This window comes from Rhea pennata, chromosome Z (genome assembly GCF_028389875.1).
Source record: "Rhea pennata isolate bPtePen1 chromosome Z, bPtePen1.pri, whole genome shotgun sequence".
Lineage (NCBI taxonomy): Eukaryota > Metazoa > Chordata > Aves > Rheiformes > Rheidae > Rhea > Rhea pennata.
The window spans coordinates 14,330,632-14,907,347 of NC_084702.1; the positions used below are offsets into that span (position 1 = coordinate 14,330,632).

Consider the following 576,716-nt stretch of genomic DNA (forward strand, 5'->3'; position numbering starts at 1 on the left):
GTGCTTTGTCTTAGTTCTACATGCAACAGAAATGTCTTTCCTTATATGCATTATTTCAAGCTGCACAGGTCTGAATTTCTGGCAAATATGAACCTCATTCCTACTAAATGCAAATGGGATGCAAGGCAACAATCCCATTCACAACAACCTCCACTTCCTACCCCAGGACCCCATGTGTAGAGAGGCCAAAGCCAGGGGAAGAAATAAGGCAGCCAGATTTCTTAAGGATACTCAAAGCCTTAGCATGTTTGTGCTTCTTTGCTTTGTCTCATGCAATATCCATCCCTGTACATACTCGAGCGGAGGAGGCTGTTGACCCGCCGGCATACCTAGTAAATACGCTGCTGTTCTATGCTTATTCTGCTCACACCCCGCCTCTTTCTGCAGCCCGTTTCAATGGCAAGAAAAGAGGCATATACTGTAGGATGTGACTGAGTGGGACAACAGGCATATTGTTTAGATCCTCCACAGCTCTTACAGTGATTTTCTTCATGAAGTGCTGTTGACTTCTTTCACAGAGCAGAGGTGCCTGGTGCAGATTGCTTGACACTTGACTGTGAGGGAGGATGGGAAGAATGAGAGAAAATTAATGAAAATTTGTGCTGAAAAACAGGGAAAGGATGCAACAGGGAAGCAGAACGGGTCAGTTAGCAGTCCTCTAGGCTCTGTCTACCCTGGCTACAGTCTTCTTCATGCATCCACCAGCCAAGGATTGCCAGCCAGGACTGACCGACTTTCCTTAGCCCTTTGCAGGTAACAAGTCCACTGTCTTCTACCAGACCTCTTTGATCCCTCCATCCAGTATAAAACTGCAGGATAGTATCCAAGCATTCAGATTACAATATAGTTTCTTCCCTCTAATTCAACTGGAAAATAATTCAGTTGGATCCTCAGATAGCAAATCAATTTTATCTGAAAATGACATAAGATCTGCACTTGCTTTACACATTTATGACTGCACTCAGTGGACTTGATTGATGATATGATTGGTCCATAACAAACTGCCATATAATCATAAAATATTTGGCCAGCAAACATTCAACACATTCTACCTTTTCAGAGACTTACCTTGTACTTCTTTTGTAGCACAAAAAACAAGGCAGATCTTGTGAATTCAGGTCAGCTCTGGAATGTGTATGAGACAGAAGAAGAATGCTTGATATGCAGGTAGAACAAATTATTATCAGAACAAACAAATACAATGCAAGAACAAATAATTCAAGAAATTTCTGAAAATAGAGACAGACTATAGCATATCAGTTGTTCCTAAAATGAACAGAAATAAACAAGTATATGTGTGTATTTCCTATTTTCCAAAGTAGTTTGAAAAGAGAAAATAAAAGAGAAGTAAGAACAAAGTTCATCATAATTCAGCAAAGGGCTGGGCTGGAAAGTTTAAGATTTCCAGAGAGCACAAGTGCACCTGCATTGAATTTTTTTACTAGGAGATCCAGGAAGCTACTGGGAGGTTGAGGTCTTTATACCTTTAAAAAGATGGTCTTTATTTTCTGTCTCCTCTAAGTGCTTATATTTAAAATGTCTCACTTCTCCATCTTGCCAGAAAATTGGGAGCCATTTCTGAAATGATGAAAGGATTTCAAGCACTATAGGAAAATGTAATTGTTCAAAGAAATACCAGCCACACACTGGCTGCCCATGCCCCGGCCTGCAGTACAGCCTGCAGATGCAAGAGCAGAGTGCAAGTAAAGGCTGGGGAAGGGGAGCTGGCAGGACCAGCCTCGCCAGCCCCAAAGCAGGGTAGCACTCCTGTGGTGAGCAGCACACGCTCTCTGGAAAGAACAAAATATCAGTGTCAGAGAAGCTGAGACTTAGACCATCGCTCTGATTTCTAATGGGCTATAAAGTCTGTTTGGCTAGAATTATTCAGTTTGTTTTGAGTAGCTGGGCCAAATCTCTCTATCTCAAGTCTTCAGGCTGAGGCATCTTATTTTATGTCTTTTGCAGTGTTTAACAAAATGGAGAAACATCCTTTTTGTTGCATTCCAGGAATTCACTGAAAAAAGAACCTAAATAAGTGAAATGTAGTAAGGTAATGTTAATCACTCACCTAATGACAGTCATTATGGGGATTAAATTATCACCCTCTGTGAATTGGCTGTAGATAATAAATATTATTAATCAGTATCATTCTTAGTACAGTGGTTGATTAAGAAAGCTCTTTTAGGCTTTGTACTTTACAAGGATATATGCAGTATTGCTTTGAGAACCACTATAGTTCCATTAACATGAATATTTTTGTTTTGTTTTGTGGACCTGAAGGCTTTGTATGCAAATATATGAATGCGTGAATACCGTATCCAACCTCACAGATAACGGGTCTAATTTCTCTTCAAATTTTATTCAAACTGTTTGGGGGGGGGGTTATTGTTAGTTTATTTTTCTGTCCATTGTGGTAAAAATGTCACAGTGTTTTTCTGCTGTGTAATACTAGAATGTTGTTCTGGTAAAACAGCAACAGCTCTATTTTAACAATAATCCACGAATTAAAATTCTAAATTGGCCTCAGAATTGCAGGACTTTGAGGAAACCTTTAGAATCCATGGATGGACATTTGACAATGTTAAAGTTTCATGTTCTAATGACATACTAGCGTTAGATTAAATGGGAAGAATATCACTTCATTACACTACAGACTGTCATGCTATAGCAGTTTAGCTGGATGCCATAGACTCCAATCTAGAACATAATCTCAGAGTGATCAAACTTCTGTAAGGCAGTGCAGACTCCTCCTGAGTGTGCACTGTTTGTCTTTTCACATGGCGCAGCTGAGCATCTCTTTTAGCTCTTAACACTTCTGGACCTTGGAGAATTGCACAGAAGATGAGGTCACCTCTGCTGCAGCCTGTGCTTCTGCACCATCTGCAGGGACAGGGACTGCGCCAGCATTGCAGTTGTACAGGGAGTGGAAACAGTAAGTTTGTAGAGATGAGTAAGTCCACTGCAGGTTTTTTGGACACAATGAAGAAACGTGATCTCCTGCTTAGCAAGTCGCTGTAAGCCTTGAGGTACCAAAAGCTGCAAAGAAGCAGCAGGAGAAGTAGAACTTGCCGAGGATGGGAGCAGAGGCAGCAGCAGCTTCACATTGCCTCCAGCTTCACTAGTACCTTCAACAGCAGCATCTGGCTCTTCTAGCTCTCGTTTTGCAGAAATCCTTCATTCCTGAAGGATGAATAGGGCATATGGGAAACCTCTCCTAAAAGCAGCAGTTTTCTCTCCTCTCCATCAGCTGCACCCCTTTTTTCTCCACTGCAACTGACTGAAAAGCTCTAGCCTTTCCTCTTCCTATCTTGATGGAGAGGAGAGGAGGCACCTAAATACACAGATTTCTTAGGACACCTACTGGATTTTGTCCTTAGTTTCAGGAATCCACATCTCCACCAAGAGAGATTAAGAGTTCTCCTTTACTTTACTGATATACAATGTTAGGCATTGTTAGGCAAATGTTACACTGAAGGCTCATACAGAAGCACATAGGTAGAAGTACTCACATGTTTAAAAACAGGCGGGACCTAAATCTCTAAGAAAAGTGGAAGTTTTTCTACCAAATACTTCAGGTCTTATATAGTGGACAGATATTTGCAATGCAACTTTTAAAAGTATGCCCTTGCGAATGCAGCATCTGTGCTATTTGTGCACGCATGTACGTACACACAGTGCATGAACACTAAAATATCCTGTTCTTAGCTACTTCTGCTGCATTTTCATTTTTGCTGATCTGCAATGTGTGTGCCTAACAGACTGATGTAGGTACCCACACAAAAAGCCTGGGTCAGGACTGTTGTTACAGTTTCCAAGAAAAAGCATATTCCGCTTGCCTCTGTTTTAGTTTGGAAGCAGCGCTGAGGCATTCTTAGAGTTTGTTCCTCAGACCCTCCAGAGAGAAGGCAGAAATCACGAAAGAGATTTTTTTTTTTTTAAGGCTTGGAGCTCCACCTCAAAAAACGGGTTCTGATAAAAAGGACAGGAGAACGACTGAGTGCCAGCTCACCCTGCGGCTTGAACACACCCCCACACAGGCTGAGGAGGAAATCCCCACATCAGCAATACCGTGAGTATCGATGCTTTCTATTTGTGTGGCTGCTATCCCTTTTCCCGAGCATGTTTCCATGGTGATCAATTCACGAGGGTTGATCTAGCAGTGACAGTAACTGTCTAGCTTGTTTCAGTTTTATTTGAGATATCTCAACGATACCTGTCTCAGATACATCACCTTCTGTGCTTTTGTCTGAAGAGCAGGAGGGGTGGGGTTGGGGTGGGAAAGGAGCAGGGTTTCATGTTTGTGCTATCACTCACAGGTAGCTGTGCTCCTGCTGGGGGTTATTTTACAGACTCATCCCCATGCAGCACTGGTTTCTCCCTCTCAGCAATGTCTCGGCAGCCTGGCATCCTCACGGACTGGCTGCAGCCAGCCATTGCTTCAGGTTCGTCGCTGTATACTAGCAGGATCTGAGATCCAGCAAGCCAGCTGCAAAGCAGGAGTGGCCGTAAGTCATTCCAAGAGAATGAGAGACAGGAAAAAAGCTTGATGGGAGGAGGGCAAGGGGACTAAAATATCCAGCACATTCAGCTGTCTGCAGACAGAGCAGAGATCCACCCTAACCTGCCTCCAAGAAAATGGCAGGAGCTGTTCAGTGCAGGAGGACATAGTATCAGAAATGCAGCTAGTATTTTCTGATCATCCCTGTGGTGTAGCAGAAGAGACAGGCAGGTACATGAACAGAAAAGGAATTAATGGGTGAGCAGGAGGGTGAATTACGTATTTTCAAAGCCAGTACTGAGCCAGTTGTCCGAGTACCGCCCTTCTGACTCTCAGTGGTTACACAATGACAGAGCATCGCCCTCAGGTCCCACAGCATGTCAGCGTGTCTGGCACAAATCTGGCCCAGCAGCACATCCTTCATCTCGGCATTGAAACCACGGAGCAAGTATGGCTTCATGGTCAGAGCATTACAGGCAGCTGACTCATGTCCTTCTCTTGCTGTTAGCACCCTTGGGAAGCAAGTTGCCTGTGGTTCAGTTTCCCTTTCCAAGACAGAGATGGTAGCACATCCTGATCACCCTGGGATACTGGGAGAAGAAAATATGTCAGGTATTCTGGAAGGCTAGTCACCTTGCAGTAACAAGCGCCCATACACAACCCTTTTGATCTGGAGTTCTAGGACAACCAAAAAACTCTCTCCCTCAGCATCCGCTGTTTGTAAGCATACAGGAGAGAAGTTATTCTGGGAGCTGAGAGGCCTCCTCCTTCTGCTGTCGGCTGCTGTAATAGTTTCTGGAAAAGTAGTATGCCAGAGCAGCGCATGAAGGGAAGGGAAAGGAGTCTGCAGCTGAACATGTACAACCAGGCTATGGAAGTCACTGCCACTGGGCATCACTGTGGACATGAATTTAGTAAAACTGAAGAAGTAAGCGTTTTCTTAGATGCACAACAGAAATATCAAGGCTTCTGGAGAACTATGGTCATTTTACATTCTGTTTTGGAAGTTAAGTAAAGCCCTCTGGAGGAAGGCAACAGATAATATGGCAAATTATTCCATATCTGCCTTCTTATGCTTTCCTTGCCATGTCTGAGGGGCTGTGACCAGCAGCAAGATAATGGACCTAAGTGTTCTTGAATATGATCCAATCTGACAGTTTCAGGTATCTCTCTATTATACTGAAGCCTTTTTTAAAAACAGTACCAGGATCAAGGTGTGTAAGTGACCTCTTTTACATGCCTCTTCCTCTTCCTCATGCTTGGAAGAAGGGCAAGACTAATGTCTTTTATTCCCATAATAGTCAGGGGAGAGCTGCCTGTGTACCTGCTATTCTCCTTTTCATTTCTGAAAGACGGACTTTTGCAAGATGTCAGGATCTTAAAAGTTGCTGGAGTGTAGTCTGAGACTGATCCAAGCCTTCGTAAAACTATGCAGGAGAAAAACAATGAAACAGGGATCCAAAATGAAGAAGGGGATAAAGGCACTGAACTGGCAGTGGTGTTATGGCAAGACAGCTTTCTTTCAGTGGTGGAATTAAATATATAGCCAGACTGTTGTACTTGTGAAAAATGTCACCTTTGCAAGCACTGTGCTTGCTCTTCATTCCTTTCTTGGTGACTCAGTCTGTGGCTCCTGTACTGCCACACATACCAGACCAGTGGCAACTTGCCGTATACAGCATAATCTTCTCATTCAACTGTTCAAAGTGTCCCAGCACTTCCATGCTGTGATGAGGCCTAAATCCATACCTGGTGTAGGGCATCGTTGTCCCTACAGCTGTCTCTCAAAAGAGATGTGCACCCTCCGCAGCCATGTAGAGAGCACTAACATTGAATAGGATATTTATGTCTTCAATATTTATTCAGACCAAGATGATTGTTCTAATACTTAAGGTCATCTTCACTGGTGAGAGGTAAGCTGACCTGGACTTCTCCTGCTTTTCTTTTTTCGTTTTTCCTCCTTGTTGTATTAGTGTTCTCTATTTCAAATTAATAATTAATTTTCTAATCAATAACTTCCAATCAATAATCAATCTGAACACCAATTATACTTAGAACACTACTAGAACTTTAGCATAATATATGTGTTTCAATGGTCATCAACAGTTTCAGAACTACTTGCAAATCTGAGAGGAATATTTGCATCCTAATTTACTAATCTCAAAGCAGTCTTTCTCAAAGAAAGGGAGGTCTTCCCCAAATAATCAAGAGAAGATTTTCAGTTCTAAAGCCCCACACATTATGCAGACTTTCTGCATTTTTAAGAGACAAACCAATGGGAAAGCTGGTACTGAACACTGAGCTGAGACAGCATTCAGTGTGTTAAATTGGGGAAGGCAGAAATCTTTGATTCACACTTTGTTGTCCCATTTAGATCAGTGGCTTTTTTCTCTCTTTTTGCTCCTTCTGCTTAATTTTATTTCCTTCCTATTCCATTGCTTCACTCTTGGCTGGCAGGTTTAAGATGCTTTCCATCATCCTGATCCAAAGCCCACTGAACTCCCAGAAACCCTCATACTTATTTGGATGGGTTTTGGACTGAAGTTTGTTGGCTCTCTGTACCACGAACAGACGGGCAGACAGCAGCAAGTGGGGCCTGCTGGTGTTGCTGTCTTGTCCCTTCCCAGAACACATGAACTCTGCAGTCAAAGCAGCTGCCTTGTATCTGTGTTGCCTTCCCACCACCCAGCAGCTGGAGGTGTGGCAAAGGTTTGGGAAAGAAATGCAGTGGTTTAAAAGTGGTTAGGAAAAAAGAAAAAAAGGCCAAAAAAAGCCAAGTGAAAGGCAACAACTATTTCATTAAAATAACGTTACTTGTTTCCACTGTCAGTACCTAAGTAATGGTGAGACTGCACGCAAAGTTGTAAATCTCTCCTTGACCATAAACATATGGAAAGTATTCTGGGATAAATTGGCTCCATAAATTATGGCTTCACTCAGTCTTTCCTTCATCTACTGATAAATATTCCGCCTCTACCTTATTTCATGTCCTTCCTGCTTTCAACACATGAGAGACACGACAAGAATAAACCCCAAGGGACTCAAATTCTTCTGTGAAATGACTTTTAGGTTTCCCAGGTACCATCAAGAACAGAAAGAAAACAAACAGCTGTGCTCAGACAGAAACAGGTGGTCAAGCTGTAAAGGATGTGCTAGCATATTCAGAGCTAGGACCCATGCTTTGATGTTTTCTGTTATGTCCGGGTGGGTGAGGCATGGACTTTGCATGGTGTTCCCAGCTGAGAGCTTGGCACTTTAGGAGGAACCCATTGGAAAGGGATAGTAACCGCACATTTTTTGTTTGAGCTGAGGTACAGCTCAAAAGCACATTGTCTTAAATCTGCCCACAAGGTCTCCAGTTCCCATTTTACTGCTGTTTTGTTTACCATTCAGCTCCCTAATCTACCTGTTCCCGTTGTCAGGCTATTTGTCATGTCTGTTGTTGCAGCAGCCTAGGCTGATTTTGAAGGGCACTTTCCTCATCTGCTTTGACAAGGAGCCTTTATTATGATTTGTGTTGCACTAGAGCTCAGAGTTGTTCAAGATCTCCTGTTCAAAGCTGGTCGGAAAACAGATTTCATGTCCCACAAGAAAATGACAAGATTTCAATGCTTTTATTACAGAGTAATAAAAAGTAGGAAGAAAAGGGCAAATTCATTCTTTGTACTTAAATAGTGTCCCAAGGAGATTGGCTCTGTTTTGATTTTCCTCTTTTCTCTTTTTCAGTCTTCTATTAAATAAATATTACTTTGTATAATGCAGTAAAATTCTCAGCAAGAAATAACTTCAAAATTGAATATAAGGAGTTGAAATTTTATTTGATGTATTTCTGATATTAAAGTATATGCAAGTGGTGAAGAATATATTCCTGTGTTGATTAAACGGTGCTCCCTCACCCCCTCTGCAGAAGTGTTTCTAACTCAAACACTTTCTAGCTTACACATTGACAATCCAGGTGAGCCTCGGGTTGTGTAGGATCTGGCTTGCTTTTGAGCTGTGGCAAGACGTTAGAAGAATGGTAACTAAACCTTGGTTTAAAGAAATCAGTTTATTTTCCTGACCAAGCTGAAGTTCAGTCCTTCTCCTATCAGAGAGAGGAGACAAAAAAGGATGGAGGGGATTGAGCATGGGTTTTTCCCACTGTGATTCCAGGAGCAGTAGGCTGGTTATTTCTGTAGATGTGTTAAGTTACAGACAAAATCTGTCTGAAGAAAGAAATAGATTTTTGAGGTTTCCCCACTTGAGAGTTTCATATTTTCCATGCAAAGAGATGGGGTTGGAATATTTCTCCTTGGAGATCTGTAGTTCTTTGAAGTGGCCTCTTAAGTTTAAAATAGACATGAGACAGAGTAAAAAGGAGGGGACTTGCACTATTTTCTTTAATATGTCAAATAGTACAGATTCCTTTTCATAACTAATTACACCATCAATGCAGTTCTAGTCTAGTCTTGCCACAAAAGATTTTCTCTGTTATCTTTCAGAGCCATGTTATTCTTGTGTACATTTTTCAAAATAATGACTGGATTCTGGTCTTCTAAATGTGCGTCTTGCTTGGCACATGGATAGTAATGGTGGAGTCACAGCTTCAACAGTATGGCTTTTTCTGAATGCTATAGATGATTTAGTAGGATTTTACTAAGCTGCTCTGTTGCTGTATCAGGAGACATTATTTTTGCAGCAATCAATGAATTATCTGCTGTAGCAAAGATAAGAGTCAATTATTTTTTTTCTTTCTATTACTCCTGAAGTTCATTCAGTTTATTGATCAAGCTTTAGAGCCTCAAACAGCCACCTTTACAAGGGAAAAATGTGTCATGCAGAGCTAATACTTTTGTCCTTAATTTTTAAACTCCTGAGATCTAAAAACATGTGATTTGTAGGCTAAATATACTTTTCTCTCCACTTTTAATGAAAGATCTGAATGTTCTATTTAAAACAAGTAAAATATTTCTAATGTATGAAGTAAACTTTGTCACTTCAGCTGCCATGCTACCATTTCATCATAAAATTTAATACAAGAAAGGCTTTTCCTATAACTCAAGATGCTCATTTTACTATACTTTTCTTATTGCAATGAGCTTTAGACACGTGTTGCTTATCTACTCTAGTGTTCACCTGAGGCAAGTCTCTTAAAGTGTCTTTCACCCATGATGCCTGGCATTGGGATAGGCCTTGTGAGTCAGGAGGTGAACTATTTTTAGGTCTAAAGCAGCAATTTTGTTTTATACAGTTTTTGACTGTTGGTGTTCTTCTCTTTGGTGAGTTCTCTAAATTTCTAGGTTTTCTAGTTTTCTATATGGGTGGAGTATGTTGCCGAGGAAGCAAAGATTGCTAAAGATAAAAGAATATCTATGATATTAGGACCACTGGGACACAGCTTTCTACTAGTTCTAGATTTTAGAGAAGGTGTAACAGGTTTATATTCTTTCTGATAATGTTTTATAATTTAGACAAAAGAAGACTTTTCACAGCCTAATTTTCCAATTTATTTATGTATTTATTGGAAATAATTGGGGAAAGAGGTTGTTTATTTATTTATGTATTTTCCTTCAGCGGTGACCTGTTGAAAACACAAAAGCGGAAAGTAATCAGTACAGAAGAAAGGGTTTTAATTATATTTTACCTGCTTATTTTGTATCTTTATGTTGCTCTTTATTTACTTCCAATGCACAAAGAACATTTGGGTGAAAGGAAGTCTTTGCTGTATGTTTAAACTGCCATGTTATTCAAGTAAGCTGCAAAAACCCGTAACAAACAGGCCTGTGATTTCTAAGGATCTTTCAGAAAAATCTCAAATGTTCCTGTTTAACAAGTTTTGAGGAAAAATAAAAATAAGCAAAAAAAATTTTTAAAAAGTATTTTCTCAGGCTTATAGGGAGAAAAAATGGACAAATCTTAAGAGGAAAAAAATCATGGTGCAATGTTTTGGCATCCTCAGTTAACATAAGGGCCTTCAATCTGTTGAAATAAGAATTTTTCACTTGGTTTACGTAAATAACCAGCTTTTTATTCCTCTTATGGTGCATTCACATTCTTGTTGGTAAAGGAATGTTTTCTTGTCTTCTCTAAGAGAGAATAAAAGGTACAAACACACTGTTATGTCACTTTATTCAGATGACAAATGGACCTTTAAATGTATGACAGTCATAAGAACTTGGCAGACTTTTTGAAGACAAAAGGGAGGACAAGGTCATGGGTTAATTTAAACACAGAATTTTAGCTTTTAACCACATCTGATCTTATCTTCAGTGGAATTATTTAATGGATTATTGTATAGAAGGGACCTTTGAAGTCATCTGACACAGAATTGAATTTTCTGCATATTTTTGAGGATCTGCCTTGAAAAAAGTTAAGTAACTAGGATTTTATCCCCTGAACTTAATAGAGTGAAGAAACATTTGTACAGAGTTTTATTACTGTTGAAGGGAATTACCTTAGCAAAAAATTTGCTATGTACAAAATCTCTTGCACACGATATAATGAGAGAGCTAGCTATATTATGTAAATATAGCAAAACAGACTTTGAATTTGCAGGAGGACATCAATGAGAAGGTCAAGGCTGCTTTTCTTGCAATTTGATCATGTCAGAATTCCTAATGAATGTGTATCTTATACTTTCTTTCCTCCCTTTTGGCTGTCTGTGACATTAATTTTCATTTTTGTATGGCTTTTCCTCACTCAGTTATTCAGCTGTTGTTCAGAACCTGGCTGTATGTTGAAGGCTAATACATGACTGTCTTAAAAAAAAAAAAAAAAAAAAAAAAAAAAAAAAAAAAAAGGAAAGAAATGAAAGAAAGAAAAGAAAAAAGCCAGACTCTGCTGAAGACTGGGGTGTGTTTACAACCTGATGTCGATAGTCTTTACTGCCACTCCTCATATGCCAAGAGTGGCTGCACAGAGGATGATGGGGGGAATTGTGCTCTTTACTAGTTCAGTAAGCAATGGTCAGTATCAAAATCAGATAAAAGTATGAGGTTTCCTCTCTCTGTGTCTGTGTTCAATTAGTAAAGAGTTATCTCTCACTTGTCTGTCATTCCTCTGAAGTAAAATATCCCAGAAGTCTGTGCTCTGACTAATATTTTTAATATTTTAGGAGGAATGAGATCATGATGTATATTTATGGAAGTGCATACATATGCCCTCTTTTCATCATTTCTAATGTAGAGAAGCAAATAGGCAGATAGCTGCGGAACAGGTTTTATAGGGGCTGTGCACCTCTGCCTAGACTGACAGCCTGTCTGCATGATGCAGGTCACAGAGGTTTTGCCTGTAGGCAGCGAGAAGCACAGCAGAGCGTCAAGAAGTAGCTCGCCAGTGACTGAGTCTAGCAGAAAGTCTCCTCTTGTCCCATCTTCGGGTGGCTTCAGTAGAGGTAAGAATGCCTTCAAGCCTTTAGGGTAAGCTGCTACATCAGACTTCCCTTTTGAAACAGAAAAGCTGATTCTGAAAAAACAAGCTACCAAGGAAAGCAGGCTGGAAGGAGGTTATGGGGAGAAATGTGACAAAGATCTTTCTAAGTTCTTTGATGTTTATGAACCAAAAATAACAAGATTAGTGTATCCCCAGGTTCTGTGAATGGTGCTCAGCCCCCCCACACCCCATGCATAAGAGTTGAGGCTGATTCACCTTTTGGCCCTGCACCTCCTTCCTGTCTGTAGACGCTGCCAAGTGTCAAGAAGTGGTATGAACACAAAGTATTTAGGAGCAACTTTGCAGTCTGACAGGCTGGCACATCCCAGGAGGCCAAGCCCTGCACTGTGTCTCTCACAATACTCATGCATTATTCTACATTCGCAGTGTTTTGAATAAAATACCTGCATGATTCTGGGAGAAGTAGGTCTCCAGCCCCCTTGCTGATGTTTTAATCTATCCTGCAGAGACATGCATATTCTTTTCATTTTGAATGGGCCGACAGTAGAGAAGAGAGAACCTTTCCCAGTTTTCACCAGTTTAACCTCTTTACTCAGGCCAGTTCTGCATGCAGGCAACGAACCAGAGTATCCGTGTCTCAAAAAGTCACTGGAGACTTTGTCAAAGGTTCTAGTCATCTTATTCATTTTCACACAGAAATAAAAACTTACATGCAGACTGTCTAATTCTGCTGAAAATCAAGATTAGGTCTTGTAATAATTTATGATCATTAAAACTTTAATACTACTGTGTGTGTAATTAGGCATGCACTTGGTGAGGACAATATTGTTACCTAGACCTCTGACTGAAAACCTAGGGTCAAACTATGTAAGTTTTTATTTTGCTGCTTTTAATTCTTCTGAGTGTGACATTTCCACTCCATACAGTCCTAACTATCTTACGATCTTCTTTATAAACCTCTATGCCTGTCATATGTTGAAATGGATCTGATGATTTCCTAACCGGCTAGGTTCTTTGATACCTTTTTCTGTCTAAATAACTAGACTAACAGGGAACTCCCGTTCACTGAGTTCACCTCATTAACATGCAAATGCTATAAAACACGTCAGGTAGCTGTCAAGCCAAGAAAGGTCTCAGCTTTGTGTTGTGTGTTTGCCTCTGATTTGTGTCATAGAGCAACCCTGAGCTCACCCCCAAAGCAGCCTTCATTAAGTATGATGGCAAAATGATAAACTTCAAACATTACTACATATATTCTAACAAGTTCTCTGGATCTCAAAAGTAACCTTTGCTACTATAATCTTCTCTTGCTCAATGGCTTTTCCTACCCAAAGTATGAGTCAATGTGAAATCAGTCTTTAATAGCTGTATCAGTAAATGATGTTTTGTGTGTTGACTAGGCCAGAGGAAGGCAGAAATTTAGATGTTCTTAAGAGGTGGTTTCTTTTGAATGGAGTGTGGGAGAAATACAAACTCAAGGAAGTGAAATTTAAGAAACTGTAAGAGGAGTAGAGTCTTTTGTCTGAACTGCTTAATTGCTTTTGTTGATAGACTGATAGCTATTCACTGACTATTCAAAAGTGACAAACAACATTTATTACATTTTTTCACTCCTTTGTCTCTTCTGTTGCAAATGTTATTGCTTATAATAAATATGACTATCTTTTCATCTGCCTTAGGGTAAAATAAGACAGAAGTCATGTTTATTGATATTTTGAAATCAGCAAATGGCCAGGGGGAATGAAAGTGATGGTCTAAGAACTTTTTGAATATCACAAGTAGTGTTTGAAGTCCTTAGAGATCCTCTTACATTTACGTGATTAGTGATACAAATTGTGTGAGTCAACAAAAGATAAGAGTTTTGTTTCAGCTTTTGCCTGCATTATCACTTTTAAAGTTTTCAGCTTTTTTCCTGGTTGTAATTTGTTGTGAGTACTGGCCTGATTTTCTTGAAGCCTCCTTATCAACATGGCTAGTGCTGTGCATCTTCTCTATGATACGTCGTGCTTCAGCTCGCTCTGACATGGGTGGCAGACAAGGCCAAGAAGCATATCTTGCTTCTTGGTTTGTGCTAGTGATGCAGTCATTAAACCTTTTGTCAATATATGATATATATTTCATGACATTTTAATTTTAATGTTTTAACTAACATTAAATTTATATTAAACATTACCATTAATTTATTTATTGTTTATTAATATATCATTTAATTTATTTAACTTAACCTTAGAATAAGTGTATGGGAGTGTGGATTTTGAGTGTTGAATGGAAATTCCTCTATTATGTCTTCATTTTATATTTGTTTCCGTGAATATAAGCTAGTCACAACTGCAGGGTGTCGAGCGCTTGGGGTATAAAATATACCGTTAATGGAGAACTACTTCTGCTGAGAGGTTACACCTTTTTGAAGCACATTTCAATTAAGGTGATTAGACAGAAAATATGGAACTGTTCTAAACACAAAGTTTGTATGACCTATATAAGTGAGAGGACATGAAAATCAGAAATGTTTTGGGAATAGATTTTTTAAAAGCCCTTTAAAATAAATATTATTTAAATTAATGTTATGTACGTGATTTTATTTAATAAACTTAGTGAATGTATTATTTAATAACTATTTTAAGTATTTGTTATTTTATGAATAATTTTTTGATTAATAAATGCTATTTAACTAAAAATAAATAAATAAATAAAAATCCTGTGTTTGAAAATGTCCAGCTAGCTCTTCCACAAGTAACTTTGCAGAATCTAAGCTCTAAAGGAGTTTAAAAATGCATTTGAGGAAGGATTCCCTAGTGGTGACCAGTCTGAGGGCTGATCCCACACTTCTGTTGAGTAAATGATCAGTCATGGTGACCCTCAGCTGGACATCTATGTTGTGGGATTAATAATACTTTAACTACCATTTCCCACATAAGTAAAAATAGAACTTAGGCTATGCTTAACAAAATATAACATGAATATTCCCACTGATAAAGGTAGAGATCGTTCAGTGGAGTTAATCACATAACTGCTGCTGGCCTGCTGTATTAGTGTTATTCTGTTACAATTCTTGATCTTCCCACAGACAGAAAAGAGCCTTTTCATCTAACCCTTGTATATATCAATCCAATCAGGAGTTTTATGCCTGTCTAGCATAATATTAGCCAATGAATCTGTCACTTTATACTGAGTAAGAACATGGAATAAAATGAACCTTGTATTTTTTTTCGCAAAGAAATTTTACAAAGCTCCTTTATTAAAAAAAAAGGATTAATGATGTTGAGTAATCCAATACTATTCTAGCACACTGTTAATTTCCTTTACCCACTTGTGTCAATTAAATGCAAGCCATTAGTGAAACTGCTCTGTTTGTTCTAATGAGGTGTGTATTGATTTATAATAAAGATTTTTTTTTTTTCCTCAAGATTTAGTGTATTTTGGGGAAAATATTTAGGAAACCTAACAGGATACAAATTTCTATTCGACTTAAGTGACACAAAACATCCTTACAGATGCTTAGGAAGTTAGTTTAGGAAGTCCAGGCTAGATGAGTGGACAGTGAGGTGGATTCAGAACTGGCTGAAAGGCAGAGCTCAGAGCACTGTTGTCAGCAGCACAGAGTCTAGTTGGGGACCTGTAGCTTGTGGTGCCCTCGAGGAGTCAGCGCTGGATATCGTCTTGTTTAACTTCTTCATCAATGACCTGGACGAGGGGATGGCGTGCCTCCTCAGTATGTTTGCTGATGATACCAAGCTGGAAGTAGTGGCTGATACAGCTGAGGGCTGTGCTGCCATTCAGAGAGACCCGGACAGGCTGGAGAGCTGAGCGGAGAGGAACCTCACAAAGTTCAACAAGGGCAAGTGCCGGGTCCTGCACTTAGGGAGAAATAGCTCCATGCAAAAGAATGGGGTCAGACTTTTTTCAGTGGTGCAAAGTGATAAGATAAGAGACAATGGCACGAATTTGTACACAGGAAGTTGCACCTGAACATGAGGAAGAACTTCTTTCCTGTGAGAGTGACAGATCACTGGAAGAGGTTGCCCAGAAAAGTTGTGGAGTCTCTTTCTCTGGAGATATTCAAAGTCTACCTGGACTCGATCCTGTGCAACATGCTCTAGGTAACCCCACTTGCGCAAGGAGGTTGGACTAGGTGATCTCCAGAGGTCCCTTCCAACCTCATCCATCCTGTGATTCTGTGATTTACTTTCTCCCCTCCACGACTGCTGCAAATATATGTATTGTTGGTGTACAACAATATGGCTAATTCCAGGGATGATTCAACATTTGGATCCACATGGGATCTTTGCAGAGAGACTCACAGGCCAGGTTGTAGATTAGGTATAAGTGATTTAAATTTTGAAAATAGCCCCAGTAGTTAATTGTTCTGAATTTAGTTGCTATGTTTTTGAAATCATTTAGTAAAAGAACCTCCTTTGCAACAAAAAAGCCTAGATCACTTGCAGAGAAATCTTCTATTTTGACTTTATGATGTGTTTCTGCTCCATGTGTATAGAATCATAGAATCATAGAATCAATAAGGTTGGAAGACACCTCCACAGATCATCTAGTCCAACCTCCCAGCTCAGAAGGGTCACTTAGAGCATGGTAGACAGGGTTGCATCCAGGCGGGCCTTGGAAGATCTCCAGAGAAGGAGACTCCACCACTTCTCTGGGCAACCTGGTCCAGTGCTCCTTCACTCTCACAGGCAAGAAATTCCCCCTGACGGTCAGGCGGAACTTCCTCTGCTTCAATTTCTGCCCATTGCCTCTTGTCCTGTCACATGGGGCAACGGAAAAGAGTTTGTCCCCATCCCCTTGACACCCTCCCTTCAGATACTTGTACACATTGATAAGATCCCCCCCCTCAGTCTTCTCTTCCCCAGGCTGAAGAACCCCAGCTCTCGCAGCCGTTCCTCATAGGGCAGATGCTCCAGCCCTCTGATCATCTTCATAGACCTAATATAGATCATGATGCTGCATTACATTATACATCATAAATATTGTAAGTATTTTTTTGGTGGCACAAGCACTTACCTCAAAACCTTGGGATGGAGAGAAGCAGAGGGGTCTCAGAGTGCCTACAGACACAAACACTAGAGTCCTGTCTTGTTTCTCAGTGATCAAATTTTCAGGACAAGGCCAAGAGCTGTAATTTCCATTAAGCAGGCCACAGTTACTTTCCAGGGTAATTTTCAGAACTATATAGTGGGCTCAAAGGTTTTATTTGAGCACATGTGGTACATATGGAATGTAATTCAGAAATACTTTCTGACATAGAATGTGAATACTGAATGCCATTAAAAACATTTACAGCTTTTACCAAAACGTAAGCTTGTGAGAGTTTGAAGCAAAATTCACTTCTCAGTTAACTTATATATAAAGTTATAAAATATATAACTTAGGTTATATATTTCGTAACTGTCTAAGAACAAGGAATGTGGTCTCCTAGGAACTAAAAAGTAAGAAAAATCACAATCTTAAAAGAGATGGAATTAAAATCATCATACTCTTGGCATATTCCTAGAACTTTGCACATAAAGAGAGCCAGGACATAAAACCCACTACTAGACCACAGTTACTAAAGCTTTGTGTGATGGATGAGGCCTTAATTCAATAAAATATCTATCTGCTGAGCAGCATAGGCACAGGCAAATGGCTAGGTACCTTTCCATCAGTGACACAGTGTGCAGGAAAAGTCAGAAATTCAGATTCCCACTAGAGTTTTGTTTGAGTTGTTGAGCAAGTTGTTAGGAGGCTGCAGAAGACTTTTTTTCCTATCAAGCTGAACGTGCCTGGGCTTTGGTGAGGAAACACAGGCTTAGCTAATCAGCCAAAATACTCTATCATTCTGCAATAATGTGCTTTAAAGGGGATTGCTTGCGCTGGAGCACTGGTGAAACTGCTCTTCTCCAATCAACAAGGTAATAAATTTTAACTCTACAATCCTGTTTCTACAAGTACATAATATTTGACTGTATTTCATAAGTGAAGTTGAGGTGAATAAGCCTCCAGCAAACAGCTGGGGAAGTTCTGCCATTTTGTATGGAAAAAAAAAAAAAAAAAAAAAAAAAAAAAAGAAGAAGAAGAAGAAAAAAAAAAGGTGAAGAGGAGCCCTAGTCTTAAACTTTGGCACAATATGTCTTTGTTTCTGTCTCTTTGTACAAGGAAGTCTGTTACAAATGACCCTTGAATGTTAGTTTAAATCTTCCTCAAAGATTTAGCTACGGAACAAAGATTTCTTAAACTCCTTTGAAATTAGCTCAAGGAATGAGGAGCATCATGACCATTGAAATTGCAGAGAATAAAAAGGGGGAAAGTATGATGAGGGTTAGAAGGAAAGGCACACTTGCATGCCAGTGAATTTCTGTCTCTGTGAAAGTTTCTGGGAGCAAGAGGTCTGCATTTCTTCTGCCAGTGAAGGACTAATTTGTCTGGGCTCTATCTTAAGCCTCTAACAAATCAGCTGCAAACTCTAGAGTGCTCCATACTTAAGGCTTTAGAAATGGGTTTGTATCTCCTGTTCCAGGAGTTCAAGCTGTTCCAAGTTCAGGTGGATTTCAAGCACAGGTACTAAAAGTGGTCAGAGAGCACTACTAAAACAAATATTTGGAGCCAGGACTTTAATCTGGAAGCAGTTCCATATCAAAATTGATATCAATTGAAAAACAAAACAAAACAAAAATTTGCATCTATTGAAAAATGAGCCAGAGGAGATCCAAGTGACATAAATCATCCAGAAAGCTGTCTTAAAAATAAACTTGAAAAAAATTTAAATGTTTTTCTTCAGTTGTAAAACCATGAAAATCTGTACTTCTTTTCTTATGTTAAATATAAGAAAAAATGCTGTTTTTCTTTCAAAAATGACTGTATTTATTAGTTTTCCTCAGGTGCAAAGGTAAAACATTTACAGCTTTCCCATAAATCTTTGCTCAGCTATTACTTGGCTCTTATTTTACTCACTGAGATTATGTTTCTTTTTTTTTCTTTTTCCTATGATAAAGCATAAATAAGATTAACTTACATTTGCATTTGTGCCTCAGCAGAACCTGACAAATGGTTCTGGAATTTAATGATGGTTCAGTTATCTTGGTATTTGAACAAATCAGGACTTGTTCTTTCCCAAAAAAAAGCAAAACAAGCAAAGCTACTTAAATTCTCTTCCCCTCCAGAGCTGTGTAATTCCATGATACTTGAGACATTGTAACCACAGTAAACTGCTGGGTTTTTTTTCCCAACAGAAGCATATTTTAATGTTTTGTATAAAAATATATTGTGTATACACTCACAGATTTTTGAGCTGTGATTTTCAGCTAATAATAAAAGGTTTACTACACTACACTTCACAGTATGGAGGTTTTATTACCTAATATTAAAAATTTATAGAATATACAGTTTGGCATTTTGCTTATACAAAGCTCAACTAGGCCAAAAATGTTATTTAAAACTGCTTCAGCTGAATAATTGAGTCAATATTCAGTTAGTGCCAGATTTTTTATGAGTCTTTCTGAATATGCCATCCACTCCCACGCTGCCAAACAGGTATCTAACAAGCCAAATTTCATTCCTAAGAAATCAGTAGAAATATGTAGCTATTTATAAATTTTTAAAGCCAGAAAGAGATAATGCTATCATTTAGATGAAATTTCTGTATAGAATAAGATGTTAAACTTAAGCAATTTCTGTCACAAGTGTTTAGTTTGATCTATCTCAAATCCTTTAGAAAGACATCTTCTTGTAATGACTTCATCAAAGAGGAATGGCAACAAAAAAGAACTGAGGTTCCTTTGTTGATGTTGATTTTATAGTTAGCTACTGCCATGTTTAAGAGTCAGATTCTCAGTAGTTAATAAAATGATTCTTTTCAAATTTTCTATACTCTATATTCCTGGATAATGTAAAAGCTTTTCAGAACTACTTAATCAAAAAAAAAAAAAAAAAAAAAAAAAAAGGAAAAAAAAAAAAAAGAAAAGAAAAAAAAGACATTATTAGCCCTGCCCTTCCCTTCCCTTTCCTTCCCTTCCCTTCGCTTTCCGTCTTTTTCCATCCCTTTCTGTCCCTTTCTCTTTTCCTCTCCTCTCCTCTCCTCTTCTTTGCTCTGCTCTGCTCTGCTTTGCTTTGCTTTGCTCTTCTTCGCTCTTCTTAAAAGAAGAGGAACTACAACCTTTAAAAATCAAGATGAATTTCAGACTGGTATGCAGTCAGAAATATGTGATAACATGTGGAAAATATTTGAAGTCATAAAATCAGCTCAGCTTCATAAGCATTTAAATGTAGACATTTTACATAGCCTTATATTTAAAATAAGGCCTGTTTCAAAATATGCAGATACGTAAGCTGTTCGTATTTCAAGTGTATGATATGTTAAAGCTAATGCAGTGAAAGTCATTAAACTGACAGTAGTGGAGACCAATAGCCTCACTTTACTTGGAGGTCTGGCTAAGACAATGATAAGAACAATGTCAAAGAAACCAACCTGAAAAGATCTAGGTTACAATTGCCAGAAACACAAGAACCTAAAACAGTGTCCAAACTAAATAATTTGAGACTTACTTTCTTCTTCCTTCCTCCAGTTTCACCCATTTCTCTTTCTGGAGGCACCTGATTAATGGTAGCAATTTCTTTGAGGAAGATTGCATCAACATCCTTCTGTAGGACCTCAGCTGCCTTTTTAGATAGCAGAGACTTTTTCAGGGCATACCTAGCCTCTCCCTCCTCTTTTTTTTCCTAGCAGAAGCAATAGAATAATGTGCTATATTACACATATTTCCCCCCCTCTCCCTTAGCTATGAAACATGGAAGTTTCCCAGGTTATAAATCCCAACTCTCTACTTCAACATGTGTCAGCCATGATGGCAACCTTCCAAAAGGTCTGGCCTTGCTTTCTTCTCCATAAAGATGTTTATTCAATTTAAGAATACTTCCTTCTGTCATTTATCTGCAGAGAATTCACCATTTCATCATCAACACTGATGAGTTCTATCCTCTGAGAAGGAGCCAGTTCTTCCACCTGTATTTGGATTTAGGTGTCTATTCTAAAGATCAAGATGCTATAGTTTGTTTTTTTCTTGTTTTGGGTTTTTTTTTCATCCCTGCTTTCACAGAGTATTCATTTCTTCCTATTTTGCCCTGGCGGAAAGCATCTAGAGTAGAAATGATAGGGCATTAGAAATGATCTAGCAATCTTCAAGAATTTCCCTTTGCTGCTTCATTTAACTGTGACATTGTGATAATGCTTCCTCCCCACCTTGGAGAGAGTATACATTAAGCCTAAGGGTTGGCCCTAGAGCTAGTGAATGGAAGTTTTCCAAAGAGATTGGCTCAGAGGAGATAGATCATGTCCTGACACTCTTTTGTGCAAACCAGAACATCTACATATGAAATAGGTTTTCTCTCAACACTAGAAGCTGAAAGATGCCAACTAGTGCCTTCCGAAAGTTGGTGTGATTTTAAGGGAAGATTGAAACCTCTTTATGGTCAGTGGAAGAGGAAGGGTTACCACATGCATATAAACTGAATCTGACTCATAAACTTTCTCAGCTAAAGAAGTGACAACCAATCCAAACTGGACATCTACATTTTAAAAACAATAAGAAACGTACTGTTCACATTTTCTGTGCTTCACTGCTTCAGTTTTTAATCCTAATCCATCTTCAGTACCCAGGTTGCTGCTTTTTTGGCCAAAATACATAAAATCAACTGCTTCTTCCTGTTTCCAGATATAATATACATTTCTAGATATGTGCATATATGTAGCTACAATAGAAACCTGCTAGTCCTGTGGAGCACCTGGGTCTCTACCCAGCAGGCTGGCAAGTACACAGCGAACTCCTTTCCATGAAACTATGAAGCAGCTCAAGAACTTTCCATCTGAGGTAACTCATTCATTAGGCAAGGAAAAAATAGCAGTGATCATGTTAATAATAAGCATTTCAATAGAGCAGGAGGGGAAAAATATTTTAATATGATAAAATACACTTGAGCATTAAGAGGGATAAACACCAAGATCTAGAGACACGTTGCTGTCGTAGGAGGCCATATACAATGATAGAATATAGAATACAGTTGAAACACAGCTCCCTATATTCTCTTTCGCTTCCTTCCCAATTCTTTTGGGTATGTGGATGATTACTTTTGTTGTCTAAACAGATCAAGTGCATGATCACATCCTCTGGGCAACTTGATCCAATCTGTCCTGTATCTCACCTAGTGGCTCAAATGCAACTTTCCTAACTTCAGCCAAACCCCTGAGTTTTTATATAAACAAAAGAGAGACAGATTAATGCTCCAAGGTCTGTTCAACATTTTGTACTTCTACTGAGTCTGTGAAAAATGGATCCACACAAAGAGGGACAGAGATCACTAACCCTAACTGTTGATCAAACCCACTATTACACAAATGTCTGAATGTGTCTGTCTTTGTGGTAATACTGTCTTTGTTCCCAAGAAGCTTGCTTATGTCTGACCAGTGAAAGTAATACCCATGAGAGGGATAGGTTCTCCTCTTTTCACTCTAGAAAAGATAGCTCATTTCAAAACAAGTGTGTCAAAAGTGTGCATCAGTTCTTTGGACTGTCTCTACTGTGAAGGTGACCTGTTTGGCTGTTTTTGTGCTATCTGTCATGAAAATAAGGCATGTATAACTAAGAAATACTAAGCAGACCTTTACACTGCAGGTTGAAATATACACCCTTGAAAACCCATACAACTCATGCACAAAAATAATTGTAACCTTTTATATGCTAAATCCTAAACTTCATTGCTTACCTCTCACACCAGTTATGTGTCTGTGGAGTAGTGTTCAGAGTTTTGCTCAGAGTTGCCCAGAAAAGATTTGAAGCTAAAAGTTTTAATCTATCATTAGAAATATCTTTAATATTCAGTCATTTTGTTTATATTTTTCACAATTTATTGCATGGTATCTTTTAATTTGATATTCAGGACTGGTCTTGCTGTGATGTTTGGCAACATGGTCCCATGTTACAGTAGTGTGTTGGTAGCTCTCCCAGATGGAAGACAGTGGACATGATAAAATTGTTTTCTTGTAATTGATTTTTTCTGCTAATAATCAAAATATCCCTGAGAGAGCCTTTTCTGCCCAGCTGGGAATGGGTCTACTGTAGTCCAGCACAACCAGGAACAGCTCTTGCAGTCTCTGCTGCAACTTTAAAATAGTGTTATGTGTTCTGGTACAGCCTTTTAGCCAAGTCACCACAGGAGAGCTTGTGAAAGGATTACTTTCATTTAGGGGCATTTGGGGCTGCCTCAGGTGGTGTCTCCAGAGGGTTTACCACCCTGGCAGTCTAAAACTGTTTTACAGCTTCTGTATGTCCCTTCAGAAGTGAATAAGAGCTCAAAAGAGTCCTGCTTCAGATTCCCTTGCTTTCTATTCAGTCCAACAGGAAAGTAAATAACAATACAGTGAAGGAAATCACTCTATTCATATGCTATTTAGTGGGCAGCTTTCCCCTACCACTCCCGGTTTCTGTCTCTTTGTCTAAGGGCTATTATCTCTGTGTATGCCATCACTAATTACTATACTTTGAGGACATTTTTTTTGTAATTGGATAACAGCCAAAAAAACAAGGATATCTAAACATCCCAACTGTATACCTACTGCCAATTTTAATGCTGTTTAACTTCAAGGAATTCAGCGTTGCTTTGAAACAGTTCATTGTTTTGGGTCAAACTTTCTTTTTAATTCCTTTTCATCATTTAAGTGAAAGTTCTGCCAACTCCATCAAGCCGGTGAAGGGCATAATTTTAATAGATGAATGTATCCAATGTCCTCGTTACATGTACATTTTGAGTCATTATATCTCAAATTTCATGCTCCACAAAGTTGAGTTTGGCTAAACCTTTAACATGCTGTATGGAAACTTAGCTCAGAATTAAAAACAGTTAAGTGAATAGGAGATTGCAAGAGAAAGACTATGAAGCTGTAGCCAGTAAAATCAGTGGCAGTCTTTCTTCTCGACTTTAACAGATGTTAGATAAGCCAATGAGGTGGAAGCAGGAATACTTGCTTGAAAAGCCTGTGGCTGTCATTAGACTTAACACAAGGTGCATGCTCACACAGATGAGAAAAATCTTATTCACTCTTTCTCACCCCAGGGACACCTTTCATTTTGTGAAGAAGCTTTTAATGTAAATGGACAAAAGATAAGAGGGAAGAGATTAACACTTCCATGAAAACTCATGAACTGTTTATCTAACACAGAAATCAAAGCAAACACCACACACAATTTATTTCAAGGTTATCGTAATTCAAGACACGATGTACTGATACAACATGGTATTGAAGCACTTTCCCTGACAAATGCTATCAATGATCTCTCAGTATTTCCTCCTACCATCAATGGGAGAAGAGAAAGTCCAGAGCACTGATCATCAGATCAGTTTCTACTTCTTTATATACCTCCAACTGTGAGATGAAACTTTTACTTCATTATATCTGATGAAAGATTTCCTTGGGCAAAGTGTCAATAAAACTAGAACGATCAAAGTTTGGGTGAAGTTCCCAGAGGAATAACACTTGAACCTGAAAGTTTTCTGACCCCAGAAAGAGCATGGCCATGATATCAAAAAATCCCTCTGCTAATTATTACAGCAGTCCTGTGCTCCTCTTCCACCTCAAGACCTTGGCTTCAGTAGAAAAAGTCACACTCAGGTAAGTGTATCTGCTTCCAGATCTGCAACCATAGGTGCAGGCTCCTGAGGGAGGGATCTGTCCAAGCATGTCTACAACATAGCTTGGCATGATAAGTAATGACACAGGTTTATCCCATTCATCTGGAAAAAAACATTTGACATTGTCTAAGGCTGTAGTAACCATATCCATAATATCTAACTGGCTTCTCAGATTAGTATCTTTTTCAGTTCAGAACTCCCGGAACAGCATGCTGTGTTTTCTCATACTTGCTCTCTTTCATTGTGTGAACACACATTAAGTGGAATGGGCACAGAAACATAGAATATTATCACTGGGTAGAACATTATCTTTAAAAAAATGGGAAGGGTAGCCTACATTTTGGTGACCAAGTGGAGAATCTGTCCTTAAAAAATGGTAGTGTTTGCTACTGCTTATATTTGTCTGAAATACATGACAGCTGTAATCTTATATTGATTATAGTTTTAATTTATTACTGACACAAAGTAAATAGAAAAGGACTCCTTGAATGTTTTAGCAATGATTCCTGTTATTCTCTGAATTAATAGCAATGCAAGCTGATTGATCATATTTATTATGCAATTAACTATGCAAATCTTTAAATCCTGCTTCTTGTATTTGTTGCTTTTATTTAAAAAGCACATGCGAACTTGTAATACTGTGCAATTTTTTATGTTAAAAATTCTTTACAAAGACAAGTGTTTATTATTTCGTGGTTATTTTAAAAGTGCATAGAAGAGAGAAATTCAAAATAACATTTTTCTCCTGTTCATCTTCATATATTTTATAAAAGTGCTTGTTATTGTTGTCTTGATTCAAAAACAAGTAAACTGAGAGAAGGAAATGAATTAGCCATAATCATGTAGTATTAGGATCAGAGCATGGCCATACAATGCACAATGTCCCCATGACGGTCCCAGAACATTGCTCCTTCAGAGTAATGATGCAAGAACAAAATATGCAAAGGCAGTAAGGAGCTGGGAGAAAAGAATCTGTGCCTCACCTCTGGAGCTGCCCAAAAGAAAGTCTCAGTAGCAGATAATGCGGCGAAGATCATCACCAGTGTGAAACTGGCTTACGGCAGGAAACATGCTCAGCCGTTGGTTTATCATCACCACTCCAGTTTACAATAACAAGGGGGAGGGGGAAAAAGCAAAAGAATATCCTGCTGCCATGCCCTGTGTTCCTGTTGAGAAGGTGGGGTTGATAGTATCGCTAAGCAGGTGTAACCATAGCAAAACAACCTCACAGCATAGGCAAGGTTTGTACATAACTTGTATGAAACGGTGTCATGGAGAGTGATGTGTAGCGATAGACTGGAGGGAGGAGCAGAGGGGAGATGAAAAGAAAAAGCTTTATAATCTTTTTTCTTTTTTTTTTTTTTAAGTAAACTGGCTTCAGTTCTAATTTAATTAGCTGATTCTGGGGTAAATTCAAGTTTTAATTAGCGAAGCATTCCTACTAATTATAAGTCACATTACCATGCAAGGCTGTTAACTGGTGTAATTGGCAGTGTTATTAATGTCCATTACTGTTATGGAGAATGCTCTCTGTGGCTAATATGAGTACCCTCTGTGTTAAACTACTAATCCATTATATTCTGACTCTTCTTCCTACCATGTTGGCTTCATTGTCCAAGTTTGCTTGTCTGCTTCACTGCTTCATATCTGGGCTGTGAAATGAGACCAAGTTGCCCATGCATCACTGATGGGAGAACCAAGACAGAGTGCACATTGCTCTCTTTCCCTGTAACTGGATACAGCAGGGGCATGGAGATGTGATTAGCAAGCATTAGTTTTGCTAATGCGGTTGAAGTGTAGAACTAGTTCACAGCCTAGTTTCACAGCCTTGTGAAATATCATAATACTTTTTTTCCACTAATGCTGAGCCATTTTACAAACTCCTTGAGGTTTTTTTGCAGTAGCAGTTGAGAGCTGACTCGTAAATTGTTTTCAAAATCATCTATGTAAGACTGAGTTTACTTCAGCCAGTGCAGGACTCCCAAGAGCTTGCAATAATTTAGATACTTCCTATCTGCTGAGACCCTACTATCTGAAACATGCCTCACCCTTGCCCTGTGTGGTATAGTCTTTTCATAAAAGCAAAAGAATGCAGCAACATAAATAGCATTATCTCTTAGGGAGTACTAGCAGATACAAAATGTATTCCTCAAACCAATCATGTAATTGATGATCTATGCAAAAATCAACTAATATATTCCAAGGGTTAATTTTCCTGAGTCTTTTGCAAACATAAATGCAAACATATGGAATGATTATTTTCTAAATACTGGTTTCAAATTTTAATAGAATTGCAGCCCTTGCAGTTTTTTTCATGCTGGGAATCAATAGTATAAAAGAACTGAGTATGTACATTCATCAATCTTTACGTTTTTTTGCCCTTTCTTCTTTTTAATATAGTCCTACTTACTTGGATCAACCATTTGAAAAGACAGAGAAAGCAGAATTTGGAATATTTTTTTTCCTTTTCTTTGCTCTTTGTTTATGAGCATTCTCATTCAGTTCTCGCTACTTGCAAACATTTGCATGCTAAATTCCTTGTAAATCTAAAAGAATTACTCATAGTACTACAGTTCTCCATTCTTCTACCTGACTAATGTGCAACTTTTGAGTTAAAGGCAAAATAATGGAAATCATAAAATCAGAAAGCATTTCAGTCTTCTGGTTGGTACAATAAATTTTACTCTAGAAATCCTGAAAGTTGAACAGAGTTAAAGTCTGCAATTTATCTGTAAATCCCACAGAAGGAAGAAGGAATTCAATACCATGCATGCTAGTCACAGAAAATAAGCCTTAAGATGACTATTCTGCCAACGGAAATTTGAGCAAAAAGCCCCAAACTGGCAGTTACTCTTAGTTTTAATGATAGTTAGGTCAAACAGGCAATGTCCAAACAAAAATCAGAAATTGCTTTGCTTTCTCTTGGGAATATCCATTATGATCTGGAATGTAGTTTCCCAAGGAGTTTCTTGAGAGAATATGTCTTGTTCTTATTATGGTTTTGCTTTTCGTTGTTCTATTGCATTTGCAGTGTGCATGCAAGTATGTCAGCCTTTCCACTGTAAAAGCTTTCTTCTCCAGAATACTTCGCTAGTCCACAAGTGTGTGCGTCAGCCTAAAACTTGCGCAGCAGATTTGTAGACTATGAGTGGGAATTTGTGTAGAAAGCAGAGTGTATTTTAAGAAAATATTTGTGACTGCTTTTTCTCTGTAATAAAAATTACTGAAAAATTTACAGGGCAGATCCTCTGCTAGCATAAATCATCAGAACTCTTCCAGTCATAACAACGAGTAGGTCTGACCAGGCTTGTTTAAGATTTGTTGACTTATGTGAAGAGTCTTTTCAAAATTCCTGGTGTACAGGTAACTTTGATAAATAGCTTGAAAGTAAGCTTCATCATTTTTATTGGGTGTACCACTGAGATAACCATGCAGTGAAAATAAACACAGTCTTCTTCTTTGTACATGCTCCAGTGAGCATCTGGGATTCATCTGGAGGCTGCAGTTTGCATCAGGATGTAACCGTAGTCCCTCCACATGACTCTAGTTTAGTCAGCATTTTGTTTCATTTAAGTTGTATGTGTCAACATCTGTCATTTCTTTAATCATTGGAAGAAGAATTCAGATACTATTTTATAAATGAACACTGATAAATACTTATTTGTTAGGCCCAGGGAGAAAAGAGGGAGAGCAAAGGCTGATTTGTCTGCCTGCAAGGAGAGCAATATAGTATAGCCTTGAAGGGTCTGTATAAACCACGTAGAAGGAGCTTATGAGCTGTGCTCTGGAGTCAGGGATGGTAATAGCCTCACCACATGGTGGTAGTGGCTAACAGGAGAGATTAGAGCCTCAGGAAAGCTTTCCACACATGCTATGCAACTGTTCTGGGCTGTGATTGCTACTCCTGCTTCTGGGCAAGGAGGTAGGCTACAGACTAAACACAAAGCCCACTGAATCATCACACGTGTGCCACAGAGGCGACAAATGTGTTCACAAGTCTCACTATTCACACACTGGGAATCCAGCCTTCCTCGTGTCCATGTGAAAAATAAAAAAACATATCCATATGCAGTAGATAATTCTCCCATTAGAATGTCTCCATTTTTCAGTATCTTTAACAATAATTCTGTATTTGGGAAGCTGCTTTGTTTGTTGGCTACCTTACTCACTGAGAGGCCTTTTCTAATGATACAGTTGCTTTCCAAAGAACAGAGACTAAATAGGATCTCATTTCTAATTTACCCACTGAAACCACAAAGAAAATATGAATGACTTGAAATGGGCTAAGGGTCTCTTGCTGCAAGCTTATAGAGGTTTTTTGGAGCTAAATATTATACCAGGGACCCTTACAAAAATCTAGATTCATTTTTTTCTCTCTGTACTATTGGTGCTTGACTCTCTATGCAGATTCATTAGAAACCATGTGTAGCCAGGTAGGTCCTTAGGATCCTGCTCTGAAGAGGTCAGTATCAAGGGGTATTGCATTTTCTTTATCAGCATGGGAGCTGCAACCGTTGGAGCAGACCCTAACTGTAAAACAAGTGCACAAAAGCCTCATGCTTGAGCTGCCATGTTGTTGGATAGAAATAACATGCAGCACTGCTCATTTTTAAGACAAGTTCATTTTATAGCTCTTTTCCGGGCTTTAACCTGACTAACAGAATAAGTCACCTGGCTAGCAACTGTTTTTTAAAAAAGTGAATTGTTATTTTTTATAGTTTCCATGTTACTCTTCCGATTTTGTGTACAACCTTATTTATTTCAAAGCAGTTCAAAGATCTCACTGTACGACAAAGTATGCAAGTTCTATCTGTATATCAGCAGGAACAATTATAATGTGCCATGTACCAGTATTTCAGAAATAGTATCAAAGGAAAATGCTGAAAATGTGTGATGAGGCAATCAAGACAATGAAAACTGTCATGAATCACTGCCATTCAAGGCCATTATGATGCATTAGTAAATTTCCTTTGTGGCACAAGCACTGTTATTCTAAACCATTTTACCTAGGTTTTAGACAACTATTCTGCCAATCCATTGGCAGGAATTCCTGTAGGCAGACATCAAAGTGTTTCTCAGTTGGCCGAGACATACAATAGTTTGGGAGACAGGTGGGGTTGGGAAAGGAAACGTTCATAGCAAAACAGCTTAGAGCATGAGGTTGCTACATTGGAGGTGGTATATGCTCTGCAGATTTGGTGAGCAGCCCCTTGAATTCCCCAACTAATTCTTTTTTATTGGTATTTTCTTTTTTCTTTCTTTCTTTCTCTCTTTTTTTTTTTTTTCTGAATGATCAAGCACTGGGGAGTAGAACAAATGAGGCTGGCAACTGGAGCTGAAATTGAGTCTCTACACTGCTTGGAGTATCACAATCCGATAGTTAGTAGTGGCTGCAGGTATCTGACTTTGCTAGGAAACAGCAAGGCTGATGACTAGCTCTTGGCAGCACAGGTGTCTGACTCCTATCCACAATTTTTTCTGGTTTGGCTGTTAAGTGAGTTGAGAAAAGGTACTGAGCACCGTGACTGAGAAGGGAACATCAGTGTGTTTCTCAGGAGCTCACCACATTTTCCTTGTCCAGAGTTTCCTCCTTTCCACTGCTGTGCAATGCTGGGACCTGAGGCCAAGGTTACACCTGTGCTGCTCCTCCAGGACTGTCCAGACCCAGCATCAGCATGTGAGCCTGATGAGTGCTCCTGTCTGATCTGAATCTGAAAGAACCCAAGGGTGCTGGGGGAGCTGGGGAGTAGGATTCTTGTTTCTCGTCTCCTCTCAGCAGTCCATGCTGAGAAGGATTAAAAAGGGGGGGGGGGGGGTGGAAGTAAGAAGATAGGACAGGACAAAATGGACCAGACGTCAATAAAATAAAATAATATTTAAAAAGCAAAATAAAATAAAATAAATAGAGTTATTGTTTTTCTTTATCTTCAGAGGGAGAGGACACTCAGAGAGAGTTCACAGTGGCCTTTCAACAGCGATGCCACATGTTACTTTTGAGTGGTGCTGTATAATGGTGCAATTTGTCATACCATTCACAGTACTTCATTAGTTTAGACATTATTCCATTAACAAATGCAGGCATTTTTGTCATTTGTGAAGAACAAATCCAAAAACGCTGGTAAAATTTCAATTGTCCCTGATGACTCAGAAGTTTCCATGGAGAGTTTAAATTCTTTTACTTCTCCTCTGAATCCACTGCATGTTCAACTCTTACTATAATATGTGACAGTATAATGGAAGTTTTCACCACGATCAATACTAAATGCCCACTCCGCTAAAATGATTTCAAATAGAAATTGAGATACCCTATTTCTTTAGTATTTTGACATTCGCCACCAGCTTCAAAAAACTACATACATAAAGAGCTTAGTTATAAATCATCTTTCTGATTAGTGAATATTTTTGATATTTCAAATATATTCTTATGCGTTCCTGGAATAAAATGCAGAAACAAACTTCTCAGATACTAGACACATCTCCTACTTCAATTCGCTCTTCACCATCTGCTCCCTTCCCAAAGCTGCCTGTAATTCATCAGGTAGGTCCCTAAAGTACAGCTCCCAAGCATGAGCTTATGTTTCCCTCAAACTATGAGGGTTTTGTGGGTAAAGGAGGAAGAGGAGGGAGTATTTGTCCCTTAGTGTCATGAGAAGAGTTCTTCCAGTCTCAGATTCCCAGTAGATTGACTGAGGCCTTTGGAGATGTCACTGTCAGTGATGCCTAGCCAGGAAACCATGGTGATGTCCTGGTGCAATGCAGGGACAGAGAGGGTAGTGACATACTAGAATAAAAAAAAGAAACTTTTCAAAAAAAATAGGATATAAAAAAGGCATTTTTGGGTGCAGTCTTTCTGACAGTTTAGTATTATCTCCTCTAGCAAAGGATACAACATTTTGCTTTTATACTGTTTGCAGCTGACTGTGTTTCTTAAAATACAGTGCAGTTCTTAAAGAGCTAAAGATCTTCACATCTGCAGTCATTCTTAAGAGGCTCATAGTATAATGAAGGGGGAGGGAAGAGTAATTAACTGACTGTAAGGTGACTTTCATGTCTGGTACCTATAAGCTTGAAAGAAGAAATAGTTTAAAATTTGAACTTTTAGGCATGTCTTCTGAAATTCTCTTTTCTGATAATTCTGATATTGGAGGGTGCAGTGTTTTGCCACCACTGCTAGAGTTTCCTTTGCAACAAGGTGATGTGTTTTTGTATGGAACAGCCCATATAGTTTCCAAGGAAGTGAGTAAATTCAAACTATTTCATTGCAGGATCTCATTAGGGAGAGCAGCAGGCAAGGAACGAACAAGCTGCGAAACACAGATTTCCTCAGATAACAAGCACACCTATTCAGTCTTCTGAGAGGCGAGCAAAAGTAAACAAATTAACTCTGAAATCTAAGGACCAAGTCTTAGCACATGTAAAACATTACAGAGCCATGAAAGACAAAATTATGACTGTGCCAGCCAGCTTTGCCAGCTGGCTAGCGACCTGCCTGGCATAATGTCGTTATGTTTAAGTTTTTGCCCTGTGAAATTCCTCTCTGCCAATTCCTCAAGTCTAGGGTAGTACCAATGCCTGTGCAGGACATATTTGGAGCCCACTCCAAAATTTGCTGCAACCCAGAGCTAATTTGACCTTTCCTCTTAAAGCACAGCAGATGCAAAGGAGAGCAAAATATGCCAGACACCTGCATTTACACTGGAGTCCCCTGTACTAACGGTGTTTAGCTTATCCAGGCCGTTCTTCTGGGAGCACTTTTGCTAAAAGAATCATAAAATTGAATTAAAACTACTATCCAAATCTAATACTACATATCCAAAACAATGCTGGCATGTTTTAGAAAGTATATGACAAATCCTGAAGTTCCTGCTCATTTCGATATCAGCCCTTTTCTGGCAAAAATTAAAGCAACTTTCACAGATTGCGCTCTTGCAAAGTCAGTGCAAGGAGTGTGTGTTAGTGCAACCATATTAAAATCAAGTGCTTGGCCTCACAACATGTCTTTCCACAGCTAAACCAATTGTCTGAATACGAATTGGAAGAGTTTTTCCATGTAAAACAGTGTTGAAAAAGCAGAAGATTAGCTACTAAAATTGTGTTAAACACATTTTGTTACAGGTTTTCTTTTCAAGAGAAACAGGGGTAAAACTTTTGAGAACTAGCCCACCCAATATTCACACACCAGACTGTACAAAGTGTATAGTGCATTTACTAGAAATACTCAAGATTTCCAGAATTTTAAATTTTATGTGGTTTATGCTGAAAATTTCAAATTTTGACAGACAAAAAAAAAATCCCAGTCTTGTTGAACCAAAATTGTAGAAGATAAGATGCTTAAGAAGCACCAAAACATTGTAAGCTTAAACAAAATTGAATTTTCAAAAATGTGCATTCAAAAAGAAAACTTTTTAAAGTATTTTTATATTTTTGCTTTTCTTCAAGTTTCCTCCTTTCTCAGAAGAGACTGCAGGCAAATTAACCTTGCCAGGATTACAATCAAGGCTGTCCTTGGCCGATTTGCCTTCACTCAAGATCAACATATTTCATTATAAGATCGGGTTGGTGTTTAGAGTTATTAACCTTCAGAAGCATCGCTTGTATCTGCTGTACATGTTGCTCGGTTCAGAGGAGGCTGATGTAATGCGGTGCAGAAACAACAAGCTACTTCGCCTGGACTGATTTTACCCTGTTGTTGTGAGAGTGCCACTTTCTACAAAACAATTTATCCTTACCGCCACCACACCAGCTCTGTCCCTCTTATTTTATTACCACTGGTGTTCGACCTGAAAGGTTAACTCAGCGCTTGCATTTCAGGATGGGGACCAGAGTAGTTTGCTCTCAGCTAATCGGGAAATGGAGCCCCGTTCAACATCTGGCTTTTATTTGTGGGTAGCTTTGCATCTGAACGGTGAGCCCAGGGAGCAGAGACAGCAACAGCACTTTGATCTGCAACTGCTTAATTTTACTTGGATTACTGAGGTCGTCATTAATGTCAGAGGGACTCCAACAACAGTACGTACTAATGACTTCCTGTTTTAAATTCCTTTGCTTTTACCAAGACGTGTGGGTCACCAGACCATAATAATTATTCACTTGTGTGGCTGCCATCAAGGTATCTGAAGTGGATGTTGTGAGAGCTGGGTGTTCAGTTAAGTGGCAAAAATTAGGACTGGGAGCAACAGCATCTCCTTCCGTGAGGCTTCTGCATGCACTGAGGAGCAGAGGATGCTGCAGTGTTTGTCCTTGGAATCTATGCACTGCTCATATTGCCGCTAGAAGCATTACACGATGTTTCCTTCATTTCACTCCACGTGTTGACTAGATGAAATGATAGTAAAGCAACACTGTTTGTACCTCACGCTAAAATCCCCCATCCCGGGATATCCATAATGGATAACTAGATACATGCAGATCTGTAGATTATTTTGGTGACAGTCAGCAGAGGTGGCTCTTTGTCGGTTCACTCCACTCTGCAGGAAATCTCTGTCTAGATGGCTATGCGATTTCACTAGGAATCTGTATCAGTCCTGCAAGTAAATTTTGCGAAGGCTTCACTTCTTCTCCTGGCAGGGAAGCTGACTTGACACCTATGGCTCCATTCTCTCCTCGGTTCAGGATTTTTTCTTCTCTCATAATGGGTGCCAGTGAAATCTTTCCTTTAAAAACTTCCCAGAAAGTAGCAATAACCTGATTCTTATCATTATACCAATTTAGATAGTTTTATTTACTGAAATTGCTCTTAAATATGCATGAGTGGAAAACTTGAAAGTTATCTACTAGTCACAAAAGGAATGTTTGACTGCAACATCAACATGTATTTTTTTCTTTAACCATTGACCTGAATGCTTTTGATTAAAAAATTGATATATTATGTGTTACTGAGCTATTTTATAGGTGAAAAACATATATCTAAGGAGCTATGTAACACAAGACAATAATCTAGGATAAGCAGAGCTGCTGGGACACTTCTTAATACCACAACACCATCTCAAGACATAAAGGAACATTTCTCAGACTGTGAGGAGGATGAAACAAGGAAGAGAGAGGCCACTGGAAGGGTTTTCTTATTTGATCCACTGATAGTTTTAGCATGAGATTTTTTGCTACAGACCATTGGAGAATGGGTTTCTAGATTCATTTTTAAGGCCATACTTCAGGGAACAGGAACCCAAGAGGCAGTGGAGGTTCAGTGTTGCCTTCTGTGGGGATGTGATGGGTACTGTGACCACTAGTTTGGAAAGTGGAGGATTTGGAAACTGCTGGTTGTACTGAAAAGAGTCTGGTTTAGCTTTGCCCTGCCACTTTCTTCCCACTTCTGCAATGTCTAAGGCTGTAAATTGAAAGTCTGTATAACTTCTAAGGAACCTCTTTGAATGAAAAAAAGGGAAAAAAAAAGCTCTACAGAATTCACATTAATATCACTAAGCAATGCCAACATTTATCTAAACTAGGTACGATACTGAAAAGCTAGGAAATTAATAGTTAAGGACTTTATAAATCTTAATGGAGCCTTTGTAATAAATACAGATATGTTGCGTTTATTGAGTGGTAAGAAGTAAATGTTTCATCACAGTACACACAGGGCAAAGGAGAGCAAGAAAGAATGGGTCATCAGATTAAAGGAGTGAAAGGCTTTGCCCCAAATAACATACTCTTACTTAGTTTATTATTTAGATGTATATAGGAGTTTAAAAAAGCCATGTAATCCAGTGCTTTGGGCACTTTTGCTCCATGTTAAAGAGAAAAAGAAATAAATACAGCTGTCCTCCCTGAAACTGAAGGAAATCCTTTATCAGTGCTCTGATGCTGCAACAACTTAAAGTTAAGCACAAATTTAAGTGCTTTGCTGAGTCTACAGCAAAACTGGTAAACTGATTTTCTAATTTGAGTGAAGTTTATCTATATTCAAACTATTATTTGAAAAAGATTTCTCAAGTCATAAGCTTTAAGTATCTTTAAAAGAAATGAGTATTTATCCATCACCAGATTAGGCCTCAGAGAGAGATTTCTTTATATTTATTACCTTTGGGGTTATTTTCACCTCATGTCATTGATTTTTTTAGAGTTCTTTCCCAATGAGGGGATGATAAGCATCCAGTAACTTGTCTTAACAAGCAACAAGCATGTGTTTGTGAGTATATGGCATCCACGAAAATCTTATTCAATCACTCGCACCTAATCAAAAAACAGAACTAAATTTAACAAAGCAAAAATGGAGTGGAGGGCAAAGACAGACGGAGGCTTTTTTCAGCAGGCAAACCAAAGAGCTCTTTGGAAGAGTTTCAAAAGGCTCCCATTAAGAAGACAAAATAAAAAATAAGAAAGAGCGTTCATCAACAAATTTTAAAAGCATCATTGTAAAATGGATTCTCATGTTAAATAATGAGGAAGTGAAAAATCTGTGGAAGAGCAGTTTTGAGCAAAAATCTAATTCCAAATGGTGCTGCGTAGAAGCAGAAGGGAGACATTCAAGAATATGTCACTGTTGCAAACTTCCAGCTAACGTGATTTTGCAGCAGTGTAACTGTCTCACAGTGGCTGGGAGCTGCCGCCAGACATTCAGTACTGTATATTTTTCTTCATGTTACTGAGAGTGAAAGGTTAGACAGAGGCAGGGTTTATAAAAAGCAGACTTTGCTCCAAATATTTTGTTTAACCTTAATAAAATATCCCCAGTTTCAGTGAAGGATTCTAGAACTTGAGGAAGGAGAATATATGAGAGATATTTGCCTTTCAGTTAGTACATGTATTCTGCCTTAATTAGAATTCCTATTTTGCCAAATGACAAAAAAGTTTTTAATTTGGATGTAGCAACAAAACCATAACCTCTGATTTATCAAGGCAGGCAATCAATGTGGTGTAACAAAATGTTCCAGCATCTTCAGAGCTGACGTAATGTTATTATATGTTACAGCAGTGTAGCTTGACATACCCAGAAAAAATATATATATTTGATTCTTTTATTACCTCACAGTCTGTGGAATTTGGCCACAAAGAGTGCTGTCATCAGCTTTTGCACTTACTTAGGCAAGTAAAGTCTCCACTAGTGTTTGTCAAAAACTGGGGAAAACACTTTCATTCCACAGCATTTCAAAAAAGGAACCTTTGAATTGCTTATTCAAAATAAAGGGGGAAAGAGGTCTTGTTTCCCCTCCCCTGCCCCATCTCAGTGCTTTCGCAGACAGAAAAGTAATACAGGTCTATCAGAGGCACTAGTTTGTCTTACAGCTTCAGCCAATATATGAAAACTTGAAGGAAAACATAAAAATTTCAAATGTTTGTGCTTGTGTGACTTTCACTCTTGAACTGCCAGAAGCAGTGCCATGGCCATTGCTCTTCAAGAGAGAGATGAGCTCTCATCAGATTTCTTTCTTTATTGCACAAGTTTGGGTAGTTATTGCAGCTTCCTTGCAAATCCCTCTGTGCTTTCTCTCTCTTGCCTCACCCATTCCTGGTGCAGAGGGTTGCTCTTCTCCATGTGGCTGCTGTATTTCTCCTCTTATCCAAAACCAGACTGTCCCGGCTCTCTTTTCTTGCTACCACACGGATACTCAGGACAGTAGGCACTTCTCTAACCAGCCTTTCTGACCTCCTGGTGATCCACAGTTGCAGAGCAAGGAGCCACGAAGATTTCAAAGCTGGCTGTGATGCTGATAGAGTAATGGGACTTGTTTCCCGAAGCAGTGTGTGTGAATACAGAAGTCATTGGAGCTCTTCATCACTGGCTGATGGTTTCAATATGTCACAGCTAACTCAGTTACTTGCTTGAAGTGAATGGTGTTGGCTATGCCAGGTAAATTGCTTAATGATTATTAGACTGAGCTACTGCTGTGTTCTTGTAAAACAAAAAACAAGGCTCACAGAGAGAGTTATCTGGTCTCAATTATCTACTGATGTGTGTTACTTGAACAGTATCCCACATTTTGTGAATCCGTTGGCTACTGGAGGCAGTCTTAAAACTTATCCAGGATGGTCCCATTACACTGTATAGAATTAGAGGATTTTTTTTCTTTCTTTCTTTCTTGATGGGTATTTATGACTTGACAGTGAAAATTTTCTGTCACAAAATAGTCAAATTCATAACAGCACTTCTGTTTCTTTGTTTCTTATTGTTTCTTATTGAGATTCCTGTCTTTCCAGAAATAGTGAATTTATAATGCCCAATGAAAGGAAGATTACTATTGCATTATTTATTCATGAAAATTATGTTATGATAATATCCAGAGACTGAAGTAAATATTAAATTAAGGTCTCTAATTTTCTCTGCACTGTATAAATCCATAGTTAGTGAGGAGGTAGGAGGATTGCATAACAGATGAAGGGAGAGAGGAGAAAAGCAGAAATTACCAGAGAAAAAATATTTCACTGGTTCTAAACATTTGCATATAGGAGACCAGGTAGACCAATATAAGTTTTAGGTGAAAGCATTATTCTGCTCTGTTCCTGCTCTTTGGGAATAAATATTGCGTTGGTCAGTCATTGCAGTTCTCAGATACAGACTTGCAGAACTTGAACCCACGTAGGCTTGTTTGGTACATAAGCAATGGGCCCAGGCTGCACTTGAGAGAAGAAAAGAGTTGTCCCTCAGGCTACTGTCAGCAGCTATCTAACACCTCAGCCATTTGCATACCAAAGGACTAAGAGTAGAGAGTCTTGAAAAATGGGAAAAGCAGCATGCCCTCTCTATAAACCATTCGGTATTTACTGATGAGAATGTAAAAAGCAAAATGACATCTTCTTACTTGTATTAATAAGAACTAATCTCCATCTTCAAGGGCTTACCATCTATTCATAGTGCAACAGAAACAATTTCAAGAGAGTAAGATTTCCAAGAATAAACTCTGATTTCAAGCCCTATATGCAGTCTCAGGCAGCCACTCTCTGCTTTGCTTGGTCTAAGTTTGTACTATATTCCCTTGATGAGGAGAGGTCAAACCAGCTCTCTGGGAGGGAGCAGTAGATGCCGTTTCCATGGGTCTCAGAGGAGAGGTGATTCAGGCCAGGGTAGGATGATGCAGTCCCAGGAACTGCAGCTGGGACACGGGAGTTTTCTGCCCAAATTGAGACTGAGAAACCAGTGGTGAGAGGATACAAAGTCCCTCTGAGGGACTTCAGAAGGAGTAGAAGGGGCTTCCTGTGGACTAATGGAGGTGCCAGGCAGAATCCACTGCCACTCTGTATGTTGCAGACTTAGAGAAGAAATGACCTACCCAGCTTAGCCCCCCTCATAGGAGGAATGTGATGCATAATCCTTGTTAATTCTGTTCTGTGCTGCTGCAAAACTTTGAGTTTTCTCTATTCAAAAAATTAGTTATTCTAGTTCTCATTCTACTGAAACTTAGCTTTTTCCTTTTTATGCAATAGCCTTCTCTGGGGATTCTGTTGCTAAAGGACCATGGGAAGAGCTACCTCAAGGGACTTTCTGAATTGGGGAACCATTTTCAGAGCTTCCAGTAGTTATGGCAGGAAAGCTGTTCCCCAGAGCACATGCCTCCAAGCACTTCCCAAAGCCTTATAAAGTGTAAGGTCTGCAGAAATGACCAGAAAGTACAGCTTCAGTGTGCTGTAGGCAGATAAGGGATATTTTGCCGATGTCTCTGCAGCAGTAGATGTTTTCTCAGTAAAAGGTCCATATGGGCTGTGTTCTGTGCCTCAGAAAAGAGCAGAAAATCCAATATCCTAATATCCTTAAGGATGTTAGGACCTTATGCTCCTCCTCTGCCTGTGACTGTTCCCAGTGCTTCAGAGAAAGGGAAAAGTTTCTTATACAGAAGCCAGACACATCTGGGAAGATACAAGGAGGCAGAGCGGTAAAGGGGGGGAAGGAGAGAAAAGGAAAGAAGGGAGGGCTTTCTGGCTTGTAATATCAGAAATCACAAGGAGTTGTACTCTTTCTTGTGAATCTTCTCCTTTCAACCCCTTCTTCCCCCTGCCCCTCCACCTCTGCGATCAAGTGGAATCTGTGCCCTGTTCATTCCTGCCTGTCTGATTTATAAGGAGATTGCATATAGAGCAGGAAATCTTGTTCAAGCTAGAGAGAAGGGTTTTAAGGGCTTGTGTATACTGGAGCTGTGAGGTATTAACAGAGGGCCTGTTCCCCTCTGGCTAAGGTGAAGGTAGAAGCTGTGAAAGGTACTAGCAACTGCTATGAGTCCACCACTATAACCATACACGAAGTAACTTAAACTAAAAAGGTTAGTGTGAAAAAAGCAGATGGAAGTGACAGAAAGAGTCTGATGTGATTTAACTCAGAAACATTCTCCATTTTGAGAAGAAAGATTTTTCTAGACTTGCTGTAGTCTTTAAAGATACGGTATCTCAGAAGTTTTTTCCTCTGTGAATCTTCGTAGCAGTAATCATATGCATAGGCAGGGGAGAAGGAAGGGATAGTGATAAAAGAAAAATTGCAGTCAATTTAGCCTTAGAAAGATATTCGATTATAGAGTAACGAAATGAATGTTACCCTTGAGTGATTTCTAAGAAAATTTTATAGACAAGCATTATTCTCTGTGAAATTGTTGATATTTCCTAAGCCTAGAGTAGATGGAGACTATGGGAGATAAACTAATGTGTGCTACTTTTACTACTTCAGAAACCTAGCAGTCCTTGAATTTTTGAGGCACAGCCTGATTTTTATATTATTTTTTTCATCTTGCTTGTGGTCTGCAGTATTACTTGGGAGATGAATTCTCAGAAGCATTTCTCAACACAGTAAATGAAAAATGAAAAAAAAAAAAGAAAAAAATAAGATGAGCTCTTCTGTTCTCAGGAGTCTAGGGTTTTATGCCTTACACTCATTTCAATGGCTTTATTCAAATTTAAGCATTCACATCAGTGTTCAGTCTACTTTCTCTTCCACCCACAAGACCTACAAGACTGAACTTTCCATTTCTCTTTTTAACTTTTTGCCTTGTTGTCTATGCCACTGTTTTCTTCCTCCTTATGATCATTATTACTGATAATATTGTTATTTGAATTAACCTGGTAGCAATTAAAATCAAGTTCTATTGTGGGAGGATCCATGTAGTGAGAAATGACCCACTTGAAACAGCTTGCTACTTAGTGAGACAAGCAGAGAGTCTATGAGGGGAAAAGTCTTGCTAGTGTGATCAACTCAGGAAGCAGGATTGCTGAGCAAATAGCTCAGCTTCACCTGGAAAATTATAGCAGAGCCAGGAACGGAATTCACATGCCCTTACTCTTCACTGGAAAACCATGCTTCCTTCTTCATGTTAACAATTTTCCATGAACTGTCCCATAAAACAAATAAAATGTGTAATCAAAAACACTGCAGGAACTACATTTGGGGAAAGTCTGTGTAAGAATGCATTTTTTTTTTTTTTTTTTTAGGATAGAACATAGAAATATTAAGCTATGCAGTATTCACTACACTTACTTTCTACAGACTTCTCCTACAAAGTTAAAACCACTTCTGTGTCCACTAATGATAGAAAGACATGATTATGTGATTTTTACACTTACGTCAGAGAACAAAAATTTGTGATTTATTTCCACAGTACTTGAAGATCTCTCAAAATAGAATGAGAAAGTAATATGCCTTCTTTTTAGCCACCTAGTGTTTTCTCCTCTTCAGAGAAAGAAAAAGAAAAATTATTGATTTGAAAGTGAGCTGTGAGACCACGCATTTCTAAAGGCTGAGAAGCAATTAGGCAGCAATTTTGCCAATGAATTTAAGATTTGCCCTTTCGTGTCATGCAGAGGATTTGAGTCTGCAGCCTATGTTCAGTTAATGGAAAAGAGAAGACCTACCTTGCAACATCTTTTAAGAAATGGTTATAGAGTAAATACCCAAGATTTACACTAGACAGTCTATTTCTGCTTGATATCATACAGTTACTTGATTTTATAAGCCTGGCTGCTTTCTTGGCATGCAGAACTGACATTTACAGCAGCCAGTTCTGCAGAGAAGCTTGTATTCCCAGCTTTATTATTCTCACATGCCCATATGATCCCATAAACTTTGCCTTTGTTCAAAGGCCAGAGGTCTTTCCCTGATCTTGAGATATCCTGGTCAAAGATAGAACTGGTCAAAGATATCCTGGAAAGAAAGAGCTAACCTTACCCCTCCTGCCTCACTACGCTAAGATTGATGTTTAGGGAACTGGTCAAATTTAGTGTCGAATTAGTTAGATCAGTTTGAGTTCTGGCAGGAGAGTTAATGCAGATGTGTTTTTAATTAATCCCCAGTCTAAATCAAGGTAAAGTATATTGCATTTTTGAGCAGAATTGCTCCACACAGGGCTGATTACATGCATTTAAGAATTCTTACTCATATAACTGAGAAACACCACTGGAAACCTTCCAAACTGCACGTAGTTTTTGCCTAAATATCTGGACTTCCCTCTACCTGGCTGTGGCACTTGAGCTGACTGCCTCAGGAGTCCTGGTATCAGCAGCCTATATGGTGAGGAATTGTGCATGTATGGGATATGTTCCTCCTGGATATTGGTCTCAGTGCAGTCAAGCAATTAAGATTAAACCTTACCAGTAATCCCATCCACTCCTGTCAAGGACATCAAGCATATGCTTAATACTCATGTAAGTCCTTGATAGAAAAGTCCTTGATATGTTTAAGTATTTCATTGCAATGGTCACAAAGTAAGTTCATTGTCAGTCAGTATTGCTAGAAAGTATATTACATAAGTATTTCCTACATTTTTGCCATTTATCTTTCCAGACAATAGATTAGTCCTTGTCCTTGTCCTGGTCCTTTTCCTTTTTTTTTTTTCTTTTTCATGGTTATTTTTACTTTTTAATCTTTCCCTTTGTCTTTCATGACTGTTTTTAATTTTTCTCTTTCTGTTTCATTTCCCTTTTCCTTTTCTTTTTTCTTCTTTGTCTTTCCTCTTCCTTGTCTTCTTCCTCTTACTCATTTTCTTCTGAAGGATTTGGTGAGATTTTGTTTTCTCAACTTCCTGATCTGTTTGGGAATCAAATGGCTCCTTCTACACATGTAGCTTTTCAGGCTTTTTTTTTTTAAAAAAAAAAAAAAAAAAAAAAAAAAAAAAAAAAACTTTCCAGAAATAGCTTTCTTCTTAAAGGCTGAAGAAAGTGAGATATTTATTTCTCACTTAAGACAGTGGGAAATACTAAAGGCTGACTTGCAGTGTCTTAAAATACATAAAATTATACCTACAAAGAGGTACACTCATAAATAGCGGGCATCCTACCAGGGATCTTTTCCTGAACTCCCTCATTGTTTCAGAACAACAAGTTCGAAGGAAGGATTGAAGGAGAGGCAACCTTACCAGTCTATGTATGAGGAAAGTCTTTGAGAAAATGTGCTCCAAGGGACAGAAGACCTGTTTGAAATCCATTTCTGCAAGGCAAAGAACTGTGATCTAATCTGAATTTTTAATATTATCAAGTCTCCCTAGTATTGCTTTATCCTTTTACCTTTAAAAGCCACCAGAAAATAATACAGAGAACACTCCCCTCTTGACAATCATTGCAAGCAGTGTTCACTAAAGTGAGTAAGATGCAAAGCAGCAAGTGACTGGCCATCCTATCCCCTTGGCATTGTCCTCTTTTTCTTTGCCAGGTTAGCCTTCTGCCAGACTAGCTCCTTGAACTGCTTTACTGCCTGGTCATAGGAAACTGTGAAAGAGACAGGGAGGGGACACATTGCCAGACATGGAAAGAAGGTAGTATGTGAGAGCAGCAGTCATGACTTAGACTGATTTTACAGTGCTGTGAAACTATTTGCCATGTATGGGTGCTGGTGTTTCAGGGCACTGTTATATAGAGGAAAGCTTGTGTTGGAATATTTCTTGACTTCATAGTCTTCTAGACTTTTTCCTAAAGTCTATGTTTTGTGAGAAGAAGACACAGTGATTCATATAGATTTTAACAAGAATTTGACCACAACTCTGTGTCTCATTTAACTTTTTTCCAACAGAAGGAGAAATATTCCTTGAAGAGGTGAAGCTCTGTTATACAGTGTAAATGTACAGATTAATAATTCAGATGCTGGTGTGGTTAAGTTAGAGGTGATGTACACCATGTACATCAGTGTATTTTCCTACTTCATGCTTCATTTTTTCAGAAAGCTTCAGGTGAAGTGTTAGCAAGAAGTGGTGAGAGGAATTACAGCATTTGAGAAGACAAAATGTAGGAAGAAAATCTGGTGTTTTTGCATTACCAAGATGAATACAAGTAGCTATGTCAGGTGAGAAGATTTCTCCCTCTCCACCCTTTAGCTCTACTTCAGAAGACACAATCAGACAGAAAAGTAGCTCCTTACTCTCTGCCACAGCCTGCACTTATCAAAGGCAGCAGCTCAGTGGAGAGTCACATACTTAAGATCATCCAAACTGAGTCATACAAAAATCTAGCAACTCCAACATTGTGTTTCCAGCAGTTGCTTTAAGCAGATATCTGGGAAACAATATGCACAGGCCAAGCATTTATGACACTGCTCTTTAACACTCTATCAGTCCCCAAATAATCTCCATTTTCATGAGCCTGCAGGTATTTCTTTGCATGTATTTAGTAAAATCCAGTGGCTCTTTCTTCCATATTCTTGTCTGATGTTCCCTTGATCTCATGTAAGCTTGTAGTAACATGGTAACAAGAATGGTAACATCTTCTGACAATGAGTTTCACAGATCTACTACCTGTTGCCTGAATAATCACCTCCTGTAGTTTTTTAGCCTGGTTCTCCCTGTCTTAATTTGTGGTATTTGATTACAGAACCTATATAGAACCTATATAGAACCTCTACAGCATTCACAATTTTGTCCTTGAATTGAAAGAAAGTGAACTCTATCACTGTCTCTTTGGCATTCGTGACTTTATATATATATGTCTATAATATCCCCTAAAATAGCCTTTTTGTAGATCAAGGTGTCCCAGCCTACTCAAGAACCAACAAGTTCAGGAAAAGTTTAATATCTTTGAACATCTGTATTTTACCATGTTGCAGCTCCATTACATCCTTCTAGGAATTACAGCACCGAACTGTACATGGCATTAAAAGGGTGAGAAAAATATGAATTTATTTAGTGTCATTACAATATCACAGAATCATACAGAAAAACAGACTGGCTTTGAAGTTGGAAGGGACCTCTGGAGATCATCTAGTCCAAACCCCCTGCTCAAGCAGGGTTACCTAGATCATGAAAGACAGGGTTGCATCCAGGCAGACGTTGAAGATCTATCTCCAGAGAAGGAGACTCCACAACCTCTCTGGGCAACATGTTCCAGTGCTCTGTCACTCCCACAGGAAAGAAATTCCTCCTAATATTCAGGTGGAACTTCCTGTGTTTCAGTTTGTGCCTGTTGCCTCTTGTCCTATCACTTTGCACCAATGAAAAGGGTCTGACCCCATCCTTATGACACTCTCACTTGAGGTATTTGTAGACATTGATAAGAGAATCATAGAATGGTAAGGTTGGAAGGGACCTCTGGAGATCATCTAGTCCTACCCTCAGCATAGCCCCATATGGGGATTGAACCCATGACCTTGTCATTAGCAGCACCACACTCTAACCAACTGAGCTAAACTCTCACTTGTGATAAGCAGGCCCAGCTCTTGCAGCCGTTCCTCCTAGGGCAGATGCTCCAGTCCCCTGATCATCCTCATAGCCCTACACTGGACTCTCTCTAGTAGCTCCATGTCTCTCTTGTCCTGGGGAGCCCAGAACTGGATGCAGTACTTGAGGCCTCACCAGGGCTGAGGAGAGCGACAGGATCACTCCCCTCAACCTGGTGGCATCGTCTTCCTAATGCGCCCCAGAATACCATCGACCTTCTGGCCACAAGGGCACATTGCTGGCGTATGGTCAGCTAGCTGTTCACCAGCACTCCCAGGTCCTTCTCTGCAGAGCTGCTTGCCAGCTCAACCCCCAGCTTGTACAGGTGCCTAGGGTTATTCCTCCCTAGGTGCAGGACTCTGCACTTGCCCTTGTTGAACCTCAGGAGGTTCCTCTCTGCCCAGCTCTCTAGCCTGGCCAGGTCTCTCTGAATGGCAGCACAGCCCTCTGGGGTATCAGCCACTCATCCCAGCTTGGGATCATCAGCAAACTTGCTGAGGAGGCACTCTGTCCCTTCATCTAGGTCATTGATGAAGCACGTTGAGCAAGACTGGCCCCAGCACTGAGCCCTGAGGAATTCCACTAGCTACAGACCTCCAACTAGACTCTGCACCACTGATGACAACCCTTTGAGCTCTGCCTTTCAGCCAGTTCTCAGTCTACCTCACAGGCCACTCGTCTAACACACACTTCCTGAGTTTACCTGGGAGGCTGTTATGGGAGACGGTGTGAAAAGCCTTGCAGAAGTCAAGGTACACAATGTCCACTGCTCTGCCCTCATCTACCCAGCCAGTCATTCCATCAGAGAAGGCTATCAGGTTGGTTAAGCAGGATTTCCCCTTGCTGAATCCATGCTGACTACTCCTGACCACCTTCTTTTCCTCCATATGCTTGGAGATGACATCCAGAATGAGCTGTGCCATCCCCTTTCCAGGCATGGAGGTGAGGCTGACTGGCCTGTAGTTGCCTGGGTCCTCCTTCTTGCCCTTTCTGAAGACTGGAGGGACATTGGCTTTCTTCCAGTCCTCAGGCACCTCTCCAGTTCTCCAAGACCTTTCAAAGACGATGGAGAGCGGCCTGGCAACAGCATCTACCAGCTCCCTCTGTACCTGTGGGTGCATCCCATCAGGGCCCATGGATTGGTGAACATCAAGCTTGCCCAGAAGATCTCTCATCCTATCCTCCTCAACCAAATGAAAGTCTTCCTTTCTCTAGACTTTCTCTCTCATCTCCAGACTCTGGAATTCCTGAGAGATGCCTTTAGCAGTGAAGACTGAAGCAAAGGAGGCATTCAGTAACTCTGCCTTCTCTGCATCCCTTGTCTCCAGGGTCCTCACCCAATTCAGTAGTGGGCCCACATTTTCCCAAGTCTTCCTCTTGCTACTGATGTATTTGAAGAAGTCCTTCTTGTTGTCCTTAACATCCCTTGCCAGACTTAATTCCAAATGGGCCTTAGTCTTCCTCATCACATCCCTGCATACTCTAACAGCATTCCTGTAATTCTCCCAAGTACCCTGTCCCCTCTTCCACATTCTGTGTACTTTCTTCTTCTGTCTGATTTTTTCCAGGAGGCAAGACATGTTCTTGTTCATCCATGCAGGTCTCTTGCCCCCTTTGTTGGACTTCTTTCTCCTAGGGATGTACCGCTCTTGAGCTTGGAGAAAGTGATGTTTGAATACTAGCCAGCTCTCCTGGACCTCCTTTCTTTCTAAGGCACTAACCCATGGGGTTCCTTCAAGTAGGTCCCTAGGCCAAAGTTTGCTCTCCTGAAGTCCAGGGTTGCGATCCTACTTATTGGCTGGCTTCTTCCACGCAGGAACTGTACCATCTCACGGTCACTGCAGCCAAGGCTGCCCCCAACCTTCATGTCTCCAACCAGTCCTTCTTTGTTGGTTGGTGCAAGGTCCAGCAGCACACTCCTCCTCATTGGCTCCTCCATCACCTGTGTCAAAAAGTTTCCACTGATACTCTGCAGCAGTATCCTAGACTGTTTGTACCTGTGTTTTCCTTCCAGCAGATATCAAAGTGGTTTAAGTCTCCCATGACAACCAGGGTCTGTGAATGTGAGGCTACTTCCAGCTGTCTGTAGAAGGCCTTTGACTTCTTCTTCTTGATCAGATGGCCTGTAGTAAACATTCACAACAGTGCCACCCATGTTAGCCTTCCCTTTAATCCTTATCCATAAGCTCTCAACTCGCTCTTTATCCACCCCTAGGCAGAGCTAGAGGTATTGAACATGCCAGTTGCTTTCTCACATAAAGAGCAGCTCCACCACCTCACCTTCCTGGTTTTCCTTTCCTAAAAAGCATGCTGTACTTGACAGCATTCCAGTCTTGAGAGCTATCTTCCCATGTCTCAGTAATTGCAATGAGATCATGGCCTTGTGACTGCACACAGATCTCCAGTTCCTCCTGTTTATTCCCCATGCTGTGTGCATTGTTGTCCGGGCATTTCAGAGAGGTAGTTGTTCATACAGGATTCCCAGGAGGGGTGCAAGAGGATCCCCCATAGCCACATCTCGTATGCACATCCCAGGCTGCATGCTGGAGGCATCCTGACTTGAGCTGTGTTTTGTTGACTACCCTGTCTTTATAACTCTCCTTTCCCCCTTTTTCCTAGTTTAAAGCCTTCTTTACCAGGCTAGCCAATCTGTTGGCAAAGACACACGTGCCCCACTTAGTGAGGTGGGTCCCATCTCTCCTCATCAGTTGCTGATCTTCAAACAGGCTCCCCTGATCGTAGAAAACAAAGTCCTTTTGCCAACACCTGCAGCACAGCCAGTCGTTAATTTGGAAAATCCATCTACTCCTTCTCTTATGTTTCTCCCTTATTGGCAGGATAGAGGAGATGATCACCTGGACTCCCAGGCCCTTGACCACCATCCCCAGAGCTCTGAAATCCTGTCTGATTGTTTCCAATTTTCCCTTGGTATCATTCACACCCATATGAAAAAGCAGAAAATGGGAATAGTTTGACATGTGAACAAGACTTGGCAGTCTTTCGATGACATCTCATATTCGAGCCTCTGGCAGGCAGCAAACCTCTCTAGACAAGAGGTCAGGTAGGCAGACAGATGCCTTCATCCCCCACAGCATGGAGTCACCCACAGCAATCACTCACCGCTTCTTCTGAGTGTTTCTGCAGGGCACAGAGTCTGTTGGCCCAGTTGTTTCCTTTGAAGCCATGTCCAGCTCCTCCTCATCCAGGAGGGCATTAAACTGTTTCTTCAACTGCAACTGCAAGTCTTCAGGAGGAGTAAGGACCTTTCTCCTCCCATGAGAAGTGACTAGCTTCCAGTCTTTTACAGTGTTTTGATGTGCTGTTTTACTCAGCACAGAGCCCTCCAACAACTCCTCTGCAGCAGAGGATCAGGATTGCTGGAGCACTATGGTCTCCAAGAGTGTCCTGTCTATTTCCTGCTCATTTTCATGGATGTTCTGCAGCCTGCTGATTTCCTCCTGTAACTCCTTTACCTGATGACACAATCCATCAACAAGAGCACACCTTCTGCAGAAGAGCTGACTAGGCCTTTGGAGAAGCCCCAAGCACTTCCTGCAGCCTGAGACCTATAGAGCTATATCTGCCAACAGAAGGACTGTCTGGGTCAAAGCTTCGGACACAGCTGATACAGCAATTCTGCATCTGCATCTGATGCAGCTATTGAGCTACAGGTGAATGTGCTTTGTGGCATGTCATGACCATGTTTGTGGAAGTGGCACTACTAAGACTGGTAACAAAAATGCCTTCTTGCACCTTCCTGTGCACCTTCTGCATTGACACTCCATTGACTGCTGTGCAAACTGCTGCATCTGTTCACTTCCTCTGTTAACTGCACTTTGTTTTGTTCTCTATTCCTTTCTAGCTTTGGAGTTGCCTTTTTCTGACCAATATTTTACACTTAGCTGACTTTTCTTAGTGCTCTCTGTCATAATTTTAAGACTAAGAGGTAGACCCTCTGAAGGGTAATGACCAGCTCAGAGTCCATTGTTTTCATGGAAATTCCAATTTCCCTTGTGAGTCACTTGACATATAATTTTCCTATACTGAACTTCATCTGCCAATTTCTTGACCAACTACTCAGTTTCATAATGTATTTCCACAGCTCTTCATATTTGACTCTTCTCCTTACTACGCTGCAATACTTCACCCTACTTCTCACTCTTCTTTTTAGGTTGTTTTTGAATGCACTGACCAGACCCCTGCAGACCTTCCAATACTTTGAACCCCCCTATTATTTATCCTTGCCAGAAGCTTTCTATGCCAGGACTGTTTAGTTTCCTTGAACCTTTGATTAGGAATGCAAAATAATTAAATTATATGTGTGTGTATAAAGTATAAATATAGCTTCAAGAACATGGATTAGAATGAAAATGTTGTTTTCTGATTATTAATAAATGCATTATGCCAGCATTTAACATGGTTAAAGCACAAATCCTTGCATCAGACTTCCAGTTCACATTGTTCTTGAGCTTACGCAGGTGCAATGGCCTTTCTGTAGTTCAAATATTTATTTTCATCCTTCTTGCAATGTCATAATAATGAAAAGAGAAATGAATATGCTGCCCATTTGAAAAAACAAAGACCTTTACCATCAGGTAGAATTTTGCAAGGTCCCTTGCAACAGTGCACATCTAAACATGCTGACTGGGTAAATTTCCTAGCATTATATCAGGGAGGGGAAAAGTTCAGTAAGTCTTCCTGCTACAGACTGAGGAGACTCTTTTGCTTCTATTTATTTTTCTATGTCTCTTGCAGAGTTAGATCCTGTAACAGCACATATTTAGGAAAAGGTGATTAATACTGATATTTGAGAAAAAGAGTCTACTGAGTACCTACCACCTGAATATTGACTGGGATGTTTTTTACATTGGATGACATTTATGTTTTTGCACAGAAGCCCATACAGAGCACTATGTGGCAGGGTATCATGAAGGTACCAGCTTGTACCAGTTTAGATTTCCTTTGTGCCAAACACCAGTCATGCAGACTGTTATCCAGCACTTCTTTGGTGGAGGCACCTGGAACTGAGATGTGGAGTGAAAGGACCTGATCTTACATCACTGACACCCAGTGACAGCTTGTCCATTGATTTCTAAAGGATTTTATGCTACTGTGTATGTTGCTGTGCTGCTCACACAGTAGAGAAAAGATGGTCGGTCCTCCCTACCAAACACATGAGGGATGAAGATCTTTGTGGGTTCATGACCCTTCTATGCACTGATTCGGTGTGTGCTGGCATTTTTTTAGTCCTATTTCTATTTCCTTGTTTTTCTATAAATATATGCACATTTGTATCATGAACTGTGGTGTTTGCAATGAGTAACAGTGCTCAGCTAAGAAACCCAGACTCAGTGGACATAAATTTTGTATCATTTATGTTAAACAGATGCTGTAAAAATTGCATAACCTGAGCAGAAACTATAGTAGGAGTCCTTCACAAATTACACCATCACCTTTCAGTAAATTTGTACTAGAAACAAAATAAAGACAAAATATTTCCTAGGGCACAGCAAGGCCAATAAAAGGAGATTAAATAGAGTCAGTAAACCAAAACAGCATCTGGACTCAGTAGTTAATGGAACATTTCAGTATGGAGTTATAATGTAGTATAATACAGCAATGCTAGCTGATTTTTCACAGACCGATAGTCAAACATCATTAAAGCTTTTCATCCCTTGATCCACAGCTCTGAATGCTACTCCTCCTTGCAGTTGAGGGTCAGTCATGAATAAAATTGCTTTTAATGTCTTGACTAAAGGAGTGTATTTTCAGAGGATAGAGAGAAGACACAGAATTTAAACTCTAAGAGTTCTGTCATAGGTCTTCTGTAGGCCATGTCTGAGGCCAGAAGAGAGCTATTCCCTCCTCTACAAAGAGCTCTTCTTTAAAATGTTGACATCTCCACTGGTGGCAAGCAACTGCCAAGATGAATTTTAAGTTTAGGTGGTCACTCGTCTTGTTATCAGTCATGTTTATAGTAGAACCCCAGGGTCTGACTGGACTACCGTTACTTGAAAGGAAATCAGATACTTCCTACTTCATTTTATCTTCATTTCCTGGCACCGTAGTACCACGATGAGCCTTACTGGTAGACTGCTGTGGTGCTAAGATGCTGTAGAGAAATTGTTCTCTCTTCTGTATAGATTCTGTTACTGAATGTCGCCAGACTGAACTTAAAGCATAATTATTCTTATAGGGAAGAACATAAAAGTAGTTCTGGCCCTCACTTATATATTTACTACCTGTTTAAGTGGGATCTAAAGCACATATAGCAGTGAATTACTTTACTAATGACACTGCTCTCACTTATACAATACTTTTTTGCCCCACCCACTTCACTTATTCTTTTTCCACTGGTGCTTAGGCAGCAGGTCAATGCTAGAAATGCGCTGCAGCATGTCATGTGCAGTTAGTAAACAAATGATCTAGGAATTCCACATAAAATTCTTACGGGAACTGAGGGACACAATGTGGTTGTCCAGGATGGACTGCAACAGGTTATCATATGAATATTGTCATCTATATAACCACATTTCACAAATGTTAGAAAAAGATGTAACACATGCACAAAGGTAGAAACAGGTCATCTATTGCTGCAAGTCAGCAATACAGTCAATAACACTTGATTTTGCTATTCATAAAACAATACAAAGTCAAAAAGGTGGTGGTGCAGGAGTGTGTCTCTGGGTAAATGCCCCTCTAAGAGAACGCTAGTCCTTTACAGTCAGACAGAAATAATTGGGAATTTTTTCCCCATACAGCCTTGAAGCTGCTTTTCATCTAAACAGAGTCATGTGTTAGCAGGCCTCATGGTAGTAACTGTTTTCCTTCAAGATCTTTAACAGACTAATGAAATGGATTTTCAATCTCATAATGAGGAACACTGTACTATCATGGGACTATCAGTGTGAGTACAGCAGGATAATTTCACTGCTGCTGTAAATCTGTGGAGTATAGGAAAGCAGCATAAATGAGGAGGCTTTACTATACCAAGCAGCATTCCTCTGGATAGCAGTGTAGCTCCAAAGATTTGTGCCGCACAGACAGACTGCATAACGAATTCTGCCTTCCACCATATTGATCTTCACAGGCTTGACATATCCCTATCAGTAATGGGATTATTTACCCGCTGTTAGGTTTGTAAAAAGTCAAAGGAAAGATTTGTTGCTTCAGAGCCTGAATTCATTTGCTTACATATCCTAGACACAGCGTAATATGAAAATTTAGTTCTCTGAAGTAGCTGCTGAAATGGAAATTTAAACATCCTGTAACACTTTTTAAAAAGATACATGTAGGTAACCTGTGATTAAGAATTAGAAGAATATTACAGGAGATTAAGGGAAGACCACAAGGGTGGACTGCTCATCCTTTCATATAAGAAATGACTATGCAGGCAAGGATTCATTAGCCTGGAAAGAGATGAACTGGGGGAATTATGATAGAAACTTATGAAGCATGACTGTCTTGGAGAGGATGAAAAGGAACTGTTTGTCCATTTGCTTTTCCAGTATGTGAACTGAATGACATCAAATAAAGCTTGTGGTAGTCAGGCAGGAAGCAACAATCTGAGACATCTATTCCCGTGGGATTTTGTAGCTACTTTCAATCCAGGTACAAAGGGTAAATGTACAAGCTCCGTGTGGCTGGCTTATGACATCCTTGCACCTTAGATGACTGGAATCCAGAATACTTGGAGGAAGATCTAAATATATTTGCTTTTTTAATATACACAATCTTCCTTAAGTGCCACTGCTGGAGACAGCATGCAGTACTGGTTAGCTCTTTGATCTGACCCAATAGAGTCTTATGTGACTTCCTTTGGAATGTAAATTTGTCCAGATGATCTCACCATCCTATCCACCACCAGCAAAATGGTTTCTTATGTCTAGACTGCTGTGAAGAATCAAAGATAAGAATGGAAAGTAACAGTTATAACAGTTTTAATACTACAGCTATTGGATGTGAAGTATTCAATTCTTTATTAGGCACAGTACTTTGAGAATGCTGTTATATGTAAAGCTACCTCAAAAATAAGTCTTATTTTGTTAAAAATAGGACAAAGAAACAAAATATAACCTTTTAAATAATTGAATTCTATCAGAGGATTATCTTTGCCATTACCATGAGTATGAAGTACAAAGAAAAAGGACATTCTTGCAAACTGAATAATTTGCAGTTAAAATATACTATTTTCATTTGACAATGCAAATATTTATTTCATGAAAGAAGATAAAAATATTTCTTGGAAATGAAAACTGAATAGGCTGAACTAAATGGTCTAAAGTGATGACAAAGGATTGTGTGTGACCAGCCTGAAACCACATTAGAGATCTGGTTTCCAAAATACTCTGGGCCTACCTCAAGTTACCTGCTCCAATTTTATATGCTCAAGTTTTGCTGTTGTTGTTGTGTTTTTTGTTTCTTTTTGTTTTGTTTTGTTTTGTTTTGTTTTGTTTTTTATGTAGGCTAATAGGCCTCTTTAGGAAGAAAAAAACATAACTTTATTTCCTTTGGGAAAGATGGATGCCAGACTCACTCCTAGGAACTGTGCCAAGAGAATATTCTTCCTTAACCGATGGAAAAGCATGTGTTGCACTCACAGTTATTTCAATGAGACTGATAGGCTAGAGCAATTATGCACATAAACATTAGCAGTCTGACCAAAACCCCTCCGTTATGCATTCACTTTAAAAATTCCATTATCAATATACTAGTGATGCTGTAAACAAAGATAAAAATCACTAATTCTCAAAAATTATTAAATATTTGAATTGAGGAAAAACTAATCAATAAGCATCTCTAGTAATTCACATCTTTTTATCTTTTATATAAATTTAACTTTTTATATATCATGGCATCTAAATTATCCTAAAATCTTCTCAGTAGTTACTAATCTGCTAAATCATGAGGTAGTTATGCAATACATCAAACAGCATTGTTTTTAGGTTAAGTGCAGATCAGAAAGTAGGAAAGTAGCGTAAGGACTTGGTTATACAGATCATTGCTTGCTAGCATTTTCTGAGATATTTAAAGGCATGTCCTTAAGGCTTGACTTACTCTCACAAGCCCCTCACTATCCCTCACCCTTATTTACTCCTAACTGAAGAACTGTTGTGTTCAGCATCATATTATGTAACTGGAATTTCTTTTGATGTTTTAACAAAGATGACCTCATGGAAAAGGATTGTGGATGAGAATGTAAGAGGTCCTTTGTAGAGAAGCACATTGCTACATCTTGCTTGGAAGCTGACCAGAGATATGCCCAGATGTTGTAGCAGCCTGAACAGATCACTCTTAGACTTTACCGTGGAGAGAAACTAAAGAGTAGGCTCAGACTTAGAAACTGCAACAGAGATTTTAGGCACCAGCGGACCAGAATGCACTGTCAAACATCATTGTCCTCAGTTTGTGTGTTACTGTAAATGAAGAGGAGAGATATTTTTCACAGTTCTGAATGAAAACTCCATGTAGCAACACCTCTCATGGGATAAATAAGAGCAAATTAAATAGCTGTAGCCTAGTGTAACATCAATAAGCAACTGTGCTCGTGATCCAATCTTTGAACTTCATGCTTCATCAAGGATGGTGAATCAGTAAAAACAAACAGATCAAATCAAAACACCTCAAAGTAACCTTAAAATGTCAGTAAATCTTTCCTGGGATACTTGCAAAGTCATGTGTTTATATCTGAGAAAAAGCTTTACAGAGAAAGGCCACAATCATACTGATTTGAGGATGAGACACCTGGTGTAGATGCAGTGACTTTACAATTTTTTCAAGGAATGCTAATGTTCTGTCATTAAATACATAAACCTTTGCTTTATTAGATCGATCTAGCAGGGAGGGAGAAGCATAGTTACATATTACATGGCATGACCTGAAACATGAAATTAGGAAAGAACCATAGAACAAGGAAGTGACTTGCTCAAGCTCATTTCTTACTAGTGTTTCAGTCATTATAATAGACACTTAAATAGTATTATCTCTGCTTTTAGGTATTAAATAGTTTTTTTCGTTGCTTTTTACCATAGGCTTTAAAATTCCTGATTCTTATCTGCCCAGTCATCTTTTATCATCTTGATTGTCAAATGTTTGCTAACAGTTTTTCTTAGAAAACTAGAAATATTTTACACTTCCACTTATTGTCTCACACACTTCTGAAACTGTTAGAGGTTAGTAGCTAGTATTTAACACAAGAGGATTTTTCCTAATATTAACAAGCCCTCTTAGTGCCTGTTCAACAGATGCAAAAGGTGGTTTTCCCTCTCTTTCAATGTCTGTAAGAAAGAATTTGATTCTCTGGGCAAGCTCAAAGGCAATAACTTAGACAACCATCTCGTGTATTTAAACTTTGTGGCTCTGAGACTGCCTTTTCCTGTGAGAATTGCCTTGTTATGAAAGATAACTTGTGACAAGATGATGATTTCAAGCAGCAAGGTGCCTGTCATGTCTGGAAATTAGTTATTTTCATGTATCTCAATTTAGACACAAAAAATGAAAGGGGAGGACCTAGTCTTTCATCTTACAAATGAATGCACTGATATCCAAAGCAATGTATCTTTAAAAAAATAGCTTTCATTTTAGATTTTATATATAATTCATGTAAGTTCCATGACCTTTTAGGTCTGCATCCATAGTATAATTTACACTGATCTACTCGTAAACTAATTGCTAACTTCATCAGTTAGCAATTTGAAATAATTTAAAAAATGAGGTTTTTTTAATTTTCACTCTTTGAAGACTGAGGTAAAACTATCCCATAATTCAACTGCCCGTTCTTCCTACCTTCTTTACTCCTCCCCTATTAGATAATGTTTGTAGAATGATAATGCTAGATAGACACTATTTAGTTTGTGCAAATATTGAAGCTATCATGAACATCCAATAAAATACATACTTTAAAGGAATTACAGCTGGGTGGTCTTTCATTAGAAACATTGCCAGCACAATTGGTAACAGATAAGGCTGCACTGTAAAATAGCTGTTCCAACAAAAGTCTTTGTGTATTTCAGCTGGTCTAATTTCATGTAAAGAAACTGGTATAAATTCTTCTAACTGAAGCACTGCTTTGCCATGATAAGGCCATTAACTCTAGAGCATTTACTGGTACAGATTTGTTGATACAAGCATATTAACAAAGCATTATTGATGTAGATAAGGATTCTTCATTTTTGTTTCAGCATAGACTTGAGAAAGCTTCAGGGCTTTGATCTGTAGCTGACAACATGCTGTGCTCATTAAAACCCACATCAAACTTGCTAATAGTTTGTTTGAATCCTACCCTTGGTAGACTTCTGAATCCACACTGCTAATTTTCATTCCCATTCCCACTTTAGTGTTTTCTGAACTTCATTTGGAAGTTGTGACTATAGCATAAGGAACAGGCCCAAAGTAGATTTACATTAGCTGCCTTGGGCAACAACACAGTATCTTTGCAAATCATACCTTGGATACTAAATTGTATGGCTAACCAGCACTGGAGTTAGACTGATTTGAGCTAGTTCAAGTGTGATTTTAGCTGCTGGAGCAGAGGTATATATCTTCCTCTTCTCCTTTCTTTTCCTCTTCCCCTTCTCTTTTCCCTTCTCCTTCTGTTTCCCCTTCTTCTTCCTTTCCTTTCCTTTTTCTCTTTCCCTTCCCTTCCTTGCCCTGCCTCACCTTTTTTTTCTTCCTCTTTGCACCTTCCCGAAATAAGCAGATTAGAGCAGAGGCAAGGGACATATTTCACTCTTCAATCTTACTTACTTACTTACCACAGTGCTGGAAATGGCCTGAGTCCTGGGAGGAGAGCATCGTTCAGGGCATTGGATGCCTATTTCCTATTGATCTCACAGCATCACAGACTGGATCACACAGATTAAGCAAATCTGACCTGATGAGGCACTGCCTGCTTCACTACAGAAAAGCCTGTCTGTGGGTGATGAGAGGACACTTCAGAATCTAATTATATGCAGGTTGATTTAAAAGGTATCAAGCCACAGAAAAAGCACAGAACTGCCGGAGCTTTGAGTGTGTCTGTGTTTCCTGCTTCTGTACAAAAGACATTGTAGCAAATTGTTTCGATTGACATAATCAAGTGAATGAATCATAAAGCACACAAATAGCAATTCATCCCTCTGTGCAGCTTCTTCCTCTAACATCATTGCAGTTAATCAGTTCAGTAATGGTATTTTTAATAAAATTTCATTTGCAGTAAGGTCTCTTTACTCCTAATCTAACACTAAACTAAGAGGACAGTGCAGATTTGTTCCATAAAATAACATTATTCTCCATCTCTACAGAACTCAATCCCAGATACAAAGCTCAGAGCTTTCCTTCACCAGAGACCTGTCTTCAAGAGACCTCTGACCCTGGAGATGAACATTCATCTCATTCTAATACACTGGACCAGTTTAAATCCTGTAGAATATGGCACAGACTTTAGGCTGTTCATCAACTGGGTGTGTTTTACCCACCAAAGGACTCTCAATTTTTTCTAAGACCTGATGGGGTATAATATAAAAGTTTATGCTCAGAGATCACATTCTTCCTTTGTCTCTTTTTGAAACCAGAGTTTTCAAGAGGTAGAGGTTTCGTTATGTACATGGGCATATTCTAAAAACAGTTTTCCTCATTTTGGGGTCTCATTTCTTGATTGTGTAGATAAAAAATACCAAATCCTGCAAACCTACCATCCTTGCATTCATAAGGTATTTGCAAAGAAACACCAGCTTTGGGGAACATGTCTTGTGTTCAGAGCTATGCAGCAAAAAATAAAAGTAGTAACAGTCTAGACACTATCTCTGAAGTGCACAAAAGCTTATATGATGGTATTTGAGCTTCTAAATGAGCTCTGAATATATGGTTTGGATACCAGTCAAAGGTGGCATTATCAAAGACCTGTTCTGAGTCAAATATGCATGTTAAGTGAAAATATATTCAGCACTGAACTGTCTAGCTTACCTCCTTGGCATTCTTTATTTGTAAGTACTAAGGGATTAAATAAAGTCCAACCACAGTAGTCATATATTATTTTACAAAAAAGCTGCTTTGGCATTCAGCCATCTCTTCCTACAAGTTCTGGAAATCATTAGAGTTCTTCTTCTTTTCTCATTACTGCTGTAGATAATGAGGTTGAAGATTAAAAAAATATGGGGTTTGTGGATAAAACACAGAGGAGGAAATAGAGAAGTTTCCAGTGTCAGCAGTTTATTTCAGGCTGAGGTTTATTTTTCACCATAGAAGGGCTGCCTCAGGAGACTAACAAAAGTTTGTATGCCCTTAGCTAGATGCAAGCAGTCATGTATGTTACACACTAAATTGAGTCATACTTCAAGTCACCGGCCTGAACCAATCTTAATATCAAGTTTTGACCCCTGTGTTATATCTACCTTAGCTAGTGGACATTTTGGTCCATTACTATTCTTTGATTCCTCCGACCTTTAGTTCAGCACTGATTTGATATCCCCAAGTGCTTGGTTCTGGTTTGCTTTTCTTTTTTCTTTTCTTTTTTTTAAAAGGTATTTGCTTACATTGCTTTTCTCTATAGTTTTTTTTCTACTTTCTTGCCTTTACCAGCAGTTTTTTTAAAATAATTATACCAGTCCGGCTTTTTTTTTTTGGTCAGCAGTTCCTGTTATTCAATAGTTGAGAGCAAGCATTTCCTAGAGATTGTATGTCTTTAATGAGAATACTCTTCAGCTGATGAATTTCAAATATGATTTTCTGCAATATTCATTTAAGACTCAGTCTCTAGGGTGTATCTGCCAATTCAATTATTTAAACATTTTCAGAAAGCCAAGCACAAAAGGGTGGATAAATGGTCAAAACTAATATTTTGAAAAGTTTGAATATTTACAGACAGTGTTTACTTTTTGTTATAGTTACAGGACAGATAGTACCTTTGGTTGCTCTTAGTAGTCTTCTCTAGACAAGCAAGTAAGCTATCAGCTTCTCACTCAAGCCCTGTATTCTGGTTAACCTAGCTGGCTACTGATTTCAATAGTACTGTTTGGGGATTGGTACACAGATATGCCAATGTCCTGTTACCCAGTCTCCTACCAAAAATTGTACAGAATAAGTCTTCCTTTTGCCAAAGATGGCACAATATAACATCTTGCTTAATGTAAGAATGAAATTGAAAGTGAATTGCTTTTTTACATATATCCTTGTAGCTGAGTAGGTTTTGACATTTGAATTTATCTTAGCCAAAAGGGATGGCCTACAGACCTGCCCATGCTACTTCCAGTCTTATCTTTTGCATCCATGAATGAGGTATTGAATGCAAAAAAAAAGTTGTGATTGTTGGAAGTAAAACACTTCCCACATGGACATGATGGGAAGAATGAGTGAATACATACAAATTACCTAACCAAGTTCTTCTCAGGTGAAACAAAAACACCTCAGTGAGGCTTCTGGGTATGAAGACGGAAAAAAAAATCTCAGTTCCATGTTCTTACTTTTCAACAGGATCAATGCATAGGAACAGAGGATGTGGCACTGATTTAAAAACACTTTCTAATTTCTGTGTTTTCTATAAGGTAACTCTAGAAATCTTTTACAGTTGAAAATGAGGAAACTGAAGCACTGGATCTGATACACAAGCTCAAAGACCATTAAATAGGTTCCAAGTTATGATCAATTTTTTGTACCATCCTCTATCCCCATGATCAAGATCTATGAGTTCTGGAACAGCACTGCTAAAATGTCTACCTGGATTTTTGCAGTAATGCTTGAAAATCCAATTTTATGACTCCAAAGTTGTCTAAGACCAAAGGGATCTTTTTTGCTGTTGAGTCATTCCACATTAGCATCCAATCCTTTCTGTTATTCTTAGAATTGATTAAGAAACATTGGACAATGGCTTTGGCTTCAGACAGATGAACAAACATCCTTTTCCCCCTGGATACGCACATATCTTTTAGACCAGCACCTGTATAGTAGGTCAGACAGCTGGAGAGAAACAGAAAAAGGAATTGGAAAGAATTTCTTTCAAAACACTAGAAAATATGGGGTAATGGCTGAAGCAGTAAATGGGTTTTAGAAAGAGAAAACAACAGGTAAAACTGACTAAGAAAAAAAGTTTTTATATGGGTATCCAGAGGCACAGCTGTGAGACTGGCCTATGGGCCAGAAGAAATGACCCATGTCTTTCTGGTGTGGTCACTGCTTTGTAACTGAGTGAGCACTTCAAAGTACATTGAGGGGCTTCAGCAAAGGCAGTTTTAGAGGAGGCCTAAAAGCTGCTGGAAGTTGCAGATGGAAGTAACCAACAAGCATAAGAAGAGGTAGCAAAAGAGAGTTTCTTCAGGCTTTGTTTTTTAAAGCCTTTTAACTCCAGTGTAGAAGAATGGTACTCAGCCTTCTCAGCAGTGTATATGAAGCCTTCTTCTCCACCTCCAGTGCACAAAGGATGCAACAGACATACCTGCTTTCGAGCCAGAGCAAAATGGCTCTGCTCTGAGTTCTCCACTACAGTGTACATACTGTTTTTTTGTTCATATACTGTTTGAAGCATTATTCATGTATTCATGCTCATGTACTATTTGTTTGTGCTCTGAGTCTTTAATGAGGGGAGACTATCCAGAGTAGGGGCAGAACTTGGACTATTTTCTTCCTATGTTCCATCTAAACATGCAGTATTTTCCCTGCTGGTCCACAAAGAAGATATAGGACAGCTCTGTCACGTCTCCTCAAATCTCAAAGGGAGAAAGTAAAAGTCATCATGACTGATGAAAGAGCTGGAGGGTGGCCAAATTTGGGTCGGTTTACCTCGGAGATTACTCCAAGTCTGCTAACTTTGCTGTTGCCGCTGAGCGCCAGAGTGGCTTAAAGAACTGTGTGTTGTCCATGTGCTAATTCATGGAGGCCACCAAATAAGTTTTTTTGTTTTGGAAAGTGTCTTTCCAGAGACGACTTACTGCACAACTCTATGAAATCTTAAGCCTAGATTTAACGAATGAAGCTTAGCTTGTCCCACTGCAGTAAAATTAATCCAAGAAGGCAACATGATCTTAATTTTCGCACTGAGAGTAGTCTGCAGAGCCTGAAATTCAAAGATGCAATATCTGCTTTGTTACTCTATGAAGCTGCTATAAAATACATGTAATCTCTGCCAGGGGTATGTTTCACATTCCCTGGAGATTTTCCACCACTGAGGAGCACTTCAGTCTGCTTCACAGTTTGTTCAGGCTTTGCCTTATAAGGCCTTATAACTCCAGCACCAGGGAGTGACAGCTCCTCCATGTGTCAGCCTGTTGGGAACAGACCACAGCCACAGTTTCCGCTGTTCTGGGACCACATTTGTCCTCAACAGCCTTGACCTGTTGCCCTCTTAGCCCCAGTCATGACAATTTGTATAAAAGCGTGGCCTTAGGGTAAAAGGTAGGGAGCAAAAGCGTAACTCTGCTTATGTGCACGTCCTTGTTACAAAGGTTGAATAACTTTCTTTGAACCGACAGAGGTATTTTCATGTTTTACATTGTCTTCTGCTACAGTTTTGCTCTCCTGGGAAGATTGGTGGTCTACCAGATATACATTCTTCAGCACTATGGCATTGGATCTTACGCTTTTTAGAAGAGATCTGATCTGTCAGCTAAACTGAGGGAACAGAGAGTTAGAAGTTGGTCTTGGTTCTTTTCCATTCTGTGAGAAAGCCTGAGGATATGTAGCTGGAATAGTAGTAGCAATTCTATATCAGGGCAGCAGAAACATTTTCATTCTTTTTATTTTCTTAGTGTGTATGTGTCTTATTTTAGAAGCTCTGATACATCAGCAGATTAGAGTAAGGATTTGAAACAGGGAATACAAAACACTGACAGGAGAAAATGCTTTGCCTTAAAATATCCTCTCTGAAAGTTGGCTGAGTTATAACCCATGGGAAACAGCCATCTGTGGAAATCCAGGAGGACTCTCAGCCTCTCCTGCAGCTCCCAGCATCGTTCCCGTCACAGAAACTGTGCTGAGCTTTTTATGTGAAGGGTCTGTGTGGAGATGAAGCCTTACATGGGGCACAGGGAGGGAAACAGACAGGAATAGGTCTCAAATCCCCTGAGATCCAGTCCAGTGTCAAAAGGCTGTCTTTTCTCCTGCAGGCACGTCCCTCTTCTATTAACCCTATCTGTGCCTAAGACAACCTTCCAGACTCAGAAATCTGCAAAGAGTAGCCCCTCACAGGGCACAGACCTCCCTTAATATAGAACAAGGGAGGGATGTAGGAGGAGAAAGTATGAGATCATCGGGAAAATGTAGACTGTATGGCAGTATACGTGCAAAAGAGGCCTCAGAGTAAGGCTGTGCAAGCAGAGAGGGTTGTATGATTTTGGTAGGATTGTCACTTGTCACGGACCTTGTTCTACTTTCTGGCTCTCTACATGTTGAAATTGCAGCTTGCTCTAAGCAGAAGAAAGCAAAAATTATGTTTATTGTGGAATTTTTTTGCACAAAATTCAGCCTTACTCCAGAAGATTGTAATCTATATTTTGTTTTCGCAATAGCATGTTTTTTATAGTGCTTGGGAAAACTGCACTCATATTGATTACATGAATGATTCCCATTACAAAATTTCACAGCTGGTACACTTTCATCATGGGGTGAGATAGGCATCCTAGACTAGTAAACAGAAAATCTTATAACTGTGCTGAATAACAGGTGCAGTGAGTGTAGCAGACAAAAAAAAGGTGGGCTATTAAAAAGAAGTATTTGTGCAGCTAATTTATGGATCTACTTGCTACAATATACCATTGATAGTCAGAACTGACTATAAATCAGTAGAGGGCTGGAAACATAGTTTGATAACAAGTCTATCAAAATTCAATTATAGGATACTTTGGAAGGGGTAGAAAATCCAGAGTTATTTTCCAGACTCTGACTCTGAGCTCACAGTCAAAATTGTATTATTTTGCAGGGACTAATGAGCAGGATGCCAAGCCTTCTTTTTAAACCAAAAAAGTAAAAATATATTGCATCATTCACAGATTTATATTCCCACACTTATTCTGTATGAAAGTACATAAGATTAGAAAATGCTTTTCTAAGAATATATATTGTCTTACCTTTAGAAAAAAGAATCAGGCTTTTTAGAAATTCATCAAGTAAGAAGGGAGTGCTTTATAATCTTTCTATCTCATTAAAATCAACCTAGTCTTATGTGCAAGCTAGATTTGAAAATAGTCACTGAGATGCAATTAATGACAGTTCGTTCTAACTGCTAAATTTTCAGTTAATTTTCATAGGCACAGCCATTGCTGTGCCAGAGGTAATTTAACTAATCCTCTTCCTTCCTCAGCAGCCAGACAGCAAATAGTCCCAATACTGAGTAGTTCCCATAAATAAAAAAAAAATAAAAAATAAAAAATAAAAAAAAAAAAAAAAAAGGCAAGGAAAGAAACACTTTCATGAAAGGAGAAATGACTTGAAAAGTTGTGGGGGCTGGATTAGTAACCACATCTACAGAATATTTGCTTAGTTTGCTTAGTGATCTACTCTATGAAATAAAATTTTCTGATGTGATTTAGCTTAGGATTTGTTTTGTAAATAAAGCCACTTATTTCACCATTACTGACTTGGAGACTTACAGACATGTTGTTCAAAGTAAATATTAAGAGCTTGAAATTGTCACTTAAATGCCTCAGAAGAAATAAATTGCACATGTTGTCAAACACCTACATTTTTCTTTGTGTGTAATCAGTAAAAAAAAAAAATACTGGAAATTGTTAGAAAAATCTGATGAAAATTGAAAATACAACTGTAAAAGTCCCTTCTTTCAAATGACTCCAGCTTTCTAAACAAGTGTTATCATCCTTAATGGGACTCTTACAACAACATTTAGATATGTGCATTCAGTGCAACTGAATTGTGGCTTAGTTTAACAGCAGTTTAGAAACTAGAAGATCAAATGAGGAACTTGTTTAAAACAGTCATCTCCAGGGCTCAGGTGACCACACCGTAATTACATACTACATACTGTATTAACTTCTGTTGTAGCTATACATAAGTAAGTTTATGCAGGCCAGAAGAACCCTGAAACAGCTGTAAAACATTACTGTATGCGTGCCTGCGCACTAGCATCAGTGAACACTTTGTTTTCTGCTAAATCTCATCTCAAAGTATTTAATCAGTCTTTAAAAAGCAATTGTTTTTCCATGGTAGGAACAGTCTAACATGTGGAGAAAATTAAGTTGCCTAAATAGATCTAGTGGAGACAGATAGTTCATGCCTCCAGTGAGTGTCCATAAAATCAAAAGAGCAAATGCTGTATTGCCCATAAAATCATTAAAAGTAAAATAAAGAATTTCAAGAAAGAACAAAAAAAGAAGGAGAAAATTATTCTTCTGCATGAAAAAAAATCCTTGGAGTAAAAGATCACATTGGGTAACAACATTAAGAATAATGTTCAATGCTCCTCCACCTTCCTTACTAAAAAGCCTCAAAATATCACAAAGGCCACCCTAAAGAGTGGCTAGTGGCATAAGCATGCCAAAATTGATGGATTGATGGATTTTCTCCACCTTCAGTAAGTTAATTCAAACCTCCTAGGAAAAAAACAGTAAGGCATTTCCTCAAACCTCTCTGAGGAGGTCTGAAATTACTGGGAGGTTGAGAATACCTGCAGGCTTGCTCCACTCCTTGTTATTCCTCAGTACAGTGGACATTAACTAGAGGAATTTGGAGGAGGGTGAAAAGGCAGCTTAAGTACTAATTTAATACATAACTAGAAGAATGAGCTCTACTAAACTTTATAGGGTTAGAATGTTAGGCTTTTTCCTAGATATCATAATATAAAAGGTCAGGTGTCAGCTTAGTGTTGAAAAGATTATGCATTATACTCTTCCAGATTCCAAAACTGGAATACATGCAGCACCTTAAAATTCAAGACATGTTGACAGGGATCTTCATAGCAGTCTAGACTCTAAATGATCAAGATTCATTCTTTGCTGAAATTAGTAGAAGAGAATGTCAGTCATTTAGATTGCTTTGTAAATCGCGGTTAAATGTCTTCCTAGGAACTGCTGACTTGTAGGTTCTTCTGAACAGGTACTTAATCAGACAAGACATTTGTACATTAGAGGTGCAAGACACAAAGATGATTTCCTAATCAGTTGTGCTCCAGAGACGTCAGTTTAATGACAAATTCATAAGCAAGGCTTATATATGCAGTGCAATATAATGTATAAAAGTTTTGCAATTTGTACTTAATAACATTAAAGTATAAAATAACATGATTAGACTAACACTGATAGAAAGTCAGTGGAACTCTGATTTTCCTCAGAAAACCTGACCGTGATTTTTCTCACCATCTACTTCAGCTTTCCCTAGTCTTGAAAAAACATTAAAGGAAATTCTACATACTTGTCTCCTCATTGTTCTGATTAAGAGACCACTGGGGATACCTTTCCCATAAAAACAGCATTAGATTGTGCTTATGTACAACAGTTTAACACTGAACATGGAACTATGAAGAAGAAACAAGTCTTAATAATCCATGGAAGAAATCACTTGCATGTAAGCAATGCAGTGTCTTTGCATAATACATGCTGCTCCATGTTACAGTGGTTCACAACAGACTCTTGGCATCTTGTGGCTGCCTCAGGCTGTGAAAAACTTAATGAATTCCCTAGTTAACAGCTAAAGTTGGCTGAACAAATCTGGGTTTAATATAGACGGATCCAAAATTCAGATTAAATTTTAAGCAGAGATCCAGAAAGTAGCAAGATATTTCCTTGTGTCTGCAGTCTTTCTCCAACATAGCTTTCTGCCATGATTAGAAGAAATCAAAAGGCCAAGAGAGAATATTTTTGTGAAAATTTTCCATTTTAGGGGAGTGGAGGACCAAAGATGGGACAGCATCTAAAATCTGTCATTTAGGAGTCTGGGTCAGAGGTTATTATACAGCTTTCTGGAGAATTTCCAGAACAATAGCAGTAATAAGTAGGTCTTATTCTGATCTGACTTAACACTTCTTTCATAAGTACTGGCAGTCCACTGATATGTGTTTGTGGAATTACTCTTCTTCACCAAAGATATAAAACCAAAACTCTCGCTCTTTCAGCACTAAAGCATTTTGGATTTAAAGGGGCACTGACCTGAAATGATAGAATCATGGAATCAAAGAATCAGTAATATTGGAAGGGACCTCTGGAGATCATCTAGTCCAACCTTCCTGTTCAAGCAGAGTCACCTAGAGCATGTCAGACAGCGTTGCATCCAGGCAGGCTTTGAATATCTCCAGAGAAGGAGACTTCACTACCACACTGGCAACCTGTTCCAGTGCTCTGTCAGTCTCACAGGGAAGAAATTCCCCCTCACGGTCAGGTGGAACTTTCTGTGCTTCAATTTCTGCCCATTACCTCTTGTCCTGTCACATGGCACCACTGAAAAGAGTTTGTCCCCATCCCCTTGACACCCTCCCTTCAGGTACTTGTACACATTGATAAGATCCCCCCTCAGTCTTCGCTTCCCCAGGCTGAAGAGGCCCAGCTCTCGCAGCCGTCCCTCCTAGGGCAGATACTCCAGTCCTCTGATCATTTTAGTAGCCCTATGTTGGACTCTCTCCAGTAGCTCCATGTCTCTCTTGTCCTGGGGAGCCCAGAACTGGATGCAGTACTCAAGATGAGGCCTCACCAGGGCTGCGTAGAGTGGCAGGATCACCTCCCTTGACTTGCTGGTAGCACTCTTCCTAATGCACCCCAGGATGCCATTGGCCTTCCCGGCCACAAGGGCACATTGCTGGCTCGTAGTCAGCTTGCTGTCCACCAGCACTCCCAGGTCCTTCTCCACAGAGCTGCTCTCCAGCATGTCAACCCCCAGCCTGTACGGCTGCATGCAGTTATTCCTCCCTAGGTGCAGGACTCAGCATTTGCCCTAGTTGAACCTCATGAGGTTCCTCTGCGCCCAACTCTCCAGCCTATGCAGGTCTCTCTGAATGGCAGCACAGCCCTCTGGGGTATCAGCCACTCCTCCCAGCTTGGGATCATCAACAAACTTGCTGAGGAGGCACTCTGTCCCTTCATCCAGGTCATTGACAAAGCACGTTGAACAAGAGGGGACCCAGTACGGAGCCCTGGAGAACTTCACTAGCTACTGACCTCCAACTAGACTCTGCGCCACTGACGACAACCCTCTGAGCTCTGCCTTTCAGTCAGATAACATAATAGCCTTTCTACCTCACAGGCCACTCATCTAACACACACTTCCTGAGTTTACCTAGGAACATCCAAGGGGGGAGGGGCAGTATGAAAAGCCTTGCAGAAGTCAAGGTACACAATGTCCACTGCTCTGCCCTCATCTACCCAGCCAGTCATTCCATCAGAGAAGGCTATCAGGTTGGTTAAGCAGGATTTCCCCTTGCTGAATCCATGCTGACTGCTCCTGATCACCTTCTTTTCCTCCATACACTTGGAGATGACATCCAGAAAGGTTCCATCCCCTTTCCAGGCATGGAGGTGAGGCTGACTGGCCTGTAGTTGCCTGGGTCCTCCTTCTTGGCCTTCTTGAAGACTGGAGGGACACTGGCTTTCTTCCAGTCCTCAGGCACCTCTCCAGTTCTCCAAGACCTTTCAAAGACGATGGAGAGCGGCCTGGCAACAGCATCTACCAGCTCCCTCTGTACCTGTGGGTGCATCCCATCAGGGCCCATGGATTGGTGAACATCAAGTTTGCCCAGAAGATCTCTCATCCTATCCTCCTCAACCAAAAGAAAGTCTTCCTTTCTCTAGACTTTCTCTCTCATCTCCAGACTCTGGGATTCCTGAGAGATGCCCTTAGCAGTAAAGACTGAAGCAAAGGAGGCATTCAGTAACTCTGCCTTCTCTGCATCCCTTGTCTCCAGGGTCCTCACCCAATTCAGTAGTGGGCCCACATTTTCCCAAGTCCTCCTCTTGCTACTGATGGATTCGAAGAAGTCCTTCTTGTTGTCCTTAACATCCCTTGCCAAACTTAATTCCAAATGGGCCTTAGTCTTCCTCATCACATCTCTACGTACTCTGACAGCATTCCTATGATTCTCCCAAGAAGCCTGTCCCCTCTTCCACATTCTGTGTACTTTCTTCTTCCGCCCGAGTTTTGCCAGGATCTCCTTGTTCATCCATGCAGGTCTCCTGCCCCCTTTGCTGGACTTCTTTCTCCTAGGGATGTACCACTCTTGAGCTTGGAGGAAGTGATGTTTGAACACTAGCCAGCTCTCCTGGACCCCCTTTCCTTCCAGGGCCTTAACCCATGAGATTCCACCAATTAGGTCTCTGAAGAGCCCAAAGTCTGCTCTCCTGGAGTCCATGGTTGCAATCCTGCTTGTTGCCTTACTTCTTTCCTGCTGGATCCTGAACTCCACCATCTCATGGTCGTTGCAGCCAAGGCTGCCCTCAACCTTCACATCTCTAACCAGTCCCTCTCTGTTGGTAAGGACAAGGTCCAGCAGGATACCCTTCCTCGTAGGCTCCTCCACTACCTGTGCAAGAAGTTATCATTGATTCACTGTTGCCCATCTTTAAACTATAACCTTTATGCAGACTTGCTGAAGACCTCTTTGAAGTTCTTTTTCAGAGGAAGAAGACATGCCACTGTAAGCTGCATATTTATTTAACCTTAGCTGTAAATTTGTCATTATGGAAAGCTGCTCTGGTAGACTGGAATCAGTGCTAGTACTGTTGGCTTCAGAAAACATTGTATTGCAAATAAAATGCCAGTCCTGCAGTCTGCTTGTAAAGAGCCTGTTATTTTTAGGAGACCAGACTGAGAAATGACTAAAGGGTCTGGAGCAAAGAGTTTCTTTAAAAAAGCAGGCATTAGCTATTAAGTTATCTTTTTTCATATATGGGGAAACAGAAGCAAAGGACATTGATAAGAGCAGCATCACCCAAATCTTCTGATTCCTGGGAGAATACCCTTTCCATAAGTCCCCAGTTACCTCTTGGTGCAGTAGTTTATTTTATCTCTTAATTAGTTTTTGTCAGCTGGGCTGCAGGTAACTTCTTTAGCTACTATTTGACTTCTGAAACAAAATCTAGTCTATTAACACAAAATTCAGTAGTAAATGTTTGGCAGATTTTAAGGGAAAAACATTTCAGCTTATTCTGTTGGAAGATACTGTTTTTTAGAATTTTGTGAATTTGAATGTATCTGTATATGTGAGACAGAATGAGAAATATATGATGAAGAGGAAGAGTAGGCACAAGAACAGAAATAAATGCTGCTAACAGGGGTTTTCCTGCTACAGTCTGTGCCGGTTTTAATATAAAGCAGAGGGAAATGCCAGAATCTACAGGAATAAAGCTCCAGTTTTATACAAAAATATGTAGATATTTTTTAGTCTTTGTCTTGGCAGATTTGACTATCTAAGCTTTAAGGAGCAAAAACTGTCACTAGCGTATTTCTGAAAGAGCATGATTCTCTTTCCTATCAGTACTAAAGTTGTCAGGACCTATGAAATTCAATTGTACAAACTGCTTTTAATGGAAGGGATAATGCAAGTCATGGTGTTCATGTGAATCTCAGCTCATTAACAACTACAGAAGGATGTGCAGATCAGTTAAGGATAGTAAATTATTTCTGTGGCATCATTATGCTGATATAATAAAAATTCAACTATTTCCTCTTTTCAGTGAAGAGTGGTCCTATACACAGCTACGTTTCCACACTGCACTATATTCTGGGTTTATTTCTTGCTTTCTCCATCTCTTTCTTTCCTGACTAAATGCAAAGTGGTGAGCAAGGCACTGCAGATTGAAAGCGGAAGGTGATGACTAAGCAGGATTTTCTGCTTAATTTCAGAGAGAGTAAAGGAAAACAGGGAAAGGTTGCCTAACGTTTCTCTCTCCAATCCTTTTTCCCTGCCCAAGGAGACAGGCTATGGTCCTGCAGCAAGCTGTTAGCTGGATACATGAGTTGTAGTGTCATCAGCAGGCAGCCAAGAGCAGGGTGTCCCAGAGCATGTAAATCTAGAGGAGGAGGAAGGTTGGCACTAAGGTTGATACTACAAAAGAGCAGGACAAGCTTGTGCAAAGGCTGCACCACCACCTCTGTACTTCACTTATGAAGCTTCAAACAATCCCAGTACCAGGAAAGGAAGAAAGGGAGAAAGCTGAAATAGGGAAATCATTTCTTGCTGTTTTTCCCTACTTTAAGGATAGCCACTGCGAACAGGCGATCCTCTGGTTTATCAACCTACTAGCCTCAACAGGGGATGCTCTGTGGCTTGCTCTGTTAATTCCTGCAAAGGACCAAGGGTGTTGAATAAATCTACAGGGCTATTTAAGCATGGCAGGACACAACAGCTCAAGGGAGCAATTGCTTCTTGTGCCCATCCCTACTATCTGTAGAATTACTTACAAGCAATTCTTAATAGATAACAGACACCATTTTGCCAAGAGACCTCTGCTTTGTGGAGGCTCTTGCAGGCCCCCTTGCACTCACAGAGCAATACCTGGATAGTCCAGTATATGAGCTTTCCTGCTGGCTGCTGGTGTAGCTGCATGAAAATGCATCTGTTCAGTAAGTTTCCTCATGCAAACTCTCCATCGCTGCAGAACAAAACCAAGCAAACATTGAAGAACCTAATAGGTTACACTTATTAATAAATGATGTTTTACCTATTCATATGCTCGGTGTCTTGGGAAGGTTTAAAACAAAGCCCTGTGCTCTAGCTTTTTATTTTACAAACAATGCCATCTCTTGCTGTATATGCTTCAGTTCCACCTCTTGATAGCAAGTGGCATGACCAAGAGAAAGGATAAGAGGGAAACTTCAGCTAACCAAAGTCTGATACAAAGATTTTTAAAAATTAAGAAAGAGTTAGCTTGTGCAGTTACAGGACAGACACTGAAAGACAGAGGTTTTAACTGTGCCATTGCCCTCCTCCTCAACTTCAGGCATGTCGCCTATTGCTTTTCTGCCTGCATTTTTCAGCTGTGAAATGTTGAGGGAGGTGGAGAGAAGACTTCTCAGCTTTCAGTCATTCTTTTGAGTCTTTTGAGCTATTTTTCTCATAAGCACACACTGCTTTGGGTTTGAGTCCATGTGACCCCTTGCAAAGGGCAGCAAGGGGATAAGGAAGAAATCCTGGTTCTAGTGTGCTGTTGCACTCAGGAGATGAAGAATGAAGGCATATATCTGGATGACCAGTCACTTCTCCCACAGCTCTTCCCCTGAGAGCTTCTCCAAATACAAGTCCTGAGCAGAGATAGATGCCTTTCTCCCAAAGTAGGAGTGGAAGAACTCACACACACAATCTCTGTAGTGCTGTGGCAGCTTATCAGGTTCACGTGCCCAGGCAATTGCAAGCAACTGCCCAGGGCAAGGGCTTAGTTAACACACAGTAATTTGTTAAGGTAGTTTGACACTGACTCTAGGCCTGCAGCCCTTGGAAAGGAAGGGGTTTAACCAGCTCCTTCCTTGTGAGTATTTTCTTCCAGCTTTCTTCATCACCTGCTTGCACTAAGGGTGTGTGAATGTCATCTCTAGGTGCCTTCTTCCTTCTGTGTGCATTAGGATGGGGGTCTGCTCACAGATGTGAACTTTGCTATGCTTCAGGGTGCTTAAATAACTACACCTGGTTCCTTCTTTGTTCACCTTGGTAAGTAGCCCAAAAGGAGAGAAAGAATGACAGCATGAAGCTGGTTTTTTTTTTTGAAGAGGTTGAGAGCCCATATCAAAACTGCAGATGGAGTGGCCTCTTCTGGAAATGCTGGATGATGCCACTGCCAAGAAATTTGACGGCTTTGTTGTGTGAGAGGCCTTGTTTGAGTAAGTCTGAAAAGTGAGTGTGGATGATGGGCTTAGAAATCTAACGGCTTAGATGAATTTTTCATTCCTAGCCTTTTTTAATACAACAACTGAGTCCAGAGTCTGGTAAGGAAGATAAATAACAGATTAATCAAACCTCAGAATTTTAACTTAGATGAAAATAATATGGTTCAAATACACCCTAGGGAGGAATTCTTGACAATAGTGAGGATGCCAGAACAGTATTAGTATAGCACACTGCAAGATGCTGGCATGTGGTAATTGTTAGAGCCAGAAGTATCTCCTTTTAAACAATCTGAAATGCAAATATGAAGCCTATTTTCCCTCCTTACTCTCTCCTCTCGACAGCCACTGCCAGAATCCAACCACTAAGTTGTCACCACAAAAATATGTCAATACATTTGCACTGGCTGAGCCATTAGTCCTGACTGTCATGTATATGTGTATGCTTTCTTTAAGCAATCTTCAGGCCAAAATCTAGTTTTGTAGACTCATGCAGTCCTACTGACCACCAGCAGTCAGAGATTTCACCCAGAGGATATGCCTCATAGCATGCAGAGGATTGTAGTCGTGGGGAAGGCATATCATTTTCGGCCTGATCTTAGCCTTTCAAGAAACAAAATGGGTTATGTAAAGTAGAACTGTTTCTAATCTAGCTCATCTCCATACAAAAGACAGCAACCTGATTTCCCAAATTTACTTGATCTATCTGATTAAAAGTTAAAGCTTCACAAAGCTCAGAGTGCTTTCAGGATCTTCTACAGCAATGAGATGGGACTACACTCCTCTCCACTCTTCTCCAAAGAAATGAAAATAAAAATCTGTTTTTCATAGAAATGGGATGTAATTCTCACATTATTAATTTGCAGCAGTATTTGCTCCTTTAAATATTGCAGCAAAAAGAGCAGCCTTTTTATTGATATAAGAAAAATAATAAGGATATTTTTCATCTTGTCTGCCTTTTTAGCTACTGAATGAAATATATTGAAATACTTCTTTTTCCTTACTTGCCTACTTTTCTAGCATGCATTTGCTCCTCCCTACACCACCCATCCTCTCTGTTTTTTCGTAGTGTCTTCAAAATTTGGAAATATCACTCTGCCCTGCTCCCCTAAAAAGAAAGAAAATTGTGAGACTCAGCACAAGTTCTTAATTTTTTTAAGTCCCACATAAATACTGAAAGACATTTTGGAAATAAAAGTCTTAATGAGTATGGGGGGAGGGGAAGCATTAAAAAGCAAAAAAGGACCAGGGAATTGTTTTGTTTAGTTTTATTTAAATCGGTCTTCTTTAACCAGAAGTCCATTGGAGGTGTCCCTTGCAGACTCTGTCATGATATACATGATATACATGATATACACATCACAGATGTCTTTTCACCTTTGTGTGCTCTGTGAGATGGACCGATGGGTTCACTTCTCTGCATAACCTGCTTTAAGGAGCACTGGACCAGGTTGCCCAGAGAGGCAGTGGAGTCTCCTTCTCTGGAGATCTTCAAGGCCTGCCTGGATGCAACCCTGTCTAACATGCTCTAGGTGACCCTGCTGAGCGGGGAGGTTGGACTAGATGATCTCCAGAGGTCCCTTCCAACCTTTCTGATTCTGTGATTCTGTGATTCTATGAATACGAAATACAGAAAGATGCTGTATGAACACGAGTAGTTATTACTGTTGGGTTATTTCCAGCCTTCCCTCTGTATTGCAAAAGTCATCAACTAGAAACTGCTGCATTGTTAATGCAGTGAACTCCTGTGTAGTCTTTAAAGGGCAGGCAGTATAGGCTACTGCAGTGGAGGTGAATCCAAGTCTGATGTTCTGCTTACATTGCCCACCCGTTTTTAGCGCTAGTCTCCCCCAGTCCAGAGCCCCTGCTCTGATAAGGAAGCTGAAGGTGAAAAGCTTCTATTTTGGATTCTCAAATTCAAGACCTGTAAGTGCAATTTTGATTAGCTCTTTTTGATGTCAGTACTGCTGTACACCTATTCTAATAAATCTTTTTTATTTCCACACCTCTCCTGTCATATAAGTAATGATCTTAAATACTCAAACAGTGTTGTCTTGCTGTTTAATTAAATAAACTCTGCTTGGGAAACTTAACTAATGTCTAGAATGTGTGGATGCACTCACTAGGGTTCATCTTCCCTTCCTGTGTCCTGCAACAAGCTTTTCAGTTAAACAGCCAGAGGATAAGCGTGGTGCAAATACAACGTTTTGCTAAGTCGCAATTGCTGCGCTTTGTTGGCCTGTTTTGATGTTTAGTATGAGGTGCAAGGATCATACACACGTGTAAACCAGTAGCTTGAATGCATTTAAACATATGTTAAAATGCTTTGCTGAATGAGTGCCATCTGGAAGATAAAGGGGACAGTCTCGCATGGAGCACTTTGCATTCAGGCTTGACCAAATCTATGTATGACTGAAGGTCGTGGAGTGAATATGTTCACAGTCCTAGTCCAAGCCATAGCTAACACCAGTGACATATGCTTGAATTTGCTGGCTATAGCTTATAGCAGAATTCCTCCCCAGAGCAAAGCTTACTAGCAAAACATGAGAATGGATTGAATTGCATAACTTGCAAGTGCTCGTAGGAGTTGCTGCTATATGTTCTCTGTGCATATGTAGGCGTATAGATATCTGGATCCTGTGTGACAGGATATTTCAAAACCAGCTGTAGTAATATAAGCAACAATATGTGGTCACTGAAAACAAAAAAAAATGAAGAGGCTGAAAGTGAGTGAATAAACTATAGGACAGATGTCATTCAACAGATTATTTAAACAAAGCTGGGAGATTGAAAGATAGATGATTTAAGATGGAATCGTTGCATTTCCCTAGCTGTGAGCCCACTCCTGATGCCAACTTATAATACTACTTCACTTGGGATATTGCAGTAAAACTGTGTCTTTCAACCACTGGGGCTACCTGAATTACGTAATGTTCTGCGAATTTTCTGTCCAGCAAAAGATCTCTTTCCTGGAGGACACAGAGCCAAGCAAGAAGTAACTCTTACATGCTGTCATGAGACAGAGAGGCTGGTATCCACAAAGGAAATGGGACCAGGAGGTAGAAATACTTGAGGAAGCAGAACATTTTGCGTTAGCAGTGTAGAACTTACCACTACCTCTAAGAGGTGTCTGCAGCAAGAGGAGAGAGGAAGTGCAAGCAGAGAGGTAGAATGCCAGACCAGATGGCACAAAAAGGAGCAGGCACATGGGAGATGGCTGGGCAGAAGGTGACCTCCAGAACACTCTCCTCCAAAATGATGGAATTTCTCCATTCTTCTGTTGTCAGCATGTGGTTATAAAACCAAAATTATAGCCTGCAGAATGCACTTCAGCTCCTCACAGAGGGACAGCAGCAGGATACCGCTGTCAGCCCTCCAGTCATGTGGTGGCTATCAAGGCTGCAAGTTTTCCAGCCAGTTGGGTCGCCTGTGGGCACACCACTGTAAAGGCACATGATAGAACGGGTATTGGGATGGAGGACAGCTTCCTCAGTGTTTAGTACAAAACAAAACAGATAGGAGATCATACAAAAAGATATGTGAAGAGGTTGCCAGTGAAGCATGCAAAACCAGAGCTGTACTTGAAATAAAAGTTGTCTTCAGGATAACAACTCCGGCTTCCTTTCCATTCCTCGCTTGCTTCCTTGCCAAAGTCTTCATTTACACTGTTTTTACATGTTGCTTTGTCACCTTTGAGTATTTAATGTTGTTCTTTTTCCAGTGTTTTAATGCGTAATGCATGTAAGAAGTGTATGTGTACTTTATCCCTTCCCTTTCACAGATGCTCTTAAAGACCCACCTCTGTAGCAGCCTCTTAAAGCATGTCTTCTTAAAATCACATTCACAAACCACTCTGCTGTTACTCTGTGTATTGTTTCTCCATGGCTCACACCCTCCCTTCTCCTGCCAGCCATGCCCTTTCCTTTGGTCCAGCCAGCTCAGACTTGAGGCAGCCAGCAGCTCCGTCTTGCATGGCTCCAGCTTGCTGTGCCATGTGCCTTGCCTCCTTGCTGCACAGCTCGCTGAAGGGCATGCTGTGGGACGGCTGTCTGCTGCCTCTGCTGCATTCATGCAGGTTTTGATTACTATGCATGCTACTGGTGTCGAGCTCCTGTCGTGACCCAGCGCTCCATAGGAGGAGCAAACGAGCTGAGACGTCAATGCAAAAAATTATAGCCATGCAAGCTATCTCTGTGCTCAGCTGCTTGGAGAGCGCATACATGGCTTGTGTGACAGCAACAGCGCACAGAAGCAGCAATGAAATGCAGTTAGAGATACAGCTGGGAGACAGGCAGCAAGACAGGCACTGGTCCAGTGACTAAAATGATCCTCCCGTGAGCCAGCCTGCAGTGCCTCTAAAAGTGGCTGACTACTACGCAGGAGCTCGGCTTTCTCTGCAATTACTCTGTGGTGTAACTGAGTTCCCCTTGGTGACTGCAGTGTGTGTTCTGTTTTCTTTTCTTTTTCTGTCTCCTTCTCTCTGTTCCTGTGCCCTTTTCTCCAGGATGGCGGAAGCAGAATTGCACAAGGAAAGGCTCCAAGCCATAGCAGTAAGTCAGTTTCATTTTACTTGCTCTTTTGTCTGTGGCTGGGGGAGCTGTAAGTTACTGAAGCAAGGGGAGATTCCAGCACAGTGGCTGGAAAGCATTTAGAAAGCATGGCTTTTGAGAAGTTCTGCATGGAGTTTTCCTTTTGGGAAATGACTGGTTAAAGTCTGTTTTGTAGGATTTGGCTGAGAATAAGAGTTCTGATGAAGTGCATTGAGCTGACATGTGCAGAAAAAAAAAACTGTGAATGCACAGTGGCGTGCTTAAAAGACTGATGATAGAGAAGAAAAAGAGAAATAAATGGGGAGGAGGGGAGATTGCAGGAGAAAATCAGTACTCCTCTAAGAAAGATGTTTTCACACTGTGGGAGTTTTAGCTAAGCTGATTAAGAAGTTAAACCAAAATGATCTGCTGCAGAGTGGCTTTTACTGCAGAAAATAATTCTGACATTATTACTTGCTAACACAACCAAATAAAAAACGTGTGTTATTGAAACTGTCTGATTATTTGATCTGCTAATATTGAACTGTCACCTGAGCTCCATAGCTGAGCACATGCTTTGAGACAAATCCTCTGCTGAACTGCATCCTGCCAAGGGGTAAAGTTTAGGCAGAATTTTGTCCCATTTTAGCTAAAACTTTTGTTTTCACATCTGGTGCTAAAATCTAATTCGGAGTGAGCTATAGGCTGAGCTGGTGCAGACCTCAGTGGAGTGTGGGCAGTGATACCTAGTGAGGATACCTCAGTGTTTAAAAACCATAATCATCATGACATATAGAAATTGCCAGCTCATCTAGTAAGGCAAACACATCATGTCAAAAGCCCCTTGTTTCTGTGACCAGTGTTCATCTGCTGACCCCACATAGCCTGCCCTTGTTCCAAGTGACATCCAGCTCTTTTTCTTTTCCATGGTTGATATGTTAATGCAGCTGTGTCAGAGCACAGTACGTGCTGATGACCATACATTTCAAATCTGAAGTGAAAAGACAGAAAATGACAGAATCTGCTAGGATTTTAATATTTTCTTCCCCAGTTTCACCAATGATCAACAGATGCTATGTTTTACTATAAATGACACAGATTATAGATTTCCTTTGTAGTTAGAGGAATGGCTGTTGCTGTATCAACTTGTTTTTCTTAAATCTATTATTCTGCTGACAGGTCCATGGAGATTTAAAATAACCAGCTATAAACTATTTTTTTTTTCATCCTTAACATGTTTCCTATATAAGATCAAATGATATAATTGATTATGGGAGGAAAATATTGTAACTGTCTTATTTTCAAACAATGGAGAATAGCTGTTTTTTTTTAAAGCTGATGAAAGTTTTCTACCAGCATAGGCATTACTAATTCCCAGCATTAAAGCATTAGTAACGTTACTACAGCTAATTCTCACAACTGTCTCTGATTTTGGAGTTCTGTGTCAACAAATATGGAAGAATTACACTGCAGAAGTGCTAAATGTATTACAATTATATAAGTGTCTGAAAAAAATTGTCTTCAAATTAAAAAAATGGTTTATATGTTTTATATTACTTCTTCCTTTGTCTGCTATATAACTAACAGAAAACCAAGTGGCATCCATTTCCACTCCACATGATGTGCATCAGCTGCATACCAAAGTGACTCAGATTCTATGTTTCATGCTTTGCATTTCACATCAATGAGGCCATAATGGATATAAAATTATTATCTGCTATATGGTAGCTTTTTACACTACATTTATGCTGATTTTGGGGAATCTAGACCTTCAATATATATTTCTTTATGGGTTCTACTTCTGTAAAGCCTGCTAAGCTGACTGTAGATAAAATATACCTTAGTAATAGATACAGTGAATTCAATTTTGAATGATTTAACTACAGTGTCAGAAATAGCCTTGCTTTAAGATTGAATCTGAGTCCACAAAGTGATTTGTTTGCTTATATGTTCTGCAGAGCAACAAGTTGTCCATACAAATTTCTGCGGTAACTTTTCTTGCTTGGAGTGCTGCAAAAGTTATTCAGATGCAGAGAAGTGTATTTCTAATGCAAGCTTTGCTCCATTCAGGATGAACCACATGACATGAGTTAGACGATGTTTCTGCTCTACCCCAGCTAGGTAAGGAAGGTCAGTCCTCAAAAGTTACGCAGTTTTGTAGACAGGAGAATGGTGATATTTCAGTTGAGCTTGGTGTTACATGTAGAAACTCAGTGGAGAAAAGCTTTAACTAAGCTGTATCATAGTCAGAGAAGCAGAAGTTAGCTACAACACTCTATTATCAAGCTGGCTGAATGCTAAGCATGTAGAAAAAAGGCCTATCCATGGTCATTGACACTTCTACATAAAGTTGCTTGCCTTTGTAATCACTATGGCAAATGATTTGGTCAGGAAGAGAAGCAGGGTAAATTTTAAGTGTGCATCACAGAATACCTAAGGAAATAAAATCCAGACCTGGAAATATGAATATTTTCTCCAGAAGACTGACACCTTTCTGAGAGTTCAATTTTATACTTTTTTATTCTGGATAATCACAATTTTAAATGTACGCTTGTCTGTCAGAGAGGGAAGTATAATGAGAAGAGAAAAAAAGGGTTCTAACTGTTAGGATATTCACCTAAAATGTGGTGAATGTGAGTTAGTCACTTGTTTTGCCAGCAGCAAGTATTCATCCTCTCTGTGCATTCATCTTCCATCTGTAAGCTGTGAATAATGGACTTTGCCCTTGTCTTGGAGAGCTGTTAGTGATGCATAAAAGACTGTGGAGTACTTGGATGCTATTGTTTTACCAGGGTAAGACACAGCCAAATAAGCTATTAAAAATAGAACGTGCAATTCAAATAAAATGTAGGCCTTAAACATATGTTTTTAATACCGTGATAAGTCCTTAAGCTGTGATTTTTAGATCTTTCTGTTTCAGAAGTTTCCAAAATTCCCTACAGCAAGTTTAGGATGCTGCAGCAGTCTGTTTTGAGAAACAGTGATGTGAGGAATTCTCTCTGTTTAGGAGGAAAAATACAAAGTTTGTGGCATGGAGATCTTATATGGCAGCCTAGAATGGCTGAGTTTTCTTGAGGTCACATGGGATCTCCCAACTTGTGTACCATGTGTGTCACAAACAGATACTGATAAATCCTTCTGTCATCCTGCAGTGTTCCTAAGACCTATGTTTGAGCCTTACCTAAGATAACCACAACACAAGAAGATGGCTCTTGTGCCGTCGGTGGAGTGGTGCCCGCTGTGAATGCAAGGCAGACGTGCTTTGCAGGAGGCCCACAGGAGGTTAAAACAAGAAGTAGAAAAGGTGGGCTGTAGCTGGTAGCAGTCTCCTCTTCTAAACTCGTTACTATAGCAGACTTTGGAGTGTGCATTTGCCCTTTTCTTGAAGTAATGGGTAAAATTGTAGGTAAAAAAAAAGGGAAACATTTCTGTGGCTTTAAAAAATGTGCCTGCTCCAAGTCGCTCAGAAGTTTGGAATGCTAATAGTCCCAGAGGAAGCAGATTTAGTGGCCAGAGAACAGGTGAGCTGAGCAATTTATCACACTTTGGATAAATAAACTGCATGGCTCTGCAATTTATTAAATGGCTCCATTCTCTTTGACTGAGGTATCACCACCAGATAGCAGCATATAGACAAGCATTTATGAAATGTAATTTTTTTCTACAACCTAACTAGCAAGCAGCTATAAATCTGAAAAGTGGGGACACTGAATATGTATCAATGTATCTGAACTATAAGTATGCATATGATATGGGGAATATGTATCATATGTATATAAAATGAATTAAAAGTGATCACTGGCACAGTTCACTTAGAAGAAATCTTCCAATAGGGTAACAACTAGAACAGGAACTGGATGAGATGTTCAGGTTAAGGAGATGAGAGTCCACAGATGCAAATGGGAAACTGCTAAAATATATATGTTCTTAACAATTAAAAACGAAAATAATGTTGGTTAGCATTTGTCTATGCCCATCTATGAGATCCATTAGTGCACTAAAGTATTAGAGAAAACTGGTTATTGGCATTCAAGTAGCCCTGTGCAAGATAGGTCTTGTCAAACAAAAACATTCTTGCTTTCTCTAGGGGGTTATAAATTTATTTGTTAAGCTCAACTATATGGATCTAACATTACTTGAAAGTCATCAGGTGCTTGACTGAGTACTGCAGAACATTCTAGTTTAAAAATAGCACTCTCCACTATCAGTGTGGTATACCTTAGATGGATTAAGGACTGGCTGACTGACAGATCTCAGAAAGTTGTTGTTAGGAAGATTGCTGAGCAGAGCCTTGTTCCTCTGGAGCAAAGGCAGTGGAGCACTCACAGGAGCCAGTTTGGCAAGGTTTGATGGTGTTCAATATCTTTATTCATACTCTGATATAAATGCAAAGTCAAATCTGATAAAGTATGCAGATAAGACTAGTGAGCCATAAACAATGATAACAAAAAGAAGTCATATACAGCAAATTGGAGTACTTGATAAATGTAGTCAACTTACTAGGCATTAAAATAGGCAAATGCAGAATCGTGCACCCAAGTAATGTGGCCAGCACCAAGGAACTGCATTTTGGGGAGTACGGCCTTTAGCAGGGAACTAGAGATCAGTTTGGGAGTTAATACAACATGAACAAGCAGGAAATGTTTGTTCTGCAAAGGAGATTAGTATCACAGTAGTTAAATAAGTGCTAGGAAATGGTTTGGAGTTTTCCCAGAAGCATATTAAAAGATAGAAAAGAGCATATAGAAAAGTATGTAGAAGAGAGCTGTACATATAAAAATGCACCAATTCTGAAACATCTCTTTGCAAATAGCAGTATTGATCATCTTTTAGAAAGATCTTATCAAAACAGTTTTAGTATTGCTATCATTGGTAATGTAGACAAAGTTAAAATTTTCTTCTTTCTCTCTGTGCTCCAACATGCTGCATTTTTGCGCTGCACACTCAGAAATTGCCATGAGCATCACATGGTGTCTGTAAATTTCTGTTCACTGAAGAGTGAAAGTTTCCTTTTCTCCCCATTCACCTATTTTCTTTCATTCCACCAAGCTACAACTTGTGACTAGTAGATCTTGTTCCTGATATTATTTTACTGTCATGCTTCTCAAACAGTTTTTTATGAATCATTCTACAGAATATTATTCATGAATGTTAGAATCTCTGGTGCTGAGGATCACATGGAAAAATGGCAAATCCATTTAATCATTGATCATTAATAAACTAGTTTCCTGTGCCTTCATTTAGGCTTTTGTTTTTGTCCTTAAAGTTAAGCATGATGTTATTTTCAGACATGAAGCTGGCTGAAGAAGGGCAACAAGGTATGGAAAAACTAAGCAAACTAGGACTCTAATGCTTGGAAAAAAGCTTCATGAGAGATGTATGCTGAAATCTATAAGCTTGTAGGTATTCTGGAGAGGTGGCTTCCAGCCTCACCAAGTCATCCCCAAGCATCTGGTTTTGGTACTGTAAGAGACTGGACAGATGGATCCGTGGTTTGATCCAGCTCACTCTTCCTACATATATAAACACATTCCTGGAGTAGACCACATCTTTAAGTACTTTCCTGAGTTAGGGCATTAAAGAACATTCCTTCCCACAAAGCATCATGAAGCTCATACTGTGGCTATAAGGTTTAAAACACTTTTTCCAGTCCCATTTTTCTCTCATTGTCATATTTGCAATTGTAGTTACTGCTTTGATTAATAATAACCATTATTCTGCAATCTTGTTCTTCGGCATTCCTAGCATCCAAGTTTCAGAAATAGAAAAATGCCTTATCGGTGTCTGTAGCTGTCCTCTGTTGAAGAATGTATATGAATTTTAAATTCTGAGCTGAAAACACTTAAGTGAGACCTTAACAGGTCTCCAGCCTATTCTACAGTGAGGAACACCTGGTGGGGTAAGAACAATGTCGGGAGTATCCTGCTGCAAATATTCCCAGGAAAGTGTTTAGAAGGTGTAAACAAGACATTATCACAAACTAAATCTTAAGATCTATTTTGTGAGCACAATATGAACCTATGAGGGTCCTATGAACCTCAGTGAAAATCAGTTGTGGGAGAGGAAGTGTTATGTTGGCATTTGCTTTAGGATGAAGAGAGGTGGTGTTAAGCAGAAATCTCCAGCCCTGTCCTGGAAAGTAACAAAAAGCATAGGTCAGTTTCACAGGAGGGCTTCCATAGAGAAATCCACAGGAGCACACTTATATCCCTTCTTGACTCCTGGATCATATAAAAAATTGGTAATTCCAGCATAGTATAGAAAAGGTTACAGCCTTTGCCCATTCTCAGGCAAAGCCAAATGAAAATTTCTGTGATGCTTTTAAAATTAACATTTTGAGATTTTGCATTGTTGCTTTAGAAATGTTTATCCATCAGCAATAGAAACGGAAATATGAAGAAAAATATTGCTATCAAGGTATCAGTGAAAACAAGGAACAAACAGATACCAGAAAGTAACTTACTCTTGAGACATTTCTAGACAGTCTCCAGACTTACCCAAACTCAACTGTTTAAATTTAGAATTATTTCCACAGCACATTCCTAGCTCTTAACACATCACCAACATCTCTTGAGCACAAACAAGGAGCTGAGATACTGGCTTTCATTTCATGCTTTTTAAAAACTCTTTTGCAAAAGAGGTTGACAATAGGCGAGAATATTTGGGGGCTTTTTTGGTAAATCTTTGGTAGAGTAAATTTGTTGTGAAAGATTGATTTTTTTTTTTTTTTTTTTTTTTTTTTTTTTTTTTTGAAATTACTGGGCAGCTGTAGCCTGGAGTGTGAGTCTGTAGTAACAGGTGCTGCAAGCCAGTATAGTGGAGTAGATGTTCATGTGAAGTCATAGGTGAGATTTCAGCATTTATATGCTGTCCCAAAAGTGACGGCTGGCTGTATAGCTGTGATGGTGGTGGAATGATGGAACAGCGATGTTCAGTATCTCCTGAAGTGCTCTTGCTCTTCCAAAACTGGCTGCTTGTATCAAGCTTTTCACAAGCTTTGCAAAAACAATTTTATTCTCATACAGAATGAGCTATCTTTCATGAATTAAATCCTTGCAAAGTAAAGGCATTAGCAAACTGGCTGGTCTGGAGCATTAACTCAGGAAAGCCCCAAGCTGTCCACTTGTAGTAAAATATTAGGACTCACAGTAGTAATATGTAGTTTTGAGTCCCTCTTTGTGAGTAGGTGCCATGGCATTCTGCACAGAATCTAGTGAATTTATTTACAAATGGTGAAGTAAAGTACAGGGAAGGGATTTGTTTGCCTGTTCATTAGCAAAGCTGACAGAACCATGAATTCAGTCTCACACTTCCTTATTGAGGTAGGATGACATTGTACATGGTCTTAAGTTTTACCAGCTTTCTAGTGGCATGTGTACCTGCTCAGAATCAATGTATGCTGAAGAGTTGTTCAGATGAAGGATACCTTCTGGGAACAGGACATGAGGATACTGGTATGCTACGCCTGTCATTGTCCTAATTTTTCTTGGGTAGAACAGCCTTTTCTGTGGAGAACTCTGAGTTGGGAAAGTCACTGTGTTTCGAAGAGTTAACATCACCTGAACAAGCTGAGTGGCAGTGAAATGGGTATAGTTTTTGGCAACTGCACACCAGACTTATGTAGTTCTTGATGCACAGATGCTTTTTGTTAGTAGGTTGACTTATAGCGAGGCTGGGCGCTGGAGGCGAGTAAAGAGTTCTTCCTCTTCGCCAGCAAAAACAAACCACCTCTGTGCAAAAAAAAAGCAAACAACCAGTGTAGTTCAGGGAGCTCTTTTTGGAGGGAGATGTAACTACTCTCATCTTAGTTGCTGCCCTTTTCAGTCAGTGCAAAGCTTAGATTGTTTAATTTAGCTGGTGGTCTAATTAATTTAATTCACATTGTACTACGAAGTACCAGCTTCATTTATCACGGTCCACAGACGACATCTAGCAAGGTGGGGCTCAGCCAGTCTTGAATGACTAAGAATAGCAGCAGCTGGTGACTGGCTGAAGGTTTGGGACAGCAGAGGTGGGTTAGGAGCCAGGAATGCACAGATTAAAAAAAAAAAAAAAAAAAAAAAAAAAAGAGGGAGAGAGAGAGAGAAGAGAAGAGAAGAGAAGAGAAGAGAAGAGAAGAGAAGAGAAAAGAGAAAAAAAAGGAGAGAGTGTGAGAGAGGGATAAAAGAAAGAAGCCCTCAGTTTACCAACAGAGGGCTAAATGTAAGATGCTTTCCAGCCTCTTGAAGACACTGTCAATCATCACCTGTGCTTCAGCCATGTTCTTTTTCCACAGAGTGTTAAAAACAGCACTGCGTGTGAAAGGAGGTAGCCTGGATAGGCGATGGCTTAGGAGTTCCCACTAAGAGGTCTAAAATTGCAGAAAGAGATTAAAATCCAGATTGCTATGTAATTTATTGCTAGAGGAGGAAGAGTTTAGCAGCGTGCAGCAGAGAGTCACGCAGCTGCAGTCTCTTTATGGCAGCAGCAGGCGCGAGTACGGAGCGGAGAATACTTGGGAGGAGATAGTGGTGCTAAATAGAAGCATCTCGCTGTTAACTAGCTGAGTGCCACAAGCTGCAGCACCAGCCTTCTGTGACTGACTTGTCTTTTCCAGTACACTTCCCAGAGGGAAATGGATTGTAGTACACACACAAACGCACACACGCACACACGCGTGCGTGCACACACACACACACACACGCACACACACTTGTTAGCCGCTCTTGGAACAGGCCTGTATTGTGCCATGTGCTGTTCTCCAAGTGTCAAACTCCCACTGGCATCCAAGGGTTTCCAAAGGATCCCTGATAATCCAGTTGTTTCGCATTTGAGGCATAAAGCAAGCATTTGGCATCAAAGGTATCATTAAATTTATAACTGCAGTACAGGGGGCCAGACTCTCTTAATGCACTGACTTTGGTACAAAATTACTATGTTGTATGTGCTGGTAAATTCTGGCAGCTTTGTGCAGACAGTATAGCATTTGGGAGATAATCCCTTATCTAGTTTTAATTCCTACATACTTTGGCATAAACAGTAAGGCTAGGCTTAATCGTGGTTAATCATGTATTTGTGCTTAATAAATATAAGCATATGCAAGGACTTGCTGCACTTTAGAGGAGCAGGCTCCAGCAGACGGCTGATTCATTTTCTGGCATATTAAGCTGCATCTTTAAGACCTCTTCCTGTGGAAGGGAGAAATGCTGAATTAGGAACGTACATTAACTCATCCCAACGTCACGGCAAAGTTAGTAATTTGTTCTATTTAAGCAAGAGGTTCAAGGTAGCTTCTAGCCAGCCAGATAAAAGGAAAAAAGCTTTTGTAGATTTATAAAACATAACCAAAAGCAGTCTAAACAAAATCTCTACAAAGTGTACCTCAATGTTAGTGATAAACTGAGAAATATCATTCCTTTGCATTAAATTTGGACTTTGGGAGATTCGAGAAATGCAAGATTTATACTGAAATTTATGTAGGATAGCTGAAGCTTATCTGTGAAATAGAGAAGTATCACACTTTCCATTTTCATTTTCCTGGGTGTCTAGAAGAGAAATAATAGGACTTAATGGGTTACAACTATTTTATCTTTATCATGTGGGACATCACACATGATTCTGAGTAAAGCTTTTTGTTTTTTGATAAGATGGATGTGACAATGGATAGTACAGACTTCTGTCTCTATGAATTGCTCTGCAGTTCACAGGACTGAGTATCCCACAGAGGAATTGTTCCAGAATAAGCAGGTTTCCAGTCGAGAAAACTCTTTACATTAATAATGATTTTTCTGTGTAGTAATTCATAATAAAGGAGGTTAGGTTTCTTTTAAAGATTATTCCACTGCAGAAAAGAAGGACATGGGCAGCACTCCTGAACTGGAGAAAGATTTCAGGAATTTCCTGTTAAAATTATGCCACAAATCTCTAGGGAGTTTTGGATGAATTCCCAGCTGCATTTAGCCACTTTCTCTCTGGAGCATGCTAAGCCATCCTGCCTTGCCTGAGAACATATAGCCCATGAAAGAATTTCTGAAAAGCAAATGTAAGCAAACAAAACTGACGTTCGAAGTCAAAGTGCCTACAGCTCCCATTTCTACTTGCTATTGGTATTGGTCTGTGACATTCGGTAGGAAATGTCCGGCCTTACTTAGACATGTGAGGGAATGAAGATGGTCTCTGATTTCACTCTGTTACTTTGGAAGCATATGCTTCTTCAAAATTTCATGAAATAATTTCATTTTACAGTGATGTGGATAACGTTGACCATATGACTGTGGCTGGTTGTAAAGTTAAAGGCTCTGAAAGATCAGATGGCCCTGGGCACTTATTTTCATTATCTGTATTGAATGTATCTGTATTATCTGTATATGACAGTAGGGCACATGCTTTCTGGAGAGTGTTCTCCCTCAGTGCTGAAGACAGAAGTGGCATCAGGCTGTCTACATCCCCAGGCTGCTGTGGCACAGATGACCTCACTGAGAGTGAAGTCACACCTGCATGGCTGGCTGCATGGTTTATCCTTTTGGCTATGAGTGGCACTCTGAGATGCCCTGAGAAGCTTAACTAAGAACAGGGTCAAACTACTTTCTCATCAGGTTTTTTTTTTTTGTACTGATCACACCCCTGTTTTCTGATTGTCATTTTAATAAATTTAAAATTATTTGAAATAAATATGACATCAAGAAATGATCAAGATAAACCTGGCATTAGACATACAAGATTTCATAGTAGGGCTTGGACTTTGAGCTAGGGTCTGGGCTGGCCTGGAAAAGGAAATACTGGGAAATAGTTCAGTGGATCTTGAGCTCTGGAGCAATGTGATGGAGCTTTCCAGATTCACATGAGCTAGATTTTGTTCATCATTAATCAACATGATTTTTATGAAGACAAAGGTAATTTGGTGAGATGTGATTGTGGACTTTAAGGAGTGCTCTGCATGCTTCTAGTAGACATACTAAATGCCTAGTTATGATACATTTGCTATTTAAATCATCTTTACATGCTTCACTTGCATCTTCCAGTCAGCACTGCCACTGGAGTTTATGATTAGTACTCAATAGCATCATGACTGTGTTACCTGGATGGAAAGCTCCTGTGTCCATCCCCACCCAGCAGTCTCTGTCAGGACTTTGAGCAAGCAGATGGGGGTGTTGTAAGCCTGGATTCACATGAGCAGGGTCACTTTTATCCAGAGCAAAGAGAGTTTCATCAAGTCGAACTCTTCAGTCAGCAGAACCTGAAAAACAGTTCAGAACAGAAACAGTTTACAATTGGTTTCAAGCATTTTGGACTGTTTGGCAACGTGCTAGAGAGCAAACGAGGAGACATGGTGCTCATGTTTTAGACTGCAGGGATGGGGAGTCCCAGACCTATCAGTGTATCTTCAGATCTCCAAGAGGTTTGGAAATATACTCAAACCATCTGAAAGTAAGCAATTGAAAGAAAACAAGGAGGTGAGATACTAACTTAGAAGATGCCTCCCTATGGAAGCATGGCCCAGATGAAAGTAAAGGGATATGTACAAAAGCATAGAAGACTAAATCAAGAGTATATATATACCAGCAATTCACTGTGAAAATGAGAACCTGCACAAAACAGTGTCCTCCCTAGTCTGGCCTTGTTTTGGTTCTAGACAGTGTTCCATGAACTACCTAAATCCTAAATAGAGCACAGTCTAATGATAACCTGTGAATGGCTGGAAGAGATTGTGAATAAACATAAAAAGTAGAGTACAAAACAATACTGACAGATTACTAACCTTTTCAGATTATATCTTTAAAATAAGTGAGAGATTCTTAATACTAATCAATTACTGGATATCAGCTCTGAAGAAAAAGATGGGAGGAATATAGTTGAAAAACAGTTGAACATGACTCAGTGATCTCTTGCGTCACGAAAAAGGCAGAGAGGCTGGCATGTGTAGAAAGGAATGCTGCTTGTAAGTTGGCTTTCTGCTCTGCTCAGACCAGTCATAAATGTTACTCTTCAAAAAAGACATTGATCAAATAGAGTAGAGTCCTGGAGAAACAGGAAGGTCCAGGAGAAATAATCATAAGTCTAGCAAAATGATCTCTGAGGAACAGCAGAATGAGTTGGAGTTGTCTAGCCTACTGAAGAAAATACCAAAGTTTAGCTGATCTTGTTTCAGGGTGAGAGAAACTCAATAGTCCTTCTAGTCTTTGAATTGGCTGATAGTATTTTTACTTGTTCTCAGACATTGTTTAGTTACCCATTTATAACAGCTTATACATAAAGGGATTCTTCTGCAACCAGTCTGAGACATGAAGCACAGTGCTTCTCTGCGACTCAGCAGTTGACACATGCACACCTGTAAACCCAAGAGAATAATTTAATTCAAATGTAGTGGAAGAACTGGGAAGCTTGAATGGTTTGCTTTGAATTTTCCACCACCTATTTGTGTGGATAGTTAGTCACTGGAGTTCAGATAAGCCTAGTAACATGATCATGTCTGAGTTTGTAATATTCTTGCTTTCACTGAACTTAGATCACCAGTCTCTACACTGTTCAGTTTCAGTAGGGGCCCTGTCCTACTTCCAAACAAGTTAATAGCAATTTTGCATCTGATTTCAATAGAGAGCAGGAACAATTATCCTCATATGTATTTGTATTATTCCTGACTACTGTGTGCTATTATCAGTGTATAAAAGGTCTGATGTGAGCTAGACCACAAATCCAAGCCAGATTTTCCAGAACAACAAGTGACACAGCTTTGGGTAAATAGAAGTAAGTGGAACTCACTAGTCCTCTAGATCTGAGTGATGCATACTTTGCTGTTGTCACATGCTCTTATCACTAACACAGAGGCGTAGTTAAAAAGTGACTAAAGTCGCCTATTAAAAGTCCAGCTTTTCAAATAAAAAGGGTGTCTAGCTTCCAGACTCCACCAACTCTCATTTGTTAAAAGGGTGCCAAATTCTTATGAGAACTTGGGTCTCTTGATTACTCTTTCCTGCTTCTCTTGATTACTCTTTCCTGCTTCTCTTGATGTTACCAAGACTCTGAATATTTAATAACCTTTGCTAGAATAAGCTTCCCGTGCATTTTCTGGAGTTTGTAAAGAGATACTTTTGCCTCTGAAGCATTCTTCTGACAGGTGATTTTTCTGTTGCTAGCTAAAAACATTGCAAAGAGAACAGAAGATAATAACAATCTTGATTTGCTCAGCGTGGGGAGAAAGAAGAGGGAGGAAAAAATCAAAAGAGCATTGATTTCCAGGGAAATTGCTTTTATGGTTTCTCTGTTGATCCTGGGAGGTGCAAAACTTTGAAGATTTAACAAGCTAGAACTTCCCTAGTGCTTTAGCTAAAAATCAAATGGGGAAGAGACCCTCAAACTAGCATAAAATAATGCTGAGTGAAAAGAATCAGGACAATACTGTTACTGAATTTCATTGTTTCTCTCTTTTTCTGGCCTAGCTTTTTTCCGAGTAGCCTATGAGGCTCATCAAAGGCTGCACTGCAGGAAATTTTGGAGTAGATTCTACAGCAATATTTTAGAGTTGAAAAAAGAATTTATCAGAGGACTTTTAGGGGAAATGAATTGTCAAGGGCCCCTAGAAACTGTGGCTTCATAAACACTTTTTCTTTGTGGCTACATATTGACCTGTATATGTGGGAAATCTTTCAGCATGCATTAAGATAGGGCAGCAGGTGCTCAGAATATAGCACAGCTTTACAAGTTTATCTTTCTTTCCACATTTTAATGCTGTGCACATCATATTGAAGAAAGTGAGCAAAGATGGCTTTTTCTGTTGACTTTCTGTATTACACGGCATTTCAAGTAGCTTCTCTTTTTTCGACAGTATTTTTTTAACTTAGTAAAACTCCACTTAAAGCATGAACAATGAATGATTGACTTGTTTATGGATATACTGTTCATATATTACATGTTTCTATGTATGATGCAGAATTGCAGATATTGGGTACTTCCTGAAATGCAAGGATCGCAAAACTGGTGACCACCTCCTATTCTGTTGTGGCAACAATTATGTCCTGAGGTTTAAACTATACCATACATCACTTTGGCCTATGATTTGACAGCTTAACTGTTTGTTTTAAACATGTTTTTTGCCCTTTAAAAGAAAGCTCTTTTGGTTAATTAAGAAATGCAGGGCTTTTCTGGTTGGTCCACGAGTTGGGGCCTTTTACGATAAAGTGCATCACTGTCTGAAAAATGACTGTGTTAATGTCTTTCAGAAACTCAATCTGCATTGTTTTTTAAGGCTTACTAGAAATGTGTTCCATCTAAAAAATGTTGGCAATGTTTACCATTGCTAAAAGGCCCAGAAAGGATAATTGCCATTTTTGGGGTTATGTCTGCACTGCATAGGAAAGTACACCTGGACACGGATGAACATCTAGTTTTTGGGTCTGCCTGATACCCAAAAACAAAAGCTATGTGACAAATCAGATGTTTCCTGAAATGGGTATACAGCAGATCGCAAAGGCAGTGGAAGCAGGTTGGTTATCGCAGCACCAAGTTCAGCACAGAGTAATTAGAAGAAGCACAGCTGTCTCTTCACTGTCCTGTGGTGTGTGGTATCTTTTAGTTCCTAGCCTGATTCTCAAAGTTACATGCCAAACAGCCTTAGTTCCCTTGGTAAACTCAACACAAAGTCACAGCTGTTTCAGAAAGTGAATTATGAAGTTACTTACGATTTCTTCCAAAGGCTGTGTTTTGCCTGCAGAATTATCTTTTTTTCACGGGTTACATGCAATATGGTATTCAAAAAAAAGTCACAACCTCTTTTTTTTTTCCGCTGCTGTAAGAAGGAGTAGCTATGTCCGCAGTTTTTTTCCTGACACATAATGAGTAAAACCAAAATTGTCAAAAGTATCCACTAACTCTGAATGGTTGGCATGGGACATTTTCAAAGGCTGTATTTTTCAGCAAAAAGATTTTTGATAATAGTTTATATTTCCAAAGTGCCTCACATGTTGATGTAAAACTCAAGAAATTTTAATGCATTTGTTTTTTACATCTATCAGACATCCAAAATAAACCCATATTATGACAGGTCAGATGTTTATTGAAATGCGTTATCCTGTGGAGAGTTAGAATACTTCATAGGTAAGAAGTTAAGCATTTTCCTGAGGTATCTAACCAGTTTCACAAGTTTCATATATTTTGATGGGGGAAAAACTGTACCTACTTTTCCTTTCGAACATCTATTTCATTGTTGGCCTTTGTGCTATTAAAAATTAAGTTAATCAGTGTTACTGTGTTTGTTTTGCTCTTATGCAAAAGTGATGGAAGAAGGAACGAAGCAAATCAATTCAATCAGAAGGAACAGAGGACATGCCACTGGAGAACAGACCATTGGCCGTGTGAAAAAAACACATGGGAGAAAAAAACTCTTTAGATTCAGTTTATGCTTTGTCACTGAATTGTTCCATGACATTATTCATGCCACTTAAACTTGTGTCTGCCTCCCTGAATGGTGCTTTGAAGATGGGGCCTCAGACACAAGTGATTTCCTGATCTTTATTTTTCTGTCTCCAGCAGTCCATGGAACTAAAAGGAAGGCAAAGGAAACCCCATTATGTACCTTCTGAGTACTTATGTACTTTCAGGGTATTTTTCTTTCTGATCCAGCAATGGGCAGAAGAAATCTCTATTGTTCATTATTGGCATTAGAGCAGTGCCAGCTGAGATTTAAGCCCCATTGTGCTAGCACAATAGTGAACACATGCAGAACATCAGCCTCCAGCTGAATAGGGGTCAAGGAGAGATGTGAAATGAGCACAGAAAGGTGAAATGATTTACCCAGGGACATGCAGCAAGCTGAACCCTGTAGATAGCTCTTTCAACTATCACATTAGCAAGATACCCCACAGATATGTCCTCATTAACTGTAGCTGTCTTCCTGCTCCATTCAGAGGTTCCCACCCTCCTCTGAGACCCAGAGTCAACTGAAATGCTTCTGTTACCAATGCAAAGTGACTCCATGAGAGTGCAGGAGTCTTCTTAACTGTTTTATTGCCTGCAGGATGCTCTAACCCTTTAAAGCCTTCTGCAGAGCTTCTTCTGTGAGCTTTCAGACAATTTAATTAGCCGAAATCATAGAAAACAATATTCTTCATCTTTCAACATGTGCTAGAGTGCTCTTCTTCAACACTGGTTACAGAATGGGCCATCAGTTCATGTACCAGTTTCCTTTTTTATCATTTTCCTGCACACAAGCAGCCTTATCAATGCACTTTCAGAGATACTTAAGAGAGGTTTCAAGACCAGGATCTGTTTTGAATGTCTGCCTGCTGACTCTGACACAAGAGGCATTTGAAGCTAGGGTAGGAAAGTAGATCCAGTCCTATTCACCTTGTGATTTTCCCTTTAAGTCAGATAACCCCCAGCACTGTTACTGATGTGCTCATTTAACTTGCAGGATATAGGTTATAAGTACAGGTTTTGGTAATACATTTTGCAAAGACAGCGTTAAGAAGCTGATACACAAGTGCACAGAATACATCATGTAGCCTACCCTTATGAATACCTCATGCTTTTTCCTTATTTCTAAGACAGGAAACAAGACAGGTGTATCTCCTCAAAATCTAGTATGATTCAGCTAGGAAATAAATAACCAACTTTTCCTTCTGTGCAGTTACTAAACCTATCGATGTATCCAGTTACCCCTCTTGTTCCAGTTTAGTTCACAGACTCATCCAGAGATTATCTCACCAGACAAGTAACAGCCCTTAGAAAGCAAAATCATTTATACTCTGAACTGATAGAGTGGCTTTAGGAAAGAGAAGCATAAATGGAAATACTTCTAGCTATACAGAACAGTTCTGTCCAAGACATTACAAATCACGTAACTTTTTCTGTGGCTTGTATTTTCAGAACTGTGACAGTGGAATGGATGATTTTTGTCTCAGCCTTTCAAGCTGTGATTTTGGACACATAGTGGGAAACTCTGAGGTTTTTTAAAGCAGTCAAGTTTCACAGAGGAAAGCCGAAAGGGTGAACAGGTCGGTGCTAGTTTCCTCGTGTGCATTTTGGGGGGAAGAGAGCCTTCTCCAGTACTGCCAGTTATCAGGACTATCAGCCAGCTACTTACGCAACAAAGATGCATTTGCACATTAAGCAGTATGAGGCACCATGGTAAAAATGTCATGTTTTATTAGTATTTATATTCTCTCTGAATGCCAGTTGTTTACCACAAGGCTGCAAGAAAGATCATTATTGTAGAATTTTTTGGTAAAAACTCTGTAAGATATATCAGAAAAGAAGAATTATGTCTCAGAGGTATTAAGAGCATTGTTGTAAACAGAAGGTAAATGTATTATTGTCATTCTCTCTGAATGCTACATATGCACCAGAACATGCCTTTCCATTAGCAGTTTGTTTGTATTACTAAACTTTTTCCCTTTGTAATGAGTTCATGCAGATCCAAATTTTGGGCCATACTCTGCATGTCATTATCAAGCATAAGATGATAAAGTATTTGTGGTTGTGATAGAACTTGTGTTTGCCTTTCTTGTGCCTTGTTTCATTATCAGACTGATCTGCTTAGATTTTTTTTTTTCAATTCTCTCTTCATATGTATTTTTGAAAATATTTTGAAATAACCAATGTAGGAGTCCCATGCTGGGCTCCAGCAGAACAGCTGGCCACTGTGGAGACAAGGAAAGTAATCTCTTGCATATATTGCCTAATGTATCAGAGGCTAATATGTTTGGATTCCACTTGGGGCCTGGCTTGATATGCTATAGAAAACACTGACTATCAGTGTACACTGGCCAAAAAATCATTGCTATAGAAAAATCTAATATTGAGCACCATGCTTTCTTTCTCCTTCTCTTTGAGAAGGAAAATAAGTAGCTTGTACAGCTACTATCTCCATACATACTTTTGGGCAGATTTTTCAGAACTCAGCATACAGCATACAGCAAGGAAAGATATCAGTGAAAGATATATCCTTGAAAAGACAGTCTCTGTTGTGGCTCCCTCATTGTTGTTTGGGGAGAAGGAAGGGTTATATGTTCATGATATGCCTCTCAGTGTGTCTTTACAATAAACTCCTTGTTGGTAGGTCCAATATGTTGCATGTTGCAACAGGTTTTCCTCAGCAAGGGAAATAAAGCCTAGAAACAAAGGTAGGGAAACAAATTTGTACTTGCATATATTTCTCTTGCTTTTCCTTTGCTTCTAAACATGTTTTCCTATAGTGAGGCAAACCTGTTGCAACATGCAACAGATTGGATTCACCTGTACCTTTCAGGTCTCTTTTTTTTATACTGTTTATCTGTGCATGCAAATTCCAAGACTGCAGTTTATCTATTTTCCGAAATCTTACTGCACTCAAAGCTGACATTTGTGCTCTCAGATCAGCATTTGAAACTGATTCTTTCAGTTTTCCTTTTAAAGACAATAAGTAAGATTTAGTCTTCTTGTATTTACATGCCAATAACTTTCTTTTCACTGTAATAGAGTCTCTTTGGACCACTCTGTTTTTGCAGAGTCAGCTACAAGATGTATTTTAGATGAGAACCATCCATAGCAATTACCACCTAAATATTTTTTTGCATCACATTTAAGAGTAAATTATTCCAGAGGGAAATTCTTGGCAAACTCACTGCTGTGATCATAAACACTACTTTAAGTCATTCATGGTTATAGGAAATGAAAAGGGAGGGGAAACTTTCCAGAAGCTACTGTCTTCACCTTTGATTGTAAACTGAGACAAAAGATTTGTAGAAAGGCTATGGACAGCTGAAAAACAAAACCACATAGATTTGAGTGGAGTTAAATTTTAATGTACCTTCAGTTACTTACTTGGAAACTCTAGTGTTTTAAACTTATCAGCCTGTTTTTTGGTGACAATGTATTACTGACTCATCTCAGGTTCATAGCAAATTATTCATTTAGAAAATAAGCTAGTATCTGATGAAAATGATCAGACTTTACTATCTGATGGACACCAAAGTGGAACTGGAACTATGGAATCATAATGTTACCACCACTTGGGAAAGCAAAATATTTGACAGAAACTATGGCACAATGCAGGAGGAGTGTTTGTTCCTACTGGTTAGCAAGAGACTCCCACGTATTCACATAACTCTATAGGTGAGATTTTAAGAAAAATAGACATTGTGAAACATGCTATAAAATCACAATAATTGGTGAAACAGAGCTGGTCACCACTCTATTTGCTGTTTCTTCTGTGCATAGTCCACAGTGACATTCAGGTAGAAGCCTTTAGTAGTAGCAGGTTTACAGAGCATGAGATCTGCATCTAGGAAGGCAGATTTTACATAAATACTAAAAATCTGCACTTTGAGACCCACACTGAGAACAGGTGCAAAGTTCAGACAGATGATCTGCAGCTACACTCTGCATAAGCTTTTTTTCATGATGTCATCCTTTAACATAGCCTTTGTAGGACAAAATACCATAATTGAATTGTAGCAGTGATGGAGGGTATACATATTTGCAAACATTACTTTATGTCTTCAGACAGAAATCTGCTAGTAAATATAAACAAATCTTATGCTCTATTTTGTAGAATGTATAGGGTATTTTGTACAATATTTCTCGATACTACTGTAGTACAAAGGCAGTGTCTAGTACAGATATCCTTCATTATTGCCTTAAAATAATTCTAAAGTTTCTCATAAAACCCACTTATGTTGCCCATCAAATAAATGGTGGCAATAATTGTGATTTTTTAAATAAAAAATGTGCTGTTAAGTGACACATGTGCACTCTGCTCCTTACTCTAATCTATCATTTTGTAATAGGTTGAAGGCATTCTTCCTTTCCTTCTCAAAATACTGATTTAGCATAGCGAAATATAACCTGGCTTCAAGTATGACTTAGAAAACAACTGGTTTGCCCTAGATTCCTTAACAGATTTTTTGATAGGCTATGCAAGGACATAGGAGCAATATAGAATCACAGGAGAAATAATAGTTTCCTGCAACAAATTAGATCGCTTTGTGCATGCACAGAGGTAACCCAAGTTAATAAATACCTTTCTCGTGCTGTTCACGGAGAGTTTTCTCTTTCCTAATGGAGCATGGATTCTCCTTCTCCATGAGAAGCCACCTCATCCTCAGCTTTTCTGTAATCAAAGAGTATTTTGAACAGTAGGCTAAATGTCACAGGAAGCCATGACAACACTGCATGAAACCTGTGTGTTCAGAAAGGGAGATGGAGGTGGTGGGACTGAGTGTAATGTTTTCTTATATTCTGTAGAAAAAGACATCACTTGTATCTAAAACCAGAATAAAATATCAGTGTAAATTTTCTTGGAGTTTGTAGGGCCTGTTTCATCTTAGCGCATTTAACAGGGTTCTGGGAAAAAGCAGCATGCACTGTACAAGAAATTGTAGTGGAAGCTATAGATTCAGGATAACTGCTATTATCTGAAGTGCCTTGCCAACAGTAACAAGAAATTACAGGCACTGCTGTAATACAGAATAATGAACTATGAAGACTGAATTCACAGCAACATGTGACATGATATGTTCGTGACATATTAAGAGAGACATGGAGCTACTGGAGAGAGTCCAGCGTAGGGCTACGAAGATGATCAGAGGGCTGGAGCATCTGCCCTATGAGGAACGGCTGCGAGAGCTGGGCCTCTTCAGCCTGGGGAAGAGAAGCCTGGGGGGGGATCTTATCAATGTGTACAAGTACCTGAAGGGAGGGTGTCAAGGGGATGAGGCTGTATTCTTTTCAGAGGTGCCAAGCAACAAGACAAGAGGCAATGGGCAGAAATTGAACCTCAGGAAGTTCTGCCTGCACATGAGGAAGAATTTCTTCCCTGTGAGAGTGACAGAGCACTGGGACAGGTTGCCCAGAGAGGAGTCTCCTTCTCTGGAAATCTTCAAGGCCCACCTAGGTGCAACCCTGTCTAACATGCTGTAGGTGACCTTGCTGGGGCAGGGAGGTTGGACTAGATGATCTCCAGAGGTCCCTTCCAACCTCACCTATTATATGATTCTGAGTTGACTTTCGAACGTGCTGTGTCTCAGAGCAGTCTGATCAAGCATGGTGCTATCCACTTTCTGTAGGACTAGTGCTGCAATCTATGCTACATGGCCAGTGCAGAGAAATAGACATAAATTATGGTGTTTTGGTTTATCCAAGACAAACAGAAGTGAGATGGTATGACAGAAGAGCACAGATCAGAATTTACTTGAATAGTCAACAGTTACACAGAAGAAGACACCTTTGCTTTGGCAACATATTACTCCAGCAAGTGAAGGGGGGACACTATTTGACACTTTTAATTAGCATTGCCATTCTCAAATGTTCTCCTTCCTCAATAGAGGTGGATATAACTGGGTGTTGCACGGCAAGTTTCCCAGCATTTAGACATCTTTGGGCGATAAGGAAAACTCACGCTCTTGCATATGCATTTCTATCCAGATCTACAGTTCTCTGTTCCTATTGAAACAGTAGGCACCAGGCTTCATTCTCCTTTAGGAGTGGAGACCCTGTGTGCTTAAATGCTAGATAGCTGCTATTAATTACCTGCCACAGGGAAGCAAGGCGACTCTCCGCTCATCTATCTTAGGATGCTCAAGGGCAGCCTAAAAAAGTCTTTAGCAACACTTCACCTATTCTTCAAGCTGGTTTCTGGCCAAGAGTCAGAGTGGGCTCCCTCCACTCACATTTAGGGGGAATAAAAACACTCACAGTGCTGGTTTGAGAGCTTGCCTAATGCAAACTGACCTTTGTCTAAAAACTCATGCCATCGGCAACCATTTCTAGCCACCCACTGGCAAACGTTAGTATTTACTCTCTTTCTTAGCATAGCATTTCTGCAATATCAAATATCTCTTCCGGATTACGAGTGCTGGACACAGAGGTGTCATGAAGCAGAGCCTTATGAGCTGCTTTTGTTGGCACATGGTTACAGCACTCTGTCCCAATGCCATGTCCTGGAAACCAATGCCCAAAAGGTTTTTCAGTCATGCCTGCAGTTCTGCTAGGTGTTAGAGGCTGAGCCACAGTAGAGCAAGAAGAGAAATAGTATTTAACATACAGCTGAGTAAATTTGACTGTTTTGGGTTGCTTCTTTTTATGTTGATCCAGTTAAGTCACTGCCATTCATAGCTGGCTGACTTTATTTTAGAAACCATGACAAGAAAATCTTTAATAGGAATACTCAAACAGCCAAAGGATCTATCAGGAAATGGAGAAGGAGGATGTTTCTGTGTGGAAAAATATATAGTAGACAAGGTTGCTAACTAGGTGGAAAAAAAGAAGTGCTATTTGTCCTTTCTAGGAACTTATGGAAAAGTGAGTAAATTATTCTTTGCAGCTCTTTCCATTATTTTGCACAGCTTTGAGAAAGGGCTATATAATTTATGTGTGCTCCTGAACTAAAATGTGTGGTCTGTTGATTTGATACAATAAGAGTGCAGGAGCGCTCTGCCTCTCACTTCACTGGTTTTCAAAGATGTCCTTTCAGAAAACAAAGGAAAATAAAGACATTATCTGAAAAGTAAAACCTTATCTTTCATTTAAGTCAGCATAAATATTTTGTTTTTATAAAAAATATTTCTTAATTCTAACTGCTATTTGATTAAACATTCTGAGAATGTAAAATACAAAGATGACTTGCAGAATAGCTTTAATGAAAAAAAAATTAAACAATTTCTACAGTGACTCCTACTTGAGGCATAAAGTGTTATGATTAATAGCTCTGCATTGTCTGTCCCTGACACAAGATGGCCATGTAGCTAATTTCCATGCAGTGCAAGTACACGTGATGAAACAGAGTATTAGCTTTCTGGGCTGCATGTCACCCACAGGCCTGTTTGTTTTGCAGGTCAGCTTTTGCCAATCTGTGTCTCTCCAAGACAAATACAGAAACTAAAACATGCTGTAAAAGTAGAATAGTATATGCTGACTGAGATCCATGAGAAAGTGGCTAGCCGAGAATGATTGTTCAATAGGACATAGAAAGGCAGAAATATGCAATATTTTGGATGTTGATGGTGGTGTGGGTTGGAATTTTTGTCCCTTTTTGGATGCAGTTTTTATTTCTTGTTAGATAGGGACTACCTGCTAGTAAAAATGCATATTATGCAGTCTAGAAAATCAAGTCTTTTATTGAAATTCAATGGATAATGAAAGTAAAATTTGGTAGACTAGACTAGAAATAAGATATAAGAAAGGTTGATTGCTTTAAATCTACAGTATTCATGAAAAATAACAAACATGACATTTATGTTACCTGCAGGAATGAAATATGCAAATACACCCAGAAGATCTCATATTTATTTTGGCTAGGCAGTTTTTGTGCTGAGTGTGCTTGAAGTACCTCTTCTGCTAAGGCTATTGAAGCATTAGAGAGTATGTTTTCTTATAAATATCGTTTCAAATTATAGTCACTGGCTTATTTCAAAAGGATGCCAGCTTCTGCTAGGAACATTAAGTAAAATCTATTAGGTCATCTGCTGTTATTGCCTGTCATAGCATGGGTTAACTGAATACACTGTCCGATCTAGTGATAGTGATAGTGAAGAAGGAAAAATTGCAGGCCTTGTAATCCTCCTATGTCATATAGACTCACAGGAAATGCATGAACTACAGTACATACATATACTGCATAGGAGACTATGATATGTGTTAAATATTGATTACAGATGTATGTATGATTACTATATGCTCAAGCTGTATTATAAAAGAGGTAGATTTTTTAAAAAAAAATAATTAGAAAAACATAATACAAGCTTTTAAGATCTTTTTTAGCTAGACCAAAATGGAGAAAATGCTTATATAAAAGTGGTAGGGCCAATGATATGCTTGACTGAGGTAAATAAACATTGAATAAAGACCTGCAGAGGATCACTATTTTCAAGAACATTTAGTGTACTAAAAACAGAAGTCATGTTCCGCAAATGTAGCTTAAGTGTTTAGTAGTGTTTTCAGAAATCTGCTCCAGGCTCAGCTACAGGAGCTGGTGGCCCACCCTTGGTTAGAGGTCACTGCCTCCACAACACAACCGGTGGAGCAAAAACCCATTGTTACCTCTGTTTAAACTCACGTGGCTGACTTTAATCAGAAGCATTGATGCAGAGCATTGATATGATGTGTTATGCTGGCTCTGCTGTAAGAGAAGTCACTTCTGGCAAAAAAAGTAGTAGCAAGGAGATGGAGAATGGTAGTGTCCTAGAGAAGAGTAGTCCTTTGGAAAGCGAATATGTGCCCATTGGTTCATCTCCACTGAGAGATAGGTCCTACATGTCTATTGCTTTGGGAGGTGAGACTTGAGGACCCCTGGCATTAAAGTCTCATGAAAAATATATCTAGCATGTTCTGCATTGGTTGAATTAATAGTTTTGAAAATCTCTATCAAATCTTATTTTGAAGACTTTTTTTATGGATAACATTTGTTCACATATAAAAATTTAGAGTGATAAAACAGACATGACGTGCTTGATAACTATAAAAGGAAATAATATTTTCTTTCATTGCTCTGGGAATGCTATCCATTTCTCTGTGTAGAAAAAGGAATTGGAAGCATTGCTGGAAAGAGATGTGTGCATCAATCATTCCTGAGTACCCTCAGCCAGAAAATTGCAGACTGCCCCAACAAGAAAACTTACCAACAGAAGCTGAGATAGACAGATTAAAGAGTTATGTATATTATGAGCTCCTGGAAAACAGGGATGATAGTGTTGCACAGACTTGCTAAATTACTGGAATTTATTTGCAAAGCTGGACCAGTAGAGGAAGCTTGATATAGCTGATAAAAAGGTATCCTTTCTCTGCATTTGCTTCATTGTTTTGTTACTGTTTTTTAAGAATGGGACTCAAGCTGGATAGCAAAAAGAGGTTTGGGGCTATCACTATTCATAACGAAATGTGTTTCAGGTAGAGAGCATATGTTTATAATCACCTCTGTATCCACAGATATCTCCTGCACATAACATTCTCACAAAAACTGTTGGCTGTTTCTGTCAGGTTACAGGGCAGTTCAAGCCCTTCTGTTTCCACATGTCTGGCACTAGCCCTGATACCTATATTGTCCATACCTTTCCCTCATGTAGAACCTTCCAGCCCCATATGGATTAAATTCCTTGCTACAAAGAAATTAAGTTAATGAGATCTCACTATATATTTTCCTTTCTGAAACAACTTAAAGTAAGTGGTTTTGGTGATTCCACAATCAGCTAGCTTAATTTAAATATTCTTAGTGGATGCAAGACTCCAAGCTTGTCTCCGGTAGAAACCACAGGTTCTACCTGCGTAATTTTGCTATCATATGATGTACTGCACACACAGTAATAGCAGTCTGAAAGACACAGAGGAAAAAGCCTTTGAGTTCATCTTCTAAATACATAAGTTACTAGCATAAGGGTAATTTTTTTTTCCTATTGGAAGAAAATCCAGACATTTTTCCAACAAGTTTAGTGGGGCTTAGAGATAAGTATCACGGGTTTGGAAATTACCAGAGGGCAATCATCCATCTTTAGTGACATGAACTCCTCTTGGCACTAAAAAGCTCTGAGTTAGGTTTTGGGTTTGGGGCTGCCTCTACAATACTTGCCCATGTGAGATGTTAGAGTCACGTCTCCTTCCTAGCCCTCCTAGCAGAGATGGCAATCATTCAACTGTATTAAGGAAAACCCTGGTTGACCTTAATGTGGGAAATGGATGTTCCTCAGAATAAATAGTTTGCAAATGAGACTCCTAATAGCAAAATCTCAAAAGCTCTTGCATAACTTCAGAAGGAGGAAGTTGGTGCTTTTGACTTTTCCCAGCTTTGAGTCTTCTGGGAGGAATGCAACAAAGGAGCTGTTGACATCTGCATGTAGAGTGGCTTGTGATATACTCCTGGTGGGAAAAAAAAATTACATTCTTATGTTTCATAACTTCACTTTTTGATTTTTTTTAACTGTTAGACTTTGTCCTATTTGAACCTAATTAGAGAGCCAACTATATCACCTCAGAAATAGTTCTAAAGAGTTCCTTAAAGGAGTGACTTAAGGAAATTCTCCTGACACAGAAGTTTAAAATTCTCTGCTACTTCTGTTATAGTAGCAACAATATTTGAGTCCTAAATATAGTTACTCTTCAATAAATATTATTATTTTTCAGTTGTTGCCTCAGACAGCAACACACAGGCACTAAGAGCTTGTTTTTAGATTTAATGTCACCGCAATTTGTAGAATATAGCCCGGTTTAGAACAGCATGTAAACAGCTATCTCAGTGAAGCCAGAATGACTTATACAAATGCACAAGAACATCTTTAAGTGGGGTAGACAAACAGCAGGGTACTTATTACTAAAGCTTTATAACAGATAATCACCACATCTTTTCCCAATGAATTCTGATTATAATTATAGGAAGGAGGAAGCAACAAATACAGACACTGACATCAATGTGTGGGCCAGGAAAAGAAAGAGAAGGGTGAAGATGAAATTGCTGTGCACTGTGAGGGAGATTCATGCAATTATTCATCAGGTGGGAAGGCAAGAAGGAGGAGATGAAAAAAGTAGAGAGCCAGGCTTTGGCACAGTGAATTTAAGAGAACTGCGGGAAGACTTGGTTCAAGCCCCACCAGAGTCAGAGGGAAGCTTTCCTTTTGCCCAGTTAGTTTTGTATCACACCTTAATAGCCTTGTCTCTACTTTAAAATCCTCATCTGAAATGTTTCTGGACAGTTCTTGAAGTCTGTATCTTGGCTGTTCTTGCCTCTCAGGGACCTATGGATAACTTGGAAATAAAGTGGCCATCTATCTACCAACTCCTACATGACAATGTGTCTCAGAACTACCAAGTTTGTGGGCAGCTGATAGGCTTTTTGTTATCATTTTTAGGGACACTATTGGGGTGTACCATCCCAATAGTAACACAAGTGTGACTGCAATCTCATTTTCCCTTATGCTTTACCTTCTGAGGGAACACAGCTGTAAACCAACTGTGTTTCATTTACACTCAGAGCTCTTTTGTCTGCTTCAACTGTTATTTACCTCTCTTTTCTTTCACCCTTTCTTCCTTCTCCTTTATCTCCTACAGTTGGCTCTTTATGGGAAAAGAAGTTGCTGAAAGATGGGTTCACACTTTGAAATGTGCCATTGACTTAGACTTAACATGTGCACTGAGAACATTAAATGTAAGGCAGTTTGTCACGTGAAGTGAAGAATTCCTGGTGATGGGGTACAAAGAATAGTGTGATTACTACCCAGCTTACAATTTCATTGGAAAGAACAGATTTCTCCTAGCATTTTAAGCAGCTGGTGGAGACCCTGATCTCTTGACATACTCAAGCAAGTTGTCAGGTCTGCCACAACACCTCCACAGACTTAACATTTAGAATAACTTCCACCAACCATCTAGAGATGCTGTGTTGATCATTCAAGAGACATGTCCCAAACCTAACATCTCCAGGCTGTCCCAGTGTTGATACAAAACAATTAAAAAATTTGTTTTTCCTTTTTATCCCCAAGTAAAGGACAAATCTGATTCAGACAACAAGCCCCCTTTTAAAGTCTAAATACTGCAATAAAAATAAAGGATCTGATTCTTCAAGTATTGCTGAGCGTGTTTGCTATGAACAACTCCATCAACTCCATTGGATGCACTGGTAGTAGCAGGCTGCTTCACTAACTTCAGTCCAGCATAATTTCAGCTAGATTTGAATGTGATCTATGCCCACAAAAACTACAGGGTTTGTTGCAAGTATTAGCATAGCAGGAGCAGTCAGACTATTTCTAATGCATGACTTGAAAGTCAAGATATTTTCATTTTGCTTTCATTTATTCCCCCTCCCATAATTCATTGCATAGAGAGCTGCATCTAACAGATAGCAGAATTCATTCATTTTTTTAAATGCTTTTTTTCAAATTCGACATCATAAAAAAAAAAAAAAAAAAAAAAAAAAAGATCATGGCTGCAAATCCTGAAAGACATTCAGTGTAGCTGAAGTTCTTCGACTGCACCTATGATAAAGTGACATATTATGCAATGTTTCAGGTCACTTTTCTTTTAAGCTGTACAGTTTTGGTAGAGATGGAAGAGGAGTTGCAGGCTGCCAAGGGACTGTTGAGCGTTCTTCCAAAGGCCTTGGTTGTTTTTTTGTGGCTTAAGAAATGCTAGGCTGGCGGCGATATTTTGGATGCTGGCGCCATCCTGTGGCCCCTTCAGCATGAGCTAGTTTACGTCACTGCCCCAAGGGAACACAAATGTTTTGTATTTTCAGAGTAGAGCCATGGTCTAAATATATACTAAAAAAATTGAAAGCCTTTAATTTTAGAGAATTCCCACTTTTTATTTTACTTTAAACGTTGTAACTATTATTAACCATTATAAATCCATTTGCAAAATGTGATTCAGGATCTGGCTGTACTTAGTTCCAGTTCAGTGCTCTGAAGTCAGCGTAATTGGCTTATGTTGTGAACTATTAGTCATTTTACTCAGCATTTAAAACAGATAAAACTAGGAAGCAATTCTACCTATATAAAAAGGAGATGATACAATTTTTGTGCTTTGGAAAAAAGTTGGTAGTGCTTTAGTGTGTTAAAGTATCTGTGTTAGAGTTAACTGTGTTAGAGGTGGAGAGCAATGATGTAATTTAACAAAAGATCTTTTCTGATAGCTTCTACACTAGGACCACATACATTTGTTTCCAGCAGTGTTTACATGCTGGAAACAAGTGAGGCAACATTTCTTTGGACATTTGATAAGGCCAGAGGGAAAAAAAAACAGAGAAGAATTGATTAAGATAAAGTAGAAGGAAGGAGTAAACTTCAAGCTATGAATGAACTGTTGCTCTGAGTTATGTAACACAATTATACAGATACCAAAAAGAAATTTCAGTGTAACTAAAGGAGTTATGGTGTGGGCCACTGAGAAGACTGTGTTGTTTGCCATGTATTGGTCACTTGTTCATTCTGTCTTCTTACATGCTCATCTTCCAAGGAAATGTGCATTTTTCCATGGGAGTTTTACTTCTGTTGATAAGTTTGATGAGCATAGAGTGTTGTTTGAAGACTAGAAGGAGGGAGAGGTTCCAGCAAAAGATTTTTTGGGGGTTTGATCCGTAGAATAGATGTTTGTAATCAAGTTATGTTTGTCAGTCTTTTTCTGTCTGTACAGAAGATTTTACTCTAAGAAGTGATTTTGTATCCTCCATCTTTCAGTTTCCATAATCTGAAGGACTTGGAATACAAAAGACATAAAATAGGAATCTATTTTGCTGATGGGAGTAGGATTTTTTTTCATGATGGAAATTTGTAATCAGTCTTTGAGGTTGCTGCTGATAATTCCAGCTCACAAAATGCCTTCCAGAAGGCAATTGCGCTATATGATCTGTAGATTATCCAGCTCTCACTGTAGCTAGTTACAGGAAATTGAACAATGATCTTCCAGTAACGTGCAGACCTCACGCATATACCCTATCAATGTACTTAAACTGTGGATACGCACAATCTAAGTTTACCCTAATCTTTTGATTGCCTCACACAAATAGAATGAATTGTTGCTAACAAACGGAAAACATGCACTGCAGAAACCTTTGCCCTCCAGTGGCTCAGATGTGGTGATTCTTGTGACTTTAATATGAATACATTGATTCTCTGTTTATGGCCCTGCTTAAAAGACAGCATATTTATCAAAACATATTTTCAGTTTTCAAGATAGTGTTAAAAACAGCAGAGGTGTTAAACCAACTGCAGGAAGCAGACTCTATGGATGATTATTTTATATTCCACCATGGTTAACTACATTAGCTCCTAAAGAAGAATAATCTGGGGAGGGACTCAGAAGAAATTATACTTGTTGCTTTTATGCATCCATTATATTTATTAAGGATAAAATGGAATCTTATCTGCAAGAAAGGAACAGTGAGGTGTTGTGCAGTCCAAAAAGCAGACCAGAGAAGAAATCATGAGTCCAAGAATCAGAATTTCCTTCCTGATTCCCCATTTGGGAGCTCAAATGTCTCTTTTGCCTCCACTTGGGAGCTCAAATTCTCTGCACCTTTGTTATCACTGAGTTCTTCCCTCCAGCCACCCTGCTGTGCAATGTTCATAGTGCAAGCCCCCCATACACCAGTGGCTGTTTTCATCCTGTGCAACTTTCCGAGACGTTAACATGTTGTACAAAAAAAGTAAGAGACCCCCTTAAGCCCTTCTCCTTACCTGCATTGCCATGGCATCCTGGCAGACCATGATCTGGAGTAAAATGACAAGTTATGCTATGGGGTGTACTTCTGTTCCAGTGAAGTGACAAAGGGTTCAATTGTTAGTAGTGATTGCAGCAGAATAATCTGCTTTAATTCAAGTCTGGAAGTCTGAAACACAGGAGCCCCTGATGTGATGCATTACTCTATTCTGGATTCCTCCCTGATTCTCTGTCAGTTCCTGAAGAAAATGGGTAGAATATTATGGAGAGGAAAAGTCCTGTCTTTCTGTGGGTGACAACCGAGATTCTGTTCTGTTCCAGCTGTCTGCAGCTCTCGTTCATAGTTGATATAGCCAGATGATTGACTATGTGCTCTGGAGAGTTGGGCTAAATGATTATTTTGCAAGCAAGGACTGTAAGATCCGTATTTAATATGTTCTGAAGGAAAAGATCGTATAATGATTGTGTAACAGAGTCTGGACACAATGAAATTTTTTAGACGAAGTCTTTCTCTTTTTGTTAGCATTGCTTTGCTGTGGCTAGCAGCTCGAAGAGTGCTGTGTGACTGGACTAATGGCTATCACAGGACAGAACAAAACTGATTTCAAACCTGAAGGCATCCTTTGGAAGAGTATGGTTTTCCTAATCTTCAATTAAAAATCATCCTTGTACAATGTATAACTCATATTCTGTTACTTGTTTTTGAGGGGGGCAGGGAGGATCTTTCAACAAAAGTGCTCTCTTCCAGAGTAGTAAAGACTGCTTTAAGTGCTTTTGCTCACAAAGGTGAGCAGGAAGAGGTTTATTTAAGTTACTGGTTTTTCTTCCAGAGAAGAAGCACAAGCCAGGTTTTGTGTAGAAATATGTTGACTTTCTTTCTTGAAAAGAAGATCCTAGATATTGTGATGCTTACAGCCCTGAGAGCACCTAGTAAAAGTAAATTAAAAAATCTTACCATCCACAGGCCCTCTTTTTGGATAATGTGAGTAAATAGTCTAAATTACAAAATGCATTTTGCCCTAAGTAGTGCTGCAATATTACTTATTGCTACTTGCATTCCTCATTGTCCATCCATGCTCATGGGAGTCCATGTGATTGCTGTAAGCTGGTTGCCAGCAAAAGGGAGATGCAGAGCTCCTTTTGTGTATTCCTTCCTTCAGCAGGGAGTTTTTGTAGATTTGATTTTCAGGGCTGTGGAGAGTGCAGATCTGATCAATGCACTGATCAATGGCACCTCACCTTCTGTCTCTGTTGCTCACCCAGCAGAACAAGATACTCTGCAGTAAGTCTTCAGTTGTCTTCTTGCTAGAACATTTCTGTGAACTGGGCTACGATTAGTCCCTGCCTGGATGCAGGAATGGCTAGGAAACTCCCCATATTTTAGGATGTGAAGCTTGCAATTCAGTAGCATCATGACATTACTCATGCTGTGATCAGATTCCAGTGGACGCTGCATGCTCTGTCAAGCAAAACTCAGAACTAACTCAGCTTTCTGTAACAACTCGGTGCTGTGCCCTCTTTTCTTTTCCTTTTTTTTTTCTTTTTTTCTTTTCTTTTCTTTTTTTTTTTTTTTTTTTTTTTTTCTTAGGTAGGTAGTCTTACAGCTTGTCATTTTTAAGCAGTTGCTGTGACAGTAGTTTACAAATGAGGAAAATCTATTACTCCTGTGAGCTTGGGGTTGTTTTGTTTTTTCTTCACCCTTTTTATTTCCCCCCTTGATTTTCCAGTCAAGCTGACCCTTGTCACAAGTGGATCCCAGATGGCTTCAGTGGGACAGTAGGCAGATGCTTGCCAGATCGGTGATGTAGTCTGTAAAGTTTATTCTCATTTACTGGAAGAGCATGTGTTGCAGATGTGCAAACAGTGACCTCATTCTGTTCACATTCAAGACAATGGGAGAGGAGCAAAGCCGTTAGAAAATGCCAGTGATGAGATACTTAAAGTACTACTTTTTTTTTTTTTTTCTTTAAGTTATGTTATCTTTTAGGGATTAGTAGGGTGGAAAACCTGTGTCCTTCAACAGGAAAAGATCAACATATACATAAGCCAGAAATCCTGAGCAGGTCTTTGTGGAAAATTAGTTCCCCGGGCTTTTCTGAGCAACCACCTCAGGAATCTTTCCCCTGACAGTTAGAAAACATCTTGATTTCATCAGTAACACTGATCTGAGCTTCTATAGAAGAGCCAGATATGGTTAGGGTTTAATGACAAAACACTATGTGATCTTCCTTGAGCTTTTGCAAAGCTTACATACTGAAATGACAGCAGGAAAGAAGAAGGCACATTCTCATTTCTTCTTGAAGGAACACAGTGGTTCAGCTCTGCAAGATACTAGTACAAGTATCTGATCACAGACCTGCTTGGCCAGAATTTAAGGAAATGGTGGTTTTCAAAAAATGCTAAGTTTTTATCCATTTGGATTCCTGGTTTTGGAAGCTATTTGGTTTGTAAATACTTTTGTATTTGTTTGTAAAAACTCTTTCACATAACAATTAGGACTGCCATGATACTGTTGCTATAACACATAACAGACTCCATAACAGACCTAGTACCTCCTTATGTTAAATTTTGTGCAAACGCAGAACAGGATGACTATCTATGTATCAAGGATCTGACAGACTAATTGAAGTCTTCAGCAGGGAAGCAATTGGAAGTCAAATCAAGATAATGTGAGTAGTGTTATGTCTGCAGTTCGAGATCCAGACAGTCCATCAGAAAAAAACAGGAGTGACTATCAGGAGTGAATAAGGATGGAGTTAGTTTTGTCCTTTTAAATCATTTCACACAAAGCAAATATTGAAGCACTCTTACACTATATGTCTAGAACACAAGTCTGTCAAGCTCCATATGAGCAAAAATAAAGTAACTTTCTAATCTGACCTTAGTGGTGCTTCTCACCACTAAGTGGTGAGACCGTGTGGTCCTCATCCTGTGGGGAGTTGCAGCTAGGCGTTATTCTGCCTGAGCTGTAGGAGTTGCTTGTCTTATGCAGTGCAGCAATTCCTGTCTGTGGAAGCTAATGCAGGGCTAATGCTCCACGGAGACCTGAGTGAAAAGACCTCCACTGGGTTCCTTGTTTCTAAGGGATAGCTGAATTACATATCATACAAGTACTAAAGTGCAGGGAATGGGAATCCAGAAGAAGAACTCTAGTCTTTTCTTTTTATCTCCTCTGCTATATCTGGAAGTAAAATCCCAACAGGCTTCCCAGAATATGCTGTCATCCCTACAAAATTTTGGGATATATCTTTTGTTTGGGGACAAAGGCTTTTAGTTCCATGTCCCCTCCTGCAAGGACCCTCTTCTCTACGAAGGAGTGTGAGTTTGTTCCATGCAGAACTGTTCCTCAGCCTGTAACTGTTTACTGTTCAGGCTCTGCAATGATCCATATTTTCAGGTAATGACACAGCTATCAACCTTTAATTAACTTCATATAGAAGATGTAAATAGTTCAGTGTAGAGCCAACATTTTCTTGAAAATGTGGAGAGATGAAAAACATTAGGTAGATTTCAGCAAAGCTGGCTTTAGCTTAGATTGAAACAAATAAAAGTGCAAGTTAGGATTCTCACCTCATTCATCCTTGTCAGGTAGGTGTAGAATTGTCATAGTCTCTTTCCCCCTCTTTTCCTTGCTCTGTCACTGAAAAAAAAGAGGGTAGAGAGCATGAGCACTGTATCAACATAACACAGTGTCTCTGAGGAGGTTTGCCAGTAGCAGTATCTAGAAATCACATGCTTCTACTCTGTAGGCTGTAGGAGTCAGCTCTGCTAAGACTGCATTGCCGCAGAAGCTGTGGAGTAACCTGGCCACCAAAGGCTTAAAGAGCCCACTGTACTCAAGTGAGTTAAATAAGCAACAAAATGATGTCATGTACCTTCATGCTCATTGGCACGTTAAATCTCTATTCCCAATCCTAGGCTGTCTCGTTTCTCTGATCACTTATTGTCACTTCAAAATGTCTTTGAACAGGTAGAGAAACTGTCGGTGACTGATTTGATTCCTTGCACAGGCCAGGGGATGAGGATCTGAGAGTTGGTAGTTGTACTCAAACGACGTAATAGTCAATGCCATTTAATGTAGTCAGTCAGTGTTTGTCACATAATATTATATTTCTTATCCCATTAAAACGTAATTTATAATGTATCTCTCTGTTCTCCAAATTCTTTAACACAAAGGATGTCTCTCAAACAAGTGCTTTTAATGCAAGAGTCAGTTCTACAGAGGCTGTATTTTGACTGAGCTTTGGGGAAGAAACATACTGTCATGATGTTGCTAAACGCAGAGAGCATGCAAACTAACAGATTTGTACTGTCAAAGTGGAAATTATGGTGGCTTATTTAATCTAGCACAAGCATGGAGCAAATATTGGGTGGAATACAGGTTTACTAGGTGACCTTATATTAGAGTGCCAGAAGTAGATGAGTATATTTATGTGATGCCTTCCATCACTCCTGGCCAACACTATTTAATATTTTTGACCTTTTGAAAATGTTTCTTATGATCTTTTTGTTTGAAATATCAGACATCTTTGTTTTGTACATCTTTCTGACCACAGAAAGGCTGCAAGGATAGGAGATGAAGTAGGCTCCTTAGGATTGTGTTATCACTTATATTTTGCACGCAGTTTAAGAGATTAGACCATCTGCTTTTACCTTCCCCTTCAGAATATCAGAGTGTGTGATCTACATCTAAAACTGTAATGGTCTGTCCACAGGCTCTATTTTGGACCTTTATCCAAGGGATGAATTTGAGCAGCAGTGTAAAATCTCTTTCTATAAAAAGGAAAATGAGAGGAGAGGAGAGGAGAGGAGAGGAGAGGAGAGGAGAGGAGAGGAGAGGAGAGGAGAGGAGAGGAGAGGAGAGGAGAGGAGAGGAGAGGAGAGGAGAGGAGAGGAGAGGAGAGGAGAGGAGAGGAGAGGAGAGGAGAGGAGAGGAGAGAAGAGGAGAGGGGAGGGGAGGAGAGGAGAGGGGAGGGGAGGGGAGGGGAAGGGAAGGGAGGGGGACACATTTCAGGCAGAGCTGCACAAAAAAACAGATCCCTGAGTAGGGACTTCTAGAGGGACATGCAGAGCAGAAGGCTGAAGACAGCCATAGAAGATCATTACTAACTGATTTTATTAATGTTGCTTAAATCCCTGAAAATGACTAAGCTACCTAGCTTAAAGTGATCAAGCCTCAAGGAAAGGTGATAAACCTCCCTGAGGAGCTGCAGAGATAAAGCTGCCCGGGAGTGAGGAAGCTCAACTATGCAGAATAGTGTGCCCTCTAAGTCAGGATGGAGTAAAGGGAAGAAAGACTCTGACTTCTGGGAGGGGACCCATCTATACTTGCATCCTCTCCCTGCAACAGCTCCTCTGGAAAAAGAATTGCTGCAGAGATGCTTTTTCAGGTGAACAGAAGAACAGTACTGATAGAAATGCTCCACGGAAAGGGGAGAGAAGCTGTTTTGAGAGCTGAAGTTATAAAATAATGCAACAGAGGGAGAAGGGAGAAGCTTCGTATTGCAGAGAACCACAGGAGACATAAGTGGAGGCAGCTGAACTGCACATCAGTAGTTCAATTGTACTTGTGTGGCAGTCTTGGAGTTTAAAAGTACAGTTCACATTGCTCTGACTGGAGGAGACAGGCAAGAAGAGGCAGAAATCAGCCCACGTCCTTAACGCTACAATGACAAGAGCCTCTTCTGGTGGCTGCATCACATGTGCTTTCACCACATTGTTTGCCATTTAATAAGCTTTTCAAATGATTGTTCAAATGTTTTTAAACAAGGCAGGTATGTCAGCCAAGTATGAGATCTGACCAACTCCAAATTTTTTCTTGCTTCACCCCCTCCCTCTCAGAAGACCTGCACAAAGCAAACAACAGTCAAATTAGTCCCTGAGATAGGCTGAAACTGTGAATTGTCAAATACACCTCACACCAAGGATGCAAATCAGAGAAATCCTGACAGTTTTCTGAACAAGGCAACCTTCAACAGTATGGAAGAAATTTTCCCATTTGTAAATTGATCCAGGCATTTTCTAGCCACCTTGCTGTAATGAAGTATTAGTATAGGCAATGTATGGCAAAGTAACTGCAGAGTTGCTCCCGTAGTGTGTCCCCACTTGCTAATAGGTCCATTTCTTCACACAGTTCAAAGTGTTAAAAGTGAAATGCTGTTTGAGATTAACACCAAGTAATAAGCTATGTAAACAAAATTATGGTTTCATAATGAAGTGCTTCCCTGAACAGGTATTTAATTTAAATAAACAGCAAGTCTGGAGACAAGCATGAAAGCAGGTAGATCTAAATTGTGTTTCTTTATTGTACTTCCTTCAGTCTTTCCCATCAGTGCAGTGAACAGATGCTGTGCATTCATCTGCTTCCTGGTATTTCTGTGACCTGAAGCCCCTATGATCTACAGCCCCTGCTGATCTCAGCACTGGTGGCCTGCTTTGAGAACATGCGGCTATCTAGTGACTGAAGAGATCTGCAGACACATGCTGCAGACTTCACTTGCTTTCCCAAGCCACCTTATTTACGTTGCAAACTAGTGGGAAGCTGCTGTGGGGTCTGTTCAAGTTGCTGGGACCAGTGTGGTCTCTGTTTTTGATGATGCAGGAGAATGGTTGGCAGATTAATTCCTTTTGCAGTGCTCAGCCAAATCTCCCAACAACTACTTTCCTATTCACAAACAAAATGTTGGGATGCCTGATCTGAAGGAATGATGTGGTGGTAATGACTTCCATGTAGTACTAAGGTTCAGTGTCAGAGCATGTGATCCTACACCTGTCAGATTTAATAAGCTTTCCAGATGTTAGCTGGAGATCAAGCCAGTTCTTTTATGTCTACACAAGCAAGAAGCCAGGGCCGAGTCTGGGCAGGATTCTTAGTGCACCTAGATTGCACGCTGAGCATGCCTGTTGGTCAAGCAGATAGACACGCAGTCATGATTGTGTTGATCACTACGGCTCTCTAGAGCACAGTTCACTCGAGTAACACAGTTCCCCTCACGAATTGGAGAGGAGACAGAAACCTCGTGGTGCTGCAGGAATGGCATGTCCAGCAGCTGCATAGAGTTACTTGGCTCAGCAGAGAGCTTGCCAGCCTACTGAAAAGTAGCACTGATGCCCCCTAAGACCTGTGTCAGTCTTCACAAGGTAGAAATGTATTAGATCTTCAAGGATGGTTAAAAAACAAGACACCTTAGAGCCTTTTCAGAGAGAAAAGAAAACTTAGCCAGAATGATGCTTTGCTGGTAAATTGGAATATGATCTCATTAGCATCACCAGTTTGAAAGGATAATGACAGCTAAAAGCCAGTAGGTCTCAGGCTCCCATACTGACTCCTTCTGTGCTTGTTGGGAACTTTATCTTGTTCTTTCCCTTGGGCATAAAGCAAGGCAATTTTTATCTTGAATACAGAAGTGTAGTCTCAAATGTGTCAGCAATTGTACTTGTGTCAGCAGATACCCAAGTAACAGAGGATGTGAATATCCTTAGCTCACAACTATTGTCAGACAAAAGCTGGAAGAAAGAATTTTATGCTAATAACTTTATCTCATAAAGAACAAGAAGCATTTTTCAGCAACAGAAAAGCCCCGCGGAGAAAAGCCGCTAAGCGTAGCACTGTTGCACTAGGAAATTCAGTGTGCTGCACAGGTCAACCCTGAAAGCCTCTCATTCGGTAGGCAAGCTGCCACGTTCCCAAGCTAAGAGAGGAAGCCTCCAGTGAAAACATATTGTTGTGAACTCCTGAGACTCCAAAATAATTGGCTAATCCAAATGGACTGTAAGGATTAAAACACAAAGCCCAGCTCTATGTATTAATTCCTTCATTGGGGTCTTTTCTACCATTACTTTGAAAATAACAAGCAGAAAATTGGATAGGATTCAACTATCACAATTTGAGCTGGTGTCTTCCCTACAGACTCTGGCCATTATTCCATGTTGACTGGTAAGACCACTTTGTTCTCTTTACACAGCAAAAGGTTTAAATTCTTTTTTCCACTTACTTTCCATCTCTCAGGGAAGTTTTAGTTGCTTGGGGGGGAATGTCTATCATAGGTACAATAAAAGCAGTTAAATGGGAAAAATAAATTGTGCTAAAATCAGACTTGGTGATATTGATCTAAGTTTTCATCAAGACAAAAATATTTTTGCTCACCAGGAGCTTGTTTAGGGAAAACTAGCACAAGGAATCAGTGTTTCACCTTGGATGTGTGAAACCGGATTAAAGTCTTTGTGATTTATTTACTTACTTCTTAATGGAAGAGTTACAAATTTCTCAATGCTTGTCAAAATGTTACAATCAGCACCTGCTTTGTAGAACACGATCAGCACTGTTTAGTTGTTTCCCACTCCTCTGCTCTCTGCATCTCCGTTACACCTCTCATGATCACAGGTGTGCTCTGAGCTTTACAATGTCCTGTGGCTGCATGACATATTTAAGGAGTGTAGAGGGCAGAAGAAAAAAAGAGAGGCATGTTTTTTCTGTGGAGCTATGGAAATGTGACTATATTAAGCCAATACCAGTCAAATCCTATCTTTTTTCTTTTCAGTAGCACACGATGGAATGTTATATATTGAACATCATGGATTTAAAATGGGGCAAATTAGTGGCAACATGGCTGTATAGAGAGTTAATGAACTATTTTTCTACAAATAGCCTATTCAACCTAATGAAAAGTCCTTTTGCTATATTTTTATAAAGTAAAACTCTGATTAATGTCTGATTAGGATTTTCAACCAAATCGTATTTTTAAAAAATATATAGAAAAAATAATTGATTAAAAGCAACTTCCTTCAAAATTTTTCTGGTTTTCTAAGGAAAGGAGAATGTGTTTGATCTATTTACCTGGAAAATCTCCACCTTTTTTAGACAGAAAAATAATTTGCTAAATGAAGATTTTGCATTTTCCATCCAGCTCAAGTTATAGTAAAGGAAGGTTAATGCTCTCTAGCAATACAAATGACTCTGGAGATTAGTTGTAGTAGAGAAGTAATGAAGTTCAGCTGTCTATCAGCTTACGAGTTGTAGTAAGGATTATCTGGAATAATACAGATTTATCCAGAATAATTGATAAATATGACTATTTCATGATCTGTATTACACTGAGCACTATCTGCTGAGTATTTTCCAGATAAAACTGACATGCAAAGAAAGTCACTGGAAAACTCAGATGGTCCTGAGCTCCTTTTTATGGCTAGTGTTAAGACTTCAAAGTTTTGGGAGGAATGCTGATGTGGAGTTAATAAGGGGTGAGAAATAAGCAGGTTTTCATATATACTATCTCTATTCTTCACTGTAGCATTTTCCAGGAAAAAAAAAATATGTAAACCTTTAGAAAGGATATTCAAACCGCAGTGCACCTAATCATCTCCCTGAGCCTGACACCTTTGGTCAAATAGTTAAGGATGAGATTTGACACTACTCTAGCCAGTGGTCAAAAGTAAAGCAGCTTCTGTGGATCTCAGCCCATGCTCAGTTTCAGTTCAGATTTGTGAGGAAAGAAAGCAAGTCATCTAAACCATTATGCCAGTGTTCCACTCAAAAGTGCATGAGGGTTGTGCTAAACCTGAACTACTGCTTCTGATGATCCTGTAGCGTTCAATGAGCATATGCTGGCTAAAATCTTGGTTCCATCAAAATCAATGGGAATATCACCATGGGATATTTGTGGGGTCATGATTCTACCTAAAAATTTTGCCTTACTGTCTGAATGGGGCATTTTTAGTTGTGTACCCTCTCAAAAACACTAATGAGGGAGTTTTTCAAAAGGAAATTCCTTCCTGCACTCATTACTTTTCAGTAAGAGCTATTGTTCTGGGAGCTGTGCCATCCTTTTATTTGTTGTTTGAGATGCATGGTGATTTTAATTAAGCAATCATTGTCTATGTGCATCATGGTGGTTGGATTCTGTGGCCAGGGAGCTATAACTGTAAGTGCTCAGGGCAGCTGAAGTTTTTGTTTCAACTCTTTATTCGGTTGTTGTCTTCACCAGGGAGGATCTTTTCTCCTCATGGACAACTTTGCCCTTTACAGTTGCAGACTTGACCCTTAAATGTTGGGACATTGGCTGCTGCAGATTGGCAGTGATGAAGTGTTATTATTCAAAAACATTGAGAAGATGTGAATCCTACAGGGCTCTGTATGGACAAAATCCTTCTTTGGCATCCCATACATGTAGGATGTCTAGTATGGTTCTCTTATTTGAAGCATGAGTTGTGAGGTAGTGCATGATGGTGGCCACTATGGCTGATGGTGCTCAGTCAAGAAAAGCCTACCACAGTGCTGTTCTAGGAAGAGAAGGGTGCGCTGATAATGTGCGCAGGAGCAGAGAGCTAAAGTCTTTGCTTTATCAAGTCAGCACAGGAGAAGCCTGCACTTCAGCATTACACAAGAGTAGCTCAACTGTTAGATGTCTGAAATGCTGGAGTCCAGCTTTCAGAGAATGATACTGTCAGAGGATTTCCTCATCCAAACAAGAACTGCGTACATAGTGGCAAAGTCAGCAAGAAGGGAGTCTGCAGACCAGAGACCTTTGCTGCCCTACCAGGAGCACAAAAGTTGCTTACAGGGTTATTGAATATATTTGCATATGTCTTTCAAATCTTCCAGTTCTTGTGCATGAACAGCTTTACAGGCACTCACTGCTACAGAGAAGGGATACAAGGTTCCGGTGGAAACAAGTGTTTTTCTGGCCTGAAGTCATTGTTATTTTTTCACCCTGAGAGTGCTGCTCTCCAAGTGATTCTCCCCTCCTCTTAGAAGGAGCCTGTTCAGTATACAAAAAACAAAATTTTCCAAAACTTCCAGGCTCTTTGGCTAACTCCCTCACTGTAATCTGCCTGTATGAAGTAAATCTCTTCTCTGTCCACACGTCAAGATATTTCTTGCATGCTGTAGCATGCTATCTAACTAAAGGGAATCAATCCTTATGAGAGTAACCTCCGACTTAAACCGGTTTGTCAGTTCCATAAGACAGGAGATGAAGGATACACCTGAGCAGTAACTTGTCAGCTTCTTGTCTCTATTCCCTGCTTTACTTCCTGATGTGCATATGACTGTGGAAAGAGAAAGTATGAGGAAAATGGCAAAGCAGAGCCTTTATTTTTTGGGTGGGATTTTCCTACCCACTTCAGGTAGTTGATGCATCTGTGCAGTTGGGAACACCTGCTTCCTAAATAACCCATCTGCTTTTTGCCTGGAGTGATAGAAATGCCCACCACTTGCCATTAAGATGTGCAGGTGTATAGAATATGTATGGAAGACATGTACCGTGTACCTTCTTCTGTCCCTTCTTCCCATGGAGACCCCACACAAGGTACAGTGTGCTTAATTCAGATAGGGGAAGGGTCCAACAAGGTGAGCCAACAGTGCCCCAGGAACTCAAGACATTTGAAATCCTGAATCTATGCTTTGGGTAACAAAGTCTCTGCCTAGGAAGACTGTAAGAGTGAAACATGGTGGCCAGCTTCTTGACTGCTGCTTAGGAGCACAAGGTACTCAATTTCCTTAACTTCAGAAGCTGTAATCCAATACAGCAAAATTGTTCCTGGCTCATGTTTAAGTGATAAATCTTATACAGGCAAACTTGGGTCTCAGGGCACTGTGGAAGAGAGAGTCTTGCAGGAAAATTCCTCAAAGAGCAAAGCTGACAGCTTACATTTATGTTTGTTGATGGTGTAATTGCAAACAAAGTGAGTAGAAATGAGCGAGTGTAGACTCTGATTCTCCTGGGAGCAGAGTAGGAGAGGTGGTATGAGAGAAGTTGTTTCCCATAATCCGAAACACTTCGTAACACCTGCTACTGGAAACAGGAGAGCAGACAAGCCTGCAGCCTGCAGTTACAGAGGTAACGTGGCTACCCACAGCAATGAAATTTTCACTACACTCAATCATGCCAGTGCGTATGGTGATCTGGTTTGACAGACTTGGTGGTACAGTGAGTCCCACCTTCTTGTACTGGCTGCAAGTAATAAAAGTGGATATCGATTATCCGAAAGTAGAAGGCATCCTGCCACCAAACTTGAGGTATGTTTTTCCTACTGTAACAGTGGCTCTGCTTCAGTTCTGTTTCTATATCCTTCCACTTCTAATGCTGAGATTTCCACTGTATACCATTTACAACAGCAGAAGATGTTTGGAACTGTATTTTACAAGGCGCTCCCAGTGCAAAACTACATTATTGCAAATTTTAGTGATACTTGCTGTAATGATAGTTTCCCACATGTTAAACACAGCAGAAAAATAAAGGAATTGACTAAATGAGATTAAAAAGGGTGGAAACAAGCAAATAACAAAAGGAGAAAAAATAATCTCTTTATGTTTTTTTTCTTTTAAGTCTTATCACTGAGCTGAAAAGGAGGGAAAAAAACCTACAGATGTGATTTCAGTGTTGAGAGATGATGAAGACCACACAGCAAAGGCTGTCATTTAAACTACTACCTCAAGGAGAATTTCACCTTGTAACAGGCACAGGTTTCCATTAAGAGTCATTTCTTGGGATTGTGCTGTCTGCAGGTTGAAATCATCAGCACAGTCCAGATGCTTCCTTTATCCCAAAGTTCAGAATGTCCCTGAAATGACAACAGAAGAATGAGATGTCAGAATCTCTTTTATTCCCTTACTTGCTGTCCTAAAAATCTGTCAGCTTTGAATATGCAAGAAATAATATCTAGCAGCTGTGCAGAGTGGAGAAAATAATGCCTCTGTGAAGAAATTCACATGGTTCTTTGAAGATATTTCACTGTAACTATATTTTTTACTTTGAAGTTGTATTTCTCTACTAGTGCCATTTTTTGTGAATTGTTTTCTATTAGTGAAACAGGCAGAAACTTGCCCTCTTCTGCCTGTTCCTCTCACCTGTTTGGTTGCTTGCTTAGTGTGCAAAATGAAACCCATGAGAAACATGTTCACTGATGTGACCAGTAACTCCTTTAGTGCCTTGTTTCCACTTTCTGCTTGTGTCACTGCTGCAAGCACAAAATCCAGGTTCCTCAGTGGGTTTTTGGTTTATTTGGTTTTCTTTTTGTTTCTTCCACCATGTTCTTCTCAAAACCTTCACTATAAACCTTGCTCTGCTATTAGCTCTGGGCTTGTATTTTCCCAGCGAGGTCAATGAAGACTTCAAAATCAAACAACTGAATTGCACTTAATTTCTGTGTTGTTGCATGAGCATGTTGCATGCTGCCTGATCATATGTGAGCTAGCTTTAAACTGGTGAATTCAGGTGCTTCTGACAAGGCAGATGCAGCAGAGGTCTTGGCTAAGCCTTTATTGCCCTGAGAATTTGCTCAGCTTTTGCAGTCCGTGTTTGCCCATGGGTGGTTATGAGTCTGTAAGTTAACTAATGTCTGTATCCCTTCACACAGTGTGCAAGCAAATTTTTAAATAGTAAAAACGATTTTGTGATGTAAAATTAAAGCATTTTGTGACAGCAGTGTCAAGGAAAGGCATTGGAGTATAATTGTTTTTTTTCAAGGTCTCATGTTTGCTTTGACTTTTTTTAACTGAAACAGTGGGACAAGTATGACACTTAACTGTAAATTATTTTGATCAATGTAACACAAAAGCTGCTGTCCTGAATCGAACTAAACCTCCAATACCCTCTCTCCGACAGAAATTAAAAATTGGGTGGTGCGAGGAAAAGCATTAGAACAGGACGTGCATACAAAGCTTACCACAGTACCTTTTCATCCTCAAACTGTTTCTGATTCAGAGACTCCCTGAATCAGATGTAATTTTGGTTTATTTAGTAACCTGCACGGGAGTCCTTTTCTCTGGCTATATCCAGTCTTCCTGAGCATCCCGATAATCTCCTAGCACCCATGGCATCCTGAGGCAAGGAGTTCCCCAATGTACCTACCTTCGAACGGTCCCCTCCTAGTTTCATTTGAGGCTGTTTTGCTCTCATGCTGGAAAACAATGAGCTACAGACTCCTTATTGCCTCCGTGCCAGTGATGATTTTATAGATCTCTGTCCTCCCCTCACCTGTCTCTTTTCCAAAAGGAAGGGGTCTTTGTTTGCCAGCTATCAAATATGCTTGTTTTTCAGCAAAGAAAAGGTGGTCTCAGCCAGGTTTAGTGCTAAGTGGCAGTTACTTCCTTTCAGAAACCACAGCTTTCAGAAAACAAATTTGTTGTTTACATGTTCCACTTCTGGCACTCAAATATGAATGCTGGCATATAAATGTCATTTTTCATTAAGCATCTCTCAAGATACAAGTGTGTAAACTTGCCCTTTGACCTGTGGATTTCAGAGTTTATTATTCCCATCATTTGGGTCTGTGAGTTAAAAAATTTAAGAATGTAACTTTCCCATTTTCCTTAGTATTTTTGGTGGAAAGAGCGATGTAAATTTTTAATCTGATTTTCTCATGAACATCTTAAATATTCAGAGTATACTTGGTGTATGCTTCTCTTCCACTTTGGGAAGATAGCTATCTCATGATGCGTATTCATATTCTTATTTTAACCAACTATATTCACAGTAAGACTGGCCTCAGTGCCTGTTTTCTCCAGCTCCTTTCAACCCAGTTTTTTGTCATCTCTTCACCTTCTGGGAAAACAAAAGAAGAAGAAGTGGTGTCCAGAAAATAGCTTCAGGGAACTGGATGTGCTTGACTGCTAACATCTCAAACCACAGTTTTCAATACCCCCTTCAAAAGGTGCAGGAACTGTGCAAAATCCAGCTCATTTTGTTCACTAGAGATTTATGTGGATGTTTCCCTGAGCTCCAGTTCATACATAGCTGTTTCTCCCTTGCCTTGCAAGTTTCACTTTGTTTCTCAAGTGAAGTTTTTGGCAAAAGTCACCAGAAGCTGCTTCTGTAAGACCTTATAAAACTGAAAATTGCACGCTTGTGTAATTTTAATGGAAAGCCTTTTCATGAGCCCCATTTACCTTGGCAGGGTGAAGTGTGGCTTTGGTGGTGATGAGGCGTAGATAACTGCTGATCAGCTCCCGTTGCAGCTTGACTTTCACAGAAAGGCACAGCCGTGGCTTGGCTTCAAATCGTGCCTCTGCCTGGGGAGCTGCAGTTGGGTGGTTAAATGTGGTTCCCTGCAATCACTGCTTGCCAGAGGTACTACACATATCTGAGCATCTTCATAGCTCCCACCTTCCCTCTAGCAATTTTCCTTGTGGTTTAATCTCTGTGCATCCTTGTTTAGAGGGAGAGAAAGTGGGAGGATATTTTAGGAGGTTGCTTATTGGAGGTGAGTAGAGTTAACTGTTGGCTGAAGCAATAGTAAAGTCTTTCCTGCTTTGTGAAAATAGGATATTAATTTAAATAAAACCTGTTTGCTTAAAACGAGCCCTTTATTTTCTTGGTACTAGAAACCTTAGTAAATTAGTAACTTAAGCATACTTAAGAAAGAAGATACAAGCAGATGAACAGAATAATGAGGAACATTTACATGGTTTAATGTGGAAAAGTACTTTAACAAATACTTAGCTTTAAGCATGTGTTTTACATTCTGGGGTTTTCAGTAAATCCTGATTCAGGAATATACTTATGTGAGGAGTTAATTTCCTCTACTGACTGTGTAAAATACTTGATCTGTTGTTTTCAGTGAGATTTTTGTCAATGACTCGTCTTTTAAAAGACATATTTTCAGAACACCCATATAAACCATGAACATGTGTAATAACAGCTTTTGATGACTGTCAGAAAGCTAAATTGAATTTAATCTAGTGACCAGAAGGTTAAAAATTCTGATAGCTAATTACAAATCCTGTGATTCATTCAATCTTCAAAAGAAAAAATTACTTTTACCATCATATTCCTCATCCATAACTGGTCTAAAATGAAAGAAGGTAAAGGAGTGCAGTCAAGCGGACTGAAAGCCGATGAAATGGAAACCTGAGCAATATTCCAAATTTAACTCCACAGAAGACCACTAGTTAGTAAGTAGTTCACGTATGTTAGTGGCTGTTGTATTGTTGCCCACAGGGAAAATACTCTTAAGTGCTTTCCCTTTCTTATAAAGAAAGGAAGTCTCCATCTATGTTTTATAAGGCTGTCTTGTCACATCCATTATAAGAAGGCCTCATACAACCAGCCAGAGAATGTGCTTTGGCAATTTCTATCATGTGTTTTTGTAAGTGGGTTTTTGTAAGGGGTTGAAAACAAATCTATCTAGCTATATATATATATATATATATGTGTGTGTGTGTATGTATGTATATATGTACACATATACACATATATATGTAGGTCAGGTAACTGTCAAAGTGTAGGTGCCTTGTACTGCCCTATGGGGCATCAGACACAGGGTGTTAGTGCTCATATAAATCAAATCCAAACAATCTGTCCATCTGGACAGCTTGAAATAAACAAAAGAGAATTATCTTTAAACTAAAAATATTAGACCATTAACAGGAACAGCACTTCTAAGCTACTTTATTCTCATTCAAAGCCAACCAGTTATTTGGTGAAATAGCAGAGAACAGGATCTAAGCTCTTTGCTCTCTAAGGATACGCTGGTAATATTGCAGAGTCAAAAAATGGCAGGAGAGAGCCTTGAAGAATGCTGTTGGTTTTTTTTTGTTTTTTTTTTTTTTTTTCCCTAACTTCTGAACCATCCAATATCGTGTTCCATTCAAAAATGCAAAGAGAGAGAGGAAACTGGAGGAGTGGTGGGAGGAAAGGAAGGGGGACTTTCCCATGGGCTATCAATTTTATGTAAGGAGTGACTCTTGAAGATGCAAGCATAAATTTTGTGTGCCTGTCTGTACAAACACAGAAATTATCTTCTACATGCACAAAGCAGTGAGATGTCAAGTTTTCAGTTGAATGCAGGCCCCATTTGTGACATTTTAGTTATCCAAAAAGCCAATTTTCCTATCTATAAGCTACTTGCAGCTTATTTTTGATCAGAAGTAATATGCTTACAAATGTCAGACAACTGTGTGTGTAAATCAGATATACATATACAATCTGCATGTAAGTGTACGCAGTGTATTACAGAACTGTTTGGCATATGCATCATTTCACTTTTTTGCCTTTTCTTTATTCAATATCCTCTTCTGGCTCATTGTAGTGTCTCACCCTTCACTGGTCCAGACAGTTATCCGACTTATTATTTTGTTTTGTTTTGAGCAGCCCTGTCATTAAAAAAAAAAAAAAAAAAAAAAAAGTAAATGCAGCATTTTCTCTCAAAATTCCCTGGTTTGAGGTCTAATACAAATAAAATTAATAAGCAGCATGTTAACTTATGCCCCTTGAGCACTAGACATGAAGGTTTGAAGTCACTGTAAATGGGAGAATTCCCAGAATCTCAATATGACACTGGAAATATGAAACTAGTACAGAAAAATGACTTTGGGACTTAAGGAATCCCCAAATGTCCTCAAGTCAAACCTCACAGGTACTGAAATATTTAAATAACAAAAACATGCCTTCTCACTTAGAGGATAAAACAAGGTTGTTCCAGTAAAAACTGGGGATGCTGTGATTATTTGCCTTGCTGTGTTCACCCCTCAGTATTTTTCTCTGGGCTGGAAAATCTAAACCAAGAAAATATTTCCTTTAGAAGCAGCCTGATCTAGCTCTTGGATTTGTCCAGACTGGTGATGGTTGAGGAGGAATGCCCCCACAAAGTGGAGAAGACTTAAGGAAGGCAAACAGTTTGTCTTTTGGAGTAGGAAGGAACTGAGAAGGACAAAAACAAGTAATCCTCCTCATCAGATACCTCAGAGAGTCTGCTGCCTGGATAAATGAGCTATCTGGACCCCAAAAAATACCTCGGTGAATGTGACCTCGAAAAGAATTAGATGTGGAAATAACCATGCTGCCCTTCAAACCGCTCCCTAAGCAGCCGAATGCTTGTTCAGCTTTGTTTTGGGGAGCCAAAACATGTTAGCTGCTAGTACATACTGCTGGTCTGAGTTCTGCACAAAGCCAGGTAGCAGATTGTCCATCCTATTTACACTGGATGAAACCCAGTGCAATCTGACTGAAAAATGTTCTCCCTTATCTCAGCTGATACTGAGAAAAGCTTTATCTTCAACTTAGATGGGGAAGAAATGCTGTCTATGGTCAGGCTCTGCCCCTCTGTTACATAACGCACTGGTTTTTAATCATGTCATGATCGTACAATTGCACCAAGCAATCAATGCTTTTGGCCTGGTGTTTAAAATACAAAAGCATATCTTTGTCCCTTTAACTTCACTCCTCGCTATTATGCCTGCTTTTCCCCTCCTCTGGGACTGTGTACTCTGTTGCTGCTCCTACTGCCGTGAGTGAGTGGGGAGCGTTTCTCCTGCTCACTGAGCAACCAGCTAGTCCTTATCTGACATGTTCCAAGGACGCTGCTGTTTGCATACCAGCAGACAGAGGAGCAGGTGAAATGGGACTGGTGACATCTGTACAGATGTGTTTGACTGCTTATATTCTCTTAAGAATCTGCTACCCTTAAAGCATCCATTTCTCTGATGAGATCTTTCTCTCTCTCTCTTTAAAATTATTTTTCCAAGGAGAAAAGGAAAAGGCAGACAGAAATAGAAGGCAAGAGACAACAGCTTGAGGACCAGATACTTCAGCTGCAGCATTTCAAGGTAAGGGACTGATGCCAGGAATGATGGATTGACTAAATCTGTTCATTATTAGACATGCAGATCACACGACTGAAAGCTGGGAAGAGCCCACTCCGACATGAAGCAGTTTTCACTGCCGGAGCCTATCTCTCCCAGCTAATTGTGTCCTGCCTGCTTTTCACTCTGTGCGTTTCCCCTGCACAGGACCATGTCGCAGAAATGGCTTAGTAGCACCGAGTCGACAGGGCGTGAGCACAGGCAGCTCAGCAGCACTGTTACTGTTAAGCCCTGTTATTTATTATACATAACGATAAGACACCAATCGCTGCAGATGGGGTGTGCACTGCATGGCTTCAGTGAGCACTTGCTGCCTGTAGAGCTGCTTTAGATTTTGCTGATGCACGTCATTAGGTTTTGTGTCTCTGTGTGTTGCAGAGAGGGATTTTTGTGTCTGTGTGTGTGTGTGTGTGTGTGTGTGTGTGTGTAAGGCTTTAATTGTAGGATGAAGTTATTAACCATAGATAGTATAATAAAATGGGTGTATATACACATGCAGGGAGGGTGCTGATCCATATGCTTGTGTCTATATATAGAGGTACCTTGATTTTTAACAGAGTGAGGAGCAGCCCCAGTCGCTGTTGGACTCCATTACGGCTGCAGAAACTCAGCACTCGTTGGAAACCATCCTTGTTATTTCTTTCTTTTTATCCTTTCTGTTAGTAGTGGAGTTTGCGTTTACATTGTTGGTAGTAAAGGGGTGAACAAAAATATTCATGTGATCTTTTTGTAACTAGGGTGCCTTTGTGGGTCATAATCTCGTCATAGTTTAAGGGGGGAGACTAAAGAAATTCAGTGATTTGAGTCTTTGAGTAGGATGGTCAGGACAGGACAGTTTGTCCTTGCAGCAGGTGAGCCAGGTTATGTTTTTAAAAATACTGTATTTAGGTTGCTTGTGCAATAGTATGTGTGTGTACAATGTACCTGCATGGGGAGGTGGTACACAGAATATCTCTGCCCACACACACTCAAAGACCAGACTTCAAGTTACGCTGCAGGCAGGACCCTCTTCCTGCCTCCTTAAATATCTGCCATAATGTTCTGTGAACTATACCTCATTTTCCGGTAAACATAACGCAGTTAAACCCTAATAGTTGATTGCAGCCTACACAGATGCTCCATCAGCTTCACTGCAGATCTGTAGATATCACATTTGGCTTTCAGTGTTTTCAGTCAATAATATGATTGCATTTCTGTGGGGCAACAGGAGTTGCCATTTCATTAAGGCTGCCATTAGCTACAGGCAAAGGAGAATTACTTCTGACTACCACAAGTTGATGCAGCAGGGCAGCAAGACAGTTTTGCAGTGCCTTCATGATGCTTTTTCCCCCCCCCCCCTGCAAAGCAGGATATTTCCTTTATCATGTTAACTGTTTCAAAGCTAACTGTATTATGCTTTTTCATTAAGTTCTTTAAGCAGAACCTTTGAAGAAGCCAATTCTAACAATTAAATAAATTAATTTAATTTCTTTTCAAAGAAATCTAGATTACCAAATAAAGAAAAGAATAAAGAATAAAGAAATATAAAGAAATATAATTTACTAAATTGAATTTTGTCATCATCTTCAGGGAAAAGTGAAGCCCCTCAAGGCAGTATTCTTGGGTCAGCCCTCGACTGGTGTAAAGTAGCATTGACTTCAGCAATGCTGCACTGATTGCCATTAGCTGAGATTCTGCCTCACCGCACAGATTCTTTGAATGACACACATGAAAATGAAATATTTCCCTTTATTATCTAGCTCACAGAGGGAGCAAGAGCTATCAGCATACAGGAAGTCAAGGGACGATCAGGGCACAGAAATTAAAAGGGCTGCTTTCTGCCTACAAGTGCAGCCAGATCGCAGGTCTGTAACCCTGGGTGTGACAAAATGTTTTGGGGTGTAGTAAGAGCCCCTCTACTAACAAGTCCCATTCAATGACATCACTTTTGCTTTTGCTGGAGCAGTCGTGGCTGTGACACTGGTGACAGATGCACTGGGAGATGCCTGTGCAGGAGTCTGATGTTCAACCAAACGGCGGGCGATGCACGGCCTCATCTCTCTCTCCTGGGACGCCTGGGATGCAGCAGGTGTACATCAGAGATTGCACCTTAGGAAGGGCTGCCAGGCTCTTCCAAAACAGAGGGAGATAAGCTACTCGCCACATTAAAAAAAAAAAGAGAGAGAGAGAGAGAGAGAGAGAGAGAGAAAGTCATTGGCCAAAAATATGTCTCCTTCTCTCCAGAGACAAACAAAGCAAGCTGCATTTTGGGATCATGCTTTGTTCCAATTGCTAGTTGCTTATTTGAAACTGTGGGATGCCGACCAAAACGCTATGTGGTCTGCCAAGCTGCTCTGCTCATTTAAAAAGCTGGTATCCACCTCCCTCCCCAAGATTCTCCTTCCCCGCACCCGGATGGCTCCGATGCTGTGAAAGCCAGTGGCTCTAAATGTACTATGAATATGGCCTCCAGACCTACCTCAAAAAGCCCAGAATGACTAAGGCCATCTTCTGCTGGAAAGCCTAACTAGAACATGATTCATTTCCTGAATTGTGTAGATTTCAAACAGTTCTATATAACATCGGGGGAAAAAAAAAAAAAGGAGAAAGGGTTAAAAAAATCAAGTGCGTTCAGAAAGCCTGTGTGTTTACTTAAAGTGCTGTGCAATTGTTAATGTCAGTGTAGCAAATAAGGATTTTCCATTAGAGTTCATTGAAATTAACTATGGAGAAATCTTTGAATATAATATATTCATTAATCTTATAATTGCAGTATCTGGGTTCATTTTACAAGTGTAATTCAGCCAAAGGTGTTTAATCCACAGTTTCAGGGATTACTTCATATTTGTGAGATGCCAGAGTAATTTTCTTTTAAAAATACACTACGTAAAATAGAATTTTTAATTACCCAGCAAAAGTTCTGAAAATTACAGAGGTTTTGTTAATTTCTCAGAATTATATTCACATAGGAAAATGCAAATATTTATGCTGGATGACCTGTAGTTCTCAAACTGTTGACATCAAGTAGTCCCTGGCAAATTTTCCTGCTCTGCAAATAGTTATTTCATTTATCCCTTGTAAAATGCCTGGCTAAAAAAAAAAAAAAAAAAAAAGAGGATGAGGACCCTGGTACCCTGTCATTTTATTCAGAGTATTTTATCTATACTACACCTAGCAAGCACTGGAATTAGTGAGTGTCAGCTTTGCACATGGATGAAAGCTTTTGCAACCCATTTTGCAAAGACTCCTGAGAATTAGGCTAAGGGCTTGTGGCTGAGGACACCAGCACTGAAATGTAGCTGAACTATTAATTTTTTGTGTGAGCTTCTGAACTGACAGGCTTTAAATGTAAAAGGTCTAGGGTAGTACAGAGTGACTCTAAATGCTAACACCAAAAGCTTTATAGATCTTTTCCTGAAAGTAGAAATTTTCATAGACCCATTGTATACACGTGTGATTTGAGGGCAGGATGTATATTAATCAATGTACAAGGATATGCATCATTGAAACAGCCCTTGGTGATGGCAAAGGTATAGGTCATTTGAATCCCCCTTTTTGAGGCTGAAAGGCTGTTTCGCTTTGAAAAGATGTAATTTACAAAACCTTCCCCTTTTTTCTCACTTTCTTAGTCTTTAATACCAAAATAATCATTATTGTCTTATATAATTCAGGATGTATTTTTGTTTTGTTTTGCTTTTCTTTGCCTTGTTTTGATAGACACACTTTTAACTTTATGCTTCAACAGTTTGTTAGACATACAGGTGTACAAGCAGGGCTGGCTAGATCCTTAGGAACTGGAGGTGTTTCCCAGCCTCTTGCACTATAGCGTGGAATCAGAAAAGTGGGTAAAATTTACCTTATGCTAATACACCAGCTAAAGTATCTATCAACATGATGTAATTTCTTGAGGAAGAGGGTAATTGCTTTGGTAGGTTAGTATAACCTGCAAGTAACTACTACTTTAAGAAGTTGTTCCACTAGAAAAAAATTAAGTGAAAAAAATCTAGGGCAAAAGTATTCCAGATCTAGCTTCCAGATCTTCCCAGATCTAGCTGCGTCTGTAGTTAATTGAACAGAATATCTGTTATTGTTTACTATAACTCTTGTTTGGTGGTGCTGGTAATAAACAGCATAAAACCTGAAGTTCAATGAAAGATGACTTCTCTGCAGTTAAGCTGTTACAATAAATCCATTTACTGTAGGCATTTTATTTCGGTAGTGATATAAATGTTAGGGACCTACTTCTGTTAATGGCTATTTCTTAAAGACTACTGTACGTGAACACTTATTCTATAATATTGTGCCATTACTTTGAAAGAAAGAAAAGCATTTTTATGTTATGAGGATTCTGTAAGGACATGGTTTTAGTTGAAACATTTTTGTATAAAAATGAATTTTAATTTGATTATTCCACAATTATATTGCTATCCTCAATTTATTATAGTCTCAAAATAATTGCTGTCAGAAAATATAAATGAGTATAAATGCACAACAGCATGGAAATATTGATATAACTTCTGGAAATGAAAGAATCTTGTTATATCTTTATGATGAATTCCTTTATGATTTTCAAGTAAATTAACCTATGAACTAAATCTTAGCTCAGTTAAGCTCACAAAAATATCGCCAATATTTGGTGACACAATAAACAGTTTCCATACTCTATGGGGTCAGTGCAATGGCTTCCAAATCCCAATCTTTATTAATAGTCAAGCACTCTTTCTGGTACATGATATTCATTATGATAGTCATTGGCTGTCTCACCATTTTTTATGTGCTGAGCCCATTACATCTCTTCAAGACTGAAAATTCCTGTCATCTTCATTTTCCATTTATTATTACTTGCTATACTGACATAAACAATTGCACAGCACTTTAAGTAAACACACAGGCTTTCTAAACAGGATTGGTTTTTAATCCTTCTTTTTTTCCAACTGTAGTTCTGCAGTACAGAAAGATGAACAGCCAATTTGGAGAAGACTTTAAGCACCATAAATGTCTAGTGTCACAGAGTGCAATCCAGAACCAGGGTCAGACTCCCATGCACAAGCGGTAGAAAAGGCTGGTGCACAGAAACCGGCAAGGCATGGAAACACTGAAGGTGGGGAGCACCTTCAATCCTTGGCATTTCTTGAAACTCGGCAAAATTGATGCTCGTATTTCCATCATTAACAGCTTCCTTAAAGCAGGTCACTGTCTGCTACTGCAGCAGTTTCCATTTTAGCCAGATTGTGTCGAGCTGTAGCTCGAGGATGTTTACAGATCTCCGAAACCTATTCAATACAAACTCCTCCTAATGGCCTGATACTTGCCTTAGGATGAATCCACATGACCCAAATTTAGCTTTATAAAATGATGAATGTGAGTACTCATAGGACTAAGAAAACAAAAAAAAGGGGGGGAGAATAAAAGAAAGGTGATAAAGGAAAGCTTGAAACTGTAGAGGAGACTAATCTTTCAGCAGCAATGGTCGCAGAACAGAAATGGTGATAATTCATAAAGTTACTCGGTTGGGAGAGCTGTTTATCTGTTTTTCAAATCTCATATTGTGAACTATTCCAAAACTAGTTATGTTATTTTTTATTCTTAAAGCCACGCCTCATTTTCTTTGGAGACATAGAATGAGTACTTCAACGAAGAACAAAAGTATGTCTAAATTTCTATCTTCAGGAGGTAAAAGTGTGATCAAACTCCTTTCGTGTTTATATATGTAAAAGGGACTGCTCTTCAATTTTCAGTGCAACCACACCAATCAAGCATCCAGACACTTCCACTAATTTGAAGCTATTTCCCCATCCAACTCCAAAATTCCCTGGAAAACAGATATTCTCACAGAATTATAAAATAATTTATGTCTGACAGGACCCTGGAGGCCACCTCATGTCCCACCTGCACAGAGCAGGGTCAGCACAAGCTACCACGGCCTCTCCAGACCACCTGCTCTGGAGCTAGGCCACCATCCTGGGGACTCGGTGTGCGCCCTTAGCCAGGTTGCAGCATCCCCTTTCGCACCCTGCATCCCATGTCCTGCTGGTGCACGCCCACAGAGACGCCCGGCCCCATCACCCCTCTTCTTCCCTGACAGCCATGGCCGGCAGTTCGTTGTTAATTCTCCATACTGTGCTTAATCTCTCAACAAACAAAACACCAAATAGTTGGATAGAGCCATCATTATCATCCTGCCACGAAGAAGTCTGAGGCCATAAACAGACTTCCCAAAAAAGGTATACTGAAAAAATAACCCCCAGCTCTCCAACCTAGATTTTAGTGTAGTTCTTTTCACCAGCTATTTTAAGCAGAGCTTGCTGATAGCCTAGACACATACGTAGAGGAAACATCCTACACTTGATATATTTTTCATCTTATGGTCATTTTTGTCCCCACTTTTACATAAATATTAAAACCCTTCCTTTGTATCAGGGCCATACCTACGATCCTTGTGGGTGTAACTAACCTACATAGGCCAAAAGTCTGTGGCTGACTGATGGTCTGAGCAAGGGAGACACAAACTTCACTTCTTCTATCACAGAGTCTTGACAATGTCTTTTGCTGTGGTGGCTTTACCTTTCAGTAGTTTCAGCTGAAAAAGCTTAGGTTTTATATCTTCTTCGTTGTCTTTATGTGGAAACAACTGTCCAGCTGGTTTACAGAGTTAAATAAAATATGTGACCTGAACAATTTAAAAGCAATGCACATAAATATTTACACTGGTGGTCATGCTAATGGATGGGAAGCTTACACACAGAACATAAAACAACTGACTATTTTTAACTTTTTTTTTCCAAAAGTGTTCCTAATTAGGCTACTGTCTGTACAGCTGCAATTTCTGTTCCTCAGAGTTTTTAAACAGACAAAAATAGGAGATCTTCATGATGGAACTACAGTTCTGTATACACTCCTCAGGTAGCATACCACAAATGTGTCTTCCACTTGTATCTGCAAATCAAGCTACAAATAAATGACTAGTCGCTTACATTACAGCTAGCACTGTCTCTGATTCACTTGAGCAAAAAAGTATCACACTGAAATATAGTCCATTTTAAGTAAACACAAATCTAGCCCTTTTTTCATCCATTTTCGGAGTCACATTTATCTGTTTAAAATAATTCTTTATCCTCTACTGCTGTGCGGAACACTTGCTTTGAAAAAGAGAAATGACTAAACAAGTAGAGGAGCTGAAGGGCTGTTGAATGAAGCGGCTCTGACAAACAGACAAAGGGAAAAGATAATCTCTGTAATCTCTTTCAGTTGTAGGAATTCTAGGTGGTATTTATAACAACGGTGATCATTTAATTCTTTTTTTTACTTACTCATCCCCCAGCCCACTCCTGCTGCTCCTTGCACATCTTTCCTCCCGATCGCTGCGCCTCCTGCCGAGGCAGTCGCTAAGAATAAGGCCACACGCATCACACCAAAGTGACATACTGCATAGCCGCTGTCGTGCTGTGCATTAACTGCAGATATATGCAGCTTTCCTTGCTTGTCCCTCTCCCGCAATCCTCATTCCTGAGGCTTTTTGTATTTTCTTTGTTACTCCAGAGGCTCGGAGGAAGGAGGCAGGTGTGGTCCTTTACAGGGGAGAGGCAGGACGCTGCTGCTTTTAGTCTTCGAGAAGTGCAGAAACAGCTAAGGTGGTGAGTCCTGCCTTGAAAGCAACAGGAAATTTTTGAGCAGCTCTAAAACAAAGTCTGAGAACTGGTTATCTTCTGCAGGGTAAATGAGCTTGAGGGTCAGCTGCAACAAGGGCTTTATGAAGAGAAAAAAAGAAACTGATACAGTGGCCTTGACCTGTGTGGCTGAGAAGGAAGTTTTGAGGCGCATAAATCATCACTACCTGATGCCTCGTTAGGAAAGAATATTGATTACAATGGATAGATCTTAACATGCTTGAAAACCTTTAGTTAATGTGTTTCAAATGCTCTATTTAATGAATAGTAACTGACTTCTTGAAACGATTTATGACTCCTGCTCTAAATTAAAAAATACATGCTTCTCAAAAATATTTTTGAAGAAGGCACTTCTTTAAAATATATCAGATAATGGTTTTGCATGTTAAAATCTTGAAATTCTATGGTAGAATACATAATCTGGTTTAACACATGCTAATTGGTCTTGGGCTGGCTAAGTTCCACCAGTATTTTTTTTTTTTTGAATTATACCTATATCTAGCTATGACATTGTGATCAAAGTCAAGACTGCAATCCACCCGAAAGGTTTTTCAGCCTGACTTAATTCTCTAATCTGAGCAGTGCCTGAGTTATATCTGCGTATCAGGCAAACATGTTCTTCGGGCCAAAACAAGTATGTTAGATTGAAAAACCAATAGAAAGTTTTGATGCAAAACAAGTTACAGTGTTCCAGATCATACCAGGGAATTTCTCCTGTTTTTGTACCTCTTCTTCTTCATTGCAAGCCAGTTCTCTAGCACTGAAACCCCACAGGTGACCACTGAGCATCAGTATGGGTAAACAGTCATATTGTTTAGTTAACCTTCCAGGAAACAAAAAACTAAAATACCCCCTAAGACTGTATTCTGAAAAGCTGCTTATGTGTGGATGGACCTTCCTCTAATATTATGTTATGCCTACAGCCTCTCTCAGCATTTGTAGATTTTTTCAGGAATAGTCGAGAGCATCTCTCTCTAAAATACTGGTTCACACTACAGCCATGCAAACAGTCATTTTTCTGCTTTCTGGAAAGAAAGGCAAGGCCTGCTGGCAGAGGAACAAATGTTCTTGTAATCTTAGTACAAGCCTCAGGAACCTCTCTGCTAATACTGGCACTGTGCACCAATATGCCAGACCCAGACCTGCTGGGTAAACTGCACAAGCTGGGCCAGGGCCAGCGGCACCACAGTGGAAACTGTGTAAAAATACAGCATGCAAGAATCACGGTATGGAGAGGAGCCACTGGAGCTGGGCAGAAATGAAAAGGGAAGAATCCCAGAAGAGTTTTAGCTGTGTTCATTCTTGCGTTTGCGTTACTTGCCAGCTCAGCTTTATCAATCCAGGCAGATGCCTGGGAGTGCATATAGGTGGAACAGACTCCACTGCTCCAGAGCAGGTTTCCCTGCTTCAGCTGATTAGCTGGCTGACAAAGCTGCAATCCCTGTCCATGTTAGAGAGTCCAGGTAGCTGCTGAACAGCAAAACCATGTTCATTGCTGCCTCCAGAGCTCCAGAGCTGGCTGGAAAGTTTGTACTTTTTGTGCTGAGGGAACTTCCTGAAATGCAAAGAGCAAATCTGAAATCCACGCAGTTATACCAGCGTCCCAATTAAAGGGGTTCAGGTGTGTCGTTCTCACAGTCCTGTGAGAGCTTTACTGCACCATCTTTTTAGTAGGTTGTGGACTGGTTACACAAAGATTTGAATATACAAGGAACCACCCCCCACATTCATATTTTGTCTGGCAGGAAACATCAAATGCCCATAGGGAGAAAATCGCTCTAGTTTCAGTGCTGAACTATTAGATGCTCAGTTATCTTCATGTCTCAGAAAGTGTTCTCTGTAGGCAAGGACTGAAGTAAAATCACCTTTGATGTAACACCGCTGATTTCAGTAGAGTTGCACCAGGGACAATTTTAGCCTATTTTGCACAGCACAGAAGACCATCAAAGCCCTGTATAGTTCCACACCCAATAGTGTTTTTCAAGAGCAAGCACATTTTACTGGAAGAGGTTGTCTTTGGTCAGCTTTTGACCTTTGTTTCTCCTCCAAATTGTCAGCATCCTTGAAAATGTACTTGGCAGACAGAGTCAGACTCAGCTTTAGCAAGCGCTACTCTCAAGGATTTCACTGATGGTTCTGATTGCTCCTGTAACCATTTGTAAATACAAAAAACAACCCCCCTGGAAGAAACTACCTTAAAAGGTAGCAGCTCAGCATTGGTTTTTATGTTATCATAAAGAGTCAGATGGTGAAATATGAGCCTCAAGTTAAGACATTGCCCTCCTATGGGACTAGAAATTTGTTATTCTTTATGAACAATGTTTATGGAATGAGGTCCTAAATCAGCAAGACTGATGGAGAGAATTAATCACTTTTTTGTAAGCATGGAATCCAGTGGTGATTTAGGCTCCCCTTTGAGAGCATAGCATGAAAATGCTGCTAAAAAATCTGCTAATCATAATAAAATGTCCCTCAGCATTTAAACATGTGATAAAACATTAGAACCAAATGCAGTGCTGAAAGACAATTTTTTAAATATATATAGGTTTAATTCTACTGTATGCATTTGAGAGGCTATGCATTATTACCTTGCTAGCACAAAATGCGAATGACTTAAAACCCTCAGGCTTTATTATTCTGAAGTATGTAACTGGAATAAATTGCACATAAGGGAGCTATGCACCACATTTATGGCAGTCACTGCGCCTACCTCGTTCAGACATTTGGTATGACTTCTTTCTGCTCTCTCCAACATCTGTTCACTCACTTCTGTCCTCACTATGATCTGTTCAGGGAATCATGACCTGTTTTTTCCTCTTTGCATTGTGAAGAAAAGTTAGCCTATTTTCCTAAGCTGGAACTCAAAGATACCTGAAATCTAGCATGGGTAGAGAGAAATCATCTCACCTGAGAACAGCGGTCACCCAGAGTGTTGCAAGCCCACTTAAGTCACAGACAGCCTTTTTAATCACATGATCTAATTTCTTCTGAAGGACTTAGTGCTGAAAAAGTAGTGATCTCATACTAAATGAAGAAATAGTTATACCAAACTGTATGGAGTGTGGCTGTAGTTATAACAGTAGAAAGGTGCCTTCTAAAAGTAGAGAAAAATCTGTTTCCGCTATTGGAATGAAGTACATAAATACTTGTATTTAAACACTAGTATATTTGGCCGCTTTATTCGTACATAATCATCAGTCTAGTCCTACAGAACAATATGCATAAAGAAGCTTAAAGATGCAATAAATAGAGAGTTAAGACCCACAGAAGATAATACAGAAGGAACAGTGGTGAAATGCTAGCTTGTGACCATTTAATTACAGACTGATAAATAAAGCACAGCAGGGTAGGCTAAGTAGGGGTAATTCACACAACGATTTCTGGGCCCCATCCTAGTGTAAGTATACTCTATTTAGCAGATTTGAGAAATGCCTCTTATTTTTCTGGGTCGAGATTTTGCCTAACCCAAATTTCAACACTTTGGAGCAAAGATGGAAGTGAACCATCTTTTATCTCGAAATCTCTTCTGGCTCTGGTGTGCACCTGACTGGACAGCCTTGATGCTGGCTGCTTCACTGGGCTGCCCCGTGTCCCAGAGCTGTGCTCAGTGCGGCTTTAGCACCATCTTCCTGTTGGAACCCTACGTCACTTTGGCCTCAAAGGTTGTGCTAGAGCCACCGCTCCAGCTTTCTGATGAAAAAGCCCTGGGAAAGGTTTGCTGAAGGCAGGTGTGAGATTCTTCCACCCCATATATACTGCTGCAACGCTACGCCAGGAATCTAGCAGGGATAAAATGTTCCCCTGCGGTGAGAACTATAAGACATGGTCACCTGAATTGTGTCTGTTTGCCTATTGTATTTACAGTGGGTGTATAAATATAAGTATTCTCAACAGTTGGCACACAGATTATTTGAATTTTTTAAAAAAATGTTTCTTGTAAATGTTTCCATTTCTCAGAGTCTTCTTGTCTGGATTCTTCAATGTAGTATTTAATGAATGCCTTCATTTTTTCTTTAAAAGGAGAGCCAAAAACATCAAAGCTACCACTTTTCCTGTTTTAGATAAAATATGCTGACATTTCACCCAAGAGGGAGGATTTTTAATAGATCATAGCATTCCTGTCCCTAAATATGTCCCAACAAAATCCAATTGATGCTTTCCAGTTTCACATTCATCCTATTTATAGGTCAAAAAAATAGGCTTCTAGAGAAAATCATGTGATTTTGTGGCTTAAATTTTTCACGAAAACAAAGACAAAGCCAAAAGTTGCACAAAATATTTTATTTGTTGTACAATGACCTTTCCCTGTTTGAACATTAGCATGTAAATTCTGTAAAAGGACTTACTTTGAAAAAAAATATATGTTTTATTTTCCCCTTATATTAGATAAGGAGTGTTTATTAACTAAATGTTACGGACGGTCCAAGTAGCACTTTGCTGAGAGCTTTATTAGAAGATCTGGATCTTTACCAGAGAGCTTTGAGCAAAAGCTGCCTTCACCTTTATAGTTGATCTTTATAAATCTATTTTTCTTCCAACATAGTGACACTTAGAATTTCTGATTTGAGGCTGTGTGAGTATGATAGACGCAGCAACACACTTACACAAACAATCTAACCCAGCACAGCCTAGCTGGTGTCCACTGAGCTATGCTACTGAGACTTCTCAAATGTCAAAGTTAAGCATACAATTTTATTTGCTTAGCACCCAAGGGACATGAAACTGTGACCTGCAAATTGCTCTTTGACTGATCTTGCTTTTTTTTCTTGGTAGGGATATCATTCTGGACACCCCTATTGAGGGGACATTTCGGTAGCACCATTGACTCTGGGCCCCAACGAGGTGACCAAGTTAACTAAAATCTTCATGGGGGTAGTAATTGAGTTGCACGAAAAAGCAAAGGATCCACCAAGAAATTTGTCTCCCAGCCAAGGAATACAGCAAGGAGCGTTAGCACGCAGTGGTGACAACAAAGGGAATAACTGACAGTGGAAGCTGTGATTGAAGATAGCCATTGTTAATGTTTTGTGGCCATGCTGGCTACAAGCAAAATCGAGTTCAGATGTTATTCGCTAGATAAAGCGCAGTACAGCTCTAATTACGGGGTGGGGGGCAGAATTTTGCAAGTGACTATGTGATACAAGAGCACAGGACTTTTCCTGTCATACAGAGCTCCTAACTTATATAAGAGTCATTTAAACCCACCTAAAATAAATCTGGTATACAGCACAGTTAAGTCAATGAAAGCTGGAGTCATTTATAAAGTATAATTTGTTTGCATGATTTATATTGCTCTGAGTCTGCTGTCATATTAAAATCGAATTGCCTTATATCAAGTAGGCCATGAAGTGACAATGGTTTGTGCATAGATACCATGTCTATATATACAATCAAAAACTATCAAGTAAGACCTGTCTCTCATGTCAAAAAGCCTTTTATTTTGGGTAGGTTTGGAGACTTTTTTGTTAGTGAATGTTTTTCTTTATACTTAGGTTGCACAAATTAAATTCTATTCGAGCTATGAGCATCTCTATTAAAGAGACTGATAGTGCATGTTTGGGCAGCCTATGAAATTCATTTTCTTTGGATTGATGATTTTCTTATTAGCTCCTTTTCAGTATAGGGGATATATATTCTGACAACAGGTTCCCTGAATTAATACTTAAAATTGCTTTGGAAATTTAAAATTAAGGCCCTTCTTTCCAGTCAGTGAAGAGGCTAGCTTTATTGGTTCTCTAGTTCGCTGAGTTTTCCAACTCATTTCATTTCCTTTTTGCCAAGGGTGGGAGACCAGAAGAGTTTTCTGCTAATCTTCCTTCCAAAAGGTTTGTTCCATGAAGCTGTGTCCTCTCTGCCAACTTAGCTGTCTGGGAGGATTCAGGCCAACATGCAAGGCTAATGTGCTGCTTAAAATATTGTTTGCAACCAGTGTATCTCAGCTGGTGAATGTCTCTAGGTGAGCTCTAGCTGGATTGGAAAATGTTAAGGTGAAGTCATAGCCATGTTTTTTGGTATGGAAAGCACAGAAAAATGCCCAGGAATTCCTATGTATTGGGGGTAGGCTATAGCCGTTACTGTAACATTTCTGTTGTGCCTTGGGATACCCATGGCTTCTGGAAGACTTCTGTTTGATTGTTTGTTTTAATATTGGTCTGACTAAGGGGTAATGTATGTGTTTATATGAAAGTGTGTGTGTGTGCATGTGTCTGTGCATCTGTAAATGAATATATAATAACACGTCCATTTTATAAATCAGAAATAACACATTTGATTAATTTATCACCAGAATGCTTTTATCCTTCATGAAAAACATTACATTTCAAGGATGCTGCTCTTTTATTTTTTTAAAGTTTCAAGGAATTAATGAGTTTAGTCTTTCCAGCACATGCCTTATCATGCACAAGAGATCCTGACTTCTGTTCAAAAATTTGGTATTTTATGGGACTGGCTAATTTGAGTGGTTTAAACTGCTGTTCTTATTAGGAACTAAAAATAGTTTCAGATTAGGGCATCAATCGTAAATACAGTACATATTGTAAAACTATCAGCCCTAAATCTGGCAGACATGACATCTGGACAAACATCTAATGGATCGGCTGAAATTTAATGACTAAAGTGGTAATCAGTAATTCAGCTCCTTCTCAAACTTAAAAAGGTTTTTATTCTTTCTTCTTCTAAGGATTTTTGTTTTCCTCCTTATAGTCCAAAGCTCTTCGGGAAAAATGGCTGCTACAGGGAATTCCTGCTGCCTCTGCAGAAGAGGAAGAAGCCAGAAGAAGGCAGTCAGAAGAGGATGAGCTGAAGGTTAAAAAGCTAGAAGAAAACATACACAGGTAGGGACAGTTTCCCTTTGCTTTGCATAAGAATAGACACTCCAGCTAAGGCCAGAGTCCTGTCTAGCCCCAAACTCCAGCTAGTAGTAAATGACCTGCAAACATATGATGATATGTAAACAGATTTTTTCTCCCAGACATCAGCTACTTGCAAGGTAGATCCACAGTGGTATATTTGTGTTTCCTGGACTTTAATGGATTTTCTCATGCGAGGACTAAGAAGGGGGCCAAGGTCCTCCGTTGGATTCACATGTGCAACACTCAGGAGATTCTCCATTGCTTTACACCTTCTATAGCCAAAAGGAGTTTGAAAAGTGGTAGCTCTCTTTTTCACTCACTTTTCACTGGTGTAAATGACTGCAAAATGTAATAGCAGATGCCTCCAATGGACTAAACAGCTACTGCTTTCAGAAGCAAGGTTTGGACTTTGTAATTTTTTTCTTTTCTAAGTTTCCTATTATATTTTTAATTGACAGATTTGTCCTCCTTTTCTGTTTTTTTTTCTTTTCTTGCTCCAAGTAATGGTTCCTAAAGCTCATAAGGAGAGTACTTTTATATCTCACAGAACAAACTCCAGAACTGGTTCTTCTGCTAGTTACACTATGTGAATTTAGAGGTTTTTTAATCTGGCAGAAAATTGGGAGAAGTTTGGTCATATTTGGCCTCACAGCTTTTACGTATGAACCAGCTCAGGAGAAAAAGTGAGGAGGACCAACAGTCCAAGAATTGAAGTTTTAGCCAAAGACTTGATGACCTTGGCTCGCCTTATGCAAAGCTTTTTTGTGAAATTTCTTGAAGACATCATTGAGGACTTTTCTTCAGGGAATATACAGGCAGACAAACTTTGAGCTTGCAAGACATTAACCAGTCTCTATGTGAATGTGAGAACTGTCTCACACTACTAGTCTATGTCTTTTTAACTCTATTAATTAAAACTAATCTGAGAATATATTTTTTATGACTGTGGTGAAGTAACAGGAGATACTTTTTGAAAAGAGTTTCATATCCTACCTGATGTCTTTGTGCCATAAATTAATGCACTACACAAATAAAACACATGGATTCAACTTCAGAAGTATGTAATGTAATACACATGTCATCTGGTGCCAAACGCTGCAAGGTGCTAAGCACTCTGACCCTATCCAACCAAAGGCTTGAGCACATGCTTAATTTCAAATCTGTGAGCACCACCACCAAAAGCATTGACCCCTATGTGCTTATAAGCTCTACTTAATCAGTTCTGAGTGCTCCGTGCATTCTAGGATGAAAATCTGTGCAAAATATTTGTATCTTTGTCCCTGTGGTTTGATCTTTTTTTCCCTTAACTGCAACCATGAAGAAAGATCATTAAATATTCAGAAGTAAAGGAGCTCTCTTCTGCCGTGGCCACCTGTCTATCAAATGGCAGCTCAGGTGCTTGTTAATGAATTGAAAAGGCATTTGTTTGACAACTTTATCATCCTTTCCTGGAATTTTTCCAAGGAAACGCCCAAGAATGTAATTTAGTATTTTAATTTAGATGAGACAATACTGCATCTGGATGCTAGAAGTGAGATGTCAGAAGGTGATTAGGCTATTTTAATTCCAGTTTACATCCTTCACAAGTTGACACATCCAAACAGATCTCCTCAGTATAGGCTGAGACAGTAATGGGTAGGAGGAGGAGTAATAAGATGTCAGGTATGTTATCTGAGGGAGTACTGTAGAATGAACTCATCTTACAGGGATTCATTTGCTGCCTGCACACCCCAGCTCTGCCCACTATTCCCAGGAGAGAGGTAGAGGAGAGAATTACAGGAGGGCTGTTCATATATTCACTTATGCAGAGCCCCAAAATGTCTCCTACTAGTGCACTGTTAAAGAAGGAACGGGTCCACTGTGCAGTCGTTCCCTCCTCTCCCTCTTGCCACAGAACATGCCAACATGGTTTTAGAGAACAGCTTTTTCTGCTCCAGTGGAAGTACTCAGGAAGATCATTTTCTTGTACCTCTGAGGGTTTGTCACCTAAACATGCTTGGCACAAGAGAGAAATCAGTCTTTGTTGGCAGGCCAGACATAACCAGTAAGTTTGACAAGCTAAGTGAATGATGATACGTGGAGAAGAAAAGCAAAGGATATGCTGCTTCAGACCAGGTGAACATTCCTAAATTAGAACAGAGGCTCATGCAGGCCTGTGTTGTCTGGAGGCAGCAAATATATTGGAGCAGTATTAGAGCTAGCTATCAATTTGTATCTGGGCTTGAAGGCCTTGAACACAGTAGATGCTTCAGTTCAGTGTTCATTTTTCTAATTCATTTACTAACTGACCTTCCCACTAAAATGAGGCCTGTGCAAAATGCATACATACTTGTGATGTTTAATCTTGAGCTAGTGTAACCAGTTCTTCCCCGTATGGGTGCTGTTTAATTTCATCTTAGACAGAAAAAAATCATGAATGCACAGACTGCTGTTTATTTATTAGGCTTCCAAGTTACTATGATACTAGACATCACAGACTGTAGCTTGTACCCTGCAAGTACATATGCATATGGGTAAACTTACACATGAGTAACTATAACGATTTAATAAGCTCACCCATCTGCAAAAGCGTTTAGAAGAGGAATGCGTACGTTACACAGCATTTCTGTACACCTCATCCCAAGTGACTGAAAAGATATCTGTATCATAAAAACAAAAAAAGAAAGCAGAACAGTCCAAAAAAAGGAGGTCAGCACAAATCATTAAATAAAATCATATAATAATGCTGGTGACATTTAGAATTAGCTTAGAAATATTGAGGCATAAGAACAGTGGAAGCAAGATTTGCATTCAAAAAAATAAATGGGAATGGACAAATAAGTAGAGCTGAAGAAGGTTTAGTCTTGAACCTCCTAGATTTATGTATATCTAACCTCAGATTTCAGAATAAGACTTACACTGTTCCATGCAAAAAATACTGGTGTTCTATCTTGCAGTACTTTACTTGCATTGCTGCATTATTAGCTTCCTGGATGCAAGACTGGTTGTACCATTTTAAATCCAGCACAGCACAGACAGAAGTGGATTTACAAGGTCTCTTAGCAGAAACCATCCTGAGTTGTAGAGAAGCTTTAAATTTAATGTGTTTCTCCTTGTTCTCGTAAAAATCTCAAGTCATTTCTGCAGTTCTTTTCTGTTGCTACACTGTGAGAATGTGATCACCCGTTTTCTGAAATTGCCTTAGATTTTGAGTAAACAATACCAAAAATATGACAAATTAACATGAAGCATTTCCCTGCCTTACCTTCTCTCTGAATCACAAATCTGAAATGTATTGTAGCACTGATACAGATAACATTGATGCAGATGCCTACTGATATTCCACAGATGTATTTTTGATTATGTGCTGTAGGTGAAACAAGCATTGGAATGTATTGTATGCCTCCCATGGTTATTTTTACCACATGACAGTCTGTTATTTTGCAGCAGTGAATGGAAAGTTGGCATTCGACATCTGGGTATTAACTGACAGCATTCATAGATCCATGCAGCCCACCCACAGCCTGCTGTTCCTTCTCAGCATTTGAAAGGCTTCCAAAATTATTTTGTTTTACTAGATTACATTATAGTATTTGCTGGCGGCCTGTGTTTACTACAAAAGGTGAAGAGTTTTCGTTTCTCTGATACTTTCACACAGCATGCTAACATGAAATAGCTCTGTGAAATATTTCCTTACTTGATGACCAACAGCAGCGTGAAATATCGGGTCTATACTGGGCTTTCTTTGGCCTGTCACAAACACACAGTTTTTTCATAAACTACAAGAGATGGGGATGCTGTTTATATGAATTTCATGATCACTGTTGCTAGTTTTATTAAAGTTGTGCTCTTGGAGGAAAGAAATTCTCTGAGCTAAATCCTCAGTAGACTGGCATCCCTTCAGAAATCAATGGAGCTACACCTGCTTATGCTGGCTGAGAAGGTGCCCATCAGCTCAAAAGAGAGACAAATTATGGCTGCTCCCACATAGCTCTAGCAGAGCTGGCTTGTGGCACATGGGAACGAAGCAGACAACTTGCAGCAGAGTGTTTTAAGAGGATCTCCAAACATTTTGAAGAAACAGGAGAGAGCCTTTAGCAGATGCATCCACACCTTTCACAGTATTTGGCACTTTGACAGCTCTTGGAGGTGAAACACTAAAGCAGTGGCCAAGATATGTGTGTTCCCTGGCCTTTACTTAGAACTGCTCAAGTGTCAGGCACATGTAGCAGTTAACATTTGCAAAAGCCCTTTGGGGTTATGGAGTGTTTCATCCAGGGATACGCTTATGGTGAGCAATGCTTGTGTTCCCTCCAGGAGACTGTTTCCTCAGCACCCTCCTAAGAAGGGAAAGCCCTGATGCTAATGATAGCAAGGGTGGGCCTGTGCTTCAGAACATAGTTCATAAGCTCTTTCCTGAGACAAACACGTGTTTTTACTGGTTGCTGGTATCTGTCTTGATGTGGTGGCTGGTAGATACCTGCAGAAACTCCCTGCTTCCCAGCAGCTAACATCTCAAACTGATATGGTGCTATGGACTTGTAGATATTTTAGATGTTTTGAAAGTATCTTCAAATCTATTGAACTGAAAAATATTTACGTGCTGTAGAACAAGAGGAACTTTCAGTCAAGAAAAGTGCTTATCCTATGGACCAAAAACAGAGATGCATTGTTAGCTTATGTGGGAGACATGACCAGTCTAAGAGGAAGAGATACGACAGCTACATATCTTGAGCAAAAGGTGTCTTGGTTGGGCAAGGCTCTCTGTTGTTTTATTATGCTCGATTCCCGTCCGTTTACCAAGTACAAGACAGGAGTCCCAGTCTTGAGAGAGCAGATCCAAACTAAAGCAAAACTTTGCTGAAGCTGGCAGAATTGTATTTGCTTATATGACTGAATATTTCCACTTAAATACTCATTTGGATATTATCAGAGAGACCGGAATACAGTTAGAAAAGAAATCCCTCACAAAGTTGTTCTCAGATGCAGAAAAATATCTTATCGTTGCACTGGCTTATTAAAAATGAGTGCTTCACAGATCTATGGTGCTAGCTAGAGTCTCATGAAATTCTGTTCTCATTGTAGAGTCCAGCAAATACATGCATGTTGTTCAGCTGTGGTTATGATAACCACTGCACCTTGATGATTTTCCTTTCTCCTGTTGTCTATTCTTTTATTTCTTTCTGATGCTACCATTTGTTTCCTACTTCTTCTTTTAAAACCTTAGTATGTCTCATACTGGGAACACTGACTGTAACGCAGTCTCTCTTGGAATTGTATTAATAATTTTTGCATGACAGAAAGAGAAAGAGAGAGAGCACGTAAGACAGATTTGAATGCAGTACTTTAAAGAGAGGGATCATCTGATGTCGGAACCACCTGCTCAGGCCTCCCCAAAAGCAGCCAGTGCAAATCCAGGACCAGAGGTGCCATAATGCTCTCCTTAACAAGGTGTTCATCAGCTTCACTTTAGCCTGAGCTTCCAAAGAGATCTAAATTATTACTGAGTGCATGCTAGTGAAAAGAACAGAATGTCATCCAACTGTATGGTGCACAGGCGAATGTTTTTTTTGTTTGTTTGTTTGTTTGGGTTTTTTTTGTAAGCTCGAGATTCGTAACAGCTGGAAAAAATGGTCAGGTATAAAGAGAATCTTGTTTATCCAATACTTTTGGATTGTCTAGGATGCCAGACATATCCATAGATAGGCCCTTGGCATAGCCTTCAACACAGAAAGCTCAAACAGTATTGAACATGACATGCTGCTACATAGCCAGCCTCCACATGCTGCCCATATAAACAGTCACACTGGATGAGCTCTCAAAGAGTTAAATATCAAAAATGTCTTGTCTCCTCATAGCTAGGCACACTCTCTGAATTTTACTTGCCTTTTGAGGAAAGATCAGGCTTTCTGCATGGGAGCAGCTGTTCATCGCCAAGCCCTCTGCCTGCTTCTCAGCTAAGACTGGTCAATATCAGAGCTCATCTGCTGAAGCTGCACAAATTCTAATTTTGGCAGCCCCTAAGGACTGTGGTTTCCAAAGCAGCACATCCCTCATCTCCCATAAAGTTACTGCTTGCCTTGGTGCAAGTTTCACATGTGATTCATTTCTTAGGAAAACAGAACAAAGCAAAACAAGGCAAAAGGCCTCAACAGGAAATCTCAGATTTCCAAAGGATCCTATTATGCAGTGTCAGTGGACAATTACTTAGGACTTGTAGAATGATCCCAGAAAAGCAATGAGCTAAGAACTGCTAGGTGACAACAAGTTTGGGGTTTTTACATTTGGTATAACATATTTAGATGCAGCACTTCAAAAAAAAAAAAAAAAGAAGAAGAAGAAGAAACACAAAAATAATAACACAGCTGATTGCCTAGATTCTGAAACTCAGCCTACACTTAAAATATCAGAATAACATGCCAGTATTTTAACAGTTATTCAAGTGCTTGTATTATGGGTTTAGGAGTAGCAATCTCAGGTTTTTCCACAACTCCTAAGCAGTGCTAGCTTATAATTATTTAACAATACCTAAACAACTTATGAGGAGGGCAAAAGGACTATCTGTTCAATCTGAGCACAGATTACTTCCACTCTCAGTATTACTGCTCTAATAAAGTATCTGTACCAAATATTTACCTTGATAAATCCATCAGACTAATTTTGAAGCAAAATATAAAAGAAATTCCAAAGTCTCTATATATCCAAGAATTCAGATCTCAAGTGCTTCTGACACCTCATCCATGTCAGTATGTCATACAGTAACAGACACAGTCCTGAGAAAAAGAAGAGACACTTAGGCTTAAATTTCACTCTATACAAGCAGGTTTTCAGGGACAGCTTTTGTAGGTAATTATGTTGCAAATTGGCATCAGTTTTTAATTGAATTAAAACCTTCAGTGCAGTAAAGCACATGCTGAAGCCCCTTATGAAAGAGGCAGTTGTCGTCTCAGTTATCATCTATCGTCTGGCTAGGTTAAGGAAGAAAAGAACAGTCTCAGTCACAGCAGACATTAGAAGCTGCGAGCTGCAAAAGTACAGTGAGTTGTCTTGCCATACTAGGTGAGGCCCAGTCAAGTGCAAGACTTCAGAGCGTTGCTTGCACTAACATTTCAAAGCTAAAGCCATTGTTTACTGACTATTTGTGTGATGTAGCTTGAAAGACAGGGAAATCTCTTCATATTGCATACATTGTATCACCGATCTCCACACTCCCTCTATAGGCAAAGCCCTCCGAGATTTTCACACATCTTTTAAGCCTAGTAGAACTGACAGGGTTTTCCTCAAGCAGTAAATTGTGGTACAGCATAAAGAATAGAAATCTTTGGCTTCATTACATCTGAATTAAATCTTTACCATAGGTCAAGTGAGATTATTTCTCGAGTAAAACAAAAACGACTTGTCTCTTTCGACATTACAGTTACACTTATCTTTGTTGGAGTTGGCTAGTAGGTTTACATTCCTTGCGTGTTGGTCCTACCACAGGCCAGTCTTGACTAAACAGACTAAACTCTTCACTGTTAGTCGAAAGCCTTTATAGTCTTTGGTGACTGGAAGAAATGAAATCAAGGAAATTTTGTCTCAGAAAGACATGTTTGTGTACAGGAGACATGCACATGCACAGTTTTGAAAAAGGATGATAGAGCTGTAGCATATTTACAAAGAAATGGCATGCAGTCAGGCAGAGGCCTGAGCTGATTTTATTGTGTTGATGCTTAGCAGTATTTATTTACTTCTTCACCTTAAATCAGAGACAGGACTTCTCTCTGCATTGCCAAACATCTCTTTATGTACTGCGTCCATGTTTAGCAGTGTGGACACACAACATCACACAGCATACACAGGCACACACATGCAGAGCCAGAGAAGACACCACCATCGTTTTGGGCTCTAGTAACTCCCCCTCCCAAAGACTCAAATTCATCCTACCTAACTGTGGATGTTTAAGTTAGCCATTGCATACAGAGTGTTGATTTCTTAAGCTCCCCACAGAGTCCATGACAAAAGAGCATCGCCTCTGTATCCTTCCCTTGAACACAGGCACCTCAGTTAAGTGTCTGAAGCGAAAAACAATGAATCTAAGCCTAATGCTCCTGCACAAGGCCCTGACACTGGGGCCTCTGGTTGTTACAGTAATGCAAACAGTCATTCATAACCATTAATATTGTAGCTTGTCCATCATACCTTTGTATATCCAAAGTTCCTGCCATATCTTTCCCACTAATAGTCAGCACTTACATGCATTTCCACAGACCTAAGCTAGCTCCTAGCTCTCAGTAAGCAAAAATGTAGTTAGAGGAGGAGCAAGCATCTAGAGCCACCCAGTAGACATTGCAAAGCCTTGTTTTTAAAATCAGCAGTTTGAAAAGTATGTCAGATTCTCTGTGGGGTTTTTAAACCGCTGCAATATGTGAATTCTAAGGAAAAAAAGAATGTAAATCACAGCTGGTGATATACAGAAGACAAGAAAAGACTGGATATGCGATCAGAAATCTTGACTGATAAGAAAGGAACAGCTGTTACAGATTTTACTAAGAAGCTGAAGGAAAAAAGAAAAACCTGGTGAAGACATGCTTGAGAGTAGAGAATAGACTGTTGGCACACATGTCATGGTCTCTGTAAAACAGCAAAATGAATAGTAACAGGGAATCTCAGTGTGTTGGAAAAATGCTTGTGGACATCCAAAAATATAATGCATGAATGATATGGTCAAATTAACAATGAAGGACGTTCACAGCACTCAGATCAGCATGTTACCAATGTAAGACATGCTCACAGCCACGTACAAATATGGGATTTGTAGGATGAAGTGATATATGACTCTGTAGTGTAAGACACTGAGGAATCAGGTCTCAGAGCCAGATTGTTACAAGAACCCAAACTAAAAATTTGACTTGGTATGGCAGATGTGCAGAGAGGCAATGAAAGAGATGAGGAACCAAGGAAGGGAAAGAAAGAGAGAGTAATAAGTGGAGACAATGTGAGGCATTAAACAACTAGGGGGCACAGATGAAAAACCTTTCAAAGTCAGACTTGCATGGTGTCTTCTGTGACCTGTTATAATTGCCACAGATGAGAAAGGACTTGACAAGGGTGTCAAGAGTACTGCTAAGCATAGAAAAAAGTAAGAAAAATCTAATGTATTTTTCAAAGCTGCCAACATAGATTGTGCAGTCAAGGCTGGATAAAGCAGAGCTTTAACATGGATTCATATGCCATGTAATTACCATACAGAAGTACAGTTAGGACCCCTGAACAAACAGTGTGTTTTAAAGCTTGGTCAGTAAGCAACTGGAGTGGCTCATGACTTTAAAATGTTACTAGTAGTCCACAAAGATGATAGCAAGTGGAAGGGAAGTCCCCATTTATAAGGCACTGAAGTCAAACTTGGACTGTATCCACACTTTTCCTTAGAAATCCTTTAGCTAACGAAGGCCACCATACAAGGATCACAGCTATGAGACATCGAAAGAAATATATATACTGCCATAAGTCTAGCTAGATACTACCTTTATAAAATAAGCTATGGACAAGAGTTTGAAATACCCCATGTATCAGTGATGTGAGCCTGCTGGGGCTGGAACAGGAATCTGTATTCCCTTTTCTGTAGCTGCGCTTCTGTCTGCTGTATCAGGAGAGAATCTGCTGAATATAGTACCTGAACCCTTAAAGAATTGCACAGGCCAAAAATAAATCACCTGCTGAGGAAAAGATGTATTGGAGAAAAATGAACTAACTGGACTAACTGGATTTGACTAACTAGATCAAGCAAGGTAGACATTTAAAAGTGTTATAAAAGCATATTGTAGATTGTAGCTGAATGAAAAGACCAGACGGAAAAATAACATGCTAATGATATCCTTTGCTGAGCAAAAATCATTCAGTCCTTCATGTCAAAGACTCTTAAATTATGCCTACTCTGTACTTTTTTACTAATATAACTACACCAGCAAAACTTCTCTTTGTAGATTTAGTTTTTGTCAGCAAAAAGTACAGATACTTAACTGAAGTGAGGTCTATAGGCAGAAGTTATTTTAGCCCAGAGTAACCACCTCTTTACTGGAAAACATATTAAAAAAAAGATTTTATAAACCTACCGTTTAAGCAACTACCGTATGCCAGCAGGAGAATCTAAACTTAAGTGGTGTGAGACAGAGGTGCCAGCTGTTTGCATCCTGGATACCTGGCATATGGTGCAGAATGTCCCTTGGAATTGCCGATATCAAGAAATCAGCAATAGCAGGTTGAAGCCCCCAGATTGTCCCTTGGTTACACTCTTCACTCTGGCATAGAGTTTTGCACGACTTTGGTGCATCAGATACAAGTTGCATCAATAATTTTCCTGTGCTTCTCATTCAAGTGTTCCGTTAGTATAATGTATCTTTCTCACATTTTAAATACACTTTAGGCTAAGCTTTTGTGGATAAGAACTGCCTCCTACTGTACTTTAGAGAACGTCACCAGTGCCACTTAAATATCCTGAATGAATACTCATTTTTCAGAATGCTTCAAATTCTGACAGTGGCAAGCCAGTGCAAATAAAAAATAAATAAATAAATAAATAGATGCCTGTTAACCCCAATGGGCTATGCTGCTAAAGAAAAGAAAGAACAGTCCTTATCTGAATAAAATGATTCTCTGAAATTAAACTGTGATTGTACGTATGTTTACTCCTAAGACTGTAAATCTGGCTCTTGATGGTCTTAAAATTGATGGAGGAGCTCTCAAAAAATATAGAGGAAAAATCAAATATTAATAAGTCAAAGCAAAAGCCTAAGGGAAGTGAACTGTGTTGTCCTTAGTGTTTTTCTGGCTTATCTGAGGTGTCTGCACTTTATGAGTTGGCACACCTGGAATGGGCTCAGAAATGCAGTCCTAAATTTAGAAACACATTTCAGGCAGCAGCTGTTGCAGAGCAATAGCACGTTGCCAGCAGAGCTGGGTGTGTAAGCTTCATCTAGCTGGCACCATGCAGGTCAGAAAATCTGAGAACCCCATTCACCCTTTTAAATGCCATTTTGGATAGGTTGCCTGGGGCCAGCCATTGATCTGGTCCTATACTGTCAGTCAAGCCTGCTATTCACAAGCTACTCCTAGGACTTTGGGCAGCAGATTCAGCTAATGCCATTCCCAACTTAGAGAGAGATATCTGTTACGCTGGTATTCCAGTTTCATTGCTGTAGGATTTTCAACTAAGAGCTGTTGACAGGGAAAAAAAAAAAAAAAAAAAAAAAAAAAAAAAAAATCCTAGCCTAAGACCACCAAAATAGCATTCCAATTTTGGAAAAGGTTGTAGCAGGAGAATACACAATGTGCACGTTTTCAACAAGCAAAGAAGCTGTCACAGGCCTTGTACATGTGCCGTGTTTATACCCCAAAACATGCAAGGGGAACACTCATGCTTTTGAGTTTTTATCCAGTTGGGATTATTTGGAGGAGGGGAGGAAGAGGAGACTATATGGGGAACATCACTGGGACTCAGCATGAGAAAACTACAGAGTACTGCTGTGCCGAGAAGATTGTGGCCAACGCTCCCCTGTATCATCTTGTAGACAAGTAATTCTGTGAGCAAACATCCTACAGACAAGAAAATCCTGTAATTCTCTGCCCTTTGCCAGTCACAGTAGCTTGACAAATGTGCAAAATCAATCATTCTGAAAGCTGTGCTATGTGGCCTCAAAAATCACTGTTTTCCAATTGAAGCTATCAGTAAATGTCTTTCTTGATTGCTCAGCAACAAGTTTCAAGTAAAGATCCTAGCTTGGTCTCCCTTTGGGGAAGGGTGTAGTGGAAATAGATTCCAGTAATAGGAAATTTGCTTCACATCAGGATATGAAAATTTGTTTGTTCTTAATGTGCTTTTTTAGGAAAAAAAATGTAGTGCATTGTTTCTACTTAGAGGACTTGATTTGTGATGTGTGGTATAGTCTAAATGGCTCTACCTAAGGCAATGCAAAATCTCAGGTGTAACTGAAAGACATGCTGTGACACCACTGGTTTGTTAAATTCATTCCTTTAAAAGTCACAGAGCATGAACAGAAAACAGTACCAAACCCCTACAGAATGGACTAATATCCAACACCTAAGAATTACCCAAAATTACACACACACACACACACACACGCATATATGGAGGAGATTTGCTTTCCAATCACAGTGTTGTTTTCTCTGTATCCTCTGTAGAAAAGGCAGACTTGAAAAATCACCTGAAAGCCAAAAAATCATTCTTGCAGCAGATAAAGAGAGAAATGTACTTCAGAATTAAACTTGAAGAAATGTCCTGCCCTTTATACCTCAACTTTTCCCTCTCTCAGGGAAATTTGCAGTAGCTGGCAAATGCTTGAATCTCTGCAAGCAAAGAGCAACATACATGATGCTCTTGGTGAACCAGGCTTGTGGTGCCTGCATCCACCAGGAACGTTTCCCTGCTAAAACAAACTTCTTGCCTGCAGGGTAGCTTGTTACACCCTGGTTGTGAGGTTACTGCTGCATGGCATTTTGTGTGTGCCTGTTTCATTCTGTAAAAGTTTCAAAGGAAAAAAGGAAAAAAAAATCCATGTTTTTGATTTGCAAATGCAAACAGAGGACAGGAATGTGTGATTTGTTTCTTGATACTGGAACTACCTACTTAAATAAATTGTGCAAAAAATGAACATACTCAGCCAAAGGGGATGGCTCTCACAGGTGACTCCCCATTGCAGACATTGTGCTTAGGCAGACCCCAGCAAGGCACAGGGACCTCATCTGAGCATAGGGATTACTCTGAGTAGGACAGGAACTCTGGATACTCTTGACTAAATTCTGAACTCACTTCAGTGAAGCCTGTTTGGATTTGCCTTGTTGCAAGTGAGAGAATGTGGCTTTTTTGGAAAATTGCCAGATCAGCAATACCCTTCTACAGGAAAAAAAAAAAAAGCCTGAAGCAAACTGTTGTATCTGATATATTTCCTTATTTCTGGCAGAATATACAGATATTCTGTGGTATCTGTACTAAGTGCAAAATTACCTCTCCTGAAAATGTCATATCTCATCAAGAGCAGTAGTATTCAATCACTTCTCATATTAGTTAAATGACTTGTCTTACAGCTGTTGTATCACTAGAGACTGCAGAGATTATACTAACATCTTCAATATGACGAGGAGTGCATTGGTATTTTTCCACCTTAGCAGCCACTGCTGAGCCACATCAGCTTCCAAACAAGGAGATATATGAAAAATCTAATACAATGACAGCATTTCTGAAAGGTGATTCTTTCGTCATTAGTCTTTTAATGCTGCAAAACTAAAACATTTTCAGCACCATAATAGTTATAGTTTAGCCTGAAGAAGACTGAGGGGAGATCTTATCAATGTGTACAAGTGCCTGAAGGGAGGGTGTCAAGGGGACGGGGACAAACTCTTTTCAGTTGTCTCATGTGACAGGACAAGAGGCAATGGGCAGAAACTGAAGCACAGGAAGTTCCGCCTGACCATGAGGGGGAATTTCTTCACTGTGAGAGTGACGGAGCACTGGACCAGGTTGTCCAGAGAGGTGAATATCTCCTTCTCTGGAGATATTCAAAACCCATCTGGATACAACCCTGTCTGACATGCTCTAAGTGACCCTGCTTGAACCGGAGGGTTTGGACTAGATGATCTCCAGAGGTCTCTTCCAACCTCAGCCATTCTATGATTCTGTGATGAGCCATGGCCAGCCGGGACACAAGAAATAGTGAAAGCTGACATTACATTAGGAAAGATGTGGACAGTGATTAGTAATCCCTGTCTGAAGTGCCTGTTCATATATTTAGTGTACACATAACCTAAATGACTGTGCATGAGCAAGGCTGAAAATGGATTTGTAGGTAAGCTTTTAATGATTTTTCTAAATACAAATGTCCTTGTTTAAGAGGATAATCGTTAAGGAATCTGTACTTATCTGAGCATTTAAGTATGCCTTGAAATATGTGAAAGCATTTACACATTGGCACAGAAATATTGTAAAGAGATTCTCGGGGCTGTAGTAGTCTTATCCAGTCAGCTCCTAGATATTTAAATTAAATTTTACACAAACCTGTGTTGATGAATCTGATCTTACATGTATTTTTAGCAAGAAAAGATTTTCCTGATAGTAGATAGTGGAACCTCTTGGTTTTACCTATATTTCCTATATTAAGATTTACTGATGAAAAGTTCATGCTGGTCTACATACTGAGAACATTTTCTAGAGCTGCACATTTCGAAAGAAATTACTGTTTTGGTCTGAATGCATTTGTTTTGGACATTGTCCAGTTCTGTGTAATTCTTTGAAGGATTTTCTTTCCTTCATAGGAAAGTGACTTTGAAATAAGTAATAGTATTTTGTATCTACTGTGAGAGAATATCTAGCTGAGAAATTGCCCATAGTGTATAGAAGTGTATTAATGTCTCTGCTTGCCCTGGGGTTGCTGAATCATGGTTTTTATGTGGCTACGACAAAAGGTTTTGCATAACGAGGAGTCTGAAAATACCATTTTTCTCCTGCTTCTCCTGGAGAGCAGAATGTAAATCCACAATTAGTAAAGAACTGAGAAATCTTTGCAGGTGGGGAAGGGATCTTCCAAAGGAGAATCAAGGTGAAGTGATCAATCACATCAGCAGCACTGCTCCACAGTCTCTCCTGCTGCTGCTTTTCTTTCTGCTAAGCCGCTATTCTGCAATAGTTGGCTACATATCTGCTTTTCAGGACCAGTTTGATTTCATGCAGTGGATGCTACTTGTGAGATGGTTGCGGTGCAGCCAAAGAAGCACGTATCAGTTGTTTATTAGGAAATAAAATATTTACTCTGCCTCTCCTCTTTCTGTCAACCAAGATATTGGAGAGGGAGGGGAAGGAACAGAAAGGCTTTCCCTTTCACTGCAGCAGGATGGATTCAGCTTGTTCGTAAGGGTAATCATGAGGACTAATAGCTCTCAGAGCTATTGAAATTGTCTGTTTTTTAGAAGCTCCCAAAGATTTCTCTTTCTCTATTGCTGTTCTTCCTCTTTTCCTCTGCTGTCAAGCCCTTAGTTTCTGTTTTATTTCATTTAACATTCTTCTATTTTTAGTTTGTTTAAATAGTTTTTTGAACTTTGTAATCCAAAGGGCTCATGGGAAAGGGCTGGTTTCTGCAGATTTCTCCTCTCATCCTGGTAAGGTGATTGCCTTAGAGGCAACACATCACTGACGGTAGGCAATGGGATTAGCAGGCAATATTTGGGTCCTAGGCCTTCCATCTTGCCACAGACCCCACTCCATTGCTGAACAGGAATGGGGCATAGCTCTGTTGCAAAACTCTCCTTTCTTCTGCTTCTCCTCACCTCCCACCACCATTACTCATCTACTGCCATGGGCAACAGCCCTTTACCTCCCTCATCTCTGCACCTCCTTCCCATCCCTGCCATCACCACCACCCTTCCAGTCCTGGCCTGGTGCCCTGACCCTCTCTGTTACAGGCATCTACTGGTGGGATACTCTCTGCCTCGCTAGGAAACCCAGAGCCGTGGGAGCTTGCAGCACTAATGCATTTTTCCCCCAGCCACCCCCAGACCAGTTGTTCTCCAACAAGCTGCAAATGAGAGCATTCACGTCCCCACAAGCTGTTGTGTGGAGCCCACTCTGACCTGCAGCCAGCCTGCGCTCTCTCCAATTCAGCTCTTTCCCCGCCAGCAGAAGAGACACCAAGAGTCTGGCGCTCCTGTGAGTTGCGGCTGCCCTCTGCTGCTTTTTGCACTACAGTGCAAGCTGAGGATTTGAAATGACAAAACCTTTCCCTGGCTTATTGGGCAGAGAGGAACTTCATGAACTTCAACAAGGGCAAGTGCAGGGTCCTGCACCTAGAGAGGAATAACTGCATGCACCACTGCAGGCTGGGGACTGACCTGCTGGAGAGCAGCTCTGCAGGGAAGGACCTGGGAGTGCTGGTGGACAGCAAGCTGACCATGAGCCAGCAATGTGCCCTTGTGGCCAGGAAGGCCAATGGCATCCTGGGGTGCACTGGGAAGAGCATTGCCAGTAGGCCGAGGGAGGTGATCCTGCCCCTCTACTCAGCCGTGGGGAGGCCACATCTTGAGTCCTGTGTCCAGTTCTGGGCTCCCCAGGAGACAAGACGTGGAGCTGCTTGAGAGAGTCCAGCGTAGGGCTACGAGGATCATCAGAGGCCTGCAGCATCTGCCCTATGAGGAACAGCTGCGAGAGACACTTGGGCCTCTTCAGCCTGGGGAAGAGAAGATTGAGGGGGGATCTTATCAATGTGTCTAAGTACCTGAAGGGAGGGTGTCAAGGGGACAGGGACAAACTCTTTTCTGTTGTCCCATGTGACAGGACAAGAGGCAATGGGCAGAAATTGAACCACAGGAAGTTCCACCTGACCGTGAGGGGGAATTTCTTCACTGTGAGAGTGATGGAGCACTGGACCAGGTTGCCCAGAGAGGCAGTGGAGTCTCCTTCTCTGGAGATCTTCAAGGCCTGCCTGGATACAACCCTGTCTAACATGCTCTAAGTGACCCTGCTTGAGCCAGAGGGTTTGGACTAGATGATCTCCAGAGGTCCCTTCCAACCTTACTGATTCTGTGATTCTGTGATGAGCCATGGCCAGCTGGGACACTGGACTGGCAACATAATTGGATTGGCAGGCTATAAATTAAATGGCAGCAGTTTGTCCTGGCAGCTTGTGCTTGTGTAGACAGCCCGGGTTAAGGTTTGGTTTGGCCTCTCTCCCTGAGACATATCCACCTGGCACAAAAAAAATCAACCCTTGCTTGTTTGTGCTGAGGTTTTCACATCCCTGCCACACAGAACTGACAGGCCAGGAGCACTCCACGGAGAGAGGTTAGTCCTCACTAGGACGAGCACCATAGCCCACAGCTGGTATCTGGGATTCTCTGGGCAAAGAACAAGCAGTCATCTGCACAACACCGCTATATGTTCACAAAGGATAGTGTGCACATGCTACTCTATTTTCCAAAGTGCTTTCTTCCACTCTGTCATGAAAATAACTAAGATTTAGAAAGTTTTTCAGACTTCACTCCTTTACCTTTGACTCCTATCTCCTCACTACATCTCAGAGGTCCCAAAGCGGAGGGATTTGAGAACCCCCCTCCAGGTATCCTAGTTGATTGCATTGCATCTGCTTGCATCTTCCAGCTCCAGAACAGCAGGGTTATAGAAGCTGTGCTTTCCAAGCAGCAGCCGTGCCAGGCTTCAAACATAGCCCAGTTTGCATGAGCAGAATTGGTTAAGGCTGGATGAAATAGGCTGATCCTATTAACCCAGAAAACTGAATTCCAGGACATGTGAGGATGATTCTTAAATTCGAAAAGGAACCAGGAAATGACAAAATTACATCTTCTTTTCTGGAACAGGTTTCTTCTATGGTTCTTACTGCTTCTGCTATCCATCTCCCTTTTTTTTCTCCTTATCCTCCAACAGAGAATATTTTTTAATTAAATGAGAGGGTAGATTTTCAGAAAGAAAAAGAGAAAGTCTTTGTTCTTTATATTCCAAAGTGATTAGCATTCTTTTAGTTTCTCTATTTGCTTATCTAAAAAGAAGCTTTGATTCCACAGAGAAAATAATAGATTTTGCATTTTAATTTTCTCTGAACCAAAAAACTTGCAAGATACCCTAATTACATTCAAAATTATTCTGGGACTCATTCACCATTGTAGAGTTCATCTAACTAGTAACACTACCTGGCATGCAGTAGAAGAAATACTTTATAGGAAGAACACATCATCAAAAATCCTTCCCTATTAAAAAATAAAAAGGAAAAAAGAAAGAAAATAAAAAAAGGACAGAATTATTTTAATGTCACCTTGCATGGGAAAGAAAATCTTTTGGATTATGAAATTTTGGCTAACTACACAGAAAAGGAAAGGTAAAGAACTGTGCATCAGAATGATTAGTCTGTGGCAGAACACCTAAGGTAAAAAGATTAGACAGCCTCTTGGAATACCATGAAATTATGAAGTCTATGACTTAAAAACAGAAAAGTAAAATGAAAAGAATGGAATTGAGGTCTACAGATGTCAGAAAGCTTGAGAGAATTCATAAGTGAAAACTCTGATGAACAAAGGAGTTTTAGGTATTATGTAGAGTATATAAGCATACAAGCACAAATTGTCCCAATACAGAGGAAATATAAGGTGCAGAAAGAGACAAACTTCACTAAATCACTCACTTTTAATTGACCTCAAGCAAAGAAGAAAAGTCATAGAAAGTAGAAAATCCCACCTGAAGTGAGTTGCACAGGTACATGAGGACAAAATCAAAAAGGCTGAGGCAAAATCAAAAAGACCCTTTGCTAGGGTTGCAAGGGATCAGGAGTATAATAGGAAGTAATTTTGTGACTACATTAGTAATAGAAAGAACGCAAAATAAATTGTTGGCCTTCTGTTTCACAGAAAAGACAAAAGATATATATAAATAATGTCACAGGTGTCTTTTTTTCAGTTGTTACTGAAAGGATTTGTTGCAATCAAATGGCAAATACTGTTACACAATGTACACAGACAGATTACAATTAGGAAAAAACAAGATAAAGAATATTAGATAAATTATCTATTTCTGGATTATCTAGGTATGATGAAATCCATCCTAAAACTAGAGAACTGACTGAAGCAGTCTCAAATCCCTGGGCTTTTTGATCTTGAAAAGGTCTCTTTTAGAAAAGTGCAAATGCCATGCTTAATTTTAAAAAGGGGTCAAAGGAAAGAGAAGTTATGAACTACCAAGAAAACCAACAAAGCTTCAAATCTTGGAGGACTATTTCTAATTATCTAGAAGAATACAGAGGACTATAAACAAACTGAATTTATCAAAATAACTCCTATCAAGTTAGACTTGCTTCCTTGACTGGCAGCTAGCAGACTTTGTGGCAGAGGTGGAGAAGATGCCAATTATCTTGATGGTAAGAAGACTTTTGATACTCATGTAATCAAGCAATAGTAATGCAGCCTGGATGAAACTTCTATAGAGCAGATACAATACTGGCCAGAAACGATTCAGTTAAAATTGAAGGACGAGGTTTGATAGGGCTGTGTGCTAGGTCTGAAACCATTTAATATTTTCATTAACAGCTGGGATGATCAGAAGATTTACCAGTATAAGTTTTACTCATTACACTTGAAGACGACATCAAACCTGGGGCCCACAGTGAAGAACAATATTACAACTAGAAGTCAGAGAGACAGTCTTAAAAATACAATAAAGGGAAAGCACAAAATTTTACCCTTTGGCAGATATAACCAACTGTGCAAAGACAGAACAGCCTGTGGCTATCTGCACGGTTCTCTGGAAAGGACGTGGGGACTAGAGCAAGTCAGAAACTGGATGCAAGTCAAGAATGTTGTGCTGTAAAGTAAAGGCCTACTGGCATATAGATGTTGAGACACAAAACAAATATCCTCTGTTTTTCATTGATAAGACTTCTACTGGAGTAAAGCACAATTTGGAATACTGCAGTGTAAGCATAGTAAAGACTGGCAGAGAAACATGAGGAGAGAACAGAAATGTTTGAAGTATATGGTCTACAGGGAAAGATTGCTGAGTATAAAGTAGAGAAGAAAGTGAGGAGACATGACAAAGGCCTTTAACTATTTTGTAGACTATTACAAATAGGAAAAATAGCATGTTCTTTTTGCTCACTGTAGAAAGGACAAGAGCTACTGAGATAAAGCTGTGGCAAGGAAATCTCATTAGTGAAACCTTGCTAACAATAAGGACTCTGAAGCTCTGGAAGAGGCTCCCTGGGGAGTCTCCGTTGATTCAGATCCCTGAGAAGAGCGAGACACCAAGCGGCCAGGAGCAGCACTGGTTCACCCAACACTGAGGCCCTTCCCAGAGCTGCTCTTCTCGGACCCTATGTCTGAGCACTTGTGTCCTGCCCCTTCCTGGGCTTTGTTCTGTATTTCTGATCACAAAGGTCCACAACACGCAAGAGAAAATTAAGATTATTTAGGGAAAAGAGAACTGAATGGAGACATGGCAGTGTCTTCAAATAGTTTTAAAATAACTGTAAAAAATAAATAAATTTCAAAGACAAAGAGAACTGGATTAAAAGGCCTGAACGCTAGACTTTGAAAAATAACTCTCCCCGGACCACTGTGCCCAAGAGTGAACACAGTGAAGCAAGGTTGCCAAGGACCACAGAGGACTCTCACCTGTAGGACAGTTTTAATAACAGGCTTGACAACAGTTTGATGAGATACTTGAGGTAAGGCACTATTGCACTATTTTCTATTAGATAGTTACTTCTGTAACTATCTGAGAGAGAGGAAATGCTAAAAGTACATGGAAAAGAAACAGAGAAGTGAGAGCAGGAAATGCTTTTTGTCTTCTTTTGACATATAGGATCAAAAGACAGACTGTGAAACTGAAATCAGGAAATAAAAGTGTGCGGGCAGGAGAACTCTTATTTTCTTCATTATAAGCAATCAGCTTGTTGCACTTGCTGCTTCATCGCAGTGGTATTTTGCAAAATTTAAAGCAGAGACCTCATGGGTTTACAAAGTAAACTAGTATTTAGGAAAGAGTGTTAGCTCTTACAGCTTGGAAAAAAGCCAGCTTCTTACACTGCAGGTAAGGAAGAATCTTTTCTGTAAGCAAGTTAACACTTAAATTTTGGTATATTTCCACAATATATGTGTAAATGGTCACTACCAGACACAGAACTGATGAGCTACCAGTGTGAACCAGCCTAGCAGCTCCTGACATAACTGCTTGAAATCATAATGGATTTTTTTTTCCATTTCCTCTGTGCTTAGTAACTGACAAAATATTTCTTTGTTTGAGTCAGTCATTTCAACATTCTCATTTGAGGATATAAATAAATCTGCTGGTCCCCATTCAAAACCCCAGTGTCATTCTCCAAATAATTTTATATTGTTTCATTAGCTAGAAACAGATTGTGAATTTTCATCCTTTGTTATTAGAGTTGGAATAGACATCTGTGAAGAGGAACAGAACGCATAAATTTTGACTTTGAAGACCCTAGGGAGCAGGATGATGAAAAGCTGAAGCTCTAAATGAAATTGTAACATAAAATGATGATTTGAATGGACCGAAAGTTAAAATTTCCATCTCACAAAAAATTCCAAGTTTTTGGAATTTCATCTTGTCCTAAATAGAGAATAAAGGTAAATGTTTCCAAAATGTTCATGAAATAGAGGATTTAATATTTGTGTTGACCTCACGGAAACATTTTGATAAGACTGAAATATTATCAACATTGCAACTTTAACACTTGTATCTATTCATAGTTCAAGTGATAATATAAAAAGCAGATGTTTCAGCTTCACTGAAGCAAAATATTGAGATAATCTACTTTCAGATTATGAAAAAATAGATAAATTCTCATAAACATTTTGCATTTAATTAAATGTTTCCCAAAGGAGTAATACTTCTTAGGGAAATTGTCAACCATGTGACATTATTTTCTGGGGTCCTTTAACTAACTCCATAAATGTCAAAGTAGTATGTACTTCTAAACAAGGAGAAAAAAATAATCTATGGTCAGCCATAGTGAGTGAAGCCATCTTCAGATTGAAACGAAACAATTGCTTAATACTGCATATAATCCCTGCATAATTGTTTAAGAGCTATCTATCACATTGAAGATGAAAGGGGAATTCAACAGATATATTTTCTGTCCTAGCAGTTGCTCCATATAAATATGTTTTAGGAGTATTGTACTTCCTTTATGTGGTTTATTATCATTATTATTTCATATCTTTAGACTTATGGTATTTACGAGTGCAGTCAAGAGCATTTTCCAGTCTTTACTATTGATACAGCATATTAAATTGCCAGAGCTACAGGGAATCTATTAAGTTAGTTTTCTAACCTGCTTTTTTTATTGCTAAAAGCTAATCTTATCACAGCCAAATATCCAATTCCCCTTCTTCCTCCTGCTTTCTGGCTGTCATTATTCATAGCGATCACCTCACAGAAACCCACCAAGATCAAGACTGAAGTGCTAGGTTTCTACATGCTTCATGCAAATCAGTCCAGCCCCATGAATTTGTCACCTAGACACCCAGAAATAATGTGGCTCTGACTGATCTTGCCTTGCAGTGTGGAGGATGTTAAAATGCCCTCTCTACTTCTCTTCCTCCCACATCTTAGTCATTCCATCGCTAAGATGCATCCTAGGTACTAAAACACACTTTTGACATTCCTGAGTTTTCACTCTGGTAACAGTGTGGTCTCCAAAACTGCCAGGATGGAATATCTCAGTAACTGACTGTGCATCACAAAGCTTCCTGCCTCAAGAGCAGAAATTCCAATCTGGATTGGATTCAGTAGCAGTTTCTGCCCTGTACCCTGTCCTATCCCAAAAGCAAATTTTGTTCACAGCTGCACGTAAAATAACTCTTCTGCCCTGCAAAGCAGTAAGAAAAAGTGTGGCATCCTTAGTGTGGACAGAAGAGAGGCAACTAGTCAAGGTTACCAGATGGATGTATCCCACTGTCTGTAAACTGAGATGCAAACTATGGATGAGGTTTCCAAAATGGGCCCTGAGTGGTGCTCAGAACCATGGTGGGACATGGCCTGCTTTCTCCAGAGGCTTCTGTGACTGAGATGCTACCAGTCACCTTTTATAAAAGTAAGGCTTCCTTCCTCCTCTTCCTTGCCTATATTATCTTTAGTATAATTTTCTTGTGCCCAAACTCTTCACTCCCCATCATTTGTTCATTCTGAGTTGAGACAAGCTAAATCCAGAAGCATTTCTTGTATAGAAGGCTCTTCTCACCGCAGCCTCCTCTGAGGGCATATGGAAAGGGCTAGCAGCAGCCTAAACCTGCATCCGCTTATAAATAGAAGTGTTACTGTAATGTTTCAAAGTACTAGCTCTTTGCATGAGTTTATGTTATCTCTACCATTAGAAGCTAGATCCTGATTGGAGTGTCCAAAATACATATTTAATTAAAATGCTGGGGCTTAGTAACCCCATTTTCATGAAATAATGTCAGGATCTCAGACTCAGAGAGTGGGCAGCTGTCTGCAGCAGTTAAGAAGCAGCCCTGGGAAGGCTGTGGTATACCATGGAAAAGTATTTTATGTCCCTAACATCCTTAGTTAAATCTGGAATAAGGCTGTACATTTCATCTGTTCCCAGTTATGGGACACACAGGTCACTTACCGGTCAGTGTGGCATGGGAACAGGCTGAGCAGCACAGCACAGTGCATCAAGGCTCACCATTGAAAACCACTGCTCCAGCCCTTAGGAAAAGTGACTTGTCCTGCCACCAGCCCACGCTGCCTGTCAACAAACAAAAATTACATCAGGATGGGCTTGCTGCATCTGGCCTCTGTTCAGGAGAGCGTTTAAATATACGATTGTGTTAGAAAGACTTTGAGGCAGGCTTAAAGATGAACACATCTTAAATATGTTCCTTAATCAAAAGTATTTTAATGAATCAAGACCAGAAAGATGAATCAATCAAATCAGGAGCTCTCCAAAAGCTAACCGGAATCACACTGGACCTTTTGCTTTTCTATAAATACATTCAAGATAAAACAAATGAGCAAAAAAATGGTGGAAATTAAGGACCTGAATGTTGACAGATGCTGAGGTTTACTGAATGTGTCCTGTTGTGTGTACTGAACACACACACAGCATTCAGTAAACATCAGTGCTTATTTTGGCACATCTTCAGAAATTCATTGTATTTTACACATTCCATTAGAATTTGCAATAATGAATCTTTCTTTCTATCCTTTGGGGAAACCCCTTGACTCCACTACTCAGGAGCCCTATGGTAGACTAAAGTAGGCTAGACTTTTACTTCACTGCTGTAGCTTCCTTAGGGGATTTAGGCTGAACTTTCTGTCGATTGTGCATCGTTTTCTATGGTCTGTTCTTGACTTAGCCCATGGGTTGATTCCTAGGTGACTGTTACCACCAAAGGGTTAAACATAGATTGCCAACTGATAGGAATTTGTTTGAAGGCCATTTCCACATCTGGAACAACTTGTTCTCTATTATAACATTTCCATCAGGGAAGTTCAATGTCATATTTTGGATTGTGTGACTAGTTTTGGTTACAGCTACTAATAGCATACCTCCCTGCTGTAGGATACCAAAGAATAATCTGTCTAGCTGGTTTAAAACCAAGGAGTTGTAAGAGAGAATTAGAAAAATAGCCTATGCAAAAAGATTGTCATTTCCACTACATTTTTCAAAGTCAAACACAGCGTGTGAGAAGTCATGCCAGGTATGGCTGTCCTGACGCACAGGGGGCTCCCACCTCAGCTGGTGCTGATGCCCAGAACACCATACTGGCTTCACAGCAGCTGAAGAGTTGCACTTAGATTACACGAGGGGTTGAAATATTACTTATTTTGAGCAGGAAGGATTTCTAACTTGCAGGAATCACGAGCCATATTCTTAAAGAAGGCTCTACTGACCAGGTCAGTTTGTCTGAACAGCAGGTTGAAGGCCATAGCCTTGTGACCTTTTTCCATTTTTTGGCAACAGACACTCAGTGGCAGCTGGCATCTCATTAAGATCAGAGAAGATGTCATCTGTTAATTGAGCCATTCCTCTGTAATGGATTTTGATATCACTAGAGTACTCTCAAAAGGGTGTTGCAAACAATTCAGTGAATGCAACAAACTGAAAATGCAACAGTAGACTTTCTATTTTTGCCATATTTTGAAGGAGAAGATTTGGTTCTGTGCCAAGAAAATACTGATGTATGCATGGACTGCTAGAGAAAGCTTTTAGTGGACTGATGTCAAAAGTCATTTTTCCAATATTGCAAACATATGGTCTCAAAGATACTGTGTACATCTTTTTTTTTTGCTTCTGACATGATAATAAGGTTGTTTGCATTTAATTATCTTAAAATGAATAGTGGCTAGAAGAGTATTAAGACTGCATATCTCCTTAGAATAAAAATAAATTTGTCTGCCTAAAATGACAGCAACAACACCAGAAAGATCTACCTTCCTAGGAACTGCTACAAAATTTTACTGTCCAAGTGTGTCACTGAAAGATGCAACCTACAATCTCCCACATATTATTTTCAAGAATGTGAAAAGAGCTGTGCTAACAAGAGCACAGCACTTTTTTCTGCTTAAAAGACTGACAGATCACCTTAAGGATTTTAAGCAATAAAACCTTCTGAGAAAAAAAACATATAGGGAGCAAGAAGCAAAGAACTTTGAGAACAAATTTGGATTTAATTCCATGCAGAGAATATTAATGTTATATCACAGTTCCCAGACTTTCATCTAAAAAGAAAAGACAAAAATAGGAATAATCCAAAGACTGGGTTTTTCATGGCCCTATTACAGAAGACATATTCTATTAATTAACATGTAGTAACAGAAAGTTGCTCTTATGTAAGAAGTACTGCAATGATTATAGTGGTATGACAATATCCATTTCATGAGGAAAGGGTGCTTTAAGATAGTATTATGAGATATTTTTGATCTCAAACCTTCACAGTTGCTTCAGATTTTTGAAATGTTGGCCTGATATCCTTTCAGAAAATGACATGGTTTCTTTGTATGAGTTGGCATATTTGAAACTCTGACATCTGTATAGAATCCTTCCAAGGCTGAGAACACTGTAAAGAACAGGAAATGAAAATTTTGATTCATGCCAAGCAATTGTTTTCCAGTAAATACAAAGAAAAGTGTTGTATGAGGTAGACCAAAGTCATCTGGTAAATTCAACAGACAAAAAAATATGAAACTATTTTTTCTGGTGCTGAAATGTTATATTTCAGTATTTTACTTTGCTACATCAAAATGGCATTGTCTGTTGAAAAATCAACACTGATTTCAGAAGCAAAAATGCAGGGCAGCATTACTTACATATTACACAATCTGAAAAAGGACAAAAAAGTATTTTAAATGAGCTGTTTTCTGTTTTCGCTCTCTACTGATAAGCTTTCTATTTTTATTCAATACACACCAATTTCCTTCTCCTCTCCCCACTGCCACTGCCCTCCATCTGTTTTCTCATGTTCTAGTTTAGCAGTCTAGATGCAGCCTAGATCCAAAAGCAGCATTTCAGTGTGGTATGGACTTTCTCATAGAGGCTGTGAAGTAAGGTTTGCTGTCACACTGAATAACATTAACCTTACCAATGTCATTATATTGTTATTGTTAGCATCTGAGTTGGGATTGCTTAAAGGAAAGTTGAGTTTGAGGCCTAGGAAAGGATTTCTCCACTTAAGTCAGTTGGGAAGAGATTAACACTCAGAAAAGGGACTTCCTAAAGATTCTTCCCAAGGCCGGTGTATATGCTTATATATAGGTTAGCCAGCCTAGTATAGAGTGCTTTAAACTAGGTAGGAGGAGGCTCTCATACAGACAGGGCAGACAACAAAACACAAGTTGGGTTGGGGGGCCTCCAGCAGGTGAATGCAGCTGGGGTTGTGTGTTTGGAGCATGGCTATGGGTGACCCCCGTACACCCCTCCTGGGAAACCTGCAGGCATGACCACCTCTTTGAAATGCCTGTACACCAATGCATGCAGCATGGGGAACAAACAGGAGGAGCTGGAGAGCTGTGTGTGATCGCAGGGCCATGATCTCATTGCAATCACAGAGACATGGTGGGATAGCTCACATGACTGTCATGGATGAGTACGTGCTTTTTAGGAAAGACAGGCCAGGAAGGCGAGGTGGTGGAGTTGCTCTTTATGTGAGAGAGCAACTGGACTGCATCGAGCACTGCCTAGGTGGGGAGGAGGAGGAGGCAGTCGAGAGCTTATGGGTAAAGATCAAAGGGCAGGCTAACATGGGGGACACTGTTGTGGGTGTCTACTACAGGCCACCTGACCAGGAAGAGAAAGTCAATGAGGCCTTCTATAGAGAGCTGGAGGTAGCCTCATGATCACAGGCCGTGGTTCTCATGGGGGGTTTCAACAACCCAGACATCTGCTGGAGGGACAACACAGCAAGGCACAAGCAGTCCAGGAGGCTCCTGCAATGCATTGATGATAACTGGTTGACACAGCTGGTGGAGGAGCCTGTGAGGAAGGGTGTCCTGCTGGATCTTGTCCTTACCAACAGAGAGGGACTGGTTAGAGATGTGAAGGTTGGGGGCAACCTTGGCTGCAGTAACCATGAGATGGTCGAGTTCAGGATCCTGCAGGAAAGAAGTAAGGGAGCAAGTAGGATTGCAACCCTGGACTTCAGGAGAACGGACTTTGGGCTCTTCAGAAACCTAATTGGTGGAGTCTCATGAGTTAAGGGCCTAGAAGGAAGGGGGGGGTCCAGGAGAGCTGGCTAGTATTCAAACATCACTTCCTCCAAGCTCAAGAGTGGTGCATCCTTATGAGTAAGATGTCCAGCAAAGGGGGCAGGAGACCTGCATGGGTGAGCAAGGAGCTCTTGGCCAAATTCAAACAGAAGAAGAAAATACACAGAATGTGGAAGAAGGGACAGAGAATTATAGGAATGCTATCAGAGTATGTAGAAATGTGGTGAGGAAAGCTAAGGCCCAGTTGGTATTGAGTCTGGCAAGGGATGTTAAGGACAACAAGAAGGACTTCTTCAAATACATCAGCAGCAAGAGGAGAACTAGGGAAAATGTGGGCCTGCTACTGAATGGGGCGGGGGCCCTGGTGACAAGTGATACAGAGAAGGCAGAATTACTGAATGCCTTCTTTCCTTCAGTCTTCACTGCTAAAGGCATATCTCAGGAATCCCAGAGTCTGGAGATGAGAGAGAAAGTCTAGAGAAAGGAAGATTTTCATTTGATCGAGGAGCATAGGGCTAGAGACTGTCACTCCAGTCTTCAAGAAGGGCAAGAAGGAGGACCCAGGCAACTATAGGCCGGTCAGCCTCACCTCCATCTCTGGAAAGGTGACGGAACAGCTCATTCTGGATGTCATCTCCAGGCATATGGAGGAAAAGAAGGTGATCAGGAGTAGTCAACATGGATTCATCAAGGGGAAATCCTGCTTAGCCAGTCTGATAGCCTTCTCTGATGGAGTGACTGGCTGGGGAGATGAGGGGAGAGCAGTGGATATTGTGTACCTTGACTTCCGCAAGGCTTTTGACCTGACTTCCATAACATCCTCCTAGATAAGCTCAGGAAGTGTGGGTTAGACGAGTGGACAGTGAGGTGGACTGAGAACTGGCTGAAAGGCAGAGCTCAGAGGGTTGTCGTCGGTGGCACGGTGTCCAGTTGGAGGCCTGTGGCTAGTGGAGTCCTGCAGGGCTCAGTACTGGGTCCCATCCTGTTCACTTCTTCATCAGTGACCTGGATGAGGGGACAGAGTGCCTCCTCAGCAAGTTTGCTGATGATCCCAAGCTGGGAGGAGTGGCTGACACACCAGAGGGCTGTGCTGCCATGAAGAGAGACCTGGCCAGGCTGGAGAGCTGGGCAGACACGAACCTCCTGAGGTTCAACAAGGGCAAGTGCAGGGTCCTGCACCCAGGGAGAAATAACCCCATGCACCAGTACAAGCTGGGGGTTGACCTGGCAAGCAGCTCTGCAGGGAAGGACCTGGGAGTGCTGGTGAATGACAAGCTGACTATGAGCCAGCAATGTGCCCTTTTGGCCAGGAAGGCCAATGGTTTCCTTGGGTGCATTAGGAAGAGTGTTGCCAGCAGATCAAGGGAGGTGATCCTGGCCCTCTGCTCAGCCCTGGTGAGGCCACATCTCGAGTCCTGTGTCCAGTTCTGGGCTCCCCAGGACAAGAGAGACATGGAGCTACTGGAAAGAGTCCAGCGTAGGGCTACGAAGATGATCAGAGGGCTGGAGCACCTGCCCTATGAGGAACGGCTGCGAGAGCTGGGCCTCTTCAGCTTGGGGAAGAGAAGAGTGAGGGGGGGATCTTATCAATGTGTCTAAGTACCTGAAGGGAGGGTGTCAAGGGGACGGGGACAAACTCTTTTCAGTTGTCCCGTGTGACAGGACATGAGGCAATGGGCACAAACTGAACCACAGGAAGTTCCACCTGACCGTGAGGGGGAATTTCTTCACTGTGAGAGTGACGGAGCACTGGACCAGGTTGCCCAGAGAGGCAGTGGAGTCTCCTTCTCTGGAGATCTTTAAGGCCTGCCTGGATGCAACCCTGTCTAACATGCTCTAGGTGACCCTGCTGAGCAGGAAGGCTGGACTAGATGATCTCCAGAGGTCCCTTCCAACCTTACTGATTCTGTGATTCTATGATTCTATGTATGCTTACCTGTGACGCTGCAATGTGTGACCACAATCTGAATGTTTCTGAGTTTCAGAAAAAAATCAGGGTTTTATTTTTCCTTCATTGTAGTTTTTATAGATTAGACCAAAATTGAGAGAGACCTTTATTTCTCTATTATCTTCAAGATTTGGAAATAGGTCACAGCTCCACATCTACAATTTGAGGCTGCTACACTCAAAATGTTGTTGTGGCCAAAAGGAAGCAGACCATTTATACCAAGTTGAGAGTTTATTGTTAATGTGATCAAAATCTTAACAATCTAACAACAAAATGATTTTTAGTCTTAGTCTAACTATTACAGAAAAGGAAAAAAGAAGAAGAAAACAAATCTTTTGTTACATAAGAAGTCGCCAGAATAATACAGTTATAATTGATACATCTACCCTCTCTAATATCTGCCCCTTTTCTGCTCACTCTTTCACTGACTCTTTCAGTCAGTCCTGGAAAGAAGTGAAAGCAAGTTGTCAGAGTGTCAAACTCTTCTGTAGGAGGAAAATGATGTTGATGGTTTCCTCCTCTTCACTTTGGATCTAACTGGTGCCATTTGCATAAGTTTTTAAACACACTTTACACCTTAGTCTTTCTTCCCTGGTCTGCAGTTCCTTGTTATCTCCAAATTTGGAGATTAAACATATACAGTGTATTATGCATGTTAGATATTTGTTCTTTGTTCTCTTTGTTGCTCCTAAGTCTGATTTTGGCCAGCTCCAGGTCTACATTTCTTTAATTGACCATCGCTGAATTACTCATAGCTATGGAGTTTCCCATGTCAGCCTGTACCCAACCTCTTACCATCCCATCCCATCCTCCTCTTTGCAGCGTCCCATGTCCCTCTTTCAAGGCTTTAGCTGTAGCACCAAGCCTGTGTTCCTCTGCACTGTGTGTTTTTAGTAGTACATAACATGTACAGAAATGCTTTATTGTACAGAAAAATACTACTTAGTACTACTGTATAAAAAGTACAGCTGTACCACGTGACTATAAAAATACGTGCAAAAGGGAAACAAATGGGGTGAGTACAGACAGACCCTGACAAGTCCTGAGGCCTGACAAAGCTGTTACAAAGCCTTCAATCTGTTACTAGCGATGCCAATACTGAATTCACTGAGCTACAGGGCTACAAAGCTAATGGTATTTTGTTCCTCCTGCCTATAATCTGTCTAAACACATGCACAACACGAGGCATACTGGAGTAGGGAATGACAGTGCACACCCAGTTTCCCTGAGACTAATAATGACATGCTAAAAGCTAATTTGATACCCTAATATTTGCAGGGTCAGGGCTTTGGTGAATATTCCCGACAACATAAAACAGTTTGGCATTGCTATAATTATCAAGCTCCAGGTTTACAAACATTCCAGGGATAGGCTGGTAGACCTGAAAGACCTGGTAGACCTGCAGGTCCAAGCACGTCTAATAAATGTCCAAGAGATGAGGAGGTGAATATATTCCTTCTGCTGAAGGTAGACTAGTGGATTAACTAGTCAACCAGGTGTTCAGCAAGCTCCCAGAAATCAGTGAATTAAACTGATACTCGCTAGATAAGGATCTTCCAATCCTTCCTCTCCAAGGTACCTGCTAAACAGCCAGACAAGCTTTCCTTAAAATATTTGTCCCTATGCTAAAGGCAAGAGCTTTCACTGGAAAATAATGTTGTGTGTGTTGATGCCTCACATACCCAATATCCTCCCATGGTCATACTCTCTCAGAGTCACTGAACAAGCTTAATTTGTACCAGCACAGCATGACTCAGGCTGTAGCATTCAGGCTTGGCCGTGTGCTCAGATAAATTCCAGGTCAGTAGTAAAGGCTCTTCTAGCAGCCACAGAAGGGCATCAAAATCCCCAGATTATTATTAATGCTGTCATAAGCTGCTGTCTCACAAGAGAAGCTGGAGAGTGAGTGGGTAGAAAAGCTGGTCACTTACTTGTTCAACCCCAGGCAGACTGTCTCGTCAGGTCAGAAGCAGATTGCGTTGGCAGGATCTTTCTTCTCCAGTGCTGTCATTCCCACTTCGTACAAAATACACATTGCAGATATCCGATTTCTTTAAGTTATGCAGACATCTACTTCCTAGCTCCTTACCCTTTGCCAGATGCTTGTCAGACAAGCCACTATATAACACAAGGGAATCAATGTCTCATTGCTCCACAAGATGGATAAAATCACAAGATTTTATTCCCACATTGATTGCTGCTGCAGCCTCTGGCCAAGCCATTCCCGTTGTTATCATCAGCTCTACAGCTGATGACACAATTCACTGAAAACTCACACACCACCTTTTCACCACAGAAATTACCAACATGGATCATATTTCTTATTTCCCACATAAACCCAGTTTGTCAAGCTTCCTGGCATCAGTGATGCCCACTCTGCTGTCATCCTCTGTCCTCCAACAACATTTTTCCTCCGTGTCTTGTAGTGGCAGCTGTTGGAAAAGTGTGTATGTGTTTTGTTCCTGGCAGCTAGTGTGTGAAGTCTTGTCTTGAGGATAGGCTGGAGAATGTGTGTGATGGAGAAGAGCGGAGAACCCCTTCCTCTTTCCAGGAGCTGTTATAATCCCTTTGCACACTAGAGGGCCCCATACACTGCAGAGAAACTCTTCCCCCAGAAATACCGGTTTTTTAAAATATACATAAGCTTGTATATATAGGCAGCTATAGGGATTTTTTATTTTTATTATCTTCTTATTTTTAAATGACTAAATCTTGACACACCTCTTTCATTTTTCATTGCTATTCTGAACCAGTTTCTATTCTCCAGGCAGCTGCTGTCTGTGTGCAACGCAATCCTTTCGTATTATTAAAACAGATCACATAATGCTCAGCAGGAATGGGAAACAGAAAGGGAAGCTAGTATGTGACCTTCATGATAATACCGCTTTGTAAAAACTGCTAAAGAAGCATGGCTGAAGGTTAGCATCTGAGGTCATTCCATAATACTTCCTAGGTCCAGTGGGGTATATTTAGAATGTACCGCTAAATGTCTATTGTATTGTTTTTGTTAGGGGACAAAACTTTGTTAAACAAATATTTCCTATATGGTGATATGTGATACTGCAACAATGTATTATAGGAAGAGCCAAGGCTCAGCAAATGAGAAATGCAGGAGGGACAATTGAAGGGAAATAAGAGAACAGAAAATTGTTCTGTTGTGCAGGAGGAACTGGATCTGTAGCACTCCGTATGAAGAGCATCTATCTTGGTACTTACTTCACCCCCACCCACAACATTTGAGAGCACTCCTGGCAAGTGTGTATTTACTATTCACTTATTTCATGGGCAGCAATTTGAAGCTGAAAGACACAAAGGCCTCAGACTCATGATCAAATTACTACAGTGCATCACTTCATGATGTGCCAGATAAGGTTCAGAAATGAGCCTCAGCCCACCACAAGTGGGAGGTAAAAGTGCTTAAACTACTTTCACATAGGATTAAACTAACATAAACAGGGAGAAAATACCAAGTCATCTGCTGCCTCCTAGGTGACATGTCAGCTTTATAAGCCACAGCAGCTAGATTTGTATTTCTTAGTGAAAATAATTCTTCTGCAACTACCTACAAAATTTGCAGAGATATGATGAACTGAACATGGTTCTCCTCATTTCTTTCTTGGTGTAAACCACTCTCCTCCACTGGCCTACCTTTTTTCTTGCTGAACCTCTCAGCATTTGAAATTGTACTGACCTGTTGAAAAACAGACAGCCATCCTCTGCTTTTTGTCCCACCAGAGCCATCAGCCCAGAGAAAAACAATGATGAGATAGATGGTTCATCTTCAGGTTTGCTGATTATTCGGCACAGTAGCTGCCCCTCTCTTTACTCTCTATTCTGCCTCTTCTACCGATAGAAGAGGCACCAGCAACCCCTTCGGTGTCCAGAGGAAAAAGGGCTTAGAAAGGAAGGACAAAACGGCATACATGCAAGTTAGCCAGGCAGGGTAACCTGCCAAAGACAGCATGAGGGATTCACACACATCAGAGTAGCCACAGGCACAGAGAGACAAGATCTGTCTGGCTCAGTACCCTGCTTCTCACAATAGCCAGGGGAGGGTACAAAAACAAATGTTGTTGACACTTTTCCAGAAAGGCCTCTCACCATGTGCTTATTCTCATCATCACCTGTGCTGGACCTTTCTTCCATGAATTTTGCTTAATTGCTTTTTGAAAGCATTTGTACTTTCTCTTTCAATGGGACCCACCTGCAGTGTGATTGTGTATTGTGAGAAAAATACCTCCTTTTTTTCATTTTAAATCTGTGCTTCAACATTTTATTTAGTTCCCTCTGGCTTTTGATAGCTTAATCATGTGCTTTACTAGCTCTCTGATGAATCATAAGAAAATAGCCAAGCATAATTAGAAATAATGCTATAAGAATGTGATGGTCACAGCTGTGCCAAGAAGCCAGATAGAAACCCTCCTCTGTAACACAAATGCTAACTAAAAGTCTTAGGGAACTTTCAGTGTGACAGTAACCATCTCATAAGTGAAGCTTTCACATCAGTGGTTGTTGGATGACTAGTCTTTCTAAGAGAACACCTAAGACCTTTCTGTCATGTTTAGGTTCAGACTTCAGACCACATAAAATTAATCTGATCCTTCTCACTGCTTTTCCCATCCATACTATGGTTTGTATCCTTCTACAAACCAATACATGTGAATTTTCTGAGTTCCACATGAAGGCATTCTCATGTTCACAGGAGTGGAGCTTTTCCAAGAAATAGATTTGAGGGCTACTTCACTGTCTCAAGACTTTGGTAGTTCCCAAAGGAAACACATCTAGGAAGAAGACAGGAACCTGGAAGTGTGGGATTGCTGTAAGAGGTCTTTCTGAACTTGAACAAGTCCCAGGCATACAGCAGGAAGCATGCAGCATGGCAGGGCCAGCCAGAAGGCCACAAGAGCACTCAGTTTGGGGCTCCCCTGTCTGGAAGGGGGGTTTGGGCACAAAGGTTTATCTACTTACCAGTACCACCACCGTGTAAGATGGCAAATATCAACAATTCCGCACTAGCATCACAAAATGCCTTTTTCTGAAAGATCACACAGCTGATATGAATCTGACAAGACCAGACTCCCCCCTCCTCCCAAAAGCATAAAAGAGCGAGGGAAGATACGGTGCCATGGATGTTTCACACTGCTAACAAGGCAAATTTTGTTAGCATAGGGCATGACTGGAAAACCCCTGACTACCGTAGGGAATGTCATGCCGATGGAGCCTGTGTACTGGCTGCAGGGTGTGTACCAAAGGCATATGCCAGCAGCAGAGATGAGAACCGCAGGCAGAGCCAAGCAACTCAGCTGCAAATGAGACCAATTTCAAATGAGGGAGAAAGCATTTATACAGTTGGTTGTGTCCATCTGGTATTTAACTACCAACCTGCCAGCTCTTTAGCGAGTCATCTTGACAGTCCGCACTTCCAGCTGCCCTCATGTAATAGTGGTGGTAGTATAGCCTTGTGACGATCTAGCTCCCTGAATACTGTTGCTACTATTAGTTTCTAAGCCTTATCTTAAATATTTTATTTTTAGTCTACCCATTCCAAAGGACTGGGACAGCATTATCACTTTTGTGCTGTATTCTGCAGACCAACGTGGTTATGCTTTTAAGCCTTAAGTAAGACACAGTTCAAGACATGTTGAAATTTAAGTGCATCAGTTCTTTTTTTTTGAAACCATTGGAATTACGTATGCACCTACAATTTCATGCCTATTATCTCTCTTCCTGAAACTCAAGGTTCTCCATACTACCCTATCTTCTAAAGTCCTATCAGTCATCATTTCTATGTAAACATCCACAAATAAAGCCTCTTGTTTTAAACAGTATAACTGGAAGATCATTTATAACTATATGCCAACTGGCATGGAGGTCACAAGAGATGGTATTTCAGAAGTACCTACATCTCATTTTCAAAACCACCTTAATCACATAAGCTTTACTGAAACTCCATAGCCTCTTTTAGAACTTAAAATCTGGCTGGGAAGTTTTTCACTTCCTGCATTTTTAGCGTGCATACACTTATCAATACGAAGCAAAATGGAAAATGGGAGATAACTTCCTAAATAATGCAAAGATCGCTGAAATTTTTGCCCTCGGTTTCATACTGTGGTGAATTTTTAGGCCAAGCAGATGAAAATGTTCTGTTAGTTTCGTAAACCTGAACAGATTTTCTCATTTCATTTTGCAGTAGTCTCACACTTACTACTGCCTGTTCTTACAAGAACTTATTTCAATTAAACACCTTGTTCCAGCTCCAAAACTCAAAGTAAGAACATACGGGATGCAGGAAGGAAAGGAGGGGCAATGATGTGGATAAAAACAGGGATACTGTCAGGTTTGCTGAGACTCAGCTGAGGTATTCTGCAGGCCATGAGCCTTGAGTATTATGATTACTATAAGACTCAAATACAGATGAAGTACAGTTCAGGCTTTAGGAGAGTTCTGAAAAAATCTAGTCTCTTTCCTGTCGCCCTTTCCTGCCCCATCCCTCAGCACCACCATTCTAGGCATAGCAGTTGTTTCCATGGGTGAGGAGACCACTGAGAAGATAAGCCCAGGAATTTTATATAGTCATGAGGCCTGCTGAAACAGCAGAAAGAGAACCAGCTCCATTTAGTCGGTGAGTCCTCCTGGGATTATAGCCAGAAACCTGTAGGACAGAAGCAGTAGATTCACATTGGCAGGGTAAGGTTGACTTTCCCGAACCTGCTGCAAAAAGGCTAAGGGACTGAGTGCAAAGTAATTGATTAAAAATCACAAGTTACCACACTGCTAGATGGTCTTGAGATTCTCCTTTATGAAAAATGTTCGTATTTTCTCTCAGGAATGTAGTCCTGTGCCACCTCCCTGCTCTGCCCATAGCCAGCAGTGTGCCAGATATCAAAATGTAGATCCTGACATGCTTTTAAAAATTCTTTTAGAAAAGAAGATAATCCCTTTTCTAACTCTTCCTAGGCTGCAGGTGCTATACAGGCTGGTTTTTATTCCTGAATTGAATCAGTCCAGACGTCTGCTTTATCCTAACTTGGAACTTCTACAGTACTTGGGAAATCCACAGATCAAGAATTTCATCTGACGAAGATCAGTGCAAGCAGGAAGCTGTTAGCTGACTCTTACTACAAACATTCAGTACAAAATCAAGACAAACTTTTCAGCTTCCCACAATTAAATCGTGTCTTTTTCCAACTTTCCATGAGGCATTAGGGGGACTTGTTATCAATTGCCAAAAATAAAAAAGAGGACATTGCGATGTTACTAAGCTCAGTTTCCAGTTTTATTTGCATTCAAACATCATGAGTGATCAGACAGCCAGTGTGTAGCTAATGTTAGTTAATATGGGCCAAAAAGCTGGAAATGTATTCTGAGTGATTTCAGAGCTCTTTTCCCCATTTACTCCTTCATTCATACAGCTGTGTAACTAGTTCTATTCTCCAGAACAGCTCAGAAATGAGATAACACTTACAGGGATGTAATATCTCTCTGTAGATTTAAAGATGCTTTCCAAGGACAAATTCATTTACTTAATTTCTCCATAGTATGGGAAATGGTCTTCTATTACAGCTAAAGGCCAAAGGCACAAATACTTTCAAATGTGCTCATGATCTCCTGGCTTGTCAATGGAGGCCCAGGAGTTAAAGCCAGTTTGCTGTGACCTCCAGATGAGGCTAGACCACTGTGAGTGCAGCACTCAGCTCCTCTCATTACTCTACAAGGACTCTTAAAACTCTTAAGATGCATTTGAGGAAAATAAGATGTAATTTTGAATCTCAGTGTCTAAAGTGCAATACAGGCTTCCTTTTTAAAAAGCCTGGATAGTTACATCTCCTCCAGTCCATTAGTGGTTTGATGGAGCTGAGCCATTGTAGACCTCCTATACTCCTAACAAAAGAAAATCAGGCTCTAAATGAAAGAGGTGAAACTGGTGAAGTCACCCACTACTTTCTTGGCTTTGTATAGCCCTCAGTGAATCCCAGAGTGTTGTTGACCTGCTATTTCCACCCAGCTACTCTGTGCTTCTTCTAGGGTGATACACAATTTCTTGAGCTAGCATTCATTCATCATCTGATGGCATGATTTCATTCTTACCCAGCTGAGCATGACTGACGGGAAAAGGCACTTTGCTTTGCTCACCAAGATCCAGTTATCACAATAGCCCCACCTTCCCTGCACTTGTACGCCAGAAATTTGTGTTCTGAGTATGTGAGGGGAAAGGCACAGAGCATCGTGTGTGCCTGAGAGGACCAGGCGGCTTCCCAAAAACCTTAGTGACAGTAGCAACACCACCCAACAGTCACATGCATGCTCAGAGAAAATGACAAGAACAATAGCAGGAAATTTCTGAGGGTGGAAACAACAAACCAAACACAGCCCACATTTCTAGGTGTTTCCTGATTGGCTTGATTTGCCTAGGCAAGAACACTTCAAATAGCCTCGGAGTTATCCCACTACAGTGAAATCTCTGTCCTTTAAAGCTGAATTTGTCTAATGTTTTCTTGGAATACAGGAATGCTCATAACCAAACTTAAATAAATAAGTAAGCAAAACACAAAAGCTTTAAGGAAGATCAGACTGATGAGGTGGAATCAGGGTGCTGCTGTCACTCAGCTCAGGGCAGCAGCAGCTTAGTAGGTCTTTAGCTGCTCACAGTACGGAATGCTTGTGCAGGACAGTCTGCCCATTCCCTCAGGACATGTTCCGTGCCTCACATCAGCCTTCAGTCTAGATAAATGGACTATGAATTCTTGTAAATGAATAATAGTGGAGGACAGATTTGCAAAACTCAAATCCAAGAATCTGTTTGTATCAAGAAATAAACAAAGCAAATAACAGCTCCTACTGGGTGTTCCTCTTCCTGCCCTGCTGTTCTTTTTCTGTCCCTGGCTCCTAAGTCGCTCTTGGCAAGCAGTGCATGGGGAATGAATTTGAGTATTTGTGAAGGGAACATAATATGAGGAATTTTTAAAGGGACCTAACAAAGTTCAGTGCTTAAGGCACCCTGTCTGTTAGCTGTGTGTAGGCACTTAACTTCCTTTGCTAGGGGCTTCTTAAGAACACTTAAAATTTCAGGCAGTCTTTAAACTAAAGGCCAACAAGTAACACAAGGAAAGATTTGTTAAAAAAAAAAAAAAAAAAAAAAAAAAAAAGTTGGATAAGATCACTGTAAGTTATAGTTTTCCATGGTAGTAAGGTCATTGCATTACAACAGTCGCATGATAGCCAAGATTAGGGAAGGTGTCATCACACCAATCATAATGCTTCTGGTTGGATTTTCACATTTTCAGTGTCATAGTCTAACTTCTTAGGGGCTCATTTTCATCTTTCTCAGACACCTATCCTTTGACTATATTCAGCCAATCAGATGGCACATCTTAGGTTGGAGTACTGCATCCCAGGCAGCACTTAATTCCTACATCAACAAATAAGTTGATAAGCACCCTGTTCCTTGAAATAGCATGTTTTAAGCAACCATTGCAAAATATTCTCAGAGAAAGTGAATAGATAATTTACTTGCACCAGAGATCCACTACTTAGTATTGCCATTTGAACGAGTCATTTGCATTTGCTTCTAAATTGTTAAAAGTCAGACATGGTGGAAGCAAGGAAGAAATTCAAAATATCCCAAATGGGAACACAAGGAGTGAAATGTTGGTTTATGAGTAAGCTACCACTGACTTTGAATGGAGCCAGTCACCTCAAAAGAGAAAATGCTGGAATCTGGTATGGAAATAACCTGTGCAGGAATTCAAGGAATGGCAAGAAATGTCTATTAGGAATTAAAAAAATAGAGCAGAACTTTAAAATGTCCTGTCTTTCACTCAGTGTGCATATATCTGCATGTATATTAGCGTATATATCTACATGAATATTAGGGCAAATCCAGAGATCAGGGCTGTAATAAATCCAACATACGTATTAACAACCAGTGTATACTTCTGTTGAACTTCCTTTAATCTATTGACTTGAGTAGGTATTAGGTTAGTAAGTGATTTCTGGTGCTGAAATTTAGTTAAACACCATGTGCAAACAGTAAGACCGGAGTTGTTAGAATGGAGTGCAATGCATGATTTCAAATAGATTTTTCAAAAGAATCACATGTCACACTATGAAAATTTAGTGCACATCTTCATGTCAATATGGAACTTCTCATCAAGGCACCTAGAAAATTAGAATGACCTGTGATGTCTTTATTCATCTTTTTGTTTGTTATTTCATATATGTACTCTTATTCTCTTTATTGACAGAATAGAGATCCTGAGTTTGCTAGGAGCTGTGAGAGCACTAGCACTGCAGAGAAACAAGCAAACGTATACTGATGTAACCACTACTACAACTTACTACTGTCCATTCCAGGAAATTTAAGTAATTGGTATTTTGGAGGAAAAATAATATTTACTTCAGAAATATTTATATCCTTGAGAGTGAAAAAAACAATCTCTGGCCTAAAAGGAGTGGAAAGAACTTTCATTATAAACTGAGCAAGAAAGAGAGGAAATATGTTAATGAGCAGTTCAAAAAAATGTGCTTCACAGTGGGGAAATATATTAGCACACACTTTCGTCTGCTGTATGTACTTTGGATACAGAGAAAGGCTTTGATTAGCTGCTAGGTCTGTAAAATTAAATTTATTTCAGAAAGTTTGGCCATCTGTTTGGCCCTGTTGATGTTTATATGGTACTAACAAAATGGCTTTGCTGAGTGTCTTTGTGGACCCTGCTGAGTAACGCAGACTTCCATATCACTGCTTTGTGTTGGGTCACAGATCTGCACTGCTCAGATTCAGTCGTCTTTGCTTCATCTTCTGCAGCGTCTGTAGTGGTCCTTCTGCATTCATTCCTCTCTGATCAAAAAGAGCTTCAAACATAATCAGGAAAGGACATACAGGAAAAAACATTGCCAAGTGTCTCCAAAGCACATTAACTCTTTTGACTCCTGTGGTCTCCTGGTGAAGGGTCTCCAGACACTTTTAGATCAAAGTCCTCATTTGATGCAGAGACTGCAATCTGTCAATTGCCAGTAGTGTATTAAAGCATCTCTCGGCACCTGCGGCCCTGCTGGTGCAGCCTATATCATCATATCCCTGTAGTTATGTCAAGCAAAAATGCAACAAAAGATCAGTGGTAATTTTTAGGGAATTACATATGTATATGCTTAAAACTTCGTGCCATATGAGCGTTCATAGACTCCCTCAGTTCAAGTATTGCTGAATTACATGAGCTGTAGATGATGCTTAGATAGTTCCATGGCATTAAGTTATTAGACTGTGCAAGTGGTTCATCCCAGAAGCTAGGAATGGGTCTTGGTCCCCTGTGAAAGATGATCCCCTGTGTTCTGAATACCTCTTTACTGAGAAGCATAACTTTTAGTGAAGGCAACAGGAGAGTCAGTCAGCAGATGTTGATTGACCTAGTCAAAAGCAAGTGTACTTCACTTCTGTGATAGAAGAGAAAGGAAGCAGAAAAAGCAATATGCATGGAAATAATGATTTAATATGAGAGAAGGTGACATATTTGGAGAAAAAATTAATTGTGACTGTGAGAGAAGAGACAGACAGGCATGGGGTACTGGGAAAGGAAGTGGTGGTGAAAGAAAGGAATCCTCAGAAAAGAAGAGAAAGGTAGAAGAGGAAGGAGAGCAAGTGAAAGAAAAGGAATGGAAAAGGAGACTTACAAAGCTTGGTTTGAATATATTTCCTTGTCTTCTGTTTTTCTGTACTGTATTAGCAGGAAGCAGTGTCTACATGTTCAGGCTGAGGAGTTAACTTGATCCAGGAAATCTGTACACCTCTGACTACCTGAAATAGAGTTAGTCACATCAACACTTCTTTCTTATCTAAACATGCAGCTACAGTTGACTGACAGGCTGCAGGGCTGACATACTCTGTAGAAGCATTAAAACTGAGCAGAGTAGTCAGATCAAAGAAATTCCAAAGATCAGAGTTAGATTTAGGGCAAGCTGGGTAAACCTATCATGTTTCACTGTCTACTCTTAACTCCTGTGTTGCACAGAAATAAATGACCATCACCTCCTTTGCTGCCAGAATGTGTCCTACAATCACTTCAGATCCAACTGTGCTCCACTGTTGAAGAGCACTGCCAAAATCCCCAATGATTAGCTATGAGGACACCATCAAAGCCAACATCCAGATGTATGAAACCATGTCAGGCTTTCATCTTTCACTGTTCTCTCTGTTCTCCCTGTTCCCTCCACCAGCAGCTATGGCCTGGTTGATGATGGAAAATGGCAAGATCACTGCTCTCTGCAAGGCTGTCAGTGCAAGATCCTCAGCAGTTCAAAGTTTCCTGCTCCCACTGGGAAGGGATCACCTCTCTTGGACTTTCAGTTCAAGGAAAGCGCAGGAGGCAGTAGCAGACTGGTGGAAATATATCTTTCCCTTGTGCTATTTGCAGGGCATGCCACATGCTGCTCTTCCCTTCAAGACCCAGCCAAATCTTTGCTTTGGAGCTGACAGAAAGCAAGTCCTCTCTCTCCTTGCATCATGTCTCAGTCAGGCTTTGCACTGAGTATGAAAGAGCATGGCTCCTCATGGTCAGGGCTCCACGGTGAGCTTGTTACTCAGTAAGTGGGACCCAAACTCCAAGGCGGGTGGTGAGACATGAATCTGAGCCCTGAGTAACCCTCTCCCTATCATGACCTGGGCAGAGGATGATACGCCTGCTCCAGAACCTGCTCCAGCTTTAGCTAACTATGAGGCCTTTAAACTCAGCTGCAGAGGTCCATGTTTGTCAGAAGTCTCAGATGAAGGCAAGCTACCAGAGAGATGACGTTATTCCTGCTCCATGCTGTCTGGATGAGAGGTGTTTTGTTTCAGCCCACCCTGAGACAACTGTAATTTTCAAACAGAATAGAAAATAAATAGCCGGGGTCTATCTAAATCCTCTATAGTGGACAAGCATTTCCTGATGATAGACCAACCACGCAGTAGCTGGCTATTAGAACATCCTATCTCTGTGGCCATTCTGGTATGACCTGAGAAAAGCAAACTTGGGGGTGACCTCTGTCCCAGACTCCCCATGACCCATGGCAGGCCACCTCTCTCCACATCAGCTAGCAAAAGCTCGTCAGTGCAAAAACTTTTAGTAATTTTTTTAGGTCTTTTCTTTAAAAAGGAGTTGAGGATAAAACTACACTCTTTTTCTGAGCTTTCTTGCCTTCCTGCAGTAACTGAATATGTTCTCTTGCACACCCGTATGTACAGGGTTGTATAAAAACATTCTTATTTTGTGGCAGCTAATGGGATGGATATTATATAGAAGTAACAGATACTTTTTGACTGTGTATCCACACTAACACTGGATAACAATGTAGTAGCTAGTACTGCTGCACTATGACAGAATGATCAGTCGAAAGTCGTCCCTATATTGCGCTCCCTTTATTTTTGAACTTCTCCCAAACTATAAATAACACAGCCTACTGTACAGCTGAACTGCTGGCATTTGTTACTAAACCTAAATGAGTTTTCATCTGCGTGGCTGCTCTGTGTCTCTAAGCTGTTTCTTGCAGGGCTGGCTGCACCTGTGTTCTTTTCCTGGCCTCTCTGAGTGCACGCCACCACACATGTGGGCTTTATGCTGAGAGGAGTTGCACGTTCACCCTCCTTCAGGCCAGGCCTCTCTTGTAGCACACGCTCCCCAGCCCTGGGCTTCCAGCAACAGTTGTTCCCTTTCTGGAGCCTATTCCAAGTGTTCAAAGAGCCCAAACTGTCTGCTGAAATGCCTCTCACCAGGAGGAGCAAAGTATAGAATAGGGGAAGAGGCTTTTGCATCAGCAGGCTGTGTAGGCATGTTTGTCCTTCCCTTGTCAGCTAGACCTTATGTCCTCAGACATCCCAGGGACAACTCTCCTTGACAGCACTTTTTTTCTGAAGCATTTGTTGGTCAGCTGTCTCTGTGTTCAGAGCCAGAGGAAAATTCCCCTCGCTCACCCAGACTATTTTTCTCTCTTGGTCCACAAAGTGCAATCCTATTTGTCTGAACAAATTCACCTGAAGCTATGAGAGAGTGAGCAAGCATCTTCAGGATTTATTGTCTTTTCTAAGGCTTTCAGCATATCTTCGAAATACAGTTACCAAAATACAGCACAATACCTTCTCTAAAATGACTACCTTATTTTTCCTGCCCTCTTCCTACCACTCCAGATGGTACAAGCCAATAAAACCAAAATGAAGCATTCCGGTACTAGTAATGTAACACTTTCACATTATTCAGTGTACCTCCCTGTTTGTCCAGATGTGAAGAACTATGTGTGTGGCTTCGTGCAGTGCAAAATGTTTTATATCATGGCTCTCACTTCATTTATGCTATTTCGATGTTTTGCACACTGGATTAAGAGTCTCCAAAGGAACAAGGCTCCTTATGGGTCTGGGTTGGGAAAGAAGAAACAATAATAAAAGTGAAGAGACAAAACAAAACTTCAGCTTGCTGAAGAAGAACTGTGTTCCTTCAAGTTTAAATACTCATTCACAGGACTGGATCAAGAAAACAGGACAGGTTTTGCTACTTTTTTTTTTTTTTTAATACAGGTGCTCCAAGAGGTGGATAATTCAAAAGCCATACTCCACCAGAGTGCACTGAACTATCAGAGTCTTTACTCAACTGGTCAGGGAAATGAAGTAATTAATTAAGGTTTGCCAAGTCCTACATAGAGTCTGAACAGGAGTTTTCAAATCAGAATGGTCAGGTAAAGCAGATGGGTAGAAAGTAGGTGGACTATTGGCTCTTTCAACATAATGACCAGGGAACCAGGTTCACATAGGATACAAGGTCATTTCTCAAAAGAGGATCAAACAGTATGCTCCTCCTCAGAATAAGCACAAATATAAGAGGTGCAGTAATTCACTGATTTCCAGTAAATGGTTTGTTTTCTCCTGAAGCAGCACACCATAGCTCCAGGCAGGTTGTAATCTCTCCCAGGCTGGAGACATCTGATTTATAAAATCCACTAACAAGTGTGGACTATAGGTGCCTTGGGGAAAAGCTTTTTTGTGTTTAAGGTGATATGAGGAAATGATGCTAGAATGAGATAGCACACTTCTAAAATAGAGAAAAAAATCAGGCTACTAAAAAGCAATTATAGCTGGTGGAAGAGTCACCCTAGAGAATGCTGGATGTCTCTGTGATGAGGACATTTAAAGCTACACTGGACAAACCACTAGTATAAGTTAGGAAACAAACACATTTTTGCTTTGGCAAGAAAAATGGCATGACTGTATAAATATATGTATAAATATACATAATGAAATCATTATTCCATGTCTAACTTCTGAAATTCCAGATCAAAGCATTTGCGTTAGCTCACCACAAAACCTTATACACATGGAGCAGGCAACATTTTACCAACTAAATCAAGATAAAGATTGTTCAGTTTTATACCTTATGTTTAGCTCAAAAAATCCTGTAGCCAGAGCTTGACATGTTCATCTTGATTTGGCTAACTTAACGCAGATTGCCCTTGTCCTAAATCAGCCAGATGCAAAGTATTAGTTATCTTTCTACATGCATGTATCTACACATCAGCTTTAAAGAGGAACCAGATTTAAGCAGAGTTTCTTCTTTCTCCTTCAAGTTCTTTGGCACTGGGATTCAGCTTCGTCTTGTTGAAGGGAAATAGTTTCTCTTCCTATGTATTTAGGAAGATTCATACAGATTACCAGAGAAACTCATTCAGCATCCTGCCTGAATCTCATTTACAAGCATTGATTGGTGATAATATATTCTCGGTCTTTAAAGTCATGAAGTTTTTCCCTTTTCAAAGATGCTAAATAAGTTTGCTGCTTCTGATTAGCAGCTGCACTCTGTAAACAGCAGCGTTTTGGAAATCATAAGATGTGCACGGCTAGCTTTCCTCTTTGAAGGTGAGCAACTCAGAAAGGATGAGCTCTGCAGAAAGGCTAAAGTAAGAGACATTGAATTACTCAGCTCTGGAATCCCATTTCAAATCCTGAAACAGACCCAAAATCAAGCGGCTTTTGCCATCGGTATTGGGTGTGTGTAGATACACAGTGACATCCACAAATGATTCAGCTAGTTTTGGCACAATTACCCAGAAATGCTGAAACTAGATCAAGTGTTAATAAATGACTTCCCCTCCTTTATGTCAGATATGAAGGTCACTGTTGATGAATATGGCATCTAGATATATAGTCCAGTTTCTTTGGTGTTGCCAGCTTGCAGATGCTTGGCATTTGGCATAAGATACTGGACTGGAATTCAGGGTAAAGTTCCACATATCTCTCGTCAATGCTGATTTGAGGAGCCAAAATGATTTACACGTCTTGCCAGGGGAACCCTTTCCCCGCTGTTCTAGGTCACTCATTCCTTCCCTTGAAAGTTTATTTTGCAACATCGTTCTTAGGCCAGTGAGATAACAGATGCAACTTACTCTGTAGCCCCCCAAGCCAGTAGAAGTGGGAATGCCAAGCCTGTGGGGTAGAGTTTAGTAGCCAGTGCTCTTCTGAGAAAATGGCACATGGCCCTCTACTTGCAGAAAGGTGGGTCTTGCACATTGCACCTTGGTTGCCCAGAAGATAACCTTCCACATTTTCTGATTTTGTCCTGTGATCAAAAGCTTCATCAGGGCCACATCCATAAAACAAGCACTGTGTTTGTAGTGCAGAGATTCGAATTCATGCAAGCCCAGTTCCCCCTAAACTTGGTCTTTAACTTCCTGTTTATTCAGCATCAAGAGGAGTTGTTGCACTTCTCTCCCTGGGAGTTGCCATTTTAATACCCGTTGTAACACCTCAGGAGTTTTAGTTCTCCAAGACCTTGAACTAATTCTTGATATACAGGTCCATTCTTTTCTTTGTGGCTTTCACAGGTTGAATTAGGCTGTCAGTAAAGCAATGGCAAAATAATCAGTTTACAGCTGAGCCACCATGACCCTTCATATGAATCCATCACCTTTTTCCTTCAAGTGTTTACTCTGATAAAGTCTTTCCTGTTTTCCTCTTAAGTTCTGAATTCTTACGTATTTTTGTTACTGGTGTTGATGAATGTTCCTTTTTTCCACTGACATGAGTGTGTGCGCAGCAGAATTTTTTTTATTATGTTTCTATCTTCACTGCAGAAGTGATATGAATATTTCTTATGTTGCTGGGTGCAATCCAGCATGCAGAACTAATATAGGCTAAAGAAATTGATCCATAAATCTGCTGCTGTTCTCCCTATTTGTAGCACTGTTACCACCACATCTTAAAAACAAAACACTGTGAGATTTGTCTCAAGTGTAGGTATCTCCAGAAATCTAGTACGTGTCAGGGTTAATTAGGTGGACAGAGGAAGCTGTGTTTTCTTGAGGCATAGTTTTGCTTACTATGGATTTGTGCATCCTTATTGCAAAGTAGTATGACTCCACGCAGTCAAACGAGTACCATTAGAAGACATTGCTTACAGTCCCTGGCATCAAGCTAAAGGCACAGAGACCTCTGATTCAGAATAGCCACTGTGCTTCAGCAGAGAAGAAAGCCATGATCTGAGCCTGTGGGTTTCAGCATCTTAAAATGGGAAATACAAAAAGTGAATCCTTCACCTTTGGCCTAGAGCAGAAAAATCAGCCCTATATACAAACATAATATTTTCTAGATACTGAGTAATAAACATAAACACACATGCACACATACATATGCTCTTTCCCTACAGTCTCAAGCCTGACTTTCTCCATCTTCAGCTCTTGGTGCTTCCTGCTTAATTCTACTCCTAACCACCAAAATAAAGCAATTTTTTATGTTCCCTAGTACCTCTTTTGGTGATTCCCCCTACCTCTGTAGGACAGCTCATTCATTATTTCCTCCTTAATCATTCACTTCATTCCTTCATTCACTATTTCCTTCCTTATCTCCTATTCTCACTGCCTGCTTTGCTTACGTTGGTGTGGCAATTCTATCTGAGCTACCTGATCTGATCTCATGGTTGATCCTGCTTTGAGCTGGAGGTTGGACTAGAGACCTCATGAGGCTCCTTCCAGTCTGAGTTATCTTGTGAGCCTAGAGTCTTATTCATGCAGGCATCAATGTGCCCTCAAACAACTACTGACAGCAAAATGCTATACAAGAGGCAAGGTGCCTGAATGTTGCCATCTCTTCTTTTAATCAGTGTATCTTTTCCTTCATAGAGGGACAGCACCATTAATGTAACAAACCTTACCTCAAGACACATCACTGGTGTTACCTGACCAATCTTCTCAGTGCTAAGCCTGAGTGGTACATAGGAGACTATGTGGCTTCATAGTTGCTAACTGGGGGGCTCCAGCCTCCAGGACGCCACATCAGGATATAGGAATCTTTGAAAAGTGTTGGATTTCCTCATGGTGTTTCAGAGTCAGGTGCTTCCAGAGGTCTGAAGCCAAAAATTTGCTGCTGACTGCACTATCGGGAATAGCCCAGCACTACCGAAAGGCAGTGTCAAGATAATCCCTTTCCTGTCTCGAGTTCCTCAGGACAAGGAAGTGGAATTTTAGATGCGGCAAGAGGAACTCAGCCCATTACAGCTGAGGAAATCGCGCCACTTAAAAATATTGTTATAGCATCAGGCATTTTATGGCTGCCATCAACTAAAGGAAGCTGAAAGACAGGCAAGTCATCATCAAAGCAGACTTCAATTTCTGAATGACGAAATCTCCCCTGTTTGTTTCTGTAATGTTCAGGGAAGCAAGATTCTGTGTACATTCATTATAAATATGTGTCTGTGCCAAAGCAGCTCCTGAGTCTGTGACCAATTTTTTCTCCCTATAGAAACAACTTCACAAAATTATCAGATAACTACTTAAGCTAAGAAGTAGCAATATTAAGTCTGTTTTCACACTGTTTCTACCCTATCTTGATATCTATTTTCCTTTTTATTTATTCCCTACTGCACTCCAGATATTTTTTTTTTATTATTTTACTGGCTTTATTGTTGTTGCCATCTTTCACATTCTTGGCTAAAATCCATTAAGAAGCCAGGAACAAGAGAATTATAAGGCTTTGTTACCAGGTATCAGATGACAATTAAAGCAAATCCTTTTTTAACCAGGCTAGAAGAAAATGATATTATTGAATAATTTAAAGATTTACACAGGAAGAATATAAGAGATTTGCATATGCATGTATGTATGTATGTATGTGTATGTGTGTACTCCAGATGAATTTATTACTGTTTAGATTTTGTATATAGCATATTCCCCAAAATCAGATACTAGTGTGTTTTGTTTTTCAGAGTGAATTTACATGAGTGCAGTATATCTTGTTACTGAAAAAAGCAAGCAATTCTTCCTATTACCCAGCAATTCTGATGATATGAAGTTTGCTTAAAAAAAAAAAAAAAAAAAAAAAAAAAAGATAAAGACAACAAAACAATCTTTGGTTTGGGTTACTGTTATAACATTTGCTTTACTGGTCCCCTATGTAAGAATGCTATCAAAAGGAGAGGCAGAGAACTCTATGTTCCTCCTGAAGAACAGAAATTTACCACTGAGATCTATGGCACCTAACTGATTTCTTGATCAACATATGTAACAGGATATATAGAAACCTACACCTTTAAGCACTTCTGTTACCTCAGGTACTTCAGCAGCAGCATCCTGGCCTTCAAGTATAGAGTACACAGATGAAAGTGGTTATGACATAACGTGAAAAGATTACCTCCTGTGGATATTAATGCTTGAGAAATGATCCTTGTTCTATACAACATACCTGCTCTGGCTGAACATTACTGAATCATTAGTGTTTTTCCTGAAACAATCAGGAAGAGCAGAACCACGAGCTCACCACATCAACTAGGTACCCACCTCAATTTCTCCAGGACTAGACCCATTCTGCACAGGGACGGGGATACTCTTAGGCCATCTGTCCTGATTTCAATGGAAGAATGGTAATTTGCACTCATGGCACAAGTTACGTGGATTCTTATTCAATGTCGCATAGGAAATCTGTGATTGTACCAGTTTTACCCATTTTTCTAAATCCTGGCAGCTTTATCTCCATTCCTTTCCTCTTTAGTAATTTGTTGTTATTCCTGCTCCTGAAAGGAACTGAAGAAGGGATTCAGAAAAAATAACAAGATGTATTGTCAAAAAGACGGTGATCTAATGCTGCATCTGCCTGACCTCTTTTAATGGCAAAGGTAGTCTGGCATGAATGCAGCAGAGATGGAAGAAGTCAACCAGGAAAGGAGGATAAGAGATACAAAATGAAGTAAAATCAAGAGGGAACAGCCAAAAAGTTTAAAAGTACAAATTCAAACAATTCCTATGTGTAGATGTACAAGTGCGTATACAAATATGCATGTGTGTGTATTTGAAACAAACTTTTTAGAGAGAACAAATAATTCTTGAAAAACTTCTTACAGTTCTTAGCCGGTGCACAAAAAATGATGCATTTATAATCACCTCGAATTACAAGACATCTGGATGCTGATAGCCTTACTCATATTGGGTGAGCTGCCGTACACTGCACGTACTCACAGTGAATTCATTGTCATAAATGATTAACTGATGTCCAGTTCATTTGAAAGAGAAAGGACTTCTTTCTTCCGCTGTATTTTGTTGTTGCTGATTTCATGCACTCCTGTTTTCTAGTCTCTTCCTAGATCATGTGGCTATTAAAATGTAGCAGGCTACAGAGTATACTCTGAATGCTGCTGAGTGATTCACTTAGCAAGAAAAGAAGAGTAGCAGTAAACCCCTGCTCACCCAACTCTGCAACATAATTTCATGAGACCATATAGTAGAATAATTCAAATGTCTTTAGCAATAAGGTATAAATGTGCATGGATCTACTAATCATTCATAGGGACAAGGGAAAAAAAGAAGTCACCTTTCTGTTGATTCTAAATTCATTAAGTAGGAACATGGCAGTAATTGACCTCAGTGAAAAATGAATTTTTCACTTCACTAGCTGTTCAAAAAAGATCCTGGGAAGAAACAATATTTTTTGAAAACTTTCTCCTTGAATCTCAAAAGAAGGGAAATATTTTTCCTGCATCAAATTGTTCCATTTCAGTAGAACAAAATTTTTTTTCAATACTGCATTTTTACATTTTTTAATAATAATTTGAAGAAAATATTTAGTGGATTGGAATATCAGTCTTCCAACAGCTCATTTTAAAGATAGTGAAATTCAGCTGTTTCAACTTAGATGAATACAAATGGAGGTAGAAAGGTAGAAGCAAGAGGCTGTGGATACAGAAGGATCATTTGTTTTCATGAAAGTCCTAGTTTATATGGATCCATCTTGCTGACAGAACTATGGTGCAGCAAGCTCTGAACAGCTATAGCTCACTTCAAGACAAAGGAAGTTCTTAATTAACCTTCCCTGGCTGAAAATATTACCCTCACAGCTCATACTACCAATCATTTTTGAGAAAGTGAGAAAATAGAGTGATTTATACAAAAATTTAGAGAGAGAAGAGGGGGGAGGGGAGGGCCAGCACTCCTGTACTGAGATAAATCATGTAAACAAAAGGAGGAAAGGAGGTTTGAGTTAAAGTAATGGAGAATCTAACCCTGCACATTTTGGGTTAAATGTGTCTAAAATCTGAATGAATCACTTCTTAAGAACTGCCAATAGCTCACAATGAAATCCAGAAGAGTACTGAATGTCTGTTGCCTAAAAAGGAACAAAATTATTTTCTACACAGCCTGTATTTTTTGTTTTCTGACAGCTCGGGGGGGCCTTGTATCATCAAGTAACTACGGGAAGCTTAGATATAGGCACTGCTCTGGGCTATCCTAGACCAGGACTCCAGCCCCTACGTGCTGTTGTGGGGAATGAGCAATGTACCTGTTCAAGCACTACTGCTAATGCGAGTGGGCGACTGCCAGCTTCCAGCAGCTGTTTCAAGTTTTGTTGTTTGTAGTATGGAAGCGTTAGAAGATACCTATTCCTCTGATTATTACTGTGTATTTTTGGTCATAATCAGTACTATACTTTCTAAAATGAAAGTGCATGCACGAAAGGTGGTTCAGGAACTGAGGTGAAGGCATACTGAAGTTTATTTGTAACTAAACTGTATGTGTTTTTGCAGAAAAGGATAATAATAGAATTACTGTCTTTCTGAAGTAGATCCTTCTATTTAACAAATAATTCAGGAGCCCTTCATGTGCTAGAAAAGCAACTGTGAATAGAGATTATAAAAGCTGTTCCTGGTGACATTTGAAATGCTAATTAATATCTAGGCATCTAGGGCTCACTGAAATAATTTTTACGTGTTCTGTTTTTGTGTATATGTGCATGTCTGTGTGTCTTCCTCAGGTTGGAACAAGAAATAGAGAAATTAGAAAGTGAGGAATCCCAAATATCTGCCAAAGAACAAATCATTTTGGAGAAGCTAAAGGAGACTGAGCAATCCTTCGACAACTTGCAAAAGGTATTTGAAAAAAAAAAAATAAATACACTCTTGGACACAGGCCAAAACCAAGGCAGAGCCTTACAACTGACTGAAAGCAGCTATTTTTTTGTACTTATGAAAGACTGATGGTGGTTCAAGATAATCTGACTCAAAGTAGGATGAACAAGATCAGAAAAGATGCAGAGCTAACAGATCAATTTCAGTTAGGTTATTTGGAATTTCCCTTCCCAGCCCAGCTTTTTGGAAAGGGATTTCCATGTCTATCTCCATAGTTTACCTGCAGAGAAACGCATGAGACTTTGGCCGTACTGGAAGGTGTCAGCAGGATCCTGAAAGGCATCACAAACTTTCCTCCTCTCAGTGGCACCCGGCGATAGTGGCATTTGCCAGAAACACCGCTTCTGAATGTTACTGCCTGCTGCAATAAACAGCAAATGTTCTCTTTTCAGTGACATCACATCCCTCTCTCTTGATCTCTAGTTACACTTAAACCTGAGTAGCCATATCCCCAGTTACCCATTTTAAAGTGACAACCATAAAAGTAGACCTAGCATAAAGATATCAAGACCATGCAAATTTTACCCAAAACATGAAAGTTTTAACTAATCTTCTTTTCCTTTTTTTTTTTTCATTTTGCAGAGATTCTCACACCAGGATGGTGGTAAGCACCTTTTTATTACTGTATAGCTTTGGATTTTGTAAGAGTAGTTAATAAACTTCATCACAGAGTTTTAAAACAGGAGGATTATTTTATTTATGCCATTTCTGATTTCTTGCTAGAACTATTCTCTAGTATTGCTTGGTACCAGCATAAATGTCACTATCACTGTGAAATAGTTTTCCTTTGGAAAAGCTCCAGCTATTTTTATATACATGTAAGGGGGAAAAAAAACATGGATGACTTAAAGTCATCATCATATAAATTCTGTATTATTAACCTTTTCACCACGTGACAGCCACACACTACAGACCTCCTTCTCACCTGGTTAACAATCAATTTCCTCATGTACACATACTGTAATCATAAACAGTTAAATGCAATGAGACCTTTTCTCTTCTTCTTACAAGAACAGCTTGCTTTTGGTTGACATCAGATTACTTCATGGGTGAATTATGTTTTCTGTGTGATGATCCCTACAGAAAGAAAATCTTTTGTAGATGGATGAGGATGTAGTTATTCCTAGTTTATATTTATTCAGTGCCCTGAATATGTCTGATCACAGTAAATCCTGATCTATAAATTCAGATGAAAGACTGAGCAAAAATTCTGTACTGTTCCCAAGTAGCTGGATAGACCCTTTTAGTGCTTCATCAGGGAGGACATCACGCTGATCCAGCTGCAGATAAATCACCAGAAACTCATTATCAGCACACACCTTTGAACTGGCCATATGCAAAATATTGAGGTCAGGACTATGGCCCCTGGCTGCTGACCAAGTCATCTAATTGCCTATTTTTTGAGCAAACATGAGGAATAAAGTAGGATGATCTTACTACATTAAGCACCAAGACAAAACAAAATTACAGTGTAGTATATGAACTAACTCAAAGTTCACTGAAGTCATTGAAGGAGTAGATTAGAAAAATTATCTCTTAGTCTTACATATAGTGTTCTATAAACTTGAGCTAATGGATGTTTCTGCAACAATACTGCATACTGATCTCAAAATTAAATTCATAGTTTACTACAAATATATTTCTTATTCTTGCCTCCTCCATCATTCCCCATATTGTATTAAAGTACATGACTCCTAAGTACTCCTTACCAGTAGTCTGTAATGAATATTGCTGGGATTTTTTATGGATCTTTTCCCTGAAATATCAAAATCATTTAGCTTCTCATTCCATACTTGCAGCCTCTCACAGTGGGTACTATTAGCAATTTTTATACATATACAGTCACATCCCATCGTCCAAGTCTGTTACAGATGTGCAGAAGAGTGCTATTTAAGCTACTTTGTTGGAGCAGTGGTTTAAATCATTTTGCTTACCTTGTAGCTGCAGGAGGCAACTCTTAATCATAATCACCTACACCTTGAAAGTACTTGCCATGGAAAACACAGAAGAAAACTTTAGACATATTTAGGGGGTGCAAGGTTATGAAACCTAAAGTCAGGAGTGAATTTGTAGACAGCACAGACTTCAGCGACTTTTTTCTGGTGGTTGATTGCAGCTGGTGTGCAGCTTCAGTTGTTCTCTGATTTTTGGCTAGAGAAGAGTAATAAATGTTCCTTTGAAAATGTTGATCAACTCAGCTGTTGTTACCCTTTTGTTACAGTATTATTAGTTCATTGTAAAATGAAATAATAGGCGCTTCAAAACAGATTCCAAAAGAAATAAATCAAAGGTAGTGAACATCAGGAGTTAGTATTAACTAGTTAGAAAGGTTTCCTTTTTAAGACAAATAACCAGTTCAGAAATCTCCCTTCCTGTTAGAATTTTAAGTTTCAGTTGAGGCAAATATTGTGTACTTGTGGTGAGTGTCCACCACAGGTGGACAGGTGGTCATAAGCTTACAGAAGAGGAATGGGTCCCTCCTGGATGAACATCCTCAAGTGTACAGGAGCCTCTGTGATTCCTACAAGACAACACCTCTTTAGGTGCCTAATGGTAAAATAGGAACTAAAGAAAGCCCCAGTAAGAAATACAAAACAATAGTTTTCACATTTTTTTTCTCATAACATACCTATTTACAATACTCCATCGGGTTCAGAAAGAACTCCTCTGCTCTTCAGATTTTACCTGCTTTCAGCAGACCATACCCTCACAGACTGAGACAGAAACAAAGATAACTTCTGATTTGTGAAGAGCTGACAGAAAGTTGAAAATAATGCAAGGGAAAATGTAATACTTATAGAATAAATGTATTACCTCTGCAGAGAGAGCAGGGAATACAGCTAAATTAATCAGCACTATTCTCTTCCTGAACATATCTACATGTTACATCCCTTCCTTTGAGCAATTGGTCCTTCTCAGCTGAGATTATAAGATACTCAGAGATGGGCAAGGTCATCCTCTAAGCAGTTTTGTGAAGCAGACTGTGTTCTATTGCTGTAGAGAAGATCTAAGCTGCAAACCATCATCATGACACAAGCCTGCCTCCTACTGTGGGCATGATTTGACTATGTATCTCCACATAGCAAAAAATGAGCAAATCCTTTATTTTTTGCTGTCTGACAACAGCCTGTGAATGTAGCTGATCGCATGAGGCAGAGAATACATACATAACCAATGGAAAATGATGTGATAACAGATTTTTCCTCATTTCAAAAACATGTAGGATTTGTTGTACTGTAGCAGATCAGCCATCAGTCTGGCAACTATCCATAACACCCTGTAAGAGGAAAATGGCAGTAGCCATTAAATAGATAATAAAGGAAGGATACATAAAACAGAAATTCAACTAACATCTAAGGTTTGTGACTATTTTTCAGTTACTGCCATATCTATAAATCTCATATTAATTTGCTCTGAATCCATCCCTCCATTTTTTCTAAATGTAGTGATTATATAGAAAGTGACTTATTTCACAGTTGTATCCCTGTGCATGTCTTAGTGTCATATATAACACTGTAGAGCTTCTGAGTGTGCTGAAAATGCAGCCACATGGCATCCAGAGCCCAAAGGGGTTTAGGTGAAGGCTACAAGGAAAGAGGGAGAAGCAACAGAGATCACAGCTGGGCAATTAGGTGGGCCTCCTTGACATTCCCACCAAAGTTGCATGTACCTTCCCAGAAGCTGGCTGTACTTAGAAATGAGCATTTCTGAGCTGAAGTCATCCAAGCACAATAATCACAAACCCCACATTTTTCAGGGTATGGGCATACTTTGCCATCTACAGGTCACCACACAACAGAAAGCAGAATGGAAAAAAAAGCTGGGTGTTTGGGGTCTCTCACCCACAGCCATGCTTCTACCAGCTCGTTACTGGCATGCCGTGCTTCTACCAGCAGCTTGGTGAGCTTGAGTAACTGACAAATTCTTCACTTAAAACACTGTATACTACATCTTTTGTCACTTCTCGAGATGGCAGCGGAAACCAAATGGGCTGTAGTGCTGTGCAGCATGCACAGTGTGAATCCTTCTCCCCCTTACAAATGGAAGACAAACAGCTGTTTCTGCATGCTTTGTGTTTTTATGTGCTCTATGTATACATAAAATAAAAGACACATTAAGATCTGATGTGACTTCCTTGACTGCTGAACTTACCTCAAGGGAATACTGTCCCCTATAATCTTTGGCCATCTATATACAAACTATGTGTTGCTACTTTAGCCAACATAGAGAAGCCACAGTCACAGTAACTCTACAGCTTACTAGTTATTTTACAAGTTATTTACAAGTTATTATCAAGGGATGACTGAAGGGCTGCTATTATCTTTGTCATGAAATGTGAAGGGGAAAGTAATTGCAGTGGAGCAAATTAATTCATGGTATAATAATTCCATTGGCTTCAGCAGAGTTTCATTAGGAATAAGTGTTATAGGAAGTCTGAACCAAACCTTAGGTGCACAAACCTCTGCCTGAAATTGATTTGAATTAGCATATATTTGGCAAAGATGTGGGTCTGGAACTTGACCTGGATTGTTTAGCTCACACCGCATTGGTTAGAGATGATTATGATTTCCTCTGCTCCATTCTTTATCAGCATTGCTCATCACTGCTGATAAAGACAGATGAACTCTTCCCCAAAGCAACAGAATACAGATCTTTGTTGAGTGCTTTCCTCATGTCATGTAAAAACTCAGCAGTAACTGGTTTTCGGTTGTAAATTTTCGAATAACCTTTTTATTGGCTCTATATCTATTGAAATGTCTGACTGGCACAATTACAGTACTGCTAGTTGCTCAGCTGAAGTCAGATGGAGGCTATCCAGCTCTTAGCGAAGCTTCCTGCTCAAACCCTGTAGTCATAGTCTTATGGACATGGTGGGCAGGTTGTAATCTGTATTTCTAGAGGGCTTTGCAGGTTGGACAGGCTCTACCCTTGGAGGGAGAATTTGCAGAAAGTCTTAGGCACGAATTTTAGTGGTAGCTGGATTTTCTTCAGGTTAACCAACCCACTGGATAATGAGCTGATCTAATATCTGGCCACAAGCCTCTGTGTGACAACTAATCTGAGCAGTTTTGAAGATTAGGTTCTGTGTACACAATCTTGAAGGATTGCCTGGTTCTATAAGCTTTCCTAAGCACTTATTAGTCTGATAATACAGAGGATTCTGTAATTCTGAAATGCAGTTTATTGTAAGGCATACCAAATGCCACATAACTTATTTTATGGCATTCATGGGTATCGATAACTCACCAAAGTTTGAAAAAAAAAATCTGAATAAAGTCAGTTCAAATGTGTTTATGTTCTATCTTACTTTTCATGTAAACGATGCTAATTACATCTCAACCACCCCCTGTAAAATTGCTCTCTTGTACCTTTCTAAAGGTGTTAAATGAAATAGACTTTGCTGCAAGTAAGATAATGGGAAATTATCATGTTTCTGCCTCTTCTTTCTGTTTTGGAAATGCAGGAACTGATAGAAAAGCAAAACCCCAACTCTTTCTAGCCAAATAATCCCATTTCTGACAGAGAAGACCACAAGCCACTTCAAAGGAAGTGCAAGAGAAAGTGCACCCCCCACTTCTCACTAGATAATAATTAGAGATTGTTAGGAACCATGAAGCAACATTTTTAGTATTTATTTGAAATAACATCTAAAGATGTTTGTAAAGCCAATAGTAGCAACATATAACACTAATATAAGTATTGTGTCCTAAGGCAGGTTGCAAAAAAATGGTTAAAATCCAGTGACATAACCAGTGTCAAAATGAGAATTATTCTACCAAGCTGTAGAATTAATCTCACACTGTCAACATGATCAGCTAGGTTCCCTGTAAAGGCACTAGAGAAAATAAATGCTTTCAGAGGATTTTTCCTTAGTGAAGCTGCACCTTTGCAGTGCCTGTTTCCCGTGAACTACGAAAGAAGTCTGAATGATTAATTAAGTGCGATTCATTAATTATTCTCACATGTGGACAGATAAGTCCATCACACAAGTCACTGAGCAACCGTGTACTGAAATTACTGTTGCAACTGTACATTCTGTAGGCTGAAAAATTCCTTTCTAGATTTCCGCCACTTATGGAATACAAATGTCCTTCTTAGTCCAGTCCTGAAAAACAGCCCCTTTGAAAAAAATGACCTTAGTGCTGAAAAAAAATCTTCTGAAGAAAAATGCTTCCATTTTCAGTAATGACCTGGTTGCTTGCTAATGGTATTTCCCAAAATAACAATGCAAAGCATTGTACCAATTTTTTATCAAAGGCAAGAAACCTCGTAAAAGACAGGAGCTGTTACTGGTCATCGTTCAGTCAGTTATGTTCTAAATAATTATTTCTCTTAGGGGGCATTGCTAAAAATAAAACATGAAAAACTTTTAGGAGATTCTGCATTCAAAATACAAAAGTCCATTTGCCAAGACTCGTATTAGTCCATTGAAGTATGAAATAAAATAATATTTCCCAGATTGAGTTCTTTTAAATTCATCTGTTACAAACTGAACTTTTATTTTCCAAAATGAATTTGCACTCTGCCCCTGTGCCATGCTCCACTTGTACAGAAAATAGATAGAATCATAGAATCAGTAAGGTTGGAAGGGACCTCTGGAGATCATCTGGTCCAACCTCCCTGCTCAGCAGAGTCACCTAGAGCATGTTAGACAATAGAGAATAAGGAGTGAGGGGCTGCTTATTCAAGTCATATATGTTGCTTAGAGGTGTAGTGTCTTCAATTGTGGCTGTTATCTGGCTGCCATGAGCAGTGATGCTGGCCATTGCAGGCTGTTAGGGCTGGAGAACCATATCACAATGAACAGGCCCATATATCCTGCTGAAGGGGCATATGTAGGGAATGGAGGTGGCATGTCATGTTCTTACGGAGGATTACACCAGCCGTGATGATTTTGTCTAAGATAGGTACTAGCCTCTAAGCAATATGGTGAAAGTATCTCCCTTCACCACATGCAGTCGAGCACTCGTTAACAGGACACTTGATCTTCCTTTATCTCTCTCCCTCCACATGAAAATTCACTTTTATGGTCTATGCCGATCTTCCCATCTCATGTGATTACAGTAATGAGAGATGCAGAAGAAGGCAGATTCTACCTCCTACCCTGATGTAGGTGGCATAATCAGGTGATACAGAGGGCGAGAAAGTTTTAATGCACCGAAGTATCCTTACAGGAAAAAGAATGTTCTGTTTTAGACCAGATAGGACTTGTTTGAAAAGAAATCTAAATGTTTCTGTAGAAACATTTTCTGTTTCTGTAGAAGATTCTGTAGATTCTGTAGAGGGTCTAGCCTCCTGGGAAGTTTAGTAAATATTTGTAAATCTCCCTTAAAGACTCACTTCTAAAGAACAAATGTAGCTTATGCTACACAACTATAAGTTCAAGTGTAAACCAAGTCTGTTCTTTAAGCTGACTTTCTACTAATTCAGGGTCTGTTAATGAAAGAATGCACCGCAGAACTGGCAGGCACTTCACATGTACTAACCATTGCAGTGGGCGCCATATCAAAGAGTACCTAGGGAGGATTTCATTATTAGCTAAATTTTAGCTTTAGGAGCACAAGCCAAATGCCAGTTCAATAATGTCAGAAACATACAGTGCAAAAGAACAGGCCTTTCCTTCTTTTCAATTGACATGAACATTTTTAGACTTTTATATTTCTATTTGATTTTTTTTTCTGTGTGTCTCATTAAACTTGTTCCTTCTCAAGCCCACCTCTCCCCACACACCCGCCATTTTAAAGGTCACCAACTTGATAAATCCAGAACCTTCTGACAATTAATTTGATGTGTTCAACTGACATAAGGTTGGAGTCATCTGGACCCATTCCCTCCTACCTCAGCTAGTCTATTGAACGCCAATCACATGACAGTGACTTTGCACTTTGTTTACTTTGATCCAATTATATAGTACAAAGCTCCAATGTCTATTGTTTGGGCTGATAACTTAACACTCTGCTGTCTAAGCAATGAAGCCACTGGGGCTCATAGCGCAAACCTAACTGTTTCCTGTTCTCTGACACTAGATGCAGTAAATTACATTTACTCCCAGATCCCTGAACTCCCAACCCTCTATTCACGAACAGCAGAGCCAGTTCCTGGGCGGGACGGAGCAAGCAGAGTAGCTGGTAAGTCTCAAGGAGCTTAGTGTTGTACTACCAAACAAGTAGCCGTGAACTCTGTTCTCTTATATCACCTTTACAGGACTGGTGTCCAGATATCATTTAAATGGCAGGAAATTCTACTTGCTTTGTATTTTGTAAATAAGCTGAGGCTTTTAGAGCAGCAGTGAGTATTCTCAATGTGTTTGAACTACACACAACTAGCATAGGAAGTGTGTCCAGTTTTTATTAAATGAAAACATAACGTTCTTTCCATCTCTTCTGATACCAGTATATGATATTATGGCCATGGTTTTTGTTCCTTCATTATACCCACGCAACCTCCATTAAGATAAATGAGGTACACAGGCATTCACATGACTTCATATGTGCTTCAGACTTTTGTATCATTTAACATCAATTCGTATAGCGCTCTTTCTTCTTGGGGAGAGGAAGGAAGAATTATGGTGTTTCGCGTTTGCAGTTTTACAGAGAATTTCCTAATTTGTTTTTTTCAGATTAAGTATATATCCTAAATGTAATAATGCAATTGTTAAACTGTAAGTTTTTCTTATTTGCAAGATCCTTATATTCTAAACAATGTATTCCCTGTCTCAGTACCAACCAGAACCCACCATGTTAACGGATAGCTGTTACCTCCTGTGAAGACAAAGATGCCTATAGATTAACACTGTTTCTTCTCTGACTTTTTCTTTTAAAGATTTTCTAACATTCAGGGCTGTTCTGACAATAGGATATTTAGTTCATAGGTCTTGTGTGGTAGCACCCCAGAGGTATCTCAATGGCTACCAAATACAAGCAATTGGAAGAAAACTGGATAGTCTCTTTCCAAACACAAGACCAAGGTGATGACCAATGGGACAGCATTACACTTTATCAAAAATCACTCATCCTTATCCATTAAGGATATGAGAATCGCTGGTAACACATTTCATATCAGATATGTTACAGCCTACCAACAATGCAAAAAGTAGCAGCAAAAGCTTCCACACAGGACAGTTTGTATGGCCAGCCATAGTTTACAGGATTTGCAGCCACCAAGTAAGGTAGCAGCCGTAGATGATTTCCCCTCATTCTCTTAAAGGGAGTTTCTTCCAATTTGGCCCATGAGCAATCTATGACTGCAATTCCACTCTGAGCAACGATATGTCTGGAAAAAAAAAAGAATTGAAAAAATTGTTTTATTGATAATGTAAGTTAAAAGTGAGAATTACAATTTCTTATTTGCAAGATCCTTATATTCTAAACAATGTGTTCCCTGTCTCAGTACCAAAGTGTTGGAGGCTATGTAAGAGGAGCCACAAGGAGTAAGAGTGACGGGTGGTTTACTTGAAATGCAGGTTAATAATCATGACAAAGCAGCACCAGGAGCTAAGGCACTGTACATTTCTATAGAATATGTGGTGTTATTCAGAGACCTTATTGCAGGCTATTCCAAAAGTTTCCCTTCCACCTGTGTTTACCATGATCTATCCTAAAAGCAAGCTCAAACATGCTTTTCCCAAAATATTTCATGTTATTTAGCCAACATCAAGAAAATAATTTCTTCCATTCTTTGGATAACCTAGAAGCCCTGCTCATGTATTTCTTTATAACAGCATTGTGTGTATGCAGTCATATAAAGAAAAGGCACTTAGTATGTGTGCTCAAAGGAGGACTGTCAGCATCCATCTGTTAAGATGCTTTTTTAAAGAAATAATCTTTGAGTCCCATGTACAGGTAGAAGCAGGATCCTTTCATATGCACATTGGGATCTTGTCATGAAGCACTGCATCATGTTATACCATAATTAAAGCTTGTATAGAAAATTGTACTCATGCATACAGACTGTCATCTTCAAGTACTGCTTTCAGTTTCAACTCTATTGTCAAAAATTTTTGTATTATATTAATAGAGCATATTTTGAAGTCAATAAGCTCTACTTTAATAAAAGGAATTTTAGAAAATAGCATTAATTCAACTTTCAACTTTTTTGAGAAGCTGTGATGATGGGTTTTCCTGTGGAAAACAAACATTATGCATAAAAGCAGATTATCAAGGTTCTGATGTTCATTTTTCTCATGATAACATATTTCAGTAGTAAACAGCTCTCTCAGACATTGCTTCTATTTATGTACTTACTTTCACAAGTAGCTTTAATGTCATCCCTGGGGTGGATATCTCATAAAGCTCATGTGTGTCACTATCTTAAAATGGTGTCAGGAATCATTGCACACGAAATCATAAAAGACTGTAACAGTAGCAAATGTCTAAGCAAACCAGCAAACTTCAAATACACATGGACAGAATGACAACTGTTAATTTTCTATATCAGATCATTAAGTAGTCATAGTCTTCTAAGCAGCATTGGAGTTTATTGTTGCCCAAAGCCTTCCTGATAACTAAGATGTAGTTGCTTATCAATACTGGGTATCATAGACAGAGAGATGTATCTTCTAGCCCTTCCTGAATATGGCCAAGTCTACATGGTTTAAATACCACATTTCCCCTGTCTGCTTCAGGATTCAGGCCTCTCAGATGTGTGTACCACTAAGTGCACACCACTGCAGAATGAAATTTATTCTTCAAAACAGGGAGGGCTTTGCAAGTTACATTGGAAAATATGTGCAGTAACATGGGAGAAAGCAGTATTTCACAGGAGAAACAGCAGCCTTTACCGAGGAAGTTAGCAGTCTTCCAAAATCATGTCACAGATAACTGCTTTTCAAACAAGAGGAGAAGCGCAGAAACTCAGCGAGAGCTGGGATCACAGTTTCTGGTTGAGAAGAGGTTGTGTTGCCAGTCAGCTGACTGGTGGTAATCTCTATCCGCAGAGCTCTGGTGCTCAGGACAGATCAGGAACTTCTACCTGCCACACATGATGTTCTGGAGATGATGGTGCTCCCAGCTCAACTTTGCTTCAGTTCAGCTGATTATCATTCAAAAATCTGCCGATGTGTCAGATTTAACATCTGTATTACAGGTTATGCACTCCTATTTTTGCCTTTCTAATCTCTAAATTCTTACACAGTGTCTGCCTGAGCAGCTGTGGAGAGCTCAAGTGACATTCATAGGTCACTCACTAAGCCAGAGCTCTGAGAATGGGCAACAAATTGGGGAAAAAAAAAAAAAAAAAAAAAAAAAGCTTCTCCTTTCCTCTCTCTCTGTTACTCCCACCCAAGAAATTGCACAAGAAAAGAGAAGAGCAAATTCCAGGGTATTAGTCAGGGGACTAATTTACTCCTGTAAATCAGATTATAGGGCTTCAAGGCAGATTTGCTTGCATGAGACTTGAGGAACACTTGTCTGCCAACTCCTAGGCTGAGACAGTCCCCAGCACAGCACATATGCTGGCTGCTCTCTGGTCTGCACCACAGTTCAGTCAAACTGTGAATGCAGTGCAAGCCCTCCTTCCCAGGCTCAGGGAAATACAACATTTTGGTCTAGGACACGGGAATTGATCTCTGCTCATCACTGAGCATCATTTAGGCAGCGAGCACAGTTTCTGGCTCTGCAGAGAGCTCTGTCTCTGTGCCTACAACCTGTGTAGAGGTGGGCCAGCACCAAGCTCACCACAGGATTTGAAACTTCCAAGGATGGAGGCCCCACAGCCCTTTGGGGTGAGCTGCTCCGTGGCTTAACTATTTTCCTCATGATGACGTCATTATGTCCAGCCTGAATCTCCCATTTCAATGTGTGCTCGCTGTCTCTCATTCTCCCACTGTGCACCTCAGAGAAGAGCTCTGCACAGCTTCATCTTCTCAGCAGCTTCCTTATAGTCACTGCGGAGCTGCTTTAGGTTGTCCAGGTGTGATGACTCAAAGATAGGGAGAGAGTTCATAAGATTGATATCTCTACTTCATTATAAAAATGGATGTCCTGCTCTCAGGGACATGACAGCTATGGATATAGCTAGTCCATAAGTCTCTGAATAAAATACCATCTCTCAGACATTCTCCTAGCTTGCTCCTCCATCCTCCTGTTCAGTAACGATGTTTTTGTGACACTGCATTTGATCTGATCAACCCTGCCAGGTAGTAGGTCTGAGCGCCCACCTTTTCACTCCAAACACATAGACAGCAATACCCCAGTTTGGGTAGTCTACCAACCATATTGCACACTGGAGGGCCAGATGAGACCACCTCAAGGGTGTAATACAGGCCCACACAACAATAGATGACTTTTCTATCTAGAGCAATAGATGGACTCATGATGCACAATGTGATAAGGTTCCTAATGCTGTGACAGGCTTCACTTAGGAATACAGAAGAAAGTTGCACAGTCTATGAATAATAAGAGTGAAGGAAGATATTAAAAACCATAGTAACTTTTATAGTAATGATGTTTTAAATACAAACATATATACTGCATTGATTCTGGGGGAAGGGATGTTCTGTATCCAGTTTAAAAAAAAAAAAAAAAAAAAAAAAAAAAACAGAACCAAACATATCAGTTTGTGATTTTCCCAGGTAAGACAAATCGTGATTATACCATTGAGATTCATTGATGGAAATAGTCATTGTAAGTTTCACAGACATTTGTCACTGCCTGTAGTAAATTGTAATCAGTTGTCTGTGGATGTCCTTTAAAAATGTTTTCATCTCTGTAAGGAATACTTAAAAAGATGACAACTTCTGGAAAATCTGTGACACCTTTCCACTTCTTTCCTTGGAAAGCTGGCTAATGACATGATATTGCCACTGTGGGTTAGAGCAGTGCAGATTGCTTGTCTGTTCCTGCTGCATGGTCACTACAGTTTTCTTCTCGTTGCTACATTCTTCTTACTGGCTAGAAAAGTTTCATTGCTATTCTAAAACAGCATCCCTCACACACATGTATTCATCCTTTATTTCATGACGTTTTGAAAGGCAGTTCTTCATTATTATTATTTTCTTCAACTTCCTCTTTTGGAAATGATGTTTAGGGTCTCATTCAGAGACATGAAGGAGCACTTCATTGACATTTTTTACATAATCTTCAAGCAAAGATCGAAGTGTCAATACCTTAATATGAAAGCTAAGAAACCTACTCTGCCACAAATCTGCTGGGAGAAATAACTCCATTCCTGTGTGATTTTATTGTCCCACCTGTAGAACAGGGCTAAAGAATATTTCTTCACCTTTGTAAACTTTATGGGTGCTACAATGGAAGAGTTAAGCAAGAACAAGTATCGATAATGTAACAATCTGTATGTTACTGGCAGCAAGCAAAACCTGTTAACAGCTAAGGTGCAGTTGGGTGACAGGAAAGGAAAAGAGATTAGGGAGGTCCTGGACATGAACTTTTCTTTGAATTTGAGGCAAATTCAGAAAGAAAAGATTGAGGGGAAAATGCATGCTATCACCTCCCTTTGTCAAAAGTATACCTAACCCTATATGCTCTTCACGCTTCTAATTGACCAGAGACAGTTCCATGTGGAGTGAGCTGGAAGACTGTTTCCAGTTTACATCAGGTATGCCCAGCCTCGGCCTGCAAAATGATGTGTAGTGCAGTAACTGTCTCTATTCACAGTGTGTGTCCCACCTCTAACGTTGAATGCTTGGCCCTATAGAGACAGGAGGTAGGAGAAGGGGCACCGTAGTTTTCTTTGTTTGTTTGGCAATTAACCATTCACTGGCTTTTTCTGTTGTAACATGCACTTCCTCTCTTGTTTTCATTCAAGCTTTGTACACCATGGAAATTAATGTGGAGAAAGACAAACAGACAGGAGAGACCAAGATTGTCTCTACTTCACCTTTTAGCCCAGATGGGGCCCATCAAAAAGGATTCAAAGTCTATGATGATGATACCAAGGTAGTCTATGAGGTTCACTCTGGTGGCACAGTGGTAGAAAATGGAGTACATAAATTAAGCTCAAAGGATGTAGATGAACTTATGCAAAAAGCTGGACAATCAAGTGTAAAAGGAGGGTATGAAATGATGACTGTGTCAGACAGAAATGTGATAGCAGATGGAAACTTTAGCCATATGAAGGAGCAAATGCTCTTCAAGGAGGCAAAGCTGGAAATGGTACGCAAGGCCAGCAAAGGGCATCCTGTGAACCCTCAGCCCCAAGATAAACCCTGTGGTGGTGGTGAAGCTGTAGAGGCCAGCACAGATCAGCCAGTGACAATGATATTTATGGGCTACCAGAACATTGAGGATGAAGAGGAGACGAAGAAAGTGCTGGGCTATGATGAAACGATCAAGGCAGAACTGGTCCTGATCGATGAAGATGATGAGAAGTCACTGCGGGAGAAGACAGTAACAGACATCTCCACCATGGATGGGAACGCCGCTGAGCTGGTCTCTGGCAGGCCACTGTCAGACACGACAGAGCCTTCCTCTCCAGAGGGGAAAGAAGAAAGCCTGCCCTTGGAAGCCGCCCCAGGTACACAAAAGAAAAAGCGCTGTCAATGCTGTATTGTCATGTGAACACTTCCTCCTTCCCTGTTCCAGGCAGCACCTGCTCCACCACTTACCTAGACCTCACTGTACTTCTAACTGCAATACTGTGAACTGGAAGTGAATGCCTCCATGGCCTTGCAGTTGGGTTGCTTTGATTTCTAGTTCTTCAGGAAGATGAACACATGTTTTTCCCATCAAGCATACTCCTGGGGGTTTGGGGAGGGTTGGTTTTTTTCTTGATATTACAGAGTGAGAGGTAAATGGGAAACTGAAGAAATGTTTTCATATTTATTTGATTTATATATATATTATATATATTATGAAAACACATTTTTTTTTTTTTTTTTTGATATCTGGCAGGCTTGATCAGATTCCTAGGATTTTGTGGGAGTCTGAATTTCACAGCAGCTGGATATGACAGCCCTATAAAACTAGGGTTTTTTAAATCACATTTAAATATTACTTTATAGATCCTATTTTTTTATTTTTCAGAGGAAGGCTTAGGTTATTTTATTTTTTTAATTTCCTAGAACTCAAATAAATCCTTCCCAAAAGGTTTGCAAATTTTTGTTTTATAGTAATTTTCCAGTTTAGTTTGAGATGTCAAAAAAACCCATCGGCCATTTCTGCTTATTGATAAATCCAAAAGTGGACCTTAATTTTCTGTCTAAAAAATGTATGAAAGATCATTTTGCCTTATATAAATCTTCCAGATTACAGTATTGTATGTGTACTTCATCTCCCTAAATTATAGTTGAAATTAACTTGACATGAAAGAGATGCAGCTGTTATACCAACTGAGATGGAGTCACTGATCTAATTACTTGCCTTTCAGTAACTCCGCCAATGTTTATACATGAAGTTTTCCTGCTGAACTCCAATAGATGAGAGATACTGCTTTCTATTTCCTTAGAATAGAAAATGAACTTCCTTCACTGTCTGACCCTGTTCCCACTGAAATCAGTAATGAAATTCTCAGTGCTGGCAATGGGGACAGGGACAGATTTTTGTCTTTTAACTCTTAGGAAAGTATTATTTATTGAGTGTACTTCTGGTGCACCTATGTATTTACAGATGATAGGTTTGATCCTGCAATGCTTACCCGGGTAAAGCTCCTGCAGAGGCCTGCTGGAGTTTTGTTTGAGCTGCTATTTCAGGAGAAGAGCCTAAAACCACAAGATTAGCATTTTCAAAAACTGCTAGTGATTTTGGATTCTTCATTTTCCAGACAGAGGCACTTTAAAGAGGCTTGATTATCAGCAAATTTTTTTTCATCTGCCCTCTGAAAATCAGGCCTCTTAAAAACATCTCAAATTGAAAACATAAAAAGGTGAAGACATCCAAAATCAGTAGATGTTTCTTTGTTTTTTAGTCCTTTCATTCTAACTACAATGGAAAAGCAACCAGCTTTTTCGTTGTAAAATATTATGAGCCTAATTCTTGTCTCACATTGGTGCAACCTCACTTACTTCAGTGGGCTTCATCTGGATTTACACCTGTAGAAGTGAGATTAAAAATTAGGATTTATATTTTCTGGTATTGTTAAAAAATACTAGAGATTACTTTGAAGTGTCTTTGAAACTATCAGACTTTTAAAAAAGGATAACAGCAACTGAAAAACAAAATAAATGAAAAACTAGAAAGAAAAAGAAAAAGAAAGAAAGGAAGAAAGGAAGGAAAAAAGAAAGAAAGGAAGGAATAAAAAGAAAGAAAGAAAAAAAAAATCAAAAAGCCTCTACCAGTCTGAGGTGGTTCCTATAATATTTCTGTTCTTTCTTGGATGGTGCTTTTACTGCATTAATTGTTAGTTCAGAGCATCTGATTAAACAGAGTTCTTGCTCTGTACTGCTCTGTACTCTTTTCTTTCTGTGCCAGTAAGAAAGATTGTTCATGACAGTGATAATATAAGGCACAATAAAACACACACAAAATGCAAAAAGTATTTCCTGCATTGGGTCACTTAGTCATCAGTATGGAGCTGGTTGATATAACATCTCACAACTACCCAGATGATTGTGAAAAAAAATCAAGTGGAGATTAGGAAAAGAAAGTTACATCAGTATGACACCTGTAAAAGTTATACTGTCCTCCATATCCACTGCAGTGGCCTGATTTAACCTGTAAGAGACTTCCATATGCTCCCTCAACCTCCCCTGGGGGCTTTTGGATAAGAGAAGGACCAAATTTGCCAGCAGAAGCTTCAAATCATTGTTTCACTCAGGCTTCTGTGGGTAAAAAATTTATCAAAGAAAAGAGAATGACTGCAGCAATCCCATATTTTAAAAGCATGTCTGGTGGCTGCTTGTTGAAAATTATGTTGGAAATTAGCAGCCTGTTTTTTTCTTTTTTCCAGAAATGCTAAATGATAAAAAATCTCAACATTTCTTAAAATGATGCCATGAATTTTCAACTCCACTGTGCTCTCAATAGCCTCCACAGCCTTATGTTCAGCAAGCCAGGTGTGGGTAAGAAACCTCAAGAGACTGAGTTACCCTGGCTTCCTAAATCACTCCTTGTCAGCTTAGCTGTGTTAGCCAAAATCCAAGACCATCACCAAGGCCAATTAACAACATTTCATGGTTTATTCTGCATTTCCAAGGCATTCAGTGAGGTCGCCACAACTCTGCTGATGAGTAGCAACACATACAGCGGAAACCACCTTTCCATAACCTGACCCAGCTTGTATTGTTAGGAGACATCGGCATGCAATGGTTAAAGCTAATTGGGCAGTTAATTAGGGCTTTGGAAAGGCAAGTTTGGGACTCCAAAGCACTAAAGAATTTTGTAATGTAAATTTATAGGGACAGTAAAACCATTTCTGGCTCCTTCCTACATTATGAATGCCACTCATGCATAGACTCGCCCAGCTCAGCAGTAGTGCCTGCTGCCTCCACACGCCTGCTCCAGCAAGATGTCACATGCTCAGAGCACGATAGTTCTCTTGAGGGCCTGTTGACATTACTAGTAACACTCAGAAACAAATCTTCCAGCCCTTTTCTCCTGGCTAAGCTAATCCTTTTATGTCTTACTGTCCTTTCCACTCCAGGTGCAATCCTGTCTTCATGGCCACCTTCTCTTCCCTATGTCTTCCCAGCCACATTTTTTTCCCTCCTGACTATCTCTATTTTCTAAAGAGAGATTTTTCCAAAACCCTTTTTGTGGGGACGCTTAGAGTGTCCTCTGTATTCTGAACACTCTTGGGTATCATTCCTAATCCAGTGTTTCCACACAATTCTGGAGAGTTCTTCTTCCCTGGAGATATTCCAAACCCACCTGGATGCACCCTGTCTAACATGCTCTAGGTGACCCTGCTTGAGCAAGGAGGTTGGACTAGATGATCTCCAGAGATCACTTCCAACCTTACCCATTCTGTGATTTTGATTCTGTGATTCTGAATTCTCTAGCTATATGCTCCCCTAAGGTATTCTGCCACACATTCATCATTTTGGAGATGACTCTTTTAAAAAATAGCCCTTGGAGCTGTTTGTTTGAACTGAGACCAGAGTGTGTCTGAGACCACTGCACCATTTTAGTCATAAGGTCACTGGGAGATGGTGGTGTATCAAGGAGCTTAGAAGTGGCCCTTTAGTGGTTAGAAGTAGAGCACAAGCCTTAAACCTTAAACCTGCCAAATACTTACTGCTCAGTGGTTGTAGCTAACACTGAGTGCCTCAGAAGGCCAGTGTTTTTCTGTGTGCATATGAGCTCCATGATTAATGGGCCCATAACAGATCCAAAAAAAAAAAGAAAAAAAAAATAAAGAAAGCTGAAGTTTTTAGAAGTTTATCTGCAAAGTGTTTGTCTTTCTTGATCAAAGATTCATGTCTGAGGTCAGGAAAAAAAAATCAATCTGAACTCTGAGGGCCTTAGCTATGTTGACTTAAATATGCATACTCCAATCATTCTCTTCTGCAGGTACAAGAAACTTGCCTGGACATTTTTTCCATTCTAGCCATTAGACTGCAGCCAAATTATATGGGGATTCAAATGCATTAGCATAGGCTGATGAATGTAAATAGTTTTCTAGGGCTTCTTTGAGCTTCGGAACGGGTCAATTTTCCCCTTCCCCTCAGACAGAAAGTAGCCTATGGAAATATATGCACAATCAGACACAAAGGAAAGGGTCCGCTGTACAGTCAAGCAGAGAGAGATTTCATAAGGATCATTATGGGAGTTTTTCTTTATTGTTTTAAGCAAACTCCCTGTCTGTTGAACTTTTGCTGTCACATGTATATTCTCAATTTCAGTATGGAAGGATACAAAACATAAGTAGAGTCAGAAACTGGTTCTGTGATAGCATTTTGCCACAACAAACTGCTCGCCTTAACTTTTGTAAGAAAAACAAAAAAAAATTCTTTTCAGTGTATCTTTTCCTAGACTGGGAGAAAGTAACCTACAAAACTTTTTTATATTTTGTATTTTCTAAGTTTCTATGAATCCACTTCCATGTTGTCTCTGATTTGCATTCAGAAACTGTTTCTTTTGCAAACCACTGCATTTTACTTTCATTCTTGTTTTTTAACAGAAGAAAAATACAAATCAAAAAACACAGCATTATGATTAGTGGCTAGGCAATCTCTTTCAATTACAAGAATATCAATACAGAAAGAAAAGAATTACAGGGTTATTTTCTTTTTTTAATTTCCTGTGGCTGATGTACTGTATGGTATATGTTTACAGAACTCCTCTGGTCTGCCTTTGTGATGTTATCTAAATGAATGACAAAGTAGGTATGATGTGCCATTTGACAGTTTGCCTTAGCACTCTTAGTTTTTCTTCTTCTTTTTGTATCTTTCTTTTCTTGTTTTCCAAAAAGTGCAGGCTGTATTCCAAAGCTGTATAAACACAACATTATCTTTCAATCCCCAGCAAGAGAAGTGTGCACAAGCCCTTCTCCATGAAGAGAACCTCTACTGGTGCAATAGAAGACCCCTGCAAACAAAAACACATATGCCTAACTTTACTGTTACCTACTTAAGTCAGCTCACAGAAGGAATGCATGTAGGTGTCTGCAAGATCAGGGCATGAGTGATTTACCCAGGGTGTAGTTTGGGTATTATTTGTGTACCAATTTTATGTGCTGTTGAGTTTGCCCAGAGTGGTGTAATTTAAGAGGCTAATTCTGAGCATTGTTACTTCTGCTGTGAAAAACACAAAATAAATGGTGCTTAGCATCTCTTAGGATCAGATCCTGAGTTAGCATTGCTACCACTGCAGTGGTATTCACAAACACTAAGTGAGACTTTCCTGACAGCTCTTAGGTCAGTCCGTTGTTGTTCTGAGTTCTGGTTCTCTATGCTTGAAATTACAGAGATGCAACAATTAGTGGGAGCAGAAAAACAGCATACAGAATTGCTAGAGAAATGAAAGGTATTTTACCTTTTGATTCAATCCAACATTCAAATGACATACTTGGAAAGTAAATGGGGATATCATAGAAAATGTAGTATTTTACATTTGTGTATTTTTTTAAGGAATAAATATTTTTATAATGAGATACAAATCCTAAGTAGGGATTGAGTTTCTGAATATCATCCTACCCACAACATTGAGCCTTTGAACTTTTTCATACTTTGATGACAATGCCCAACTTCTTGGGATCTTTTGTAGATCTAACACTTATTTCTCCAGGAAGCAGGATCACAACACTTTTTAAAAAGTAAAGTTATAAGGGTAGAATCCAATATAAACAAGGCTAAATCATTTTTTTTCCCAACAGGAAAAGGTGGATCTATGCTCTCTATAGCTAGACAAATTCTTCTTTATTTAGAAAGCCACCATGATAGTCAATAACTACCTACTTTCAGTAGAGAGGTATAGCTGAAAAAAGGAGAATTATAATACAGTTTTTCACTTTGTCCTACGTTATCCAATATGCGATTTCAAAATACGATAGATGGTGCCACTGGAAAGAGTAGAACAAAATAATTCACAGAATAAGTAGAGGATTTTCCCATGTGTTATAAATGTGGTGTCTTACTTTATCCTAAACTCACTCAGTTTCCACCTGTTCTGTCTTTCTATTAGAAAGTTCAGGACTTGCTTAGGTTGTTTCCTGAGACTTTCAGGCAGCAAGAGTAAAGTTTAGTTCTGAGTTTACTCAGAGCTCATATGTTCTGACAACATTCAACAAAAGTGGGCTGTAATTTTTGTATGTAAACCAGTAAGTTGTATAAAATCACTGAATTTATTAAGTTTAGAATATGAATGGATTGTCATCTAGTCCAAAGATAATATAAATCCAACCTGTAATATAAATATATAATAATAACTTAGCTTGTAAATAGTGACAAGAGTGCATGAAGTTCTTAAATGTCCCACTTGTATTTAAAGTCAACAGCATTACAAAATTCAGTCTTTTTTCTCATGAATTCAAAGAGGCTTTCCTGCTGTGGTGATTCCACTTAGGCTGTTCAACTGATTAAGAATAGGCCACTTTTCTTAAATGCCAACTTTTGAAGAATTCTTAAACCATTCCCCCAGTTTGAAAAATTTTCTCTTCTTTGGGGTTTTTTTACTGTTATTGTATTGCAAACCTTCTCTGCAATTTTTTCCCAGATTTTCCTGAAAGGAGGATTTCAGGGGTTTTTTAAGACTTAGTGTACCTAAGTGAACAAACTTAATTACTCTTTTAAAACGACCTATGTAACTCAAGTCCATCCGCTTGGGTATATTTGTATATTTTTAACTTCCATAGCTAAGTTAGTGACTTAGATCTGATCTTAAATATCCATTTACTAGGTCTTTAAGACCTAAAGACATGCCTATGAGCATAGAATTAGGCACCTAAGCAGTCCTTTTATAGTTTAATAAAATGAGCCAGATAAGTGAAATTTATGCACATGCACAAATGTTTATAGAATCTAATCTTTAAACAACATTCTACAAGCAAGGCTTATGGTGCTTTAACTGATTCTTCTGATACCTTCAGTTAGATAAATTTTTAAAGTAATGTTGTGAAACTGGTGCACTTTTCTGCAGAGAGGGGGTTTAGCACAAGGCCTCTTCGCTGGCTGTGTCTGAAAGCCGAAGAATGACCTCTGGGAACTCTCAAAATGCCCAGTGGCCTGAGAGGCTTGGGGTGAATTTCATACCCACACATAAACTTTTGGAGTTTTTCTTCCAAATTTTTCCCTTTGCACGTCTCTGTTCCAGATTATGCCTGTCTGCTGTCTCTGCATTTACTCTCATTCTGGTCAACGCTGCTCAACCAGTCCTTTATTTTCCTCTCTCTGCTTCCCTTTTCATTGTCACCTCTAAGCAAAAATGAGGGAAGGAAAGAGAGATTATAACTGAAAATCTCACCTCAGGGTTGTTCAGCTGAGGCCGGTAAAAGAGAGTTGGCAGTTTCTGGTCCTCAGTGTTTGCACACCTTCCTGTATTTTCCTAGATTCCTATGGCAAGTTTGATGCTAGGGCGACACTGCCCCTACCTATTTGTCTAGCATCCCCTGGTTTGCTCAGACAGGGGTTTCCACTATAATCTTGCCATTTAGATAAGTCTATCGGCTCTTTTCCCACTCCTGTGGGAACGCAATAAGTCGCGCAGGCCAGTATTAGCTAAGCATGCCTGTCCAGGGAATCAGCATCTGGAAGCCACTTACTGCAGCAGGAGGCAGAAGCTGGCCTAGGGTGGTACTTTGGGAGGACAAATCGCTGCCATCAGTTTAAAGGAGGTAGGAGAAAATGTGAATTTCCCCCTACACTGATCCAGGGTACAAAGGCATTCTTGAGTAAAATTATCTGCCAAGAAGCAAACCAGTGTCCCTCTAAGCTAACACTCCTGTCGGAGAGAGGCCAACACAAGAGCAAAGGAAGTGCTGTACAACCAGATGAACAGAGCTCTTAAGCTCCACTAATGCTATGTGCTTTAAGCACTTTAAGCACTTGCTTAAAGCATAGGACATACTTCAGCACTGTGCTGATTAGGGATCGCTTTGAGGAAATGTTAAGCTCAGCCTCTACCTAAGACTAAGGTGCTTTGCCAAAGAAGAGGCTCTAGTTTTGTGCTGTATTTTACAGGTATGGGTGCAGGCACTGCTTAGAGGCAGGTACAGGGGATAAATCCATTTGAAAGCTTTTGGTTTTTCCAGTGGCCACCGTTCCTGTGGGCAGCCAGAGTAGCCAAGCAAGAGCAGGTCAGGACAAAGGCAAAAGAGCACAGTTTTGAAGGCTTCCTGCCCCTCCCTACTGTGCTCGCTCCACAAAGAATGACTTTTTTTAGGGGTTCAAGAAAATGTTGTGTAAAATGCAGCTTTTATGGTGAATGTAGGTTGTGGATGAGAGTTTTTTTCAAGCTTCAGTCTCCCACTTTCTTTGTGAGCAAATGTAAATAAAAGCCAATTTTATTGGGGATAAACTGCTGTGCTAACACTGAATTAGAATTGCTGGGGATAGCTGCTGTACTTTGTAACCTTAAGTGTACTTTTTTGACTGTTATGTTTTTTCTTCAGATTAAAAAATGAGTATAAAAAAAAACAAAAATAAAAAATCAAGAACACTGCCAGCAACAGCCATGCTGTAACTGTGGCTTCTCTCTTTTTTTTTCTCTGTACAGTATTACTAGTAAATAAATCTGCCTTTTCACTGCGCCTACCTCTGTGTCTTTGTACTGTGTTTCTCCTTAACTCCCACTCTGCAAGATGCTCTGTGATTTCAAGGATGTACTGCATTGGTTCAGCCACTCTCACTAAAAGAATTAAAGTACTAACTTCACAGGTTTTGGGGTTGCTCTTTTTTTTTTTCCTCCACTGCCGTGTCCTGCTGCTCCGACTCTTATTTCTATTAGATGCTTCCACGCGTAATTAACTCATCATGCCTGTTACTCTCACTTCTCTTCCCTCCTCCATCTCACATGATGCTTTGCCAGGTGGACCCTTATTGCTCTAGGCTCCTTTTAACGTTTGCAGATGATAAACGCTTGATTTTCGTAGGCAAGGCATTATGTCAAGGGTCAGTGTACTTCCTAACTGAGGAAAGTATTCCATACAGTATACATAAGTCCCCCCAAAGCAGTTACTAAAGAATCTAAGGACTGACAAAATAAACGGTATGCAATTTTCTTCTAGGGCTTGTCACAGAAAGTGTCCTCTCTGTTTTGAGACAGGGAGGAACTTGCCTTAGTCTGATTTGAGGGTTGGGAGAGAGAATAATTCTCTTGTTATTTTCCCTGACATGTTCTATTTACCTAAACTTAGGACGGACAACTTAGCCAAGCCCTCTTCTCAGAATTTAAAAATACAGCCTAAAATCAGTCATGTGAAGAAATTCACCATAGACTGCCCATTACTGAAAAGTACTACTCCTCTTCTCCTCTCAGCCAGTATGCATCCAAATAAAAACACACACACACACACTCACTCACACACAAGCCTTGGAATACTGTACTGTCACACAATGGAAAAATGGTTGTGCGCCCTGTTTAGCCGCTTTATAATTTAGTCCTAAAAGTTTTGCAGCAGACAAAGCTTACAGCTGCTTTCATTACTATTTTTTGAACATGAGAAAGTCATAGTTGCTGGCCCATGAAGACTCTGTGAGTGACTGGAGAACTGGTAGATGTACGTCGTCAGAGGAAGAGAAATTAATTCGGCGGAGAGAGGAAATTGTAATAGCTGTGCCAAACTCATTTGATGTTGGACTTTTCTAATTCAGAAGGTGCATTAATGTGGCGAAAGGGAGGCTCATGAGCTGTGCTTAAACCTGAGCTAGCAGACATGGCCCCATAAAGAGCAGGCATGGACCATGTCTGTGCCACATATTCCTCCTGCTGCTGCTGTGCTGCCTGTGCTGCAGGAACATGTTTCTCATCCTATTTCACTTAATTGTTTATCCATGAGGTTTTCAGCTGCATGTTCCTCCACTGCACAGAACCAAGTCAGCCAAGAAAACATAGAAAACAGACTAGGCAGCTTTTGATGATTTGTTACTAAGGTTTTAGAACCAAATATTTCCATGTACATCCTCTTTTTAAGTCACTATAAAAAATTTTTTTTTTCTTTTTCCACCTTCACAGCAAGTAGAAAGAAAGAAAATGCTTGGGAGTCAGCGAGATACTGTGGCATACACCTGAAACTCTGCTAGAGCAGTCCCCTGGAAGTCAGTGACTAATGTAGTGAAGAGATATTCAGCATAAATATACCTCTGAGTAGGATAGCTTTCTGAGTTTTTTTGTACTTTTTACTTTTAATAGCTCCATATCCTTCTGGTAGCAAAAAGAAGAAATACTCCAAAAGTTTAACATTTAATGTCTTTCAGTAGTTTGTCTGGGGATAGAAGTGGAACAGGTTATTTTCAAATGGCCTCCTGCTTTGCTGCAGGACCTTTACAACCTGCCCTTTACCACCAAAACCCATACTGAACCAGCAATGTCTTCTGTTTTACACTATCCAGTATTGTTAAGGCTACAGAAAGAAACTTCTGTAGCCAATAATTGCATGAACGAATAAAAAGGGACCAGAAATTAATGCCAATTTTTCACAGGACTTTTCTGCCTGTATTTACATTCCCTATTGCCATTAAAGGTATTTCTGTTATATTGTGCACATTCATATACGAATCCTTTGTAACTGGCTGTGATGGAAACATAGACTGTTCACTGAAGAACTTGCAGATCTACAGAGCAAGGCACAGCCCTACAAAACATTACATGACCATTCACATTTACCTGTGATAGAAAGACTGCCTATCTCTTACTGTAAATTCACAACTTCTCAGGTAATGCAAATATAGACATATTTGAAAGAGACAGAAATAGGGTTTTCAGTATCAGTCTTAGAGGAGTGAAGTTCTCAGTATGTAACTCCAAAAGCATAGAAAGAATTACCAGGTGGCAGAGAGGTATATTCAGTCACTCGAAATCAAGGGTGGGGGGTGCTACACAAACACTGGTCTGCAAACTTAGAGAATAAGCTAGCTCAGAATGAAAGGAAATTAGCTCCTGCTTTTTATAAGCAGCAATTTCTCTCAGTGTAAGCAGACTTCCTGGACTTATTGAATACAAATAAAAGTGCCGGTCCAGGTTCTGGGAAACATTTTCCTATCCCTGCTCCTGCACAGGGTTCAGCAGAACCTCACAAAAAATCTCTCATCTCCTGATATACAAAGGTAGGTAGAACCAAAGTCTTCCACTCAATTATAAAAGGAAATGTAGGTACCTAAAACTTCTGTGGATCCAGATTTTACCAGCTCAGTTTCACCACTATAATCAAGGATACTTAGCTCTAGCCTGCCTCTGAGGGCTGTGGCGATAAGCCTGCCAGTGTCAGCCAAAACTCTACAAGAACATGAGACATACTCTGAGTATGCAATATCAAAAAATATCTTTATACTGTTACATATTTTGGGACTTATAACAGCACTGTAAAATTTTAAAAAAAAAAAAAAAAAAAAAAAGGAAAATGTATGTCACAGTCAAAATTGGCTACTCACAGCAGTCAGGCATTTGCCAGGAATGACAAATTTGCCATCATTTAGGAAGAAAAAAAGGATTAGGAACAGAATATTTAACGGTTTTGCTATGAGAGAACAAAGTGAGAGGGACAACTAGAGGGCGAAAAAAAAGACATGACAAACCAATTTAGCTTTCTTTTGAGGACTTCCATAGCGTCTAATATATCGCTGGCTGGAGAGTCCCTCTGGCTGCAGGTGAATTGGCCTCAGCCCAGGAAGCAATATAGCAGCATGGTTGGTGGGTTGGTGAAGATAATCATGCCTGCTGAGAAAAAGGCTGAGCATGGTGCTGTGCTAAAATGACTGTAGTGCTCAAGAGCTGGTGTGAATACCTCTAGACAGCATTACACTGTGGCATGTAAGATTACTAGGGCTTGAATAGAAGGTTACTGTTTTATACCAGCCAAAGGTCTTGATCATTACATTTTACTGGAGAATGCGATATATATATATATATATATATATATATATATATATATACCACCTCAATTTAAAGACAATTCAATACATAGCCCTGGTATTTTTTAAAATACTTTTTTGTACCACTCAGCTTTTGTTAAGTGATTTGATGTTTCTTCTTCACACTCTGCACTAAATTACAGAAACATCTTTATCACTGAAGAAATAGTGGGTCACAGCCAAATTGCTGGTGAGACAGAATAAATGTTTCCTTCTGCTGACTGATCTGAACAATTGCATATCATTAGATATGGTTAAGTTTCCAGAGAGATGGGGTAAAGTGATGTAACTGTTAAATACCAAATGCAGTAAATACATGCAAAGCTGCACGCTGAGAGTAAGGGCTCGCATCTGGAAATTCTCTGTTTCTGTTTTGGTCCAGACTTTTTGTTACAGAACTGAAGCTGCAGATCATCAGGGTGTTAGTAAATCAGATGAGTTATTTAAGACAGATATAGTTTCCTTTCATACCAGCCTGGGAAGAAAATAACCCTTAATTTAACAAGAGGGGAAGTCATAATGTTTTTACTGCTACAACTTGTGCTGCAAATCTTGCAATATTTGGATCCCTTTTGAATCTCTAGCTCAAGGAGTTGAGCAATTTGGAGAGAATATCATTTAAAAGAGAAAAGAAGAGAAGCATTAGTTTCTGGACTTCCTGGCTGAGAAGGAAATCTGGAAAATACTAACCGCAGGAAGATACTCTGTTCTCACAACAGTCTCTGTTCTGCAGAGTTGTGATTGTATAGGTCTCCTTTTGTGCTGTATTTGAAAGAACACAGTCCTGATTCTTAAACACTGTTGATTATAATTAGTAAATGATAGGACACATCTTCAGAAGCTATTGAAAACTTACCCAATAATTACTTTATTTTGTATGTCAAGATTCTGAACTCACATTGCTGGAAATATTGATACTGATTTATCTTCACAATATGCCAGACATTGACCAAACAACAAATCCAGGACCTACCATAGAGACTATAACCTGCCTACTAGTTCTATGGAGGAAGCAATCAGATTTAATTTGATATAGATGACATTCAGAGTATTTAAAATATATAATAGAACACCTACACTCTAAAAAAAAACATAAGAAAAGCAACTCTTTAATTCAACATCAAGAAGGGTCCTCCTATACTCCTTAGATAAAAGGAATTAAATGCAGTCTGATCTGAAAGATCGGAGAGTTACTTCTCTTGCTACAGCTTAGCAGTTGTAAAGACTGCAAGAACGGCTACCAAAACACTTGCGTAGACAAGAACAGTCATTCAGGATCAGGGCCTTACACCCTGTGCCAGCCCGGTGAAATCACAGTGCCTACGCAGGAAGTCCGTCAGGGGAGAATTTGCCTGTAGATGTAAAGAATAACATTACAATTAGTTTGAAAAACCCTCTCTGACACAATCACATGTTGAGGGTGGGCTTTTGGTGTCAGAGGAATGGCAGGTCATGCATAGCAGTCCCAAAAAAAGAAGAGTCAGGGAAGAGAGCACAGTTCTGACTTAAATATTAAGGAAGTGCTCCTAGTCTACCCTGAAGGAGTGAATTACGTGTTTTTGGCAGCATTTGAGAAGTAATTGCTTTTTCTTTTATCAGGAAAAGACAAAAGGGACACACAACCTCTTCAGCAAGGGTTCTGCTCTCAACAGAGCTTCAGGTGGAATATCTGCTACAGCATCACAGATCAGCAAGGTCCCACTGATGCTGCCTGGTGCCCCTAGACGGGTGGAATATTATGCACTGTAAAAGCACTTCCATCCTCCATGAGTTCTAGCCCTAATTTTTCTCCTATCTGATTAGTACTTTTTGAGAGTGTGCAAGTATGTTAACAGAAGTTTGGTCAGTAGAGTTTTTATCAAAGCTAACATAATTTTTTAATAACAAGTGGTTAGGTAAAAGCAAAATGACAAACCCCAAACTTCCCATATTAATGAATTTCAGTGTTTCATGTTGCTGAAAGCCATGTTGTAAGTTCAACTAGCTGAGAAAAAAAATGCAATAAAAGATGAAGGATGTTTCCAGGGACAGATCTGTAATAGAGAAGTTAGAGAAAAACACAACCCTCTACTAGTCTTAGAGCCTTCAGGAATGGCATTTCTCCTCACAGATTTCTAAGGACTGGATATGTGCTTAAACTTTATTATTTGAGCAGCTGCATTTACTCTAGCAGAGGTGCCTATACCTTCTCATTTCATTAAATACCTCATAGAGCCCAAATTGCAGTAGGAACGGTAGTGGAGTTCCCCCAGGTGAGCAGTTCTGTAAAGCAAACACCTTTCTGGAGAACAAGATGATTAAATGGTATCAGGCAAAGCAAGGTGATAAAAGGCTGCAAGTGCCTCAGAACTGATCTGGCTTGACTTGACTCTGGTGAAGTTCTTGCTCTGTTTGTAGCAAACAGCTCTTCTTCTAGGGCCTGTATTTTACAGAGATACTTGTCTTGGTCCTCTTCTGCCTGAGAGTTTGGAGGTCGAGTCTGTACTGATCCTGCAAAGCGTATGTGGCCAAGATGATGGTGGGTAGGGAAGCAGAGGAAAAATTATTGCAAAAGATCTTCTGTCTGAAGGAAGCTGAACACATGGTCAGCTTTGGAGAAGGATAAATAGCAGTTTTAATTCTCTGGTCAAAACGAACAACCAAAAGCAGAGCAAAGGATATTACCACACTGAACCAAAGCTGAAACTTTCTGAACTGATCATTTGCATAAAAATTGCTTTTTAAAAATCAGAAGTTTCAATTAAAACTGCCATGCTGGAGGCACTTCCAAAAAACTATTTCTTTTGAAATATATTAAAAATATTTTTTGATATTATCAGAGCATTTCTTCCAATTTTTATCGTTCAAAATTATTAGTATAATTCAGCCCAATTTCATCCTCTCAGAGCTCATTTTTTCAAAAAATGTTATTATTCAAAGTCAAGAAGAAAATTCACTAGGTTCTAGCCAGCAGAGCACTCCCTGTTGAAGGCTGAATGGCTGACACTACAAATTCAAGTTTCTGTGATAATAAAGAGCTAGCTATGGGCAACAGACCCACAGTCGCACTTTGTCAGTACTAGACTGTGCTCCTTTATTTCTTCTCTGTGTCCAGCTCTCTTACTTTCCCTTCCTTGTGCCTGACACCTCTTTGCCTGGGACATACCACGTTTGTGTGGCTTTCCCCTGAGCTCTGCTGTACCACTTGGATGTCTTTGACGTGGAGAGCACTTTGAGTAAACTTGATGCTACCAGTAGAAATGTAGGCTCTCAGATCTAACACCCATTGCCATGAATGTCAATGCTATAGACCTCTTTAACAGACACTTAAACTTCTCGTAAACTGAGGGGAAAAGACTCCTACAGCAGTGCTTATCCTCCCCTAGACACAAGTCTTCCTGCCAAAACCATCTATCGTGAAAAACCTACTGATGCCTATAGGAAAAAGATCTCCATATTGGATGTAATACCTGACCCCCAAATCCACCCTTGCTTTTTTCCACTTTCTCTGCATAATTTAAGGAAATCTGAAATCAAATAGTAGAAGTGGAGGCAAAATATATGAGACTTGTGCAAGAAAATTAAGAATTAGTGAGCAAAACATTCTACTGGTACCTTAGCCATCCAGAAAGTGCTCAGAGGAGAGCAAGGATCAGAAAGGGATTTTCTAGAGAGAAAGGCAGAGCTTTAACCCAGATACTCCTCAGATCTGGTCACTTCCCAGAGATGTTAGTCTCTGCACACCTCAGTCAATTCATCTGAACTCTCTCCTTCTGAACTCTCCTTATCTGCTCATCTAGTTTTTTTAGATGAAAATACTTTGCCTCTTATGATGATAATGTGAGCACTAATAAGGCCTATGAAATCCCACTAGCTCGATTAAGTTATAAAGCAGGTACATTCTTGCAGCTGCTGCCTATTCCAAGAATGAATAATTAACACCAAATATAACAGAGTTACCAGACAGAGCTGGTAGCTCTGTTCATTGCAATTAATTTTATCCTTAGCAAGAAATCTTCTCTTGAAAAAAATATGTTTTGTTGGAGGTAAGCCGTCTCTTGCTGCCTGTGTAAATACCTGATGTTACGTGTGTGTTAATACTACTGCAAGACTATTCAAGCCCTGTATTTTGGTTAATCAGTCATATGTAAAGATTAGATTAGGAAGGTCCCCCTAGTACTGACAGGGAACAGGATTCAATCTCCACTGAAAAAAAAAAAAGTAGCTTCAGTCACTCTCCAAAGAAGGCTGTAAAATAAGCTGTTTTTGGTGGTTTGGCACACTTATATCCACATTCTGGAGCTGGCACTGGGGTCAATGAGGTCAGACAACTGTTTCACTGGTTGTGTGCAGTACTTGATACTGGCAAAGACATCTTCAGAGCAGGTTAATGGCCTTCCTCACTCTACTGCAGGATCCTCATCTTTATAAGCAGCCCTTAGGAGTAAAGAGCAGTGTTGTCCCTTTGCCGTCTTTGGGACACAGGGCCAATGGCTCCCTACCTCCAGCCCCTCTCACCTGTGCCTGTGGCTGGCTAACCTTGTCCCTGAAAATCAAGTCTCTTTCTTTGGCCTGACAGATCACTGTAGGCCAGTCACTTTCCCCAGATACTGCTGGGACATCTTTCCAAGAGGAAGGACTGGCCCTTCTTCTCTCACGTCTTTTGGCAATTCCTCTGGGTCCTTCCTGCCCTGCAGGAGCACATCACAAGGCATGAGAGAGATTTTCCAGCCTCCTCTGAGTTCAAGGCCAGACAGGCAACAAGATGCAGGAGCTACTGGGGGAAAGGAGTCCCATAAAAAAGGGTAAAGGGATAATTCGATCAAATTAGTAGATTTTCTTCTCTCTACGAGAAAAAAGGAAGCATCAAGATATATCTGTTCCTGATTTGTTTGGGAGACTTGAGAACGACTGTTTGATATTAACGGACAAGCTCTTTTACAGCACAGCTGAGAGTATCGATTAACAACTCAGCTAAGGTGTACTCTGGGCAGCAAGGAGGACAATAAATTGTGGGTGGACAAAGAGACAACTCAATAGCACCAACAACGGCTGAATGTGGCTGAGTCCAGTGCACTTGGCAAGACTCTCTGGGAAGCCTCATCTTATTTACAAATCTTCACTTTCTGAGAACCACACTGCATCATCCAGTTCACAATAAAAGAAAATTGACAAGTGAAAGTAAGGTTAGGAAATGCACTCCAAAGGCTTTTCTTTGATCATTTTTGCTTTGTATTTCAGCCTATTGCAAGTCTTTCTTAAGTCAGAATGGTCACGGTCTGACCATGGATGTACTGTCCCTGCCAAGTAATGCATGGTAAAGATGGGCCCAGGCCACAGTAATCAGGACTCAATCCAACTCCAAACTTCAGTGCTAGTCAAAGTACGGGTTTTGCATAAGAATGAGGGACAGCCATATCATTTAGATCTAGATTTGGGTTCAACCTTCCCCAGAAAATGGGTGAGCTAGTACTGGTGGTTTGGTGTGGAGCCATCTGTGTAGTTGGTGCAGGACTGTATTGCACAGAGAATCAAATCTGCATTATACCTATAGATGTTGTAGACAAAGATGACACTCCTACACAGCATTAGGTTCAAACACAGAAGACCCAAAACTGGTCTAGACTGACTCCCAGACCTAAATGTGAAAGATCAGCTTCAGCTGGAATAAAAATGATCGCATTCAGATCTCCAGGGCTAACTGCCCTCTCATTTTCTGTTTGGGTTTAAAAATCATCTCTGCGTGGCAGGGTCAATCCAAGGCCAGTTTTGCCTTTAAGGTCTCAGTGAATCTCAAAGATTGCATTAGCTTTATGCTATTATTCAGCCAAGGGCAGTATTTTGCTGTAGACCCTCATAGTCCTGAACAGTGTATAGTTGTAGAAATTCTAATCTACATGTGTGCATGTCTGTGTGTGTGTATGTGTATGAGTATGTGTGTGTGTACAAGTATGTGCAAACACATCCCCTTCTCTCAAGACAATAAATATAGGCTTGGGTTTTGAAAAAATGTCAGATTTTGAAAAAAACATTTGTCTTTAATTCTCAATAACTAATGTTTCTTTCAGTATTTACCTTTCAGGATTTCAAAAGTTTCTCTTCTCAAGCTCACTGAGATAGGAACTTCTCCCTTTTTCTGTCAATATATCAGCAGTATCTTAGAATATGACAAGAATAGTGAAAAGGTGAAAAAGATGTGATACTCATCTCTAAAAGTTGACCTTAGACCCTACACCTGCTAAAAGCTAGTGTGGATTCAGTTACACAACACAACCCTGTTTGGAATCAGCAGTTGAAATCCTGACTCCACTGTAATCAGTGGAGGTCTTGTTATTGATTTTTTGGAACCAGGATAAACAGTGAATCTGTGTGCAAATCTTTGTGGGATTTACAAACTAAGGAATTGTCTATAGTGAAGGATGTACAACTTTACATATACACTATAAATTTCAATCAATATACTAGTATCACCAATACCTGCTTTCCAACGAGGAAGGTTAAGCTTGAAAGTCTGTTCTGCTGCCATAAAGTCCTGTCACAGTTATGTGTATCTTGTAAAGCTTTCCCATGCGATAATTTTATGAATACAGTTAGTGTATCCATTTCCCATAGCAAAGAGATCAGAGAGTTCAGTTTGGGCATCAAATATTTATGAAAAAAATATTAAAAAAAAAGAACTTCAAGCACAGTCATAAAGGAGTAGCATAATGGATAAGAGCAAAAAGCTTTACTTGGCATTTGTTTACTTCTTAAAATTTTACTTATTCAGATCTTTGCTCTGTGACTAGTCAACCCACCTCGAATATTTTGCAGTTACATATGTGCATGCCTCATTTTAACAGGTACAGACTTAAATTCTGGATCTTTTTGGATATTCATATTGTCTAAAGCAAAGTTAGGATGACATTTTGATTACCTTTTATTATCAGCAAAGTTGTCTGGCTTAGTGTAAGTTCCTCTTCTTTCAGGCTTCCTCTTTTTCATGTGTATTCAAATCAAAACCACCATTTTTACAGTACTTTGAACAAATCCGTCAGTAAGATAGAGGTCAAGATAGCCTAGAGTATAAGGAATACTAGATTAATCAATGGGGAGAGGCTGATGCGTTAGATGCAGTAAGGCTGTTGAAAGAAGTGAACTCAAAAGAGAAATGAAGTTACTAGGTAAATAAGAATTTCAGGATTGTTTCAAGAAAATATTTTATCAAAAACAACCAGTAGCATGCAGATGACAAGATTTGAAAAACAAGATATAGTTCTCGCAAATTATGATTTTTGATTTCATATAATGTAGTAAATCCCATTTGGTTATCCAAGTGAGCCTTGGGTTAGTGACTAACATACTGTAAAGTTAGATCTGTCTCAAGAATCATGACTAGGTTAATGAGAACATAATACAACTAATAGCAAAGAGATAGCATCTCACACTTATAGCATCTTTGTCTTGTGCAACTGAGCTAATACACTTAACTTCACCTAAGTTCTTAATCTAGGTATTTGTGGAACACCCCTCATTATTTCCAGGCAATAAGTACGGACTTGAAGGGAACTGATCTTTCAAAATTAAAGAAAGATGCTGTGAATTATATTTACATTGTAGATGTAAATACATCTACATATTAAGAGAAGAGCAGAAAAGGCAAAGTTGCTATTTAAGTGTATGCTTTGTGGCTTTTCACAATAAGACCTATTACCTTGTGAGAGTTCCCCAGAGTAGGAGTCAGACTACTTCAAACAGACTTCAAATAATTCTTGAATATTTGCACTAAAATAATTCATGTTATAAAGTTTGTTCTAGGATCAGAAGGAAGATGAACTGGATTAATTTTTTTCACTATCTTTCTTTGGCTTTGCAATATAGTTTGCCTGTACAAACTTTGAAGAAAGCAATAAAACAGTTTGGGTTCCCCCCTCTCCCCCAAAAGACTCAAGGAATGGCTGCACTGCATATAATGACAGTAGACACATGGCTACTGAGACAGGTATACTACGCCATCCCGACTAAGTTCTGCTGGGATTAGAGACTGAAATTCTGATGGCTCTGACTGAGATTATTTTTGCTGTATTTTTGACGATAATTAACAGACTGCAATTTTGTCATATAAAAACCATTCTTGTGATGTTGCCAGCTTAAGTTTCTGGATCCAGCTTATGAATATAAGATGGATAATTATGTTTTTACCTGGTCTCAAGCCCTATTGTATCTGAGTACTTCACAGTCTTTCATGTAATTAGATTTCACAGCATCCCAGTACAGCAGACAAGTGCAGTTATTGTTCCATTTAAAATGAGGATCTGAGGCAGAGGGAAACTGCTTGTTCATTGCAAACCCAACCAGTTCCTCAGAACTGTTTTCCTAGGTTCATGTGGCTCATCACTGTTGCCATGTGTGCAAAATGTTTCATCTGCACAGAGGGCAAGTCCTGAGCAGAAGAACCACCAGCCTCAAGATCCATCCCAGGAGAATAACCAGGGAGCTGCTAGGTATGCAGGCAAGTTCTTTTTATTTGATAAAACTGTGCTGTTTTGCAGAAGTGCTCACACAGAGCCGTGGAATAATTGCCTGCCATTGCCTTATGGCTCTCTTTGTGCTGGTGCCTTGATATACGATGAGAGGGAAATGCCACTGTGCAAGTATTACATAGCTGAAACATGGTTGTCAGCATTAGAGAGACATTTTTTACAACCTCCTCTTACAAACAGCGTCTGGACCTAATGTTTTTGGAAAGCAGAGAAGTATGGGAATTCAAATGCTACACCTTCCTTCATTTTTTTTTTTTTTTTTTTTTTGCTACCTTCTAGTAACTCATTCACAACCAATACACAGTTTTCCAGTGAGAGAACATTAGGAGAGTCACTGCTTTCCAGCAGGAGCATTCTTACAGAGGCTGCTAAAGCAATCAATATGCCTTAAGCCACAGAAGCCAGGGATGTCATTACACAGTAGCAAATGTGGAATAATATCCTATTTTGTCAGGATGAGATACAATTTTTCATTTCATAGCCATAATAAAATGACAAATTACAAAGCAAGAGCCCTTTGAAAGATGCAAGCTGGCCTTTTCCACTGGTCCTTTGAAAAGAAAAAGAAAATCAGCCACACCCCAAGTGAAAAACTAGGGAGAACATTTATTACTCCTTCAGTCTCCTCGCATTGTTTCTCAGCTTCCCAATATCTGCAGGCACCAAGAGAGAAAGGAAATGAAGCAATGAGGAAACACTAGCTTGTAGTACTCACTCCGCAGATGTTGTTTAGAGGATGAATATGCTTCCCATTGTAGCTCTAAATAGAGATGGGTTCCCAACAGCTGCTCTTGTAAGAGCACAGCAATTAGAGAGCTAGACACACATACACAGGGTTCGTAGTCCCATTCCACTTGCACTGCCTTGAACAAGCCTTTACCTCTGTGCTTTCTCCTGGTTATTTCCACTACATACGTACACAATCATAGGCCAGGCACTGTCCCTCAGTTGCAACTGTACTATGCTGGGTGCATGAAATGTCTCTATTCATAAAGTATAAAGTATATTGATTTTAAAAGTGTAGGCTTTGGGTTAGCACTGAAAATTTCATATGACCATCATTATTTTCCAAAAACAGCAACAACAACAACAACAGTTGCCTCTGAATTCAACTCTTCGCCTTCTTCTGCTAAATATAAGGAAGTAAATTCAGCCCTGCCTGACACAAACTTGTGAATATCTCTTTGACTTCAATGAGCATTTAACTTATCTATGTCCAAGCTGCACTAAGCCTTGGGTCTCAAACTGTCTTGTCTGCTCTTATCATCTGTCTTTCCTTTTTAATGTAATTCCCCATTTAAAAAGACACCTGCTGTGGATATGAGCTTATTCTGATCCTTTCTCCTCCAGCTAATGCTGCTGTTAGCTAAAATTCTTCCAAACTATAACTAGTTTGATTGCTTTTGTTTCTGGGTACCATCTGAACTTCTGTCAATGCTTAGTATTCCTGAGCATCCAGCCCTTTTGCACTCATTTCTCAGATATTCACAACTACTAAGCCCTTTAGGAAATCATGACTTGTAGCAATATGTGATTTCACTGTCTGTCCTCATGAGACATTCCCAGACTAGGAGTTTCAAACATAGTAGTTCACGTACCACATAACTGATGGTGGTGTTATTCAGAAAAAAAAAAAATGTATATATAGATAAATGCCTCTCTGTTAGGCAGATTGATGAGCAACTGATTCAGAAAACACATTAAAAGGGCAAAGCAGAGATGTATCCAGTGACATCCCTAATCTGTGATTTCAGATGCTGAAGGGAGTGCAAGGGAGGATCTGCAAATACTAGCCAGGTTTAGGTGTTTTCTTTAAACAAAATCTCTTACTGCACTGTCAAAGACAATTGCTCTGATCCAATGGGGCATTTCTTATGTTCTTAGAAATAGTCTACACCCAAGCTATGGGGAGACTCATTGCTATTCTCAGAAAAGAAATCTGGAAAATCCAAACAATCTGCTTGAATAGTTAAAGTAAATTCAGCATGACAGTTATTTTTATCTATCACTAGGTGTATGCTGTGAACAGAATATTTGAGTAGCCTGAATAAAGGAAAAAAAAGCTGTGAACTTGATTTAAACTCGAATTGAACTGTCCATGAATTGAGAGCTGCTGAGGATCAAGTGGTTTAGTTGTCATTTAAAGGAAAAAAAAAAAAACTCTCATCTTTTCATTACGTCTCCACAATTTCATGTTTCAGCAGGACTTGACATGAAAGCGTAGTGTTTCTTTCCAAAAAAGAGGCTTTCTAGCACCTGCTGAATTATGCTATATAAGAATTTTCACAAGAAACTCCTCTTGCTAGATTTCAAGCTTATTTTTGCAAGCAAGAGAGGTTTGAATGAACAGCCTGACATTTGGAGGCTTAAACTTAAACTTTTTCAAATTTCCTAGCCTTTGCTTCTTCTTCTTTTTTTTAAAGGCTGCCTCTTTAAAATGTTACGGTTTAAAATCTTCCACAAGCAAGTAATAACTTTGGCACAGAAGTAATAAGTACTTGAGCTGTAGGTAATATGAAAGTTAATTTAAACCCTGATGTAATTTTATTCTCCCTTCATGCTCTGTTCCACTGGTTTTATGGGTTTATTGTCAAGATGAGAGTTGAAGAAAAAAAAAGTTTATAGGTTTTCTGGTACCTACATCACCTTTTCTGCTAAGGATAACTAATTCCCTTATGAAAGCACTTTATTGAAGCAAAAAAGCTCCTTGCTCATGCTTATTCCTTTGGGAAGAAGTGAGGAGAACCAAATAAATAGATCAAGTGTAGAAAAATGCACACACCCTTCAGAAGCTATATTTTTACTATAACTTTAATAAAGGAGCTTAGTTTTGCCTGCCATGACTTTAACATGCCTCCAGCTAGCCTCAGGCTTCAAGTTTTGCCAAAAATCCCAAGTTATATATAATATCCATGTGTTGGCTTTCACATTGGCTGCAACTGACACAAAGTCAACTGGATCATCAGGCAGGAAAACTTATCACATCTTGTGTCTGCCCTTACAGTTCAATTCTGTCCCAGCAGGTAATGAAGGTGCTTAGGCTAAAATCATGAATCTTCAAAACTTGAATGAAAGCATTCAAGCATTCAGCCAAGGGCTAAGCATCAGCCTTAGTTGTTCTTTGAAGTACTAGGGAATGCGACTGCTTAAAGACATTTGCTGACACAGGAATGTCTTTAAATTTCAATTTTAGACAATGCTCATCATGGAACAGATAAGCAGCTGAAGGAGAACAAGCAGAAATGAGGTGATAAATTCCACAAGTCTGCAGAAGACAACCAGCATTTTCTTACGGACTTTGGATCGTGTCACAAGTGCTTTTTATACCCTTTAAAACCCATGTTTTGCATACCACAGACACAAGTGTCAGGATGTTTGCATTGTATCAGCAGGGTATGTTTTAAGGAGCGTGTGTTGTGACATTGAAGAGCTGTGAGAGGACAAATTCATGGTTCAATTTCCTTGGGAATCCATGACTCACTTGTGTTCATTTAAGAGGGCAAAGTGAGAGCTCCTTTTCAACCTGTGGTTATTTTTATTGACATAGAGGCCTGCTGGGGTTGCCAAGAAGAATCAAGGTTTTATGTTACAGGTTACCACCTTTAGATGGGTCCTAAAAGTGCAGAACAGCCTGGATGATTACAATCAGTTCACCCATCTCTGTGCAGTAGGGCTCAAAAAAATGTTCAAGAAAAAGAACTTCTTATATATATATAATGCACTAGATATTGGCTGGAAAGTGGCTGGTGAGGTATCATTTAATGTCACCTACTAACTGTGACCTTTCCTTAAATGCTACATCTTTCAGGTGCAACATGCGGCCCAATAACATGACAACAATATCATAATTTATTCACCTTCTTTCTTTTTGCTTTTGAAGCACCTTATTTCTTTATTACAGAGCCAAGCAATTCCGTACTGTAATTTTTCCAAGCATATGGCCTGGTTAAGGAACACCACTGGAGTTTTGCACCAGCAAGTTAGTCGTCTTTCGAAAACTGTGGCTGGAAAATGAAACATTTTGCTACCTATTTTAATTTTGGAAGAAGTAATATGTGCATAACCATGGAGGGTATGCCATATCTGGATATTATTTCTGGCTAGTGGTTTGCTTTTTTGGGAAAACAAATAGTACTTTGGAAGCAAACTGCAACATTATAGTTTTTCCTAATTATATGTCATTTTCTAAAACTGTTAGGCTTATTCACAGAGGCCAGAGCCTGATGCATCTTCTCTAATTGAACAGTAATTTACTCTGTAAGTACTCCCTCTGAAATGAGTGAAAGTGATCACTACGCAGCACAGCTAAGTTTAGATGTAGACAGGTGTCCTTGTCCTTAACATCTGGATCTTATTTCTGATACTCTTCTGTTAAAAGCCAAATTATGTCAGCTTTGTACTGAGCAGTAATTTTAACTTGACTATAACATTACTAATCCTGTTGGGTTCTCTGGGTCTCTTCTCACATATAGCAGATCTACCTTTAACCCTTGGAGAACCCAATATCTTGCCTGAAAGGGTCCATTCTGCTGGATTACCTAGCTTTCTAGAAGTAATATGGTTCACGCCATGCTAACGCAGGTTCTTCTGCACCTTACAGCTGTCCAAGGAAGCTGCTGATGTAGAATTTACAAGAGTTACACCAACATGTGTCTGGTATAAATACAAGGTTGAGATGTGTCCTTTCAAGCTGGCACCAGTATATAAATAAGAAAACAGTGCAAGGAAAAACAACCTTTTTTAACCTGCAGTATTTGTAACTGCCAATCTCAGTGATGAGTGCACATCTTTCTTCACCACAACAGAAGAAGATAATGACAAGGCATTAATTAATTCCATCTTCTGTCAAGCAAAACTGGCAGTTTCAGCTTTACAAACGAAGTGTTGATGCAAAGTTGTCTGACAGAAAAATTGCACATTTCTTTAAAGCAGCTGACAGTACAATCTTCATTCAAAAGTCTGCAGAATTTAGCACAAAACTGAAGAAAAAGTTAGGTCCCATACAGGTAGTTTGTGCAAGGAATTGGCTCAGGGAGGCTTCTTTGAAGACTTGTCTGTTTCATTGCAATTTGTCTCTGAATGACTACGGTCAGGCAGATGGGCCAACTCTTGGTCTAACTTGGGTGTCTTGCCATTGTGCTGTCAAGAAATGAAATATTCCTTCAAGTGCTGGTGCTGTAAACCCCCTCATTTCACTTTTTTAACTCCTGAGTTAACTGCAAAAATCTTGCTAACCTGCTTTTTCAGCAGAGTGAAAGAAGACATCTCAGAATATACTATATTTTATTTCTAAATCCATTGAAGTCTGTTGAAAAGCTCCTGTTCCTTTGAATTGTATTCAGCTAGTGTGTCTGTAGTTCAATAATTTCTCCCATGTTTTCAGTGAATCTGCCATTTTTGACAGACCTCCAAATGCAGACCAGATCCAGCATGCCACTGCTGAAAGATTTCACAAGGTGCGAGAGGAAAATTGGGAGTGATAGGTCCTTATACATGCACTCTATTATTTGCAGCTGAATGTCAGCAGGGCGCAGTTCTCCCTGCTCCTCCACAGTAACACAATCTGACACATGTAAGCATTTACCCTTTTGAGCCAAACTGGTTGCTCCCTACACACAAAAGCAGAAAGTGTCATTGGAAGGGTCATCTAAAGACTCTTTAGGGGGTTACTTTCCTCCTCTCTTCTCCCCACCAGCTGCACTGTAATTGCACAGCCTTTTATTTCAGAGGTAGTGTCCACTACTTGGAGATGTCCTACTTGTTGATAAAAGTCACCAGACAGGGAATTAGGTTTGACTGGATACATACTACTTTTGACTGATGGGGATACATCCATAGCATCTCCTGGATCTGCATGTAACCTTCCAAATGTTAGTACATATAGCTACTGGTCTAATTCTAGGTAACAGAAGGGGTTATGCTTCATCTGCTTCACTGTGGGAAGTCAGGTTAGCATGATGTGATGATGAAGATTGTTGATAACCGTCCTCTTTGGCAGTGAGGCAAATTGATGCAGATCTTGCAGTCCTCTCTGTTGGCTCAGCAGGGGAGTTAAGAAGCTCATCTTTGTCCTATGATATTCACATATATGCATTTCTCAGGGACAAGAAATACCTTAGGCAGATCCAGTAAAATGAGCACCATATACAATTTGTCTCCCTCATTGCCTTACAGATCTGCAGTTTCAGCACTATTTGTGTAACTGATGGCTTTTGCTTATCCTAGTAGAACATGGCTGTCAGTAACACATTACCTTCCCAGTTCATTTGCTCTTGCTGTTTTCATTACATCAGTTGTGCTAGAAGTTTGCTTGAATGCAATTCCTTTCTGCAGTAGAGCTTAAGATATCATGACTAAAAAGAATTGACATGAGTTGTTTGTGCTTCCACCCCTTTATACTGTTCTGTGCTATTTTCAACCTCTTGGATGAGACAATGAATTCACTGTTTTGCTGTGCTGCTGCCACATACAAGAACTAACTTTAGGCAAGCTGCAATATCCGCTCTTTTAATGGCAGGACTTCACACTTCTTACCTGGCAGTTTTCACATGAAAAGATGTATGCCTGCTGTACTCTGAGGCATGTTATTGTGAGCTACAGAAAATATATCCGTAGTTTTTCCCTTTATCGTACCTTCTCATTTGTGTCAAAGTTTTCATTTATTTCCTGCAGGTTTTTTTTTTTTTTTTTTTTTTTTTTTTTTTTTCCCCTCTCTGATAGTTTCAGTGTTTCTCTCACAATTTCATCATAAGTTGCTCACTTTCAGAGAAAGTTTTGAGACTGGAAGCAATTTTCTGAGCAACATTGCAATCTCAGTCTCTTTGAAGGGCTTCAGCCTAGGGCTGATCTGTACTTAAGGTTTCATCTCCAAAAATACATAGATTATGGCTCTGAGACCTTTGTGTTTGCTTCACAGTTGCAGTGGTAGATTCTGTAGTACAGATGGAGCTCATCTATGCCATTCCTGTGAACTATTCAGAAGGGGTTACCCATAGAATTAAACCTGTGAGAAAACACAAGCACAAGTGGAATCTGCAGCACTTCAGTCAGTTCATGCTAGCAGTGGTTTCATCGCTGTTGACCACTGCAAACAATCTTATTAGGTAGAAATTCCTGGTTAGCACAAATAAGGAACAAAGTTTGAGAAAGGAGCTGCATGATCTTGTAGGGAACAGGTTAAGATGTAGCTGCTCTCCCAAGTTGCCCTCACTTCTCTATATAACTGAGGCGTTATTAAGCCATACCAGAATATTGCTAGCCTGGGCAAGTTTAAACCATTCCTGAAAGCTTGACTGAGCTGAAGAGAGCTAATCTATCTCAGTGATGAATATCTATAATAGTTTTAACTGTTTCATCTGCAAGCATGAATATAAGTCTGCTTAGGAATTTCCCTAACGAGGCTAGACTGTATCTGCAACCAGAACATTGCTCTGAACTTTGGAGACTGAGCTTTTAACACTGACTCTTAGCAGTGCTTCTGGCATGGCCACAACCCAGTCAGCATCCCTCACAGACTGAGGCAGCTAAGGATCTTTTTTGACAGGGCATAAGTACATGCGGCTTTCCTTCCTACTGTCTACTACTAGTCCTAGTAGGGACATTCTCGTCTTATTCAGATTACAGAATCATAGAATGGTAAGGTTGGAAGGGACCTCTAGAGATCATCTAGTCCAACCCTCAGCATAGCCCGTATGGTGATTGAACCTCTGAGCTTGGCATTAATAGCACCATTCTCCAACCAACTGATCTAAACCTGCCCCCCAATGCAGGTGCAAAACACATCACTTTGAAATTTGGAAAAAAGAAAAAAAAAAAAAAAAAAAAAGAAGAAGAAAAAGAAAAAGAAAAAGAAGAAGAAGAAGAAGAAAAATAAGTGAATCAGATGAAGAGAATCAGGCTATTAGCTCTATAAATTCTGCAGTCACCTCAGTGAATAATACCCTGTCAGATGCAGGAAAACAGGTGAAATGAGCTGGTGATCTTAAGACAATTACTATTACAGGAGAAATGGCTTCTACAGCAATCTCAGTAATAGTTACGCTAAGACTGAAGACTGTGGAAATTTGTACTGAAGTATTTTCTTAACACTTAGGGGTGATCCCTTAAGGGCACTGCTAAAGGGTGAGAAAACTTCCTTCCTATTGTTACAAAATATAACAAGATGCAATTCCTAAGCATAAGGTACATTTAAGAAAAGTAGGTGCAAAAGACAGATAAATGGACAGTTTTCTTTGCCACTTGAGTTACATCTTTGTCTTCTTGTTCGCATGCAACCTCTCCCAATCTAGAAATCTGTGAACAGCCAAGCCATTTAGTAGTTCAATAAATAAACATGTCAGCATGCTTGCTGGAAGATCTCTCTGCTTTATAAACCTTGGAATAAACCTTTATAAACCTGTGTGCTGGCTCCACTGGCCACTGCCAAGAAAGCAGCATGAAGGCATAGTTTGATTTTAGTTTTTAATGACCGAAGTCATAACTAGCTGAAAGAAAGCAAACTGAGAATCCCTGTGGCTCAAAGAAAGTGAAAACTGTTGTTCAGATGAACTCCCCCTTTACCCTGCATAAGACTGAATGGGCCAGGTAAGCAAAGATCCTCAATTTATATGGTTAGAGCTGGCCTGTTTCATTCCAGTCTGAACAAGGCAGGACCCACCCCAGCAAACAATGGACCAGTTGGCAGATCAGGAGACTGAGAAAGCCAGACTGGGAGTAGTAACATGTCCTCTTGGCAAATACGTGTAATGTAACCTGGCTCTGAAGGGGACAAAAAGTGCTCTCACCCTTAACATGTCTCAGCTGAAGAGGATAATACATCTTAAACTTCTACAGCTGTTTTTCAAGTGAACATTTGACTATGCCTTAACATTTCTTAGCAGGTATAAATGACTACCATGCAAGAAATGAAGCAGGCTTGATTTAGTGTGATTCAATCACTGCAGGAGCCTTCCTGATGAATACTCACAACTGCTTTATCTAGCTTTGCCTTTGAGGAGACAATGCTTCCACCTAAAAGTGCTCCTTGATTCAACTCCTCTTATGCTGCAGCCTGTCTCTTTATGCCTTGCACCTTGCATTTGGCTTCTTCAATCAAATGCAGGCTGACAGCTTCTATATGGATTCAGCCTACTGCTGAGCTAGCTGTTGTATGGAGCAGGAGCTCCAATTTTTTTTCTAGTAGCTTAATCATTCAGCAACGGAACAGATATTCTGAAAGCATGGAGCACACTCTTCTTAAAATTTCAGCAAAATTAAGAGAACAAATCTGTGGGGTTTTTATGTTTTTTGTTTTTTTCCAACTGTGAACTCAAGTATTTTCTAGAGGAGAGGTGGCCCCTTTAGGAAGTTCATGTGCTGTAGCAGTTAAATTGCATCTTAAAGTTTCCTTTCCTTCTTCAGGCCCTGCAGAAGTAGAGCAGAAACCTAAAGGGTTTGGCAGGCAAAGAGACTAAGTAAGCACTCTAGAGATGAGCATGCTGCCTGACACCCACAGCTAGCCAACAGAGAGTTGCATCCCCACTGTCACAGGGCATGGAGAATTGTGCTTTAGGAACTAGCTGCTAAAACCTTCCTTGCTTGTTAAGAGCAAAGAGTAGGTATGTGCAATGGTTTTCTTAGATCCCTCCGTAATGCCTCTGTTTTTCATCTATATTTTGTATTTTTACTGACAGCTACACCACCAGAAACTGGGCATCTGCCTCTTTCTTTTAAACATCATCCTCCTTTTTTGATAATATATGTTGTTTTATCTTCTGGTTTACTCTGGCTAGATGACAGCCAAAATTCCTTTGAATTAGCAGCACTTTTATTTCTCTCCCAAGTTCATACGGACACTTCTCTTAAGGAAGGAGTCTTTCAGTTCAACTTCATTCTGGTTGTATTGTCCTGCCTTTCTATTGTTGAGCACCTGTCATCTATCAAACCCTATTCACAGCTGAAATCAACAGCAAATAAAAGGAAACAAAAAAGTCAGCACAGTCCTGTGCAGAAGTGGAGCTCTCAAGCGTGGAGATGGATGAAAAGCCACTGAGTCCAAATAGTGCTGATGGAGCTGCCCTGCAGCTGTTCAGGTTGAGCTACCTCATCACTGCTGTACAGATAAACGAGAGATGTAAAACTTCAGCAGTGCTAATGGTAGCATGGACTGGTATGACCAATTTATGTCCATGGATATGAACATACTTGGAATTTTTCTTTAACCACAGGGTAACTGTAAAGTTGCCCTATCCCATCACACAGATCAAGTCATAGGTCTATGTTGTAGCAGACATGGCCTGTCACCAAATAGAGGAAGCAGAAAAATAGTCAACAGGAACTCACAGTATTCATGAATCTGTGAAATATGGAGGAATCTATACTCTTCCTCACACATCTAATTTCTAAGCCTTAGACTTAGATGACTTTTTCTAGGTAAATATGTATATGTATTACCACTGTAATGTTCTCTTTATTATCTTTAATATATTGCAACTTCAATGGGGAATATCTCTCAAAGATAGACAATTTAACTCACTTTCAGTGCCTATCCAAAGCTATGCAGAATGTCAGTCTTAGTACAGGTATAAAATTACCTACATCTCCAATTAAAATCCTAGAATGCCCTTTCTTTGTGAGTATGGGCTTTGTTCACATCAGCATTCTGGCTGCTTCAGATGTGATGTGATTCGCACTGTGAGTGGGGAGTCACATACTGTGATACTGTGGAGTCACAGGCAAGAATCCTCCTGGACAAAACAAAATACATCAAATATTCTCCAAATGCTAGTGGAAACATAAATATCCAGATCAAGGATTTGTCCTGATATTATGGTAATGTATGGCCCAAGGAATGAGACAGTCTGACATAAAACCCTGAAATACTTACTGTGTAGATCCACAAATTTCATCACAAACTGCTCTAATTTTGTGTTCCACGTCTCTGCACTGTGTTGCTTGCTAATGCAAACATACCCATAGGGGCATCCACACAAGAACCAAATGTTGAAGGCTTGGGAGGGGTAAACAGAGTAGGATGCACAGGGATCTTTGATGAAGAGATCTTTACTGAAGGGATTCTTTAGTAAAACAGCAAGAAAAGCTCTAATTTAGATTTGCACTTATATGGTAGGAGAGTGTGCAGGTATCATAGAGAATTAGAGCCGCAGCAGGTTAAAATGCTCTACAGAATAATTAAAAAAGAGAAGATCCTTTGTCCTCAGATTATCTGCTTGATATGAATGAGACTAGCAAAGTGAGCAGGAAGGAAAGAAAAACCATCAGAAAAAAAAGAATTCAATGCAGAATAAACTAGGTGCATCCTTCTGCATCACTTCCAAAGCAGCAATGGTCTGATGACATCAAAACAGAGATGAGTGTTAAGAAAACACGTGATAATGTCATAGGATTGGCTTTGTGGACTTCTGCACAAGAAAGGAAGTTCCCAGTCTGGTTATTTCACACTTCCACAGGTTTAAATACAATCTTCAGCTTGGTTGTGGGCTATCTGCTGGCTCTGCAGACTATGTGGATGTTCTAGGTCTAGGTCAGCATGTGGGAAGAGAGGGGGCTTGGTGTTCCCAGAACCTCCAGAAAAAAATTTAAAAGCATCTACAAGATTCCGTCACACAAACTGCACTGACCCTCTCGGCAGTCTTTTCTCACAATAAAAGATATCTCTTTGTGGCTGTTAAAAAAAAAAACAAAAGACCCACTGGACAACAAGATTAGAAGGACACCGAACTGTAGCTACCATATCCGTATTTCCGTAAATAGACTACAACACAGACTAGTGCTGATAGAAAGTGACGCTCTGCCTGGAGCAATAAAATGGAAGGGCATCTCTAATGGACAGATTGTTTGGGGTAGCTAATGGTAGCACAGCTGAGGAATATGCATAAAAAGTAGTGACTTTTACATGTCCAAGATCACACTGAAGTAGCAAGAGAGGGCATAGTGCAGCTAGAGGTGATGCATAAATCCTTATACATTCTTATCCTGTGCAGAGAAGACTCTGTAACCCTTAAAACTTCATTTCAAAGTTTAGTAAACATTATCTGATTTAATCTGGTTTTAATCCACTCTTATTCATTGTGGTTATGGACATTGTTACAGCAAATCCAAAAGCAATCAAGCAAAAGATTTTCAGTCACGTGCCTCTAGGGCTCTGGGGGTAAGAGTCAGGCCTGACTTTGTCCAGCAGCACTGCTGCCGCCAGGACCAGCCCTGAAGCCAGGCTGCACCCACCTTCCTCTCGTCTGCAGCCTGCCAGCGTCAGCTTCCACGTCGGCTGCACCGAAATCAAATACTTTCGTCCTGCGCCTGTCTCTATCTGCTGTATCCTGTGTCAACCTATTAAACACCTGCTGGGTTTTCTTGCAGTGGTGGCTGACTCTCCGTGGCTCACAAAGCCTTTTCCAGCTGTCTTAAGACACTTATTTCTTAGTCATTGTTTTTGTACCCTTTCTGCTCTTTAAAAATGCTGATGAAATATCAAGCCGACTACAAAGCATCGTTGATAGGAATGGATCCAAATAAAGCAAATCAACCTCTCAGAAGTGCGTGTTTTCACATAGGTAATAAAATGTCTTTGCTTTTATAGGTGAGAGGGAAATGGATATTTTGCTGACAGACCTGAGAGGACAGTGGCCCTCTGAAAGTCCCCAAGCAGAGGAGAGTGCAAAGGTAAGTTTTCTTTCACCTTGTGCTTGTCAGAAATTTAAGGATTTGTATTTGTTTGGATGCTTTATGACAACCTGCACCCTGTGGGATGTGCCCACATTTTCAGCCTTGAGAAGACTGTGGTGGGAATATTTTACACAGCAGGTTCTATCAGTGTAATCTGCATCTCTTCACGACGGATGTGTCTTTCCTTTGATATTTCAAAAACTGGTGTCATGATTGGAATAGGGAGGATTTTTAATGAAAGTGTAGCTCTTGGAAGATCTCAGAGAAGTGCCTGCTCTCTTCCTGTCTTGTTTAATAGTTCAGGCAGCTGTTTGTCAGCTTGTCTACAATCAATATGTGATCCTTCCCCATCATCAGTCTCCTCCAAGTCTCCCTTCGAGCTTTCTGTACTTCTTGGGCCAACCTACACCACCTGCTGTCCCCAGCTTCTCTAGTGAATTGGAAACCAGCATGTGGACCATCCCTTCAGCCTAGGGAGGGTGCATGTCTAAGAACTGCATTAATACACAGCTTGTCCTTACCTGGTATACTAGCAGAGCAGGGCACATAATGCTGCTGCTAAGTGTGGAAACCTGCAGTTTTGCTGAAAAGGGTGTGAATGAGCTATTCATTTTTCTGTGTTACTCTCAGCATGGTCATGGATGGCTATGTGTTTAAAAACAGCAAGTGGATTTGTAAATAAGATGTTGGGTGAGGAGAAAGAATGATCCACCAAGTGAGTTCTCAAAGGGGCAAGACTTTTATCTTCGGGACTTTTGGTATTGCAGAGTGTGAAGCACTTACATATAAAGACACAAAACAATCTTTTTACAAACAAAAACCTCTCCAACTTTTTTATCTTTAATTAGATTTTTTTAATTGAAATGCAAGCTCAGATATACAGAGCCCATATTAACGCTTAAATTTATTAAAATTTTTTACATTTCTCTAACTTAAAATAATGATCAAGCATTCCATAGGTTTCCGACCTGGGGCAGATCAGTAACTGATTACTTTGAAACAGAGGTTTTAAATTTCTGCTATTAGTGCAGAGGAATTTTTCCTTTAACTTCAGTTAGTTAAATTTAGCCCCAGGACTAACTCTTTCATTCAGAGAAGCATTTAAAAATGAAAATGTAGCAAATTACTATCTTTTTCTGGTTTACGAGTAAAAACCGTGTGTAAGAAGCTCAGATCAGTTAGCGCTAAGATTTTAAAGGTCATGCTGAATAATCAGCTAAAAAAAGTAACCGTAAGTACTTTTAGGCATAATAAGTAAAATCTAAATAGGAAACATATTTTGAAAACTTTTGCTTATATTTTTCTTAGCATATTTGCTAAGAAGTTCATTCACCATTTAAATGAGAATTTAAAAGCTTTTTTTTTTTTCCCAAAATTATGTTTCTACGGTGCTAATTAAACCTAAAAGGAACAGGATGCCTATCTCGTTTAAAAAGGGGGCTAGGGGTGGATCTGCTATTAAACAACAAATATGAATCTGAATAAATGTACTTATAAATTTAGAATTGACTAAATTGCATTGAATTTCATCCTGTTGGCTAACAAAAAAAAAAACTTACTGAATTTAAGGTTAGGTCTATATACAGGGGCAAATCAACATGCTTTCAGGGATAGCAGTCACTAAGAACCAAGCTTTCTTTAGGCAAATAATTTACAATAAAAATGGGAAAAGTAAGGATAAAATTGCTACTTCAAAAAGTCATAATTAAGCTTTCATGGTATGATTAAATCAGCTATTGAAATCATTCCAATTGAAATTAGTCCACCTTGGAATATGGACTTGCGTAGGGCTTCCTAGGGACATTTTGCAGTGCTTACAATCAGTGGTCTGCTCAGTGTTACATTTTTTTCTTTTGTGGCAGCCTGTATACTACAAGCAAGACCTGTACCACTGCTAGGCAAACTCTGAGCTAGAGTTTATGTCACCTTCCCCTCACAACTTTCTATGGCTTAAGTTAAGGTGATTATTTTAAAAAGAGGGAAAAATGTTCGATGACCACAGAATGCAATTTGGTTTCGATACCAAAATACTTTCAATATCTAGAAGTGTAACAAAACACCAGAACAAAATCTGATTTAGCATTGTTTTCTCCTTGGTTTTAAAAGAAAAAAGCCTCCCTTTTTAATAATGACCCCCAGACACAGTGAAGGAGAGGCTTAATGGCAGAATTTTGTAAGAAGGAGGCTGACTCAGTGTTACCATTGATGCAGCATGAGCAGAATCAGCAAAACGTTATTACAGAGAACTCAATAAAGAACACAGGAGCATCCTTACCAGCAGGTAAGAAAATGAATTTGCTCATAGTAAATGATGAAGCGCTGAAATTTTCATTGATAACTTGCTAACATTTAGCAGAATGGGGAAGCCTGATATTTCAGGTTTATACTTCCACAAAGACTATATGAAGCTATGAAGCAGCTGGACAGACATTTCCCTCTAAGCTAGAATTTACTGAGAGAAAAAAAAAAAAAAAAAGAAAAGAAAAAAAAAAAAGAAAGAAAGAAAAGAAAAAAAGGCAAAGCAATTATCCCTTCTATTGCTGAACAGTCAAATGGATAGTATTATTTTTCATATAAAAAGAGCATCAGTTTTAGATTAACTCTGAAAAATCTGGATTCAGAGATTCAGATCTAGTTGCAATTTTTTTAGTGACATCAACAGAAGGTTAGCAGAAATCATCAGATAGAAAACAGCATGTCTGTGTTGTTTTTAGTAGTCTACTCATTATAAGTGGAGACCTGAGCCATCATTAACTTCTCTTCAACTTTACCAAATAACAAGGAGTAACAAGCTATCCTAAGTCCAGACTGCATGGTTCAAGTAAGTAAATGATAACTGCATAGGTTTTAATAAAATGTAGAAATCTCTTTAAAAATATCTGTTGGGTAATGATGGTCATCACCCCTGAGTACAGATTATGGGTATGGAAAGATAAACAGATTTAACACTCAATCCTCGTCATGAAGTAAAGCAATATTCTCCATGACATGCTCTAGGTGACCCTGCTGAGCAGGGAGGTTGGACTAGATGATCTCCAGAGGTCCCTTCCAACCTTACCCATTCTGTGATTCTATGACAAGATAGGAAAAACACGATCCTCCTAAAGAGATGCCACTCATAGTATGTTCAGGATTTCCCCAGCTGGGCCTGTAAATGATCAAGACAAAGTTTAGGAACAATCTCTAGAAGGTTTTTTTAGGTTTCTTCCTTCTTTTCTAGATAGAAAAATGCTTGTTCTTCATTGTTCTGCTTAGGACGCATCCTGTATACTTGCAGCTCTTTTTTGGAGTGCAGTTTCAGAATACTCTGTACTCTATTATTTCAGCCTTTCTTGCAGCTCTAATTCAAAGAGGAGAATGTGTGTGGGAGTAGCATAAACTGCAGCTGCTTTTCTTTATTTTTTCACTATCATTACTGTTGACTAGTTACAAGAAAGATGACATATGTATATACCATTTGGTGTCTCTGCAATGCTGCTCTACAGGAGGCTGGAAGATTATCTTGGTGAACAGCCCCTAATTTCAGCAAAACCATTAACAGCATGAGCAGTAGGTTGAAAGAGTTTGTCTTGCAGTAAAAGGGATTTTGCTATCTTACTGGAATGTTTTATCAAAAATACAGAAATCGAATTTGCTCTTTCATCACTTTTTACCACCAAAGAACTTAAGTGAATTATGTAAACTCTAGAAAGATTCATCTCACTGTGTAGCTGCTCAAAAACAAAAACCCAAACAGATCCAAAACACCCCTGTACACAAGTACACCAAATATATACTGTGACCAAAAACTTTATAGATTTATAGAAAAAAGGACAGAGGCTTTGATATTTTCAGCACTCTGGAACACTTTAAAGTGGTCTGAGAGCTATTCTTTCTACATAGTATATACATACATATAGCAGAAACATATAATTTCTACATATAGTAGAAACATATGTGAAGCTAGTGAGGATAGACAGTGAAAATCCATGCTTGTCTTTTAAAGTTTAAAAGACATTTGAAATTTATAATATTCCCTTCAAGCAGTTGGGGACATGTTGTGCCATCACACCAGGCCAGAGGAATGCAGCTGAAATTCAGAGAACTTTATGCCGCAAATAGTCAAACCAAGGTGCAAGTGATTTTCAGGGAGCAACATCATTTATCTTCTGTGGCTAAAGCCTCCCGCAGTCAGCTGCTGCCAGTTCTAATTGCTGCTTTTCACAGGTCACATTCTCCCCTCAGTCCCCCTACCGTAACTTATTTCACGCTGAAATCAGTGAATCTGGGCTAAGTAACGGAGAGGAGAATCTGTCTCAGTTATGTGGTTGTACGTAAGAGCATATAGCTAAGTGTTCATTTGCAATTATGCTCCCTGCGGATTGCTCTCAAGAGGTCTTCATATCATGACTGAGGCAGGCAACATTGGCCAGGGAAGTCAAAGTGTTGTCAGTTGTTCAAAACTATCAGAGCCATTATGTTCGACCTCTGTCACTGTAATTTCATTTATGTGCCTCAGCATGGAAGCTGTCAAAGCTAAGTAACAAGATTGTCATGCTATGGAGCCTGTGCAAAATGTGCCATCTAGCTTTATATCCAAAGATAAATAAAATTGCCTGCTCAGACAGTATTTGAGTTAGACATTAAAATGCATAGCGCTTAGGTAGTGCAGAACTGGATTTACATACAGAATGCTGCGTATTTTTTTAATTAGCAATCAGCTTTTAGCCTTATCTCATCACAGCTTCATTTTGCATGATTTCATTTCTGATAATCTGAAAATGTCATGAAGCTAAGACCTCAGCTTACTGCAAGGACAGCCAACACTTCCACCTGGCCACAAGAGTCATTGGGCTTCCTCCCTTTCTAATTCAAGAAAAAGTGACACACCTTTAGGAAACTGTGATACTGCTGTTTGAGAAAAAAACATTATTTGTCATAAGACAGAGGATTTCTTCTCTGAATATTATCCACTTGCCTCTGATTTTCTAAGGACCTTCAGGCTTGTTTTTCTCACTTGATGATTTCCACTCGTGGTCCTGCAAGCAAATGGCACATACTGTTTGGAGACATGTGACACCATCACACTAGAGCTGGAAGGAACAAGCATCCAGCCTTGAATATAGGGAAGGTGAGATAAAATGTCTGTACAAGGCAGCTTACCTGCTGAATATTTCTACTTTAATGTGTAAAATTCAGCATATTAAAAGGGGTAAACAATTTGAGAAGGGCTCAGTAAGACTACAGCAGCAAGCAGCTGGAAAAGTTATATGTATGGAAGGAGGGCTTTGTTTTTCTTTTCAGTAATGAAGAATTCAGTTCCTAGAGGCTGAAATAGTTCTCCATGTAGGAGTCAAAGCAAAAAGGGAATGATTATTTTTCTCCACAATTGTCAGAGCACACCTGAGGCAACAATCCAGGAAAAGATGGTCTGACAAAATCTACATTGTTGCATTTAATTAATGTTCAAACTGATGTAAACATTATATTAGATTTGCCTGGGTTTTAAATGTATGTGACTTAAGGATGCAGGCCTGTTTCTTTTGATGCACCTGCTTGTGATCTGGGAAAGCTGAGAACATTTTGAACTTTGAAAATAATCAGTCAAAATTAAATGGCATTATTCTTAAGAATACTTAAAACATATTATAAAGCATATTATCTTTTTTGATATAATTGGAATTTGTGGTAACTGTTATGACCCATTTGAATACTCAGTGTAATACACTGTGTTTGGGTGTTTATGCGTAGCAACTTAAACACTTCTGCACTGTATGTTTTTTAAATGGGCAATGCAAACAGTAAGTCTAGAGAACAAGCTTTCAACTATAGAGCCTAATGTATTTAAGTTGCTGCAGGACAACTTTGCTTTATTTTCTGTAGACAACTTTATTCTTTGTCTTGTCATTTTTTAGTATTCTAATGGTACTGAATAAAACTGTGCATCTGTTCCTCAGGAAGGACTTAATCCAAAACTCATTGAACGCATTTGAAGAGCCTCCTTTGGGCTATGGATCAAGCTCTTTAGTCTACAAACAAATGCTCTTTGTTAGACTATGTTCTTCAAGCACAGTGCAGAAAAGTTATAGAAGTTCCCTACTTCTCAAATAATAATTGCTCTTTAAATCTTTTTTGCTATGTCTATTCAATTGGAGGAACAATATGCAACTGTACATAATTTTTGAAATACTGTAGTCTGTGATTATCTTGCCTCAGCAGTTGATATAAATATTGAATACGTAATGCTGTGGAAAGATGTAGCTGCATATTTATATTACTCTTTCTACATATGTGGTAATTTATAAAATATATAGAGATACATTCCCTGCCCCCCCAAGGATGTTCAGGTTCTGGCAGGCAAGCTGGACAAGGGCAAGACATCTTTTGAGACTGCCTTATGTTGATATTATTGATGAAGCAGACTTGAAAGAATGATCTGTTGAATAAAGGGCGATTCTAATGAATAGGATTTTTTCTGTGCTTAGAAAAAAAGAACAGGATGAAAAGAGACACAAAGCCCACAGTAGCGAAAAGAAGCTGAGGCTATTAGAGAAGAGAGTACAAAGGGGCTAAAGTAAGTCAGGAGTAATCAAAGCAGAAACACTATCTTTAAAGTAAACCTTGCAGCTCCAGATTTACACCAACTGCATTTTCCACAAGAAGGAAGGGCCATGAGTCAGTTATGCAGTAGTATCCCGCTGAGCTGCAATAAAAAACTTTCTTCCTTACAAAATCACAGGTGCTGAGTATTTTTTTTTTGTTGTTGTTTTTGTTTTTCTTGTGAAGGCGAGCTACAATGGCAGTTCCCTGCGCTAAAGAAAGCATGTTGCCAGTGAAACTTAGCAGCTTTTACAACTGCAGAACAGAGTAACTTTTTCACGTGGGTGTAGATTATGCAGACACTACAGGGTTTAACTCCTCTGTCAGAACCACTCACAGTAAAAAGCACTACCATGTGTAAGTGCTGGCAGGACTATGCATGTAATTTGTAAGCTGATGATGACTAAAACAGTTTATAGAGCCAATACTAAAACATTACTCACTCAAGGAGTCACATTCAAGTCAATGGGATTACTCATGTAGCTAGCTGCCGACGGAGATCTTGCCAAGCTATTTTACCACATAATAGATGTGTGTAAATGAGCCTGTTAGTCAGCCAAAAATCTTTAGAGCTTACCTTTTGGGTCCATAGCATGTTAGGACTTACGCTCCCTAACCATGGCCAAGGTCTCGTTATGCTCTGTGAGGTCGTCCCTGCCCTAAAATTCACACAGCATGTACAGACAAATAAGGGAAAGTGCCGTGCCTTCAGTCCCTTCATGGGTCACCAACAGCACCAGCAATGGGACAGGAATCTCCCATCAGTTCCCCACTGGCAGCTCACTGCCTCTGTAATATTCAACATTTCTTCCCTGTGCTGAATATAAAGCATTTATGAATGTGACCTCCACATTTCCCACAGCTCTTCTGCTAGCTGACTGATGGATCTGTACATTCATTAGAGTTTTATGAAATGCACGGAAAATACACAGAAGTTCCATTTTCATCTCGTACACACATTACTGCAAAACAGTGCACTCCTTCCTTCAGCTTATCTGCATGTTATTCTGCAGCCAGAGAAATAACCAGAACCACAAGGAACGGAAGGAGAATCTAATCTCAACAATTCTGACAGCTAATTTAAGATACTTAAAAATCTGCATCTGAAGCAAATCTCACTTTTCATACTCAGTGAAATTCAATGTGGAGGCTATCAGATCAGGCATCACCCTTCAGGACTGTATCTCATTCTGTAAATTTTATAAAAATGCCTGCCATTTCCAGCATCATTATAACAGTATTTTCTCTTCTTTCTTTATTCTGCACTCCTCTCAGCTTTATTGGGAGTTCAGAGAGAACAAGAACAGCCTACTAGGCTGTAAAACAGCAGCACTGAAAGAATTTCTTCCTTATCAGAAGAGGTATCCCACCTGATTTATCCTCCATTTGAAGGCTCAATGCATAAGAATAGAAAATCTGCCTAACTGAAACTGGACTCTGGTATACTGACAAAGTCCCAAAGCAGAGGCTGAATAACCTCTCCGTCTACTGCATAAAGCAGCAGCAGCAGACATAGAAACCCCTTTTTCCCACCATTTCTGTCTCCTTTCTTCCAAACACCTGTATTTATCATTTTCTTCTCTTTAGCTCCCAGTCCTGAGTCTCCTGGTGTCTTTTCCCCTTTCCAACTCCAGGCACTCTTTGTTTCTCCTTTGCAGAGATGGCTACATTCCTCTTGTACCCATTGAAGAGGACACATCTGTGTAGAGGCAGATTGTAAACTAGGTCAGTTTCTGTGACAGAGGAAAAAAAATGTAGAAGCAGCACCTTTTTCTACAACAAGGTTTCACATCAATATGTGGCCCAGTTGTCAGAGATGGTGAGCGTCTGCAGTTCCCACTGACTTCCATGAATGGCCAGTGCACCTGGAACCAAAGCAGGTCCTCAGGGGTCACCTTCCTCTAAATGGTCTAACTCAGCTCATCTCGCTCAGAGTCCAGCCATCCCCACCGCAAGTACTAAAAGTAATGTTGCATTTGACTTCTGTGGGACCAATATGGGACTTTTCCACCCCACAGTGGGAGCAGGTGGCTCTGGCCACAGACTAGAAAACATTGTAAGTTTTGCAGTCCTCTTACAGGACTACAGTATGTAAGTCAAAGTTTAGACACTCCATAGCACTTCCTTGAGCTTTCCCAAGAGCATCATGCTCTTCCCAGAAGCCATACTAGTCATATTTTCCTACGCATTCAGCACAACCTTGGGAGTTGGCCAGTGATCTAGATGGTGACAGTTCCTCTTCAGTTCACAGAGCACAAAAAGCAAACCTGAAAGTAAATGAGAGACAAGGAACTACCATTTTGTTATTAAAAATAACTATTCTTATCGATAAATATTGAGGTAATCTAGTTGAGTTTCATATTCCTGTTTTCACCTTTGTTTTCAGGACAATATCAATGAATCTTGTCATTCATTAGTTAGGCAAACATAATTTAACTTCAAAATCAGGGAAGGCTGCACTCTGGCAATGATTCATTCCTTCTTCCCTCTACCTGAAGCTATCTGAAATGTTGTAAGCAATTCAGATGGCATTAACAAAATACATCTTTAAAACAAAACTTTAAAATATAACTTTATTCTACTTTTGTAGCTGTTAAAAATGCAAATTAGAATCAAAAGGCAAAACTCATTAAAATATACATGATGAAATAGCATTTGACTTCCTCTGTCAAATGTAAACAAATGCATCCTTCCTATAAGGCAAAAAAAATCAAAATTAAAATATTATCAATATCATTTTGGATATTGCTTTATCTAATAAAACAAAATAAGGGTTGCAGTCACACAGTTCAGCCTAATTCTATACAAAGCCAGTAAGCAGGAGGAGAGCAAGAAATAATCATTGTAAGAAAGGGGCAGAGGGTGGGAACTCAGGAAGCACTTACAAAGAGGAGCTCTGAAGTTCCCCCTTTGACAGTGTAACATCTTTGACCACTATGAATGTCGGAATTTTTTCTCTATAGTGCAGTATTGCCAGTCCCCAAACCTTAACACCTTCAAAAAGAATGAAACTGGACTGTACTTACTTTAATTATGTTCCTAAAGCCTGAAGGTGATTCTTTTTCATGCTGCTAAAGTTGTCTTCAACTAAGAGAGACTAAAATTTGCTTTCCTCCTCCTTCTCCCTCCCTTTCTCATCATAGCTTGGCTTAACAGGTTTCTGGCAGCTGCAGTTTTTGAAAACTCAATAGATGTGCTCAGACCTGTGAACCTGTGACATATCCAACAAAGATGCAATGCCAGTGCTCTTGTTTCTCACTTTCCTCAGTAGCTGCACATCGCCATTTGGACTAAATACCTTGCTGTGGGAGTAGGTACTCATACACCTGCAGGCGAGTTGCCTAGACCTTTGAGGCACAGCGGTGGGCGCGAGCAGGGATGCACATCTATTCACTCCCTGTTTCAAGCAGGTGGCAGGGGCGCAGCTTTCCTCTAGTACCTGCTCCTTCCCCACAGATAAGCTGGTGTGGATGGTGGGGTACCCCACACAGTCTGCACAGCTGCACTGTGTCCCAGGACGCAGGACAGGAGTCCTGCCTCCAAGTGGGTAACTGAGCTGCAGACATTCCTGGGAACATTCCTGGGTGCCTAGCCCCCCACCCCAGTGTGCTAGTAGTAAGTTTAAAATGCACACAAAAGAAGGCAATCCCCAACCTGGAGAATTTACAGCAAAGTATGAAAGAGAGAAGGCAGGTAGCTACAGACATACAGGATGGGAATCTGTTCCCAGGGAGAAAGACCTTGCTGGGTTTTTTTCTGTATTATACTCTATTTTAAAATACATGTATTCCGTAAGAGGTCTTGGCTACATATAGTTAATTACCAGTATGCTTTATGCTAACTTTCACAGCACTAGATTATATGTGTATGCATCTATTTCCTTATACCATTAGCTTTATTATTAGCACTTCACTGTCACTGCATCCAGGTAGCACATGTCCATGTATGTGTGCCCTTGACCAAAGGATGTGGTAGCTGCATTATCAACAGTAGTGTGTAACTTCCCATTTTAAACAGTGGCACCTGAAGACTGAAGGGTGGTAAATGTGACACCAAACTCCAGTAAAGGCTCCAGAGAACTAGAAGCTTTTAAATCACATGCCAGTACTGTGCAAATACAGACATGATAATTGGGTTAGTATTAAAGGACACCTGGATTAATACAATCGATCCGGGAAAAGTCAACATACTTTCTATCAAGGGAAGCCCTGCCTTAAACAAACCTCTTGGAGATCTCTAAAAGGGTCAACAAAAATCCTTATCCAGGGTGATCTAATTTCTATATCAGACTGGATTTCTAAAAGGCCCTTGACAATGTGCATCACCAAAGGTTTTTAAGGAGACTAAGCAGCAATAGCATAAGAGCAAAAGTCCTGGCATGAATAAGTAGTTAAAATATAAAAAGGAAAGTGTAGAAATAAATGATCAGTTCTTGCAATGCAGGGATGTCATTATGGTGTTCTGCAAAGGTCAGTGCTGGGGCCTCTGCTGCTCAGTGTATTTGCATGTGTCCTGGGAGAGGATTTAAATGGCAAAGTTTGTTGATGTTATTAATTTACTCAAGTTAGTAATATGAAGAAAGACTGTAAAGAGCTACACAAGGACATTATGAGGCTGCCTAGGTAATACATGAAATTCCATGTAGATAAGTGTGACTTGATACACATGAAGAAAGCAATCCTGAATCACATCTAAAATGATGGGCTCTGAACTGGTCATTACAGTCCAGGAGTAAAATCTCTGGGTTATGATAGTTCAACAAAAACATGAGCTCCATGCTCAAAAATCCTCCTAAAACATTAAAAAAATGATTAACAGGAAAACACTGTTTTGCTACTGTGTGAACCCATGGCAATACTGCATGCCTCTTCATGTTGAAAAGGATCTGTTTGAATAGGGCAAGAGGGCATCAAGGATGATCACAGGTACGGAACAGTATATAGAATAGTAATAGTTTTGGGGACCAAGCCCCACAGATCTTCAGCCAGGAGAAGGAATGGCGTAAAAGGACTATAATAAAGGTCTACAAAAGTATGAGCAACAGGAAGGGATGTCTGGGAGCTGCTCATTAGCTCCAGCACAAGAGGTGAGAGGATAATTAAGTTGAAGTATTCAGAGCAAACAGAAGGCAGAGATTCTTCACGCGAGCCGTGGCAGACCTGTGGGAATCCTTGCCCAAGCCTACTGTGAACACTGCGAGTTTACATGGATTCAAGGGGACACTGAACAAGCCTGCAGCTTAAATAAATAAATAAATAAAGTAAAAAGCCAAACCACACAGGCAAAATAAATAAATAAATAAAACATAACCCCGGCCCCAAGCCCAAGACATCCAGTTGAGGAAACCCCAGGACCGCGAGCGGCGAGCATCAGGGGATGCTCCCGCTGGGACGGGGAGCAGGCCCCGGCCCCGGCCGGCCCACGGCCCCTCGGCGGGGCTCGGCACCCCCCGACGGCACCTGCAGCCCGGCCCGGCCGGCCGTAACAGGAGAGGGCTCGCAGTCAGGCTGCGGTAACCCGACCGCGCCGGGGGCTGTGGGGGGGCGGCACGTCCCGCCGGGCCCCGCGGAGCCTCCGCGCAGGGCGCAGCGCACCGGCGGGACGGGACGGGGCGGACGGGGCGGGGAGGGGCGGGCGCTGTGGCTTTGCCCCCCTCTTCCTCGCGTCGGCGAAGGGGGCGGGCAGGGAGGAGAAAGGGGAGGAGGAGGAGGAGGAGGAGGAGGAGGAGGAGGAAAGGGGGACCCGACGTGCCGGGGCTGCGCGCGGAGCTGGCGGCGCACGCTGCGCGCCGGAGGAGCGGGCGCGCTTTGGAGAGGTACCTGCGTGCGCGGGGCGCGGCGTGTGTGCGCGCATGTGTGTGTGCGCGCGTGTATGTGTGCGCGCGTGTGTGTGCGCGCGTGTGTGTGCGCGCGGGCGGAGGGGAGGGGAGAGGAGGGGAAGGGAGGGAAGCGGCGGGGGCTGCGGCTCCTGGAAGTTGTCTCGCCCTCGGCGGGCTGCTGGCGGGCTGGGGAGGCAAGGTGAAAATGCGAGGAGGGGAGCGGAGGGGGGAAGGCGAGGGGGAGAAAGCAGGAGGAGGAAGGGAAAATGAAAAGACGAGCGGAGAAGGCAAGGAGGGGAGATGGAAATGCAAGGAGGGGAGCGGAAAAGGCAAGGAGGGAAGATAGAAATGCGAGTAGGAGAAGGGAAAATGCAAGGAGGGAAGATAGGAATTCAAGGAGGAGAAGGGACAATGCAAAGAGGGAAGATGGGAATTCAAGGAGGAGAAGAGGAAAGGCCGGGGGGGGAGATAGAAATGCGAGGAGGAGAAGGGAGAAGGCGAAGAGGGAAGACGGAGATGCAGAGGGGGAAGACAGAAATGCCGGGAGCAGAAAGGAGAAGGCGAGGAGGGAGGGCGGCTAGCACCCCGTGGGGAAGGACGCGTGAGGGAGGGCAGGCGGGCGAGACCTGCCCTTCCCTCGCCCCCGCGCCCCGTGGGCCCCCGTCGCGAGGCGGCGATGCCGCGGGGGGCGCCGGGCCCCGGGGCGGCCCGGAGCAGCCGTGGGGACCGCGGCGGGGCCGTGGGGACCGGGCGCGTGTCGGGGACCGGGCGCGGAGGTGCGGGCAGGGCCGCGGGCGGCCGAGGGGGGAGCTGGCAGCCAAGGGGCTCGGTTCGTCCTGAGAAACCTGTGACGCAATTATTTTTTAATCAGCATGTTTTTTTCATTGCTATCTCAATTTTTCCTGGACTTACCCCTTTAAAATGAAAATTTCCCTCGTCTTTGTTCCAAGCCTTTCTGGTTTTAGGTCCCTCTGACATTCCAGAGCATGAGTTTCAATTTTTTTTATTTTTTTTATTTTTTTCCCACTTAGGAGCACTGCAGTGTTAACTTCTCAAACATTGGTGTCTCTTTCTAAAATGTTACTGAAATTAGTACTAACGCGGCCAGCTACTGTGGATACAAATGTTTAAGCACCTGATGTCATTAATCATTAGCCATAAGAGAGCAGTCATAACATTGAACTTTGTTTTTTATCTTCAGATGAATTGCATATCGGCTCCCAGAAGACATATGTTAGGGCAGTTAAGTACCTGCCTAATGTTGAAAGAGGTAGAATAGATCCCCCAGTTGTGACCGTAGTAAAGAAATAAACACGTTTTATTTTGAGCTGTGATTAACAGTTCGGCATTGTAATGATATCCACTGATTCTAGCATTGTCTCATAGCTCTGGTATGTCAATTGGTATTCATGCTGTGTAAGTGTTTTGCAGAGGTGTTCTGTGTGATGGGGATTTATTTCACTTTCATAATTACATCTTCTGGTCTGACCAACCTTAGGAAACCGTCAAGGTACATACATCAGTATTTGTTGTAATACACGGCCTTTCTTTTTTTCTAAGGATTGCAAGCTATTTCATGTGTTGTTAGATCACAGTTTTTATGTCACTGCACAAAACAGAGAATAAAGTTAGAACTGAAATTGAAGTATGTCTGTAAAGTCAATAATGGGTGAGTTATATTCAGTTTATTTTCATTTTGTAACTGAATGCCAGGCCATTTGCTTCCCTTTGATAGCCTCTGCCAAAATTATTTCTGCACAAAACTAAAATATTACATACAGATACTGTTTTTAGATAACTGGCATGTTGTTTTTCATGTTAATTTTCAAAAGCTTGTCCAGGGTTTTATAGGTCCCAGGTGAGCTCTTAAGCAAATTAAGCCATATTTATAGGTGTCTTTTAATAGTGCTGTTAAGTAGTAGCTTTTGTGGTAGCTCGTGGTTATTTTCCTTCTCAGTGGACAAGCAACTTCAGTCCTGAGAGATCTGTGTGTAACTTCTGTTATGTTACTCAAAATTCCTGTTGACTTTAGCAAGAGTTCTGCCTAGATGAAGAATACGAGATCGTATCCTGACTGATTCAATGTATACTTTGATCATGGGATAAACTAATTTGTGCCTGATTTGACTCATCTAAACTGTAGAACTCGATTTTGCTACTGGAAACACCTGCTGATTTAGTGAGCTCTATTGATATTGTGTTTACAGCAAGACATGAAGAGCTGCATAATGAGACATCTAGAACTAGCCCCATTATTTCTATTCATCTGTGGTTTTCTCTCATCAACATACTACATTTTTTTGCTTATGTCCAATTTCTAAGCAATAACAATACCCTTTATGGACTGCCCTCCTTTTTGAAAGGGAACAAAGTTTGTTTCCCCTTAAGTGTGATAGCAGCTATCATACCAGAGCAGGGATGTGATGGGTTTTCCCAGGTTCTGTGGTCCCAGACAGGATTAAAAACCCTAGGACAAAGGTGCAGGACTCTCCAAAATTGTGTTAGTTCTTCTCCCATCTCTGAGAAAAGTGCTTCGTTTCCTTTAGCTCATGCAAAGGTATCTGTGCATTGAGTTTTTATTTGAGCAGATGCCCAGTTTTGATTTCCCCAGGTTGGGGCTTATCTCAGTCTAATTTCTTCACTGGTTTAAGGTGAGACGGGTGCATTACTGTGTTATTCAGCCTTGCTAGTGAAGGCTTGCTTGCTTGCATTGGAATGAATGCTATGGTACAAGGCACAGGCAGCGCTGACAGGGCAGCAGCTTCCTGTGGTCTGTAAGCTGGGCCATTGGCATTTGATTTTTTGTGTTTGTTTAAATGCCAGAAGTTAGCGAACGCACCTTCGCCAAGTTCTGGGCTCGGAATTCATTGTGGACCAGTCACTCTCTGCACTGCTGCCTGTTAGGATCAAGACCTGTGAAGTGGGTATAGGTAGTCTTGGTAACCACATTATGTGAGTGAAGAAGTTGGCTACTGGCTTATGATGTGCACACTTATCTGCGTATTGATTTGTCCTGTAGAGATCTGTTCTTTAATTGAGTACTGACCTAGACCATAGAGCACAGCTCTATAAAATTAAGTTTAATTATGAAATATAACAGCAGCACTGAATGAATGCCAGCAAATGCAGTTATAGTTCTAATCTACATAATTCCTGTTTAGTTGTATGCCAAAATGGTAGATACTTTTGTTCTGCATCTGCACACTGTAAGTTATGTCTACAGAAATAATTTTAAACCAAGGACGTGTATGTCACCTGACTTTGTGCTGCATCTTGTAAATTAATATTCCACGTCATGTATTCCATCCTTGCAAAGGATAAGTTGCTAATTATCTGTGGCAAAATAAATGCATTTGAGCAAATTTCAGAGTTTTATAAAGAGCTCATAGTGAGCAAATAGAAAGCAGTTTTAGAAAATATGTGCTCTCCCACCTGGGATTGTTCCCCTGTTATAGAATATACTTCAGAGTACACTGTGATAGAGGGGGACCTAAAGAATAGTTCTGCAGTTAAGTCTTTTCTGAGGCTGTAAACCTTTCATTTTTCCTCTATCCTTGGTTCGATTTTCATCTCAACCATCTAAAAATTAGATATCTAGTCTGTGTTGGTTCTGTAAACTCCTCTGTGGTCCAAGAAGAGTTGAAGGTGCTTTCAGGAAATACATCATCTACTATATCTCAGATTGGAATGATTTTTTTAAAGGCTTTAAAGGTACCCTGTCCTTATAGCCATCAAGGTTGACTGCAAAAATTCAGGGGTGACTAAGATGGTATCTCGGGGCCTTTACAACACTGTTCTCTGTAATCATGTGAGAAACATTACATTGCTTAATATGCTTAACACTGCAAAAATAAGAATTTTCCCTAGGTATTGTTTAACAGAGAGAATATTGTCTTTAGTCCCTTATTAATAAGAGAGAAAACCAATAATGCACTTAAGACAGAGCAAATTCCCTTCAAATCATGCAAATACCTCTTCAGGGGGTTAGAAAAGTTGCTTTGAAAGATCTGCCTTAGCTCTTGGGAAAACTTGTGACTTGCTATTGAATAATGAAAACGTGTGTTCTGTTCATTTGGGAATTTTCTTTTCAATTTTATCTAATTGACTAAAAAGAGAAATCTCTATGTAGTGAAGATGAATATTTTTAAAGATTGGATTTTTTTCAGAATTTGATCATTCTGATGATTTATTTTGTGTCTTCGAGCATCATAATTTCCCTCTTCCTCAATTTTCTGTGTATAAAACAGGAAATAAAGCAGAAAACTTCCTATGTGAAATTTTTTAAATTCACTTCAGTGATGTGTGCTTTACAAACGAAAGGTTATTATATTTTGCCATTTTTTTTCTGCATATGTTTTTGTATTGTTTTTTGTAACATCTGTTTATATAATGCATGAATGAAGCAGGAAAACTTTTTAAGAGTATAGCGGTGTAGTGGGTGTAGTACTGTCAGTAAAAGATGGCTTAAATCTGCGCAGTTTACTCCCTTTGCAGGAACTGAAGCTTAACAGTTCACCAAAGTAGTAAGAGGAATAATTTTCTGCTTGAACAGAGTAAATACACCTTCACACTGGCGATAGGACTGTATTTGACATAACAAAAAAAAACAACCACTGCAATTAAGTGCAACAAATATTTCAGGGAGGCCTGAGTTCATGCACAAATGTATACACAGGCATATGTAGCTTCCTTCAGGGATTGATACTGGACATCACAGCTGTTGTGTTTTATCCAGTAATTCCAAGAATTCAAGTGGTCATCTTGTGCCTCATAACTCTGTGGCAGTAGCAGCAGCATTAACTTTGAGTTGAGCTTTTTAACAGCCTTTTTTCTTTTTCTTTCTTTTTTTTTTTTTTTTTTTTCCCTGATACTTTGGGGAAAAATACAGATCCAGCTGTATACACACTTGAATTGCCCTATTTCTGTGTCTTGTTGAAACTGGAGCAAGTTTAGTAGTGTCAATTTAGGATAATTTCCACACAATATCGCTAAGATACAACCCACATCTGTCTTTTAAAAAACTTCACTTTTGTTCCCTTTTTTAATAACTCTTCCTTAACAGGCTTCAGGAAAACATTAAATTAGAAATAGGTGTCAGTTGAAATGCACGCTTACATTAGCATCTTGCACCAAAGCCCACTGTCAAACCTGATAATGAGCATGTTAATGAGTAACCTTTTAATAAAGGATGGGGGTTTCTGCTGTAAAGACAAAAAGATTTTTTTTTTTTTTTTTTTTTTTGTCAAAAAGAGGTGTGGTTCAGCCAGAAGTTTTTGTATAAAACTTTTTCCTCTTTTTTTTTCTTTTTTTTCTTTTCTTTTTTTTTTTTTTTTTGGTCTATTGGAAGTTATCATAGTGCTCCTACAGCTTTTTAAGAAAGACAATCTCAATTTTTTAAATATTATTCTATCATCATATCTTGTAAATAGGTCATTTTATTTCCAATTTTAGAGTTTTCCATTAGCTATTACCCTGCCCCAAGTGTCAGTGTAAGAAAAGGTTTTTGTCTATAATACTCTTGAGAACTCATACGTTGGTCTGGAAACTACTATCAATAAATCCATAGAGTCACTTAACCTGATTTTAGAACATTAAAAGTAATTCCAAAGTGAGGGGCCCACTGGGGTGTGTGTCACAGTTTGAAGTTCCAATTGTTTGTATGTTTTTTAAATTGAGTTTTATTGGCACAGCTTATATTCGTAGAGGAGGGAAAGAGCAGCAAGCAGAAGTCTCAAGAAAGGTCTGCAACTCACTTGCAGGAAGATCAGATGTGTGAAGAGGAAGCGTGACAACAAAAGTTCAAACACATTCTCAGCTCCGTGCATTCCAGTTTCCAAGTGGTATTGTTTCAGATGTTTATGGCCCATAGCTGAGACACAACTGGACAAATTCTCAGCAGCATTACGCTGTTTGATGGCCCTCAGCAGAGCAATGCCTCACCTGTGTGCACCAGTAAAGGAGTCCTTCCTAAATAAAGACCAATTCAGTTCTCTTTTGTTCCTTGCTCCCTACTATGTTTCCTTCATCAAAGGAATGGTTGCAAAAAATCAGGCAAAATGATGACCTAATTGCCTTTTTTTTTTTTTTTTTTTTTGAGTCTTTTTCCTATCACTGTTTATCTGATGGTAAGTTATAAATATTCAAACTATTTAAGAAGTTTCAATATTCTTTTATTGCAGAAGGAATAGATGTACTGAATATACCGAAACTGATTGAATATACGTTTTTAATCATTCATTCAGATCTAAGGAAAAGCACAAAAATGCTTTTCTCATTTCTCATTTTAGATGCTGTTGTTTCCTTTGCTAGGAACCTGGGTTTGTGCCTGCATCCATCTGATGCTCTCAGTCTCCAAGTTGCTTCTTGTAACTGTATTTTTGAACTGTCTGTACTTCGTACTTTTACTTACATTATTCAGATTTGGTTCAACTCTTAATGTTGTTTAATTTAGAAGTGACAAACAAAGATATAATAGCTTGCTTCATATATCTTTTTGCCAATGAAAGATTGTTTTTTTGGTATGATTTCTGAGTTGTTGTGAGTCTTCTCTTAATCCTTAGCAAACACTGGCTCTCAGGTAGTAGAGCAGTAGCCAAACTTTTGGGGGATATTTTTGTAATTTAGGTTGTTCCAGCTAAAATACTTTAAAGGAATTCAGCAGACAGAAGATGTATGTATTTGTGTTTTGCAAGTCAGACCTTTTTAGTGTTTTTTGGTGGGCACTCCCTCACTACTCCATTCAGCTTTGTAATCCCTGCAGCCATTTGTGGTTCCTGGGGTGGTATATCTGTAAGGCCAGATATATGCTCATCATGGTATATGAAATGCATTTATAGGTTAGTTAACCAACACGGAGGCGTCATAGTACAGCAGATCAGGACGATCACGTATTACCAAAGATTTTGAGTGAATATTTCTATCTTTAAATTAAAAACCTGTCATAATTAGTTGACAGTTTTGGCCAGGATACATGTTAAGCCCTTAAATTTCTTACAAATCTTTTTCTATTTAATTCATTTGGAGACATCAGTGGGGAGCTCAGGTAATTTTGAAATTTCTAGGAGGGCTGGGCTTTGGGAAGGAATTTCACATTTGGAGGCATCATTAGAAAGCTGGAGATAACTTGTAGTATATTTAGCAAGTCCTGGAACCAGTTCCTGAAACTGTTATCACATAAGAAGGACTTTCCAGAATTTATCTCTGAGGAACAGCTTATTCTACAGACACTTTGCTGATTTCTTTGAGATAGGTAAGGTATGAAGGTGAGGAGTGTCACGGCTGGATTCTAGCTGAGTGTTCTGAACATAAGTCTTTCAGACTTAGCTGGAAAATAATAGCCTTTAATAGGATTGCTAGTTGTTTCTTTTGTGGAGTTTCTAGCTCAACTCTTTTTGTCAGATGTCATCAGATTCCTTCTCTGAATAAACTATTTTTAAACTATTTTACCTCTCCATTCCCCAAGCCTTTCCATAATTCAGAGGTTTCATTTGTGTAAGATCAAATGATTTGAGAGGAAAATGTCTTTGTTCTTCCCTGCTTCTCGTGGGATATGTGGGAAACCCAGAAGTTCAGCTTTCAGACATTTCTTGCCTACTGTTCTTGTTGACTCTGGCAAGCCAGTATATCCTGCTGACCTGGAGAAAGGACATGACTTCTCTGTGTCTAGCTGGGTAGGGTTTATATGAAGCCATCTCCCACTGGAATTCTGTTTTCTTTCTTTAAAACAAGGATGATAGGACTGTTCTCTTGTGCACACCAAGAATCTAGATTATCACAAGCTTTGTGAAGAGAAATCAAGCCAAGTCAACACCCTATGTTCTTAACAGTGTGAGCTGTCAAGAAAGGGAGTTTTCTAGGATAGCCCGGGAGAGTATTTGAAACTCAGCACAAACTGCCTGGCATGTAAATCTGTAAGTGGGAGGGTACATTCATGCTATTTTTAAAGCATTCCTCTGCCCATGACTGTGCGACACGTTTCTGTGTTCCTGCAGAATAGAAAATAAAACTAGGATGCTGAAAGTGCAGATGTTACAGTGACTGCATCTCTATTGTCGTGTTAGGTACAGGTATAACAACCCAGAGGCAAAAAACAGAAAAAAAAATGTTAAAAAGTCTCTTGTCATGTCAACAAGCCTATTTCTATTAAAAAAAAAGGGGGGGGGTGGTGAGCATGGAAGAAGATGGCAATTACTTATATCAGGGCTCATTAAGTTGAGAGACAGATGGCATTTAAAGTCATAGTCATGTCACATCAGCAGGAGTGTTAATCTGCAGAGGGTGCAGAGATAGAGATTATCAATCATGCAGTGCATGCAACGCAACCTGCAGTCATGCAGAGAGTCTGAGGTAATTAAAAGGGTTCTCCAAAGATTTCTCTGAATGCAAGTAACGTGCACTTCCTTGCTCTGATCTTAAGCTTTGTGATGCCTTGACAACACTCACACCAAATTACATGGCCTCTGGAGAACTGTAGGCTTCGGCTCAGGCTATTTCTCCTTCTCAGTTTCTCCAAAGGGGCAGATTCTTCAGTGCTTCATCCATTACAGACACATGTCTACAGAAAAAGCAAACAACACCAAACTAGAAGTCTCTGCTCCTCACCTCTGCCTCTGAAAGGTTTTGTGTCCACCAAGCACTGGTATAGCTTTCATATAGCTGGTATAAGCACTGGAGAACTGAGCTTTACATATGCGAACACCAAAATGCTTAGTTACCTCTGCGAGTGCTCTGCCAGCTCTTTTCAGCTATGTTCCCTTATTTGAAGGTGCTGAGGATCTGTGTTTTTAGTTGGCATATAGCAGCAGTGCAACAACGGGACAGATAAAATTTATGGATTGGGACTGAGTCCTTAGTAGAACACCTGCACATACGTTCATGCTCTGCTTGTTGAAACTAACGTTCCTTCAACTTCAGTCGTCTGTCAGAGTGCTTCCGCACTGGGTAATGAATCATGCCATTTAAACGTTCACTCTAGCTTGTGGCTCTAATGAATACTTTAATTCTCTTGGGAGACATAAGGGAGGGGGGGAAGAAATATAAAAGGCAGCTCTGCAGGGGTGACAGTTCTTATTGTGGCAAATGCGTGTTTGAAATAGGATACATGAATTTTTAAAAGAAAAAAAGGCAACCCACTTTCATTGCAGGAGGATATCATTTTGTTAGGCATGGTGCTACAATTTTGTAGTGACTTGACAGTTTCATTCTCCGAGAAAGTAGTGACGGTCTACAGTAGTAGACGAAATTCACTGAGGAGGGCAAAAGACTATCAGAACTTCTCAGGCTCCTTCCCATAGTAAGGACCCCGAGCATTTTGACTACAGCTGAGCAGGGTGGAAACAGACTCCTACTGCTTCATTGCATTTTGTGTATGGGACTGGAGGTCCAGGGTTCAGAGAATAAAGAAGGTGATTTTGCTTCCATAACCTCTAAAACCTCATCTACTTGAGGTGCATTTACTTGGATTATGTGGGCTCAGTCTGGAACTTGCTATATGTGATGCAAATGTTTCCACTGAGAAAGAGTACATGCCTTTGAAAGAGTCATTTTCATTTGAGTATAAATGATAATTCTTGTCTTTGTCTTACAAGGAACCCTGAAGAATGAGTGAACTGTAAAATTTCAGCTTCAATGATAAAAAGTTTTGGCTCAGTATCTGTAATTTTTGTTTGTTTGAATCTTTAAAGTTTCAGAATATTTCCTCAGCTGATGAGTTGAAAAAAAGAATAAAAACATTCAGTTTTATACTATTTTGTAAAGGTCAGAAGAGTCTGAAAATATGACTTCTGTGGAACCTTTGTTATTTTTGTTATACCATTCTCAGAAAAGCTCATATAAAAGCCCCCTTTCTACAGAAACCCACATACCTGAAACCCAAACTCAGGCATGGTCTTTAGCAATGCCAATGGCTATGGTTTGGCCAAAGAAGATGTGAAGATTTTTCTCTCTGCTGACAAAACAGATGCACAGACAAATGCACTATTAGTTTCTCTGTCAGTATTTCCCTTGCAGTCTATGACAATATCACTAGAACATAGCGCTTGGGTATGGCTGTTACAAAGATAATAAAAAAAAAAAAAAAATGAGGAAAGAAAAGAAAACACCTTCCTAGGAGCCGTGGGTCCTACCTGCCCTGAGGTCAGCAGAGGGAAAGTGGCACGGGGAGGTGCAGAGGGAGGCCTGGGGGCTGCCTGGGTTGGTTTGGCCAGAGCAGTCCCTTGAGTTCACACCACCGCTTGCGTGGTCGGAGGCTGAGATAACCGACAGCGCTTGCTCCAGTGTGTTTGTGTTGTGCGCACGGTCTCCCCTGTCCTTCCTGAACACAAGCAGTCTTCTCTTCTCTCGGGCAGGCTGTCACCTCCCCACACATTTAACCTATTTCTTGTCCTGCAGCCACCTTTAAACTTTCCTTCTTCCATTATTTTATGACTTTCTCTTTGAAGTGTTCAGTGATACCAGGTGTGAAGGGCCTCAGCAAGAGTAAAGTGTACCGTATCCTAAACCCCTGCTAGCTCTGTTCCCTTGCTGATTCATGTGAGGCTGAAATGAAATTTGACCCATTTTGCCAAGCAAGGAAAGTGCTTGAATGTTCACATGAAAGTGGAAGTTTCTTGCTTGCATAAGCTAGCTTGTCAAAAGGAGTGACACAGCATGTGATAAGAGCAACAGCAGAACCTGCAAGAAGATTTACGGTACTTGTTTCCATCCTTAACAGCTCGAAATTATGATAAAAATCTGGAGGATGGTAACAATGGTGAAAAACAGAGGTGCCAATAACAACTGAATCTAGTTTAAAAGTGAGGTGGAGACTGGCTTCCTGTCATTGCTAATATAGAGGTTGTTTATTTTTTTAATATTGACAATATCAGCTGAATCAAATCCTGCTGCCGGCTATGCACCAGTAAAAGTCGCTAACTCCTGAGACTGTTGGAGAGTCAGTACAGATTTAATGGTGTGGCAGAGAAAAAGATTTTGCCCTGCTCCCATCCTTGTCCCCTTGGCAGTGCTTCAACCTGATTCTTCATGGATTTTTTTCCAGTTTTACCAGAATACTCCAAGTGATGTTTTTCTCCTGGGTGTTGCTTTTGTTTACAAAAGCCTTCTTGGAATGTAATCAGCAGTCAAATCTTTGCACTTTGCTGCTAATTCCCACATCTGTTTTTTCAACATCGGATACTTATAAATGACATAAAATCCATCCAGAAGATGAAGCCACAGGGAGACTTTACAGGCTTGACCTTGTTCCTTGTCTCTTCCTGCAGTGATTCTTTCACTTAGAAAGAGCAAAACAGCAATAGTACCTTGGCTTTGTGGAGGGCAGTTTCAGGATATATTACAGATTTATTTGACATAAGCTTCTGCAATGGTTAATGAAGAGGGTACTTATAAAGAACTAAAAAGCACAATCCATCCATGCCTTTCTGCTTTTCTCTGGACTGTTACTTTCTCTGGGAAACAGCTGTCTGCTACTGCTTTACCATTGAATATTGATTTCAAAGAAAGCTGAGAGCTTTCCAGGCAAGATCAATGGTTGTTTTTTTCCTTATCCATGGAAATTACCAAGAGGAGCAACATCAGAAGTGATCACTGTGTAAACCTTTCATTAGAGAAAGCCTCTTAAAGGAAATTAGTAAAAGGAATAATTTCATTTTTGTTTTTAAATGCTTGCCCTTGTGTGCTGCATTATTGTTACTGTAAGGCAAACAGGTTATTCATAGCGCCTTTCTACAAACAAAATTAAAAGGGTATTTAGCAATCCCTATTAATTTAGTCTCATAGTGGGAATTTTGCCAATGTACTGCTATTCTCTTTTATTATTGTTTTAAAAGATAATGTAATAAAATTAAATAATAATTTTATTTGTTATTATTTTTAAATTTGCCAGTTTTCAGACTGAAATAAGCTCTTGGTCATTAATTTTGTTAGTGTTATTTGGTTAAGCTACACATGCCTTTTCCTACTTCTTTGACCAAATTGTTCTGGTCTTCTGTTTATACATTTCGTTGATCTCGTGTGAGCATTGTGTGACTACTTTTATTGAGGTCAGTGGGAGTTCTGATTGCTTACTTGACTGTGGTTCTTGCTTGTGCTTTCCCTTTCATATGTATATGGCTTTTTTTTCCTTCCAAAATTAAATCAACATGATGGGATCAAACTCATTGCATAGAAGGAAAAAATGTGAGAAGTTTCCTGCAAACAATTGATGACAAATGCATTGTACTAAAGCTTGTTGAAAAGGAACTTTTTTTGGAGGGGAGGGGGGAAGGTGAGAATAAAGGAATTTCCTCCTCCACCCTTGTGTTGTTGAGCTGTAAACTGATATTGTTGGGAAGGAAAAAAAGTAGCAAGGCTTCAGTTTTCCTCAGGATGTGTGACTTCAGTGAAAACTCCTAAAAATACAACTGTCACTTTAAAAGCTTCAGCAATTCCATTCAAAGACAAAAAAAACCCAGTTTTCTGTATGTTTTTAATTTAAAGCATACTCAATTCAGTTCAATTAACACAAAAGACACATTCTCCTGAAGGTTCAAAAAGTGTGCTGGCTGATTTTATAGTTCTGTGAAAATGAAATCCTTTTTACGATGCTGTTTAAGAAGCAGTTTGACAATTATTCCAGCAGATAATTGGAGTTTACTCTGGGAAAATACTGAGGCCTCTCAGCATAGAATCTTTTTTTTTTTTTTTTTTTTTTTTTCCCCAGGAGTATAAATAAAACCTGATGCTTTGTCAATCAGTAGCCGTTATGTGTTTAGCATTTGGGTTTTTTTTTAATAATGGCCCCTCAAACAAATAAAACATCATTAGGTTCTGATAACTCATAAAAGAAATTTGTTCCTCATCTAATCTAACTCACATTGAGGGAACAGAAAAAATCTATTTAAGTGTAGAAGGGGCTGAGGCATATCTCATTTATGTATTTATTATACCAGGTACCTAAAATCAGGTTTGAAACTCTATTGATATCATTGTGCCTAAAGCACGTGCACTGCACCAGGGACCCTGGGATGTCCTGTGGATTTATTTTACTTTATCAGACTATGAGTAGGCTCATCACCCACTTTTTCCTGTTTTCTTTGGTCCCCGTGGGATTTCTCACAGACACAGGAATGAAGAGCTCAAGCTCTTGTTCTGGCATTTTTCTTGAAATTGAATTTTTCTTTTACTTCCCTGATGTTCTAACCTCCTGTTACTGTTCATGTAAATAGTTTGCTGCAGCATTTCTAGATAAAATTTAAAATTATACTTAAAAGATTATAAAAAAATTGCTATAAGACACAGTTTTTCTCCCAAAATCTGAGTTGGCGTGGTAGAGAATGAGGAAAGTGGATATGGCTCCTGGGTTAGTAAACAGCAGTGCTAACAGTGGAGTCCAGTGGGTTGTTGCATCCCAGGAAAGAGCAAGGTTTTGTTGTCTTTTTGCATGCCAGTCTCAATATAATTCACACTGAAAACGTTTTTAATGATTATGATCGACAGTCTGAGTTTTCTGAAAATCTTGGTTTGACCAGAAAAGCAAAATCAGCTTTTCTAGAAAAGACAGAGAGGAGAAGAAAGCAAAATGTGGGATATGTTCTTGATTTTGGCCTCTTAGATTAATTCTCCCTGTTTCTGGATATATTTTGAAAAGTCAAACCTGGAGTCATATCCCTGCAGGACCAGCCAGTCAAGGAAGCCAAAGGGAACCCTCCAAGATTAACAGCTTTATATGCTGTGGCCAACCTTATAACAGTAATTCACCTAGCCTTAGTTTTAGGTGGAACAAACATTAATAGCTTCAAATTTATGGTGTTTTTAGTAGTTCTGAGCTTCAATTACATACCCCTGAAATCATTGTAAGCTGGAGCCTGGGAAGCGTAGCAGGGAACAGCGAGGCAGAGGCAGCAGGAAGGGAAGCTCACACAGTCTGGGGCTGAGATGGTATCAGGAAAAATAATTGTTTTGTACTTACAATTACCAGCTTGAGTCGTGTCCCCCACGACATGGGTGGGGAGCCGGTGAGAACGCAGCGTGCCACAGCTGCACTGACTAACGAGGCTGTTGCCATCTGTGTACTTGCTGCTTCTTGGCTTATCACGAAAGGTGCAAAGATGATGCAAGAAGACAACATGGGCCAGATCCAAAGCACCTTCAAGCCGCTACTTTGCACCATGACTGAGTTGCCATATGGGATGGTAATCAAAGCAGAAAGAGAGTTCACTGTTTTATGCTGTTTCAGTGAGGCTGTAGAAGGGCAAATTTTCAAATCTGCAGTAGTTTCTTAGGGGCACATCGAACAGTAATGGCTTATGAAGACTTTGTACTTGGTTTTCCAGCTGTCATAGACTATGTCTGTTGTCTCCCAGGTGCTTTGATCTATTGAAAAGTTTAAAGAAATGTAGCACACTAAGTTCCTGGCATTGGTTCAGTATAGAAATTGTAGAACATCACCTATATCTTATTAGAAATCTGAACATATTTCAGTGAAAGATAACAGAAACTAGCCTTTGAAATAACTTATGTTCTCAGATCTGTGTACGTAGAGATTTTCACACAGAGGGATTTTGAGGCTGGGATTGGAGAAAATTTATCCAGAGAAATTTGCAAGACATTCTGGAAGAGGAGGGCACAGGTTGCTTAATTCCAAAATAATTGTCCTCTTAATATTCTGGTTAGAGATTATCTGTCCCCAAATGTGAGAAGCTTCTATTTCTTTCCCCAACATTTGGCACCCATATCAAATCATCTTCTTCATAAAGAAGATGAACTTAGAGCAAGAGAGAAAGAGAGAAGTGGTCTAGTCTAAAATCTGATTAGGGCTATTCCATTGCTTTTTGAAGAATCTGTCAGTGCTTGAGATCAGAAAATGTTATGGATCAGGCATATAGGAAGAATCTAAAACTAGGAGAAAATGCTGTGCCATACAATCCTTCCTACTTTTTAGTCAATTAAAACAACCTATTAGAAAATTTGTGAAATTTCCCTGGTGGTGCAGAACTGGGACAGTAATGAACATGCTGGAGGAAAAAAAAAGAAAAGAAAAAAAAAGATATTAAAGGTTGATGTCTATCAGCAGAAGCCAAATAGAAAATATATGGGACAGCAGTGCATAAAAATGGCTGAAAATCCCTGAGTACAACAGCAAATGACATAAGTTTCAGTCAGTAGGGGCTCATAAACATGTCGTAGCTTCAGCAGTTATCTTAACTACAGAAATAATGCAATTATGGAGAAGAGCCTATACAAATGTGTTCTTACTGGGCTTGAAGCTTCAGGTTTTTTTATCGGGAACTTCTATTCTAATCAGATTTAATCCTGTGTGGTCTGGAAATTTACAAATTTCATCACTGTCACGTGTAGTTTTTCCAACGCAGAATCTTGCTGGTCCTTGACATTTTCATTACTTATAAGTAGTTCTTCTTCACATTCTTTCCATATGGAAATTCTCCTTGAAGTCTGATCTGACTTTGTGTTCACTTGAATTTCAAATTATTCACCGTAGTTTGAGATGGTGAAGAGTATCTTCGTCAGAATCCATTTACAGTAAAATGCTGATTTGGCATGGTCACCGTCATCTGAAAATCTTTCTGATCAGTGGATTATCTTGTGCTGCTCTTTTTCACAAGCTGATTTCTTAGTATGCACACTCTTCAACTTTGAACATGTATAATAACATTTTGATGTTGGTATAATTAATTCTGTAGCTGAGGCTATAAAACTAACATACTCCTTCTCAGCCCACTAATTAGCATCATCTTGGCGTGTCACCTGATGCTGGGTCTGAATTAAGTCACCTGTACACAGTGCTTAAAATTAGAACATCATTGAAATACCTGTGTACCAATAGACTTGAACACCAGAGTAACAGAAGGAAGCACTTACTTACTCAAGTCAGTGTTTTGAAAGAGTGTAATGAGATGTTGTTAAGAGCCAGATGTTCTCAAAATATGTTTTGCAGTAGATGGTTCTTCACCTGGAGAAGGCAGAAGATAAAATCTTCACTGAGGTGGTGCTTGCTTATGCCACTGTGCACTTGTGAAATTTAGCCCTCTGATCCTACAGTGACGAAGTTTTAGTCCTTAGGATGGAAGCTCTCACTTCCTCCTCCAAGCATGCACTTTCATCTCAAGTGATACAAAGATGACTGACCTGCAATGAAAACTGACTTGCACAGAATGAGAGGAAATATTGCACACTTCAAGTGTCTGTGGAGAGCAAGGCAGCTGGGGAATGCAGTCTGACTGCACTGTCCACAGTTAGGCAGATCAGATATGCTGACGTGTGTGGTCCAACGTGAAAAAGATTAACAGATGGTCCATAATTGACAGTTTCTGCAAAAATGATCAATTGTGTCTCTAATCCTTAACTATTGGTAATATTTCTTTTGCAGTTCATAGAATTTTCTTGATTATACCTTCAGGCAAGGAGGGAAAGACCCCCTCTACTTTCCTCCCTACCTTTCCAATGCTACTTTTTTTACACAGAGGGTCAGAAAGGAAAGAAGGAAGATGGACCATAAAAGGTGATACTACTCTGAAAATAAGCAGTAATACCTTATATGGCTCTGTCCAGCTTCTGTAGGATTGCAATAAGGAATTTCTCCCTTTAAGCATTTTTTTAGAACCAGACATTATTCTGCCTTTAATGAAGATACTTCCAGTCAAATTTTGTCCTCAGTTATACTCACGTTACCTTAACCTATGTCATGCCTTCCATTCTTAAGTGGATTAAAATCCTGTCAGGGATGTATTGATGAAAGTAGATCTTAAAGTAACTGTCCTATTATATCACTAATGATGCAGCGTTAGCTACCCAAGAAGAAAACTGCTATACTCCCACCCTTTTTAATAATATTTAAATCATAAAGTAGGCAAATGTGAATCTGTTTCACCTAGAGAGGAGATCTCTTAGGGCAGAAGGCGTTCTCAGAAGTGTTGTACATGCCAATGTCATGTTTAGGTTTTTGACCATAATGTATTTAGGAATAAAGATGCAGAATCACGCATTCATTGGAATGTGGGAGAGGGCAGTCCATATTTTATGACTTTTTTCAAAGTTGGCCAGAGCTTTCTCACAATGTAGGAGGTTTCTGAGTGCCAGGACAAAAGTGGGAGAGGCTGTGTGAGAGGTCTGCAGCCTGCTGCATTCCACAGTGGGCTGATACCCAGGCTTATTGCCAGCATTTGCTTATTTTTGGTGGTATAAGTGTCAAAGAAAAGTAGTTTGCATGGGTTTTAGAAGAGAGATAGGTGAAAAGAAATCTTCCATTCAAAGGAAAGGAAAACTGGACAAACTTTCAAAGGGGGCTGGTGCAGTGACCAATCATAAGCATGCTATTCATGATACAGTATCTGAGTTGCTGTTGGGGATCCTACTGTTCTCAGCTCTACCATTCTGTTGTGCTACTATGGCAAGTGTAAGGTGGTACAAATTGTTCTGTGTGCACTTCCCTGCCCTCGAGGGCCTCTTTCATCATTATCACTATGGCTTCTGAGTGACTTTTGCTATAACATTTGGAGTCTTTTAAGATCTCTGGCTGATCTGAAAAGCACTGCCTACTTAGCCAAGACAAAAATTGCAAGCGGCACCCTTTCTCAGTGTTACCAAATCACTTGTATATTGCAGTTTTTCTTCAGGATATTCTGATATATACTGATTTTTCCAAAGATGATACCTCCATCCTTGGCTTGACAGCTGGAGAAAAGGTGGTTGGCTTGTGGCAGTCTTAGTGTTCCTACAATGGAAGAGGCCACTGTAGTTTGGAGGTGGGGCAGGTATGCGATGCTTTCACAACCTGTGCAGAGCAGTGAGAGATGAAGATGTGGTAATGGGAAACGACAGTTTTGAGAGGAACCTGGAAACATAAGTGAGGAATTATTGAGTTGGCAAATGCTGAAGCCAGCCCAGAGAGCACTGACTGAGCTCCAGATCTCTCCTGTGTCACGAAACATGTCTTTCCACCCCAAACATCTACTTCCAGTAATGCATGCAAAGAGGTTACTCCTGCTGCCCCTGCCTCTGCCATATTCTCTCTCCTCCTCCTCGAAACTCATTTGGCCATGCTCTCTTTTGTTCTCTTTCTGCAGTCTGCTCTTCAGCCATAAGTGACAGGACCTGATCACCAGAGCCACCAGGGCCATGATTTGTGTTTAATCTGACATCATTCACCTAGTCCCGTTGCACCCTCTTGCAAAGTTCAGTTGTAACAGTAGGTCAAACCCATATTTCTCAATTGTAGGAAATTAAAAGCAAACACATCCTGCTGCAGCTATTGAAAGCTTTTAAAACAAAGATGTCACAAATGTAATTTCATTTGTAAGGGGGGTAATTTCTTTGTAGTTTTTTGTTTTGTTTTTTAAGGAAGTAAATATTTAAACAGTTTCCCTACCAAAAGTAAAGTTGTTATAACCATCATTAGTATGTGTGCAGTTCTGAGTGGACTAGGCCTGAGTATAAGCAGGCCAGTGCATTTTGTTTCCTGGGGTGTTACTTGATGGGCCCGGTTTTTACTCATTTTACTCATTACCACCTAGCCACAGTGAATTTCCTCTGAGTGAATGTAACCAGAATTAGGGTGTTTATGTAACAACGCTTACAAAAGACACCGTGGGAAAAGGCAATTGTGAATAAAATGTTACCAAATCATGTGTATCAATTTATATTATTAAAATAAGCATGCTGTTGTAAGCTGCGTTGTTTCCTCTCATGAACAGTTTTGTTCCTGTCTTCTGTGGTGTTTTTTTTCCCCCCTTCTTTTTTCAAATTAATTTGATTCACTTGTGACAACGGCAAGTTTTAATGGGATTTCTTTTTAATTAAAGCGAGAGCTTGTGAATCCCAGAGGGGAGATCCTGCTTTTGTAGAAAACTGCCCTCGCACAAATAGGATGCTGTTTCATTAACAGAGCTGCCAGGAAAAGATTTGGGGATTATCAGCAAGGAGTAATGATAACGCAGTCTGGCTCTGAGGTTGAGAGGCCCTTCTCCATCTTGATGTGCCCTTTATGAGAGAAGATAAAGGCAGCTAAATATAGCGAGGATGGTGGATGTGGTGGTTCGTGAGGGAAGAAACTAAAATTAAAGCTAATAGCTGTTGTTATTAGGGAGAATTTAAGTGTTAGGATATCTTTTTAGTCCCAGACCAGGGGCAAGTCTGCCAAGTCTAGGCCTCTGTTTCTCATTCCGTGGACATAAACATGTGTTTTTATGAAAACCACTGAAAATTCTGCCTTAGGAGAACAGGGCCAAACCATATGTTAACTGCTAATGTTTACTGCCATGAGATCCCATGTAGTGGAATGGTGGAATTAGGCCCGAAGTTTGTTGTTACTCTTCTTCTTCATCTTTTCCCTGAAAATATCATTCCTTCTTTTTCAAGTGAAAGATAGGCAAGAAACAGATGTGCTCAGAGTCTGAGGAACCCCTCCCCTGTTAAGCAATCTTAAAGACCAGTAAAAGCACTGGATAAAATCTCGACTCTCATTAAGTTAGAGGTAAATATCTAATTAATTCTACTGTGACCATGTTTTCACCTGGCTATTTGTTTTTATTACGATGATGTTGTCTATTGCTTATATTGCTCATCTCTGATTCCCAGAAGAAGGCCTATTCTCAGCTTATAAAAATAATAATATTTGTTTAATTACCTAAAAGGGAAAGATATGTATCAACATACATATATGGGAAAATACAAGATAAAACCTGTAAGAGGAAATTATATTATGTTTTTGTTAGGCTCAAAACAATGTTTTGTATTGTCCAAACACAAAACAGTGTTTGCTCTCTTCCTGCACAGCTTGTCATCTTTTTTTCTTTCTCTCTCTCTCTCTTCTTTTTTTTTTTAATAAAGGTTAAGACTTAGAAAATGCTTGCCAAATACTAAAACATTATTTTATTTTACTAGTTATAGATTGAGTAAATCTAGAGATGCTTAGGTGCCTGTTTTCTGAGGGACTCAGGCAATGGTAAGGAATGCTGTGATTCACAATCTGACATCCATCTCGTACATCAGAACCCCAGTCGCTTAGTCTTTATGAGTCTCAAATTGTTTCAAAATTACCTTGCATTTGACAGTGAAATAGGTAGGATATCTGTATGAACCTTACAACCTTCAGCATTTTGAATAAGAAGGAATCAGGATTAGAGCTACTTCAGTTTTGATTTTTATAAACCAGAATTTGATCAGAAACTCAGGTTTTATATTTTCCACTTTTAATTCAGTGGCAAGAAGAACGTAGGTGTTAACTAGGTTCCTTTGATGGTTAGGAGAATAATGGAATTGTGTTTTCTTCTTACATATGACTACTGCGATAATCCCATGCACTGTTAATGATTTTGGTAATTCAATTTCTATATACCTCTCTCTTCACCAAAATGCCAAACAGTTTGTGAAAAAAGTGCATAAATGAAAATGGGGAGGAGTGGGGAGATGGGGATCAATAACTGCTGAAATATGTGTCTTTCTCTTGCAGTCCCAGCTGCTAATCTGCTCTCACAAATCAAGCGACAGAAACACTCATCTCGGTGCATTTAGATACTTACATGGCATTGATTATGTTGTGTTCAAAGTCCCATGTGAGCTATTGTTTTTATATCAGCTTTCCCCTTCTGGGGTTTACAGCTTTCTTGGTGTTCACGGAAACATGTGGGTACAGAGGAGAGACTGCAGCAGAACAGATTTTGCCCAACATTTGCCCAATTTGGCATTCTAGTGTTTCCAAAATGATCCTAGTGCTTACTAAGTATTTTCAACTACCTTTGTTTTCTTTTAATGAAATACTAGTTTCTGTCTTGTATTTGCAAGTGTCCCTCAAACACATTGAATCACAGCATGTTACTGATACAAGGATACATGAAGTAAGGGCAAATGCTCACATAGGACATTATGGAGCAGAATTTAGCAGCAAGGGATTGTCATAATTTTAGACCATTAGACAGAGCTTCTAGGTTATTCCTGCTCATTACTTTTGTTTTGCTAAACCCAGGAGGTAAACTTTGTTAAAACACAGTATTATGCACCATTTCAAGGTGTGAATTGCTGTTAAGATGCTTTCAGAACGAGTCCGATCATGAACATTTTGCTTTGTTCTTTGAGAAAGAGACCCCAAGCTATGGCTTATGGCTAAGAGCTGCAAATCTGGATAATAGCCAGAAAATGTTTTTAGTATGCATTTGAGAACAAAAGTCAAAACAAACGTTTTGCCTTTGGGCTTTTCCATGATCATTTAGTTTCATATGTGTAATATTATAAAATTGACAACTGCCTCGTTTGGTTCTTAAATAATTACAAAATAAGGGCTTAACTCACTCTGTGCAGAAAAGATCGTTAAACTGCCCTTTGCCTGCTGATTGATGAGAGATTGCCACCTGGGTGGTGGATTGCTAATAGAAGTACTGAGGTGCCAGGAACAGATTTGAAAACTATCTTTATTTCCACTTAATTTTCTCCTGCATTCACATTAGTTTTGAAAACACAGAGAACTCAAGATTTCAAGACTCAACACCAAAACAAAATTATTAAAAATAAATAAATAAAGATTTCCGTGCCATAGTAATAATTTCTGCATCAGTTTAAGCCATCCAAGGAGAATATGACCAACCTAACTGCTAATGTTAGTTCCAGTGCATTAAATAATGTTTAGAGAAGGACAAAGGAGATGTTCTATGTACTTGTGAAAAATGTGATCATGAGCCTAAACTTAGTATGAAGTTTTCAGTATTTTTTCCACAGTATTAGTCTTTGAGCCTGTGGGTCATACTCTGCTTTTACATAAAGTGTGCACAGCTCCTATTAACACCTCTGTGAGCTATATGCTCTGGTCTTCAAGGACTAAACTTGTCCATCCAGAGAACACACTGTTGATTTCAGGGTTCTTGTGAAGCAGTCCTAATGCACACACAGAGTTCTCTCTAATTTAAGGTACACTAAAAGTACATGGCTTATAGAAGGTTTTACCTCTACACCTCTATCTGAAAGTGGTTAGGAGCAAGCAGGATATTTTTTAATAGAACAGAATAATTTACCGTTAAGGTGACTTTGAAAATAAAACTGCCTGCACTTCATAGTAAAAGGTAAGTTCAAATTCTTCATGTGGAACATCCCTCCTTAGTTGCTCTCTGAGTGCCCCAGGATTTATGATTTGATTATTACACTAGATTTACACCTATGAATTATAAAATCCATTAAATTGATCAGTGTTCTGCTTTTCTTACATCACTCAAAAAACGCAGCAGTGGAAATGTCTCCTATGGCAGGGCTTAATCGCCTGTAGCATTAGGTTGCTTTATTTATTTATTTATTTATGAGGGATTTTATAAGTCTATTAGAACAAACTGTTGGATTTGCACAATAATGTTAAAGGATCTTTTGCCTTTGAGTTGTTTTCAGCAAGTATGATACCTGTTCTTCTGAGACACTTCTGACATCTTACTGCCCAGCACCTCCCCTTCAAATAGGTGAATTCTTCTGGCAATTTGTGCCCTGCTGTCCTCTTTCACAAGGGCCCTACAGATCTTTTCCCTCTCACATGACTCTTAAGCACACCAGTTATATGACAAAACACAGGTATCACTCAGTTCTGCACGCACATTTGTCCCTTCTATCTCTTGGACAGGAGATACTTGTACAGTTATTCTCTCACATACCCAGATTTGAACTCAAAATGTGAATGGAGTAAGAATGCAATAGGGAAGGCTGTGAGGGGAGGTAAGTTAACTAATATGAATGGCTTTATGTTCATCACGTGAAAGTTTTATATCCTACTGTATCACTGGAAGTCTATCCATCACGTGGCCAAAATGCAGCATCCTTTCTGGTAAGACCAGGTGTACACCCCCGTTGCACTGCAGAGGAGAACGTACATTGGTTTTCATGCATGCTGTTCAGGTTGCACAAGGGTTCAGGACTAACAGGGCCAACTGAGGCTAAAGGCTGTGTATTGCACATTTATGTGGTGCATAGGAATGTTAAGGGTTGCTTTCCAGGCAGAACTTTAAAGAGAGAACACCATACCTTGGTGCTTACCAGCACTAAGGGCTCACACAGGACAGGCAGAAATACAAATGAAATGTCTCTTTATTTCAATTGATCATTGCAGAACTGAAATTTCCAGGAGCTTTTGAAGTGAATAGCACTTTGGGTATTATACTTTTTTGGAAGATTATTCAAAGTGTGAAAGGCAGCATAAAAATAAGATAAGTGATAGCAGGGACTACAGGAGATGGAAGGAGTTGCTAAGACTAAAGGTCATATTAAGCTATTGGTTTCAGTAGTGCAAGATGTGTCAAGGTGTACATACTCAAAGACCTCAAAGTCAAGCAAATTCAGTCTTCTGTGTGAGACCGGAATGGTGGGAGCAGCACTGTGCAGGTCAGGAATGGTACACCGGCTCTGCTCTGACTACCCTTTCTGGAAATATGTGTGGAGTAGCGCTTTGTAGGAGAGGTCTGGGAAGAAGCCAAATTGCCAGCAACATCCCGGCCAAGAAGAAGGAGGAGTCTGCTGAATTTAGGTAACACTGGCATAGACATTACTTTTCCATGTGAAGCTCATCTTCCTGTCTTGTAAAAATTAAACAACCAAGAATATTGCCAAGCTGACAATGATTTAGAAACTTTTAAAATGCTTTGGATTGCTGTCAGATAGCTCAAGCAAAGGAGAAATGGAAGGTTAACTGGATGGCTTTATGTAACCTTTTAATCCACTGGAATCTGTTCTATGAGTGTCTTAGCTATCCTGTCATTGCCCATATTATTATTGTTTTTTATATAGCGTGTCTGAGTATGGAAGAAGCTAAGTGAGAGCCCAAAAGCTCTCACTTTGAGCTATTAAGCGAAATTGCCAAGCTTTTAATCCATACAGAGTAGGCCTCTCCAGGGGACTTGTGAGCAAGGCAGTTGTATTGCAGCCAGCCATTCATTTCAGCCTTTGGCTGTTCCCAGCGCAGAGCACACCTTTTTGCATCTCAAGATTGTGGCTCATTTAGAGATTTACAAAGGCACTGCTTCATTAAAGATCAGTGGAAAAAAATAGGGGGCAATTGTTTCCATTATCACTTCACCCTGGAGGAAGGATATATTCACAAAGATCAGCTAGCACAAGTAGTGGATCTTCACGCTCTTCCCTCATCTGGAGGGGGGTGTATGTGCCCCTCATTCTGCAGGATTTAAAAATGCATTAAAAGACAGTTCACCTTCTTGCAAACTTTAGGCAATCTCTCACTTTTAAAGTCCTATACCATTTATTCTGACACTAAGTCTTTCCTGCAAAAACAAAATGAAGTGTGTTGTGCAATCATTTAAGAGCATTGTTTTCTTCTAATTCCCCTCCCTCAATGCTCCACTTCCTGTATTTTACTCACAATGCTATTGTAAATTGTTTTCAGGTTCCTAGAAAAATTGGGAAATTTGAGTCCTTTAGGCTGAGCTAACTGTCATCCATTTGTTTCAGATCATAAGTTCTTTTCTAGTAGGTGGGCTTAATAAAACCCCAGAAATTTGATTTTTTTGTTTCAGTGCGTTCATATATTTTGTAGTAAAGTGCTGTGAACTCAGAAATAGCAGGCAAGGACCTAAGTTTCTGGTGCCTTCTACTCTATGCTTTGAAATATCAGACACACACCTCATTTTCCAGTGTCACAGCAACCTTGATCTTTTCACTTTACATTTCTCCCACAAAATCCCTTCTGGCCCGGAGCTGACTGATGGACTGAATCTCCTCTCTAAATTTCAAGTTGCAAAATTCATCTTTGAACCGTCACTTTAGGTGACTTCCACAACATGGGTTTCCTTCCACCATGTGAGCACTCATTCCTTTCTCTTTCTTCTCCTCATGCCTTTCTTATAAACTGAGGTCAAAATGTTGTCTGTCTCAGTCTCCCCCTGACAAGAGCATCAGATGATGTTTAACGCTTTCAGAGATTGTCTTTGAACAGAGCTACCGGCACATCTGTAAATCAGTCTGCAGTCAGCTTCAGCTGCACCTTCTGTGCTTCTCGTGCAGTTTGGCATTCTGAGGCTTTCAATAACAGCGAAGGATGACTTATTTTGATTGAGCTTAAATCTTTCCGTACTGTCTTAGTTTCACTTCAGATAAAATGCTTTGCACAAGAAATCAGTGTCTATACACTGCTTTGCACAGTGATAATGGAAAAAAGAAAACTAAGTATTTCTGAGACAATTTCAGAGTGGGCGGAAATGCTAACTAGGAAGAACCTGGCAAGAAGTAAACAGTAGTAGGTAAAGGATTTGAATATGAATATGCCAGAAAAAAATAATAAAAATTGTTTACAGAAGCTACTCATATACTAACACTGTAGCATGGAGAAGGCTCCTTGGTTACCTCTGCCTTGGGGAAAGGCCCTTCAAAGTAAGAGAGCCATTTTGAGGAATATTAGTCTGAACGCGCCTTGGTAGATGTTTCTCTGAGGCATAAAGGTTTAGGCCATGCCTTTTTCCTACCCTATTCATCTGTACGTGATGCCATGCTTAAGAAAGTCACTCACTTTAATCGCACTTAAGTCATTCACTTTTGCTTTCCTCATAATACAAAATGATATTTGCTTTAAGCACATATTTCATTATCAAAGGCATGTATATGGTCTAAAGCAAATTAAAATTGAAAAATAAGGAGTAAAATAAAGAAATAGAAAAAAGTCAGTTATTTGACATCAATGTCAAAGAACTTCAAAAAGAGCGGGTGAAAATAATTGAGCAGGCAGGAAGAATCAGTAGCACACTTTAAAGACAGGTGGATTTTTCCTATCTTTTTTTTTGGACTTAAGTTCATTTTCCTCTCCTAAGGCAGTGTTGCTAAGAAGGGGATTAGAAATGGGGCAGAGAAAATGAGATGGAGTTTTCATAGATCTAAATATTACACTAATATGACCCCAGAGAAAAGAGAGAAAAAAAAAATAAATAAAAGCACGGAAGAGTTTTCCTAGCCCAACCATAACTGCAGAGTTTTTGAGAGACAAAACAATGAATCTCATTGTTTGAGGTTCTGAATTTAACTGATTCGAGATCCTATGCGTGTCTGGGAAAAACATATAAAACTTTTTCTGCAAGATTACTTAATTTTAGTCAGTACTGTTCTGTGTCTTCAAAAGCAGTAATGGTCTCAAGAAGACCCACCCTTTTCCTAGGTTATTTTTAGCACAAAGCGTCTATGAATGAGCTTAAAATAAAGTCACAATTCAGATTTTTCTGCATGCAGTTACTCTTTTAAGTAACAACTTTCATTTATTTCATAGCACTTTCAAGAACATTCCCCTCCCTTTTTCATATCAATTAGGCCCTTTAACGTACACTAAAAAAAAAAAAAAAAAAAAAAAAAAAAAGAGAGAGTATGTCTTTCCATAGAAATACGCGGGAAAAATATGCTGTTTGACTAATATAACTGACTAATATGTGTGTTAAATTCACTCAGGGGAGTTTAAGGAATCTGGATGCTGAAGGTTAAATGTAGCATGAGAACAGTGAACACTAGAGCAGTGGCTGTAAGAATGGCCCTTGTGTGTTGAAACACACTTACTTTGTAATTAATCTATTAAAATGTCTTAATAACACTGCAAAAATGTTTCCCTGGTTTCTTTTGACCTTCGAGTCAGTCCCACTGGTCAGTCACATGCCAGTGAACTGGGGAAAGGGCTCGCAATTTTACACTGCGTGGACGTGGAGGTGAATTCAGTGCACACAACTGGGTTTTGAATGTAATGTGTGTGTGAAGGGGGACTGAAAGAAACTACAGAGCAAACCATGCATGTTGTTCGTTAGCCCAGGTGGCTGTGCTTTTGCAATATTAACAAAACGGCATTCTCCAGACCCTGACCTCCAAAGGAAGCAGGCAGGTAAAGGGAGATAGGGCTGCTTCTTGGATGCTCTCTTTGCTTTTTCTGTTAGATCTTCAAGTATGTCTTTTAGCATTGCTTTAGGTATTTATTTCATATGGAAAAAGCATGGGGTGGATTTGCCCCAGGAGTGTCACAAGCGCTCTTGAATTTATGTTGCCGTTCTGAGCTTTGCACGTTTCCCCCATGTAAAATCAGACGTGGATTTAGCAAAGGTGTTTATTAACATTTTGTCAGTATCTTTGCTTTGTTCCTATTGAAGTCATTGAAGTTCTGCTCCTGATTTCAGTGAGATAAGCAGTGATCAACGGATTAAGCAAAATTGGGTGATACTGGTGCTTTTCAAACATCTATATATGCAGGGCATTTTATCTTACCTCTGGCAACAAAGGCTCTCTCAGCCTCAGCAGTGAGAAAAGATCACTGAAACTAAGGGATTATCAACTCTGTAAGAAGAGGAAAGAATGAGAAAAATGAGGATGGGCTACCAGGTGCTAAGTTGAGCTTGGCTGACAGTCCTGTTGTCAGTCCTTGGCTGACATTTGGTGATTCTTCCTCAAACATGTTTCTGTCAGACAGCTGCACGCTGCCATCCGTGTTCAGTGCAGCTCCTTGCTGAAGTTCAGCCTTCGCTTGGAGAAAATCCCTGTGCCTGTTCACAGCTTAGCTTGCCTGCTGAGAGGAGTAACAAAAATTCCAGTTGCTGACTCTAAATGTGAAACGGTGTTCTGCACTTCCAGCTGGAGACCTATGTGCAGAGCGAATATCTTCTTTACCCTTGGAATGAAACATTTCTGTTGAAATTACCCTTCAGAATGGCTTTTCTCTTGACTCAGCCAACAGGCCTGGTTGAGCTCAAGATGAGGTGGTAATAGTCAATTGTCAGGTGTGATAACGTGCTTTCCAGAGTTCTTCATCCTGATAAGCCAGTTCTGAGGAGGTAACAAGGGTGTGGTAAGTAAAGAGTCTGGAAGAATTGGGGCTCTGACTTGCAGATGGGGATGACCTACATTGTGTGGCTGATGATAGGATACAATTTCACGAGTCTCTTGCCCCTCCTAAGCAGGTGGCTGAGCTACTTGTAAAGCATCTCATGAATCCCTGCCATTATAAATAGCGTGGTGCCATAAGGCTTTCTTCAACCACAGAACAACTGCACAAGAGGCCACCACTGTTCATGTACAGCTGATTAGCCACGGTGCAGGAGAGGAAATGAGCTAAACAGGGGCCCTTAACATCTCACCCCAGCTCTTCATGAGCACCAAATGACAAGAGAGAAAGAATGAATGTGTCTGCACCTTCTTAAAGGCTTAACGTCTTCCTGTGTCTGCTCAGTGCCCACTCTGCCCATGAAGCATAAATCCTCCTTGTTCCAGCAGCTTGGACAGTGCCACCGTCTGCCTGCAGCATGGCTGTATTTGGCTTTTGCCTTGGCTCAGTTAACCCGTTCCAGCACAAGGTAGTGTGGTGCCCTGAACCCAGTGCCTTGCTGAAAGTAGTGCCACTGTCCTCTTTAGTGAGACGAAAGGATGCCAAGAAGTCCAACTGCACAGTGAAGCTAGGTATAATCTAATTATGCAAATAAACCTATCTAGTACTTCAGGGAGGAAAATTAGGAGTTGTCTGTAGGCAAGCAAATATTTGAGGAGGAAGTGGGTGTTCTTTTCCCTAAAATCTGTGAAGGCCAGGCACAACTGGTTACTCTTTACTGTTGTTCAGAGTAAACATCTATGCTGATCTGTCCTCCATTTCTTTTCTTTCTGGCCATAAACAATTGTCTCCTCAGCCCCTGCAATTATCAAGGAAAACCACAGAGAGACTGTCAGAGAAATTTATAAAACCCACAAATAGATAAGACTCAGCCAAGAAAAATAAAGTGGAATATGTTCTCCACTTTTTATTTGGTTTTAGCTTGACTTGCACAATAGAAAATGCATCCCTCTAGCTGGTTGGAATTTTTTAATATCTTACTGAAAACTACATGCAGTGACAAAACTGAATGTTCAAAATATCATCTATTGATTAGTCTTACTCCCTTTTTTCCTTCTTGTGCAACTCCACAGTCTTAATACCTTTCCGTCTTTGTCGCTGAAGAGAAATTGCTGCCTATTTTTCATTTTCCTGTTTCTCTTACGTTTTGGCTCTTCCCATACCTGTGGTGCTCACTCCAGTCTCAGTTTCCTCCATCTACCTCCATCAGTAAAACCAAAGCTCCAGACAGAAGAAGTCAGCAGCACATTTGTGGCATCCCAGAGCCCTGAAGCTGTTATTCCATGAAGAAAGATGCAAACCTTAAAGAAAGATATCAAGGAGCCATTCTTGCAGCCTTTCTTCCTGGGTAGATTTCCGTGCTCAATCTAGTAGAAGTAAGGAAATAAGCCAGGTGCAGTGGCAGGCATGGAGAATGTGCTCCAAGAATATTGCAACCAATAACTTTCTTCCATAGGTCTCTATTTCCGCTCTTCCTCACCATCATAGTTAGAAGGCAGAAGCCTTACTTGACTGTCACAAAAGAGTTTTAATTAACTTTATGAAGAAGTCTTGCACCTTGGCTTTTTTTTTTCTTCACTTGATACAAAATGCACAGGAGTCAAAACTGTATTAAAATCAAGCCATAACTGGATAAAGACCAAATCTAGATGGAAAAGGAAATGACAGACCAACAGTTTGAGCACAGTCTCTGTCTGATGCAGCTGCAGACCTCCTGCTGTAAAATAGTGTTGGACAACCTTTCAGGGGTGGTCTTGTTTCCCAAATTAGAGGAAAAACCGTTAGAAACACAGAGTTGGGAAATGACTTCACAGAGAAAGGACGTGTAGTAAAAATGAGGTAATTTTGCTGTGTCTGAAGATGCTATGGTTCCCTGCTGCTTGCTGTTCACAGTCTTGTTCCCATGCTGGCTTTGGTAGCCTGTGCTATGTGCTATGTAGCTCCTTTCTGTGCTCCTGCTCGCACCAGAGATTTGCTAAGCAACAAAAAGTCTGCATTCTGCCTGGTCTATATACAGCACCCCCAGTAAGTGTGTTATGGAGAATATATCACTGAGAGCAGCAGAGAGGCCACATGGAGGTCACTTGTGACCTGCTGGGTGGGGAGTAGAAACAAGGTAGGCCTGAGGGACAGTGAACTTGTTGCTATGTCTTCAGGAACCACCATGAGCTGGGCATATCTCCCTGCCAGGCTGCCCATGCCTCCTTCATACACAATGCTTGGAAATTAAAAAGTAAACCTGACAGTATGTGGAGCAGTGAGGGGGAAGAAGGGGTCTTTTTATAGCCCCTCTGTAGGGAAAGGCTTTATGGCCCTAGGGTCACTTTGTCCTCTCCTGATCTTGTAAAGCCTGCTCTGGCCCTACGTGGTTGTCAGAGCCCAATGTGGGAGCTTTACAATAAATATTAAATAGCACATACCTTTATAAGACACACTAAAATGAACAGTGGCAGTGCAGTTTTCAAGCTTGGTCACTCCCAGTGGTTGGAGGCAAAGGGACAGCAGAATGGTATTTCCTAAGAGAAATGCCTAGGTGGAGTTACGTGCTGAGAAACTTGCTCAAACTGCAAAGTTTATCTTGTTTTGATGGTATTTTGCTGGTGGTACTCCTTAGAAACCAAATGACTGCTTCCTTTCTGGCTCAACAAGGCAGTCTTAAACAATACTAATCAAACAGCGTCAGAGTTTCCTTTAAAATGTTGCTCCTGACTCTCCAACAAGGTAAGCTGCTGCACTTAGCCGGCACCATGGCTTGTTATATCAGAAAGATATTCCAGTTACTCTAGGTATCTGTTTCCTTGCAATCTTCAGACTCTCTTCTACTTTTGCTTCAATTTGTAAATTACAAAAGGTAGGGAGATGAACTGTGTTTTGCTTTTCCTTGTCAATGACAGCACTAGCAGGAATTTATAAGGCCCTTTTTATGAAGCTAGAAGGTCACTAAAATGGACCTTAACTGGATAGATAGGTAGCTGAAAACAATGCAGTACTGCATTTAAGATTAAGGGAAAGAAATTAGTGAATTGACTTTTCTTTGTAACCCTTCAGCTAAAAAAACAGATCACGTATTTCGTATTTGCCTCATGCATATAAGTGCCTTACAATTATAGTATTAGCTGCCAAAGCTAAAAATGTATTTGTTGAGCTACTAGTACGCTGCTAACTGATTGGTTAGCTGCTTGAACCTTAATTTTCATGGATTTGCTCTTTATCAGTTGCTTATTTCTACATCTTTGAAAACACCTCAGAGAGAAATGTAGCTATTCCCAAGGAAAATGAATATCTCTCCATCCTACTCTCTATCCAGCAACACCCAGTTCTGGGTAGTTTGGATCTTAGCTTAATGTTAATGGTTGGAGACTGTGAAAGACAGACAAGATCAATCTTTCCATCTGAATTACTCTGATGTAGCAGATCTTTCTTCTTTTTGTATTACGCCTATCACTGTGAATGACAATTGCAAGCAATGCTACAAAAATGCCTGCAAACTTTATTTTTCAAACAACATCATCCCTGAGCCAAGAGCTGTTGCATGCCCAGAGGCACATTCTTGGACCGTATCTAGGACTTTATACTGTTCTTTCAACCAGGTACATCTCTCTTTACATGTACTCAAATGACAGTGTTTCAGCCATAACAGTCATCTTTGGAAGGAATAGCTGGTCTCAGTATCTTGAGCCAAGGAAGCCTTTGTAGCTGCGCAGTGAATAGGCACTTTATGTATCCGTACAGTACACTCAGCCTGACAGACAGAAGTATGGCTGAAATAACCATATGGCTGTCAGTTAAATACCAGTAGCAGATATTTTGTCTTAATGCATGGTGACTACTCAGTGCAAGGCAAACAAACAGGACACAAGTGATGCTGTAGATGTGGTACGACTCAGGGAATGACTCTCATTACTGGGTTTCCAGGCTGTTGCTAATGCATGAAATGCTTCCATCCTTGCAAATACTCTGTGTGTTAGTTCAGCATCTTGTGCTAATGTGGCCTTTATGAGTCCTGGCAGGGGCTGAATGAAGACATTGAGCAGACAGAAGCAACATGAAGAGTCATTATTAGAAGACATGCCATCGCAAGAAACACCCACGTGTGCACCCACAGTGCATTAATATATCTATTTGCAGACAAATGCACGCGCGCACGCACACACACACACACACAAATGTATGCACACGTGCACAGACATCTGTATGTTATTGGGCACAAACAAGAAAGGAGTATCTGCCTCCTCCTCTGCCCCTGCAAAGGTTATTCCCCTTAACTGTGCCTTACGACAGTGACATCTGGCATAAGAGAAAGCTCCATCTAGTTCAGCCTCCATCTGCTCTGGCCAGACACTTGTTAAGCACAGTTAATATCAGAAGGGGAAAAAATCAGTTTCCATAAAGAAGACACAGTGCACACTGCACTATCACTGGCTGAAGCTACTTATTAATGCTGAAATGGAGCAACTGTGCAACACCTTCTGTTGTCTGACGGGAGCAGGAGGGGTATGCACAGGAGTCCATAGTTATCATCTGAAAGATCATTTGGTAAAAGATTTCATTTGAAGAGTTTCTCAAGGGGTTCAGGAGGCAGTGCAGTAACTTTTCATAGCTTATGCATGTGATGCTTCATTATAAGTAATTATAAGTAATTAGTGAACACAAATGGGGGGATTTGTACAAATCCTATTATAAAATCTCTCTCTGTTTTATTGGGATTGAACTAAAAGGCACAAGAAAATAGACATTGTACTGGAGAGTTAGAGGAAAAGTATGTTCCCTGAGGCAGTTGAGTGCTTTGCACATGGCAGGAGGTTGCTTTTCCTGTTGAGATATAAAATAAGATGAAACTTCATATATTGGTCACGGATGAAGAAATGACAGCAGGGCTAGAGCAATGCCAGGGGTGCTTCAAAACCCTATCTAAAAACATGTCACCAAACTTGGAGCTGGAGTTGAGCACATGGAATATTTCTTAATTTAAAGGACAGGAGAAGATTTAGCTAGATAGGTCTGAATTTGTATAGATGCATGACTGGCTGATTTTTACCCATATGTTACACTTTCGTGAAAACCAAACTGCCAAAACCATTGTGTTATCATTTGGACTCTTCTTTTTGAGACATGATTTTACATGCAAGCTTTTCATGTGGTGAAATTGAGGCTTCTTTTTTCTTATCCACTAGTTCTGCACTGTTCTGCAATGGTGTTACCTGGGAATACAGCTGCCTGAATATATCCACTTTCCGTTTGGGGCCAGAGGCTGTCATCCAAAGACCTAAGCAGGAAAAAGACCATTAGTTGTGGCAGTTCACTGTAGAAAGAATAGGATCCAAGAGAGAAAAAACACAGTTTTGCAATAGCTGGAAGATCAAAACAAGTTAGGAAGATGCTATGAAGAAGTTGGTAGGGCATGAGGCTAATGCATGCCAAATTTATAAGATCTGGGAATGAGCGGAGCTGGTTCCTGCTCCCCAGACTTATCCAAATTATGTTTAAAGACCATTAACTTTGGGCTTTTTGCGTAGAGATACAAACTATCTGCTCCAAGCAAAAGCTGATCAGTCTGGCTAATGTTTCACCCTGCAAATTTTTTTCCAAGGGAGTGTGCAATCCAACCCATTGCTTGGCACAAATATGTATGGTATTACACCTGTGTGCCAGAAAAATAGAAAACATAACATAGAGCTCATAATAAAACCATACTGGCTGTTAGCTACACTATTAGGAGAGTTTTCTTTGAATTATCTAGTAGCACTGCAGTTTTGTGGGGGAGGTGCAGTACTGGTGAAGAAAAGAAATCCTTTATAATTTTTTTAACTTGCACCTATTAATTCCACATTTCTTTTGCTTTCTCTAAGGCTTATTACCTTCTTTAAATATTGCCATTCTTTGGGCTGCCCTATTGATATGAACAGGGTTTTCTGTAAAAATACTTGTAGAGAAATCCCACGTATTGCTCTGAACAGTAGTACATTGCTTTGCAAGCGGTGCAGCCTCATCCAAAGGGCGCTCATTAGTACTAGGTTCGTTGCTGCCATGTGGCTTCCTCTCACCTTTTATTAGTCAGATATATCAGCACTGGGTGGAGAAGAGCTGTGCTGGAATTTACCCATCACCGGGAGGGTAAAACAACTCGAATAACGTGAAACAGCATTAGTAACACAGCTGTCCGGCTTAGGATAGCTGTGCTTTCAAAATGTACCTCAGAGTGCCTCTTTAGTCCACTCTGTAGCTCAACTTCTTCTCCCCCATTTAAAAACAAAAGAAGTACTAACTTCAAAACCATCCCTTCCTCTGCCCTCACACAGTTGTTCTTTTCCCCTCTTCAGTGTGGCTTTCTTCCAACTGGCTTTTATTTATTTTATTTGAATTACTTTAAAGTGCTCTTCATAGTGGCCTAAATGGTCAAAATCATGTTTGTTCTGATAATATCCCTTGAAAGACTGGGAACTAGTTGCGCTTTTTACACTCGAAGGCCCTAACTCAAACAAGTTTGTACCTAAAGCATCTGAACCGGTGTTAATGCAGGTGAGCGGCATAGGCACCCTTGTAAAATGAGACTGGAATCTGCCCCACAAGGCACCGGCCTCAGAGCGGACATTGACTTCCATCATCTGCGGTGGGCAATGGTTCAGAAATTTCTTCACACAGTCACGACTGCCAGGGACTTTCCGGTTGGGACTGTATCTTTCCCTTTTCCCTCTTTCCATTCCTGGCCAGCCTGATCTCTTGTAGTGAAAAATTCTGTATAAGTAAGATTCAAATTAAGCATTCATGGGAAGTTTTACAAGGGAGGGCACCAGCCCCTTTTGGGTTCTGACCTCATACGTCAAGACTGGGAATTTTCCTCTGTATCCAGGTTTCCACTTCTAGCAGCAAGCACGCTAGTGGACGTTGTTTTGCAAGCGCTGAGGCCCTTCTGCCCATGCATGAATAAGCTCTTAAGCCTTTGCAAAGCCAATCTGTGTTTCTCTGCTTCACAGCCCTGAAAGCAACAACGGCATAGAGCCTTTGCACGCCTGCAGATGGAGTAACCCGCATTTGCCTCAGTGCCAGCAGGGACTGCGCGGTCCTGCTGGCAGAGAGGAGGTGCTGGCAAGTGGGCAAGGGCCTGGCAGAGGCAGCAGGGTGTGAGGAAGCCTGGGGCTGGCAGGGGTCAAAAAGCAGCAGCAGGAATAGGGAGGTTATGGTACTGGATCCAGGGTGAGTTGGAAAGGGTTTGTTTTCTCAAATAAAACTTGGCAGGGTAACGCGTGGGAACTGGTGGTCCGAGAGATGATTTATTCTGTGGTTGTGGTGGTACTGACTCTGCTCTGACAATTAAGAAGAACACAATGTGAAGGAAGAAGAGATTTTCTCCCTGAGTTCACCATTGCCTTGCTGAAGCTTTCTGTCTTGTAAACAAAGTAACTGCGTGAGCATCCTATGTCTCATTTTTCCCCTCTGATGCCATTTCATGCGAAGGAAATGAGCTGCAAGTGTTTTGCTTGGCACTGTAACTTTGGTAATCGTATCCAGGGCATAGAGTAGCATGGGCTAGTGCTTAATCATTCACTCATTAGCACAGTGTAGTTTGTGCTTGGAAGACAAATAGAGGGTAAGAAATTGTGTCAGCTCGTCTGAGAGGAGAGGATATAAGATGAATTGGGAAGGATGACATACTTTGGAGGCGGCTTTGTGCACTACCTCATTGCCTTTTGAACACAGCTGTTGCTGTGCTATGAGTTTTGGAGAAACTTGTATTTATCTGTATTCACTTTGTTCATCTGCTTGCAACTATCGCCATCTTTTAATTAGTATAATACTATGAGGAAAGAACACTACAACTGTGAGACAGAGACCTGCATTATGACCAGCCTCCTATGTATCACGTACTCTTTTTGTCAGTATGTATTGTACATAAATTCCTCCCTTTGAACCCGGGGAGTCCCTTGAGGACCATCTTTACTTATACAACCACTCAAAAGGGATTCCTTGTCAGTCAAGGCATTTCTAGTAGAGGCAGGTAAATGTGAGCATCATTGTGGAAACTGCTGGTAAGATCGTGGCTGGAAATCCATGTGCAATTCTTTTCACCCGTACTCCAAAAATGTGACTTCACACTGGACTGGATGCAGTGAAGGTCTGCTTAGATAGTAGGCAGACAGAAAGCCTGCCATGCAATTTGAGATTAAGGGAGCTTTACTTGTTTAGTCTAGAAAAACACAGACTAAGATACAACTGAGCTTTATGAATGCTTCAGAGAAGGAAACACCAAGGCAAACAATAGGCTACTACAGTGAACGTGCAGTCCTGGCAAAAGAACAGACAGAGATAAACTGGCTATTAGTAAATCTAGACTATAAATTAGAAGTCAATCATTAAAAATGAGACTAATGGCAACACTGAAGACCAATATACTTAGCTGCTTTAAGACAGAACTTGAACAGGTTTATGAGGAGGATTACCTGACGTGGTGTCCTGCAATAAGAGGTAATGGAACTAGATGGCAAAGGAGATCTTGTTTTCTTCTTATATCAGTAACTTGTAATATGCATTTGTTAAAGTTCCTGCAGCAGTTTTGTGGAACCTTAGATAAATGGAAAATGCATTCGTGGATTTGAACTGTCTACAAACAGTGTGTCAAACTATAAGCTTATCAAGTTTCACAAGATTAAGAGAGGGACATCTAGTCAGTGGCTTGGTAGTTGACTCCTCCTCCCCCCCCCAAGATAAACGTTATCCTTAGGAAATTACAATAAAAATTTCTTTTGGTATGATGTTTGTGTTTGTTCAGTAGGGAACTGAATCTAGCTATACACATTAAACACTATTTTTTCATTCGGTTAAGATTACCTTTTAGCCATTTCACAAGACAAACAACCCGAACCAGCTAGGCCAGGAATGAGAGGCCAGGGAGGTGAGCAGGATCACAGCAGCTCCTACTTTGAACTGGGTTGTGTGGCCACGGGACCATGTTAGGTGACTGCCAGCTCTTTTCATGTCAGTATTGAACCATAGTGCCTGCGTCAACTACAAGTGCTGTCGGTCTAATGAAAAAGCTATTTTCCTGGAGAGGTGATGCACAAGATCTTGATCATCTATGGTAGTTTAAGTGCTTGTGATATTTCCTGCATATTTTTCAGACCACAAGAGGTTGCACTGTCATGGTTATATAATCATTTCATGGTTTTATCCTCTCTTGTGTAGACAGCTCAGGTGGGACAACTTTGGCATGCTACCAAAGGAGAAGCACTCTACAAAAGTTAAGAACAAGCATAACTACGCAGTTGCTCAGTATCTTCCAGGATATCCTGCTTTCACCTATCCCTCACCACTTTCTGACATACCTATGTTCTGTGTTCTTCTTGTTCTTTTTATGTTGGGGATGTCAAGCATTGCATTAGAAAGCTATATATGTCCTGGTTACAGTGAAAAATTTAAGGGAGTTTCCTCTTTGGCTGATTGTTCCAGGATTTTTGTCATGCCTGCCACTTAAAACGTGTTTGACTTTTGGTCTTTGAGAGGTTGAAAGGTGAGCAAGCAGCAGTTGGATATGATTTGAAAAGAATATGAGTGAGAATTCAGGATTTCCTGCTTACAGAGAGCCATGTGACTGCAAGTGAATGAGCCCAATACAAAGCTCATTGCATTATAAGGTTAGATTCCCTTAGATTCTCTCACAGTTCAGTGTGTTTTGCTTTAAAAACATACAGCAGTGGATTGCTGAAATCCCAGAGCTAGACTGTGGCATTCGAAGTGTTTTCTTCCTGCATTTTCGTAGCAGGATTTCTCTGACAACAAGCTGGTGAGCCCTTACAGAGATTCATTAACACAACCCATTTTCTGTATGGTTTGGAAATAATTCATACCTCTGCATCATCACAAGTACAGGGCAGAGAACGATGTGTGGAAGGGAGGGCTTACCTCCAGTGGCTGCTAAGGTCTTTGTGATCGGTATACATTCCTTCTGAGAAATGCAGTTAAAATGAGCTACAGCGGCTGTGCTGCACAGACTTTCTTATAGACCTTCTTTCTTACTGCTTTTACCCTCAGATAGAGAGTGGAAAACTGTGCTCCTTGAGTTTCAGTTGTTTATGCAAGTTCACCTTTCCAGACAATGTTAGTCTAGTCCACAGTTATCTACTTAGCCTTTTTTACCTTTCTTTTTTTCTAGCTGGGATAAACTTCTCTAAGTACTGAGAAAATTCGTTCTGAGCAATTCCGTATATACTGTTAAATACTAATACTTAAATGCACTCAGTGCAAGAGAAAGGAGCACCAAATATTAGCCGATACTGTTATTAGCACACACTGTGTTTTCCCATGGGTAGCACTTCTCATGTTAAGACGATGGATGTTTAGTAGTAGTAGCAGTGTTGTATCCACAGAGGTTTACTCAGATGTAAGAGAGAGAGCTTGTAGAAAGATGACATATCTTTTATTAGACCAGGTGGAAGAAATAGGGAAAAAAGAACAAAGCTCTGGGCTCAGCACTCAGTCATCAGTTCATATGCATGATATCTTCACTTTATTCTGCTGTTCCACTGGATATGCTCCAGCTTGTATGATCTAGTTTTCCTACGCAGGTCATGGATAAAACTTTATTATTTTTCCAACCATTTTCATTTGCCTATTAGAAATATACTTAGTCAATATGGCATGTGATTGGAAAAGACAGGCTGCTAATATTGCTGCCTTTGTATTATTTTTGGTATAATATCTGAAGTCTTACACAGGTTGTCAGTTGGTGCAGGTAACTTAAAATCTTTCTTCTGTTTTATGTATAAAATGGGTATAATAAAATGGTGAGTGAAAGAATAGCTCAAGTGAGATGTACAAATGACAAATTTAAATTTGGAGACATAGAGATTAGCCTCCAAAATTGCAGCTCATTTCCATTAGAGGATAGGGATGGAAAACCAGGTCTGTGTTCCTGTAGGAAGATTCTTGCCACATGGAAGAAAGACCAGTATAGCAGAACCATAGTTACAATAGTAATATCAACAAAGGTTAATAAAGAGCAACAGCTACTAGAAATACCTGTCACTCTTTCCTGGAGAGCTGACTGGATTGAATTCTTGGGCTTTCTTATTCAGTGCTGCAGGCTAGCTACTGTTAATGCAATATTATACTCCTGAAGTTCAGTAATGACAGACTGAGGAGTAGATCTGGGCAGTACTAGGCTGGATTATGGTCCTAAATGCCACTTTAGACATCTCTGTCCAAATTTTAGACCATCAAAGCCCTTATTCAGCTGCTGCCAAACCTTGTAATTACTTCAAGTCTTTAACTGCATATTTCCTAGACTGAGAGAGCCTTAAACTCCTAAAAGCAGTCTGCTGGGGCAGTCAGGCTGCGTTCTGTACAACAGATATGGAAGAAGTTTCCTATCTTTCAAAGGGAAAAGCAGAGCTCAGTGGTGCATTAGTTCTCCCACCAGGCTTGTGTTTGCACGTTGCATGCAGAATGGACAAAATGAAAGGCAGTTGGGGAAATTTCAGATGTCCTTGTGTTGCAGTTAGAACAAGGGAAGTTTTAAGTGTAAGCTGAGGAAGCCAAGCTGAGGTTTTGCTCGGCTCCTGTGAGACTATGTCCCCAGTATGTAGTGTTGCATGAGACATGACATTAGAGTGGAACACTTAGAGGACAGGAAGGCTGAAGCTACTTAAGCATTTTGACATGAAGGAAAATGAAAAATACATTTAAAATCTTGACTTATTTTTTCTCTTGGACTCTTAGAATGGCAAAATCAAAGAAAATACAAAATTGGTATACTCCTTTCACACAGATCTGATGTGAAAGTTTATTTTTCCCACAGTCTTCAGAAAAGAAAATAAACCTGCAAGTATCCTCATAAGCATACTTTTTGCACCCAACTCACTCACAAAATATGTTATAAGCACCTTTCTGATGAAAGACGCAGTGAGATTAAGTGATTTTCCCAAGACATTACAGCCTGAGATTGGATTTGGTCTCATTAATTTCAGTCTGATGTATGTTTTTCGCAGTGGGAGATTTCATCCTTTTTATATTCTGTCTCCTCTTCTTTACTCATGGACAGCTGAAAGACAAACAGCTCTTATGGCTCCATCAGCTTAAACAAGTCCTTAAATTTATGCAAACGCTTTGTCTTCATTGGGAAATAAAAGGGAGCTGTAGAAAGACGACACTGGTAAATCCTGTGCTGTCAGAGACTCACAGGAAATGGAATGACCTATACTTAAGAAACACAAGCCACAAAATGTGGGTGTGATATTTATTGGTACGCGCTTTGCATTCTCCTGCGAAGACATTTTGCATTGCTTCTGTGGATTCTTACTACCTTTTCCAAGGATTTTTCAAAACAAACTCTTCTGAAAAAAAGAAGTGCTGTAAATTTTAGTATTTTGACTTCTGACTGATTCCTGGAAAGCTCTCCCCTGCTGTTAATGATTTCTGGTAAGAGCTAAAAAATGATGGGCTCTCAAACACTGTGGGCATTCATTAGTATGTACCATCAGTGTAAACAGACCACCGCTTAGATGATGCAGTAATATTTCCTTGTGGTTTCTGTTTAATATCTGTTTCTTCTTGAAGATGGGTCAACAATTGTATTAGCTTTTTGATCATGGTATGGGTGTATTTATATTAATTTCCTGACATCAGTGACTTTGTGATCTTTCATTTAGAATAGATTATGGTGGGAAGCTATTTAACAGTTCTGTTTTTTATATTAAAAGCAGAGAGGAGAAAAGCCTAAAATGCAAGAGGAAAAAGAGACCTAACTTTGGCAAAAAGATAAGCAGCTATTCTATGTTGATATATCACAGTGCTTCTGGCTAACAGTTTTTAAGCCATTCAAGGGCATTTAGTTTGTTTGCCAGCAAAATCAAAGATCAAAGACCTTCTTTTTAAGAGGTTTGTTTAATATTCTATATTGAACCAAAAACTTTTGACATCATGATTTTCCTTCAAACCTTCTTTGTCTCAGGTATTTTGGCAGACTTAGTTCACTGTTGATTCTGTAGAATTGTATCTTAAATTGGTCTATTCTGTATCTATATTCCTATTTGCCTACAGAACTAAATTCTGTAGTATCAGCATTATCATGTAGGTAGTGAACAAGATACACAACCAAAAAGAAAGCAAGATATTAAGAGGCTAAAAAATGAGGATATGTAGGGACAGACTTCTTTCCATTCCAGTGAATAGCAATTGTTTGCATATTTGGGCATAGGAATGTTCAAAGGATGTGTGGAATGGCCCTTTCTCACCAAAAGCTGCACTTCTGCCTGTGGCCATATTCCCAGTCTACAAAACAATTGATGTTACTTTAGCACAAGGCAATTCTTCTGCATCTGTAACATAAGTTCCTGATGTATTCCATGCTAGAGTCAAGTCTGGCCTCTTACTTAAGGACAGGATTTGCCATTTGCTCTTGGTGCTCTGATTGTTATAAAAACATTTTAATTGGTAGAATACTAACTTAAGTACCTGGGTGTATTCACTTTCAGCTACGGAGGAAATTCCGTGTAGTCATATGTTGTTTCCAAAATTAATTTGAGAAATGTCAACGCAAGAGGTCAAAATACAGAGAGAATTGAAAGAAAAGAGAGGTCTTATGACTGCTACTGAGCAAAACAGCTTCCATAGCAGAAGCTGGGGCTTTATGTGCTATGCCATAAAGGATGTATAACCATTATCAAAGCTATAGTAACTGATGTGTGTACTATATGCTTTTCTTGATTTGAAACAGATCCTCAGTTTTACATTTTGGAATTGGTGTCACTTTCCCAGTAATTAGGTGTATGCAAAAAATATGAGTATAACAACTAACATTTCAGTTGAGGAGGGACTCATGTATTTCTTTATTGTTTACCAAGTACCTAGTGAAACCAGCAATTAAGCATTTGTTCATTGTTTTTTGATAGTATCTATCATTGCACCATCAAGAATGATCAAAATATTTATGAAGATATGTATTTTCTCAGAGATTTTTTTAAATTGTTTTTGAAAATGTTTCTGTTGGCATTTGTGCTGCAGAATGACATCTGAATCTCATCTATAAGGTTTTTACTATTATTATTCCATTCCTGTGGGCTCCTTCAATTTCAGATATGCTGAGCTGATCAGGGAGCAGCTCGGTGTATAGAAATCTCAGGTCTCTAACACAAGTAGATATAAAGATGAGTCTTGTACATTTTTCTTTTGCATCTTTCTAATTTGTTTGGGTTGGCTTGAAGAAATACAGGCACGATATAAAATAATAAAAATAGTAGAGTCAAATGTAAGGCAGTATAAATGTTAAATTTCTTTTTCTTCCTCTATTGAAAGGAAAAAAGCCAGGATAAGTTAATTACTTGATCTAAATGGCTGGATTTGCATCAATAATGGTTTGTTAGTACAAACTACTGCCATAAAAGGAAAACAATCATTGCCATGATATGCATACAGCATTCCACTTATGTTTTCTGGTAAACAGCAAGATACAGAAGTACAATTTCAGTTCATCATTGAAATCACAGAAATGCCTAAAATAGAAGAGCTTTGCTCTTTCACCTTGTTTAATTTCTTGGAGAATCGGCCTTGGTATCTGACTGAAAAACTTGCATTCCATTAAAGAAGGAATGCTTATCACAAGTAAGACTTCACCATATCAGATTTCTGATGGTTCAAAGAGTTCCTTTTTCTATATTTGGGGAAAACATTTAAATTTAAATTTCTTCTAGTCTAGTGGCTTTAGCATGAGAATGTTCATAGCAGTTTCTGTGTCAATGTTTTCAGCAAAATTCTGCAGATTGTAAAACAGAGATCATGTTCCCTGGGACCTAACAGGAAGAAAATGGAGTTCTTTTGAGCTGGGACAAAATGTAATACCAAAAATAAAAAAGGCAAAGCTCCAGGTTCCTTGCATATGTCAGAAATAGCTGAGATTATAGTCTCTGATGGCCATTCCTAGACTTTTGGAGCAGAATCAAATACCAATTATAGAAATAAACTCAAGACTTACAGGGGAGGGAACAGTCAGTAACATACTGCCCACTGTCAACTCCTCTAAGAGGAGCGGGAGGTTCAAAGGTTATCATCCTATTTATGCTAATTGAGTTTGAACTAAGCTCTTCCAAAGGAAAAAAGCCTCTTACTGAATTAGTTATTCAGTTCCTCAGGGTGCAAGTGGAATGGCTGTAACTGTATCTTAGAATCTACTCAAGAGTCCATTGAAGAACAGCACTAAAGGATTTCTCTCAATTTAAGCATCCCTCAAATGAAAAGCAACCAGGAAATCTGAGAGACTTGTGTGCCTTTTGCTATTTAGCCTGTTTGCAGAAGAGGCCAAACATGTTCAAGTACACAGCACCTTGGCAGGTCCTCTGCTTGTCCATGGAGCAAGGGCTGAGGGTAAGAACATTTATTTTCATAATATTGCCTAACAAGCATACTCTATTCTCTTATGAATGTGTTGCAGAAGGGAAGCAATATCAGAGCTACATGCATAGTAAATGAAAGTACTTCCTGCCTCTGTAGGGATATATAGCATTTATTCCTTCATTGCATATTCCCATGTTGCTGTTAATCTGGAAAAGAAGTCAGAAGTAATTGTGTGAAAACATAAGTGTGTGTACATGTTTTTGTGTCTCTGCGTTTGTATTTATATGTATATGAGACGAGAGAGGTGCATATGTACAGACAGTGGTCTGTACATCAGTATGTAGCAAAATACTAATACTGGTTTTCATTTGCATAGCCCCTCCATCCTTAGCCTTTTGACAGTTGGATAAGAATGAATTAATTAATGAAAGCTCACACCATTCTTAAGAGATGCATGCTAAAGGACTTCTGAAGCCTAGACAAGTTAAGTATTTTATTCAAGGTCATGCAGCAAGTCAGCAACAGATAGGAGAATGAAATCCCTGTCCTCTGATTCCAAGTCCCTCCAGTTGCTTAAAACTTGCTAGTTGTCTTCTAAATTATATTCACTTCAAGACTGTTCATAAGCCTTGAGGATTCATAAAAGTAAAATAAACTGTAGCACAAAAACAAATATTGGCAAGACAGACGTCTGAAAAATCTGAAAAATATACATTTAAAATAACTTAGCCTTGGCCTACATTGGTTGTATACTGATTCTCACAGTATGTTGCAATATTCTTTTCCTTGAAAGCAGTCTATTAGGTATGATGGTCTTCTGTATGAAAGTCCTGTATTGCAATGCAGAAATACTTACTGCATGCTATCAACTATCCTAATTTTATCATAACTTTTGAAATATTTGGCATTATTTTTCTTTCCCATAAGTGCCAAGTGCCAGAAGTAGCTTTGATTTTCAAAATTAAGGTTTGTAGCCACAAAAGTTGCAAAAAAATGTTGAGAAACATGTCTTCTGAATACCATACACAGCTGTAAGAGGCAAATAAAATTATCATGATTCCCAATAAAAGACAAATAAAAATTAAAATTCCATTTGTATCATTTTGTTCTTAGAACTTTAAAGGCTTATTTCTTACTAGCTTTTAGGCCCTGTGTCAAGATTTTCAGACTGGCCTTTTTTCCTCAGTCATTCTAGAAAGTACATACTTGGAAACCGAATAATCAAGGTCTGCATATGGATTGTTATTTTGCACAAAATAGCTTGCATTTGTTGTTATCAAGTCCATTTTGACTTTTCCTTTTCTAATCCTTTTTACCTTAAGGGATTTAAACTATGCAGATTGTATTGATCAACTACTAGTCATTATGTAATCATCTTTGGAATGGACACGGGATTTTGTGCTATCAGCACCTGTTCTACAGTCTTCCAGAGGAAAAGAAATAACCCTGTTTTAATTTGGTTACATCAGATTTTAATATCTCATTCTGAATTTGACTGCATTTATATATTTCCATAAATATAAAACAAGAACATGTCCTTATCTACCTGCTGACCTTGAAAATTTCCAGTGTTTTGTCTTAATTAGTAACAGGCCAGAAAAATATCCCCCAAAAATACCGTTAGTGTATGTTTTCCTACATATCTGCAATACACAAACAAGGTTCATTTTTTGTATAATAAGCTTGGTGCATGGCATTCCCATGGGAGGGTGGTGGTGGCAGCATAGGCCCTGTGGGCGCCTCCAGCCTGTCCAGCCTTCCTGATGGTGGGGAGCATCAGGACTTCCGAAATGCTCTTCCCCTGTCTGTTTTCCATGCAAAGTCACCCCCAAAGCAGGTTCTCTGGAATGGTGGTGGAATCTCCTTCAGTAGCATGTTTAAGACCATGTTTGACAAAAGTTCTGCCAGGGATGATCTAAGATATATTTAGAACAGAGAGATAAGCATGAGACCTGCTCAAGGGCCTTTCCATCCTATCATGTCAATGAAATCTAGTATAGTTTGTCTCAATCCTCCAATCTCATTTGCAGCCCAAGCCCTTTTTAATTCCAAGGTACTCTGTAGGATACACATTTATAGAAGCTTGTGGGAGTCCACCCCTTTGGATACACCACAGTGCAGAGTAACCTTTAGAAACATTCATTGTGCCCTGCTATATTATAACTTATTCTGGAAAAATATAAGTCTGCAATATATGTGTTCCTGGTTTTCACAATTAGCAAGGCACTAAACACTAATTTTTCTGTAGAAGCAGTTCCATCCTTTTTCCTCTGGTGTCTTAATTTGGCATTAAAAAATAAATCACAAAGTTCCATGTAATGCTTTTTGTGATGGTTTTGTTTTAACATAGATGGTTCTGCAGTCATAAGTTGTAACAAGTATGAGACACTCAGTCTATTATCAGACACTGTTGATGAAAGAAAAATTTGGCCTTTTGTTCAGTAGACCCCTGAAGGCGCAATATCCTTCACTGAACTCTGTGTGGTGCGGAGCTCTTCAAGTAATAAAGCAATGACAATGAATTTAGGATGTTTGAATTGAACTGCATTAAGATGTCAGCAAGCAGAATGCCAGTGTTGGCAGCAGTTCAGTCTTCTAGGCTTCAGTTCAGGATACAGACTGAGCCAAAAATTAAATAGGATGCCTGGGGAACGCTCTCATCAAATGAAATCAAGTGCCCACTCTCTGTCAAAAGGATTAAAAGATTTAAAACCTCTACCATGCTTGCACTAAGATCTTGTGATTGTGATATTAGCTCAAACAGGAATGTGTGTTTCTGGTCCAACTGAAAACCCTTTGACTGATAACCACTTCACAGGAGTTGGTGGTGCCTTCAGCTTTCTTTCCTTTGTTGCTAACTCAGAAACAGAGGTGGCTTCTGCCTAGTTAAGAGTTGTGTCCTAAGAGCTGTTGTCCTAAATGCATGAATTTGTACTGAATGTCCATTACACCTGGGCATAGAATCATAGAATCAGTAAGGTTGGAAGAGACCTCTGGAGATCATCTAGTCCAACCCTCAAGCAGGGTCACCTAGAGCATGGTAGACAGGGTTGCATATAGGCAGGCCTTGAAGAGCTCCAGAGAAGGAGACTCCACAACCTCTCTGGGCAACCTGTGCCAGTGCTCCGTCACTCTCACAGGGAAAAAATTCCCCCTCATGGTCAGGCAGAACTTCCTGTGCTTCAGTTTTTGCCCATTGCCTCTTGTCCTGTCACACGGGCACCACTGAAAAGAGTTTGTCCCCGTCCCCTTGACATGCTCCTGTTAGGTACTTGTACACACTGATGAGATCCCCCCTCAGGCTTCTCTTCCCCAGGCTGAACAGGCCCAGCTCTCGCTGCCGTTCCTCATAGGGCAGATGCTCCAGCCCTCTGATCATCTTCGTAGCCCTGCACTGGACTCTCTCCAGTAGCTCCATGTCTTTCTTGTCCTGGGGAGCCCAGCACTGGACACAGTACTTGAGATGAGGGCTGAGTAGAGAGGCAGGATCACCTCCCTCGATCTGCTGGCAAGATTCTTCCTAATGCACCTCAGGAGACCATTGGCCTTCCTGGCCACAAGGGCACATTGCTGGCTCACGGTCATCTTGCTGTCTACCAGCACTCCCAGGTCCTTCTCTGCAGAGCTGCTTGCCAGGTCAGCCCCCAGTCTGTACTGGTGCCTAGTACAGGACTCTGCACTTGCCCTTGTTGAACCTCGGGAGGTTCCTCTCTGCCCAGCTCTCCAGCCTGGCCAGGTCTCTGAATGGCAGCACAGCCCTCTGGGGTATCAGCCACTCCTCCCAGCTTGCTATCATCAGCAAACTTGCTGAGGAGGCACTCTGTTCCCTCATCCAGGTCATTGATGAAGAAGTTAAACAGGATGGGACCCAGTACTAGGGGAACTGGGGAACTCCACTAGCCACAGGCCTCCAACTAGACTCCACACTATTGATGACGATCCTCTGAGCTCTGCCCTTCACCAAGTTCTCAATCCACCTCACTGTCCACTCGTCTAACCCACACTTCCTGAGCTTATCTAGGAGGATGATTGCTGTCCAGAATTGAATCAGAAAGTCTGTTGTACAGCCGTATTCAAAGGACCTAAATTCCACAGAATTTTCTCTGGACAGGTAATGGGGAGTGCTAGGAAAATTTGAAAGCTTATAGCTGAAAGCTGAAAGCACATAAGTTATATGTACTTTGTTGAAATTTAAGCCTTCTCAATGTGGTCCATAGCCCCTGAATTACAGTTCTGACATAGGCATGTTGAAAAATGTAAAATATATTTTCTTATAAGTATTTTATTATTTCTATAAGTTACATTCATCTCTATATTGTAATGAAGTAAGTCTAGCCAGTGTTACATTTTGCATATATTTTGCCTATTCAGGCATTTTTGAACATTAATATTCACTAAATGCTATTCAGTTGGAGAGACGATGAGTACACAGTTGACCTTTTTGGAGGAATGTTGAAATATTTCATCTCTACTGTTATGTAAGCTCATTGTCCAGCTAAATTGCCATTTAGCATTTTATGCTTGGAAGAACGGCTTACTCACTGTTGACATGCGTGAAAGCTATCATCAACATTAAGACGCAAAGCCTGCTCCCACTGAAATCAACAGCAAAGCTCTCACTAATTTTGGTTGGTGTAGGAGTGGGTGTACAGAGATAATATGACAATAGTTTGAAGGTACTATTTATAATGATACCAGAAGTGGAGAAGTTTTGCTGAAATATTTTTGCTAGGGACTTTGGAGTTAGCACGAATACAATTAATGAAAAGGCAAGACCATATCTGGTCTCTTGGTATATAGCAAAACTGTTCTAAGACTAATTAGAGACCTATTGAGGTGACGCAGTTTGACTAGTAATTTGATTTAATGAGTGATGCAGATTTTGAAAAGTAATTTGCACTCAACGCCTAGGAAGTAAGGAGGAGCTGCAGGAACATGAATTCCCCAAGGCAGACGTACAACCTTCCTAAGTGTTTGACTAGAGTCCGTCATAAGTCTTTCCAGAAACAAATAATCATTGTAAGTTGTTAGAGTCCTGCAGTTGCTCTGTCAGGTTTGGTATTCTGAATTTGACTTAACTCTTGAGTGTTACATATTTGCAATAAATTATTTTGAATTTAAGGTCAGATTAAACTGAAAAGGTAAACTCTCTGTAAAGGTAGATGTAATTCTTTTATTCCATTGAAGCACATTTTGCTTGGTGGGGCTGTCACTGAGATGCTTTTTGTTTATACGTACAGCTATTTCTTACACCATCTCTAGATTTTAGTTCCTTTTTAAGTGATATGGTAAAGGCAAGATTTGAAAAAATATTCTATTTATGATTACAGTCAACTAATCTGTTTCGAGGTGACAGTTCTTATATTCTAACTACGACATATTAACTCTGGCACTATAAACAAGTACATTTTTGTAGGTAATATCAAAGCTATTCTCAATAGGTCTTCAGTGATTCAGATGAATGAACTCATGACTTTCTCTCTTCTGCGCACAGGGCTAAAACAATTTCCTGATGTTTTTCAGGAAGGAGGCTTTTGAAATTGGTATCTAACATAACTCTACAGACATTATAAGAATCTCTGTTCCCAGATAAATAAAAATCCATTCAAAGTGAAAAATAATCATATTGTCTCAGAACTGAAGTAGTGTTTTGGATCAGGAATTTGTCTTGTCTTGGTAACAAGTAAATACAGAAAAATACTAGGAAGAACTGACATAGGCTTAAGTTAGGCAGTAGGAGATGACAACTCTTTGATTACAGAGGTCTTGATCAGGTAGTGCTTATACAGTAGCACTAACTCAGTATACAGGGCCCAAGTGAAGCACCTCAGGATCCAACAAAGTGCTACTTGAAAGAGAGGAAAGGGCAGCAAACACCTGACATGGACAAATGATATTTGCTTTCAAGAAAGTCATTGCCTTCTTTCTGTTGCCAGCTTTCTTGGCTCTGTTCTGAGTCTTATAACAGTATTTCTCTTAAACTCTCGGTTTATGCAATTAATTAAGCTTATATTAAAGAATTTAGACTTGCTTTTAGAAATAATTTAAGGGAAGTTTCTAGCCTTTTCAGGTTGGAGAGAAAAGCAATCCTGAAAATACATCTGACTGATGAAGGCTTAAAAAGTATGAGGAAAATAAAAAGGACTTTGTAATTATACTTTTTGTTATACTTTAAAAAAAAAAAAACTTCCGCTTTTAAAGAATTCCTTGGCCTTACTGGGGTCTAGTAATGATATCCGAGCAAATGGATTTAGTATTCTTGCAGTATGAACAGGGAGGTTTAGGACCACCAAATGCAAACTGTAACGGTTTGTGCAGATTAGGGTAGTAACCCTTTTGCATCCAGCTATTGGTCATCACTTTGTTACAACCATTTCTAAGTGGTTCTAAATGGTTCTTAAACCATTTCTAGCTTGTTATTTTTTAAAAAAGTGATGCCCTTATTTCCTCTGCCTTTCTAAGGTATTTCCAGTTCTGTTCAAGTTTCATTTTTCCTCTTAATCTCTAGTAAAGTCTTTCAGTGTTGACCCTATGAGATACAGATATACCCAAGGTACAGAAGCACTCGCTGACTATTATTTTTCATACAAGTTAGGTATTTAGTCACTTTTGAAGACCTGGGCTTTCATTCTCTCTTCTTCATTTCTGTTACATAGGAGCAAAACTATTCTGTATAGATGAGGGAATTTGAGAGAATTAGCAATCTGTTAACAGGTATGCAATTAGTTCTACTCACTCAGATTAATGATAGAGTATATTTGAGGATGTGTATAGTTTAGCCATAGTTTCAAACATCTCAACACTGGAATAAAAGTTTTATATTTGAAAAGAATAACAGATACTATCGGTAGTAGTCTTAGCATATGATGATTAGAAATGGCAAATTCTGTCAATATAGTATTAAGTTAGCGTCTCTAATTTTGACCAAGAGCAACTGAACCAAAAAATGTATTGGTGTTATATTAAGTCAGTCTAGTACAGCTGATCCCATTACACCTGCTTAATAAATTCACAAGTCTGCAGGATCCTTGGGAAATTTATGAATGGCTTTATAAGCCCTGTTAATTTACTGCTGTAGAGGAATGATTCACCCTATAAACAGTTTAGAAAGTTAAAAGACTCTTTCCTTGATAAGGCTACAATTGTGCAGAGAAAACAATTTATTCCATTCTGATGTATTTTGTAATTACCCATCTCTAACTCAGGTATTAAATGATGAACTAGGCACAATAACACAATTACAACAAATAGTTACATTTTTCATGAATAGGAGATAAGGCCTGTAGGAATGGGATTTTAATGGTTGTTTTTTAAAAGATTTGAGGTGATGTTTTCAGGCTGCAAGTTCAGAGGAAGAAACTCTCAGTTGAAGCAAATAACATATGTTGCTTATTAAACACTTCCCTTTTTGTAAAAGAATGAGTTCTTTAGTGAATTCTATATTGTGATATATTTCATATCTTAAATATGCACTATATTTCACAGCCTAAACTACCTCAGAATAGAAACTTTAAAAGTGAGAATTTCTGTGTGATTTCAAAGTAGAAAAACAAGCATGAATACTTCAAATGAAAGATAATTTACTAGATAGAAGAAGTGAGATCCTACACTAAGGTCTGTCTAGTGATACTTATCTGATTTCCTTTGTGGAGCACAGCAACTTTTAATTAAGAAACCTGGTTCCAAAATTCAGGGAATATTAGTATTAACAAATTCAGGAGTTCCAATATTTAATTTATAGAATTATCTTGTGGCAACTAGAAAGCCTGACTCTGCTTAGTTTTTTTTTTTTTTTTTTTTTTTTTTTACTTTCTGGATTGCAGTAATATCCCCTTTGAAATCTGAGCACCATTCTTTAAACTATGTGCTACAGATCCTAGACTTGTATTTCTCTGCTGGCCTCTCTTTCCTTTGACATTTCTATATGTTTCCAATACTTTACAACCACATTTTTTTGTGTGTGTGTAAAGTATCTGCCTTGACATTTAGCATCTCTGTTGGCCAAACGAGAAATGCTGCCCCTGCATATAGACTCAATCTACTTGAAGGTAATTTGTGAATGTAACACAAGAGCACATCCAGTCTAGACAACACAAGACAGAATTCTATAGGTATTAGAAAAAGAAGGAGACCAGAAGGCAGGGAATGGGAGCTCCAGGCATCTCTAGAGCTGGCTACAAAAGTTGAAGAATCAATTAGTATGTTCTGGAATAGCATACATCCATCTCAGTTCAGATCACCCTTGGTTTCAGGTTTTAGATCTTGACACCCTGGATGTCAGATTCCTAATCACCTGTCTATTGATGGGTAGAATAATCATGGCATAAGATCCTAGAAATGATGGAAGAATGGAAGAACTTGGAATGAAGGGAGGCAAAGATGGCAGATAAACAGACCTATCTATCTGAGAACAGTATGTGCATGAAGGTCCTGTCATGAAATGAAAGGAAAATCAGGTCCATGTGCCCTTGATGTAGAGACTGGAGGGGGCAGAAGAAAGGTAATAATAAAGTGGAGGAGAAGAAGGAATGGTGATATAAGCGTGTTTCCTGATGTACTGGTCAACAGAAGCAAATTTTATTTTAGCTGATCATCATGATTTCTGTCCTCATTCAGTGAGACAGACTTTCAAGGCCTCTTCCCAAGATGATTGCAATTATAGGTTTAAGAATATGGTTGTGTAAATTCCCTGCCATTTTCAGGCAGTAGTAAAAAACAGATTCTAGTAAGGTGTTCATTATTTCTTCTGGGCACATCTTGATAAAGCTTCTAATTAATTAAAGCTTGGCTCAAGTTCCCATTAGAAGCTTCTTGCTCACGCCAGGAAAGCAAAATAATATCTGAAATTATGGACACAAAAAAAAGAGCTTTATATGAAGTCAGGGGGTTTTAATCATAATTCCTGGAAGAAAAACTTTTCCAAGCCATAGTAATCAGCAGGGGAAAAAGTTCTTTAGCGAAGTCATAGTAATGTACATCATTAATCATAACCCACCCACACTCAGGCTCCATATCACCATACACATCCCTGGAGGAAGGAACAGTACAGTTGGTATTCATGACTCATTTTATTCATGGGTTATAAGGCCTGAAGGGCCAGCTGTGATCACATATTGTGACTATTATTATGACATAGACCACTTGATATCCACAAATCAGCTCCTGTTTGGATTAGTGCTTATCTTCTAGAAAAAAATCTAGTTTTGATTGCATATGTTCAGCAAGGGAGCATTCATCACAGCCCTGGATTAAGTTGTTCCATTGGTTAATTATACTCACTGCTAAAAACTCCCTGCTAGAAGATACATATTATTTTGGTGTTGGTCACTCTGAACACTCCCACTGACGACAGAAATGTCTTGTGCTCCTTTTTCCTATGAGGAGCTGGCTCTGTCTGAAGATTGCTGGGGGTTTCCTTTTCTTCTTGCATGACCTGTGGGCTTTGGAGGAGTTTTGTTTTAAGGCTTTGATTACAGTCTGTCTAACTATATAGAAAACCTTCTCAGTGTCTTCCTTCAATTCTTATCTTTGCTGTGATGCCAACACACTTACGCCCCTGGCTGGAAATTGTGATGCTGTGGGTGCATGCTATATAGCCTCTGCTTTTCATGCATACTAGTTTCACTTTGCGTCACCTGATATTGTGCCCTACCTTCATATATCTACCTCTTTGCTTATCTCTGATTGGAGACAGTGACGAGGCTTTTGTTGTTGTGTTATGACTACGGTAGCATCCAGTACACTGATGTCCACATCTGGGCTGTGCCCAGAGCTCTGTGCATTCATCACATTCCCAGACGCAGCGATCAAGGCATGATGTCCCGATTAGAGTTCTGTTTGCGGTTTTGGCAGACTTTGGAGCTATGTTTACTATGTGGATTGTAATACAAAGTGAAATATGTTATCATCAGAGACTCTTGTCATCACAAAAGTTGTAATATTCATAAGGCTTCCTGGAAAAACGATTTACTCACCTGGCAGTTTGTAAACCTCCTTAAGCCAAAATCGGGGGAAAACAGCCTGAAAGACCATTGATATTGCCATCTCTTGCAAAGTTACCTGAGGTTAGCCAACTTCCCCACCCTGGATGTGAGTGGCTACACTATGGAGTCACTACCTGCATCCTTGGTAGTGTTGCATATGTTACCGTGTGTGTGTACTGGGACTTGTAGGTCCATCGTGTTTGACAGTGTGTTGTGTGCTTCACCAGCATGTTGTGAGAGACTTGCCTGTTCTTCAGGCACTGTGACCAAATAAGGAGATGATGCCGGTGGACTATCCACACTCACATGCGTTCCTCAACCTGGCAACAGCACTGACCTTAACCAGTGTCACTCACACCAGGATGGTGTTTCTGCCAAACACAAGAATGAGGTTCTTAGTATGAACCACAGTGGGGACAGGATGCAACAAGCAGGTATGAGTCTGAGCTAGCTTAACTTTGAAGATGTACCCTTAATTAAGCAGCAGGTATCTGCCATGCTTCTGTAATAGCTGGCTGTCATGTCACCACATAAATGTGATAATCTTTTCTTTCTCCTTTTTGAGACCCTGTAATAGATAAGAAAAGATGTCAATGCTAAGAGCTAGATAAGTACATTAGCCAGCTTGTTTCTTAGCCAGTGGTTGAGACATGGAAAGCAGTAGTTCTCTATGTAAAGACACATATTGCCTTCAGGTGAATTTTGCTTAGGTGACTTAGCAGAGCTCTGTGGAGATCTGTTTTTGGAAGCTACGAGCTGACTTTATATGAAATACTTCTTTATGAATGTCTGTACAAAGGGTCCAAATTGTTTCCAAAGAAAGTGATGCCCATTGAAAAGAATACAAGGATGCTATGGAAACCATTTCTGGGTTGGAAAACAACACACTCTTCCCGTGCTCTGAAAAAAACAACCTAAAGGTAACAACTAGTAACTAGGTCAAATAGGTGGCTCATTCTGCAGGCTGAGGACTTCCCCTCCTACTTCACAGTAGGAATAAAGATTGTCCTTCGTTACATACATACAATCAGTAAGGTTGGAAGGGACCTCTGGAGATCATCTAATGCAATCTCCCTGCTCAAGCAGGGTCACCTAGAGCACGTTAGACAGGATTGCAACTATGTGGGCCTTGAAGATCTTCAGAGAAGGAGACTCCACAACCTCTCTGGGCAACCTGTGCCAGTGCTCCGCCACTCTCACAGGGAAGAAATTCCCCCTCACGGTCAGGCAGAACTTCCTGTGCTTCAGTTTTTGCCCATTGCCTCTTGTCCTGTCACACGGGCACCACTGAAAAGAGTTTGTCCCCGTCCCCTTGACACCCTCCCTTCAGGTACTTGTACACATTGATAAGATCCCCCCCCAGGCTTCTCTTCCCCAGGCTGAAGAGGCCCAGCTCTTGCTGCCGTTCCTCATAGGGCAGGTGCTCCAGCCCTCTGATCATCTTCGTAGCCCTACGCTGGACTCTCTCCAGTAGCTCCCTGACTCTCTCCAGTAGCTCCCTGTCTCTCTTTTCCTGGGGGAGCCCAGCACTGGACACAGTACTTGAGATGAGGCCTTTCTCAAGGCCTCCCAAGGGCACATTGCTGGCTCATGGTCAATTTGCTGTCTACCAGCACTCCCAGGTCCTTCTCTGCAGAGCTGCTTGCCAGGTCAGCCCCCAGTCTGTACTGGTGCCTAGGGTTATTTTTCCCTAGGTGCAGGACTCTGCACTTGCCCTTGTTGAACCTCGGGAGGTTCCTCTCTGCCCAGCTCTCCAGCCTGGCCAGGTCTCTCTGAATGGCAGCACAGCCCTCTGGGGTATCAGCCACTCCTCCCAGCTTGCTATCATCAGCAAACTTGCTGAGGAGGCACTCTATTCCCTCATCCAGGTCATTGATGAAGAAGTTAAACAGGATGGGACCCAGTACTAGGGGAACTGGGGAACTCCACTAGCCACAGGCCTCCAACTAGACTCCACACCGCTGATGACAACCCTCTGAGCTCTGCCTTTCAGCCAGTTCTCAATCCACCTCACTGTCCACTTGTCTAACCAAAGTTTCCTGAACTTATCTAGGAGGATGTTCTGGGAGACAGAGTCAAAGCCCTGCTGAAGTCATGGTACACAACGTCCACTGCTCTCCCCTCAACTACCCAGCCAGTCATTCCATCATAGAAGGCTATCAGATTGGTTAAGGAGGATTTCCCCTTGCTGAATCCATGCTGACTACTCCTGATCACCTTCTTTTCCTCCATACGCTTGGAGATGACATCCAGAATGAGCTGTTCCATAACCTTTCCAGGGATGGAGGTGAGGCTGACAGACCTATGGTCACCTGGGTCCTCCTTTTTGCCCTTTTTGAAGACTGGAGTGACACTGGCTTTCTTCCAGCCCTCAGGCACCTCTCCAGTTCTCTAGGACCTTTCAAAGATGATGGAGAGCGGCCTGGCAACAACATCTGCCAGCTCCGTCTGTACCCGTGGGTGCATCCCATCCAGGCCCATGGATTTGTGAATGTCAGGCTTGCCCAGAAGATCTCTAATCCTATCCTTCTGAATCAAAGGAAAGTCTTCCCTTCTCTGGACTTTCTCCCTTACCTCCAGGCTCTGGGATTCCTGAGGGCTGCCCTTAGCAGTGAAGACTGCAGCAAAGAAGGCATTCAGTAATTCTGCCTTCTCTGTATCCCTTGTCACCAGGGCCCCTGCCCCATTCAGCAGCGGGCCCACATTTTCCCCAGTCCTCCTCTTGCTGCTGATGTACTTGAAGAAGCCCTTCCTGTTGTCCTTAACATCCCTTGCCAGACTCAATTCCAAATGAGCCCTAGCCTTCCTTGTCACATCTCTGCATACTCTGACTGCATTCTTATAATCCTCCCAAGTAGCCTGTTCCCTCTTCCACATGCTGCTGCACACAGATCTCCAGTTCCTCCTGTTTATTCCCCATGCTGTGTGCATTGGTGTACAGGCATTTTATTTGATTTTCAGTACTAGACTTACTAAGAGGATTCTGTTTTTTTCATCTGTGATGTAAGAAATGTTAAACACTCTCTGGTGAAAATGCATTTGTTATTTATAGCTAAATCCAATTATTCAGTTAGTTAATGGAGTGTAAAAATAGCTACAAGAAATGATCCTTCATATATCTTCGACTTACTGCTACTTTCTCCCATAAAAAGGATCCATTCTGATAAACTGATTGGTGAGAATCCAGCTTTGTGAAAAGGAGAACCAAATTTGTTAGTACAGCTTTATCTTATATTATAGATAACAGACAAACCAATGGTCAATTAGCCACCCTGTAACTGCATTAGTCTGTAAACTTCTGGTGGCCTGGTTTCCTTTCTTCTTAAACTGAATGAGAAGAATTGGAGACGTGCTTGGGTACTTGCACTTGTAGATTAGAGATTTCCTTTTTTGGAGGTCTGTTTTACTGACTTGTTTTTTCATTAAAAATGAGACATAGTTTTGGCCTGTTATTTTTTGTTCTGCCAGAAAACTGTAATGCATTAAGCCCTGCATGTAAAAAAATGTTCATTTGTTCTAAGTTCAGTTTATTTATAGCCCACAGATCTCATCTAATGAAGTCTGCCAGATATAAGTCATCCTAAAGAACATAAATTAAGTTCTCAGATTAGCTGCTGTATTTATTGTTCTAGGTATTATAAATACTTCAGGTCCCTGCCTTATTTTGGACATGTCTCAATTCTGAAAAATGATATTCAGTTCAGAGAGTACATGCTACTTTGCTATTTATCATTTTGTGAGTTACACAACATATTCTGAGAAGAATAAAATGTACCTTTATATGCCTCATGAAAGTCCCTTTTTGAAGCAGCAAGTGTTTTGTTGACCTGTCCATCAGTCGGGGAAACCATGAAGACTAACTGTTACTTGGGAAAAATAAATGTGCTGCACTGGTTCTTTTTGTTCTGTGAAAATCAGCTTGATTTCTTTCCAGTGTCCTGACCTCCTAGCTTCCTATATCAAACCCAGATAAGCCACTTACGGGCAACAGAGTTAGATAGGTGCTTATACATTTTTCAGGAATCTAAACCAAGAGGAAGGAGTTCTGACCTGTGGACTCCAAAGGCACAAATCACTGCCTCAGCTCACAGCCTGCACTGCCCTTGCCTGTTACCTCTTCCCTGCAGTTGTTTATTTAAGAAAGTAAACAGTTAAGATTTGTCCCAACTCTCCAGAGAGAGCACCCTGCTGTGACAAGAGCTAGGCAAACACCTAACAAACAGACAGTTCCTGCTCCAAAAGGCTTTCAGCTTAAAACTGATTACAGTTCCAGTATGTTTACAGTAACTATTATTTGTGCGCAAGAACTCGCAGTGTTAACCTCTTCCTGAATCCTAAAGCCTCAATTACTAGCCAGTTAATCAATGTAGTGGGGCACTGAGAAAATGTGTAACATAAGAATGAGATTAATACTTGGTCTAAAGTTATGACTCTAGAAAGGTAGTCAGTGCTAGAAACTCCAGGAAGTCTACTAGAGTGACTACTATTGGCCTGTTACAAGGATATTTGCACAGATGTTGCGGGGAGAAGGACCAATACCAAACTCTAAAAAAGAACTGATGCCAGCATGGACACTTCAGTTTTTCTTTGGTGGAGGGAACATGCTAAAGAAACAATTTGAAATGGTCTAACTGACAGGTAGAAACACTGCAGACCTGTACATACACGGTGGACACCATTTATAAAACAGTCATTAAAATATTTATTGAGTATTGTAAATTTTTCATCTTTCTAGTATAACAATATGAGCTAGAGACTATCCCTAGGTGAAATCAATCCCCCCCCCCCAAAAAAAAAAAAAAAAAAAAAAAAAACTTCAGCAAAATATCTGTACAGCACATGACTGAAGTGCTTTATTTAAACCTCTATTGTGTTGCTCAGAAATGCTGTGCTGTGGTGAAGAATTTCACGTGAACATCACACTCCATTTACTGACAACCCATCCTTGATTCAGTATGTTGCAGGAAGGTGGGAGGCCCAGCAATGGACAAGTTATGTCTGAATTTTTTGCTGGAGCAAAAGAACAGAGACATGAATCACGTGTTTCCCCTCCTCTGTGATTGCAGGCCCCTTCGATGACTGTATTTCACTTGCTGGTACTTCACCAGCCATTGACAGGATAGTGATCCATTCCTTCCTGCCTGCCTTCGCTGCTGCTCTGCCTGCCTCCCTGTTCTGTTTTGCAACTTCATGGTGATATTTTGGTTCTCTTTATCCTATTACTGGAAAGGATTTCTCACACTGAAGGGAGATGAGACATTAACATAGAGCTGTTTGCCAGCAGCTGTCTGCTAAAATGGAGTGGAGACATCTCAGAGCCTTCCCAGTAACTTGGGTACAATCTCATAGCTAAAGCTTTAACGCCTGTGAGTTTAACACACAAGTGTGGTACCTTACCATGACTGGGACATGCCATTAGGCAAACTGTTTAAGCTGCTATTTTTTCAAGTACTCCTCAAGTTCTAGATATCCCAGTTTGGTGGCTGCCTTATTTGAGAGAATCAGGGGCTGAGCATCCACAATGCTGGTAAAAAGCACTCAGAAATGGTCTCCTAAGAAGCTATTTTTAAAAGCACTGATAGAGATTGCTCTGTAAAACGCAGACAATATCCAGGAGTATTGTGAAGCACCTTAGTGCTTACCATGTGGCTTGAGGTCCTTGTATGGAGGGACTAGAGAAATGCCAAGTGTTGCTCTGTCCATCATCCCTGTAACTGGAAAAGAAATACAGATGGGCAACATGGGTTTCTTGTGTCTGCTCTTCCCAGACTGCAACCTTTACTACTTGAAATTGCAGTGCCATCCAATATTTTTCCAGCTGCCTCTGTGCAGACTGTTACATTAATCATATAGGAATACAGGTTGGGAAAGCAACCTCAAACAGCCTTCCCAGGCCTAGAATTTGGCATGAGGAGGCATATATAGTCCCTTGTATAGACGTATGAGATGAAGCCCAGTGTAAAGACATCTTCTGAGCCCACAGTAGTTACGTCTGTGAGGGCTATTCCCTCTCCATTTCCTCTAGCTATTTCAAGATGGCAGGAGGAGGAAGAGATTAGCTTCTTCCCCCACACAGGTAGGGTCACTGTGACATCCAGATGTATCCCTGTTGGGGAAAGCTTCTCACTGCCCCTAAAGATAGCTACAGACAGGATACACATTGTTTACAATTGCTTTCCAAAACCCTGTAGCCTTGTCATTGTTAGAGCCTTAATTTGCACAGCAGCTGGGTCCGGCCTAAGAAATCATTATGGGTTGATTTTATGGTCATTGTTGCTAAGGTTGGAGTACGAAGATGGGATTAAAAGCAAATGTCTTAGTGCTAATGTTTGCCTAGAGTGTGAGACAACACATTGGCTTAGAGACCAATACCTTTCCCCAGAGTTTGTCTGAACACTTAAAGATACAAACCAGGAGGAGTGCTGAGCAATTTATGAGATGTGTTTCAGTGTTACCTTCTGAGTGGGACCAATGCACAGAATCTCAACAGAAGCCAATTTACGTAGAGATGAGAGAAATGGGCTTAAACCACAGTTTCCACTGTTGCAAGATTCAGGGTGAAAAGAACTAAACATGATGCACTAAACATGAACTCCTGCACCAAGACAAGTGTAGATGGTGGATGCAGGAAGCTAGAGAGGGGAAAGAGGAAGAGCTGACACTGAAGAGAAAGTAAAGACCAAAAAGAGGAAGAGAAAATATTCTGGAAAAACTCAGAAAAGAGAAATTGCAAAGGCATATATTTATACAAGTAGTTATTCCAAGTTCTGCAAAAATCCCAAGAGGCAGCAATGCCCATTTCTTTGTTTGTAGCAGTTGAATAACAAAGGTCTCTAACTTCCCCCATGGAACTACACTCACCACTGCCCAGGAGAAAGTTTCCTCTAAGAAACACCAACAATGGGTCTCATTTTGTGAGCTGTGATCTCACAGTCTCTCGTGGAGCTGGCAGGTCTTCTGACAATGTGATTACCTTCATTAAAAAGTACGGCTTGAGGAAACCACCACCCACTGCAGTATATCCAATACTCCTTAGATGCAGTAGAGCGTTTGAATTATGGCTTTCAGCAGCTAAGGAGCCACCATGTTTCTTCACAGCTGTCATGCCTACTAAACTGCTGGAGCTGCAGCTGCTAGGCCTTGCAAATCAAAATCATGAGAATTTTTGATGGCTTTTTTTAAAGGAGCTTCTGTATGTGTCAGCAAGGCCAGAATCTCCTGATTTTCCATTATAACTTATTAAAGAAAGAACAGGTCCAAGCTGAATTCTGTGTAACCACTTCTTCAGAACACGATGGCCCAAGCATACCACTCTGGCAATGTGAAGGGTCTTCAAAATGAATATTTTATATTCACAATGTGTGTTCATGGTGTTCACAACCACTGTAATGTGTTTTTATCCTGTCACAGTGATATAGACAAATCTTAATCATAGGAGAGTAATCCCTGCTGGAAAAAAGAAGGAAGAAAAATAAACAGTTGCCCAAATAATTCTCGAGTTAGTAATTTTTTTTAACCAAAAGCACAGAATTTGTATAGTGAAAGCTAAGGCCTACCAATATCTAACACTTCATGTATCTCTAAGACCTAATTCATGATACTAGAGTTGAATTTGTAGTGAAAAGAAACTAACAAATGTAGCAAAACAGTCCCCTAGGGCATTAGAAACAGTCACATAAGCTTTCTCCATTTCACATGTGAATATGGATTTACAGAGAATCATTCAATTTGTACATAAATGAAGAGAGATAAAGCTGCAGAAGAATAATTTCTTAAAAATTTGTATCATAGAGATATCGTATCGTAACATTCTAAAGCAATAAAAATAGGTTCTCTCGGGTATTCAAATTTATTTTCACTCACTAATAAAAGATATCTGTAGCCCTGTCTTTGAGAAGATTTTGTGATTATACATCTTATTATTGCAGTTGTTTTTTTCCTTTAAAATACACTTACTTCCTTAGTCTCAGATACATTTCAGGATTAAGCATGTGCAAACCTGTATGCACCTCTACACGTGTACTGACTTTCAGAATATCTTGCCTATTATTCTATGATTATTTGAATTTTATGCTTTCCTGACTCTGAGCCTAGGTCTTTTTTTTTTTTTCCTTCTTTTTCCCTAGGATAAATTTTGCTGCTTGGGCATTTGTTTTCTTTGTGTGGCTTTTCTGCCCCAAAATGGAAATGTTCCTTCAGCATTCCTCTTAACCTCAATCTCCAAAGTGCAAAAAGCAGTTCAGATATTTCTAACACAGCATTTTTTTAATAAGAAAATATTATTGCATCAGGAGGAGTATGCTTACAGTGGAACATGTTGCTTGTTTCAGTGTGTTGGCATGCTCATTGCTGTTTTCTCTTACCCTATCTGACAGTTAAAGTTTGTGTCTCAGAACGTGATAGAACTTCAGGGAGATTGTATAACCCCAGAATTGACGTTGCACCAGAGTTACATCTGATTACAGAAAAAAATTGCATTGACTACTTAGTTTAAGAATTAATTATATTTTAACACTGCATTTCTGTAAAATGTCATAGCGAAACAATGTTCACACCCTTTTGCACAATGTCATCAATTTAGTGGAGCTTGGTTTTATAGCAGGGAGCACTGAAAGAAATCATCAGGGAAAATGACAGTGTCTTCATACAAGCTTGTTGGTAAGGCACTTCCGAAAATTTTAAATAACTCCTGTATCATCTAGGAAATCATTGCAGCTAGGGAATAAATGTTCATATTTCTTTTATAATTAAAGAGCCTTTAACATTTCCCTGATATACCCTTCCTGATTTGGTAAGTAGCATTGCGTTTGATACTTCAGTTTTATCTGGATCTTGTAGCTGGAGAATACTGTAGTCTCCTTCAGTAGGACCCTAGTGTCTTGCTGGATGTCATCATCCTGTACTGAGGTTAGAAATATGGACAAGATTTAAGCTGTAAACAGTATGTATCTTATTTCTTGTGTTTATTTGTTCCCACACCTTTCTGGAGACATAAAAATGCAAGATTACGAATTTCTGAAACATTTTATTAAAAAATCATAAACTGGGTTTTTAGTTTGGGAATAAACGACCACATCTCCTGAGCTGCATGCTGCTGTTTTTCAAGGAAAATACAATTCTTTGAGTTCTGGCCAATGCTTAGCTTCTGAAACTGCTGCCTGACACAGGAGACATGCTGCCAGTCAGACTGCCAGTCCAACTGCCAGTCAACCCATCAGCATCATTTTGCTGCTGTGCAAAATGCCCACTGGACTCCTAACCCTGTTCAGGCTGAGTGATGGTGTAAGGCAGGGACTGAGGATTTGTGGTGGAGGAAGAAAGGCCAGGGAAAAGGAATCCAAACTCTCTTTCTCTACTATAGAAATTCATTTTTTATTGCTGTTGTTATTTAATAAAAAGCACAGCTACGCAATTAGAAAACAATCAGTTTTAATATACCAAATGTTTGTGTGTTTTGACATTTACCAGTATTAAGCATAGACGAAAGGACAGCTGAGTAATTGCAGTAAAAGAAGGAGTAAATGCCACTTGAAAATATGCACTTTTTCTAAGCTTATGGCTCTTTGACATCTTGTATTGTTGGTTCTTTGTCTGTAAAAGGTTACCCACCTCCAGTTTATATTGGTAATTTGCCTTATGCTTCCTACTGCCAGTGGTGCTTCTTAGGTAGATGGCAGACAGCAGCAAGTGCTGTTATTGCAGGCAGGTGTTCCTTTCTTCACAGAGTGCTGGGGTTTCTCCTTTCTAATTTTCTCTGCATACATTCATTAAAGTACTGTTTGTTCAAAGTTAAGGCAACCCGGCATCTGAGTCAACCCCACACATTCTCTTGTTCTGCTTAGAAAAATACGTCACAAGTCTGTTTTATTTATTCATTAGGGGGTAAGGGCAGAGCGTCCTGGTAATATCTGGCTTCAAAATGCATTTGCTGAAACCACAGCTAGGCTGAAGACCGCCTGAAGGATTTTCACTCTGGCTTCAGACATCTATCACCCCATAAATTCAGTAGGTTCTTGATAAACATGGAAAAAGGATAAACTCCATGCAAAAAGTCTGAATTCCCATAGCCCTGAACTGTCCTCTCTCTGCCCATGCGGTATGTGGAGCTCCTAAACAAAGCATTGGAGTTAAACACTCAGATTTAGATTAAATTAATAGGAATTAACAGACATTACTCCAACTTGCAAGACTGGGAGTAACCTAAACATTTTATTCTGTTTGAAAGCAAACATTTTTCTTCGAGCTCTTCCAAACTTCCCCAAGTCTTTGTCGCCAGCCACCCTATCTAAACAAATCAAAACAAACTCTGGGCACGTGTTCCTTGCTACCACAATAAACAGCTTGTTTTAACCAGTGATTCCCCCCCCCCCCCCCCCCCGCACACACACACACTTTTCTCCTGCACTTGTTTGGAAAACAGCCTCAGCACATAAGATGGCGAGTCATCCGAAGTACTAACAACATTTAAATCAGTTCACGGTAAGCTTCTTAGGACGGAGAGGCAAGGGCCCGCAGAGGACGGTCCCCTTAGGGTGCTGATCCCCGCTGCGCCGTCGCCCTTGCGCAGACCTGACGAAGCTGCTGAAGGCAGCTTGTCCCTCGGAGGAAGGGCGCGTAGCAGCCGGCGTGTGCCGTGAGATAAGACCGCGCGCTCCGGGGCGGCGGTGGGTGTGCGGCCTTCCCTCGCAGCAGGGCACGGCGGCTTCCCGCTCTTCTGCTGAGAGATTGAGCCGGACTGCTCACCTGCTCCGCAAGGCAGAGACTCAGCTGTTTGCCTGCCTCCCTAGTGAGGGACGCTGAAACAAGCTTAAGGTTTTTGAATCCCTAAAGAGCAAAGGAGGGTGTTTTACCTTGGATCGAGGTGACCCCAGCACGTGCTGCAGTACGCTGCAGGACTTTCACCAGGTTGCAATGCTTGCCGGTTGTCACCGGTTGTGCAGCGCGGTTTTCCACCACCTCAGTAGCCACGGCGAAAGAGTTTACATAAGCCAATGCTTTAGAGAGCAGCTAAAAAGATTAGCTGAAGGTGGGGGGGGGGGAGTCTCTCCCTCTATATATAGCTTATAGCTTATAACGAACATAAGCAGTTTCTCAATTTGGATTCATTTTTTGCTCAAAAGGTTAGGTAAACAGATGAACAGGCAAAGATCTACAGTAGATATATGAGAAAAATAATTTAAGTGGAACGTAGTATGGTCTTTCTAGCTTGTTTTTCTAGCATCGTCTTTTCAGGAAATCTTGTGCTGCCTGCTGATTGGTACTTGTGACTCCCTCACTAGTAATTTTGACACGGTATTTCACGTTCGCTGCGCCAGGAGTAGGAACCGTGTCGTGTGCTGCTTTCTGCCTGAGTTCACAATGCCCCTGAGCCCGTTTTCAGGGCAGTCAAGTGTGAATACATCTTTTAAGAAGTTTTACCTGTCTCACCTGGGAAGTAAGAGTGATGCACACCTTTTTTACCCTTGGGAATGAACTTGAACCCAAACAGCACTGTGAGAGGACCTCCAGGTATTCTTTGAGTCTGGCTGAACACAAACTTTCAAGTTTTTGCCAGGGTTAAAGGTTTTCTGCTGCGTGAGTCCAGACTGCTTGCACTACTAAGCTCAGCTGCCTGCACATGTATGTACTCTTGCTGGAGGGATTTTCTTTCTGATGAGCTGCAGACCCTCTCTGACACGATAAGATGCAGCCCTGACAGCAAACGATGGCAAAACCTGACACTGGTCTCCTCCCCTGTGAATATGGGTGAGCGAAAGCAGCAAGAGCTGCACCTGCCCACTTCAAGTTGCTCAGCAAGTGCTAAGCACTGGTGAAATGTAAGAGCTCAGTGCTCCCATATCAAGGTTTAATGTGACAGCTTCTTCTTAGAAATTTATTTCAGTGGCCATTCTGGGATAATTCATTCAGAGCAGTTATTGTGCAATTCCTCTGACAGACCGTACTCGTGAAATATGAGTGTCCAGTGAGGCATCTGTTCTGGCAAGGAGAATTTCGAAATGTAAGCGAGCCATCCATGCAGCCTCGCATCAGAAATTGTTTTTATTTCTCCTTATTTCTAGTTGTCTTTGTGAGAAGAACAGCAGGTCTGGTTACAGCACCAGGGGAAATTAAACTGACAGAGCCAATTTGTCCTCATAAAATAAATAGAAGTGGCCTTTAGATTTAAAGCGTGTGATTTCTGAGGCAGGAGAAGGAAGAACAATTAAGATCACTCACTAGATTAAATTCCTTACAATTGCTGGTTATAAAATAGCCACTCACACATGAGGCATCATCCAAGAAAACTATTTATTTTAGAAAAGTATTTGTTACAAAGAAGAATTCTGTCAGATTAGTTTCCCTGCCTGCTGTAAGCAGATATGTTACGCTCTCTCCTGAAAATTGAAAACTGGCTCATGAGCAGGCCTGACCTGACCAGAATCACAGACGAATTGAGACCTGCACAGAGAACTGTTTCCCACTGCCTGATCTGTGCTTGCTCCATCCCTCACACTGTGCGGGGTTTGTTTTCTGGTCATGCAGGGGAGTTAGAAATTGGAGCTAGATGCAGTAGCTAGAAATGGCATGCATGCCTTAAACTCAGGTTCCCAGGTCTGTCTTAGAGACAGAAGCCTTAGAAATGTAGAAGTCCAAAGCTCTGCTTCAGTGTTAACATTGGTCTGTCAGTCCTTGCACCAAGACTGGGAGGCAGAGGAGGACTGCAGAGTTATTCCAGTTTTATGTGGACAGAAGCCCAAAGAATGGGACAATTACCAGGAAAGTGGAAGACCACAGAACTAGTCATTGACCAGACCTGGCACTGATAATGGAGAAACCTTACTGTATTTCCAGTATCTTCATCTTTTTACTCTGGATTTCTTGGACCTGATATTCTCTGATCTAAATAATAACCAGTATTTGTTTCTCTGCTGGCTTGGTGAGGTAAATTTGTAGAGAAGGTATGAAAAATGAGAAGGAGATCTTCAAAATGTTCAGTAATCTTCAGTAGTTGTATGCTCAAGTCCCAATTTTACTTATAAGAGCCTGCTATCTGGGCTCTTTTAATTTTACAGCCCCAGTAAAATTTGGCAATGACAGATTTGTGGAAATGATACAGTTTGAAGGTAACAAGCTGCAATGTAGACTTTGGTGCTGTAAGAACTTCTTTCATGTGCAGGCAACTTTGTTGTGACACAGAAGAGAGAGGTAATACCTTCGCTAATGAGATTCATGTCCTGAAAAGGTTGTTGATACAGAAGAAAAGGAAGGGAATACTTCTGGTACTTGTTTTCATCCACTGTTGTGCATTTTAAAGTTAGTGGTCAAATAAGTGATCTCACAGAGTCATATAGAGTGTTTATTTCCTGAACAAGGAAGGAATTGCAATAGGATTTATTTAGTTTACTTTAACCTTTTATACAATTTCCATAGAGAAGAATACCTTTTTTTTTTTTTTTTTTGTTCCAAGTATATTTTAAGAGTTAACCCTTTGCAACAGGTTGTAACTGCATCAGTGTAGTTCAAATGCTGTTGTGTATCTCCTGTAGAAACGGGCTACTAAGAAAGAACATGAGAATCTCACTGATGCCAAGGACATGTGTCCCTATAACTGTAAGATTATGTGAGTGCTGCAATTTTGTTACTGCTTGATGAGGATGTGTAACGGTGCAAATCTCTGTTTCCACCAGACTTTACAAAACGTTATGGCCCTAGCCATTAACACAGACTACAACCAACAGCTAAAACAGCTAAAACCTGAGACGGTTTCTCCCAGAAATACTCTTAGGATAGTAGGTACCTCATGGAGTATGTTGGACATTCACCAAGGAAGTTTGTTTTGAACCACAGGTGCACTGCAGCTCTAGGAGGCCTTTGCCAAAAAGTGGCCCTGCATCTTCTTTGCTTACATGTTTCTTCTTGCTATACAGGTTTCATCCTGGCCTTGACAGAGGCGGTTGTGCAGCCAGTTAGAGACTTTAAAGCCTTTTTCGTTGAAAAGTTTTAGAAGAGCTCTAAAACTACACATGACCTGCCATGCTGGGAGAAACTTTTGGCTACAAACCTAAGCATCTTCAGATCTGCAGCCAAAAATAGGATCTGCCTGTCCTGCATTACATTTTAATATACATTGATCCAGCTGCAGAACTGAGTATCCCTAGCTTTAATATACATTTGTGCTACAAATTTAGAAGATCTATGGCCTGAAACTGGTAAATCACTCAGAATTGTATTTTTATTTTTATTACAGCAATATGTAGGAACTTTCTATTCTGGGCTGATATAACATATATTCCACATTTTATTACTTTAAATGTCTATGTTAATGCAGGTTGAAACATTACATAAAACAGGATCACTTATCCAGAAAGTCGTTAAGTAAGAGATTTCATTGCAATATAAACTGCTTCTGTCAAAAGGAAAGCAACAGACTCTCTCTTTTGTGATATAGGTTTAAAGATCAGTTTTTGAAAGCACATAATCATACAGTATTGGACTAAGACACTCCTTTTTTCCCGGACACTGGGGCCAGCATCACTCTGTCCTTAATAATTTTGTCCTTGATATCTCCAGAAGACAAATCTGTCAACTGCTCTGTGAATCTGTGATACTTATGTAGACTCTCCACTAGAGTTTAATCTTCGTACCCTTGCCACCTCTCAATAAGATGTGGTTAGAGGGGCCTGTGATTCTATGACTTCCTAATGCAGCTCACAGTCACGCAGTAGAGGCAGTTTAAAATACAGATGTGTTAAGAATCTTTGCACTTCTCGTAAGTAAAAAAGGATCATTTTAAAGTATTCTTAGACTACTCTGAGATAGGCTTTTGGTATTTTTGTTTGTTTCCTTATCATTCAGATTTTTCAAGTTTATGTCCAAGCTTTTTACTTCAACTAAGAGAACTAGAAACAGTTTTGAAAGAAACTTGAGGTTCTCTTGGAGGGGACTAGGGCTTTAAGGAAAAAAAAATCAAAAAGCAACCTTAAAATTAACAGTAATGGTGGATCTGGATTTCTGAGAAAAATAGCAGTTGGGTGATCTGTTTTCTTTTCTAGTTGGTTTTGAATCCAGCTATAGCAAAAGAGGATTGAGTAGTGTGTATCTGCTATCTTAGCTACTAAGCTACACCACCATATGTATATCATAGACAAGGTGTTCATTATCAATAACCAGTCCGTTCTTGCAACATACCAATATGTTAAGGAAATGTTATTATTCCTGATCTATAGAATTAAATTACATATGTAACAGCTGTTAAAAGAAAGACTATTTCCCAAAGCAGCTTTCATGGATTTTAATGAAAATCAAGTATCTGCATGTCAAGTGGCTGCTCTTCAGGAGACTATAGCAAATTAGTGACTTAAGCACTATCCCCTGCATACTTAGACAGTGCTCCAATTACAGCACTGTCCTCCAGTGACCTCCAGAGCACAAAGGGCTTTGGACAGTCTGTGGCAGGGACAGTACATAAGATACATATCTTGTGACCTTCTGCTCCTTCATTGACCAAAGGTGGAGCAGGGTTACTTGAACTCTGCATTTTTTGGGTGGTAGAAAGTGACTGATAGTCACCTGCCTAATGATAGAGTATGTAGACCAAATTAGGTAGAGTTTTAATGCCCCTTATTTACTCTCAGCTGTTTGCTCTTGTCTCCGAGGAAACATCACAAAATTTCGCAGTGAACAGATCAATATGGAGCTGCAGAAATTTCATTAAAAACCTGTAAAATTTTATAGAGAATTCAGTTTCTCTGTAAGATATTTATCTTTCATCATTCTGTAGAATTCTTCAGTGATTGAAGGAAAAAAATTTGTATGAAAAAATTGCCATTGTGTATTATGGTTTTGATTCCTTGCCCAGACAGCTGATATTTCTGCGTGAGGCGTGGTATAAAAGTACCCAGTATTTCCCGTCATTCTAAGCCCACCAAGGACAATTTGATTTTTATGTTTGCATGAGAACAGGTGGGATTTTTTTTTTTCCTGTGAGAACCTTATTTCTTTTCTGTTTTCACAGAGTTATTCAGCAGATGACAAGAAACTTCTTACTTACCGATTTTAAGATTATAAAGACAGAGGGTTGGTCAGACTTGCCTCATTTACCATGGTTTGGACAGGTGGTCAAGCATAGGATGAAGTGAGCCACCAAGGTTCTCAAGGGTTCTCAAGAAGGAAATTCCCATGGCTTCCCAATTTTTGTCATTGCTGGCAGAGGATAGATGTTCAATAAGCTTTGACTACCAAGCCTCCAGGAAACCTAATCCATGAATATTCAGATAACAGTAGCCTACAGGCAGCAATAATAAACAAATACTGTGCTATAGAAAATATTGTACTTTCTGTCACCCTCCATTTCAATTTATTAATTATCTCCATCTTCAGATACGTCATCTGTGGCTGACATTTTTTCTACAGATCTGGAGACCATTGCCCTAATCTGGGTCTTCTGAAAGCATAAGGTTACCAAAGTTGCCTTTCATTTCAATTTACATTTAAGCCTCTCCCATGGAAAGAATATAGTCAATCTTTTCTTGTCTCTGAGTAGGTAAAAATTACTGCTTGGAGCCTATGTCTTTCACAGCAGCTGTTCTTGTAATTGCGTCTTTGCTCACACAAAGGCAGCTGCATCACACACGCACACACACACACTTAAAAATGTAAACTCTTACTTCTGCTTGTTGAAAATGTGCCTTTGGGTCGAATCTGCACAATATTTTTGAGGAGAACTCTGTAGCTCTGTTACAGGTAATATGAAATCACGCACTTTCTGAGTAGCCTGAATTGGCATTTTCCTTCTAAAACATCCTGTTTGTGTGAACGGGCTGGTGGAGTGGACTGCCCCATTTCTTGAAATCAGCCCTCCCTCAGTCCATGGTGTCACAGTCACGTTAGGAGCTGCAGAAGGAGTTTGACTTGACGAGCCAAAAAAAGAGTGAAGGCTTTTGTAGGAAAAGACTCTTTTTGTCTTGCCTCAGAGCTTATAGGAACAGAGAGGGAGAAAGGGTAAACTAAGTTTTCTGACCTAAGAAGTTTTATCTTCATTAAGCCTTTGTCATTTGAAAGAGGGAGGAATATTCTAAATATCAGTCATTTTCTCCCATGACTGCTGTGGAATTCATAGCTCTTTGGCGAGCCTGTCCACTATAGACAGTAGGCAGAGCTTACTGAAATTTACAACTTCCTTTTTTATTTATGCATAATACAGCAGAATTGGTTCTAGAGATAAGAAATACTCTCATATACCCTGTATATGTGATAACCAAGAAAACCACCCACGTGTTCAGTATATGTATTCTTTAGACATTGCTAGTAACATCTTTTAGCTGAATTCTTTAATTGTTCTGGAGGGGTGTTCTCACTAGTTAAATATGTTACCATCTTTTACACCATAAATCAAACTTTGGTTGGTAAATACACTTTCAAGGGTTTCTGTTCAGCTTCATCTTTCACCTGTTTAGTACTGAGGTAAATTCAACAGAGCACTGTGAGCAGTCACATTTAACAGCAACGACATTCCTGGTTTCTGTGGGGCTTGATACACTGTGGCTTTTTGTTGATACTTCTGTGCATGGACCAGGATAGCCTATTTCTAGCTCTTGAGAAATGAGGAAGGTTATTTTAGAATAAAACATCCGAAAGCCAAGATAATACAATATTTTCTTCTAATTTTTCTTTTTCTTTCTTTTCTTTTTTTTTTTTTTTTTGGTAATGGACACTAACTCCATAGTGCCAGTCTCATTTAATCACTTCAAACATTGAAATCATGGTTACAGATGGAAGAGTGGACTAATAAAAAATGCATTTTTGAGCTTACTTGGGTAAGGAGTTTTGTCTATTCCCCTTTCCCTCTAAAGCAACTTGACTCAGAATGTGTCAAATTTCTGTTTGTACACATAAATCTGAGGTGTTGCCTACCGCTTAATGGAGAGCCTTTTTATGGCTGTGAAAATTCTTCAAGCAAACATTTCCAATCAGATACCAAGTAAGCAGTCTGAGAAATACTAATGACATGAACTCTTCATATAGCAGCTCTCAGGTCTATAATTATCTTTTCAACATTAAATGAATTAATTAATATTTATTTGATTTTTCTCTAATAAAAGAAAAAGCTTCAGCTTAGGGACTGCAGAGTTACACTCTTCAGACTGAGCTGTTTAAGCTGGAATAGAGTCAGTTCAGTTCACAGCATTTTTCTCCACCATTATCTTAATTCTCCACTTTGCTGAAAGAGCAAGTGATGAATGTCTTAATCAAATAATATCCCAATGTAGTCCAGATGTGCTGTAGGTCATTTAATCAGTGGCTTTTCAACAGGAAAAGAAGGAATAATGAGTCTCTGGTTGAAAGGGGGCAGGGGCCTGGGACAGAGGGACAGGAAGCAGTAGGTGCTGAAAGGGAATGTCTTGCTCCCCAGGGTTTCTCAAGTCATTTTTCCAAATAAGAAATCACAAAAAATTTTCCAAGTCTAACTTCCAATGAAATATTCTTCTACAGGAGATGGTAAGATAGCTTTAATGTATAGTTTGTGCTGTGAACAAAGTTTACATGAATTTGCTAACTGCTCACAGTGCCTGACTCACATGGTAGGTCATTTATATAGCCTGGGGACAGCAATGGCATGTGGAGAATTTACCAACATCCTCCTTACAAGAAACTGTAGGCTTTTGGCCTCTTACTGATAAAACTGTTCTCTAGAATCTCTATTATTTGACTTCTTTTTCTCTTAAATGTTGTTTATTTGCTAGCTTTTTTTAAAAAATGGTACATTAAATTCCACTGATTATTTTGACTACATTGGACTGATTTAACATGATAGCAGTTTTCATTTTGTGGGTTTGAATGTTTTTGAATGGGTATTTTTGTGTGTATACAATCCGGAATGTGAAAATTATGTACATGCCCTTAAAGAAAGGGCTTTATAGATACCATCAGAGTTATATTTATCAGAGTTACAAGGTTTGGGCTCTTTGGTAAAATTTGTAGCTTGTAGCCCAAATGCTGTTTTCACTGTTATGTATTTCTAGAAAAGGGCAATGCAGTGAAAGCATTTTTGTGTGGTAATGTTTTCCTGAGGAGCTCTGGAGCGCAGGGACCCATCAGAGAATGTGGTTCAAGTGAGGTATTTCCTTTGACTGCTGGGGAGAAGGTAATCCATCAGGTGCTCAAACCTGTTGGCTGGTTCAGCTTTGATACTCTAACTCTCCCAAGACTCACTGCCTGCAGCAAAATAAACACTGTCCTACTCTTCGTCTTCCAGGCAGACCAAACTGCCAACCAGTTACTTCGGCGTGCTTTACTGATAAGATTTTGCTGTGTCTGGTCTTACCTGGTGGCTGAGAGCAGCCGTAACAAGTCCTACAGATAGAGTCAAAGCATTGATAATAATTCTAAACCTTTTTCAACTTTGAAAGAGAAATACACAATTAGCCTTCTTTCCCCACATTTATGAATATAATTTATTGCTTTATCCCTCTCTACATTTTTACTCCTTACTATCAAACTCCAGCAGATCTTGAGTAGTCATACCCCTAAGAAGTGCAGGAAGTATAAATTAAACTTTATGAAACAGTCAGTAAAACACACTATCATCTTCAGCAGTTCATGTTTATGAAGTAGGAAGTGAATAAAAGTGAAAAATACATCTATCTTTATCTTCATTTATAGAAAATCGTAGAGTTGGTAAGTTTGGAAGGGACCTCTGGAGATCATCTAGTCCAGCCCTCAAGCGAGTGGCCCATACGGGTATCCAACCCATGACCTTGGCATTATTAGCCCCATGTGCTAGCCAACTGAGCTAAACTGTTATGCTTGTTCATGGGTACTCACTTCAGTTAAAACATTCAGTTCCTTCTATATTGCCTTTGAAAGTAAGCAGTGAAAGCACTTCTGCACAGATGTATGAGAGCTCATACATCATCTTTCAGATAACACAGTTTAGGCCATTTATAAAAGATTTACAGAGCTGTATCCACCAGTGGAAGAACTTTTATCATCAGAAGATTTAAATTTTATACTCATACATCTCAGAAGGCTTCCTTCCAAACTTACTGCACGTTTATCTCTGTTCCTCCGATTTATTAAAACAGTTTTCTTAGCAGTCATCAGATCTGCTAGGAAAATAAGTAAACTGTATTGTCTTCCGTGTTCATTCAGTGCCTTCCTTCCGCCTTTGTCTAATCCAAATTCCGTCCTGAAGACATCTCTGACTTTCCCATGTACCAAAATGGTTAACAAGCTAGTATTTTTCTCAAGATCTCACATTTACAGAAAGGGTTATAGCTTCATTCTTTAGATGGAATGGGAAGCCCCCAATTCAAAAGACTAAGGAATTTTGGAAATCTCATTGTCTCATTGTTTCTTGTGCAAGTGACCGAAAAGGTCACCCCTTCCTTGCACTGACATTGTCTTGGCATGTTAGAGAATATGGAAAGTAAGACTTAGTTTAGTATCCTTTCCACTCCCTGCTGAGCTTAGATCATGCTTTACCAGAGTAGTTGTTCCATCTCTGACATATGTTAGGTATATTTCAGTTGCAGAATTGCATGAATCTGATTTTCCATTCATACGTGTGCTGCTCAAGTCGATATCTATATTGGGCACACTATTAAGCTGGATATCTTTCTATCTTTATTCAGCTGGGATTTCTCATTCTTCACATCAAACCAGTGGCTGAACATAAAAGAATACTCCTAACAACAGAGGTCTGAGCTCAGATCCACTAGCGCTGACTGAGCAGAGTCTATCCAAGTGGACTCAGCAAATGTAACAGTTCACAGTGAAAAGACCTCATCTATGACCTTTAACTGTGAAGCCAAAATTCTCCCTCTGTTCATTAAAAGTTGTTTCATACCTTGTGTTCCCTGCTATATAATGTACAAACTTCTAATTGAGTAGTGCTCCCTATGTGTTAGTAAGATAGAGTGTTCTTCATTTCCTCCAGCAAATCATTATACTTTCGTTGGTAACAGTGTGCTTCAGGAGATCATATTTACCATTGCAGGTGACTTAGCAACACAGCATATGTAAATGGAAATATCATGGCTTTTGGAAACTTTCATTCATGTTTGAACAAAGACAGATTTTAGAAGCAAGGCACTGAGAAGTAAGACTTCAGAAAAACATCTAACAAAGTGCTAGAAAGTAATAACCAATCAGCACCATCTATGTCAATTAATATGCTAATATTTTTGTGCTGGTTTATTTCCCATGCCTTCAAACAGGATGTGCTGCATGGTTATTCTGTCTGGGGAGGAAGTGCGTGAAGCAATTGAAGAGATAGTATTTAGCTGTGCTCTGCTTTTGAGATAAAAATCAATTTGGAAGTGAAAGGAGCATCAGTATTGGACTTTTAACTGATGAAAGTGATAAGAGTTGAGAAAAATATTCTTCTGTATGAAAAGCTTTCGTATACTGCATTTACCACTCCAATGTTAGAGGAAATGAGCAGTGCAGAGAACAAGAAAATGGTCTTTTGAATACAAGTTCTTGTAGCTGAAGTCATGTTACCACCATTTTACTGATTTCTCGTGTGCCAGAAGCTTCTGTTGCCTCAGAGTTTGTGAAGCGCTATTCTGGAGCTCTTCAAAGCATCCAGTTATCTGGTGCTGATAGAAAATGGGGGTGGTGGAATGTGACATTATGAAATGGTGCCACAGTTTCTGAATGAAAGTTTAATCACAGCTTCCTGTAATTTCAGATTTGCGTCTTGTTTACTTTAAAACTGAACAGAGCTTTTACATTGAAGCTGACCAGCCCCACGTACTGCAGAATCCTAGTCTGCTCAACTTGAATATATACTGCGTTGCCTAGCGCCAGCTATATAACAGCCATTCTTAAATACTTGAATGAGTTATATGACCCTCGCTTTTTTTCTTCTTCTTTTTTTTTTAATCAAAGGAGATACTTCCTCTAGTTTAGCAACTGGCAGCCTTTTGGTTGCTGAATACTCATTTCCATGTAAGTCATTTTGTCCATGCTTGTGCTTCATACAAGTACAGTTCTTTGCACAAATGAAAATATTTAGTAAAAAGTAATTGTCCATTTGGACTTTTTATTCCCACACATGCACAAGCATTTAATTGCAAGAGGGAAGGTATCTATTGTTCTTTTCCCAGCAGCAATAACTGAAATCCAAACAGATAGGGCTGCAAATTCTTCACAGAGCTCAGGTCTTTATTTTTAGAGTAAGAGAAAATAACTCACTTAAAAGATACAGTCACCTCCTACCTAGAGAAGATTGCTTCCAATTTGCATACCTTGGCTTTAATGGAAAGTAATTGGGGTTATTCCAGAGATGGAAACCTGGCTGCATAGAACAAGTTTAATCCATTTGTCACTGAGGGCACAGAAAATATTTGAGCTATAGAGAAATGTTAGAATATCATTCAATACATACTCTTCATTAAAATAGCCTGCCATATGGTATATGCTCACAATTAAAGTATTCATATTTTTTTCTCTTTTGACCCACTTTTCTCCATTCTTAATTTATTACACTAGCAAAAGAAAATTGGATTTTGATTTGATAAAAGAGCCTTATTGTGTATCACATGGGGAGGCTGAAGTTTGTGATTCAGCTGGAATGAAGAGTAATATTGCAAACCCTGTCACGTGCTTTCCAAGCAAATGCAATCATAACTCCTTCACTAATACAGACAAAACCAGACATATAGAAAACCACTTAGAAAATGTCACACAGCAAATTCTCAAAGTAGCAACTTATTTATGCTGCCAACATGCTCTATTACAATCTCCGTTTCAAAAGAATGCCCCCACCATTTTGTTTTTGCAGATAGTGTGATGTTGCATTGATTTGGGGGTGTATTGTGCATTTTTCTGAGGTAACTAGAGGGAGACGAAACTGCTTTTCATGAAGAAAATTTGCCAGCAGTATTGTCTCACTAGCTCAGTCAAGTCACTCAAGATTGTAGCCAGTTGCTCACAAAGAACGTTGCTTTTGACGCTCAAAGCTAATGGGTTTTAGTCACCAAAACAGTTTGCATCAGTGTATTGAATACACTGTGTACTGCTCTGTGAGAAGAACTGACCAGGTTTTGCTCCTTTGCAAGTGGGAGGATTATGAACGTTACTAATGAAGGGAGTGCCAGCCTCTATCCAACATGTCTTAATATCAACAAAGTTTAACCACAGGATTTGAGTGATTTTTTTTTCTCTGAAATTTGAATTTTATCTAATTTCATTAAGTGGAAAAATCTCCCTCTTTTTTTTTTTTGGGGGGGGGAGGGGGGAGAACATTTCAAAGGTACTTTCAAAAGTATTGAGGAGTCAGTAAAAAGGTGTCCTAGAGAAAATGCAACATTTTCACTCTGGCGCAAGAAAACAATATTTTGTTTGCTAGTGAATTTTTACTAACGAAAAGACGGAGTTCTTGCTGGAAATGTCAGTAGCAATCTTATTCCTCTCCATCCCAAAGGAATGGAGACTGTCACTGTCAACATCTCTTTTCTTTTCCAGTCCCAGGATTGGGATTTTCCCTTGCTGCTGCCTTCTCTTAACTCCGCACAACTGCTTTCCAAAACACAAGTGTTTGGCCCATTATCTAAACTAGTGTCTGCACAGACTCCCACCTGGAGCAGTCCTGTGCCTGTGGTGATGAGGGACACCACTGCATTTCCAGACCTAGACAGGATGGCTGCATCCTGTGGGAGTGTGCAAGGAGGAGAAGTGTCCATGGGACTGGACACTGCATGGTTTAGACTGTGATTCCCATCTAGAAATGGGTGGGATGGCAGCACCTTTCTGAGCACTGGGCTGGAGAGCAGAGAGATGAGAGATTGCGTTGAGTGGACGGGTAGCTGCAGTTACCTAAACTTTTTCTCCATCTCCTTTGCATAGTAGTAAATGTTAGTTGTGAGTGCTAGGCACCTTGACTCCACCACTAGGACAGAGTTAGTACCACTTCGCTTTTACTTTTCTTCCTGGTAAAGTCCTACAGCATTTTCCTGCAGTAGTGTTCTTCTACAGAAAATTTTGCCGTTCAGAGGGCGGGTGAGACAACCCCCTGACTTGGCTAGGAAGTTTCTCACTTGACCGGGTGACTGGAAGTACAGTGGTGCTGACAAGTTTGATATCTTCACAGTGCTTGAAACTCTCTCCATCTGTGGTGCAGATGATAACTGTCATCTTCAAAAGGAGAAGTTGAATGAAAACAGCCAAGTTCTTGAAATTTTGCCAGAGTCAGCCTCCAAGGAAATAGATCATTTGGTTCCTTCACATATGCAATGGGACATTGGAAAGGTAGGCGAAGACTGTAGGTGAGGAGAAAGGAGATGACTCACATCAGCAGGGAGATATGGATTGGCAAGTGGTTGCTGTGGTTTTCCATTACACTTGTGAACTCCTAGAGACATGGTGGGCCCAAGGGGCAGATCCAAGAACCAAAGGGAAAGGCTTGAACAAAGCACTAACACAATGATCTGGCAGTGGAAAGCAATGGTGGCACATGACCTCTTCAAATGAAAGTGAAATCTGAGGAAATAAGTGCGCAATGCTAGTGAGGGCAGGAGACCAATAGTGTTAAAATCTGTGCTGCAACTTGGCTGGAGTAATTGGTAGAAACCCACAATGAAGAGACAATATTTTAGTTTTCCTAAACTACAAAATGTTTTTAATTAAGGGTTTAATGAAATGTCTTTTTATATATATTTTTTTTTGCTTCCTTTTTTTGTCATGCTGGTGCTTCAGAAGAATGTGGATGTGGCTCAGAAGGCTTGCCTCCCACTTACTGTCATAGACATTTTCTGTTGCATGAAACAAAGGAAGGCACTGGTGTATTAGCTGGATTGCTCGTAGTACGCCCACATTTTTTCGCTCCTGAAAGAATTGATTGCACAAACACTTGCACTTTTGTAAATGAAGAATTCAACCAACAAGGAAATATGCTAATCATTTTCTAAGCTGCTAATAACTGCAGCTTACCAAAGTGCAGCAGCATTATAGAAATGACACCAATTACCCTGTTGCATCTTGACTTAGAGGGAGATGATTGCATATTCGGAGACTGTTTAAATGTGATAGTGACTTCCAGAAAACCTGGATCTAGATTAGCAGTATGGCAATCACTGTTACCACTGTATTTCTCACTAATATTAAGATTGAATGCGGGCCTTTTCCCAACTTACAGGCCTTTGTAGTGATACAGGCTCTGAAAAGTCTCCTCCCTATAGGCAGCAGACACAGAGTTGCTGGTACATATTTACTGCACATGGAACAAAAGCAGGCCCCTGGCAAGCTGGCCTCCTTCCGTAAAAACAGCCAAGGCGGGGGGCCATGTGCGTCCTTCTGCCTTCCTCATCCTCCACACCTCCTCTGACCTGCAGCAGCATCATCCCAAAATGCACCATTTTCCCAGGCCCTTCCAGACTCTCCTGAACAGGCTCTGTGGCCTGGAGTGGCTGGAAAAAAAAAAAAAAAAAACTTGTTTTGACAGTTACTCCTATCCTCATGATTTTATTGGCTATTTTCTTCAGCTAACTAATCGATAGATTGAATTCTACTTTTCTTAAGAATATATGGAGCATCACCTTGTTATCATGATGTAATGAACATGTCCACAGATCCTATGAGAATATGCTGAGAGAAAAACTGGTGGGTTTTTTAATCGTATATCTCCCTCTTCCTCCATTTTCTCTGCATCTCTCCCCTACTGAGTGCCCTCCTCCCTACTCCCTGTTCCTAGTCTCTGACAAAAAAAGTCTTCTCCCTATAAGTACCAATGTTTCTTGATAGATTTTACTGTCTAAATAGATACTTGCTCTATTACATCCGCCACCTCAATTACACAGATGCATGTGCTTTCAGAATTTGTACTGTTGTAATTGCATGCCATGATTAGCTAATTACTTGTATGCCGTATTTGTGAGCTACGGATTGCAGGTATGATAAAAGGATGGACTCTTACTCATTAAGAAATCGACTGATAAAATACTTCACCTTTGGTTCTGTCTCTAAAGGTAATTTGAATAGCCAAGTGTGACATGACCTGAGTATGGTTTGTGCATTAATACAGTGATGGAAATTGACATGCTTTGGTGCCTGGAGTCTCTGGGACATTTTCTTAGATCTTGACATGCTTTGGTGCCTGGAGTCTCTGGGACATTTTCTTAGATCTATTGTACAGTGGTACTAGAAGTACAGCATCCAGTAGTCCCTCAGGTATGGTTCAGCTGCAAGTTTAGCTCTGCAGGAGATGTGATTTAGTGATTGAGTGGATTGTCTGGGGTGCGTAATTTCATTACATCATTTTCTGCAGCCTTTGGAGACATGGCTGCCGAGGATGTGTGGTTCCAAATGTCACTAGTAGTTTTGATTCATCTGATTGGAAGCAATTATGTCCCTGTTATGTTATGTCCTTTAACAGAGCCTCCACCAAGTAACAGCACCTGGCTCCACACCAGTGAGGTAGCCAGAGCAGGTTTAAACTATAGTATCAGACTTGCTGTGTTAGTGATGTTACACGAGTACTTGCTGTGTCATGTCACCAGGAGTTTTGCAGGCTAATCAAGAGCAATTCTTGCCCTTTCACATTAAAAGAATGGTTGTTTTTTCATGCCTACTGTGCCCACTTAAAAGAGTCAGACTTCTTATACTGACTCTTTATATTTGCAGAACATGTGATTTCTCCAATACATCCTTAGTGGAACTAAGGAAAATTGACTACATTTAGATGTTTAAATAGTGAAAAATACAGTAACCTTTAAGAAAAGTACTACCAGCAGCTTAAGTTAGAGAACCATTAGATTCAACAGAAAGAGAAATGAAACTAGGTAAGAGATCAACTAAAGTAAGTAGACAAAAGCAGATTGGTAGTTTTTCCTTTGTAAAGGTTTTTCCCACTCTGTAATCACAATAAAGAAGAAAATGTCTAATGAGTGAAGCCAGCATTATCTTCAAGCATGTACAACTGCACAATTTGACAGAAAGTTCATTCAAAGTGTGTTTAGAAATAGAGCTCTTCTGTCTGGCTATAATTCTCTGCCAAATGCATTTTATTGCCTGTGTAAACCTAGAGGCAGCGTGATTGCTCAGGTCACTGGTAAACACCATTTTGCTCATAGCTGATCACTTTCTGCTGTAAGGTTGGTTAATGATAAATGACAGCAAGGGAATGTGACTGGCAGACAACGGTGGCCATTGTTGGGTGTCCGCTGTGTTTTACAGTTTTGCTTAACGTTGTTTGCTCTTCCCAAGCCCGTGCCTCAGCAGTCATACTACATAAAAACACATGTGGAAAAAGGAGTCAGGGGCATGAATGTATCAAGTTGCTGTTTTAAAATGTTAGACAAAGTGAATTCCGATTTCACTTGTTTTCATACTGTATTGTGTTCTGATGAGGAGTAACCAAGTTCTCCTTTAAAAGCATTTTAGACAACGAGATTTTCATTTCTTTTGGTACTTTCTTTATCTGCCTTTCAGTAATGAAGAATTATTGAGAAATTCAGTGATTTGTTAGCAGCTTAATCAAAAATTTCTTACAGCTTTACTCCCAGGAAATTCAGTAGGCTGCTTGACAAGTAAAATCTGCCCCATACCAGAACAGAAGTAGTATCTGTCAAAAACCCCTTCTTGAAACCAGAGATGACCCATCAGAGAGGAAAACAGATCCAGTCCATCTGCAATGTAGATTGAAGCTGTAGGAGGGAGGGGACCATAACGCTGGTCCCCACTATGCACGCTGTGGCTTTGTCCATGCTGTGGGAGTTGTGAACACATCCTGTCTCCCAGGCCCCATTATGCGTGGGTTTCCATGTGGGCTACAGAAGGATACAATGCAATTCCAGCCCTGTTTGATGGCCAAGACCGGTCCACTGAGAAATTAACATCCCCTGCTGTTCCCATGTCTTTTTGTCTGACATGGGATGAACCGCCTACTCTTCCTGCTTCTGTATGTGTAAAACAGGGGCAGCAATACTTTTCATCTATGGAAGCATTATGAGATTTCCTTGGGGTATGGAAAGCATTTTTAAAATACCAGGATGCTAGGTGTGGTGTGCTGCAGGTGTAAATCTTTGAAGAAACTAAACTGTCTAGTCATAAATAACTTGGAAATATAAAGATAATTTTTTAGTGGCAAACCAGAATGCAAGCATCAGTGACAGGAGGTGGATGATAACAAGATGGGAGATATTTAAATAAAAGATTATTGTTGTTCTAGTGTGTTTTCCAGTTTAGGTAAAGCAACTTTCTATTTTTTGCAAGAAAGTATTAATGATTTGCCCTGCTTTCCCGCGCTATGAAGATCTGTTTTACTTTCAAGCTTAATAAGTGCTAGGATTTGTTTTCCAGATGGTATTTACTCTGCATAAAATGAAATGTTGTTTCTTTATCATCATTTTGTTCTCTTTCATTTTAGAAATCTTCCAGAATCCCTGAGGATGATATCAGGTTGAGAAAAAACAGAGACCAAAACTGTGCCAATTTCCTGGAGCCAGCTAGTGGGCTTGCTACAAAGGAAGAGAAAATGGAAATTGAAGTTCCAGTTTCTGAGCACAAAAGCATCACCACCGTGGCTTCACCACATCCTGTAGACAATCAAACCCACTTCTTTTCCCCTTCTGCCAGCCACAATGGACTTAAGGACAGGCATGAATCTCTGGATAGTGAAGTTGCTAAAGAGATCAGATATCTAGATGAAGTACTGGAGGCAAATTGCTGTGACTCTGCTGTAGATAATACCTTTAATGGAACATCCTCTCCTGAACCAAGTGTGGTCTCTCTTGTAGATGGTTCAGGAACGTCCATTAATGAGTCAGTACCCAGTGAAAGTGATGAAAATGTCACTGACAAGCAGACATCCTTGGTGGTTGAACAGAGTGAAGCTGGTATAAGTGATGAGAACCTGAAATCTAATGGCCATTCTTCAGGGGGATTGAAAGAAGACATTAGGGATAGTCTGAAGGTGCCAGGGAGTCCTACTTCTTCAAACAGTTCTAGAAGATCTTCTAAGGATGGAGAAACAACTTTTACAACCCTTAAGAAAGAGGCTAAGTTTGAACTACGAGCCTTCCATGAAGACAAAAAGCCATCTAAGCTCTTTGAAGAGGATGATGAGAAGGAAAAATACAGAGTCAGGAAAGTGAGACCATCAGAGGAAATGATGGAACTTGAAAAGGAAAGAAGGGAACTTATTAAAAACCAGGCTGTCAAGAAAAACCCCAGCATCGCAGCCAAATGGTGGAACCCTCCACAAGAGAAGACCCTGGAAGAGCAACTGGATGAAGAGCATCTGGAGTCCCACAAGAAGTACAAGGAGCGCAAAGAGAAGCAGCAGCAGCAAGGTACAACACCAACATCCCCCAAACAGGTCAGCTGCTTCTTTGTACCACCAGAACCAGTCAGTATCAAAAAAGAGGATATTGTCACAGAGCAAATTGATTTCTCAGCTGCCAGGAAGCAATTCCAGCTAATGGAGCATTCAGGTCCATCTCAGGGTCAAGTCCCACCAAGGCGGTCAGGGACACCCAAAATGTTCTCCATCAAACCATTCTACAAGAGCCTCAGTTCTTCACAGGTAGACAGGCCACTGTCCTCTGTGGCAAGACCTGTTTCTGTCTATGGACAAACAGGACAGTCTGAGCATAAGGATGTTGCTGTTGTCAAAGTGCAAAAGGTTTCTTGTAGCTCAGAGGATGATATGAATGCTCAGAGTAACACTGCCGATCCAGTAAGAGAGTTACCATGTAGTGACAGCCCCAGAAGTGGACAGACTTCAAAAGTGTGGCCAGAGGATGGTGAATTCATGAGTGCAAGAGCGGTCTTCACTGTGGTGAAGGATGACGGGCAGGGTGTGCTAGACCAGTTCTCAAAGTCAACCAGCGCCTCTTCTCCTCCAGAGGAATTAGATTCTGGTTTAGATGACTTGTCTGTAAGGTCTCAGGATACCACCGTCTTGGAGACCCTTTCCAATGACTTCAGCATGGACAACATCAGTGACAGTGGTGCCTCCAATGAGACCATGAGCGCCCTCCAGGAAAGCTCACTGGCCGATTTCTCCCTGCCGCAGACCCCCCAGACTGACACTCCTGCCGAGTGCAGAGGGGAAGGTGTTTCCAAGTCATTCAGTGACCCAGGCTTTGACTCACCTTCCTCTACCCTGGCAGACACCATGCTAATTGATGACCAACTGGAGTATCACGCCGGCCTGCTAGTTCAAAACGCAATCCAACAAGCCATAGCAGAACAGGCAGACAAAACAGGCTGTAAGCAAGAGAAAATCATGGCAGAGCAGGAGATCTCAGTTGAAGAGCAGTCAGCCACTGGGCCAGTGCCATGCTCTGAGGAGCAGCAGAGCCCTATGTTTGAGCCACCCCAGGTGTCTTCTCCTGTTCAAGAAAAAAGGGATACAATACCAAAGACTTCAGAAGAGGAAGACTCAGGACTCAGGGAACAGAAGACTTTGCAGCCATCACCTATATCCTCAGCCAGCCAGCCATTCCTTGTGGAGGAAAATAGGCAAGAAGTCAGCTATTTTAGCAAGTATTCGGAAGCAGCTGAGCTGAGAAGCACCGCCTCCATCCTTGCCACACAAGAGCCTGAAGTGACCATGGGCCCTTTCAAATTACGGTCAAGGAAGCAGCGGACGTTGTCAATGATAGAAGAAGAGATCAGAGCAGCCCAGGAAAGAGAAGAGGAGCTGAAGAGGCAGAGGCAAGGTCTACAGGTCACCCCGAGCCCTCTTGTGAAGAGTGCACCACCCCTGCCCACCAGAACAGTCTCTTACAAAACTGCACCTGGTAAGAGTCCAAAGCACAGGAGGGGAAATGAAACATGACTAGGGTCAGGTCAGATTCTTTGTTTGGCCTTTGCGGGTGAATCTGTCATGTTTGTTTTGCTAAGGGCAGAAGAGTTGTCGTGATTTTTTCTGCCTGGAAACTGAATTATTCAAGGGGGGAGAAAGGGGAAGGAGGAGGTATTTCCTCTGGAGAAAGGCTCATGACAATCATATGAACATTTTTGCTTTTTCACAGATGTGTTACTTGAGGACTTAACTACCATACTGATCAGTCTATAAAAAACCTGAGCTCTATTCATCTCATGCCATTTTTGTCACTGTGCTGCTCAGATCTCCCACTGAAATTTAGGATCATCAGCTGGAAAGATAGCAAGATTTTTCACAGCTAGGTGGCTATTTGAAAGGTGATCATAGAAAGATTTTTTTTTATTAAGGCTTTATATTCTCTTATAAGGAAATGTAAAGCTTGCTGAGATCTATAGATTTGGGGGCTTGAATCAGATTTCTTTCTGTGTTTTGCTTTGCTGTTATCTCATATTTCTTGTTTTTTTCTAATGAACTTTGTCTAGTAAAAAGATCTCTAGAGCTGTCAGATGCCATTCAGTACCGGAGTTAAATAGGACTACTGGAGTTAATCAGAAAGTACTTATTTAGATTCATTAGAAGTCCACTTACTTATGACTGATTACCTACTGCATTCATGTGCTTTCTTTCAAAACAGTTACAGGGTAAAAATTAGTAGAAAATTGCTCTCCCTGGCCCCTTTCAATAAATGAAACCAAGTTCTCATATTTTCTTAATATATCGTAAAATATACATCATTACAAAAAAAAAAAAAAAAAAGGGGGGGGGGAAAGACAAATATCCATCTTGTTTCTTTGTGAGAATAGATCTACATATATTCTTTAGAAGTCCTTAAAAGATTTTGCCAAAAGTGATCTTCATGAAGAAATATAAAATTAGCCAGAGTACTTAAATTCCATCCTTATTTCTGATGATACAAATCTGAGCCAGCAATGCTTGAATAAAAACTGTGGGAGATGAGCCTTTTCTTTTGAAAGTTGTGGCAAGCTTGAGTTAGGTCTGGGTCCATTGCCCAGTCTGATTTTGAACTTGGATTGTTATGCAGTGCATAAATAGCTAACACTCGGTTTTGTTTCTTCTGTAAAGGAAATGATTTTAGTCTGTGTTTCTTGTCAAGACATGTAACAGATGTGACAATTTCTTTGAAGTGCTATTACTATTATTATGCTTATAGAAAAAGATTTTTGGAAGGGAATCTCCAGAAATTGTAATAAATGGGATATTTTGAGTAATGTTGTCTTGCCAGATGAGAGAGACGTAGGACCGTGGGCCTCAGTTCTTTACAGTCTAAAAGTAAGAAGTAAGCTCATCCCTACCTTCAAAAACAGCTTCATCTGTACCTCCAAGTGCTTGAAATGAGACTTAGATTGGTTACATTTAACTTGTGAGTGATTTTAGAAGGACTGCTGTCTTCAGTGCTTACAATGGACTGGGCAGAGCAGCTTTACTAGGACTCCTAGTGGTCCCCAATTATTTAGGATTCCCATCCGATCTCACTGCTTTGAATTGTCATTCTGTGGATAAAAGAAACACAAACCACAGAAAAAGGACTGCAATGAACTGAGCTGCTATTTTGACTGAAATGTGGAAGATTAATGCATTCATGTGGGCGTATGTGTGAAATAGCTGCTAATTACTTCAGATAACAAACAAGCTGTTTTTGCCCTGACATACAACTTTCTATCGCAGGCAGTGACACTTAAGTTCATGTCTGCCAACTGCTCAGTGCAAGCCAGAGTGGCTCCCAATAATAAAACCTTTTTACTGTTGACATTTTAGTATTTACTGTAGTAAAGGTTGGAAGATACATTAAGTTCTGAGGAAAATAGCTAATACAAGACTGGAACATAAGGGGAGAAAAAGCAGTTAGACAGCAAGCATCCTTTAAAACTGTTGGAGTTGTTTAGAGGCAGTTTTTTAATCCATCTCAGGCCACCATAGCAAGACATGCTGTAATTTCATTACCATGAGGACTAGCTGTTGTGCATAGACAGGAAAAGACCTCTTCCAAGGTAATGTGAGAAAGGGGAAAGAATCTTTCCAAATTTTTCACAAGCAGTTACATTTGCCTGAGCAAATTCAAAAAATGCAAACAATTGCTTCAGGGTGCTTAGAGAAATACCATGGATCTCAAAAACTCTGTGGAACTGTATTTAAATGTAAGCAGTTCCTGGGCTATTTTGCTGCAGCACCTGTGGCACTGGCAAGGTGTTGAGCAGTCAAACAGCAATGTGATGGTTTTCTTCTACCATATGCAGGCAACCCACAGTGCCTACAGGTCAGAATGGCAGAGAGCCTTCAATAGTTCGTTTATTCAAAGATGGTGAGTGTGTGACATGAGATGCTGCAGTGTACATTTGCTGGTCCCTTTTTCCCTTTATTATGAGTACTTAGACTATGAAGCATTTGCATCTAACTTAATATAGTTAGTACGTGGCCTTGGTAATCCTGTTCATCATAGGAAGTGTATTTTTGAGCTGTGATTACACACAAGGTTTTGATTCAGTTATGATGAGTCTCTAACCTGAGAAGCAATGCCTAGTAGAAGCCTTCCTGAAGCTGCTACATCTTCTTTTGTGACATTTGTGAATAAACCTCTGCCTTACAGGGCATGTTGGGCTCCCCGCACTCATGTGCAGGAGCTCGGCACCATCTGCATGCACATCAGGGAGTACCTACAGCCAAGCAGCCATCTTCTGTCATTCTCTGTCAATTAATTAGATGGGAGAATTTCAATGGATGGCAAAAACCCAGAGGAGCTGTTGCAATTTATGGATGCAAATAATTACTGATCTTTAAATATCATATAGCCATTCCTCTCTAAGGAACGTGTGCATGCTGGCTTTCTACTCCTCAGTAACAGGTGTAGATGTAAGCCACTGTCAGAAGAGCCACTTGAATCTGAGACCATTTGTCACTTTCATTTTTCACCAGTAGACGCCTACTGGAAAGAAACTTTTAAGGTTCTACCACAGCCTGAAGATACTTTTTGTGGAGTGAGAAGAAAAGCAGAGACTTTGGGAAAATATATTTTCACTGACTGTGGGCAACACAAAATTTCTAATGCCCAGCGTAAGTATAAAGAATAAGAATCATGTATAATGCCCATGTGTGAACACCTTTTTAAAATGAGAATTTTGGAGAAGACCAGAGAGGAAATGAAGCCTCTGAGTTTATGGAAGAACCGTTTCCTTACCCTTTCATAAGCATTAGTATGAAAAAAGCAAAGTTCCTCATTCTCTTCTACAAGGATTCTTCCAGGGTGCTTATCTCTCACTCCGTGAACACCTCCAGGAGAGTATCCTGCTGGATCAACTTCCTACCTAGCCCACTTCATTTCTAATTTATTCACTTATTCCCTACCTAGTGGAAAAAATATATGAAATAGGAAAGGTCTCAGAGTGGGGCAATATAGTTGTTTTCTTCTGCTTGTTTGTTTCCATATTCATGCTTCTCACTTGCTGCTCAAGAAAACTAAAGAGGCCCACTTGTCACCTAGACTAGTAATGAGGCTCCATATTACTGGGAAGGGGGGTTTTGCACACACTTTAACCATCCTATGGCTTTAGCATTGACTAGTTTCCTGAAGCAATCCATCTTGCTGAAATACCTTCTTTTGAAATGTTTTCTCTGCTGTGCAGTTATCTTAAAAATGCAACAGTGTCTGTACAATGAGTGCAACTGCTAGCTGTGTGAAGTCCCATCCCCTGCCCTGTCCTCTGTATTGTAGTTACTGCTACAGGAAAGTACTTGGTACCTGCAGATTACTTCGTGGTGGTAAGTACCTTTGTCCCAAAGCCTCTCCTTGGCCATTTTTTCACTGCCATTGGTTTTGCAGCCAGCTGTTAGGGCATGCACAGTCTATCCCTCCCCAGATTGCAGTGAGCGTTGGGATACCTGTCAGGCTGCAAGGGGTGGGTAGATATCTTCTTCAAAATTCCTTTTGCTCCCAGAACTGTGCAGAGGTTTTGCTTAGGGCAAAACTGGTCTGGATCTAGCTCTTCCACAAGTTTTACTTTACGTAGGGACATAACAGCAGCTCTGAGTTCCCTCTTTCCTGAGCTTCTTTTTTCTTCCCCTCCCAGGGCTAAGGAAGAGCATTCTCTGTAAAAGCAGCTGTTCCCGGCCCCCAAATAGTATAAGAGGCAGGAATGGCAAAGAAATCAAATTCCAGGAACTTCCTGAAAATCCAGATTCCCTGGTTTCTTGAAGCCGGGGGGGGGGAGGAATATCACCAGAACTGAGGTCACAGAACATAGAATCCTTTAAAATAGAAAGTGAAGATTTCAGATGTTTTAACTTGTACTCAATATTTTGCAACAGCTCTAGAAGGGATTTCGAGGGATCACCTCAAGGGAAAAATACTACTGATAATTACATTTAAACTGCAACAATGACTTGCAGGCTGTAGTTTTGCTGGTATCCAAATGTGATCCTATTTCCCTTTGAGTTAGACCCCAGCTTCATGTTTGTTCATTTTAGATTTGAGCAAGTATCATCAGCAGTGTCTATGTGGATCAGGTGTGCATGTATGACCACAGAAGAAGAAAGTGCCTGTTAACATGGTGTCTTACAATGAATTTATGCCTTTTGCTAGATGCATCAGGACATCTAATGCATGAGACAGTACCTTTTCAGGATGAAAACCTGCCAGAATAATATTAACTCACCAGCATTTCCAACGCAGACTAAGCTGGCAGAGTAAGTCTCTGCTGAACCACATCTGTGCTTCAATTTCATAGTGCTTTCCTGCAGTGGTTCTGAGATCCCTGAAGCTTCAGCCACCCTATCATTTAACCACAACCTCATGAAGGGCTGTGCCAATTACTTCTACCAGTGATTTGACTGGTAGGATCTCTCTCTTCCACTTGGTTGCCTTCTTTCACAACATTTTTAGGAACTTAAGAGCGACTTACTCTTATGTCAAATGTAGTTGAAATTAGGCCATGAGTTGCCAAGTTGTTGGTGGAATACAAATACACACGCAAAGAAAATGGTTGTATAAGCTTCATTCCTTCTGGATCCAAGCCAATAAGCTACCATTTTGCTATGGGAAAATCTTTTTTGTGCCTTGGCTTCTCAGTCTCTTCTCAATCTCTGAAAAGGCAGCTGTGACACTATTTGCTGTGATGCTGTGCACGACATGCCCCAAAGAGGTGCATGGTGCTGCAAGACTGCTGTAGCAAGACAGAAATTGATCCTCCCTTTCCCAGTCCAGGGCAGATGGATCTTCTTGGAGGAATCCTCTTTCATAAATGCAGATTCCTGAAGCCTACACTTTGCACTGTTTTCCTAAGGGTGTCAGGGTGGAAGAAGTACTTTTCAGGCGGGGGGTTTGTCTTTGGTTCTGAACAGCTGTGACATAATGCTTGTGTCCTTGAGGGAAAATACAAAAGCTCAGTGGACAGCTGAGAGTATAAAAGTAAAGTAATGCAGCAAGGTATCTGGCCCCTAATCAGGCCTTTTACTTTCTATAGATTTTTTTACTCTGGATTTAAACAGCAGCATAAAAGTTGTTCCTACTTTTTTTCTTCTGGACATTTTTAGCTAACACACGTGGATGCAGCTGGATGATTCAGGACCTCTTGTTGGTTCCTATTTTGGCCGTGTACTTCTCAGATATGTGTGAGACCAAGCGGTATAATCAAGACAAAACCTGGTCCTGCAGAAATATGTGCTACAGCTCTGGAAGAGTGAGGCAGCTTTGGGGATGAAATCCCAGCCTGATTGCCGCACAGGCTAGTTTAACCTAAGGTTGTAACAAGAAGCTAGTGATGTCGGGATTTTCCATACTGGTCAGAAATGAAACGAACCCAGCAAGGGGATTTCTTGTAAAAGGCATCTGTAGTGTTCACTCAAGTTTCGCTTCTTTAAAAATAAATCCGGCTGAGCCTTACAGGAGCTTTCAAAACTGCTCTCTAGTGGTTGCCAGGATTATGACACTTTCTTGACAAGCAACTAGATTTTTCATTCGTCTCAGCAAAACAAAGTTTAATTGAAAATCCGCCACAGTCCTTCTGGTTATTTTACTTATTTGTGTTCTTTTTCATTATCTCACCCACCTTCTCCCCTATCTGTTGGATGGTCTGATTTCCAAGAACTTCCATGTCATGGAAAAGGGAACCTGATTTTGCTTCAGGATTTCCTTTCCTCCTGATAAGAATATGTTTCTGCCTGGTCTGAATAGATGAGTTACACTTCAGCCAGGAGTGTGGAAGGCCTCAGATTCTTCTGTCCCTACAGAATGGGGCACAGCGATCCCATTCCTTTCTGCACCGTGGTCCTTTCCTTCCATCATCACTTCCAGAGCACCCTCTGTGCTTACAGAAAGTAGTTCCAGGGAAGAATGATACTGAGGACTTACCCAAAGTTTTTTAGTTCTTCAAAGCAAATGAGAAACTCTAAAAGAAGAAAAAAAGCCAACACAGTTTTAACCAACTGCCTTCTCTGGAAGTTGAATGAGTGCTCCCCGGAGTACAATTCAGGCTCCTGTGCATTTTGTTGTCTGAGTCTGAAGAAAATCACCCTGTAATTTTCCAGGTCATGAGTTATGTGGGCAGGAGCAGAGAGCCCACTATTACTGTAAGCTCTCATGGTAGGTTAGATCTACATTGTATAATTTGGTAACTTTGCTAGGTTTTATAAAAATATTTTGTAATGTATTGATATGGTGGATTTCAGGAAGAAGGGGTCCCTTTTAAACATCTGTTGATTATTCTGATTTATCAGATTGCTTCATAAATTTCATTACAGACTGTTTCTTTACTCAGTCCTTGCTGAAAATATTTCTCTGGCTGTATTCCTTTGGAAGCATGGCTATTCATTTAGAAGGGTCATTCCTTTTCGTGTCATTGCAGGAAAGATAGAGAAGATCAAGCCTCCTTTATCTCCAGCCACCGAGGGCCCCATCTCACAGTCCGAGCTCCCCCCTGAGGAGCCTGCAGGAGCCCAGCGACCTAAGAACTTGATGCAGACCCTCATGGAAGATTATGAAACACACAAAACTAAAAGACGAGAAAGGATGGATGATAGCAGTGTAAGTACACTTTTCTTTTTCACTCTTTGCTGTACAATAGATAACATGATTCATGACAACCAACATTCAGAAAACAAAATATTCAGCTACCTAGAATCATCGAGGATTTTAATATACTGTATGGCCCATATGTTTGAAATGGAAGGATAAGGGGCAATGGGAAGGAAAAAAGAGTGTCAATGCAAATATTAAAAGAAAATCGTATTAATTTTCATTGTAATGAATTGATTTTATTTAAGTTAATAATAAGGGCAGTAAGTAGCTGCCCTGCAGTTGGTCAGCTGTTTTAATTCACACATCACAAAGACCCTGCAGTGAGCCATTTTAGCTGTTCTTTGAACTTAGTGGATCAGGCATGTGTTCGTGCTGTGCCTGTTGACTCCCAAAGCTCAAATTCAGTGTGTTCAGGGTTTCAACATAAGTGGATAATTTCCCCACAAGCAATATCTCTCACATAACTACAGTATTGGACTGGAAGTGTTTCAAAAATTAACTCGGATTCTTCAATGGACAGTATGCTCTTTCCTGCTGGAAATATCATCCTTCTTCCACACAAGCAGAAATGGAAAATTAGTCCAAGCTCTGCTTTCAGTTTATGAAATGAGTGCCTGCATTTTAGTGGTTACCCTAATAGTGTTTAACCCAATTATAATGTTCTTTATTGGAGGCAATAGTAAGACCAGCTATGAGTTTCATAGCTGAAACTATCAACATTTAGGCACATACTCTATGCAACCTGTTTCCCGCCAAAGCACAAGCTGTTTCTCATTCAGATTCATTAATACTGTGGACAAGGAATGCAAAATGTAAAAGTGAGACATAAAATTCCTTAAACAGTCATTGTTATACACGTGGTGAAGCAACCACAATTTTCCAGGCATCTCCCAGACATTCCAGAAAGGCTATCCCAGTTCCAAGGAGCTCACACTCCAAATAAACTGTTTTCTAATAACTTTCATTTAGAGGTGAACTCTTATAAGATCTATAGAAGTGAAGGTATATAATGTCAATACCAGCACATCTAAGTCTGGCACTTTTAATCATTTCTGATGAATATTGAGCAGTAGCATAAGTTAATTAATATCAGAAGGAATGACATGACATTGCATTTCTGCTCATTAAATTACATACAGTAGGAGAGCTGATCTGAAGTGTAAACAGATGAATTTCTGGCTTACACCAGAAATTTTCTGGTTCCTGCTTCCAGTGAAGTCATGGAAAAAATTCCCACTGGCTTTACTGGAGTAAGGTCAAATTGTCGGTCAGGTTCCCTGCCTCTGTATAGAAGAAAGCTCACACAAAGAAACTTACCTTGTTCTGCCCAACAGTGGGGCCATGTCTTGTGAATAAGTTACTCTCCAGTTTCCCCTCTCTTTCCAGAGCCCTCTGTCATATATCAGCTGACTCCTCCTCCTGTAATGGGGAGTTTTCATTAATAGCTCCCCAGTATTTCCCTGGGTGTTCCCTGTCCTGCAGTGTCACTGAATGGGGCTCAGAAGCATTTGGGAGATATGTTAGGTGCTCCTTCTCATTCCCTTTGAAGAAACTAGGAGTAACTTTAATAAAGTGAAAGGCATAAGACTTAGATAATGAAAAGCAGAACTGGTCTTCAAGAACCCTGCAATTAACTTTGATCAATCTTTTGGTTTAATATCTTGGCACAGTGGAGAGATTGCTTTGCATAAGAGGTAACATTCGGACACACACTCATCATGTTCTTTTCCCGGACCCTCGTGATGAGTGAAGGTGCCTTACCCAGCCTACTAAGCAATGGTTTGTGGTTGAAATCTTTTCACACAATTATGGTGTAGTTACATGCTGTTTGTTGTACATGTTCTAGCACATATAAGACATTATAAGATGTCGTTAGCGTGAAAGGCCAAACTCTCTCTTCTCCGTTACGAGTGCAACTCTGCTAATGTTTGCAAAGTTGCACACGTGCCTCCTAGAAAAGAAGTTGGCCAGAATTGCCTTGTTTCTTCTTGCAATTTGAAGAGTGCCTGATGTCTTGATTGAGAATGCCGGTCTAGGCAGTATCTCGAAGAAAAGGCATGCTGTGGGTATCAGCCCAGCTGTCCGCTGCTGCTAAAACTGCTCAAGCAGTTAACTGCCCAACGATATACTGCCAGAGCATTAGTACCAGTCAGACAACTTGTGGGCCAGATCCTTTTCTGGAACAAATTGTCAAGGCTGTATTTAATTTACAGAGCCCCACTGAAGTCCTGTAGAGCTGCAGTTTGTTTTTGTTCTCTCATTCTCTATGGCAGTTACATGTAGCCAAACACAGCTGACACTCTTGCTGTTGCCTATCCAAAATGCTGTTAGGGACAATATCCTGCAGAGTTAAGGTAGAGCATCCTCAAACTAGCTGCAATGTTTGCTTTCTCTTCCCTGTCTTTTTCTTCTCTCCTTTTGTAAATAACTCCCACCATGGGCAGAGGAAAGAGAATTCAAATTAAAAGTGCACTTTGCCTTGCTGCACTCATACCACCAACCAAGTATTTTACATGCCAGGCTAAGCAATAATTATTTAAACAGCAAGTAGTTTTGATTTGTCAGCAGAAGCCTTTTGAGAATGTGATCAGAAAAAGGATCTCTGGATCTAATGAAACAGAATAGAGCATCCACTGGCCTATTTTAAAAACATATGAAATGCAGTATAGGAAGGAACATAACAACCAGACAGACAGCTGCCACTTTAGACATCAAATCCTGAGAGATGGAGTGTGGCTCAAAATTGCTGTTCATTAGTGAAGGGTAGCAGAAACTTTCCCAAATACCAGAAGGAGTCAGTCCATTGTGCCACCGTGCTCTAGTGCACCTTGCAACCATGCAAAGCTGACAGAGCCAGCACCGCAGGTGCAAAAGTAAGAAGCCACAGTTACAGAGATGAGATTGTCCAGAGTTTAATGTCCATTGACAAGGAAATTCTGTAGCAAATGTTGAGCAAAACAGTAATACTGATGTTGAGAGTTTTGATTTCTTCCTGAACCAGACACATCAAATGGTAGGAGAGTAGTTTCAGCAGGACATCCACTCGACTTCTGCAGTAACCACCACCACTGCTGCCATACCTCCCAGATCCAGGAGTTGCAACATGGAAGTGCCTACTGGGGTCACAGGTTTGCCTTTCAGAGATAGAGGGCAAATCAACTGCATCTGCTTTTGGAAGAACCCTCCTGCTCAGGCCAGGGGCAGTTTCTTCCAAAGAGAATGTGTAAACATTGGTAAACAAGACTTAAACTGGCCAAGCAATGTCATTAAAAAAACACCAAACTGACTTTTTTTTTTTTTTTTTTTTTTTTTTTTTTTTTTTTTTTGACATCAAGCTGCTTGAAATCCTGTTCTCTGGGATGTGCCAGTTCTTCGGTTTAATTTGTTCTTGTTTCCTGGTTGTAACATGTTTGTTCGATGTACTAATGCTGGTCTTTTCCCTTTCTACCAGTACACCTGTAAATTACTGTCTAGCAAGGTTACTTCTGAGGTACTTTTCAACTGCTTATTTATTTTTGCTTCCTCTTGCATGGTGATTTCAAATGCATGTTGCTGCAGTTTGCATTTTCATACTGCGTGCCAGTGGTGTTTCCTATCAAAACTGTGATGCAAATGCATATGGGGGATATTCCTTCTTATCTCCCATCAACAAATATTTGTGTGTCCGGTTTTCTGACCCTTGGATTCTCATTGCCATTTCAATTTCTGGAGTGGGAGGGACTGTAATTAGAGGGATGGAAGCTGTTGTCCAAGACTGGGATATTCCTGGTATATGAAATGAGAACTCTTCTGCTCTCTAATTCCTGCTCTCATTTAGCTGGTAAAGCTAAACCTCAAGCACCCTCAACTGCTGAAGAAAAATGCTCTGTTTCCTTTATCTGCAATTATAGTGTATATAATAGTATCAAAATACACAGCATTTTGTGAAAGAATGAACACACCAACCTTTCATCTTTGGAAGCACAGTCAAATTCAAGCTTGCAGTCTCTGGTGAATTTTGTGTACTTGTCCTCATCCCTGTGCGTTACCATAAGATGACTGATAACAGTCTCACAGCTTAGCACCGATGTTGGTCACTGCTTAGAAGAGACCCAGACCTAGTAAAGAAAGTGTGTTTTCACCGACACTTGGTATTTTGCCACAATGTATGAGGCAGAAACTTGCAGTCTTTATCCCTCCAAAGCTGGATTCTGCCAAATGCTTCAACTTTAAGAGCAGGAAGTTGATACTAGCTACGTTTTTGCCATGTTTTTAGGGATTATGTGTTCAACAATGGGGGCACTTGAATTACCTGTAGTTTTCTATATAGATGGATGCATAAATCCAGACCTCTCTAAGAAACACAAACAAATCCTGATACTGACTGACATTCATCTGTCTGGAAGCAGATTTTCATTACAAACACTTGCTTTCCGCTATTTCTCCAGTTCTGTAACATACTTTGACCATATGAGCTGCCCCAAGACAAATGTCTAAACATTTTCTGACCTCAGAAGTAAAGCGCAGTAAAATCTATACTCTTTCAGATTCATGAGTGTGTGTTTGTCTCATTGATACCATCCAATGGTTTGTGTTATGTAGAACATCTACAGAGATTTAGTCAGTCCGGTAGCAGTGTACTTTCCAAGACCTGGTGTTAAACATAGTCTGGGCCTCTTCTTCTTCATAATGTCTGTGAAACAATCTGGATTACAATTTACAAACAGTCAGTAATGTCCAGAGCACTTGATGTAGTGTAGGAGGCAGAAACCTAGGTGTGGATTTTGCATGCCTAAATTACAACCCCGTTCTGCTGGGAACGGTTACATGTCTTCTTATAAAACAGGCATTGATGCAAGGAGTGATAAGCTAGAAAAGAATGGGCGTAAATGAGAAAAGTGTGAAAGATGAGAAGTGATGTTGTAAAAAGCTGTGATTTCGTATACAGATGAAAATATACCCCTGCATAATCTCCTTTACTAAGTCTCAGTCTCACGAAGCCGTTTTTCAGTCCCAGTCCTTTTGATACAGGTTCTCAGCTGCAACCAGAAAGCTCCAGAAGGACAAGGCTTACCAGCACTACGGCAGTCTGCTTCTGCTCCTGAACGAGGAGTATTCCCTGCAAAACTAGGTTAGACGGTTATTTCAGACGTAGGCACAGCGCGCAGGACACCGCCACTTCCCCTCTGATGTCGGCGGAGGGGAACGACCAGCTGAGCGCTGGTGCGTTCGCGGGACCCCCTGGTCCCCTCCAGCGCAGGCAGGTTTTAGCGAGCTGCAGTCGAGGCACGTGGTGGGCAGGGACTCTCGTATGGTTGATCTCCTACAGCTCCTCTCGTGTACGCAGCCCAGCAGCGCCTGAGGTTAGGCTGGTCACCCACAAACCACGTTAGTCTTCACTCCTATTTCATTCATCTGGCGTGGTTTACCACCTTAAAAATCTTAGAGCCAGCGTTAAGAGCACGTCCTCTATTGTTTTCAAGAGGCGACTGATAACCTGTATGTCCTCACATATACACATCGTATTTATCCCCAAAGCCTTCTACTTCTGTCTTTAAAACTACAGTTTTATTTAAATATGCCAGGTATTATCCTGAGTTTACTTTATGCCCACTATGCTGCAGGAGAGATTACGGAAAGTAGTATTTGTGGAATTTTTAAAAGTGACTGCTGAAAATCTAGGCACTATGAGATAAAAAAAACAGCAGGCTGTAGCTCATGGCTCAGGACACACAGTTTATGTTCTAATAGTGACCAGCAGCAGTAAGAATTGATTCTTTCTTGAGATAAATACATTTTTGTTTCAGATTCCCTGCTCCTCACTACATTCACTGAATTTCTGATATATTCAGGAATTAGCACTATGTAGATACAGTAAAGAAAAAGTCTTTTTACCAAAGGAGTAGGTAATTTTTGTCCCACCGTAGTTTTAGTTGTCTACTAAAGCATTTAGTGTTTTGTTACTGAGAAGGAGTGATAATATCTACAGGAACAGTCAGTCTGCTTCCTGCATTTGTGTTTCTGGTTTTTTGTGCCCTTTGTGCTTCTACAAAGGTGTCTTGTGCAATGCTTTTTTGTGCATGGAACTGGTAGAATTTAGAGACTCAGACCTTTTTTTTTTTTTTTTTTTTTTCTTTGCTTGAAGCTTCTTCCAGGTCCAAATGGGAAGAATCATTAAAATGTTAGGCTCAAGAAACATAATTTTGCTTCAGCTTCAGTGTTGCTTCTACTATTAAATAAAAATGAGCCTGTACAGCATAGTACTAAATGCTATTCAGCACCAAGTGCTTGGGATAAATACGTTCTGGACTAAAGCTTTTTAATAACTTGTTACTATGTCTGTTGGAGGGAAATGGGTTAACTCAGGGAAGACTGATTTCTGTCTCACAAATGGAGAGATGGTTTAATCTTGAAACTGGCTATGGTGGCTGTTTCAGTCTTTATTATTTTTTTTTTTTCAAATCTTCACTATCTTAAATGAAATCTGTCAAGAGCCTTCTGTAATTCCTAGTAAGAACTCAGAGCTGCAACCACAAGATCCACACATCAGTTTTTTTCAACAGAGAGAGGTGAATAACAGTTTTTACAGCTCTATGTATTTTTATATATTTGCCTTCACTTTTATTTCTGATCTCCAAATTCTTCTTCTTTTAATGCAGTTGGTGGTCAAATTGTGAGACCTATGTTATATCACATTGCTTTTTTCACTGACGTGGTATTTTGTTTATGAGATGATACCATGAGTAAATTGTCCAATTTGGGATCTTTACTGAGCTTAAAAGCCAATTTTAGTAGTCATTCTAGACAAGTGATAAAATGCAGAGAACAGCAGTGATAAATAAGGTGTCTATTCACATTTCTGGTCTCCAGTATACACCTTTGGCATGTGGTTATATGCCTGAGTGCCTTAGGTCACTCTTGGCATCCAAGCCATGTTTCTGACAGGATTGGGATATTTCTGTGGTCAGCTACCTCTACTCAACGGTATCATCAAAGAGGCTGCAGAGGTGCAGCTGACTGCCAGGCACTGGGACTCAGCAGCAGCTTATTCCACATACAGATCTGTGAGTCTAGTCTATTTGCTCCCCTTGCTAGGGTGCAGCAGTGTCACTCTCCGGATAGTGCACAAAACTATAGGTGATTCTGGGTGCAGCGTGCAGGTTTTAAATTTAGGCCAGGCCTGTACAGTTATTGCCAAATGAAAACTGCAGTAACCTCACAGGCAGCAGAGTGTGAGCTGCTTTGAGTTGTCAGAGGGTGATGGGTGACTCAAATTTGGAAATCTTCGCCCCGGGGGGGCCCTACTGGGCTGGTGTCCATCACTGGTGAGGGCTTTTATGAAGTCTTGAAGTAGCGTATTGCAACGTGGTCCAGAATGGAGTGTATTACAGACCTCTGAAACAAGCAGAAGACTTTCCTTCAGCCAGCCTTAGAGAATCACTGGATGCTGTATTCATGACTCTACAGTCAGACCTGGTGTCTGCTGGAGATTATTTACAGGGGAAATCAAAGGGTGCTATTGTAAGCGAGTAGCTTCTTAGATGGTGAATGCAATGCTATGCTGAGGACACCTGATCCTCCACTCAGTCATTGCAGTTTTGTACTGCAATTACTACAGTATTCTGTAGAAAGTGTAAAGTGAAATAGTAAAAATTGGGACTATTTTAGACCGAACACTCTTTTCAATAAATTAAAAGAAGTCTTCTGGAGTAACTAATCTAAATGGATCTTTAGCTTAGAAACCCTTGTGATAATGTTTAATAGTAAGTCAGACATGAATACTTGTTTTCCTGTAAAGTCTAAGTTTATGTTCAGTGCTCTCACACTGAGCTGTCAGCACTGTGCAAAGCCCAGGGGTGGGGCAAACAGTGCAGGCAGCAGCACAGTGTGTGGAGGCAGCCGCTCTCCCGCTGCCCATGGATGCTGCATCACGGAGCGAGCCACACTGCCCTTGCGTGGCAGTGGTACCGTCCCTGGGTTTGAAGATAGGAGCTATTTTGTCCAGACCTTCAGCATGAAAGTAACAAAATTTGGGGAAAGTAAATCCGTATAATGCGTTCACAACATTAAAGTGATCACAGCAGTGTTTTAGCCATCATGATCAGGGAGAAGGGAGAAGAAAGATTGGAGCAACTGGTAAAATTTGCGGAGTGGACAATCTTTTGGGTACATGGGCAGACAGATGAGAAATGGAAGAAAGCACGTTCTCCCCTGTCACTCTCTCTTTTGAGAGAAAGAAATGCTGACTGATCCAAAGCAGAAATCTGCACAGTTTCAGATTCTTGACTGTTTCAAACCAGTGTCAAAGACCTTTGCAATACGATAGTTTCCGCAAAGGAGGACTGTGGTCAGAAACTGCTGTAAATTGCGTAAAATCTATTTTATATTCAGCTAGCCTAAATCTACAGGCAAAGTTCAGCAGACATCATTTAAGTATGTCATTACTCTGTGACAGCAGTAATTTCAGTTTGAAATTTATGCTGAATTTGGTATTTTTTCACATATGTTTCAATGCCCAGTGGAGGAAAAAAATGGATTTTCTGCATTTTATTTAGTCATTATACCATGCTGGCCTTGCTGTTCTGCTTCCTAACAATATTTGCTCGTGCCATCTAAAAAAGTCACTGTTTTTTTCCAGCCAGTTGCTAACCCTAGAGCAGCTACTCTATTGTCTTCCTCTGCAGAAGATAATAAGAAGATACACTGATGTCCAATCAATGATGTTTCTCCATTGAGCCTTCTGTTCAAAAGTAGTCACAAATACTTAATTTAAATCATCAGTCCTTGGTCTTGCACCTGGAGTAGCCTCAATACACTGCTTGTCTCAGAGGGATTTTCAATAGTTTTGTTGGGGGTGGTGGTTTTTGACGAACAGTTAGGTTTGCAGGCACATTTACCCTGTGTTGGATGAGAAGAAAACTGCTCCAGCCTGTTCCCACTTTGCCGTGGTGGCTCCGCAAAAAGTGGAGATGTGATTTTGAGTAAACTTGAGCAAATTAATCCTCCAGGAAACCTGGATTAGTCCTGCTCATCAATGGAGCTTCAGATCAAAATTATCTCTGTTGGCTGAATTTCACCTTTAGTTCTGTGACTTTCTTGTGGTCATAGTCAAAAGAACTAGGAGGATAAAGAAAATAATGGCAAAGGAGTAAGAAAGTGCCTTAAGTTAGATTCAGAAGGATGTTCGATTCCCAAGGAAAATTATGGACTGTATTTTGAGCTGATACTGTTCAAAGCTGATTTTGATATATTACCTATATAGGAGTCTCTAGTATCTATCTACTTGTTCAGCTGTAGGTTATTACAAGCTGAAAGGGCAAATTTTGCTCACCCATCCCCCTTCAGCTGTGCATTAGAACTGGTAGCTTCAGTCTTAAGTTACTTATTTGCTTTGTTTATATTCCAGTCAAGACTGAAGTCTTCACTGTATTTATCTTTGTACACAGAGGCATGAAATCCTTTTCCAAAAAGCCAGTTACTCATCTGCAGTCAGACAAAATGGGTTGCAAAGCAGCTTGTACAAAGCATTAGGGTCCTGAAACATCAGACATTTGTTCGGTGAACAGTCTGAGATAGATGGGCTTTGTTTTCTGATTTTTTTTTAACTTATCTCTTTAAACGTCTCTAAAGTTTGCTCCTCTGGGAGGACTGGTTTAAAACCCGTTAAGGCACTGGGCTTTGGAGCAGCTTGGTAGTTTGATCAGGCTGCTGTTCTTCAATGTAGGCTGGGAAATACCACTGCCATGTGCTTCTTTGACAAAGTCCCAAGCCCCTGCGCGTGCCAGCCAGGAGGACATCTGCTGCCGTTCATTATTTGCAGAGAAGTGAAACACCTGAACTCCACATCCTCACACCTGTTGTTCTTTTCTGAATTTCTTTTTCCTGCTTCAAGCATATGTTTGAACTGTTTCCAAATTCCTTTTTAGTTGTTTTTGTGTGTGCATCATATACATATGTATAGTATATATACAGTATGTATGTTTATATAGAGGTATGTGTAAGTATATATACATATATATATACACATATTAAAACATATGTATGTATTTATACAAGTATGTGTCAAAACATATGTATATATTTATATGCCTGTGTGTGTATGAAAAACATACAAATACATGAGGGCGCATGGTGCACCTTGGACCAGCCTCTGCAGACAGTGGAGGCCCTCCTCGTGCAAACCCCCTTTTCCACGCCTGGGGGATGATTTTTCGCTCTGAGCACACTGCAGCCGCAGCGTTGAGCCCCGCTGTGGGCGCAGCTGCGAGCCGGAGACCGGGAGCGCGGGACGCCCCGAAGCGCGAACCGGGCTCTGGGGCCGCGGGTCCCCGAGGGGCGTTCCCACCACCAAGCACTTCGTCATGGCACGAGCAGCCCTGGTTTGCAGCCCCGGTTCGTGCCCCGGTTTGCACCTCGGCGGCGTGCCGAGCCCTGCGGAGGCAGGCTCGCTCCGCCGCGATGCACGGCTGCTCCCGGCACCCCGGGGCTGCTGCCGCGGCCACGGGCAGCGGGTGACGTGATGTTTTCTGCGTTTCTTGCTTTACCAGGTCCTGGAGGCGACGAGGGTGAATCGGAGAAAGAGCGCTCTGGCGCTGCGCTGGGAAGCCGGCATTTACGCCAACCGGGAGGAGAACGAATAATCGTGCTGTAGCGTGAAGAAGGCGGCTAGGGACTGGAAAAACCAAAAAAAAGGAAAAAGAAAAAAAGATAAAAAAAAAGGAATAAGAGTAAGCAGTAGCATTTTAATCCAATATTTATTAAAGATACAACAAACTCAATGCACATAGACACAGAAATGATCCGACTCCCAGCAATCCTAAACCAACAAGGAATCCCACCTGGAAAACGTATGATCCCTCCCCCCCCCCCTTCCCCCATGAAATGCGGCAACCAGGAGGCCACGCGGCGCAGGACCACTCGAGGGGTGAGCAGGCATCATCCCGGCGAGGAGGAGAGGCTGCAGGTGAGCGGCGAGGCCGGCACGGCGCGCCGGGGAGACTCCGGCCGGGGCTCGCACGTGCGCTTCCCTGGGGATTTGCAGCGCGGCTGCATCCCTGGGACACCCGCGAGGTGGTCCCGGGCAGCAGCCCGCGCGGGAGCCCACGGGCTCACCTGCTGCATCCTCGTCTCCCACCGTCGCCGCCCGAGGAATGCTGGCGTGCTCTCGCCAGCCGTAAAGCACCACGATGTTACCGCCTGTTGCTATTTCTTTTAGGGGAGTGAAGGGTGCGGTTTGGGATTGTGTTTTGTTCATTTTTGTTTTGATGGTGGGTGGGAGTTTTGCTTCCCTTTCCAGTAATTTATCTGTTTAAAAGGAGGAAAAAAAAATGGGGATGCAGTTATTGCAAATGTACAATCCAGCAGACTCAGTAAAATAGTCCCTTGTGTTGCAAACACAAGCCATCATAATTTAGGAGTGGAATAGATGGGGATGAGAGCCAAGCCAAATGGATTACCTTAGCTTTAGGATCCTGTATGCTTGCAATATCACCTGAGCTCCAGGTTCTCAGAGCATATTTACATAGTAAAGTTTCTAAATAGAAAAACTGTATTTAGTGGATGACAACTATTTTTTGATGGTGGGGAGGGAAAAGCATGGCATAAAAGCTATAAAGATGGATAATTTGAAGTAGAAGTGTAGTGGGAAATGAATGCAAATAAAGGACATTTAATTTTTAAATGAGGCAATAATTGAACTGAGCCAGACTCTGGCCTAGAAAGAGGTATGAAATAAGGAAGAAAGGTAGTCACATCTTTAACTATATTTATACAACGTAAAAGGCCTTTGGAGTTAATGTAGAGTGCTTTATGGAGGTCTTCAGGTTTCCAGGCAACAAAGAAGTTGAAAGGGTAGTGAATGAGAAAGAGTGAGTAAGGAAGAGCACACAAAGAAAATAAGCATTATTTTTGCCATTCAACCAGTGTTTTCAGCGCTACAAGCAAACCATAGAGCCTTTAGTTATTGCATAGGCTTGGGATCAGCAGTGAAGGATTCGTGTGAGTCTGGGTGTGAGCGTGGATATGTATGCACGTGTGTGAGTGCATGTGAGAGGGTGTGAGAGTGTGTGAGACTGTCATGCTAGAAAGAGTACGGAGGTGGGTGTACAGATTATTTTCTCCAAAGCTGTTTGCCAGCTGTAGGGTTGAGTGAGAATTTCTTTTTTTTCTGAAAGGGGATATTAAAAAAAAAAAAGCACTGAGTTGATGCAGTATTTGTGATATTAAAATTTGACCCAACGTGGTATTTGCATGAGTCACAATTGCAAAGTATTGACCAGTTTTGTAACCTGACAATTAGAAAAAAAAATGTGGTATTTATTCTTGCGCTTTGTATTTGTATGTAGTGTAGAGGCTGTGGGTTTACTCTTTCTTTTCATGCAAAGCAATACAATAAGAGTATTTTACAACTGGGATCCATAATTTCTGGACTAGAAATGATTGAGTTTGGGAGGGAATAAGAAAAAAAAAAGACATTGAGCTTTTTCTATATGCAATGCTCTGTCTTTTTTTTTATAAACAAATATTATTTTGACTTCTTTTTAAAAATCAGCCAAGATGCTGGTCCTCTATTAAGCCTTTCCTTGATTTCATGACCTGCTATGCTGTTTTATTCTGAAACAGTGCGCTCATTTAAAATGAGTACCAATACTGTGAACATACTTCTGGTGCTTTTCTTAAACAAAGACAGAACTTGCAACCGAATAATCCCTGGGCTCCCCACCCCTGTTTCCTCCAGCATGTGTTTTCACACATGCAGAATATCTTTCACATTCACTTTTCTCTGCCAGTTAATGCTATCATTTGAGGCCTATTTTCAGGGAACTGTGGCAGATGTGATCAGAAGAACCTATTGACGCAGTTCCATGATTTTTCTCTGTAAGTGCTGCTTAACAAAAGAAAACCCATTTGAAATGAGAGTTCACTGTGAAAAAAGCCAGCAAACTTATCTCATGAATACTCTAAACCACAGTGCAATGGAGTGCACCACCTATACGGCAGAATTATCTACCTAAAAGAGGGGGCCTGTTGTTCAGACAGAGCAATCAACAGTAAACTGTGATTCATATCTCTGCACTGGGTGGATGTTACCATAAGACTGTAGTAAAAGCAATGCCACCAGTGCAGCAGTCCAGTAGGATCATCTGACATGTAGCAGCACTCATGAGCTTCACACATCTGTGTTAGGAGGAGCCCTAGCTCCCTTCGCACTTGGGAAGGACATTGGTGAGCCTAGAGACAGGGGTTTTCTTGAGCAGTATCATCTAGCATCCTGCTATGGATGGCCCATGTATTTATAGTGAGACCGTCTTGCATCAAACCATGCCCTCCTCAGTTTGTCCTGGCCTTTGCTCCTTGAAACAGGGCTACCTTGTAGGGAGCATGTATCTTCTCTATTTTCTTTAGTATGGAGGTCTGCTGTTTTCTCTCACTTTCTCACTGGAAGTCACTAAGGTTAATCATTAATCATAGGGCATTTCCTCATGCTTTGCCACATCTTGCTCTCCCACCACAATTGCCACTCGATGTTTGAGGTGAAAATTAAATCTCTGTCCTTGAAAGCAGAAGGGGTGGTGGGAAGGGGCCACATGGAAACCCTTTGCACTAGAAGCATTATCCTTCATGCCCTGCAACAAGAAAATTTGCATAAAAGTATTTGGATTCAGGACAGCTGAACTTTCCATCCAGCAGTGTTTTTCTCTTCCAGAAATTATGGAGACTCATTGTCAGCAGCACATATTCAGTGCTGTCGTAACAGGAGTGCTATGCAGTTTACTTGCCTCTTTGTTATTTCATTTGCATGCTACCAAGCTTAGATGTTTATAAGTATATGCCAGTAATACATATCTATCTATATATACATATATCAAATGCAACAAAGGAGCACTATTGCAGAATTAAGTTCATCTCCACAAAAGAAACTTTCGTTTCTGAAATCTTTCCCGTGTCAAAGACTGGTTTTAATGAAACTGTGTATTGAAAAATAGTTAAGCATTAGCTTTTGTGATTGTAATCAGTTTGGGGATATGCTGCAGGTTTTCTGAACAATTCTAGTTTTAAAATGCACCAGTTTTGGCTTCATATTAGTCCATATTGACATAATTTGACAGAAAAATACAATAACATTGATTTATTGGCAACCAAAAGATGGCATCCTTGTCATGACTAATTTAACAATTGTCAACCAATTCAACAATACCTGGCTTTCCGTATATGTTAACCACTTCAATGTTAACCTGCTTCTGTTTTTTAGTGACTGTGAGGCCTACAATGCAAGTATATAATTATTTTCTCATTAAAACAGAAACCTGTGTTGTGTTTCTATGAAAACGACTGTTCCTTCTCACTACTGCAGTGCATTGAGGCAGCGCTGACCACCAGCCTCCAGGAGATAGTCTGGGTGCTGCGGTTGCAGGGGGGGCCCTGGGGAGAAGGAAGGTGCATCCCGGCTGCAGCAAGTGGGAGGAAAACAGTGGCTGGTGCCACCGCTGTCAGGGCGGTTGGTCTTCTTCCCAGGTTTTAACTCCTCTGCGGGACTGAGGCTGAGCAATTTCAGTGGGAGCTGGCCAGGGCCAATTGCAGCATTTCAGTCGTGCTGCCTTTGATACGAGCCCTCCGTCCTATTTCCCTGGTGTACACAGCATCAGAAATGCCTGCAGAGACAAGTCACACATGGCTTTCCTTCCTTGTTAGTAAATATAGAAAACAAGCCTTTATCCGTCCAGCCTTTATCCATTCTAGGCTGTATATATACACATAGAAAACTATTATTATCTCTTCAACACATAACCTAGGAAAGACTTTCTACCTTCATCTCCCTTTCCTTATGGTATATTAAAGAGATAGCTTCAAGGACTTAACTGATTCATGCTGGCAAAGGAAATTCCTTCTGGATGAACCCTTTGGATTTTGTGAGAAATAAAAGTGTTCTCCTTGCAAGGGAGAACACTTTTATACATTGTAAAACTAACACCGTAACATCAGGCAGTTCCAGTGGCTCAGGAATTTTCCCAATAAATTTGGTTGCTACCAGATGTTAACATATATTTCAATAACAAGAACTTAGAACATCTAACATTCTCTGTCATCCCGTTGTTTAGCCAAATGGCATTCACTAGGCTTTAGAGTATTTTGGCAAAGAAGTCAAGCAGCAAAAAAGAATTGCTTTATCCATCATTTCTGGGGTCGTCCCATAAAAGGTGAGAAAATCTCAGCCTTTGCACTGACCAACAGAGTCACAGGAACTTTAGTTAAACCTCAAGCCTTTTGCAGAGCGGGATCTTGAATACTTTATGAATATTTAGTGAAATTAACGTCTGAAATGTTGTAGGCATATTCCAAGTATGGCCAGGCAGTTAATATAATCTGATAAACTTCCACGACCACCACAACTCTCAGCTATCTGGCAGATAGGAATGTTGAATTTTTCTCATAAACTATTAACCTTGCTCAGGTGTGTCTGTGACCAGTGATGAGAAAAGCAAAAAAAACCACCACCCATCAGTTGGGCTTATTTTAACTAATTCAAACTAGAAGTTGTACTCAGACATCCCAAACTCAGCAAAATTTTGCACCTCTGTATTTCTTCAGGCACAGCGTGGAGCACCTTTGTAGATGATGCTCAGAAGCGGGGACACAGTTAGTCATTCCCAGGCATATTGTAATTTCTGGTCCATTAGAAGTGAGTGAGAAGTGCACAGCATCGGTAGCGCACGGGTCATCTTCTGGAAAGCTGCTGGAAAAACTGCTGTATGTTCAAAAGGAAAACCAACAGATAAGATCTTACAGAACTGGAAGACAGAAAAAAAAAAAAGTTTTCTTTTTATTATTTTCTTCATTAGTGACTGATGCTATAACATTGTCTCTAATTCACAACATTAGGAAAGCAAACAGAGAGACTAAGGATCTGTGAAATCACAGCTCTGATGCTGTTTCTCTTCCTTTCTTTCCAGAGACTCAATTGATTAGACCACTCTAGAAAGCAGGAGAGCTTTGATACACTGTGGAGTTGTTTGAGGAGGTCAGGACAGGGTAGCCAGAGGAAAGGCTCACTGTGTCTATGCCCTCGGCCCCATCACAGCCCCCGGGAAGGCATCAAAAGGCTTGAGACTTGGCCTAAATGCCCTGCTAGATCAGTAATAAAACAGCCCAAGATTTTCAGATCAGGAGGTGAAAAAGTGGCAAATGTTTCCTCCCTAGCTCTGCAGACAAGAGTCAGTGCTAATCCTCAGCTTGGGTGACCAAGGAATCCTGTCCCCTTGCCTTTTGCCCCAGGACAGGCCAAGGCATGACTAAGGTTACAAATATCAAGCATGGCCATTAACTCTAAAGATTACTTTCAATTACTTTCTAATTATTAAATTGACTAGGCTGGGCAGTCTAGGAAGCTCTTAGCAATAGGCATGTGTCACCAAGGGAGGGTCAAGCCTTGTACTCCTCCTCAAGTTAAAGAGCAGGCAATATCCCAGTCTTGCACACAGGAAAAACGAAAGAAAAAGAGATGGGTGCAAAGCTACTTCATCAAAGTCTCCATTACTGCAAACTGCCTGGACTGGACTACTTTGTGGGGATTAGTGCAGCAGCAGTGACACCTGGAGGGCTGATTAGACATGGAAGGAGCTTCATTTCCAAGGATGTGTCCTGTAAGTCAAATATTTGGAACAATTTAAATTCAGGATTTATTTACTGATATAGTGTTAGATATTTTGTACGATCTTGCTGATCCTCATAAACACAGTGCTGTGGAAGAGTGGATCTGTTGCACATGAAAATGAACTACCAGACCCAGTCAAAATTTAAGTTGTAGTGATGCTGTTCCTTGCTGCTTACACATAGCCCATTTGTGTGCCATTCATTAACTTATTGTTTGGGCCGAGAAAGTAGTGCATCTGTACCCCGGAAATCAATCATCCAATTATCAACCCTCCACTCTCTTTTCTCTTATACTGTAGCCACCTCAGGTAAGGGTAACACTGCCTTTCAAGTGGAAATACAAATCCTCCTGTGTAAATGGAGATAACCACTCACAGCAATGGCTACACTGAGGTACATGGGAAGACTTCAGGTGTCATCCTCCTGCAAGGTGAGAGGAAGGGGAGGCAATCATATGACTGGCTAGAGTCTCTGCTGAAATTCAGTATAAGGGCCATATCAGCTGCCAGGTCCACTCAGAGGGCACCTGTATTGCCAAAGAAGCAAGCCTTCCAGGGGCTAGGCGCATACAGACCATCCCAGCAGAATTTAACATGGAGTGTGGCACTTCTCACAAGGTAGAAACCTGGAGGGAGGTCGTGGGAAACGTGTTCCAGAAATGCTGCCATGCTTTGCATGCAGCCTGAGTCCTTCTGCTGTGCTTCCTTCTGCAAAAACTTCATGGGTGCACTCAACCCTTCAGCCAGGCCTCATCTGGAGCAATTGCAAATCTCCTCAGCAGGCAGCCTGGTGCAGGCCTGCAGCTGGGCATGTAAAATGCTGTGATAAGGTATATGTTGGGCTGTACCATGTTGAATCCTACTGAGGAGACTTCCGGCCAGGAAGGAGGCTGCAGGAGCTGGAGAAAAGTTTGGGAGGCTAGAAACTGCTCCATGAGGACCTCAGAATTTTGCTCTAAGCTGGAGAAGCCAGCCCTTGCCTGAAGGATGAGGCATTGCTCCTTGAGATGTCAGCGAAGAAAAGTGGCTGTGGCACAGAGTGAGGGAGGATGCTTATGTAAAAACAGCTTCAATAAGCAGTTCTTTCCTCTTTTTTGAAGAAAAGTTCTTCTCTGTGCCTTACATTGAGATGAGCAAAATATTCCTGCTGCAGTTGAAGATCAGGGACACAGGAAAACCCTAGCAAAACAAATGCTCCTGAAGTAGCACTTCACAGCAATCAGGCAAAGCTTTGAGAGTGTTGCAGATGAGTAATCAGTCATTAGTGAGGAGGGAATAGATCTGAAGTATCATCTCCATAGGGAAAGGTGGAGTTCCAAAATGTGCCATGGGAACAGACTTGCACAATGGCTTTGTCACACCAGCATTGTATGGAGGAGGCAGAAAGTATTCCACCCTGCTTAATTGGATTGAAAGAAAGAAGGTGTTAAAATAGGACACTTGCCCACTCCCTAGTAAGGCTTGTTTTCTTCTGGAGCAAACAATGATCCAAACAGTGTTGAGATGGTCTGAGTATCTCTAGTCCCAGGAAGGTTCACTGCTTTAGTAATACAAGTGCCATCCGAATAGACTTGGCCCCTGATATGACCATTATATTTGCTTTGGGACACAGCATCACTTCAAGACCAGATTCAGATTTCCACAGTAGCAGATTTCCTGCTCACTCGCAGCACATCTCCTTGTTGTCTGCAGTTCCCTTGTTTGTATTTGTTCGTGTTCTCTTTCAAAATGTAGCTATTTTCAAGAACCAAGGCTAGATGGCTCCCATCAGTGTGGGGGTCTCATGCCTACTTCCACTGAGCCTTGTGGGAGGGAAAAGGTCTTCAATCGAACTACATCTCTGCAAACCTCTTACTGACGGCGACTACAGGTCCTCACCAGCCTCCAGTCAGACCTCATCCCAGACTGGTTTCCTTGTTTCTTCAGAGGATGGATAATCTGAGATCCAGAGGACTAACCTTAAGCGGACCAGACCTAAATGTATTTAGTTACCTGAATACCCCTGAGGATCTTACTCTTTGAGGGCTATGTGGTACTGAACTCAGCTGGAAGCCATCAGATTGGTCTTGGGGTATTTGTCAATGCAATATAAAAACTGTCATCAATAGAAGCATTTAGAAAAAGTGAATATTCTTTTAAGCAACTAGTTTAGGCTTTGCTTGGGTCTGCCCATTCCCACTCGCAAATCTAGTTCTCACAAAACCTAACAGTGACATGAGTTTTAGATTCATCAACTCACCTTGGGAAGAAAAGAAAAAGAAAGGACACTCCACAGGGCTGCGAGTGCTCCTCCTTTCTTTCTCTAAATCCTTTCTCTCTTCCAGCAAATAAATAAATAAATAAATAAATAAATAAATAAATAAATAAATAAGAAAATAAAAAAAGAGGGGTAGGGAAGATATTTGAAGAGTATGATGTGGGTATGTAATTGGACTAATCAACTAATAAGGTGGTTTGAGGGGAGCCAGGGGAGACAAGTACCTTTTCTTGGTTACATTAATCATGCCAAAAGGAGAATCATAACAGCTTTTCTTTAATGCAGCATTTGAAGAAAACAAATGAGCCAAGCTGAAGCCCTGGAGCATGCCAGTGAAGGCAGATAGAGCTTATATAAAGTGAAGAGGGATGTTTTTTGAAGGTAAAGTTAATTGTAAGTCATAGGATGGGTACATACGAAGAAGTGAGAATTTCTAGCAGAAGCAGGAGGAGAGGAAGATTGACAAAGCAGGTTGGGCGAAGCATTATAAATAGTGGAAAGCAGAGACAAACAAAAAGACAAATAGGCGGAAATCTTGTTGACAGGAATTTACTTACGCAGGGAGCCCTTTCTGAAGCCCGTTGAAAGAAAGCTTAGCCTATGTTTGATCAGGGATTGTAGGTACATGAGAACAAGCATACTTAGCCAAACTCAGTGAAAACCAAGCAAAAACCTCTGCCAGTTAAAGCACAGGTCACACATGCTGTCAGAGGTAAGCTATGATGGTGCAGGACAAGATTCAGCCCAGGTGTCCTTCCTGGCTGTTGTCTGCTGAACTAGTCTTCAGCAAAAAGGAGTCAGGAAATAGTTGAATGATAGCATTGCTCATGGGACCTGTGATTTATTCACATGCAGACTCTTCAATCTTACAAAATAAAAGCAAAGTCAATATATGTTGCCTAAGCTTTGCAGGGTATTTCCAAGGAACTTCTTACAGAGATTTTCCAGCACTGACAGATTCAAACAGTATCTCAGTGCCCCAGAGAGCTTGATTTTCAAGTACTCTTCAACCTTTGTTCCCCTTCTTAAAGAAAAAAATGCATGAAATCTGTTCATTAGGAACTTAAATGTAGATGAGGTCATTTTCTGGCTTTACTCTGCAGACTTGCTTTGCTTTAGACTGTCTAGGTTATGTGTCCTTGCAGAGTGCCTGAAAGCTGAGGCCAGACAGCTGTGCACTGCTTTCTGGTAGTGGCTCCTGCTTGCTCCTTGAAGGTGGCATCCAGTGTGAAATCCCTGAGGGTGTTGAGTGGGGAGAGTCACTGACTTTTGTACAGGGGTGATGTGAAAGCGCGGTATATGGGATAGCAAGAGGCATAAAACCACACAGCATGTGCACCTGGAAACAGCTCAGCAAGGCCCAAGCCCTGCAGAGCACACTGCAGCTGCAGTTGAGTGCCCTCATCTCATAGCAGAGCAAAAAGAGCCAGCATCCAGGGAAGAGCAGGCACTCGACATGGCCCTCAGCCACAGCCCCCCTGATTTTCAGCTAGCAGCATGATGTGTCAGATCTCACAGCAACTGGGAAGACTATCTGATGTTATCAGTCCTTTAGGAGGAGGCTACGCCTGCCAGTGCTCCTCTCAGGGACTTCGGTGCTGGTGCTCACCGGCAGTCCCATCGCAGGCATACCGTGAGTGACCTAGGTGTGGTGCCTAAAGCCATTCTGAAATGAAAGCTGTGGAGAGTGTCCTCTGTATGCATGTGCAGTTAGAGAGAGATATGAAACCACTTGGAGGAACTTGCCAGGAAATGCAGAGTTTGCTGTCACGAGAAGTGGGTGGTCAAAGCAGTAAGGGCTGTTTGTGCCCAGTATGGGCAGCTGACCAAGGATGCAACAGCACACAGAAGTCAAATCTTAGCTAAGAAAAAGTTTGAACAAATTAAACTGCATCTAAGAGTCCATTATGCAAACTGAAAAGAAGACTCAAGCGAATAGTAAACCCAAGTTACAGCAGCTGTAACTGAAAATTCGTGTGTGTGTGTGCGGAGGGATACACACACACACACACATATATATATACACACACATACATATATATGTATGTACATATGTGTGAGTGTGTGTATACATACGGATATACATTTTCATGCTTTGTTAAATACTGAAGAACTGCAACCTGGAAAATGTTAACAACAAGAACATTGCTGGAAATTTTCCTGGCCCCTCGGCCCTTCTTATTTCTCTAATATCTTTTACCTTCTTCAACTCCGTTACTTCCCACAGACACAGTCAAACCCCCCAGCAGAAGGAGAAAAGGAACATTACAGTGCCATTAATGTCTTTTTATAGACATGTTGGAGTCCTAAGGATAAACCAAATCTATCAGGTTGCTTGTAACATATTCATTAAGTCATTAGCTGCTAGGAAGAGAATAACTAAAATTCACCAGACTAACATACAGTGAGACCTGCACAGCCATATCTACACAAGATTTCTCCTGAGGGCTCTTCTAGTGGGGTTACAACAGCCAGGAGTGCCAGTTGCCTCAGCATTGGCAGCTACACAGCCCACACTGGGCTGAGCCTTGCAGGCACTGCTGACAGCTTTGAGGTTCTTGTTTGGAGTCTGCGGAGTATCTGCCCAGCTCTGAACAGCTAATGCTCTTTAATCAAGAAAGGAGTTTCAGAGTTTGTTATTTTTTGAGCTGCAGTTCAGTAAACATACCCCACTGAAAGAACCACTGCATGGAAAAAGAGAGTAGTTAAGCTCATAAATGTCACCAGAGTGTACTTCAGCATGTACAGTTTTGGAGCTGTGTGTGCACTTTTTTAAAAAACAAATGAAGTAAATATGTTTGACAGGATGTTTTGCAGAAAAGAATCTGGAAAATTTAAACACCCAAGTGACTAAAATCACAGTTAATTTTTCTTATCAATTTCAATTTCTGTACTGAAGTACCTAGTCCAGCAGATTAAATAAACACAGACTTTGAGGAATAACTTAAGATCTTCCTGCTCTGAAATGTAGGAATGGATATTAGTTAGGTCCTAATGTGGCTGATGAGTTTTACTCACCTTGGAAATGTAAATTTGAAGAAAACCCAGGTAGTACTAGTCAGAGCTTTTTAAGATGAAAACAGCTGCATTTTCAGGTAAGGTTGCCTCCAAAAAGACTGAACTTTAAATAAGAAGTTTTTTACCTTCCCTTCAAATAAAAGGAAGAAAATTTAAAAGAGCATTCAGCATTACAAAAGCATGCAACAGAGATACTCAAGTACAAAAAGGTATCTATATCTTTACATATTTATGATGGTCTGGGTTATCTCCACCTCTCACCCTGGAAAATTGGGTAGATTCATCAGGAACTGTCCCTTTTCTTTCTGTTGTCTCCTGACTGACCTCCTCTGCTGCCACCCCCATGGAGCTATAGTCCCTTAAAAAGACCTTTGTGCCATCTAATTTTACCTACCTAGGGCTGAACTGCTGCCAAGGTCCCACAGTCCTCACTAGGGAAGAAATGACAGCTCACAGAATCAGTAAGGTTGGAAGGGACCTCTGGAGATCATCTAGTCCAACCTCCCTGGTTCCACTGGGGCTTGAATGCAGGATCTTCAGCATGTAAAGCAGATGTGATAACCACTACACTATCCCTCTACCCAAATATGCATGTATGCATGTGCAGATCTCTGTCTGCAAAGATGACTACCAGCGGTTACCATGATCAAGCCAAGGAAGTGAATATAGTGCTTCCTAATATGCAGTCAACAGGGCCTGAGCTGATGGACTGCAGCAGAATGAGGATCTGATTCTGAACAAAGTAGCATATTCTCTTCTCAACTGCATCTTGAAGAGTAAATATAAAACAAATGAAACGTAAATGCAAGACAAAAAGAACTAATCACTTTCAGTGATAAAGATATGATTTCATTTTCCCTAAAGCTGAGCTGCTGCGTTTTGCCACAGCAAACCACACTATTTAACCAAGCAAAAAAATGTCTTTACTGTTTGAAAAGCATGTGTAATTTCCATCTTTACCTCCCTGACAACTGTATTAATCTGCCATGTGCTGTGTCCAACAGCTTTCCCACTTCAATAAGAGCTCCCTGGTAAACTTTCGTGAGTATATGTCTGAAAAGCATTAACAGGACTCCAAACCGTAACAGCTGCGTATCATCCATGTTTGGTAACGTCTTACTATCTTGGAGCAAATCTATCCAAGAGGTGAGCTACATCCCATCCAGACAGGTAACCCTGGCATTGCCACACAAGGTAAAAAATCTATCCTGGAAATGGCTACAACTATACTTATTTGACCTGAAACTCAGAGATACTCCAAATTATCCTCCACTTGAGTCCCAGTTGGTCCTACAATTGTAAATGACAGGTATTAGAGAATAGTTTTCTAGTACATTCAGATGCCCCTATTTCGTACAATCCAAATGTCCTCATCCATTGTGAATCATGTTAAAAAGAGCCAGAATATGGTCTCAGGTCCATCCTCTAATTCACTAGATTAGTCTGATTCTGCCAGGCTGTTGCTTATCAGTACAGGCAATGAATGGTCAGTGTGGCTCAGACCACTTGCGTGCCCAAACCCCTATCAGGAGAACAGCTAGGCTGGAGTCAAGGGTATGGGGTGAGGCAGCTCCTTCCCCACTCAGGACAGCAGGGACACCTCTGCTGCATTGTTCCCCCGGGGACTGTGTTTTAGATGTCCATGTTCTTGGAGAAGTTGGCACAGGGAGATGACTGGGGAGAACAGCCTGAAATAGGTCGAGTCTGAAGGTGCCGAGAGAGAGATGGCATGACTGAAGCTGCAACGGTCTCAGGGAGAAGGACTGTGCTTCTCATTGCCTGCTTTCTGAGCTGGCAGAGGGACGTCTAGAAGAGATGCGAGGAGCTGAAAAGATAGTGCTCATCTTTCCATTGCTCTTCTTTTCTTCTTTTTCCTCTTTATTCGCTTTCCTACCCCCAAAAAGTTTGTTATTCCTTTTTTCCTTTTATTCTGTCAAAATAGCCTTTTTACTACTCTCTTTGTAGATCCTTCCTATGACTGACTTATACCTATATTTAACACCTAGTTCCTCTGTAATCTCATGAATTCTGAGTCAAATTTACTCACCTATTCCTTTTTTATGAGGCTTTTTCTCATCCTTAATAACTTTTCTCAAACATCTTACCCTAAGTGTGGATACTTAGGATAACACTTATCTTAAGTGTGTTTGTGGGCTTTTCAGAACCCATTTACCATGCCATAAAATTTTGTAGACTTATGTAAAATACGATTATGTAACATAGATCAAACTGTTTTTGTTTTTGGACTGAACTTTTACGGATTATTAACTATATTGAGTTCAATAATGTTTTTTTTTTTAATATTACTCTTTTTTTTGCTATGGTTATTTCATCTTTACTAACTTTCCACTTCTGCTTTATTCAACATTGAACCGCTTAAGCTATAGTTCTAGGGTAGTTTGTTTCATCCCATTCCTCAAGTCTGTCACTACCTGCATATTGTTGAACATTGCAACTTTTCCATACTAAGTTGAAATGCACTGCCAACTATTTCAAAAGGAGATGAATACTAATGAAAAGCGTGATGTGCACACAAAAACATTCAGCATGAGGAATGTCTGGGTCTTATAGAAGAATTACAGTAGGATTTGTTGTGCAGTCCAGCTGATTAAACAGAAATTGGATACAAGAAGCTTTTTCCTGCTTCCATGTAGAGGATTAATGTGAAGACATACAACTAACTGCCAGGACTATTAATCACCCAAATTCCTTGAGCTAAAGAAAAGAAAAACTCAGCAAAAACGTATGTTGAGGATGCTGTGTTCTGTTGTTCCAGTAGAGGGAGAAGCCTGCAAGAGAGTCCAATCAGATAACAAAAGAACTCTGAAAGATAAGAAAAAATAAATGAAAATAAGCCATCTCTGGGTAAAAGTAGAAAAGCACAGATTTCTGGTACTGCTTTGTCTTCAGCACCTGTCCAAAGTGAAGAATTTATGCATTTTCCAGCTTCTTTATTGGTCTTCCATATTGCTCTCAAAGCTGTAGGCAGCCCTGGTGTCCTCCAGGGGGAAGGTTGGTGAATCTCTCTGCTGTCTATGGTGCAGGAGACCCCTCAGCTCTGAGGCTGGGGCATCCCCTCACACTGCACAGCATGTCAGCACAGCACAGCAGGGTAGCACCACAGATTACATCCTTCTCTAGCTCTTTTTCTTACTGAGCATAGCTTTGTTCATGTACGCTTGTGTCTATGCAAGTGAGATTTTTCCCTAGAGAGCCAAAGTTCACCCAAACAAAACACTGACAAGCTGGGGTGAAGTATATGCTATCTCTGGCAGTCCAAGCTCTTACCCTCCTCTCCATTGCCAGCTGAGGGCATAGCAGAGAACTGAATATGACAATAGCTATAGGAAAAGGTGAAGAGGCACAAAAGTAAACCACAGATGACCACTTAGGTAGGACGTCCTTAGTTCTGCCTCACAGGCCAAGTTTTGTATGCACCAACTTGTCCATCATACACGGTAGAAGGAAGGTGATGTCTTGCCCACTGGCATGGGTGGCAGAGATCAGCAGTCTCCATGTGGACAACAGACACACAGCCAGAGCAGCTGATGCCGTTGTAGGTGAATTGCTTGGGATGATGGATGAGACCTTGTAGCATGAGGGAATGAGGTCTCATCTGGCTGCAGTACCTGTGGTCCTGTTAAAAGCAGAGGAGAACTTATGTGCCTGTAGACAATCTCAACACATCTGGTAAGGCTTCTCCTCCTGAATGTCAGATGCTGGCAAATTCTGGTGCAGATGTCTCAAACACCTCAAGGAGCACCAGTGAGAGCATGGCCTTGCATTTTATTATTGTAACAGTGGACTTAGCAGGGTTGAGCTGTAGTCCCACAGATCACAGATGGGCATCTGGCACCAGGAGTTTCCAAAGGGCAGTGGCCATTCATATTTGGATGTTGTTTTCCAATGCTGTTGTTGCAGGGGTGGCCTTTTGCATCCAGAAATTAGCATCCTACCACCAATCATTGCAGATACAAAAGCTAACAGGATGACTCCCTTTGACCAGAGTATTATGACTCCTACAATGAGGCAAGTGCCTGGCAGGAACCACTCCTCCCTCATGTATGTAGCTTAAAATGAGGCCTCCACATTCTCCTCCCATCTTTCCTATCTCTGTGGGTAGCAACAGTAACTGCATAGTTCAGGGAAACTCGAAGGGACCTGAGTGCTCTTTATAAGGAGAGTCATGCCAAAACTCCCGCTTTCAAGATGGGGCAATATTTAATTGCAGTACTGAGAGTTCATGACCAGCTCTCTTCGGGTTCCATAGAAACCAAACAGACCAGAGTCTGTATGGTAAGCAATGGGGACAATGTGGGAATTGGCACCTATTTTTGTCAGAGGTTTGTGACTGTTTCTTTTAAAGACCAGCTGGTTAAAAAAATCAGCCTTCTAAACCACAGACAGAAAGAGCATGGCTTGGCAACACAATCTGTGATCATTTATGATGAAGAAATATTTTCCTAAGGAAAACAGGCCATTACTGAAATAGCTTTACTTCTCCCCAGTGTTTTCAATCAGCTCTCCTTTTCTCAGGTACTATAATGCCACTACTGCTCTACCCAGATTCAGATCTACGTGCTATCCAATTTACAGTTGTGTTTCGCCTCCTGGCTGCCATGAAGTTGCAACCTGTGTCAAAACACTCAGCAAGTGCCAAGGGATGCTAGGTATATCAGTATGTGGAGTAAACTGGGAATGAGTGCACTTTCTCTTTTCAGACCACAGCCAAGCGACGGGAGACAAAGTGAGAGGACTCAATATCCCTGCCACACACCAGCAGTCTGTATCCAGAGTGCTGCAGGAATTTCTCCAGCTTCTGGTCTCCCAGTACTGCTGTGGAGGCTGTTGCAGCTGGGGCAGAGAATGGTGGTGCTGAGCCCCCATTTGTGTGAATTCCTGTACCACCAGCGGAACCACACTGGGGCTCCCACCACACTTCTGTGGAGGTGGAGAGAGGTGGAGGTCGCAGAACTGATTTAGAGCTTTGTCAAAGAAACATCTTGCTTGCAGGAGATTGCAACCGCCTCACACTGTAAATCATGAATCTCACGGGCAGGCTTGGGCATGGGGAACGAGGAGGGCTTACGAGCTTGTGTTGGACTGTAGCTCCTGGATATCAAAATCTGACCTTTCCAGATGGAAAGTTGTTGAAGACTGAGTTCTAAAATGCCTGCCAAGTCTCGTTGCCCTAGTATACTGAGATCCCTATGACAGCCTTGTTCAGAAATATAAGCTGATGCAACTATCATAAATGATGAGGTTACAAAAAATAGCAATGCTGCATAGGAATGCATAATGTCTCTACAAGGAGACATTAAACACCTACTATTTGACTGGCCAGACTGACTTAAATATCCCGCAGCTGATGCAATATGGAGCTGACCCAGCCTCTAGCAGATCTGCAGACAGGCTGAGTCTGTGGTGGGATGCCCTGAAAGAGTGTTTTCCTTTTCCAGTTGGTTATGCCACTGTGCTGTTGCTTTTAGGTTAGTCTCAGTAAAGCTGTAGGTGCACTAAAAGTCAAGCCACTGTTCTTAAGACTGCATTGTGTTTATGCTGCATAAAAGTATTTTAAAATGTATGCAAATGTCTCTATAAATATTAGCACTATGAGAACTAGACTCTGGGGAAAAGCTGATATCAGAGAAGAGTAATTTTGAAGTCTTGCAAATGTCATGCAGAGTGTTTTTCAGTGGAAAATATTCTGGAGCCTGTGTTAAACCTTTACTTTAGCATTTGTTTTGTAATCAGTTACATGAAGTTATTTCCTTCCCTGAGGATTATTTCTAATAAGTACATTTAACATGAATGAACACTCAGAATATCCTGAAAATCAAAGCTCTCCCAGATCAAAGCTTGAATGGGAAGAAGACATTTATCTTTTTCTCTAATTGTTGATAGCAGAGACCAGGTTCACTGGGTGAAATAAAACATGGCAATTCTTCTAGCTGTTTTTATTGCTTAAACTGTCCACTGATGCTTTGGGTTTTTTAATAATGCTTTCTGGAATTTCTATCCTGTGGCAATATTCCAGGTGTCAGGGTAATAGTTGTGTCCTACTTCTAAACAAAGACTAAACAAACTAAAAACCTTTTTCAAAAAATCTGGAAAAAAAATCCATCCAGTTGGAACTATCCAAAATAAATTCTACAGTTGGCTAATAGGCTTTTTGGCCTGACAGAAAACTAAAACTTCTGGTGTAACTGAAATTATTTAGCAACAAATCATTTTAGCAGATAATGGCATACTCCTTTCTATGTAAGTTCTTAGAATTTTTTCCCAAATTGAAATGTAAAACCAAAACAACTGCACAATTGAGCTAGGAGTGAAAAAAAATGAAACTCTTGAACTATGAATACACAAGCCTTGAGTAAATGTCACCTGAATCAATACAATGTACAACAGGTGGAGGTTTGAACATTGTCCTTCTAAATTAATTTTTAATTTGTACTTTAAAGTAATCATCATAGATCTTCCTATAGCAGATTGTGTTACTCTGCCTGTTATGATTCATTAAACCAGAGCAAAATGAGATCATTACCATTTGAGTTAGCATTTTTGAGGTTGCCAGATATCCTCCAAGTATTTCCTGCAGCTGAGAATGCATGTAATTTCCTTGGACCTGACAGCCTGTTTGCAGCAAACTTTGCTCAGAGAATTTCTTTTGCCTCTGAGATGTTAAAAGAGTAACATCTCTGCAACTGGTTCTGTCATCTGGTGGGGACCTTGATCCATTTGCAGGGGGTTGCTTGACCACTTTAGACCTCACACCTTGCAGCTACATTTGAGGTCAACTTGGACATTTGCAAGACCTATGGAAGTGGCAGATCCCAAAGCGCCAGCAACTTGTCTCTCTGGAGGATATTTCTGGCACACCAGCATAGGCAGATACAGCTATAGCAACACAGCGCCTTATGAAAGATTACTAGGGCTTTATATTGACATACCGATTTGCATCCCTTAAAGCAAGGTCTGCATCCAGCAGAGGAGGAGGGATCGATCCAATATAGTGACTCCTTGCCACTTTCCATGTCCTTAAATATATTTTGCAAATCCTAAGCATTAAAACAGGTAAGTATACAGTCACCCTAATGGGAAAAAGGGGATAGGATTAGAAGGGGTCAGGAACCTATTAATTGCAAAATGCTTCCTAAGGCTGCTGCATCCTCACTTTGAAACTGCACAGTAAAAGACCAAGAGCCACAGGAGGAAAACAGGACCTGTGATTCACAGGAACTGTGGTAAAGTTGTAAATATCCCAAATCATCACAGAAAAGGCACCACTGTCCTTTCTAAACAGGGGGTGCTGGGGAAGCAGTCAAAATGATGAGGTAAACCTGGGAGAAAGAAAATCGCCTCTTGGTCCCTGTGACTGGATTATGCCCAAACACAGGATGCGACACTCCAAACAGGTACCCTACAGTTTTAACATTTCTGCAGATGACATCCTGCATACATGCTGTCTACATATGGGGCCAGTCTTCAGCATTTCAGAGGTAGACAACACCACCAACAACACTGTGGCCCTCTATAAGCAACCAATACAGGATTAAGACCATAAACATAGTGCAGCTTAACACTGATCTAGTATTCTTTCATACTCCCATGCTATCTGAACCAAGTAAATCATATATTTAAGATTCATAACACAAACCATTTTCTGTCTCTGAGAAACTCCTACCATGGTAGGCAACCTCTCCCACAAATCGAGTACTGGATTGCGGCATACTTGGTCCCAATTTCCCTTCTATGTTGCTTAGAAGCTTTATATGCTGAATAACAGTATCTTCTCCTTTGGGCATGTTTCCAAATAACCACAGAGACTCTGCTGAACTTAGGGAGAAATGCAGCGAGGGCAGGAAAAGGTCTCCAGAGAAAGCTGCTTTCAGCCTTTTTGGACCAGCAAAGAGGCAGCAGATATCTTGAAGCAGAGGAACAGCACCATCTCATATGCTGGGAGCCTGCAACAGCATCAGCTTTTGCATTGCACAGGCAGTGCTGGCCTGGGGATCACAAGATGCTGGGGACACCGTGAAAGCGCTGTGAACATGCCTGTGGCTTCAGTGCCTGCAAACACACGCCGCTGCCTGGGCAGCATGTGGCTGTGCTCCTGCCTCCCACTATCATCCTGAGGAGAGGTGACCAAGACAGTTTCCACAAAGTGGCCACTTACTCACCCTAGCTTCCCACGCCATTCACTGCTTATTCACAGCAGAGGCCAATTCCAGTACATAAATTAAGGCTTTTCTCTTCCTCTTGGAAATTCCCACATTGTAAAGCCCAGAGACAGAAAGCACTTGGAGGGGGAGTTGTGGGAGAAAGGTTGCTAAAAATAGTCTTTTTCTCATTTGTTTTTGGTGCAATTTCCTGATTGCATTACTGAAACAGCTATGACAAAAGGGGTGAGATTTAGCAATAGCATAGAAAGGAGGTAAGATCAAAAGAGCCAGCAGCACCATGACGTGGAAGAAAGAAAAAAGGACTGGAGGCAGGGAGAATTCATGAATTAGCTGATAAATAAACCAACAGCCTTTGTCCGTTCCCACACCTGGGGAGCCCTGAAATTCCTCTCACTCAAAAGGGGTGCTAAAAGGGAAAGAGAAAAAAAAAAAAAAAAAAAAAAAAGCTAATTGCAGCAATTACACGATTAGGGCATTTTCACTTCCTAAACTGGGAGACAGAAATCCCCCTGGGTCATATGACCTCTTTTGAAACTCTACCAGGAAGATCAGCAACAGCAGTGAGCAAGTGCAGGGCGTTCTCCATCTGTACAAAAGCCTCTCTCACATGAGCCAGAGATCAGAGCAATGTGGGGATGTGCACTCAGACATAGCAAGGTTCTGTGCAAATATCCTCTTAGTCAGATTTTCTCTTGCACAGTTCTCTGATTCTGTGTTATCTGGCAGATTTCTTTCCTTTTTTTCTTTTTTTCTGATTTGCCTCCATTCCTCCACTTCAAGCATGTCTCCAGAGCAGAACTTCAGAAAGGGCATTTTCTGCAGCACATCTCCCTGAAAATAGGTCTCCTCTCTTCTGAAGAACCACCAGCCATCAGCTGCCATGGTGGGAATAGCAGTAATGAGGACATGGATTGAGCCAGTGGTTGCTGGTTCCCAGGTGGCCAGTGCCTTCTACGACACAGGGCTGCTACTGGTGGTGAAGAACTACTACAACCAGACCAACTCAACCTCTCCTGCTTACTCAATGCAAGATGCTCAGCAGAAGGCTGTTTCTAATTTCTATATCATCTACAACCTAGTCCTGGGCCTGAGCCCACTGGTGTCAGCCTATAGCTTGTCTAAGTTGGGGGACAAGGTGCATCGGAAGGTCCCCATCTGCTTCCCTCTTTTTGGCTATTTGGGCTCCAAATCTCTCCTGCTCCTCCTGATCCTGCTGGACTGGCCAATTGAGGTGATGTACGGGGCTGCTGCTTTCAATGGGCTGACAGGTGGTTTCACCACTTTTTGGGCAGGCGTCATGGCTCTGGGATCCTTGGGCTCCTCTGAGAGCAAGAGGTCTCTGCGGCTTATCATTATTGAGCTGGTGTACGGCCTAGCTGGCTTTCTGGGAAGCATGGCATCTGGGTACCTCTTTGTTGGCTTCAGTGATCACTATCGAGAGGGCACTGTGCTGGTAGGCTGCAGCATTGCTTGTTACGTTTTCTGTCTCTTCTACAGTATTTTTGTTCTGAAAGTCCCCAAGCCAGTAGCCAAGAGCACAGGAGATGGTGGCAGCGAGCTATCAGCTAGCACAGAAGCCTCAGGGAAATCCCACTCATCTGAGAGTAACAACCTTGCACCAGTAGTACCTTCAAAACTTGTGATTGTCATGCTCTTTGTTGGGGCGATCCTGTATGACCTCGCAGTGGTTGGTGCAATGAATGTGCTCCCACTTTTCTTGCTCAGGGAGCCTTTAAGCTGGAATCCTGTAGAGATCGGTCACGGCAATGCTGCTGGGTATGTGATCTTCATCACCAGCTTCCTAGGGGTACTTGTGTTCTCCAAGTATTTAAAGGATACTACAATGATCATGATTGGAATGGTATCCTTCAGCGCTGGCATCCTCATCATGGCCTTTGTGCGGTGGACCTTCTTGTTCTACATCGGTGAGATGAACTGCTGTGTGTGCAAGCGAGTGAAGTAAGAGAAAGGGGCTGGGATGTTTATGTACTAGGAGAGGGGTCTTTGCTCTGTTTTACCGAGAAATCCAGGGCAGGGAGCTTGGTAGAGAGTCACAAGAATAGCTCACAAGGTTTCATTGTCATGGTAGATTAGATCTCAGTTCAAATACTGAGGTCAAAATACTGTTCAGCATGACAAGCAGGTTTCTCTGGTTTCCCTAGTCTTTTCTCTTCCTTATGGTCATCTTCTCTACCTAGCAGCAGCACCATCCCCTCTTTCAGCAGCTGAAAGAATAACCAGACTGCCATTCTCATCCCTCCTGTAGCCTTCCACTCACTAATGATGCAGGCACCTAGTTTGAACTACCAAAATTTATAGAACTTTGGAAGCAAGGGTTTCATCATTCCCTTTCCCCATGTTTGGCTTCAGATTGCTACACTCAGCACTTTACAACATCCCAAAGAGGCATCCACTTTTGTTAATGCTTACTTTAAAGGCTAGTTAACCTGTAATTTGTTGCTTGGTCATAATCCAAACCTGAATAGGAAACAGTGCTTACGATGTGTGGGAGTAGGAATTCTTGTTGGCTACCACTACTAGTCAGGCAACACTGCTGCATTTGCTTCTATGAGGAAAGGTTTAAGGCTGCAATAGCAAAAATGTGACAAAGATTTCCTGTCAAATGAACATCTTAAGACTTGATTTGGTTTTGTTGCTGTAAGACACTTATTGCTGATAGGAAATTTAATAGTGAAACACTGGACTTGCTTCAACTACTAAAATATTATCACAATGTACAGTACAAATCCTACATTATAAAAAAATGACCGAGGTACAGGTAAAAATAGACAGGGCAGACATCCCATGAAAAGGGAAAGGGAACTTTATTTTTTTGGATGGAGCCTCCACAGGAGCCCAGAAAACAAAAAACAAGAACAATATCCTTTGTGGTAGTGAAATGGATGATTCATATTTAACAAACAGAAAGAGTACGTCACATGGATTCAAGATCTTGTTTCAGAAAGTGAAGAAAAGATCTAAGAGAAATGACCTGAAGAGATTTTCCTGTGCATCCTTAGAGGGAATGAGAAATTAAAAATCAAAATAAGTTATTTTAAAGGAAAAGATAGTAGGATATCACATTTGGTGTACTACAAGCAGACAAAAAGAGAGTGGAATTTGTAAGAGATTTTGTTTACCCATTTGGTAACCATGCTAGGGAAAAAAGACAAAATAAAAGTAATATAATACAAGTATATGTTTAAAATTAAGCCCATCATCAACACATGCTGCCACACCATTCATCAGATGCTTATTTCCCGCATTGCAGAAACATCTCAGCACACTAGATATGGACTCAGTCTTCGCTGAGGTCAATTCTGCTGACAGGAAGCCAGTTCCAGTTCCTTAGAAGTTTCCACACTGGAGAGAGCCTAAAATACTCCAGCCTAAGCACAATGTTACTAAACCAATATAATGTCCTAGTGTCCGGTGGTATAGTGCTCTCTCTGCTTGTGAGATACGAATCATCCATTTCACCTATCACACAGGCCAGTGCTGTATTCCAAGTCTGTTAGGATTTCAGGTCAGGCAAACACCAAGAAACTCTAGATCTAGGGAATGTAACTCTGCTGGTTGGAGCAATAGGTCATGTATCCACCATTCCTGATGTGAGGCAGGGAGTTACATTCCTATCACAGGTTCATACTGCTTTGTGGCACTCAAGAGACAAGAAAAGGTAAAGTAAAGGCTCTGTCCAAGCTTCAGGCACATAGTCTTCAAAAGCCATCATTATATAATGGGACAGGAAGCAGGTACTGATGATAACTAAGTATTCATTGCATTACAGCACGGGCAACGATGCTCTTTGCCCTCATCCCCTTACCAACTATCAGGTCCATGTTATCCAAGCATGTTGAAGGATCATCTTTTGGTGAGTACTTTGGTTATATTATCAGTCAAAAAAAAACTCAAACCCTTTATTCAGCCTAGAATACAAAGGTAAAAAGTTACTACTACTAACTGCATACTGTATGATAAAGAGAGAGGAGTTGGTACCACAGAAGGGAAGGGAGGAGCAGAAAAACCTGCAGAACTGGATTGTCATATAGAAACTTCTCCTCCTTCATTACTTCATTATATGAACAACCAGGACTGCTAATGCATCCAAATAGCACCTCACGCCTGAGGCTTCTCATGTCTTCTCAAGCCACATCCCCAAAGCCATCCTTGGCATCCCTTTGCTTTCTGCCATATGATCTCAAAACTCAAAACATTTTATTCTGGCCCTTCAGTAACCTGCCTTCTTATTCCCAGCTCCACATTCTTCCTCTCAAAACCAGGAGCACAATCCACCTGCGTCACAGCAGTTCAGGCCTGACAGGTCCAGAGACCTGACAGCCTCCAAGCAATGGTGATCCATGTGGAGTCTCCAAAGATAAACCACAGCATTTTTTTTTTCTCCCCAGTGACAGCCTGTTTTCTTGTTTTACAGGTAAGGTGTTTGTCCTGCTGCAGTTGTCCTTAGTCATCACAGGAGTAGTGACATCTACTGTCTACAACAAGATCTATCAAAGCACATTGGACTGGTACAGCGGGTTCTGTTTCATTCTGTCTTTCTTTTTTGGCTGCCTAAGTCTCCTCCCTATAAGGTAAGGAATGGAAAGGGTCTTGTTAAAAAAAAAAAAAAAAAAGTTATTTTTTCTTCATTCTTCCTGATTCTAGGTCTAAAATGTACAATGAAGACTGGAAAAAGAAAAGTGTTTTTGTTTAACAGTAACAATTCTGCAAAACTAGGTGCACAAATATCAAGAAGGTTTAAAGAATGAAATTTTCAAGCGGTTTAGCCAAGGTTTTAAATCTTCTTTTTGTTTAATGTAACATGAATCGCTGTAGGAGGAATATTTAGCTGAGTTTAAGAGCTACTAATCTCGAGGGACAAATTCTTCATGCAAATGCAGTGCTTGATATTACTGAAACAGTAATAGGTAGTGAGAGAAATAATCCTTCATAAAGTAAAACTTTTTTTTTTAATCCATTACAGTTATTTACTCAGTGTGATAAAAAAGAGTAATTTCAATCTCCCTGTGGTGTTTCTTTCAAAGAGAAATGATTATTACACAGTTGTGGAAATGGTTACTTTTCTGACACCCAAATGAATTGCCTCACTGAACAGCTAAAGAATGACCGAGATCTGCATTTTCAAGAGCAAGTTTTAAGCACAAAATCAGCTTAGATTAATTTCAGGAGAGAAATCTGAAAGAGTGTCTCCAGGACACGTCAAGCTACTCTCCTAGAATCCTTATGAGGGATAATCCCTCCATCTCTCTCATGTCACTGTCCCTTCCCCAGGTCCCTCCAGCTCATTGCACTCCTTGAAATGACAATATTCTCCAAGTGTGAAGTTGAAGTGAACTGTGATAATATATTTGATCCATGCAACAACAATATCCATAAACAAACATAACACAGATGCTGGATAGACTACCATCTGACTTGAAACAGAACTCTTGTCAAGTTTTGTTGTCACTAAAAAAAAATAATAGTAGAAAGTCTGAGGTCACTATGAATCTTCCATCAGCTTCAGTACTATCATTGAGATATGAAGAGAGGAAAAAAATTAAGGAAAGCTCCTACACTGTCAGTTCTATCTGTCTAGTCCAGACTTGCAAGTCCTTTCTGGTGTTTTCAGCATATACCTGGTGTCAGTAGGCATGCAAGTGCAAGAGAAGACTCCTTCATTCTCCATCTTTCTCCAAGACTCTGCTTTCCTCCTCCTATTTTCCAGACACAAGAGTAATCTGTTTCACATGCACAAAACTGCAGTTTAACAGCAGAGTCACTGCTAGATACTCCATTACGTTAGACATGGTATACAAATAGAAGTTGAGAGTTGTTACAAGCACAAACACAGGTACAGGGACTTGAAATCTGAAAGACAACAAATGGTGTCCATTTCTTTGCTTGCAAATGCAGCTACTTACAGAGAAGCCGGCAGATTCTCCTAAGGAAGTCCATGAGCACTCAGCCAGTTCGAGACACCTCAGTAAAATTTAAACTAAGCCAAAGACTTGATGAGGAAAGAGGAAACTGTAGCTTTGGAAAGTAGTTTGCTAGCCTTTCTCTTGTAATGCACATCTTTATTGTTCTTTGCAGCATTGTGGCCTTCAAACAACGTTCAAACACCGGTTCCCTTCAAATTCTGACAGAGTGACATACTGCAGCAGCTGAAACGTCTTATAAATTCTCTGGGCTGCCCAAGGGGAAAGTTTGCTAACCATTTGTCCCTACAGATTTGAAAGTGAAAAACATCTACATTTCTATTTCACAGCACTACACAGCCTCTTACATAAAACTCAGCCAGGACAGAGAAGTTTGCCTTGTTGCTTACTCTGCGAGCTTATGTACTGTAGAGACATTCCAGCTATTGCACAACAGTTATCTTTAGAGCATTTTGGTTTCACTCTAGGTGGCTTAGCAATATGGACTTAACAGTGCAGTCAAGAAGAGGGTAAAAACAAAAAGGAAGGTTTTAGCCATGCTGTTCAATTTGGAAGAGGAAAGGTGAACATCAGGTCTCTTTTTCGATCAGTTCTCTTCTTGTCTGTTCAGTTAGAAATCTCAGGGCAGTCCTGTGACTTTGGCTTACTAATAGGAGTCCACAAGTAGTATTCTGCACGTGCACAGGTGTCTGCAGGACTCGCATATTCTAATGAGTGTTAAAGACAAATATGAAGAGATGTCAGCCCAGCTAATTAGTGTTGCAAGGAGGAGTACTAAAATACAGAAATATTATTTTTTTAAAAGGCCACTATTTTGTAATCTCTGCAATAAAACACTACTGAACAGATGTTTCTGTCCCTGATTTCCGGGAGAGTGTCCTTAAAATGTTTAACAGAGCTTACAGTAGGACATCTATGATTTAAAACTAATACTGGCATTTCAACTCATGCCACCAGGACCTAATATTCTTGCAAGAAGTTAAGAACTGGTAAGTGAAGCACACTTTTATGGAGGCACAGGTACCCTAATGTCAGGTAGTAATAATCTTGCTAACTCAGCCCCGCTCCAGAAAGGAATCCTATGCAATATAGCAACTGGTATGAGACATTATCAGCAAACAAGTAAAAACAAGGTTCAAAAGACTAGCATGCCCTAGAGAAATCAGGGTCTAGACTATGTCTCTGCTTAACCACTAATTGAATTCAAAGGGATTAAGTTGTTTCCAACCCCCACACTGTGTAAAAGTAAGCAAAAAACTCTTCAGTTGCTGAATTATCCAGGAGGCAGCCCAGGAAGTCTCAGTCTGAGCCAAGGATCCAGCAGGCAGAAGTCGTTTCCTCACTATGCAGTCCCCTGCTTGGACGAGGTTATGTCATGCTCATTGCCCCCCTACAAGCCCTATTGCTTTCTTTCCTCATGTCCAGGCTCCACTTTCAAGTTGAACAAATTATTCCACTGTAGTGGACAGTTGAGACTTAGCTGAATCAGCAGAACAAGGGGCATTTAAGGGAAGAAGGTCTGCAGTAAGATCATGAACTGCCCAGCAAAGCTAGTGCACACATTATAACTTCAACAATGAAGACTGCAAGAAAAGAAACATTTATTCTATGTAAAGAAGTAATCTTTTAATACATTTATTGGTCCATTCCATTAAATTAACTGAGGTAAAGAAATGGTGCATTTTTAAAAAATGTACACACTAATAGAGAATTACAAACAATTTTACCTCAAAGTGTTTTTCTCCATCAATACTAGTTCCATAGTAAACAACACACAAAGTATATTTATACAGAGATATACGAAAGGGAATAGAAGCATGCCAGCACCAGAAATCAAGACAACATTTCATAACCTGCGAGTCTGAACAAGAGTGTAATTGGTAGATCTGGCTGAGTGCAGGAAACAAAAGCCTTATTCCCATTTTTACACCATGTACTTGCTAATTCACATAAAGACAAGTCTTTTCACAGCTTCCATTTTGGTTTTAATGGTATGAGTATGTGAAGGAAATGGGTTCAAGGAAGCAGGTCCTACACAGGTCAAAAGTAATACACAGTTTGCACAATGAGCAAGCAATGTTTCAATCTTCAGTCCTGATGTCTTGAACCTAACAAGCACTAACTCCAGTGCTTGCCAAAGCAAGCTTGCCTTCATGCACATGGTATAGCTCTCCAAACCTTAAGAAGGGGCAGATGGATGCAGGTACAGAAGAAGGAAAAGAACAAAGATTGTGCTGTGCTATTTTCATATGCTATAGAGCAAAACCTCTGGTTGTTCACTATCATGAGAAAAAACTCCATCCCTCTGGCTGGTGCAAAAGTGGCACTGGCTCAAATCCTGCACTCAAATCTGAAGGTGTGGATATATATACCAGTGGCAGAGTTAACAAAATGGTTCATCTTTGAAGCGTAGGCTACCAAGGCCTTCAAAGTAGGCTTGGACAGCTCCTAGCTTTTAGAGTGTTGGCAAGTCATTTACATAAGTGTAAAACAAGCCTTTCTGGAAAAGAGCATTACTTTTTGGACAAGTAACATGCTTTAGCCAAGCTCACTTAAAACTAGTCCAGTTCATTATAGAGTATGTATATGCATCAGGTACACTGGCAGTACTCCATAGTGCCAAGTGCAGAATTAAATACATCCATTTGATTCTTTAAAATTGGTTAAATAGCACCTCAAAAAAGTTTAAAATGCAACTTTTACATTTCCCAAAGGCAAAGAATCCCCAGTTTTACAGAATCCCCAGTTTTACTGTCAAAAGTATGCTGCAAGTACTAGCAAGTCCCTCACCTCAATAAGACACCTAATTTCTCCTATTGATTGGTTAATGTAGTAAAAGGATATATATATTAAGGGAAAGACTGTTCTACCTTTAAGATTTAAGGAGACTGAACACCTAATGAGCTAACTTAGTTCACGTCTACCTATCACATTTTGCACATAGTGGTTATAAGCACCAGTATCTTAGATTTTAAAAAGCCTGCAACGTTAATCATGCATAATTTCTTGAGAAGAATGAAATAAGTTTCAACAAAAGCATGGCTCTTATTAAAACACGAACAGTCCCTGCGTGGCTGGGATATATTTGTATGTTGACATCTGCAGACTGACACCTGAGGCAATATATACACCGCGAGTAGGCTGGACAGAGTCAGACCTTCAAGGCTCTATCACAGAAGCTCTGCAGCCCCTTCACTGCCACTTACGCTTTGCTTCTGTTTCTTTCTACCACTTGTTCCACGAGACTATCCCTAGTAGAAGTGTCATTGTGACAAAAAAAAAAAAAAAAAAAAAAAAAGTCAAAACAGACTGCATTGAAGAATCTTAGTTTATTTTTTGATGCAACTCACGTTTGAAGAGTTAATGCCCTTAAAGGCTGTATCTAACACCATTTTATATTTCAATAGATAACTGAAAAATACATAATGATGTTTTAATGTCTAAGTTTATTGCAATAGTCAGAACCTGATGATGATATGAACAACATAGTTCATAACTGAGCATGAAAACAGGATCTCAGTACTTGCTTTATTGTGCTGGTGCCACTTGAGGAAGAAACAAACAATCCTAGAAACAGCATGCAAGTAATCAGGACAGCAGCAAACTACACATTTTCTGAGATAAAACTTGGTCTGGCTCTGGATTAAAAGCAAGATTGGGCTAATTTAATTGTTTAAGGACCCCAAACTTACACAGGCTCGTAGGAAAGGTGCAACTGCTTTAGATGCCATTTTACTGCATGCAAAGCGGCTGACCTTAAGTCACAGAACGCTCAGGTTACTCCTGATGGAGATGTAACTCCTGCTGTACTCATGTCTCTGTTCCCTTTCACAAAGTCTTTTCCTTTTCACCATTAACACTTGGGCTTTTCAAATATAGACACACCAAACGTTTATAAGACCAACATTGCAGAGTTGTACTGAGTCAGACCTCAACCTTCCAATAACAGCAGTACTGTATGCTATATGTTAAGGAATTTCGTGCCTGCTTGTAGCTTGCCTGCTCTGCCCTACTGCTTCACGTCTCAAAGTCAGGATTCTCCCCATACCTCACAACCTTTCCCATAGTAACCCCGTAGTTTACAAGAGCTCTTTTTTTATAAGGAGACTCCTCAGTAGCCGTAGGGGCTAAGAGACTCACTACTACACACTCTTTACACAATTCTTGCAAAGGACTCTTCTTTTTAATGTCAAGTTTTACTTTCCATGTAGATGTTTGGGAGGTTTTGTTTTTTCCAGTCATCCAAGAAATCCTATTACAGGCCACAGCCTGAAGTAAATGTTCAAGCCTTTCCTCCAAATTAACTTGGTAGGTGTCAAAGAGCCAAGCACTTCATCAGGGAAATAAAGTCCTCTTTTGTCTCAACAGCTTTGCCAGAAAGGGATTTCTCCAAGATGAAAGCACAACTGGGTCAAGTAGTAGTTTAAGTATCAGACTGCAGAATCAGGGGCCTTAGATTAAAGAAAGTACAAAATGAGCTTTAGTAGCTCCAGCTGAAACAGCTGCTCATTGAATTAAACTTGACTTGTGACTCCTCTTTGTCCATTACGCTCCTCACGTACAGCTGCACTGTTCAGTACTAGCTTACCCAGAACTCCAACTCATTTCAGTTTTGACTCAACACTGAGGGGAAACAGGGCATAAATCTTGCAAGGAATCAGTCTACTTTTTTTTTTCCCAGTCCTTTTTGAATGGGTAGAGAGAACAATATCTAAATACTAGTTCAAATCAAGTTTCACTTGACTCTCACTGATGCAGAGTCCACTGGGAAACTCCATCTCGCAGAAAGAAACAGGTCACACAGCTTTCTAAGGGAAAAAACCCTGATGATCTCAGTTTGTGGGAAAGAGGCAAGCAGGACTAGTTTTTCCATTTACAGTATCTTACTAGCACTGGAACCAAGAAAATAAATTATCTACTGACTGTAACTCTGAAGGTGGTCAGATCATTAATAATATGCATTTACAAGAATTTATTTTGAAGGGAAGAAAGATAGAGGAAAATACTGGGTTACTGCTTCAAGATAATCCCTTTAAACACTTCTTTTGAAAAGCAAGAGTGGTTGGTTGTTCTACATTTAATGAATTCTGCTTTAGATTGCTGTTATTACACCAGTAGTGTAGGAGAAACTGACAGCTTTAACCACATTTCTGTTTAGTACCTCAAAGCTGTCAAAGAAAGTCAAGTCAAACATGAAAACCTCCTAAAATACCTTAAAGTAGGCTTTTCCCACCTAAGGAGGGGATGGCCTGACAGCCATCAAACTGAAATGCTAACTCATCTTTGCAGTTGCTATAAAGCCTTCAAACCCTAAATATACCTAAAGTTCCCCTGCTCAGCTTAAGGACAAAACCCAAACCAAAGTAGTATTCGATACATCATCACAGGATAACACAAGAGTTTTACATTTCCAATTACTGCACTCAGGTTCTTTGCCAAAAGATCAAGTAATCACTCAAAAGTGTATCAGTAAGCATTCAAAGCTACTTATTCCTCCAAGTCCTGACGTTACTTTGACATGAGTCCCAACCTCTTGCTTAGAGACAAAAGAGTTAACCTAGAATTATCTGCATGCTGTTAATTCAAAAGGATCTTAGATTCATCACGGCAGCATTACATTCTCTAGAAGGTACCTAAGGCCACTTAACAACATGGAGGCAGCTACTTTAGGTTGGACCATAAGAGAAAGAGAAAGGAGAACTTGCAGATGCAGTTACATTTAAGGCCAAAAAAAAAAAAAAAAAAAGTTAAAGGAAAATAGACCTGTACCAAAAGAAGTCTCAAAAGACTTGCCATGTGGCTCAGAGACAGGTATGAGCTCTGTGTACCTTATGGGATGATACCTTATTTTCCCTATCAAATCTCACTGACAGTTTTAAGGCAAGTTTCACACTCATGATGATGCTTAGTGTAAGCAAGCACTTGACACATTTTGGCTTTTGGGCTGCAAAATAGAGAGAGAAAGCAAAGTTCCATCTTTATTACAGCTGGCACCTTCAGCGACCAAGCCCAAAGGAGCTCTAGTTCAGAAAACAAACAAACAAACAAACAAAAACATCCACCCACAGATCTAAACATGGCTCAGGAATATTCTACCACGTAACTTCCACAGCTAGTTTTAGGGAAAAAGGAAAAAAAAAAAGAAATAGATACAATAAAGACCTCATACTTGCTTCCATCATTCCCAGAAGCTTTGAGAGGCTGCTGTTAAACTCACTCCCACATCGAGGACTATTTTGATCCCCAAATCAGTCACAACTACACTTCAGCCTATCAACATTACTTCATAATCACCAAGATAAACAAACATATTCAGTATGAATCAATAGCATGCCACACTCACAAAAACCACCGTTCATGCTTGCATTATAGACTTTCTGCAGGTGGTATCAGTATGTTTTACCTATCTAGAACCAGCCCAACTCCTACATAAAATCCAAAAATCACTTCATCTAGAAGGACCATATAAGTGGTAGTAAAACAGAAAACATTCTTTTCCAGCCTTTCCCTCTCCATCCAGAACATAGATAAGGAGTGGTTAGGAAGTACTGTATCATGGGAATAATTATCTTTTTTAATCAAACAAAACAGTAATAAAGATGTCATTTGGCACCTTGCAGCAGAGTTTATTTTCATCTTTTTAGTGTTCCACTCATCAGTTCCTTCCAGACTAAAGAGGTAAGTTTTACTGAGATCCCCATGCACTTTTACTATGAGCTCAGGATCACTCCATAGGATGGAGAAGGAACCACTCAAGGTAACTCAAAAAGATGAAACATATCCCAGTTTAAACAAAGACAATGAGGAAGAAATTCAAATAGTTTTCAGAAGGTCTGTTCCAGCCTAAACACAGCTGGCACTTCAGTTAACTTGACAGAAGAGTCCTTCATACAGTTCCAGTATGTCTAGTGGTACTAAACACAGAGGTGCTAAACTGTTCATGAAGGTACTTCTTATTTGGTCTCTGGCTTGTCTTGCAATAGTGGTATAATTGACTCCCACGCTGTAAGGCACTAAAAAAAAGAAATAAAGATTAAAGAAATGGAATGTATATAACTTCTTGCAATTTTTGATCCACCCATCCAGATCCAAAGAATGTGAATTGAGGAAGGCAAGCAGGGTCTTTTATAGATTATTGCAGGAGGTAAAAAATAAGAGCTCAAACAGCAAGAAAGCATTAGGAAAAACAAACTAAGTTCCTTACACACACACATCCCACCACCAAAAAAAGCCCTCCAAGTCACTAGCTAGTCCAAGCCATCAAGAATATTTTTCAAAATAACCAGCGTTTCCAAGTTTCAACTAGATTCTACTGAACTTAAAAAGAAAACAGCTATCAGCTAGGCAGGCAAACTAGTTTTGGTAGCAGTTCAAACTTTTGTGGCACATCTTTGGGAGATGGCTGTTTCAGTTGGTGGTTTATAACAGCAAGTATTATAAAATGACCTCCATCAAACTTACTGGAAAAAAATCTAAGGACTTAAGGTAGGTACTTCATAGATAGAGATATCCCAGTAGATAGAGATATCCCAGTAGACTTCAGAGACTTGACTCCACTGCTTTTGATTAATTGGCAATAGTAAAATAAATGTGGAATCTAGCTTGTGGGCTGCTAGAAGGTTTAGGTTTATCCAGGGTTTGGATTTGTTTCCCCAGACATGCACACTTACCTGATCTATGATCCTTGCTTTATGTCATTACTCTCTTGACAGCCCACAACTCAAAATGCACAAAACAGACCATCAAATGGTTGTAATAAACACTAGAAATAGACATACTCATTCTGAGCTCTTATAGTCACAAATTACTATTGCCAAGCATCTTTTTCCTAATCTTTTATTAATTGTACTGCAAACAGAGTACTCCTAATTGTGTACACTGAAGTGATCAGGTGCTTTCCTACTGAAAATCTTCCTTGCTACAGAGATGAGCAAAATTGAATGCAAGTTGATCAGATGCAATATTCGGTTGCAGGGATACTGCTAGCATCCAGTTAGTCTTTAATCCCTTATACAGCAGCCTCAGAAAAATGAAGAAATTAGGGTTATGGAAGTTCTGTGTGACTAGCTATGAATCAGAAACAACACATGCACTAGGAAATGCATACTAACTTTACATAGAGGTATAGTTAGTAGTTACAGGAGGCAGTTTAATAGAGTAAATCTGGAAAAAATTCAATAGGCAAAAAAATCAAATATGATACCATGCTTATGCCTAGCAGGGTTATGTACTATTCAGGGCATTGAGTAACACCCAATGGGTAGCCAATAGTACCAATTGGGTAACACTTTCTTCTAATATCAAGGAAAACTAAGTGAACATTGTATACAGTGGATCCTCAATGTCCTTTATGCTTTAAAATATTGAATCTCAGATACTTCTACTCCAGCTAAAGCTTTTTTTTTTTTTAATGCCAAGAAAATCACATAAAAGTACTTGATTAGATATTTCCAGAACTAACATGCAAGCATTTCTTGAAAGCAGACAGAAGTGCTAGAATTTTCATCCTTGTCAGAGCCTACCAGCACTCAGCTAAAGTGGCAGAACTATGTACAAGTAGACAGAGATTAAATTTGTTTATTCATACCAAGCATAGCCCGTATATGGACCCAAGGATGTGTAAGAATCAAACTGAATGGATTAACAAGAACCACAAAGAGACATTTACCTGTTTGTTAGTATCACTAGTACACACAGTTTTTGTTCTCCATCACAGAAACAGCACTACTAACCCTAGGAGACAAATTACTTCTGCCAATGAAAAAATTAACAGTTCGATCCAAGAGAAACAAGCATCCAGTACTAAGTGCTGTTATAGGGTTACCCAGCAAGGGACTGCTATTCTGAGGCAGATCTCTTGAGCATGACCAGCAGCTCAACAGGTTACAATAGTGTTGTGCAAGCCTCTTTTTGTCAGCAGCTTTAAGAATTCAGGCATCCAAGATTCTTTTCTGCTAGGCAGCACAAACACTTCCTGAAGAATCATCATCACCTCAGAAGAAAACAAACTATCCTTATTCCTGCCAGTGCTATTGCAATGCCACATACCTTCTCATAGTACTGAATGTTTTTATCTGCCATTCCCATGAGTAGTTGCCTAAAGTCTTGTCGCTTGTTGTTTTGCCATCTCTCCATATCTGCTTTCAGGTCAGCATTGAAACACTCTACTCGGTCTTGACATTTCTCAACATCTGTGGGTACCTGAAGCAAAATAAATTAAGATTCAAACAGTTGCTGAGAGTTCTAGACTCCTGATCACTGAACAAGGCTACAGATAAAAGGGCAAGTGACAGTCTGGTGGTTAACCCAAATTAACTGAGTTATAGCTGCAGGGAGAAAAGCCCCTGCAAGGAGAAGACAAGATTGCTTAACATGTTCTATGCTGTTTGAGGCAGCAGGCAGTTGTGTTTATCCATCTCCATACCAGAAATTGCAACAGATTGAGAAAGAGCTTGCTAGAGGCACACAAAGAAGAAAGCCATTCCGCTTAATGCTGGCTGCCTAGACTTAGTTTCTGGTTCTCAAACTGAGCAGCTTGACCGTAGCTATAGAGCAAACTTTCTCTTCCCCTGCACACTTACAGTTGAGCTAGATATTTCCTCATTTTCACAGTGTATATCACACAAGAAACATTTTGGTTTGTCCAATGAGCAGGCCAGTAAAAGCTGAAGTGCTGTATCTTGACTGCAGTTAATAAAGAGCTTAGTGCTTTTCATAAAACCACTGCTAAAGTAACACAAAAAAATAGCTTTGTGTAAGCTAAGTCAAATGTGGAAAAGCCACAAATGAATGCAACAGCCAATGTGGCATTTGTTTTGTTCCACAGCCACCAGCTGAAATCAAATACTCTTTACCTGCAGCTCCCAGGATGGAATATGACAATGATCCTCTACAGGGCTTCCAATGTGAAGAAGCTGAGAACCATTTTTAGCTAGAGAAGCTTCTACATGAAGAATGTGGAAGAAGTCTTAAGAATTTACCTGCGTGCTTTTGCTACAATACAGCAGAAGTGAAACCTTTTGCATCAGGAACTGTATGCACTATTTGCGTGGACAGAAATTTCTACTCTCTTCCTGGGCACTGGCATCTCCCTTAATGAGGATACTGCATTTTAGTTGTTAGGACCTCACCTCACAGTCCACAGCACCCCAAAAAATGCAGCAGTTCTCATGCACAAAACCTGCTCTGCTGTGAGCAGTGATCAGCACCGGCAGAAAAATAAAGTTTCTTCTAAACTTCTAGCTTCCTATCCCAGTTTTAACTTACAAGCTTAGAAGATGCTCCTCTCAAGGCAAGCATGCCTTGTATCATTTTTAAGTATTCTGCTGTCTTAATAGGAAAGATTAGCTTATTAGAGAAATATTCAGGAAGTTTGGAAGCAAAGCCATGTAAGATTTCTCAACTAAGTTATTTTCCAAGCACTCACCAGCTTCCTCCTCCTTCTGCCAAGATCTACAACCACAAGGTTTTATAAGAATCTGTTCTTGTTCACAGTCAGTTATCCTGCAGGTTAGACTGTGAGTGTTGTTTGAGTACCGAGCTACAGGGACAATCCAGTCCTTACCGACTGTCATGTATGCTCTAACTAAGGAACGGCAGCAACAAACTCCAGCAAAATCTTTGTAGGCTTCATGAAAGCCACCTCTACCAGTGCACTGGTCCTATTCAGAAGAGTAAATACTTCTCTTTCCACAACTGCAGCATCCCAAATTGGAAGTCACAACTCAGTAGTGGAACCAATATTTTAACTCCATTAGGAGCTTTTAAGTATTTGACATCTACTGTAAGGTTAGTGAAAAAACAGTGGTTATAGTCCTAATGCCAAATTTGGACATAAGTGGAATCAATTTTGATGCTCTTATCTACTTTTATTAGTGGATAGTATTAAATATTAGGCTAGCAGAAAATCACTGAGAAAAAGGAGACTGGAATTTTGGGGAAGTAGCTACAACTCCTAAAGATGGCTGCTCTAAGCGAACTGAATAGCTCCAAAACCCAGGAAGTAATAACTGGCTTGACCAAGACATTCCAGAAGGGCACATCACTATTTCAGTGACAAACATGTGTCAGTGTAAATTGACAAGAGAGGTCAGGCAAGACTTGACTGTAAAATTATATAACCAGGAGTTTGGCCACCTCATTATATGACATGTAGTTGTGCACCTAAACATATTTCCCTTCATGTAATTCTGTGAAGACCAGTATTTTGAGTGTCTAAGTGTGTCCCACTTACAGAATTCAGCACGGTCAAGCATTACTTAACAGTACAAACACGTCATCTCTTTCAAATCCCTTCTACAGCCATAACAAATTGTCCTGAAGCATGAAGAAGGTAGCATTTACTGGGCAATTTATATCTGTACATGACACTTCTGTCTTCCCAGGTTTTTGGAAACATACATGGTTACAAACCTGCCTTCTCATAAAATAGCGAACTTCTACTTCTAGTTCTGTACTGTCATATTACTTTTCCTCACAGAACATCACACTGCAAGGCCTCAAGATAGAGAGCCAAAGACTAAATTAGGTCATTAAAGGGGAATATTATCTTGCTAAGAAGAAATATGCTAGTGAAAGCACTGCAAAAACAGCTCCAGCGTATGTCAGATATGAGCAAGAAGCATTTCACCACTGCAGTTGCTAAAAAACCAGCATCACTGCAGAGTCTGTAGCCTTTCTTTTAAGCTAGTAAGAAAGTCGTAAGAGGACCCACACCGTACTTCCAAAGGAAACCTCAGTATTCTGAGCAGTATTTGCTGACAGACATTTGCATTAGCCCAATAAGCCTTCTGAGTTTACACTCTGCTGAGTTTTAAGCTGGTCAACTTAATTTGGAAACTACCTCATGACTCCGACCAAGTTTGTAAATACAGTCAGATTATATGTACAATGAGTTCCAGAACATCCCCCAGGGAAAGAGATTAGGGAGCAGAGATAGGCCCTCATTTAGTGATTAAGAACAACAAACAAACAATAGAATCAACAACAAAAAAACAATTCCCCTCCCAAAACCCACAAACAAGTCCCATTATACACCAACCTTAAGAATGGCCTAGTTTTGAAGGGGGGTGGAGGGTAATGTAATTTCCTGCAAATCAGCTGAGTATACTCAAAGGAACACAAACACAATTCACTGCATTAGTGCCAGCAGGTCATAGCCAACAGTGAGAACTCCTTGCCTGCAAAACGTGTTGCTAGTTACAGCTCTGGCAGACTATCAGCTATTATAGATAAGGTTAATCCACTCAAGATGGAATGAATCTGAAAACTGGGAATGAGTACCATATGAACATGCAAGCTGGAAAAAATAATACAACTTTTCAGTGTAACAAGAAGATACTTACTTTACCAAAAAGGTATGCCATGTTGCCAAAAGAAATGCTTATGATACCTGAGAGTCAAGTATTCCAAGAAATTTTTAGATAGCGATCTAAGTGCTGTGCTTTACACAATATTCCCAGTACGATGTTAAATGCAAAGCCTTCTAGTAGGTGAGAGATTAGCAGTTCTACTCAATCAAGATCTTGGTAATATCAAATGCCTAAAGAGCTTCACATGGCTTGCTGGATACACGAGACTTAGTTCCAGTTCTATCCCTCCTACAGGCAAATTAGAATATCTGTTCACATAAGACTACACTGAGAAAGTAAGAAGATATAGTTCACCAGTTAGTACTGGAGCATACATAAAACAAACCAAGAGTCCCATAATACACTTAAACCATCTTAATAATGCTATTTGTAGAGTCTGTGACAAACAAGAACAAGACTGGGAAACACTAGTTAGCCTTTGTGGTCCTCCACAGCTTCTAAATTAAAGATATAATGCAAATCTTCCAGTAAGATATCATTATACAATATTCGTAATATTGGAAAGCAATCCCTCAGTTATTAACTGACAGAGGAAAGGGAACCAAAAAAACTAAGCAGAGACAGGGACAGAACACTGTCTTTACTGCCTATTTTCATCACTGGCCAAAGTCATGATTTAAGCTACAGTTCTCACTTTATGCACAGGCAGGCAGGACCACAAGCACATTGGTTTACAGCATTGCTTCTCCATGAAGCTAGGCCAAAATCTGTCACCCACTGAGAGCTGCTGTATCTGTTCAGCATCACATGAGAAGATCCTCCAGCAGAAGCAGTAAAGTAGGTGTCAGCCAGCTGACATATGGCTACACCGTCAGGGAGTGTTATAGCACTATTGCAGTCCATGCCACTAAACACTCTCCCAAATGAATTCTGGACATTGTGCAGGTGTTACACAGGACAGGAATCATTCCCTACTGCTGTTGGGATGCAGCCACCCTACTCTAGTGGGAGGTGAGTAAAAAGGATGTAGCTCTAAAAGCAATATATATTCATGCTTAGGTCTTTCTTGACACTAGCATGCCACCAACAAATTCTTGTTCTGACAGAAATTGCTTACACTGCAAAAAGGAAACCAGACCTAGATAAAGGAACCTCTTTTCACTTTCCCTGAAAGTAGCTGAAGTGTAGGGTGTTTTTGTAGGGTAGTTTTAAGTGCTAACCTTTGGACGTTCTTCTTTTTTCAAAGCTACTGCTTCCAGTTTTGCTTCATACTCCGCTTGAACTTGGTCTCTCTTCTTCAACACATTCTAAGCACAAAAGAAAAGACAGGTGTGAGAGGGACCCTTTTGTTCCTTTCCTCCCCGCTCCACAAGAAACTGCAAACTGACACAGCTTAAGTGCGAATTCAATCACAAGTCTGCCTCTCAATATTTTGTCCTTTCTTACAGAATTTATAAAATAGCTTTTTAAAAAAAATAAAGAACAGTAATGCTGAAAGCCTTCTCCTGCAGCTGGAGGACTGAGGATTGGGGTGGAACAATCTTCAGAAAAGCTGGAGCATTGCAAGGCACAAGCTCTCACACAACCGTCAACGTAAACCTGGCTAAATCAAATCATCAGTTGACCTATTACTAGCATGCAGAGGATGTGTGTGTGTGTGTTTGGGTGTGTGTATGTATGTATGTGTATATATGTACGTGTGTGCGCGTGTGTATGTATGTATGTACGTACGTATATATAAAAGACAAAAGTTGTCAGGGATTAGCCCAGAGCTTCTGATAGCCTCATGCAGCACAGAGATAACAGCAAAGGCTGACTCAGGAAAAGAAACCACAGAAGGTCGTAACATCACCCTTTTTCATTTACAAAGCCCTTTACAATGAGCAGTTACATTCCCATGTTAAAACGCAGATTCAGCTTGTTTTTTAGACCAGTTTTGGAGGTTGAAGGGGAGGAAAAATAAACACATTATATCAAACACGTGGAGGCTTATGAAAGGCATACTTCATGTGAAAATATTGTGCTGAGTGAGTTTTATGTAGTAAACATTTTACTGACAGATGTTTCTCAGAACAGACAATAAAAGATATTACCTTTATCTTGTACTGCATCCACAGGACATTTTTCTTACAGTTTAGAAATAGCTAACAGAAATTTTAAGAATATACAAGTATAGAACAAGCAGCTCTGTGTCTACAAGAGTGAACATTAGTCCCATTACTGTGACTTGTTTCTTCAGTCTTCACAAAGGAAGTAACCAGTAATGTTTTCTAACTCTGCTGATGAAAGTTACTATTAAAAGTGCTTAGAGTGAAGTAGGCCAAAACTCACTGCTGAGGCACCAGTACAGTTCCTCTTGCCTACAAACTAGCTAGTTCATGCTGTTTCCTTCTGTACTCTGGAAGTACTTACCCCCAGTTACCTCCCTAGGACAAGAGGAGGTACCAGTCATTTTATTAATCTTTTCTGAAACTGTTAGAAGAGCACTAGTCATGTGGACTGCTACTTAGAGAAATACCAATTTGAAAGAATAATTAACCAGATCTCAGAGCTCTAGGAGCCAGTCTAACCAAGATCTCTTTCTTCATTAGTGAATATTAATGTCTTCACGTCTTTAACCATCTTCATCACTTTTCTCCCTCTTAAGCCAACAAAAGACTACTACTGCTGTTCTAAAAAACAAAAAAAATGTCATTCCACAGAACGAAGATCACTGTTACTAGATTAGTGGTAGGCTATATTGCATTCAATATTCTTACAAAGTCAGTCCTTGATCAACAAGGACAGCAATCCACCCAAAAGTTGAAAGAGTTTATGCAAGAAAATCTATTTACTATTTATGTAAGAAAATAAATCTTCAATAGTTTAAGCCTCTTTTTTGTTCCCAAAGAAATGTAAGCAAGCAAGATATTAACCATGCTTGCTTGAAAAACACAGTATTTTCATGGGTTTCAGTATCTAAGCAACTACGTGGAATGGCCCTAATGTGTTTGAGGTTACCAATATAACAAAAGTATGAGTGATATAACAGGTATTGCTACTTCGTACTACCTCTCGAAGTCAAGTTAACTGAAATTTCTTCTCAGAAAAGCAACTGCCTCCAGTAATTGCATTCAGTCTTCATCAGCATAGTAAACTAGATCTGTACCCAGATTAGCCAATGATTAACAGGTACCAGAAGAATAAATTCAAAGGGCAGGTGTCCTATTTCTCCCCAGGCACTGGACCATTAACTACATGCTTCTGAACACAGGTTTAGGTACTTATTAATGAGTGACTTTTAAGTGGTGAAAAAGATACTGCTTTTTGTTTTGTCTTATATGAAAGGAAGATTAATGTTTCAGGAGCTTTTCTTGGAAAAGCTCTGTACTACCAAGTGTTCCCAGACTTACCACAACCCATGCAACACTTCTGTTAGTTAAAGCATCATTTTATAGAGCAATGAAACTAAAAAAAAAAAAGTTTAGCTATACTTCAATTAGTTCAGAAAAGAACTAAACCACTAGTCTCAGCAGAGAAAGCAAGATGGCCCTTGCTTCTATCAGGTAGGTCTTTCTCTATTTTATATTGAGTTAAGACACTTCACCTTGGCCTACATCTTTGAAAGGGCCTCTGGACTTAGTCATCAGCCTCCTTTCTAAAGCTGCATGCTATGCTGTTTGCACTGCACATAGTTTCCTACCATGGCTAGACCTCATGAATGGATCCTTATTTACAGCAATCTTTCTTTAAAAAGAGAGCTATAGTTGCTTTAAAAATACATTAGGAGCAATGCTCAAGTATACAGCTGAAAACCGCATGATTTGATAGGTCTTGCCAGTAGTGTTAAGTGTACAGAGTTCACACAATATTTTAGTATCAGCACAAAATTATTTAGAGCAGAGTTCGTAATCAGAGTAGAACACTGATATATCACGAAAACACTGTACTGTACATTTGCTGATCAGCACTTCCTCTGCATTAGGATTTCATATGTCATCTGGATATCCCACGTATGGCCTTTTTTTAAAAAAAAAAAAAAAAAAAAAAAAAAAAAAAAAAGAGCCTCTCCCACCAAAACCACTGAGTATTTTAAGTTAAGCCCTCTCCCCAACTTCTACAGAGCTTTCAGATAAATTCATTTGTCAGAGCCAAGAGACAGAGACTCCCTGAAATGACCTAGTATCTATTTCAGTTAGAAATATGGAGCTTTTTTTCCCCCTATGTGCTGGCCCTACTAGATAGAACAATGCTCTAGCACACTAAAGGGAACATCAATCACTAAAACAGTAAAAATCACCTTGCACTCCTTGCTCCAAGGGGCATGCATCTAACTAGAGTCACTCTACAAATCCAGTTCCCTTATCTACAGATGGGGTCCAGCCTGCAACAGAAAAAACTATAAAGGCTGCATTGACCTCCAAGTATCCAAGGCACCCCAAGCTTCCACCAAGCATCCCGTGGAAAAAAAAAATCAAAAATAAACAAAGAAACCCTTTATTCTGAAGGACCAAAACATTCTTTAATTTCACAAGCAGGTCTTGCAGTAACTGATGATTGGGATTGCACTGCTAGTGAAGAGTACAGCTCTTTCAGTCGAAAGTCTCTTGTACCTGAAGAATGGCCTCATTTTCATTTACTTACTGAGTCTTATGGACTCTGGGAAGATAATGCAGTACCTGCATACCGCAAAAGTGTTAACAAATTGAAACCCTCTAGCCTAGAGATACTGAGCTCACTATGACCTGACAGATTTCAGCTCTGGTACTTGGAAGCGATGGGAAAATGCGACAGTCTGTCTTGGTTAGCAATAATTCTTTTTCTCATTTTTCAGACAGGGTAAAGCTCATGAGATACTCATGCCTGACAGTAAGCCTTCCCTGTTATTAACCACTGTTTTGCAAGTGTGATAGATCCAATCATTTCAACACCATTGATTATGTTCAGCCAGTTACCAGGGTATAGAAGAGAAGGTAAGTTCTTTAGGCCACACGAAAGTTAATTCAATAACCTAGAAATTAAGCAAGAAAGCAAGAGTTTCTTGGGCAAAAGAGATACTTTAGTTAGTTAAAGAACACTTAACATAGGAAGAACTACCCTGGAGACCTGCAGCAGAGAGACAAAGACTATCTATAAGCTTGCAGCCTGCATTCAGGGTCTTTGTCATCATCTGACTCTGTCTCACTCCAAGAAGAAGTTTTCCCCCCCACTTCTTCATCTGTGGAAAAGCACCTCCTGCTCTTCAGTCTGCTATTTCAGATGCCATCTTCACTGGGCCACAACATATGTAGCATCAAAAACAAATGTTTGGGGTAAAAGCTTTAACTGCTATCCTCACTCTCTGCTTATTATTAAACATGCACACACACACACACACCTCTTTCCTACAACATGTCAAAAAGTGAATGCTTTGAAGCAAGGCTTCTATCCACAGCTCAGAGCATGCCAGTAATGCTTGAGCGTTAGCAGTCCTGTAACAGAAATGCACTTGGTTTATACTAGGGTCAAATGCCACAATTACGAAAGCAGAGTAACTACAAAGGATTAGCGTCAAGCTTTGTACAAGAATACTTTGCTTCTCCCATGAAAGACAGAAGTCATACAACTAAACACATGAAGTTGGGAAGAGAAACCTGCAAGCGTTCTTCTCTTAGTTTGAGAAGATGAAGATTAAGAACATGGAAAAAAAGTCTACCTTGTTCAGACTTCAGGTTCACAAAAAGCTGTTCAGTACCTCTAAATGAGTCATATCATGGCCTTGTAATGGTTCTTCCAAGAGGAAATTCTTCAGGAGGAATTTACTAACGCTCTATAGAGGGACCATTGCCACATGCAATACCATGGACATACTGTGAAAAGCTGTTACAGACAGAACTACAGTTCTTTGTCTCAACTTTCATTGTTAACTCAGTTCTTCTCTTCCCACTGCTATGAGATTTGCTAACAATGCTCCTTAATTTCATGAGACTAAAAATTGTACGGAAGCAGCTTTTATAACTTTCTATAAACAATTCTTGAACAGATTAATAGTCACAGAGCAACATCTCTAAACAGTTACTTAGTATGTACAGTATGTTAATAACTCAGCATGACAGATATCCTGCTGTACAGGAGGAGGAGAACAATATTTGCCATTTGGACACATGGTTTCAGAAGGAGGTATCCAGTACTGCTGCACAGAAGTGACGGCTTATGCAGCTGCTAGTGCTGCTTTTTTGCAGAGTTAGGTGACCCAATACTCAAGATCTGAGATGCACCTCATTTTCTAACAATTCAAATTGCATTAGATAGCCATATGATATCTCCTATAGAATACCACTCCTTTAACGGAGTGACTCACCAATATTTCGTATATACACTAGCTTTACTGACCTTAGCTTACCTAATCAACAAGTAGGCAGATACTACTACCCAAGCAGTACCCAACCAAACATAAACAGTGTTGACTTGACTAGGAAAACAAGATCCTACTTTAATGTATTATTTATTGCTCTCTACCAACAAGCCTTCTTGCAGCTAGGAAAAGCAAATTCACTGACATTACTCCATGTAAACATGCAAACACCCCATGCAAATGGCAGTTTCTTCTGCTGAAGGGCTCCCTTTACCTTCATTGATTCTGAGTACAATATATACTCCCTAAGCACAGGCAGGAAGTCTTCTGACATGTCTTCACTGAGTTCTTCAATAGCTGTGCAGCAGTTTCCGATGCAGGCAGACACCCCTTCCAGCGGCTCAGCCAATTCAACCTCCAGCCCACCCCAGGTTGAATAAACAGGTCCATATTCTCGTAATTCCACCAAGTATTCTGCAAAAGCCAGTAGAAAAATAGAGAAAGAACATGGTACAGTGTTTTGCAAACACTTACAGAGAGCGGAACTTATGAGTCTGGCAAATATTAACTCTCCTAGGGCTCAAGTCTTGTATTGCATTAACATCTTAACAGTCTGAGCTCCACAGCTGCACAGGTGACTGGTCCAAGCTACTCCTGCTTCACTGACTGCTCCTACAAGCCTCCAGTACAGAGACACATTTTAAAAGATGACAAGTCATCTTTTAAACATATGCAAAAGTTGGCTTTGTCAAGACAAGTCCATGGAGGTTATCCTCCCAGTCTTGTAATTCTATCCAGACTCTTCAGCTGGATTCTAGATTGTTTTCCAAAAGTATTTTCCAATAATGACATTTCCAGTAAGAAAGTAGGTCTATACAATGACGAGGCTATTTTTTAAGATATTTAGAGAGTTGAGCTAAGATAAGACATTGTGCGAGTCTTTTGGTTCGTTTTAAAACTGCAAGAAGCATTAGATTTTACTGTAAGTGTATGTGGCTGATTACAGGCCAGGTTCACAAATACAAGTTGTCTCAGCTGTGTCATCAACCAGAATAAGATACAGAGCACTTAGTGTGAAGTATTACAACAGAATGCCATATGTTCTTACCCAGCTGCTCCTTGATAATCCTCTGGGCTATTCTGTCTATAGTACCAAGCTTTAGAGAGAATGTGTCTAGATACTCTCCAATAGCTGCAAACTCCAGCGGCCGACTTCTTAGTTTGTAGCCTCCTGTGACATATTTGACAGACTCTCCCATCTTTGACAGCAATGCCATTCCTTGCTTTTTGTAAGCATTAAGATCCTGGCAAGGTACCAAAAATATATTAGAAATATTCTACTTGCATATTGGAAGATTAACAAGTGAAGAACACTCTCCAGCCAAAACCAAATGTTGTAAAGATCATATCTCACATTTAGTCTTGGATTCATGCTCACTTTGTAAAAGCTGCACATCTAAGCACAGTTTCAAGACAAGCTCTAGACAGAGATATCCTATCCAGGAGGACAGCATAAAAGATATTAGAAACGAGCACTAAGCAGCCTCTCTTGCGCATGGCCAGGATTTCTCACATTCCTGTACTGTCACCAGAGAAACAGTGACATTAGGACAGGTTTGTTTCCATCAAGTTTGTTCATGCCATTCATTCACACTACAGCATAAAGGGCATACAAGTCATAGTCCACAATACCAGCAGCATACACATTCATATGGCTTAGATGCAGAGCTGCTCACTGCATTTAGGCTTATCCAGATCCTCAGCAACCTACTCACCTCAGCTGAGTAGCCAGATAAAAGGTGGGGAAAGACAGCATACAGGAAAAGCATATTACAGGGAGACTAGCACAGCTATCCTGCAAAGCACACTGCAGCTCAGGCTGGTCTGATGTAGCCTGCGGAGTAAGCTTAAGTTTTCTTGCTAAGGCTTTTATGTGTTTGCACGGGCAGAAACTTAAACTGTACAAAAAAGAGGTTTTGGGTTTTTTTAATAAAACTATAGAGCCTTTAAAGGATTTCATTTTGACAGCGCATCAAAAAATAAGGTTTTTAAGTTAGCTAAAAAGTCATCTATTTTCCATTTTATTCTTTCCAGCAGAGGTCACTATTCAACATCTCAAAGCAGGCTCAAGAGTTAATGAGTAGGTTTTTCTATTCAGCAGGAAGATCTTCAAACTGAATAGACATGTAGAGGTTAAGAATTGATACCTGGTATTATGGACTAGACTTGACTTTAAGTGTTCTTTAAGAAAAATTACAACTGCCATCTTCAAAACACATCCTATACTATTCTTTCCAAGTACCTATGCAAGTCAAAGGTAAGTCTAATTAAGAGAAGTAGACAACTTAGCAGCTACTATCATTTTGAAGATGTTTGTTCTGAAATTCAGTAGTTCTTTCATGTTTAGAACAGAAGGAAGACAGGTCATCTATGACAAGCATCATAAAGACCCTTTAGCTCAGCTGCTCTGACACACCGCTGAGCTAAATACACATTCTGGTATCTTACTAGTTCACATGGGGGACTCAAAGAAACTTTGTTTTCCCTATTCAACCAGAACAGTGTCTTATGGCTTCCCACAGTAAGTCGTTCTGAAATTCTAGTACAGCAGTAAAGTAAGTCCAAGCACCAGAGAGAGCCAGCAGAACATATCTGCTTCTTCTCACCACTAATCCCCTTGCCCTGTCTCTCATTAGAAACTTTGTATATTCAAGGTAAAACCCACCCAGAGCTAAGGATGAAGCCTTGACCACTTTTTTGGGAGGGAGTAGGAGGAAGAGGAGGAAGAGGGACAAGGAGAGGAGACATGTAAAAAGCTAAGAAAGACACATCATATTTTGACAAATAAAAAGCAGAACAATGTTTTCTATGCTGAACTATCCAGAGCACTAATCAACTTCTGCATTTTGGGTTTGCTTCAGCACTTAAATTCACCACTCTGGGGGAAGGGGAGGTTTGGAGATTGAGTCTCACCCTATCAGCAAGGGCAGAGCACTAGTCTGAAGTCTGCTTATCAAAGTAAGTGTTACATTTGAGTGATCTAATGTAATGCGACATTGGAGAGAATCACTTTTACAGCTCTCCTCATTTATCAGGTCAAACTCAATCCTAACTGCAGGTCCTCCAGGTGTTATTTAAAATGTAATTTGAATGATGGCCAAGGAAAGCTGCATAGTTTATGGATACTTGATACAATATATGAGCATGAGGTTAGGCAAGAACAAACAAGAATGAAGTCTTCACTCTCAGTTTTGCACAAAAGAGACACTCCCCACACCTCACTTCCCTTTCATTCTCCCACAAAAGAGGCGGGCTTTTTTGTTGTTTTTGTTTTTAAAATACAGTCTGTGGTTTACTACATTCTGGGCCTCTCCTGCACCAGAGGAACATGTTCCAGAGACAGAGATTCAAAATAAGCAGGTCTGGGGAACCGAATTCATGAACCTGTAGACCAGCCGTCTAATGGATGGGAAACCACATGGTTATGTCACATATGGGCAACACGCAGGGTCCCCCAACACCTTTTTACCAGCACATGAAGTTTTATTAATGCAGTTTCAAGTAAGACTGCAAAAGTGCCTGTTTTTCTAGTCTCTGCCAGTGACTGGATTTGGAGGTTCCTGGCTTACCTTGGCTGTGAGAAACACATTGAAATGCTCATTAAAAGAAAGCACTGGATGATCAGCAATTCTTTTCAGGAATTTGTCTAATGCTTTCCTTCTTGTTTCCACAAATTCTTCAGAAAAGCGATCAACAACACCCTTCACCACAAACTTCTCAGGAAGAGGCTGTGAGAGAAGACAGGCAAAATACACATGATTCAGTAGAGCAGACAATTGCTTCTGCTTCTTGGAAACATACTAGGGAATCAAGATTCCATCTTGATAGTAAATGCACTGCTGTGTTTGCCAACAGGAATTATCCATCACAAAGAGGAGGCAAGCCCTGTTCCAAATTACTCTTTAATAACTGAAGGCTAATCCTAGCCATTTCATTGACTGGCTTCAGCTGAGAGCCACAGAAATGAAGCCTAGCCATTACTTACACTACGCATTTCTACAGTAACTGCTTTCTCCATCCAAGTTGCAGCTCAAAAGATGTCATTAGTAGAGCCATCACTGCCAATCACTGCTCACTACAGTAATTCACATAGATCTTCAGCTGACTTACAAGTAAAACTGCTCTACTCAGAGCAACCTGAAAAACCTAATTCCCATTTCTCTCAGTTCTACCAGTAGATCTGGCTTTGTTCTCCTTGTATAGCATACACAGTAAGACCATTATCAGTTTTTAAATTATGCTTTATGTTTTATTCTTGAAGCCTTACTATCATAAGAATAAGAAGATTATCTGTATGGGCAAGTTATGATCATTAATTCCAGAGTCAAGGATCTCCTTCAAGAAGTCTTTACCAGAAGTAACAAAAACCATTCAAAGGAAACTTATGTACACATGAGCCTTTCCTGAAGATAACTAAATTGACATGAGATGTTCATGAAGACAGCATCTCCAAAACAATAAAAAAACAGCATATCTTAACTGCAACAAAGTTTGACATTCAGATCTGCTGTTCTAGTCTGACTAGGATATGACTTACACTAGTTTGACTTCTTTAGAAGAAAAACACTTGGTGTAGTAGACTTAAGGGAAGAACAAACCTGTTTCCCAGGGCTTTGTAAGCCTTAACTAGAACTCTAGAAATCAAAGCACCATATGCAGAGAAAAAGAACAAGTTGAGAGATTGGCTTAAGAGTATCTCATTCAGCCAAACACAACCCAGCTGGCATTGCTTAGTGTGCCAGCTTGGCATCAATCATTACCATCTGGGCATTTTTTAGACCTACAGAAGGGTAAACCATTATTACAGAGGGTTCTGACATTTAACACTGTTTTAACTGATTGCATTCAGATAGGCTTGCAAAAAGAGTGGTCTTTTACAAAAATTAACAGTACTGCTGGCATATCAGTATTTCAAACTGTTTCAAAACACTTACAAAACAGTCCTGCCAACATCACAATTAGAGTTTGGCAAAACTCAGATAATCATAAACAAGAGTGCATGAAAGCCTCTTAAAAGATTTCTCCTGATGCACAGATAGGAGGCATTGCTGGTTTAGATACTGTTAATAATCCCTCTTTTCTTGTGCGTTGCTTATTCTTGCCGAAATACAGATTTATAAAGCAAAGGTCACTTGTTTCACTACAGAGTTAAGTAACAAGCAGAGATGGAAGTATAGGTACATGGTACGTATAATTAGGTTCTACTTTCAGCACAAGTCCAACCTATTTCAGCAGATACATAGGCTATAGGACTACCTGCAAGTCACTTAGCTGCAGATGACAGCTGTGTTTTGGTCGGGTAAAGGGAAAAAGGTCTATGAGGAAAGAAACCAAAATAAGTGTTCTTAACAAGTTAAGAACTATAACCCTTTACTTCAAGGGGCGTTTGTGATCTATCCTAAGCAATCAATATATACAGCTAACAACTGATAGCACGCAGTAAAAGTGGGTTCTCTCTCTACCTTATGGTCTTCTAGCTTAGCAGACTACCTTTCCCTGCTGCAATATGGGAACGGTAGTGCACACTGCAGTCAGAAATAGCTTTAACTATCTGAGCATTACCACCCAAAGACAAGATCCTTGGACAAACTAGGCTTATCGTTCTAGTCCAGACAACAGACCTATTACTGACTGAATTTATACTGTTTGAAAGAACAGATTAAGAGAAGTCTCAGACAGTTAAAAATTCAGTACCCAAAGAGATTAAGAAGTACTCATGTTCAACTTAGCTTGCATAACTGTCTCAGTTGAGGCTATCACAGCTCTCTGTGCTGAAAAGAGTTTTTACAAGAAGACTTCAGGGAGTCACTGTACCAAGACAAAGAAAATAATCCCCCTTTAGGCATTTTTTTTGACAGAAGGCCTCTAGGCATTACAGTAACTGCAATTACATATACAGATGCTCTTACACAGGCTCAAAACATCCTTCCAGAATACTCTGAAGTCACACTGCATCTCAAATTGCCATTATCCACTGTTCCTTATCTACTTTTCAGTAATAAATGCATAAAGCATTCAGAAGCCTCCACTGCTATAATGTTGTATGGAGATTAACAGGCAATTCAGTAACTGCTGTCACACAGTATTTGTGCCCAGACAGATTGAGAACTAGAGCTCTATTTTGTACACTTCACTCTGCACTTTCATGGGTCAATGTGACACTATACTTCCAGATTTCTTAGGCACTTGAGAATACCTCATTTTGCAACAGGTTCCTTGTCCACTAACAGTCACTTGTGCCAAACTTAAAGTTCAGTGTGCAGGACCCTCCAGGTTATCACAAAGTAGTTTGACTCTCTGGTTGTGAATCACCATCCCTTACTACACTATTAACTGACTGCCATGCAGCCTTCCGGTAGGAGTGGCAATCTGCTGAAATCTGTAGATTAGCTGGAACAATCCAAGTTACTGAGAAAATAGTGAGGGATGAAAAGGAGGAAGAACACAGACTGACAAAGTTTATACAGTTTCACTGCATCTCAAGAAACAGATGACTCATTAAGAGGAGCAGGAGGCTTTGCAGCATTACAGCCATTGAATCATGAAGACCATGCAAAAGCCTCTACAGTATGCCAGATAACAGGTAATGAACACTTGGCAACTGCTTGGCAAGCTCCCAAGACACCAGATCACAGGCAGCTTTCCCTTTATCTGACTTTTAGAAGAAACTAACAGATGAACCTCATGTCTCAGTTACCTCCCTCATTATTCCAGAAAGTTCGCCCTTTCTTCTCTCTTCTCCTCACCTCTCATTAAACATTTTTGTTGCCAAGTAGTGATGTCACATGATTTTGTGAAATATTTCTTATCTTTGAGAGACTTAGCCACTTAGAAGCCCACTAAGATGCAAGTCCCAGAGAAGTTAAGGACTTAAGTGTCTCTCTACCCTAGAACAATCTAAATGAATACTTCTCATATGGCCTAGCCCTTGCTGAAGTGACTAGGGAGAAGAAAGACTCCCCCCCACCCCATCCCAAATAGGCAAGCTAAGGTATCTTGGCAATGTTGCTTGATTTCCTTGCAACTCATCTCCTTCAAGCCTTTTTGAATCTCCTTATTCAAAAAAGCTAAATGGCAATTTTCACAGGATATCTATCCTTCACATTTACAGAATGAAAAATAAACCAAAGATCAGTATCAATCTCTCCATATCACATAAGGTTGTCAGGCTGCCAGCTTCAGAAACAGCTGTATTTAGTCTTTATCTAGCTAAATCTCTGTCTCCTGAAAACATATGTAATAGTGATCAAGTCAAAAACTAACTTTTTTTAACAATCTGTGCTCTTAATCGTTAAGACAAATCGTTTTAAATAGAGTAGTTTAAGACCAACTCAAAAATCAACCTTGAATACTGACTGAGACTAAGTACCTGTGTAGCTTGTCATAAACCTTACAGTCAGAAGTCTAAACACAAGAATTGGGCATGTTCCATTTGTGCTAGGACAAATGCAGTCACCTGCACCATTTTCATATAAGAGATTGCCAGGGCCACCCAAGAAAAGTCTACACTTCAAAAAACCAGCCCAAAACAGGTAGCATTTCCTACTCTGCCAGCACTGAATAGACTGCTGTATTTAGAGAGTCGTATCACCAAAATAGCACCCTTTGAAGACAGACACACAACTGTCCTTAACAGCAGATTCTTGCTTACTACCTACGGGAATGAGATGTGTTGGCTGAGACTCCTCCAACTTGCTCCTCAGCCAGTCAAAGTCTTGGTACCGCCGGCGGACAGAATACTCTGGCAAATCAAATTCTGCTCGTGTAGTCTGGAAAACAAGAACAGGATATGTTTAGGGTCCACTAAGAGTAACAATACACCAAAACTTTTCACTTCAAAGTTTAACGCTGAATGGAGCACAGCTATCATCAGCAGTGTTGAGGCCAGACAACCCTGCACTGGGGTTGCAGCTGCACCTCATACTGAAGTTCACAACCAGCATTGGAGACAGATCCCTTGGTCTTTCAAGCAACTGGAAAGCCAGCAATAAGAAAAAAGACTGCTTATATTTGATGTGTTCTTAAGGTTCAAGGGTACTTCATTACTTGTTCTGCTCAAATAAACTTCCCAGGAGAGGACAGAGAAAAGAGTAGTGCATACCATGTTAAACTCTTTACAGTTACACTGTTGAAGGGAAAAAGCTGTAGGAAATTTTCATTCCAATGATGAGCTTATTTTAACAATCAAGAATTAAAAGCAGATATTTTTCATAACTTGTTTATTCATGGGGCAGACTAATTGTGGGAGAAGAAAGTTTCACCATTGTATTGTATCCTAAGAAACCACAGTTCTATTACACTTCTACAAGGCCAAAAGATTAGGACCTAGCAATGGCTTATGTTTGCCAAAGGACTATGTTTACTGATTTCTGAGAGGAAGAAACCAGCAAGTTTACGTTAAGTTTCTATACTGGTCTCTGAAATTTGGCATACATTAAATCAGACCTTGAAGGAAGCTTTCATTCTTTAGGGCAAGGAGTCAGTCAAAGTTTTACAAAGTTCATTACATCTGGCTAAAATCACTAATGAAGTACCAGCTGGGGGACTCTGTTAAAGCCTCAGGCAACGTGACACCTCTAATTAGAATGTAGACTTCCCTTATAATTATGCCTCAGTAAGAGGCAAAGCTACACTTAGTTACCTGCAGCATCACCATTTTGCAACGAAAATAATACTGCTGTGCCAGCAGATTAGATGTTTACAACCAAAGTACTGCACTCTGAGGAAAGCATCAGCTCTCCTAGCATCGGACTGACATCAAACCTAGAACGAGGTTTCTTTGTTACTCTTAGCACCTACGTTCCCTGCTAAATTCCAGAAGAGGTTTTCTGTTTACTTTCAGACTGATAGCGACTATTTGAAGAGAGCCAAGCAACAGCCTTAAAATGCATCCTGAGTTTTCAGTTATTATCTGGATGGTTCCAACTCTTTAGTTACTCCATGTTACTCTCATCCATTCCCAGTGAGGATCTGTGCATTCTCTATGCCAGCAGCTTCCTTTTAGAGGGAAACCAGCAGCCTTAATGTGCTATCTGCAGAACAGTGCCTCTACTATATTACAAACAGCATGTTAATATGATATAACCTATGCAATAGTTTGCTTTCTGGGAAAGGAAGACAGAGACAGAAGGCAAGAAGTCAAATTAACCTCCTCACTCTTCTGATCTGGTAACTATGATAACTGAATTTAATAGATTGACATAACTGCTCCATTGAGGAGTATGCATCATGTTTGCAGATGATGAACTACCAACACGAATATCCACTGTGGGTTTGTGATTTGGCCAGCTACACCACAGAATGGCACCAACTTGTTTAATATGGCAGAGTGCCACAGCACAAGTGAAATTACTGGGACTTTATATAAATCATTTTCATTTGTTTTATGTAAGTGACTTAATAGTGTTACCCTATCACAAGAACAAGACAATTCATACAGATGTAGACAACCTAAAATCAGTCAGTGGTCCTGGCTGTTCTGTTCTGTTAACATAGAAGGTATTACTTCAGCCTTGGAGAAGGAAATCAAAAGTTAAACAAAAAACAACAAAGAAAAAGAATTTGTATCAGTTCAGCAGTAGGGAAAGCTTTTGTGAAATGGCTGTCACTAGGCAAAGACATCTTAAAAAAGAAATCATATAGTAAGTATATGAGAATAATCTGGAGACACTATGATGTCTCATCACATACCACGTAGAAGCAGCTAAAATGTCCCAGCTATTAGATTTGAGAAACTAACCAGTGTAACTTACCAGTGTTAGGCCAGCCACTAAGGAAATTAATACAGATACTGTTTGGTTCAGAAGTGGGGAGGCAGGGTTCAAATAGGGTAACTCCTACTGCACAAACTTTCTTAGTTATCAGTCAGCTCTAGAAAGCTATCCATGTTACTTCTGCATCACATACAAGTTTAAGCTTTCCATATGTAAGGCTTGGTCCTTAAAGGGACCAACATGGAAGAACATCATAGTCATCACCATTTCAGTGTTTCCAGCACGAGTTCTAAACTCGAGATAGCAGAAAAGCTTTTCAAAGACTTCTTAAGCACCCTTCAGGATTACACTACATCTCACTAAGGCTGAAAGAATTCAGAACCCTGATCAAATTGTTCCTCAGCATAGTAAATTTAGTGCTAAGTTAATTAGTTGATTTTTCCAGACTGCACACAGAGAGAAGAAAGTCTTGCCACAGCCCAGGGACAGCAAGCGAATTATGCTTTTTTTTAAACAAAGTTGGACCACTCTTGCTTTCTTAATAGGATTCATAAATGTCATCTTTCCACGACATATGCTTCTCCCTAAGAAAACAAAGAATTTTGTGGCAGATCTTAACCTTTTGGGGAAAAAAAAAAAAAAAAAAAAAAAAAAAGCAATTTCTAGTGATATTAGCACATGCCTGCTAGGTCAGTATTTCAATATTCCTAGCTCATTTTTAGTTGTTAGAAAGTATCCAGGGCTAAAGACACTTTTCCCTGTATTGCTGGAGCAGTTTTGACTTGAGGCAATGCTAAGATAAACACCATCATAACCTGGTCTTGTGCAAGATTCTTCTTGTCTTTCAGCAAAAAGGTAGCAGACAAACCTGAAACTAGCCTACAGTGACTATGCGAAAGCATTTCCTCCTCCTAGTTTTGCTCTCTTGCTTATTAGACCTGCTTGTGGGTTCCCCCCAGAAACCTGTATTGCTATTTAAATGTGCAGCAAACTCTTTGACTAGCGAAAGAATTAAGTTAGGGAAGGGAGTGTAGGAGTTACATGTCCTTACCGGTAAATCACTTCTGTCTCAACTAATTTAACCTGCCTACAAACAAACCCTCCCCCCCAAAAAAAAACTAGGCTGCCTCACCACCTCTTTCTAGCAATGAAGCTGTTACATGTAACTGAGTAATTTATACAATGCATTTGTGCTTGAGTGCAGGCAGGAGGGAAGGACAGAAGAAAGCAAGACCTCTTCTTCAGCAGTAACAGGTTTGAAGGCATCTCTACTCAAACCTGCAGCACAGTTGCATGACACTGAGGAATGGCACACAAAGCTGTTCAGACTTCCATTGAAGAAGGCAAAAAAGGCCTTGCTTTCTAAAAAATACAAAGAAAGCTAAGTGAGAAGTACTTTTGTTTCCTTCAGGAGGAAGGCCTACATAACATAGAGCAAGGCTTGACTAAAAGAAGACTACATAAGATCTTTCTAAAGTGCATGTCAGTCCACCTGAAGAGCATCAAGTTGCAAAAAACACTAGGGCCACTTCATCGTAACTCACCTAAGCCTATGCAAACCCATGAGATTCCATCAACAGTCTTTAACACAGGAAGCAGACAAAAGCAGCCATCCTTGCCTCTATGAGCTACTCAAGACCCCCTGAAGTTCAGGTATTAGGCTTTTCTGCCCCTTAGCAAAGCTCAAGCCCCTCTCATGCAGATTTCAATAAGAAAGGAAGGCATAGCCTTACAGAGATGACAGCAGCAAGGTCTGCTCTAGAACCCAGTGACCTGCAACCTATAGGTGCATACATCATCATCTATCCTGATTAATATCTAGATTTAGTCTTATGCAGTTTTTGCCATATTTAATTACTGCTTTTAGCTAAAACATCTGACCAGACAGTGTCTGACTAGGCAATTAACTTGAAGGTTAATTAAGTAGCAAGAGGGCTTATTCGTATGGCATGAATGTATCAGACCATTAGTACTGTTAGCTTTCAAATAGTCTCTTTTTGAACAACAGTAGATAGTACTAGAAGGGTAGACTGCAGAGATTAGTCAGAAGTTTACAAGAGTAAGGAATACAATCTAAGAGGTTAGGTTTTCAGGGTGGTTGACAGGAATTACTTAAATATGCACAGTTTCATAGCTGTATTGAAACACTACTGTATACCAAGGATGTGCTATAATATAATGCAGAATAAAATAAACATAAAAAAAAAGATAAGGAGGTAATTAAAACAGAAAGATTTTTTTAAGGGTTATCCAATAATGTTTAAGTAAAGTAAATACCTTACTCACATTCCACAGTTCTGCTTCAAGAGGGAATGGGAACCCTTACATGAACATAGCACTCCAGAGCAATACAACTATGGCTGTAGATACCTTGCCTTGATACGATAATCAGATCTAAATCTAAGTTAGAAACATCCTCACCTACTTTGAACTTTAGCCTGTGGAAAGTTGCATGTCGTATTTTTCACTTCTTACTCTTTATGATCACATAAAAGCTTAAGGCTAAGCTGGCCTAAGCAGAAAAGTTTCCTACAATACTTTTCAGCATTTTCTAATAGTAAAGACTTCTTGCAAGACTGAGACATTTAGAGCCATGAACAATGGCAGGCTTATGTTAAAAGTGCAATGAGAGGTAGCTGCGGTTTTCAAGGAATCCCATTCTCCTTCTTTGCAGTATAAAAGTGAAATATTTAACAGACCTTATAAAAATAATTCACCTGTGGCCTAGAGAGGCTTCCTTAGTTCAAAGAAAAATATTCTCACTAGAATATAGTGCCTAAGTGTTTCAGAAAATTATTAATCTTTTGGACAAGTGGATCAAGTATATTCTTAGTAAAGCTACTGAACACTATTTGCCTTGGGTATAAAACTACAAGCTCCACAACCAGATGTCAACATCACCTAGGAACTGATGCTAATGAGAACAGCTAGTTAGTGGAAATTAAGTTCCAGTTGCGAGTACAGTGGCCTTTCCAAATAACTTCTCCCATTAATGTAATTTGACTGCACTAATGATTGAATCACAACACATGCTGAAAGAAACTCCAGCATACCTCTTTCTATAGGTAGTAGCATTCTTAAGCTACTTTTACTTAGCTTTAAACAGCAGCTATGTAGTCTTCTGTACTAAAATCTACATGAAAGGTAGTTTACAGTCAAGGATCAAGACTGATTTTGATATGAGGCTGCTACAGGAAGTGTTGTGAAAGCAACAAGCTTTAAGAGTTTCAGCAAAGGACAGCCAAAATGTGAGATGATTAACAGTGAAGCAACAGAAAGGAGATAGCCAGCAGCAAGGTACATTCCTCTTCAGGAAAGATAACTCACACTAAATGGGTGTCAGGTTAACTTAAGATTTTTCATACATAAAGTAATGAAAAGAGTTGGTTTTGCAAGATTTACAAACAATTCTTTCAGAATCAAATAGAAGATCTAGCTGACACATTAGAATACTGCATGATTTCAGATACTACAGTGGTTCCAAGCAGTTCTGCTTAGAGAAGTCACGCTTCAACATATAGACTACATAATAGATACTAAGACACTAAGGTCTGGTCCTGAAGACAAAGAAACACAGGCAAGGCATAGAAATCCAGAATATATATTATGTTTTTTCCAAAGAAAAAAAGCACTAGGAAAGGAGAACATTATTACTTTGTACCTTTGTTGTAACCCTGTATGTGATGTACGTCTCCATTGTGCACACGTGTTTTTTAGGATCATCAACAGTAACAAAGAGGTCTCTAGTTTCCCCATCCAAATCATCATCCAGCTGCAGTCTGTTGAGAAGAGATGAGGAGGAGGCCGGGCTAGAAGTGTCAACAGGTGTGCCATTGGGCAGGCTGAGGTCCTGTATTGGAAAAGAAAGAAGTTTTAACAAATGGACAGATTCACTATGAATTACAGTATTCCAAAAGATGCCAACAACAAGTTACTCTGGTATATTACAAAGGTTTTTTCTTCTAGCAGCTGCAAGGATCACCCTTTTTCTGGACACGTCCTGGGAAAACTTCTGGGGTTGGAACATTAAATTGTTCTACCTTTTCCTCAAATGAATACAAAACACTTTACCACCATTGCTTGTCGGTAGAAAGACAAAAGAGCCCCTACACACTCTCTCCCAGAGCTACAGACCCACAACAACATATACAGTTTCTCTACATGAAAAAGAAGTATTGCTGAAGCAATAGTTCCTGATGAGATTGAACTCAGAAGACAAGAACAGCTAAGGCATACTAAGAGGTCTAGTTATAAGACAGGCTTCAGGCAAAGTGACAGCAGCTCAACTGACTGGAATGCAGCCAGCCTTCCCCTCTGGAGACTTCTATAACAGAGACAGAAACTTGCATTAGAGACTTCCCAGCCCATGTACTAATCTCTGAGATGTTGACAACAGTCTGAGAACTGCCATCACTTTATTACAGGACAGGACAGGGATCATATGCCCAAACACCAGTGTTTGTGTGCTTTCCTCCCTTCTGGAGTTTCAGGACCAAATGAAACTGCTCTGCTTTCCTCACAGCAGCCTTCTCTCCTCTCCCACCTCCAACAGCAGGTAGGGAAGGCAAAGGCTAGAAGACCGAGTAAGTAGCCCTTTTAAGAGGCATAAAACTAAAGCGTTTGGGAAGTGTAATCCTTTGGAAGTGACTCAACAACAGCTAAAAATCTTGCTTCAAATTTGGTATATTTCCACACCTCCAAGTCTTGTACTTTGAAATACACCAGCTATTCCATATAGCTAATGGCTACTTCACTTTATATAAATATCTCTGCAGTTTCGCATGTGTTCTCTGCTGTAGTTATGTAGTTGAGCTAGCTGAGAGCATGTGACAAGTTGTATAACACATAGGAACATCTGACACGAGTATTAGAAAGTGCCAGAAATCCAAACTCGTCCTTTCAGAATGAAGTGGGCTTTCTGGTTGTTTGTTTTTCTAGCAGTGGCACAAGAAGAGATTATCTTCAGAATGTTTCCCTTGAAAGGGCAAAGATTCCTCAGCTTGCAGACTTAGAGAAAGTTCCCTGTAGTTAAGCAGTACATAAACAAGCATGTTTTAGTGCTCGAACTACTACTGAACCCCAGCTCTGTGTAGGTTTTTTTAAGTGGTTAAATGGAACATTTCATTTTAGCAAGGCAATGTTGTTTGGGTAAGATCCTGTTTGTCCATCTTCATGCAATTGTGGTTTACATTCCAGTTAGACAAGAGTAGTGCTCATCTTCAAAAGAAGTCCTCCTTTGTGGTTTAAGTCAAGGGTTCAGAATTACAGGCCGGGGCTTGAAGTTAAAGCTAATTACGAATGCTTTCATTTCACAATGCCTAAGAAAGAGGCTAAGTTTCTATCACACTTTGTCAAGGGTCTATCATGAGACTACTGGGAGCTTGCAGAGAGCCTGCTGCCTGTTCCACTCCAGCAGAACTGTGCTAGCTCTTCACTTTGGGGATTGCCTAATGAAGTAGGGAGAACATCTTCAACCCAGGTATTTTGGGAGAGGGATGATCTAAACAACTGTCATATAATCTCTCAAGTGCATTAAAAAAGGCAGGGTAAGAACAAAGTTGGATGACATAACTATAGAAGTCGGCACTCCAGTTTGTCCTTGCAAACCTTAGATTGCTCTGGCTTTCTTAAAAAAAAAATGTCTCTGGAAAATAGCACTAGAAAAGCCTAAAGGCTACCAGTAACTAACAGGCAAACCCAGTCCCTTCCTGAGACTTCATGATACTAGTCTCCCTGTGCAGGGTTCAAGACAGTCAGCAGGCAACTACATCTCGTTTATTCTCTACTAAGACATTAGATGTTTTCTTCCACCTAATACTCAGAAGCAGTTACCATCAAATGAGAGGCATTTCAGATTTAACTGACAAATTTGTAAGATTTAGAAGATAGGTACTCAAATACTCTAAGAGGATAAAGGAGCAAGATGAGCACAATAAGGCTTGCCATATGTATGGTAAACAAGTCAAACAACATAAGCAGCATCTGGCTTTGATTCAACATAGGAGAAGCCTGTACGAGAGGAAGATGCAACGCTACTACCACACAGGAGGTATGAAAGAGTTCTGTTAGACTTATGCAAACAGAAAAAGCAGAAGCCAGTAAAAAAATTAGGAACAGAAGATGTCTGTAGAAATTAGTCAGTTTAACTAGACAGGAGAGTTTGGCTGAACACAATTAAGAGCAAAGAAGAAACGCTTGGACACTCCAGTAGTTGTAGACAAACCTGTTCTTGTTTCCAGAAGGTACAGACAGCTCTTTAATGCCCATGTGCTATAGCCATTAGTATAAAAAGAGCTGTGCCAGAATTGCAGTGAGACAAGTTCTAAACTTCCAGTATGAAAATGAATTAACTTGTGGAAACAATTTAAGCCTGATTACTGAGAACATCTCAAAGGCCTGTAACAAAACCGTTCCAAAAGGAAGCTTAAAGAATATGAAGGAATCTGCCTGAAGTATGAAAACTCCACGCTAAACTCAAAATTGGAGGAAAGACTACAGAAGGAAGTTAGTAACTTTCCTCACCAGTTCTGTTGGGAGATAGCAATACCATATTAGCCTGTCTTGCACTTTTTAAAGCAGGACAGGTTTTTGAATGTTTGGAATCTACCACAGTCTACTTAAGTGTTCACACCCTCACATGTTCTGTGCATCTGAACATCTCAGATTAAAATAAAGGCTGTGATAAAAGCTTTGCCTGAACTTAGCCTTGAACCTAGCCTTAGCCTGTTTAGGCTAGGTTTGACGGATTACATGAGAAGCATACGTTAAAACTATTCCAGTGATATACTGCCTCATCTGTGATGGCAGAAACCTCCCTAGTCAGTAACAGTTGCCTTCACGTCCTGCAACTTGGCTAGTTTGCAGTAGTTTAAGGCCAAGTTAGAAGCCAACTATTTGTCCTTCTTAAGGGGTGAAGACTCCTAGCTAACTGCACAAGATAAGGAATAATGCTGACAGCTGCTGAACATTTCTTTAGAAGTAGGCAAGATCAGTTTGTTGAAGTCTAACACTATTGCTAGAAAGAGGTAGGCTTTGAAATGTCACAGTAGAGGACAGGGCAGCTTAAGTTGTCTCAGCCTTTGAACTTTTTAACACAGCCCCTCTTTGCCATCTTAATTATCACTGGCTTTCTTCCATCTCTTTTGGGGGACTTTTAGGATTTTTTGCAGTTGGGGAAGCAAGACAGCATCATCTGTTCTAATTTACTTTTACCGTAGGAAGAACAGCAGCTCCTGAAGAGCCTGGTAAAAGATCTGCTGCCATCTGCATTTCTACTTTTCAGTAGAGTTGTCACACTCATATTTTGGATATACTACTATTGGATATATTTTGGAATACTACTATTGACAAATACTAATTGCTTTATGTAACAAAGAGTCTGATTTCAGTTCCAAGGACTCATGCCTCAACTTCATCTTTACTTTGCCAAGTAGCTGCTCATCAACTATTGTAATTACCCAGCTGCATTACCAGAGATTACTGCAGTCTAAGTTCTAGCAGGCACCTACTGCTTACAATACCATTCACAGAAGAGTAGGGGTGAGGGGAGTCTTCTCCTCACAGCACCTCTTACTCAGTACAGGCAGCCTGCCATAAACCTGAGGAGTACCACAATGAGGAAGAGGGTGGCTGCTTCTGGTAGCCAGGTAAATGGAGCAAAAAGCAGGTTCAGTCAAGAGACACTTCACATCTTAGGGAGTATTCAAGAAGATTTCCTTGTGTCTTATAGCTTTTCAAAAGTTAAAGGCAAAGACCTTTATCCTTTGAACTCCCTCATCTCTTTAGGCCAAACAAATAACTTTGTGATCCAGCTCTTGTTAGACTTTCACTGGATCTTCTTTAGCAAGTGACAGCCAATAGCAGAAATAGTGTGACATTCATCAGACCTTCATGTTCCTGATCTACTGGCCAAGTACTCCAATCTTTTGAGCACCTGTAGGTGGCTGTACTGCTCCACACAAACTTCGCAAACATTCCTGAAGGTTGCAGGACTCCAAGACATCAAAGTTTACAGATAAATAACATCAGATGAGTCTACCGGTAAGGATTTAGTTTCCTACAGTGCAGGGTAGCTATAAGCTAACTGCCTCTATTGAAAATGTTTGAGCCCTGCCAACTATGCAGGTTGCTATCTAGTAAGGAAGCAGCTTCACATTCTTTCACTGGGTTATACAGTCCAAGCATTTTAACTGGCTAGCTTGCCCAGAAACAGACACTAAATCTATCAGAAATTCCACTTCATCTAAGTTTAAAATACAGCTGAAGTTTATAAACTTGAAGTCTGCATGTGAGATGCAAAATGAGTTGGTAAGTTTCCAGTTGATCTCATCTTCTCCTTCCTCCATGCCCTAGGAGATTTTCCAAGACTCCAGATTCACAGAGCAACTTGGATCCACCATAAAGGAAAAGCTCAATTACTTGACATTCAGTCTTCTGGAAGCCAGCCTTCCCTCTACACCTCATCCCAATGCAGTAGTATATACCAGGAGAATCATCTAGTACACAACCCTTAAAGACTGAAAACTGGTCTACAATTCTGTACACTTTGGAATATGTTCAAGTCAAGACCCTGTAGTTTCCTGCTGAGTTAAGGGCAGTTACTCTATAGTATGGCTACTAAAAATTCAATGTTAAGTTAACTTTTACCTGTCTTGCCTTAGCAAGTAGAAGGCTAAACCAGATAGCAGAGATATTCGACAGTAAGCGATGAAAGAAGTGAAGTTCCCAAGAGAAATTTGGTTCCTAAGTAGAACACTTAACTCCAATTATTCCTCTCCTCCATTATCCATCTGAAGTTCTAATCAGCTTAAGCTACTATTACTTATTGCTTTGTTTCCAGAAATGAAAGCATTGTATCTTTGTCCTTTTGTTTCAAGGCATTTTGTTCCTTTTAGTCAACCATTTTCCACAGAGAAACAGCCACAGCTACAGTCATGTCAAGGGGACAATGACTGCACACTATGATTGTATCTAGCTTCTTGGAAAGTCTTACCTTTGTATCTCTAGTAAAAGACAATAAAAAGTCACTGCAAAATTGCAGCTGGTAATTGGAAAACTAAATAGTTTTAAATGTGGCTATTCTCAAGGATCTTGTTAAAAACTTGCATTAGCTTGGCTTTCACAGGCCTCTTCGACAAGACTACTTGTCCCATCAAGTTTTGACAACAAGTAGTTTCAGTTCAGTTTTATTTTTATTACTGATCTGTACAGATCAGCTTTATGTAAGAAGAAAAAACATGTTTTCATCCTCCAGTTCACCTGGATCAGTGCATTTGTGTCACTGGCAGCACAATACCAAATTAAGAGGATCCCACGGGGTACTTATATAGTAAAATCTCGTTCTGCACAAGATTATCCAATACCCCCCGGAGACAAGTTTTAAATACTAAAATATCTCTTCAGATGGGAGGCAGGGAAGGAAAAGGAATACGCTTCCCCATTATACATGTTCAGTTTCATTCTCTTCAACGCAACAGCATCATACTTATACTTACTACACACCAGCCACACTTTTCTTTACCTCACACAACTCTTCCGTAGATACATGGTACCACACCCCATCCTCCTGCACTTGTCTTTGGACAGCTCCTTCAAGGAAACAGTGATAAAACTACCTAGCCAGATTGCACAAAACTGGAAGTGTTCCGGGCTCAGGAAGAGCAGAAAGAGAAAATAATCTTACCTGGCAGGTAGGGAAACAAACAACATTTAGCTGAAAATCAGAAAGTCCTAATCATTCTCAGGAGAAAAGTAGCATGTCATTTCTATATTGACCTATAATCAGAACTTTGCCAAATGGCAGTTTGACAACAACTGTGAGAACTAACTTCTGAGGCTGGACTTACCTTCCAAAGAAAGAAGTGATTACTAGCTCCTGACAGCTTTCTCCAGTAGATGGAAGGAGATTATAATGTGTGTGGGCATACTCACAAAAGGTGGGCTTATACCTTCAGAAGGTGTCTGCATCTCCCATTGTACTGGTCAGATAGAATTAGAGAGCAAGGCAGAGACTATTTTAAGAGCAAAAAAAGACTAAGCTAAATCAGAAGCAAGTCTTCTTGCTTTTACATGGAAGGATGTCCATGAGGAGTGAAGATGCCAAGTGTTCAGTACACAAACATGGATTTTTACTTCTTTGCCCTAGAGGCTATCATACAGTAAGTCTGTGGGCCTTGCACTGCTGGACTGAATGTTTCCCAATTCCAGTGCAACATGCAGATCATGCCTGGTCCAAGCCTAACTTATGCAGTTTCAGCAGCAACACAGGTTCTGCTCAGACAACTGGGAAGTTACTTTTGAGGTATGACTAGGTAAAGACTATCAGTTTGTTCTCAGGATATTCTGAACAGGTATCAGAGTACAAGCAAGTGATAAGCCTCATGCCAAGTCATGAGTCTCATGCTTTTGTTCTACAGTTCCTCACTAACTCCAGTATTTCTGCTCTGGTTGCCCAGAGATAGATACCTCCAGATCTCTGAAAACACAAGCATTTCAGATGTGGAGCTGATCTTAACAGTATGCAACTTGGTACCACCCAAGACCTGGAAGCATAGGGTATCATACTTTCATCAGTGTTTCCTTGCATTACAGCTCATTTGGCTCAGAGAAACATTGGAACTGGCTTCAGAGAAACACAACTCAACAGAAAAAGCACATTCCAAGCCTTAACATGCCAATCAGGGGATTCCCACCTCTTCCTTCAGGCTAACAGCCAAGATTTATAGGATGCGTTATTTTACTTTGTGATTTGTTTTCCTGTAAATCATCACAATTAAACTAGCCACAGCAAGAATGAGAACAGAGAAGCGTTTCCTGCAAACAGCAGGTTTTCAGCAAGAACAACAACCCATCTCCTAATCTTGTTGCGAAATTCTTCAGGGACTCAACTACAATATGGCTCAGTTTCAGTCATGCTCCATAGGCAGAGGTGTCAAAGAAGGGTGTCAAGTACTAATCAGACCAACTGTTCACATGATCTGGCTGTGTGTCTGTCTTCTCACCAAGTCTAGGAGTCCTGCCTCTTTTCTCAGTCCAAAAGGGGGAACTGCACAGTATCACTCAAAGCTAAATGACCTTCGAGTTATACTCTGAAAGGGGGTATAATGAATAGCCTCTAATATATGTTTTAACAGCATTTAAGATGGTATCTCAGTATCAGGAATCAGTAGTGCTACAGAGCTAATTTGTGCACAATGGCCAAAAAGACTTCCAGAGGCTGGGCACTTGGCAGACGAAGTGGGTTGAGTTATTTGGAGCAGGCATTGATTAGGAAAAATAGAAAGAGACAAAACGTACTGCCTTTGACTTGCAAACTCTACTGCTAATCTGGTATGTGTTTCTCCATATCCTTTCAACAGAAATCAAAGTCCATGGCATAACTATGGCATGTTACCTTAAAATGCAAAATGCAAAAAGATATTCCAACACATCTACAAGATTAATTGTTTTATTGCAAGAAAGAGTCCCAGCTTCAAGGTTAGCTTCCAAATATGTTTATAGAACACTAGAGTCCCTGCAAAAAGCTTATCTAGCTTCAAAAAGCAAGAAGCCATCCTGGCACTGGTCCAGTGAGATTAGCTAACAGCTGTAGAAAGAAGCAGAGAACTGCTTATGAGCTGTGGAAAGCAAGCAAGTTTTCAAGCAGACTTGGATTTGCATCCTTTAGTAGAGCAAATTTGTTCTTTCTTCTGTAATGCTCAGTAGAAGATAAAAAAAAAATCAGGATCCTACCCTATTCTTTCTTCAAAGCACAGAGATTTCTAAGATTTCTTATAATATGTGGCATCTCTCATTTGTGATAAAAAATGCAGGGCTTTTGAATCAAGCCTCTAACTACTGTCCTCTAGCTCCGCAAGTTTTAGGGTCATCTGCAAGGAGTTTGTTACAAGAATACTGTTCATTAAAAGAACTGATCTGCCATTCGAAGCATTCCACAGCTGCATGCACAGGAACAGTATAACCCGTTTGAAAATGCTAAAGAGCACCTTTTGGAAGAGAAAGTGCTTTGTTTAAAGCTTTGTTTTTAGAATCTGATTTCTGACCCTCCAAACGGCAAAGCAGCAGCCAGGATCTAGAGCATGAGCAGAAGCCTTTGTGAATACAGCATATGATTAGAAGTCATCCTCAATCCAAGAAGGCAGATTTGTATCTGACTACAGACATAACAGTTTGTTAAGCCAGTCCAACCTAAATTGCTTTCTCCTGGAGCCATACAGCTTTGTGTCAAAGCACTGCAGACGTACCCTGCATCACTTTTTCCTGCTCATGTTCTAGTAGAAGTAGATTTAACTGGGTCATAGATTTTAACCTTTATCTGGATATCCAGTGTCACCAAAGTGCTGATGTGGCTTAGATGAGAGCAAAAAGTATTTTTTTTTTTTTTTAATCTGAATAGAGAAAGGTGTTCTAGAGCAAGGGGAGGGGAAGAAAAGTGAAGACGATAGGAGGAAGACCAAGACATACTTTAGCATCTGGTGACTTTAACCAACAAGAACACACTTCTATATTACATTATGATATAGGGAAAACACACATACACACACACAGAATGAGTGGAGGTTTCAGAAGGGCAAGTCATACTGCTGAGTCCATACTGCACAAGCCGAGAAGGCAGAGATAATCAAAGAGGAGAACTAATGTTTTCATCTCAAGCCTGGGAAAAGTTGGGAGGGCTGTGCTCTTTGAAGAGTTCTCAGAGTTAGTTTACCCAGGTGTCTTTTAAGGAATACTCTTTTATCACATTTACTGATAAACTAGGCAGTTTCCAGCAAAATGGCATTTGCTCCAACAGAAGAGGAAAACTTCAAGTGTTTATCTGCCAGAAACAAAAATGCAGTATGACCACTTTACTCTCCTTTAAGGGAGGCAAGTAGGAAAAGTCCAGCATTGTTTCTTCATAGGATAGAATATAACTCATCTGGAGAGACTAATAGAGGGAAGAAACAAGGGAAGAGATCCTATAGACTAAATTTGATACAGGAAGACCCTTTATACAGCCTACACTCCTGACAACCACTGAGGCACATACAGATGTTTAGCAGCCATTGCTTCAAAAGAAGCATAATGATCCAGGAGTGAGCAGGTCAGTGACAAAGTCAGCACACAAATCCCAAAAAGCCTGTACTGGCCCCGACAATAAGTGGTATTGATTAAAGCTTTCCAGGGGGTTTTCTTGGTGACAATCTGAAATATAGCTTTGTGTTGGCAGTATCCAAGATTTTAACTTCCCCTCAGCCTCACATTAGCATCTGAAAGCCACAAAGCAGCTGCCAGTTCTGCCCATGCATTTGAATATTGCCTATGGTAATCTACCACTAACCGAACCCACCTGTGTCAATGCTTTCACCACAGAGCCAGCAAGAGAGAGCTCTATTACATGCAGTGTCAGAGTGGAGAAAGCTTTTCTGCCCTTCAGCAAGACCTGCACTGCAGCTTACTCCTTTCTTTTTGAGGAACAGGTCCTATCACTCAAACTCACTGACTGCATAGTTGGCTTCACTTCTTCCAGAATTTAAGTCAGATTTTTAGACCCTGGGAAGCCTTTGAAAAGGATTCAGGAAGTTCTATTCAAGGAGTGAAGGCACCACTTCCCCATGAGGATAGGGCACTGAACCAGTGTAGTAACAGCTTTCTTGCTAGATGTGTCAAAAATAAGCTTTGTCCCTTACTAATATTTTCTCTTTAAGAGACCACTAGATAATCTTATCAGATTTGCAGCATTAGGGTGATTTAAGCAAAGCTTGTTTTTCCAGAATTTTAAGTTCAGGCATTAGAGCACAGAACAAGAATGAAAATCAAGTTAAATATGCTTTAATCCTATAAACCATCCATTACTTAACACTATAGACCACTGCAACAATTCCCTTCCAAGATGGCACGTTGATCTTCAGGGAGATTACTATCTTCACAGTAGGACCTGTCTTCTTAATTTGAGAGGCATCATCTAGTAATATGTAAAGCGAGTTGCTATTTAGTCATTTTTCTGAAGAACAGAATGCTACACAGGTTTTTTGGCCCCTTTGCTTCCTCCACTACTTAGTACTAAGATGTAAAGCTGAGTCCCATCAAAAAAATCTGTCTTTAGAAGTTAGATAAAGACACTACCATTTTCTTTCAGAGTAAATCCTCACCTACTGCTTACTGCTTCACAGAAGAAGCTATATAGAAGCCATCAGTGTGGCAGTAAGATTTAATATCACTAAAGGAACATACGGATTGAAGACCTTTCTAACTAGAGGCTCTACTGAGCTCCTTTCTTGCTTGTTACACAAACTTTGGATTATTGCCTTATAGTCAGAACTATTTCAACAAGGTCCTCTAGCCCGTATCACCCATGTGCCTATTCAAACAGATACTTTATGGTTGTGAAGCATTTGGTTAAAATGAGACAAAATTGCTATGGTACTATAACAAAGCCTGCAGTTAAAAACAGCTTCTTTCTACCCCCTCTCAATTTAGGGAATAAAACAGGTCCCAAGAGTTAAGTTTGTCAATAAATCCTTTGGGTTGCCTTGGCATTAAGAATGCTAACTCATTAGAACAGTTGCAACTCGCTGGCTTGGCCTTCTGTCTTTAGTTTGCCATTGAAGTGTTGCTAGTAACTAGCTTGCTGTCAATTACTGTCCCTAATAACTGGAACAGAAACAGGACCCCCACAGTTTTTCAACTGTGCTAAGAGACTTATTTTCTCAGGATTGTAGTTGCTACCACTTTCAAGCCTGAGTTCACATTTTTTGCCTCTTTTCATCCTAGTGACTAGAGCAGTTTATCCCAGCCACAACAGCCTGGAAGTTTCAGCTACACTGAAACCCCAGCTCAGGCAGTCAAGTTAGCCACAGTTTAAACAGTCAGTATAGCTAAGCATTTATCTTACTGATTTTTCTCTGCAGAGAACAAGCAGGCTAAATGCACAAATCTCAGTGAAGTTATTTGAGGAATACACAAGATCAAATGCCACTTTTAATCAGTGTACTGTCTCCTGCAGACTGAAAGTACATTAAGTTGCACCTAAATTGTGTTCATGAGATTGCAAGTATATTTCTGTGTGGCAGTATTGAATCTAATCTCACTGCACCATTAAGAGTTCCTGTTTGCTTTCCTGACCTATTTTTTCACAGAAACCAGCTTCTTCCACCCAGATCAAGAAGCAAGTGGTAAGTCTGACATCTGAGCAGCTAGACAATCTATCTGAGGTTTGACAGAAGCAGTCTATAATGATAGAACACATCAGAACAATGGCTTGTAGGCTAATTTAAGAATTAAAGTCTCCTAGATCACACAGCATGTCAGTACGAAGGCTAAGGCCTTTTCATCCTCTGCCCTTCCAGTCATGGATTAGAGGGACTATATTACTTGAGGCTTATTACTAATCTTAAGGCAGCTGTAGGGAATGATGGGCTCACACATCAGTGAAGTGAAAGCTTCTGAATTAACCTGGTTATCTTTTGTACTAGACTCTCCCCATCAAGTAGCTCAGAGATCTCACAGAACATCTAGCAGTTCCAGCAGCTTTGATGAGTTCCAACATGAGTTCTGAAAGACTCCTTCCAGCCACCAAGCATGACTTTCCTCAGTGGTTGGTAAGCAAGTTATCACTAAGACTAAGCCTTCTACAATCCAGCTGAAGGCAAGAACTAAGTTCTTACATATATTTTTATGTATGTTTTCAACAATCTGTTTGACTAAATCTGAGGTAGCCTAATGAATAAGTTATAAAAGCTGTGCAACACTAAAATCTAGCTCAAAGGACAGTCCCATCTTCAACAGTTAAGTTGAAATAAGACCCGCACACCTTTTTTGCATTACAGTATTATTGCTGTGTTCAGTTTTACCCAATGGTGAAGTTAAAAAAGCAATGGCACTAAGTCAGCTATGTTCACATGTATAACTAAGTTACGTGTTGATTAGTCTTGCTTTCCTATAGAGGAGATGGGAATTGCCAGCCCCAGAGAAACCTCGCTGCACTTGGAAGTTGAGGACTACAGACAGAACACCAAGCACAGTTTTACTGCCACATGAAGCACTTTCATTACAAGATACCATCACAGCACCTTGTTTCTGTAAGGGAAGGCAAATGTAAGCAAGTACGCTGCACTTTGTTGTGCGTCCTTCTACACTGTTAACAACCCAGGCTGGCTATAAAGGAGAAAGGAATTTTGTCCTTTCAATAAGATACCACAGGATCAATCTATCCAAGTGATAACATCAGTTTAAAGGAGATGAAATGGCTACAGAAAGCAGTTTTAATTACCACTATTATGAAAGACAGGAAACAGAATTTAACTAGCAGCTTGAATGTGGGTAGAGTACTGTTGGCAAGCTACAAACTATGCCAGGTTTGAGTGAGTCCTTTTAACTATGAAGCTAGAGAAGAGCTGCCTCATGCACACAGTGCAACAAGAGTTCTTTTGAATAGTCATCTAAAACTGAAGCTCAAAGTACAAGACCAAGCTCAAGTTAGAAGAGGTGGAAGCAGGGATAGATGACCCAGGAGGATATACAGAGACATTGTCCAGCTATGCAGGCATAGGTTTAGGAAAGTGGAAGCCCCTATGGAGCTGAATCTAACAACAGGTGTTTCAGGAACAAAAGGACTCAGAAGCATACTAAATGGGGCAGGGAATCTGGTGACAAAGGACACAGACGAGCTGATGCCTTCTTTGCCTTGATCTTTACTGGTGAGACCAACTTGCAGTAACCCGAGGCCCCTGAGACCAGTGGAAAAGTCTAGAGCAAGGAAGACTTACCTTCAGTGGAAGAAGATCAGGTTAGGGAACATTTAAACTGGAAATAGACATAATCACAAGATCTCACAGGCTGAACTCATGAGTTCCATGAGGAACTGGCCAAAGTCAGTGCAAGAAAACTCTGTCTTTGAAAGGTCCCTAGTGACCTTGATGATGTGACAGAATGCACACTTAGCAAGTCTGCAGAGCGAACAGAATCAGGAGGAGTGGCTAAAGCACCAGATGGCTGTGCTGCCATTCAGAGGGACCTTGACAGGCTGGAAAGATGGGCAGAGAGAAACCTCATGAAGTCCAACAAAGGGAAATGTAGAGTCCTGCAGAAATAACCCATGCACTAGTGCATGCTGGGGGGCAGTATCTGCAAAGTACCTTTGTAGAGAAAGATCTGTGCATCCTGGTGGACTACAAGTTGAATATAGGCCAGCAATATGCCCTTATAGCAAAGGAGGAAGACAGCACTCTGGGCTTCATTAGGAGGAGCATTCACAGGTCAAGGGAGGGGATCTTTCCCCTCTATTTAGCACTCATAAGAATATATGAGAAGAGCATTGTGTCCAGTGCTGGCATCCCCAGTATAAGATGAATAAGGATATATTGGAGCAAGTCCAGCAAAGAGCTATGAAGATGATAAAGGGATTGCAGCAACTGTCATATCAGGAGAGACTGAAAGAGCTGGGATTGTTCAACCTGAAGAAGAGATGACTGAGGGTGGAGGTCTTACCAAGGTGTGCAAAATACCTGTTGGGAAGGTGTAAAGAAAACAAAGCCAGGCTCTTCTCAGTAGTATCCAGGGTCAGGACAAGAGGCAATGAGTACAAACTGAAATACAGAAAATTCCTCTTAAACAGAAAATGAGAAAGGAAAGGGGGAACCACACACTTTTTTCCTGTGAGTGATCAAGCATCAGAACAGGTTGCCCAGAAAGGCCATGGAGTCTCCATCCTTGGAGATACTCAAAAACTGGACAGCTTGTTCCAGGTGACTCTGCTTGCAGTGTAGGGGGTTAAACGAGGTGATCTCCAGAGGTCCCTTTCAAATGCAGCTATTCTGTGATTCTGTCAATTTGGGGTTTTTTTTGTTTGTTTGGACTCATCCATACTGACATTGCTTCAGAAGTTTGCCAGCTTCAGTTCCTGACTTTGTTGCACTCCATCTCTCCCAAGACTGTTCTTGAAGCAAGGCACGGGTAGATGCTCAGTATATCAAGCTGGTCTAACAGTTCTCATTTAAATAGGCAAGGGGGAGGTTTGGAGAAGCTCAGGCAGATCTATTTTAAACTTTCAGATTATACTGCAGAATGGTTTCATTTGTGGGTGGATGAAGTTAAAAGCAATAATTAAACTAGCAACCAAGGAGGCTGGAAGTAGAACTCCAGAGTCTCAGAATATTCTTTTTGAGAGCTGCCAGGCTCCCTCCCACAATATGAGTGCTAAGTTACAGCACTGCAGCAAGCACACCCAAGTATTTATAGCTGATTAGGTGATAATACAAGCCTAAGGGTTCACTCAGTACTACAGTCTGGAACCTGATGAACACAGGGTACAACATCACAGGTAAACAGTAATTCTCAGCAAGCACGCAAAAATTTGCAGCTGGAGTTTTAAAGTCTGTCTCCACCAGCTCACAAATTCAACCTATGCATCTCAAGCCTGGTATTCCACAGCTGCTCTGCTTGATATAGTATGCTTAAGAGAGCCTTGAAACTCAGTTCTGCTGTCTAGTTTGCCAAGAATGCCAAATACTTTCCAGCTGTGCTCCAATTCTGGTAAGTTATTAGCAATGTCCATTTTCTTGGTGTCAAAATCTCCTTGTCTTCCACAGAAGAGATTCACTATTATAAGTGACCAAACTAGTGAACCAGAAGCATACGCAAGCAGAACTTAAAAGAAAGCGAGAGAGAGAAAAAGCGAGCGAGAGAAAGCGAGCGAGCGAGCGCTCTCTCTCCGTTGCTCTCACCTTACTCTACTGAGAAGAGGGTAGGCCCTGAACAGCAGGTATCAGTCAGATTACATGCCTTCAAGAAGCTGTGAAAAAGAGCAAGATCTCAGTTTTACAACTCATGCTGCAGCTTCCAACCTGAGAGATTCTTCCTTCTGCATGTTCCTTTTTCTCAGCTGATGTGAGAAGAATGGGGTCAGTTCTGTTGAAGTTCAGCAGCAGCAGCCTTATTATTTGTGAGACTGAACACAGAACAGCTACAAAGAAACAAGAGTAACTAAAGCCCTGAGAAAGCTGATGGTGGTCAGCTATCAGGACAAAATAAATACAGTATGCAATTAGATCCATAGGGGTCTTTAGAGAAAGATCTGACCAACACTGAAATAATTCAGAGACAACAATCTACAGCTTGAACATTTAAAGTTTGTTGCAGAATCACTCTAAAAGCTAAGTATACAGACAGACATGTCTGCTTCTGTTAAAAGGTTAGATGCTGCTCAAAAAAAAAAAAAAATCAAAGCTTCCTGCCTCCTAAAATAGCCTTCTCTTACAGGTCAGGATGAAGAAGCCATTTCATAACTCTCTCCATCACATGCAAAATACTTGATACTTATAGCAACAACAAAAAAAAAAAAAAAAAAAAAAACACTTTTCCTCCCTTTCCCATGACCCACTGATAAGCCACTGTTGTTAAACAGCAACCAAAGGCTTTTGAGGCAAGACCCTTATCTAACTTTGTCAAATCTACCCATTTATTTCTATGTTTGAATCAGAAAATTCAGCAGGAGTTATGTAGGCAACATCACAGTCCTTCAGGTTTCTACGGCTCAGGATAAAGCAGTGTCCTTCCTCAAATGCACTGAAAGACAAGGAAAGCATGCTTTAAAGAACACAAAGCAGCAATGGCAGAGGTCCAAACACTTCAGGCTGCACATCTGTGGCATTGCAGTTTGAAACACTGCTTTAAGGGCAGACAAATTCCCTCACTTCTCCATCTCTCAGAGAATGCAGATAGCAGAGCTGGGAGGTACATTTGTCTTGTAGAAGAGTTCAGGAAACATTTGTTTAGTGTGAGCAACAGAAAAACAGAACAAGGAAGCCATCTAGATCACAGCAATGGGTCAGCTCTATCCCTCTGAGCACCAGCTTAAACACTTAGAAGCAAGAGACTGACCCCAAACTTCTCCTGCTGTACCAATCTGCCCTGGAGTTCAAAAAGGCCCTCGGAGAGGCCAAGAGAGCAGACAAGCACAGCTGCTCCTCACGAATCAATACAGAGCAGCTGCAGAGCTTTAAGCCTGAGTCAAACCTTCCTCCATTACCCAGCTATTGGAGCTATCCACACATTGTTAGCTGATTAGTGAGCCAGCCTTTCAAGACAGTAATGAGCCACCAACAGAGATTAAGTCTAACAGACAGACTAACCACCTAAAATGCTCCCTTTACCTCCAACAGACAGGCTAACCACCTAAAATGCTCCGTTTACCTCCACTTATACATTTATTCACCAATCCACTCAATAAACAATCAAGTCAAAACTTACTTTCACCTTAAAGTTAGGAACACTTCTTTGTTCTCTGAAGTTTTACTAGAGGTGGGAAAGAAGCCTTCTTTCTTTTCTTGCCAGTACTTCAGGTATTAAATGGAAGAAGGAACAACCCTGCACAGCAGAACTGCTGGAAACTTTCCAGAGAAAGGATCACACATTTGTTTTTTTTTTTTTTTTTTTTTTTCTGTTAATTCAGCTGGGGGCATGGAGGGGGAAACACACACAGCTGCTCTATTCCTACTGGAAATCCTTTTCTTCTACAAGGCTCTTTGTCCCAGTACCATTTCCAGGTCAAGCACAGAAGTGCCCCTGAATCTAAAAATCACTCAGTTCAGTCCCTTTTTCCTTTCCACTTTACAGAGGGTGTCTGTACTGCCAAGTGGCTAGAACGTGACAGCACAACAAGTGCTAGACCTGACTCACACCTATGTTACTGATGGGGAAGAAAAAAAGAAAAAACAAACAAAAAAAACCCAAAGAAAATAGATGAGACACTTCTTAGTGAGGAGGGCATTACCTGACTACAGCTAAGGCTGAAGAAGTAGTTCTGCTCCTAGATTATCAGCAGGGATGCTGATACACTTCTCACACACCTTAAAGCAGTAAACAGGATAGGACCCCACTAGTGCTCCAGAAGCCAAGAAGAGCTCTGACACTGTTCAGAAGACAAGTTATGAGGTGTGAGTTCCTCCTCAGAACACAGCTTCACACCAGCTACACAGCAGAGTGGAGAGATACTGCTAACAAAGTGGAAGTAGTACAACCACTGTACTCCTGAGCAGCAAAAAGGCCCACAAAGGCAGCTGCCAACTCCCATTACTACAGGTCGGTCAGAAAGCCGACTAGTTGCAATAGCAAACCCAGTCTATCATAACTAAAAACAACTCTGTAACTCCTACCCACGCCCCCCACAATTCACATACCACGCTTTCTCAGGGGGTCGTCAAATCTTTGACGAATTATTTAAAGCTAGGAATATGTTCCCAGAGGGAAAGGAAGCCTGGCTTCTCAGAAGCGACAGTGGGCAGATACATATATTCAAGGAGACAGCTCCTTACACAGGCTCTGAGAAGCGCTGAGTCCCTGTAGCAGAGGTACAGGGCAGCAGGAGGTGACACATGCAAGAGACAAGACCATCTTAGTCTGTTCCCAGAGCATGGGAGTGCATGAGAACAGATGCTGCTGGCATCCGCAAGGCTTCGGAGGCTCGCAGACCTGTCCCGTCCAAGAGCAGCTCCACCCTCCCCAATGCAAAACGCATGGGAAGTACTTTTTGTCACCAGAAACTCCGCGACACCTCGCAAGCACAGCAGTTGACCCAGAACTGCTCGTAATACGAAAGTTTCAGCCTGACCTCGCTCCTCGCAACCCTCGCTCCCCGGAAAACCCCTACCTTACCACACTTCATGAAGTCTGCCCACGGAGATGCCAAGCCCCCGCCGGCGCAGCGAGCATGTCCGCGGCGCCGCGCTGCTTCCACGCGCGGGAGCCACCGCAGCCAAGGCCCGCACGCGCCAGCCGGGCGCCGCACGGAGCCGGCCGGCTTCAGGCGGGCGATGCCACCGCCGGGGCGGAGGCCGAGCAGCACCGCGGGGCCCCCGCGGCAGCCCGCGGCCGCCGGGCCGTACCTTGTCGGCGAGGCTGCGGGGCAGGAGCAGATCGGGGCTGGGGCTGAGCGCCGGCCCCATCTCCTCGCTGCTGGACGTGGCCAGGGGATGCGGCATCTCCCGCAGCGACTTCGGCCCGGAGGACGGGAGCGGCTTGGCGCTGCCCGCCGCGCCGCCCGACATCGCGCCGGGGCGGCGGCCGAGCGCGGCGCCGGGAGAGCGGAGCGGAGCGGGGCGGAGCGAAACGGGGCGGGCGCGGGCCGCCGCCGCCTCCCCTCGCCCGGCCTCGGCGGGGAGCTGCGCCCGGAGCCTGCCGCCGCCGCGCTACGACGAGGAGGCGGAGGAGGAGGCGGAGGCGGCGGCGGAGGAGGAGCGAGAGCAGCGCCGGCCGCCGCCGCCGGCCCCCGGCCGAGCGCCATCGGCGCCACCTGCCTCCCCCCGCGCCGCCCGCCCTGCCCGCGGCCGCCGCCGCCGCGCCCGCGCCCGGCCTGGCACCGGCGGGGCGCGCTGGGGCCGCGCCCGGCGCCGCCGCGGGCCGCTGCTGAGGGGCCGAAACTCGTGACAGCGGCGCTGCCCGCCCGCTACACGATAACGCCCGGGCGGGGCGGGGAAATCACTAAAAAAAGATAAAGAAAAAAAAGTTTTTGTTTTTTTTTAGCTCCAGTTCACACAACTGTTTTGAAATCATTCACGCGTTCAGAGGCGAGCTCTCTGCAAACGCTCCCACCCCCCGCGCAGCGCGCAGCGCGCAGCGCGCAGCGCGCAGGCCTTCCCGCGGCGGGGCGCGCTCCCTGCGCCGGCCCGGCCGCGCCCGAGCGGCCTGGCGCTGCCGTGGCTGCGGGGCGCGGCGCCCGGTGAGGCTCTGACTCGCCGCGGATGGTGTTCACCAGCTCCGACGTGTACGTATAAACACACAAAGGCTTGTGGAAGCGTGTTTGACGGACCAGGCTCGGATGCGCTGAACGTTTTTGTTTCACTTTTCTCAGTGGACTACAGCCTGCAGCCGCAACCGAAACCAAAAGGGCGGCACTGCTGCATTAAGCAAAATCAGCGAGCCTTTCGGAGGTGTCAACTCTGCTGGCGGTGCAGCAGGACAAAGCTGGAGCTCAACACCGTGAGCTTTCACTACACAAAGAAATGCTATTTATCACAGGGAGAGCTATGAACAAAAAAAATCATTCCTTGCTATAAATAACTTTAATATTATTTAACGTTCCCATTGTAGGAACACTGAAAAGCCCCAAACAATTCCTGGTCCCAGTGAGACAAAGGGCTCGGAAATATGCCTTGTTATGCTAAAGAAATGAGCAGGTATTTATCAGGGGAAGGAACCAATATATGCTAGCCAGCATAAATGCAGCCCAGCTTGCTTCTAGAATATCCAAAACTTAGGTGGAAGCTACTGCAAGAAACCAGCAGGCAGGCTTAATTATCTATCACATTGCTTTGGAAACAATTTCCTTCAGTTTTGTAAAAGCCTGTCTCTCAAAGGCACAGTAGTTAGTAAGAGCTTTTCCTATCTCTTCCTTAAAGCATCATCATCTAGCTGTTACCTACTGAAAACTCATCTCCAAATGAAGCCTATCATAGCTTATATCAGCGTTGTCAAAACCTGGAAATCTGGGCACATGCAAGCTCCGTGCATGTAGAAAAAAATTTGTATTCATTAAACCTGTCAGCCTGGTGGGCAGCAAGATGAGCACAAGCCAGCAGTACACCCTTGCAGCAAAGACCACAGTGTCTTAGACAGCATGAACAGAAGCAAAGCCAAGAGAGCAAGGGAAGACTCTCAGCAATCTTTAGGCTACACCAGGAGTACTGCATCCAGTGTTGTGCCCCCAGCACAAGAAAGACATTAACAGACCGGAGCAGATTCAGGGAGGCCCCTGAGACATTAGGGCTGGAGCCCCTGTCCTGTGAGGAGAGGCTACAGGGCTGGGCCGGGTCACCGGGAGCAGGGATGGCTTCAGGACACCTCGCAGCTGCTGCAACGGATGTGGAGGGGTGCAAGGAGACAAGACTGGCTCCTCACAGCAGTACCTGGTGGGAGGGTGAGAGGCAAATGAAGTTGAAGTAGGGTTCCTGAAAGATGTAAGAAGAACCTTTTTCGTTATGATGTTAGGCAGTGGAGCAGGGTCTGAGGGAGGCTGTGCATTCTCCATCTTTGAAGGTCTTCAAAACCCAACTGGATACAGCTTTGAGCAACTTGATCTGACCTTATAGATGACCCTGCTTTTAATTTAGGCTAGAGACCTCCTGAGGTCCTTTCCAACCTGAATGATTCTATAATTTATACCATGCCTGTTGTTTTGGAGCCATATGTCTGATTTCTAAAGTGATATGAGGTCATCTCTCAATTTTCCCCTAAACAAGGATAAAACTCGAAGCGCCCTTCCAATGATTTATTCACTGGTCTAGCTCCCTGTGAATACTATATGTAAAGGCAGTATGTTTTCTGTCTCTTTGTTTACGATCACATTTTTCTGTGTTGCTTGGATGGTTTCTGCTTGGAGCTGCAACATGTCATCCTTTATCTTTTTATCTAACACTAGCTACTTGGAAACATTTTTAAATAACAAACTGGATGTATATGCAAAATACAAAAAGATTTATGCACCTGTGGATTCAAACAAGCTGAACTCTGGTTGGAAAATGTACAGAAGACATTAATAGAAGGAATCTCATCCAGAAAAATAAGCAAACCTGGTCATGATGAAAAAAGGTACCCTAATTTGGTGTATAATTGGATGCTGTGTCTACTTTTACCAACTGTGCTGCTCCCTTTTTCTGTTCTGCACCTGGCATTTAGCATGGAACAACTTTCTACATTAGGGAACAGCCTGATCTGTACAATACTGTATTCTGCTGAATATATATACAGTTAAACTGGGAAGTATGTTAGCTTTTGAAGATACGATAATGTGCAAAATTAAAATCTGCTCTTTCCCTCATTTGTCATAGATTTTCAAAGCTTAATTCTACAATTCCTACCCAGGAAACTTCTGCTTGAAAGCAAAAGGTATCTTGACATGTTGGACTAATCTTGTATTATCTTGGTGATTATAATGGTTATATTCCTAAATTCTCACTATGATAGTTATGTTTAAATTTCACAATTCCTGCAGCATAAAGTCAAGAGAGTTAACTGTTAAGTGTGTCTTTTTCTTCATTGATCCCTGGGTCATTTCAATAGGAATATTCTCTCCAAAACATTTCTGATAATAACATGTATTCTGTGAAACTAAATATACAGGTTTGAGTATCTGTAAGTCTCTTAAGGACCAAAGACCAAACTGAAAGGCAGATGTCTACTTTTCACTGATTTCAATGGGTAGTAAGTCCTTAAATACTCCTGTAGGCAGGGATCTAGGTTTAACAATTAAATAAAATTTCAGTAGCAGATGTCATCTCTTGTACTGAGATGTAAGAGTTCAAAAATCATAAATCAGATCTCAAAATATACGGAACTTACTTTAAAATTTTAATTTAAAAACTGTACAACTGGCTGATCGTTCTTTGTGTTCTGTCTTCTTGGCAAGTTCTTATTATGCACTGAGGCTCATTTTTAGCTTTCTCTTCATCCATGCAAGAAATCTCATTTCCTTTTACATGGAAGATGACAATCTATATGTAAAAAGCTTGAATTAAAGAGCTGGAGTTTTAAAAACAGAGAAGATAAAACATTCTAAGATTTTCCTTTGAATAATTATAGTGGGCCACAAATCAGGATTAAAACTATTCATGTCTTGAACATTATCAGCAGAGGCCCTAATCACCTCCAAATCTCTTGTGTGAAAAATAGAGAAAAACTATGCCTTGTAGCTGACTGCTCATGGGAAATGTCTTCCACCTACAAACAGAATGTCACTAAATGCATGAGCATGTGAGTCATCTGGATCCAGCTACACCACAAAAAAAAAAAAAAAAAAAAAAGAGAGAGAGAGAGAGAGAGAGAGAGAGAAAGAAAGGTACCTACTTTTCCAAGAACAGAAGCACTGAAATAAATAAATGCATAATTCTGCTAAGAGATTATGAATGATTAAAAAGATGGTAATGTTCCACTCTCCATTTCCTACTCCTTACTACCACCTGTGGTGGTATAATTTTATGACTGTTGTATTTTCCTTGATATTTTTATTGGTAATTTTCATTAAGCATTGACCAAGCTAAAACAAATCAATACGAAGCATGTAACCAACAGAATAAAATACAAAATGAGAATCAAAATCAGTGACTGACTAAAGAGAGACTGAAATTCAGTGCTTATCTCTTAACTCAAGTTAATCTGGAAAAGCTGACACACTCACCTAGCAAAATTGTAACCATTTCTAATGTTTACACATCTCAGCTGAGAAGCAAGATAAAACAAAATAGGCAAGCTTATAACACTAACTGTACATAAAGGCAAATAGCCACTTTGGGCATCAAGAATCTCAGTAATGCAAGGCAACACCCATCAATTTCACTTATTTTTTGAAGGAGAAAATTATGCTTCTGTATCACTGAAACCAAATTTCTACATGCCACTCTTTGGATTTTTAATCACTCAAATAGATAGGGAAAGGATCGACAGGTAGCCTTCTCATCCTGCCAGACTAAATCAGGGCTTTTCAAGAGCACTGTTGCAGTTCCATTAGGGCTGTGTTAGTACAGGAAGCATTCCTGTCGCTCCTAGTCTTTAACTGTATCTCTTGCTGTCCGGGGCTGAGATATATTATTATTAAATGTCTCTGGCACCCACTGGAGACAATTCTGTGTGTTTTACATCTCCTGTTATTGTTATTAAAGGTCAGACTTGGGCCAACGTAAGCAAGAGCTGGAATTCTGAACGGATTCTACACAGTGCTATTGAGTCAAATTATGTACTAGATACCTGCAATTGTTTGTATAGAAGCTGTGTGTGCAGTTTGCTGGTGGGTCAAAAGCTCAATTTTTATTTAACAAAAGCCATGATTTCAACATAAGTTGACAGATAGATGTAGGGGACAGCAACAGTTATACTACATGGCAGCAATACAACACCAGGTAGCAAATTGCTTTCCTTCATAGCAGACTGCAGCATTATTACTCCTTAGTAATAATGGAAAATCACCTTTAGGATAAACCTTTTACAAACCCAGAGATAGGCAGCACCAATGGAATACGGCTGTTTTGACCTGGACTGCTAAGTACTAAGACAATAGCACTTAGGATGTTTTTATAATAGCAGGTGGCTGCATAATTACTTAGTGTAAGCCTGAAAAGAACTCCTTCCATTATCTTGTACATTTTTTTTGTTGTTGTTTGGTAATGCTTCTTCCTCTTTTTAATCAGAAAATGAGACATAAAACATCAAAAGGGCTTATAATGATTGCCACAAGGATAGCTTCAGGTTGAACTTACTTATTAGACCAGACATATAAAACCCACCTGCTTTTCATCAAATACTCTGTTTTAAGCCTAGGACTTTTTTCTGCAGTGCACACTTCAGGCAATAAAGACAACAAACGAGAAAATACATTGGTGGCCATGCTAGCCAGATCTTCAAGCTCAGCTGGTTTGTCTGGTCAGTGACAGTAAATGCTTTCTTTCCAGTGTCAATATTCTTTTTTGGACCACTATCTTTTCATTACATGCTCTGCTAGGAGAGAATAATGTATGCATCTGTTTTTCACGTTGGCATATATGGAATTAGTACGAAATATGTGCATTCTAGATGATACTAAGAACTTAAGATCCCGCAGTCTTTTGAGAAAAGGTTCCTTCCTTCCATACACTTTCATAGTTCATATATTGTAATGCAGAGATTGAAGAAAGTAGGCTTTGGCCCTGACTCAGTAAATCTTACACATATGCTTAACTCTCTACAGACACAAGACGGCTTTCAAGTCAACAGCACTATTCATGCACATACATATATTTAAGTTAATGGGTATGTTTTTTGCTGTATCAAAGGCATTCAATGCTGTCAAATTTTGTGTGGCTATATATATGCAATAAACAACTGTGGGAAGACAGGGCACTTGAGATAAATAATGGAAGTGTACTAAATTGCTATCAAATTAGAAATCAATTTAGCGTTAGTCTTTTAAGCAGCTGGACTTCAACTACTATGGCAACTGTAGCTTAAGGCAATGCAATACAAAAAGTAATCGCACTAAAATGTTTAAAACTGCTTTAAAACAAATTTGTGTGTTTTTCTGTGACATGCACAGTAAATACAGGAAACAAAAGAGAGTGTTTGGAATTGACCAGTGTGACTGCAGAAGATCTGTCTCCATTTTCACTTAGGCCAAAGAATGAGTAAATTGCTGTTTCACCAAAGCTTTGTCAACTGTAAACAGAATATAGTGAATAGAACTGTCCAGAGCTACTCTGAAACACTGCAGTTAGTGATCATTCAGCATTACATGCCATTTATCTTGGTTTTGCTTGTGTATATAGTGATATACAGAGCTACCTCTACACTAAGATGGCAGGAACAGGCAGCCTGGGAAATAGCATTTGACTGGCTCAAGAAACAGCATGGCCGAATTTGCCAGACAATGCTAAAGAACAGCATTTTCCTCAACTGAAGATGTTGCAAGCACTTTCAAATCCAATTATATAAATGCTTCATTTTCTAATCTTTTATTTCAGTGAACAAGAAAGAGTAATTTCAGGAAAAATGGAAAGATTTTAATTTACCAGAGACTAGACTCCTTTCATATTTTAAGGGGGTAATTTTCTTCCTGTTTGTATCACCTGAGGAGGAAATTCATTTACTGATATGAAACTCTTCCCAAAGAATCATTTGACTTGAGGCAGTATCATGTTTTCAGACAGATGCTCAAAGCTACCAGTGTTACTAATTTTTTTATACTTGCACAGAACTTCTGATTGAATTTGAACCTTTTTGCAGTTGAATTTCCTTATTGATGACTCCTCCTCCTTGTCCCTGCTACCTTTTCCTTTTCTCCCCATCTTCCTATCTCTCCAACCCAAAGACCACTGTCCATTGCTTATTTCTTGATGCTAACACTAGCTATGTCAATGAAGAGCCCAGCAGCTAAAAGCCTATCTGTCTCAAACTGGTGTTACCCAGAATCACTTACATCCTCAGTTCTGGCATCAATGCAGAGAAATGCAAAAGGTGGGCTTATTAGCTTGGGCTCAGTGCTGCCCTTCACCAGTAATGCACCTCAGCAGTTACAGTTGACATGTGAGATTTCTAGGTGAAGTGGACTGCTGAGCACCTAAGACCAGATAATTACATGGAAGAAGAAAAAAAAAAAAAAAAAAAAAAAAAACATATTACAGTTCCTGAGACACAGTCAGAAATTATTAAAACAAGAGCTTGGAAGAAGGAAAGGAGCTCAGTCACTTGTTTAGGCAAACAGAAGTGTTGAAAAGATCCATTTGTGGGAAAGACATCAATGTTTGCTTTCAACACAACTGTAGTGGTCCTTAAAGCAAACCAAAAACTTCCTCAAAACCCTCAAAACTTCCCCAGATTGTCAGATGTTTGCTGCCTCCTTACCCCCCACACCTGTGTTTTACTAGGGGAAAAAAAATCAGGGCAACCAACTTATAAATGTGGAAGTTGGAAATCTTTAGGCATATGTTTGTTCAGTTTTACAGTTCAGTTTCACTTAGTAAAGCTTTGAAAAGTAGGCATAAATGCATGGAGTGACAGCATCCATGGTTAGCAGAACATTCTCGATCTTGTAATTGCATGCATAATACGACACTTTATGTGCCGAAGACAAAATGCACTACTTAAGTCAAAAAAATTATGTTATAGTGATGGGATTTTTATAAACTTTACACACTCAAAAATGTAATTTATTTCCACATCATTGGCTATAATTGGATACAGTACATTTCCGCTTCTGTTCTAAATAACGTCCTTTAGCAAACTTGTTTATTAAAGAAAAAAACTGCATATGAACATTACACAGGCCACGTGACAGCTTACCTGAATTGCCAGGAGTCAGTTTAACCCCATTACAAACGATTTGATGCCTGCTGTATTTTCTGTTTTTTGCAGTTTTTAAGGATTTATTTTACTTGTATACCATCAGAGGTACCAATACTAAGGGGCACAGTACAAATACCTTACCAGCTTGGTTTGAGTCACATTAATGTTTCTAGTCACAAATAAATGAACTATTTTAACTCCAAACATGTAAAGTCAAAGTCATAGATTACTGCTTAAGTGTAAGGCTCAGCCTCCAACATATTCTTAATCATTAGAAAAAGGCTGACTTACGAAAGTGCCACTTGACATTTCTAAAACAAATCACGTTTTAACAACATGAATGCACAACCCTCCTGGAATTCATGGACAGTAGTCTTCCCTCCTGTATTCAAATTTAGTCTTCACGGCTGAGATTAAAAATTAAGCATGCCCTTTCTTTAAGCACTTTAATGCTCTGACTCCTGACGTGCCCTTATACTCTTAGAATTTGTGGCCCTCACACTCGGCTCTAAACTCACCCTGTACTCATTTAAAAAAAAAAGAGAGAGAGAGAAAAGAAAAAAAGAAAGAAAGAAAGAAAGAAAAGGTATTTATATGCCAGCACCGAACGCTTGCCGCGCGCTAACCAACCGCCGCCGCCATGTGGCCCCCCCGCCGCGGCCTGGTCCCGTTGCCTAGAGACCAGGGGCGGCCCCAAAGCGAGGTGGGGCGGGGCGCGCGCACCCCGCCCGAAGCGGATTGGCCCTTCCGACCTGCCTGTCAACCCGACAGGCTTCCGCCGCCATGGCGGGCTGCTCCCCGCCCCGCTGCTTCCTCGGTTACGCGCCGTGACGCGTTTCTGCCTCGCCCGGGGGAAAAACAAGCCGGGCGGAGGCCGCCGTCGCGCGCGGCGCGCGTCATGCGCGAGGGGGCGCGTGTGCCGTGAGTTCCGTCCCGTCGCCCAGCCGAGCGCGGCGGCGGCGTTGGGCGGGGAGAGACCGAGGTGCGGGGGGAGGAGACGGTCGTCGTTTGGCCGGGCTGTGGGGGGAAAGGGGGGCGAGCCCACCCCGCAGGTGTGTGTGTGGGGGGAGCCCGGGGGGCGAGCCCATTCCCCCGGTGGGGGGGCAGGGGGCGAGCCCACCCCGCAGGTGTGGGGGGGGGGCGGGGGGCGAGCCCATTCCCCAGCTCGGGGGGGGGGGGGAGGGGCCCGTTCCGCCAGCTGGGCGGTCGTGTCCGGCGGGCGGTGCGCTCGGCCTTCGCCCTGCGCCCCGCCGCGCTCTCGCCCCGCCGCTGGGATTCCCTGCCTCCCACCCGCAGGTGCAGAGCCAGGCGGAGTGCTGTCCCGCGGGCTCGTTACGCAGCTCCCCGGGGGCCTGGCGCGGTGGAAGCCGCTGGCCTTCGGGGCGCTTCCCGCCGCGCCTTCCCGGAGCGCGACTGTGTGGAGGCGGTTGCCGGATCCTTCCGCGGGGCCCCCACCCGGCGGGTGAGTTTGCGGGGGACCCTGGCTCTCGTCCGTTAGAGCCTGCGGTCCTGGCTGTCTTTGGTAGACGTGTGCCAGTGGCGCCGGACGTGGTGCCTGGTCTTTAAAAATGCTGCTTGCCTGGGAGTGGTGTCACTGCTGTGGTGTCTTTTTCTCATCTCACATTGAAATCTGAGCGAGAGTTCTGGTTCACGTCTCCTTGCCGTTCTCGTGCCTTTGCCTCCCCATGGCTGAAGTGGAGCCCTTTACACATTACAGCCCAGAACATTAGTATAAGCAGGAGTGGTAGTCTGAAGTGACCTACTAGGCTTTGAAGCACAGTAGCTGAGGAGCAGGTGCATTTCTTTTTCTCTGCTCATGCCTGTGAGGACAATAAACTTAAGCAGAGCAGTATTGGTAGTTGAGATTTAAATTGCCTGTACCTGAATAACCGATGTTCCTGAGACAGAACTCATTTTGAGTTCTTTCAGGGCTTTAGTAGCTAAGGGGTTTAGTGGTTTAATATAACCTGACACACTTAGAAACACCACGAATTCTGATAGGAAAAGGTAGATATGATTCTGGCATAGTCTTGAAAGTTGCGTGTAAGTTATTAGGAGAACATGAAAAGGAATGGATCACAATTCTTGGTATCATAAGCTAACAGATTTCAGTCAGAACAATATAAATAGTAAAATTGTATATGACTTGCGTATTGCATTTGATTTATGTCTCGTAACAGTTGGCACAATTAAAAACTCTAGTATAGAAAAATCCAAACTTTTCTTAAAAAGGAATGTCTTATCTTGTGTCTGTTTTACAGATACTTGTAGGGGTTAAAAATCTGTACTGCAACTAAATAAAACAAGGACGGAAATCTGAAGGATGGCAGCAAATCCTTCAGGACAAGGTAAGTTTTGATTTAACTATTCAAGAGGAAAGACTATCTCAGTGCAGTTACTGAGACCACCTATTTAGTTTGTAGGAAGAGGAAAAAGGGGAAATCAGCAGAAAAGGAAGCTGCAAGAAATTACTGCAGAAAGTAGCAAAATGTAAGTAAGCTGCAATAAGATATACCACATTAAATGACTGCAAAAGACCGGTTATGACACTAGGGCCTCTGCGCAGCTATATGGTCCTTCATGCTCAAGTTATTTGGCTATTTTCTAGAGTGTATTCCAGACACTTAAAATAGTCAACATTGAGTCTAACATGCTACTCTTGCACAGAGCATCAGGGAACAGTTAAAAGTAATACATTCCATGCTGCAATGAGAGCAACAGGAACCAGGCAATATTAGCTGTCAAGGACAGATATCGAGTAGCCAAGCTAAGGAGGAAAAGGTAAATGAAATCGTAATGCTAGCTTCTTTGAAATGTTTGTTTGTGTGATGACACATCTGAATTACTTCCTTAAAATCATTGAAGATGTGGAAAGATTCTTACCTCTCCGAAACTGGATCGGAGCTGAGGGACTGAGGTCATACAGAAAGTTAAAAGAGATTTAAATCGCCCTCTGGAGGTGCTTTGTGAGAATCTTATGCAAACTGAAGCTTGTTTCTTTTTTCTATGGAAAAGCTGGAGGTAAGGAAGCTTTCTAGGTATGGTTCCTCATTTATTGGTTATGAGAAATTAACCCAGAGTTTAGTTTCCCAGCAACTCATAACTTCATATACTTTGGTATGCGAAAATCTTTATCAAGAAAGCAGTCACACAAAGGTGAGTGTAATTAATTCTAAAGTACAGTCACTTTGAAGAAGTACCAAATCACTGTGTATTTATTTCCTGCTTTCAAAACAAGCACGGAAGAAATGTGAAAGATGCAGCAGACTGACTGCACTTGTTTGTTGGCCAAAATAACATAGTTACAAAAAGCTCAGGTCATTTACAAAAATGCTGAGGGCAAATGCTCCAGATTGCAGGTGGTTGTCTCTCTCCAAATTTTTATCTAGGTTTCTATTATACAGTGGTAAATCTTTCTTTAGTCTGTGAGTAGTAGATAAGCAACACTGCAGGGTCCAGAATGTTGGCCTAGGGGGTTAAAAGCTGCTTTTTCCTAAATAATTAATATTTGTTTACTGACAAATGTGGGAGGGTGGTTAGTGATGAAATGCCTTGGGCTCTCTTCTGCTAAAATTCCAGAGGCTTGTAATTTAATAGAGCATTGGAATCCACTTCTGTGCTTTGAAAAGGTCCTTAAAGACTCACCAAAGTGTTCAAACAATTACAATATGAAAATTACTTTCACAGGGCAAATAAGAAAGCCTGTGAACTTTAATTGCCCACGCAAGCCTATAAATAATACACCTGAGAAAAACATAAAGAGACAGGTAATTATGAGGAATAATTCAAGTATTCTGTCTTTCTTCCTGGCCTAAGTCTAAAAGCCTAGATGAAGTCTAATAGTGAAGGTGGAGACAAATATTGCATATTCAGTTTGCTGCATAACACACATTGGTGTAATTTAAGCAACGTATTCTCTCATTTCCTTCTTTCTGGACGAAAGGAATAGGGATTTACTGAAACAGTGATTTGAAGGGCTATGAAAGGCAGAGCTTGTTCTGACTTATCTATAACAGTGAGCTGAAAATTAGCTTTCTGCACAGATTAACTACATTCAGATGCTTTTGCTTTGTGTTGTTTCTTTGCCTTTAATTACCACTTGATATTTTCTTTTTAGGGCTTAATTCAGTCTCCTGGTAATTGCAAACTTGTACTGTACAGGTTAAGATTTTGCTGACTGGATTTCCTTTAGTTCTGTTTCATTGGATGTTGTTATGAAAGCACTCTTTTGTTAGGCCTTCAATGATGAGAAGCTGTGTAGGAGTGCAGTGAAACCAAATAGAATTGTATGAAAGCCTTGCTTGAGTGCTTTAATACCACATGAAACCAACTGCACTCAACAGTATTAAAAAAAAAAAAAAAAAAGGAAAAAGATGTTAGCATGATGCATATTTGCCCACCAGATGACTTCATAGACCATAGTGGTGCACTTTGGTGGAAAAACAAAAAATCAGTTTCTGAACTAAAGCAATTACTTTAAAGTATTGAGTATTGCATTTCTTCTGCAATGATACTTCACAGAGCTTCTACAACATGCCTTAACAATGCTGCTATTGTAATACTTTTATTTGTCCATAGCAAGAGCAAAGCACACCTTAAATGTTAAAAATCAAAGATTTCATTCTACATGCAAGCTTCCCTAGAGGAAGCCCTCCTGAAGTGAGAGTAGCATGATTGTGCTCAAGAAGGTCATTTTCCTTTAGGTCCCCACTGGTGGAAGAAATACATACCTTGCTTCAGAAAGGATCAGAGTTTCCCAAAAGAAAAGTTCTGGTACATTGGCAAAGACAAACTCTTGAAATAAGTGCCATGTTACAAGCTTGAAGTTGTAGCACTTTAGTAAGGTGTCTTTTTTATGCTCTGGTGGTTGTTTATCCTTTTGGCCTAAAGATGTATGAGCATATTCATGTAACACAGTCTGAGCAGGTGGATATAGTGTTCTGTGCAGGGAGTTTGTGTTAAAAATGTTGTTTGGCATTAAAAAATGTAATCATCTACAAACTATGCCACTGTCTGCATTTTATTCTGATCTGTGTGCAAGCTTAGGGCTTGAGGGTTGTAATGAATCTCTTCACGTTCCCTGAAGAACTTTGCATCCATAGAGCACCAATGGCTTACATTCACCTATGCATGTAGTTATTGTCAGGAGGGACAGATTAAAATATTAATACATCCTTTAACAATTCAAGTTAATTTATTGAGTTACTAGTATGCCTTTTGCTTCACTGTCACACAACACATGAGAGCATATCAGAATGTGAATTGTTACTGAAAAGTACTGATATGGGGTAGGCTGCTAGATGATACTTTGATGCCAGTAGTCATAAGCAGAATAGAAAACAAGAATGCAGTTACTCCAGCTTTTTTTCCCTGAGCAGTGTGTAATGAATAGCCTCTTTAGATTCTGCTTTTTCAGAGGTTGCTGTTTCACTTAATGAAGACTACCGTTTCTGAGAGCATGTACTTCAGTAACGAAATTGCTGTGCAATGCTTTCTGAATTGAGCAGGCAACGTGTGTGGTGACAGTGCCTTTTAATGCATGGAGGCAGAGCTTAGAGTGGATGTCCAGTTTTGTAACCATTTTTCGAAGTAGAAGTATATCTTGAATGCAGTTTGATACCTTTGTTGTTATGCATATATATTGGCAAATGAGAAATAACACATTTTTAAAAATAAAAAGTATATACACATGAGATGAGTTTGAAGCGACCAGTGGATCAGGTAAAAGATAAGAGATGAAAAGCAAGAACCTCAAAGTAGATAAAGGAAATGCTGTTTTTTGCTATGCTGTAGTAGAATTGACTGTCATAAAGAGGTGGAGCAGTTGGGTTAGTTGTGTGTATTAAGAATGAAGTCTGCTGTGAGCTCTTAAAGATATGAGTGTCAGTGGGTGCTTTGACAGAGCACCCAATTTTGTGCTTAGTATCAGAAATGCAGGTATTGAAAAGGACATACTTAAACACTAAATGTCTTGATACTTGTACCTTAGGAGAATAATCCTAGGATCCAAGTTGTGAATCTGATACCTGATGCTGCCATTGTTTTCTTTAGCTCCCTTGAACAGGTCATTTTGCTTTAGGACTCTTTTGTCTGCAAAGCAAAGTACTCTAAATCAGTAATGCTGCTCTATCCAGTTACAAGAATCTAAACTCAAAGCTCTTGATTAAGAAGTTGCTTTGTTGAAATTTTATATGCTGCTTCTAACAGACATTAAAAGATGTTAATGAGGATGGCTTCCTTTTTTCTTTTGGTTTGTTCTTGTTGTTTTTAAACGTGTCCCTATTATGGAAGATTGGGAGTTTTATATTGGTCTGAAAATGTGTAAAAGCATCTATAATCACTTTAAAAATAGAGCTTTTTTTGTTGTTCGTACAAATATCTCAAAGCTTACTGAATCATACCATCTGCTTCATGATATATGTAGAACGTACCTAGTCTTTATTTGTGCCTTGTCAATAACATAAATTAAAAAAGTCTCATTTTTCTATCTTCAGCCCCCATATTGTCTGACTTAAAACATGAATTTTGATTTATGCATTTTCAAGATAAACAAGCACCAACAGAAGGCTGTTGAGTAATGTGTCAAGTTATAAGCTTTTTGGCTGAATACTGCGTAGAGGACTTTAGCAAAGGCCCCCTTAAAGGTACTTCAGTCTTCTTATTACAGCATCAGTCTCCAGAATTCACCAGAAAATAAGGTCTAGGCCAACTACATTCAGATGCATTGAATTTTAATTTGTTAGCAGTATGTCTCTGCCTTTGTATCTCTTAAAGTATACCTTCACTGAAGAGCTTCTAAACAAGATGTTGTTATTTATTATATTCCTGTACTGTTGCAGGCACATTCTGGAGCTTGTAGTCAGATAAATAGATGAAGTACACTTTTGTGTATCCATTTTTATGTCTGTTTGTGCATTAGACTGAACAAATATGAGTATCTTAAGATTATACAGTAGTAAAGGACACTAATGGAGATCAGCTGTGTTTTAACATGCCTATGAATACATAATATTTAATACAAGAAGCAAAAAAAACCTACCTAGAAAGCAGAGAAATAATGAAGAACTGTGAAGGAGTACATTTTCAAAATATTTCTTTTCTAAATTGAACTAATGCATTTTGAAGAAACTAACAAACAGGAAAATACCAATTGATGAAACTATTTATATTATTTTATAATTTTATATTTCATTATTTTATAATGAAACTCATCTCTTTATAATAAAGTAGTGGCTTGCTTGTATTTAGAAACTAGCCACAAATCAAAGAGAAAAAGTTTCTGTGTTTTTGATGTGAGGAGTGGTCTTAGTAGTATAAAAGCTTGTAAGAATGAGCTTTGTAGCTGTGTTCCACAATTGAGCTGTTTGTGGTACACTGGGCAACAGGAGGGACTTGTATATCTGGTTATTTGGTAGTCACAGAATAGTTAACATAGAGATACAGTGAAATCCTTGTCCATATGATTTCCTGTTTATGCACAACAGTTCTGCCACATTCTCATTTGTACAGAGTACAATTGTCTTTGGGAAAACAACTTTGAAAAAATATAAATGGCATCCATTTTAGGTTTTTTCCAGACTCGCAGGCATGCTGGTTCCTAACCTTTTATTTAGTATCTCTGTGATTCTAGAGAGCAATTTACACAACAACGTTGTGTAAATGACAACGTTCAAATGACAACGTTGTGACAACGTTCTTATTTTGTGCCTAGACATTGTAATTTCTTCTCTATTCCAGCCCTGCAGGCCCACTCCAAACTCAGTACACATATGCAAGAGCATATATGCAAGGGTATATTAAAACTAAAACTTCTCTGCATGGATCTAAGTAAAAGGTTATAATTGTATTTATGGATGAGTACATGTGCAAGCTTGTTGGTGGTCTTAATCTTGTTGCATATGCTAAACTTGAGTGTACTGGCATAATGAATTGTGCCCTGAATATATTCATCTGTTGTTAACAGATTCTAGATTCTAGATATAAAATGCAATCATTAAAACTACAGCTGAATGATAAGTTTTAATTTTTTCACCGAAAGGCAAATATTTGATCATATACCTTGGCTATAGCACCAAAACTGGCTTGGGAAGTGAGGGGACCTAACTTCAAATAATAGATTATATTTTAAAATGCATTAGTGTGTATGCTAGCTTTAGAAAGTCACTTCATGTTGTAAAATGAGAAACTGAAAAATAAAACCAATATATGAATAGCCTTTCAGATTGGTGTGAAGTTTTGAAGATTAATATAGTCATCATAATGTCATAGCTGTGTAGAGACTAATATCACAAGGTTAGAGTTGGCTCACAGAAATAAAACAAATCTCTCTAATATTTTTCTATTGTTCTCATCAGGTTTCCAGAATAAAAATAGAGTTGCAATTCTGGCAGAACTAGACAAGGAGAAGAGAAAGTTACTTATGCAAAACCAATCTTCCACAAATCACCCTGGAGCCAGGTACTTTGTTCTTATACTGTATGGATACTACTGGTTTAAACAAAATATAAGTTAATTTTTATTTTAATATGTAAGCTGTAAATGTGTGTAAGCACCTACCAGATGTATGCGCTGACTATCCTCAATAACAAGTCAGAGAGACTTTACAAAGTCAGAATATATTTGTATTTAGAATTGTTTACTACCTCTGAATTTTCATTTGCATAATTTTCATTTGAGAAAGGGAAAAATAAGTAAGCTTACTTAACTGTGTGAAAGTCTATTTTAAGAATCAGAGAGCAGGCACCCAGAAAGCATTTAATTATTAAGATACAATGCTCTAAAGAATATAGATAACAGAATGTTGGTTTCAGGGGTATTATGTTTTAGTGAAAAATAGTTACAGCAGGAAGTAAATTACTGCATTCTCCCTGCATTCTTGCCTGTATGCAAAACCAAGCCGGTTTATATTACTGTGTATGTTTTTATAAAAGACATTATGTTATAAGGATAATTCTACACGTAAGACGTAATGATCTAATTTAAGTTTTGGAGCTGTCATTGGGATATGTCTCATTTAAGACAAAAAAGGGTTGCATTTTTGTCACGTTAGGATAACTAGAATCACACTCTAACTTGCATGGGGAAGTGCAGACTGCTCTGAGCCTTTGGACTAGCATGAATTGAGGGCAGTGCCGTGTTCTAGATAAAATGTGTTACATACAGAATTGTAGAAGAGTCATTTTCTCTGAACAAAGAGTCTGCTCTTACCTCTTTTTTCAAAGAGATTGTAGGCCACCTTTATCATCTTCTTACTGACAGAAGAGTTAGGCGTATTTGAAATCAGTGAACTTCTATTCCTAAGTGACTCTATATGCAGGTACTATTCAAGCACAATTATTGATTATAGAAGAAGATAAATACCAATACTACAATAACTTGCACAGCCCGTGATTCCTGGCAGCAATACTTTCATGCTTCATTGCTAGACCAGCAGAGTTTCTATGAGTACTCCTTTGGTTTCTTTCCTATAAGGAAACAAACTCCACATTCCATTGTGCACATTTGCAACTTAGTAATTTTGAAGGGAAAGGAAGAAGCTCACAAACAAGCAGCCAAATAGTTCTGGGCATAGAGAGCTGACACATGATTTTAAGCAAATGACATTTGGATGGCAAGGATTTTGGACCCTAGACTAATTAGGTTGTAGATTTGGCTAAAGGTCTTGTCTTGCAGGAATGACTGCTTTTGAAAATCTGAGTTACTAACTCAGCAGTTGACATTGGAGCTGCTAGGAAGCTCAAGTGATGAGTGTCCTTGGATCCCTTATTGGAGAATTTTTTTCATATCATTGTCTGTATGACTGAGAAGAGTTGGACTTTCACTGCCTGTCTTCAGAGTCTTGTTTCAGACACAGTTATCAGTTGCATTGCAATAGAACTCTGATGGTGGTCTTCGCTAATTTTTACCGGAGGGATGACAGATCATCTTACCTATTCAGAGAACTAACGTCAGCTACTTTTTACTACTTCTTTTTTGGTTAACATGGAGGATGATTCTTAAGCAATGAAAGCTTTTTAAAAAAGCTATTTAGAGTTTCTAAATTGAAATATAGCATATGCTGAACTGAGATACATGGACAAGATCAATTTTAGGTACTCTGCCATCAGAGGATATTTATTTATGTATCATTAAGAAATTCTTTAACTAAAAGCTGTGCAGCCCACCTGCCAAAGCTGAACTTCTTGTGACGAAGACTGTGGAGCTGTAGTTAGTGCTACAGTTTATCACAGTTACTTAGGAGAGTCACTGGGCAGTAAGGGTGAACGTACAAAGCCGTTGTTCTAAAAATTGCTAATGTCTGATGTCATACTCATGGTGCCATTCTTTTTTGCAGCATTGCACTTGCAAGATCACCGCTGAACAAGGATTTCCGTGATCATGCTGAGCAACAGCACATTGCAGCACAGCAGAAGGCTGCTCTGCAGGTGAGCTGACAGTGCTGTTCAGTTTAGCTTGGCTCTGTTCTAGATGTGGATCCTGCAAGAGAATAGTCCTGTACCTAGAGAGAATGAAAAAACTCTTTTAGGAGTTAGGCTTCTTACATTTTTGTATTTGTCACAAACAAAGTTTCTTCTTCTGTTATGATGCAAGCTAAGTCTATGAGCTCGTTCCTTTATGATACAGTTGTGGGAATGTTTTTTACAGTATCATTACAGCTGCACTGTATGGTTTTGTCAAGAGCCAGTTTCATGAGACTTCTGAGTGTCTCATGAGGTGTAGGGGGAGCTATCCACTCTGCTTACCTTGCTTGGATCTGAGTAGATGCCAAATAAATACTCTTTAGTTCTGTGTGATAGAAGCAGAAGATTTGGAAGGCTTACCTGTGCCTTTGCAGGCTCCTGTTTGTTACCATCTTGCTTATGTCATGTGAGAGTGATTTCAGTGCTGGAATTAGAAATTGAGCAGGAAAGCTAGTACGTGGCCAGCTGTCTTCCTGGCATCCTAGGCACAGTGATTTCATCAGAGGGCAGAGACATGGGAAAAAAGTTCAAATCGCTGCCCTGCTCTCTCTGTTCATGTTTCCCTGGGCCTTTTTTTGTCTGTGGTTGCTAGTAAAGACCCCAGATTGCTTCTACTAAATGAATGGGAGCAGGAGTGAAGCCTGGCTGATGACGTCCCTGTTGATCACACAGTGTTTTAGGTTGGAAGGACTGTGGAGGTCTCTAGTCCAGTGCCCTTCTTAAAGCGTGACTAACTGCAGAACTAGATCATGTTGTTCAGGGCATGGTCCAGCTGAATTTTGAAGCTCTTCAAGGAGAAACTTTTCACAGCCTTTCTGGGCATTGAGTTTAGTTCTTAAACACTCTCACAGTGAAAATCTTATATCTAACTGGGATTTCCTGTGTTGCAACTTGTGACTCTGACCTCTTGTTCTTTTCCTGTGCTCTTCTGAGAACAGTCTGGCTGTGTTTTCTCTTTACCTTCTCAGTAGGTAGTTGAAGACAGTGTAAGATCTCTTCTGAGCCTTTTTTTCAGACTAAACAAACTTGGTTTTCTCACCATCTCCTTAGACATTAAGGGCTTCAACCCCTAAACATCTCTGGGTCCTCCATTGTACTCCCTGCATTTTATCTCCCTGTGGAGAGCCCCAAACTGGACACAGTGTCCTGAATGCAGTCTTATGAGTGCTGATCAGAAAGGAATAATCGCTTCCCTTGAGCAGCCAGCTGTGCTGCTGTTGATGCAGCCCACTGTGCTGGTAGCCTTTGTCACTGCAAGGGCGTGCTGCTGGCTAAACCTATTTGTCATCCACCAGGATTCCCAGGCCTCTTTCCTAGTAGTGGGAGGAAAGAATATAGGAGTCCAGTCTTTGAGATGGGAAAGACTACCTGGGCTTTTACAGAGCACTGGAACAGGTTGCCCAGAAAGGTTGTGGAGTCTCCTTCTCTGGAGATACCTGCCTGGATGCAATCCTGTTTAACATGTTCTAAGAGACCCTGCTTGAGCAGGGAGTTTGGGATAGAAGATCTCCAGAGGTCCCTTCCAGCCTTACCCATTCTGTGATTCTTTAAGAGGTTCTCTAGATCCATTTATGCTGCAGCCATCAGGTGAACAAACTTAGATACATCACAGGAGCGGAAGGCTGGTGTCCCATTCCATTACTGAATTCTAGTCACGTGGTATTTGTGCATGCATCCCCAAGCTTGTGACGCTGCTGATGCACAATTCTGACATATAGTCATATGTGCAGCTCTCACCTACTAGGGAATGCCTGCAGTTTGGTTGTTGAAGGAGGTGGAAGCAAAGGGGTGTTGGAGAGGGAGAATGGTCAAAAGTTCATTATTATTCTCTCCACCTGACCTGCCAAAAAAGTAGCAGCAGGAAATGACCAAGTTAATTCTTTTGATAGGTCCTATTCAGATGTGTTTGATCTAAAACATTGGTTTTGAGTTTGGCTATCAAGAGCTGGAGGGCAAACTTGGAGAATAAAGTATTAAAGCTGGAGAACGTATAAAGCCTTGACTTCTATTGATGCTGCAGGGGGTTATGCATTAACAAATGTTTCTCTCTTTCCAGCACGCACACGCACATTCCTCAGGATACTTCATAACTCAAGACTCTGCATTTGGAAATCTTATTCTTCCTGTCTTACCACGACTTGAGGCAGAATGAGAAATGTTATTTCTCAGAACTGCAAGTTCTGATTTTTGTCTATAGCAGGAACTGTCATCTTTCAAAGCTGTTCTAAGTGGTTTGTCAAAGCAGCTGAGGACACAATTTTAAGAAAATGGTCTGGTTTTGTAATTTCTTTACCTTTGTATATTAAATTCTATTTTGTTCTGGATTCATGTTATTACTATTTGGTGAAATCAGATGTACCAATGAAAAAGTAGTGTTACTGAGTACAGAATTTATTGTGTCCTGAATTTCTTTTCCTCTCTCAGCTCAAAGTCAGACACAGCACTGGAGGCATGGTGCATAAAGTGCATGGTGCTTGTTCTTCTCATCCCTCTTGCTGTGCTTCTTTTAAGTAAATGTCCAAACCGGCATCATCAAGAGATGTACTTTTCCTCAGTATTTGTGTGCCTGTCCAGTTAGTATATTTGGCTTTAAAGATGACAAAGTCACATTTGTCTGTAGAAGACGTGGATTTATTCAAATCAGCAGTTAGTCATTTTGTTTTGCTACATGCAGGACCATTACTGGTGCATGCTACTATTGAAGCAATATCCTGTATTCTGAGTCCTTAGATACAGTGTGTCTACCTCTAATTTTGTTTTATGAACTGTGAATGAATTAAAGTCATCAAGGTAAGGGAAAAGTATAATTTGCTTCATACCATCCTTTCAGGGACAAAACACTTCTCTGGTCTTTTCATATGGAAAGTGTTGTCTACAAGGACAGTTCAGTTCAAAAGGTCATCCTTCTAGTCATGTCCTTTTCAAAACTTTTGAGTGTTTTTCATGTTTCCTCTTTTCTGTGCTATTTTCAACTATAGTAAGCAATTCCAATTCCATATTGAAAGGAAATCTGTTGGTCTTAAGGTAAATTATTTTAGCATGTGTATAAAGTAGCTTAAAAAAACCCAATCCCTATGTAGACATACCTAGTATCTTCAGAATTTTAGGGGTACACTTATACTACTATGATTACATTGGTTGATTTTCCCATAGTGACAAGATTTAAGAAACAAGAACAGGAGAACTTTGAAAATCAGAAGTCAAGAAGCAGCTGTTAAATTGGTGCCTGCCTGGATTTACTGTCTTCTGTGGAACTCTGTTACATGTAGTTTTCAGGGTTGCAAAAATAATTTCAGAAGTGTGAATGCTAGTGTAGGAGGCAGTTGTTTTCTGCTTCCTTCTGCAGACATTTGCTTCAATTCAGTGAGTGTTGTTTAACTGTTAGCACTGCCAACAGTTCCATTCCTCGTGTGTAAGAAAATGGAGCAAGGGCCAAGAGATCAGTGCTGGTCTTTTTGAGAGAAAGGTGGTAGGAGGCAAATGCCACCACTTCCATATACCGTAGTTGAGTAAGGACTAACGCAGAAGCTGTGGCATGCTGAAGCCTTTTCAAGAAGATGAATTTGATGAAGTAGGCCTGATGAACCTTAAAGATCTGTGGTTGTATTAGGAACTGCTCATATCAGGTGCTTTTTGCATATGGTCTGATTTTGTGAGTTACAGCAATAATGGTGGTTCTTGTGGGAAGTGTAAAGAGTACTGTTGCTTCTGTTACCGATTTGTGGTGTATAGCACTCTATTTTATTTATTTATTTTTAATTAGCAACTTTACTTTCAAGCCATGCTGGCTAGTCATTATTCTGCAATGTAAGATGAGCATCTTAGAAGTGTTGGAATAAACAGGCCTGAGCTCTGTGTGCATGAGAGGCAACTGTGAATCAGTTCATATGTGGAAGCAAAGAGGGACGAAGAAGGTAAAGCAGATAGAACAGGAAGTACAGATTTTAGTTTTATAGCTGAGTTTAAAGTGGAGGTTAGACATTTTACCTTAAAAGAGATGCTTTTGGTTGAGAAAAGAGTGTATTTGGTTGAGAAAAGTGTCACCTTTCTCTGGAAACAGCCCTGTGTAAAAAAAAAATTGAAAGATAGTATCTCTGGGTTAATGCACAAAGTGCATATAATTCAAGTAGTGATGCAGTCAAGACCTGTCTCCTTTATAAGTCCATAGTTGCTCCATTAAAGTAGCTTAAACTTGCCAGGTGTGTAGTTTTCCTTCCTAATGGATCTGCTCTTGGAAATGCAGGACTTAAACACAAAGATGGAGTAGTCAGAAGGAGGAAAAAGTTGATTTAACTGCCACAATATGTTTTAAGTTAAAATGCTTTAAAATGTTCTGTGGAACTGTGAGGGACTTGGTGATATACCTAGTTATAATTAACTGTCAAAGATGCGAATACTGTATATGGAAGCTTCTGTCTTGTAAACCGCAAACTCTGAGGAATGTGACACTAATTGCTAATTTGTCTTACCACATTCACCTTTTCTTTTCAGCTATTAATCAGAATTAGAACGGTTAATATATTTCTATATAGCAGCAAAAGCTTTTCTCCTACTGAAATTGCATTTCAAAATCAAATGATTAGCAATTGCAGTGTACCCTGACCAGAAAGTGGCTGGGGTGTTACGCTTCTGGCAGTACCTACTGCCATAATCACATAAAACCAGAAGACTTGTAATCTAGTGATGACCTGTATATGTCAATGTATCTTTCCAAGAATCATTTAAATTCATTTGCTGTGATAATAGTTAGCCTTACCACTCAGGTCACATTCTTAGTGTAGAGTGGAGTAAAAGCAGTATTTTCTGGAAGCTGATGGTGTAATTTCACCAGATTAGGTCAATAGCCATAGGAAAAGTGGGTCAAAGAAAATCCCTTCACATTCTTTCAAATTAATGGAGATGTACCTCTCACTGGGGCATCTGGGAGAATCTACCTTATTAGCAATATAGGAATATTTAGTTACCTGCTGGATAACTGGATAACGAAGAGCAAGCAGAACTTACCTTGCAAGATGCACTAATGTAGTGGTGGATTTGGCTCTTGTATCTGCACTAATATCATTCATTACTACTTAAAAGCAGGACTAGTGTCACTAGATGGGTATTAGAGTGTCAGGGTCTGGCCCTAGTACTATAGTGCTGGATCCGTGTAGTAAGAAAGCAGCTTCTACCTTAACTGAAAATGTTCCTGGGTGGATTAGGTTACTTCCCTGATAGGGGCTCTGAGTTACAGTTCAGTTTTTATCACTTGTTTGTCTGACTGCAGCCGCTTGAGGGACTTGAAGGCAAACACAACTATTTACACGTTTCAAAGTTGGAGAGCGGTTACTGCTATTTCTGAGTGTGTACAATGCCCTCTTCTCCTGCCATCTACTCTTGATTGAGGATAGTGTGTCTGTAACCCTAGATTACCACCAGCTGTTTGTCAGTTGTAGGGTTATTTTGGAGAGGGGAATCAAAAAAGATAAGTTTCATACATCACTATTTCTACAGTCTTGGCCATCTGGCTATTAGAAAGATTTTGCCCTCTTTCGGTTCTATTATGTGTTCTATCTGGCTAGCATTAAATTTCACCATAAAAGTTCTAGTCTTCGAGTATATTCCTTTTCCTGCTCGGATCCCGAACATGAAGGCATTTTTTAAGAGATTTTGCTTCTAAATAGCCCAGCATGGCCTGCCTAGTAAGCAGAAAATAACATCCACAAAGCTCTTACCACTACATCTAGCACATACAAGGACTCTGATGTAATATGGACATGCTACATGCTGCCACTGTGTTGTTGCTACTACAGCATCTCCTGCAAGGAGTGTGATGAAATGAAACGGTAACTCTAGTACCAGCCATGTTGTGTTAGGCTTCAGGTGGTATGGCCCACATGGTAAAGCCTCAGCAAGGCTACTTAACGAACTCTGGTTGTGGTTTCAGCTTGATAAAAGCCATTTAAATTGTAAATATAAAATAAATATTGACCTCACCAGAAAAATAACTGACAACTGCTTTTTCCTTACAGTTTACTACCTTATGGAAATAGGCCTTGTTTGACCTCATCAGGCTAGGCTTGCAAGAGCAGGATTTTTGTGAAGAGACATGAAATCAAGTTTGTGGAACTTACCTACCCCCAGGACTGGGGAACCTGTACACTAAGATGTGTCTTTTGATGGACTAAAACACAGGGAGCTTAGACAGATGCTGAATGACTAACACAATTACAGTCTGTCAAGAAACTGAAGCATTAAAAACACCGCTTAAGCTTTTTTCTTCTTAGCCCTATGCTCTTTCACTAAACAAGTTTTCCCTCCACATATTTATTTTCCATGCTCAGATAACAAAGTCACTCATCTTCCTAACACCACTAGGGAAAATGTTCAGCTTTAACACAAGTAGCCTGACCTCTTGAAAAGTATCCTTGTGGTTTATGCAGGCTTTTAGTCTCCAGCTTTTAGAACTTTTATTCCTCTGATCTGTTAGGGTTGCTGGTATGAAACTAATCAATAGTACCTGACATCATTTGTGCCTTACATCAGAACATGAAATACCCCATGAAACTCTCATTAGTGGGAAGAAATTATACCTGAGTTGACATCACTTGCTGGAAACTTGCTGCTTGCTTTAATGCGTATTCCATCAGTTAAAATAGCTATATCTTATTTCTGTGTGCATGTGCAGCCAGCACAAGACAAGCCAGCTCTAGTTTGTGATCCTTGTGAACATTTTTGAGTACAGTTTTATTCATGCTGAGAAGTCGTCTCTGAGCCAGATGTATTAGGTAAGTCTTTCAGCCTGGCTGTCCCTTAGGGGCTGTAGGTGGCTTATGCTGTTGCTGCAGAGCAGAGAGAGAGGTCAGAGCATACTGGTCTGATCTTAACTTTGCCAAAAGTCCATGAAGAGGCCAGACATCTTCCTAGCCTCTTTAAAGGAAGAGGAAGGCGTTAATCATCAACTAAGTACCAGAACAGGGAAGTTTGAAATGGTGGGAGAAAATGTGGACGGTTAGGTCTTAGAGTACGCACTTATTCTAAGTGTTGGTTTATCATAGCATTTGCAGTATTTCAGACACTGATCACAAGGACTGTAAGCAGGTAACATGCCTAGAAAGTGGAACATGTGGTCACAGACCCTTTAGGAGGCAGTAACTGCCTCAACGTGTCCCCTTAGGGATTGTGGTAGTAAAAAATAGTAAAATTTGGTTGTGTTTGACAGAAAGAAGCATTGCTTAGAATAGCTGTCTTAGGAGATGTTCTTTTCCCCTTCAAGATTTGGAGAATGCCTGAGAATGCAACTGGAAATTCCAGCGGGCCAAGACTATGGCTCTGACCATTCCTTCTGTCAGACAAACTTCAAATCGCAATTTTTTCCAGAGGACAGGGTCAGTGTACTGTGCTATTTCTCTGAAGCTGAAGCAACTTCTCACATTCATGCGAGTTGACAGTAACTGGAGCTAGGAGAGGAATAGGGCTGGGCTAGAAGGTTTATGTGTCCAGACAGGACACAAGGAAGATGTGGAGACAGAGGAAGGATTGCCAGCATTTGTCTGAAAGACTTTCTGCACAGGGCTTTACATGCTTGGTACTTGATTCACTTAAATAAGGGGAAAATCCTGTGACATCTACTAGTAACACCCTTGTGTCTGGAAAGTCTGATAATTATGTTCTGAAATGCTTCTGTAGGCTGTAGGAAATCCTTCTTGAGCTAAAATACACATTACTGAGCTTTCTGTAACTATTAATAAAGGCACTCTGAAGACTACTAGGTTAAACAGATTTCGCATGCTGTCAGTTAAAACCCCGCTCCAGTGAGTTTTTCCATTTGCTGGAATTAAAAACCTTATCTCAGACTTTTTACATCAAATAACAGCATTTGGTCCTTGTTAGGTGGTTCTTACTGTTGCTAGAATCAAGTGGCATTCTCTCATACCTCCACAGGGAAATGATTTTTCACCGTTTTCTTCAATATAGGATATTCAGAAAGGAGTATAGCAAGTTAGTCACTGAGTGTTGAAAAAGTGATTAATATAGTGAGAATCTTTAAAAAATGACGCTTAACAACCAGTGAGGAAATGACTCGTCCCCTGTTCTCATCACTTACTCTACTCTGCCAGGTTCATTCAGGCACTGAATTATTAAAGGTGGTTATACGGCACTCAGTCTATTCTCATTGAGGTCTGTGATCTGGATGCTTTAGTGTCAGCAGATACTGCTTTTGGGGTGCAGGTTTTGTACATTCTGGCTAAACACCTACAGATCAGTTATTCAGAATTTACCTTATTTTTGTCTCAGGAGTTCTACTGGTTTATGTAGAAGCAGAAATCACAAGCTTGCAAGCCTTTTTCACTATCTACTTATGCAGTAGTGTCCATTTATATATTTGGATTAGTGTCCGATGGAAGGTTTCATTCAGTATGCAGAGTGTTTCAGTGTCACAAGTATGTGTAGATTAATGGACATCTTTACATCTTCAGAGGCTTTTTGTTGCATTACCTGAATCCTTACATGAGGTAGACCAAGTTACTATTACCTTCAGTTTTACAGATGGGAAAAAAGCAGAGGGTTTGCACTGCCTACAGGCACCTGCAAAGACTGTGGAGGGATCAGGATTAGTGGGCAGTGATTTGTGAGACACTACCTGGAGACTACTGCTCTGCATCCTACACCTGCAGTTGGCTCGTCTCCCCCTCACCCGCAAAGACGCAGAGCTCTCTGAGTTCTGATTTATCTTTGCTCTCATGGGCTGCTCTGTGTTACAGTTGGTTTGTTTTTCAGACGGTGAAGACAACTGAGTAGGGCAGAGTTTAGGAGATCCTGAGTGGGAAGGATGGTGATAAACCATCAGCAGTATTACACCAAGCACTTGGAAGCAAGGGCAAGTGTTCTGTCTTGTTCCCACTGCTACAACTAGATGAACTTGCCCATTACACTGAGGTTTAGCCATCATATCATGCCTAAGTAGAAGTGCTTTAGAGCCTCCCCCATCTATATGCAGAGAGCTACTCGTGGAACCGGGTATGGTGTGGCATGGGCTGAAGCGAAGGCAGTCAGAGCTGCTGTCTCTGTTTTTGTGGCAGCAAAAGCTGTATGCCGCTGTCTGGCAGCTGGGGCAGGAGTCAGGGAACTGTGTGTTTGCAACCATGCGTCATTACAGCTTGTCAGGAAGAAGTGCTCTAGGAGTAGTATGTTTTCAAACTCTGCCATAGCAGATGACTGGTTAGTCCAAGGAAAGCAAAATGATATGCATTGCCTGATACAGTACGATTACCTGATACGCTCGCTGCTGTACCAGCCACCTTCGAAGCCCCTGCAGGCACCAGATAGTTTCTGTCCTATCCAAATGAGAATGCAGTGTGCTGGCTTGGTTTGTAGCTGCTCCATTCTAGGTATTAGCGTACTTTTCTTGACCCTTGAGGTTTTCAAAGGCTAAGTTACCGTCTGAGTTAAGCCTGCAGATACATCCGTGTGTCTCATACGCACACCCGTGCACACGTGCGTGCATACACACACACACACACACACACACACAGAGAGAGAGAGAGAGAGAGTTACAGGTCTAATCACTTGCCCATTTAACATCCTGAACAGCTTAGTCTTCTCTGCCTATAGACAAGCCTGAGTATCGTGTTCTTTGTCTGCATTACCTTTCAGCTTTGTATTTGCACAGCACCTGGCACAGTGGAATCCTGAAATAAGATGGGTTGCCAAGCAAAGGAAGTGACTGTTAGTGATAAATACTGCTTGTCTGACCTGTGTTAGTGTTCTTCATTTCAGTTGAGCTCTCCTAAGGCTATTGCATAAAATTTAATCGTATTTATAATCATGATTCTCATGCCACTTCTCTTTCCATGGTAGTCCATCTCAGACCATCTGAGAAGGCAACAACAAGGCCTCAAGGGAAAGATTTTCCCACCACAAGCTGCCTGTGTTCCTCCATGCTACTCCATTCAGGCCTGGAGTCCGAAGTTGATTTCTGTGCCATGGGAGAGTGCCTGTAGTCACGCTCATGAGGGCAGTGTGCCCTCAGCCTCCCCGATGGAGCTCCTCCCTTTTGACTGACTGGTGAAGTGATCACTGAACAAGACCTTGAGCCTCAGGCTTCCGCAGCCGAGGGAGGAACAGGACCCATAAGGCCACGACACCAGGCCTGCTCCAAGCCAGTGGCTATCCATTATCTGTCCGAATGGGTCAGTTCCTGTGATGGAGTTTGAGTAAAAATGGTTGTCCTGTGCCAGTAGATGTTTCTATGCATGGTCAGAACAGAGGTATTGCCAAGCTGAAATGAGATGAGGGAGTTACAGCTCTCAGTTACTCACACCTGAATAGAATTAATACAGGGCTTTTCCCTCGTTCACAGGACACAAATATCCATCAGATGAGAGTTCACTGTCTGCCAGTTCTGTTCTGTTCAGTATGCCTTGTGCATACATGCGGACACTTCATTATAAGTCTCTTTCTCTCTCACTTCTTATATTTCTAGCAAGGAAAGCCAATCTCTAGCCTCCTCTTCTGTTTCAACCTGTTTTTTCTTTCCTGTAAGCTATTTCTTGCAGTACTGATTTCAAGTAGCAGAAGGGCATATACCTGTGGGATTTACTAATGCATGCAGTATAGTGTAAATTGTACTAGCTTCTATCTGACAGCCACATTGATTTCAGAAATATCACTGTAAATAATAATCACGTTGAATTACAAAATGCATCCTGAAGTTCTCAATAAATACATCAGCTTTTCAAAATTGCGAGTATTTTCACAAGGTACAAAGCTACCACTGTGATTCACCACTATGTCTTACCTGCCTGGCATATAATGCATTATATACCATCTAGCCTTCCTCTACCTCATAATGTTGATATTTCACATGAGGGATGGGAACTGTTTCTAATTCTTTTATGTTCAGAATTTGTAGAACATTTGGAAGTGAAAAGAATTCAAAACTCAGATGAGGAATGGATCATCCTGTAGTGACTTAGAGATTCTAGGTGCAGGTAGATAAACTGAAATATTTTATTCTCCTTAGCAGTCAGATGGTGATGAAAAAATGTGACACTGTGCTTCACTTTGTTCTCTTCTGGCAAGGCAAGGGTGAGAATTTCTAATCTCACAGTGGAGCATTTCTTGCAACAATATTGTTTCTTCCAAATGCCGAGCTCGTCTTCGCTCTTTTGGCTTCAGTCTGTGTCCAGGTTTTGAGGAGAAATTTGACTTAGCTATCAAAATTAGCATTAGCTGTCATTTTCCTCACTTAACTGAAGTGTGAAAAGACTCACAGAAAGGTGAATTGCCTTGGTGAGATCCTGTAGCTATGTGCTGGCAGAGTTCAGCCAAGAACCCAAACCTCCATATACCAGTGGCCCAGTCAGTATGTGCTGAGGGTGTCATGCTGGATTGTAGCCCTTCTCTGTGCCTAGCAGATCTCAGAGATAAGGTACCTCAAAAAGAAATACGCTTTTTCTCCAATATATCTTTGTTACTCTGTGTGCCTCCCCTCTCACAGTATAGAAACCTGAGCACGTAATTTACATTTGATAAAATTTCTAATGTCTGTGTTGGGGGAGCTTTGTCATGTCTTGTAGATTAACTGTAAAGCAGAACACATTCAATGCTCTACAAATACGCATTTGCAACACTGCAGTAGTGATATTAACATTTAACGCACACAGCTCTGCTGTCTATCATACAGCTTTAAAGCTACTCTTGCCATTGCTCTTTGGTTACAAACTGCCCTGGAGCATATATGAAGAGCATTCAGACAGCTTACATTATTCTTTTTTTAAAAAAAAAAAATCTGTTCTTCTCAAATGTCTTAATATCCTATCCTAAAGCACCAATGTCTTCTTTTAAAAACATGCCAGATACAGAGGTAGAAAGAGGAATTTCACTGCAAGAGAGCTGAGAGAGTTTAGAAGGACACACAACTCCATCTGGAAGAGTAAGAGCAAAAATACCTCTTTTTTTTTCCAAGATAAAAAGGCTACTGTGAAGTGGTTTTGGCCCTGAGAGTTGTAGTGATGTTTCTGGACACCATGTACCTGGTTTGAGGTATTTGTTTCCAAAGAAGCTCAGCAATACCTTCACTAATCCAAGACTGGTCTGAAATGATTCCTCAAGACAGAGTCAAACTGCTCAAGGCCAACATGCTAAGGCGAGCGGCACTTTACTTGCTTACAGCATTTATCCCTGCTGTCCTTCTGGTCTTTAACATGCTACTGAAAAGACCCACTGAGCCAAACATCTACAGCAACAGCAAACAGCACAGCAAACATCCAGCAGCAACAGTAGTGTGTGCTGGATCTCTTGCAGACACTGCAGCTTCATGAAGTGTTGGGACATGAAATGCCCAGTGTGAGTTGTAGAACAAGTTCCATCCAGAGCTCAGGGACGTGTTCCAGGGGAAAATGAGTGATATAATGGAGTACAGCCATTTCTTCAGACCTACTTGCAGAGCTCTGTATCACACCAAAAGGAGACCAGGAGCCCTATTCTGTTTTCTGGTACCCACGAAGCATTAAGATGGATACAAGTGCACTTACTGCAGTAGAAATGCCAAATGACTTAAAGCAAGTATCTTCCATAGTGTAGCTCTTTTCATTGCTCCTCAGCCTGTACCAATAAGATTCAAAAGGGCTTCTCCTTAAACTTTTACAGACTTAAGCCTATGCAGATTTGATTTCTCTTCTTTGTGTACAGAGTGACCAGGATTTGCCATGGAAGAGCAGGACAAATATGGGGTGTACTTAACCTGTCAGCATTTGTTCCACTGTAGAGCAGGGGAGAGGAGGGGGAGGAGGACTGAGAAATGTTCTTCACTGTGAGAGTGACGGAGCACTGGACCAGGTTGCCCAGAGAGGCTGTGGAGTCTCTTTCTCTGGAAATATTTAAGGCCCGCCTGGATGCAACCCTGTCTTAACATGCTGTAGGTGACCCTGCCGAGCAGGGAGGTTGGACAAGGTGATCTCCAGAGGTCCCTTCCAACCTTACTGATTCTGTGATTCTATGATCAGTAAAAATACATGCTTGTCCTATCATTTGGCTTTCCTCAGAACAGCTATATCACCAGATGTAATAACTAAACAAATGACAATGAGTAACCAGGCAAGTTTTCATCTGTTGTGGAACAGGCAACATAGTCATGCGTCAGACTGGCCTCCATTTAGTTTTGCAGCAGTCTGCAGTGATGTGTTGCTTTAGAGACATCTCCATTAGATACCATTAACCTCTGTAGCAGACTGGTGGCAAACAGTCATAAAATAATCAAGCACCTGACGAAAGGGGCTCCAAAGACATGGATTTCACTATTAGATTGCAGAATAGCAGCAGTGTAGTGTGATTTGTCAACCAATTATGTTTCCTCTGAGAATAAGAGTGCCTGCACTGGTTGGGAGAGATGCAGGGTCAGTGGGACTTTTGCAAATGTGAGGAGACAAGTATGGCAGGAAGCAATAAATATCAGGCTATGGGAATGACGACGCCATCTCCTTGAGGCACAGTAGCAGCTACAGGGCTGTGGAAGATGAATCAAATGCTCATCAACCCAACTGTGAAAAAGCAGGCAGCATTTTTCCCATGTGTCAGAGGTGGGTTGAACTTCTTGCCCAGAGGTGTCTTGACAAATAAACGCCGCAGCAGGAGAAGACCTTATTGGAGCCCAGCCCACAGTACATTAAGTGCGAGGGAGCAGGCAGTACCAGAGGGGCCCTGTGGCATCTAGCCAGGTCCATAGAAGTCCCAGGAGCTCTTCAGGGCCGGCTTGTCGCTCAACAGCAGAAACGAATATCCCCAAGCCCATGACAAGTGGGAAACACCAAGGCAGCAAAGGCTCTAGCTCAGAGACTTCATGCTTCAGACAGCCATGTGTTCTTTGCACAGCTCCCTCCAATGACAGAAGGACGAATTTCAGTCTAGGGAGTGAACACTTGAATTGTATCTTGTACTGTTTCTTTCCAGGAGAATCTTGCAGAAAAAACAAGCAGAGGGAGATGCCAGCCTGAACTACACAGGCTTGTCATCTGAGCAAGATGCTGGACGCTTTAGGTGAGTTTTTTATAGTAAAACAAGGAGCTGCGTAAGGCTAGGTTAAGTTTTCAGTCAGAGCAGAAACATTCCCCATGGGCTCGCGTCTACCTCGCAGGGCATCACTCTGAGCTGCTTCCAGTGTACAATGACAGCTTGGGAATAGGTTTTTAGAAGCAACAGATTTATTCAAAAGCCACAAATATACCTGTAGCACATTGTGTGAAACTGTTTCCAACTAGCCTCCCTTTCCACAGACACAGGAGCAGAAGGCAAGAAAGAAGCCAAAAACACAGAAAGCACTGCAGATTTTTCTGCAGGACTTTTTCAAATAAAATCTTGCACAACAGCCTGTCCTCCACCTACCATCACACCTAGGTAATGAGCTAGCAATCTGGGATAGGTTCTTCCAAGCTTTGCTTTGTGAGCATCTTTTAATTCAGCTCCTCAAAGATCAATATCTGATGTGGTTCCCCCTAGAATTTGTAAATAGTGAAGCCTCTTGACAGGACATTAGGAGCTCAGTAGTTTATCAGCTGTTGTCTTGGAGATAACTAAAGGTCCTCAGCTATCAGGCAGGGACCTCTTCAGAAGCAGTAGCATCTTTCTCCATCCCTTGTTCAGATTGTATCTCTGGAGGGGGCTGCTCTGACCACCCCTATTCACTTGTGGGACATCTGTCTGGTGCAGTGGAAATGGTGTGTGATTTTCTGCTCCATTTCTGCATCCAAATCCCTTCCTTTGTTTTCTCTCTCCATTTCTTGCTTTATTATCTTTCATCTCCCCCTTCTTTCATAGCTGCCCAGCTCCTTCTCTTGCCCTAGCATTAACATCAGAAAGGAGAACTCTTTTTTTCCTATCAGAGAACAAAATAATCAGGGGGATGTACAGTTCAAGATAAAGGTTTTCCTATAGAGCAGAAAAATGTGCAATAATTAGCATAATGTATTTCACTGTGGCTCTGCAGGCCCTCCCACATTTGGGATTGCTGGCTGAAACTGGGAGGTATTTCCATGTCCCCTGGCCTGGTTGCTCATCTAAGTAGAGTTCTAGGTGACATTTTCCTGTGCTTTAGGCTCCCTCATGGAGATGTAAGTGTAAGGATTTTCAGCTGTCTCCTTTTGCCTCCCTAATTTTCCCTTAGTGATCTGCAGAGATTTTTGTCTTTTCCTTACCTGATAGTGCTCAGTCTAGGTCATGGGATGGGCTACCATCTGCTATGGACATCTGTCTTCAACAACAGTGACTCCTTCTCAATCCATGTGTACTGATTACCCTATCTGCAATGAAAATTGCTATTGCTCCTAGTCTACAGTGGCAGTCAGAGAGCTCCAATCCAGCCAAATTGATGACAACAGTCATGTTACCAGAAGTATTTACCTCCTGTAATTCAGGGCCCCCTCCAGTTATCAGATTTGTGAAGAAACAACAAATGGAGGAAAAAAGCACATGGGATTTTTTCCTAAGTGATATACCTTAAATTGTTTTCATTCTCCCTTCTAATTCATCTTTATGATTCTGTAGGAAACATGAAATAAGAATACAAACTTTTTTCCACAAATGAGAACTCTGCCTGTGTGCAGGTGTATTTCAGCAAGCTCTGGCTCTGGACTGCCTGTATGTGGAGTCTCTTTTTAGGGAAATTAATCACTTACTAAATAGTATTGAGCAGATAAGGTCTGAAATCAATGCTCTGAGTCATTGAAAGTCTGCCAAAGAACGGAAAGCTTTACTTAATTGAATTAAATGTATTCCTTAGATTAGCTTGAGAAACCATCTTCTTGGAGCAGAATTAAAACATCATTTCAGCTTAAATTCAGTGGGTTAAATACATCATGCCAGATACTGTGCTGACTCCATGCTCTTGTACACTCGGCTGTAAGGAAGACATGCTTCAGAGTGAAAAGTATGTGAAGATACGAACACATATACTGGCTCTGAATAGTGCTCTTTACCTTTTAACAAAATGTTCACCTCCCACCTCATCATTCAAGCTGATGAGATTTGTAGGAGTACGTTGTATTAATCATCCATCCTGATGACAAAGAATGTTAAAACATCGTGTCTGTCTGCTACAATGTGCTGAAGTGCCTAATGCCACCCTAATAAGGAGAGATTTACGCACATCCCCTTTCATCTGTGCTAAAGGCAGTCATTCTTCATTGTGCGAAGGCTTTTGCAAAATATCTAGCAATTATGAGTACTTAATCTGATACATTTCAGAAAAGCCTGAAAGATCTCAAAATTAGGTCCAGAATATCCTGTCAGCCTGGTCACCTAAGAAACACTCAGACAACATTTTGGAAATACTGAACATATTACTGTAGCCTGCCACGGTGAAAATACGCCTTGCATCATCGATACCTTGGATGTAGCAGCAGTGAGTGGAGAAGGAATGCAGAATAAATGCCTGTAATTAACAAATAACTTTAAATGAACCCCATCTGTTTTAGGAATAATAAGGAATAATGCTGTAGCCAACCTAAGCCCTCCCACCACACCAAAAACTAATAAAATCAGGATTTGCTAACTGCTCCAATTTTGCAATCTAAGAAGCATTTTGAAGGAAACTGTTTTAGATGGAAGAACTAGAAATACCCATCTGAATAATATATGCTTGGCTGGAAGTCTGTAGGAGCTAACTTTTCATCTGGGGCAAACCACAGCCTAGTATATAGGTGAGAAACGTGCCTGGAAACGTGGAGCTCTCCAATGCACTACAGAAGCACAGTGCTGCTAAAAATCCCATCTGACTGGAATCTGCGGGGTCCTGGCACAGAGCAGACTGCCTGCTTTGGCTGGAAATGGGATGGTGCCATGGGTGCAGAAAGAGCACTTCTTTGACCCAGTTGTCTTTACTGAGAGGGACATCTGGGCTCTTGGTATGCCATTCAAGCAGATCTCAAACCACTGTGATTGATGCCAAGGCCAAATTTCAATACTCTCTGGCCTGGGAAAGATACTATAAAGTCTCCTTTGTGCTAAGCCTTGAGGCTCGGAGCCAAGCGCGCAGGATAATGGGATAGCCAGACAGCATCATTGTGCATCGTTTGCTCAGCAGCTCCCCCTCAAGCCAAGTCCCATTGACCTCAGCTGTGGATTCTTAAGAAAAATGCTGGCAAATTTGCTCCCCAACAAAATCTGCTCATGGTGGAAAGAGTAAGTGCCTATCTGGTAACATCCTAGTATTGGCTGGCTAGATGATTTTTGAGTATGGGCTCTCACAGGTCTCCCAGTTCCTTTTTAAGTAGTAAATGTAGACAAGAGGGCTGCCACTCAGGTGTACTGGGATGAGATAATGGCCTTACTCTGCCACTGACTTGCCTTAGGGCATGGGGCAAGTTATGTCACACCTCTTTTTGTCTCATGTTTTTTTCCTTTCAGTAGGAACTGCTTCAGGAGGGGAATTGTCTCTTTCAGATAAAACACCTGCTAATATGAAACTGGTGTCATTAAAGGACATTAACCACAACTGAAAAACAGCTGAGCCAAAAAGAGTCTAATGAGTTAAATGAAATATTGTTAGATAAAATATAGATTTCAGGATCACAGTTTCAAGGAGCTTATAGAAAAAAGGGACATCACTACTGAAGATAAAGTTTAGTTAATAAGCAAAGATTCCTTTCGACAAAAACTGACAGCTGAATATCAAATGTTCTTCCCCATAGCCATGTCATCTTTATAACAGTTCAGTTTATAACAGCTCATGGTTTGCAAAGGAGATACTGCCTTTATTTCAGAACAAACACAGCTTTGCAAGTGAGAAAAGAGACATCAAATTGTCAAACTCAAGGACAATGGAAGATGACATACTGTGAGACAAAATCAAGACAAACTTTTTTCCAAAAGCACTTGGTAATATTTTTTTTTATCTCATTTCACTTACTTTATGTCCCTATAAAAACCTTATAGTATCCAGATGCACTGTGAGCTTTTGCTCTAAGGTATTGATTGCTGCTGCAAGAGAACAAGAAAGGACAATGAACAGGATAACTCAAAGCCTGTTTGAGGATTTATGACACCTTCCATCCCTGCAAATTTACTCATTTTTCACATATAGAATATTCAGTTATTTGCAAAACTTGTAAAAGGGATTGTCTTCCCTTTGAGGATATTGGATGTCAGCTAAATACTTTCCTAGGATATGTACTGACTGTTAAAGAGAGAGTATGCAAGAGCGGAGGGGTGCCATTTACTTGCAGACATGGTCCTTAGTGCCATAGCATCATTTGGGCTTGAGGAGATCTGGCAATCGCACTGAATGAAACCATATTAGCCCCCATCACCATGCAACAACTTGTAGTGCTTTTTATGTTCTTCCAAGTAATACCTGGAGTAGCTTGTTCCTTTTACAGAGGCATGCACCCAGCCACGTGACAGACTTCTGACCCCGGGGAGATTTGTACCCAGGCAGCCCTATCTCCTGAATGGGCAAACATAAGGGAGCGCTGTATCCACCTCGCAGGACAGGTGCCTGTGATCCTCGACCCTGTTTACCCCTCTGCAAGCCCGTGTTTCTCCTGGGCAAGCTGAGGTCCCCTCCAGTAAATCCTCTGACTTGTGCTGTCACAGAGCCTGTACTCTGGAGCTGACCACAGAGCATGCCTGACCCACCAAGCAAAAGCAGCCACAGGAGACTAATGCCAGGAGACTAACACTGAAGCTGAGCAAAGAGACAAAAAAAAGGACAAAAATTTTGATAGTAGAAAGAGCATAGGACTCCAGAGGGAACATTTTCAGAGATTAGAGAAAAGCCATTGGGCATTTGGTACCTGCTACAAATGCCTTAGGAAACCTCATTGGGACTGCTTTACTGCCAATAGCCATCAAAAGTTCCAAACTGGGAACTGTTCAGTGATAGTGGCTGCAAGAGTTCCTCCAGGAGGCCAGCACCTCTAAAGAATAGGTTGCTTGATTAGCTATCTACTCTAATCTGATCTGATCTAATCTGAGGCTGATTTTTTCGAGGTACTCTGGTTTGAAAATGCTTGGTGTTCAAACAGTTTCATCAGACTCTTTCAAAGACATATTAACCCAGTCTCAGCCCAGCTTCTGCTTTTCATCAGTCTTAAGTGGTGATTTGCTCTGCAGGACTCAGTATGATATTTTTCATCAGGAAATGCACCATCATCAGTGAAACACAGGAAAATAATGAGGAACAGCATTGTTCTTCTAGAAGCAATGCCCACAGTATGTTGTACTCTGCCCCATATGCTTCTCTAACATAAATCATATTCCAACAGAAGCTCCTGACTCCATCACTATCACATGAGCTTGCCTGGACAAGCTGAATATCCTGCACCTCCTCCAGTAGAGCCTACTAAGATTTCACAGGATCAAACTGTTAATAAATAAAAATGATAATGGTGGGAAATAATGTTCACAGCCTGTGAGGGGTGGAGGTAGCAGCTTTTATTGATAAAAGCTTTCCTCTGCTAAAGTTGATGCTATTCTTTATTTCAAGATCCAGTGAATTAATTTCTCAAAGCTAAAATAATGCTGTACTCAAACATTTAAGATAGGAGTAAAACTATGTTTTAGAACTCACAGATAACAAATAAATCTTAGAAACCAAACAAATACATATTAAAAAAACATGTCCAGTACTAGGGGGAGGGAAGAAGTTATCTTCCAAAAGAGCACATCTAAATATAATTACTGTATTTTTGTAATCATGTAAGTATGTAATCATGTAGCTGTCAGACAAGAATGATGACTTTAAGGCATTATACAGTCCTGACAAAGCAGTGACTCTATGGTGGGCTCCATATATCTTCATGTTCCTCACAGCCCTGCTGCTCAACTGGGAAGAAACAGTTGCACTTTTTGCATTTGAATAGCAGTAGACTGCACATCGTCAGACTGCATATGTCCCCAGCTGTTCTAGCTCTTCCGTATGTTCTTTTCTTGTGCCTTAAATGACTGGCATAGCTTCTACTAAAATCAAAAGTTTTCCCCTCAACTTCAAAAGAAACTAGACTAAGTGTAGTTGTAGAAGTTGAAGGCAGTTACTTTTACAACTGACTAGTGATTTTTGTATCATTGGATTTCAGACCTGAGATACCTTAAAGTGCCTTGGTTTTCCAAAAATGCTGATCATTCAGTGCCTGATATAAGCCCTCTTTAAAATATCTCAAATCCCAGACACCAAAAAAATCACTAATTTGGGGCTTAGGTGCTCACTGCCCTGTCTGTACATGACTGACTGAAAATGCTGTTCTTTGGTGATGCTATAATAGGATTTATTTGTTTGTTATTTGGTAAAGCCAGTGATAGTTTCTAGCAGTACCTACAGATCCATGTAAATGATACTGATATTGGAAAAGTATATATATTTACAATATACAAAACAATGGAGAAAATATCAAAAATGGTTCACAAGAACATAACCTTGGTACAGTAGCTAAAAAAGAAAATATAGGCACTTCTTCAAGAGTTCTCAGACCTTGACATTGAGTTTCCTTTCTTCTAGCTATGCTTGCTAAGAAGAAAAATCCATGATAAACATTACTTCCTCCTTACAGAAAAAAAGTTTTCAGCCACTTCTTTGCACAATAATCTGACCCGAAATTTGGAAAAGCTGAAGAAGAAAGCAGCGAGACATCAGCACCCCACAGCCATCTATGGAAAACTGCCACAGTCTTGCTCTTTCATCAGGACCAGCCCCCAGCTTTTTGCAGTGGGGCTGTTTTAATCCACTAAATGAGAAAGCAACAAGTGCAGTCCTCCTCAAGAAGTATTTACTGCCACTTCTTTCCACTTTTGCTGCTGCTGTTTAAAAGCAGCTCACCTTCTTCACAGCACACTAAAGCTATGGTGAAGTCACTTTCCTGACCAGTCCTCAAGAAAAAAATATGTGAAAAGGCACTGTATATTTCTGCTTTCCTTATTCCTGTAGCATTCTTGTGTATGCTGCAAAATACCATCTCAGTAGCATGCATATTAACACACATCTCAAAATATCTTAGCATGGTTTGTTTCATCAGTAACAGCTTCTGCAATAATGATCCAAGCAAATTCTTAGCAGGCTTTTGCTTTTCTCTTTTGTCTCTATAGTTCAGGCTACTGAAATCTCCTCCAGCTCAGTGACATTCCTGTACAGCAGGCTAGACATATTTGCTGTTAGTGGATGGAGGACAGAGTTACTGGAAGGAGTTAGGAGGGCCAAACTTCCTGGAAGCCTGAGTGAAGGAGACAAAAGTAAAATTTTCAAAGTGCCATCATTTCATTTTCTTTGCCAGCTTGGGAACAACACCATGAATGGAGCGGAGCCCCATCCTCTGCTCCTCATACCACCCATTCCCCATGCCACCGATCTCCTTCTGGGTGCTCAGCTAGAACAGAGAAATTGGCTGCCATCTGGGTTGGGGGCTGGTGTACATGCACGTACTTGGAGAGGAGGCACGTACTTGGAGAGCACTTGGAGTCCTTTCAAGTGCTCATGATACAGCTGACCATAACACACTTTATTTGCGCTCACCCTGTTTTCTCTCTTCACACTATACATTCTAGCAAAAAAATGGCGTATTTTGGGAGTCTTTGAGCAACTCAACATCACATCACATCCACATGCTCCTGTAACATTCACATGTTGAGATACTGGCTGTTTTATTTTACTACAGTGGGCAGCAGGGCTATGGGGCTGCTGTCTCCCAGGATCCTCTTCTTTCTCCACATCTCTTCCTCAACAGAAAGGGAAAAGTAGACAATGTTGTGAGAGTGGGCATTAGACAGCCCAGCCTTGCTCAGGACCCAAAGCTTTTCCTTGAGCTTTTTGGTGGAAGAGCTGAAGGTGCTGCTGCAGATGGAAAAACTCCACCTTCTTCAGGATCTGGTCCAGGCCTTGGCAGATAACGTGGAGGGATGTGGCTAGAAAGTCTGATCCATCTATTTTTTTCACCATGATATAAAACTCTTGCAGAAGTTCATTCAGCTTCACAGCTGGGATCTGGAATAAGAGGAAAGTGAAAGATGTATCAGCATGCCTGTGTGTAAGGAGACATGCTGCAGGTGTGGAAGATGCACTTTAAAGGCTTCCCCATGCTCCGTCTGGAGAAACCTGCTGTGGGCTTCCCAGCTTCCCCAGAAACTTGGTTTGGGGCAGCCTTAGAGTCTTGAGCAGAGGCTGCATGTTTAGCTAAGCAAAAAAGATGAGATGAGATGAGATGAGATGAGATGAGATGAGATGAGATGAGATGAGATGAGATGAGATGAGATGAGATGAGATGAGATGAAAGCCCATGTTGCAAGGATACCCTGGCTGAACAGACCCATTTCACTAGCTGGCACCTCTTTCCTGCCAGCAGTGACTCAGAAAAAAAGCAGCTGAATTTTTGACCTTCTTACACTGAATTATTTCAACACTGAGGTGTCTCTGTATGCAAATGCCTGACCTATGTCATAAGCCTCAAGCTCTGTACTTTTCCAGTAGTGGAAACTTTCCAGTCCTACTTTGCACTGACATGTACTAACAGTCTTCATAATCTCTTAATTAAAGTGGAGAATTAAGTTGATCATAATGAGATGCTTGGAGTTACAGGAGGATGGGAGAGAGAAACAATGTTGCCTTTGAGTCCTTGAATATGAGAATTAAGAAACATGGAGAAAAAAGAAAAGAAAAGAAAAAAGGGAAGGGAAGGGAAGGGAAGGGAAGGGAAAAAAGAAAGAGAAGAGAGAAGAGAAAGGAAAGGAAGGGGAAAGGGAAAGGGAAAGAGAAAGGAAAAGGAAAAAGGAAAGGGAAAGGGAAGGGAAAAGAAGAGAAAAAAGAAGAAAAGAAAAAAGAAAGAGAGAGAAACCCTAGCATTTTCTCAGAGGGATCACAGTGCTTCTTTGAGCCATGAGATGTCACTGTTGCATTCAGACTGGGTTGACCTGCAGGCACAAGGTTCATACAAAGCCCTGTACGAAAGCATTGTGGAGAACACAGAACACTGCACGTTTATATCCTGCAGCCTTCCCACAGCAGAGGAGACTTAGGCACTTGTAGGGAGGGCCTCTGCCCCCAGTGCCAAGGGCTCAGAAAGAATTTGGCAGCCAGTGTGCCGCCTCACTGAGGCTCAACCTCTGCTCCTAGCAGATTGAAGGAGCAGTATTTAGTCTCTGCAACACCAAGATGAGTACAAGGCACAGCTGTGTGGTCTGCCACTACTCTAGTATGGCCAAAGCACATCTGCAACACCCTTCGAAGAGGTGTTGCATCTCCTTACCTTTGTATGTTGCATACTAGTATCTGGGTGCCACTCTTTCTTCTGAAAGCTCTCCTTTGTCATATGGGAGTTTTATTTTGGTCATACTTCCCTCATTCACATGTTATTCTCGTCGCACAAAAAAAAATCTTAGATCAACCTAACAAAGAAACTTAGTTTTTTAAAGAAAGTGAGGTTTTCTATACTTATGTGGATGGGGGCTTTAGACACAGTTCTTACCTTGAAGTCTACATTGATTTTGCTGGGAGTTCATTTTGGAAGTAAAGTATTTAAATACTTTGAATTGTATTGGCTAGATCTTGGAGCAGAAATCATGTCTCAAGAGACAAATGCTAAGTTGTTTGGGTAACAACAGAAAATTCAGTTGACATGAGGACAAAGTTGGATAAAAGCTTTACATACCCGGATATCTTTTGTATCACCTTGGGTTTCCAACCTACTGGGTCAACTGTAAAAGCAATAAGGTGTAAATTAGAAAATATTATAGTCTATAAGAGAATCTTGGAATTTTCCTGAGACCAAGAGCACCTAAAGAAGGCTGAAATCCCATCTCTTTCCAACGCTGCTTCTCCAGACTTTATGCAAACTTCATTTGACAAGGTGGTCTGGCTTCAAACCATGAACAAGCTGTATTTTGCCAAGTTTTCTGACCTAGTGATGTCGATGTAATCCCTGAGTCCTTTGGTCATGCACCGGTATCCCCACACGTTGAGAGCATAGAGGGTAGCCTTGGTGATACTGGGGCTAACAACACTAATACACAGGTACTTGAGGTTGTCGTCAAAATTAAAGTCCGGAAACTTGTTGAGCTTAGTTGAGTATGCTAGAAAACAAATAAAGAAAGAGGATAAAAATAGCTTGGCCTGATGACACATTAAATCCAGCTAGGAGCAACTGGGAGTTGTTCACAAAGTGTGAGGATTGTAAGATGAAATAGAGGATCCCTATGAAGACACACAACAAGTTTGTCCTTTGAGACCTCAGGTGTGGCAGAAGGGTCTGATGTGGAGTCACCCTGAGGTTGCCTCAGAGCTAAAAATTTACAGCCACACACAACTAGTGGTAGCGAAGGAGTAACAGAGGATACTTTACTTTGTTGAGGAAGAAAACAGCAGCTCAATGGCAATGGCAAAAGTTTTCCCCATATGAGTTGACTCAGGAGGAGATGAAAAAAATCTCATCCTACTCCCATATAGCTTGATCCAGTGCCGCGTGTGCCTCACACCATCACAAGCGTTTGTGCAAACTGGACATGCAGTGCTAAGTAAGGAGGATTTTTCCATTTACACCACTTTCTAATCTCTATAAGACACAGCAGAATCAGGCTCTATTGCTTCAGTAAACCAAAGAGAGGTGGATCTTGATGAATGTTACGAGCTAGATGAAGTGTACCTATCTTAAAAGGAGAACATCAACCTCCCAGGCAGGCACTGAAAGGAGAGGATTGATGAAGAACCTTCTCACAGATATTCAGACATTTAATGTCACTTACGAAAGAGTGATATATTTTTATGATACCACTATAATTTTATTAGATCCACTATAAATGTACTTTTTACTGGCCTAAAGCCAGTGGATTCAGCAGCCCAAGGCATGTCAGTTCTGACAGGGTGCTCTGAACATTTGTGCACCAAGCTGGTAAACCAAGGGCTGCCAGTTCAGCTCAGCAGGCAAAGGGGGGTACTGAGGAGGAGGGTGCAGCCAGATTTCTCCCACAAACCTTCTTCAACTCTGCAGCCACAGGTGAGAGTTTCTGCAGCCCTAGAGGTATGGCAAACACTCTGCAAATTGGGAAGCAGTAATTATTTTAAGTGGTTTCTATGGTTGCTGCTTTTGCTGTTTAAACAGCAAACAGAAAGCAAATAAATCTATCTGAAGAACCCACTGCAAACAAAACAAGCAAGGAAGCTGAATGGATGCTTTATGCAATGGCTAATGGCATAAACTTGCTGTCTGACCCTTAGGGATCTGGCTAGTTCTAGAACAAAGATCCTCAGTATGTGGTCTGTAGACCCTTGACACCCCATAGCCTCTTTCTTAAGAGTCCAAGAAAGACTGCTCAGAAAAGCCATACTATACAGAGGGCACATGGCCAAGCAAGCTCATCCAAGGCATTCAGTTTTTTGTGAGAAAGGAAAAACTGCCCTTCTAGTATGGAAAGCACTGAAAGCAAGCAGAGGTATCACAAACTATGTAATGGACTCTTTGTTCCTTCCAAACACAACAGGTACCTAGTGGACAGAAAAAAAGGCTTCTTTGGAACTAAAAGGTAGGCTGCAAGGATTTTTTCTGAACTAGGTTATGTTTAAAATCTTACATGGCAAATTGCTGTCGTTGGTCTATGCCTTTCCCTTGATAGCTGCTGTTTGTAGTGTCCAGCAGCTGCTTTGCTCTCTTCTTAGCTCAGAGGATCTTGGTGCAGAACATGCATCTATCTAACAAAGTAACAGAGCATAAACTAGGATGGAAGTTCCTGTGGTCAGTGGTTTCACAGGCTTAGCCTGATGAATTTCTAGGTGGACAAATCTGCTGAAGAAAGGCCAGGATACTCAGGAAAATTACGAGTTGTTCAGTCACTAGCATTCTTCTCATCAAGAGTCTGCTTGTGCTTTTGGAAGAGGTCATTGCCACCACTCATCAGAAAGACAGCAGCCAGCCTTGTGCACCCCCTGTATTTCACAGAGGGAGGTCTTCCCACTCCTACAGGAGTGAGTGGCAGAGGCCGTTGCAACTGGATTGTCTCTAAGCTCCCTTGACTTCCAGCAGTGCTTGGGGTGCACTGGGGTCTGCTCCCTCACTGTCCAGTGCAGGTCTGCAGGATGGCAATTAATGCTCTTATTGCAGGTAGACAACATCTGTGTTAAGGCGTAGAACCAGCTGGCAGTCCACACCATTATCACAGCAGCTTCAGATACGTTCATGCTTTCAGACCTTGCCACAGCGCTCTTGCAGAGGTCATTCAGGTACTGCTCAGGCACCTGCTTGCGAATAAGGAAATCTCAGGTCAATTCTCCATAAGGTCTCTCTTCCTATGTCTGATGACCTTGAACTACTTGGATATTTGCCAAGTCCAGTTACTGTCAGTGTTCACTCCCCTACCATACTTCCCCAAAAGCTGCTTTTGGTGGCAAAGCCACCGCAGGTTCATGCCAACCCATGAACTATTTCTGAGAGCACGAAGAGCTCTCTGGAAAACCAAGCCTAGTGTGATTAAGATCCTAGTCATATAAAATAAATTGCCGTGGAAAATATAAGAGCACCAGTCTCACTGAAGTTCACCTGTGGAAATTAGTCTCATAGGTACATAATTTCCAATAGACTTAGGTTTGAAAACTGTGGCCTGTGTTGCCTGAATCACAGTAGCACTAGGACAATTTATGGAACAGAAGACAGAATTAGCTGGTTTCTGCCTTTCTGAGGCATACTTTATCATATACTGTTAAGTCCTAGTCATTGATTTCTCCAAATTCTCCAAATTCTAGATTTTCATAGTGTGGGCTTCTGGTTTGGGCTCACCCCTGATACTTGATCACAATAACAGTAACGTTTGTTGTTAGTGTTGCTGCAGCCCTGAACTGAGACAGCGAACAAAGCACTGCACCAGAACAGAATAAGCAGATGGTCATTAAGGGACACTTTGAATCTTGTGCATAGTGATGCCCATTAAAGTCCACATCACACTTTATTTTTCTTCTCGCTAGACACCTTGCCCTTACTTAAGAAACTATTAAAATCACTTTAAGTTGTTATTATGGCTTGAAAGTGTAGCCAGTTCAGAAAGTGATGGCTTCTCTGACCAGTGTGTAGCTCTGATATTTGTAATAAAAGAGACTTGGCATAATAAAATAAAAATGAAGTAAACCAATGACATTGAAATGGCAGGTGTGTATCAGCTACCATCTTAAGGGTGTTTTTTATCATCAGAATGCTGGAACAAGACTATATGATATTCCACTCCTGCAGGGAGATGGATCTTCCTTGTTTCTTTTTTTTTTTTTTTTTTTAATCAACATAATAAGTATTTACCTTCTTTTGTTCTATTTTCCAGGAAAAATGTTTATCCCATTCAATCTGGGAGAAAGTGAAGGAGTCCTGGTAAAGACTTGATTCAGAAGTACACCAATGCACACGTCCTGCTTAAGGGTACTCCCAACCTGTGTTCATCACTGACTTTGGTGGCTGTGGACCAAACCACAGAGCTTATTGCCTGACATTGCCCGTCAGCAACCACATGATGTTTGAAACAAGTTGTAAATGATGCCTGAACCCTTCCTGGAGTACTTTGCAGAGATTTGGGGCCACTGGCAGGAGACACTAACAAAATCTACACCCTCACTGAGAGGGGCTCTCTCTGGGACCTTTAGAGCAGAATTTGGTAAAATATCAGACAGCCAGGGATATATTTCTCACTTTCAGATGGGCCTTACAAACACTATAGCTGAAGGGACATATACTCTGATTTATAATCACACTTGTGCTTTCAGGTTCGGGATTGAAGCCACACGAGACTGCATTTTCATTTGTAACTCACAGGCTGTCTGTGAAAGCAAGGAAATTCTGGCTTGGTAGCACTGTAGACAGAACATGAGTGACTGACTGACAAACATAGTCTTTCTGAGTCTTTCTGTTATTTTACCCCTCATACGTCTTTGGCCTCCATCTTGGAGCTTATCTGAGGACTTATTTTCAAAGAACAACAGTTTTCAGAGAATGTAGGCTATGCATGCAAAAATACAACACTACAATGCTTCGGTAACCACGGTTCCTATGAAGAAGTCATGTTGGTGATTGATTTACCTGAGAACAGTCCAACAACATTAATAATCCTTACAGAAACTTGCAGAATTGCATGAAATAGCCACCTGTACAGGCACAGAACCTTCTTTCCAATTTTCTGTCACTGAGATGATTTATCATATGGGGAAAACCACATTTGTTAATGTGTTAATGCTTGCCAAAACATGCACACACCCTGCATCTATCCAGAAAACTACGCTATTATCTGATGGTTTGTGGGGAGCCCCATGCCAGAGCTTTTATGTTTAAAGGCGCTTTCTCAGTGTCTAGACACCAAGTGCTCTGTCCCATGCAAGGGTCAGCAGCTGTAGTGTGTGTGTGTGTGTGTTTGGCAAGAGAATAAAAAAGGATTGCCAGACAGGTTATTGAGATACCCATCAGAACTGGTGAGTTTTCGAATCTGATTTCTCTTTAGATCTCTGCATTCTTCCTAAGCCCTAAAAGCAAGGACAATTCCTCACACAACTCCTGCTGCTGTTCACCCTGCAAATCAGCAATCACCCTCTCAGTGATTAGAAAAGACAGGGAACTGTATTCATCCCCTCTCTAAGAAAGCAAACATACTAATCTACCAACCACGTAACTATAAATTCACAAGATAATGATCTCCGTCATATCTGAATGCTCCTAAGTCCCCCAAATTTATACTTCCTGTGGCCTTTACTTGTTTTTGTTGTCAGCTCATGTGAAGGTACTGACACATAGCACACACTCCAGGCAGGTAACACTTTTGTTCAAAGGCAGCAAGGATGCTGCAAGCAGCCTGGTTCCCAGGGGGTGAGCTGCGAGAGACCGCCGCGCTCCTTGTGCACAGTCGTCCATGTCTGGTAAGGCGCTGACCCCGCCTGACCCACCTCTGACCTGGAGTAGAAGCTCTGCTGAGCAGTTTGAGGATCTCAGAGACGCTCATTTTATAGCCATGTAATAAATCCCTTTTCCAGAAGGGCTCCACACCCAGCATACTGAAAGACCTCCGGCAGCATGGAAGGGGTGACAGGCTGCAGCTGGAGCAGATGGTGCTACAGAGGACAGAGCTTCGCTTTCTGCGTTGTAGCATGGGTGACGCTTGTCCTGCGAGCGGCTTCCTCAGAGAGCCCCATGCACCAGAGCAGCATCTGGCCACCCCTGAGCCTCCCAAGATATTTCTGAGTGCCCCTCACCGAGGAGCAGATGCAGAAATCTCCTAAATGCAGGTGAACCTTGTATTATGGAGTTAACTGCCTCAAGGCTAGTCGTAGCCTTTCTTCTCAGCACCAGTTGCTTCTGTCTGCCCATCCCAGGGGGGTATATTTGAAGCAATATTGCTGTCACATAGTTTTCGTCTTGTTCTATTCTATTGCCTGCCATCATGGGTACTGTTTGCCATTTTGCTCAAGGACAAGAATAATTTAAAAACTTGTAAGTATAGAAGGAGTTCTGCAATGAATAATTATGTTACATATGGGATTTTGCCTTCAAGCTTTTCCCAGGTATATATAGCTTTTGGTGGGTAGGCAGCAGCAGGCATGTGTCCTGCACTGCCAGTCTTGAGTGTATATTCTCTTTCAGCTGCTTATAAGAATTTGATTCTTAGAGCAAACTGTCTATATACAAATGGCTAGATGTAGCCATCCTTTTTTCTCATAAATATTCTCACTGGGCACTGATCAATACTGTCAGTGGTGAAGACTATAACATAGTAAACCACTGGGTAACTCTAAAATGAAATCTTGTGTATCCTTCCAGGAATAGCTGCCAAGTTCCATTTGTCTTTGGCATACATTATAATACAAACAACTAGCTCATTTCAGACCCCACCCTGATAATGTGTGAACTGACATCTCCAAAGCGTGTCTGAAGAGGCATTATGCCATAACAACCCTGAACAACTTCTGCATTGGTTGCAGTGATGTTATTCCTTGGTAAACAACGTCCAGAGCACAACCCTCAGGTGTGTTCAGCTGCCGTCAGGAGACATCATAATCTCTGTGAGATCGTTCTGGGGAATGACTCCAGCCTGCTTAAGCCATGTTTCTGAGCACAGTTTATGGAGCTACCTTGAAGACCCCAAAAGCCCCATGGCTGCTCACAGAGTCTGTGAGCTTCCCTGGGATGGTTTCCCTTAAGCATGAAAGGAGGAGGAGAGGATACGCAGCCATCCCAAGGGCTGTGGAAGCACAGTGGTTCTTAATGTGGGAATCTGGATTGAATCAGAATACAAACAGAAACCAAAAGCTGCTGAGTTCATGATTCTAAGAGTTATCAGAACTTTACTACATTGTTTAGCTGAGTCTACATTAACCAATTATGCTCACACTTAGACCGAAGAAAAGCACTTTGTCCGTGTGCAGCAGACAAAAATACATCTAGCCACTCCTGTCACCTCTCCACACCCCCACTTTTCTGTCTCTTCATCCAGAGACCTCTGTTTTTCCTTTCTCTTTGTCACTAAAGCCACTACAGGACCCTTGAAACTATGCCTCTGCTTTTCCCACAGCCACCACTGACTCAGAGGAGCTCCCTCAGCCTTGTATAAAGGAACTGTGCATTTGTCCCACTGCTGCCACTGTGCATCTAGAAGGGGATTTGTTTAGTAGAATTTCCCAAGTGATGTAAATCCAGTTCCAGAATAAATTATGATTTGTTTTTCTCTATCCCTCATCCACCTGAGGAAATTCCTGTTGTCCCTCATCCAGTTCCTATTGTCCTGCATTGACTTCCTAACACCAGCCTAAACATGCCTCTATTCTCTAGCTGGTAGTTATCTGAATGATTTCACTTTTTTTCTTTTTCTCATGTTCCTTTGACAGAATCAAAGATATTCTGACTCTGATTCTCAAACACAGTTGCCATCAAATGAACAGGCAAATGCTCAATGAAATTTCCTTGCAACTCTCAAGAGATTTTTCCATTTAGGAAATTTCTCTTTCAGAATAAAGGGTTTATTGGCTTTATTAGCTTTAGTTTTCTAGTCTTTAACTTTTTTAAAGCCTGCTCTTGGAGAAAATATTAAGCCTTGACAAACAACTGTCTTATATCCTTGGATGCACATTTAGTTTAATTCTTGATTGACTTTAAAACAGAACTGTGTAGAGAGTAGACTTTACTATCGAAATTCTAAGCACAAAATAGAACATCTGAAGCCAAATTATGCCTTGGAATTTATGTTACTGAATCACAGTTCCGGATTCAGGAAAACATCTTTATACCAGAAAAGCTCTTAGGATGTAAGTTTTCAGTCTTTTTGAAGTAAGATTAAATAAGCACGTGGTTAAATCAGGCTTGCTTTTAAGTACATTCCTGAGTAAGGAAGGACTTACAAAATTGCTTAAATGTTTTCCTGAAATACAACCACAGAAGTTAAACAGGGTATGACAGCAACTATTTCTTGGTTTCCCTATTTGCATTTTGCTAATAAAAATGTTTTGCAAGCCCATGGGAATTTCCTATCTATGCTGATATTCATACTTGAAAAGCATGAGAGAGCTATGCCTTCTTCTACAATATGTTTCAAAATGTAAATTGTTTACATTGATTAAAGAAAGCAGTCACCTTTCCAGAAAACAGTTTATTAAATAAATGAGAATTGGTCACTACACCTAATTACAGACAGAATACTGTGAATAAAGCATGCACTTATCACAGATATCAATGACTTTACCTTGTTTATGTTTTAAATGGTCTTTAATTCTATAAGTTCAAGGCTGTACCAATACAAATGTTGAAAATTAAAAATAAAAAGTCACAAAAGCTACAATAGTAGCAAACATTGTACAGACAGTGAAATCAGTCTCTGATGCAGCAGAACCAGACTTCTTAAAGATTATCAGAAGGGTAATAAAAATGGAGCTGAAGTGTGATAAAGATCAGAAACTCTCTGGAATTTGCAGATCAGTGAAAGTAAATGTCATACTCCAATTAGCACATAACCAAATCCATTATTCTCGAAAGCCTAATTATCTGACAGCTGAACAAGAGAAGAAGGTCAGACACCATAAAAAGAAAAGACTTCTTGGTTTCATTTTCTTTTTATCATTGAGTGCCCTTTTGTTCTCAAACCACAAAACTGCATTTTTTAAGGAGAAATCTATGTGAACTGTGGTGAAGCAAGCAGTAGTGCAACATATGTTTGCTTCATCCTAATTAAAGAGGAGAAAAGTGTCTTTCAGAGAAAAAACAAAAAGCCCGTATCTCAACTGGCACAAATGACAGACAACTTTGTTGACTTTACATGTCTTCACCTGTCAAGCACCTTACCCTGTATGAAGTTTCCTTCCTAAAAACACACTGCAGAGAAACCACATCCAGTTTACAGGTAAAAATTGCGAGCTCTGGAAACCTAGTCTGGCATCTGAGGCCCAAAGTAGTCTATATAATCTTTCCTCACTTACACTGATGAAATCTGTTTGTTTATTTTCCCCAGGCTCCTGTGGAACCTGATTTCCTCCAGAAAAAGCATAATTTGAGAACAATGGGGCCAACCAGGTGGCTTGGAAAATGGACCATAGTTCACAATTTTGCTGAGGTGTTCAGAAAAGTATCCAGTAATTGCTCCCTTCCCTTCAGCTATTCTGTATTGTAGAGTTTAGCATCAAAATCTTACTTCTCTTCAGCAACAATGGTTATTATGATCTCCCAAACATGGGGACTAGAGATCTGTTTAGAAAGGTGCCATGTGTACAGAACGCTGCATTTTTAATGCTAGAAATGTATCACTTTTCATACTAAGATTTCTATCTTATATAGCTGAGCTTTACAAGCTTTGAGGGCTTGCAAAGGGTTCAGAGAACCAAATCCCCAAATTCCACTGAGGTTTGGATGAATAACTTGGCTTCTTTCAGAAGCTGAACCAAAAATGCTACATTTTTCTTTAAAAAAAAAAAAAAAAAAAAAAAAGTTCTAAAAAGTTCTGCAAAATAGTGCATTTCAGACAACATGCAATTACCAGACCATAAGACTGACAATCAAACATATACACAGAAAGCATCACAGTGACTGGAAAGTGATAACTAATCCACCACAGTCCACCAGCACTCAAAACCAGTGAATTATGATAAAAAAAGAACAATTGCGATAAAGCCTCTTACGTGCCACTAGCAGCAATCTGATGCTATGTCTACACTTGTAGAACTACAATTGTATTTCCAGCTTGAAAAGTACTGAATAAATGCTGTAGATCACTTTGGTGATTCAAATTTAGCTGAAGGAAACACAGATAAGTCTACCTTCACAACAGAGGAGAAAAAGATGGGGGAAAAATGAGCTGTTGTGTTGCAGGAACCCAGTACGTTGTTTGGCAAGTTGGGCCAACATGAAGAAGCTGCAAAGACCAGTTGATAAGCCAATTCATGCAACTGGTGGGACAGTGGAGACCAAGAGCTAGCTATAACTAGAAGAACTACAGGAGGAAAGACTGTCTGTCACTGCCTTGCATATTTAATGTTAGGGCCACATAGGCAGGAGCTCCACTGAGTCAAAACTCTTTACTCACACTGATGGAGGCATTTGTTCATGGGTAAATGGCTCCTAGAGAAGCAAAACAATAGAGAAACACATTTGCAGTTGTTCTCAGCTGACTTTTCATTAAGCAGAAGGAGCCCAAAGAAGCCACCAGTTTTTAAAGGTTAATAAAATTATGCAAGTTTTTGGAGAAAGACTATTCTTTCCAAGAGACGGGAGAAAAAACTCTGGAAAAGGCCTCTATCACCCCAATTATGTTTGGAAAATCTTCAGCTGAGCTTTTTGGATTCCTTGATTTCTGGGAGACTGGCTTGAGATCTATTAAAAGGAACAATTTTCATAGAGTTCTGGGATGCACCCTTTATATTTTTTTTTCCTAAATGCCCCAAGTATCACAGAAAGGAACAGTCACATTGAAAATTTTGACTTAAATTTATTATTTGGAAGAATTTTGCATCACAAAGGCTGTAAACAGTCTTGTTGGGGCATAGAGTTGGCTTTAAAGCAGTAAGGATGAGTTTAATTCACTGTTATTTTCCCAGTCACATAGTTTTCCTGACAACTTGGTATTCTAACTTGAAGAGTATATTCAAGATATTTAAAAGATCTCTCTCCTTTGTACTTCTCAGTAAAGATGCAAAATCTACGGTTAACATCTTTTTCTTTATAAGAAAATAAAATAGTGTTTTAAAGAACAGTCTGGGTATAGGTGTCCATGCCCTGGAGCAGAGCAGGGTGTTAGATGAATATCTAGCATGCCCCTCCAGGTGGTTTCTGTTATATGATTACAGTATGGTATAATTTTAGCCTGGCTAAGTCTTATCAAAATCAGAATGAATTCATCAGCCCAGTGTATGTGTGCATGGGTGTATTTGTTACACTGCCAGACACTAAGGAGAGGGTGGAAAAGGAACTGAAAATGAAATGTCAGAATTACGATAAACAGGGCTTGTCTGGCAGGAAATCACTTGGAAGGAATCAGGCCAACAATCTGGGGCTTGAATGTGACTGAAGGCTTCTTGTGCAGCAACACAGCTCCAGTGGCTTCAGTGGAGACAGAGAACTGAGCGGAATCCACCACTTGGCCCAGCTGGCACTTGTTTACAAGAGCAGACTCAAAACTGTTATGAGTGCTAACAGTTTCTTACATTAATCAGAGGACTGCTTTCATTAAAAGGTATTTTTTAGAATGTTCCACAATTACTCCAGTGGCTGGCTAATCACTGTTACCCATGGGAACATTTGGGATTACACATTCCTCCTTACCCAGCACACTCACAGTTGTCATACTGCTGCAGTATGTGTAGCTGGGGAAGATTCTTTTTGAGCTCTGTAACGGTTTGGGATTTTTTTTAATTAAAATTAATGAGAAGGCACTTCCAGGAAAGATGGAAGGTTGCTTTTTTCTTTCTTTCTTTTTTCTTTCTTTCTTTTTTTTTTTTTTTTTTTTTTTTTTACTCTTTTTTAAGCATCATCCCGATAAGTGATCATCTGTGCAGAACAAGATATTGAAAGTCTGGTACCTCCTGGATACCACAACATATTGATTCCTTCAACAGAAGGCATTAAAAACTGGCTTAAAACAGGAAATGAACAGCAGAATGTACGTTTTTATCATGACATACATAAAACCTGCTAGCTGGCACAGCCTCTTAGTAGATTTTTCAGTTAACGATAATGGTGGTGATTATAGCAGCAACAGTTAGTATTTCTAGAAGTATCACATAAACATACAGATGTCAGATCTACAAAACATGCAACATCTCAACAGCAACATCACTGAATCACATAATGCATAGAAATATTATTATTATTTGGCAAGACAGTGAATTTTTTTAACAAATATTTTTTATAAAACAAAACAAGTAACAAAATCTACGTTCTCAAAAACAGTTCTTAAAAAAGTTGAGTTGTGATTATAATTCAGGCAGACTTAGAAAAGGCAGTGAGTGAAACTTAGAAAGAGGTTTAATACTGAGGATGAATTGGTCACTTAGGAAAATTCACATTGTTAGGTGGAAATTTGGTACTGCTGAAGCAAAATACAGTTATGAACTGCTGTTTAGGGAGAGACAGTGCTAGTCTTGCCAACTGATAAAACGGGAGGAAACACATTCACATTATCAGATTAGAAAGATTAAACATAGTATGCAGGGAAAGATAAAAGCCTTGCTTTAGCTGTTTCTTCTCTAGCACAGCTCACCATGAGACCAAGGGTTGTCATAGAAAAAATGCTTTTCAAAGGCAGAATTAAAGTCACAAGATAATTAAAACAAATGTAAAAGATTTTATAATTCCAGTGTAAAATAAAGTAGGATATTAAAGAACAGTGTAGGAGATGAGGATTATGCTTGCCTTCTTCAGAGAGAAGACAAAAAGTACTGTTGTGTTTGCCAGGCTTTCCCAGTGCCTTTCAGCGGTCTTTATTGCACTTACATCCTCTGCCATTGCTTTCTCTTCCATCTCGAATAATCTGGTCTACTCTGACAGGTCTGAAGATCACCCTGAGATATAGGGATCACCCAGGCAAAACCAAATACTGACAATGCACCAAGTGAAGTATTCCGCTGTGTACTTTAGGTATATGTGTTTCACTAGGGCTGGTCATGTGCTTACAGCTAAGTATGTGGTTAACAGCTTGAGCCGGGTGAAAACAAAAGGCACAGGCATGTGTTTCTCACAGTGCTCTGCAGAACGGGCACCAAATCCTGTTCACAGGACGCTCAACAGCATCACCAGGGCTGCAGGCACTGCCATAAACCAGGGCAAAATCCCGTTCTCACCACTTCCCAACATGCCAGCTTTCAGAGTTTCTGAAGCCATTTCATTTCACATTTTGTCCGTTTTCTTTGAATGCCCAGACATTGACACACCGCATTTGATACACAAGGACCTAGACTCATGTGGAGGAGCCCAGTCTTGCATGGAGCTTGCAGAAAAAGCTCCTACAGAAAGCAAAGATTGCAAGATCTGAAAGATAAACAACATGCACCAAATGAGGGGCTCCACAATGTGATTTATGCTGCAAACATAACTCTGTGGATGTTGTCTCAGCGTCACTAGGAGAAGACCTTTCTTCCTACACACAAGTTATCACAATCATTTCAAAGTCAGTTAATTCGCTTTTACTGTCCTATCTATTTGCATTCACTGTTCAAGACACAAAGGCTGATGTGTGACTCCTGCATTGTTTTTTTTTGTTGTTGTTGTTGTTGTTGTTTGTTTTTTGTTTTTTGTTTTTTTTTTTTTTTCCCAGGATGGAAGTTTGAACATGCAATAAGGACATTAAATAGAGTAGAATGGAAGGAGGAATTCTGGCAGAAGTAATTTAAAGCAGACCAGGGGCTACTTCAGGCTACATACGATTTAGACCAGCTAAGAATATGCTATAATGATTGGAGGACAATCTCAGCAAGACCTGCCTTCATAAAGTAGATTAAATTAATAGGAATAAGAAATGTTAGAGAGTTTTCTTCTTTCAAAAAGAACAGCTGAAATGGCAAAGATCACATCTGCAAGATTAATTGTAAGAGTTTATTTTTATAGTGCAAAATAACGCTCACAACATCTTTCTCCAAAACAACATTTTGTGTTTTCCTGAATTTTTTTCCTCCACAGTTGGCTATTTGGTTATTTACTGGATATTTATGGATGGTATAAAACAGTACTAACCAAAAGCTCAAATCTCATAAAGGCAATATACAAAGGCTGAGATTCCCAAAGTAATGTGAAAAAGCTAAACACCTCCTTTAATTCCCACTGAAATTGTATCCTACTGAATATCAATGTTAGCAACTACTTCACCAATCTCTTAGAAATCCCAGATGCTGTGAACAAATTTTTAATGAATTACAAAAGATCAAATCAAAATCTGAAAGGCTATTGATTTTTTGGATACTCTTGTTTAATGACTGCTGAATGCCAGTATAAAAGATCAGGCAAAAATCTCCTAATCTGTTTGAAAGAGAAAGTCCATTTCCAATGCACAAAAAGTTCATTTAATGGCATTTGTATTACTCTCTAACATTTACCAATTCGATGAGAAAACAGGAAATGAATTCCTCACTTGAGACAGAAACTCTGGAGACTATGTTAAAATCCATCAGTTCACATAACAAGCAAATTTTGTGACAAACTTTTTCTCATCAGAGTAGAAGTTAAAGCTTTAGATATCACTCTTACTTTGAACATTCTCTGATGAATGGCTAAAGTCAAGCTTTCCTACAAGGTCACAAATGCTTCTGAGCTGTGGGTCTTTCTAACTTTTCAGCATCGCACTGAGAGGAGAGGTGCTGGAGCAAAACTTCAACACACCTTCACAGGGCTCCAGCCATAGCGTGGCAGGGAAAAATGGGCTGGTATCTGATCTGCATGAGTGGAGCTGGTAGCAGTGCAACCACCTATTTTGAGGGGACTCTGAGAAACTTGGCAATCCTCCTTTTCTGCAGAAGAGTCACTCCATTGCTCACTAGAGTTACTGCTCTGGAAGAGGTGAAGCAGGTGGGAGAACCAGTCCCCCAGCATGCCTGGTATGCTTAGCTTTGTATAACCCATAGGAGACACAACAGAGCCTCATGTGTCCACCTGTCCATCAAGAACCGTAGGGAATGCACTGCCATTTAATTGTGCTTAAGGCTTCCTCCCATCTCCTTGGTGAGCAGATGCCTACCTGAAGTGCGTGTCCCTGCCAGCTCCCCCAGTTCTCAGTTCTCGGAGAGTGGTGCAACAACACCTGCCCTGGCTCTGCACAGAGCCAACGCAGATGCCCCAGGAGAGGCACGGTACTGCTCCCCGCCAGCAGGGCACACTCAGCTCAAGGGGACCCTCACCTGAAAGTGTAACTGAGTTTCTTTCTTTAAGAATACAGCCATGCTGTATGCTGGACTGCTTTTTCTCCACACTCCTCCTCAGCAGTAAGAGAACAGATTCAGCACATACATGAAAGCACCGAAGGAAAGGAAGATGCATCCTACCTCTTAAAACAAGGCATACATACATAAGGCAAAACAAAGCCACCTCTTCACACAGAAATTTAGCTAAAAGCTTGCTTTAAAAATGCAGACACTTCCAGCCACATTCAATAGTATATGGTTGAATCTGTCTCTATTTTAACACAGAGGCATGAACTAGCTAATTTCAGGACATTATAGGATATTTCTGCATCTTACAAGCATTCCTCCTTCCCATACATTCACACTGCATTTGGGAGCTCAGAGTGTCAGGAAGATCCTACTTCTCTGTGGCCTGCACCACACAAGATTTCTATTATAAAGAGTAAGCCCAAAATTTGTGTGCTATTCAGGATCAGTCATTTCAGTCTTATTTTGAGGATGTCAGCAGAAGGGTAGACAGTGCACAGATGCAGGTCTGGGCATACAGGAGTGACTGTCACCTCATTTCATCATACGAAAGCTCTCCCACAAAAAGCAGAAGAGAGAAGGACAGTGTTTCAAACATCCATCAAAAGTTTGAGAGGATAGAGTGAAATATCCTAAGTGCATCAATCTGGCTGCATGGCCACACACTTAAACTGATGTATTTTGAGAGATGCAAGCCTCAGCAGTGCTAGTGCATAGTATCTCACTGACCCAGGTGCATCTGAAGTGAGGCAGCCCACCCTGACTGCATTATTCCCAAAACACAAGGTCACTTGACAGGCTAGGAGGGAATTATCAAACAGCAGTTCCCTTTCTCCACATTGTAAATGCTAGGAGAGGGGAATATGATAGAACTGGGGTGCTGAAAGGAGCAGGAATGTCAGGGATGGGGAAGATCAACCAGTCAATCACAGTCACTTGTCACTTATTGTCCAGAGGGAGGAGGATTGATCAGTCCATGCATCACATGTGCTAGTGATAACAGTAAATACAGGATGTATGCAAAGATAGTGACAAGAAATGGTAAATATGAGCTGAACAGAAAGGAAACCCAGTGCAACAGGAATTTCAGTTTCAACTGCAAGGGCAGCCCAAAATCTAGACTGACACAACACCTGCTCTTCCTGATTGACATATTTACATCCCACATCACTTGTGCAAACAGAACAAGATCCAGCCACAAACATCTGAGAAAAGCAGACACAGCAGTACATCCTGTAGCTTGCATCTCACTTTCTACACAGCTTTCTAAGAGAAAGAAGAGGGCAACTACACTATAAATGTACATAATAATAGCAGTGCACATCAGCTTCTAAAATACAAAGTAACTCCAGATTTTTGATATTCCTGAAGAAATGAATGTGCAACAGGGCAGCTGTTTCCATTGTTAGATTGTCTTATATTTCAATAGCCTGGGTGCTGATATCACAGAATTAATGTATTATGTAGATCAAGGTGTGTAATGTTGTTTTTAATGCATCTTACAATTTAATCTACAATTTAGTTCACAGTAAGATTTCATACTCCTGTATTTAAAAATACGTTTTTTATGTGTAAAAATGTGTTTGAAAGTAAAATAAGCAGTTTGCAACACTCAGCTATCAAAGATTTCAACTTTAACTACTTGAATGAATAGACCCACAATGTTATAAATACACATGAGTGATTAATGAAACAGTGCCTAAGCTGGCTGCCCAGCTAATTGTGTAATCACATGAACAGATCCAAGCACATGTATTGTGTTCAGCTGCATTCAGGTCAGTTCAGTGACATCTATGTATAATCCACCATGCCACAATCTGACTCTTGGGTTGCTGTTGTGGTTCCCTTGAGAAAGCTGCCTGGGAAGGCCTGTGCTAACCTCAGTGCAGATCCGTTCACCCAGCATGCTGGTCTCCACATCTGGTCTCTTTCCAAAGGGGCATGAATGTCCATGGCTCAAGGCCAAATTTTGTTCCTAGTAACACTGAAGAAATCTCTTGGAAGCTGGTAGATGATTCTAAAGGCAACTAACATGTCTGCAAACTATGTGTACAGCTGTCAATTTGTGTTAGTCTTTTGATGGGTTTCCAAAGTTGCAGTAGATGAGCCAGTGTGATCATTTTCCAAAATTGACAGGGGAACATCTTGCAACGCTTCCTCCCTCTCCTCACATAACCAGCACTGCCCCTCAATATTTGAACCTCCTTTAGGAAAATTCAGTTCAGTGATCTGGCAGAAAACTATCTTTCTTCCATCTTTTTTTTTTTTTCCTTCACTAATTTTCTGCTGGGCTGGTGAGTTTAACTGAGTCATTGAAAGGGTCCAGATCAAAAGAAAGGTCAGAGGCAGGAAAAAGGAAGGGAAAGAGGTGAGAGAGAACTGAGTCTCTTTTGGAGATAGCTATGCCCTTCTTATGAAAATCAGTGCCTGTGTTGTAGGGCAAAAGCACTGTTTTTACATCAGAGCAGAATTTATTCAGGAGTACAGTCAAGCTACTGCAGTGCATCTCTACAAGTGACCCCCCGCCCCCAGCCACCAGCTTACAGGCTGTGTGTGTTGGGCAGGAGCAGTATGGTGTTTTGCAAGCTACACTTTTGATTTCACAGGAAAACGTACTGGTCATTAGAGGCATGGTGGGAAAGGCCAGCCATTTGCTTACGCAGAGGAAAGCCTGCAGAAGTCTGCAGCACTGCCTCCTGATCACACTCCCATGGCTTATTAGCAGGGAAGCTGCACACTACCATGGTGAACTCGCAGCTTACTGGTGGAGCCAGTTTTGATTCCCTCAGTCAGGGTGTGGGGAGACAATTACAAGTAGTTGAGTCAAAAGTCACTGAGTCATTACGGTCAGCTGAGCCAAAGTAACTGAGACATCTCTGTTTTAGCCTCCTGGCAACATGACAGTGGTTCAAACCAGAAGTCTTCTTCCCAGTTGGCTAACAGCACTCCCAAGGACTTGATACAAATGGTAATTTGTTAAGCGTGGTCACTCAATTCCTTACAACTGCCCACAGATGAAGAGTGGATAATATGCAGTGCTAAATGCCCTTCAAAGCTAATATATTTATTTCTGGAGGATGATACTACTTGGGTATCATGTTCTAGCCATATGCATTTAACTACTTCAAAAAGCAATCTATTTGTGGCTGCCCTGCCAGAATTTGCCAGGCAATCTGCCATTAGCACCAACTGGAAGCTGCAGTTAATACAGATGCCACAAAGCAAAACAGAAATACCTTTATACTACCAAGGCTCTTGCAACAAGCACACATATTCCATAATTCATCTCCCAAACAGACAAGCAAAAGTTGCTGACCTGCCTTGCTAAATTAAGGCATTACCTCAACCAGAGCACAGGCTGGACATTAACACAAACCATCTTCAGACTGTAGGAAACAAAAAGCAAGACTGTATGTGGTGTTGAAAACCTTGAAAATATGGTGAATTCTACTTTTTCCCTTCCAGCTCAAAACCTAGGTGTACCCCTTTTCTTTCTCCCAGGTCATCCTGAGAATTTTTAGCTCCCATTCATGAAGTCAGTGTCTGTGGTGAGACTGAATTACAGCACTGATGCAAATCAGCACTTCATAGCCTGTGGCATGTGCCATGTGGCACAACACATTTGCTGCCAGTGATCTGCCTTTTGGAGACAAGAAAATCTGTGGGATTACCAGGTTAAATAAGACATGCAAAATAGCCCTCTCTGAAGCAATAAATCTAGGTCCTACCCACAGAAGTTGGGTACCATTTCCAAACTCCAAATCTGGTAATGGTGGGAGAAACAATTTTGTTGTAAGGTTTGCTCTGTGGGGCTTAAGTAGAGAAATGAGACAGCTATACCGTGGGGTGATTGATTTCTTTTCCCTTACAAGACAAGCTCAGAGCAACTCTTTCCAGCAAAGAGGACCAGCAGGAGAAGAGGTCAGCAAGGACCCAGACAAGTCTTCCAGCACAGAAAGAGGAAATAGGTCTGATCCTGCAATATCTGCTGCAGAGAAGTGCCAAAATGAGTGCTGACGGAGGAGAAACATAGAATGAAACTTTCCCTAGCAGCTGGATCCCTGACTGAGCTGTGCCCCAGCATCACTAACAAGCTTCTTAGCAAGGTAGTCCTGGCACACCAGTGTATACTCAGAGCAACTCTGCAAGTTCTCACCAGCAGAAACCAGAAACAACATCTCACAGGGGACAAAACCATCACTACAAAACTATTTTTAACTGCAACATATTAAAAGGAGTTCCATGAAAAGATGAAGCTGCACTAACAGCTGCCAGCTGGCTGGCATCATGTGGAAGCTGCGCAGCTGTTTTGCTGACAGCACCCCAAAGTCCACACCTGTATTTTTGTCTTCCCCTCTCCTTCACTTAAGAGTCAGATTTGCCTTGGCCTGGAAACCACAGATCCTGTTTGCACTGATTTCAGTAGCACAGCTCTTGTGAAGCTGGGAAGACTTTGCAACAGGAATGCCCACCACATCACTGCCTACCTGAAAATCCTAAAAGACTGGAGTAGAGGATTGCAAATTTGGTGGTTTTACCATCATGCTCTGCAAATTACTGGGACAGGTGGCATACAGGAAACCAAAACTTTACTCCAGCTTTGCTATGTGTGGAGCACACGGAGAGCATGGTGAGAGTGTACCACCTGCAAGAAGCTTTACATGATGTCAGGTGTTCATTACGTTGGAAATCTCTGCTCTTAGACCTGTCAGTGTAACATCTATTACCTCTCTATCCCTCCAAAACACCTTCAATAAGGCTTCAATGAGACACAGGCATTCTGCTACCTTCTCCACATGTAGGAACATTTCATCCTAGCAACACACAAAGCTAATTTTAAATGGCACCTGTTAGGTTACTTTACTTCTTTTTGTTACCTTTATTTCATCTTTTCTTTGGAATTAGTGATATCACAGCTGCAGAGCTAAAGAATGTGAAAGAATAAGAGCAAGTAAAGAAAAACAAATTAAAACAAAAACTCTAAAGGAAAAAATCCCCAATAACAATTTTATCCAACATATATGGGAAGACAGCTCAGTTTGATCCTCTCACTGACTTCAGTGGACATTAGATCACCTCAGTAGACTTGTCTAAATTCTCAACTTCACAGCACTAGGATATCCTACTAGAACATTTCCATCTGTATTGCTGAATGAACTCAGTTGAATTACTGCAGAAATTACAATACTTCATTTTAAAGGTCAAGAATTAAATGGTTGATTGAAATACTTATTCTGTCAGTGTCTTCTCTGTACTTAGTTCTCTAATTATGTTGCAAAGTCAAAAGGTTCGAAAGCTAACATTATTTCATGATTTTAAGGACAAAATTCTGCTTTCAGATTCACATACAAATTTTTCATTGTCTGTAACAGAAATTGATTGTGTAGCTGACTTCATTTCAATGTGTTTTACAACTATTTGGCTTTTTTCTTTTTCCGTACTTACATACATGAAATTGTGATTATACTTTCTATTTTATTTTTTGTGGAATTCAAACGATGGCTTAAGATGTATTTGCTGCATTTTTTTCTGTATGGTTTAAGAAAGATTATGGATTTTTCTGCACTCTTGTATTCCTCAGAATACTGAAAGAGTGGCTCTAAGTCAGCAGATTTTACAGTAAGTATGCACAATGACAAAATACTAATGACCAGTATTTACTTTAAACGGTTAAAATTACCTGTATAACAGTGCTTTTGTTTTTGCCATTAAACTTGTGCATATTTTTTAAAACAATACTTTTTAGACTAAAGGCCGGTGACATTTTGATGAATGAAAATCATCTACAAAATAAAGTTGAAAATACTTTTTAGTTGACTACAGGAATTTGTTTTTTTTCCAACTGGCATAAATGACTTTAGGAAACAAAACAAAACACAACACAGACAGAATTTTTTCTAAATGATTTCACAAACTTATACTAATTTATTTCTTATTTCTTGGTCTTGCTGATCAAGAACAAGTCAGCAGATAAGAAGCAGCAGCCAGTGGTAAGTTTGCCTCCTCCATGAAAGGAGGTTAAAACAAGAAGTTGGAAAAAATACTTTAAAATAGAATTCCTGTGTAAGCCTCCCAGGGGATTTACACTCACTGACATGCGCATGTTAAAAACGGTATTTCCAGCCTATCTTGCATTGCCTGAGAACCACTTTTGCCCTTTAAAAATCTGCAATTATATTATAACCCATAAGTAGCTTTCATTTTTGTATTAACACTATAAATACTATGTTAGTATTACTAAACTATTTCTATTGACTTATTTGTAAGAAGAAAAATATATTATATATTTATATATTTTTATAAAGCGAATTAACACTGAAGGGGGTAGGGGAAATAGTGTACAATCACAGTTGATGTGTATTATTGGGCACAAATTCAGTGCTTGAAATGAAAAGAATAAATTGTTCAACTTATATCCCTCTTTCAAGCTGTGTCAGAGGAAGAGTCATAGGAAGCTGACACTATGAAATTGCCAGTATTGGAGTGGCTTGCCATGGACTGGGCAGCTTGCTGGCTCAAGTTGTTACAGATCAGCACCAGCTGGTTGCTCTGTGCTTCTGACAGGGTGCTACAGCTCTGGTAGACACTGAAGTTGGTCTTCCTGCCGGGGATGTTGCCTTTCTCACACATTGTCTTTACCATCTTGGCAAGCTTGTTTTTCCCCAGGGCTTGGCAATTGTACCAGTGAAGCGCGGCCAAGTTGACCACGGGTTTGATGGACAGGTAGAAAGGAGCATCCTCGTAGCGCATGGCCGGGGGCCGCCGCTGGGCGTACTCCTTGTAGTCTTGCACAGGGCAGGTCTGCGGGGAGTGCTGGGTGGCATACACCCGGGAGTCCGTCCCGCCTCGCTTGCTCTTGGTGTTGACATCTCCGTTGTCCGGCCCCATCCACTCCAGGTACTCCAAGCCCGTCTCTGTCACCCGGAGGCGAATGTCTCCCCACTTGAGGGTAGATCCATGGAAACCTGTGCAGTGTCCAAATGCCTTTGTGTTGTTTAGCCAGACAAGGTTCAGCAACCCTTCAGGATTGTACCGGCTCAATAAACCTCTTTTACGCAGAATAAGCTCATCAGCAAAGGTGAGCTTCATGGATTTGTGTGGCTTGTTTCCTTTTCCTTTACACCTCAGCTCTATCTGCTTCTGTTTCAGAGCTTCCTGGGACCTCTTGAACTCCTTATCCCTGGTAATACTGTATCCATACCTGTGCTCTTTGAGATACCGCTCCAGCCCGCACTGATAGTTGGCCAGGCTGTTTGGCTCATACTCAGACCCATCCTTTTGTCTGGCATCCACAAAGAAGGAAGCAAGGTAGGCATCGAGCTCTTTGCAGGGGATGACGTAGATCTCCCGTGTCTCAGAAGGGTACTTGGAGATGAGGAACTCCCGGAAGTTGCGGAGAGCTGTCTGCGTGCTGCGAATAGTCTTCTCGTTCTGCTCCCTGCTGAGCTCTGCCGCTCTCTCATCCTGGTCTGAAAGAGGGAGAAGGAAAAGAAAGCAGAACAAAACAAAAGAAGCAATGAGTTTCTGCAATGCGTCTTTTACTTAAATAAATTTCCTTAAAAAGGAAAAAGAAAAGAAATAAAAATCAATTTCACAAAGAGCGCTGGAAAACATCATTACATACCTGTCACATGATTGAAAAGCCAACTTCAGTTTCACAAATGATGTTACTAGAATATGGCAAAAAAACAATCAAAATGAGTTCATCATGACACTGTGGCACACTTTTGTGCATGAAGATTTGTGGAAAACTCTGGGATTAGAGGCAACCTGCTTATTAGAACAAATGTAAGATAGGGAGCTTTTCTGTGGATTTCAGTGCTGTGTGCAGGGCACAATCCAAGGAATAACCTATTCTGAATTGTTTCATTTGTGAAACCAGAGGTGGTACTGGTTCCAAATTTTTTTTGTTTGTTTTTAAAAAAAAATAAATAAAGCATCATATTTATTACATTAAGAGTTATCTTTAATAGGACACATTTTTAAAGTGCTAAGTAAGTATAGACAGAAATATACAGTACAAAATAATACAGCACAACCTAACAAAGAAGGCTGGCAGCCTTCTACAATGTACTACAAGTACTACAATGCAATGTTTAGTTTACACATATACAAGAATAAAAAATATAGATAATCTATTTCAATATTAGAGGATATTAAAGAAAAAACATCACTACTTAACATGGTTATACAGTTTCTCTACATAATCAGGTAGTGCCTTCACAGTGGAAGTGCAAATGTGACCATTTCTTCTCATTTTGAAGAAAAAACAAAACCTGGAAACAACTTTATATTGCTCTGTAAGACCAAATTAAAAGGTCATTATTATCAATGACATATTAAACCACAGCTCTTAATTAATGTTCAGATACTACCATTAAGACAGTTATTGACAACAGATTTTCAGGCTGATCTTGAGATGAGGAGCATAGAAATAAAAGGTCTTTACTTATAAGTGATGTGGGTACATTAAGACTATTTTCTTACCATGCACAAACTACCCATCTGTACAAGGATGCAATTTACAAGAACAAAGGTGGAATTGTCCTTATGAATGTGACAAATGTTAGTGGTTTTAGAAAATAATGAACAGCAAAAACAAAGAATAAAAATTTGATGATTTGTAATTGCTAACAGAACTTTCTTCTCTTTTCCACTTCATAAGCAGAAGACAGAAAAAAGCAAGTTCTTTTTTGCTATGTGTCCTTACAACACTGATGCATGTGTGTCTCTTTTAAGCCTCTCATTTAAGCCTCTCATTTACCATCAGAGGAATCCCAGAAGAATCTCAAAGAAGAATGTATAGGCACAATAAAACTCACCATGCATTTGCCATCTGACATACACATCACAGTGTACGCTCATATACACCAGTTATAGGAGACCAGCTGAACTTCCCACTCCTTCTGTTAGTCAGGCCAAGTTCATGTGAGGCAATGTAGCACACCTACACTTTGCCCAGACATTGCCCCCCCTCCCAGCCCACTCTTTCCATCCATATTCTCAGGTGTTTTGTGAGATAAGTAAAATTCTTAGAAAGGCTGGACGCTACAAAATGTCTGCATGGTAAATGCTGGCAATAGGAAGAGAAATGGCAATGGCTGCTTTCCCATTCAATGAGCCTGGGAGAGATGCTTCCCTCCTGGTAAACTCTCCCCAGACCTCCAGTCAAAGTGCACCAAGTTACTCTGTCTCTGATGGCTCATCTAACACACCAGTGTAGCATCAGAGTATCTCACCAATGGGAAAGAATTCAGCCTTGTAAAGGCTTGACAGAAAGCCCAAACTAGTCTACTGACAGGGGAGAAAGCACAGAAAGAAAGGTGTCTTTATCTCTTTCCATGGTCTGTTTTTAATATTTCATATGGTGCACAAATTTCTAGGCACACCTGAAATGGGTGGTGTGAGCCACACACCACACATTGCAACAGCAGCTTCCCCTTCCACTTTTCTACACAGTGGCTGCATCCAGGCCTGCAGAGAGTTGCTCTCATCACCTCCATTCAACAGCTGCAGAGACAGGGGCACCGACAGTGACTTGCCCCAGGTCATGCCAGCAGGCCTGAAACAGGGCTGAGCTTGGGTCCACAGTAGCAGTTCCTGTGTCTTCACTGTGAGGTGCCTGCTGCATCCAGAGCACTCAGTGAAGCCTGCTGAGGGAGGTCTTCACCCCCTCTGCAAAGCACAGAGAATGGAAGGTCAGCAGCCAAAGCCTTTAGAGGCTTCTGCTGCCATGAAATATGCTGCCACAGGGCACAGAAGGTCAATCTGCAGGTATTCAAGGGGTAAAAGGAAATGCAACTTGTCTGTTTCAAAAACTAGTCTTAATACTGATGTGCATCAAAGAGCTCCTAGCAGCCTTCATTGAAGTCTCCTGCTTTAAGCAAAGAGTAGGATAGATCCTTTCATTATGGCTAGATTAAGGCTGGAAATAATAAGTCAAAGTTATTTGAAGCTTAGATCATTTACTCCAGTACCTTTTTCAGTGCACTCACCACCACGTATTGTAGCACTGTGTAAGTAATCAGCACTTTGACTGACAGCTCACATTTTAAATACTATTTCTGCATAAACAGCACATATAATAGCTTAGTTTTAAACATGTCATCAATCACTATTTCCTAGAAGATGGCTTGTCACAACACAGCAGTGACACCCCGTCAGTCATTTATGTTATGGCAATTTTTTTTAATCTGCAAAGGGAATTGCCATCTACAGCTAACAGTTATAAAATCCATGGTGAATTAAAGACCCCTCAAAGTTACTGAACAAACTAGTACCCTAGCAACACTATATTCCTGCAGTGCTCACTACTCCACAATATAGGTGAGAAATGTTAGACGGCAGGTTAGATCTTTTAGCAGCCACGTTAGCAGTTACATCAATCGGAACTGAGAATCCAGCCTGAACTTCCAGCAAATTACTCTTTCTATGAAAGTGCTCCAATAACAGGGGTATCAGATAGCATGGGAGTAATGCAGTAATACAGTGAGACTCAATGGACAGAGTCAAGAGACCATCAGTTACTAAGCTACCACGGATTGGCTGGGCCACTACCATTTCCAGCACATGCTGTTTGTCTGCAGCAAAAGTAGATCATGCAGTTCAGCCCTTCTTAACTAACCTAGGATTGCTTAGGAAGGAGACATAACTTTTCATGTCAGTAAAATCTTACTTCTTCATTTAACCAAGGAGAAGTCAAAGTGGTGAAAGCACTTACCCATCTCCAAATACCAAAGGAAAATAAACTGTACCCAAACAATCTTTTAGTATCTCCAAACTTTGTGTCTTCAGTTAATTTCATAATCTTCTTCTTTAGTCTACCACTTGGATCATTAACGAAACTGCCGCCTAAGACTGGCTCAACGCTGCATCCCTTCCATGCAGCCTTTGACAGGATAAGGCGAACTCAAAAATTATTCCTTGGATGCAGTCTGTAAATGGGCCTTGTAAAATTCTTATAATAGACCTATCTAGTCTATACCTCTCTACTTTATCTGCAGGAAATAATGTGGAGTAGGATTGAAGACCTCACATTTGCCTGGACATTTGGTATTGATTGTCTCTGCTCTACTCACATGGCCTTGCTATCTCATCATCGAAGAACATTAGATTAGTGTAATGTCACTTTGTTCCTGACAAATTTATCTGGACTGAGGGATAAAGAAAGACTAAATTAAAGGTAATTCAGTCATTAAGAACTCACAACCAAAAAGGACTTCAGATGTCAGATCTGAGAAACTGGGAAAACTGCTGAGGTACAGGACTTCATCCTTAGGTCTGGGTAATGAAAGTGAATGTTCTTGTTCTGACACAAGAATGTTTCCAATATAACAGTTTCCAGATGTCTGCATGGTCTCACCTTGCTGCATCTTGTTGAGCAGAGACCAAAAGCTCCTCTAACCAGAGCTTGCCCATTCACTTCTTCTTCTATAGTCTTGCTGGCAACTACAGAAAACACAGCTGGGTACATATATCAGTTCCCTAACTGCTGCAAACATAGATCTGTTTGCTCCGCGAGCTCATAGTAGCGTCAATTCTTCAGTGTGTAGGGGGATTCAAAGACTGACAAAGTACAGAAGAAAAATCACTAGGGGCACCTAAACTCAAGAAGACATCTCTGAATCATGAAGGCCCTGAGCTGCAGTATGCTAAAGGATGAGACAGAGGGGTAGTGTCATATATGTTTGCACTTTTCTTATAGTCTTCTCTGGGAGTTTGTTGCTAGCCACTGCGACAGATAGATATTCTCATGTTATGGTCTAGTTTGTCTTGATTAGTAAAAGAGTGAGAAACTACCAACTACAATCATGCCAGGTTGTCATTAATGTCTTTTTCTTGTAATAACACAACCTTTGGAGTAGGTAGTGCTGTTACCTCTGTTTTACAGACCAGGAGCAGAAACAGAAAAACTAAACTGATTTGTTTTGCAGTCCCACATGGTTCTGCTCTTCACCTCATGAAAACAAGGACCTGGTTAGAGAAGTTGTAATCCCTATCTTGTCCCACTTAGGGTTTTATTTCCAAGAAAACTAGGATGTGTCAGAGGAAGCTCCTGCCTTATTATAGTATCGGGGCAAACTCCTGATCGGGTGCTCAAGTTCCGTAGTTTAAAGATAGCCAAAGTGAAAAGTAACATGACAGGGATTACACAGACAACACAGTGGGACTAGAATGTCCCAGGGTAGACCACAACCATCCAATGATCCTTCTTATAGCGCAACAGCTGTGTTCTGATCTTTTCATAGTCTAATTTTAATACAGCCAAGACTCATCATTATCACTTGTGTTATAAAACTCTAAGTTGTTTTTATTTCAATTTGCACACATACACACACTCAAAATAATCAGTTCTTACTGAAGCTGACATACACTCCTCTGTGATTGTGTATGGCAGAAGGAAAGGTACTTCCTTATGGTTTTCATTTCAGAGACGCAGATCATTAATGTTCAGAGAGGATTTGTAGCATTAGTGGGAGTCATGAACCTGAGTTATTGCTATAAGCAGTCTCAAACTCTTCTAAAGGTAGGCAGTGAGATCTCAGAATAAATACAATTTTAGATGTACAATGGATTTTGTAGATGATAATCATATCACCAAAGTCTTCTCTGCCTTATTTTTAACCTGATCAGAAGAATGTTTCTGTGGCAGACTTGCTGCCCCCAACAATGCTTGCACTCAAGTGAGAAAAACCACATAAACCACACACAAGATGTCACATACTTCATGGAGCTGGTGTCCAAGCACCAGCATTTTGCAAGTTAGCTCCAAACTCTGCAATTACTGAAAAGTAGTGGTATCCAACCTGTGGGCCATGGCCGTAAGCACCAACATGATTAATGTAACCCACAGCTTGCTTCTGCATCCTCTTCCTTCTGTTCCTTCCGAATGCAAGATGGCAGCTGTTGACAAATGAAGTTCTCAAGTCAGCACCACACCATGGTGGGTAGCAGCTACCCTGCTGTGCATGAGCTCTTCTTACAGCTGGGGAAAGGCTGGAGGACGATCTAAATGCACACACCCAGGAGTGGCATACAGCTCACTTGCCAGGCATGGCTGCAAACTGCTGTTGTACTACAATGTGCATGCATTTGCTCACTGCCATCACACAAGCAAAGCCAGTCCCAGAATATCAATGGTCTTTCTTCATGCAAAAATTCAAAAAATTTTAGCAGAAAAAAAGAGGGCAGATAACAAGTAAGTGAGTATGGAAATATTTATACCCTGAAATGAGAAGTAAGGGTCACTAAAATAAATCTTAGTCATCTGTATATTTTTGCAAGGTACAGAGCATCCTGATAAATGGATGCTCATTCAGACCCTAGTACTGGTTTTCAGTTTGTTCTGATATTTTCTGCTTTCTTGACACAACAGCAATTGGACTGTAGGCAGAGTCAATAGGAAGATTCCCATGAATTTTAATTGGGCCACTACATCATTCTCAAATGCTAGAAAATTTGGAGGCAGGATCTACAAGGGATTAAGAACTTAAATTCTCCAGTTGGCTGGATCAATCTTTTACACAGGAGATACTAGCAATGAGTGGCTGACACACCTGAGGGCTGTGCTGCCATTCAGAAAGACCTGGACAGGCTGGAGAGTAGGGCAGAGAGGAACCTCCTGAGGTTCAACAAGGGCAAGTGCCGAGTCCTGCCCCTGGGGAAAAATAACCCTAGGCACCAGTACAAGCTGGGGATTGACCTGCTGGAGAGCAGCTCTGCAGGGAAGGACCTGGGAGTGCTGGTGGATGACAAGTTGACCATGAGCCAGCAATGTGCCCTTATGGCCAGGAAGGCCAATGGTCTCCTGGGGTGCATTAGGAAGAGTGTTGCCAGCAGGTCGAGGGAGGTGATCCTGCCCCTCTACTCAGCCCTGGGGAGGCCTCATCTCGAGTACTGTGTCCAGTTCTGAGCTCCCCAGGACAAGAGAGACATGGAGCTACTGGAGAGAGTCCAGCGCAGGGCTACAAAGATGATCAGAGGGCTGGAGCATCTGCCCTAGGAGGGACGGCTGCGAGAGCTGGGCCTCTTCAGCCTGGGGAAGAGAAGCCTGAGGGGGGATCTTATCAATGTATACAAGTACCTGAAGGGAGGGTGCCAAGGGGATGGGGACAAACTCTTTTCAGTTGTCCCGTGTGACAGGACAAGAGGCAATGGGCAGAAATTGAACCACAGGCAGTTCCGCCTGAATGTGAGAGGGAATTTCTTCCCTGTGAGTGACAGAGCACTGGCACAGGTTGCCCAGAGAGGTCGTGGAGTCTCCTTCTCCAGAGATCTTCAAGGCCCGCCTGGATGCAGCCCTGTCTAACATGCTGTAAGGTGACCCTGCTTGAGCAGGGAGGTTGTACTAGATGATCTCCAGAGGTCCCTTCTAACCTTACTGATTCTATGATTCTATGAAAGATTAATGAAGAGCATAAATCAGTAGTGCTCCAGGGACTTCAGTTAGCTCCCTGCCTTTCCCACCTGGCTGTAATGTAATACTTTTTAACAATTTCAAATCAAAGGTTCTGGAAACGAACTTTCAAAATCTAAAATGTTTTAATTTGTTCTAAATGTGATCTTCAAAATATCTAGATGTTGGTTATAGGTTTTGGCAGGGCTAGTGGAAAAGAGAAAGTCCATGCTTATTTTACCTCATATTTCACTTCAGCCACAGAAGACTTAAGTGATATTTCTGGGATATGAGATGATATCTGGCTTCCTACTTTCTTTTGACTCTGAAGCTGCTCTGCAATGCACTGGTATGACTTGCTGACTACATAAAATGGGATGCATTTCCTCTGTATCCCAGCAGTGGGGCTATGCAGTTCATGTTTACCAAGATCCACTTAATTTCCCATCCTCCATTTAGCAAGAACACATATTTAACTTCAGCTTTGCCAGGACTGCCCAACATCATGCACTACTTCCATGGCAGGAAACTACAGCTGCTCCCCAAGGCACAGCAGAGAGAGCAGGAGAAGTAGATCTTTTGCAAGAGCACCAGAGAGAAAACAATCTGGTACTAAGTTGATGTCCAGGCAACACTTACTCACAGTTTAGAGCTGGACTAGTGCCTGCCTGCCATTGTAGCTGCCCAGGTCCAAGTTAATCACCTGGACTGGATGCAGCTCCAAGTTTAGGTCTCCTATCTGAGTTGTCTGATATTTACATTTTAGTTATTACCTGCTTTAAAAAAAAATCCCTCGGACTTTTAAATAATTGACTGAGATCCAAGAAACCAAATCTTCATAGATGCATAGGATATATAAACCATGCTGGAGTTTTCTAGGCCACAAATCTAAAAACATTAGGAACTTTTTCAAAAAATGTGAACTCCCTTTCCTTTCAAAATAACTGACCACACTTTCTTCAAACACCTTCATTTCTAACATATAATTCCTCCTCTTTAAGAGCATAAGTTAAAAACTTAAGGCAGACTGGTGAAATCTGAGTGCTGCTGGAAGTGGTAGGTGGCAAAATGCTACCAACAATGTAAAGCAAACATAAATATATACCAGCTGAATAATATGCAGCATGCTTTATTTTGAGCATGTACGTTTATATTCAGTAGTACAATCTTTTAATAATTTCCAAATAAAACTGCGGTTTGTGGCTACCTTCCTAGAGAAAATTCAAAGTAGTAATTTCAAGTTAAAGCTAAAGGTAAACCATTTTTGGTCACAAATTTTTCTTCATGTTAAATATTTAACGGTGGAAAATACATTTCCTTTTTAACCAGGATTTTTAATAACAACAGTGAAATGTTCCCTGTATCAAAGCACGATCTGTGACAGAAGAAATTAAAAGAGTATGCCTACTTTACCCCAAGACCTGGAAGCTGGATGATACACTGTAGAAGTGAAGCATTCATTTTCCAAGAGGAATGGGTTTCCTTGGTACTAGTTTAGAAAAAGTGTTGTACACAGATTCTCAGCGGAATGCCTGTTTTAATCTCAAATGAGTTCAACAAAGCATATAGAAAGTGCTTCTGGAACTGTGGTCCCTGCACATGTTTACAAAATGTAGAAATCAACTGGATTTAAGTCATCACATTTATATGGCAGAAGAGGGGCATGACTGACTAAAAAGCATGTATGTAAGAGGACTAGACTCAAAATTTGCTATGAGAAAAAAACAAAAAGCAGGACTTCAAAATCAAAAGAGAAAAACCTGATCTTCACAGAAACTCTTCCTTTGTTGAATTGAATTCATTATTTAAAAATTAATCAGGAGCTATGGAAAAATACAATCTTATGGAAAACCCCTTATTTCTTATAAGGGACAATATTTTCCATAAGGTTTTCACCTTTAAATGTTCATACTTGGAAAGTCAGATTTATATGTATAAATAGATCTTGCAAATGCAAATCACTCAGCTAGCAATGTAATGGCCAGGTTTACTAGCACAAAACCACAGGCACCAATTTATATGTCATTTTAGAAAATTTGGCCCATGGAATTTTGTGCTACAGCAACCTTTAAGATGAGGTATTTCTACTCATTATAGAACCTGTACAAAAGCATTACACTGCTGCTTATGTTGGTGCAAATAGTTTCTTTCCAAGATCAGTTTTTGTACCAGAAGCAACATAAAAAAAGAACTCTGTCTCCAGGCCTATTTGTGCAATCTTTATAACAACATGCTTAAACCAAGTAGGGTAGTAATTACTGAAGACACTTCCCCTGGGCTCCTGTATTACTATGGGCCAAATCAGCCAAATAATATGTCATTTCATTCCCTAGCACCTGTCTGAAGTTACAAACCCCATGGAAGGTGACTGGGAAACAGGACCAAATACATATCCCCTTACAGGTTAGTCTTCTCTTTATTCATCACATCGTGCCACCAGAGTTTATCATGTTCTTGAATATGGCCTTCTACTAGCTTTAAACTCATTGCATTTGGGAGCTTAGATAATGTTAAACAGCACAGTAGAGAAAGAAATGCAAAAGGTCAGAAAGGAATGAGTGAGGCTACAGGGTTTGCCTGCTTGTGATTCACTCCAGACAGCAACTCAGAAGTAGCGTTGGGAAACGAGTGGGGAATAAAGAGAAAGAGGAAAGATCGAACAAAGAAAGAGATGTAAAAATAAAATCAACACTGAAGAGAAAGATAAAAAAACAGATGAGGCTGTTCATCATCTGAAATCTAACTGTGTATCACTATTTTGGAATGAAGCAGTCTAACTGGGGCACCAAGCAGAGAAAAGAAAAAGGGAGTATGTAATAAATATTTTATTACATTAGTCACAATAGGCTGCACTTCAGTCTTGGCCAAAGTGTATTCTTAAATCAAATTTAGAATGTGACTGCAGTTTCAGGAACATGAGGCCCTCACGACTGTAATTAACATAATAAATCTTGCCGTGGAGCTTTGTAGAAAGGCTGACAGTATTTGGTTGATAAACTGCTTATTAGAGACTGCAGACATTCCTCCCTCTATTTTCTTATATTGCCATTGGTAATGAATCAAAAGGTACCCTTTTCTGTACCATCTAAATTATCTACTGCAGGATGCTTGAACTGTATAAGCTCCAGTATGAGTGAAGCAAGGCATGCAGGACTCTATAAAGAGCTCACCATTTATAACACTGTCTAACTAGTTTCAACACACATATTTAATGCCTGTATTTCCTTCATCTTCACTTGGTCAGAGAGCAAAATTTAAGCACCAGCTTTTTACAAGATTTTTAGAAAGAGTCAACTGTTACACTTAAAAGCAAAACAGTTTCTAAGGTGCATTTTTCAGCCTGCTTTTCTGTATTGAGCCTGTGCTGACATTCTGTGCCTCTCTGCACTCTCCAAAAAAACCCAGTGCATTTGAACTTCACTTAAACCTTTGCAAATACAACTCTCATCATATCTGGAAGCAGTAGAAGTTCAAAGACATAAAGTTCCTACTAGCTTGATAGAGAATAAACAGCTGAGCAGAGAATAGGGATGTGAATACATCCCAGCTGAAGGAAAAACCTCAGGCATTAGTTCCTCTGCTTGGCAGCCGCACAAACACCATCACTGGCCAAAGCACACACACTTTGCCGCAGACTAGCCACAGCACATCCAGGCATTTGCCAGTCCAAGGAGTCCCAGAAGGCATGGGAACAACTGGAAGTTCTGCACTGAGAGGAGATTAAGAGATAAGGAGCATGTATTTGTCATAAATCAGACGTCATTTGTCTGCTGCTCATGGAACAACTTGTGGTTTTTGTCCTTGAATACATGCCTAAACTTACTTTATTATAATCTAATAAAATAGATATTTAGCTGCATCTTGCAGTTCTATTTGAGTAAAATTTATTGAAATAGACTGAAGACTTCTAAACTTTTTCTAGCTGTCCACAAACACACAGGGTACACAGCTGTCTACTGCTCAAAATATTGTTATTATCTCTCTCCTACTGTTACATTGCAAACTTTTTCCTATCTAGTTTGTATTGTTATTTTCATAAAAATAATTTGTTCTTCTGAATGGTATGTGAGCAACCAGTTCCCCTGCTACTGAATGAATGCATACTAAAAATGGCATACTATAATACTTGCAAAAGGTGACACAGGTAAAAGTTTTATGGATGTAACTATGGATGTATATATTTATGACTATTTTGATAGGTACTAACACAATATATAATCAGACATATTTAACAACTTTGCAAGTGAACGTTAAGTGAGACAGGTTGTTTATCAAACTGTAAGGTTTCTGAGGACTATCTGAAACCAGGAGAGAGGAAGGAAAGACAAAAAGTTGTCTCTTTTTATAAAGCAAAAAAAAAAAAAAAAGAAATGGGAAACAATGAGCAAAATGCAAAGCATACAGAAAGAATGCAGAACTATTTTTCCTGTCTCTTAATTTGTCTTCTTGGCATTATAGTCAGTACAGAGGGCAAGCCCAAAACAATTAGCAGGATGAGTACCATATGGTTTTTTAACATTTCTTGTGAACAAATGACAGAAAAAAATCCCCTAACCTGGCACAACCACATATCTAAAGGATGGAGCCCTTCACATTCACAGGAAGAGTGCTCCAAGTTGTAGGCTGAATGAAATTAATGCGCACGAAAAAATATCCACACTTCTTCTGAACTTCTCTGGTTCATTCATACAGCTGTCCTTACCAGCCACAGCACTAAGGCAGCAATTAGGCAAATACAGGTAGCAGAGGGGTGCAAGTAAACACTCAAAAGAAGTAACGTATTCAGAGATCACAGAGATACAAGTCCTTCCATAGCTGTTACAGGCTGGATCTTTGGGTACAGCTGCATCCTCTTTGAAATGCTCAGCAATACAGCGCATTCAGATTTGCATTGGAGTGATGTGACCTGGTTCAGAGCAGCTCAGAACTGAATTTTTCCTTCTCTGAACAAAACAGAAGGCCACCTTTTTTTTTTTTTTCTTTTTTTTCTCCATGTGCAAATTAGCAACTCAGCGATTAAGTGTTACTCCATGGTTCTATGGTTTCAAGTGATGTTTTCATCATGCAGACCTAGTTAATGAAAAGCAACAACAGAACACGTCACTGCCCGCCTAAACATACTCTGAGTTAATCCACAGTTTCACATACAATATTTCTCTCAGTGTGTGTGCACTTACTGTAATTAATGTTAATGGGAGTCATAAGTATATGTCAGATGAAAAATGTAGCCATTGCACTTAATGGCCTATGTGTAACTAAGCACATACATAAAGCCTTTAGTGTACAGACCAGCGCATTCACTGCCAAAGACAGTACCAAAGACAGAGCCAAATTTAGCGACAAGCAAACAAGAGTAACTGCCCACTACCCCCAAAATCACTATTGGGTAACCAGTACAGAGGTAGAAGCCAGAAAGGGCCATAATCTGCAGTCACTGCCTCAAGTTACCTCAAATTAAACTTACATAGGTTGCACGAGGGTTTCTGCAAGAAGAGCTGGGTTCTCAGCTGGCAGACTGGAACCTCAGCCTTCACTCTTTAACATCTTGCAAAGACTGCTTGAAGGAAAATGCCCTTCTGGAAATCCTGCTTTTCTGCTCTCAGAAGACAGATTCACTTTCCTTGGGGGGATGTGTCCCTCAAGGGTTTAAGCTCAATTCTCAGCAATCATTATGTCTGTGTTTTATCATTCACTACACATTTTTCTGTGGAATAACAGGGAATACAACCCTATTATTGCAACATAGAGCAATACACATTTCAATAGGTTCATAGTATATTCTGCAGGGAAAAATTGCATTAATTTGCTTACTAAAAATGTCCATATAGAATCATTAAAAGTACTGAGGGCTGAGAACTTAAAATTATTAAGAGGACTGAGTAGATGATCAACCAAACTGGCTTTTGCAAGATACTTTGAAGATGGGTTTTTTTTATTAGCCAAAGTACACTATGTTAGCCCCTGCTCCTGCAGCCATCTACTTGTGCGCACCAGTAAGTTAGGAAGATCAAAGGCATTATGCCCAGATTCAAGGAAGTATCTTCAGACAAAAGAACGGCTGGGATACGTTCAACCTATTTAAACAGTGCCTTGACCCAGGATACTGATGACCAACTCGGTTTATACATCAAATGAGCAAATCACAGCATTGTGAAGCCACAGACAATACTACCACAATTTCAAGAGGAACAAGATTTTCCATGTGGGTATAGAGTACTGTTCCTTCAATAAGGAGTTGGAAAGAGTTAATGTTGAGTTTCCAAATGTGCACATCATGGTAGATATTAGGCATGACAGCTTAAACCAGATCTTGTGCTCTACCAGTCCAGTGCTATTCCAGGGTCTGGAAATGTCACCAGTGTAAACTAGACTGAATCCACATAATGAATGCAGACCTAGAGCAGCACTTTGCATGTATGGTCTCCATTATTCAGTTTGATTCCCTGCAGCTCTACATTAATGATACTAACATCAAACATAAATGGTCCTCTCTGCAGCTTATCTGGAAAATATTGCGACCAATATTATTAATCCCGCTTCCAGAAAGATAGATGTCCCAAAAGTAATTTTAAGTAAATTTGTGACCAGTGCAGAAAATTAGATACATATACACATACACTCATCAAACAGCAAGCTTAAAATTCATTACCATCTAACAAAAAGTAATAAACTTTCTAATCTCTGTATGTAGGCCAATAAATATCCTAGACCTGCCTCACTGGAAAATTGTAATTAATTCATGGAAGGTGTCACTGTCATTTTATATACTGCATTTGAATGACCTATGTATAGCTGCCAAAAGAAGAAGAAGAAGAAGAAGAAGAAGAAGAAGAAAACAACAAAAAGTCATTTGTCCTTTTTTTTTTTTAGAGGACTCTCAGACATGATGTTTGGAGATGTTCACTAAAAAACTACTTCAAATGTTTAAAGATATTTTTCAAAGCTAATGTCTTGTGCTGTGGAAATTCCATGTAATATTGTGAAAATTTGGCATAATTGTAGAACATGCACCTGTAACAGCCACATAGCTCTGAGATGAATTTCGTTGTGCAGCAGCATCCCTGACTTCAAGAAAAGTGTCAGCCTTGCAGGAGAGACTATCCTCTCATAAAAGAGAACTTACTGTATGGCATCAGCCTGCATCCTGAAATTACTCTTTGGACCCACTATTTTGAATAAATGCCAAATTCAGCTGTGGGAGGGGGGCTTTAACAACCAACCATTTCACACCAAAAATGCATTCTGCTATGGCTATCCACTATTTTAGGGAGGAATAATCCCCTAAAAACAATAAAAAGAAGTGGCTCGGTAGAGGCTGCATAATTAACACACCCGGGAAGATGCTGCAGACTCACTTGAAGAGACCACTTTAAAAAAAAGGAACTAGCCATCAATGGAAAGGGGTGGGGGGGAGGGTAAGGGCTTTGGCTCAGCCTATACAGTTCGTAACTTCATGGTGTAATACCTACATATAATGCCAACTGTCTATACAGCTGCCTAAGCCCTCTCAGTCCACACACACACACAAAAAAAAAGAGATAGATGTTGGGCTTTTAGCCTGGACTGCTCCTTTGTGGGATTTTTAACTCACTGCTCAATTTTCTGATCACCTTTAATTTTCGAAATGTGTGATTCTTATTTCTCTGGTAGGCTCCCTTGGTCAATGACAGATCTGAATACAGAACTTGCATGCTCTTGAAATGCACATTTCTTTCCCACAGGTGCTATAGATGATACTTTCGTATGAGCATGAAGGTGAGCCTGTGGATGCCACAGTCAGTCAGCAAGGTCTGCAGCAGCACCACCACCACCATCTTTTACAGGACATGCATGTGGGAAGTGACAGTTCCCTATTCCTGGCTCCTAGCAGGGGCAGGATTCAGGAGCCTGGGCTTAGGAGTTGCTGCATCTACATTTGTGTCATCAGCAGCTGCTGGCCTCTTTGCAGGGCACCCTCACTTGGCTCCAGACAAGTGCTGACTGTTTCACTTGGGAGAGGAAAACATAGCTCTGCCCATACTTTTCCACAGAGACCACTGGTGCCTTTCAAGCCAGGCAGAATAACCAGCAGCAGTAGAAACTTTTATGTGAACAGTTTGTGAAGTGCTCTAACAAGAAAGAATTATTAAGGCAAAAGGCTTCTCAGTTTTGCTCTTGAAGATCCAATTTAACAGTCTGGTTCAACACTTTTCAGCAACTATCCTAAATATATCCTCCACTTAAGCATCTTTTATTGAAAAAAGCTAGACATTTTCAGTGCGTATTTCAGTGCTTCCAGGATCAGGATCTTTTAGCAAGCACTGCTCTGTGCTGTGCCAGTCATGATAAAATACCTGTCATTGTGCTTCTGTTTTATTTTTTAAGCACTGGAAAAATTCAAACAAGAATTTCTGTATTCAGAACCATTACTTTGCTTAGCTGGACAAAAAATACACTCAAAAATTTTTATTGGTCTGTTTCATGTTAAAAGAAATTCTAGCTGCACTGCAAGCACAAAAAGTAGATGGTGAGATACAGCAAGCTCACTAAGAAGGAAATAATTAATCTACAAGGAAAACAGCAGTATTGAAAGGTCATGTGTGTTAGTTCTGCAGAACAATTTATGTGAAAATGGCATTCTCCCATCATGGAGGCAGCTGAAAATAGTTTGCCCAAGCTTTACTGTTGCTGTTAAATGCTTAAACCTCTCATAGATACAGGAAATATTTCCTCAGTTGCTATTGGCCTCATCCAAAAAAAAGACACTCCCAGAAAGCATCCTGACCTCAGAGGACAGGTCCTGTATTCCCTGTCTGTCTCAGCACAGACAGACTCATCAAAAGTCAGAAGCGCATGTCTGAGCCCCTCCAGTGTTAGTGTCTCCCTCGACTGCTGCACTTTCTCTCCTCTGTAGGGCCCAGCCTGATTTATCCCTCCTCTCTTTTCTTCCTTGGAGACCCATAAATAGTAAAATGAAAACAGATCCACACTTAAACAGGACAGTTGCAAAGACCACACAAAGAAAAACAAATCTCTAATCAAAAACATCATGTTCAATGATCTTCTGTTTCCCCAGGATAAAGAGGTGCCCAGTACAGATGTCTCAGATTTCCTTTGCTCTCTTCCTATGTTTTCAGACACCTGGAATCAATAGAGGCCTATTTTCTTCCTTTATATAACAGTTTTGTAAAACACACCATTTTACACAGAATAAATTTTGTTTAAGAAACCCTTTGGTGCAAGGACAGCACAGCATTTACTTTACAGTGGTCTTGCAGAACTGGTTGTCTTCTTTTCACTTCTGCTTCTTATCTTTTGCCTTTCTGCCTTTCACGTGGGACAACAGGGAGGAGGGGAAGATTCTGAGTCTGAAGAGAGTGGTGATGCTCTAGAATGCAATGGCTTACTGAAATGGCCACTTTCTCCTCTGTTATGACACCCTGTCTTGCTTAACAGTTATGTTCTATGGTATTTTAAATCAAAAATATTTGTTTAAAAGAAGTGTCAATAATTTTCTGTGACACAGCTCTTCTTGCTCAGAACTGCAGAGAATATTTCCAACTGTTTTGGAGCTGAACTGAAAGTGTTCAAATTTAATCCATAAAACTGTTGGATCCTAAATACAGTGGATCTTCATGAGGGAAGAGTTTCAACTCCCTTCTAGCCAGGGGTGAGGAGCCTCCACAGACTGCATGGAAGCTATCTTTATTCCACATGTTGCACTGGATGCATGTGCATCTTTTATTGCAGGCATACAATCCAAAACCCATCCCCAAACTTTTCCCGAACAATCTACACTCAGTGTGAATGCACGTGAATGCTCTCCTCCAAAATGTATACATATATTGGAATATTTCTGCCGGTATATTTCTCCGGGTACCGCAAGGAGTTCTGTTCAGGAGAGATCCATGGTAAATACGGGGAACAAGGCAAGAAATCAAGCAAAGCAGTAGCCTAATGTTTTGCATACACAGTTGCTTTGTTTTACAAACATCTAGTATTTATGACAGCAAGAAGACCCTTCCACATGACAAGTTCACTGCTGGTCTTCAGGGTTGCAAAGAGTCTGGGCATGAGCCTTCTGTGCCTGGCGGAAATTACAGCTAAAGAAAATGCATATAGAATCTTGAAATGGTGATAAATGCACTTCTTAGGTACAGCAGACATCTAAAGATAATACTTGCTGAGTCTTCATTTCAGAGTTCTTCTGCAGGAATTAATAACTCAATAAATACTTCCTGTAGCAACTGCCAAATTAGAACTAGTTTTACAATTTCAATTTTTAAAATTTCCTTATCATGCTCTGGACCCAGATGATAAAAACAAACACTTGACCATATTGCCCATCTGGATTTGTCCTTTTCATGTTCCTGTTCTGCTTTTAAATATAATCCTTTACAATACAGTAAAATAAATTAATACCAGCCTCATAAACAGAACTTCCAGAATAAAGGATCAAAAACATTAGTTTATCATTTAACAACTTTGGAAATATCATTTAATAACTTTGGTATTTAATAACTTTTGGAAACAGACAATTAAAAGTATGGGTGGCCAGGGAAACCCATGCTGCAACATCAGAAGGCAATGGCAGTGCAAGAGGTGGTTAATCAACTCACTAGCTTCCTTCTTCTATATTCAAATTATAATGATCTAATTTTCTGTTTCTAAATAAGCCAGACCCTTGCAACGTACAAAAAAAAAAATGCTATGTTATTTTGTAATTACATAGATCAGCACTTATAACTTTTAGTTCAGCTACTGGAGCCAGCAAGAAATCAATTATGGGACCTAAGGGTTTACCAGTGGACTTCAAACTTTCTATTCCAACACTAAGCAACTATCTCACTCCTAAAACAGTTTAATTTCATTTGACCACACTCAGCAACAAATCTCCCTGGAGGCAGGCTTCAGGAGTTGTTCTAGCCAACAGTCATCAATCCTTGTATTGAAATTATAAATACAGAGATCTATTAGCAATTATCTTAAGAGTTCTTGGAGATCTTAAATAAAGTTTTGTAATTTTCTTTGACAGAGTTATTTGTCTTGTGTTACATTCATCCTTGGCACAGTTCCATTGGACTTGGAAGAATTACAACAGGGATTAATTTAGCCCTTCCATACATACAGCTCATGCTTTATATACTTCTAAAAAAAGGCCTTTTTTTTTCTTTCACTTCTTTGTAATGTGCTATCTGACACACTCTTTTTGCTTGCAGTGTAATAGTGATTTAAGAGTGCAAGCTAAACCTACATGTATTGGCAATTAATGAGATTTTGGGGATTTTTTTCTCCCTTACACCTTGTGACATTTTGATGCTCATCTAAAAGCTCCACATTCCTGAGTCCTGTGATCATACAAAGGATCTCAGCTCCCATTTTATTTATACCTACATATGAGAAAAGAGAGAGAGAGAGAGAGACAGAGTAAATAAGGTCCTAGTTCTTCTAATTGCAGAGAAGTACATAAAAACATTCCACTTAAATGCTCTACACCAACATAAAACAATCCCCAGATGTTCCACACTTTATAACGACCAAGCTCAGATAGAGGAAAGGAGAGCAGAAGTTGGCACTATACAAACAGCTGGAACTGCCACTAATGTCAGTCCTGAGAACACAGAAAGACAGTCAATCCACCTTAGATACCGACCATGAAAGGCTGCAATTCCTCTACCACCTTGCTGGTGATGAGAGCACAGAACCAAAACTAACTTTTCACCAAGACACCAGGACAAGTTACATACTAATCTGGGATCCTGATAGACTGAAAAGAAAAGAAAAGAATGGGGAAGAGCTCAGATCTGAGACATGAGAAATCCTTTAGAGCCAGCAAGGTTAAGTACTGCTCTCTCTGCAGGTCATGGCACCATCCATCACTGGCACACATTCAACACTCAGATACAACTTGATAACTGAGGTAGAGGGACATACTGCAATATGCTGAGAAAGCAATAGTGTTTGAGGATAATCTGTTTCCTTTCCAAACTCTCTGTAAGCTGCAAAACATCAGTTAGCACCCTAGCAAGTTTAGCTATCGATTTCAATGCTGGCATTGTGCTGGTACCTGCAGGATATGATTTGCCAAATTTCTGACAGAATCAACATACCTTTAGTCTCACTTAGCAATCAGAATTTTTTTTTCTTTTTTTTCTTTTTTTTATTGTGTGCCTATACCTACTACTCTTTGGTCCTGCAGATTTCGTATATATGGATTTTCAAAATTTTAGAATATCCTCGTGGAAGTCTTTGCTCCTGTATTTACAGTGATAGACTAGCACCTGTTGGACCAAGACATCTGCTGATGCACTGCCTTATTAACCCAAAACACCTCTTCACCCTCAGTCTTCAAGAGGAAGGCAAGTGTTCCTCATAAACACCTCAGCAATTCTGCTTAGACAGTGAGCCTTATTCCCCTGTTTTCCTGTGCAATAAGCCCCATCCTTCTGCTACAGACACTTCTTCCATTCAAGCATCCTACTGATACTCTAGGCTGCATCTACTGCAGTCTAAAGCCACATGTCTCTTAGTCCCTTTCTGTCTTCACTGATGTGATTTACCTTGCTCTTACTGGTTCTTGGCCATAAAAAGTAGACCAAGTACTAGCAAAAGGAAAACACATTAGAGGCTACCTGGCATGTAGAAGACGCATAGATGACCTGCTCTCCACCATTACAAAAATCTCTCCCCTCACAGATGCAGGTTCCCTCATTTATTCTGCAAGAAAAAAAAGGACTAAATAGTACCTTCTTACATTCTTCACTAAAAAAGCTGTAAAAACCAATCTGCAAATTCATAGATGAATACAACCTATTAGGGCTGACATATGAAGTTTTAAAAAAAGTAATTCACTGTATTCCACAATCCTCAAACAGAGACTTGAAACTAACAGGAATTAGTGTCTAACCTTGTTGAATCTTCATTGAATTCATTTTTAAGGCATGAAATTACTTTTGCAAAGTCCCTGCTTACACATTCGTTTGCCAAATTTTAATAAAATAAAGTTTTAAAAAACATATTTAAAAGAAAAACTAGTCTAAAGTTTTAATGTGGCTTAAATTAGTCTAAGCTAACATACATAAATATTTTTGATTTCTTGGAGGAGCTCACTTAAACTTTCATGACCTAACAGGTTACAACGCACAATAACTACCAGCTGTGTCAGACAAATATATGCAAGGACATGTGACTTAACTTAAAACTCAGAGTAATAGTTCTTTGTTGACTTGATCATACCCTTTCATCACAACTTACCACTTAAGGCTCTGATCCTAGAAGACCACATATACACATGAACCAACTGTAGGAACAAAACCAGGAGCAAAACTTCCTATGTTATTTTAGAGTTAAGCAACACTTTGTAGAGACAAGGCAGAATTTAAATTCACTTCTCTGTAAACTATGTAACTGTGAAAATGTGCTGCTATGTCCACTTAGCTCCGAGCAGTAATAACTGGTCTGGCTTCTGAGAGCAGAGAAGAGCTCTCTGAAAGACAAGACTGCTTGCAGGTCTTGGCAATTAAATTAACTTATATTAAATCTTGGCAGTAGCAATATGGAGGGCGTTTGCTTTTTTAATGAGTCTATTGAAAACCAAACACTCTCAAAGGTAACACACACAGAGCTAGATTCTGCCTAGGTTTGTATTCACATTCCCCCAGCTTGCAAATTTGAGAGTGAGCAAGTCATAGGGGCAGGATGGCAGAAACCATCTCCAGCATATACTCAGCCCTGGTGAAGCCTCATCTCACATACTGCGTCCAGTTCTGGGCTCCCCAGGACAAGAGAGACATGGAGCTACTGGAGAGAGTCCAGCGCAGGGCTACAAAGATGATCAGAGGGCTGGAGCATCTGCCCTATGAGGAAAGGCTGCGAGAGCTGGGCCTCTTCAGCCTGGGGAAGAGAAGACTGAGGGGGATCTTATCAATGTGTACAAGTACCTGAAGGGAGGGTGTCAAGGGGACGGGGACAAACTCTTTTCAGTTGTCCCGTGTGACAGGACAAGAGGCAATGGGCAGAAATTGAAGCACAGGAAGTTCTGCCTGACCGTGAGGGGGAATTTCTTCCCTGTGGAGAGTGAGAGAGCACTGGCACAGGTTGCCCAGAGAGGCTGTGGAGTCTCCTTCTCCGGAGATCTTCAAGGCCCGCCTGGATGCAACCCTGTTTAACATGCTCTAGGTGACCCTGCTTGAGCAGGGAGGTTGGACTAGATGATCTCCAGAGCTCCCTTCCAACCTTACTGATTCTATGATTCTATATGCCACAATGAAATGAGACAAACTGAAGAACCACAGAGCTTTCCAGGCAGTACAGACTGGCATTTGGCATCCCTTATCTCTCAGATATAGCCTAGCAGAATCAGTTCTATACCTGGAATTTTGTAAGGTAATTTCCATGGGGGATGTCACACCACAGGGTTACTATGAAGTATCATGTCAAAGATGCAGCCCTGTGGGACTCCCAAAAAGCAATTTGTTTTGCTGTAACTAAGCTAAAGATCATCTAATTCTTCTAATTTCTAACGCTTTGTGGGATTTTAGCTAGTAAAATTATTTATTATGCCCAGTGTTTTATCTGGCAACAAGATCTGAAAGCTCTTTCTGACTATTAGCTTTACTAGATTTAATAATGTTCGACCAGGCTTCAGGGTGCCAGGGCTGGAGTGTCAGCTGGGCTGTTAAAGTCCTTGTCTTCTGGGTTTACGGTAGCTACCCTAGGGACTGCATATAGCCAAAAATATCTTCTTCCACTATTTGAATCTGCTCCGCCTGACCTGAGAGTCCCAGGCTGCACCAGCAGGGCAGCACATTGAGAGTCCTTCTGCGCTTGCCTCCTCCCAGGGATGGCACTGCTGACCGTGGAAGAGCAAAGCCTGCCCTGTCTGCAGCAAGGTAGAGAGACAGCTGGCGAGTCTACTCAAGAAACTGATTTTCACCACATCCCACCGAGGAAGCCTACGGCCAGCGTAGAGTTTTCCTGAAGGAGGTCTGCCACCAGACTATCCTTCAACAGAAGTATGCCATTTTAAGATATTCCTCCTTTTTAAATGTTGCTAACTTTCAGTGCTCTGGCAGCGGGGAGGGAGAACACATACACGGGGAAAATGGGGGAAACTTATTATATAGTGAAACTTCCCGCCAAGATCAGGAAAAAATAATCTTTTTCTTGGGTTAAAGCTTAAGTGCCCTGGGTTTCAGGTTCTGGTTGTCTTTCTCCAGTCTCTCCAGGCTGCTCTGGTTTAGGGGTCACGGATGCTGCACCATCAGGCTTTGCAACAGCGCCAGCTTTTCCCCGGATGCTCTTCCCGTGCCCTCCTGCGCCCCTGCATTTCGCACACCACCCTTCGGACAGCGTAGAGCAAAGCGAGTGCCCTGCTCCTGCAGCCCTCAGCGAGACCATTTCCTTCAGACCCACCAAACGACCAAGCAAGCTGGGCTCGCTTGCCCGGCAGCCCTCGCGCACACCGCCAAGCCCCCTTGGACCGCTGCACGGTCTCCCGCCACCGAAAAGCTCCTCTTGGAAGAGAGCTCTCTCCAGGGCAGCGCTCAGTCCTGCGCCGCGCTCTTCCACCCGAGGTCCCCCACGTCTTCCCCCACAGCGGTGGGCAGGAGGAAGGGGTGCCCGGCTACTCCGCCTCCTCCTGCAGCCCCGCGGCGGCCGAGCCGCCTAGCGGCTCCCGGGGCGTCCTACCTGGCGGGGCCGGCGCCGCCGCCTCGGCGGGGCCGGCGACGGGGGCGGCGTGGGGCGGCTGCTGGCTGGAGCTGACCTCGGGCTCGGCGCTCACCGACGGGGAGGAGGCCGCCTCGCGGCCCGGGGCCGGCGGCGGGGCGTCCTCAGCGCCGGGGGGCTCCTCCTGCCCGGGCAGCTGCAGGGCCGAGAGAGGGATGCTGATGGGCTTGCCGGTGGCGTTGGAGCTGCTCACGGGCGCCTGCGGGCCGGCCCCGCGCCCCGGGGAGGCCACGGCGCCCCGGGCCGGCTTCGGGGCGGGCGGCCGGGGCGGGACGGGGGAGGCGGCGGTGGCGCCCTGCGGGTCGAGGTCGGCGGCTGGCGGCGCCGTCTTGGCGGCGCAGGGGTAGGAGGCCCCGGCGTGGGGCTGGGGCTTGGGCTTGGCCATGTGCGTCAGCGAGAGCGCCGGCCCGTCCGCGCCGCCCGTCAGCTCGGCGTTGGCCACGATGTAGTAGTCCTCCGGCAGCTCCTGCTTTATCTTCTTGACGATGACCTCGGCGCCGCCCTCGTCGGCGGCCTGGCCGGGGGCGGCGGGGCTGGGGCCGAGGCTGAGGCCGAGGGCGGCGGCGGGCCGCTTGCGGGAGGCGCTGGGGGCCCGGTGCGGGTGCGGCTCGAAGTCGCTGTCCTCGTCGGTGACGGAGGACTCGCAGACCATGTCGAAGAGGGTGGCCTCGTCCTCATACTCCTCCACGGCCTCGCCCAGCTCCGAGGGCTCGCTGCAGTAGGAGAAGTCGCAGGAGTCGCGGGTGCGGGCACAGTCCAGCTTGGCCTTGCCCGGCCGCCCCGGGTAGCGCTCCAGGGGGCTGGCTTGTGCCTCCGAGGCCACCCCGATGATGCTGGGGCTGTCTGAGTTGAAGCTGCGGCTGTCCTGGAAGCAGACGCGCTCCTGGGAGCCGGCCCGGCAGGTGGCCGCCAGGGGCCAGTGGTAGGCATGGCCGGCGCTGCAGCCCCACATGGCCGTCAGGTTGCCGTGGGCCCCCTCGGAGAGCAGGTGTTTCAGGTTGGGGATGAGGCTGCAGATGGTGCCGTGGCTGTGGGCCCAGCTCACCAGCTTCGACAGGTTTTCGGAGGAGGTGTGCAGGCAGTCCTCCATGGTCCCAGATCAGCAGGGTCCCTCCTGCCAAAGCAACCAGAGACACCGCCGAGGTCAGAACTGCGCCTTGCCGAGTTAACCTGCTTGGAAAAAAAGCTTAAAAGAAGCTTAAAGGACCTGGAAAGTTCAAATTGTACTTACATGACCTTTTTTAATGGATTCTGAGAGACTTGGGTGTTTTCATCATATTTTTCCCTGAGTGATCTTCACAAGTAACCAATATCAAAATGCTAAAATTTCAAACGTAAGCTTCTGATAGTAAATAAGCATAAGCATAGGGTACTTCTGTGCTTGGTCTGCCTGGATCCTGCTTGAAGGACATCAGGACACTGCCGGAGCTGGTGTCTTCCTGGGGCTGGGGAGCTCCCGGTGGCAGCAGGGCTCATCCCACTGCCCCACGAGGGAGCAGGGCAGCTGGGGACAGCAGTGCAGCCCCTGCCCTGGGCATCAGGTACTGCTGTAGGGACAAGGCCTGGGCTGGGTAGTCACCCACAGGTCAGAATCAGGTCCGTGGCTGGGCAGAGACAAGGCAGGGCTGGAGCCCAGCACCACTGCAGTGTTGCAGGGAAGGGACTGATAGGCCTGACTGGGCTGAGATGAGGTCTGGGGTTTGACAGGGTAGAGGGCCCTCAGGGCCTGGACAAGAGTTAAGATTTCAGTGGAAATTTGGAAATTCATATTGGTGTCTAATATTTGCTCAAAATCGTCTGTTGCTACAGGAAATTGTTCACAGATTGCTTACTGTTAGCAAAAAAATGTTTTATTTTGACTTTGTTTATAATGTTTGCTCTATATTCCACACACTCAGTTTTGAGCTGTAGTCAATGCCCATTTTCCATTTTAAAATCTAATTACTGCAATAAAAATCTTCTTTTACCATGACCAAATGAGATAGTTAGTCAAATGTCTGTGCAGTACTAGACTAACAATCTCATCAAGACAGATTGTACAAAACGGTCTCACCAAGCAGATCCCATTACTGGGATACTGGACCTCTATGAGGTGGGAAATTACTTTCCCCTAGTGTGAAGATTCTCAAAGGCTGTGGCTGAAATTGATCAAGACCAATTGTAAAGCCCCAGCTGGCTTATAGGTCCATATAACTTGCACAAGATGACCCCAGGGAGAATATCTGAACACACAGTTCCCAACATATAGGCCTCACCCAAAGTCCTAGCTATTAATAGTACAAAACTGGACAATTTCCCTTCATTTTGCACCATTGCCCTATTTTTAAAAATTAAGATAATTTGAAATGCTGGAAAAGGTCAATAATAAAAAAAGATCACACCATTTAAAATTCCACATCTATTTGGCACACGTTGGACTGAAAATGTTCTGGACTGAAAATGTTCTGAGTGACTGCTTTCCTAAAGTAATAGAGATAAATTGTACATTTATATTCTTTTGAGAATAACTGTGTTCCTTAGCTTTCCAGCTGTTACTTGCCAGAGTCTTTTTTCAAACAAGGTATCACATCTCAATACATTTTTAATTTGGTAAATACATGTCTTAAGTTATTCATGACCTAATGAAACTTGCTCCATCAAAGTAATCAGAACCTAACAAAGAAACTCTAATGCTGTTGTTGTCCCTAACAATTACCCCAGACAATACACAATATCTAATCATCTCTCTTTGTCTATACCTATTGACAGAGAAGTAATTTTGCTAACTTTCTTGGCTAGTTACATGTAATTGGGAATTTCTGCTTGTCTCTGCAGATCTCTCCCAAACCTTCTCCCTCCCATGCTTTGTGAACATGGCATGCAACACTTGGGGTTCCCATTGTTCTCATCTCATACAGTTTTCATAACTGAAACACAGCATTCACACCAATATTACATCTCATTGTGTTCCCTGTCATCCTCTGCATGCGCATTTTTAGACACAAAATCAACTACATTATGCCTCAAAAACAAAACTACACTGTGACCAACTGTCTCTGGAGAATGTTTTCCCTAAAATAAACACTGTTACTGCTTTCCTACTCACTTCCTCTTTGAAGCAGCCTATCAGCTAGCTGCAGATAAGGAAGTTTGCTCTGCGCTGGTGGAGGTGAAGTGTCTGAGCTTCAATGACTTTGTAGTCTGCATTTCCCCAGCCTTCCTTCTCTAGCTCTCCAGACAAGGGGCAGCTTGTGCTAACCGAAACCAGGCACAAAACAGAAGTACTGCCTACCTTTCCCTTGGTGAGATTCGCTATGGGGGTTTCACAAGCCCCCAGATGCTATGTCTCCCTTGCAGGGTTGGGAATGGAGCCAGCGTGGCAATTTCTAGATCTTTGACAAACTTCTAGGTCTTTTTCAAATGTCTTTGAAACTGGCCAAGGGGCCTAAACGTGACCATTGAAGAAAGTGCTGGATAATGCATCAGCAGGGAAAAACTGCATCATTAGTAAACCAGAGTAAAAACTGTAAAAACTGCTTGTCATTTTCAGTGGCCCAAGCAGGGTGTATGCACAGAAAACATCAGCTAGAATAACTTTTGTAATTTCAGCTTCTTTTGTTCCCCACATAGTAAGTTTACCTAGTGTTAATGGCAGTGGTCTAGACCTCATAACATCATCTTCAATGCAAAACTCCTTGCAACACTGGTGCCTTTATGCAGTAAAGTGCCAGACTTGCAAACCCTACTAGATATAGAAGAATGTTCCTTTTTAAAGCTACAGCTTTTAAACATCTAAAATTTATATTTGATTGTTTATTTTAAACCTTTTAAAGATACAGTGTCAGTGCCGAATGTGATCAAAAGCCCAAGGGCATCAGCCTTTCTGCTGGATGACATACAAAAAGATCTGGACACATAATACACCCCACTACAGAAAAAAAACACCAAAAAAAGGAGAGGGGGCAATACCACACCTACACAAAACAGGCAGGACAATCTGGAAAGTGAGCAGGGGAAAGGAGGGAGGTGTTGACTATGGCTACAATCATCAGCTACATCAGTGCAAGTCCACAGAAAAGCGTAGAGCTAGCCCATCATTACACAGCTGGGAATGCATCTTGGGAACAAGGTAAAGCCCAGTTTGGCTGAAGAACAATTTCCCCACAGTGAAAAGAGGACAAGTCAGCCCTCAGAGTCTAGGTTGTCTGTGCAGGACTGAAAATCCAAAACCATCAACTGTATGGAAGCTCTGTGTTTTGGTTCATAAACTGCAGCAGAAGTTGACAATGCCACTTTTGCAAAGCAGACTCTCCCTGGAGCGAATGCGGCTGATAGGTACATAGCAAATCCATAATCAGCTGCCTGACTCGTCATAGATCTTCCCATCTAGGGATATAGAAGCAAAAAACACCACAGTAATCCTGAAGTTACAGGGGGACTGCAGAAAAATCCTCGGTTTTCCTGACTCAATAAAACAAAACATCTTGACTTGAAAGTCTGGTTTGAAGAAAACTTCACGGAAGAAGGAAGGGACTAGAGAATTATACTGAATTGTCACATAAAGACAGAAGGAACTGGCTTCCAGAAGAGGGAGCTTTTCTGCTCAGTTAGACGATGTGTTCCTAGCTGGCAGTCTGCTGTTATTTAATCACATTTTAAAGATTATATAAGTCCTTCATTCAGACTGGCAAGACACAGTAAGATGACTCATGCTTAAAATCCTGCTCACATATGTACTCAGAAATCATACAGTAGATGGCAAAAAGAAGCTGTATTTTCAGTGTGAATAGCACCATCATTTTAACTGCATTAAACATGGCAAGGCAATCTTACACAGCACTTTACTGCAGTTCAGAGCCTAGCAATATCCAAGTCAGTGCAAAGCATCTCTAGGTTCTGGAAATCCACAACAGTCATCTAGACCCTAAATGAAGAATCAGATTTTATGGCTGGGCATGTTTAGCTTTTACAACCTCATTTACAACATGCCACTGTAGTGACAAACGTGTGCACACTACATACTACACTAGGTAGCGTTATGACTGCAACATCATTCCTTGAGGTGTGTAAGTATTTAAACTGGAACATCATTTGATTTTGCAACAGGAATACTCTTCTGTATCTAGAACTAGGTTTTTGCCCTAAGAGATTTAACTCATGGCCAATGAATGTTAACGAAAAATAAGAACTTTTAAAACCCATCCTTTCTGTTTTAACATTTGACCTCACTCACCAAATTTCAAGGCAGAATACTTCCTGATTTTATGCACAGCAGGAGGAACAGGCCCTAAATTATAACCCCTAGAAGAAGCACTGATGCCAGGCCAATCCCAGGACTAACATCAGTTGGTAACTGTGGCCACCATGAACCCTTTTCTTTATCCTGCACATACAAAAAAATAGCACTGTTTGGGAACAAAGACCTGGCTACCTCAACTCCTTCCCCTAACTATAAATAAGTTTGGGGAGGTGTACTAGGAGGTTCAGCACCTCATGGGAAGTGCTGAAAGTGCTTCAGGGGAAAAGGGGGAATCTGCAATGTATCTCCCCTGAAAATGAGCCTGCAGAGGTGAGAAGACAGCGAAGGGGCTGAACACAAAATGGGATGCAGCTGAGGTTAGCGGTGGAGGATAGGGGTAGTGCCTTCCTTTTCCTTCAGCAGCCTCTGTGCACTGGGACATGCCTTTGGTGTACCTACAGCTTGGTGAGGGCAGGGCGTACATTTTGTTGTAAAGAAGGCAAGAAACCTTACTGAAACTCTAACTTACCACGGACTCACAGGGAATTAGTAATAGATTTCTTCCCCAGAGTAACATTAGGCAACTCAACAGAGACTAACACAGAAAAGCCTGTTCATCACAAGATCACATGTTCAAAATCTTTTTTTCGTCATTATTTTTTAGCATTTCAGCAACTTCACTGATTTTTGTACAAGGGAACAGTACATCCATGGCTGTGTTAACCAACTCTTGGAATGTTATCCCAAGACCAGCACTACTGAGAATTGTCTTAAAGACCAAAAATCTCAAGTCAGATTACAATGCAAAAATCACTTTTGTTAATAATCTTTCCAATCTTACAGCTGCAGAAAAGCTCTAGAATTTGAATCTCAAAGCACTAAAAGGCAGGTAAGAGGAACTCCTCATTTATTCATTTTAAATAGCATAGATTTTAAACCAAAGTTACAATAGCAGAAACTATTTATTTAAATGTTTTTAGAGAGTAGTAATATACCACCAGCTTCTACATTTAAAGGTCCCAGCTCCTCATGTCTTGGGCTCTGCTTTCTCATACTAGCAAAAAAAAAAGTTCAGAATGTTTTAAATCTCCTTTATTTCAGCCTCTTTTACCAGTCTGAACTAACTAGGCCCTTATTGCATCACCATTCAAGGAAGGAGAAAAGCACTGCTTCGTTTTGAAGAATCTTTGTTTTCATACTTACAAGCAAGGAAACCCAACTGATCGCTAAAAGATTGAGAGTACTCTGAATTAAAGGTTTTGTTGCCATGATGTAAATATCTATCTCATTCAAGATTTTAGACAATGGACAATATTAGGGCTTCTTTATTATTAGCATTTCTTAAGCCAAATGCTTAATGCTAATAAAGGTTTGAAGTCAACGGCAGCAGGAATCCATGCCTCTGGTTGTCAGAGAAGGCAGAGCAGTACTGATGTCCCCACAAGGTCCTACTGCAATCTAATTTCCCCCACTAGACATCTCTACAGGATCACATGCAGAAGTGTATTTCTCCTGCCCAAAGTAAGAGCTGAAGGAGACTCAGCAGGAACTGCTACATCTCATTGATACTACTCTCCAGATGCCAGAGGTTGCACCCAAAAGCATGTCAGTGCTAATTACCTTCCTCCTACTTTCATCTACAAGAGGGCAGCTACCAGCAGTGGAGTTAAAGCTCAGCCACTTTTCCACAGTGTTTAGATTTCTTGGCTTGTGTTGCTAATAATCTCCTTAACTTGTCAATGGACTAGGATGGACACTCACTCACTCAAAACAGGCCAGCAAACTAGAAGGTCTAGGAAAAAGCCACTGCATTTTCTCTAATTTTAGACCACAGAAGTACAAAACTTCTGTGCCAGCTCAAATGTTATTGCACATTTTCTGTTTAAAAGAAAGAGTATGAAGCAAGAAGAAGCAGAGCAGGAGAGAGAAAAGTCTACAGAAAACAGTTACAATTTAGAGACCAGGAGTAAATCAAGTAGTTGTGCTGCTTTTACACAGGGAGAAATGATATATAGCACATGGTTGTCTTCAGTTAGCAAAACGTTTTTATTTGAGTGTTTCTCAAGAAAATAATAAGGTATAAATTTCAGAAGAAAGATTCACAAATTCAGGGTAGATATGCAAGCCCTTGAAATAGTTTGGTAATGTTATGCATCTTTAAAATACAGAAGAATTCCCTTCATTTGTCATTGATCCCGTACCACTTTGTACAGATTCCAGCTGGTTACTTTAAAGGAAAAACAACCTATCACCTTAACAAAATCACTGACTGCTTTCAAATTATGTGATCTTGTACTACTTGTCCATGTTTTTAGCAGCTCCGCAAGAAATGATAGACGTAATTTAGAAATAAACAAGGGTATATAGTGGGAACAAAACACAGCCTGAATGCTAATTTCTACTTTCACATTTATAGTGCACCCCTACGTGACTTTACTTAGGCATATCTCTGAGCCCATGTGCTTACTTCTTGGCCTTACTGAAGTCAATGGAAGTTTTGCTATTTAGTAAGCAGGCCAGGATTTCATCCACAGTTGAACAGGAACAGTTATAGTTCCTGTAACCAATGAGCAGCACCAAGAACTTTACTCTGAGATTGAAGTGTGGGGTGAGGTAGGAAATAAAAATGACAATGTATCCATCTTTCTAGGCAAACAGTGCTGTTCTCCATTCATAAAATATCATAGTTGTTTGTCACTCTTGTTTTGTGAGACCACAGCTCCTCCTCAGCTGATGGCTAGTTTTCAGGGAAGGCATTCTCCTTGCCAAATACTGCATGCCTTCAGTTGCCTTCAGAAGTTAGGGAAAATGGTTCACTGGTGCAATCCTTTCAGTTGTCTGAGAAAGAAAAGGGCTTGACTGGTACAAGGTTGCTTGTTTTCTTACTTTGAAGACAACCACAGGGTTATGACTGTCCCAAGAGCCTGCTCCATTCACAAAATTAAATGCTTCATCCATCAGCAGCAGAACTACCTGAAAGACAGGTTAGCAGGATTCTTAATCCGGATGCAATGCAACAAGCACCGCTGCTACTGTTTTTGCAATTCTAAATATGTGTTACACAGGATCAGCTACATGAACCTTGTTCCTGCACAGCAAGGAACATATGAAGGGTCATACAAGGGCTAAAAGCAAGAGGACCAAGTAAAAAGGGAGCAGTGGAAGTGCAGTGAAATCCCTCTGAGCAGAATCTCTACAAGTAAGATCTTCACTTCTCATCTAAATACCGACTTTTAAATTTAGGTCTCTTCAGACTGCCTCATTCCTCACTTTCTCCCTTCCAGCTCACTGCAGCTTTCTTAATATCTGCTCAGACATGTTGACTTTTCACGATGAGTCTTCTTCCAAGCCATTCCCTATGCTGGCACTTCACAGTCTTGAGCCTGTGTTCTCATGAGTACAAGTCTGATTTTGGTATCTCATTTTGCAGTAAGTAGGATCATCAGTCAGCAATTCATGTAAGCAATACATATATATATGTATATATACAAATACATATATGTACATATATGTGTGTTTATATACATATATACATATATATGTGTGTGTGTGTGTGTATACACATGTATATACACACATATATATACATACATATATATATACACACGTATAATACAAATACAGTAAGCAATGCATGGGCCTGCTTTTTCATTATGAGGAGGGATTTTCCTTCCAAGGCACAGATCAAGGAGAGTGAGCTTTCTACACTTTCATGGATGTATCTACAGAGGCACCAAACACCTACAAAGCCAGGGAGGTCCAAGCGCTTGGCAGTGCCAGACTTGAGGTTTTTGACCTTGCATTTTTCCTGCCTATCCCAATAAAGGCCATACTCCATCATGCTCTTCTCAAATCTGCAGTGCTAAGGTAATCCTATAAAAATTTATCGACAACACTGCTTATAATTTCAGTCTGCAGCTAAACACAGCTAATATTCTAAGAAATTTTTAAGCTCTAAGATCTCAAAGTATTAACATGATATTACTGTAGGCCTGAAGAATGTAAACACAGAGCACAGTAAAAATTCTGTTTGTTGTTTAATTTAGTATTTAGTGAGTCCATCCTTGAAGCCTTCTCTTAGAGCCTCTAAAAACATAACAGATTTCCTTATTGCAGACATTTCTCACCATAGTCTGCAACAAAGACCTGAGAGAAGAGATGGACTCTATACCCTGGTTTGACAGCTGTGTTCCTTCAGGCTGACAAATTCTAGCACTAACAGTTACACAGACCTGCAGACTGTTATATGAACTATCCTATGGCTATCATGTGCCCCTAGGTTAGCAGCATAGACTGAAATGAGGCAAACTGCAAGAACCTAACATGGAAATAATTTCCTTCTCTACTTACCACTCCAAGAGCCGCATTTAGATTTGGTGTTCCACCTCACTCACATGCAATGCTATGCAGCATTTATAGCTGTTTGTGTCACTAGTGAAATCTAGCCTGCCTGTCTCATCTCTGTGCAGTCATTTTTGCAGCCTCAACATTGATGCTTGAAGTTCCACCCACAAAATAATAGTCAGAATTTCATGTATAAACACCTCTAACCAACTGGCATTGTTTCTATTTCTATACGTACCATTGCATAAACACAACTGCATGCATAGTACACACATGTAGATTCCTGGCTATAAAATTCTAATCTGGAGAGGAAAGAGAAGTGACTTTTCCTGTCTTGGTCATGTCTCCAAAGTGTTACAAGCAGTCTGTTCCCAAGTAATCGTTTTCAGTGCCCTTTTAAAAATGGCTGAATTTTTGTGGAGCAAAAACAAAACTGGTAGTTTCAAATGTCTGTAAACTGGTCCCACACACCAAGTCCTACATTCTTGAAACGCCAAAGCATCAGACTCCTCCCATAACAAGGACAATCTAGCCATCCTTCACCTCTCTTTGAGCTACTATTAAATTTACTTTTGCATTTTATAAGGCATTTTAAATTTAGGCTGCTGCAAAGGCCAAGGATGACAAAATAAATATATATGTATATTTTCAGGAGAGCTTCTACATAAAGTAGCACTTTCAAAATAAAAATGCACCAGGTGTACCGGCTTAATCCTGCTTTCAAAAATATAAGTGCTCTATAATCCCTCAAGTAACAACAATTCACTTTCCATTCACTCATGTTCCTACAATGATTGAAAGTCCTGAAGAGGGGAAGTTTAGAGAGCAGAAATATTTTCCCTCTTCCTCCTACCACACTCATGGCCTTCTCTATTGGCAATAATGGAGAAGATGTATCAAGAAGGAAGATCTGGGCAAAGTCCATTCTGAACATAAGATCATGGAAAACTATACAATTACCACTCATTTCAGTTGTCCCGTGTGACAGGGCAAGAGGCAATGGGCAGAAATTGAAGCATAGAAGTTCCACCTGAACATGAGAGGGAATTTCTTCCCTGTGGAGAGTGACAGAGCACTGGCACAGGTTGCCCAGAGAGGTTGTGGAGTCTCTTTCTCTGGAGATCTTCAAGGCCCGCCTGGATGCAACCCTGTCTAACATGTCTAGGTGATCCTGCTTGAGCAGGGAGGTTGGACTAGATGATTTCCAGAGCTCCCTTCCAACCTTACTGATTCTATAATTCTACTATTAATTGGGTCTCTATATTCTTTCATAATTGTTACATAATGTTAGGTAATGGATCTCATTTATACCTTCAAACTCAAGTTTCTTCTTTTATTGAAGGGTTTTTCTGTGAAGTCAAGCATGACTGTGAAGTCAAAACAAAGGTTTTCAACTCTAGTATTTTTATCACAGCACTGTTGCTCTGTTCTTGTATGTATAGGTAGGCTCTGCAGAAGCAGGACAGCCCATAGGTCACCTGCTTCACAGGAAGAAAGAGTAGGCAGTGAGCTCAGGAGCTACATGTGAGTTACAAACAGCTGTTGTGATATAGCCAAATTAGCAATTGCCAGGTCTATTCACGAGAACTTGACTTGAAGCCCACTGACTCCATTCACTTCATGGAAAGACTCCATTCACTTCAAAGTGAATTGAACTAGAACCAGATACTATCTCATGAGTTGCTGAAGGAATAATCACTTACCTGACTGAGTCAACTTCAGCTCTCGTTCTTTGGGGAACTGGAACTGATTCAAGTGAGTTCCTACCCTCATATAATTTTTATATAGTTATCTTTGATAGATAGCATTTTGTTGGTTGAGTTGCTCACTCTTCATCCCTCTAGTAAGCTAGATGCTTTAGCTCCTAGTTCAAGTTTTGTGTGCCAAAAATTAATATAAGAAGAGGGGAAAAAAATAATGCAGGACAACTGATTCACTATTCTCCAACACTACTTCACTAAGGAATTTATCCTGAATGGATAGCTTCACATACAGCAGTACTTGCTCATGGGACAAGACTGCCAGCTTTTCTGTAAAGCTCTTTCCAGAGCTTTGCAAGTCATGTGTGAAAATACAGGCTGTGCTCACACACCATTATAGAGATGTGTTTCAGCTCTGGGGAACAGACTTTCTAGAGAGAACCAAAAACATCTCATATGCTCCACAGAGAACAAAAAGCATCTCATATGGGGTTCCAGGCTCGGATTTTCCCCACGAATTTCCAATCATTCCTCAAAGCCCACAGCCAACCTGCAACCCTCAGAGAGGAGTTGAAACATAGAAAAGAGGTAAAGTCCTCAGGAAACAGTAACAAAACCTCAGGCTCCTTTTCTTCCAATTCAGCATCTCTCATAAGTGATAGAAAAACTCACCTCTGCTTTTTAACAATTTCAAGATATGTTTTTACAGGAGCTGATGTTATTACCTGGAGTAAACTATGGCGGGATGACCACAGCAATATGGTTTTCCTGAGCACATTCAACATGCCCCTGCTTTGCTTTTGTCAGCATTGGCCTTGCAATAAACAAACAAGGAATGCAGAGGTGCTTCTGGTGTTCAGTGTTGAGCCGCCAGAAGAAAAGTGGCTGTGGGGAGGCAGAAATAACAGTGTGTGGGAACTTAGCATCTGGCTATGATCTGCATAGTTAAACACCTCCCCTGAAACAATTCTCGGGTCAAGTCTCTGTACCAACAGCTCTTCCACAAGCTCTGTAGATAGGACTCTATCAACAGTAATGTCTGGGTAAATATGGTGGAGACATCAGTACATAGTCCTATGTAACGCAACTGAACAGCCAAGCTCAGAGGAGTACTTGGGAAGGTGTATTAGGATTTGTGAAAAGGGATAGGAAATTCTTTTGTGGCCTCAAGTCAGTCTTAGCTATCTACCTTCCATATTTTACTAGCTCTCTATTCAGCAAGGGACATTTTTTAAAAAATGAACACATTTTCTGGTAAATCATTTCTGAAAAGCATAATGACAATAACATTTCAAAGCACAGAGTGTTTGAAAAAGCCTAGCTTTTACCTAATAGGGTGCTTATATATCATGGCTTGGTTCTTTTGTACTGTTTCTTCACACCATTTCTCAGGACAATCTGAATATAAAACCATACTATATCAAAGACACCAGTATCGGGCTGAGTTTGTGGTTAACAACCATTCTCTAACAGAGAAAAAGCACAACACTTTTGGAAAATCTTTGAAATGTATAATTTTCTGAGTTTACAATGAAGTATGTGTACCCCGTTTAATTTTATAATTACAATACGAGAGACCACACACAGCCTGAAGGTAAGATGTTTTCCCTGGTCTGTCATTTTCCTAGAACTTACATCAAGAGAAACATAATTTATAAATATAGCACATAGTTTATAAAATAAACAAAACAACAGTACTATGGTTGACATACACATAAACTGTAAAGGTCAAATTATCCCTTCTTCTTTGCAGAAAACTAACGCTTTCAGTTCCTAGCCCAGACAACATGAACTGTACCATGCTATCTCTCACAAGAAAACACAAACATCTTTTGTCCATGAGAGATTTCACTATTATAGGTTTGATTTGTGCTTCTTATATGTAGGATTTCTCTCACTTTAGGGCAATTTAAATTAAGAAAAATTGAAATAGTGCAATGATGGCAGTATTGAAAATATATAGTATTATTTGGCCTACTTGGCTAAATAGTGTCTGTGAAATTGCATTGTCACTAGTGAGACAAAACAGGGATTTTTCTTCTGCACAAAATCAGAACAACCACAAAAACTCAGCTTTTCTATGTGAGGGTGAGATTGCACTTTATATCCTAGAATTTTTCACCATTTTTTAACAAAGAAGTATTTTTGAACTTAACAAAATGATTTTCCAGGGACTGAGTTCTCAACAAGAATAATATTCTGAAAATGTCCTTATAGTGCACTTTTTGAAGTATTATTAATGATCCTCACCATTACACTATTATAAGAATCAGGCTGATTTTATTTCAAAATCTTCAGAAAAACACTTGAAGAAAGAACAGACCTTAAAAAATACAGGAAATATAAAGACAGAAGATTAATCTGTGAACAGTCTGGTATCCAACTGTGCATAACAGATCTGCTGTTGAGTCCCTAGTAAAGTTCCTAGGCAAGACTTCTAAGTGGTGTAGAAAAATCAGCAGCATGAAAGCTCTCCTAGAGATCAGCCAGGAAAAGCAAGGATTTGCATTCAAATGTAAGCTAATCAGAAATACTGGGTAACATAGTGTAGTCAATAGCCAGTAGACTAAAAAAAAATGACAGAATATTGTCAATGCTCCAGGCTACTATTTGTTAGTTTATTAGATTGGATTATCCTAAAGTTTAAATCTGAGTTTTAAACAGATTATGTCTTACTGTTTCTCAGACATGTTCCCTAAGAGAGCCCAAAAGCTCTCAGTTGAGAACTTGGCTACATCTGTGTGGAGATGTGGGATCAGTCACAGCCTCATGGAGTGAGCAGCCTCCTCTCCAGGGGCTCCTGAAGATCGAATGGCCACAGTGCTGTGCCAAGACCTCTGACGCAGAGCCTTTCTAGGCCATTTTATACTGGACCTGGTTTGGAAAGCCTGCAGGTCTGAGTTCCGTGGGACTTAGACTATAATGGCTTAAATATACACACTTTGAAAGGGTCCCCTAGACTTTGGCTGGGTCAGTTAACCCAGGCCTCAGTTTTCAAGGCATTTATATAATCAAAGGTATGGACAGGCACTGACTGGAATTTTCAAAAGTCTCTAAAAGAATGTAAACACCTATAAAATCTTACCCTATGTTCCAAAACAACCCGTTAAAGCTTTAGAAATGTAAGTTTTAAAGTTTTGGCTGAAAGAGTTAAATTTGTGTTCTTGTGCAAGTGTGTAAGATTTTCTCTTTAACATCAGTGCAAGATTTGGCATGCACAAAATGGAGATTTAGGTATGGTGTATGATCAAGAAATAGACAGAATGCCCAGAATATTTATGTTTGGCATATGGATACAGTGGTGGCTGCCATTCAGAGGAAGACTTTTGAATAAGATCTCTAGATCTCTCAAGAGTCTCAAGAGCCCTCACTTATTTCCTCCTGGAGACTCAAAAATGCAAAAGCAACTTTTGGATGACTGGAGTTTAGAAAAACATGCTACTTAAGATGCTGAATATTTGGCAAACGAAAATAAAACTATATCCATTGCTCCTATGCAAATAGAAGGAGTCTGTATAAGGAAAAACATGAATATGTACTTCTAGCATTGCAATTTTTTGTTATTCTCTTCTTATGATTCATTTCTACTGGATCTATTGCACTAAATAAAGAGAAAATCCCTTCCACAATTACACATTTCTGCTCATGCTGGTTGATTTCATGATTAACCTCAGTGAGAGCTGTCCCTAGACAAAATGCATGCTATTAAATTAAAAACAGTTGTATATGTGTAATTGCAAGTGAGATAGTAATTTATTTCAAGATACATTCTCCTTCTGCCCATGAAAAATTAGCAGGGTGCTCCGGCTTCAGAAACATACCACTAACCTCCTTCAACAAATACATGCAAATAAACTTTCTATTTTCTCCAAAGATAACAGAATAAAAACTTCAAAATAGAAATCTTTCCATCTGTTGTATTCCAGACTTTCTCTTCTCTTGCCAATTAAAAGCCACACTATAAACCAAAATATTTCTTAAAACATAGTAGGTTTCAAAGATACCAGAAGATTTTTTTTACTATATCCATTTTGTTGTGTTTCCAACTAATTATTTCCTGGAATTGCATTTTTTCCAGGCTTTGAGTAGAGCTAGTATGAAATATATAGTCATTTTATCTTAAAAAAGAAACCTTTGTCCCATAAATATGAGCTGAAGTGCCATACACTACAGTCATTCCATATCAATATCTATTTTCTTCTCTTTAGAGACATGAATAACTTATTAGCAACTAATTAGCAACACCGGAAAATATGTCAGGAATAAAAGACCACAGTCTAGGTAAAACAGGGCTTTCAAGTATACATTATTAGTAATGTGTACATGCCTTTTCAGCAAGGATATGCGCAAATTGGATTCCCATACATCCAGCTGTGTCACTGATGTATTTGCATTTGCAGCCAGTCAGTTCTTGCACACAACAGACAACTTTTCACGCAAACTCAGCAAATATCTGGACATATCTTTTATTAATCTAACTTACTCGGAGAAATAAATCATAACCTAGAAGGACTATTTTGGAATTACACTGAGGAGTGTCATAGACTCCTACTTATAAACTAGAAACCAAATGAAAAAGAGAAGTTATGAGAAAGAATATGCTGCCACTAATGCGGAGGCTAAGTGTATTGAACTTCCCTGAATGGCTTTTTTGGATTTCTGCTGAGGTTTTCCGAAAGCACTTCTTCAGCTTCTTCTCCTCAGCTCTCAGAAACAGTTGCTCCAGTTAGAGCTGCCGATTATTTACTATTACACTCAGTCCAAATCAAAAAGTCTTCATTGCGTATTCTTGTATTAATGCCTTTCACCATGCTTTAGATGCCTGCAGGCATCACAGGAATAGCATGTCTGTGCACACTTCCCAAGAGCAGAGGGCTTGTGCCATGGGACCAGGCAGGCTAAGGCAGGCACAGTCTGCCCAGACCCACTCCCCCAGACTGGGGCTGTGCAATCCCAGTCGGCGGGAGCCCAGCTGGCTCAGAGCTGCTCTGGGGAGACTACCAGGACATACCTGTGACCAGCTCACTTCCGACTATCCTTTCTCCATAAGCAAAGTGTATAGCAAAACACATGTGGCAACAGAACTTAAAATGCATTTAAATTACATTGCTTCAATTGCACTTGCTAAGGGAGGGGGCAGAAGGTGACAGCCAGTGAGTACAGCTCTCTATACACATTTGCTAGCAGATTTGGACAATGTGCTAGGCACCTGTGCTTGCACATTAAACATACAGATTCTGGGAATATGAAGGCTGGAAAAAGCTGATCAACAGGTCAGGGGCTGCAGCTGAACATAACCCTGATGTTATGGGGGCCTGGAAACCTGTGACTAGCAGTGAAAATAAAGGGGAAGTAAATTGTTGAGCTTCACTTCCAGATTGCAATGACTAGAGATGCTCACATCACTTACTGCCCAGGATGAGTTTTTGGTTGTTCAAACTGCAAACTTTCATCAGTATGAGTATTAGCAGGGGAAACAGTGCAAATTGCTAGCACCAAACTCAGAGGTGAAGCTGTAAGTACCTCTGCCTGGATATCACTTATTCTGACATTGCCAAAGCAAGACCTCCTTACACTCTGCTCCAGATTGCAACAACTGTATGCAATGCTGGAACAACCTGAAAACAAGGAGGATCGTGTAGTAAGATGCCAGCACTTCATGCTCTCACCAGGGGAGATATTTACAGATTCTGGCTTTACAACAGTTCCTCGCTGCCTTGCATCAGAACTATGCCTTGTGCTGATTTTCAGATCCGTTTTCCATTTCACCTTTCCGCTGCATACATCTGAACAGCCACTCCTCACATGCAAGGCAGGAGAAAACAAGATCCACCAGATTTGAGGGATAGTCCCTGTCCTCCCTTTCCCCGCTCCTACCTGCAAGTAAAAGGTGTGTCACACTACAGAAGAGGAGGGTGGGAGCTGGAGCTCAGTTTCAGTATTATAACTGAAACTACAGAACAGCTGTTAATATCCCCGCTTTGTTTAGTGTCCTACCCCTGCTGATCCTGCCAGTTCAGTCTAAGGTTTCAATAGCATACATCTACCGAGCTTCAAGGATCAGAAAGAGCTGGCACCTTCAGCAGGAGTCCCATTACACATACAGAGCCAACAACAATGCCGCAGACCAGCCCGTGATAAAGCACTCCCCTTCACAGGGACTCTGCTGCCGTGCCCAGTGGAAGGACACACTTTGCTTTCTGTCCACTAAAGGCACAGCGTGCCCCTGTCCTGGCTCAGCAGAAGGTTGGAAAGAATTTCTGCCCCTGACTTTGCTATAGCTAGAGAAAGAGAAATGCTACCACACCCGACAAGATGAACTTACAAGAGGCCTTGCAGGACAGAAATATCCGTTCTGGCTTATATGACCTATTTACATGGCCAGCAATTTAGACAAGTCAAACTCTGTGAAACTAGTCTTGTAGATTAAATCATTTTACTAGAATGGAAACATAAGCACTGAAACGTGACTTTTGATGAGGAAAAAATGCTGTTGCTTTTGTAATTATGTCTGTGTGTAACCAAATTGCTGGTAATAGTCAATGTCTGTGAAAACTGCACTGAAACGATGTACCCACAAGTTTTATAAAATGTAGAGGACATCTGAAAAGTTCAGGCATTTCAAATTATGTTTTCATAGGCCAAGCTCCACTTTACTGGCTGAGAGGGGTATGAAAGTCTCCCAGGGGTACATGTGGGTCTCCCTAATGCAGAGTAAACTGGGAATATTTACACACTGTGGACATGAGCTGTCCTTCCTTACCAGTGCCTGCAGTACACACTCCTCCACCATTAACACAGGCATTTGTGTTGCAAGAAGGACCATCTCTTCCATGCCTGGTCTTTGAGGGCCAGAGGAGCTGGCCAGCAAGCAGTGACACAAACTGGCAACAAGTTCCCATTCACTACAATAGAAAATAACAAATCCCTGTGGATGGCAATACTGTTGTAAGAGTCATGGGACTGCAAGATACCCTCAGTCAGGCCACATGCCTGCTGGGGAGAGTTAGTAAATTTCCTGCCCTTAGCCACTTTATAAGGGCTAGCAACAGGAGGAGATAGAGAGTGATCACTCTGCTCTCTCTGCAGACTCTGCCCTCAGATCAGTTTGAAACATAAGGTATGGTTGTCTTCAGTCTGGCCTTCTGAGATGCAGGCAGCTTTACTTAAATCAGGTTTTAATTCAAAACTAGATCAACATTGTACTATACTGGAGTCTAATCCTGCAGACGCTAAAGCAAGCAAAACTGCTTATGGACGTCAGGGGAAATTTAACCTGTTTAATATCTGCTAGCTTGGCACAAACAAAGCTAGAAATACTTCTACAACAGATACGAACAGAAATAAAACCATGTAGAACGTTTTAAAAGGCTTGTGTTTAGAATAGCTGTGCAGCATGAGAATAAATCTGCCAAAGACAAAAAGGCAAGCAATTAAAAACTCTTGGCTGCACACTTTTAAAAGATGATAGATAGGGAAAGGACAATCAAAAGATTTCTGTCTTTACAGCACAGCTGTGCAAATTAAACATTTCATAAGTAAGAGCACTGTGTTTGGTAACTAGCCATGAAAAAAGAAATTATACAAAGGTAAGTATATTTGGAGTGCAATTCAATGGATGGAGTAAGAAGGGCAAAAAAAGAGCAGTATCTGGGATGTATACATTTTCTGGCAGGCAGCGCTGGTTCTGTGCCAGTAACAAAACACAGTGCTTGAGCCAACCCTTTGAAGACACAAGAAATGCACAAGAAGCCCTGTCTGTCATGCCCTCCTGTGCACAGAGACTGTTCAGGCCAGTGGCAAGGCTATTCTCCAAGAGCAGGGGACCAGATTGGTGCACCAGAGTATCCTATTATCTAGGATGGGGTCCCACACAAGCCACTCAGGTCTGTCTTCCCAGGGGGCTCCATCAAAGCTGTTCAATCACCACACCAGGTTGGCCTGCTGAGGTGGAAAGCAGGTCAGCCCCACCCCAGGGCCAGACTGGAAAGAGATTTTTGCAGCCTCAAAAGAAATGGCTTAGCCCCAATTCAATCGTAATGTTACTAAGGAAAGTCTGCCAGCTGCTGAGAAGTGGTATGGGTGCTCAGCTTCATGATTCTTCAAAGGTGACTGTTGTATTGATAAACCTCTACAGGCAGGTAAAACAGACCTCCTCATCTGAGTGGCTGAACAAGAGCAGAATGAGTGTTTGTCACAAGAATGTGGAACAAATCTGAACCACAGCCACAGTTGGGTTGTGCAACTTTCCAACTTGGGCTCAGCTGGAATTGTATCACTTAAGACTTGCTGTTTTGTTGTTGTTCCACATATATATTTATTAGTTTTATGTTTTAACAACAACTAGATCTCCTCTACTGCCTATGGAACACCAGCAGCTAACACTAGGAGAAGACGGAGTTATGCAAAGAATGTCAGCAAAAAACATCAGAACAAAAAAATTGAAATATTTTAAGCAAACATCCATGAAGAACACAAATGGTGATGTTATTGCTGCAGTAAACTGTTCAGTGAAACAGAGCAAAACTGTCACTTGCCCCTATTCTAACTAGTGCTTCTGTAGAAAGTTAAAGACTAAATTTAGTAAGGACTACTAAGAAATTCAGTCTTTATTGTACTGCCTGACTCAAATACTCACTGCCAGGTTCAGGAAGGCTCACACAGACACATAACTTCCCAGATTCTTCCTCAGAGTATCCTACTGCCCTCCAAAATGCTCATCATCCTATCATGAAGCATAATGGTCTAGAGAAATAAAAAGATGCCTATGGCAATACACAGGGGCTAGTGGAAGCTAGGAGGTAGGCTTCATGCCTGGCTCAAGCCAATGGCTTCAGCCATAGGTCCATCCCCCTGTTTTCTGAAGAGGGAAAAAATTCCCAGTAGTATTAGAGTTCATTGACTGTGACACGTATCAGGAACAGCCCTCACCCACTCCTAAGGAGGAGTGGAGCCACACAGCTGAGCCCACTTTGAGTGCCCCTGCAGGGAGAGTGGCAGGAGAGGCAGCAAGGCTCCTCCTTTGCTTTCCCCACTTCTGCTTGTACAAGGTTGCTCACGAAGTCCTGAAGACTGGGACTCTCTTGCACCACCCTTGCATCCAGCCCCTGCATCTTGCCAGCAGGTGCTGCAGCCATGCATATTGCAGTCTTCATGTCGTCAAAGACATAAGCCAGATCCTGAGCTATAGTGCCATGACACACTCAATTGATTGCATTCCTGCTGCACTGAATTCTGCTGACTGAGGTGAGTATAAGCAAGACTCACATCACTCATGCCATTGCCTACACAACCGCAAAACCAGGGGAGAATGTCAGTCAGGGCACAAAAGCTGGAGCTCCATGCACTCTCCACTTCACACAGCAGACTGGAGCAGTGGCAAGCACTCTTGGGGAGCAGTGCATGCACAAACATCTTTAAGATTAAATTTACAGTGTCTGTGGAATTTCACAAACCAACATTACTGCGAAAAATCAAGGATTACCCTTTATGGTAGTCTCTAGTTAACCTTTTCTGCTAACTGTGAGGAAAAAGCTGGCAACTGGACAAGCCATGGGTTTCATTTACAGCAGCAAGAATTGTTGAAAATCTGCTCTCCCCATCAGTCTGCATCTTCCCACTCCCAGCCCACTCAGCCCCCAGCATGCACTGCAGAGACCTTTATGAACACAAAACAAAACAGAATAAAACACAATTATGTTAGAACAAACATTATGTCTTGCCCTGGGGTATTCACGGTCAATTTGTCTGCCTGCTCAGGTTATTGTATGTTCCTCTAGTGTAACAAGCAAATGCATCCCATGAGGAAGAGAAAAGAAACAATCTTTTCTTTTCTGACAGCAAAAAGCAGGCATATTCCTGTGCACAGACACATCTGACAACCTGCATGCTGCAGGTACAGTGGAGCACAGGAGGTTCACGTGTGCCACACACTGCACTGAAGAGCCTCTGTTAGTGCTGGATAGCTGTTCCACTGCCCCTGCTTTTTTTGTTTGTTTATTTTTTTCTTTGCTATGGTTCCTTTCTCCTCAAGGCATCACTAAAGTATCATTCCCCAAAAGACACCAAGGAATATTGTTCACTGCTCTCACCAGAAAAGCCTATCTATCTCCTTCACCCTCTCTGTGGGTAAGAAGACTTTGTGTCTCACTTCTACTCTGCTCCTAACCTTTCCTAAAATGAGAGCCAAAAAATAAATATGCAAGAGCAGATTATCACTAAACTGCTAGGACAGTCCATGATATTGTCCAGATGCAGCTAACTGATCGTCTGTGGCTCCCTCCTCTATTCTTGTTATTGTATATCTCCTTCATGACACAGTTCAAGAGCATAAACCCAACAGGACTCAGCCTTGACCCAGCCCATAGCAATGACTGGAAGACAGTCATGGGGGCTCAGGTTCTCCTACAGATTTTACATCTTTTTTCTTGAATGCTTTCTCTCTCCATATGGAGAAGTGCAGATTTCACTGGGGCTGCAGCACACCATACTCTTCAATAGAGCCATATGCTTACTGGAACTCATTTCTCATTATTTTTGCCTGAGTTTGTAATGGAGCAAGCCTCTCAAACACATTCGGAAAGTCCCTCCCTCTCAGAAGAAGTCAATTTCACACGACTTCAGAGATGATGAATGATCTAGCGCTCAGTGATGCAGATGGAAGAACCATACATAATTCTCTGTTTTGTGCTTCTCTGACCTGTTAGACTGCCAAACCCCATTTCTCATGGATTGGCTTATTACGGCTTTGTGCTTTGGTAACAACTCTGATCATTATGAGGTGAACAGAGTGTTTTTCTTGAATTATAAACTTGTCACTGCACAGGCAACCTGAAAAGTCAGTCATATGTTTAAGAAAAAAACCTACGAAGCACAGGGCTTGTCTTTGCTTTCAGCCTTGGGAAAGATGTTCAAACAAAAACCTTTCAAATATATTCAGTAGGAATGTAGCGCTTTAGCCCAATTCTGTGACTTGTCCAGGCCTCAGCACCAAACAAGTAAAAAGGAGTCCACTTTAACGATTAGCCCTCTTGGGTCAGCCCTAAAGAACCTGCGTTCACCTCTCTGAGGATGTTTCTCATCTTTGAATTAGTTAGGGGCTCCACTGTCTGTGATTTCATGCTGGATGAAATGAGCTAAGCAACAAAGTTCTTTTTAGTCTAGGTCTTTCTGACTCAGTTTTTCCTTCTGTGAAATAGCAGTCCCACTTCTCTGTTGCACAGGATAACATAGAGAGGACAGCTCACTCAGCCCTCAAACTCAGCTGGATGGAGACTGGTAGGAATAAAGGTAGACCATTGCTCACTGCACTGTTTTGAAGGTAATTGTAATCTCCTACTTAGAGAATCTGATTTAAAACATGTTTTTCTTTTCTTGAGAGATTTATACCAAAGTACAGTAAGTTCTTTCTTTAGGAAGCAGTCCTAAGTTATGTGGCTTTTGAGGTAAACTCTCTGGAGTCTGAGACTCCCATTTCCCATATGAAGAGCTGGACCTTGTAACGAGAATGTTATCTAGTGCACCAGAGCCTTCACCATCAGCTGCTTTCCTACACACACACTGGAGACTCCCTTGCTGCTTTATGCACTGTTTTCTTCCTCTTTTCCTTCTTTTTAAGTCCAGATGGTCAGTGGCAACCTTTGTACAGAAAATTCAAACAGCATCACCCTGACTTTGTCACATGCAGACACAGTATCTGATAGCAGGCAGTTGGTGGTAGTGTCAGGTATCTGCTGTACACTTAAATCAGATACAATAAATAATACACAACTAGTGTAAAATATCAATTTCATTCTGTTCCTAGTTACCCGAGACTGCTCTGCATGCATTACTTTATCTCTAGCTGAATGCAACGCATCTGCCCAAACTCATCACGGAGGACTGAATTAAATTTCCTTGGCAGTAATGTTATTATGTATGCAGCATGTTTATCTAGTGCTGTCTTTTCTGTTTTCTATCTTAAGTGTCTTGAAAATGTAAAACCAATTCAATTTGCCACCTACTCAGATACTTTCTACCAAACAATCTAATGGGTCAAACCATGTGAAAAATGGTTACATTATTTACTTTTGCCAGTCTCCTGAAATCAACAATAAACCTCAACAAAAACATGACAGTGTTTCTCAAACAGGATGTCATTTGAGCAGAAATTTTACTTTGACATCCTTCTGAATTCCTTATAGTATAATTATAAATACAGGGAAAGTGATACACTGCTATTATTTTTGAGAAATCACCTTGCACTGTTTTACAGAGAATGATTAAGGGTTAAAATAGGACAACACCTGAACAAAGATAACCAAATAGGATCACACTTGCACAGTACTCATGAGAGAAAACTGCTAGCTCTTCATGGCCATGAGGGTTCCTCTAAATAGTCAATTAATCTGGGGAAAATGTGAATCAAGCAAATGGAAGTGACCCATATGACTCAATTTACTTAATCTTCAATAAAGCTCTAGCAAGATATCTCATACCATAGAAAGTAGGTTTTAATTTGCATAAAAACAGTGTGCAATAGGAGCACTGGACCTTCCTACCCTCTGAGAAGGACCTCACCTAGTGGAAGATGCTGATATTAGTCCTGGGGGCCTGAGTCTAACTCTTCTAGTTGCTGATAGCAGGAAGGAGACTTTTACACCAAACAGCATTGCAGATCCAGGTGTAACCTGGTCTCTCAAAGCACAGTTCCCAGGACATCTGCTCTGGGTAAAAATGCAAGGAACCCTCACTGCACCCCCAACCTCATGTTGTGCAAGACAGACCTGGTGAGATGTGTGTCACAAGATAATAGCTCATCTGACAAGACATAGTATGGCAACAAAAGTTTTTTTATTTCAGTCTAGCTGGATATTCTCCTGGTGCTTCTCCTAGATCTCTTCCTAACCTCAGAGAGGACTCCCTCACCGCCATCCCAGCCTGTACCTGAGGCTAACAGAAAATCCACACAGAGTCCAGGAAAAGAGCAAGTCCTTCTGCACAGAAGTGCCAATCTTTCTGCACAGTCAAGACTTCCCGAATCTTGTCCTTCCCCAAAGCTACCAAAGACCGCATTAACTTTACAGGAAAATTTCTAAAACAGCAGTTGAGGGAACCAGGTGTGTCCTTCAAGTCCTCCTGTTGACTTGCCAGCCAAGTCCCAAAACCCTGAAAATGACTTCTGTGAGAGCTAGGAAAAAACAGGGCATTTGAGCATAGTTTGTTCCCTTTCCCACACAAGTCTCAGGAATCATGTACAGACATTCCCACATCTCCGTTCTGAGAGGCATCATGAAGAATCTCCTGGTTAACGGCCTGGAGGGAGAACAGGGATATACACTGGTCATTCCAACTTCCTCTGAAAATCTATAGTCTGCCAAAAAAAAAAAAAAAAAAAAAAAAAAGACAAATAAAAGAATGACAAACACCATAGAGCATGTCAATGAAGATCACTGCCCAGCACGCATCAGTGCTGGAAAAAAAATGTCATTTGATCGAAAGGATAGCTATAATGTAATATTATAGATCCACCTCTTGCTATGCCAGTGGGAGCAAGAAAACCTTGCCTTCCACACAGTACAGTGTAGACAAGTGGTGAATTCACAGGTAGAGGCAGCCAGAGAGAGACACAGAACAGCTGATGTCTAAATGTTTTCATTCAGGCTTTCAACTTTTTGTGTGCACTATCATAACAGTATTGCATTAATACTAATGAAGTAAAAGACAGGGCAAATTGCCCAGCTCTTATCTTCTTAATAAGCATGTTCTTCACACCTGACATGAAGCTCACAGCCCTGGGCAGGATGCTGATATCAAGATATGGCCACGAGGAGAACTACTGGCATGAGGGAAATCATTACCTTTCACAGGCAGAGCAATACTGTCTTTTACTCTAGAAGAAGGGTAAATCATCAAGTCCAAAGGGCAAGTCCTGATTTTTTGTAACATTTCACATACACACATACTTGATTCCCACCTTTTTATGCCATAAAATTTACTGAAGTGGTCTCAAGAATCGACTTGCTCTGCCTTAATCTCCACAGTGTTGTCCTATGTAAATACTTTTGCCCAAGGTAAATGGCCTGTAGACTAAAGAGCTAATCAAACACAGCAGAATAGCTTAGTCAGTGTCCAGGAGCTCAGCAGAGGAGAAGACAGTTTCAGATGCCTGTCTCTAAACAGATCACTCTGATTTACAGGGTTAACTATTCAACAAGAAGGTATTGAATGTCAACCAAAAAAAAACCAAAATTTAGGATGGTTAACAGTGCCTATCATTGCTATATGGCTCAAACCTGCTGTTTCTCTTTGAGTTCCAACTAGGGTGAAACAAATTTCAGCCATCATTAGAAGACTGTACAACATGTACAGGACATTAAAGCAGATGGAGTATATTTAAGGGAGCTCAATTAAAGTGTGGAATATTTCTCACAAATAAAAGGCCTCATGAATAACCACCCTCCATATAAACTGCCTGATGCTATATCCAGTAATGCTCTACTATCACTTCCAAAACAGAACTTATTTGCAATGCTCAGTATAATGTATTCACTCGCAGTCCAAAAGAAACTGTAAAGCCAAATTTAACTATTTAATATTTGTCTGTGCCAGACAGCTTTTTTTTGTACATGAATACATTACTAAGAAGGCCTGCTGTCCTCTTCCACAGCGAGGCAAGAGCCTCCGTACTTCAGAATAGATTACGTGAGCAGGCAAGAAAGCTAGCTGATGGAAAAACATATTCACAGGTAATTCAGGAAAAATGCAGGAAAAAATACGCCCACTGAATTATCAAATAGTGATTGACTAGTGCCTCTGTTTCTGTGAGGATCACTCATATGCATTTTGCTGCATTTTGCCAAAATGCCCAATGTGTTATAGGACTGAGCTTTTAGGGTTTTAGGATAAGTAAGTAAATATAAGTAATGTAAGGGAGAAAAATCCACATACTGTAGATTTATACATCTGTTGCATACATAACTTTCTGTTTTTCTTTATTCATAGCCTCCTAATAAATTCTCCCTCTAGAAATCAAGACAAAGTTGTAAAGTCCAAACATTGGGCCCAATGATCTCCAAACAAAAAATCGTCATCAGTTATCAGTATGTCAATCAAATCACACTGCCCATTCAGCAAACGCTCAGCAGTATGCTTGATTTTTAGACTGACATCATACCTCAGGTCAGACAAAATGTGTGGATACCTATGTTGTTTATCTAATCTATAATATTCATTTTAGGAAAAATACGCCATTTATAGGGTTCTTAGTTGTATTTCACCGTGAAGCAAAGCTACATGCAGAGGATAGTATTAAATGAAAGTTATTTGCATGAGGTTTTTAGCATACCTTGATTTGGAGACATAGGTTTTGAAGTTAAATTTGTAAGGATACTCTGTATGTGACTTGAAACCTAAAAGATCTGGAAACTGTCAGCCCACTCGTGGCTATTTAACATTTGTTCATTATAAAGACATAGGGTCTTCTTTTCAGCTGTCTTTTGATTTCACAGTAGTATTTTTAGAAATCTAATATGTAACTGTTAAATCTGAATGGCTGGTATGTGAATCTTCTTCAGTTTTCAAGGGAATGAGACAGGATTCAACAGGGAGAAGGGAGATAAGCTGGAAATCATAATATATTTACTAAAGTTCGGTGGGAACACAGAGCAAGTGCAAAGAAAAGTACAGACAAAATACTTCTATAGCACGGAACACCTTCTTTTCAGGGACACCTCATAGCTCTCTCAAAAAGGTTGGAACTACAAGAGTTCAAAAACTGAGTGGGATTTTTCAACTCCAATCAAGGTTGACATGTCAGAGTTGGAGGGGGAAGTGTGGGAAGCTGAAAGCCATTCTCTGCACTTGTTTTTAAACCTTGACTTTTGGAAGTGTATAAAAATATAATATGCTATGAAATAAGGGAAAGAACAAACTGCAAAAAATATGCTCAGTTACACTCATCAAGTCTACTAAAATTGCTAGGATTCATACATCTGGCACAGACTATGGAGAGCACATTGCAGAACAATTTCAATTGTAGTTTACTGTTTGCACAATAAATGTTTGCCTTTCGGGTATAAAGAGTTTAATGCTGAGTCTGTGATTAAGAACTAAGGTTTTAAAAAGGCATCCTTGATTTTATAATTACAGAAAAGGAGGTTAAAATATGTTTTAAGTAAAAGCAAAATGCCAGACATTCCCCTAACAGGGCTAGAGACAGACAGTATGAAATCTAAACTTTAGACTGGAAATGTTGACTTTCCCAATCAAATAAATAAACAAAAAGAAGAGCTTATAAAAAGCTTTAAGTAACTGTAAAATCTGAGAAAATTACAGTGACATGACCTGGCATGAACTATGAACTGATGATTTGGGGGATGATTTGCATGATGAAGAATCCCCACTGAATGCACAGAGTCTTCCACACAAAACTGGCTGAACACCAAGGATCACAGTTTCACAGATTAAGAACAAAAAAAAAAAGGTCAGTTTCTTCATTTTGAGAATAGTTCATTAATTTTGTTCCATCCTGCGAATTCTAAGCTATGACATTTGGAGTGTTACCAGCTAAAGTACGCTGGCTCCTTATGGTGTGTTGCAACGGATTTTGCAAACTATCACAGGGCAATAAAGGTTTCCATACAACTTCAAGAGAACACTTAGCAAGAAACATAAATATATTCCCTGTACTTAAACTGCAGAGATGTCAGAGGTATACAAATTATGATCTACAATTGCAGGATTAAGGAGATGAGACAAACAGAAAAAATAAGAAAATGTTGGAACACCAAGCGCATACAATAAGCACAGCTTTCCTTCATTTAGGATGTCATTCTGGAAACTCCCTATGCACAACAGCACTGAAGCACATGACTGTAGTTCAGCTAATGTTTAAGTATGATATTAATTTTTTTTTCAAGCAACAGAGGAGCTTTAAAACAGCTTCTCTGGAGCTTTAAAGGTGCTTTTCTAAACAAGGACTACTTCTAGGGAAGTATCAGTAACATGACAATGATAGAGGTGAAAATATACCAAAATCAAAAGAATATTTTCTGTTTTCCACAGCATTTCCTATGGCTTTCCACTGGCTTCCCTCCATATACCCAACTGCAGTTCACAGCTAGTCAAGCCACTGCACATTATGAGGTTAAACATCTGACTGTGCTTTGTAGTCACTTAGAACTTCAGATATACTACTCCTTTGCCACTCTTGATGAGAAAAGTTAGTATTTCCTTTAAAGAAAATAAATTTCACGTTATTTTTCTTCAGCCCCTTGGGGAAACATCCATTCTATTCTTGCTCTAAGAGAAAAACTTCTTCCAGATGAGGGGGTTTAATCTCAAAAGAAAAAATCACTGAAAAACAGGGCTTCTCCCAAAGCAGAATCAGACAGTTTCTCTGTCCCTCCTGACAGCCACTCATTTAACCTAGTCTTGAAGTCTTGCAATGGCAGGCTCCTCATGTTCTCTAGGTGGTTACCCCACTGCTTTGCTAAACGTTTCTTAGAAAGAATATTTTGAGGTCTAACTCTAACCTTCCTTCTTATTCCTTCCTTCCTATGGAAAGTTATTGTTTCCTGTCCTATCTGCAATGGCCACAAGGACTTCCTCTTTGCAGAGCTTTTGTGCATTTGGATGGTGAATTCACTTTGTCATTCACATTGGCAAAGCATCCCCAGACCACCATGATTTCCCCTTCAGGCTTCTCTTTTTAGGTAAGATTAGACAAATGCTGGAATTACAGGCTGAGTGGAGAATTTTCAGAAAAGTGAGATTTGCAGGTGACCCCAGACAGACTATGACACAGCAAGGGCTTACTGCTGCAGATGGACAAGTGTTTTGAGAAGAACAGCACTGGAGAGACCCACTCCTCTCCACCAAGTGCTGGTCAGCACTTGGCCAGAGTTACAGGTCTGGAAGAAGAGAAGTAGCCCATTTTTTAACTTTACACCTCATCATTTTCAGAGCAGATCTCCAATCTGTAGTGACTTTGGATTTTGATTCTGCGCTCCCACGTCTTTGCAGCTTCTACTAGCTTTGTGTGCAGGTGTAATGAACATATTCTTCACTCCTGCTGCCGTGTCATTAATGGAAAGGCTCAACAGGACTAGGCAAAAGGCAGATCCAGCAGAACCACAGCTTCCCCACCCACAGTCAGGACTGTATCCAGAAGGCTCATCTTTCTGCTATTACCTCATCTGATGACTTTATCTCTGGTTATGTTGGGTGACTCCTGGGCAAACTCTCAGTAAGTGATGGCCCAGAACAGCTTGTAAGTCTCTGCCCATGGCCACATAGAAGCTTGCATCCACCAAACAAGCAGCTTAACTTAATAGAGGCATCCTGGGAACTCTGATTTCTGGGAAGGATAAAGGTGGAGGGGAGGCAGGTGCAGGTAAAACCACAGAACCCCACAAAAGCTTTTAAAAATTGCAGCTTTCTTGTTGACAGGTAAGCGTACCTCCATGCAGATGAGATCAGTCTAAAGATCACAATCAGAGATTAAAAGAGCCTAAATATTTCGCAGTGTTTGGCTCTTAGTCATTCTAGAGCTTTCCACTGGAGATTTCTATTTCAATTATTTTTCTCTATTGCCACCTGTTTCAACTAGTTTTGTTCTGCTCTTCATATTGGTCAATGATCTTTACTACAAGACTGATTAATACTCAAGTACCTCACTGGTCATTTAAAGACTGCTTCTGAGACAGGGTAAATAAAGAATTTCAAATTAAACTACTAAATCATCAGTGATTTTTCTTCTCTCTGGCGTTAAACTATGAAAAGAAAATCATGCAAAGTTAGAATAATAAATACAATTGTCATTGGTATTACACATACTTTGAATAAAACTACTATAGAAGATAATTATGTTATGGATATATTTCTTGTCTATTTCTTTTGCCAAGAATTCATAAAATTAAGCTTTCAAATTGCAATGCTCATCATTCAAAAAAAAAAAAAAGAAAAAAGAAAAAGCAACTTCTCATCTAGTCCAGTTGCAAAAGCTAATCAACACCTGCTCTTGGATGCCTGCCCACTTCTGTTTATATTATTAAAAAAAATGTTTTGCTCTAGCCTAATAGTCCACACTGACCAAAGAGACTCACTTTAACAAACATCACAGAGGAAAATAATATAGTACACCATACAAGTGGCTAAATTAAGCAACTACATAAAGCTGGAGAAAAAAAGGAAAGCAACCTCTCTTCTATTCCCTTATCTCTTCCAATTATCTTACGTGTTATGTGTAAACTTGCTATGTAAAATAGTTATATTTTGAGAATTTTTTAGTAGATAGCAACTTCTCAACTTCTACAGTGGGAAGGAGAAATTTGTAGCAGGTAACAGTGCTCATGTTTGAATACCATGACTCTAATCCTGTGATTTTGTACTTACAGGCGAACCTTTGTTCATGCACCTTCCCACAGGACTAAACTCCTAGGATGCCTGGAGTCCAGCAAGGTCCATGTGATGCAACTTAGTCACATGAACAAAAGTTTGCAGATTCTGCAAGTTGCTAAAGAATAAATAGGACATGGGAAAGGAGTAATATGAAGGAATTCTCCAGTTATAAAATGGTTGTGATCAAAGCTGGCAAGCCAGAAAATGTGGAAAACATCTGCTATTGAAAAAGAGAATAGCCCCCAAATGATGTAAAATAGTTTATTTCTTTGCATATGTAGTAATCAACCACAGGAGAGGTATACGAAACTCAGTGTAAATCCAAGATCTGAGATGCATCCTTTTCATTGAGCACTTCTGAGAAGAAAACCTGTTTCTGAAAGATATCTGCTCATACCAGATCAATGTTTGTATTACTCAGGATAAATTACAATACATTCGCACTGTGTTGAAGACATCTGTTTGTTGGGTTTTTTTTTCTTTTTATTTGTTTGATTTTGACTGCCTGAGTTTTAACAGTCATATAAACAAGACCTTTTATTTATTTCAGGACCTGGAATTACCAAACAAGAAAAATTTTTACCATTACTACCCAGCCAAGGTCTCATTATGGAATCTGTGCAGTGTATGTGTTACCTAGGAAACGAAATGGAGCACTGGTATACTGTAATTTCTGTCTTGCAAGAGAATTTACTGATCCTGCCAGTAAATAAAGTTCATAAATCAACAAATCAGAGCCAAGGTCAAGTAACTGAAGATGAAGCAGTTCTGCTCCATGGATCTTTTTTTTCTGAGTATTTCCAATTTCCTTTGATTTACTACACAGGTTCATCAGGGAAATGTTTCACCTGAACAATTTCTTTTTAAAATATTTTTCATAGAAAGGGAATCAGATAAAATTGATGAAAATTTTCACTATTTGAAAGTCACCAAGCTTCACCTCACCATCGTTCACTTTGCAGAAAGGAGCAGAGCAGTAAGATTTGAAAGCAGAGCCTTATGTTCAGCTATTTACTCTTGAATTACCAGATGCCTAACAACCCTGGAGAGGGTTAAGTGCAGTGTATGTTTCCGTGAAGTACCTTACAAGCAGTAGTTAATCTTCACACCACCTCTGTGAGCTGCGTAAGGAAAGGTTATCATTCCCATGGTGCAGATGTGGAAAAAAAGAGTGGCACAGAGGAAATCAACGCCAGGCGTGGGATCATTGCCTTCCTGGCTCGCAGGCCCGTGCTTAGGCCTTCAGAGCATGCCTCTTCCTTCTGCACGCAGGGCGGGTAAGAAGGCATCAGAAGACTGGAAGTATGCTGAAACTCCACGACTTGCTGTTGAGTTAAAATGAGTCACTGTTCACTTGGAAAGCCCAGTTAAACTAACCTGAAGGTGAGGCTCAATGTCCACTTGACAAAGGGCACTGACGATTGCCAGATGTGCAACACCTGCAGACAAAGTAAACTGCTACCATTTTGCAGATCCACTGACTATAATGCCTTTATCATTGTGTGAATGAAACAGAATCGTACTGTGTTTTAAAAACTTTCAATAAATTCAGTGATAAAAACCTTCCTGGTGTAGTACCAGCATGCTGGAGACTACCAATGCATAGACGTACCAGTACAGGAGAAAACAGAGAGCAACAAAAAGAGCAGCATCAGTGTACATTTGCTTTCAACAAAAAACAGCTTGCTGACAACAGCTAGAGAAGCTCTCAAGCTGTTACAGTTTTTCCAGAAGTTTTAGACTTGCCTGGTGGAAACCTAGCTATTTTAATGGCATACAAAGAAAACCTGTGCTGCTCTACTCAGATGAGAGCTGAGTTACTGACAACACTAGAAAGAGGAACTACACTGCATCTCTCTCACACACGCAACCTTTAAACTGCACATAAGACAAACACTTTCTGTTAATATTTAAGTTTGTGCAGTATCGCTTTTATAAGTCTTATCTCTTTACGGCTTGTTTGGGTATAAAATATGTGAACTACCAACTTGGTCTCTTAGTTTACCTTTTAAAGTACTTCAAAGAGCTGATAAACTTCAGCACGATGTTGAAAACAATATTTTTTGCTGAAAGCCTCAGGCAGAGAGGAAAGGGGAGGTGGGGGATCAGTTGACCGGGTTGCATGGCACACTCAGCACAGGATAGCAGGTGAGCACGTGAACTGTGTGGCTTCTCACATTTACTTTTGTGTGGCTTGAAAGTGGGCAAAAACAGGTTAGCCATGCCTGCGATGACATTTTAAAAATCAGGCTGAGACAAGTGGCAGATTTGACCCCCAAGGTGATTTTACTTGGCTCCTGCTAATACCAAGGCCAGTTGGGAAGCTGGCTGAACCGATGCACGTGTGCCATGAGGCGTCCGCGCAGCACCAGCGTGGTGCTGGCAGGGGTTATTGGGTTAATGTCCCGGGTGGTTGGGACTCTGAATTATATGGAGAGGAACAAAAGCAACCCTGGGGGAAAACAGGAACTGGTCACTCCTGACCTGACGTGACCTTTGTGGGAATAGTCCGTTTAAACAAGAAGGAAGTCAAAAAGGAATAAACCAAATCCCCAACCGGAAAAATTGCCATCAAACATACAGCAAAGGGATGAAATAACATGCTTTATGCAAATTCTCACTGCTGCTAACAAGCACATTGAGGGCTTCATGCCATTTCTTTTCAAATAACGAGAAAAATTATCATCATCCTTGGCAGTCGAGAGTTTAGCATCTATCACAATTTTTACATTGCAGCACTACTTCTAGAGATTGTATTTCTAAGGAGGCTAGTGGGGGACTGGTAGAAAAGGCAGCCAAAGGCAAGCTTCACAGATCAACCATTCAAAAAACAAATATCAATCAAATACAGAGGATTTTATTTTTGCCCATTTTTTTTCTTTTTCTGTGGGGGACCACCTCCATTCCTTCGAAAGGAAACAGCCCCAATTTGCCCCTAGTACTGCTTAAGAGGCAGCTAGGTCCGAGGGACGGAGGGATGGTGAAAAGCGTTAGCGCTGCAGGGGGGAGGTGAGTTTCAGCGTACGCGTCGCGGCTGGGACCGGGTCTCGCCAGCAGCAGCAGCCGGGCCGCAGGGGCCCCCCGCGCCCCCGCCGCCCGCTCCTCCCGCAGCTCCCCGGCTCCCGGCACCGGCCGGGCGCGACCGGCCAAGTTTGCCGGCGGGATGCAGATCCGGGGGCCGGCCCCGCTCGGGTTGGGGGGTGCTGCCGCCCGGAGGGTCGTCCCCGTCCCCGTCCCCCCCCAACCCGAGCCCTCCCGGCCCCGACGGGGCGCCCCGCGATGCCCCCGGGCGAGCGGCTCTTGGGAGCCCCCAGCGCCGCGCTGCGCCAGCGCCCCACACGCCGTGTGCTGCCCCCCGGCGATCTCCCCTCCTCACCCCTCCCCCTTTCCCGCCCCTCTGCGGGTGTCCCGGTTCTCTTTTTTTTTTGGGGGGGGGGGAAGGGGGGCACAGGGGGTGCCTGCGCTGCCCGGGGAGCTCTTTGCTGCGCACAAAGAGGGATGCGCTGCGTATCACCCGCCCTCCCGGCGGGCAGAGCCGCGCACACACACGCACCCGCGTGCACACGCACCCGCGCGCGCACACGCACCCGCGCACCCGCATGCACGCGCACACGCTGCGCCCCAGCGGGTCACATACCTGCAGGTGCCCGTCCATAGGAGTGTGGGGCGGGGGAGGCTGTGCAATATTCGCCGTATTGGATGGGGGGATTAGTGTGATATTGCTCAGGGGCTGTGCAGGGGGAGGGGGCTGCCTCTGGTTCCCCCTGTCCTCCTCCTCCTCCTCTTCCTCCTCCTTCTCCTCCTCCCCCCCCCGGGGTGTGTGTGTGTGTGTGTGTGTGTGTGTGTGTGTCAATCCCCTGCTCAGTGATATTAAATGCTCGAGGAGGGAGAGACACGCTCCGGTCTCCTATCAGCTACCGGAAACCGAAGCCCTGGTCATAAATATACTGCAGGAAGTGTGCAATAACACACACACATACACACACACGCACACGCACGCACGCGCACGCACACCGCCCCCTTGAACACCGGCCCTGTGCTCCTGGCGCGGCGCAGGCAGCACCTGGCCGGCGCGGGGGGCTCGGCGGGAAGGGGCTCTGCGGCGCGACGCTGCACGGCGCGGGCTTTGCGGGGCGAAGGGTCCGCCCGGGGCTGGCAGCCGAAACGCGCCCGGGGATGTCGCCCCGGCGGCAGGTCCCCGGCTGGCGCGCGGGGGTAGGTCCAGCGGTCCGGGCCGTGATGTCTCGCCTCCTGTTACGCCCAGCCTTGGTCTGGGGCGCGGAAGCCACGCAAATCATCCGAGCTACTCGCACGCTTAAAATTAAGCGTGTGCAGAGGAGCTGTGTCGAATTACAATTGGAAGGACTAAGGAAACTAAAAGCCACCCAGAAGTGCCTTGAGGAGATATCAGCGCCTTCTTATTTTACACAAGGGAGGGAAAAAAAAAAAAAAAGAACACCTTGGGTTATGGTAATAACTCTACACAAGTCTACACAAAAACGTGCAAATGTACTGGCTCCTCTATCTGAATTCACTGTGATGGTTAGACCTACCTATCTTTAAAAACAAGGTGAGAGATACAAACACACAAAGCCAAGACTGTCTTGCTAATGCTAAGGAATGGGTTCTCAGCTGCCATAAACTAATGTAATTCAACTGATTCTGACAAAAATTTGTTGGTTTACACAGCCAAGTTACTCAAAGTAGTTGTTTTCAAACACTTGCTACTCAGTTATTCTGTTCTGATATAGAAAATCACAACTTACTATAATTTCACGTTCTTGCGAGAGTTAATAGGCAGAAAAATGTGTTTGCTAATTGTATGAAGGCCGTACATGTGCACACATGTGTATCTCTGTGCCATCAGTAACTGAGTACAGAGTAATAAAAAAGGTGCAGACACACACAAAAGCAGTTTGTTGTTAAAACTACAACTTTTAATTTCCTGGTTTGTCTGCAACTAGAGAGCTCAACTGCAACATTGCCGGTATTGGGGAACAGGAGGTGGCTGGGGGGGGAGCAGTTAGTTAAGGGAGGAGTCACCGTGCGCTTGCAGCATTATCTCTGGGTGTTGGTTTCTCCCACAATAAGCAAGATCCTTGCCAAAGCAAACTCTGTTCATCTCCACTGCTAGGCTTTCCCCACCACCACCCCATTGCATCACTCCAGCAGGACATGGGCCTCGCTGCTGCTGGAGGAATATCAGCCTTGCAAGCCAACTGCTCCGTGCCCCAGAGGTTTCCTTTCTTCATTTTCCTTCTGCCAGCATTTGTAAAACTTGAAGGGGCTAACGCACACTACCAGCTATGATGGCATCGAGGCTTATGCAACAGTGTAGCAGAGGCAATCTGGAAATGTATTAATGCCAAAAACAATTCTATTTCCAGGTTTGCCTGTAACTTAGCAGCCGTAATTTGGTAGCAATGTTAACTTGTCGGGGGAAGAGTCTGATCTCTTCTGCTGTTGTCATTTTCAGTAAGAGGTCATTTTCATGTTGCTGCAATTCAGCAGAGGTCTTTAATACACTGAAAAGCTCATCTGGAAAACCCCAAACAGGAGAAATCATTACACAAGACAGTAAAATGAGAGTCTCTCTCCACCAGTAGCGACCAAACAAGTGACACCTTTTTCTCGTATTTTCTCACCTTTAACAGGTGGCTCTGGAGAAAGGCACTGGTGATGTTTAGGAGGACACAGCCCTCCGGGGCTCTGAGGTTTGCGCAGCCTGCTGTTGGGAGCTAGAAGGAGCTGGCAGGAGCTGCCCCAGAAGCTCTTCTCAGGACAGCCAGCACCCACACCACGCTACCGGCCAAGCGCAAGGCTCCAACCCAGGCACTGCCGGCTTCCCAGCCGGGACCACTGTCTGTCCACATCGAATAAACAATTATGTCTTCACAAACAATGTCCATGATGAGTAGAGAAGAGGCCATCTTTTTGACCATCTCTGGAGATGCAGAATATGTGTTTATCTCCCTAATGCAAGACACATAGTGGGTACTCAAGCAAGGAAAGGGACTAGCAAGGAATGCTCTATGCTGATGGGTTTCAGTATCTTTGATAGCCTCTTTTCTGCAGCAGAGACACAGACTTGTTAGCAATATCACTTATGCAGACCATTGAATTGCATAAGTGAACTTGCTTTCCACAGTCACCTCTGCAGAGCACTCAGAAGTGGTCCACAAGCTTCAGGTTGAAAGTCACTACCTGTGTTATTTCTATGGTTTCTTAATTCTTGTTCCTGATCACTTCTTCCTCCTCTTCTGCCTCTTTTGCATTTTTTCCTTTGCTTTTCACTTCTCTCACACACTTCCCACCACCACCTTCTTTTTCACCCCTTTCTTTTCCTGCTTCCCTTTTTAGTTGTTAGGAGCAGCCCAGGCCAACACTGGTTTGCATTTGTTAATTAAAAAGAGGGTTTGGAAATGCTTCTCAAACCTCTGACACGGTTGCCTGGCTATTCTGCCCTATTATCATCATGATGTTGTACACAGGGCTGTAATTGTATCACAGGCTTCTGGTTCATATCATACACGCTTCTGAAGAGCTCAGATAGCCTAATAATGTCACCGGCACTTCAGCATAGAATTACAATTTTAGATGAACTCATTTTAGCTCACTGCTTATATTAGTAACTGCACTCACAGGGTAGCGCTTGGTGTGCGCTGACCTTCCTGCCGGCAGCAAGCCCTTGCCCAGGAGGGAGAGCTGCTGTGCTGGTGCCGCTGGTGGGATGACACCTTTTGTGGGAGGGAGAAGCCTGCTCCTCACCTCAGAAGGCCAGCGAAGGAGCGGCCTCAGGCAAGGTTATATTAGTTGCTGGTCGTTTCTCCTCACATTCCTCAGGGTTTTTTGAGTGGACTGGTGCAGAGCTCTGACTGCTGACATAAACACTGGCCTCAATCCCATAAGAGATGCTCAGCATCTCCTAGTAGAAGGCACGAGTGCTAGAAAGGGACAGTGGGGTCCTGTTGTTAATGCAGGGAGCTGGGGAGGAGGCAAAGCCACCTCCTAGTCCCAGACTCCACCTACACTTTGTTGTGTAACCTTGGGCAAGTCACTTAACCGGCATTTACTCTGACTATATATCAGCCTCACCAGGCTGAGTGACAAGGAGAAATGTGCTCATCAAGGTGAAGCATTCCAGGCCCAAGTTCTTCCAAACTGCTTAGTAGCCTGCAAGATTAAAAAAAAAAAGGACAAATCCAGGAGCGTCCCAAATCCCACAAGAATCGAGAAAGACTGGCTCTGAAACAGGATGTCGAGGCTGCCAAATATGAGGAAAAGGAATCATTCCCCTCCCCACCTGCCTGTATGGAAATCTGATCTGCTTAAAGAAGGTCCCACGGCTGAATCACACCTAGCAATGAATTAAAGCCAAACCGTAGCATGGGCACCATGACCTCAAAGAAAACACAAGGCGACCCCGTGACTGAACAGCTTTATTAGGTTCCAGTGCAGCTTTGCAGTGCCCCTCAAATCATGGCCAGTGGCCTGGCCTGCACCTGAAAAAAGTACACATTCCCTGTGTCCTCTCTGGTGGACAGCCCGGAGGAGAGCCTGGTCCACTTCACAAGTGGTGTTTACACAGGACTAGCTGGTGACTGGTGGCACGCACACACAAAAACTCCACCATCCACTGAATCCTCCAGCCCAACTGTCACATCTTCTCCAAGCCACCCCCTGCACTCCTCCACAGCTTTGTGGCTCCTCAGGAGAACGTATGGAGGCTTGGCAGGGCAGCACGGAGGTAACGGGGAGGCTGTCCTGTGCTATAAGCCTCACCAGGCAAAATACAAGAGCAAAACGTAACAACATCACCGTGAAATCCCCAGCTTCCCCAGCGGAAGGGAAGCTGTCCTGAGAGGTGTTGAGCTGGCTGGGAGGGGGAGAGGCCATGCACAAGAAGGGCAAATAAAAATGGAAAGGCCACGGTATTTTCTGAGGAGGCTAGTCATATGCTAAGCAACAGCCACAAGAGCAGCTGGGGTGGGAGTGAAACATCAGAAAGGCAAACAGTTATCTCCTGACCACACTTAGGTTTTAATCAGGACCAACTGCACCACAGGAAGAGGGGCAGGACCTAACTCAGACTTGCCCCCTGCCGAGGTTGTTCTGGGGAGAAATTATAGCTTCCAGACACCCAGTCATAAGGATGGGAAATCAAGTGTAACAGGGTGGATGGCAGTTTCCTCACTAACAGCAGGAAGGCAAGCGGTCTGACTGTGTGTAGAGGAGTTATCAAAACACTCTCTAGCAATGCTGAGGACCGCTGAGCAAGGAGGCAGAGTCTCTTCCATGAGTATTGCAGAGGGCTTCATATCCCTGCATTTTCATTAATGTAGAAGACCTACACTAGGGTAGGCTGGATCAGAGTATTAAAAAGCAGCCGATAAACGATCACATCAGCTGTGAAAGCCGAGAGGACACGCTTAGCCGCCAGCTGCCCTGCACTGCCAGTGAGCAAAGCTCTTCTGGTTGGAGCTTCCTTGGAAAAGAGCAAATAGAAAGAAGGGAATATAGCAGTGAATAAGAGTGCTGACTGGTGGGTTATTAGCGTTTTTATAGAAAACACTGGAAATTCAGTATTTGAAAGGTCAATTAATTTAAGCGGCATCGCAACATGATCCAGTTTGCTTCACAGCGATCCTTAAAGAGGAACAGCAACTAGATTACTTCTCTCTTTCACCCAGGCATGTTCTCTCTATGTAAGGAAAGTTTTTAAAAGCAGAGTCTGGGAAGTATCATATCCTTATTCCTAAAACATCTCTAATTAAATATAACTACAATATTTTAAAACAAAACACTGTCAGTTAATTAATTTACCCTTCTCTTATCTGCCAGCCTCAGAGTTGTTTGCAGGGACACTGCATGATGGCACAAGATTTCTGTCACTTCTCCGGAGGCCTGATTTCAGCTTTCAGAATAACTTCACCTTTAAAAAAACGTGCCCATTCTGTGTTTCTAGCAGCACCTGGTTGTCTCCTGATCCACAGTACATTAGCACTTTGAAGGCTACCTGTTAACTGCCTGAAATCTTGTCTTACGTCCCTGCTGTGCAGGTCAGAAACCAGGGCATGGAAAAGCTGAGGGGGTCCAGAGATGAGGAGAGCACACTCCCTACTACCCCAGTAAGTAACAGAGCACACAGGCCCACAAGGAGCCTGACTCAGATGGGGAATATTGAAGAGACTGGTCTTCTACTCTAGCCATCTGCAGGAGATTGCTGTGGTTAGCTGGTGCTTGACTTGGGCAGAGCAAACTCATGTGTGCACTTAAGCAGATGCCTGCCCATCCTCTAGGATTCAATGGGGTGGTCAGAAAAGGAGTGTCAAGGTTGTTTCCTGTTTAGGAAACAGAGTGTGAAAAGCTGTAGAGCAGCAATTCAAACATCACAAGGCAGTGCTAAGGATTTTTCTTTCTTTTGTCTCTTTCCAGTTAGCACTGTTAAACAGAAAACTTCTGTTCTTTTCATATTCCACTCTTGGCAGCTCACAACCCAACCTACATGGCACAAAGACAGGCCTATCCATTACCCTTCAGATGCGTGGGAGTAAGCACTAGCTTTAAGGACCACTCAATTTACAGTGATTGGATCTGTTAGGATTGCCATGGTAGCCACCAACTTTAAAAAAAGAAGGAAAAAAAAAAATAAAAAGACTCTTAACCTCAAGTTAGAGTTAAGATCAAATTAAATACAACCACATATTGAATAAATACAAAATAGATAATGACTTACAAAGATCTACAAAGACATTGTAGTGCCAATGAAAAATACCTAACATTTCAGTCAGATTTAAATTTTCTTCTTGACCCATCTCTGCCATCTAACAATCTGACAAAAGCATCTTAATTTTCTACTGATTGCAGGGTCAGGCTGTTATGCTCAGTAGCCACCTTTTGATCAGGTACAGGCATTTTCTGAGGCCAAACTGATGCTTTAGGAAACACTGTAGATAAATTTTGTCATTGCAAGGTTCAAAGATGCTGCTTTGCCTCCACACTCACATCTACTAGAAGGGAACTAGCCTCTTACTGGTCCTTCCTTTATTAGGTTTGTCACTAGACTGCTACCAAGAATTTAGCAGTAACACAGAAAAAAGATGTAGGAAGACCAGCCCATAAGGTGCTTTTGAAAATCTCCTGCTATTTCATCAGATGTCTGAGATACCTTTGAGAATCCAGCCTCTGAGTTTTCAGAGTTGTGATTACACAGCTCTTCTTCGCGCAAAACTCCTACGGACTTTATTTAGTCCACTTTGCAGGTTCCTATTACTCAGTACAGCCTCAGAGAGTCTGAGAAGTCTCTTTTCCAGCACTGCTAATACTTCAGGAAGCAGTTTTTATCACTGTTTCTCATGGAAGGACAAATGAGATTGACTGTGTTCTCTGTGTATACACCACATAGAATATGAAGTGCTGCAACACAGAAAAGCTTCTGATCTCTTCAATGTTTCATTGGAAGACAAAGTTCTTACACAGATGTTTTAAAAATATGAAGAACGAGCCTCTTTTGGTACTGAAAATAGATCCTGTAATATAAGTATTTCACAAGCATAAAGGACAAATCTGAAAAAAAAAAGAAAAAGAAGAACAGGAGGCAGAAAAGGCCTTTGGGAACTGTATACAAGGAGTATTCTAGAGATCTCTCAGAGAATAACCACTTGCCCAATTATCCTACAAGAAAGGGTTAAAGTAGAGAAAAACAGATAGGACCAGCGTTCTCCTTTTCCTTTTTAGATCAATAACAGCTTCATATTTCATTTAGCAAGGCCCGTAATGATACTAGAGACACCTGGGGTTTCGGTGGAACAGGAAGTATCAGCTGTTGCATGATAAAAAAACACAGGTAAAGCACAGCAATTTAAACAAAGTCCTGAACAACGAGTACGGTAAGAATGTGTAATAACAGTTCAAGGAGAAACCTACCCAAAAGAAAGTGGTAATCTGACAGTATAAGTACATGCTAATTATAGGGTAGAGGTTTGGCTGACATTAGTAAGAACATACAGCATGTAATCTTTTTATATAGGATGAGGACAATGGGCTGTTTCCTATATTTAAGAAACCATGACACTCCAGTCTCCAATCCATGCCTTCAAGTTATTCCCTAATGTGCTTTACAGCACAGGGAATGGCTTTAAAACCTAACTGGGTCATATTTTTAACTCGTATTGCTAGCTGCAAGTTCTTAGGTTCAGAAAACTGTTAGTTTTCTGCAAGCAATGTGTGAATGCTATTGCAGACTCATGAGTTGCTGTTCTGATCCCTCTCTTAACACTGAAATTTGAGGGTAGACCTACTTTTTTACAGAAGGCACTACAAAACTGAGACTTAAAAGGAAATGCAAAAAAAAAAAAAAAAAAAAAAAAAAGAGGCAAAAAGATAGCTTCATGGTGACAGAGTTGGTCCGGTGATGGGGCTGATTCTCAGTTCTACTGCAGAAATCCTGGGGCCATTTGCAGGCTTTTGTGCTTTGGTTGCCCGTCTGTAACAGACTGGCCACAGTGTCTTGTGTCTTTCTAGGTTGTGAGATCTTTGGGGCAGGGACTCTCACTAAATGGAAGTAGGCATACTGGAGTCCCAGCAAACTGGAACTCTCAGTACGTTTGGGTGATCTCTCCGCTCTGGGAAGAAAATAAAGTAACAGCAACTTGGTGATAATGGTGGGGCATTGTTTATTCAGGATATGTTCAACTGTCAGCCTCGCAGCAGCATTAATTCCTTGGGCAAAGAAAATAATCAAGCAAGCCAGTTGGACTTGTTTCCTCCCGACTTTGTGTTAGGCAACCGAGTAAGTCTTTTCTTCCCATTTTTGGTCAGGTAAACTTAGAAGGCTGAGACACCTGGGTTTAAGTAAGATAACATGACCTCAGGCACCCTATTTTACAGTAAAGTTTGAATCACAAAATTATCCTGTCTAAAGTTCATTTGTTCAAAAGAAATAGTAAGCTCTTGGCTTATGAAAAAAATAGCTGACAAAATCCTTCTGAACAAACATTTCTTATGGAATATGAATTATATTTCTAGGAAAACAAATCTAGAAGTTTGTACGCCAGCTTTACTACTTATTCTCCCATACTATATCTTGCAAATGCCCCCACACCACGAGGACAAACATGACTGCCTTATCATTATCTTTACTTGTTATCTTACACCCTGCTAAACCATCATGCACTGATGAAAAAAATGATGTTCGGCAGGCTGATGCATATGCACAGGACTTATGCCATGTGCTTCCTATCAGTGAGAGAAAGCAAGGACAGAAAAACAAGCCTGAAGTTACAGGCTTTGTCGGAGAAATCTTAGAGAATCCGCTTGAGTACTTAAGTACTTAAGTTTCATCATGTTATGAAGAAACTATAAATGTAATTTTTTACCTCCTTGGTTGTTAGATTGTGTGGTTCTAATGCATAGGACTCTGAGCCCAATCTAATGATAATTTATACACAGAAATGCTACATCAGTTCTGAACAGTACACGCTGGCTATGTCAACTGCTGCACATAGATGTACACAAGGGCCCTCCATGTGCACTTTTGTAGCCTTTCACTTTCAGCTCTGCTACCTTTCACCTAAGCTACTGCATCAGTATTTTCCCCTTCTCACTCCTATGCTATTGCCTTTTGTGCTGTTATTCTCATGGCTTTGCCTCTGAAAATTTTAATACTGTTACTATAATAGGTTCTCATAGGAAGCATTTGCCCACAGTGTGAGAATCCTCTCCTAGCTTCTCCCTCTTCCTAGCTATTCTTGTAACTTTTTAATATATTAGGAGAAAAATAAGACTTAGTAATGAATAAAATAGATAGTGAGTTGTTTAAATAGCCTGTAATTATTACACAGTCATAAGCACACCTGAAGTTTAATGCCCTATCTGTGTGTACCACTTGTGACTGATTTAAGTGTTATCCAATTAACAATGACAGCTTCATCAACAGTAACAGCCAACAGGGAGTTCGGCTAGATCCTAATGCAAAGCCCAGGGTTACTATAGGAAAAATCATGGTGAGAACAGACATTGACATCTTCATCATCCTCACCACACTGCCCTGGGAAGACACTGGAAAGGACACTGCCCTGAGGACCCCATTGCTTTGCTTTGCTTCTCATCTGGCCACTAGGGAGTTTTCACTATTCCTTCCACGTGTGCGTGCGTGTATGTGTGAGAGCCAATGCATGGTCTGCACTAATAAAATTTTCTACATAAGCACTGTCTCAAGAGGTTCAACAGTACTGTTCCCATACAGTTAGCAAGGTCTTCTCTCCTTCTTTTAGCATAAGCCCCAGGAAGGAATGACATGAGGTTGAGTTACAGAAGGAACATCTAAGTCCCCCTGCTAAGCAGGTGACGGAGGACACCACATCCTATGTTTTCAGGTTGATAACTCAGAAAAACATTAAATTTGATCCAAGGAAGTCCCTTTGAAAAAAATAATCAAACAAAAAACATTGATATATAGGGAAATTTAAGATGGCAACTGTCTCAGTGGGGGAAAATTTATCATACTGACTCTAACCTGGAAAAAAAATAGGCTGATTTCCTGAGAGACGGTGCTTCTGTTCTTCTTAGTTCGTATTCACACTATTGAAGGACAACAGCGACAGCAATGTTACGGTAACAAAGGTAACTCTTATCTACTGATTTCTGTAAGTAAACCTCATTTGTTTGAGCTTTCATGGCTTTTAGTCTGTTAAACTTGTCAATCATTGACTTTAAATGTTAGAAAGGCTTCATAAATGCATACAAAGCTCACTTATTGTGGCAAAGAATCCAAATGTAAGTAAGTCTAAGTAGTCAGCCAGCAGGGACCCCAGCCCTAAAAGTGAGGGTGAGGAATCAAGCCACATCACTGCTGTCTTAACTGCTATAACTGAAGTAACATGGCCAGGTTTTTACTACCAGAGGATGAAGAAAAACCTTTGAACTGAAATACTATCCAGATAACATTTACAGAAGTATAACTTGCTATTTTAGAAGTTCTGCATTTTTCTAATATTCTGTTCTCTTCTTCACTCACACTGGCAAGCAAAATGACAGTGAAGAAATATAAAATAGTTGGAAATGCTGGTTTAACAGTCAGAAGGTTAAAAAGTCAAGTTTTGAGGAAAATTCATTTAAAAATGCAATTTTGGTAAGTATGAGCAAGCTGTAATTTTTAAGTAGGTTTTGATACTATCTACTTGTGATCCTAAGCTCAAAGCAACTAAAAGATCAGCTTCTGAGGAGGTTTTCACTATTGTTTTATTGCAAGCCTCTTTGCTATCAACATATGCCTGACATAATCTCAGTGTTTGTGACTCTACAACAAAAATACATTGCTACATGCTTTTTTATTTTGGAAGCTGGTAGGCCAAAATAATCCTGCAACAAAAGAGGGAAAATTCTGCTTAATAAGAAAAATGACAAAGCATTTCAGACTATTTTTAAACATCACTGCAGTATGTCACGTATTTCATCTAGATTTTGGAAACTTCTAAACACACTCTGTGGGTGTATGACATAACAAACCTTAGAAGGTAACAGCTGTTCTTTTTGAAACAGACATAAAAGATTCAGAATACACAAAAATCTATACACAGAAAAGGTACAAAAAGACTCTTCAAGAAAACCTACCCTACAGTACGAAAGATCATTGTAGATTCAAATAAAATTTCACATGGTATTTGAAAATAAGTGCTGTTTATTTCTTAACTGCCTTCCCTTCCTTAACAAAAATCTCCCTCAAGATAGGGTTAGTGGAAAAGCATAAGAACGAAGTCAGAGGATCGATGTTATGCAGCTATCCATTTTAAAAACCAAGATTCAACAGCTTTGTTAAATCATTGTTGTAAGCATTTGGGCTGATGCACTTCCATACCATAATACCTCTCGCCACTGAAGTATTATGCTTTCACTAATTCGGTGGGACATCAGGGAAGACAACTCCTCTGCTCTGTCACTGAGAAACATGCATTCCTTCATGCACAAGTTTTGTACCTGAGGCGTGGAATCATGGGGCAGGGAAGACAGGTGAGAAACTGCAAACTGCAGTAAAGGCTGTGGCTTGTGGCCACAAGCCTGCTTATCCCATCTTCCACATTTGAAGGTTGTGAAGGAAAGAAAGACAGGTAAGTGCACAGTTGCAAGTCTCGCCCTTTAGCAAGTCAACGGACTTGCAACAGCAAGCCTAACAACAGAGCAGCATTTTGTACTGAGGTTGCTCCAAGACAGGAGCTGGGGAGCAGAGTTGTCCCTGAGTTCACGGTATTATCAGACCATCCAAGTTAGAAAAGCCACAATCTCATGTTCTGACTGCTCCCTCTGCTGGCAAATACAAACTGAAAGGAGAAAAGCTTAACTCAAGATGTGAAAAACAACAACACCTAACAGCTAAGAGAGAGGAGACCAAGACAGAGTGCTCCAGCCACAAGCTGACATTTCCTTAATAATGCAATGAGAGATTAGTTTTGTGCGTTACCATAGCAGCATAGAGTGTCTGCATTTTATGTAAGTATTAGAGCTACATTCTTCATTCATTAACTGAAATGAGCTATCATACAGAGAAACTTAACTTTTTCTCCAGTTACTCAGGACAAAATAAAACACTAGAAGGGCCAAAAAGAGTAGTAAAGTATATGAAAGGTTAAAAAATAACACATTTTCTCTGCCTTCACATGAAAACCCTTTGTGGCATCCGAACACCCAAAGTAATTTCCCTAGTAGGGCACCCACTGTTGTTCTTATCCCAGCATGGTGCCTTACATGCTGCGCAGCCTTGTTTCTGTTCAGAGCTGAAAGTCCAGGAAAAGCATAATATGAAGATCAGAATGCAAAGAGCAACTATTCACAATACTCAACATTACAAGTTCCCAAAGTACGCATCCCATAGCACAGCCAAAGCCCCAGTTATCCTGAGGACTCTGAGGGCGAAGGATCAGAGAACACGGAAGGCAGGGAGATACCTACCGATAACCTCAGTGATGTTGCCTGCAGGATGCACATGCACAGCAGCAATCAGTATTTCCTAAATCAGCATGGTAAGCTCTCATCGTGGAAGCAACAGTACTGATGTACTAGAAAGGGAAAGAAAAGCAAAAGGCAGTCTGGGACAGCCTTGTGCCACTCTAGATCCATCTCCAAAAAACCCACTCTCCTTGTACAGGAGACAGAGTACATCAACAAATGACACTGACAGATACATCTTGTGCATTCAGTGATACGGCTCTCTCACAAAAAAAAAAAAGCATGCCACCCCATCAGGAGGGCAGACGCACTCTGCCTTTGGGTTACAGGATAGACTTAACATTGAATTGGATCCTGCATCTTCCCCCAGAACCCTGATAAATTAAGTGGTTTTGCAAGAAAGCAGTGCCGAAGGGAGAACTGTAAAAGGTGAATAACCTATCTTAAGTCTCAAATTTTCAGTTCCAATAGTACTCCAAGACAGTGTTTTGAAACGTGCTTTGAATACACATTTACTTGAGAAATATTTCAAGTATCTGCAAGTTTCAGAAGACATCCCAGTTTCCAGGTACCTCCCTAAAGAAATACAATTTAGATGACCATATTGCACCTACTAGTACATTACATGTTTTCTACTAGTGTAAGATCATTGGCTTTCTTTAATAAGATCTGATGAAGACAGTCAGTTCCCACAATATTTGTGAAAACTAGCAGGCTATAGAGAAGAGAAAAACACTATTTTTTCCCAGCCAGAGGAAAAGTTAGTATTGAATTAAATTCTTATGGTACATCAGAAAGATACTATGTGCATTCTAAGCCTGGAAAAACTTTCCATCAGAACTTGCATTTTATTAAGATATCAGCTAATTCAAACACAAGACAACATCATAAGAAAGCAGGTTCTATTAGTTCTACTGCTCACAGTAACAAAGCAGTTTGCTAACAGCTGAAACAATGAAAATGAAAAAATATTCTTGAAACATTAGAATTTTGGGATATTTTCTTTTAATTGTTATAGAAAGTTAAAAAGAAAAACAAAGTGTTCCTCATTTAGCATAACAATACCACTCAAGTCTTAAGCATTGTTTTTACTTGAAGTGCATTTTAGAAAGAGGCATAAACATCTTGTTTTTCAGATAGAAGGTGAGGTAGCTGGAGGCAAAGACATTTATCCAACATCATCCAGCAGGCCAAAGGCAGAAACATGAATGAACCAAAGGTCTCTTGATAGTTTAGTCCTATGTGCTGTATATCTTTTCCTCCAGTTCACTGTTAACAAGTACACACCTTGATGAACACTTCAACATATTAAAAATACAATTTTTAGCAGAAAAAGCATTGTGTTTAAAATATTCCCTTTAAAAACACTGCTAAGTGACTGGAATAACATTCTGATACCTAACAACAAAATCTGAGAGTCCTTCTGGGCACACTGCAAATAGGAGTGATTCCTGAATTTGGATGGAACGTTCATCTTAATTTCAGATTATAATACTGAGAACAGAAGAAATGCTATGTTGCCAGAATAATCACATTAGCTTAGGAGGCTACTTGGTACACTAATTAAAAAATCCCAGCCCATTCTTTTTTCTTTATGGCACTTCACTGTCCTTTGACTATATGTGGCAGAAAGCATACAGCTTTTGTACAGAAAGAACACTTGCATATCACCCAGGGTACGTCTGTGCAGCACAACCCAGTGCAATCCAGAGGTATGAGAACCAGGGAAGGTAGCAAACCCAGGAAAGCAAAAAAGTTAATAAGGCAGCCTTTTGATAGGGATATTTAGCTCCCTAAAGTGGCAATATTGCTTCCATTTCCAAGCCAGCTCAGGAATCTCTGCATGACACTTACATCATATAGGCAGATCTGCAGTCTGGCATTCGCTTATTTTTGTTTTTTTGTGGGTCATGTGTGCAATTAGGAAGAAAATCCACTTCAGATGTCCCTCATTACAAAGGTAACAACCATGATTCAAAATGATCCTGAGGAAAAGTAGAAGAAAAGGAAGTATTTCCAGCCTACTACATGTATTCTGGAGAAGGAATCTGTATAACCACAGACACCTTCTTGTCTTAATCAGAGTGAGCTATTTCTTCTCTAAGAATTTCACATTTTATACATGCTTATTACACTGTATCAAAGCAAGAATTAGCATTTTAAAACAGCACTGAAGTTTTATTTGAAAGGCTGATGTTCTACTAGTAAGCCTTTCCCCTCACAGTTTGGAGTTGAACTGTACCAGCACCTTTTCCAGCCTCATTGCTAATGCCATGTTACCACTAATCCTTAATTTTCCTGACATGAAGGCCATGGTTGGCTTTAGTTTACCTAAAAAGAAGAAATAGAGTCATCAGTAAACAGTCATACAGGAAACAGTAATATCACAATAAAATCTAACAGTTCTTTAGACATTCCTCTTTGATATATATTTGGTATTTCTATCCACATATTAAAAATGCTAAATCATACTCTTTCATTAAATCTTATCTCTCTCAAATGTCTTAGTCCAACAAAGTATTTCCACTTGTATCTGATATAAAAATGCACTGAAAGCCTTTGCTGAAAGGGATGAGGCTGATTAACTGAAGTAGAATTTGCTTCTCTACACCATTTTTAAAGATATTTTTGAAGGACTTCATTAATTTTTAACTTACTTAATGGATAACTTCCTTTACTATGAGTTATCTATTATCTTCTGTTTTAAGTTTTGCCAAAGGAGGTTCAGAACTGTTTTGAATAGTGATAAACCTGTGAAAAAGTATAGTCACTTAACACAACAAAAAGGGTGACACCACTCCTCGTTGGACATAGTAAGTTTTCACCATTAAAATCCTTTCTAGAACTGAAATAAATTCATTGAAAGTGCAAAATTGCATCAGCTTTTGTATGCTATCATTTAACTGAAGATTAGATTACAAGTGATCTCAACTGAACAAGACCTTGGGGAGAAGGGAAAAGAAACAAACCAATATATTTTGCTACCAAATTGTGGAACAAAACCATCTTATTTATTAGTTTTATTTAGCAGAAATTAAATTTGGTGGCATGAAAGGAGACTATTTGTTATTTTATCAACAACAATAGAAATTTAAAGTATGAATGCAAAAATGAAACATTTCATTGTTTGCTTTTATCAATGTATCAGTGCATCTGAACAAAGCAAATGCTTTGTACACTCTCTAGAAGCAGCATACATATTCAGAATATGCAGGGAAAATAACAGATGTGTGGGAAAAAAGCTCAACAGCTTCACTAAATCCTTTCTGAAGCTGCATTCACTACAAAAGTTTTTATAGGTACTTAGTAGAGCAATAAAAACTTTTATCCTCTTTGTGTTCTCAGAGTGTAAGAGTTAAGATAAAAGGAGTTACCTCCTACTTTCATGTGAGACACAAAAAGCCTAAATCTCATCCAAGTATAGAATCCCCATAAGAGGGAAGGCTGTCAATTAATCAATCGTGTGAATGACTTCTAGGCACAAGTAACTGCATCCATTTTGTTAAATGTATTTGCTACTCACCTGTGAACATTTTCACAAAGTCAGCACTTGACATGCTCATAACTACATCAGCCTTTACAGGAGGTTTGCCACAACCAGCGCTCCCACCTTTGTTTTTAAGGTCAATATACCAAGTGCCTCCATCATCACCTGAACAGAATAATGAATATATGACAGTGCAGGAAAGAGCATTGTGGCTTACTCTTTACCATGGGTCAGACATTTATTTTATTCTTACGTTTGGCATAATTTACCCTGAAGGTGCTTTGCAAGAAGTTAGCACTTTCCCCACACTTTCTATACAAAGCCAGTCTTTGGCAGATGCCCTATAATACCATGTATCACAGGACACAGGCAGAAGAACCCAAAGGGAGCAGCTTGCTGGAAGAACTACTGGCAGCTGGCACTTAACATATCCCTGGACCTACTAAGTAATACCAACATATCATCAATCTAACTCTGTGTACCACGTCCAGCATTCTGACAAAGTCTGTGAACACACACCGCACACATACATTGTGTGTAAAACAAACAAAAGAATAGCAGAAAAAAATGGCACCACTCCCACCCCCTCCCCAAACCAAACAGATGCGGAGAAAAATCAGAAACTATTAGTTATATGTCAGGAGCAGCAATTCCTTCATTCACTGAAGCTGGTCCTGTGAAATAGCTTAACATAGTGGGACAAAAGACGTTTTGTTTCTCAATCAGCTTTAAAAGATGAATGTTTCTATATGAAAACATCAAATGCATTTTGCTATAAATGTGAGCATGTGAAGATTTAATAAATGAAAGTCTTACCAGATAATTCAAACTGAAAGACACCCTGAATAGCTTTCACAAATTCTTCACTTATTGCTCCCTGAATAACTTTAAATGTTTCTGCAACAGGACTCAGTGGCTTGGCTGAAGCAGATTCTAAATTAACCTTAGCTCCATCTGGTCCTTCATGCTTGGGTCGGCTTGATTTCTTTTCCTCTTTGAATACTTGAGAAGTACCTACAAGAAATAGATTATTTTTCTCTGTAAAATGCAAAATATTCTTTAGAAAAGTCTGTTTATAAAGTATGTATTTAACTACCTTGACCACTGGTGATGTTCTAATATTTAAGATAAGGGAGGTAATCTGTTCAAATGTAGCCTCCTTCTACCTTTCTGCTATCTACATTTTGGCACTCTTGTAAAACCCATTCAGAATTCTTATTTGTTTTTGCTCTCCAGCTGTCAAACTACAGCTTTCAAAACAGTAAAACCAATGATTTTTTTTTAAGATGTTCTATTTCATCTGTGAGACATTTACAATTGTTCAAGTTTCATCTAAGAAGCAATGGACGCTCTGCTTCATGTTTTTTGGAAAAATAAGACACATCATATGAGCTTTCTGCAAAATGTGCTTTTTGCTACTTAGTTCTTTGCCCAGCAACATTTACCTGTGACTTTCATACTACTGAAATTTAGATGGTCAAAAAAGAATTCTTTAAAATAAGGCACTTATTTTATATGATGAATGTTTCAAAGTCCTTTGGAAGGTAACATTCTTTCCTAATATTAAGTACAGAGACACCGCAAACTTCCATAAATTATGCACCCCAAACAATAAAAGGGTTTTGTCAGCAAACTCAAATTGAGTCCAAGTGTTTGTGAGAAAATAAAGAATTGAAATATAAATGGCATTAATTATGATCAGATGTAATAGTCAACGATCAACTTCTGCACATAGTGCTTTTCCTACCGTGCTGTTCTAGTTTCATTGCTATCATATCAGGTTCAACATCCAAGAAGAAGTCAGGCAACAGAGGGTGACCTAAAGGGGAGAGGAGGGAAAGAAAAAAAAAAGAGAGAGAGAGAGAGAGAAAGTCCAAGTAAAGATGAACAGTACAAGCAAGAATCCATTCTGTACGAAAATAAATCCAAGTCTGTAATGAATAAAACTACAGTCTGAAGGAAAGACAGGCTAGCTGTACAGCACAGCTATATGCTTGTTTTGTTAGATTTTGATTCATTTCAAATTAGAATGAGAAGTCTCTCAAGTTTGCAATAAAGACTATCTGAAGAACAAGAGAAATGATCTCACCAGCTGGTAAATAATAATATAAGCATTTACAGTGCATTTCCTCCTTCTTAATGGACTTTTGTTTTTTTAATTTAACGGACACTTAATGATTACAGCCTTAGTGGACTGACCTGCACTTCCCAGAAATACATTTTCTGAAACTTGAGGCAAAAGCATTTTTTTGCAGAACTAATTTAAGAACCTCTGAGAACAAAGTAAATAAATAAATAAATTCTTTCCCCAGAAAAGCCTTTATTGCTGAACTTCTCAACTTTAACTGTTTTACCTGGTGCAACTGCATAGACATCAAAATTCTTAATTCCTTCTTCTCTCAAGAGAGTTTCATCAATAACAAAGTTTCCAGTGAAACTTTTTGGTTTTGTTAAAATGCAATATGCAGCATCTGCAAGGATGTCCGTTTTTCTGCACTGCTTTTCTACTCCACTTCCTCCCAGCATATCCATAGCAGCTGTATAAATGGCTAGGAAGTTCAGAGAAAAAGAAAACAAAGAAAACAAAAAGAAAACATTGATGTCATAGTCCCATCTCTCAACTGAAAGGTTAACAAACATTATTTTTCTTGCATAAGAAAGGAAATCATAGAAGACAAAGCTATGAAATACTACCAACTAACAAATAATTCAAGTACAAGTGAAAAAAGAAGGCTATTTTCCGAACCAAAAGAGGAATAATGGCAAAAGATTCTTAGGACATTCATGTCCCACTCTCCCTCTATCAATGCACATGTATCTGCACAAGTCTTTTTCTCTCATGGATTTCTTCCAGGTTATTCAGGACAGGAAAAACTAATAGAATAACTATCTTTCTCAGAGTGAATGCATGATATCAGTAATCACTGATTTAAAAAAAAAAAAAAAGGTGTTTTATTCAGTGATAATCATGCTGAATGTCTGAATGTCTCCTGGCTTAATTTTAACCTTGCAGTAACTCGTGTGAGACAGCAATGTCTCTGTAAATTAAAGATGAGAAACTGCACAGAAAAAAACTTTAATAACTTGTTCAATATTCCACAGAAAGGCCAGTCTCCACATCTCCTATGCTTTTGGTTCTGTAATGAACCAATTCTACTAACTACTGAACTGTTCCATTGTCTTCTTCATTTTTCCTCATAGAGAAATCAACACTATGGCACATTTGAATCAAGCCTTCAATTTGCTTTTTCAAATTGAGACACCTATTTCATTTTACTTTCATTCTCTTCCACAAAAAAGGTTTGGTTGCAGCTTCTGCTATTTGCCATGTTATTGGCTTTCCATCATGCAGTTTTGCTTCATGACTTCTTCCCATTTACACCTCAAGATCCAACACACTCTGCCCCTCCCGAGTATGTTTTGGGGCAGATTCACAAATCTTTTCCTAAATTTGAGGCTGGCAGGTCCTGGGAATGGAAAGATAAACCAGATTTTAAGTAACTTTTGTCCTCCTTTTAGTGCTTGCACTCCATACAAAGTAACAGCAGCTTTGATGCAGAAATGATTACAACATCCTTTAACATGCAAAGAACAGGCATTGCGTAGAAAACATGTCTGATGCATCATAGCAACATATTCTCTTAGCTCCTCCAATCTGGAATAATTGAATGAACAGGAATTATAAGAATAAATATGTAGGCTACAGGGGGAAATAGTGCAAAGATGTAATGTGTAGCGTTTTGCATTTTTTAATTCTTAAAATTCATCTACTTTTCACATAACAGAATCAAGCATGGTGTACATGCAGGTTCTGTACCCATATAATTTATCTTGTAAAAAAGTCAATCCCTCATCAAAATATTTATATAAATAAAATACATGGTTACAAGGTATTCCTTACTGGTAGAGTCTAGGATGAAAGCATCCTGACCAACGAGAAAGGTCACTAGGTCTGTCAGACATGCTAACCCAAATGTTTGAGTACCACCTAGAGTATTAATCACAGAAACTAAGCTGGTTTTGACTGAAATCATAACTTTTGCTAATATTCCTCATTTTAAAAAAAGCAAATCAGTTTTTTTCCAACTAGAAGTTATGAGGGGTCTGCAGCTACCAACAGGAGACTGTTAAAATGCATCTGGGTAGATCTGGTATCATCTCTTGCACTAGACAGCTAACACCAGAAGATCTCATTTCATGTTAGTAATTCCTTTCCTTTAAAGGAAGCTCCACTGGTTAATGGAATAAGCTCTTTTGTTATAACATCTTCTAACAAAAGGACTGGGCTTACATTATTAAAGGACAGGATTTCCCTCCAATTTTAGTATCAGTATCATTTTTGCACATACATAGAATCATAGAATAAGTAAGGTTGGAAGGGACCTCTGGAGATCATCTAGTCCAGCCTCCCTGCTCAGCAGGGTCACCTAGAGCATGTTAGACAGGGTTGCATCCAGGCGGGCCTTGAAGATTTCCAGAGAAGGAGACTCCACAACCTCTCTGGGCAACATGTATCTGGGATAAACAGACTGGCTTATTTTGGCAAACAACTGACTAGAAAACCTAAGCTGCAGGCTCCAGTCCTCACTGACAACAAACCTAAGTTTACATGACATGGGAATGTCATGATTTTCTCCCTCTCCAAAGCTCTCCAAATTCCTATGACCAGCAAACAATGTCAGAGGGTTCTAAAAAAACATCTGCTGGAAGAGTATGCAAAAATTTAAACAATTTTTTTTAACGCATCCACTAAAGTGTGTCAGTTGCACTCTGAACAGCAAGAATTTCTAAATAGTGCTACATACACAGATATTTGATATATATTAATATAAACACCTAAGTATGTTTGTGATTATATACAACCCAAAACTCATGGCATGTGAGAGGGAACATAGGCAAGCCAATGGCTTCAGCTAAATGAAGGGGCTGAAGGGATTGCAATTTAGCCAAAGATAAATTTGGATTAAAGTGGCAATTGTCTACAAGTGTATTTGAAAACTTCAAATACAAAACAACACCTGTGTGAGAGGAACAAAGAATATGCTAAAGAACTATTCAGTGTCCTGAATCAACTTCAGAATAAAAGTATATTCAAAGCCAAATAAATCAAGTCATAGAAGATAAAATACAAAAATTAGTTATTAGTATCATTTAAAAAAAAGATCACCTGTTTTAGGCCATAAAGCATTGACAGCAACCTCTCCTCTAAATTCTTCTGCCATTCCCAAAACACACATGGACATCCCATATTTAGAGATGGTATAAGCTAAGACAAGAAGTATTAAGAGAAGAAAGTATTTAGTACGACAAAAATGGACTGTGTTCAAACCTTTAATTATAGAGGACAGAAAAGTCAAATTATTTGTTCATAAAGAAAACTAAGTCTTTTAGGACAAAACAGTGTATTTCTATACTAAAAATATACATGCACACACCACCAGACATGAACTAGTCTGCCATCTTTTCTTTTACTAGGACTAAAATGAGAAATATGTAATTATTATTTTTTTATAAGCAAACCAAAACAATGACTGAAGTTTAACTGCACAGGCTTTTTTGTGTGCATTTACTCACAGCACTCTGACAGAGTTCTCAAACTTTTCCAGAGACCCAAGGCATATTAACTGCTTATGACCAATCTAATATCCTGGGGGGGGGGGGGGGGAGGGATTAAAAAAAAAAAAAAAAAAAACATCCTTATATCTTTCTTACCATTTTTCAGAAGGGAAACTTTGGGGAAAAAGAACTTGCTGTGGAAGTTTATGATGTCAACTGTCCAAAATTGAAAGGTGTTTACAGGTTTGAAATTAACATCATATGTTTTAAACTCAAAACAAGAGGGTCTTGTTCCCTCCTCAAAATTACTTTTCATTTAACAATATAACCTTTGAGTTTTATCTCTAATAAATCAAATGCAAAACTGAAGCAGTAAGAAAGCTCTAAGATTTTGATTTTCTATCTCTATTTGCAACAGACACCATTTTGAAGTTTCAAAATTCCCCAGAAAAAGGGCCTACTCTTACCTACATAGCTTTCTTGAAAACTGAAAGGACATACTGGGCCATGAAACCTGCACTACTTCCTCCCAAAACAATTGCTTTCTGGTGAGGCACAGAATATACTGGGAAAACATTAGTGTCAGTACATATTTATAGTTAAAAATACAAGATCTGTCACTCTGGGCTGTCACTCCTGCACATTTCACCATGTTTTTATGTGATTATCAGAAGATTAATAAAATCAAAAGATTGAACACTACTTACCACAGTGATTTTTGAACCAGATAGGATTCAGATTAAGAGGTGGGCTAAGGTTCAGGATATGGGCATTCTTACTCTTTCTCAAATGAGGAAGGCATATTTTAGACCTAAAAGATGAATGTCAGAACAAGTCAATAACCTCTTATTTTACAGAAGGCAGCAAAAACATTCTATTAGACATACTACTACCTTCATTTATGCAAAGGTTCTGCACCAAGCTAAGAAAATGTCCTTATAGTACTCATGAGTAACTCATACAAAGAACAACAACAGTAAAAAAAATTTGTTCTATCTCATTTATCCCAGGCATAGAACTCACACCAAAGAACAGAGCCACATCTTCCAAATAGTGCTGCTGCACATACTAAATGCAAAATTTCCATATACTCAGAAGCCATAATCTCCTTATAATACTTCTGGTAGATGTAACAAAACCAAATAAGGGACCAAGTCAAACTATCAACGCAGTGCATCTTTTAGCCATAAATACATCTCCTCTTCTGCCTCTACATACATTTCTTCTTTAAAATCACACTATAGAAATAATAGTGTATAAAGAAAGGTTTTACAAACATTCCAAACAAAACTGAAAACCTGTTCTCTGCTGACTGGAAGAGTCCTCTATTTCATTTAACTTAAAATTTACAGTATTAAAGAGGAACATGTTCTTGTAAATCACAGCTTTCACTTTGTAAGAAACTGTCACTTGACTTCAATTCTACAACTAGGGTGCATGTCTACATTTGATCTCTGCTGGAAATCAAACAAGTTTTTAATCGAGATTCACAGGAAGGACAGGACTGCAGTGGACTATATTGCCTACTTGCTATTTACATATTTCAGCAGGATGCATGCATACTGACAGCCATAGAAGCGATATCTACAACTGTAAAGTCATTAAAATAAATGCCACCTTTTACCACTTACTCAAATGCACTGCAACGAAGTGTGACATTTACTAACAAAAGTTTCATATTTGCTCAATGCACACAAGCTGACAACATTCCAACAGGTATATTCTGTAAGACGAGATGTCCTCCATACCTCTTCCAAACAGACAAAAAAAAAACTCACTTTTTTTTCTAGCAAGCATAGTACTTTCAACATTAAATTGACAACAACTCTCTTCAAATTACTGACAGAATCTACATACAAAGGAAGATGAATGAAAGGCTGAAATGCTTGGTTAAGTTTTCCCAACTGATGATTATAAAAACAATGACAAAGGCCATCTGTAACTTTCCATGAGAGGCATTAGTCTTTTGTGTATTTTTCCATTTGCAGCAACATGTTTTTTTTTTTTTTTTTTCCTCTTTTTTTAAGGCAGAGGGGTATTCAAACAAAAGATGACTTCAAGTCTTCTCCTCTAATTTGGAATAGCTAGATGTCACCATCAAGTAAGTGACTGCCCCTGTTAAGGGAAAAAAAAAAAGAGCTTGCCAATAACAATACCTCTAGTAAGAGGCCCTTCTCAAATACCAAGTTCCAAAGACAATCTTCCCTTGTGATCACAGAACCACATACACTCACAGAGTCTCAGAAGTAGACAACACAGGATGGAAGGAAGAAATCAAACTCTACAAGAACATTTCTCTCTCTCTCATTCACTCTCTACATACCAAGTGTCTTTTTGGTTTAGAAGAGTACCACAACGCACACGTATTCTTTAACTACTTCAATGGCAAGTTCTTTCACTGTTTTTAAAACAGCAAAACTCTAAGGAATATAATCATAATGTCTGATAACGAGATTCATCTTTATGAACTAAAATGACAGATGATATTCTAGATCAAACTGATATAAGAGATCTTGATCACATCAAGTAACAATTTAAAGTAGAGAATCAGCATTATCCTAGAGAATTTGTTAATATAGCCCTGTTAAAAACAAGGTTTTAGGTTTTACTCAGAGCAGCTTTAAAAAAAATGCATCTAAAATTATTTTTTTTTTTAAAGAAAAACCATCTAAAAATGACTCCTTAATGAACCCATTTGCAAAAAAGAAAGTAAAATAAGGGCCACATGAATTCTGAAATCAAGTCTTCGTAATGTTTAGTAGAATCAATAAGCTCGAAATAAGTGGCAAACACTTTAGATCGTCTTTCTTATTTCTCATTTATGTTATTTGATGTCTCTCAAGACCAGAAAGAAACTTAGGAAAAAGAAACTGACAAAGAATACATTGCAAATTTACAAGTAGTTAATCATTTTACTTGGAATGAAAGAAGAAAACAGACAACATTTAGCAAAGCCAACCTGGAACTCCATTTGGCAGAAATATACTAGCCTATCTGTATGCTACCTATATAGGAAGGGCTTGCGAATCTTCAGCGACAACAGTAGTAAGGTCCAGATTTACTAATAATTACTATTAAGAAATTACTATTATTAACTATTTAATAATTACTATTAAAATAAGTGCATAATTTGGAGGAACAACGTCACTGACAACTCCTCTGAAGAGTTTCTTCCACACTAACTACTTGTTCTAGCTATCAGATGCCAATTAATTCTTCTAAATGTTAAATTTCAAATGAATCAGTCGGTAACCAAACAATTTTCACTCAATATTTGTACAATACTTTCACTCAAACACCAGGCTAGTGAGACAGACATACAAATTCCTGCATAAACTGAGGTAATGATCGCGTTCATGTTCGCTGTAATGATTACTGTTTCCCTCTCCCAGCACTTACGTAAGGTAGGTTCCTCGTACATTGACTTCCATCATAAGATTGGCCTTCTTTGTTTCTGTTTCCAAAGTGCCAGACAAAGAGATAGCACTTGCATTGTTCACCAAAATATCAATGCCTGTTTTTTTTAAAAAAAAAGAAGTCTCACATCAACATTTTAAGAATGTTTTCTAAGAATTTTAAGAAGTCTGCCTGTTAACAAATACCTTCTCCCCACACCCTAGCATACCTCCAAATGTCTTCACAGCTTTCTCCACAGCATTAATAATTTGCTCTTCTTCCCTCACATTAACAACGCACGGCAGTGCCTTTCCTCCAGCTGCTTCAACTGTGCCGTTAGAAAATAAGACATTTAAAAATTTGCTCTCAAACTGAACAAAAAGCACAAAACTAAGAATATCTCATCCAACAAAGTGTTTCAAGAAGACAGTGAAAATCATACTCTCAAATTGTGACTTTGCCTGAGTATTACAGGCTGATATTATTTCCTTTTTTTACATGTTTCTTAAAGAACAGAAAAGCCAAAACCATATCCTAACACTGAGAATGGATATGGTACGCACACTCACACACACCCTTCACTAAAGTAATATTTTGATATGTCACAGCATTCTTGGGTGGTAGGAGAAGCATTAGACTTATTTTATTAAAGGTGATCAGAGAATCCAAACAATTTTCCACTCATATATGAAAATTAAGCTAAGACACAAATTGAATCCAGCAACTGAAATCCAACCTGATCTATTATAACTTACTCTCTTCCGCAGCAGTGTAAATAGTTCCTGGAAGAGTACGATGAGGTTCAGCCGTCTTGGCAGCTATCACAATATTTGCACCATCTTTGGCAGCTTTCAAAGCAATGGCTTTGCCAATGCCCCGGCTTGCACCCGTGATGAAGAGCGTGCATCCTGCCAATTTCCTGCAAATGAATGAGGAAAGAGGAGTAAAGAAAAAACAAAATAAAGCCCTGTAAATCATTGCCTGTCAATGCTCTTATATGACAAAAATAATGGGTACAGTTTTCCAACCAATTCATTTTCTTCATCATTTTACTACGAAAATATCCCAAAAATTCCGAAGAAGTGGATGAAGCTAGAGTGCAGTACAGTCTTACATCACTACTGAAGATAAAAGGACTTTCTAAGTTTATAAGCTCCGTAACGCAGGATGATTATACAGGGTACCCAATTACCTCTCCCCCATTTTGTGAAACGGTTCAACACACTGTTTACAACTGAGTTACTAGACTTCTACAACAATGAAAAAGGAGTGTAGACTGTGAAAATGAAACCTGAGATGGTTACATAGCGCTCTATTTTACATATCCCAGTATTCTGAACACAAAGAACCAATGCCTTAACATGATATAAAGTTCAAATCCACAATCATGAAGTCCATGCAGTGTGGCAAACACAAGAGTCAAAAATGTATTAGCTTGATTTTCAGAAACAGCGATTATTTATTTAAAATTTTTTACACTAAGTTCAGCAGTTTCCCAGTAACTACACTTAACCTTACCAAAAAAAAATGATTCAATAAAAATCTTTGGAAAAAAATAACAAATTTTAGAGTTTCAGAAGGATATGTGGCTTACAAACACACAACGTCACTGAATTTTTGAAGAACACCTAGAGGAAAGCAAATATTACACTTGTCTTCAAAAGAGCCCAAAAGCACAGTTTAAGGAACAATGAGGTCAGCCTCATTCAGGCCCTTGGGAAAATCACGGATCAAGTCCCCGTGGAGCATATTAAACAAGATGACTGGAAACTGTCATCATAAATATAGGTAAGGATAAATCACACTTGATCCACCTGACTTCCTTCTACAATAAAATGAAAGAATTTGTGGTGAAAGGGACAGTAGTAAATGCTATTTACTTTAGCAAGGATTTCAACTCCATTTCTCAAATTTTTTTGTATCCAAGTTAAGACACCATGGTCTGGATAGGTGGAAGGCCAGATATGTAAAAAAAATAGATGGATGGTTGAGCTCAGAGTACAATGGTTGATAAGTCTCATTCTGCCTGGAGGCCAGTAACGTATGGGGTATCAAAGGGACGTATCCCGGGACCCGTCCTGTTCAACATCTTATCAGTGGCCTAAAGGAGGTGAAAAAGCACCCCTGGGCTGAAACAATCATAATGCTTAAGGGCAGGGCTGCCATCCAGAGCGACCTCTGCAGTCTGTTCAAAATTGACAAGACACCTCATGAAATTCAAGGACAAATGCAGTCCTGCATCTGGGAAGAGAGCCCATGCAATGGTACAGATTGAGGACTAAGCAGCCAGGGAACCTAAAAAGGCCCTAGGGCACTTGGCAGACACCAATCTGAGCATAAGTCAATGCGCCCTGGCAGCAAAGCAACCAGCAGCATCATGGGCTGTAGGAAGAGTATAGCCAGCAGATCAAGCGAAAGGATTATCCCCCTCTATTCAGCACTTGTTAAGACCACACCTAGATACTGCCTCCAATTCTGGGCCCATCAGTAAAATTGCTGATAACAAATGAGGGCAAGTTCAGCAGTAGGAGATGAAGACAGCTGGGGGCTGTAAAACTTGTCATGTAAGGAGAGGTGGAGACCTGGGCTTGCTCAGCCTACAGAAGAGACAGCTTTGTAAGGACCAAACAGCAGCCTCCTTGTACCTGTGAGAAGGTGACTGAAGAGA

General features: G+C 40.5%; 6 protein-coding genes across 18 annotated transcripts in view; 3 read left to right on the forward strand and 3 right to left on the reverse strand.

Moving 5' to 3' along the window:
• The first annotated feature begins 76,006 nt into the window (after positions 1–76,006).
• On the forward strand, positions 76,007–356,267 carry PALM2AKAP2 (PALM2 and AKAP2 fusion). 7 transcript variants are annotated; one of them, XM_062600649.1, is made up of 12 exons: positions 76,007–76,358; positions 124,888–124,968; positions 139,353–139,483; positions 190,895–191,009; positions 191,631–191,652; positions 199,076–199,177; positions 204,813–205,520; positions 238,525–238,607; positions 332,468–334,847; positions 341,788–341,966; positions 345,412–345,450; positions 352,487–356,267. In XM_062600649.1, the coding sequence occupies exons 1-12, from the start codon at positions 76,314–76,316 to the stop codon at positions 352,577–352,579; spliced, it is 3,978 nt and encodes a 1,325-aa protein (XP_062456633.1). In that variant the 5' UTR covers positions 76,007–76,313; the 3' UTR covers positions 352,580–356,267. The 7 variants fall into 7 exon arrangements, with proteins under 7 accessions (XP_062456633.1, XP_062456634.1, XP_062456635.1 ...); XM_062600650.1 differs by lacking the exon at positions 345,412–345,450; XM_062600651.1 differs by lacking the exon at positions 204,813–205,520 and having other exon boundaries at positions 76,010–76,358.
• Positions 356,268–372,911: 16,644 nt separating this feature from the next.
• On the forward strand, positions 372,912–378,272 carry SLC46A2 (solute carrier family 46 member 2). The gene is made up of 4 exons (XM_062600213.1): positions 372,912–373,971; positions 375,837–375,920; positions 376,482–376,638; positions 378,143–378,272. The coding sequence occupies exons 1-4, from the start codon at positions 372,927–372,929 to the stop codon at positions 378,198–378,200; spliced, it is 1,344 nt and encodes a 447-aa protein (XP_062456197.1). The 5' UTR covers positions 372,912–372,926; the 3' UTR covers positions 378,201–378,272.
• A 3,030-nt stretch (positions 378,273–381,302) lies between these two features.
• On the reverse strand, positions 381,303–428,407 carry SNX30 (sorting nexin family member 30). The gene is made up of 9 exons (XM_062599942.1): positions 428,246–428,407; positions 410,047–410,235; positions 404,331–404,441; positions 400,242–400,400; positions 397,721–397,916; positions 396,887–397,086; positions 391,520–391,606; positions 387,037–387,189; positions 381,303–385,001 (listed from the first exon to the last, which is right to left on the reverse strand). The coding sequence occupies exons 1-9, from the start codon at positions 428,405–428,407 to the stop codon at positions 384,942–384,944; spliced, it is 1,317 nt and encodes a 438-aa protein (XP_062455926.1). The 3' UTR covers positions 381,303–384,941.
• Positions 428,408–436,990: 8,583 nt separating this feature from the next.
• Positions 436,991–478,251, forward strand: INIP (INTS3 and NABP interacting protein). Of its 7 annotated transcripts, XM_062599858.1 has the most exons (6): positions 436,991–437,145; positions 437,460–437,625; positions 438,425–438,511; positions 444,518–444,620; positions 446,497–446,587; positions 448,680–448,947. In XM_062599858.1, exons 3-6 carry the CDS (start codon positions 438,487–438,489, stop codon positions 448,773–448,775), a joined length of 315 nt encoding a protein of 104 aa, XP_062455842.1. In that variant the 5' UTR covers positions 436,991–437,145; positions 437,460–437,625; positions 438,425–438,486; the 3' UTR covers positions 448,776–448,947. The 7 variants fall into 7 exon arrangements, with proteins under 7 accessions (XP_062455842.1, XP_062455843.1, XP_062455844.1 ...); XM_062599859.1 differs by lacking the exon at positions 437,460–437,625; XM_062599860.1 differs by lacking the exons at positions 436,991–437,145; positions 437,460–437,625; positions 448,680–448,947 and adding exons at positions 442,658–442,807; positions 473,876–478,251 and having other exon boundaries at positions 438,429–438,511.
• Positions 478,252–491,250: 12,999 nt separating this feature from the next.
• On the reverse strand, positions 491,251–516,115 carry KIAA1958 (KIAA1958 ortholog). The gene is made up of 2 exons (XM_062599854.1): positions 514,987–516,115; positions 491,251–492,391 (listed from the first exon to the last, which is right to left on the reverse strand). The coding sequence occupies exons 1-2, from the start codon at positions 516,113–516,115 to the stop codon at positions 491,346–491,348; spliced, it is 2,175 nt and encodes a 724-aa protein (XP_062455838.1). The 3' UTR covers positions 491,251–491,345.
• Positions 516,116–562,597: 46,482 nt separating this feature from the next.
• Positions 562,598–576,716, reverse strand: part of HSDL2 (hydroxysteroid dehydrogenase like 2) — a 16,153-nt gene continuing 2,034 nt past the window's right edge. Inside the window, exons 2-11 of the mRNA XM_062599403.1 lie at positions 574,804–574,967; positions 574,278–574,376; positions 574,052–574,166; positions 571,360–571,463; positions 570,264–570,362; positions 567,451–567,645; positions 566,844–566,915; positions 565,913–566,110; positions 565,133–565,261; positions 562,598–563,940 (exon numbers count right to left, since the gene is read on the reverse strand). Of these exons, the coding sequence (XP_062455387.1) occupies positions 563,828–563,940; positions 565,133–565,261; positions 565,913–566,110; positions 566,844–566,915; positions 567,451–567,645; positions 570,264–570,362; positions 571,360–571,463; positions 574,052–574,166; positions 574,278–574,376; positions 574,804–574,967 (1,288 nt within the window). The 3' untranslated portion in view covers positions 562,598–563,827. The remainder of the gene's footprint in view (positions 563,941–565,132; positions 565,262–565,912; positions 566,111–566,843; positions 566,916–567,450; positions 567,646–570,263; positions 570,363–571,359; positions 571,464–574,051; positions 574,167–574,277; positions 574,377–574,803; positions 574,968–576,716) is intronic.

Coding starts and splice junctions, on each gene's coding strand:
- PALM2AKAP2 (XM_062600649.1), top strand. CDS start 76,314: ATGGCGGAAGCAGAATTGCACAAGGAAAGGCTCCAAGCCATAGCA. Junction 334,848..341,787: donor CTCTTACAAAACTGCACCTG/GTAAGAGTCCAA, acceptor GTGTCATTGCAG/GAAAGATAGAGAAGATCAAG. Junction 345,451..352,486: donor CTAGCAAGGTTACTTCTGAG/GTACTTTTCAAC, acceptor TTGCTTTACCAG/GTCCTGGAGGCGACGAGGGT.
- SLC46A2 (XM_062600213.1), top strand. CDS start 372,927: ATGGTGGGAATAGCAGTAATGAGGACATGGATTGAGCCAGTGGTTGCT. Junction 373,972..375,836: donor GACCTTCTTGTTCTACATCG/GTGAGATGAACT, acceptor ATTGCATTACAG/CACGGGCAACGATGCTCTTT. Junction 376,639..378,142: donor CTAAGTCTCCTCCCTATAAG/GTAAGGAATGGA, acceptor TGTTCTTTGCAG/CATTGTGGCCTTCAAACAAC.
- SNX30 (XM_062599942.1), bottom strand. CDS start 428,407: ATGTCGGGCGGCGCGGCGGGCAGCGCCAAGCCGCTCCCGTCCTCCGGG. Junction 387,190..391,519: donor AAAAAGAAGAACGTCCAAAG/GTTAGCACTTAA, acceptor ATTTTGCTTCAG/GTACCCACAGATGTTGAGAA. Junction 385,002..387,036: donor ACATTCAGTACTATGAGAAG/GTATGTGGCATT, acceptor TCTTTTTTTTAG/TGCCTTACAGCGTGGGAGTC.
- INIP (XM_062599855.1), top strand. CDS start 442,741: ATGTGTCAAGTTATAAGCTTTTTGGCTGAATACTGCGTAGAGGACTTT. Junction 444,621..446,496: donor ACAAATCACCCTGGAGCCAG/GTACTTTGTTCT, acceptor TCTTTTTTGCAG/CATTGCACTTGCAAGATCAC. Junction 446,588..448,679: donor AGCAGAAGGCTGCTCTGCAG/GTGAGCTGACAG, acceptor CTCTCTTTCCAG/CACGCACACGCACATTCCTC.
- KIAA1958 (XM_062599854.1), bottom strand. CDS start 516,115: ATGGAGGACTGCCTGCACACCTCCTCCGAAAACCTGTCGAAGCTGGTG. Junction 492,392..514,986: donor GGCGGCGCCGGCCCCGCCAG/GTAGGACGCCCC, acceptor TCCCTCTTTCAG/ACCAGGATGAGAGAGCGGCA.